Raw genomic sequence first — 430,507 nt, forward strand, 5'->3', positions numbered from 1 at the left:
CCTGTAGCAGGTATAGCACATATAGCAGGCTGTGGGGGAGACATTATATACAGAGGGATTTTCCAACAGATGACAGCATCGGGGCCTTTTGCAATTACAGGAAGAAGGCAGTATGATGTCTGTCATTTGCAGATTTTTCCACATAGTAAAGTGCAGTCTGTGGAAAGCTTGTATGTCATTGTTTGTTACATAACGCGTAAAAGAGGATACAAAAACTGACATACCTCTGGTGCAAAGCTCAGCAATGTTATTAGTGAGGGGGAGCCTTGGGCCCCCCTAGCTTATGGGCCCTGGTGCAATTGACTCAGCCTTTCATCCTTCCTGGGGGTAATAAAAAAAATTACCTGAAAGCGCTGCGAAATAAGTTGGCGCTATGCAAATAACAAGTTGTCCCCCCCCCCCCCCTTCCTATCTATCTTCCTATCCCTACAGCATGGTTGCTTTCTAAATAGGGTAAAGAAAATATTCTTCTTTTAAAAAGATGACAGAATCTGGAGATTATCCTCCACCACGATCTGTATTGTCATCTGATTGCCATGTGATTGACAGCTGCATCTCAGATCAACATCATGTCTGGTCAACAATATTTCCCAACTTCCAAAAATAATACCAAACTTTAAACTGTTCCCTAATAGAGATAAGCAAGCACGCTCGGATAAGCCAGTTACTCGAGCAAGCCTTGCTCTTAACTACATTCTTGTCCAAGCGGGGGTGGCGGGGGATAGTGGTGGGTAGCGGGGGAGAGAGTGAGAGAGATCTCTCCCCCCCCCCCCCCCCCGCTACCACCTGCCCCCCCCCCCCCCTCTCCATTCCCTAACACTCAGACTATGTACATTGGTGGTTTATTAGAATTAGACGTTATGGTTATCATCGAAGCACTGTTAAGTCACATGCAGTTTTTCACATACGAAGGCATCTAAATTTGCTCATTCTATCAATTGGTGTTGTCCCTCTTTTCCTATCGAAGTATTTGGAGGATTGTTTTGCGACCACGCATCATCCTTTCTCCACAATTGCAAGCCTCAGTGCATTTCGAGGGTGAATACAGTCATGCTTATGAGTTGAATACTTTATGTTTTTGGCATTTGTAAATAATGACAGTATAAAAACCACAACAATATGCTCCGCACATGAACATTTTTAAATAGATCCAAAAGACATCATTTGGCATGAAGACCACGGGGAAGTTGTCGGCTGTAGTTTTAGTGAGTAAACCCTTTAATCTTGTTACAAAATGTTGGATGTATTCTACAATTGCTGCTTTAAATTGTTATTACTCTGTGTTTATAATAAAAGAACATTGTGCAGAAGGGAAACTATGTTCTCCTCCATCTTATTTATCAAAGGGTCAAATAAGGTTTTGTTCTTTGCTTGTAGATTTATAAGCAGGAGGCACATGTATTACAAGCAAGCTCATTCTGCCAACAAAATAAATCATATTTAGCTACAGGCACTTCTGAAACTGTCAGATGACTTAGACAACATATCTGAGCATTATTAGAATTCATGAAAGCTAACACCTGTATGTATTAGATTTGTTTCTAACCTTCATTAACCATACTTCTATTATAACGCTTAGTAAACGAATTCCTTGAATACAACACCTTAAGCCTCCGTTCACATCTCTGTCATGACTTTTGGCATAATGGAAGCCACAATGCTTGGCCAGATCCATTGTATGATGGATCTCAAGTTCCCCATGGCACCCAACAATCTGTATAGACTTAAGGCCCATTGACACGCAAAGATAATCATTCAAAAGATAGGTTCTGATCGACTGTTTTGCATAAACTGCTAATGACACTAATGTCCATTAGCAGTTTATCACCTTCATTGGCATGTAAATGAGCCTCTGGGAACTGTATGCAGAGAACAGCAGGTGGTCTGTTCTCTGCATTCCGCTCCTTTGTTCTGCTGTGGGCTTTCTGCTGAATACAATGTAATTAGCGGTTCCATGGAGAATACAGCACCATGGACAGCTAATGTAGCATGCTGTCTGTGTTATCTTATCTCCTGCTGAACTATGGATTTTATGCTCACCTAAAAATCATCATTCAGCCGAAGAGTGAAAGATGGGAGCATTTACACACAATGATTATCACTCAAACGATGGCTTTTGAGCGAATTTTGAGCGATAATCTTTGCATGTAAATGGTCATTTACAATAAGGTTGGTGGGGGTCCATTGTGGCTTTCTTTGTTTTGATGGGAAGTATAGCACTGTATGTTAAGCTGCTGACAAAGACTCTAAACAAAGCCCCAAATGGCAGCCTAAGTTTAAAGTAATAAAACATTTCTCCATTGAAATGTTTATTATTACAGAGGTTGTCCCATTAAGACAAGACTTCATCATATGTCCTTCTTATGGCATTAGAATATCCTAGAGAGGGTATCACCACATACAATATTACTCCCCTCAATAAATCAGAGTGAAGAGATGCTTAGTAACTTGATCAGCCAAGTATGTAATATTTAGCAAAGCCTTTTCCTGTGCTGCACCAGTTTTACGGAATTCACTGCCCAAGACAATCCAATAACTTCCCAATATCCACCAACAGTTTTACATGTGCCTTAAGAATGCATCACTTTTTGGACAGGCCTACCACATTCTCTAATCTGACTCCTTTCACACCATCACTTCTACATTATACCTTAGAACCTGTCCCTTCTTTGCACAGTATCCCCCACACCCCTTGTACTTCATATCTGAACTTACACAGGTACTGACTAGATGACTAACTATAACAGTACTGCAAGGAGTTAACTTCACACTTCAATTAGTTGGTGGGTGTAGAATGTGAATCACCTGAATACTGCCAGGGCCAGTCATTGAGGATTTATTTGCTGTGCGCATAAGATTGTGTTGTTTGCCTGGATGCCATATCTGAAACCTGAGTGTCAAACCCAAAAACTTCTGTGTTGCAGGCAGTAGCTCTTCTCACTGAGCTACATCTGATGCTGGACTGGTTCTTAACTGAACCTATTATCTAGTTTCTTGCCTCTTGAGATTCCTTGCCTTATTTGCCTAATTAGCCTTGCTCTTGGACTTCCAATTTAAGCCAGGCCCTGGCATTTCCTCCTTTGCCAGGTTATTGTGCTTTCTGCTTTAACTCAGTTTATTGATTTTGTGCTGCCTAAACTACAACTGTTGCTTCTTGTCTATGTGCCAAACCTGTACTATTACTTACCTATGCTTACTTCAACAAACGCCATCCATCCTGATTGTTTCCGCCAGTGGACTCTCAGCCTGTTCTCCGCACTTAATTCACATACACTATTTGCTGCCTATATGCTGAAACCTGAACCTTCAGCCTGAAAGATTGTATTTTGTGAAGCCAGTAACATGGACCTCTATCTGGAGAAACCTGAAACTTGTACATTGTATGCAGATGCTATATGCTGTTTCTAGGGCCTGCACCTTGTTTCGCCTGCCCTTCCCCCATTAGCCTCAACCTCCGATAGACGTCGGAAACTGCTCTTGCCCTTCCCTATAATATTATCCAGCCTACCCCGTCACTGACCTACCAGAACCGGCATTTTCATTCAGAGAACAGCGGAGGACAGACTGGAGGCTGTGATCATAGGCTCAAACCTTCAGTAGCAGGAGCACCTCATCTGCCCTTTGTGCCTAATTATTTCTCAATTATTCATTGATCCATTTGTTTTGTACTGTAATTTTCCATGCTGCACATTCCTGCCCTTTATCCACATGTGGATTTAGCCCTGTCAATGGGCAAAATCCATATACAAATGTGCGTGAAGAAGTGACATCTCTCTTTTTGATCATAACCCTTGTGGAAACACAGCACAAGTCTTCATGTGGATTTTACCCATTGACAGGGCTAAGTCTGATTGCATATCCATGGCAAAATGACCAGTGACAATGCTCATCCAGCCATTCACTTTCAGCATGCTTTTACATGGGACGATTATCGTTCAAAACCCCGCGGGAGAATGATAATCATCTTGTGTAAAAGGGCCTTAAGGGTGCCTTCATACAGGCATACTTATACTGCCGTTGTTCTTTCAAACTGAATAACCCAAAGTTTTATAACTAGAGATGAGCGAACGTACTCGTCCGAGCTTGATATTCGTGCGAATATTAGGGTGTTCGGGATGCTCGTTACTCGTAACGAGTACCACGCGGTGTTCCGGTTACTTTCAGTTTCCTCTCTGAGACGTTAGCGCGCTTTTCTGGCCAATTGAAAGACAGGGAAGGCATTACAACTTCCCCCTGTGACGTTCAAGCCCTATACCACCCCCCTGCTGTGAGTGGCTGGGGAGATCTGATGTCACCCGAGTATAAAAATCGGTCCCTCCCGCGGCTCGGCTCAGATGCCTTGTGAGTTAGCTGAGGGAAAGTGCTATCGTACTGGAGCTGCTGTAGGGAGAGCGTTAGGAGTTAGTGTAGGCTTCAAGAACCCCAACGGTCCTTCTCAGGGCCACATCTATCCGTGTGCAGTACTGTGGAGGATGCTGTTAGCAGTGTTGCACAAATTTTTTTTTTTCAAAATCGGCAGTCTGCAGAGCATTGCGCCTTGCAGTAATACTACAGGGAGAGAAGTGGTGCTTAGGTAGGGAGAGTGTTAGGAGTGAGTGTAGGCTTCAAGAACCCCAACGGTCCTTCTTAGGGCCACATCTATCCGTGTGCAGTACTGTGCAGGCTGCTGTTAGCAGTGTTGCATATTTTTTTCTTTTCAAAATCGGCTGTCTGCAGAGCATTGCGCCTTGCAGTAATACTACAGGGAGAGAATTGTGTAGGCAGGGCCAGAAGACATATATTATTGATTGAATATAGTCAGTGGGCCCTCCGTTTCCAAAAAAGGGAAACATTCTATTTGTCCTGCAGGCTTGCGCCAATTTATTTGCTGCCTGTGAAAAGTAACCGCTGTGCTGCACTTCATATAACTGCATTTCTGTGCAACACATATCTTATCTGATTGAATATAGTCAGTGGGCCCTCCGTTTCCCAAAAAGGGAAACATTCTATTTGTCCTGCAGGCTTGCGCCAATTTATTTGCTGCCTGGGAAAAGTAACTGCTCTGCTGCACTTCATATAACTGCATTTCTGTGCAACACATATCTTATCTGATTGAATATAGTCAGTGGGCCCTCCGTTTCCCAAAAAGGGAAACATTCTATTTGTCCTGCAGGCTTGCGCCAATTTATTTGCTGCCTGTGAAAAGTAACCGCTGTGCTGCACTTCATATAACTGCATTTCTGTGCAACAGATTTCTTATCTGATTGAATATAGTCAGTGGGCCTTTTCTTTTTAAAAAAAGGGAAAAATTCTATGTGCCCTGCCTCTGTCAGTCCTCAGCGTTCTGTGTACGTGTGTGGTGGGTGGAGATAGTAAACAAATCATACGCAGCCAGCTACGTTTAACAGCAGGCTTGCACCAATTTATTTCCTGCCTGGGAAATCAAATCACTGGTAATACACCATGCTGAGGGGTAGGGGTAGGCCTATAGGACGTGGACGCGGGCGAGGACGCGGAGGCCCAAGTCAGGGTGTGGGCACAGGCCGAGCCAGTGCGGTGGCCAGGGGTAGAGGCAGGGCCAGACTGAATAATCCACCAACTGTTTCCCAAAGCGCCCCCTCGCGCCATGCCACCCTGCACAGGTCAAGGTGCTCTACGGTGTGGCAGTTTTTCACAGAGACGCCTGATGACCGACGAACAGTGGTGTGCAACCTTTGTCGCGCCAAGATCAGCTGGGGAGGCACCACCAACAGCATGCGCAGGCATATGATGGCCAAGCACCCCACAAGGTGGGACGATGCCCATTCACCGCCTCCGGTTTGCACCACTGCCTCTCCCCCTGTGCCCCAACCTGCCACTAAGATCCAACCCCCCTCTGAGGACACAGGCACTACCGTCTTCTGGCCAGCACCCACACCCTCACCTCCGCTGTCCTCGGCCCCATCCAGCAATGTCTCTCAGCGTAGCGTCCAGACGTCGCTAGCGCCACAGTTTGAGCGCAAGCGCAAGTACGACGCCACGCACCCGCACGCTCAAGCGTTAAACGTGCACATTGCAAAATTGATCAGCCTAGTGATGCTGCCGTATAAGCTTGTGGAAACGGAGGCTTTCAAAAGCATGATGGCGGCGGCGGCCCCGCGCTACTCGGTTCCCAGTCGCCACTACTTTTCCCGATGTGCCATCCCAGGCCTGCACGACCACGTCTCCCGCAACATTGTACGCGCCCTCACCAACGCGGTTACTGCCAAGGTCCACTTAACAACAGACACGTGGACAAGCACAGGCGGGCAGGGCCACTATATCTCCCTGACGGCACATTGGGTGAATTTAGTGGAGGCTGGGACAGAGTCAGAGCCTGGGACCGCTCACGTCCTACCCACCCCCAGAATTGCGGGCCCCAGCTCGGTGGTGGTACCTGCGGGGGTGTATACTTCCTCCACTAAACCACCCTCCTCCTCCTCCTACGCAACCTCTGTCTCGCAATCAAGATGTGTCAGCAGCAGCACGTCGCCAGCAGTCGGTGTCACGCGGCGTGGCAGCACAGCGGTGGGCAAGCGTCAGCAGGCCGTGCTGAAACTACTCAGCTTAGGAGAGAAGAGGCACACGGCCCACGAACTGCTGCAGGGTCTGACAGAGCAGACCGACCGCTGGCTTGCGCCGCTGAGCCTCCAACCGGGCATGGTCGTGTGTGACAACGGCCGTAAGCTGGTGGCGGCTCTGCAGCTCGGCAGCCTCACGCACGTGCCATGCCTGGCCCATGTGTTTAATTTGGTGGTTCAGCGCTTTCTGAAAAGCTACCCACGCTTGTCATACCTGCTCGGAAAGGTGCGCCGGATCTGCGCACATTTCCGCAAATCACACACGCACGCTGCCACCCTGCGGACCCTGCAACATCGGTTTAATCTGCCAGTGCACCGACTGCTGTGCGACGTGCCCACACAGTGGAACTCTACGCTCCACATGTTGGCCAGACTCTATGAGCAGCGTAGAGCTATAGTGAAATACCAACTCCAACTTGCGCGGCGCAGTGGGAGTCAGCCTCCTCAATTATTTACAGAAGAGTGGGCCTGGTTGCCAGCCATCTGCCAGGTCCTTGGAAAATTTGAGGAGTCTACCCAGGTGGTGAGCGGCGATGCTGCAATCATTAGCGTCACCATTCCTCTGCTATGCATCTTGAGAAGTTCCCTGCAAAGCATAAAGGCAGACGCTTTGCGCTCGGAAACAGAGCCGGGGGAAGACAGTATGTCGCTGGATAGTCAGAGCACCCTCCTGTCTATATCTCAGCGCGTTCAGGAGGAGGAGGAGGAGCATGAGGAGGATGAGGAGGAGGGGGAAGAGACAGCTTGGCCCACTGCTGACGGTACCCATGCTGCTTGCCTGTCATCCTTTGAGCGTGTATGGCCTGAGGAGGAGGAAGAGAAGGAGGAGGAGGATCCTGAAAGTGATCTTCCTAGTGAAGACAGCCATGTGTTGCGTACAGGTACCCTGGCACACATGGCTGACTTCATGTTAGGATGCCTTTCTCGTGACCCTCGCGTTACACGCATTCTGGCCACTACTGATTACTGGGTGTACACACTGCTCGATCCACGGTATAAGGAGAGCCTTTGCACTCTCATTCCCGAAGAGGAAAGGGGTTCGAGAATGAGGTTATACCACAGGGCGCTGGTGGACAAACTGATGGTAAACTTCCCATCCGACAGCGCTAGTGGCAGAAGGCGCAGTTCCGAGGGCCAGGTAGCAGGGGAGGCGCAGAGATCAGGCAGCATGTACAGCGCAGGCAGGGGAACATTCTCCAAGGCCTTTGCCAGCTTTATGGCTCCCCAGCAAGACTGTGTCACCGCTCCCCAGTCAAGGCTGAGTCGGCGGGAGCACTGTAAAAGGATGGTGAGGGAGTACGTAGCCGATCGCACGACCGTCCTCAGTGACGCCTCTGCCACCTACAACTACTGGGTGTCGAAGCTGGACACGTGGCCTGAACTCGCGCTGTATGCCCTGGAGGTGCTTGCTTGTCCTGCGGCTAGCGTCTTGTCAGGGAGTGTGTTTAGTGTGGCTGGGGGAATCATCACGGATAAGCGTACCCACCTGTCAACCGACAGTGCCGACAGGCTTACACTCATCAAGATGAACAAAGCCTGGATTTCCCCAGACTTCTCTTCTCCACCAGCGGACAGCAGCGATACGTAAGCAATACGTAGGCTGCACCCGCGGATGGAAGCATCGTTCTCTCTCACCATCCAAAACGGGGACATTTCTGCTTCATCAATCTGTGTATAATATTCCTCCTCCTCCTCCTCCTGCTCCTCCTCCTGAAACCTCACGTAATCACGCCGAACGGGCAATTTTTCTTAGGGCCACAAGGCTCACTCATATAATTTTTCTAAACAATTTTTATACGTTTCAATGCTCTTAAAAGCGTTGAAACTTTAACTTGAACCAATTTTTCGTTAAACTGGGCTGCCTCCAGGCCTAGTTACCGCTTAAGCCACATTAACCAAAGCGATTAATGGGTTTCACCTGCCCTCTTGGTTGGCCATGGCCAATTTTTTGGATGTACATTAGTACTGTTGATACAGCAATTTTTGTGGGCCCTCGCCTACAGTGTAATCAAATGAATTTTTAGCCCACCTGCATTACAGCTGACGTTACATCCGCTGTGTTGGGCAATGCAATGGGATATATTTATGTACCGCCGGTGGCTTCCTGGCACCCACCCATGCTGTGGGTCCACAGAGAATTATAAATGCATCTGTTTCCACATCTAAAGAACCCCAGTCAGACTGGGGCATGCAGTGTGGGCCGAAGCCCACCTGCATTAAGCACGACATTACTACCTCAGCTGTGTTGGGCAATGCAATGGGATATTTTTATGTACCGCCGGTGGGTTCCAGGGAGCCACCCATGCTGTCGGTCCACAGGGACTTCACAATAGGGAGTTGTACCTGCCTGTGTCTATGAATTAAAAACCGCGGTCTGACTGGGGCATGCAGACACCTTGACAGAATGAATAGTGTGTGGCACATAGGTTCCCCATTGCTATGCCCACGTGTGCAGCTCCTGATGGCGGTGGCACAGGATTATATTTCTCATTGCTTCTGTACAGCATTGTGGGCTATCGCCCCGCCCCTTTTAAAGAGGGTCGCTGCCTAGCCGTGCCAACCCTCTGCAGTGTGTGCCTGCGGTTCCTCGTCATGGCAGACGTACTTATAAATAGACATGAGGGTGGTGTGGCATGAGGGCAGCTGAAGGCTGCGCAGGGACAGTTTGGTGTGCGCTGTGGACACTGCGTCGTGCAGGGGGGAGGGGGGTTGGGCAGCATGTAATCCAGGAGAAGTGGCAGCGGAGTGTCATGCAGGCAGTGATTGTGCTTTGTTGGAGGTAGTGTGGTGCTTAGCTAAGGTATCCATTGCTAATGAGGGCTTTTCAGAAGTAAAAGTTGTTGGGGGGGGGAAGCCCACTCTTGCCGCTATTGTGGCTTAATAGTGGGACCTGTGAACTTGAGATGCAGCCCAACATGTAGCCCCTCGCCTGCCCTATCCGTTGCTGTGTTGTTCCCATCACTTTCTTGAATTGCCCAGATTTTCACACATGAAAACCTTAGCGAGCATCGGCGAAATACAAAAATGCTCGGGTCGGGTTACTTGGTTTACCCAGTTTTTAATTTTATCACAAAGGGGGTCGCCAAAAAGAAAGTTTGCATAGGGCATCATCTGACCTAAGGCCGAACACAGATTTTGTACTAACCCTTTAGGCTTAGCTGATTCTAAGGAAACTTGCCCATGGGATATAAACCTGATCCTGGAACCTGAGCTTGTCCATTTATTGTACGCTGCTCAGCTTCTGTTCTTGCTGAATTCTAATGAGAAGATTTACTACTGAAAATTCCCTTATTGAGGAAAGTGTATGGCTGACCTCATGTTCTCTCAGTGATAACTGCTGATTTCAGGTCGTTCCAAGAGTAGGAGCATTTTTAGAGGAGTTTTTTTGATGAGACAACCCCTTATTGATCAGTCTTAGGCTGGCTTCACACTGGTGATAGGCTATTTTGCGTTACAAGAGTGACTGAAAACGAATGAAAATGAAACCAATGATTTTCAATGGTTTCATTCTCATTTGCGATGCCTTCACTGCACACTTGCAGAGCTAAGAAAAAGCAGCACTATCGCCCATTGTGTCCAATGGGGCCGGCGACAGCAGCCCCATTGAAAACATAGGTAGTACATTGCGCTTCCCTGACACAGCTGGGGATGAAAGAATCCTCTGTCATAGCTGTCACAACCCCATTGAAAGCAATGGGTTGCAGGCAAGCACCGCAGCAATGATTTTCAGGGAAGGGCTTTAAATATAAACCCTTCCCTGAAAATCCTCTCTAGCTGTAAAGAAAAGTTAAACATTTTTTTTGAAAGGGCTTGAAATATAAGCCCTTCACTGAAAATCTTCTCTAGCTGTAAATAAAAGTTAACATTTTTTTTTAAACTCACCTAAAAGAGCCGTCCGACATTTCTCTCTGGCCCCGGCAGATGTCTTCTGTCGGCCGGGGATTGAAAAATAGATACAGTATCATTTTAGCATTTTTTATAAAGGGAAAGTTTGGGGCTCATAGGAGCTGTATCCAGGGATCTAATCATCATACTTACCATTCTTGCCATTCCGCCACTTGCGAAGCGGCGGCTGCATGTGTCCCGCGGACTATTTGTGCATGTGTACATAATGAGAGGAGACTTGTTGCAATTTTTTGAGTGAAGGCCAGAGGTGCATTCAAAAAAAAATATGGCAATACAAATAAAGTTCTTATATTCCTGCTTTTTGCTGATTCCACTTCTGACTTTGGTTTATAAAAAAAAGCATGTAAGTTACCGCAAAAATTGTACTTTTATTAAAAAAAAAAAAAAAAAGTTTCTATAAATCAGCATCAGTGCTGTTTAATTGAACCGACAAGTGTTTGTAGTTCTTCCTTCATTATTACGTGCTGCCAGGGAGCAATTACAGCCACAATTAATTGACTTGTATTTACGGATGCCTCATTCATACAATAGATTTTTCAAATGGCACCAAACATTTTCTACCAGTTCAGAGCTGTTTCCTGGCCAGGTCAACAATTAAATGCCCTTTGCAGTAAACCATTGCTTGTATATTTTAGCTGCGTGGCCTAGGGCTGAGTCCTGCTGAAAAGGAAATGGTGCATTTTGGGGAAACCGACTAACCGCATATTCACCCAGAGGTTAAAATGCTTCATAAAGGATTGCATGTACATCCAAAGATCTCTCCTTCCTCAGTTAACCCTTTCCAATCCACTGTCTGTTGTCTGAAGACATTCTGATTGAAAGCTGTACAGCTTCGATGTTAGAAGACAACCGGCAGGGTGTTCTCACTGTATATTACTGGCCGCTCTGTTGTCGGCGGGCCTCTCCAGCATGTCCCATACCACAGTACTGGCTCTAGCCAGCAGATGGCGCCATTGTATAATGTCAGAAAGAGAGAGCCCCCTAGGAAACCCTGAATCCAAAATTGGATTGGAAAGGGTTAATCCATAGAGAATACATAAGCAGGCATCAAACAAGGCCTTTTATAATTGCTCTTTTATATCAACAATTGTGGAGACATTATACGCAACTTAAAGGGCGACACCTGTGATTTTTTTCATTCAATAAACAGCTACTCCCTCCAGTATGTTTCCTAGTAGTGTTACCTTGGTTAGTTATTCCCATCTGAATCTCTTGGCCTCATTTTTCTCAGATGGTCATGTGATCTCAGTTTTGACCAGCTCAGATTTACCTGGGGTCATGTGTTCACTTTCTAGTCAAATTCACAGTTTGTGTAATAATGTTACATTAACCTACCACAAAAACTGCATGCAGGGGGATACAGATATATATTTAAAGCCACCAAAAACATGAAAATTTCATAACATTTATGTCATTTTTTTACAGGCTAGGAAAAAAGCATTAAAAACTAGTAATCAGTTTGATTTACTATAGAAAACAATTGCAATAAGTTTCAAAGATGGTGAAAAAAAAAATGTTTTAAAACGATACCGACAATGATTCTGCCCTCAGACATTTCAATGTGCAGTACTACTGTATGCTAAGAGTTATTCTACCTTTTATCTTTGTTTATTTTCTGTCTAGTGCCATGCCACATGATTTGATGCCATCTTACATGGTGAAAGTATAGTTGCTTTTGTATGTATTTTTTAAATACTGAATATTCTGCGTGTGAATTATCATAGCTGTAGGAATAATGGAGACTTGGTTTAGTGATTGTAGGGTTCACGTTAGCTAGTTATTATGCAAATTCTTAGAAGTAAATAGATGCTAGGTTACACGTTAAGACTTGCATGACACTCTTTTCTACCGGAAAATTGTAGACAGAAGGTAGACATTGATGTCTGCTTTGGGACGGAACTGTCTTGGCAATTCTTTTAAAGCCCCATCCCCTATATCTGCTGATGTTGAGTCTTATTTCCCTTTGCCTCCTACTATTTATCAACAGACTTTAAGCATTTTTTTTCTCCTAAATAGGAATTAAAATATGAAAAAGTGAGTAGAGATGATGGACCACTCTTACAGCCCTGAAGACACATAGTAAGACTTTCTATCCAGACATCTGATGTGTAGATAGAGCTAGGTATATAGGGGACTAAAATCATTAACACTCATTTATAATTTCATTCGCACTACAGCTTATACAAATTATTCATAAACACTGTTCAACTGGGATAAGTTAGAGGTACAGTATTTCTAAAGTATCCTTCAATCCGTAGTGCAAACACAAGTTATATGGTAGTGAAAGGTACTTGGCAACAATCGTACTGGAAGTGTAGAGGTGGAAGAACTGGATTCATATTAGTCACATCTTCCAGTTCCATTTCTAAATTGGAACACAAGGACGCTTTGACTGTAAAAGAACTCAGCTTTTGAAAAACTATTTCGACTTTGGCTTTTGGTCTATGGTTAGTTTGCATACAGCTGTAGTCTATATTAAAGCTCTTATTAAAAGACTTGGAACTCAATGCTTAGCATTTTAGAGTTAGTCCGTCCAAAAACGAAGAATTCCTTTCATACCCTTCCCTTGTTATAATGGTTTTACATTGTATTGCCTGTTGTCAAGGATTCTTCTTTTTCATGCACATTAAGTAAAAAATCAAACCGGAGATCCACAGTATGTCTTGAATGTTAATTGAGTGACAGTACTCTCCAGGCTTCAAGGTGCTCAGAGTAGAAAAATGGTCATACATACTCCAGTCACCCAGGCACCTGTATAAGTATATACCTCCTCTACACAGGGCAACCCACAGAATGCAATTCTTTTTTTTTCGTGTCCATGAAAGCACAACAAAGAACTGGTGTTAGAACGTGATGCAAGCTACATATTGTAGAAAAATTAGCTGCGTGTGAAGATTTATTATGCAAAACACTCCTAACTATAACATTCAAGAGTTAATTCTTTGTGCTCCGAACTTACATTGCTTAGTCAGCGTTTTACGCTGCAGTATTTCCTGTTTGCTGGGTCACAGTTTGCTGCCGAAACCTTCGTCCCACTCTGTCCTTACATAGCAATGTTTAATCTGCAATCAATTTTATTAGATAACAGTAAAAATAACAGCCAGTACAGGAGGCTTATAAAGTCAAACCAAGTAGGATACAAGTCTTGTAGGAAGGCTCTATGCTTGTATAATCTAGTTATAGAGCAAACACTGAACAGGATTAAACATTTAAAAGAAGCAATGGATCACTGATGACATGTCTGAGAGGAAGCAAATATTGGGCTGTATGCATGAGGCCTCCTAAAGAAATTGGGGTATGTGTGCAAACAGAGAATGCAAAAAGACTAAGGAAAGAAGAGCTCCAGAGATGGGCAAAGAGAAAACGAAGAGAAGAGAGATACAAATTGGACAAGAATGGACAAGAGGAGTAAAAAAAAAAGAATGGTGAGAATGTGAAGGTGAAGCAAAGAAATGAGAATATCCTCATGGTGAACATTCTAAACGTCATATAAGAGAACATTGAGAATGTTTAAAAAACAGTGATCAAGTAAATAGTGAGAATAATCAATCAATCAGAGGTCTTGCCTCTACTGTTATCCCACTTTGTCCTTTAGTTTCTAGTTAATGTTTTACATTAAGCTGTTTTTTTTGGTGACATGGCTGGTAAGTGAACAATTACAGAGGGCCCTGAATGGAAGAACTACAGGCTGCTGTGAGCAATATGCTGCTAATAAGATATATTACAAAGACAAACATACTACTGATGCTTCTGACAGAGAGTCCTTCAAATGATTTACTTAAAGGGTTTATCTGACTATATTCGTAAGTTAAAATAAACCAGTTTAATGCATATATACCTCTCCGAGATACTCCTCTTTTTCACTCTGGTGGTGTGTCACGTGACCTGTGATGTCACTACTGGCGCCTAGTCCGCTGAACTCATGTGTACATTTTTTATTTAAATTGGAAAACTCATTAAAATAAAAATCTGGCAAGGGAGAACAAAGTCCAACACAGAACATCCAAGCCACAGATCACGTTTTTCTTTTCCAGCAGAGTAAATTTACTAGAGCAAATGCATTAAAAGGGTATTCACTTGATTATTTGCAAATGGCTTACAATGGTATAAGTAAATACAGGGAATAACACTCACCTTATCATATGTCTTGTCTTAATATTTTACCACTACAGCCAATGTTCGGCTGTGGTGGTCTTCTCTTGAGTCAACACATCACTGCTGAAGCAATTGTTAAAGAGATAGTCTGGGCTCTTTTTAACTGATGACCTATTCTCTGGATAGGCCATCAGTAGTTGATGAATGTGGGTCTGCCACACAAGACAGCCATTCATTAGATGGTTACCTGGCTCACTGTCCAGTGCAACGAGACGGACATTGCCATTAACGGACAAGGGAAGACGTAAGAGTATTGGCTTCACTCCTACTGAAATCAATGGGAGCACTGCATTGCTTTTCTATTTCCTGCCCTTGGCAGGATGTTAGTAACAGGAGCAGAAAGTGAAATAGCAGCATGGCGCTCCCACTGATTTTAATGCGAGTGAAGCCATGCTCTAACTTTCTCCCCTGTTCACTAATGACAACGTCCCTGCACTGCACAGCGGGTCGGATGATCCGCTGATGGATGGGGTCTCGAGCGATGGACCTGAATCCATCAACCACTCATAGGTCATCATTTGAAAACAGGCTACGCCTTTAAAACAAGCTGAATACAGGTGGTGAGTATTCATGCGATTATAAATGTAACATATATTGTATTTCAGGTTTAAGCAATGTTGAGGTAGAGCTAAAATAATTGATGATACAGCTCTGCTCTGAGGATGGGGATTGTGCCAAATACCCATTATTGGCTTTATAGGACAGAAACAGAGTTTTCCACTTCGCTTATCATGTGTTCAGTCTAGTATTTGTCCTTTGGATGACATTCACAAAGGGTGGAAGGTCAAATGGATGTAATAGTAATTGCCTTCCAGGGTGAGGCAGGACATTATGCAAATATTTCACTTTGTAATATACTGTAAAACAAATGCTTATGTTTAAAATGACGATCAGCAATGAATGATCTATCTATCTATCTATCTATCTCATCTATCTATCATCTATTTAATATCTCTTCTATCTATCTATCTATCTATCTATCTATCTATCTGTCTATCTCATTATCTATCTATCTATCTATCTATCTATCTATCTATCTATCTATCTATCTATCCCATATCTATCTATCTATCTCTCTATCATCTATTTAATATCTCTCCTATCTATCTATCTATCTATCTATCTATCTATCTATCATCTATTTAATATCTCTCCTATCTATCTATCTATCTATCTATCTATCTATCTATCTATCTATCTATCTATCTATCATCTATTTAATATCTCTCCTATCTATCTGTCTATCTATCTCATATCTATCTATCTATCTATCTATCTATCTATCTCATATCTATCTATCTATCTATCTATCTATCTATCTATCTATCTATCATCTATTTAATATCTCTCCTATCTATCTATCTATCTATCTATCTATCTATCTATCTATCTATCTATCTATCTATCTATCTATCTATCCACAATTCATTGAACAGATCCCATTAATCCAGATTCCAAGGTAAAAATGTATGTGAAAATATACCTCATATTTCTATTAGCATTTCTATTAACCATCTGTTATTTAAAAGAGGGCTTGCCATGTCCTCTGATCCGCAGATCAGCTGCATAGTTATGCAGACATGGCCACAATGACTCTATTACACTTCTTCTTTTTATAAACCTGCCAATACCCCAACACCAATCTCCATTAGATACAGCTTTTGGTGCTTTGAATTTGTCAAGTGGGTGGTTTCCTCTGCTTACTGTCAATGGGTGACATCAGATTTCCTTCACTCACTGTCACCTATTGACAGTCAGCAGAGAAGACAAATTCAAAGTGCCTGGAGATTAAACAAATGGGGTGGGTACACAAACAAAAGAAGAGGTGGGATAAAGTCAACAAAGCTGTGGTTGCAGATTTTACACAGCAAACTCTACTGATGTAGCTTCCATGATCATGTCCCATATTCATTAGCCAGCATTATTCTAGATATCTTCACATCCAATTAAGGTTAATTTCCCATTGGCAAGCGCTACATAGGGCCGTAAAACTTGGCCCAATCCTGCGCTCGTGCATGTGTGATATACCAGCGGATGAGAGGCGTTTTTCTGTAAAAAAAAAACACGTCTCATCAATTCAGTGAGGTTGCAATCCTCTGGCACAGCTTTCAGTCACGTCGGAGGATTGGCAAGTGCTTCCCATTGTTTTCAATGGGAAACCCTGCATCGCACGTGAGATGCATTTTCCGGTCCCATTAAAAATGAGTGATCCTCTTGAGTGAATGCCCAAAGATCGGACATGTCGCGATTTTTTTTTCCCATACTGCAATGTGATGCAAGAAAAAGATCACTCATGTATATAATCTCATTCAAAAGATGGGGTTCATATTTGGCCGTGATTTTCATGGCTGAGTGAAAGTGGCCTAGAATCATGGAGTGGTAGAGTTGGAAGGGACCTCCAGGGTCATCTGGTCCAACCCCCTACTCAGTGCAGGATTTACTAAATCATCCGAGACAGATATTTGTTCAGCCTTTGTTTGAACTCTTCCATTGAAGGAGAACTCACCACCTCCCAAGGTAACCTGTTCCACTCATTGATCACCCTCTTTGTCAGAAAGTTTTTTATAATATCTAATCTGTGTCTCCTCCCTTTCAGTTTCATCCCATTGCTTCTAGTCTTTTCTTGTACAAATGAGAATAGGACTGATCCCTCTGCAGTGTGACAACCCTTCAGATATTTGTACTCTAGGCTATTAAGGCCTGAGAGTTTGTAATTCCTCTACATTTTACAAATGGTTTTCAACTAATTATAATGGCATTTTTTAATATGCCATACAAGAATATTGTATTCTATTACTATTACAAGGCCTGTGTGGTACTAATTAATATGGGGAAGATTTTTAACTCTATAATAACTGGAAGACATTTAAAACACAGCAGTACCCCAATTGGTACTAGCATGTTGCAGAATCCTAAGGTCAGATTGTTTCGACCTTCAGAGGTAACCAAATTCAAAAGACAGGATTGCACACACTTCTTTGCAGAAGTTTGTAAATGTCTGTATTATAGATGTATCAGATGTTCACAGTATATTAGAGTCTAGCATAGAGTAATAGAAGTACAATAACGGAGGGGCTGGTCATTGAGTCTACCAGACATTACTAGTGGAATGCGAAAGGGAACTACAGTGGTGATCTTATGTCATCTTTCACACTACACCAGAATTGTCTGGTAGACTTTACACCAACACCAACCCCTCCGGGGTATTTCTATTACACTATGCAGCTGAACTGATGTTTTCGCTCTTTGCTGATAAAAAACTATTCTACCCCAAATCTTGTTTGGATATACTGTGAACATCTGATAGTATACATTTGTAATAAAAGCATTCACAAACTTTTCCAAACTCAAGAAGTGTGTGCATTGTGCAATCCTGTCTTTTGAATTATAATGATGATGATTAACCATTCAGTTGTTGCCGAGTCTGAGTCACCATATGGATCGACTCTATGTACAGCCTCGTGTGGCGTAGAGTGTTAAGGCAGCAAAAATACAGTCATAAGCTCTCGCTCACGACCTGAAGGTTGCAAGTCCAATCCCCGCATTCGGGTAGCTGGCTCAAGGTTAACTCAGCCTTCCATCCTTCCGAGGTTGTTAAAATGAGTACCCAGCTTGGGGGGGGGGGTAATAAATAAATTACTTGAAAGCACTGTGGAATAAGTTGGTGTTAAAGTTGGTGTTATACAAATAAATAGGTGTATTTCGTATTTAACTCTCATTATTTTCATCTATCAAGTACAGCTTCTTTTAATTGGCAAATAGTCATGCCAGTGTCTGCCATGATTGTGTCTAACCAGCTAGTTCTTTGACGACCTCTTCTTTGTGAACTACTGCCAAATCCCAGCATTATATCCTTCTCCAGTCCATATCCTTGCATGATGTGTCCAAAAAAATATAGCTTTTGTGTTCTAAATCTTTGCATATAGGGATGTTTTTGACTTGACACAATCTAGTACTTCCTTCTCACTGTCCATGGGATCCGAAGCATTCTTCTCCAGCACCATAATTCAAAAGCATCTAACTTCCATACCTGGAAAATTTTGTAAACTCAATAAGACAGCTATTCCTAGAAAATCGGAAAGACATTTAATCACATAAATCTGGAGCTATTAATCCAGCAGTGTCTGTATTCAATATCTTCTGTTCAAGCACGGTATGACATTAAACAAGACATTTTCCAGGGATCATTATGAGACCTACTTCCCCTAGAAGCAAAGCTGAAGCCATAAACACAAAACACAATGGAACACAATGATCATGAAAGTATTTTTCGCTCCTATCTTAATATAAAGTGCCCAGCACTTTTGTTAATTCATAAATTATTCTTTCTTCCTTGAATGCTAAGGGCTTGAACAACCCTTTTAAACGTAGTATGGTTTGGCGCAAGGCCCTCAAATTACATGCTGACGAATTGCGCAGTAAACACATTTTATGAAAGATAGACACTCTAAGTGCTCACATCCTATTTTCCTACATCTCTTTTTTTGCCTTTGACCATGATAGGAAATACATAGTACTAATTGCAATTAGTAATTCAGTATTATTTTCCTAGCAGAACATTTGCCAATACCCTTTGGCTCGTTTTGTGGTCCTCGTCTGCAAGATAAATAATGCCCTTTTTACTTTAGTAAATACACGCTTCATGTCAGATTTTTTTTTACACATGTCTTGAAGGAAACTAATAAAATGTAAAAGGCACTTTGATAATTGGGTGCGATATTAGTTCAGTCATGGATCAGTTTATCGAATCCTCTTGTGGATCTAGATTACCCTCCCTTGTTGCTCCCATTTTACAAAATGAGGAAATTAATGATGATTACTGCTGTCTTCATGGCTCTGACAGAGATTACACATTTCTATATCTTCGCTTATTCCTCTTATTTAAGAATTGATTTGTGTTTCCTGGATGTTAAGGGCACGAGGGAAGTTATATGGACTGAGATTGGAACCACTACTTGTTCAGATCATGCCTTTGTGTCTTTGTCATTATATGAGAAGTTTCTTTATTTTCGCTCTATTCCTTCTTTCACACGCAGAATACGAATCTAATCTGAAAACCGAGCTAGAGATGTATTTTACCATTAACTCTTCATCTCCCTAATGTATGTTCAGTGTGGAATGCCCATAAAGTATATATGAGAAGCCGGTTTGTAAAATACTGTTCCAGGGCTAAAAGAAAAAGGGAGGCTCTCTTGACCTCTCAAATTAACACCACTGACTTCTTAGATAAAATTAACCATTTGCCACAAAGAGCTGAGGAGATATTCAAACTGCATGCCAAGCTCCAGACTCTTTTGGCTGTAAAACACAACATAACTTTTCGAAAAATGAGCATGCAATTTTATGTTGATGATAACTGTACTGGAGCACTGTTGACCAAATAGCTTAAAAGTCTTAGATCCAAAGAAAGAATTACATATCTTTTAGATTCTGGTGGGCATAGAATTACCCACCCCCAAGAATTTGCTAATGCTTTTGCCTCATATTATGATTCTCTTTATAATCTAAAAGATGATACAAATACATATCAACCTCAATCGCAAGAAATTTTGAGTTCTCTTCTGATTCTTACTTTCCCTCGCTTATCGTCAAACCAATTTTCCTTTCTTTCTGTCCAGATTTCTACGTCTAAAGTCCTAAAGGCTATTGAAACATTACAGCCTCTCAAATCCCAGGGTCTGGATGTTTTCCAAATGGCTATTATAAAAAATTACCTGCACTATTGGCCCCCTATCTGGTACCAGTGTTTAATGCTGTGATTAATGATGGTGCTTTTTTTCTCAGAAATGTTAGCTACTTTTATCATTGCCTTGCCCAAACCCGCTGAAGAAACCATGTTTCCAGCCAATTTCCATCCTATTTCCTTACTATATACTGATGTTTAATTTATGCGAAAATTCTTAGCAATAGATTTTTTTTTATCTTTCCATTGTCGATTGCTGCAGGTCAAGTGGCATTTTGTCCCACAGAGACAGGCCCCTGATGGGACCCGTGAATTCCTAAATCTTATTAGAGCAGCTAAGCTTGGTCGTGTACTATCTTTCTTTTTAGCTTTGGATGCAGAGAAGGCATTCAATTGGATTCATTGGAGATATTTAGAAGCTACTTTAGAAAAATTCAGTTTTTTCAGGCTCCATTAAATCTGCGATTTGGTAATTATCCTCAGCACTATATGTACAGGTGTTAACTTTTGGGTGTATTTCACCTTTATTCAAAATCTCCAATGGCACTCGGCAGAGATGCCCCTTCTCGATGTTTATCTTTGCTCTCCTTATGGAACCTCTTGCTGCACAGATTAGAATGAATCTGTAAAAGAATTAAACTTGGACATCAGACAAATAAAATAGGACTATATGCTGATGATCATCTTGGCAATAGCAGACACTATTTCCTATTTGAAACAGACCCAATTAGTGCTTCTTAACTTTGGAAAAATGTTGTACTATAAGGTAAATAACACCAAATCCCAATTGTTGCAGGTTGGCAGTGATAATAAAACTAGGCAACATATAATCAATTATTTTCCGTATGTATAACATAACCATTCTATACCCTATTTAAGTATCCATTTAACAAGCCCCAGTTCCGAAACATTCACAAAAATCTTCTTGCCCATGCTTAACTATATTCCACAACTCATAAATACCTTTTGTAAACCCTTTATTTCCAAGGCAGAAAGGATAGCAGTGGGTAAAATGATAGTTTGACCACCTATTTTCTACAGCTTTAGAACTGTAGCGAATCCAATTGCAAGTTCCTTCATCACTAAGCTTCAATGCATTTTCAACAAGTTCATTTGGGGTGGCTCTCATGTGAGAATTAAATTCTCTACTTTCGCTAAGCCCTATGAAATAAGTGGTATGAAGGTCACTGACATTACATGTTACGGCATATGCAGCAATCTTAGATTAAATTAAAAACTGGTGGATTTCTTCTCCGTATTAAGAATTGCTTTAGATTGAATCAACCATTTTGGAGGCTCCTTTGATCTCTCTATTAGTGGTTAAACCTCCAAACCGAGTCCACATATCTGTTTGGCAGCAATATGTTTCTTCTTCAGTACCTTTGGTTTCAATATCGGCCTTTACTCTCCTTTTTTTTCCCTTTTATTGATTTTGAATTTGGAACTTGGGAATCCTTGGATATAAGAAAGATTGTCGATTTTATATAAAAATAATTCTATATTAGTTTTTTCTACATTATGTAAGTCATTTCAGATAACTAGTAGTCTAGATTGCAGCATGCTCTTCGTTCTTTAGAGGTTTATAAGCCCGTTGTCCCCAGCTCTGCTTTCACTTTTTTTTCTCTGGCAACTCATGCATCCAAAAGCATCTCCATCTTTTATGCTGACTCCTTTATTCTAGCATCTCAAAGTAAGTCTTCACATATGCATCTATTGGAACAAGATTTTAGACAACAATTTCATTAGAAGACTGGAGGAGAGCTCTCTGTTGAACTAAAAAAGTCTTCCATGGAATTAGCCATTGGGAGTTGGTACCTAACTCTAACTAGGCTTGCTTAAATGAACAATGCTATCCCTGATACATGTTGGGGTGGTTGCAGCCTCAGGGGTACCTATTTCCATATATGGTGGTCTTGTCCTATTATTTCTTCTTTTTGAAATATGATTTTTGATTTTGTATGCACTGTGACACATCGCTTTGTGGTTCTGGACTTGGGGCTGGCTCTTTGTTTTATATTTGCAGATAAACACACATCCTTATCTCTCAGTTCCTTCTTGCATCTTACCTGGCAATTGCTAAAAAAATCTTCAAGTGCAACCTCCCTGAAAGAAGCTATTAATTACATGAATCATATGTATCAGTTGGAAGAATTATATTCCTATAGATAGGTTACAAAAATTGCCACATCTTCCTCTTGGGCACGTTGGACAGAATATCTCACCAAGAACCCTTCATAATTGCCCATACTTTTTATATTGGCCTATCAACAGGAATGTGATGCCTGTGCAGAGCAGTAGGCTGCATGTGATGATACGGTGTATTATTTTTATTTGTTCATCCCCTGCCTATGTTTAAACTTTCTTTTTCTCCTTTTTATTATATTAGTTATGGTGACACCTCAGGGGGGTCTCACACGAACAGATTCTAATTGCGGAATCTGCGATTGCCGTCCGTGTATACTTTCAGCAGCAAAACACAGGCATAGAAAAGCATGTTGTTTTGATTTTATCTTCATACTCACGGATACGAATTACGTATTCTGTGAGCGGAAGAAAAATCGCAGAGTGCTCTATTTTGCCACAGACTCCACTCGGATAGCCTTCATTGAAGTCAATGGAGGCATTCGATCCGCAACCCAAACACAATTAACATTGAGTATGGGGTGCAGGTTCCTACGTCATCACTTAACGATAGCATGGGAAGTACAAACAAAGAAAAACAAAAACTGTACTGCGCATAACTGCCTGCGAGGTCATTCTCAATACAGTCATAGGAGGTACTGGTCATCAGCCAGGCTCATGCAGAATCCGACCAGTTCGTGTGAGCCCGGCCTTACTCGTAATACTTATTCATTCCTTATTTATATACCTATATGTTCATTTTAAATATTTATATTCTTTTTAATGCTAATATGTTCAAATTCCATGATATGCTTATCGAGTTAATGCTTCGGACTTGGATTGTTACCTCTCAAGTTTGTAAAATTTGTAATTTTAATTATTCTTTTTCCTTAAAAGCAATTTAAATAAAGAGAAAAATATTCAAAAAAGGAAACCCATTACAAGTGCTTTGATAAATTCTGTATGTATGTAGAAATACCTAGTTCATCTGTCTGTTTCAGAATCCTAAACATGTAATACACGTGACAGTGATTTGTAATACTGACAGACTCACAAAGAATATGTCACGCATTTAAATGTTTTTCTTCTTTTAAAACCTGTTTTCACTTAGCTTTGGCTGTATTATAAATGTCCAGTATGATGTGTAATGGCCAGGTGCAGTGTGTCTCCATGCAAAATCACCAGATGATCATATTTACTATAATAAGCTCATATGATTTAAACTGTAAGGGATAATGATCCAGTCATTAGACAAATTAGACAATGTAAGAAAGAGATTTTTACTTTCTCAGGGTTTTACAAACACATTATTTATATCATTTCCAAAAATCTTTGTGTGTAGGTTATTTGTCTACACATGCTAATTTTGGCTCAGCCTTGTTGACTTAAAGGGGTTTTGTAAAAAAAAAAAAAAAAATACTATACTTAACTATTCTTCCCCCGTCAGTCTCCTTACCTTACCTTCCCTATCTTCTCCTGCCTCCTGCAGTCCAAGGGGGAAGGGTACTTCACCTTCAGCTGCCTAATTCTTCTCCTTCCTGTGACGTTATGTACATTGGTTGACAGTCTTCTACCTGCCAGCCAATGTACGTTACGTCACAGCTCACAGGCCAGCATGGGGAGTGACGATCTACTTCATTGCTCTTGTGAGCTGTCTCTGAAATAGATTAAAATGCCTTTCTAGGCAGCGAACGCTAGAGCACAGGGACCTGACCTTCACTGACCTGGACGGAAGGAATGTGAGGAATTTTGGCTTCATAACAAGATGGCCAACGTGCGGTGAGGTGACCTGGGACACTGGAGAAGCTCAGCCAGGAGAAGATGTGGTAAGGATTTTGACAGGAAAGAAATAGGTGAGTATAGATTTATGACAAAACCCTGTAACTAGCATATGTCCAATGAAAACATATATTGCATAGTACAGATTATATAATAAATTCACAGAGGTGTATTTATACAGAGTTTATTGGTGTATTTATTTATATAAAGTTTATTTATTATTTGGACATAGCACTTTAACCATCCATCCCAAATGTTCTCAGATTTGTGTAATCAATCCCTCTTAGTATATATCCCTTCACATATAGAAATAAGCCAATTAACCTTATTCATAAAATCCCTATGTGTAGGGGAAGACTCATCCACCAAGTGCTTTCAGTTCCATAATAAAAATAAATAATAGCTTGGCTGTCTACCTGGAATCTGGTTCTAAGGAAAGGGATGTTGCTCAGCTCCGTATTGGAGATCTGAGGAGAGATGAGTATTATCTTTTTTTTTATTTTAAAATGGGCCCAACTGCTGGAAAAGGCCAATCACTATGCAGCAACGGGGAACTAGTGTCAAAACTAAATGGAAGAACCCATAAAGCAAAACTTTTAATAAATTTAAAAAGACAAGTTGATGTGCCAACAACATAACAAAATAACAAACTAATATCTTATCACCCCAGTTCTGTGCTTATTCCCTGTAGACACTAGTTCCAGGGAAGCTGGGTACAAAAAAACGGAGGTTAGGAATAGTTATATGCGAAGAGTCTTACTATGGTAGAAAGGGAACCACGGTCTGATAGGACCCAAACGCATTGCATTTCCAAAGTAAACCCCATGAAATCACATGGAGATGTGCAAAGTATAATGGATGATCTGATTAACTGGGATCAAAAATATTGCCTCAATAGGTAAAATACATACTGTTAAAATGCTGGCGTTACCAGAGATTTTTTTACCAGTTAAAATAAGAGATCCATGGAATTTGCAGAGTGAAATATTTAGGTGTTATGAGGTCATAAATATTCTAGAGTTTCAAGAAAAATTATGTGTCTACATATTAGTAAGGGTGGATTTTCCATAACAAATTTTGCTCATTAGAATGAAGCTGCTCAATTACCTCAGTTGGCAAGAATTGGGGCAGATTATAATAGATCCTTCTGTCTTGATCTAAAGTTGCAAACAACTAGGGCTTCAGATAGGAATTCTCTTTAAAGGTCTTACGTAGGACTTACTTTTACAAAGAGTAATAAAATGCGTGCAAGACTTGGGGATAGATGTTTTAAATGTTGCAGTGAGTCTATGATACCTATGTATTGGGAGTATTCAGTGGATCCAACCTTTTGGAAAGATTTCTGATGTGACATTTAACATTTTTAAGAAAAGTATTGAGTTTTCACCCATTATTTTTCTTTTGGGTGCCAAACAAGAGGGGTGGTCTATTGGTAATTAATAGAGATGAGCGAGCACCAAAATGCTCGGGTGCTCGTTATTCGGGACGAACTTTTCGCGATGCTCGAGGGTTCGTTTCGAGTAACGAACCCCATTGAAGTCAATGGGCGACCCGAGCATTTTTGTATTTCGCCGATGCTCGCTAAGGTTTCCTTGTGTGAAAATCTGGGCAATTCAAGAAAGTGATGGGAACGACACAGAAACGGATAGGGCAGGCGAGGGGCTACATGTTGGGCTGCATCTCAAGTTCACAGGTCCCACTATTAAGCCAGAATAGCGGCAAGAGTGGGCCCCCCCTCCCAACAACTTTTACTTCTGAAAAGCCCTCATTAGCAATGCACACCTTAGCTAAGCACCACACTACCTCCAACAAAGCACAATCACTGCCTGCATGACACTCCGCTGCCACTTTTCCTGGGTTACATGCTGCCCAACCCCCCCCCCCCCCCCGCACGACCCAGTGTCCACAGCGCACACCAAACTGTCCCTGCCCAGCCTTCAGCTGCCCTCATGCCACACCACCCTCATGTCTATGTATAAGTGCGTCTGCCATAGGAAAAGCAGGCACACACTGCAGAGGGTTGGCATGGCTAGGCAGCGACCCCCCCATAAAAGGGGCGGGCTGATAGTCCACAATGCTGTACAGAAGCAATGAGAAATCCAATCCTGTGCCACCTCCATCTGGAGCTGCACACGTGGGCATAGCAACGGGGAACCTATGTGCCACACACTATTCATTCTGTCAAGGTGTCTGCACGCCCCAGTCAGACCGCGTTTTTTTATAAATAGTCACAGGCAGGTACAACTCCGCAATAGGAATTTCGTGTGCACCCACAGCATGGGTGGGTGCCAGGAAGCCACCGGCGGTACATAGAAATATCCCATTGCATTGCCCAACACAGCTGAGGTAGTAATGTCGTGCTTAATGCAGGTGGGCTTCGGCCCACACTGCATGCCCCAGTCTGACTGGGGTTCTTTTCAAGTGTACAGATGTAGTAAAAACTCCGTGTGCACCTACAGCATGGGTGGCTCCCTGGAACCCACCGGCGGTACATAGAAATATCCCATTGCATTGCCCAACACAGCTGAGGTAGTAATGTCGTGCCTAATGCAGGTGGGCTTCGGCCCACACTGCATGCCCCAGTCAGACTGGGGTTCTTTTCAAGTGTACAGATGTAGTAAAAACTCTGTGTGCACCTACAGCATGGGTGGGTGCCAGGAAGCCACCGGCGGTACATAGAAATATCCAATTGCATTGCCCAACACAGCTGAGGTAGTAATGTCGTGCTTAATGCAGGTGGGCTTCGGCCCACACTGCATGCCCCAGTCTGACTGGGGTTCTTTTCAAGTGTACAGATGTAGTAAAAACTCCGTGTGCACCTACAGCATGGGTGGCTCCCTGGAACCCACCGGCGGTACATAGAAATATCCCATTGCATTGCCCAACACAGCTGAGGTAGTAATGTCGTGCTTAATGCAGGTGGGCTTCGGCCCACACTGCATGCCCCAGTCAGACTGGGGTTCTTTTCAAGTGTACAGATGTAGTAAAAACTTTGTGTGCACCTACAGCATGGGTGGGTGCCAGGAAGCCACCGGCGGTACATAGAAATATCCCATTGCATTGCCCAACACAGCTGAGGTAGTAATGTCGTGCTTAATGCAGGTGGGCTTCGGCCCACACTGCATGCCTCAGTCTGACTGGGGTTCTTTTCAAGTGTACAGATGTAGTAAAAACTTTGTGTGCACCTACAGCATGGGTGGGTGCCAGGAAGCCACCGGCGGTACATAGAAATATCCCATTGCATTGCCCAACACAGCTGAGGTAATAATGTCGTGCTTAATGCAGGTGGGCTTCGGCCCACACTGCATGCCCCAGTCTGACTGGGGTTCTTTTCAAGTGTACAGATGTAGTAAAAACTCCGTGTGCACCTACAGCATGGGTGGCTCCCTGGAACCCACCGGCGGTACATAGAAATATCCCATTGCATTGCCCAACACAGCTGAGGTAGTAATGTCGTGCTTAATGCAGGTGGGCTAAAAGTTTATTTGATTACACTGTAGGCGAGGGCCCACAAAAATTGCTGTATCAACAGTACTAATGTACCTGAAAAAAATTGGCCATGGCCAACCCAGAGGGCAGGTGAAACCCATTAATCGCTTTGGTTAATGTGGCTTAAGTGGTAACTAGGCCTGGAGGCAGCCCAGTTTAACGAAAAATTGGTTCAAGTTAAAGTTCCAACGCTTTTCAGAGCATTGAAACATCTAAAAATTGTTTAGAAAAATTATGAGTGAGCCTTGTGGCCCTAAGAAAAATTGCCCGTTCAGCGTGATTACGTGAGGTTTCAGGAGGAGGAGCAGGAGAAGGAATATTAGACACAGATTGATGAAGCAGAAATGTCCCCGTTTTGGATGGTGAGAGAGAACGTAGCTTCCATCCGCGGGTGCAGCCTACGTATTGCTTACGTATCGCTGCTGTCCGCTGGTGGAGAAGAGAAGTCTGGGGAAATCCAGGCTTTTTTCATCTTGATGAGTGTTAGCCTCTCGGCACTGTCGGTTGACAGGCGGGTACGCTTATCTGTGATGATTCCCCCAGCCGCACTAAACACCCTCTCCGACAAGACGCTAGCCGCAGGACAAGCAAGCACCTCCAGGGCATACAGCGCTAGTTCAGGCCACGTGTCCAGCTTCGATACCCAGTAGTTGTAGGGGGCAGAGGCGTCACCGAGGATGGTCGTGCGATCGGCTACGTACTCCCTCACCATCCTTTTACAGTGCTCCCGCCGACTCAGCCTTGACTGGGGAGCGGTGACACAGTCTTGCTGGGGAGCCATAAAGCTGGCCAGGCCCTTAAAGACTGTTGCACTGTCTGGGCTGTACATGCTGCTCGATCTACGCACCTCCCCTGCTACATGGCCCTCGGAACTGCGCCTTCTGCCACTAGCGCTGTCGGATGGGAATTTTACCATCAGCTTGTCCGCCAGGGTCCTGTGGTATAGCAACACTCTCGAACACCTTTCCTCTTCGGGAATGAGACTGGGAAGGTTTTCCTTATAGCGTGGGTCGAGCAGTGTGTACACCCAGTAATCCGTAGTGGCCAGAATGCGTTGAATGCGAGGGTCACGAGAAAGGCATCCTAACATGAAGTCAGCCATGTGTGCCAGGGTACCTGTACGCAACACATGGCTGTCCGCACTAGGAAGATCACTTTCAGGATCCTCTTCCTCCTCCTCCTCAGGCCATACACGCTGAAATGATGACAGGCAAGCAGCATGGGTACCGTCAGCAGTGGGCCAAGCTGTCTCTTCCCCCTCCTCCTCATCCTCCTCATCCTCCTCCTCCTGAACGCGCTGAGATATAGACAGGAGGGTGCTCTGACTATCCAGCGACATACTGTCTTCCCCCGGCTCTGTTTCCGAGCGCAAAGCGGCTGCCTTTATGGTTTGCAGGGAACTTCTCAAGATGCATAGCAGAGGAATGGTGACGCTAATGATTGCAGCATCGCCGCTCACCACCTGGGTAGACTGATCAAAGTTTCGAAGGACCTGGCAGATGTCTGCCAACCAGGCCCACTCTTCTGAAAAGAATTGAGGAGGCTGACTCCCACTGCGCCGCCCATGTTGGAGTTGGTATTCCACTATAGCTCTACGCTGCTCATAGAGCCTAGCCAACATGTGGAGCGTAGAGTTCCACCGTGTGGGCACGTCGCACAGCAGTCGGTGCACTGGCAGCTTAAAGCGATGTTGCAGGGTGCGCAGGGTGGCAGCGTCCGTGTGGGACTTGCGGAAATGTGCGCAGAGCCGGCGCACCTTTACGAGCAGGTCTGACAAGCGTGGGTAGCTTTTCAGAAAGCGCTGAACCACCAAATTAAAGACGTGGGCCAGGCATGGCACGTGCGTGAGGCTGCCGAGCTGCAGAGCCGCCACCAGGTTACGGCCGTTGTCACACACAACCATGCCCGGTTGGAGGCTCAGCGGCGCAAGCCAACGGTCGGTCTGCTCTGTCAGACCCTGCAGCAGTTCGTGGGCCGTGTGCCTCCTATCTCCTAAGCTGAGTAGTTTCAGCACGGCCTGCTGACGCTTGCCCACCGCTGTGCTGCCACGCCGCGCGACACCGACTGCTGGCGACGTCCTGCTGCTGCTGACACATCTAGATTGCGAGACAGAGGTTGAGGAGGAGGAGGAGGAGGGTGCTTTAGTGGAAGAAGCATACACCGCCGCAGATACCGCAACCGAGCTGGGGCCCGCAATTCTGGGGGTGGGTAGGACGTGAGCGGTCCCAGGCTCTGACTCTGTCCCAGCCTCCACTAAATTCACCCAATGTGCCGTCAGGGAGATGTAGTGGCCCTGCCCGCCTGTGCTTGTCCACGTGTCCGTAGTTAAGTGGACCTTGCCACTAACCGCATTGGTGAGGGCGCGTACAATGTTGCGGGAGACGTGGTCGTGCAGGGCTGGGACGGCACATCGGGAAAAGTAGTGGCGACTGGGAACTGAGTAGCGCGGGGCCGCCGCCGCCATCATAGCTTTGAAGGACTCCGTTTCCACAACCCTATACGGCAGCATCTCAAGGCTGATAAATTTGGCTATGTGGACGGTTAACGATTGAGCGTGCGGGTGCGTGGTGGCGTACTTGCGCTTGCGCTCCAACACTTGCGCTAGCGACGGCTGGACTGTGCGGTGCGAGATATTGGTGGATGGGGCCGAGGACAGCGGAGGTGAGGGTGTGGGTGCAGGCCCTGAGACGGTTGTGCCTGTGTCCTGAGAGGGAGGTTGGATCTCAGTGGCAGGTTGGGGCACAGGGGGAGAGGCAGCGGTGCAAACCGGAGGAGGTGAACGGCCTTCGTCCCACCTTGTGAGGTGCTTGGCCATCATATGTCTGCGCATGCTGGTGGTGGTGAGGCTGTTGGTGGTGGCTCCCCGGCTGATCTTGGCGCGACAAAGGTTGCACACCACTGTTCGTCGGTCGTCAGGCGTCTCTGTGAAAAACTGCGAGACCTTAGAGCACCTCGGCCTCTGCAGGGTGGCATGGCGCGAGGGTGTGCTTTGGGAAACACTTGGTGGATTATTCGGTCTGGCCCTGCCTCTACCCCTGGCCACCGCACTGCCTCTTGCAACCTGCCCTGCTGATGCCCTTGCCTCCCCCTCTGAAGACCTGTCCTGAGTAGGCGTTGCACACCAGGTGGGGTCAGTCACCTCATCGTCCTGCTGCTCTTCCTCCGAATCCTCTGTGCGCTGCTCCCTTGGACTTACTGCCCTTACTACTACCTCACTGCAAGACAACTGTGTCTCATCGTCATCGTCCTCCTCACCCACAGAAAGTTCTTGAGACAGTTGGCGGAAGTCCCCAGCCTCTTCCCCCGGACCCCGGGAACTTTCGAATGGTTGGGCATCAGTGACGATAAACTCCTCTGGTGGGAGAGGAACCACTGCTGCCCAATCTAAGCAGGGGCCTGAGAACAGTTCCTGGGAGTGTTCCCGCACCTGAGCAGGTGTCATTGTAGTGGAGTGAGGAGGCTGGGAGGAAGGAGGAGCAGCAGACAGAGGATTCGGATTTGCAGCACTGGACGGCGCAGAACTGTGGGTGGATGATAGCTTGCTCGAAGCACTTTCTGCCATCCAGGACAGGACCTGCTCACACTGCTCATTTTCTAATAAAGGTCTCCCGCGTGGACCCATTAATTGGGCGATGAATGTGGGGACGCCAGAAACGTGCCTCTCTTCTAATCGCGCAGCAGTCGGCTGCGACACACCTGGATCAGGAGCTCGGCCTGTGCTCACACCCTCACTTGGCCCTCCGCGTCCTCGGCCACGTCCACGTCCACGTCCTTTAGGCTTACCCCTACCCCTCAGCATGCTGTATTACCAGTGATTTGATTTCCCAGGCAGGAAATAAATTGGCGCAAGCCTGCAGGCCAAATATAATGTTTTCGCTTTTTTGCAAAGGGAAGACCCCACTGCGTATATTCAATGAACAAGAAGTTTAATATCTGTGGTGTGGCCCTCAAAAAGTGTCACACAACTATAGTGTAGCAGAGTTATTAACTCTAGCAGAGCAGGTATTTGCCAGTCAGGAAAGACAATGGCGCTAGGCTGCAGTAAAGCGTAGCTGGTTGCGTCTGATTTTTGTACGTTGTACACGCAGCACACACGTACACGGAGACCTTAGGACTGACACAGGCAGGCAAAATATAATTTTTTTCCTTTTTAGCTTAGGGAAGACCCCACTGCGTATATTCAATGAACAAGAAGTTTAATATCTGTGGTGTGGCCCTCAAAAAGTGTCACACAACTATAGTGTAGCAGAGTTATTAACTCTAGCAGAGCAGGTATTTGCCAGTCAGGAAAGACAATGGCGCTAGGCTGCAGTAAAGCGTAGCTGGTTGCGTCTGATTTTTGTACGTTGTACACGCAGCACACACGTACACGGAGACCTTACGACTGACACAGGCAGGCAAAATATAATTTTTTTCCTTTTTAGCTTAGGGAAGACCCCACTGCGTATATTCAATGAACAAGAAGTTTAATATCTGTGGTGTGGCCCTCAAAAAGTGTCACACAACTATAGTGTAGCAGAGTTATTAACTCTAGCAGAGCAGGTATTTGCCAGTCAGGAAAGACAATGGCGCTAGGCTGCAGTAAAGCGTAGCTGGTTGCGTCTGATTTTTGTACGTTGTACACGCAGCACACACGTACACGGAGACCTTAGGACTGACACAGGTAGGCCAAATATAATTTTTTTCCTTTTTAGCTTAGGGAAGACCCCACTGCGTATATTCAATGAACAAGAAGTTTAATATCTGTGGTGTGGCCCTCAAAAAGTGTCACACAACTATAGTGTAGCAGAGTTATTAACTCTAGCAGAGCAGGTATTTGCCAGTCAGGAAAGACAATGACGCTAGGCTGCAGTAAAGCGTAGCTGGTTGCGTCTGATTTTTGTACGTTGTACACGCAGCACACACGTACACGGAGACCTTAGGACTGACACAGGCAGGCAAAATATAATTTTTTTCCTTTTTAGCAAAGGGAAGACCCCACTGCGTATATTCAATGAACAAGAAGTTTAATATCTGTGGTGTGGCCCTCAAAAAGTGTCACACAACTATAGTGTAGCAGAGTTATTAACTCTAGCAGAGCAGGTATTTGCCAGTCAGGAAAGACAATGGCGCTAGGCTGCAGTAAAGCGTAGCTGGTTGCGTCTGATTTTTGTACGTTGTACACGCAGCACACACGTACACGGAGACCTTAGGACTGACACAGGTAGGCCAAATATAATTTTTTTCCTTTTTAGCTTAGGGAAGACCCCACTGCGTATATTCAATGAACAAGAAGCTTAATATCTGTGGTGTGGCCCTCAAAAAGTGTCACACAAGTATAGTGTAGCAGAGTTATTAACTCTAGCAGAGCAGGTATTTGCCAGTCAGGAAAGAGAATGGCGCAAGCCTGCAGTAAACCGTAGCTGGTTGCGTCTGATTTTTGTACGTTGTACACGCAGCACACACGTACACGGAGACCTTAGGACTGACACAGGTAGGCCAAATATAATTTTTTTCCTTTTTAGCAAAGGGAAGACCCCACTGCGTGTATTCAATGAATAATAAATGTCTTCTGGCCCTGCCTACACAATTCTATCCCTGTAGTATTAATGCCGGGTGCAATGCTCTGCACAGCCGGTTTTGAGAAAAAAAAAAAAATATGCAACACTGCTAACAGCAGCCTGGACAGTACTGCACACGGATAGAAGTGGCCCTAGAAAGGACCGTTGGGGTTCTTGAAGCCTACACTAACTCCTAACACTCTCCCTGCCTAACCCCCACTTCTGTCCCTATTGCAGGGCGCAATGCTCTGCAGATCCAATTTTGGACAAAAAAAAATACTGTGCTAACACAGTACTGCACACTAGTAGATGTGGCCCTGAGAAGGGCCGTTGGGGTTCTTGAAGCCTACACTGACTCCAAACGCTCTCCCTACAGCAGCACCAGCAGCAGCACTTTCCCTCACTAACTCACAAGGCATCTGAGCCGAGCCGCGGGAGGGGCCGATTTTTATACTCGGGTGACATCTGATCGCCCCAGCCACTCACAGCAGGGGGGTGGTATAGGGCTTGAATGTCACAGGGGGAAGTTGTAATGCCTTCCCTGTCTTTCAATTGGCCAGAAAAGCGCGCTAACGTTTCAGAGAGGAAACTGAAAGTAACCGGAACACCGCGTGGTGCTCGTTACAAGTAATGAGCATACCGAACACCCTAATATTCGCACGAATATCAAGCTCGGACGAGTACGTTCGCTCATCTCTAGTAATTAACAATTTAACAGACCTAGTACTGAATCTTGGAGTATGCTACTTATAACCAGTGATCTACCAGAGTTGGAATCATTGACCATAAGTGTTTAGGTATGGGCCTTGAGACAGTTTTCAATAACAATTCTAAACTATACTTTTTCTGCTAGTAGACCTTATTTTACTCATCAGGTATCTAGAAAAGATAGTATCAAACATCTATATCCCCTTTTCCAAGTTTGTAATCACCTGTTCATAAACACAAACCAGGTTGTTTTGACAAGGTCTATTCATAGTAAAACCCTACTGGCTATCACTTATAGTATTATTTCTTGTCACACACTCCAGCATATATTTAAGGGTGGTCTCACATCTGCTCTGGGTATTCTGCTTTCCTGCTCCATGTGCAGAGCAAGAACGGGGAATCCTTGCGGCCAAACGGTTCTGTCTCTGGCGGGAACTGAACAGTGTTGGACGGACGCCATTGGCTATAATGGAGTCAATCTGCCTTCCGCAGAGAGAAACCTTCTTGTGATTGCATGTATGGATATGCCATCTTGGAGAAACAGGACTACCTGTGCAACATGATTAGGCTGTAGATACCAACTCATGCTACCAGTAGTGACAAGGACACTAGCAAAACAGAGGAATCAGTTCTGGGGTCACCACCCACAAAATTATTCCGTTTTGCGGGTTGTCTTGCTGTTGCCTCTCCAGTGCACCTGTTGTCACTTTTAATTATACCAAAGCAGGTGAAATTAAATCACAAGTGCTTATACTTCCTAACTGGACAGATTGATATCCCTGAAGTAACTTGGGGTTTTATGATAAAACTTAAGTGTTCCCTTAATTGTTTTGAGCAGTGTATAAGAGTCTGTTAGTAAAAGAGCAACTCGCCAGCAAATCTGGGAAAGTAATATTTGCCAAAGTTAAATAGAACAGAATTGTTTTTCTCACATCTCTAGACTTGACATCATATTGTGTATTAATAATGGGGTGTGTCTATGCTTGTGACATCTGTTTGCTTACAGCAACAGGGCATACTAAGAACAACTTTTTTCATTTACAGCTTTTTTAAATTGTAAGATAGACTACAAAATAGTTGGATGAATTTCACAGATTGAAGTTCTTTCTTTAGTTTTTTTCCTTCTTCTAATTCAGTTTTGTCTACATTTCAATATCACTTATCTTACAGCTTTAGAAAAAAGGTAAGAGCACATACGTAACTGATAATAAAACACATATAAATATATACAGAAGTAGTAAAAAGTTTCAAAACTAAGTATAAAAAGAAGACTATATTACAACTGGCACTTGGTACCAAAACAGGGATTTTGTTGGGTCTCTTAGTTATTACAGTGGGTGGAAATCCCTTTAAAAACAAGTGTTCATAATGGAAATTGGTGAAGTAAGACTTGTTTTCTGCAAAGTAATCCAATATATTTACATAGTTGTTTTACTACCATAGTGCACTAAGCTCATCCATCTGTCTTTATTTTACTTGGATATTGGTCGACGATTACTAATCATTGCTTTTCCTAAAGACGTCAGGGAAATATTTTCTATGTGTCTTATGTGCTATCCTCAATAGGAGGCATCTTCTTTTTTTGCAGTTTCTCATATCTTTTGTGCTTCACTAAAAGTAATATATTAAAATAGGCTTTGCTTTTCAGTATACTTAAACATTGCTATCCAGAGTATTATAATCAAAGGTTTACTCAAAGATCACTCTTCTGGTTTACATTACGCTCATAGAAACCTTCTGTATGTAAACATTGCTGTATAAGGCCTCTTTCATATGGGCATATGGTACCTATGTTTAGGCATACTCCAGATGTGACATCCAGACTCTCCGCAGATGTGTAGCATCATAGATCTCTACAGGGGTTCTAGGTGCTACATGAGGAATAGGTGCAATATGGGCATCTGAGGCCTATGTGCTTGTGTTTTCAGCTGTATGAATGCATATGGCTTCCATATACTACAAATGTAGTGTAAATATAACCTAAAAGTATCCTAAAACGTTCTCACTTTTTAAATTGCACCAAATCTTAACCCAGAACAGTATTGAGAAATCTGCTCCAAGGTGCAATAAGCATTTGAAGTAATGAAATAACATAATGGGGTATAAAGAGCATCAGTTTATTGATAGACAATGTAGAGTGTTAAGAGCAAGAAAATGTAACATTTTTGACACCCTAAGCTCTAATTTGCGAACTGTCTTACATATTAATAAATAGCATTTTAGCAAATAGCGTATATTGCCTTTTGTGAAAATACATAGTATTAGTTATATTATACGGATCCTAAATTAGAGTAAACAGATTTCAGCTTTTCGTCTGAAATCTCTTGTTCATTTCAAATGGCAACTGAAAAATTGTGAATATTGGATGGAAATCCTGATCTTTGTGAAAAAAAAAATTATTGTATTTTAACTTTTTTCATTTCTTTGTAATGAGATTAGACATAAGCATTACAAATGACATAAAAGAACTCAACTATTATGTAGAAAATATCCTTATATGTAAACAGCAAAAAGGCGGGCATACTAGTTCTTTCCAGAAAGAATGTAACTCTTGCCCATGGGCTGCTGCGTCAGCTACAGTATTGCACCTGAGCTAGAATACCATACAAAAGTTATGTACAAGGGTTGTATTGTTTCTAACTCCTTTAAGGCCTTATTCAGACAACAGTATTTGGTTAGTATTTTGCAGCAGCATTTGAAAGCCAAAACTAGGATTGGAAAAACTATAATGGAAAGATTAGCATCTCTCCCATGTTTTGGAGCCACTTTTGGCTTCCAAATACTGATGCACCACTAGTATTAGTATACTGAGGTCAGTAAGGATAGCTGGTGTCAGAGCTTTTCTTGCGCATACACAGTAGCTAAGTGTACCTTCCCACCTTGGGCATAGTAATCTAGTGTTAGTGCCCAGACCACCGGTGGAAGTGTGTTGCATGGATGGGTCAGTAGGAGGATTGCGAAGTGGAAGTTCAGACAGGAACTGTGACCAGAGCTACTGATATTGTATTTGGTACAGTAGGTACAGAGAGAAGACACTAACCTAGCACCAATTTGACTGAAAACCATTACATTGGGGAAATCAAGCTAAAATGGTCTCTTGTGCTTCATTCATGAATTATCCTAGAAGAGCCTCCTATTTCCATACTAGACCATGACTTTAGAAGTCTACACCATAATTAGACTTATGCAGAAATGTCTGACAAGTATGTGACTCATACATGCCATGTACCAACTTATTATAACATGATCTTGGCTCCCATCAAATCCCTCCTCTTCCTTGATAAGAAAACAGTTGAACTGTATGCAAGCCTGAAGACATGTCCTGATAATGATACAATGACGTAATTGTGCTATAAATCAATACTTAATTTTATAGTTCAGATGTAGCTATTGCATCAGGGCCCAGAGCCTTTGTACAATGCTGTGGAGGAAAAACTTGGAGTGTACTCCAAGTTCACTGGATGTGCATGCAAAACTGTATGTACATGCCAAGGCTTGGATGGAACAACTCCTTATACAATCGCACTAACAACTGGCTATATTGAAAATGGCTTTCATTCTTTTCACTCCACTTGTACAGATTGTTCTGGTCCTGTTCTTTATCTGTATGGAAAAAATATTAAAAGAGCTAGAAAATGCATTATTTAACTGTTGCGTAATATCTTTTTTGTTAAAATGGAGACAATACTGTAAATGACTTATGAATGGGTAACATGTCTACCAGTCTTGTAATAGCCATGCATAGACCATGCAGCTTCAAAGAAACACACATTTTTTTAAAGAAAATCTACAAGCTTCTCAGAATAACCTTGATTAAGAAAGTGATATTTTAATTGACCTGCTGAAGAAATTTTTTTGTTGTTACTTTTTAACCTTCTTAAATGTAAGAACAGTCCATAGGGAACATCCTTCTTGGCATAATCAGGATGTTAGCTATTGAAATATAAATATGCATTTTTCATCATTAGTTCCTATAGCATTCAGTACGTATATCACCATTCTTTATTGTTACAAAGCATCCAGAAATTCCATACTTTCTTTACCAATTTTTGATATAAATGTCATATTCATATTGTTGTTATTTTAATAGTCCACAAATCTTTCCAAATTGACTTCTAAACTGTCCCACAAAATGAAAATATTTTCCGCATAGCGTAGGAAAGTTTTTATATGGATGGCAAACCTATTTTCCAGAGACAATATATAATTTTAAAAAATGCAAGAAACAGATTTGCATACATACATAAGATTGCTGTCCTTATCTGTTTTTTGGGTGTACCATTTGTCACCACATTTGAATGAGTTATGTGGCAAAACAAATTATGATCATTCACAAATACACACTAAATAATCATCTCTTTTATCTGTTTTACCATAAAATAACATAGCTTGCACTTCAATTTTATACTGTATACATGAATACAAACTTTCAACTTCAATGGACGCAAGTTAAAAATCAGATTGTCATCGACTCTCTTCAAGAGATACTAGAAAATCATTTGTATCCTTCAAATACAATATTTTCCTTGGAAACCCCCTGAAGAAACAGACAGTATATATCAAAGAAGCTAAATTGAAAACAGCAAACAAGTGATGACTAGTATAGTCCAAACCAGAAAAGGATTAACTGTTTATTGACTGATGAGATGTAGCAGAGCCGCCTGGATCAAAGACCACATAGTAAACAGAGTTCATGATGTTACCTTCCCTCTTAGGGCTCCCCTCAATGCGTCCTCGCAGAGAGGGCTCATTTGACATGGGCAGCTAACATGGAACTGCAGGCATGTCTAGTGGCAGGCTTGGTACAGAAGCAGACATCTTTAGGAACTGCTGACTCCTCTGCTGGCTGCGGACTTGGCACAGGAACTGGCACCTCTAGATGTGGACTGGACACAGGAACTGGCACCGCGACTGGTTGCGAACTTGGCACAGGAGCAGACGCCAATGTTGACTGCAGACTTGAAACAAGAGCAGACGCCAATGTTGACTGCGAACTCGGCATAGAAACTAGGGCCGCTGCTGGCTGCAGATTTGGCACATGAACCGGGACCACTTCTGGTTGTGGACTTGGCACAGGAATAGGTGCCACTGCTGACTGCGGATTCGGCACAGGAACAGATGCTGATAATGGCTATGGATATGGCACAGCAACAGACGCCGCTACTGGCTGCAAACTGGGCACAGCAGCAAGAGACACAGGCAGTGGCAGCAGATTGTGCACAGCAGCAGAAAACACAACAGGCACCCTGGAACTTGGTGGTGGTGACATAGTGAAAGCTGCTGCTACTTTTGGAGAGTGACAAGGACACTCTTCCTTCTGAACATTCTTCCTATGACAAACTGTGAGCTAGCAGGGTACAGCAGAGTACCTGTACTCTCCCTAGCAAAGCAGCTATTAATGATGCACAGGTGATTAAGTAAGGGCAGGGTTACCCAATCAGTGTGTGTTAAATTGTATTTGTGGAACTTCAATTGTCCTCTCCAAACAGAGAAGGAGCAGGAGTATTACAGGAAAGAGCTATATAAAGCAAACCTAATGAGTGTGTGTGCTGTATTCAAAACTATATGGTGAGTAATGTTAGAAGTCTAACCAATAAGGTTGATGAACTGGAAGTAATAATGCCTGAGGAAAACTATGACATAGTGGGAATAACAGAGACCTAGTTGGATGAAAGCTGTGAACTTACAGGGTAACAGTCCCATTTACACAGGACGATTAACGTTCAGAATTGTTCAAATTCTTGTGCTCCCAAGGGAATTTCAATGGTAGTTGTCTCGTGTAAATGCATGTAGCTACAGGTTGACAGTTGTTCAGTTTCTGCATGCAGAAAACTGAATGATGAGACATTCAGTGTAAACAGGAGTCATTCACTTCTAAATGACTGTCTGCTTAAAGTGAATGGAGGCCAGCTCCGCCTCAATGCTGGAAGTGATTTCAGTGATACTCCTTCCTCTGTAACATTACAGGAGGAAGCAATATAGAATATACGACCACCAGCACCACCAATTCACAACCCTTCTCAGGGGAGGCTTATCCAGCTGCACAGCCGTGTAAGGAAAATGCACTCCAATTTCCTCTTAGAATAACAGTCCTCATACAAATACCACAGCAGCAGGCTTTTTTGGTGCAAAGGAATGTATCAAAACTTTATTTCTCCATAGCAGGATAAAAATGACCACACAACGTTTCAACCAGTAGTTGGTCTTTCTCAAGCATGAATCACAATAAAAGGAGGAAGCATCACTGGGACGCGCATTACAGGGGGAAGCACCCCTGGGACGCACTGTCAGGCATCATTTTCCCAACAGCACGTCCCATCTAAATGGGGCATAAGTGTGCAAAGATATAGTGCATCAAAAGGTCTCTAGGCATATGACGAGAACTTTATTTTTCCTCTTTACAAATCACTAGTCAGACCACACATGAAATATTGTGTACAGTTTTGGGCACTGGTACTGAAGAAGGATATATTAGAACTTGAGTGGGTTCAAAGGTGGGCAACTAAAGTAATAAATGGAATGGGTGGACTACAATACCCTGAGAGGTTAGCAAAATTGGGGTTATTCACTTTAGAAAAAAGACATCTGAGTGCCGATCTAATAACTATGTATGGATATATAATGGGAGAATACAGAGATCTCACCCATGAACCATTTATACCAAGGACTGTGACTGTAACAGGGAGGAATCCTGTAGCATTTCTGGTACTAGGGTTGCAGCCACGGGTGTAGTAGCCATAGGTTTAGAGAATGGTCAAGGAAAGCCTGAGGTCGGTATCAGGAGGTCTTGTACCATGGTACAAGAAGCAGGTAGCGTTGTCAGGAGGAAAGCCTGGGGTTGGTATTAGGAGGTGTTGTTGAAATAGCAAAGGAGTAGGTAGGAGTGAAGCTTGATCAAAGGTGTGCAGCACAATAACCACAGGTTGAGGGAGTGGCAGGGCCAGGCTTTTATAGTGAGCCTAATCAGAAACAGAGGCGGCATCAGGACAGGGGCTGGATTTGCAGGATCTGGGAACAAGGTAAATGAGTTATGCAGGGAAACTTTCTAAGGGCTGACTGGCTCAGCAGGGAGAGCTACTGACCGGAGCACAGGAGGTCCTGGATTCAATCCCTGACATATCCTCAATGTCTAGAGGAAAGAACGTTTCTACTCCGACACAAAAGGGGGTTCTTTACAGTTAGAGCAGTGAGACTATGCAGCTCTCTACCTGAGGATGAGGTGAAGGTCAACCCGATGAAAGATTTTAAGAGGAGCCTTGATGTCTTTCTTGAGCGTTACAATATTACATGTTACAGTCACTACTTCAGAAGGCTTGTTGATCCAGGGATTATTCCAATTGTCTGATGTGGAGTCAGGAAATATATTTTTTCCCCTTAATTGAGGCAAATTGCCTTCTACCTCATTGTTTTTTTTTTTAAATTTACTCTAGATAACTATTAATAGTAGGTAGTAGGCTGAACTAGATGGACATATGTCTTCTTTCATCCTAATATAGTATGTTACTTTGCTGCTTTGCCCATAGCAAAATGCATATGTATAATGCCTACAACATAAAGATAAGTGCATATAGCAGGTTAGGCATACAAAATATAGCACTTAGAGTGCCAGAGATTGCGAACACCGAAGGCAGATGTGGGTGCAGTGGGATTGCAGGGAAGCTGAGCCCATAAAGACAGCTAAGATGTCCCATTGTCCTAGTTACTAGACAAGCTGAATACGCAATTACAAGCAATGGATTGCAGGGAAGCTGCACTTCAAACTTGATTTACAGTAGTAAATGAAAAAATGTTAATGCAATACTTCATAGAATCATAGAATGGTAGAGTAGGAAGGGACCTCCAGGGTCATCAGATCCAACCCCCTGCTCAGTGCAGGATTCCCTAAATCATCCCAGACAGATATCTGTCCAGCCTTTGTTTGAACACTTTCATTGAAGGAGAACTCACCACCTCCCGTGGTGACCTGTTCCACTCATTGATCACCCTCACCGTCAGAAAGTTTTTTCTAATTTCTAATTTGTGTCTCCTCCCTTTCAGCTGATCCTTCTGCATTGTGACAGCCCTTCAGATATTTGTAGACTGCTATTAAGTCTCCTTTCAGCCTTCTTTTTGCAAGCTAAACATTCCCAGATCCTTTAACCGTTCCTCATAGGACATGATTTGCAGACCGCTCACTATCTTGGTAACTCTTCTCTGAACTTGCTCCAGTTTGTCTATGTCTTTTTTAAAGTGGGGTGCCCAGAACTGGACACAGTATTCCAGATGAGGTCTGACTAAGGAAGAGTAGAGGGAGATAATGACCTCACGTGATCTAGACTCTATCTTCTTTTAATACATCCCAGAATTGTACATCCACATACAGACTGTATTTATTGCCATCAGAAACCTCTATTTATATGAGTACTATTTGTTTGTCAGCTCATGGTAGGCATATGCACATGGGTCGTTGACTGAGCAAACGAAATGTTGCACAGGTGTACATACACACCTGCTTCCTGCCTCACAGTGTTCTTTACAGACTTATAACCTTTCAATATGTGGACTTGATTTCACTGCTGTAGAACTTGGCTGAAGAATATGTATTTATGGAATCCTTCATACTTGATGTTTGATGTGATTTATGTGTAAGGATGTAGTGGGATTCCAAGAACCCGAGGCGGTTTCTGCAGGAAATATAGCTTCTTGAACTTCATCAATGCAAGTTCAGAAGAGTGATCTCATATTCTGAACCCTGAACACAGGGGGCATACATTATTTATACAACTTCAGTCACACAAGCGTCTGCGTTTTCATATTGGTGGCGTCACGGCAAAATCACATTAATGAAAATAGACGCGATCCAGTCCCGAGCTAAATTAGCATTTTCTCATCCATTCACATGGGCATATCACGAAAAAGATGGACAGCAGTGCGGAAATTTTTTGGTTGGCAGAACTCCTCAGAATGCTTCTAATAGCTTCAGTAGCTTAAATAGCGGCAGCTGACTTTTTTTCCGAGCGCCAGACACATGTAAACTCCCTCCCCCTTCATTTTATTTCAGCTGTCATAGTCTATGGGAGCTTCCTGCATTTTTCTTGAAACAATCTTTTCACGCAGCGAGATAAATCAGTGACTGAAAACGGTCGCCATTTCTCATTTTGATAGCGCAATTTGTTTACACGACCAAAATTGCTCATTGAATCCAATGCTTCACATGGTTGCGATTTTTCAACGCAGCTCCAATAGCTACGTAAAAACGCTTGTGTGAATGAGGCCTGAGCCAAAAGAAAGTCCTTTCTTATCTATATTTATGCTGATTGGTCACATTTTGCTACATTACTACGCAGGCATGGTAAACTTACCTTATACAAGCTGCTGTCTCATTTCCTCACCCATAAATAGGCATACCTCCGTCTTCCATTTTTATGGCATCTGGCATTTTACTTGTATTAACCCTTTCTTATCCATATTCCGGCTACTGTAAGGAAACTAAAACATTTAAAGTCTATGTGTTTGTGGTATTTTCTATTTGGATTAAGTTTCGATATGATATCATATCTATGAATGAAGCTTCAGACCATTTTTAAACTTCACACTGGTGTGGGCGCACAATCTTCATACAACCAGAGGCCATGGTAGACTTAATCTGCTTCTAGTCGCCCTTTTCTCTACTCACTTCTTGCCACTCCATTACTCATGCACTTTTCTCGTTACCAGGTAGCAGAGCTTTTTTTGTATAGAAGTCACACTACATATGACCATAAGGGTCCTTTCACACAGGATAGAAAATTCCACAGCAGTATTGTGGAATATGCCCTCCTGCGGATTATTCAGCCCAAAACTCTGCACAGCTAACGTGTGTATGTTGGTGCAGAATTGAAAATAGCAAAATCCTGCCAGCAATTCCACATTAAAATCCACAGTTAGCAGTATGGATTTTGGTGTATAATTCAGGGATGGCATAATTCACAACGCTGTTGTGGAATATTCCATTCAATTTGAAAGTTCCCTAAAGCTACACCCTAGAGCTGTGGTGCACAACATTTTTTGGTATGGAAGACACATTTTTAACCCCTCAAGGCTACAGGACGTACATTTATGTCCTGGAAGCTAAGGATTTGTATGGAAGGGGATTGAAGTTCGATCCGGCTCCATACAATGAGTGTGCCAGCTGTTTCTTACAACTAATATCTGACCACAACAGCTCTGATAAGCAGCGCCGTTGATCGGAGCTGTTAACCCTTTAAATGCTGCAGTCAATTATGTCTCGTACTGACCCTCACAGTGAGATTGCAGGGTGCTGTGCAGTTGCCCTGGCAGTTGGGGGCCTTCTGAAAAGCCCTAGGGTTGTCATTGCAGATTGCCTATCAAGCCATGCCTGCAGCATGTTTTGATAGATTGCCTGACAGTGTTACCTACACTTCAGACACCAGGAGCCACATCTGCAGCCTTGTTCTCTCCATATAGTTTCTCTATTGGCCGTGCTGGCATGGCAACCTAAATACTTACCGTAGCCATCCAGCATGTCATGCCCTAGCAATTACAGAAGTAGAGGTTTTTCCTTGAAATGCTTTTGTTCTGAAGGTTTTACTCCTCATTAAATAAAAATGTAGTGGCCCAGTACATCTATTCCTGGCCTCCTACATAAATGTCATACATGTAATGTCTTGTGTTGATGCGCTGTGCAAAATTGTCTTATGATTCTGTTATATCTATTGCACAGCTGGAGCAAGTGAGGAGTTAAAGGGGTTGTCCCGCGGCGAAATGCAATTTTTTTTTCACCCTACCCCCTCATTCTGCCCTGTTAAAATCAATACCGTTTGTAATTTAAAAAAAAAAATCGCTTACCTCCTTCCCAGTTCGCGCAGCATCTTCTTTTCTTCTTTTAAAGATGGCCAGCGGTCCTTTCCCAATAATGCACTGCTGTTTTTTCCCATGGTGCACCGCGGGTCTTCTCCCATGGTGCACCACGGATTATCTTCTCCTTCCTTGCGTTCCACTGCCGATACAGCCACCTAATTGGCTGATCGGCACCATGTGACGGGGCGGAGCTACGATGACGACGCGCAGACCAGCTCTCCGGCGCGAGCACACAGCAGAAGACCGGACTACACAAGTGCGTCTAAAGAAGCAAGAAGACAACGAAATTAGACGGCTCCATGGAGACGGGGACGCCAGCAACGGAGTGGGTAAGTGAATAACTTCTGTATGGCTCATATTTAATGCACAATGTATATTACAAAGTGCATTAATATGGCCATACAGAAGTGTATAACCCCACTTGCTTTCGCGGGACAACCCCTTTAAGTGTTTGCATGAACCTGGGAGATGTTTACAATGTATCAATTTGCCTTGTCGCGTGGTGTGAGAATATAAATAGAAGTGTGTGAGAGCGGGAAGAGGTCTTCTGTTCTTCTGGGTTCCTGAGAGAGTGCCAGCCACTTGGGGGTACCTTCAACTCCCATGCAGTGAGTACACCCATTTGTTATACGATCCGGCCATCCTGAAGTCTGGGATCACCGGGTGGAGGTACTCTCAAGTCTGTTTCTTTACCTGCACTGCCAATTTTGTGTAAATTGTACCATCATCTTGAACTTGTGTTCAGTAAAGTTTTACCAGGCCCTGACGGTTCCCAGGGACACCATTTACCACTGAGGGTCATACAGGTGGGTAACGGAATGGTGGCATCACCTGTGGCACCTGCTATCCCTGTCATCCAGTTTATTGAGCATCCCTATCCTAGGGGTGTCTGGAAGCGGCCCAGCGCTACTCTAGCCGAGGCTATGTGTTTCCCTCTGGAAGGGAGCCTGGTAAGTGCCACCATGACAAGTGACCACTCTACTCTCCCAGCTCCTCAACATGTGCCTTGTGTCTAGGATGATCCTACGGGACGCTGCAGCAGCCTACTTCTTCTTGGCATCACAAACAGGATACCATCATCCTGCCTGCGATAACGCAGAGGTACTAGCCAGAAAAAATATCCACAAAGTTTCAAAAGAGTTCCATGAATTGAAAATGGCCGCACCACTTTTTCCCACCAAAATTACTCAAATTGGTGCTCAATCGCCATCGCTCTCCTCTTTTTGACTTTTTCATGCCAAAATGTTCCCATCGGATGTTTGAGGCTAAAAGGACCGCACCCTGGCTGAGCGCAAAGTAGGGGGAAGACTACCCTGCCAGCGGTGCTGAGAGTCAATTTATAGACAGCCCCCAAGGGGAGAAGTTACCTGCGGGTGCAGCCTCCCTGCTTCAGTCACTTCTGTCTGGAGATGTCCCCTCTTGTGACTCCTGTCAGCCAAACCATTGCAGTTGTGGCTACCGGCCATCTGCCACCGCAACCGTGGTTCTTCTGAGGCAATGAGGGAGACATGCATGAACAGGACACCCCCAATCCTATGTCCAAAGGTCCTACAGGGGAAATCCCTCTAAAGAAAGGGGTCCTGTATTGTGGGCCTCTTCAGTCTGCAAGATCCAGGAGGTCTACGCCCAGATCAGAGAGCGATGAAGGTCAGAGGATCACAATCAGTAGACTGTTGCTACTCTCTTACCACTTTTATTGCCCGAAGAATGGACTCTTTGCATAAGAGACTTGTTCCTGGTCCCCAGTTAAGCCCTTTGAGTAAAAGGACTCAAAAGTTTTGTCCCCTTTTTATAGCCTGCTTGTAATGTTTTTCACATTGAAAATGTTATATATTGTTTGTAACCTTCAAGTTATATGCAGAAGGAAGTTTGTTCCAGTGCGCCTATTATTGTTCTGCTCTAATGCTCTTAGTATATCAAAATTTGTTGCCCTTAAAAAGTAAAGTAACGTTCAATTTAAATATGTCCATGTTTGAGTGAAACTGTGTGCATGGTATGCATGGTTTATGTGTATGACAGGAGATTTCTTGTGTCCCCATGTGCTGTCTCAGTGTTTGCTCTCCGTCTAGTCTGTCCCAGTAGGCGGGGACAAAAAAAAAGTGTAAAAATCAGTTTGAAAAAAGTTTCATGAATTATTAAAAAAATAAAAGGCAATATAAGTCTAAAATAAAACCCGTTTGCCATATTTATAATAAAAGAATGTAAAAGTCAAAAACATATTTGGTATTGTTGCCTCCGTAACAGTCCGATCTATCAAAGTAATACACTATTTAAGCTGCATGATGAACGTCTTCAGAGAAAAAAATAAACAATGCCAGAATTGTGCTTTCTTTGGTCCAAACGTCCAAGAAAAAATGTAATAAAAAGTGATCAAAAAGTCGTATGTGCTCCAAAATAGTACCTATAAAACTACAGGATGTTCTGCAAAAAATGAGACCTGGCACAGCTATGTTGACGGAAAAATAAATAAAGTAATGGCTGTCAGAAGATGGCAGCAGGAAATAATGTAAAAAAATGTAATATGTTTGGAAAATAATAAACGTATTACTGCAACAAAAAAAAACTACATAAATTTGCTATTGTAGTAATCATACTGACCCACGGAATAAAGTTCTCGCGTCATTTTTGTTGCAGCTTGTGCGCTGTAGATACAAGATGCACCGAAAGATGGCGGAATTTCGAGTTTTTTTTCCATTTCACTCCTCTTAGAATTTTTTAAAGTTTTTCAGTATAGTACATTAAATAGTATCACTGAAAAATAAAACTTGTCCCATAAAAAAACAAGCCCCCAGACATTTACGTTGATGGATAAATAAAAGAGTTATGATTTTTTAAAAGGGATGAGGAAAAAACAAAAATGGAGAAAAAAGGTCTGCAAAAAGGGCTTATTTACACAAGTGTATATTGGTTGGGTTTTCATGCCCACCCGATATATGCTTCCATCTAAGCAGTTCCCCCCTTCCCTCCACCTCACCGACTCTCTGCCTCTCTCCTCCAATACAGTATTTGCAATGGGAGGGGTGGGACAGGGTGGAGCTAAGCTCCGCTCTGTCCCACCCACTCCCATTGCTGGCTATGGACAAGGGGTGGTGGGGAGGCTGGAGCTTAGCTCCGCCCCCATCACACCCACTCCCATAGCCCTTAAGGGGTTAAACTGGTCCACTTCCAAGAGTCACAAAAAATAGGACTCTTATCACCTATATATTTTTTTTAGTTAGGTAACTACAGATACTGACGTATTGTGTTTTCTTTCACAGTGCAACCACTGGTACTTGCACGTCCCTGTTCTTGCACCGTATGCTCTGCTTCTCCCTGATAAGGAAGCAGCCGCAGACACAGACAAGCAGTCTTGTAACCAGATGGTTGGGGTCACACAGAAAAAGAATTGTGAGCCATATGTGGACCTCAGGTCCACAGGCTGTGCGACCCTGTCTTAGAGCTATTAGTCAACTAGGATAGGGAGACAGGGAAGGGCAGGGTTTGACCAGTTATTAACAATATATTAATATATAAGCATTTACAAAAATCTGCAAAGTCAGGCATGGATTGTTATCTGAAAAAAGGCAACTGCTAATTTTTCTGACCTTAAGGGTGGGGTCACACGAGTGTGTTTTCACGCGTACATAGGTGCGCACCTACGTACGAGCAAAAACACGCATGTATGCAGCTGTGTGCTTGTTTGCAATGGAGCCGCGGCTGCTGCCGCGGCACCCCTGCATTCTTTTTCAGGGAAGGGCTTTACATATAAGCTCTTCCCTGAAAAAGAAACATTTTAGTGTAAAAAAAAGAAAAGAAAAAAACTTACCTCTCCGCCGCAGCCGTGACCCCCGCGGGCATGAAGAACACATCTGCCGCATGCGACAGATATTTCCTTCACCCCCGATATTTAAAAGAATTTCCTGCTGCTACATCTGCCACATCTGTGGCAGATGCAGCAGAGGAATTCTTCAATTATCAACCGCAGCTGTCACACATGACAGCTGCAGTAGAGGAATCTGCTGCTGGCATTCCTGTCAATGGCTTTTCAGGGAAGGGCTTCATAAGCCCCTCCCTGAAAAGCCATTTAAAATAGTGTACAAAAAAAAAAACTTCAATACTCACCTGCTGGGGCTCAGCCATAACTTCTGCCGCTGTCCCCGGCTCTGTAGTTCTGAGCTATCACTGATAGCTCAGCAGCGCTACAGAGCCTGGGACAGCGGCAGAAGTCGCAACTGAGCCCCGGATCCATCAATGGCTTTTCAGGGAAGGGCGTATGGCCCTGAAAAGCCATTTAAATAGTGTAAAAAAAAAAATCAATACTCACCTGCTAGGGCTCAAGTCAACTTCTGCACATGTCCCCGTTCACACGGGCATGGTTTTAGCGCATTAGAGGTGCGCAAAAAAAATCTTGTTTAATAGAACCAATGATTTCCTATAGAAACGTTCAGATGAAGGAATTTTAGACAGGCAAAAATCTAGCAACTAACAAAGATAGAACATGCGTGGCTACAATGGACGCATCTAAGGTCTGTGCTGCAAGAAAAGATAGGACCTGACTAGAGATGAGCGAGCACCAAAATGCTCGGGTGCTCGTTACTCGGGACGAAATTTTCGCGATGCTCGAGGGTTCGTTTCGAGTAAGAAACCCCATTGAAGTCAATGGGCGACCCAAGCATTTTTGTATATCGCCGATGCTCGCTAAGGTTTCCAGTTGTGAAAATCTGGGCAATTCAAGAAAGGGATGGGAACGACACAGAAACGGATAGGGCAGGCGAGGGGCTACATGTTGGGCTGCATCTCAAGTTCCCAGGTCCCACTATTAAGCCACAATAGCGGCAAGAGTGCCCCCCTCCCAACAACTTTTACTTCTGAAAAGCCCTCATTAGCAATGCATACCTTAGCTAAGCACCACACTACCTCCAACAAAGCACAATCACTGCCTGCATGACACTCCGCTGCCACTTCTCCTGGGTTACATGCTGCCCCCCCCCCCCCCCCCCGCATGACCCAGTGTCCACAGCGCACACCAAAGTGTCCCTGCGCAGCCTTCAGCTGCCCTCATGCCACACCACCCTCATGTCTATTTATAAGTGCGTCTGCCATGAGGAGGAACCGCAGGCACACACTGCAGAGGGTTGGCGCGGCTAGGCAGCAACCCTTTTTAAAAGGGGCGGGGCGATAGCCCACAATGCTGTACAGAAGCAATGAGAAATATAATCCTGTGCCACCGCCATCAGGAGCTGCACACGTGGGCATAGCAATGGGGAACCTATGTGCCACACACTATTCATTCTGTCAAGGTGTCTGCATGCCCCAGTCAGACCGCGGTTTTTTATAAATAGTCACAGGCAGGTACAACTCCGCAATGGGAATTCCGTGTGCACCCACAGCATGGGTGGCTCCCTGGAACCCACCGGCTGTACATTAATGTATCCCATTGCAGTGCCCTGGACGGCAGAGCTAACATCAGATTAAATGCAGGTGGGCTTCGGCCCACACTGCATGCCCCAACCTGACCGGGGTTTTTAATTCCTAGACACAGGCAGGTACAACTCCCTATTGTGAAGTCCCTGTGAACCGATAGCATAGGTGGGTGCCAGGAAGCCACCGGCGGTACATAAATATATCCCATTGCATTGCCCATCACAGCTGAGGTAATGTCATGTTTAATGCAGGTGGGCTTCGGCCCACACTGCATGCCCCAGTCAGACTGGGGTTCTTTAGAAGTGGACGCATGCAGTTACAACTCTGTGTGGACCGACAGCATGGGTGCGTGCCAGGAAGCCACCGGCGGTACATAAATATATCCCATTGCATTGCCCATCACAGTTGAGGTAATGTCATGTTTAATGCAGGTGGGCTTCGGCCCACACTGCATGCCCCAGTCAGACTGGGGTCCTTTAGAAGTGGACACATGCAGTTACAACTCCGTGTGGACCGACAGCATGGGTGGGTGCCAGGAAGCCACCGGCGGTACATAAATATATCCCATTGCAGTGCCCAGCACAGCTGATGTAACGTCAGCTTTAATGCAGGTGGGCAAAAAATTAATTGGATTACACTGTAGGCGAGGGCCCCCAAAAATTGGTGTACCAACAGTACTAATGTACGTTAGAAAAATTGCCCATGCCCAACCAAGAGGGCAGGTGAAACCCATTAATCGCTTTGGTTAATGTGGCTTAATTTGTAACTAGGCCTGGAGGCAGCCCAGTTAAAATAAAAATTGGTTCAGGTGCAAGTTTCAACGCTTTAATGAGCATTGAAACGTATAAAAATTGTTTACAAAAATTATATGACTGAGCCTTGTGGGCCTAAGAAAAATTGCCCGTTCGGCGTGATTACGTCAGGTTTCAGGAGGAGGAGCAGGAGGAGGAGGAGGAATATTATACACAGATTGATGAAGCTAAAAGGTCCACGTTTTTGATGGTGATAGAGAACAATGCTTCCATCCGCGGGTGGAATGCTTCCAGCCTACGTATTGTTTAGGTATCGCTGCTGTCCGCTGGTGGAGAAGAGAAGTCTGGGGAAATCCAGGCTTTGTTCATCTTGATGAGTGTAAGCCTGTCGGCACTGTCGGTTGACAGGCGGGTACGCTTATCTGTGATGATTCCCCCAGCCGCACTAAACACCCTCTCTGACAAGACACTAGCCGCAGGACAAGCAAGCACCTCCAGGGCATACAACATGAGTTCAGACCACGTGTCCATCTTCGACACCCAGTAGTTGTAGGGGGCAGAGGCGTCACGGAGGACAGTCGTGCGATCGGCTACGTACTCCCTCACCATCCTTTTACAGTGCTCCCGCCGACTCAGCCTTGACTGGGGAGCGGTGACACAGTCTTGCTGGGGAGCCAGAAAGCTGTCAAAGGCCTTAGAGAGTGTTCCCCTGCCTGTGCTGTACATGCTGCCTGATCTCCGCGCCTCCCCTGCTACCTGGCCCTCGGAACTGTGCCTTCGGCCACTAGCGCTGTCGGATGGGAATTTTACCATCAGTTTGTCCGCCAGGGTCCTGTGGTATAGCATCACTCTCGAACCCCTTTCCTCTTCGGGATTGAGAGTGGAAAGGTTCTCCTTATACCGTGGGTCGAGCAGTGTGTACACCCAGTAATCCGTAGTGGCCAGAATGCGTGTAACGCGAGGGTCACGAGAAAGGCATCCTAACATGAAGTCAGCCATGTGTGCCAGGGTACCTGTACGCAACACATGGCTGTCCTCACTAGGAAGATCACTTTCAGGATCTTCCTCCTCCTCCTCCTCCTCCTCAGGCCATACACGCTGAAAGGATGACAGGCAAGCAGCATGGGTACCCTCAGCAGTGGGCCAAGCTGTCTCTTCCCCCTCATCCTCATCCTCCTCATGCTCCTCGTCCTCCTCCTCAACACGCTGAGATATAGACAGGAGGGTGCTCTGACTATCCAGCGACATACTGTCTTCCCCCGCCTCTGTTTCCGAGCGCAAAACATCTGCCTTTATGCTTTGCAGGGAATATCTCAAGAGGCATAGCAGAGGAATGGTGACGCTAATGATTGCAGCATCGCCGCTCACCATCCGGGTAGACTCCTCAAAGTTTCCAAGGACCTGGCAGATGTCTGCCAACCAGGCCCACTCTTCTGTAAAGAATTGAGGAGGCTGACTCCCACTGCGCCGCCCATGTTGGAGTTGGTATTCCACTATAGCTCTACGTTGCTCATAGAGCCTGGCCAACATGTGGAGCATAGAGTTCCACCGTGTGGGCACGTCGCACAGCAGTCGGTGCACTGGCAGATTGAACTGATGTTGCAGGGTGCGCAGGGTGGCAGCGTCCGTGTGGGACTTGCGGAAATGTGCGCAGAGCTGCGCACCTTTCCGAGCAGGTCTGACAAGCGTGGGTAGCTTTTCAGAAAGCGCTGCACCACCAAATTAAAGACGTGGGCCAGGCATGGCATGTGCGTGAGGCTGCCGAGCTGCAGAGCCGCCACCAGGTTACGGCCATTGTCACACACAACCATGCCCGGTTGGAGGCTCAGCGGCGCAAGCCAGCAGTTGGTGTGCTCTGTCAGACCCTGCAACAGTTCGTGGGCCGTGTGCCTCTTCTCTCCTAAGCTGAGTAGTTGCAGCACGGCCTGCTGACACTTGCCCACCGCTGTGCTGCTGTGCCGCGCGACACCGACGTGCTGCTGCTGACACATCTTGATTGCGAGACAGAGGTTGCATAAGAGGAGGAGGAGGAGGGTGGTTTAGTGGAGGAAGCATACACCGCCGCAGATACCACCACCGAGCTGGGGCCCGCAATTCTGGGGGTGGGTAGGACGTGAGCGGTCCCAGGCTCTGACTCTGTCCCAGCCTCCACTAAATTCACCTAATGTGCCGTCAGGGAGATATAGTGGCCCTGCCCGCCTGTGCTTGTCCACGTGTCCGTTGTTAAGTGGACCTTGGCAGTAACCGCGTTGGTGAGGGCGCGTACAATGTTGCGGGAGACGTGGTCGTGCAGGGCTGGGACGGCACATCGGGAAAAGTAGTGGCGACTGGGAACTGAGTAGCGCGGGGCCGCCGCCGCCATCATACCTTTGAAAGCCTCCGTTTCCACAACCCTATACGGCAGCATCTCCAGGCTGATAAATTTGGCTAGGTGCACGTTTAACGCTTGAGCGTGCGGTTGCGTGGTGGCGTACTTGCGCTTGCGCTCCAACACTTGCGCTAGCGACGGCTGGACGGTGCGCTGAGAGACATTTGTGGATGGGGCTGAGGTCAGCGGAGTTGATGGTGTGGGTGCAGGCCAGGAGACGGTAGTGCCTGTGTCCTGAGAGGGGGGTTGGATCTCAGTGGCAGGTTGGGGCACAGGGGGAGAGGCAGCGGTGCAAACCGGAGGCGGTGAACGGCCTTCGTCCCACCTTGTGGGGTGCTTGGCCATCATATGTCTGCGCATGCTGGTGGTGGTGAGGCTGGTGGTGATGGCTCCCCGGCTGATCTTGGCGCGACAAAGGTTGCACACCACTGTTCGTCAGTCGTCTGCACTCTCAGTGAAAAACTGCCAGACCTTTGAGCACCTCGGCCTCTGCAGGGTGGCATGGCGCGAGGGGGCGCTTTGGGAAACAGTTGGTGGATTATTCGGTCTGGCCCTGCCTCTACCCCTGGCCACCGCACTGCCTCTTCCAACCTGCCCTGCTGCTGCACTTGCCTCCCCCTCTGAAGACCTGTCCTCAGTAGGTGAAGCAAACCAGGTGGGGTCAGTCACCTCATCGTCCTGCTGCTCTTCCTCCGAATCCTCTGTGTGCTCCTCCCTCGGACTTACTCCAATTACTACTACCTGAGTGATAGACAACTGTGTCTCATCGTCATCGTCCTCCTCACACACTGAAAGCTCTTGAGACAGTTGCCGGAAGTCCCCAGCCTCATCCCCCGGACCCTGGGAACTTTCCAAAGGTTGGGCATCGGTCACGACAGACTCCTCCAGTGGGAGAGGATTCGGAACCATTGCTGCCCATTCTGGGCAGGGGCCCGGGAACAGTTCCTGGGAGTCTGCCTGCTCCTCAGAATGTGTCATTGTAATGGAGTGAGGAGGCTGGGAGGAAGGAGGAGCAGCAGCCAGAGGATTTAGAGTTGCAGCAGTGGACGGCGCAGAATTCTGGGTGGTCAATAGATTGCTGGATGCACTTTCTGCCATCCACGACAGGAGCTGCTCATTTTCTAATAAAGGTCTACCGCGTGGACCCATTAATTGTGAGATGAATGTGGGGACGCCAGAAACGTGCCTTTCTCCTAATCCCGCAGCAGTCGGCTGCGATACACCTGGATCCGGAGCTCGGCCTGTGCCCACACCCTGACTTGGGCCTCCGCATACTCGCCCGCGTCCACGTCCTCTAGGCCTGCCCCTACCCCTCAGCATGCTGTATTACCAGTAGTGCAGAAACAGAACGCTGTAATTAAATGTGCCGCTTATTGGCCTGTGGTTGGAGGCTGACTTCGCTTACGGAACGCACAGCAGAGGCAGGAAAGAATTTTGCGCAAGCCTGCTGTAACACTTAGCTGGCTGCGTATGAATTTGGACAACTACCCCCAGCAGAGACGCAGTACAGTCAGGACGGTCACAGGCAGCCCAAATAGACTTTTTTTCCCAAATTTTTTTGGAAAAGCCCACTGCCTATATAGACTGGATATGTCTTTCACTGTCCCTGCCTCACCATCACTACTGGCCGTGGACTATGTAAAATTACTGCAGACTGTTTCACTCTGGACAGGATGACAGCGGTGATGTAAGAGGCAACGCAGAGCCAGGAAATAATTTTGCGCAAGCCTGCTGTAACACTTAGCTGGCTGCGTATGAATTAGGACAACTACCCCCAGCAGAGACGCAGTACAGTCAGGAGGGTCACAGGCAGCCCAAATAGATTTTTTTTCCCAAATTTTTTTGGAAAAGCCCACTGCCTATATAGACTGGATATGTCTTTCACTGTCCCTGCCTCATCACCACTACTGGCCGTGGACTATGTAAAATTACTGCAGGACGCAATGCTCTGGACGCAATGCTCTGCACGGCCGATATACAAAAAAAAAAAAAAAATGTGCAACACTGCAAAAAGCAGCCTCAACAGTACTGCACACGGTCAGATGTGGCCCTAAGAAGGACCGTTGGGGTTCTTGAAGCCTAAAATCAATCCTAACACTCTCCCTATAGCAGCTCCGGCATCAGGAGCACTTTCCCTGATCTCTGTCAGAATGCATCTGTGGCGAGCCGCGGGAGGGGCCGATTTATATACTCAGGTGACACCTGATCTCGCCAGCCACTCACTGCAGGGGGGTGGTATAGGGCTTGAACGTCGCAGGGGGAAGTTGTAATGCCTTCCCTGTCTTTCTATTGGCCAGAAAAGCGCGCTAACGTCTCAGAGATGAAAGTGAAAGTAACTCGAACATCGCATGGTGCTCGCCTCTAGTAACGAGCATCTCGAACACGCTAATACTCGAACGAGTATCAAGCTCGGACGAGTACGTTCACTCATCCCTAGACCTGACCTATCTTTGGTGCGTGATGTGCAGGCGTTTCCATAGACTCTTATTGGAGCTGGATACACAACATGCAGCTCCCAATAGTGTGAACAGGCAATTTCACCGCTAATTAAGTTTGAGACTTAATAGGTGGAAGTCGCCGGTTCATGCTATTTTTTGTGCAGTTAGCTGCAATTTTTTCACACACCTATACTGCGCTAAAACCACGCTCGTGTGACTGAGGCCTAAGAATTCAGCATTGTTATAATGTAAAGTTGGAATATCTTTTACTCTAAAACTGAGCAGATATTACAAATGCGGATACATCATGACTACATATACAGCAGTTGGCATCTGAATACATTATCATATGCTGAACTACATGGATTTCACATGTATTGATGTTATTTACAAATGTTACTTTTACGTTTGACATTTGCTTTCTATAACATCATGGAAATTATTTGCGTTCCATGCCTTTTCGGTTGTAGGCACAAAATTGTCTCTATGATTATTTTTATGATTAGCACTCTACTAAATGTCACTTCAGTTTCCATTTTTGCTGAAGTTAGAACAATGTTTTGAAACATCTGTCTGCTATTTTCCTTTTCTGATCATCAAATTATGATCTAAGCGCTAATTATGGGAGGGTAGATTCCAAGTTAAAAACATTAATAGTGCCAAGGCTGGCATTAGCACAGTGCAGGGCTTTCTGGGGAAGTGAGGAAATCTGCAGCCCCATATGATTGTGTTTATGGAGGGAGTGAGGGATAACAAATAAACCTACCTCAATGGTGTAAACCAAATAAACAGCAAAGCAATTTCCAATTTTGTACACTGATGGAAGTGAAGTGCTTCTCATATGTGAGAAGCAACAACATGCTGATACATTTTGGACAATTCCTCTTCAGTTTGGGGGTTTTACAGTGACAAGCACCAAGTAAAAATTCCCTCAATTGCAATCACTGGGCAATTGCTGCATAAATATTTGGCATTCATTGGTTTTCATGGACGCTGGCAGTCCCCCAGACCCAGAGACGCACAGACAGTAAGCTTCCTTCAAATAAAAGTTTTTTTCTGACTTTTTTGGGTGGAAAAAATGCCAGAGAAATGGCCCATGTTTTTTGGATGATGCCTGTGGTTTTTTAAAATGTTTTTTTTTGTGGTTTTTATAATCACCCACACACTTTTTCTTTGGCTTGTTTAGGGATAACGTCATTCTACCAAAATACCCCTTTAACCACTTAAGGACACGGGGCTCTTTTTTTTTATTTTCAGATTTTCCTTGCCACTTTTAAAAAACCCATAACTCTTTTATTTATCCATCAATGTAGATGTCTGAGGGCTTTTTTTTCGGAACGAGTTGTATTTTTTAATGGTACTATTTAAGGTATTTAATCACAGGGAGGGAAAAAGTCTATAGAACTAAAGCTAAGCCCTTTTCACAGTAACAGACTAAAATATAGATGCTTTATTAGGGATATATTAAAAGACATAAATGGGCTAACACACAAACAAAAAAATATAAACCAGTAAAGTCCGTAACCTTTTTGGTATACTACTGGCCTCCACTCAAAAACCGGATATGTGTGTGGGGCCAGATAACAGATCAGTGCTACAAGCAAGTAGTAGGAAGAGCTTAGTCACTTCCTAAACTGGTAAAGATCATACAGCATCAAGATTTGGAGGTATGATGCTCCTCTAACTTGGTATTGAAGTGCTGTAATGATCTACCAGAGTGATTGCTGTCTTAGACAGTATCCAACATAGGGACGTGTCAATATCTCAAACTCTTTAGCATCAATCACGGGCAATGAGAAAAAGTTTTCCTATAATAAGGATTTTTCACAATCGGACACTCATAATCGGAGTGTTTAAATGAACTGTGCTCGACGCGTTTCCCCACAAGAAAAATTGTGGTTCATCAGGAGCTCAGATGAATTCGACAGGCATTCGTATAGCACTGTTTGTAGTAATGAATTAACCAAAGATGTTTAAGATGAAGTCAGATAATACAAGTGGTGCAGTGACTTAGAGACAATCTGTGTGATTGCTCAGTATGTCAGATGCATAGAAGCAAAATTGCATGTTAGGCACCAACTAAAGAGATGCAGGTATACTCCCAGCATTAGTATGCAGAGTATGGTCTCTCTGCTCAATCTTAGCTAATGGGGGTTTGTAAGTAGGAAGTCTGAGAGATATTGGCTCAGTATATTATGGAAACTGCAGCCAGAGTATAGGCTCCCTGAGTAACAGAGAGCTATAAAGCTGTAAATCTGGATGCAGCATCAGCTTGGCAGTTTCAATAATAGCCCAGGCTCATCAAGGACTGTCTCATCTTGATGATATAACGAAAATCAGATGAGGATGTTAGGTATATAGTAAAACGGTCACCATATAAGTGTGGCCACCTCTATAACCAAACTAAACTTCAGACCTAAGCTGAAAATATAGACTTAGTTTCAAGTAGTGTAAAGAGCCTTCCTGCATGCTACCAGGTATAGAGTAGCAGCAGGTTTCTCTGATCTACTCCTTCCTACAGAGGATAGTTGTTATGCCCATGCATCAAACGGTCACAAAGCACCAAAGATAAATAAATAAATAAAGAGGTAAAGCCTGTGGCTCTGATGGTGAGCCACAGGGGTAATGCAAGAGTGTATGTGTCAGCCTCTCATATACTGATTACTGGACCGCCTTGATGGGAGGAGAGTAATAAGTGAGCCAATCAGCGGCTCTCAAAAATAAAGGGGACCCGACTATGCAAATATCCATACTGCAGCTCTAATTAAAGTGTTTTGGATGTGAATCCAAAGTTGTAACATGCTTATCAGCATGTTACCGGCAAGGGGGTTAAGTAAAGCAGTGCATAGCGGTGTCTGATCGCTCACCGCTATGCCAGATTATTCAAAAATTATGCTAGTAGCTCCTACCAGCATAGGAGGCTACTGCACATGCGTTTGACATCATCACATGGTCACGTGATCGCAAGAATGGTCACATGACCGCCAGGAAGGTCCTGGTGGTAAAAGAGATGGAATGCAAGCCCTATATGGATCAGAGGGCAACCACAGCGGCCAGAGCCAGGATTCAAAACATTTAAAGCTGCTAAATAAAGGTGTATTTGCAATGTTTGTACTTTCCTTTATGTATTATAATTTGTAAAGGACAAATATGGATGGCACCCATTATGAAGATGTTCTTTCAGGTAAGTATGCAAATCCAGTAATATATAATGGTACTCAAATGCAGAATAAGTATAATGCCACACAAATACATGTTTAGATGATCTGATATCGAATATGTACACCATAATAGGATATACAGGCTGAAAGAGAACATGGAACGGTCTATTCGGAGGAGAACATATTAATAAATCTTATCCAGAGAAAAGGCACAAATACTGACTGAATTAATCCAGGAAACAATTAAAGCATAAACTTTCATTGAGGCCGAGTGGATTCAGACTGTTCATACGAAATATCCATGCCGCTTCTTTTTGTAACAGCCGCTGGTCCACATTGCCCCTTCTCCCATGTGTGCGTAACAATTCTATGCCTTGGAATTTTAGCGTATTTGCATCACCACTATGCGTTGACCAAATGTGGTCCGCTAAAGGTGTAGATTCTGGTCTTTCTATGTTTCCTATGTGGCCAAGTATCCTGCGCCGGAACTGCTGTATCGTCTTCCCTATGTAGTTTTTTGGGCAGGGGCAGGTGGCCATGTAAATGATATTACGAGTTTTACAGTTAATAAAATCTTGGCACTGGAAAGTCCGGTTGGAAACAGCACACGTGAAAGAATTAGCTTTTAGAATGAAGGGGCAGGCGGCACAGGTATGGCACGGAAAAGTGCCTACTGGTCTGTTTTGACCTAACCAAGTCAGTCTGGATTCGTCAGGATGTAAATGGCTTTTGACGAGATGATCTTTTAAATTATGGCCTCGTCTGTAAGTAATGCATGGTTTCGTAGGTATGTAATCTCTAATATCCGGATCATTTTTGAGAATGTCCCAATAATGAGATAAAATCTCTCGTATCTGCACCGAAGCTGTATCAAAGGTGCCTATCACTCGTGGAGAATGTTCAATGGCCCGTACTCGTGGTGTTAGTAATGTAGTACGAGGCTGTTGAGATGCGTATTGATAGGCTTTCATGACTACTTCCTCAGGGTACCCCCTTGTTGTAAAACGTTTCATCAGTTTTTTACTTTCTTGGAAGAAGGAAGCTTCGTCCGAACAATTACGACGAAGACGAAGGAACTGGCCCTTAGGAATACCGCGTTTCAAGGGTGTAGGATGGTAACTCTGCCAGCCCAATAGACTGTTGGTAGCAGTCTGCTTCCGGTGCAAAGTTGACGAGATGGTACCATCCTCGTTCTTAGAGATCCGAAGATCTAGGAAGGGTAATGATGTCGGGTGGATGTCACTAGTAACACGTAGATTTAAGGTGTTCACATTTAGTGCATCAACGAAGGTCTCCAAAGATGAGGGAGTCCCCTTCCATGTGCAGTAGCCTCCTATGCTGGTAGGAGCTACTAGCATAATTTTTGAATAATCTGGCATAGCGGTGAGCGATCAGACACCGCTATGCACTGCTTTACTTAACCCCCTTGCCGGTAACATGCTGATAAGCATGTTACAACTTTGGATTCACATCCAAAACACTTTAATTAGAGCTGCAGTATGGATATTTGCATAGTCGGGTCCCCTTTATTTTTGAGAGCCGCTGATTGGCTCACTTATTACTCTCCTCCCATCAAGGCGGTCCAGTAATCAGTATATGAGAGGCTGACACATACACTCTTGCATTACCCCTGTGGCTCACCATCAGAGCCACAGGCTTTACCTCTTTATTTATTTATTTATCTTTGGTGCTTTGTGACCGTTTGATGCATGGGCATAACAACTATCCTCTGTAGGAAGGAGTAGATCAGAGAAACCTGCTGCTACTCTATACCTGGTAGCATGCAGGAAGGCTCTTTACACTACTTGAAACTAAGTCTATATTTTCAGCTTAGGTCTGAAGTTTAGTTTGGTTATAGAGGTGGCCACACTTATATGGTGACCGTTTTACTATATACCTAACATCCTCATCTGATTTTCGTTATATCATCAAGATGAGACAGTCCTTGATGAGACTGGGCTATTATTGAAACTGCCAAGCTGATGCTGCATCCAGATTTACAGCTTTATAGCTCTCTGTTACTCAGGGAGCCTATACTCTGGCTGCAGTTTCCATAATATACTGAGCCAATATCTCTCAGACTTCCTACTTACAAACCCCCATTAGCTAAGATTGAGCAGAGAGACCATACTCTGCATACTAATGCTGGGAGTATACCTGCATCTCTTTAGTTGGTGCCTAACATGCAATTTTGCTTCTATGCATCTGACATACTGAGCAATCACACAGATTGTCTCTAAGTCACTGCACCACTTATATTATCTGACTTCATCTTAAACATCTTTGGTTAATTCATTACTACAAACAGTGCTATACGAATGCCTGTCCAATTTATCTGAGCTCCTGATGAACCACAATTTTTCTTGTGGGGAAACGCGTCGAGCACAGTTCATTTAAACACTCCGATTATGAGTGTCCGATTGTGAAAAATCCTTATTATAGGAAAACTTTTTCTCATTGTCCGTGATTGATGCTAAAGAGTTTGAGATATTGACACGTCCCTATGTTGGATACTGTCTAAGACAGCAATCACTCTGGTAGATCATTACAGCACTTCAATACCAAGTTAGAGGAGCATCATACCTCCAAATCTTGATGCTGTATGATCTTTACCAGTTTAGGAAGTGACTAAGCTCTTCCTACTATTTGCTTGTAGCACTAATCTGTTATCTGGCCCCACACACATATCCGGTTTTTGAGTGGAGGCCAGTAGTATACCAAAAAGTTACGGACTTTACTGGTTTATATTTTTTTGTTTGTGTGTTACTCATTTATGTCTTTTAATATATCCCTAATAAAGCATCTATATTTTAGTCTACTATTTAAGGTACTATATAATGTACTGAAAAACTTAAAAAAAATTCTAAGTGGAGTAAAATGGAGAAAAACAAAATTCCTCCATCTTTGGAGGGGTCTCGTTTCTACGGTGTAAGCACAGCATTACTACCATACTTATATTTTCGCTATACTATAAAATATAAAATATCTTTTAAAAAAAACCATTATTTTCCACCATCTTCTGACAGCTGTAACTTTTTAAAAATTTTTCCTTTGACATAGTTGTGCTCCTTTTTTTTGTGGGAATTCCTGTAGTTTCTATTGGTACCATTTTGGAGTATGTATGGCTTTTTGATCACTTTTTATAAAAAATTTTATTACAGATTGGGTGACCAAAAAAGTACATATCTGGTATCATTTTTTTTCCTGATGATGTTCAACATGCAGGGTAAATATTGCGTTACTTTCATAGATCAAACTTTTATAGCGTTTTTTTATTTAGATTTTTTTCTTATAAATATGGCAATAAACCTTTTTTATTTAAAACTTTTATTGCCTTGTGATGGTTTGATTGCTCCTGCAGTATAATGTAATGCCATAGAATTACATAATACTACGATCTGACAAGCAATTTATCAAGCCACGCCACAGATATAGCTTGATAGGCAATCTGCAATGACAACCCTCAGGCCTTTCAGCGGCAGTGTTAATCGGAGCTGTTGTGGACAGGTGTTGTAGGCTTGACTTCGACCCTCTTCCAACCAAACCCAGAACACCCAGGATGTAACTTTACGCCCTCAAGCGTTACGCTGAACTGATTTTACATGCTATTGCAAGTTGCCTTTTTTGCCTACGGAACCAAAATACCTCGTCCCAGTCATACAAAGCTTTGATAAGTTATTGACAAATGTGGTTCATTTGTGATCACATTGGCCTTCTTTAACCCTTTAGTGACAAAGCCTGTTTGCGGCTTAGTGATGGAGCCAAATTTTGGATGTCTGACGTGTCACTTTAACACAGAATAACTCCGTAAAGGTTTTGCATATCCAAGTGATTCTGACAGTTTTTTCGCCACATAGTGTACTTCATTTAGGTAGTAAAAATATACCGATAGAATTTGTGAATATTTATTGAAAAAAGGCCCAAAATTGGGAAAATTTTCAACTGTAATATCTCAAATATGTGCAATCATACTGTACAAATTTTTACTAAGACATATATTTCCATTTGTTTACTTTATTCTGGCACACATTTGAAAAACAGTTTTTTTTAAAACCATTTAGGAGACGTACAAATTTAACATTAATTATCAACATTTTGAGGAACACTTTTTTTCCTACACCAAACCAAGATTGCAAAGGCTCATAGGTCTCAGCATGATAGATACCCCACAAATGACCGTATTTTAAAAACTACACCCCTTAATATATTCACTGAGGGGGGTCGTGAGTATTTTCACCCCACCGTTTTTTTCAGGAGTTAATGCAATTTAATAAAATTTGATATTTTTGCAAATATTTTTTGTACAACATACATATGAATGAAGACTTTCACCCCAAAATGGATACCTCTGTTTGTCCTGTGTTCAAAGACATACCCATTATGTTCAAAGACATACCCAATATTATGTTCGTATGCACAACAGGGCCCAAACCGAAAGAAGCAGCCGGTGGCTGTCAAAACAGATATTTTGCTTGAAGGTGTTTTAGGCCCCATAGCACAGTTGTAGGGCCCTTGAGCGGCCAAACAATAGAGAATCCGCCACAAATGAACATTTTGAAAACTAGGCCCCTTAATGAATTCATCTAGGGGTGTATTGAGTATATTGAGCCCACAGTTTTTGAATGACTCTAAGCACAGCAGAAGGAAAAAAATCCAATTTTCATCTTTTTGACAATTGTATCATTTTAAAAAGATTTTTTTTGTACAGCACACATGTGAATGAAGACTTTCACCCCAAAATGGATACCCCTGTTTGTCCCGTGTTCAGAAATATACTCATTGTGGCCCTAATTTTCTGTCTGGCTGGACAATGGGGCCCTAACTGAAAGGAGCATTGAAGTTCAACTGTTTTTAACTTTTATGTGATCACCATTATCTATTGGATAACAGCGATCACGTGACCTGAGACCATTCACTGTGGCGCTCAGTCACTGCTCCAGGCTCTCTGCTACCTTTAGTAGCCAGGAGCCAGAAGATTTTAAATTTCCCGGACCCTCCCCAGCTTCTATGCTTGTGTCCGCCATTTTGCCGATGTGTGCATGCACCAAAGTTGTGTAAAAGGGCAACGGATAAAGATCCAGTCAGGGGAAAACCCCACAGGCCTAAGGCCTCCTGCATACAGGCGGGTTAGACCCCACATACGGATTTCCCGCAGCAGAGTTTGACCCGGTGCCCCCAGAGTACCTGTCCGGGGTCTTCTGCACACACTGCAGATTTGCCGGCAGGCACTCTATCACGCATGGGCAGTAGCTGCCAGCACTGGGAGGGGAAGGGGAGACATGTATCCCTCAATACTTCCGCAGTGCTCACTGCAGAAGTGCTGTAGGACAGACAGCCTCCATTGAAGCCATCCATCCGTAACCCGCACAAAATCGCAGCATTCTGTGATTTATTTTCAGTGAGTGGAAAATCGCAATCGATTTCCGCTAGTGGAGATGAAATGGCGTTTTACCATTGAATACTATGGGCTGCATTTGCTGCGGAGTCCGGAGGCGGATGCCCGCCACGGACTCCGCAATGCAAACACACCCGTGTACAGGAGGCCTTAGGCAAGTAATTTACCTCCCCTCATGGATCAGATCCATGACGAGAGGTGAAATTTTAATTTCTTTTTACTTCTACGTGATCACCATTATCCATTGGATAGTGGTGATTATGTGACTGGGGACTATGTACCGTGGCACCCTGTGAAATCTACAGGCTCTTGGCAACATTGGATAGCCAGGAGCAGGGAGATTTTAAATTACCAGGGCAATCTGCGGCTTTTGTGCATGCGTCCGCTACTTTCATGACGGGCACGTGCACAGAAGCTGGGGTAAGGTCTGCGGATAAATCCGGGGGCCTTAGATACGTAATTTCATCCTCCCTCACAGATTTGATCCATGAAGGGAGATGCAACTTTAACTTTTTAAACTTTTTTTTTTACACTTTTTTCTTCACATAATCACTGTTAACCATTGGATAACAATAATCATGTGACCGGGAACCGCATACAGTGGTCCCCGGTGACATCTCTCTGCTCCCGGCTACACATGCTAGCCAGGAGCAAAGAGGTTTTAAATTTCCTGGGGTGCGAACCCTTCTGTGCATGCGCCCGAGGTTTCCGTTGGGTGCGCATTGCGCAGAAGGTGACGTGAAGTCCTGGAAGGACCAGATCACCGCGGGACATCATGGAGGACAGGGGTGAGTATTTTCACCTCCCGTCATGGATCAGATCCATGAGGGGAGGTGAAACTTTAACCTTAACTTTTTTCAACTTTTCCGTGACTGCTGTTAACCATTGGTTAACACCGATCACCGGCCCAGGGACCACTCACCGCGCATGCGCAGAAGACGGCTTAGGGCCTGTTCCGGAGCAGGACATCGCTGGGCATCGCGGAGGACCTGGGTGAGAAGTTTCAGCCCCTCTCATGGATGTGATCCGTGAGGGAAGCTGAAACTCTATCTTTTTTTCACATTTTATTTTCTTTAACACGATCTGCGCTATCCATCGGATGAAGCTGTCATGTCCCTCCAGAGCCTGCAGGGCTTTAATCATCATGGGATGCATGTTTTTATGTCCCTAAGGATTAAAGCCCACTTAGGCAGGGCGTAAAAAGGCTATGGGGTGGTCACTAAGTGGTTAATACATCTTTTATAATATACACCTCTGCATTAACTTTCATATTGGCTAAACTGAGTGCACAATTTTTTTACATTAGTGTCTGTGTGAGATTGTGATGTGAGTTTTTTCTCACTACACAAACTAACATGTAAGTTGCAAATGGCTCTAAGTTTGAGTGCAAGTGGTGAATTCATATATTGTATGAGGGATAAGACATTGATTTTGATTACATTCCCCCGCAAAAACCACAAATTCATTTAGGGTCACTGGGTACAATACTTTTCTTTAATGAAAGCAAAAGCATAAATCATATTATTATGCCTCCAATTATAATACATAATACAATTACATTTTTGTGACATTACAAATGTTCCAGTGATCATTCATATGGGATCAATTAACTAGATCGCTGAATTCAGTCAACTGCTGCAATATCATTCTCAGTACACAAGCAAGGTATACAGAAGAGCTGAACTCTGTAAATGAAAAGACAGTTAGGGTGGTTTCACACCTGCATCGGGGATTCCACTTTCATGCTCCATTTGGGGAGCAGGAAAGGGGAATCTTCATGGCCAACCAGCTACTTCTTAGGACAAAACCGAACAGTGCTGAATAGACCCCATTGACTTTCGCCCAGCTGCCTGGCTTTAAGACAGAAGAAAAAGCACTGTATGCAGTGCTTTTTCTTCTAGTATTTAGTGCCGGACCGGCGATGGAACCTCCGACCGGAGGTTCCAACGCAGACGTGAAACCAACCTTAGTGATCTGAACAGTCACAGTCGTGACATTTTATATCATAACTGTGAAAGATTTTGTAAGCTTCATTGGCAATAGCAAATTAAAACCATATGGGTCTGGACTGGAGTTATTTGTGCTGAAAGTTTTATGCTCACATTATGTAACTGATGATCTACACGAATTCTTTCACAAATTTATCTTCAAATTACATGAGTCTTGATTGCTCAACATTCTACATGATTTATTTAAGATCTGTATTCTTACTATAAAGTGATCAATCATTAGTTAGAGTCTCGGGCACTTACTATACACCTTATTTGAAAATTAAATCTACAGTAGTTCAAAAACACCTGTTAGTAAGTATTCCAAAGCTGTTCCCTCCACACTTAATAAACCCCACATGTCCACATGCAAAATAAATGTTCTGCTGACTTCTATGTAAATCATGACCTACTGTCTTAACAAAATTATATTTCCAGGAAGATTGGGTCAAACTGTCATCCACACAATGTACTTTTTCACAGAGAGTAACTTTGCAACAAACATAATCTGTGAAGTCATTTCATTTCTTTCAAACTGTGTGTGCTTATTAGGAGCATGCTGCAAGCAGATAATACTTTTTTTTTTCTTATGAAGGAAAGTGCACAGATTTGATGATTTATGAAGTAAAACAGTCTTGTATCATTAATGCTTACATAGCAACGCTTCTACTTGAGTAAACAAACAGGAAAGGTCAAGAAAAAGCTAAGTATTCTTCTAAATCCAACTTTCAAGAAAGATGCAAGTGAATAGTAAATTGAATACAGCATTACTACACATTCCGCATTGCATTCCAAGTGTAGGTAGGTCCAACAGAAGTATAGTTACTCAGGAAAACTTTTTTTATATAGATGCAATCTAATGACTCTTAAAATCCTATTATTATAACTAGTATTTATATAATATAAAAAAAGGATTTGGGGTTTGTCAAAAGCAAAAGAAACCCAAAGGTGGTATAGGATGTTTACAGGATGAAAATGGTGAATTTGTTAAAAATGATGTTGAGAGGGCTTTTAAATTCCTATTTTATATCAGTTTTCTCTCAGAAAGTAAATGCAACATCAATTGATCTTCCCTGTGCTATTGGGGGGAATACAAGAATGCAGGTTATCTATAAGCAGAGAGATGTGAGGGAACACTTAGCTAACTTACATGAATTCAAGTCTCTAGGTACAGATTAATTACATCCTAGGATACTGAAGGAAGCAGCAGAGGTAATTGCTGAACCACTCGCCATAATCTTTGAAAATTCCTGGAGAACAGGAGAAGTCCCAGAAGATTGGAGAAGGGCAAATGTCCCTATCTTCAAAAAAGGAAAGAACGTGGATCCAGGAAACTACAGGCCTGTGAGCCTGACTTCTATACCAGGAAAGATCTTTGAACAAATAATTAAACAGCATGTATGCTAGTGCTTAGATGAAAATGGAGTAATTAACTGGAGCCAGCATGAGTTTGTAACAAACAAGTCATGCCAGAAAAATTTAATTTCCTTTTATGACTGGATTGGTCAGAAAAATGCAGTTGATATACAATATCTTGACTTTAGTAAAGCATTTGACAAAGTATCTCACACCATATTTATTGAAAAAATGACCAAATATAGGATCGACAAGGCAACTGTTAGGTGGATTCTGGTGGATTAAACATAAACTGATTACATTTGCAGACAATACAAAGTAGAAGCGTTAGTTTACACTAAAGAAGAGAAACAGAGGATTCAAAAAGATCCAGACAAGCTTGAATGGTGGGTGTCGACAGAATGGTATTTTCAAGGAGAAATGCAAAGTCCTACATCTGGCCAAGAAAATAAAAAATAGCAAAATAGCAAATATAGAATGGGAGGAATTGGCTAAGCAGCACATGTGAAAAAAACTTGGGTATACTAATAGATCATAAACTGAACGTGAGTCAAAAATATGATGCAGCAGCCAAAAAGGCAAACACAATTCTGGGATGTATAAAGAGAAACAGAGTCTAGATCACGTGAAGTCATTATCCCCCTCTACTCTTCCTCCCTGAATCAAACCTCTTCTGAAATACTGTGTCCAGTTCTGGGCACCCCACTTTAAAAAAGACATAGACAAACTGGAGCAAGTTCAGAGAAGAGTTACCAAGATGGTGAGTGGTCTGCAAATCATGTCCTATGAGGAACGGCTAAAGGATCTGGGAATGTTTAGCTTGCAAAAAAGAAGGCTGAGAGGAGTCTACAAATATCTGAAGGGCTGACACGGTGCAGAGGGATCAGCCCTATTCTCATTGGCACAAGGACAGACCCGAAGCAATGGGATGAAACTGAAAGGGGGGGAGACACAATTTAGATATTAGAAAAAACTTTCTGACAGTGAGGGTGATCAATGAGTGGAACAGGTTACCACGGGAGGTGGGTAGAACAAATATCTGTCTAGGATGATTTAGTGAATCCTGCACTGAGCAGGTGGTTGGACCAGATGACCCTGGAGGTCCCTTCCAACTCTACCATTCTATGATCTATTTGTACCCAGATCTGATTGTAACAAGGGGGCATCCTCTGTGTCCAAAGGAAAGGTTTCTCCACTGACATAGAAGGGGGTTCTTTTTTTACCTTAAGAGCAGTGAGACTACAATACTCTCTGCCTGTAAAGGTGATAATGTCAATTTAGATTAAATAGCTCAAGAGGGGCCTGGATGCCTTTCTTGAGCGATACAATATTATACGTTATGTTGTTGTTAGCCGTTTAGATGTTCATTGCCCTCATTTTTTGGTTCTTTCAGTTAGTTGATGTCCATACCATATTCAGCTTTCACAGTATCAGCCATCGTGTTCTTTGGTGGACGGGTCTTCTTTTGCCACTGATCTGTCCAAGCATTATAGATTTTTCTAGCAACTCTGCTCGCATTACATGGCCAAAATCCGTGAGTCTGAGCCCGGTCATCTTGCCCTCTAGTGATGTATCGGGTCTTATATGAATCAGGACTTCTTTGTTTGTTACTCTTGCTGTCCAGGATATTTGCAGCTATTGGTTGTCCTTTTTTTCTAGTGATCTATAGTGTATCAATTATAGTGGAGAATATGGCACACAATAAATAGAATAGAATCCGGCACTGAAGAATACACTTGAAAGTGATTCTTATTGTTGGCAAACCTACAATTATAAGTAAATAATGTCTTGACTAAACACCAAATTGCTATTATATGCTGTAATTTCTTTCTATGTTCACTCTGGTTGCTATGATACGAGGACGCCATCCTGCCACTTTGGATACTTCTATGGGGCATCCCCATTGAAATCTCTGTGTGACGTCATCTAACAGGCCCGTCCATCCTACATTTCTTTCCCCGTATTGATTGGCTCAGACGCAGGAGGTACATACTCCCTGATGCTCACTCATGTGGCGATGCTATCTAGAATGCTAGCGTCACTTTCAATCTTACAATGCCTGAATTTCTGCCTCTATGCTAAGTGCCAGTGTGTCTATTGTTCCTCTAGCAAGCTGGTAAGTTGAATCACTGGTTCTACTCCTGCGTATTATCCCATTAGCCAAAGCACAGTATAGATATTCTTATATATTATGGTATGTTGCTTAAATCCATTGTAATTAGGGTATACAACTACAATCTTTATGTATATTATACCAATGTAGCAGGGCTAACACATGCTGTGTTAGAATGCTACTGAGCTAATGAGTCACGTTGAACCAAAATCCACAGCTACGCTAATTGCATAGCGTGTCCACTGTTAAAAGTAAATGGCAGCAACTGCACTATACTGTTAGCGTGGCATGGCTTACAGGCATTGGGCAGTTAGCATTGCAGATATTGCAGATATTGCTCTCCCTCATTCATACACCTGTATGTAGTTAGTGTTGAGTAAACTGGAACAGTTGACCCTGTTTCACGTCGAGCTTTACTTAAAGTTCATTTTGGTGCAAACCCGAAGCTCTTTGACAAGACAATTAAAATGATCTCCTCATTCTCCTCCTGTTATCCAGAGTTTTCATGCTCTTAGGCAGTGGGGTTCTGCCAAAATTGCCTTTTACCACCGAACCACAGGATAGGTGATAAAAGCCTGATCATTGGGGGTCTCATTGCTGAGACCCTAGCTGATCCTGAGAACTAGAATCTCTCATTGCAACCACAGCAGACAAGAGGAAATTGAAGAGAGCGGCAGGTGGTTGGGCATGCACGTTACCACTCCATTCATCTTCAATGGGACTGCTGGCAATAGCCAACTATTTGTACATATGTGTGACTGCTCCTCCATTCAATCTACACAACACTGCAGCGATCCGACAGTAATGAGAAGAGGGGGAGGTGATGACTTCTTCTCAGGATCACTGGGGTCTCCGCAGTGAGATCCCCATCAATCACACTTTTATTACCTATTCTGAATTCTTAGATGATGCTTTTTTATAACCAGCTTTAAGAGATAAAGTACTCAGTAGCAGATTAAATAGATCATAAGCCCTGGACGGGTCCCCAAACTTGTATAGCATGAGGCTATGTTAGTCTATAAGAGTGGCAGATCATCGGATAGAGACTTTTCCTCCTGCCTCAGCCTGCTTCCCTAACTGGCCATAAAGGGGCATAAGTGGGCAACATTGATTTTAGTGTATAGAGCGGCATAGTACTGAGGGTCCAGATACATGTTAAGTGTATCTGAAGTAAACATGTATGTATATTGGCTTGTTCATAGCAAGTATATGTATTTACTAAATACATGTGTGGGCTGCTATGATTTGACAGCCAGGTCTGTGTGTAATTCAAGCTCTGGTCCTGTTTTATGGTATGTATGCCCCGGTATTATCCCCAAGTATAGATTAAAGGGGTTCTGACACGAATAAGGTTTTTATGCTTTAGCAGCCATTGTTCCCTGGTCTGCCTAATGGACACAGGGAACCCACGATTAATGGCTGCTAAAACATAAAAACATAATACTTACCTTGTCTCCTGTTGTTGTTGACATCGAGGGGGTCATCTCCCAGCAGGCGCTGCTCTTCCTCTTCTTCCTCCACGAGCCGCGCTGCTCCGGGATCGCGCGCATGCGCAGTGGAGAGGTTCCCTCTGAGAGGAGTCAGGACGGGCCGTGTCTCCACTGTGCACGCGCAGAATCTCGGAGTTCAGCGAGGACGGACGGGCCGCCCACAGCAAGCACTGGTTGTGACGTGCTTGCTGTGGGCGGCCCGTCCGTTCACCTCGGAAGTGACTGACGGACGGAGCAGAGCCGGAAGCGGTCATTTTGACCGCACCAGCTCTGCTTCTACAAACCACAGAAGAAGATGCCGGCTGGAGGGGACATGCCTGGCGATCAGTCCTAGCCAGGCAAGGTGAGTAAAATTATTTTTTTTTTAATGTCAGAACCCCTTTAACTAATTAGCAATAAATACAAAGATATGAAAAATGTTTTGCTCATAGAATACCATAGATGCAGATTTCATATTTTTTCACTATTCCTTTAACTTAGACTTTTTTTTATTGATTATTTAAGCTTTGAAAATGTAGTTTTATATATGTTACACAGTTGATACAGATCACAATAGATTAGTGTGGCAATCTGACAATGTGAGGGAGTTAAGACAAAAAATGCTATCTAGAATTCCTATATAACAGTGCACAGAAGTCAAGCAGGGCATGTTGAAGAGGTCAAGTGCATCATGTCCTAATTATGTTTCATTGATATGCTTTGTATACATCTCATGTAGGAGATGCTATGCAGATTTCGTGGAAGAGGACTTTGCAGTCATTCATTGTTCCCAGTTATGTTATGTGACCAGTGCCTCCCTTTGAATTGCCCCCAACAGCTGTTTGTGACTAACAAGCAAAAAATGAGAACGTGATCAATGGCTAGTATTCATAATACATTGACTGGGTTGCAGTATTATTAGGCTTACAAAAATCTTGACCTTTGCAATGTGATTGTATTCTAAGTTCCAGGGTGGAAAAACTCGGTAACGGGAGACTGGACTGTTTTCTTCTCTTTTCTTTGGAATAACTGCCATTGATGGGGTTGCCTCTGTGCCCAAGAGGTGACCTTAACAGAAGTTTAAATATACAGAAAATATGTAACTTCTCAAGCTAAACTCCAGTCCTTACCACTACTTCATCTAAAATGAGATATTGGAAAACCGTAGTGTTAACAGTTTTCCAATGTCTCATTTAGATGGAGTAGTGGTGAGAACCGGAGTTTAGCTTGAGACGTTAATGGCGGTCTAATCTCAAATTAAAGTGAATGGTGCTACTTTCCAGTTCTCTCTACACCAGCTGGCCAGGACCGTCTATGCAGGAAAAACTTTGAAGGAGTTGAAGCACTTAACTAGCTAGCTCTGCAGCCCCTTCCTTCTGAGGATTAGCGAGTGTCGCAGTAGTCTTAATTAACAAATGATAGCATATTCAAGCAATATGTCATTGCTTAGAAATGTGTGAAAAAACCTTTTTAGTGGTTCCCCATGCTCAAAAGATTATTATGTATTATAATCTTTATTTGATAGGGGAGGTGCAGGGGCAGGAGTTGAGGCAAGGGGAAACACAAACAGTACGAAAAGTATATGTGGTATACAGTTATTGGGAAACAAATGGGGGGTGATAAGGAGGTACAGGGGCAGAAGGTGTATATGATAGGCAAAATAAATGGGGGTGGGGGATTGGATCAGGAGATTTGGTATGCTTCTTTGAAAATGTGTGTTTTTAGGGCACGTCTGAAGTTTTGTGCATTGGGCATAGTCCGGATATTTTGGGGTAGGGTGTTCGTGCTGTTCTAAAGAGGTCCTGAAGGCAAGCATGTGAGGTTCGTATTACAGAGGCATGTAATCTAAGTGTGTTAGTTAAACAGAGTGTGCGGGATGGGAGATGCATAGACAGGAGGGAGGCAATGTACGGTGGGACAGTGCCATGGAGAGCTTTGTGGGTGAGGGTGATGAGTTTGAATTAATTCTGTAATAGATGGGCAGCCAGTGTAGTGACTGGCATAGTGCAGAGGCATCCGAGAAGCGACTGGATAGAAATTTGAGTCTAGCTGCCGCATTTTGTATGGATTGGGAAGGGGAGAGTCTGTTGCGGGGAAGGCCGATAAGCAGTAAGTTGCAGTAGTCGAGTCTGGAACGGATGAGAGCGACAACAAGTGTCTTTAGCGTGTCCGTAATGAGGAAGGGACAGATTTTTGCAATATTTCTGAGGTGCAGGTGGCATGTTCGGGCCAGAGATTGGATGTGGGGGCTGAAGGAGAAGTCAGAATCCAGTGCGGCACAGAGGTCAGTTTTTGAGAGATTTGAGATTGAGAAAAAGGTAGAACATAGTGTTAGAGACAGCAGACAGACAGTCGGTGATATTTTGGAGGAATGGTGCTGAGATGCTGCGGAAGAAGTGTATAGCTGGGTGTCATCAGTGTAGAGATGATATTGGAGGCCAAATTTGCGGATTGTTTGTCCAATTGGGGCTGTATAGATGGAGAAGAGAAGGGGACCGAGGGCTGAGCCCCGACAGCGAGAGGAGGTGGAGAGGAGGTAGAGCCAGCAAAGGAGATGCTGAATGAGCGTTTAGAGAGATAGGAGGAGAACCAGAAAAGAGCAGTGTCTTTTAGGCAAAGCATAGCGAGGAGGAGGTCATGGTCAACAGTGTCAAAGGCAGCAGAGAGGTCAAGGAGGATTAGAAGGGAATAGTCACCCCTCAACTTCGCCGTCATCAGGTCATTTGATACCTTAGTGAGGGCTGTTTTGGTGGAGTGTAGGGGCGGAAGCTGGATTGTAGGGAGATGAGGAGAGAGTTATCAGAGAGAAAGTGTGTGAGGCAGGAGTAAACCAGGCATTGGAGATGAAGGGGAGGTTTGAGATGGGTCAGTAGTTGACAGTGTTGATCAGGTGAAGGGTCATTTTTTTTAGCAGAGGGGATATGATGAAGTGTTTGAATGAGGAGGGGAAAATGCTGAAGGTCAAGGAGAGGTTGAAGATGGTAGTGAGGTGGGTAATGATAGCTGGAGAAAGGAACCAGAGGAGGTGCAAGGGAAGAGGGTCACCAGTGCAGGTGGTGGGGCGTGCAGTGGAGAGCAATCTGCAGACTTCTTCCTTCGTTGCTGGTTCTAGTATAGCAAGTAAGTGAGTGATGGATGCGGTGCTGAAGAGACTGGGGTCGGGGCTAGCCATGCAGTTTTCGGAGATTTCTTTTTGGATGTTTTAGATTTTATTTTTAAATGGGCGGCTAGTTCTCCAGCACTGAGATCCATTATGAGGGCCTGTTCTTTGGGGCTTAGGAGGGAATAGAATGTGTTGAAAAGTCATTTGTGGTTGTGGGATAGTGAGGAGATGAGGGAGATGAAATAAACTTGTTTGGCATGGTGGAGGGTGAGGTTGTAGAATTTGAGTATGAATTTTGGCAAGCAGTTTTGATTTTCTCCAAGGCTGTTCAGCACACCTAGAGCACGTTTGGGGCAGGGTTGCCAAGGTCTGCGGTGAACGGCTTGGGTCACGGAAGTTGCCGCTTTATCCAAGATATGTCTGAGGGTGGTGGAGTAGTGTTCGGCAGCCAGGTTGGGGCAGGAGATAGAGGACATGGAGGACTGTAGGGTCTTGGTGAACTGTTGGGTGCGGAGAGTCTGGAGGTTCCTAGAGGTGCAATAGATGGGAGAGTCAGGGAGATGCTAAAGTGCCTGATGGAGAAAGAGAGGACGTTGTGATCCAAGAGTGGGTGGGGGGAATTTGCAAACTGGGAGGGAGAGCAGCGGTGGAGGAAAACTAGGTTGAAAGTGTTGTTGCCACCTCTGTGAGTGGGTGTGTCTGAGAGTTGTGAAAGGCTGAGGGAGGAAGTGAGCATTTAAAGCTGGGAGGCAAATGGGGAGATGGGATCATTAGTGGGGATGTTGAAGTCACTGAGGATAGAAGTTGGGATTACACAGGATAAGAAGTGGGGGAGGCAGGTGGCAAAGTGATCTAGGAACAAGTGGGTGGGACCCAGAGGCTAGTAGACCACTGCAACACACAGGGACAATGGATGGAAGAGTCATAGGGTGTAGACTACGAATGATGAGAAGGTGAGCAAGGGAACCGAGAAAATGACCTGGAAGGTGCAGTTTGGCAAGAGGAGAATGCCTACTCTGGGAGTGTGGGAGAACTGCAGGCCATCACAGAACAATGCAGTGGGGGAGGTGGAATTGGACTGCTGAATCCACATTTCGGTGAGGGTGAGTAGGTTGAGATGTTTGGTGGTGAATAGGTTGTTGATAGTTGGGAGTTCGTTGCATGGGCAGTTCCATAGGGCGCATTTGAAGGAGGCAGGGGGGGGGGGGGGCATGTGGGCTAAATGTTGAGCTACGGGGGTGGTTTGGTGTGATTGTGGGGAGGATTTGGTAGGGAGCAGTATGGGGTGGGCCAGAGTTTAGGCAGGTGTCTACCGCAGCTAGGAGTAGTATGGTAGTGAGGGTGAGCAAGTGATTGGGAAAGCCTATATGTGTTAAACTTGGAAAAGTGGGTATATAATATCAGGAATTTTTAACTGTCTATACTTTTGCATGTTAGAGGGTGAACTGCCAGTAACACACACCTCTTCCCTTACATAAGTACTGTATTTGCTATTTTGCAGTGTATAATGATTTATTGCAATGTCAATTGCTATGGCACCCCACAGAGTCTGAGCCCCACAAAGCTCATAGAATAATAATTAGTGAATCCCTGTCTCGGCAGTGTCCTGCAGGAGGGGGGGGGGGGTATTAGTCAGCGGAGCCATTGTATTGGTTCCCAGCACTGACTTGGCGGTGGTTATTGTGGCACAAGAAGTATTGTGATACAGTGTTCACAGGTGAGGCTCAGTTGTATCTATATCAGTGTGTGTTCGGTGCTTCAAGAGCATGCCAGAGGGCTCAGGTAGAGACAGAGGAGTGACTGAAGCCTGAGGAAGAGGGAGAACCATGTAGCAGCAATGTAAGTTGATGAGAGAACCAGAATCATGACCGGAAATCAGCAAGATCTCGGAATCTAAGGAGTCACTGAATACTGTGAGAGAGCCAGAGAGGCTAATAAATTTGACATACATTATTGTACCTGGGAGCCAGTGGCTGCATATTGTGACTGGATCATAATAATAGCATCAAAGCAAGATCATCATTGAATTGGTTGCTCCATGACCTGGTCAAAGGCCTATGTACAGTAGTACCCAGACTAAGAAAAAGAATACTGGGTGTGGTGTAAGGATATATGACCCCATGTCTGTGGAATCTCAGGCTGGTTCACACATTGCCTTACTATTGTCAGAGAGACTGCTGGGCTAGCTAATGAGCTGGGGCAAGTTCCTACTCCAATCAGATACCATTGTGCACACGCCTGGTCGCATGCTTGGCCAAAACCATGACCCTATTTCCACACATAATCACTTGCTGATCACATTTTGCATCAAATGGAATAAGCTTTAATTCTGAAACACTTCAGGTTTCAGACAGGTTTATCCCAAGCACCTTCCTTGATCTTTAGGGGATTCAGTTGGGCCAGGAAGAGACAGCATGCATTCCTTCAGATGGACCACTGCCAACAGAGGTCACTTTCAGCCTACTAACACCAATTTTTTCGCCAGCAGCACCTAATGGAATCCAACTTGCTCCCTTATGCATGTGTTATTAGAGAGCAACTACCACACCCCCTGGAACTCTGTAGCCCTTTTAACAACTTAAGTGTCACCTAACAACACTTTGTCCCTACTCTGCCAGTCCTGTTCTGCATCACCCGTCAATCAAGGCAGGAACCTGGGGGCACAAGAAAATTTAAAACTTCACCAATTATAAGATTTTAAAATTAGTCAATAATAGCACACTCTTACTACCATCTTACAGAAGCAAGGAACACATCTACAGGGGATTGTATCAATAACATACTGCAACTGTAGTGACCCGGAGGGTTCTACAGAGTAGTCAATAGGGTTAACAAGTCCTAGATACCTCGCTATGAGCCCTTAGGGAGACATAGGAGGCATCTTGCAGGAGAAAGACACTGTCTTTCCCTGAATATCGAGCCTAGGTTAATCTGCCAAGCAGCAACTCTCTTCTGATTGGCTGCTTGCTCCTAAATTTCCTGATTGGTGGAGTGGGAGGAGACAAGTCAAGCCCGGGAAAGTGAGCAGGGTGGAGGAGGAAAGGAGTCAGCAGAGGAAAAGAAAGCATGGGAAACGACAGGAAGTGAAGGAGAGTTAGTCGTTGGAGGTGGTAGAGAGAGGCAGCAGAGTGAGGAGCTGCAGCAACTTTAAAAAATTCACCGGAGGTCGCGAGGTGGAGGAAATTGTCGGGAGCAAGGCACAGGGAGCAGAAGTGAGCCAACAGCGCCTGGAGTGGGAACAGAACCTTTTTCAACCCTGTGGAAAAGAATCAGAGTCAGGGCAGGCCCTGTAGAAGCTGAACGGAAATGCAACTTCTCAACCATGAGTGTAACTTGCCTCTGCATAATTAGAAAACAGTGGGAGTACAATTAACCCTGCACTAGGCGCTCCATGCTTTCACAAATAGCCCACAGATAACTGAGACTGGCGGGCTCATCTTCCTTAAGAGAGAGACTGAAGGAGTCAGTACGTGATATCTTTGCTAACTAAAGTCTGTTGGAGTCAATGTTGATGAAAATGTGCAAAGTGTCAACTGTTTATTTAACATCTCAAAATGCTGAATAAACTGTGTATCTTCGGTTTACCCCAGACTACATGGATTGGTCTCAATTATTTCACCACTACGCCTACGAGTCCACCCTCAAAGGTACTGGTTAGTACATCCGCTCAGGCTAGCTTTGCCCTTCCTGCTCGCTGCATAACAAAAACCTGAAACTGTAGTGAAACCTCCTCCTGCAAACAGGAATGGTGCAAGTAGCACTAGATGGCTGGAAGGAGCACATTTTTGGTAAGTAAAATACAGTTCACATTTATATATTGGCTGTGCTGTTACTATAGGCTGAATTTAATGTGGCTAGTAAAAACTATGGACTCAAATTGTGTTGACTATGGTTGTCAAAGACCAATTGTGTTGTCAGGGACCACTCAGTGAAAGCCTTGGAGGGTGGTCAGGAAGAAACTTCTTGGAAAGATAGTGGCCTAGCGGTCACAAGGATCCTGAGAGGTGCTAGGGTAAGCTTAAACAAATGCCTGGTGCAACACAATGAAAGGCGAGTCTGGATGAGGCATCCCTTTGACTCAGAGTGGCACTATTAGTTTGGGCAATTTTGGGTGAGATCTGATCTTCTGGAAGATTTGTGGTGTGGCACACAGTTCTCAGGCCCCAGTTTGAGACAGCTGAAGTGTTCTGCAACTGTTCTACAGTTGAGATATTAGTTCCTTGCACACTTGGTAGGAAACCAAGTTAATGTACTACTGTGTCTGTAACTGCCTAGTTTAAAGAGCCTCTCTCTGAGAAGAAAATTGATATAATTGTTCCTCCATTAAAGTATCCATGATAGTGGGGCATACCCCCTTACATTCCTTGAAGTAGGTACGGTTATAGGCCTAAATTTATTAAGAAATGTGTTTCATAAACCTGTCTTGACATAAAGTGCACTGGAGTAAGAGGGGCAAAATTTACTAAGAGGCTATGAGCTGGTATAGATTTAAGCCATAATTTACACCAGTTTCCTAAAAAAATTATAATAATTCAATTGCGCTGCAGGAAACCATGCGTTAGGAAACCCCATCCACTTTTTGACAGTGGCAAGCGTGGCCTAAAATGAATAAAGGTTGCAAAATATTTGCCAAAAAAGGTGTGCACTAAGATTTGCTACTTTTTTTTACACCAGCAAACTATTGCATGTGCCTTAATAAATAACACCCATAGAATATAGTTGTGAACGATAATCTTTCTGTATCTAAAGCGTTCTCTCTAAACTACATACTCACCTCACACAGTCTGCTCATATTGTATATACTATGATCAACAGTATTTACCTAACTAAGGAGAGGTAGAAAAACAGAGCGAGAGAATAAAGTTACAGAGGCTTCTATGTATATAGAATAGGATCCACAAAGTGCACTAATTCCAATTGTATGGTATAAAGGAAGTGTAAAGTGTAGTAAAACAGTATACAAATCTTGATGATGAATTGACTAGATATTGGTGCAATTTTTTTTCCCATAAAGCAGTAGATAAGCCAGCTGGAGAGCTGGTCAGGTGATTCAGCCAATCAGGCAAAGGGGTATGCTGTTTTGCATACTGTACATCAGTTGCTTTCTGTGAGACCCCTAAACAGATGGTTACTGGGTCCTATTATGCTTATGTGATTAGCACAATCAGGCAGATTTCACTTATACTCCCCGCATTCCCCCATCAAATAGCTTTTTAGAACTCTAGAGTCCTTAATTATGCTAACATTTCAAAAACGTCTCATTAACTTGTAAATTTGGCACAATTTACGCTACACTAAAAATAGGAAAAATGCACCAGTTTTCACATAGCAGCCCCAATTTAAATTCGAAAATGTGTTATGCATCATTAATTAAATTCTGCTTTTAACACATAAAATGTGGATAAAAGCGAGAAATAACCAACCTATCTATGTAATTTATTTTTCTGTACAAAATGTGTCAATTTCCACATAACACTACTATGTGCACCAAAATTATGCCAGTTTGCATTCAGAAATATGTTTTGCTTCAAAAATTTATTCTGTGTCATCTACTAATATAAAAAAATTAGCCAACAGGCAATATATTGATAATAAAACAAAAATAGGGTCATAATCAAGAAAAGAAAAATATCCATCTAGTTGGATGTTTTGCCAAAAAATGCACCAGAAAGAGCGAGGCACAAAGATTTGGCGCAAGTGTTTCTTCATTTACACTAACTTTCGGCGAACTTGTTGGATTTTTTTTCTTCTTTTTGGCAAAACTATTTGCAAAACTCCATGCACTTTAATTCTGGCGCAGTTCTAGACACAAATCGGAAAGATATTCATAAATGATTTTTTAAAACAAATGAACACTGCAGCCAAATTGTGCAGCGTATTGCACAATTGCGCAGATATTGAGTGGTCATTTGCACAACTCCCATAAACTTGTATGGGGAACTTTGGTGCACACAAAAATAGTGCGCTTTTTGCGCTTGCGAAAAGTGTGTGAAACACTGTGCAATGAGGATGAGCCCATTGAAATCAATGTGTTCTATTCTTTGCGTATTGCGAATGCGCGCACAAATACATTAGTGTGAAGGCGCCCTTTCTACATTTTTTTCTTGAGTCCATAGCATTTTTTCCAAATTGCAGCAAGGTTTGGATATGGTGTTTGTTCAGACGTTTTCCATGGTAAAAAATAGTAATGCAAAAACTCATGTGTCACTAAAAATCGACACCCAAAATTTTTAGTAGTAAACACAGGCATCAGCTAAAATGTGTATGCAATTTTCTCGCTTTTTTTCACTCAAAAAATGGCAGAAAAAATATCTGAAAGCAACCTTGTTTGTTGCAAGAAAATATTTTTTCGTAAGACCACCTGTTACTTAATATTGAAGTGCTGAAAGAAAGTGACCTGACCTTTACAAGTACCTTTTCCCAGCGTGACATATAAAACTATATTTAAATTATAAAATTTTTTATACTGCCAAATCCCCATATAAACCCTGAATCTAATTTAGTCCCAGGGAATTAGAAGACAGCACTTTCTCTTTGCCCTGGGAATTCATGGCTGGATGGGCAGACAGACAGACAAATAGTGTGTTTTATGTATTACTTATACCATGGTTCCCCAATCCTTTGTACCTTGTGAATCACCTTTAACTCAAAAAAGTATGATTTTGGCCAAGGCACACATCGCATGGAAATTTACAAGTCACAATGCGACTTTAGGATGCGATGTAGCAGGGCGAAATTGGGTGAAAGAAAAAAAACTGTGAAATTTTAAACATTTGCTGATAAATATTTCAGTGTGAGATTTGACATCGTATTATGCCATGTCAATTACCAGTATGTATGGTCATAACTCAGGACTTCCATGGGGAACCAAACAACAAGGGGTCCTGAGTAGTGATGAGTGATTAGTGGAATAATCGGTGAGGATCAGACCAAGTTCACCAAAATCATTATGAATTGGGACGGCCAATTCCGACTGTCATTACAGCCAATGGGAGTAAAAATCAGGTTCACTAATTTGCAGTTCAGAAGTTTACCAATACAGCCAAAGCCCTACCCACCCTGCACCCCCCAGACTGCATGGGAATACAGCCAAATATCTGCATAACACTGTGCTCCACCCAAAAATTGGTAAAATTAGTGTACAGTGTTACAGGGGTCACTTGTGTCACAGGGGTGTCACTGGAAACAAAAGAAAGCCCAAATAGAGCCTCCTAAATCACAAATTACGGCAATGAAGACTGCAGGTATGGTGCTTGTTTTAAAACCAATATCATAAATGTTTCAAGGACAAATTCTGCCAGGTGAACAGAACACTCAAGCATGGACCTCCTCCCTTTAAAATCAATGGAATGCAAATCAGGTTTACTAATTTACCCTCCAGAAAGTCTCTAATGCAGCCAAAGCTCCCAAATTGCATGGTAATATAGCCACACATCCGGGGAACACTGTGCTTCTCCCTAAGATTTGTAAATAAAATACTGTACAGTGGTATGGCAGTCACTCGTAGCACAGGGGTGTCACTGAAAACAAAAGAAAGCCCAAACAGGGGCTCCTCGTAAATCACAAATTACATTAAGGAAGACAGCAGGGGTGCTGCTTGTTTTAAAAGCAATGTCATCAATTTTGCAAAGGACAAATTCCACCAGGTGAACACAACACCCAAGCACGGGCCTTCTCCAAGGAAAAACTATAGAGCTACAGCTTCATAAAACAAAAGCAAGAAATGGATTAATAAAGTGATGTTTTTACTTCTGAAGATGGTCTGCTGATGCCTTAAAGAAAACCCTGCATGCTGCTTACACATTTGTTTTACGGAGGTGACTTTTTTGGATATTTGGTCCATATCCGGGTAAGCTGGCATTTCATGAGTTACTCTCCCACCTTGTGTCAAGGATAATTGAGTGCGGCAACCATATATTGATTTACTTTATAGAGCTACAGCTGTTTTTTCTGCTTTAAAAACAATGTTTCTTTAAGGGTGCATTCACACGAGCGTGTGCTGGTGCGTATATAGGTGCGCACAAAACCGGCACATGCATATACATGCATAAACAAGCGTTAATGCAGGTCGGTGCAGCATTGCTTTCAATGGGGCCGCGGCTGCTGCCAGGGGCCGCATTGGAAGCAATGGTCTGCCGGCAACCCCTGCAGTGATTTTGAGGGAAGGGCTTTAAATATAAGCCCTTCCCTGAAAATCATTCCTAACTAGTGTCAAAAAAAAAAATACTCACCTCTCCGCTGCTGCCGGGCTCAGGTGCATCTATCTAGCCACTTGGTTCCCATCACTGTAATGAAGTTCTTTCAGCAGGCAGGGATTTAAAATTGAATGACAGCTGAGCGCTGCCTGTGATTGGTCACAGCGCTCAGCCAATCACAGGCAGTGCTTAGCCGTTCATTGAATTCATTGGAGGGCAACAGTATGAAACAGAGACTCTCATTCTACGGCCACATAATGCTAGCTAATTCATTAGAAACATTGATAATGCTTGGAGTGGTCAGCAGCAAAAGAAGACCTGGCCAACAAAGAGTGCACAGGCTTGATACTATCAAAGCCAACACCAACATGCAAATGATCAAACTGAAAGATGCAGTACAAAACAGAACCACATGGAGAGGGTTGATCCATAAAGCGTCTGAGAGTCGGCCTTGACTAAATGGATAAAGTAGATAGGTAAAATACAGGGTGTCCCAGTGAATGTTGTGACATGACAAATAGTGAGGTAGGGTGATGATGTAGTTCACAGGTAGCATAAACTTCAGCTTTCCCCGAAAATAAAAATCAAGTGGCGTGTAATCTGGTGAACAAGCGATCGACGTAGTTTATTCCACATGGTATGCAATTAAGTGGTCCACAAGTTCATCATTTAACCAGTTTCAAATGGTTTATGACTGTTGCTCTAGAGCACCGTCCTGCTGAAAGTATGTCCTCAAAACTGTGTGAGGGGTAATTCTTCAATAAAAGCATCAACGTGTTGCTGAATGAGCTGCAGATATCATTTTCCATTGAGGATTTCCTTGTAAATAGCGTTGCTCATTAGCTGAGCAATGAAACTGGACACATTTGTGCAAAATCGGATCAACTCAGCCTGTCTTGATTTTGGCAAAAGTTGCAGGAAAATCGCCTTTCCCATAATTCATGCTAAAGCAGTTAAAGCAGATCCGCATGCAGCCAATCAGCAGGTAGGGCACCTTGATAATGTCACCAATTGTGTCCTACATCTTGCATGCTGCCAGCATTTACGCGCTTGCATCACATAATCCAATCATACATAACATAGGCACTGTGTTACCAATGGCTATTTTACAGCTCAGCACAGAACAGAGAAGTTGCAAGATACTAGCAGGAACATTGAAACTGCAGCAAGTTTATATTCCTATAGAAAATGTGCTCTGTATTTTGGTGAGATGCTCTGCAAAGCATATATATCAGCTGGTTTTTAATACTATATACCAGCAGATAGATATACTGTGTTGCATTGCAGGGAACATTTGAAGCTGCATAAGTTTATATGTAAGGTGACCAGACGTCCCGATTTAGCTGGGACAGTCCCACTTTGGAACCCTGTGTCCTGCTTTCCACTGGGACCCACATGGGACAGCCATTTGTCCCGTTTTTGGGATGTCTGGTCACCAAGAAGGTGATTACCAGCTGAGGGGGGTCGCAGATCCCTGGCTGGTAATCACTCTGCCGTCCCACGGCCAGGTGTGCATCCGGAATCTTCCTCCCCTGACCTCTTCTTCTTAGTTCCGCAGGAGAAGAGGTCAGGGGAGGAGGCGCTGCTGTGTGCATACACACGTCCGTGGGCAGCAGTGCTGAGGGGAGCAGCGGCACTCTGAAGACCAGGAGAAGGTAAGTATGTGGGTTTCAGGGGGGTTCTATTAGTACTGGAGCTACTGTGGGGGTCACTGTTACTACTGGGGTTGATATAGGAGATACTATTAGTAATAGTGTTCCCCATATCATCCCCAGTAGTAATTGTATTACCCTTGAGCCCACTGTGGGGGTCACTATTACTACTGAGGCCATTGTGGGTGTCTCTATTATTACTGGCGCTACTGTGGGGGTCTATTACTACTAGGACCACTGTGGGGGTCACTATTACTACTGGGGCACTCTGGGGGTCACTACTAATGCTGGGGCCACTGTGGGGGTCACTATTACTACTTAAATCACTGTGGGGGTCACTATTACTACTGGGGCCACTGTGGGGGTCACAATCACTACTGGGGCCACTATGGGTGTCCCATTTACTACTGAGGCCACTGTGGGGGTTACTATTACTACTGAAGCACTTGTGGGAGTCACTATTACTACTCAGGTTGCTGTGGGGGTCACTATTACTACTGAAACCACTGTGGCAGAATACTTTAAGATGACTTATGGTATGTTTACACAAGACCGAAATGTTGCAGAATGTCCGCAGCTTTTCTGCATCCAGAAAACTATTAAAATCTGTACCACTGGTGTGGATTTTGACTTGTAATCAGCCATGTACGGCACTTCCCCTCACCTCCTCCGAAAGCTTCCCACTGTCGTTGTTCCCCGGCTTCTGGTTCCCAGGTACGGTGTTGCTGGTCAGGTGAGGACACTAGAGGCCATTGGGAACCGGAAACCAGGGAGCGCTGACACTGGGAAGTCTACGGAGGAGGAGAGGGGAAGTGCCGTATATTATTAAATCCGTCGCGGGTACGCGGCTGATTTCCATCCAAAACCCACACCAGTGGTACAGATTTTAACTGTTTTTTGCATGCAGAAATGCTGTGGGATTTGTTCCGTCTTTTTTTAAATAGCCCTGTACATTTCATAACAGGTAAAATCATATGTTGTGTTAAGCCCCGCCCCCTGTCCACAACCCTCTGTCCAGCTTTGACCCTTGGGAAATCTGGTCACCTTATCATATGCCTATATAGAAAATGTGCTCTGTACTTTGGGAAAGATACCCTGCAGAGCATACAGTATATTTCTGCTGTTGTCAAATACTATATATCAGCAGACAGACAAACTGCACTGTATTGCAAGGAACACTGACATTGCAGCAAATTTATATGCCTATAAAAAAATATGCACTCTAATTTTGGATACTCTGCAGAACATGCATATCTGCTGCTGTTATATACCAGCAGACAGACAAACTGCGCTGAAGGGTAGGAAATATTGCAGCTCTCTGTTTCACACATTTTTTTCAAGATTGTTGCATACGTTAGGTACCTGCCTGTGGGGTTTTGGAAACTGAAAATCTGAAAACAGGGAAAGTCCCCAAAAAATACTCTTTCTTTTATCAGAAATTTTTCTAGGTTGCGATTCTGGCCTATTAGATTCTAACGTACCTGCCTTTGGTTTTTGTGAACTGAATAAAAAATCCAAATTGGGTGAAAAGGCAAATAAATACTTCCTATTTCTGCTATCACAAAGTCACAAGTCAGGTCTATTAGATTGCTGCAGACATTAGGTACTTGCCTGTGGGCTTTTGTGTACTAAATCAAGAATCTAAAACAGGAAAAAAGCCAAAGACATAGTCTCTGTTTTTGCCATCACAAATTTTTCAAAGTTGTGAGTCTAGCCTATTAGGTTACTGCATATGTTAGATACCTGGCCATGGGGTTTGGGGAACTGAAAAGCCAAAAGCAGGGAATGTCCAAAAGATATAGTTTCTGCTTCTGTTATCACAAATCTTGCCAGGTTGTGATTTTGGCCTATTAGATTCTAACATACCTGCATGTGGTTTTTTGTAAACTAAAAACTAAACAAAAAAAAGAACTAAGAACTTAACTTAAAAAAAGTAAACTAAAGACTAAGCAAAGAAAACATGAAGAAAGCAACGGGCAGTGGACGTGTTGGTGGCGTCAAATTGGCGCCTCAAGCAGCTTACACTGAAGCAATGACTCCATATTCCTGGCTCTGTCTTTGTGTTACATCTGCAGCTCACAGAACAAGTTGTAGAGTGCATGATACAGTATACACTAATTACTTCCGTCCAGTCCCAGGCATAGAATAATCGGTCTGCACCAATCGCCCATGAGCATTAATTTGAGCATTAAATAAACTGTCCCCCCTAGCAGACATCAATGGTATGGCCTCAGCTAATAGATCATTGGATAGATGTGAAACTGAAAGTAACAAATCTCAACTTCAAGATGGGGAAAAATGTGTTTTCACCAGATTGGCCCTTTAAGTAAAACTAAAAAAAGAAAGAAAAAAAAGACATGAAGAAAGCAAGGGGAAGGGTATATGTCAGTAGTCAGAAGTCTGACATAGTGTGGCATACTGTATATTTTTCAGCCCAGTACAGCCTGCAACAACAGTACAGGGTAGAACCCACAGTCACAGGCAGCACTTGCAAATGAAGGTCCAAGAGTATATCAGCTCCTGCGTGAATATACTCACTCACGGTTTTGGCCCTTTTGATTTCTGGGTGTCTAAGCTAGATGAGTGGCCAGAGCTGGCACAACATGCTTTAGAGATGTTTGCATGCCGGTGCGCTTTCAGAAAGTGTTTTAAGCACAGCCGAGGGTTGGTAACTGATACTAGTCAACAAACAATATGGATGGCCTGACCTTACTAAAAATGAACCAGACATGGAGTTGTACCACTCATGCATCATTTTTGGTGTTCCTCTGGACTATACTTATTATAAGATAACATTCCTGCAAGTCTATGTGTGACCTTTTAACTGGTCTTGTAGGATGACTAGGAATATAAACCAAAGCTAGAGTAGAAAGAAAAGATAACCATGTACAGACAGCTGTTTTAGTGTTTTTGCCCCTCATCAGTGTACAGTAGGTTGCTGGCTGGCTTTGTGAGAGGCCCTCAGACCTACCAGTTGCTCTTTACAAGAAGAAATTATACCCCTCCTTACCAACATCATAGGCCCCTCAACCAGCAACCTGCTACACTGATGAGGGGCAAAAACTGTGAAACAGCCTGTCTTCTGGAAAAGACTCTAGTTTTGGCTTATATTACCTGTTATTGTTACAAGGCCCACTCAAAGGACAGACATTAACTTGCAGGAATGCTGCCGTCTAACGGGTGGCGCTGTAAAGGCATTGAACTATTTTCCATATGGATATTCACAGAGGAGAATGTATGACCTTAAATATCTCCTCACACCTTTTAGGTGCGTTCTGCAGGGAGAAACTATACCACGTCCGACCAACATGAACTGGAACACCCTGTATATATTTGCTATATTACGTTGTAGCCAGTAGCCAAGCCAGTTCCTTTAGCTAATGTTCCTTTAAGGGAAGTGAGCAGTAATACCCTTTGAGATGTTATGTTTCACATAATGAATGCTGTGTTCTTTTCCAGGATGGTGTTCAAAAGATGGAAGAATATACCATTGTAACATGTAGATAGTGGCTCTTTAAGAGAAGGGCATCATAAGAAACTGATTGTGAGTGCTACTCCATTAGCAATGTGTGTTTGTCCTGTTAGCACATGAGGTCTCTCCAGGCATGCCAGCTAGTACCTTTATGTTATCTGTATTGGATGTTTGCTGCCTGCAATAAGTTTTGCTTATTTTGGCTGAGAACAAAATATATGCTGCTTTTATTGCATATATGTTTACTGCAGTATCGTAACTGTTTTGCATGTAACACACGTGGTCTCCATTTTGCTAATGACCTTACATATAGTTACTATCCAATCTGAACTACACACTCCCATCTGTAAGGCTTTTCCTGAGCTGTACCAATTCTCTGGAATGCGCTACCACGCTAACAATCTGGTTAATTCCCAATGCCCACATTGTTAAATGTGTCCTAAAAAACACATTTTTTAGAGAGGCCTATAACATTCCCTAATCTACGTTTTTCCCCTCAGAACCTAACCCCTTCAATCCACAGTATCCCCCACCACCACTGCATACACTATAGTAGCTGTATGTATACTACTCAATTTATACAAGAGATGGCTGGACAAATGCACAGAACAAGCTCTTGTACAGCACCTCTTGTGTCACCCTTATTTCCTCATAGTCTGTAAGCTTTTGTGAGCAGGGTCCTCGCTTCCATTATTCACATTGCCTATTTCTTTTAATACTGTATGTAATGTCTGATGTTGTCTGTTCTTGTTTCCTCTAATGTGTAAAGTGTTGTAGAAAATCTTGGCACTATGTAAATGAAGATTATAGTTATTGCAGTTGATGCTCACATCACTTTGTTATATACTTCAGCAGTCACATGGTCAAGGGGAGTATTGGCTCGGTGCACCATAATACTGATGAGTTTTGTATATTAGCTATGTAGCTAAAGCCAGAGTCAAACCTCCCCCCCCCCCCCCCCCCCGTGACTACTCAAATAACATTGCGCCGCTGCCTATAAGAGGGCACAGACAGATTGTCTACTTTCCCAGTGAAAACAGCTCATTGTCAAGGGACCTGCAAACAGAGATATGTTTCCATACTTTCTTACCTATGGCACGGATTTCACTTCTACGGTAATGTTAAACAGTTGAGTATACCTAATAAAGTGACCATATGCTTCTGTGCAAAGCTGCCCATAGTAATGTATAGGGCAGCCTTTTGCCAATGGCTCTGCAACAGCTATGAAATGCCAACCCTCAATATACACTTATTGTCCTGACAACCATTTCAAACCTTTAGAGCGGTACATAGTGTACCAATAGTATACCGTATAGTGAGAGAGGAGGCTGAAGAGAAAGATATGAACTCCAGCTCTTAAGGTTTAGAAAATCACTCCCAATCACCCATACACAAGCCAGACATCTATATGATGACTTTATCTGACAATCATATCCTAATATTTTAGACCTTTATTCCCCAAGGAGGGGCGTAACTATAGAGGATGCAGGGTATGCGGTTGCACCCGGACCCAGGAGCCTTGGGGGGCCCATAATACCTCTTTTCTCCATATAGGGAGCCCAGTACTATGAATAAAGCATTATAGTTGGGGGCCCCGTTCCAGGTTTTGCATTGGGGCCCAGGAGCTTCAAGTTACGCCTCTGTCCCCAAGTACTAACTTACTACCATAGTGTAAACTTTACTACTCACGTAAACCCTATGTACGCTGTAGTAAAATCATGTAACGGACATAAAATGTAGAAGCTTTAAATATTAATTCCTTATTGCAGAGCAACACACAAGATGCAATTGTAAAATGTTCTGCTGCATTCAGAATAGCAATCCAGGTGAGGAATGTGGTACTGAAAGCTTCATCATGTTAAGTATGTGTCAGGTCATTGTAGTCAGGTGATTGATTATATTCCCCGAAGCAGCGGGAGATTAGAGAGGTCTGGGCTGACTTATCTCCAAGCATTGGCTTTCCAGTTCAGAGTGGACACCCATAGAGATACAGTGCTCTGAAGCTTTTTTTTGTAAATAATTTTAATAAAACTTCACTTTTGAGAAAAATACCTCACGTGTCATTCATTTAAAACTGTTCTTTTGAAGTGGTATAGTTAAAGTGAAGCTTTGATTTAAAGCCAATGTATGCGATATTCACACACTTCTATGACATCACAAGTGAACTTCAGTTAGGCTCTGACATTACAGCTGTTGTTTTGTCATGTAAGCTGCTATGACATCACAATTCTTTTTGTCAGGAAAAGTTTTTCTGACATCATAACTGCCTTTCAGTCAGGTAAAGCTTCTGTGACATCAAAAGTGTGTGAGGTAAACCATGGTGACATCACAAGAGGTGTAAGCTGCTGTGACATCACAATTAGGTTTCAGTCAGGTAAAGCTTCTGTGATATTAAAGGTATATAAAAGTAAAGTAAACCATGGTGACACTACATGAGTTTCAGACAGATAAAAGGCTGTGACATCACAAGGTAACATGCTGTGACGTTACAAATATCATTGAGGTAAGCTGCTGTAACCTCACAAGTGGAGTGTAGTCAGGTAAACTACTGTGAGCTTTGCGAGATCATAAATGTATATCAGGATATGTTCACGTGTAATGGAAAATCTGCACCAAATTCCGTGTCATTTCAGTGTCAAAAATGCCATTGGTGCAAATTTTGATGTGGATTTTGGTGCGGATTTGCAGCTGATTTCACGCTTTCAATAGAAGGGGTGAAGTCTGCTGATCCGCACCAGTGGTGCTGATTTTGACATGGAAGTTATGTGGATTTCTGTACGGAAAATCTGCACCATTTTTCACTACGTATGAACATACCGTCACTCAGATAAGCTGCAGTGACGTCATAATAGTAACTACACAATATGTAAGGGAATTGCTACGTTAGCAAGTCCATAATATATAATTAGTAGGGTCACCAAAAAAAAAATACTTTTACAAGTGCCTCATCATTCACTTCTCATCATCACACAGTACAACAAGTTTAGTCTACTTTTTCTATGCACATTATATAATATAGTATAACTAAAATATCATCACATAGAGGTTCTTACAGTATTGCATTATGCAAATGAGGCTGAGTTAGAAGATGCAGCCATGTCTCCTCCCAGCTAAACTTAGCTCAGTCCCAGTTACTGCTCTGCTAGTGGAAGTGGAGAAGTTTAAACTGCAGCCACCTTGCTGAGTGTTACACTCCAGCATCTGTCATTGTCTTGGAAGCTGCAAACATGATCTCCAGGCTCTCCCTCCTTCTTTTTTGTGGAACTATTCTAGCTCACCTTGGAGATGCACAGAAGTTACCCAAAGGCAAGTAAATTATATTTAAATGTTTTGTAGTGTTCTTGTGGAAATAATGGAGACTGTAAAGATAGAACTCATCATTCCATGTAAGGCACTGGCTGACCATTAGCATTCTATCTAGATATATAGGTATATATTTCATGTGCTACTTTTGTGCTTAAGAAAGTTTGCAAAACATTGACACTCCCACTCTCCCTATTTTCCCTGGGTGGATCATTGTCAGTAACTTGCTTTTGACATATTGCAATAGTGCAGCTGGAGTGTCATAATATAATTTATCTGAATGTAACACTTGTACATATTTCTCTTTATCAAGGACAGGTTTCCATATGGTGTAAGATCATGTCATTGGAAGTATGTGACACTAGTCCTTTTACAGTAGCCCTTGATATGATCTTACTGACAGCAGGAATAGTGAGGGTTTGGTGACACATGTTTTGTCATTCTTGATCCTATTCCAGGTTGGTGCAATCAGGGATACATGCCTGGAGCTGTACTGTATCCGTGTGAAAAGGCTTACAGCTGCAATGCTTTTTCAACTATCCATGCAATAGCTGTGAAGTTATAAATCTCTCAAATTATATACATAAGATATTGAACCTAACTGACACATTCATTATTTAAAGTGAAGCTTTACCTGTGTTGAACCAAAGATGAACCTGAGTATTGCAGGGACAGTAATGCCTTTAGCATATTCCTGTTATTCTTCATTTTATGAGTGTAATCCATGAAATAATGCAGCAAGAAAATACTGGGAAAAGTCAAATGTTACCTGACTTTGATGAGGTTCTTTAGCAAAGACAGGCTGTTTTACTACATATTGTTTCTGCTGTATCTTAGCCAGAATGCAGAGTGGCAAACTCCTAAAAAACTGCCCTAAACCATTACTGCATTTTAACATCGCAATTCTGAAAATAGGAGAATATTAGGGATTTGTTGTATATGCAGTTCACTAACATACTTTAAAGAGGATTTGTCACCAGGCAGACTTCTTCATATGAGCAGAGCTATGAGATATCCCCATAATACCAAGGTGATTGGCACAGCACCTGAACTCCTAATCGGGGGCATGTAGGAAACATGGCTCATCACTGATCAGCTGAAATGTAAGATCCCGCTGACTGCTTTACAAGAAAGGTATTTGTGAGCCAACAGGATGATTTGCCATTTTTCATAAAGTGCATGCGTCCAATCAGTCTGTCAGTAAGGAGTATGGGGGGCGGCATTCCTGTGTTCTACTACATCCATTTCCATAAGGCATGTTGGAGATCCCAAAGGATCTGCCTTTCTTTTTTCTATACAAATGAGAACAACATGTTATAAACCTGCAGTTAGTAATACTTGACATGAGATGTGGTCTATTAGCCAACTGAGCTACATACTATAGAATCAAGTGTACTGCATTGGTCAAAAATGATGACAAACTGGCATCAATTTGTATAAGCTTCCATCAATTTTCTTTTCAATTTGTCAATGGGACATCATTGATGTCCCATTGACATCAATGATAACAAAAAGCTATCAAATTGATCTTGGAACTAATGAAGACCAGTGTAAGCTGATCCCATTTTAAAGCAGTTTGTGTCCCATAGAAAACAAAAGGACATATTGAATGTTCTGATTTATTTTGTTTTTTAATGAATTTTACTATAATTCAATTGGACATTAGGGCTGGGCTTACATCTGCATTTCCATTTCTTCTTGTTCTATTCTGTCAGGTAATAGTTACCAACGGCACCCAACATACCCTATTGACTATAATTGGGTCTGTCAGGCTTCCATTATGATGTCCATCATTTTGGAAAATGCATGCTACATTATTTTATTAAGGAATCTGTGAACAAAGCAGATGTGAATGCAGCCTAAACAAGACCTCCTACTTTATAGCATTTGGAGAATTAGGGATCCAAAAGCTAGGGCCTCACAGGCAATATTGCTTGCTACAAGGGGCTCTATCCAACCAATTTGGTAACATCAGCAGATCCTGATCTGTCACTTATACAGATTGGTTTTGTGTAAGAGATTTGGCAGGCACTTCTACCCCTCTTACTGTAGCAGCTTGGCCGTTCTGACAGAGCGGCCATGCTATGCTCAGCATCTGTGCCAGACAGGCAGGAGGAGAGTGAGAGGAAGCCATATGCCAGATTCATGTGCATGGCAGAAGATTCAGGTGCATGAAAGTCCCAGAAAGTTCCATCACTTGCTGCCGCTTAAGAGTTAAGCCCCACTTCCCCCATAGAACAAGCCCAAATGTTATTGGTGCCACAAGTACCCTATGAAAGGAAAAGAGTGCTGCATCACAGGAGACAGTGGTGCAGCACAAGGCAGTCAATATGGGAAAGTAGAGTAGCAGCAGCAGTGGCAGTGGGTGCACAGAGGATCAAAGAGCTGAGCTGATGAAGTGACAGGACAGAAGGTCTGAGACTCCAGGAGACCTACGCCTGTGTCTAGAAAAGGATTGGAAGATCTGCTTGGAGCCAAGAGGGAGAGAACTGCCACATTATATCCCCAACCTGGTAAGGGCATCTGGACTTCAACAGAGGCTGAGGAGAGCAGTGGTAGAAGCTTGGGTCAGTAGTAGCTGCAACTCCCATGCAAAGAACTGTAAGTGAGGCCGCCCTCATATGAGACACTAGGTGTGCACATCAGAAAGGGACACACTTTGTTAAATAGCAGGCCTGCTATAGGAGCAAGGACTAATATTGCGGACACTGGACTTTGTGTAAATTTATTGTGTTCAAACCCGGTTCATGGACTGTGTTATTTAAAGAGATATTGCAAAAGTATACCATATTGGAGTGTTAACCTTTAAAGGAACTGCATATTATATTCTGTACTCTGTATTCCTTTAAAATGGTTATGATATTGATCGAGTGTGATTGATACTGTTCACAAGATATTCCTCTTACTACAGATTACTATTCTCAAGTAGCATAGCGGTAGATAGCACCAAGGAACTTGAAAGTACAAGTTTAATTGATTGACCGTTATTATAATTGTGTTTACCTGCATTTCTTTATCCTTAAATAAATATTGTAAACTTTGGTTACTCCATCGGCTGCATCATATCTTGAATTCTATGTTGCTATACAACCACCAGTGACACTTGTAAATCCTACTTTTAAAAGTTTGCAGGGTTCGACTGGAGATGTGTTCAGAAACACAGAAGGACCTGTTAACATCTGGAGGGAGGAGGAAGGAAGGCATAGTGTACCTATATGAATGTGCATATGCTTCATTGGACTCATGTCCAGTCTAGGCCTGCAAGGTATCAAAAGTAAGATCTGCAAAACCACTAAGCCAATTGATATAAGTGACAAACAGCTGAAATCAGCATGTCTGTTACCATATCCTGCTGCCAACAGCCTGTGCAGTTTAGGGGGCCTGAAAAGTTTCCTTTAAATTTGTAATATCTGCAGTCTTTAAAGAAGAGCAATCCCAGGGAAAGGAATTACGGCGCAGTCCACATTTTGGCAGCTTCTGAGTTATATTAGTGCTATAAGTGCTACAGCAACAGCCCAAACGCTTTCCAAATATATAGCATACAGTACAGTACGATCCCAGCTGATTCTGGAACATACAGCATCGAATATGCCCAAACTATGCAGATGTTTTTTATTTCATCTTCTTGTTACTTGGAATTTCTTGTAACCATGTTAACTGTAAAAACTTGGCAGTGGTGAGAGCCCTTTAACTGCTTTTGTAGCCCTGGTATGTTATTTGGTGCAGAGCTCTTTTGCTAATTTGTTAATTTGGGTAAGCACAGTGGAGGCCACAGCACAGCAACATTACACTGCAGGTGGTAGGAGCACCTTGTCAAAAGCTACAGCTCTCTCGTATATTATAGTGAGCTAACTCATAGGTATGCAGTCAAGCTTAACAGTTTGGGGGACAAATTCAGAATATTCAATTATTACATTAAATAAAAGTACAAGATACTTATACAGTTATCAACATTATGACAAAAGTACCAGCAACAGCCTGGAAAAGCGTCAGGAAGCTCATGCATCATTCACAAATGTCACATTTTGATATAACCACATCCCCACAAGAACCAGACCACACCTACAGAACCACACCAATTATTATGTATCCACTATCGGCAGCGAAATACAGTCCCAAATGAAACGTGTTATGTTTATATGATTTATCATTTTTTATCATTGATAGATTTTTCTCTGAACACCAACAATTGGATATTATTTGAACAAACAGTATTATAATGTACTCAGACAAACAGTGCATATGACTAGAAGTGTCATACATTTCTCTGACCAGCAGTGCCATACTTTGCCATAGCCTCACCATACAGTGTCCTTAGTAGTCAGATACAATATCTCAGTTGTGCAATAAAGTACTGTAGTGACCCAGAGTAGGGTCCCTCCATCATTTGTAAGTCTGTTTGTCTTTAAGTAAGTTCATTTGTCTCACTTTTCCATAAGTGTGTTGTTATTGGTGGTTTAGGAGAATGGGGAGGAGTTTGTGAGAGAGTAGGAGAAGAAGTATGGTGTGTGGTCGGAGAAGGAGGTGTGCATAGGAGATACTGGGGCTATGTTTTTTGCTGTTAGAAGGCTTGTCTCCTCCAGGGACGAATGCACAGGAGATACTGCTTATGGGTTGGTTTGGGAATGCAAGAGCCGCATACACCCCCGCTGCATCTGGAGGGGAAGCGCAGAAAACCGTTACAGCTAATAATTAAAGTGAGTGTAATTTTAAGAGACCATGTAACACAAGAAAGTGTCCTTTAGATAACAGTGACTGAGGATGTGTGTGTTTTGGGAGAAGAACCTTCTATTGTCAAATGTGTTCAGAAAGGTAGAGCTCAGAGAATTGTTCTGAAGTCTATATCTTCATGTTGAGAAGTACAAGTAATTTGCCTGTGTTGGAAAATCAAAGTTAGAACATGTGTAAAAGAAAAACCGCATGTCCCCGATTTCGAAAAAGCACTCTTTGTCAGTGAGTAACGCATAACTTATCTAGGGACACTGGCGTCACGACAATAATCTAGGACTAAACTGCAGCTATCAACATCTACTAAAATCTTATCTCCCTTGTTAGTGATCGAGCTAGGCTATAGTTCACTTTTTGGGCAAAGGAGACAGTAGAGCCAATGTGATCCGCTGCCATCTTGTACCCCGCTGTCTGCTCAGTTGAAGGCCTGGTTCTCGGTCACTGCAGTAGCACACCTCCCAAACATCCTGGATCTGACAAGACAGTCCTGATTTCGAACCGTTGTCTCTCTGTTCCTGGCAGTCTGCAGAATGTTCCAACCAACTCTTGAGTATCTCCAATGTGTGGCTAAAATCCTCCTCTATGGGCTACTCTGGGGGTCATTATTACTACTGGAGTCACTAACAGGGACACTATTATTACAGGGGCCATTAATGGGGACACTATTACTACAGGGGCCACTAATGGGGACACTATTACTACAGGGGCCACTAATGGGGAAACTATTGCTACAGGGGCCACTGTGGGGGGTCACTATTACTACTAGGGCATTAAGGGGACCACTAACACGCTCACTATTACTACTTGGAGCACTAATAGGGTCACTATTATTATTGGGGCCACTAAGGGGGACATTTACCATGGTTCAAATATGTTTTGGGTATGTTGTGTATTGGTGCTTTCAATACCAGTAAATTGTCTTTTTTGTATTTCACACTTTCACTTTGCTTCAGGTAGCATAAACACTTGGGGCACCCTTGTTAGTAAGTAATGCTCTGTCTCCCTGTCTTCATCCCTCATGCTGGGACTGAAGCCTCTCAGCACCGCTGTGTATACAGACTCCTTCCCCTGACATCCAGACACAGCATTCTCAGAGTAGGAGTCCATATACACAGCAGTGCTGAGAGGCTTCAGTCCCGCTGGGAAGGAATGAAGACATGGAGAGAGGATACGCCGTTAATATGCACTGAGACTATTTCTTCTCAGATGAAAGATTAGCAGCAATTCCAGGCATGTCCTTATACTGTATAAAGCTGAGGGTCCCATAGGTTTATGCCCCTTGGACAAAATTACTGATTAGTAGAAGTCAATTTTGATCACTGTTTCTGTGAGAGGGTCACTGAGGGACACAATTACTGTGTTGGGCACTATTATGGGATGGTTTTGCATAATAGGGCCATGACCTGTCATGAACATTTGCCGTGCAACGTTTGTCATTCTTTTCATTGCTCAAAGGTTTGGAGTACCCATATTAGTGTTATACAGTACCACAGTAGTGCCGTAGAGAAGCCATAATAGTGCATTGTGATGTCCATAGTAGTGCCATACAGATGCAAATGCCAAAGTTTTACTCTGCATTGGCCCCTGTGGCACCACACAGCTAAGAGCTCCTATGCACACACATGAAAAAGCTGAATTAAGACTGTTTCCGTGAAACTGGGTTGATTTATATTATAATGCCTATTCTCTGTACAATTTCTGAATTATTTTGTAGACAATTTCCTAGAATTTTATGAAAACTTTTTTCCAGTTAATATTGTATTACAATGTTAAAAGGGGTAAAATGACTTGGGGGTATTACCAATTATATTTGCTAATTTGTGTGGTGTTTTAAAACTATAATCAAGGGAGTTAACAAATTTGATGCACCACAAATCCCCTTTTCCTCTCTGAGTCATAATCCGTAGAGAAGGCGTTTACAAAGTAAACAGTAAAATTCATTTGGAAAGTGTTTCTTTGGGCAAGCCAACAAACACAACATGTTATTTTTCATGCAGTGAAAATAGCGACATTAAAGAGGAATAATTCTGTAAAGAGTGTAGGATCATATGAAGGAATTGGTGACATGTAATACAACATTACTGATATACTGCCATTAGTGCTAATGGGAATTTAAGAAGTTCTGTCATTAGATCTCACATTCCAAACTGCATAGTTTTTCTAAAGGAGAACTGCCACGCTAATTGTCCCACCATAAACCTATGCTAAACATACGTATGGTATAGGAAAAGAAGTGTAATAGCGTTTAGCCACCCTCACACATTCAAGATCTGCTATGGAATTTCCGCTAGCGAAATCGCTGCAGAAATTCCGCAGAGTTTACAGTTCAAGCCAAGTGGATGAGATTTTACAAATCTCCTTCACGCGTAGCAGAATCTTCCTGCTGCGGATACCCAAGAGATTTAAAAAACGCTGTGGAATGTGGATCCGCAGCATGTCTATTTCTGTTGCAGAAACTGTGCGCAAATACACAGTTGATGTGCCATAGACATCAATGGAGAACATAAAAACCGTAACAAAATCTACAAATACTCTTTTATTTTATATTTTGAAGTGATTTTGCTTAGAGCTCTGCGTTTGTTGATGTTTGAAAATAAAGTTTTCCAACGTGAACTATTACTAACATATCACAAAACGCAACACATTCCACAGTAGAAAATTCTCACATAAAAACGCAAGCACATATGCAAAATCCATAACGAAAACGCAGCAAATTCTGCACACTCTCACTACTTCTGTCGATCTGCAGAAAAGCAACAGAAATTCTGCAGTAGAATCTCTGCAGTTCAGATGTCGTGTGTGGAGGTAGCCATACGACCAACAGGAAAATGCCTGCTGCATTGTTATTATCTCACCTCTAGAGGTATGTTCAAGCCCAAATCAGGTGTGTATCATAAGAGGAGAGAAAATATAAATCTAAGATAATACGCCTCCTTTTTTTTTGTAAGATGCTCCTGGCTTGGCTTCAAAAACTGCATCAAAAGACCTGAACAAAACCTAAGGGCTTAGTCACACCGGTGCATCGGCGCCCGTGTTACTGCAGAAAGAAGACGGCCACACTTCAGGACCGACGTCTCTCTGCAGCGCCGGGAGAAAGAACATGTGACCGGCTTCATTGCCGGTCATGTGTACTTTCTTCAGCGCTGCGGGGAGTCGTCCGTCTTGAAGTACGGCTGTCTTCTTCCTGCAGTAAGGGCTGAGTCATACGGGCACATCGGCGCCCGTGTGACTAAGACCTAAATGGAAGTTGTGGTTGGTGCAGCTGTCAGGTAACTGTTTCCACAGCAGAACCATTGCACTAGACCAGTTGATGGATTTGTTCTGACTACCTCATAAGGGAGGAGTTACTATTTTCTAGCTGACCTTTAGAGGTGGTGTGGCTGCAGCATGCTGCATCGCTGGTAGCTGACTATAGTGTTCATCTATTTTCCTAGTGTCAAGCACCTAGTTTTCAGTCAATACTGTGTGTAGGATAAAGAACTAGCCCAGTGTATATATAGCTATCATGAAAGAGAATACATCCACAGTGATATATAGTACTGAACGATGATGTCTTATTACATTTTCCATGTACTGTTTGTCATAAACAATAAGTTGTTTGTTATTGTATGTGTTACATTGTTACAAGAGCAAAATATGCAAAAATAGCTTACAGGGGTTTTCCAGTGAAATATTATTGATGACCTATCATCAGGATAGGTTATCAATAGTTGATCAGCCGGGGTCTGCCGCTCGGGACTCCAACCGATCAGCTGAGCAGGCACATGTTGTTAGCACTGCAATAACACATAGGCCGGAGCGGAAGCCTCTGCGGCGGCCTCTGTGTAGTGACCGGCACTTGTGTAGTGACCCAGAGTTGGAGTGTCTGTGGGAGGTATGGTTGGTGACTGTGTGATGTTTTTGACTTTGTCAGTATAATTGTGTTTGTCCCTTTTGTACTGTTCAATGTTGTAAACTGTGTGGTGTTATGTGTATTGACCCAGACAGGTCACATAATGGTTAATGTCTACTATCTGGTATTGTATCTGTTTAGTCTTGTTATGTGTATTGGCTTTCCTAGCCTGCTGTGTCAGGTGCAAGGGGAAGGAGTTGGAGTTGAGAGTCATGGGGAGAAGGACGTGAAAGGTAGTGGTGTGTGGGAGAGAGGAGATTGGAGATGTGATGGAGGAAGAAAGACATGTGAGGAGGCAGGAACTCCGGAGCTTACCGCTGCTGTGTCCTGGGTGCACTCCGGTGACTATGGAGTAGCTTTCCTTTGGAGTGTGGGGAGCAGATCCTGTTTTCCTGGAGACGGAGATGGTGTGCATATGGTGTCTCGGTTCATTCACTCCAGTAACAAGTATACGTGAGAAAGAGACTGAGTAATTTAGAATCTGGGGAGCGTGGAGTTAGTGGAGAAAATGAGGAATGTTTTGTGAATTGTGCCTAGTTGTTATTGGAAGCACTACTACCAATAACTACCTTCATCCACAAAGCTCTCCACAGCACAGCGCCACTCTATATTGCCTCCCTTATCTCAATTCATCACCCAGCCCGGGTTCTCCGCTCTGCTAATGAAACTAGACTGCGCGCCCCTCTAATTCGAACTTCTCATTCCCGCCTCTAAGACTTCCTCAGAGCAGCGGTCCTCTGGAACACACTACTAAAGGATACCTGGGCAATCCAGGACTCACAGAACTTCAGGCGTGCTCTAAAAATGCACCTCTTCAGGGAGGCATACAGCATTCCCTAAACAAACCCCTCTGTATGCTGCCTGATAACATGCTCCCTAACCTACTGACTGCAATCCTTGCCAGCCAACATCAACTGCCCTTGCAGTCATACCGATTCTGTCGTCATACGGCTAAATATCTGACCATTGTCTATGTGTATAGCATCCCTCACTCTCCACCTCGCCATACCGTGCACATCTCCAGCCCTATAACTTCTGTATCACCCCATTACTTGTAGTCTGTAAGCTCGTTGGAGCAGGACTCTCAGCCCTATTGTTCCCATCAACTGATTACTATGTAACTGTGGTTTTTTTGTACTTTTGTCTTTCTGTATTCCCCCTGTCTATGTAAGCGCTGCGGAATATGTTGGCGCTATACAAATAAAGATTATTATTATAACTTAGACTGTGGATACGCAAAATGAGAGTGACTTCTGAATCTAAGCTTGCTGAGGGAAGAATCTTCAGAGAATGTTTTGCATATCTGAACTTTGAGACTCTTAATGCCATGAATTGGAGCCGCACTTTTGAATTTCTAAGTAAAGAGAAACCGTGTGCCTCCGGTTTTGGAGACGTTACTAATTTGACTGTGGACTATGTTATTTCTGCGGACTATTAATGGGGCACTGGCATCATGAAGACAAGCAGATATTAAGCAGTTCTTTACACCGGTGTTATTTACGGTACTTGTCGACAGCTGGGCTGGCTACGCCCTGGGCCTAGAAGGGGAGGATGGTAGAGCCTCCCATGACAAAAGTAAGTTCTCTACCCGCCATCTTCCTCAGCCCTGAGGCAGCACCCAGTCGCCACATTTGTAACTGTAGGTTGGGGTCCCATTGAAATCAACACAAGTTGTGCCTGCAGTTACAAGTGCCGGCCACTACACAGAGGTCAGCGTGGAGACTTCCGCTGATCCGCTCCACCCTCTGTGTTATTGTGGAGCTGACAAACAACAGCTGATTGGTTGACATTAGAGATGAGCGAACGTGTTCAGCCCCGCCCCTTTTCGCCCGAACACCGAACTTTGCGAGGACTTCCGTGCTCGGGCGAAAAAAGTTCGGGGGTCGCCGTGGCAGCGCGGGGGGGTGCGGCGGGGAGTGGGGGGGAGAGGGAGAGAGAGAGGGCTCCCCCTTGTTCCCCGCTGCTGCCGCCCGCGCCGCCGCGCCTCTCCCCGCCCCCCGGCGCCCCCCGAATCTTTACGCGCGAACACTGAAGTCCTCGGAAAAGCCGGTGTCCGGGTGCGTAAGTACTCGTTAAGAACACGTTCGCTCATCTCTAGTTGACATTTGTTAAATTAAAGGTGTTTTCCAGTGAAATACTATTGATGACCTATCATTTCCAGTATTTCACTGGAAAACACCTTTAATTCAACAAATGTCAATTATACAGGGTAGGCCACATAAAAGTAGGCTGGCACCACACTCTGGTGAAAGCTGTCTGAAAGGAAAATCTGTCTTTGTTTCCCATAGCAACCAATCACAGCGCAGCTGTCAGCTCTTGCACTGCTGAGGTAAAATGAAACTTGTGCTTTGATTGGCTGTAGAAGAAGCAATTGAGGCATTGTTGCGGAGGGATACATGCGAGTGTCACATGACTTAGTTCCTTATCCTGCACAAACTATAGTATTATGTCTATCTTGTTGGTGTGATTTTTGTCTTGGTGTTCCTGTCCCGCCTAGTCTGTGTTCCTGGTTGTATCATCCACCTGACTTCATTTCCAGTGTTTGTTGGGTCTGTCTGGTGCATCAGGTAATAGGCTGCCCGCACAGGAACAGGTCAGATTCCGCATGTGGGAGCCCGCAGTGGAATGCGACCCTGTGCCCAGCCAGTGAGCCTACGTACCTGTCATTTATCTTCTTTTTCTGTGCTGCGGCGAGCACTGTCAGACATGCACAGTGCAGATTTTTTTTCCAATATTTCTTTTTCTCGTGCCATCTCTAGACAATGGCGCAGGTACCTGCGACCTATCCGCTATGTCACTGCACAAAAATAGAGCAAGATGCGATTTTTCTCCGTTTGCGGAAATCACAATTTGTTTCCGTGAGTGTGCAGGAAGAAGCGCTTTTCCATAGCATGCTTTGAACGGTATTTCCTGCGGAACCGCAGTGTAGACGCCAATCACAGATTCCGCAATGCAAATCCAATTGTGTGCAGGCGGCCTTAAGGACAAAGTAACAATCAGGGACAGCTCTGCAGGGATGGCTGAAGGCTACATAGTGGTGTGAGAGATACTTCAGGGAGAGATCAGGGACTGGAATAACATAGGAATAGCATTTGTTTTTTGTTTTTAATCTGGTTCCATCACCTGCTCCAGTCTTCACTACTAATGTCATTATATTCATCATCAGTCTTCTTATTTGGCACCATCCTCCAGTCCTCCTGCTGTCTAAATGAGGGTTCCCAGTTCTTTTGTACATTATAGTATTGATAAGTGCTTTGCACATTTCCTTGGGGTATCAGGCCGTATCAGCATCATTATGTTATCAGTGATGCAGAGTGCTGCAGCCACACCACCTCTAATAGGAGGCTGGGAAAATAGCAAATTCTCTCTAACCAGGTAATCTGAACAAAGCCATCAGCCGATCCATCCAATGGTTCAGCTGCGGGAACACTTACTTGGCAGCTGCACCAGCAGCAACTTAGAAGTGAGAAGATAATGATGCAGCAGGCGTTTTCCTGTTGATCATAACAAATGGTGCTTTTCTTTTAACTCACACTGCTCCTTGAACTTTGAAATCGATGTTTTCATAATATGCAAATAAGTTGTAAACCATCCAGTGGGTGGTTCACATGCTGAGTGTGGTCTGGGCTTTCTCTCCATCATTTGGCATAAACTCCTTTGCTCCTGCATAGCAATTGACATCTTCAGTTTACATAGTAACATAACATGTAAGACTGTCACTCCAGTTCAGCCCATTATCCCAGGATGTTGATCCAGAGGAAGGCAACAAACCCCAATGAAGTAGAAGCAAATGTTCCCAATTTTAGGGAAAAATTCCTTCCCCACTCCAAGTCTGACAATCAGAATAATCCCTGGATCACCAATCCTCTGAAGTAATTGGTGATTATAACATGTAATATTGTAACGCTCAAGAAAGACGTCCAGGCCCCTCTTGAAATGTTTTATCAAATTCACCATCACTACATCCTCAGGCAAAGAGTTCCATAGCCTTACTGCTCTTACAGTAAAGAACCCCCTTCTATGTCGGTGTAGAAACCTTCCTTCCTCTAGACGTAGAGGATGCCCCCTTGTTACAGTCACAGTCCTGGGTATAAATAAATTGTGGGAGAGATCTCTGCATTGTCCATCTTTTTTCTAAGCTAAGTATTCTCAATTTGGATCACATCTCTAGGTATTGTAGCCCGCCCATTCGTTTTATTGAATTAGTTGCCCGTCTTTGAACCCGCTTAAGCTCTGATATGTCCTCCTTGATTGCCCAAAACTCTGCATAGTATTCCATTTGTGGCCTGACCCAGGGCTGTATTAATAGTGATGCCAGTCGAGCACTGGCTCCAGGCTCCACGTTCCCCTCCTATGTTAAAGGGGCCCTGCTGCCTACTCTCCAGCGAGCTGAGGGGGCCCCAAACACTGGTTTTACAGGTTCAGCAGATTCAGTGAGAAGCAGTTAGGCACAATCTTTCTGCTAGTTTAATAAAAAAAAAAAACAGCAGTATACTCATCTGTTGCACAGTGCCCTCCCAAGCCACTCCGGACTGGTCTTCCTTTCATCCAGGCTTTCCAGGGTCAATGAAGGTACGTGGTATGTGCCATGACATGTGACTGGCAGTGGCCAATCCCTGGCCTGGTCACATATCATAGCAGGTACCAAGTACCCACACTAACCCCAGAAGATCCGGAAAAGACGCAGAGCCGTCTGGTGATCCTTGGGAGGGCACTGTGCAACAGATGAGTATATGTCTGTTTGTTTTTTAACTAGCAGCAAAGGGAGCATAAGAAACAGCATTATTAATAAGGGGACATTATTAATTACAGGGGCCGAAAAGGTAGTATTAATAAGAGAGGCTAAAACGGTGGCATTATTAATGGTGACAGGAAAGACGGCATTATTAATTACAGGGGCAGGAGAGGCAGCATTATTAATAACGGGGTCAAAGAAGGTAGTATTATTACCTATGGGAGCAGCTTACCTGCAAGGGCAAAAGAAGTGGCATTTTTAGCTACACGGGCAGAAGTGGTTGCCTTATCTATAACTGTGGCAGAAGGAGTAGCATTATTTATTGCGAGACAAGAAAAGGAGCAGTGATAATTACGGGGGCAGAAAAGGCGGCATTATTACTGTGTGGAGGGCACTATAAACAGTTTTTACTTCATGGGGCCTAATTGCTATCTGGAGCACTACAGGTTGTGAAGAGAGAGAAATGGAAAAGCAAGGAGCCAAAAATGTCTGTGTGTCAAATTCTGTTGTGTTTCTGTTGCAGTATTCCTGGCCTGGTGACCCCCCAGCAGTAATTCAAGTACCACTAAACTCTCACTCCTTTATCAGTGTCTAGTTAAATATGTTTATGTTTCTGTTGCAGTATTCCTTGAAGTGCAAACCAATCACACCCATGTCTGTGCCTTGTCATAAGTATGTGTGTCATAAGTGTGTATAAATATGCATGCCTCTTCGGATCTATTTCATTTAAACCTGAAGAAGAAGTCTGCATTGTTTTGGAAGCTCGCACTAACATCATGTATTTTTGTTAGCCATTAAAAGGTATCATATCTACAAGATTATTTGGTTTGTCTTGCTGAGAACAATCACATCAAATTCTGCAGTGACCAGTTGTGGCCGGGAGGAGTCATTGTAGCAGTCTGCACAGAAACAAACATGCCCAAGAGGCAAAAAAATTCCTATATTAAAACGTAACTTCTATTAGTAATTTGCTTAAAAAGCAAAAACAAAATAATTCCTAAATTAAAAACACAGAGCTGTGTCACCATATTAAGGATGTGGAGATATGTAACTCTTAACAAGAGGCCAGATAGGGTATATCACTTTGTACAGGTGCAACAAATAAGAGCTCATTAACTGGGTTAGGGCTTGTTCACATCAGCATTATGGAGTTTTGTTTTCCTGCTCCTGGCCGAATGGTTCCATTGACTATAATAGGGTCTGTTAGACTTCCGTCCGGCAGTCTGGCATTTTCTGGAATTTACAGGACGAAATAGCACAGCTTGAGTTCTAGTGGCAATCAGTGATGGAGGTTCCTAACAGAATCTCCAACACTGATGTGAACGAACCCTTATATTAACAAATACTCATATGATTTGTAGGTTCAAATCATTCCAGCTCACTTCATTAAGCATCCCAATAGTGATTCCTTCTGTTCCTATATGTTATATAGTAAGACTCAAGACGTGCCAGAACTGCAGCTACGGATCTTGTCTAGTTAATACCTTGTCTCCATGCTGTGGATGAGGCTCTGGACTGACCAGTGATTTGTAAAGTGGAAGTACTATGTTCTCATCATATGCCCCTGTACGTCTCTTGATGCACCCCATGAACCTATTTGCCTCTGCAGCAGTTGCCTGACACTCTCCAGTTAAGTTTACAGTTAAAGGGGTATTCCAGGTGGCGCCCACCAGGTTACATTGGGCTTGAAGCAAAAGCCGCTGCTCTGACCCCAGTGTAGTGTCTGGCTCTAGTAATTGCAAGCATAGCTCTTAATAAAAATCAATGAGAACTGCCCCTGCAGTTATGGGTGCTGGCCACTACACAGGGGTTGTAGCAGCGCATTCTGCTCCAAGCCTGGTGTAACCTGGTGGGCACTGCCTGGAAAACTCCTTTAACTAAAATCCCCAAGTCCTCTCCATGTCAGTTATACCCAGTGGTTTCTCATTTAGTGGGTCATGATGACATGTAATTTTTCCGGCCCATGTAGCTTCCTTGATCTGGACATGCTGTGTGTCCCACAGATGAGTTAGAGATGTCAATCAATAGGCAGGAGGCGATGTTTAGGTCGAACAAGTGGGAGGGAGCCCAGACTAGCCTGAGCGTGCCAACCAACCATCAAAAGGCTCAGACCTTTGCATATTATGAAAACGCTGATTTTGGGACACGGAGAGCAGCAACTTGATCTGAGCTTCTTGCTACCTGCAGGGGATACAGATGCTGCAGCTGCTGCAGAGATCTGCTGAACGGTACCTTCCCAGGATTAAGCATACATGTCATAGTTTCCAATCACCAAATAGCCTACCCAGAGCTGCACGGTTGTTAAAGTCGTTGTCTCATGAAGATAACCTCTTTCCATATAAACTATTAGGACATACAGGCTTCATAGACAGAGGTCTCCTACCCAGACCACCTTGTACGACCAAGAGCGAGGGTTTTCATAAAGAGCAGCCCTCACTCTTGCCATTGTATATTTTTTTCTATAACTGCCAATGCAAGCGAAATCTACCGCCCGTTGGCTGCAGCCTCCCTTAGATGTGAATTTTGAAGTGTTTTTCCTTTTTCATAGGAGTACAGTATATCCTCGATCCTGAGATGCCATCAAAGTTTCTGCAGTGGCATAGGCAGAATTCTCAATGCAAACTACTACCTGCTGGGAGAAAATACAGTATAGCTAAAGCACTATGCACAGAATAAAATATAATAATCGTGTTTCTAATTTGTCATCTCTTACATACAAGCATATGGAAATTCAATGAACTATGTATTAGAATAGAAAGTGTTACATTAAGTGGATCTCACTATACTGTAGTTCTCTGTGATCTTTTGTGTTATGCTGAGATGACAAGAGTGATGTATCTGTTCCAATTATAGAAAGTGCAGATCCCTGAATCATTTCCAAAATGTCAGTGAGGTATAAATGCTGCCCTCCTTCCCTCTTTGTTTATAGTTGCACGTATAAACTTGCCAGCGACGCATATCTCTTACCAGAAGTAAACGTTCCTTTCTTTTATTAACTCCTTCATTAATAGGACAAAAAGGAGATTAACGTGTCATATCATGTTGAAAGCCTGCTCTGATATAAATAGAGCTTAAAGCTCATAGTATATCTTAGTATTAAACAGTGGTGGGTGAGCGGCACCTTCCAGATTGATTATATGCCACTTGCAGGGTTGCCAGCCCTCCAGAAATTCCTGAACAGTCCTTGAAAATATGACTTTATTTCTCTTGTCTGAAATTTTTCAATGCTGATGGTATTTGAGAAGTTTATGATTGCAAGTATCATCATTTTACATCTCACAGTAATGGCTCACTCACATGGCTATATGTGTCCCGCGTATATTTTTACCGCTCCTAAAATACGCAGTACACAAGGAATACACATGTACTGTGTATGTTAAATCCCCATAGCCAATATAAGTATTGGTGTGTATTACGTGCATTATGTGCGCCAGGCTGTGATTTTTCATGCCCAATAGAAATCAATAGGCTTTAGCACCATGTATTATGCGTGTAAGACGTGGGACACACGTGGCGCCTGTGTGAGTGAGCCCCAAATCCTTCTCATATGTTATTATCCTGAGCTATAGACATCTGTTAGTTATAATCGGGATTATTCGTTATGGTTTTCCAAATTGGCCATGAGAATTGCTGGCTGTTCGTGATTTTTGTCTAAGAAATAGAAAAATTCAGGTTGGCACCCGGAACCCTTGTCAAATCAGAGAAACATCCTAGGAGTGATGTCCCATGTAAGTTCATGTTTGTATGCCGAAGTCTTCATCAGATTGTGTGACCCACCAGTGTCTACATAGAGTCTGGCAGTAATTTGGACATACGAAAGTGCTGACAGCCATTTAGATGATTTTATTATTACCAGCACACAGAAAATGAACTTTTATTCCCTCACACAGCTGCTGCTGCAAGAGCCCAGAAGTAGTCCTTCCCTCTGAAGAGCTCTCTGCATTGAGTTGCTCCTCTTTGCTTTGATTGAAACGTATCTGTAGCATTCAACCAGAAAACCGCTACAGCTGCCAATCAGACTACAGAAGAGCAGTCGTGGGGCAGCTTTATGCAGTGAGCGCTTCAGAGTGAAGGACCACCTTTGGAGCACTTGCAGCGGCCCCTTTTTAGTGCTGCTAATTAAAAAAAACTCATGGACAGAAGTATTTTTACACCCCTGTGCCCTGCCCCTACATAGCGCTGCTGACAGATCCCCTTGAATTATATCCAGTTGTGAACCTTCCAAGAGCGCTCTATGAAGTAAACGTCCAGGCAATTGTTGTATTGTATACACTGGCATCTATTCTTGGGGGGTATTTTAGTATGGTTTACACGTATCACTTGTTAATGATGTTTGTTTATACTGGATTGTCCAATTTTAGGTAAATGGACCTTAATCATTGTAAAATAAAATGTTCAGTAACTTACTAGTAATCTTTGGGTTTCAATTCCTCATCTTTTTTTGTTTATCGCATGCAAATGAACATGCAAGTACTGTTAATTACCCTGATACACATGCAAAAAAAAGTATCGTTCATCCCACAAATACGTTGCGCAAAGGTGCAGGCAAATGCGAATATGCTTGTGTGAAGGAGCCCTAAGGGTGAGGTTACACACAAACCACGTTAACATTCAGTTTTACTGCAAATCAGCATGGTTCTCAAAGTGATTATTAATTACCACGTAGTTTTGGAGGTAAAACTGCTGTTAACTTGCAAAGGTGTGTGTATATATATATATATATATATATATATGTTAAAAGTTAGTTTGAAAACTGCTGTTTTGCAATTAAAGTGCACGTTGTTGCCTTTTTCAGCCATGCTGTGGCTGTTATATGCAGGGACTCCCCTACCATGAGGCAACCTGAGGCTGCTGCCTCAAGTGGCAGTCTACAGGACCTCAGAGTGGCAGCAGGTTACAACCCGAAAGGTAGATAATTACGAGCTTGGAGCCAGCCGGGCAGCAACCCAACATGCATTTCATTCACGTAGTCTGCAGCTCGCCTCCAGTCTGCATACGATCTTCAGGCACACTATTACTACTGGCACCACTTTTGGGACCACAAAAGGTGATGTGAGTTTTAAGAGTAGGTCCAGTAGTGGTAGATAATTTCCGCCTCAGAGTTTAGCTTTACTCTGCAATGGGCTGGACCAGATCTAGCGAAGGAGCAGCGAAGAAGCATCTTTTTGTCATGATGACACTGTTGCTCTCTTACACTAGAAAAGGTGCTATTCTGGTGCGTCCTTTCACAGGGAAAGGGTGTTTGTCAAGTTCGTGATGCCAGTCCGTACGCAGACCAAGGTCTGGGCTGGACAAAACAATAATAAAAATGGAAAAATTAAACATTTATTTACCCTGAAGTGTAGTGTGGTACCTCAGTACAGATGGCGATTGGTGGAAAGGGACTCCTGGAGGCGGAATTAACGGTGAGAACATAACTCAGTTTATTACTTTCAAAGTACAAGAATCTTCTGCTTTCATTTAGTGTAATTTCAAAGGACAAACTTTACTTTTTAAGTGCAGATTAGTGTTACTTTGCATTGCTAAGTACAATTCACAATCATGTTTCTTTCAGATTCATTTCTTAGGTTCCTTTACTTAGAGGTAGTAACAGTGCAGTTAGTGCATTTGCACTTATGAGGTGCAGACATATTATCTGGACAACAAACAGGCTCTTTTGTGAATAAGCATGGGATTTCTTCCTATCCTCTATGCCTTGCCCTCCTGCTTCTCTTTCTCTAGCTTCTTCTATTCTCTGGATTCCAGAATCTCCTTTTTGGTAGAGCATTACAGTTACTTTAGTATTTGTTTCTCTTCTATTCCTTTCCTGTCCTTTAAGGTATTGGAGAAAGTTTAGCTATTCCTTGTTTTTCCTCTTCTCTTTGCATAAATTACAGAACCTTTGGGTACTCACACTTTCTGTCCTTCCCACCACACTGGATCTCAGCTTAGGCTCCTTTCTCCTAGTATTCCATCTCCATCTCTCCTCTTCTCTTGAACTACGTCTTCTGGAACTCCCCTGATCTAAACTTCTCCTCTCTCTTTTATACCAAACCAACTCCAACCAATCCCGTGCATAGCATCCAACTACCTTTCACAGGCCGTTTCTCAACGAACCAGTTGAATCATGCACTTCAAACTAGGCCGTGTTTTGTGAGAATAAAGTGTGGTGGAACAACATTTAATTTACACATTTAAAGTGACATGAACACCATTACATCACATTTCCTCAGAGTCCACAGGTCTTTATGGAGTGTACAATCCTGCACACTACAAATCTAAACCAATACCGTATCAAAATCTGCATCTCCCACATGTGGATTTTTTTGCGGATTTGCCCATGGATTCACTGGTGATTTCACCTTACTGCATTGCAAAGGGTGAAATTCACAGTGAAGATCTGCAGCATGTCCATGCTAGAATAAGCATGCTGCAGATTTGAAAATCCACAGAATACTTCGATTTCTGTGTAGAAATTCTAGTATATCTGGATGGGGTTTTTAAAACCCCATCACTTGTACTGTACTGTAAACTGCAGCAATTTGCAGTGAGAAATTTGCAGCCGATCTCCCACATCTGGACCTACTCTTATTGGCCTTTAGTAGGTCTGTTCATTGACGGGACAGTGTTGATGTATACTGTACCAATGTAAAAAGAAAACCTCTATAACATGAAATAATACTAATAAAAGAACCATTGACATGCCGCTCCTTTATGATTAAAATTATTTTATTTCACTCTGTGTATTGTATAACCTGCATAGAAAATAAATATTAAGCATACCTTGTCTGCAGAAGAATATGTTTGCTTTACAGCCTTGAAAATGATTATCACCTTTCACTCTGCTCATTGTTACTTGAGACCGAAATGAGGAACTCATTGGATAAGGTTTTGCTGCATAATCCTAAAACGGAGCAAACTATGGTACAAAGACAGCTTTAAAATATACAAGCACCTACTCAAGGCCTCTCTAAGTTGCACATTGTGGCCTTTTAATGAAAACTTCACCTACTCAAAGCCTCTCCAAGTTGCACATTGTGGCCTTTTAATGAAAACTTAAGAAACTAAGCCAATGTTGTTTCACTTACTATACACACTCTCTAGCAGACTAAATAAGCTTTCCTGCATGCATGTTCTCCGCATACAGGCTGACCGCAAAGAAGCACTGACTGCCAAAATCCAAGGGTTTGAAATCTGCTCAATATAATGATTCCTAACAAACAGAACAACATAAACAGTTGGTATAATTTATAAAATCTGTGTGTTGTGAATTGGTAATTCACAAAGGAGGTTCTAAACATGAAAGGAATATTGTTTATTTACATAGAACTGGGTTAGAATTTTGAATCAACTTAGTAAAATAACCTAATTGTAACCAGTGCTGTAACTGTATTGAGCATTGTCACATGATCACCACGGACAGGTACATGTGCTGTTAGATGGGCGGATATGGACTATGTGCATTCCTGTACCATAACCATACCTTCAATGTTCATTATATTTAATATGTTTAAATATAGAATCATAGAAAGGAAGGGACGTCCAGAGTCATTGGGTCCAACCTGCTGCTCAATGCAGGATCACTCAATCATCTGAGACAGATATTCGTCCAGCCTTTGTTTGAAGACTTCCATTGAAGGGGAACTCACCACCTCCCGTGGTGACCTGTTCCACTCATTGATCACCCTCACTGTCAGAAAGTTTTTTCTAATATCTAATCTGTATCTCCTTCCTTTCAATTTCATTTCATTGCATCTAGTTTACTTGCCTGGGACTGGGATATAGTAATTAACATGTGCTGTGTCATCCACTCTACTTACAACGTATTTTTGCAGTGAACAAGGTTGATTTGCATGTGTATCAGTGCATAGCACTGTATGAATTGCGCATGCAGAGCCAGTTCACATGCACATGTGACACACCCCTTCCATGATTTAAATGGCTGCTTAGCCTAATGAGGTCTAGATGTGTTCTTCTAACTGCAAAGTTGGGCAGCGTATTGCACATTTGCATGCATATTGAGTACCTCCCATAAATTTCTATGGGGCCATTGGTGTGCAAATATACAGGAAAATAGAGTGCTTCCTATTTTTTGCACGAAAATGTGCGCAAAAAAAATTCATGAAAATGAACCCATTGTCATCATAAGGTTCTATTCTCTGCATATTGTGTGTGTATATTTTTCGCATACAAACACTCGCGCAAATATAATCATCTGAAGCCACCTTAGGCACATAACCAAAAATGTACACAAGTTCCAATTTAGTGTTCCTTTCTGGTATAATTAATGCCAATTTTTAACATAAATTCTAGATAAATGTATCAGTCTGGGACAGCCATGCCCCCTAGTGACAAGCCATGCCACCTTTTCTAATAAGTGGTGGATGGCAGCACAGAGAATGGAAAGTCACAAATTTTTGTGCAAATCACAACTTGCACAAAACTTTGTAACTTTGTTACTCCAGAAACTGGAATAAAAGGACTTATGAATGTCCTCCGTGATTTTCAGAAATTGGCTTCATTGATTCTTGGCAAGGATCACAATCACCTGATCTCCAAAGGAGCAGCTTATCTTGGCATAAAAAGCAGTACAGTACATGTAGCACTAGTAGATAGCAATACCGCACAAATTAGAGGTAGAAACATAGAAAATAGAAGACTGACAAAAGAAAAGAACCACACGGTCTATCTAGTCGGGCCATACATTTTTATTTCACTCTTAGTCATCATGCCCATGGCCGGGTCGGATTCGACCCGAGCCCCACCATTGACCTTCTGCTTACCTGTCTGGCATCTTCTCTCTCCGCTCTGCACTGTGCCTGCTGGTGCACAGTAGCACATTCGCAGAGCAGATCCAGTGTGTCATAGGACACACCGCAGTTTTATTACCGTGCAAGTTTTCACAAGGTGAAATCGCGGCTGTCAGCATATGATTGCATAAACTAATGCAATCCTATTGCAACGTGCAACGGAGGAAATTCCGCACGGAATCTCGCAGCGGAATTTCCGTCCGTGGGCATTGGGCCATCGCAGAGCGGAGAGAGAAGATGCCGGACAGGTAAGCAGGAGGTCAATGCCAAGGCATGCGTCGATGCGAGATTCAATCAGTGGGAATTCGCTGTGGGCATGAGGATTTAGGATAGATTATATGTTTAACCCAGGTAGTTTATATTCACTTACTGTGGATTTGCCAAGAACATCTGCTTGTTCCAAGCATATACTACTCTTTCAGTAAAGTAATATTTTCTGATCTACCCCCGAACTAATCTTAGATTTTGCCCTCTTGCTCTAGTGTTTAGCTTCTGAATAAAAACATTTCACTCCTGAACCTTTTTCATACCTTTAACATAGGTTTTTAGCAAGTGAGCCTTTCCTATTTTTTTTTTTTTGCAGTTTTTCTTCATTATTTGTGCCACTCCTGCCAATTTTTCAAAAAGTTGGTGGGGCTTTTTGGTAGGGTCAATATCACCCAGATTAGCAGATTTATTTATAATTTGTAAATTATGACAGAAGTGTACGCAAGTCGGACCGGGCGTACACTTCTGAGAAGGTGCTAGGGATGCATATAATACATGAAGATGTTTTTTATTGGTTATAAACTTTACTTGTATATGCAATCTACCCAAATGATAGCCTCAAAAAATAAGATTTTGCTGTGGATATTCTCAGTGAAATCGACAATGATAAGCAGTTTTCACATTATGCATTATTCATGATGAGGCTACTTTTCATGTTTTGTGTTATGTCTGTTGGCATCATCTTAGAATATGGGCTAAAGAACATCTCCATGAATTAGTTGAACATGAGCATAATAGCCTTAAAATTAATGTGTGGTGTGGTCTTGCCAGAGATTGCATGATTGGTTCAGTTTTCTTTGCGGAAGGCACTGTGACATCACACGATTACTTCAACATGTTGGAACTGTTTGTAGTATGCAAATCTGATGAGAATGTCATCTTTCAGCAAGATGGTGCTCCTCCGCACGATGCCAGCCAGAACTGTTCTGAAATTTATTGATGAGACATTTCCATGATGCTGGATTGGTAAGGGTGGATGGAAGCAATGGTCCCCTTACTCTCCAGACATTACAACTCTGGATTTTTATTCCTGGGGGCATGTGAAGCAAATCATCTGCAATGTTTGTATTCAAAATATTCAACACTTGAAATAACAAATCAGGGAAGTTGTTGAAGTTGTTCTTGATGTTCTTGGTCAAGTGTGGTCAAGTGGAATACCGCTTAGATGTTTGCAGAGTCACCAATGGAGCACACATAAAACTTTGATAAATATGTGGAAAAATGTATTTCAGTTGTTCTTTAAATAAATTATGTTTCATAATATGTACCATGTTCCTTATAATAATATGAAATCTTTTGAAGCTACACCATGACTAAAGGAACAAAAACTTGGAGACTTTCATTTGACATCTGTTTTATGTGTCTGTTGTTTCTCATTCCAACAACATAATCATCCAGATAAGGTCTCGCCAAAGCTCTGTACATCAGGATCATAATCTTGCTCTTTCTACTGGTTATTCCTCTAGCTATGCAGCTGAGTATCCTATTTGCTTTCCTTACTACATGGCCACACTGTTAACTCATTTTGAAATTGGCAGAAATCGGAACCTCTAAGTCCTCCTCTTCTAAGTCCTGGATAGCACACAACTGCCAAAGTGATACGCAGAGAAAGGATTCTTTCTCCCAAAGTGGCTTTTCTCTAATCATCAATGTTACCTGTTAGAAGGTACTGGTTAAACAAATAAGAATTGTGGCAATCACCTCTGAGGTGGGTACCTTCTGGGCCCATTGTTTTAGTTTCAATTTGACTTTAAACACGCAAGTTCACTTAAAACCAGCATCTAAAAACATTGGCATTTAACTCTTTCAAATGGGGGTAACATCATGCCGATACATATCATTTTGAAAGCCACCATCTAAAAAAATTGCAAAAAGCATATTTTTAAATAGATAGCAACAGCTTTCTGGATAGTGTGCTCATAAGTTGTTCCTGGGATTGTTTGAGCCATTCCGCGAGTGACTTAGGAGTCACAATTAAAAGTGGTCCTATCACCACCAGGACCATTTTGGCCTTCACTTTCCACATCCTCTCTAGTTCGTCTTTCAGGCCCTGGTACTTCTACAGCTTCTCATACTCCTTCTTCATTATGCTGCTGTCACTCAATACCTCTACATCTATCACTACTATTGTCTATCTGGATTTGGAAGGACTTAGTCTATGTGCTGTGCATATGTTCATGTACAATGCCCGCTACTTGGTTGTGCCTTTCATCATATGCTGTTCCTACTTGCATCTTGGCACTTTGTGTTGAACTGTCTCTGAGGCCTCTCTGTAAAGTCTACACCTTAGATCCTGTCTAGTGTGGTAGATCCCTTCTTCTATGAAATTGGTGCTTAGTGGCTGTTCTTGTGCTGCTATGATCAGAGCCTCAGTGCTGTCTTTGAATTCAGCTTTCTCCAGTCACTGGTAGGGTTTCTTAATGTCAGCTACTTCAGATATCTGCTGATAGTACATCCTATGCAGGGGCTTTGGACCTTTTTCCATTTGTTTTTTCTTCCATGTCTGCTGCTATAGCCTCAGGCATCCTCCCAGCAAATCATCTTTGGGTGCCATCTAATTGGTGTACTCCTGGATGTTCTGAGTTTCGTTTAGGTTGGTTTACAGTATCTGGGTGTTGGACAAAAGGTGAAAACCTCAATACATTGTGAGGAGCTTCTAGATCGTTCAAACTCATAGGCTGTCTAAGTTGGCATCCCAGATGGTCCCATACATGTTCTATTGGTGATAAATCTAGCAACCAGGCAGATCATGGAAGTGTGACAATGTTGTGGATACATTCCTATGACACGCCTGCTGTGTGTGGCTGAGCATTATCCTGCTGGAAAATGATTATAGGAAGCCCTGACTTGAGAGGCAACACATGTGGCTGCAGGATGTCTTGAACATATTGCTGAGCTGTCATTGTCCCTTGTACAACTACTAGGGTTGACTTACTGTTGTATGTGATGCACCCCTCCCCCAGACCCTCACAACAGCACTGGGGGCAGTGTGCCACTCCACAGCAAAGGCAGGATTAAGTTGCTCACCCCTAGGTCCCCAGCCATGAACATTGCCGTTGTCATTGCCAAAATGAAACCAGGATTTGCCACAGAAGACAACACAGTTCTACTCCATAGCAGTCCAGTTTTGTTGTTCACAACACTACTATAAATGGAGGCAACAATGCAAAGGTACACATAATGAGTGCCATAACACCAAATTTCCTTCAAACAAGCGCCTTGAAATTCTTTCGACAGACTCAGACAATCCTCTCTACTGGAGGTCTGTTGAGGGCATCCTGATCCCGATTGCCTTGTGTGCGTGTCCTCATACATCCACTGGTTCCAACACCTCCTAACAGTCTGGTCAGAACAGCCCAGGTGACGTGCAACTCCTCAATACGATCATCCAGCTTCTTGCATTCCAATAATGCGCCCTCTCAAACTCTGTTAACTGGGTGAAATCTCTTTGTTTGCATTGTAGAGGCATGTCTAGCTCTACACAAGGGGTAAAAATGTTCCACTACACAAAAATAGTCTCTGAAAGTCTTTTTATAAGCCAAAGGAGGAACCACTTTTAGGTGTAAGATGGCAAGACCATTCATTGAATCACACCACAACTCTAATCATGTGCCTATCAGCCTGAGATGTAGCTGCATGCCAAGTTTTGCAGCAAACCAACAACTCTTTCTTGATTTTCCTAGAAATGAGTGTATATGGCCAGTATAGGGTTCACCATAACAGTATTCAGGCAGATAAAGAATGCCTCTGCTGATTAATTAAGTTGCACCTGGATTAGTTTGGTAAAGGACTGGGCCTGACACAATTGCTGTTGAACCAGGGTTGAGGAGCTAGAAGCAGCTGGGTAGTACATAGTGTGTGGGAGAGAAGATCTCTGTACTGCCAGAAAGTGATGGCAAATGGACTGTGATTATGTGATGTTATGACATTAGACCGATTTAGTGAGGGATGCAGATTAAGTTTAGGTAACGGTCAGACAACCAGGATTTATTTTTGTGTGTATCGGTTAATGTACAAAGCAAAGTGCTGTTCTGTTCCTGTGATGCAATATGACTGGCAGGCTCCAGACTTTTAAAGAAATTCCAGTTGTCAAGTGAAATCATTGAATGATACCAACCATCTTGAGTGAAGGAAATGTCAATCATGTATAGTGACTAATCCCCTAGTGTCACTACATATATATATATATATATATATATATATATATATATATGTGTATATATATACTGCTATGATCAGTGCCTCAATGCTGTCTTTGAATTCAGCTTTCTCCAGTCACTGGTAGGGTTTCCTAATGTCAGCTACTTCAGATATCTGTTGACAGTACATCCCATCCAATAATTTTATATATATATATATATATATATATATATATATATATATATATATATATATACACACATATAAAAGTATATAATTTTTTTGTATGTCAAGTAATATTTTCTCTGAGAACAACATATAAGCTTTATGGTTTATTACATTTTGTTTCTCTGCCTGTACTAAATAGTTTGAAGTCATGGACTGCTGTCCTCTTGCCCAATCATATTCCTATGAACAACTTATCAACACTGTTAAAATATTTTGGTATCTCCCATGAAAAAGCAATGATATCACATGTACTTGTAGCCCAATTGAGAAAGTCAATTAATTGAGCAATCCATATGGCAAAGAGCCACCGCTTTAGTTCTAATGGAATGCCAAAAGTGTGTGCTCGGCAAGGAACCTGCCAAACTAACAATTTCAAAATGTTTTGAATTATAGACATGTAAGTAATGTATGACAAAGGTTTGTTGAGGACAGGGGAATGTGCCAAGGTATACAAATTCTCTGTCATTTCCCAGTTGGAGAATGTTATTGCCTGAAAAAGGATGGATGATTCTTCTGAGACTGGGTTATCTGTACAGACTGGTTGAACAAAGGTAAGACATTCAATTAAAATAATACATTTATGCAAAAATCCCAGAATTCAGCACTCCTTAGGACTAAACCGTGCATATTAATCCAATATTTGAAACAATTAGAAACAATAACAGATTCTACTCTCAAAGCCCTAATTTAATCTACCCATGTATTTCAGTCTTATATACCCTGCTTCCCCGAAAATAAGACGCGTCTTATATTAATTTTTGCTCCCAAATATGCGCTATGTCTTATTTTCAGGGGGTGTCTTATTTTTCAATGAAGAAGAATTCACATTTATTGTTTAACAAAAAAAATGAACATTTATTACCGTATATACTGCACAGTACCGTAGTTGTCACCACAAACCAATATAGCTAGACAAACTGTGAAAACAAAGCAAAAATTACTCAATGACAGTCATGTCATCATTTTCTGGCACATCATCATAAACATCTGAACCCGGAATCTCCTGCTGAATTTCTTGACACTCCATTTCTTGTAAAATCTTCGGGCCAAAGCAGGAAGGTTTTTGCCCCAAGAATCTTCCACGATTCCTTTCTTGTACTCAACGGAATAGCTCTTTCTTTTTGCGCTCATGTTTAGGGGTAAAAATATACGGTAGCAACACTGTTTATTTCTTGTACTATAGACTCTTCAGCAAAAAAGCAGACACCCTCTATTGAATCAAAATGACACACTGTTTACCTGGCTCCCACACACTGTCTGGAGAATGTAATGCTCACCCCCTAAGGCTGGAAATACACTCTGTGAGAACCCAGCCTTAAGAATCACACATATGGTTGCCTGATTCACACACAGAGCCATAAAAAAAAAGTAAGGGCTGTAATTTAGTAACGTACCTTACTGCAGACAGAAGCTCCTGTACCACTTGTAAGCAGGGATGGTATTGCAGCTTCCGGCCACCAGAGGGAGCTCATCACAGCAGACGTGTGCAGCAGCAACAGGATGACACGGTACTATGGAGTTTTCCAGCCAGCAAGGGGAGCTTACAACAACAGCACAATCGTACAGCACTGCAGGAGGTAGGAGACAACGGGGATGGCAGCAGGGGACAGGCCTCTTGACTTGCCTGCACACTTTAGTATGCCTTATTATCGGGATGTGTCTTATATTAGCGATTTCTGCAAATTTCTTAATGTGTCTTATTTTCGGGGGTGCCTTATTTTCGGGGAAACACGGTAGTTATTTTTGGGGAGGTTTGGTTCATCCTGAGTGATTTATTGCTTAACTGGTTGGATGATGTTCTTGGATGGATGTACTAGCAGAGCTCCTCCCCCCCCCCGCCCCTCTCCCGATTCCTGTTGGACTGCTTGTGAAAGGTCTCTGAGAGCCCTGACAGAGTGTTGCCATAACCACTACCTATTCATTTTTATGAACCCAAGAATGAGTTCACAAAACACATTCTGTATCCTTTGCCATTAAAATTGCTGTAAGAGTAGGATGTCGTTTTTGAATTTATAGAGTACTGTAACCAGTTGTATGTACAATAGAAGCTGGGAGTAATCTGGAAATCACGTTTTTAAAGTGAATCCCTTGTGTCAGAAAATTTCTGTCATGTACGAAAGAGGTTTACATCGGTGGGTTTCCTGAGCTTGACTAATAACTAGAATGGAGGCACCAGTGCTCTAAGGTTATGATCACATGGCAAAATCCACATTGAAGTATTCCATATAGATTTCACCTCAAAATCCCCAGCTGAGCCACGGCTATCTGCCATGGATTTATAATACCATTCCTTATTGCTGCGGATTGGTGCCAAATATGTGGCAAACGAGACTGCATTAATATATTCCTAGGAGGTCCTTTTCCCTTTGACTTTCAGCATAAAAAGTTGCAAGAAAAAATAAGTGAACTCTTAAGATTTCCCTGTATTTTTTCATAGATCACCAATAAAAGATGTTCTGGTTATTATCTAAGTCACAGTTATAGACAAACACAATGTAACTACAACAGTTCTCGTGTCTTATTGAGCACATTGAATAAAGTGTCAGAACAGCAAAGTGGTTCACTTACTTTTTCCTGTATTTGCATTTCCAAAAATCTACAAGCTAATTTTGATTAAATCCTCCCGTCTCCCATCAGCTTTGGTGGAATTTTAAGGCAAGAGCTCACACACCTGACAAGTGATAATATCTTACATGTAGTATGTAAGCTCGTTGGAGCAGGACCCGCACCCCTATTGTTTCCATCAATTGATTACTATGTAACCGTGGTTCTGTAATGTTTGTACTTTTGTATTTCTGTATTCCCCCTGTACATGTAAGCGCTGCGGAATATGTTGGCGCTATACAAATAAAGTTTATTATTATTATTATTATTACATGTTTCTTAGACATTTTAATGACAATAAGTACTCTTGTATTAAAAAAAGGACCGAAATATTTAGAAAATAATATTTGCAAGCTTTCAGAGAACTCAGACCCTTCATCAGCCAGATAACAAATGAAGCACTGAGGAGGATTATACTTAAAGTTAAATCAAGACATTGTATATGGCGTGAAATATTATAAACCAGAGGAATAAAGCTTAGGATTGTGTATGGATGGAAGGTTAAAAGGTGACAACTTAGGATATGAGGTCACTGATGGTGGTGTGAAGTGGCCATACAAAGGGTCATAAACAAAGGCATTAAATTTAGATCTTGGGTGAATGAACGGAAAGTTCTTATCATTTTGATTTCCAAGACTTTCCTCTCTCTGTTGTTCTGAAAGTGACCTTTCAGTATTAAGATCTTTAAACCTTCCACACTTGTACCTGGTCCAAAGAAATTGTTCCTCAAGCATCTTCATTATTTTATGTGTAGATTCATCTTGAACACTAGCCCTTGTTTAGTTTCCCCAATATATATATTCCATCAAAGAACCTTCATGTTATGTATATGTGTCAGTGATTTCACAGTCCTGACGTATATAAATGTGGATAGATTCTATAACTAAAATTAGTGCTGTACATAGCTAAGTAGGTATATTTATACTTTAGTATATCAGTGTTGGCTTTCCCCTTCCAAAATGGTTTTCTGCATGACAATTATAAGTGGAAAGATTTTTTTGATTAATTACTGTAGCTAATTTTTACTGTTGTCACAAGTCTACAGATAATGTTCATAGATACATTTTAACTTTATTGAAAAACAATTAATATAGTATTACATACAATTTAACAATATTAGAATATTTAAATATATTGTATGAAATGATAATTATACAGTATGCATACGGATTAATATCACTATGTGATCATTGTATGGGAAAGCATTGATGACTACCAATCAATCTAAGTATTACAACTGTATTGTAAGGTAATATTTGATATACAGCTAGAGGAATTGCTACATCTGCGATTGAACATAGAGCTAAAACATGGTTTGAACTAGACTAATATGTACATATTGTATGAGTCTTGTAAATGAAAAATTATACTGAAGCAACTATAGTACTTTTTGGTGCTGCTTACTGGACATGTATACATCTCATTGCATGTTGATTGCCTTTTAGCTCTTCTGTGCAGAGCTGTGATCTATGACTATATTTTAGCTACAGTGCTAAAGGGAGGCTGAGGTAGTCTGAGACACACTCCCTGTCTCATCATTAGTTCATGCTGTTGCTCCCTCCTCCCCCTGCCTCCTCTGATTGGCTGCTGTGTATAAAATACATCTCTCACAAGCTCACCAGGATGTGAGTGTATGGAGAGCTGATTTTCATACACAGATATATTCTGCCTGATATTTTATTACTCTGAAACCCGCAAAAGACTTAAATGACATCCTATTAAAAATGTTGTGTACAGGTGATACTTCACATTGAAAACTATGGCTTACCTATATGTATACCTTGTCAATTTTAATCATAAAAATATATTTTTGTCAATGTGTTTGTGTGTAAATGCTTTATATTGAAAAATAGTTTGTACATACAGAATTTAAATGGCAAACAGCTATGCCAAAAAAGTTATATTCTAAACTTATGTAAAGGGAAAAGAGCAAACAACTGATATGGAAAACATGCACATATTTAAATGAAAATGTCATCTTTATTAAAATAAAATAAAATCCAACATAAAATGCCAAGCATTTTGAGGCAATTATGCCTCTTCTTCTTTAGTCCCGCTGGTGACACACTCGGCGCTTATGCTTGATTTTATTTTATTTTAATAAAGCAATGACATTTTTATTCAAATATGTGCACATTCATCTAAAAAAAAGCTTGTGCACCATATCAGTTTTTTTGCTCTTTTCCCTTTCTGTATTATTTGGCTGGCTGACTGATATCGGTTGCACAGTTACTGCTTTGGCAGCACCTGGAATTTTGATGCATGCACCTCCTTCTATCTCACAAGACAGTACCACCTCTTGAAGGAACCAAAAAAAAGAAAAGAAAAAACACCCTGTTTGTGTTCCCCCTCACCGATCCTCACTGGAGTAGCCCAACCTCCTTTTTTATTCTACCACTTGCTTTTCCAATTCTAAACCTAATGGAAATAATGAAGTTTCCCAGAGCAGCCAAATACTTTTTGCTTACTTTACATAGTGTAATAATTACAAGATGTTGCAAATCAGTGTTTTTTTCAGATGTTTGCTTGATCAAATGCTGTGCTCTATGGCGTTTACAACAATGTTTTTTCAATAATTATTGGTAAGTAGAAAGCCCTCAAACTGAAAACCTCCAAAGTTTGCTGGGGTAACCTGCTGTATTAAATATTTTATAGTGAATTCACATCTATCTAGAAAGAGTTCCACCAACTGCTACATTGCCAGCTATACATGCTAACTAAATATAGACAGCGGGCACACTAGCATTACCCCTTCTCTGTCGCCTGTACAGTAACTGCTCTAGGAATAGAATATTGCTGTCATCAGTAATATTCTGGAATTAAAATTAATGAAAATTTCTTGGCACATCCATCTTTTATTCTTCTCTCTCATCCAAGCCATTTTTTCTTCAAAGTAAAGATGATGACAATAGATGGGAAAAATGTAGTAAGTCTGCGCCAGTATACATTTCAGCCATTCTAATGAATAAATAGCCCCATAGCTAGTTCTAGCTTGTTGAACTATTGCCCCAATAGTCACTGCCTGATTTTATTGACAAACAAATGTATGGGAAAACAAATACAAAATAACCTTTTATTATAAACATAGGTATGTCTGTAAGGCCTCATGCAGACAGCCGGGTCGGACCCAACTGCGTGAATTCTCGCAGCGGGATGCGAGCCGTGCCCCTGCAGTGACCCCCGAGGCTTATCTCCTCCGGCATCTTCTTTGCTCTGCTATGTGCCAGCTGCTGCACAGCCGGCACATGCGCAGAGCAGAGCTGGCGCATCAGCAGTGACATTTCTGTGCGAGCGTCGCAGAGGCTCGCACAGAAATAGGACATGCTGCGATTTGTTTACCGCATGAGTTTTCACATGGTCAAATGGCGGCCATCTGCATAGGATTGCATAAACTCATGCAATCCCATGGAAGCGTGCATGGGCAGAAATTCTGTGGAAAATCCTGCCGTGGAATTTCCGCCCGTATGCATTCATCCTAAGCAGTCCCATGGATTTTAGCAGATCTATTTACTTACTGATATTTTGTAATGATGGGAGTCTATTATCTTTTAAGAAATTGCAGTAATGAATGCAACACTTTCAAATGTATTACACTGGTTTTATATCCACGTGCAAATTAGATTTGTGGAATCCGCGTGGGGCAGCAGTCAATCCACAGTTCAAGCCGCCCAAAGGAATACATGCTTGTCCATAGCTGAATCGAAGCATGCAGATTTGTTTTGTGGACCTTTTGGTCCTAAAAACAAATTGCAGCATGCTCCATTTTAATGCGGTTCACGCATGTACGGATTCCGCAGGAAATACCACCAATAGCATGCTATGGCAAAACAGAATTTCATGTCCATGAGCGGAAATCGATTACGACTTTCCACTCATAGAAGAGAAATCAAAGCATGCTGCAATTTTGTGCAGGCTCCGCACAGACGGCTTCCATTCATCGCCTAATGATAGCATGGCCTATTCTGTACTTCGCATGTGCACCGGTGTGCGGGCACATCTGCAGAATGGAATAGAAGATGCGGCCAGGCACAGGGTTGGATTCAACTGTGGGATTCTGCATGTGGAATCCACCCCGCTTGTGTGCAGGGGGCCAAAGCCGTCTGATCCACTGCCTGTCCGCAATTGAATTGTGGACAGTCTGTGGTTTCCATGGGAAGGCAGGAGATTTAAAACAAATACTCTACTGCGCATGTGCGTTGGCGCGCTGACCGGCACTTCCACACACATCCGCACTGAAGACCCGGACGGGCAAGCACTGTCCTCGGCCGTGGGCAGGGTCGCATTCTGCCGCGAGTTCCCGGATGCAGAATCCGACCCGCCCATGGACATTAGGCCTAAAAGAAAGTTATATCGCAAGTTAAAGGTGTTGTCCCGCGGCAGCAAGTGGGTCTATACACTTCTGTATGGCCATAATAATGCACTTTGTAATATACATTGTGCATTAATTATGAGCCATACAGAAGTTATTAAAAGTTTTTTACTTACCTGCTCCGTTGCTGGCGTCCTCGTTCCCATGGTTGCCGACTAATTTTCGCCCTCCGATGGCCAAATTAGCCGCGCTTGCGCAGTCCGGGTCTTCTGCAGTCTTCTATGGAGCCGCTCGTGCCAGAGAGCGGCTCCGTGTAGCTCCGCCCCGTCACGTGCCGATTCCAGCTAATCAGGAGGCTGGAATCGGCAATGGACCGCACAGAAGAGCTGCGGTCCACGGAGACAGAGGATCCCGGCGGCCATCTTCAGCGGTAAGTATTGAAGTCACCGGAGCGCGGGGATTAAGGTAAGCGCTCCGGTAAACTTTCTTTACTTCCCTGCATCGGGGTTGTCTCGCGCCGAACGGGGGGGGGGTTGAAAAAAAAAAAAACCGTTTCGGCGCGGGACAACCCCTTTTAATTCTTCTGACATATCAGTTGCGCCCTCTATCCTTTTGGAATTCTGACTGGTTGCTGTGGCTGATATATATATATATATATATATATATATATATCCCAGTATGCATTAGTTATATATTGCATCTTCTATAGTAGATAATTTATGACCTACCAGAATGGCTGTTATATCGAATTTAAAGAAAGAATAGTGCAGCATGCTCAACTATGGGAGGACCCATTCTAGAAGTCAGTGCAGATAACAGCTTCAAAAGTGTACCTTTCTCTTTGGGGAACGTCAATGAACCAGCCACACAGAGCCCATTGACTTTAGCAGACACCATGTAATCTGCGGAGTGGTTCTCAGTAATAGGACCCCCTCCGGATCAGCTCAGCATTGGGAGAAGCAAATGTTTGACATGGCTATACATCCTCTTTAGTAGATGAATACTCTGTTTTCAGATCTCCAACAGATTACATAATATTCTTCTGGTCAGAAGCAACAGAACGCAGTGGAATACTTTGCAACACAATAGAACATGTACAGTAGTTCTTCCCACTGACACATTTGAAAAGAATGAAATACAAGAACACTGCGGTCACTGTCCCTTCATGTTACATATACACAATCATCTTTTTTATTGACACAACTACACAGTGATCCTTGGCATTTCCAAATGGCAATCAAAGTGTGCGAACAAATCAGCTGACATATTAAGCAAGCCCCCAACTGTTTTTGGAGTACACTTTGACTTGTTCATTCTTAAAATAACTTCTTAAGATCATTGTAGTTCTGTTCTGACACACGAATGAGGCAGATGAGCCCCTCCCAGCACCAAATAACATCTCTATTATGAAACAAAAATTTGGAACTGCTAATTAGATTTGAACACAACAGTAACAAGCTTGATGAAAATCAGGTGCTTCCCTGCAGGAGTTCGTCTGAGACCACTGTGAAAAGTCACCATCAGTAATGTGACAATAATTAAAACCATCATCTATGGAAATACATTGTTGAATAGCTTTTGTACACTGAAATACTTTTTAAAATGACATGAACAGCGGGTCCTCCAGTTGACAAGTCCGAGGGTAAAAAAATGACATTCTCTATTTTTCGTTCCCTGGCTTGTCCCTATGTAAGGAAAGGTAAAACATCTATATATGACTGGCACATTTCTTATTGTACTAAGATATATATATAGAGAGAGATATATATATATATATATAGATATATATATATATAGATATATATAGATATATATATTCTTTAACATTCAGGATATGATCAGTGACTTCTAAGGGGGAGTGTTGTGAGCATGCTCATTGACATGTAGAGAGACTATTGTGCTGGGAGAGAGAAGTGATCCATCCCTTTCAGCTCTTCTCAATGTTGTAGTATTGCCTTATCTGCGGCTTTATAACAGTAGCATTACCTTTCATTTTAATCCGGCCTGTGATGATAATAAGATGACTGCCCAAATTGTACAGGAAGTCTCAGCTTATTGTGAGTTCTTAGTGGACAGTGTGCAAGCTGTAAGTTTTCACAATAATTTTTTTAATATAGATAGTCACATGAAAAATAAAACACCACTCATTAAACTTGTTTAATATAAAACTGCTGAATTTCCCGGTTATATGTAAAGCTGGCATTGGTTATGAGGGTAGGGATACTTACTTTGCATTTAAGTGTCTCTGCTTAGCAGCTGGAGGTCACAAAAGAGGATTCATGTCAGGAGGATGTTACTATCAGCTCTTTGAATGTACTGTACCTTGCAGTAAATCTCCTAGTGAGTTATGTGAACATGATTCTAGCCATGTGTTAGACACAAAGCTGCAGTATTGTTTCATTCTGCTGAAATATTTCTCCTTTACTGCATCTAATGGGCTCAATATTCGTTGAGCCCTTTTGTTCATTTCTTGTTTTTTAAGCATGTCACAGAAAATTGTAAGGATTAGAAATGAGCAAATTTTTAAAAGTTCAGCTTGTCTGGTTCCCCTTATTTCGGCAAAATGCTCAGTTAAAGGGGTTGTCCCGCGGCAGCAAGTGGGTCTATACACTTCTGTATGGCCATAATAATGCACTTTGTAATGTACATTGTGCATTAATTATGAGCCATACAGAAGTTATAAAAAGTTTTTTACTTACCTGCTCCGTTGCTAGCGTCCTCGTTCCCATGGAGCCGACTAATTTTCGCCCTCCGATGGCCAAATTAGCCGCGCTTGCGCAGTCCGGGTCTTCTGCAGTCTTCTATGGAGCCGCTCGTGCCAGAGAGCGGCTCCGTGTAGCTCCGCCCCGTCACGTGCCGATTCCAGCCAATCAGGAGGCTGGAATCGGCAATGGACCGCACAGAAGAGCTGCGGTCCACGGAGACAGAGGATCCCGGCGGCCATCTTCAGCGGTAAGTATTGAAGTCACCGGAGCGCGGGGATTAAGGTAAGCGCTCCGGTAAACTTTCTTTACTTCCCTGCATCGGGGTTGTCTCGCGCCGAACGGGGGGGGGGGTTGAAAAAAAAAAAAACCCGTTTCGGCGCGGGACAACCCCTTTAAGTCTTAATGACTTTGAACGGAACCTTTACCAATACCACTAAACCTAGTGTAGAAAATGGTGCTCCAATGGGGTATAGTCATTAGCACTGTTGCCTTGAAGTGTTGTTGGTCCTAAATTCAAATGTGACCAAGGACAATATTGGCATGAATTTTGTATGTTTTCACTGTGTTTCTTTTCCTCAATAAATGTATGTGCTATATAATGGGATTATTATAAAGAAACAAACACAGGGAGAACATGCCAACTCCAAGCAGATGTTGTCTTTGGTCAGACTTGCATGTAGGACCCCAGCACTGTAAGACAACAAGCCACCACGCTTCTTCTCCCTCCTTACTCTTCCTCCAGAGGAGGAGAAGAAACAAAGGAAAGCATTCAAAATTAATGCAAGTAGTAACATAGTGTTTTAGACTGAAAAAGACTTGTGATCAATTAGTTCAGCCTATTACCCCTCAATATTGATCTAGAGAAAGGCAAAAAACTCCAATGAGGTAGTAGCTAATTTTCCTAATTTTAAAATTATTCTTCTCAACTCCAAGTCTGGCAATCAGATTAATCCCTGGATCAACAACCCTTCTGAAGTAATTAGTGACTATGGCATTGATTTTAGCATGAAATATTATTACACTCAAGAAAGGCGTCTAGGCCCGCCTTGAACTCTTTGAGTGAGTTCACCATCTGTCAAAGCTGATACTGGCATAGATATCAAACAACTGAAAAAAGTAGTGCAAAACGAAAAACATGGAGAGAGTTCGCCTTTAGGGTCGCGAACAACTAAACAGCTAACAACAACAGAAAACTCCTATGAAGATTTTATTACAGTTTTTTTCCTCCATGTATCTTTACCCATAGAGACTCTACGTGTTCATCTCCCTCACATATATTTTTCCGTTTTGTGCATGTTAAACATAATTTTTAATAAAGTCAAACCCCTTCCACTTTCCGGTTTCTATGATCCCTTCTGAACAGACTGTAACCCTGTAAGTTAACCGCTCACAGCTTTCATCCAACCAGGTCTCCTTTCATCCAACCAGGTCTTCGTTATTCCGACTACGTCAGTTTTCTTCATTATTGCTTCCAGTTTATCAACCTTATTGGTCAGACATCTAGCATTAGTCACCATACAGTTTAGAGATTTTTGGTTATTTTTATATATTAAGTGTGTCCATACTAACTGTTCAACCAGTTTTAACTGTACTAATCCCTCCCACCGCTCCACCACATTCTCATTACTTAGTCCCAGATCACTGTCTACACTATCTTCCCCTCTTTAAATCTGGTTTCCCTCCCACTCTACCCTAGTATACACACTCCTTCAACCTTCTTGCTGTCTTCTCATCCAGCACAGGCTGCACCCTCCCCACTGACATGCAGCCCATGCCTATGGTAGAACTTGTAGCCAGCAACAAAGTCAGCCCAGTTCTCCAGAAATCCAAATTCCTCTTTCCAACAACAACTCTTGCACCACTTGTTAACCTCCCTAATCTCCTACTACATTTCTGGTGTGGCACATGGTACAGGTAGTATTTCAGAAAGTACTACTTTGGAGGTCCTCGCTCTAAGCTTACGGCCTAGTTCCCTGAAATAATTTTTAAGGATTTTAAGGACCATCCACCTGCCTCTAACCTTGTCATTGCTACCAATGTACACCATGACCACTGGGTCCTCACTAGCCTCTCCCAGTAATCTGTCAACCTGATTCGCGATGTGTCAATACAGGAAGACAATACACCATTTGACAATCCCAGTCTCTGTGACAGTTTTTACTGTCTGTCTCACTAATAATTGAGTCCCCCTACTACCAGTACCTGTATAACGCTCCACGGTGGTTTGGGAAGGGATTACGTTTACAATATGATAGCTTAGTGGTTTGTAATGCTGCAAAAACCTATAGATATGATTCAACGTGTGCTCCTTGCACATGTTCAATGAATGTTACCTCCTCAATGATAATAAAATGTAACCAGCAAGACACGTTCAGGCAATGTGAGAGTCATATCACTGTAGTCGTAGTGTATTGGTTTGAATAAGAGATTGCGAGAATCCTTTCACCAGCTGAATTATATACCATTATATACCACATAGAGCGCCAGATCTTCCCTTGGTATTTTTTTCTTCTTAGAGAAATCTAAAACCCCATACTCCACTGAATATACAAACCAACTTTGGTTCTGCCCTAAAATTGTTTCACTAGAGACCTCTGAGGACCTCCCATTTAATTATGATCATCCTGTACATAAAGTGTTCCACCTCCTCTGAGTATACATGTAACTTAGTGTCAATCTCTGGTATGACCTACTGGGGCAGGTCAACCAAGAGGTCTTGTATATTGTATTAATAATATTGGCATATAGTTAGGAAAGGAGGCTAGCTGACATAAAGGACCAAGAATTATATACATCTTCCTACCTTCTAACAAAAATGGTCATAGAGAGGAACATCATACAGTCTTCTTGATGTAGCACATTGCTAGTAAATAAGCAATACATTCTTGAAGAACCTGAGATTTTACCAGAATACTAAATCGATTATGAATAATCTTATAGACAATTCCTCAAACCCAACTAATATGTATTTGTCATTTTCAAGGAACCCTAAAACATTCATTGCACTTACTTTTATTTAAACAGGTCCAAAATTCTATGTTGATTAATTTTATAATATATCTTTACAGAGATTGTTGCTCAAGATTACAATTTAAGGGCACGTTCAGATGAACGTAGTTGTCAGCGCTGCTAGCAGCGAGAAAAGCTCGCTGCTTACAGCGCTGCGATGAACGCGTGAACAGGCAGCTTCAAGCTCCCTGAAGCAGCTCATTCACATGCTCTGAGGTGCGGGCTTCTTGCTTTCAAGGCTCGTATAGGAGCCTATGAAAAGCACGCAGCAAAGATAGGACATATCCTATCTTCGCCCGCACCTTGGAGCTGACATGGGAGTTTGCACTCGCATATCCTATCTTTTGTTACGTGCGCGCCCAGCAACCTCGATGTGAACACTTCTATAGGAACTAGAGATGAGCGAACGTGTTCTTAACGAACACTTACGCACCCAGACACCGGCTTTACCGAGGACTTCAGTGTCCGCGCGTAAAGATTCGGCCGGCGCCGGGGGGCGGGGAGAGGCGCGGCGGCGCGGGCGGCAGCAGCGGGGAACAGGGGGGAGCCCTCTCTCTCTCCCTCTCCCCCCCACTCCCCGCCGCACCCCCCCGCGCTGCCACGGCGACCCCCGAACTTTTTTCGCCCGAGCACGGAATTGCTCGCAAAGTTCGGTGCTCGGGCGAAAAGGGGCGGAGCCGAACACGTTCGCTCATCTCTAATAGGAACCTATTGGTTCCTATCAGAAGCATTCTCCGTACTCGTCTGCATGAGTCCTAAAGTGTTGAATTGAAGATATTAGGAGCCAGAGGATGCTCTCTTCTCTCACTCTCTTCTGTCACTTAGAAATTAAAAAGTAAAAGTCTAAAACGTGGATTAATAACGTTTTCCAGTTATGTAATTTTTATTGAGGTTTTTAGGTATATGCGATTTAACAAAACTCCCCATCCTCCCACCTCATTGGTAATGGGTTATCCAGTGTGCTGAAGCAGTCTGCTAATAGTAAAGCACCTATTTCCAGAATGAACACAGGTGTACATAAAAAAGTAAAGGAAAGTATTAGTAGTACCATAATACAGCAAGCTGGTCATCTGCCTTTAGCTCCCATTACTTATGTATTGATTACTGGGATGTAAGTATACACTTTTTTCAGTGGAATGTAGTGTTAATTGTGAAGTTAGGGCTCGCTATTGTAACTATGTTTCTTTTATTGTTCACTGCGTGCCAACCATTGCCTCTGTGATATAGGCGTTCCCTTCATCCTTGAACAATGATTACGTACTCAGTTACATTACATAAATACAAATCATTTGATCTATTTTGCTTTTGCATGGAAAATAGATATGTAGATAGGAAATTGAACTCCACTTGTTGACTTGTGTTAACAGGAAAAGGAAGCTGCACCTAGAAATGATCATATCCATAATTGTACAAGAATAGTTCAGTTACTGTAGGTAATCAGAGGAAAGCAGTGTATGCATAATAACATATTTATAAAACACCAACATGCTCTGCTGCACTTCACAAGTCAGAGGGAACATAGACCGTATAGGACATACAGTATTAAACTGACAGTCTGAACAATAGGAGTGAGGGCCCTGCTCACAGGAGCTGACAGACTATGAGGATAGGGTTGGGAGGGGTGGAACAAGACTTAGCATCAGGTCTATGTGAACTATCCTAACCTTTATTACTGTTATGGACTGCAGAGGTCCTTGTGACCAAAACTAGGACTGCCAAGTTTAAGATTGTTAACCCCTTAAGGACTACATTTAAAAAATCGTAACTTTTTTACTTATCCATTAACGTAGATCTCTGAGAGCTTGTGTTTCTCTGGGGTGAGTTGTATTTCTCTTTGGCGGGGGCGAGGGGGGGTCTTGTTTGGTACACACTGCAGTAAAAATGACATGATAACTTTATTCTATGGGTCAGTACTAGAGATGAGCGAGTACTCAAATGCTCGAGTCCGCGTTAATCGAGTCGAGCTTTTCGTAAAATTCGAGAGCTCTACTCGAGTAACGAACCCCATTGACTGCAATGGGAGACTCGAGCATTTTTGTATGTGGGACACCTGGTGCCGAGCTTTTTTTTTCCCCTAGGTTTCTCTCTCTCCTCCCCCCCCCCCCCCCCCCCCGCCTGCCAGACAGAAAATTTGCCAATGACGCGCGCTGCGGCGGGAAGGGGCCAATACGCTAATATTCGCTAATACTCTAACAAGCATCAAGCTCGGCAGAGTATGTACGCTCAACTCTAGTCAGTACGATAACTACGCTACTGTTGTTTTTTATTTTTGCTGTAATTCTTTAATTTTTAAAGATATTTCATGTTTTAAACTTATTTTCTGCCACCACCTTCTGACCTCCATAACTTGTTTATTTTTCCATCGCCATAGTTGTGGTTTCCATTGGTACTATTTTATAGAATATATACGATTATTTGATAGTTTTTTATAATTTTTTTTCTTGGAGACAGGATGACCAAAAAAAACGAAATTCTGGCATTGTTTTTTTTTTCTGACAATGTTCACCATGTGGGGTAAATAAGGCATTACTTTGATGGATAAGACTTTTTACTGCCGCAGTGATACCAAATATGTTTTGGGGTTTTATTATTTACATTTTTTTATTGTAAATATGGCAAAAGGTTTTTTTTTATTTTATTACCTTTTATCTTTTTAATAATTAATAAAACTTTTTAAAAGTAATTTTGACATTTCTTTTTTAGTCCCCATAGGAGACAAGAACTTGCGATGGTTTGATCACTCCTGGAGTATGATGTAATGCCATAGCATTACATTATACTGTAATCTGACAAACAATCTATGTAGCAATCTGCCTGGGGTTTCAGAAGGCCCCCGGCTGCCATGACAACCACACGGCTCCCCGCGATCTTTTATTGGGGGCAGTGCGGGACCCCTGAACATTGATTGGTTTAACGGGTGTGTGTCGGCTATAAAAAACAGCCGGCAACCACATTGTATGGTACTGGATTGACCCCTGATCACCCTCCATACAAACTCTGACCATCCAGGACATAAATGTACGCCCTGAAGAGTTAAGGGGTTAAATAGATGTTGCACTGTTTGCTATGTCATTTGCTAACTAGTTTTATTTTCAGTTGCTGTAAAGTATAAACAGATAACTGCTAGTTACCATATGTTACATTTAGAGATGAGCAAGCATACTCGTTAAGGGCAGATACTCAAGCGAGTATCGTCCTTTTCGAGTACCTGCCTGCTCGTCAGAAAAGATTCGGGTGCCGGCGGGGGTGAGTGGTGGGTTGCAGGAGTGAGCAAGGGGGAGCTGGGGGAGAGAGAGAGATCTCCCCCCCATTCACCCCCCCCCCCCCCCCCGCCCGGCTCTCCCCCGGCACCCGTATCTTTTCTGACGGGCAGGCAGGTACTCGGGAAGGACGATGCTCGCTCGAGTATCTGCCCTTAATGAGTATGCTCGCTCATCTCTAGTTACATTGCCTGGGATTGGTCCTGGGTCACAGTTGTAGATGCAGAGCATAGTGCCATACATGCTCCAACAAAGACAGAGTCCAATATATATATAATAATTGTGATTGTGTCGTTTGTGATTGTTGTGACGTAGTGGCACAGCAGTGTCAATGAGCCTAGACTGACTGGAGTACAAGAGCTGTTGGCATTGTTCTATGTGTTTTGGGTTTAGCAAGCCTAAAGCTGAGCTGTGGACCCTGGAATCCTGTGGTGGTGACCCACTGCCCTGTGTGACTGTGGCCTTGAGTGGAGCAGCAACCTAAGGAGAGCTCCCTTCAGTAAGTGCTCCTGGATTAGTGGGGCAGTTTGAGACCACTACCTGGAAATGTGCACTATGAGCTGTGTGAGCCTGAAAGAGTCGTCAAATGGACTAAAGTTGTTGGGCATAGCCTGTTGCACTGTGTTCTGTTCAAGTGAGTTTCTATAAAGTAATAGTGACTATAATCATTAAACTAACGGTCTTGCAAAGAGACTGTAACCATTAAGTTGTGTGCCTGAAAAGAAACTGCTTATTTTTCCCAGTAATCACCAAGTAAAGTGGCCTCATTGAGAGACTGTATCCTCTAAGGTTTGTACCATTATTATAACTCACAAATTGAGTCAAGGGCCAAACGTAGAACCAACACTCTTACATATGGCACATTTTCTTTTGGCTAATACATATACCACATTATATTCTACAAAAAAAAAACCTTATGGATAATAAAGCTGTAACTAGAAGCTCCTGAACTTGGCCGTGCCATTGCCCTCCATTTTTTAATTATGAATCTGATGGGATTTAAGTACGAAGCTAAGTGATAGTCTTACTTTTGGATCATAATACAATAAGAAACTGCTTAATCTTTGTGGTATTTTACTGTAAAGTATCACATACATTATACAATATATAGAAATATATAAGAATCCAATGTATCTAAATACAAGCCTTTATTTCTTATAATATTTTTTCTATAAAGTTTACAAAAAGCTTTTCAGTATTATTGTAAATTGTACCACTGTGTAAAATCAGTCACATGAATGTACCTAATCCCTTAAGGCTGGGTTCACAAAGGCGGAAATCTCACGGAATGTCCGCAGCGGGACCCCTTGGAAATTCCGCGAGATTTCCGTAGCGGAGGTTTGGCGCGAAATTTGAGGTGGCTTTATTCAGCTGCAGAAATCCTTCTCCATAGAGAGAAGCGAGACGGCAGCGGAAGGGTGCTAAAATTGACATGCCGCAGATTTGAATCACATGTCAGTTTCCGCATGGCTTGTCTGCAGCTGACTGTCGGCAGCATGAGAATGAGATTTTTGCAAAATCTCGCCTACTTTGCTGTTTAGTCTAGGTTTTAAAAATGTAGCAGAATTTCCGTGCGGAAGGTTCGCATGGAAATTCTGCATCAAATCCGCTGTAATTCCGCCCTATATGAACAAAGCCTAATAGTCCAGTTAATTCACAGTTGGTTAAAGAATAGATATTAAAGTGTCATTGTAAATTGTGTGTATTCTGAATAAAGACTAGTTACCGCAAGGCTCTGTCCTAGGTTTTTGTTGTTTGTAAGTAGGTGATATATAGTAGAAGAAGGTTTGGTAGGTAAGGTTTGTCTATTTGGTGATGATACAAAAGTGTATGATAGGATTGACGTTTTAGGTGGTGTCTATACCATGGAAAATTATTAAGCTTTAGTGGATAAGTGGTCAAATCAATGGGAACAGCAATTTAAATGAGGACTTTTACATTTTTTTTACTCAGATCTCACCAGCCTGCACAGAACATCTGAAGGTGGCCAGTGTCACAATTATCAGCAGGAGGTGCTTTTAGGGGTGTGACTCAAATTTTTAACATGCTCCCTACCTGGGTGAAATTATTCATGTACCATACCTATGGCATAGCATGCCACATCAAATTATCCCTAAACTAATAATCCAATAAAACAATTACAATACTCCAAATATATATTATTGTAATGATTAATACTAGAGCAGTTCATTACATAAATACAGCCTCACAACAAAGCTCAGTACATAAACTAGTATGCTAGACCATGCCAACTTGAATTATCCGAGGGAGCCAGTGGCAGAATAAAAAAGTCATTGTTACTTGCATATGATGTTATCTCTAATAAGCATTGTCATTTTGTTCTTCATCCAATCCAGACTGACATGACAACTTGTCCTGGACACAGCTTGTATTTTCAGAGGTTGCCACACAAATGTCTTTGCTTTTTCATTTCTGTATCCCTATATTAAGATAAAAGATTTAAAAATTGTTATAGTGCCACACATAGATTCCCCTAAATACTGCAACTAACAGCACTGCAAGTAATAAATAACAAGCCACATCTCCCCCCCCCCAGTAATGAACAATGATCTGCACTGTCTCCCTGAAGTAAATAAGTAAATGATTAGCTGTACCCCCCCCCCCTAACCCGGATTAATAAATATCTGTTTTGTCCCCCTGGAACAGTAAATAGCCATGCTGTTTTCCTGTAGGAATGTATAACCATACTGTCCCCCTGTAGTAATAAATAATAAATACCCATACTGTTCCTCCATAGTAATAAATAACCATGCTGTTCCCCTGTAGTAATAAAAACCCATAACATCCCCTGTAATAATAACTAGCCAAACTGTTCTGCTCTAGTAATAAATAACCATAACGTCCCCTGTAAGTATAAATAGCTATATTGTCCTCCTGTAGTAATAATTAGCCATAATGTTCCTCTTTATTTAAACACAGCTGTACTGCCCATCTGTAGTATTAAATGCCCATAATGCCCACTGTTATAGCAACACTAATGTCCTCTGTAGTAATATATAGCCATATTGTCTCCTTGTACTAATAAGTAGCCAAACTGTTTCCCTGTAATAATAAATAGCCATGCTGCCCCTTGCAGTAATAAAAAGCCATAAGGTCTCCTGTAATAGCAGCCATACTGTCCCGTGTATCAGCCATAATGTCCCCTGTAGTAGTTCTAAAATATTCCTTGTAATAGTGGCTATAATGTCCCCTGTAGTAGAACACATAATGTCTCCAGTAGCAATAGCCACAATGCCTCCTGTAATAGAAGCCATATTGTCCCCCATAGCAAAATAACAAAGTCACTCTCCTCACCCATAGTCCCACAAGTGTCTTCCACCTGGCCTCTTCTGGTAGGCAACCTGTGGTATGACGCACCAGATTCAATGACATCATTGTGCTTCCTGTGTCACATGGAAGATGCCTGGTGGCAGGGCATGGAGCCCCGTGTGGCTTCCAGTACTGCCGCTGTTAATTGTATGCACGTCTTAGACACAGAATCAACTAACTTCAAATTCAGCCAGAAGATTAGCGAGCAGCCCACTGATCCCAAGCAGTAGAGTGGCCCACTGGGAATCTACCCAGTCGGGCAGATTGCCAGTACTGGCCTGCATACTGTCAGTGGAATTACTGCCTCCTGCATTTGGGAAGGGGGGCCGCCTGAGGCAGAGTGCTCAACTCACTTCATAGAGAGGGCGTCCCCGATTGTACATCGGTGGTTCTGAAAGCATAGTTGACCACGGGTCATAATAAATAGATTGCTTGACTTTGCCCATTTTCTTGAATTATTTTTGGCATTTCTGTTAAAACAAAGATAAAAAGCATACATCTTCCGTGTTATAGAGGCAGTGCTGAATTTCGAAGTATTATAGGCTGGGAAAGGGGAACATTTTGGTTGCTTTCATCTTTCCACATCATAAACTTTTTCTTTATACTGTCATGCATATAGTGAGAAACTCTAAGGAGGAAAATGTTGTATATTGAAATGCATGTGTGTCTCATCACATTCTTCAGTTGTTGAAAAACCAAAGCAAGGCGTCTTTTTTAACCTACCTCAAGGCTACTAGTGGCCCTGACCCTGTCTAAAGGGAAATATACTTAAATAGCATTTGTATCTCAAAAGAATTTCTCTTGCCTTTAAGCCGAAAGAACAAGATAAAAACATGTAATTTGTTTCTTATCTTGAGAAGTGAGGTATAAGTAGGTAGCCTTAAAAGCAGCTTCTACTATCTACATGGCATCTTCGTGTCAGATCTATCATTCCAACATGCCCTAGAGCTAATATGTTTGTTAGATGTCAACTTCCTTTAACGGATTAAAATGTGGCGTTCATGTTGTTTAACCAAATTCTCTTACATCAATAAACATCATTGTGTTTGGATCATGCTTTTGCTGTGAGATTCATTTGGGCTCCATCCAGCACGGCCACATAATTAACTTTGCATTATATGAATGCAAATTTGTAGCATGAAAAACATCCCAATTTCTCTTGTGCCTCAAGTTCATGTGTTTTTGTCTTCAGTTTATCTGGCAATTGTAGAGACTAATGATCCCTCTGAGATTTCTGCCACGAACAAACCTCCCTTGAGCAAGAATGTGTTGATACTTTTAATTTTTTAATATGTAGTTTGTGACGTTACTTAGTGATTGATGTTTTCTTTTTAATTAAGGCTTCCTATGTGGATGGTAATTTAAAGGATCCTCTCCATATCAGACGTAGTCAATACTCTTGTTGCATATGTAGTTCTACTGCTCTCCTTTGCCTGGTAGTCATATAGGGGTGCCACCCCATAAACAGAAGGTACATTGAGAGGATGGAAGAGAAAAGGGGTCTAGAGTGAGTAGGTTCTCAATAAATATACATGAAGTACTGTAAATTTGCAAGTGTCCATTTGGCCTCACTTAAAAAAAAAAGATAACCCCTTTAAGGAACTTTAGTGCTTATACTGTTGATCAGGGGAGTCCGAAGAACTCGAGAACCATAATTGCACATTTATGGTCTATCCTAAAGATTGGCCATTAATACCACCCTTTAAAGGAGTTGTCCCATTAAAACAATGCATGTCCATTACTCTATTAGCCTTGAGATGGCCATGGACTGAATGACCCTCGTGTAAATTTTACATTTTCCCTCAAGAAGAAAGCCACAGTGAAGATCCACGCCTGCAGCTGCAATCTCAAAGGAGTTGTCTTTGATAAGAAAACTCCTTTGAATCTCTTCTTGCCCTCAAGTCTTATGCTTACTATGAATTCTATTTGCCTTCGAAACACCGCCGTTATGAATTCTTCCACTTTAAGTACAATTTATGTGCACAAATTCATCATGTAGCTGCAAAGCTCATGGTCTGCTCCTAAGAACTTATCCTTAAAGGGATAATTTATCTGAAAGAGAATGTTCTGAAGATTCCTGCTTTCTTCTACTAGGCCGCTGCTGAAATCTGAGCTGGTGGTGAAAGCCAAGCAGTGCAATTATGAGCCTCTTGGAAGTTTATATTGTAAATACAGCAGAGAATGACAATACATTAACCTTATGTGTTTTTGCAGCAATCACTAAGGGGTCTTAGGTTAGGCTGCTATAAAAGCATGGGCGGAGTCCCATGCCAGGAAGAGCCTGGGTTTGGTTGTCTACTGACAGCTGCGCTACTGCTCTAAAGGCAAGGAGCAGAGAAAATCTATAGTCTTGGAAGTTTAACCACTTACATGCAATTATCAATAGAGATTGCAGTATGTAAGCAGTTGACACGGGATAGCGGGTTCCCTGTGTCACCTATCGGCACCTCACAATGCGATTGCAAGGTGCAAATGAGTTTGCAAGGCAGTCAGAGGCCTAATGAAACCCTTCCGGTCTGCCAATCATGCCAATTCTTTGGACCATGCCTTCGGCAGTGTCTAATGGTAGGGCTGACTACAGTATACCTAAGTAGTGCAGTTCATTATACCAGTGATTGAATGACTCCATCTTCAAGTCTGCTTGAAGGACAACAAATTGAGTAAAAAAGAAGGTTACTGAAAGTTTAATTTAAAAAAGTAAAGAAAAAAGAACACTACAAAGCGCCTTTTTTAATGAAAAAAAAAGCAGTAGAAAGTCAAAGAAAAAAACTGTGTACATTTGTTATCACCATAAGGGCTCCCACCCACTGGCGTTTTTTTCTCCACTGCGATGCGATTCAAAAGCTAAAGTCTCGCATCGCAGTGCAAGAAAAACGCAGGCAGATATCCCAAAATCGCTGGGATATCGCTGCGACATCGCCAGTCTTTTCAACGGGGCCAGCGGCAGCAACGCTAGCCCCATTGAAAAGATATGGAGAATGCCACGGACTTCTGCCACAGCTGTGACCGCTGTCACAGCTGTGGCAGAAATTTCCTTCATCTCCAGCTGGCTCCCCGGTACTGCTGTCCAGCACTTTCAGCAGACAGGGATTTAAAAATCCCCGCCTACTGAAAGGGCTGTGCAGATTGGCTGAGGGCTCAGCCAATAGCAGCTACTGCTTAGCTATTGGCTGAGCGCTCAGCCAATGACGGATAGCTCTTAGCTATTCATTCATGAATAGCTAAGATATTGGCTGAGCCCTCAGCCAATCTGCACAGCCCTTTCAGGAGGCGGGGATTTTTAAATCCCCGTCTGCTGAAAGAGCTCAGTAGCAGTGCCGGGGAGCCAGCCGGAGGACGCGGCTGACAGCAGGAAAGGTGAGTAACTTTTTTATTATTTTTTTAACCTCTTTTTTATGATTATCTGGGAAGGGCTTATATTTCTAGCCCTTCTTCGATAATCATTCTGCAGGGCTTGTCAGAAACCACTGCTTTCAATGGGATCGGCAGCAGTGTCGATCCCATTGAAAGCAATGGGATAGCATGCCACTGACTTCTGCTACAACTGTGACAGCTGTCACAGCTGTGGCAGAAGTCAGCGGCATTCTCCATATCTTTTCAATGGGGCTAGCGCTGCTGCTGCTGGCCCCATTGAAAAGACTGTCGCAGCTATATCGCAGCGATTTTCTCGCACTGCTCTGCGAGAGTTTTCACTTACTCTTGCAGCGCAGTGGAGAAAAAAACGCGAGTGGGTGGGAGCCCTAACTGTATTGACCCAAACAATAAAGTAAATGTTATTTATACTACACTAAATGAATGCCAGAATTGCTGTTATTCATTCATTTGCCACCCGTTAAATGCAATAAAAAGTGATCAAAAGTCACATATACCCCAGAATATAACCAATAGATATTACAATTCATCCTCCACATAGTGCCATTGGCAAAAAAATAAAAGTGTGATAGGTCATGGAATGTGGCGATGCAAATATGCTGACTCGTAGAATATGTTTAAGATGTTACTTATACTTAGAGATGAGCAAGCACACTCGTTTAAGGCTGCTGCTCGATCGAGTAGCAGTCTTATCAAGTAACTGTGTACTCGCCCGAGCAGGCGGGGGGCGGCGGGCGGTGCAGGAGGTAGCGGGGAGAGAGTGAAAGAGATCTCCCTTCCTCCCCCCCCCCCCCCCGCATGCTGCTCGGGCGAGTACAGAGTTACTCGATAAAACTGCTACTCGATCGAGCAGCAGCCTTAAACAAGGGTGCTCGCTCATCTCTACTTATACTGTATAATGAATGCTGTAAAAACAGGGGGAAAAAAAACTTATAAAGTAATGGCAAAATTTTCAGCTTTTTTCTCCATACCACCCCCACAATCCTGTGTGCAAGGTCCCTTGTGCTATTATCAATTCTGCATCAAAATCAGCACGGAGGCTGCAGAGTTTGGTGCCGAATTTTCTGAATGCAGAATAATTCTGCGCTGTCTGAAAGCAAAAGAAATGTTACAACAATCACAGAAAATGGGGAAGTTCTACTAGGAAAAATGTGCCATAATCCTGTTGCAAATCACGCTAAAAACATGAAGTACGTGCATTATTTTAAATTTGTGTGTTAGACTTTTTTGACAACTTTTTTGAAAACATTGAAAGTGTCTAAAGATAGGTATGTTGCTAGAATCACTTGTCAAATGCAACAAATGTATTAACCCCTTTGTGACCAAGCTTGTTTGCGCCTTAATGCCCAAGCCACATTTTGGGAATTTGACATGTGTCACTTTAACATAGAATAACTCTGTAAAGGTTTTGCATATCCAATTGATTCTGACATTGTTTTTTCGCCACATGCTGTACTTCATTTAGGTGGTAAAAATAGACCAATAGAATTTGGGTGTATTTATTAAAAGCCCGAAAATTGGCAAAATTTTGAAAAAATTGTAATTTTTTCACATTTTCAGCTGCAATATCTCAAATATGTGCAAACATACTGTACAAATTTTTGATTAGATATGTATTTCCATCTATTTACTTTATTCTGGACGCACATTGGAAAAGCTTCAGTTTTTCTTAACCATTTAGGAGACGTACAAATTTAACATTGATTATTAACATTTTGAGGAACACTTTGTTTTCCTACACCAAGCCAAGATTTCAAAGGTTCATAAATGTCAGAATGATAAATCCCCCTACAAATGACCCTATTTAAATAAACAACACCCCTTAATATATTCAGGAGGGTCGAGTATTTTGACCCCACAATTTCTTTGCAGGAATTAATGCAATTTAGAGGAGAAAAAATAAAATTTCATATTTTTGCAAAGTATGTCATTTAAAAGACAGTTTTTTTTTCGGTAGTGCACATGATAATGAGGATTTGCACCCAAAATGGATACCCCTGTTTGTCCTGTGTTCAGAAACACCCATTGTGGCCCTAATCTTGTTTCTCTATGCACAACGGGGCCCAAGCCGAAAGGAGCAGCCAGTGGCTTTTAGAACAGACATTTTGCTTAAGGTGTTTTAGGCCCCATTGCTCACTTGTAGAACCCTTGAGCAGCCAAAACGACAGAGAACCCCCATAAATGACCCCATTTTGAAAACTAGACTCCTTAACAAATTAATTTAGGGGTGAATGGTGTATTTTGACCTCACAGTTTTTGAATGAATCTAAGCAAAGCAGAAGGAAAAAATTATGATTTTCATTTTTCTGGCAATTATGTCATTTTCAAAACAGGTTGTTTTGTACAGCACATACTGTATATGAATAAAGACTTCCACCCCAAAATGGATACCCCTGTTTGTCCCACGCTCAGAAACATACCCATTGTGGCCCTAATCCTATGTCTGCATGCACAGTGGGGCCAAACCGAAAGGAGCAGCCGGGGGTTTTCAGAACAGACATTTTGCTTAAAGGTGTTTGAGGCCCCATTGCACACTTGTAGAGCCCTTGAGTGCCCAACGACAGAGAACCCCCACAAATGACCCCATTTTAAAAACTAGACCCCTTAAGGCATTACTCTAGGGCTATACTGCATATTTTTACCCCAAAGTTTTTGAATGAATCAGAGCAAAGCAATTGTGTCATCTTAAAAACACTTTTTTTTTACAGCACACACATGAGTGAAGACTTTCACCCCAAAATGGATCCCCTCGACTGTTCTGTGTTCAGAAACATACCCATTATAGCCCTAATATTATGTCTGTATGCACAACAGGGCTTAAACTGAAAGAAGTATTAAACTTCAGCTGTGTTTTAACTTTTACGTAATCACCGTTATCCAATGGATCACGGGACTAGGGACCGCTTACCGCACCCTCGCTCACTGCTCCAGGCTCTCGGCTAGCTTTAGTAGCTAGGAGTAAGGAGACTTTAAATTTCCTGGGCCCTCCCCAGCTTTTGCACTTGCGTCCGCCATTTTGCAGATGGGCGCATGCACCGAAGTTGGGGAAAGGTTCGCGGATAAAGATCCCATCAGGGTACAGCGCTGAAGGCATTAGGTAAGTAATTTCACCTCCCCTCATGGATAAGATCCGTGATGGGAGGTGAAACTTTAACTTTTTTTTTACTTTTACGTGATCGCCGTTTTCTATTGGAAATGGCGATCGCGTGATCAGGAACCTCCGTGAAATCTCCAGGCTCTTGGCTATGTTTAGCAGCCAGGAGCAGGGAGATTTTAAATTACCCTGGCAATCCGAGGCTTTTGCACATACGTCCGCCATTTTGGCAGCGGGTGCATGCGCAGAAGCCGTGGTGAGGTCTGCGGCAAAATCCGGGGGCCTTAGGTACGTAATTGCATCTCTCCTCATGGATATGATCTGTGAGGGGAGATGAAATTTAAATTTTTTTTCTTTTTTTTTACTTATTTAAAATTTTTTTTTTACTTTACATGATCGCTTTTATCCATTGGATAGCAGCGATCATGTGACCAGGAATCGCATACAGCAGCTCCCGGTGATATCTCTCTGCTCTCAGCTACACATGGGAGCCAGGAGCCAGAGAGATTTTAAATTTCCCGGGCTGCTCTCCCTTCAGTGCATGCGCTCAATGTATGACGTCTGGCGCGCGTGTGCAGAAGGCGCCATCAGGACCGGGAGGCCAGAACGCCGCGGGACATCGCGGATGACAGGGGTGAGTACTTTCAGCTGCCCTGATGGATCTGATTCAGGGCAGCTGAATTTTTAACTTTTATTTACTTTTTATTGAGTTTCATATGATCGCCAGCATTCATGGGATCATGTGTTATTAAGGGTGGAGAAAAGCAGGAATATGCAGAATTGGGTAAATGCATTGCAAAATGTTTCATTGTTGTAAGGTTACAAGTAGAGATGAGCGAACACCAAAATGTTCGGGTGTTCGTTATTCGTAACGAACTTCCCGTGATGCTCGAGGGTTCGTTTCGAACAACGAACCCCATTGAAGTCAATGGGCGACCAGAACATTTTTGTATTTCGCCGATGCTCGCTAAGGTTTTCATGTGTGAAAATCTGGGCAATTCAGGAAAGTGATGGGAATGACACAGTGACGGATAGGGCAGGCGAGGGGCTACATGTTGGGCTGCATCTCAAGTTCACAGGTCCCACTATTAAGCCACAATAGCGGCAAGAGTGGGCCCCCCCCCCCCCAACAACTTTTACTTCTGAAAAGCCCTCATTAGCATGGCATACCTTTGCTAAGCACCACACTACCTCCAACAAAGCACAATCACTGCCTGCATGACACTCCACTGCCACTTCTCCTGTGTTACATGCTGCCCAACCGCACCCCCTCCCCCCCACAGCGCACACCAAACTGTCCCTGCGCAGCCTTCAGCTGCCCTCATGCCACACCACCCTCATGTCTATTTAGAAGTGCGTCTGCCACGACGAGGGACCGCAGGCACACACTGCACAGGGTTGGCACGGCTAGGTAGCGACCCTCTTTAATAGGGGCGGGGCGATAGCCCACAATGCTGTACAGAAGCAATGAGAAATATAATCCTGTGCCACCGCCATCAGGAGCTGCACACGTGGGCATAGCAATGGGGAACCTATGTGCCACACACTATTCATTCTGTCAAGGTGTCTGCATGCCCCAGTCAGACTGGTTATATGCACCTTAACAGTAACCGCGTTGGTGGTAATGTGGTGGTGACTGCGGACCTAGTACCACGGTTGTATTTTGTTGGTTTTCGGAATGTGGCCAGGATTAAGTGGGCCGTGGCGGGGGGATGGTGGGGGGGCTCTCTTGTAGTGTCGGTAAAGGTGAAATTCTTGGACTGCCACCAGACGAACCAATGCAAAGGCATTTGCCAACAATGTTTTCCCTGTTGGAGGAGGAGGGGGATGTTTTTGAGGCACTACGTGTCCTCTCCACGTGTCCGTGGTTATATGCACCTTAACAGTAACCGCGTTGGTGGTAATGTGGTGGTGACTGCGGACCTAGTACCACGGTTGTATTTTGTTGGTTTTCGGAATGTGGCCAGGATTAAGTGGGCCGTGGCGGGGGGATGGTGGGGGGGCTCTCTTGTAGTGTCGGTAAAGGTGAAATTCTTGGACTGCCACCAGACGAACCAATGCAAAGGCATTTGCCAACAATGTTTTCCCTGTTGGAGGAGGAGGGGGATGTTTTTGAGGCACTACGTGTCCTCTCCACGTGTCCGTGGTTATATGCACCTTAACAGTAACCGCGTTGGTGGTAATGTGGTGGTGACTGCGGACCTAGTACCACGGTTGTATTTTGTTGGTTTTCGGAATGTGGCCAGGATTAAGTGGGCCGTGGCGGGGGGATGGTGGGGGGGCTCTCTTGTAGTGTCGGTAAAGGTGAAATTCTTGGACTGCCACCAGACGAACCAATGCAAAGGCATTTGCCAACAATGTTTTCCCTGTTGGAGGAGGAGGGGGATGTTTTTGAGGCACTACGTGTCCTCTCCACGTGTCCGTTCCATGTCAGCAATAGTAGCACTCAAGACAGGCCCCAGTAACAATTCTGAAGCAGCAGTATAGCGGGAGCGCAGTCTTCGTTCCATGTAAGCAATAGTAGCACTCAAGACAGGCCCCAGTAACAATTCTGAAGCAGCAGTATAGCGGGAGCGCAGTCTTCGTTCCATGTAAGCAATAGTAGCACTCAAGACAGGCCCCAGTAACAATTCTGAAGCAGCAGTATAGCGGGAGCGCAGTCTTCGTTCCATGTAAGCAATAGTAGCACTCAAGACAGGCCCCAGTAACAATTCTGAAGCAGCAGTATAGCGGGAGCGCAGTCTTCGTTCCATGTAAGCAATGGTTAATGTGGCTTAAGTGGTAACTAGGCCTGTAGGCAGCCCAGTGTAACGAAAAATTGGTTCAAGTTAAAGTTCCAACGCTTTTAAGCGCATTGAAACTTATAAAAATTGTTAAGAAAAATTATTTGAGTGAGCCTTGTGGCCCTAAAAAAAATTGCCCGTTCAGCGTGATTACGTGAGGTTTCAGGAGGAGGAGCAGGAGGAGGAGGAGGAATATTAGACACAGATTGATGAAGCAGAAATGTCCCCGTTTTGGATGGTGAGAGAGAACGTAGCTTCCATCCGCGGGTGCAGCCTACGTATTGCTTACGTATCGCTGCTGTCCGCTGGTGGAGAACAGAAGTCTGGGGAAATCCAGCCTTTGTTCATCTTGATGAGTGTTAGCCTGTCGGCACTGTCGGTTGACAAGCGGCTACGCTTATCTGTGATGATTCCCCCAGCCGCACTAAACACCCTTTCCGACAAGACGCTAGCCGCAGGACAAGCAAGCACCTCCAGGGCATACAGCGCGAGTTCAGGCCACGTGTCCAGCTTCGACACCCAGTAGTTGTAGGGGGCAGAGGCGTCACCAAGGATGGTCGTGCGATCCGCTACGTACTCCCTCACCATCCTTTTACAGTGCTCCCGCCGACTCAGCCGTGACTGGGCAGCGGTGACATAGTCTTGGTGGGGAGCCGTAAAGCTGGCCAGGCCCTTAAAGACTGTTGCACTGCCTGGGATGTACATGCTGCTAGATCTCCGCACCTCCCCTGCTACCTTGCCCTCGGTACTGCGCCTTCTGCCACTAGCGCTGTCGGCTGGGAATTTTACCATCAGCTTGTCCGCAAGGGTCCTGTGGTATAGCAACACTCTCGAACCCCTTTCCTCTTCGGGAATCAGAGTGGGCAGGTTCTCCTTATACCGTGGATCGAGCAGTGTGTACACCCAGTAATCCGTCGTGGCCAGAATGCGTGCAACGCGAGGGTCACGAGAAAGGCATCCTAACATGAAGTCAGCCATGTGTGCCAGGGTACCTGTACGCAACACATGGCTGTCTTCACTAGGAAGATCACTTTCAGGATCCTCCTCCTCCTCCTCCTCCTCCTCCTCAGGCCATACACGCTGAAAGGATGACAGGCAATCAGCCGGTGTACCGTCAGCAGCGGCCCAAGCTGTCTCTTCCCCCTCCTCCTCATCTTCCTCATGCTCCTCCTCCTCCTCCTGTACGCGCTGAGAAATAGACAGGAGGGTGCCCTGACTATCCAGCGGCATACTGTCTTCCCCCGCCCCCGTTTCCGAGCGCAAAGCAGCTGCCTTTATGGTTTGCAGGGAATTTCTCAAGATGCATAGCAGAGGAATGGTGACGCTAATGATTGTAGCATCGCCGCTCACCACCTGGGTAGACTCCTCAAAATTACCAAGGACATGGCAGATGTCTGCCAACCAGGCCCACTCTTCTGAAAGGAATTGAGGAGGCTGACTCCCACTGCGCCGGCCATGTTGGAGTTGGTATTCGACTATAGCTCTACGTTGTTCATAGAGCCTGGCCAACATGTGGAGCGTAGAGTTCCACCGTGTGGGCACGTCGCACAGCAGTCGGTGCACTGGCAGCTTAAAGTGATGTTGCAGGGTGCGCAGGGTGGCAGCGTCCGTGTGGGACTTGCGGAAATGTGCGCAGAGCCGGCGCGCCTTTACGAGCAGGTCTGACAAGCGTGGGTAGCTTTTCAGAAAGCGCTGAACCACCAAATTAAAGACGTGGGCCAGGCATGGCACGTGCGTGAGGCTGCCGAGCTGCAGAGCCGCCACCAGGTTACGGCCGTTGTCACACACGACCATGCCCGGTTGGAGGCTCAGCGGCGCAAGCCAGCGGTCGGTCTGCTGTGTCAGACCCTGCAGCAGTTCGTGGGCCGTGTGCCTCTTATCGCCTAAGCTGAGTAGTTTCAGCACGGCCTGCTGACGCTTGCCCACCGCTGTGCTGCCACACCGCGCGACACCGACTGCTGGCGACATGCTGCTGCTAACACATCTTGATTGTGAGACAGAGGAGGAGGAGGAGGAGGAGGGTGCTTTAGTGGAGGAAGCATACACCTCCGCAGATACCAGCACCGAGCTGGGGCCCGCAATTCTGGGGGTGGGTAGGACGTGAGCGGTCCCAGGCTCTGACTCTGTCCCAGCCTCCACTAAATTCACCCAATGTGCCGTCAGGGAGATGTAGTGGCCCTGCCCGCCTGTGCTTGTCCACGTGTCCGTAGTTAAGTGGACCGTGGCAGTAACCGCGTTGGTGAGGGCGCGCACAATGTTGCGGGAGACGTGGTCGTGCAGGGCTGGGACGGCACATCGGGAAAAGTAGTGGCGACTGGGAACTGAGTATCGCGGGGCCGCCGCCTCCATGATACTTTTGAAGGACTCCGTTTCCACAACCCTATACGGCAGCATCTCAAGGCTGATGAATTTTGCTATGCGGACGGTTAACGTTTGAGCGTGCGGGTGCGTGGCGGCGTACTTGCGCTTGCGCTCGAACACTTGCGCAAGCGACGGCTGAACGGTGCGCTGAACTACACTGCTGGATGGGGCCGAGGACAGCGGAGATGAGGGTGTGGGTGCAGGCCATGAGGCGGTAGTGCCTGTGTCCTGAGAGGGGGGTTGCATCTCAGTGGCAGGTTGGGGCACAGGGGGAGAGGCAGGGGTGCAAACCGGAGGCGGTGAACGGCCTTTGTCCCACCTTGCGGGGTGCTTGGCCATCATATGTCTGCGCATGGTGGTGGTGGTGAGGCTGTTGGTGTTGGCTCCCCGGCTGAGCTTTGCGCGACAAAGGTTGCACACCACTGTTCGTCGGTCGTCAGGCGTCTCTGTGAAAAACTGCCAGACCTTAGAGCACCTCGGCCTCCGCAGGGTGGCATGGCGCGAGGGGGCGCTTTGGGAAACAGTTGGTGGATTATTCGGTCTGGCCCTGCCTCTACCCCTGGCCACTGCACTGCCTCTTGCAACCTGCCCTGCTGATGCCCTTGACTCCCCCTCTGAAGACCTGTCCTCCTGAGTAAGCGTTGCACACCAGGTGGGGTCAGTCACCTCATCGTCCTGCTGCTCTTCCTCCGAATCCTCTGTGCGCTGCTCCCTGGGACTTACTGCCCTTACTACTACCTCACTGCAAGACAACTGTGTCTGATCGTCATCGTCCTCCTCACCCACAGAAAGTTGTTGAGACAGTTGGCGGAAGTCCCCAGCCTCTTCCCCCGGACCCCGGGAACTTTCGAATGGTTGGGCATCAGTGACGATAAACTCCTCTGGTGGGAGAGGAACCGCTGCTGCCCAATCTAAGCAGGGGCCCGAGAACAGTTCCTGGGAGTCTGCCCGCTCCTGAGCATGTGTCATTGTAGTGGAGTGAGGAGGCTGGGAGGAAGGAGGAGCAGCAGACAGAGGATTCGGATTGGCAGCAGTGGACGGCGCAGAACTGCGGGTAGACGATAGGTTGCTCGAAGCACTTTCTGCCATCCAGGACAGGACCTGCTCACACTGCTCATTTTCTAATAACCGTCTCCCGCGTGGACCCATTAATTGGGCGATGAATGTGGGGACGCCAGAAACGTGCCTCTCTCCTAATCGCGCAGCAGTCGGCTGCGACACACCGGGATCCGGAGCTCGGCCTGTGCCCACACCCTGACTTGGCCCTCCGCGTCCTCGGCCGCGTCCACGTCCTCTAGGCCTACCCCTACCCCTCAGCATGCTGTATTACCAGTGATTTGATTTCACAGGCAGGAAATAAATTGGCGCAAGACTGCAGGCCAAATATTATTTTTGCTCTTTTTGGAAAACGAACGGCCCCACTGCCTTTAGTGAATGAATAATCTAAGTTTAATAACTGTGCTGTGTCCCTGCTTATGTGTCACAGAACGTGAGGGTAGCAGAGTTATTATAACTCTGGCAGAGCAGGTATTTTTTTTCCCAATTAAGGAAAGCAAATGGCGAAGCCAGCAGTAAAGCGTAGCTGGGTGCGTATGATTTAGCACTGTTCTTCACGCAGCTCACACGTCTCCACCGCCCGTAAGGACGGACAGAGGCTGGACAAATTGATTTGTTTTCAGTTTTTTCCCAGCAAAAGGCAGCACTGCGTATATTCAATGAACATGAGAAGTTTAATAACTGTGCTGTGTCCCTGCTTATGTGTCACAGAACGTGAGGGTAGCAGAGTTATTATAACTCTGGCAGAGCAGGTATTTTTTTTCCCAATTAAGGAAAGCAAATGGCGAAGCCAGCAGTAAAGCGTAGCTGGGTGCGTATGATTTAGCAATGTTTTTCACGCAGCTCACACGTGTCCACAGGCGTTAGGACGGACAGAGGCTGGACAAATTGATTTGTTTTCAGTTTTTTCCCACCAAAAGGCAGCACTGCGTATATTCAATGAACATGAGAAGTTTAATAACTGTGCTGTGTCCCTGCTTATGTGTCACAGAACGTGAGGGTAGCAGAGTTATTATAACTCTGGCAGAGCAGGTATTTTTTTTCCCAATTAAGGAAAGCAAATGGCGAAGCCAGCAGTAAAGCGTAGCTGGGTGCGTATGATTTAGCAATGTTTTTCACGCAGCTCACACGTGTCCACAGGCGTTAGGACGGACAGAGGCTGGACAAATTGATTTGTTTTCAGTTTTTTCCCACCAAAAGGCAGCACTGCGTATATTCAATGAACATGAGAAGTTTAATAACTGTGCTGTGTCCCTGCTTATGTGTCACAGAACGTGAGGGTAGCAGAGTTATTATAACTCTGGCAGAGCAGGTATTTTTTTTCCCAATTAAGGAAAGCAAATGGCGAAGCCAGCAGTAAAGCGTAGCTGGGTGCGTATGATTTAGCAATGTTTTTCACGCAGCTCACACGTGTCCACAGGCGTTAGGACGGACAGAGGCTGGACAAATTGATTTGTTTTCAGTTTTTTCCCACCAAAAGGCAGCACTGCGTATATTCAATGAACATGAGAAGTTTAATAACTGTGCTGTGTCCCTGCTTATGTGTCACAGAACGTGAGGGTAGCAGAGTTATTATAACTCTGGCAGAGCAGGTATTTTTTTTCCCAATTAAGGAAAGCAAATGGCGAAGCCAGCAGTAAAGCGTAGCTGGGTGCGTATGATTTAGCAATGTTTTTCACGCAGCTCACACGTGTCCACAGGCGTTAGGACGGACAGAGGCTGGACAAATTGATTTGTTTTCAGTTTTTTCCCACCAAAAGGCAGCACTGCGTATATTCAATGAACATGAGAAGTTTAATAACTGTGCTGTGTCCCTGCTTATGTGTCACAGAACGTGAGGGTAGCAGAGTTATTATAACTCTGGCAGAGCAGGTATTTTTTTTCCCAATTAAGGAAAGCAAATGGCGAAGCCAGCAGTAAAGCGTAGCTGGGTGCGTATGATTTAGCAATGTTTTTCACGCAGCTCACACGTGTCCACAGGCGTTAGGACGGACAGAGGCTGGACAAATTGATTTGTTTTCAGTTTTTTCCCACCAAAAGGCAGCACTGCGTATATTCAATGAACATGAGAAGTTTAATAACTGTGCTGTGTCCCTGCTTATGTGTCACAGAACGTGAGGGTAGCAGAGTTATTATAACTCTGGCAGAGCAGGTATTTTTTTCCCCAATTAAGGAAAGCAAATGGCGAAGCCAGCAGTAAAGCGTAGCTGGGTGCGTATGATTTAGCAATGTTTTTCACGCAGCTCACACGTGTCCACAGGCGTTAGGACGGACAGAGGCTGGACAAATTGATTTGTTTTCAGTTTTTTCCCACCAAAAGGCAGCACTGCGTATATTCAATGAACATGAGAAGTTTAATAACTGTGCTGTGTCCCTGCTTATGTGTCACAGAACGTGAGGGTAGCAGAGTTATTATAACTCTGGCAGAGCAGGTATTTTTTTTCCCAATTAAGGAAAGCAAATGGCGAAGCCAGCAGTAAAGCGTAGCTGGGTGCGTATGATTTAGCAATGTTTTTCACGCAGCTCACACGTGTCCACAGGCGTTAGGACGGACAGAGGCTGGACAAATTGATTTGTTTTCAGTTTTTTCCCACCAAAAGGCAGCACTGCGTATATTCTATGAATAATAACTGTGTTGTGGCCCTGCCTATACAATTCTTTCCCTGCAGTATCAATGGAGGGTGGAATGCTCTGCAGAGGCGATTTTGAGAAGCCCAAAAAAAATGCAGCACAGCCAACAGCAGCCTGGACAGTACTGCACACGGATAAATATGGCCCTAGAAAGGACCGTTGAGGTTCTTGAAGGCTACACTCACTCCTAACACTCTCCCTGCCTATGCAGCACTTCTGTCCCTAATGCCAGGTGCAACGGTCTGCAGAGGCGATTTTGAGAAAAAAAAAAATGCCACTGCTAACAGCAGCCAACACACAGCTATCAGTGGCCCTAATAAGGACCTTTGGGGGGTCTTGAAGCCTACACTAACTACCAATTCTTTCCCTACAGCAGCTCCGGTATAAACAGCACTGTCCCTCATCTAACTCACACCGCATCTGAGGCGAGCCGCGGGAGGGGCCGACTTTTATATTAGGCGAACACCTGATCTCCCCAGCCACTCACAGCAGGGGGGTGGTATAGGGCTTAAACGTTGCAGGGGGAAGTTGTAATGCCTTCCCTGTCTTTCAATTGGCCAGAAAAGCGCGCAAACGTCTCAGGGAAGGAAGTGAAAGTAACCAGAACACCGCATGGTGTTCGTTACGAATAACGAACATCCCGAACACCCTAATATTCGCACGAATATCAAGCTCGGACGAACGCGTTCGCTCATCTCTAGTTACAAGTGTTTTGCAAGTACATTAGCTTCTAATATATCTCCATGAAGTAGGATAAACTATTTATCTATTAGTTCTTTTAGACTGTCTGGAACTGGAATGTATATTAATATTAAGTACTGGCATGTATTATTAATAGCTTTTGATCCCAGGGATGTTTATCATTTTATTGTACCACTCAGGAATATTTTATCATATGTATTTTTGTGTTTAAGTCACATTTGGATCTGTTACTAGCTGACTAATAAGAACCATGTGTTTTCCAGCACTTGCAGAATCATACTACATAATCAGGTTGGAGTGTATTTGTTTGTGTTCTATGCAGTACCAAGACAACTGATAATCCATAAAGCCATAATTTTCAACAGCCAGAGATATCATTAAATCTAGTTTTAAATCTAAACAACCAATTCCTAATAATTTGTAATCTGTAAGTGTCACAAAACACATATAATATGAATGGACTCTATGATTCTTTTAGTCCCCTGTCTAAAGCAATGTAATGATGTCATATGATGGTTCTAAATAGATATTGTAACGATCACCCATCTTCTGGGCTGCCATCTAACATCTCCCAACTTTGAACAAAGTTTTGCCTGTTCTGGCATGTGAGTTACAAAACAAACATTTGTCAGTTGGCTTCTAACAGAGGACATGTTTGGTCATTTAACCCAAATCTGTTAACATCTTTATGAAGGGTTGTAAAAGTCTCCTTAGGGACAAGAGATGAGCGAGTATACTCGCTAAGGGCAATTGCTCGATCGAGCATTGCCCTTAGCGAGTACCTGCCCGCTCGGGAGCAAAGATTCGGCTGCCGGCGGCGGGCGGGGAGGTGCGGGGGAGAGCAGGGAGGAACGGAAGGAAGATCTCTCTCTCCCTCTCTCCCCCCCCCCACTCCCCCCTGCTGACTGCCGCAACTCACCTGTCACCCCACCGGCAGCCGAACCTTTTCTCCCGATCGGGTAGATACTCGTTAAGGACAATGCTCGATTGAGCAATTGTCCTTAGCGAATATGGTCGCTCATCTCTATTAGGGACCTTTCACACAGGACAGAATATTCTGCCACAGTGTCACAGTCTATGCCCTCCTACAGAATATTCAGCACCAAAATCTATGCTGTTAACTGGCAAATGTTAATGCGGAATTGAAATAGCAGAATTCTATTGGCCATTCCACATCACAATCCACAGTTAGCCACATGGATTCCATCACATTCCGCAAGTTATGGTGCTTGTAGGACAGAGAACAGGGAGTCCAGGGATGTGTTTTTTTTATACTTACCCAGCTCCTCCTTCCAGCGCTGTCACCAGTGGAAGTCAGCGTTTGGTCAGTTGGTATTATTCTTTTTTTTCAGTGCACATCACTCCCATCTGCTAGCTGTGGGTCAATAGGGAAATCACCCATCTTCTGGGCTGCCATATAATACCCCAGACCTTGCACAAAATGCTCTACAAAGTGTGTTTTTTGCATTGCATTCTTTTACTTGTTTTTGTATCCAGCATCTTTGAATAATCTTCTGTACAGAACGTGAAAGACACTAGTAAAAAATATGTGAATATAAAATCATCACCCAAAAAAGGCTTGTATAAAAGGCATGTACTAGTAAAAAAAAGTTGCTTTTTTAATGTGATTTTTTTTCTTTTTGGAGGAGTGGTGGGGGGAGTTCACCAAAAAGAATGTGTGAAGGAAGCATTTAACAATCTTATGGCAAAATGTTGACTTTCATCATTGGCAAGCCAGTTTATTTGGTGTCCTCCTATAATACATTGTTCTTTTCCAGAAATATCACCATTCTAGTCCATCTGCGTTGTTTGATATTAGCAACTCATTACCATTTAAGCGAATGCAGCTGCGTTGAAATATCAGTCATAGCCAATGAACAATGATTGGCTGTATTTCTGGAAAAAAAGAAAGCTGATCCATTTTACTTATGCCAGCTAGCTCCTTCATGCCTTCTGAGGTCAACGGTTCGTCTCCCACACAATACAGTTTTGTCGCATTGCACTCTTATTCCTTTTATACAACTCAATTGAAGGCCTTGTTCGGAGTCTGAGATGCACATCTGGCATCAAATGCCAGATGAAATGTAGTGCAGCATACTGCACTATTTTGTCAGGAAAATTGCTGGGCGTATGCCGGAAGTCGGACAGACCCTATTAGAATAAGTGGGGTCTAGCTGTCACCATTCATGTTAGCATATGTACGATCCATCTTCCAGTAGTTTTGTTGTTCAGCTCCAATTAAAGAGTCAAACAATGGAAGTAAAAGTGCTGATGTGAAAGAGGCCCCACAGTTGTTAAGGACTGTTTCTAATATAGCACTAGGACTTGCCTGTAAATACTGTTATCCTTCTATGGGTATTTACCTTTTATATACTAGTTAATTTAGTATATTATAATCAAATTCCGCAGCTGTTTCATGATGGGAAGTGTATGGCAGTGTTCTTGTAGACAGCACAGTCCATAGTAGAGTTGGCTCCACCACTCGTCCAGTTGTATGCCTTTCTGGAAATGATCTTCAGATGTTGAAAAATGTTCCTTATTATATCCTCTCTAAGGAAAATCATATTCTGGTACTGTTTACTAAAAATTCACATGAGAATACAAAACATGCAAATTATATAGTTTCATAGTACCTGAGGTCCTTGGCAACAATGATGAGCATAATTACACCATGACACATGTGCACGTGGCATTTCTAAAGCTCAGTATAATAGTATTTGTGTGTTCTAAAAGCAAATTGGCATCAGTTTAACTGCATTTTCCATCATTATGTGCATACATAATCGAGCCAATGAGTCTTCTGGCTTTGGCTCAACAAAGTGCATGAAAAACTACAAAAAACGTCTTTTTTCCATAAAAACTTGTGTGTGAAAGCATTCTATAAATGTGAGAAGTATGGGATGCAAATGTGAAGCACTTGTCTGTATATTTTACATGAAAGAAGAACAGTAATCCGTCTATTCATTAATTAGTAAACACAAATAACGGGTGATTCATACAAAAACACACTTGAGAAAATAATCTGTAACAAATCAATGCTGTGTATTTCCAGGATTTGGCATAAAGTGTATTGTCGACGTCAACTTTTTTCTTTTTATTGAAGTACTAAAAAAATCTCAAGTCTGGGATTTCCAGATATTAAAGGGGTTGTCCCGCGGCAGCAAGTGGGTCTATACACTTCTGTATGGCCATATTAATGCACTTTGTAATGTACATTGTGCATTAATTATGAGCCATACAGAAGTTATAAGAAGTTTTTCACTTACCTGCTCCGTTGCTGGCGTCCTCGTTCCCATGGAGCCGACTAATTTTCGCCGTCTAATGGCCAAATTAGCCGCACTTGCACAGTCCGGGTCTTCTTCTGTTCTCAATGGGGCTCCGTGTAGCTCTGTGTAGCTCCGCTCCGTCACGTGCCGATTCCAGCCAATCAGGAGGCTGGAATCGGCAATGGACCGCACAGAAGCCCTGCGGTCCACGGAGGGAGAAGATGCCGGCGGCCATCTTCAGCAGGTAAGTAAGAAGTCACCGGAGCGCGGGGATTCAGGTAAGCACTCTCCGGTGTTCTTTTTTAACCCCTGCATCGGGGTTGTCTCGCGCCGAACGGGGGGGGGGGGGGGGGGGGTTGAAAAAAAAAAACCCGTTTTGGCGCGGGACAACCCCTTTAATCTTAAAAAGTACCTAGACTTTCAGGGCTCATTCAGACGAACGTAATTTTCATGCTGCTAGCAGTGCAAAAAGATCACTGCTAGCAGCACTGTAAAGATGGCTACTTTAAGTAGCCCGTTTACACGATCGCAGGTGCAGGCTTCACACTTTCCAGCTCACAATAGGAGCTAATGGAAAGTCCTGCGCAGCGACCTGCACTCACATGTTCTATTTTTGTTAGATGCGCGCCTAACATTCTCTCATATGAACACTTCTATAGGAACCTATTGGTTCGTCTGAACAAACCCTCACCTTCAGAGCACCTTCAGTAGAGAGTGGGTTTAAATCTTAGAAATGATTTGATATATATTTATTTTAAAAAACATTTTTTGGTTCATTGATGAGGTTAGTGAAAGTTTTGCAATACGTTATGCTTCCCTCAAAAATAGTGCCAATAAAAGTTACAGCTTGCCATGCAAAACACAAGCCCTGTCGACAGAAAAATAAAAAAGTTATGTCTTTTGAAAAGTGGAGATGAAAATCCCCCAAAAATCATTGCATGCCCCAAAATAGGCTATGTCACTAAGAGGTTAAAATCTCAGGATTTTCTATAGGCAATTCTATGGCAGAAAGTCTCCAGCATATATGTTACATGTTCTACAGCGACAGAACTGCTAGATGATTGGAAACATATAATTAAAGACATTTCCAATCCACAGGTTAGGGGATTCCACCACTGGAACCCCAGCGATCCTGAGATTGGGGCACCCAAATGCACCTTGTGAATGGAGCAGCGGTGCGCCTGCATGGCTGACATTTCAATAAACTTCTAAGGGACAGAGGGTGATTGCCGAGTGTGTCGATATGTCAGTGTGGAACCCTAACACAACATACAAGTGCTCTACACTAACTAACCTAATTAGAATAACACAGTAATTTAATGGAATATTCAAATTAGAAATATGATCAACAAATAAACATGAGCTTCACCTTTCACAGATTGTACTATACTCATGGAAAAAGATCCCCATAGTATAAACAATAGGCTTGTAATATTTGGCTCCAATGAGGGTAATTTCCACTTATCAGTTTGCTTTTTCTCAGCCGTGAAAACACCATATAAATGTTTGCAGGAGAATGCTGGCAAATGTTTAATACACTTATTTACCTAACACATCCTTCCAGGGTAATACCGAGTATGATTCACAATGGCACTAATGTTTTTGACAGTAAATTGAAGTACAGGCAGTCTGAAGGCTTTTCCTTTGGATTATAGGTTAGCCCTGTCCATCGAGCGGGGTGTTCTGATCACATGGATCATATTTTATTAGAGGAAATTTGTCCAATTTGTTTGAATACAGTAATCCCATAATCATGCAATCTGAACATAGAAGCCAAGGCATGCCAAAAAGTAGATTTTAGATAACTTTAGAATTTACAAGTACATTTTCTGCTCACCACTAGTAGTGGAAAAATCTGCCAGACTTTTTTTTTTACCATACAGTACACTGTACATTTCAGGACTTTACATACAAAGTAACCTGAAATACATACAGTAGAATCGCTGTCTAATTACATATGGCTAAAGTTAGGATGTAACGGTTACTACTTTTGATAATACATGTAGGAGAAATAACATTGAATTTGATGTGTGGCTATTAACTAGAGATGAGTGAGCGCGCTCAGATAATGCAGTTACTCGAGCGAGCATGGCTCTTCTCAAGTAACTGCATTCTTGTCCGTGCAGGCTCGGGGGGGGGGGGACGGGGGTGAGTGGCAAAGGGTAGCGGGGGGGGGGAGAGAGAGAGATCTCTCTCACTCTCTCCCCCCCCCCCCGCTCCCACACGCTTCCCCCCCCCCCCCGACAAGAATGCAGTTACTCGAATAGAGCGATACTCGCTCAAGTAACTGCATTATCCGAGCATGCTCGCTCATCTCTACTATTAACCTAACCATTGTGCAATGACTACTATATGATTTCATCATACATTCCCTAATCTAGCAGTTTTCCAATATGTCAGCTACCACATACTATCCATTAATATAGGTTATTTTATTTTAGCTTGAAGTGTATTAATCTACTGTATATGCTATATGGCACTACAATATGTGCTTAAATTATCACTTTGCTACATACTATGGTTTTTTGCCATGTTAGTTTTTATGTATCTTACATGAAAAACACCAAACCATGACTAGATCATATCCACATAAGCATAAGGGGTGTACCACCGCCAAATAGTGTGAAGATCATATCCGTATGAGCTTAAGAGGAGCACCAGCACCAAAAAAGTGTCAAGATCCACTGAAAGGGAACCTATCATGTCCCCACAGAACCATAAACTAAGTAATGTATCTGTAATGTATGAGTAATACTCCAGTGGTGTCCCCTCTGAAGTTGGCACATGCCATGAAAATCTGACTTTTTTCAGGTTCTCATGTGTGTTCTCTCCCATAGACCTCTATGAAAAGAGTCAGATTTCTGTGCAGTACGTAGACTTCAGTAGTTGAGAGCACTGAATCATGGGATTGGGTGAGTATAAAAATGCACCACCTGGCTCCCTGTCACGTCCCCTAACTGCACCATAACTTAGTCTAGTGTGGGGATGTGACGGGTTTCTTTTAAGATAAGTACCACCATTAAATACTGACAAGATCATTACCACAAATAAATCATATTTCCATTACCTGCCCCTCTTGGAGACCATCTTTTTATAGTGTAAAAAGTAAAACTGTTACAAGGATGATAGTTATACTTTCAGGGCCTTTTTTCACGGGCCAATGATTATTGAGATTCTTGCTGATGCAGCGTCTGAGGAGCAGGCCCTCAGCTGAGGAAACAGCGGGGTAGAGAAATATCTTGTCACAGGGCTCTACCATCTCCTCCCTAAGGGTGGCTTGGGACCCGACCTCATTATTAACAGGGGCAGATTACAAATGGTAACTGTGGTTACCTGCAGTCCTGCTTTTCACTCGTGATGCCAACGTTCCATCCTCTGTGGTGAATCTTTTAGGTGGAGTAAAGTAGTTCCCGCACACAGAGTGTCTTTTCTGAACAAGAATCGGGAGCGTTCCGTTCTGTCCATTTACTTAAACAATGATAACAATAATAAAGGAGTTCTTACAGTGGTGAAGCAGGGAGGATTTACAGTGTATTTGTACATCCACAGTCGTAGCTATCTGCAGGAACTCACTCTCCTGGTAATTTTCTCTCCTGTCAGTCACTCACTGGCTTTCTCGCTCTCTGGCGGTTTCTCTATTTCTGTGGACGCACGCGGTTCTTGCGCGGTTTTCCTGGGTCTGGGCTCATACACGCTTTGTAGCTAGTCATGATGGGGAGTGTCTTGGAAAGGATAGGCCCAAACAGGAACAGCAAACCACTTCCGGCCTCCTCCATGTCTCTCTTCCTTTAATAGCTCTCCTCTCTGGAACTCAATAGCTTCTTTTTTCTGAGGCTGCAACCCCTAGAACTCTCTGGAACTACTGGGCTCACACGTGACCACTCTTTTATACGACACAGAGGACAAAATAATACATTTTCCAGACATGACCAGACATTAACCCATTCATAACTGCAAACATCCAATAGACATAAAGCTGATTCATTCCACATACAAGACAGTGCACAAGACAAACATAAAACATGTCATTTTAGGTGCTGGAGGGGACCTCTAACTCTGGGCCACTATATTGGCTCACGGGAATTTAACCATCATTGAGTATAAATATACGCTGGGCAAACGATAAAGGAATTTGTTTGCTTCTACATTCGTTTGCTTCTTCATTCTGGGCTCGTCGTTTAGTTTCTGCAGCCATAAGGACTGAACAATGATCAGCCCATGTAAACAGGCTGCCATTCACCAATGAGCAAAGGCCATTTCCATTCACTGAGCAATCATCGCTCCTGTGTGAAAGCACATTGTATGATGACCACTATGCTATGACTTTATATTTTGTATCATGCAATGTGAATAATTCATTTTATGTGAAATACTAAATTCACTATTATTTATAATTCCCATGATATGACATATGCTATGGCTTTAGGCTTCCTGTTCACGCAGCGATATTTCAGTGCTTTAGGCCGCCTGCAGATGGGCGGCTCAGATCTGGCGGCAAGAATTCTCGCCACGGGACCCGACCTAAGCGCCTGCAGGGACCAGCGCGTACTCACCCGTGCCCGCGGCTCTGGCTGTTTGATGTGCAGGCTTGCCAGGCAGCCGGCTCATGCACAGACCGGAGCCGGCGGCAGGTGAGTGACGTTTCTGTGCGGGGCTCTGCGAGCTCTGCACAGAAATAGAGCATGCCGCAGTTTGTTTGCCGCGCGAGACCAAACTGCAGCTGTCTGCATAGGATTGCATTTGTTAACGCAATCCTATGTAGGCTTGCAGCGGCGGAAATCCCGCTCGTGTGCCGGCGCCCTTACCCGCAGCAATAATCCACACGCAGGTAAGGCAATGAATGCTTTCCATAGGAAATCTATGGAAAGCGCAGCCCGATGTACAAGAGCGGAAAATCCCGATAAGTTTCCGTTCGCATATAAAAATCGCGGCATGCTGTGATTTTCCGCAATAAAGCTATCATAATGATAGGTTCATTGCGGAAAATCACGTGGAAAATTGCAGTGACATTAGTGATCCCCTGCAGCGGCAATTCTCAGTGGTATATTGCAACGCCCCTGGGACAGCCGGCCTTATTGTGTCCGTGTACATCTCACCCAGACACTTGGCCTGGATGACGCAAGGATCTAGTCCATAGCTTCCTTGTGGGTCTCAGGGAGCTCAGCTGCAAGCACTGAGCTCATTACTGGGACATAAAAGACTGCAAGGCCATGCAGTCGTGATCAGAACCTAGAAGTGAGAGCTATTACTATCGGTTCCTGATCAAAGTTTTCTGCGAGCCAGCCTTGGTTGAGAGGAATGTAGGGCATAGCTGGCGCCTTGCTGAGTTACGGCGTATTTTGTCTTCTATTTTGTCCTAAAGCTCAAGAGCCGCCAGTGGCTGCTTATTCTTTGTGTTACATTGTTTTAGTGCTGGAAGCAAGAAAGATAAAAGCACCTTGAACTTTTATCTGAATTAAGTGAGCCTCTGTGAAGTCGCGGACCCCACCCCCTATGCACACATGGCTATAACAGATATACAATTGGCTAAAGTTAATTGATGAGAATGATAAAACCAGGAGTGTTATTCTCTATGGTCTCACAAATGTATGAATATCAAAAGGGCATTCCTAACTTTTAACTCAGGTTGATTAGCATAGGGTAAAGTGCAGCTCAATCAAATACATTTCTTAGAAATTGCTCAGCCAGCATGAAAGAAGCCCAAATCTTGCTCTAAGCCCTTGCTCTAACAGTAAATTCATCAGCATACCTTTCTGTCTAGAAATAGCCAAGCGACCATTTGGGATGGTATGCTTAATATTATCAGGTAAAATAAACAGACTGGAGTCAATGTCGACATGCTTAATAAATGTCTTACATATGGACACACAAACTAGTTATAGATCCTATCTTGGGAGCACAAGAAGACCAAGTGGGGTTAAAAATCAATGAAATATAAAGCAGGCATTTATCAATACCCTGTTAAATAAAAACAGCTGTGCCTGCACTACAGAGAACAGTGCAGGAACAGCTGGAGCGCCCTCTTCTGCTAGGCACTTAGGTGAAGACAGATTTCTCTGCCCCATCTTCACTTAGCTGCATAGCTGAAGAGGGATTTTGTGCAAAAAAATGTACAGAATTCGCTGATAAAACTTAATGCAAAAATGCTTAGAATCACCTGTTTTGTAATAAAAAAAAGTGTAGTTACTCTTTAGATAAAGCAAATAAAGTAAAAAACACTACATATGGTAAGCTTTTAATGGGAACTAAGAGTGAGTTCAAGGCATTGCTTTGTTTCCTACTGTCTTCACTCTGTAGTATATGTCTCCTCTTGACGCTTATGATAAAAGTGTCAGGGGTTCTCCAGATTTTATTTTTCAAATGGAAAATTAAAAAGTCAAAGCTCTTGGAAAGTGGAAATGAAAAAAATCCTAAAATTACTGCATTGCTAACTACCAAACTAAGTCAAATTCTTAAACATAAGAAGCCCAAGGAAAGGCATTCCTTTCTTAATATTGTAGCAGTCTGTTGTCTTTTGTCTTTGAAGGGAATATTTTGCGTGTCCAATTTTATACAGTGTGTTCATAATGCTTATGCCAATAGAAAAGGAAACACAGAGTCCAGGTAGAGGACTCTCACATAGGCCCTGCACTATTCTTACAGTTGTACCAGGCTGGTTATCCACCAACCCAGCTGGTAGTGGAGCAAATGACCATTTACTAGAAAAAACGCAGATTTTCCATGAGCATTTGCACATAGTAAATTTGCAATGGATTATGGTATCAGTCATGTGGATAAGATAATAAAAGTCACATTCTTTTTTGGAATTGGGTTGTACATTGGAGACTCTAATGACTAGTGAGCTGTGATGATTGGGGATTGTTTATAGTACTTGTGTATGCTGTGATGACTGATAGGGTGTGTATAATAAATTAGGGGTTTGATGATTGGTTGTGGGCATAGTACATGGGGGGGCTGTAATGACTGGGAGGGTACAGTGGATTGGGTTGCTGTTTTTCCTGGACAAAATAGCATAGCATGCTGCATATGCTGTTGGGGGCTTTGTGCTGGATCCGTGCTGCTCATGTCACCGGCCATAGTAAAACTTGCCATTCACTAAAAATCTGTAGAAATGTTTTATATATATATATATACACATCTTTGTATTACAGGTAAGAACAAACTGTTACAATTTGTATATGTTTGTATATGTTATATGAAATTAATATCTTTGCCATTGTGTGAGAGCTGTGTGCTATAATGATTCTTGTACAATGCATTCTCATATTTATTGTCCTTTTTTCCCTGCAGTAAAGAAACTAAATATGAAGGCCCATATTAACATCACGGGTGACACACTTATAATGAAATTTCACCGGCCAAATCAAAATATCAAGCTGGAAGGTTTTATCCTAGGATATGGCAGCAACTACTTCACAAACCAGTATATCCAATGGCCAGAAAATGGGAAGTCATATATAACAGATGTCGGTAAGTCTCAAATCTGTAAATTCATTAAAAAGAATTAGGCTGTATTTACATGAAACTCACACTTGTAAAATTGCGATTGTCTATCTGAGCGCAATGTGATTTGGGTGATTTTCTTTTCTTTTTTTTCACAAGTACCCTCAACAGGTTTGCTCACATGATGTGCTGATGCACAGAAAGCACCATGTGTGCATGTACTGAATGCCTGCATAGTTCATTTTCCTCAATCTACTGGTCTAGAAAACTGACACGCTTATCACTATCAACACTGTTGATTCTATGATTCGGACTCCATTCCTTAACTCCTTAATGCTCCAGAACGTACGTTTTCATCATGGAGGTACAGAGTTTGTATGGAGGAGTATCGGGGGGTCGATCCAGCTCCATACAATGCGGGTGCCAGCATTTCTTACAGCTAACACCTGCCCGTAGCAATGCCAATCAGTACTGCTGCTGTTAAAAAAAAAAGACATAAAGATGGATATGGTTTAGGTGAGGAAAATAGTTTTTCCATCATGTTACATAGTTTAATTTCCAGTTTTATGACCCTGCTCTATAAAGCATTATTATTAGAGTTGAGCGAAGTACTCTGCCGAGCTTGATGCTCGTTCGAGTATTAGCATACTCGATGGTGCTCGTTACTCGAACGAGCATCACGCCGTGTTCGACCCCGCCCCAGTTTTTGGCTCTTCCCCACTGTGACATGCCTGTTTTGGCCCCTCCCCCCTGCGATGCAGCGTGCGTATCAATGGCAAATTATTTGGCTGGCAGGGAGAGAGAAAGGGAGAGAGAGAGAGCATGAACCAAGAAGAAAAAAAAAGCTCGGGACCCGGCGTCCCTCATACAAAAAAGCTCGAGTCTCCCATTGTAATCAACGGTGTTCGTTACTTGAGTAGAGCTCTCAAATTTTCTGAAAAGCTCAACTGGAATAACGCGGACCCGAGCATTTGGGTGCTCGCTCATCTCTTTTTATTATGTCATGGGATTGTCACATCCGTCTTGGTAGTAGCAAATCATTTTTCCTGCTGTAAATATTGCTAGGGCTGGCACAGCCTCTACAGAACTGTGGCTTGGTCAGTTGTTTAGTTTCTAGAAGATCGTTAGAATTTTTTTTTATGAATTTGTCCTCCTGGAACGATGGAAGACTGCAGTAGCTATGAACATTCTTGCTCCCTTTGAATGTTATATATTTTGCACTATTAAGTACATTTGGACTAGAAAGTTTGCATTTAAAGTTATATATTATATTGTATAATGTCAGGTAAATAAGAATCTTATAAAACATGTTAGATTCCTTAATCACGGTCTTGTATGGAAAAGCTAGTGCATTAGAAGTATTGAAATCAAAGAGGGCTGATACAATCTAATTCTAGGTGCCATTTGATAAATTGAGGGGAGCGCCTCATGAGCCATATTTTGTTTTAATACTGGTCTTCGATTTCTGTATCAGGCATAATCTCGCTAAATACACATATACATTGAAATTTGTCTGAATGCGTTAAATATATATGTTGGTCTGGACTGGCCATGTAACTCATGCTAGAGTGCGAGAAGGGAGAACCTCCTAACGTGAAGATGACTTTAGTATTGACACCTTTTATAGAGTTGCCAAAACTTCATCTCTCAGAACACCATTAATTCTCCATTACATACTGCAGATTCAAGGTGCTTGAAACATTCTTGAAAGGCTGTCAGTGTTGAGAAGATGAAAGAAGGGTTTAGGACAGCACTCCAAGAATGTGTATACATGTATTATATGTAGATATTATATTTTCCCTTAATTCCTTTAGAACTTTGTACCAACCTGGAGCATTAGGTTCTTTTATAATTTATTTTCCTTGCATTTTACAACCAAGGTACCAGCGTACCCTGGGCTTTTCCTTGATGCGCTCCCTGTCTGTACTGAGTTATACGGGGATTAGGTGGTGAAGTGGATTAGTGCCAGAATACACTGAAGGCAAACTAGGACTAGTGGTGTGGCGGCCTGTTTTTTTTTATGGGAGGCTCACACCAGGTAAGTCCACATTATAATTTACATATAATATGTGTATACACATTCTTGAAACGCTGTCCTAAACTCTTCTTTTATATATCTCTACATGTACGGATCCTGTTTTGAGAACTCCGGTCCTGTTTTCTGAATCTAGCAAAGCGGAATGCAAAAGCTGAGAAATGAATAGCTCACTCTTCCCAGGAGGATTGTAAAATCCCTTCATAATGACCTTCGAAACAATTTGAATAATTTAATCATAACTCTACCTAACCGTTTTGAAAATTCTTGCAAATGGCAACATTCTGATACACATACTGTTTACATATCCACCCCATCCAAATATCAGGTGGAAGCCTGTATGGAGACATTATGGTGTCACACCCTGGATTGGTTATTTTTAACTGTATCTAAAGATAACAATTTAGCTCCAAGAGGCCCGTTGATCCCCATCCAGTCAGCATTTCCCAGTGACCCCTTCTTCTCAGGATTTAATGTTAAGTGCTTTCTTTCTCAAACTCAATACTTGACAAATTGATTAAAAATGGAAAATTAGCTTAGCAAAGAGATCCTAATGCTCATTCCATCAGCATATCCATAAAACCTCTTAATCCACCTACCTTCCCATACAATATCCCGCCAAGCAGTCAAGTCCCCATTCAGGATTAATAATACCACAATTACCTACCAGATCACCTATAATCACAACAAACAACCATCCCCCTGTATCTGCTATACCTACCATCCAGCTCATTTCATTTCTAGAACAAAGCACGGACCCCCCCTTCTCCTCAAATCAGTTCAAATCTCATCCAACAACATATCTATTTTCTGCACTTCCACTGAGACCCGTGTTTAAAATCAACTCAGCAACCAAAACACCAGTACTAGTACGAACCAAAATCACACAATTCTACAAACCTGTCATACCCATTTTGGAATGTATGACATGCTTTGGAATGTTAGATTTGCCTAGGGTCTTAGCACTGGTAAAGTCTTTTGGAACTTGTTGTGGCAATTGACGGCATAATGTCCCGAACCACCAGAGACATAAATTCTCCGTACGGCACCTTTCCTTCTCTTCTAGGGAAAGGGGTTTGCAGATAACGTCAATTTTCATTGGCTCAGGAACTGTTTTGGTTCCTTGCTGGGGGTTAAATGCTGGTTGGCTAAAAGAGTAGGCAGGATGGTTTACAAAAATGCACAGCTTCTCCTTTTTTCATTCTTAGTCTCTGATCAATACAAATGCATAATCGAATAAAGTCCTTCAAATTGTCAGGGATTCCCACTCTGGCAAGTTCATCTTTTACTTGCACTGATAATCCTCATCAGAATTGACTCTTCTGAGCAGCTAGGTTCCATGTGGTGTCAATCACCCAGCGACGAAATTCTGCTGTGTATTCGGCAACAGAGGTTATGTAATCTACCTTCTGCTACGGCACAGCAATTTGGGTCATCAAAAACTTGATTCATAGCAGTAATAAAGATATCAAGACTATGGAGGAGGTTACTGTTGGTTTCCATGTACGGCAAGACCGCTGCAAGTGCCTCATCTGTGAGAAGTTTGACGATAAACAATACCTTCTTTCTGCCACTAGTAAATGGAGTAGGATTTATCTGGTTAAGAAATCCTCGATATTGATGATGATCTCCACCAAATTTTGCTGGCAGTGGCATGTGGACATCTGAACTTGCATTGTGCACCTCCAAGAGTTGCCTCTGTAACCCATCTATTTCTCTTTGTAAATCCTCCACTTTTCTCTGGTAGGTGGCACAGAACTCCTGGAGCTCAGCTACCTCTTTACTCAGGGTGGTCACAATGGACTTGTTAGGCCTCTGGACTTACTGTGCTAACCAACCAGACCTGGCTTTTAGACAAGATCTAGTATGGCTGGCAGCTGACTCCAGTGGTCAGAGGTACTAAAGCAGGGAAAACTCAGATGGGTAACTTGCCCTTAGCTAAGCAGGAAGATGGGAAGGCCCCTCCCTGTAAGCAGGGTAGGCGTTTTGATAAGAACGGCCCTGCACTGGATCCTTGAGGCAGACTATCCCTGACAGGAAAGAGGGATTGTCTACACAAAGTACAGAACAGGACTGACTACCACAGATAACAGGAATGATGCACAGACTGGAGAGAAATGGACACATGCACACAGGCTAAAGCATAAGGCAAAGAACATACAAAATAAACAGATACAGATACCGGCTCAAAAGACAGAACAGTCTAAAGACGGGCGACCTAGATGTGCTGGGTGTTTGAAACAAACGCACATCAATTCTGAGGCAAAGAGAAAGGGTCCCCAGCTCACATAGAAGTATAGTTCCTATTTAAGCTGCAGCTGGGCTGTGAGCACTGAGAGGGGATAACTCCCTCATTGCTGGTAGAAAATAGAACAGAGTTGATTCAAACAGAGGAAGCAGAGCGATTCCCGTGTCTGCCTGGAATAGCACAATGCTACTATTTTTTACAGTAGACCTATTTTGGAGAGAGTCCACAGCTTGTCGTTGTGAGACTAGCTACTCGAGCTCCCAACGTCCACCTAAAGACAGAGAACCTCATCTGGAACCGAACTGTCCATGGCTCGGTTCTTGACGTCAGTTGTGGGCAGGGGCACAGGTGGAGCTATTCGGTTGCTTGGGAGGAGTGAGATTGTCCGATTGTTGCTTACTATTAGGTGAGCGAAGAGGAGACAAAACATTATCATGACTGACTGAGGATCTCTGCATCACCTTTGCAGGAAACTGTAGCAATGAAGACCTCTCTGGCCAGAGGTTATGAGGCACTGAGGAGAGACAAACAGATAGCATTGGAAGCAGGCACTTACATTGGGAGGATAACCTCCAATATAACACCCTCCCAAAGCTCCAAACCAACGTGAGATTATGGAGACGAAGCCAGGGCAGGCCTAGCAACAGGGGAGTAGTGGATCTCAGAAGAACTAGCAAGGAAATTTTCTCTGAGTGGACAGGACCTACTTTCAGAACCAGCTGCTTTGTGACAAACTAGATGGTCTCAGAAAGGGTGCCTTCACTCACAGTTGTCACCACCAGGGGTCTTTCCAGACATTGGATAGGAATCTGGTAGTGGTCCACCAAGGCCTGATGAACAAAATTCCCTGCCTAACCAGAATCCAGACAGGCTGACATGGGGAACTGCGCACTGGAGACGGACAATGTCACAGGTAAATACAAACCTGGAGGATTTTGCGGAGGTACTCCTTCCTTTCAGATAATATCTCCAGTCGTCCGCAGGTAGTCTTCTGAAGATACAAGACCCTTAGTACTTTACTGGCTCCCTTTCACCCTCACCAAAGAAAGACCCAATCCCGTACTGCAATACATCCCACCTGGGGTGCATAGATTCATGGCTCATTCAGATGTAGAATACGAAACTGCAAATGCTATCTGAATATTTGCCATAACAGAAAGCAGGTTTTTATTCAAAATGAGAACAGAAATGACATTATAAGAGACTTTCTAAACTGTGATTCAAATTACATTGTATATTTGCTTGAATGCCCTTGTGGTTTAAAATATGTGTACCACACTATTAAACGCCCTCAGAACAATGACAAACAAACGTCACTCAAACATTACAAATGGCTTTTTGAACCACAGTGTCTCTAGACACTTTTTAAATAATCACAATAAAGATCCCTTCTTCATGTGTTTGGCCCCATTAGAAAAAAATACCCTATGGCGAATTCTCTAGACTACGCACTAAAGAGATGATTTGTAATTTTTGTCCAGATACTTTGTCTCCTAAGGGCTTGAATGAAGTATTTGAGTACATATACATATTGGCTCTACATTTCTCCTGTATTCTTCCTTTCCCTTTTTATGGCCACTTGGAACACAGCTTCTCCCCTTTTTTATGTTTTTATATATATATTTCTAAGTAATTTAAAAATTCAGCTTTTACCTTTTTATTTCTTAGTTTCTTAGCTACCAAAATGAAGAATATGTAATTCCCTCTTCGACAACTTTTTCTGGTCCAAGGGCCACATTGGCAGATTGTACCACTCCTATATACTGCACTCTGTGCTCTCAGTTTGGTGCTACACATAATGCCATGACAAGAAGACATGTGGCTCCTGGACTACAGATTGTGAATCCCTGATCTAAAATATTTAGATGCATTCTGTCTTTGTGTATCACCACCTAACAACAGGTTACTCACTGCAAAAGCATTGAAAATTAAAATCAGTGTTGATGGTTATTTGTTTTTGTGAATTTCTTTTCATTATAAGTAGCGTTGCTCGTCATGATTGGTCGAGTAATAAAATTGAATTAGATCATCCTGACCCAATTTTAAGCAAAAAATGGTTAGAAGTAGGAGTGTGTGTATTTTCTATGAATATGGCTCAGTTGATAGCACTCTTGCCTTTCAGTGCTGGGGTCCAAAGTTCAAATTTCAGCAAGGATAACCTCTGCATGGACATTAGAAAACTCATCCATTTGATGCCCTTGGTCGGATTTGAACCTGTAACTCCACACTATAAAGCAGTCACTATAAAGCAGTAATGCTAACAACTGAGCCACCATGCTTGTCCATTCCACTGTAAATGGGAAGAACATTAACAAGAATAAACACAAAGAGAACATAAAAACTCTTGTTGCCCTCGGTCAAATTTGAACCCAGAACTCCAGCAAAGCAAAGTATACTTGTTTGTTTAGCTCCAGAGCAAGAGAAGAGAAAAGCAGCAAGAATAAACGCAAAGAGAACTTTAAAAAACATTCAGATGTTGCCCTTGGTCAGATCTGAACCTACAGTTCCAGCAGTGCAAAAAACTGAGTCACCACACTTCTTTTTTTCCAGAGCAGGTGAAGATGGAAAAAAATAAGAAAAATAAACACACAGAGAACATAGAAATTCAATGCAGATATTGCCCATAATCTGCTGTGAACATAGAGCCCTGGGGCTAAAAAGCAACAGTACTAGCCACTGAGTTAGCAAGCTTCTTCCTTTTTTCTCATCGTACTTCTTCTCTGGAGGAGGAGAAAACAAAGAAGAAGAAGCCTTCTTATTCTCCTTTATCTTCTTTTTTCTCCCATTTTCCTTCTCTTATTTCTTATACTTTCTTTTTCTCTTATTACTCCTCCGTATTCTTCACTTTCTTCTTTTTCTCTCTCTCACCAGAGGAGGAGAAGGGAGAAGAAAGGAAGAAGAAGGAAAAGCAAGCATGGTGGCTCAACAATTTGCACTGTTGCCTTGCTGGAGTTTTAGGTTCAACTCTGTCCAATGACAACATTTATATGGTGTTTTTATGCCCTCTTTGTGTTTAGTCTTCATGTTCTTCTCCTCCTCTGGAGTAAAAAGCATGGGTGTGGTGACTCAGTCGTTAGCACTGCTGCTTTGAGTTGTTGCCTTTGGTCAGATTTAAACCAACATCCGGATGGAGTTTTCACAGTCCATACTGATTTTATCCATGATAGAATCTGAATGCAGGACCTCAACAGTGAAAAACAAGAGTGTTAACAGCTGAGTCACATACATATAAAAGCCACGCACGAACACACGTTATTGAAGCTGATTATTTTACACCAATTGAAATCAGTGATAATTGTTTAGAAAATCGAGTTGGGTATTCCAAAACTAAATATTTCATTAATCGCACAACACTAATTATGGGCTGGTTTATGCTATGATGTTTTGATATTTAGACTTTGTGCATAGTGATAAAACTTTCTGGGACTATTTTCAGTTATTAACATACGTAAGGCTTGAACATAAAGTATAGCACAGTGTTTATCTGAATGCTTTTGCCTGCTTATTTTGGTGATTGCTGGGGGTCAGCACCCTGGCCCCCCTTATCAATACATCTGACATATCACTAACACTAACTATAAACAAGAGAAAAAAAATAGTGTTCCATGGTGCAGTACAATAGTGACGAATGAGGTTGGAGAAAAAGCAGGAATAATGTTACCTGATGCGGTTGTGCCATGGCACAACAAGCTAAATGACCTGACACAGAGAGCAACAGCCATCCCGATGGATAGGTAAGGAGCAGGAAGAAGGAGGATTTCAGTGGGCTTGATAAAGGGCCCAGATATGTCAGGATTGTTAGAGTGGCAACACATTTCAACACCAAACCAATGCCTTCACTTGGCCTTATTACACGGTGAGAGGCATAACAGAACCTTTTAAAAACTGTACATATGATGCTGAAGGACATTTACACATCAGAAGATTACAAAAGTAATTAAAGGTAAACGGGTAATAATATAAATAATATCAAAAACTCTAATTACCCGAAGAACAGTAGGTGGGGATCTAAGGACCCAGACCCCCACGATCAATACATCTGACCTATGATAGACACATGTCAGAAGTTTTTTTAAAGTTTGGTTACACTTTAAACAGTAATCAGGGGTAGATCATTAAGAATAGTTGTGCTGTTTACATGATGGTAGTATGTGTTTTTCCAACAGCCTGTTGTAGAAATTATGAACTTTTCTCCTTGTTTTCTTTTTGGAAAGGAGGACTGCTTAAAATAGAAACATAGAAAATTGACATCCGAAAAAGAGCACATGGTCCATCTAATCCGCCCTATTATTATTTCCTTATATTATTTCTCTCTTAGCATAGATGTATGTTTACCCAGGCAGGCTTGAATTCATTAATTGTTGATTTTCTAACCACATCTGCTGAAAGTTTGTTCTGACATTGCTTCTGATCTTCCCCCAACTAATCTAAGACTGTGCCTCCTTATTCTAGTGTTTAGCTACCTAATAAATACATTTCCCCCTGAACCTTATTTATCTCATTTACATATTGTATGTAAAGGTTTCAGTCATGTCTTTCTTTCCCTTTTTCCTCCAGGTTATGGAAATTAAGTTCTTTAAGTCTTCCCTGATAAATTTTGTACTTGAGACATTCCAACATTTTTTTAGCCCATCTTTGGACACATTCTATTTTATTAATGTCTATCTGTAGATGAAGTCTCTAGAACAGTATTCCAGATGTGATATTACCAGAGCTCTATACAGCGGGATCACAATCTCCCTCTTTCTACTGGTTTTATCTCCAGCTAGCTATGCAGCTGAGCATCCTGCTTGCTTTCCCTGCTGCCTGATCACACTGTTGACTTATTGTGTAGCTGTCAGAACTCCTGTCATTCTGAAAACTAGCTTCTGAGAATAAAGCTGCCTACACACGAATGGGTCGGATTTTGCATGCGTGAGCCCACAGTGTGCCCAGTGTGTCCGTCCCTGTGCCCAGCCAGCAGACGCTCATAACTGTCCTGAAGTCTGTTTATCTAAACTGCAAATGGTCCATATGGATCGCCGTTGGACATGCGCAATACATTTTTTTTTAATCCCTGCTTTTCCCGCGCTGTTGCTAGGCGATGATGCAGAATCCGCGACCTTTCCGCAATGTCAATTATGGAAGGGCCGCAGGTCGGACAGCTTCCATTGACTTCAATGAAAGCCATCCGCATATCTTTACCAAAAAGATAGAACATGTTCCGATTTTTCCTCCGCAGGCGGAAATAGTAATTGATTTCTGCTTGTGTGCAGGAAGAAGCGATTTCCCATAGCATGTTACGAACAGTATTTATTGCGGATGCCGACCGCGGATTCTGCAATGTAAATCCGTTCGTGTGCAGCCGACCTAGACTCCAGTTCAAGCCACAACCTCTGTTTGCCCATATTAACCTGTACACTATTTTTTAGGAAAAGGTGACAACTAGAGTTGAGCGAACATACTCTGCCGAGCTTGATGCTTGTTCGAGTATTAGCATAGTTGATAGTGCTCATTACTCGAACACAAGCATCAAGCCATGTTCGACCCCGACAAGTTTTTGGTTCCTCCCCGCTGTGACGTGCCTGTTTTGGACCCTCCCCGCCGCAGCCCACGTCATTGGCAAATTTTTTGGCAGGCAGGCGAGAGAGAGAGAGACCTAGAGAAAAAAAGCTCGGCACCCGGCGTCCCACATACAAAAATACTCAAGCCTCCCATTGTAGTCAATGGGGTTCGTTACTTGAGTAGAGCTCTCGAATTTTACGAAAAGCTCGACTCGAATAACGCGGACCTGAGCATTTGGGTGCTCCCTCATCTCTAAATGACAATCCTATGTACAAAACATTATGTAGTACACATACTGTATAAAGCAAAACACAATACCGCATTTACAATCTAAATACTGTATATCAGTGAGATATAGTTCTCTACACTAATAAATATTGCATATTCGAGATTATATTAAGGTTAATGTTTAAAATTAAAGAGTCACTCTGATTTTTTTTTCCATTAATTATGTAACTATTCCCCAGTATATATAAGTCAGCTGGTATTACCCTCATTAGTTATTCCCTTCTGTCTGAATTCCTGGAGTCTTTTCTTTAGGTGGGTCATGTGATCTCATTGTGATCACTTGAGGTTTACTTAGCTTTGTGTTCTCTCAAGAAGTCACTTTTTCAGTCACCACAGTTCCTATGCAATGAGATTACCTGGACTGCACCACACAGGCTCTTCACAAGGGAAACATAAAAACTCCCATCACAGTTGCTGCTGATTATTAGAGGCTCCTGTCACACATTTATAATGACATTTCATCTCCCCTGTATAGTTATGGTCTTTAGCATATTTAGTTAAATATAGAAGGTAATTATGATGATAATTAGTTTCTGCGGAGAGATGGTACAGGCTCTAGGTGCTCATAGAATGTTATGCTGATGAATAATGGGATTGCTAGCACAGCACAGAGGAAGAGAAAGCAGGGAGAAATCCAAGCATCAAAATGATGCCTGATAAGCATCAGACAGGAGGCTGCACTGCATATAAGTGACTGTCATATACAGTACATAGGAGACATCCAGATTGTGACATGCAAGGAAGTGAGGGGTGCAGGGATGGAAAATGTGTTTTTGCTGGGGTATCCCTTTTAATATGGCAATGTAATATGTGTTGTAATGATAAAGTACATACAGTATATCCATGCTGCAGCTGGACCAGTAAAGATGTCCTGTTATTGTATTTACATAGGTTCAATACAAGCAGTGACAGATACTAAAAATTCACTAACCAAGTAGACAGTGCAATGACAAACATAGTTGTCACACACATTTTTCTAAGCTTTACTTAGACCACAGATGTGGTACTATACTTGAGCTCTTTTTCTCTAATTCAGACTGACTCCAGCACATATTGTTTCAATACAACTCTTTCTGTTGTCTTTTCCAAGCAGTTCGACACTTAAAAATATTTGCAGATTGTAAATCAGCTCAGTTCTAGAAAATGTAAAAAAAAACAAAAACATGCACAGATGAAATTAATAAGGATTCAACAACTCCTGTTGTAATAAGAGCATTTCTCACTGCTTAAACTTACAGAGTCAAAACTTCAATTAACTAGTCAGCAGGCATATATCAATAGAAAATGTGAGGTGGCTAAACCCTCCCCTTAACCCTCTTTTTTAAGGTTTGTAGGCAGGGAACTAAGTTAAAAGAACTGCTTGGAGGATCCTTCAGTCAGTTATTCTCCTACAACAAAGTTGACCTCAGATAATGATCATATTTATTACAGTTTCTGAAAAGGCCTGTTGTATGTCTCTGTGGCATAGGCTGAGACAGCAAAATAGGGAATATTACATTATGTAAGCCTTATAATGTTTGGTTAAAGAAAACCTGTTAGGCTAAATATAGACTCTGATCTGCATGCATATTACAGAGCAGGAAATGATGAGCAGATGAATATATACCATATCTTTCAGACTGTAAGACACTTTTTAGCAAAAAAAATGTTGCTAAAAAGTGCCTGCATCTTATAGTCCGAAGTCAGGTGGCCCAGCAGTTCAGGACTCCCCTCTTCCCCAACTGCTTCCTTAATAGTCTGGTAGAGCACTGATAAAGCACTCCGCCAGATCCCTAAGAGAACTGTGTGGCAGCACCATTTTCTCTCTCTAATATGTGTGATCAGTGCTGGGCAGGAGAGGGAGATTCGCATTACGCTGCCAGAAATTCTGTAGCTGCTATAGAGAAAGACTGATCTCACAATGAGAAGGTCCTTCAGCCAAGTAGAACAGAGCAGGCAGCAATATAGGAGATGCAAGTCAGTGCTCCAGACTAAACATAAATACCTAATAGCCATTGTCTTCTAAACTGAAAAATTTAGTAGCCAAAAAACCTTTTAAATAAATAAATCTTGTTATTTGCATAGCACCAACATATTCCATAGCACTTTCAGGTATTTTTTATTTATTACCCCCCACCAAGCTGGGTACTCATTTTACCAACCTTGGAAGGAGAGAAGGCTGAGTCAACCTTGAGCTGGCTACCTCAACCAAGTGGGGATTGAACTCACAACCTTCAGGACTGCATTTCTGCTGCCTTAACACTCTGTATCACACAAGGCTTGTAGTTGTTAAATACATTTATAAATGTTAAATGGAACCTGTCATCCAAACCATAGTAAGTATTTTAAAGTGAACCTGTCACCAGGTTTATGTTGCTTGAACCATGGGCAGCATGAACCCGAGACAGATATGCCCATTTGGCCCATGTATGTTTTAAAATACTGTTGTGTTTCAGAAAAAACATACTTAGAAGTTTGATTCGGAGCTCTCAAGTCGAAGGGCCGGGCCATACTGGCCTCACGCTGGCTGCAGCATCAAGAGTGACAGCTTCTCTCCATACTTGTGTATAGGATAAGGGCTGTTAGTCTTGATGACCGGGTGGGGAGAACCAGGCACGGCCTACCTCTTTCAGAATAAAACATACATGGGCCAAATGGGCATATCTGTCCTGGGTTCATGCTGCCCATGGTTCAAGCAACATAAACCTGGTGACAGGTTCACTTTAAAATACTTACTATACTGTACTATGTATTACACATACATATCCAGAGTACTTTCCCCTAGTATAATATAAACAGATCATCCAAAGCTCTCCTCCCAGTAAAGACTCATTAACATGGCGCAATTTTGGCATAGATTTAATGTCATAGAGGGAGAAAAAAATACTTATAAAGGACACAGCAAAGCAAAGAGGATAAAGCAGAAAAATCAGACATGATACACAAACATTTACGTAGGAGGTATCTACGTGCAACATTGCCGTTTGTTTCAAAAGATGAAGACATGGTAACAGGAGCAGACTGTTGGCTAATAACGCTCACACCTTCCAAAAACAAAGGAACCATCATAGGCCACCAAAATGACTAACATTGACCCTTTTATTAGGGAAGACCATTAGGGAAGTTTTAATGTGTATTGACATATGTTTTTCCTATTTATTGGTGTCTAAACCTTGGGTGTGTCTTACAGTACAAAAAATATTAAGTTGTGTGAAGAACATTCATTCTAACTTAATTCATTGAATTCCTTATTCACACTAGGCTTAGTAGTTCAGTGGGTGATCTAACTAAATGACTGACAACTATCTGTGTAAGTACAGTCATATAGGAAAAGAGAGAGAGAGAATACCCACTGGACTCCTCAAGGTGGCCATACCGTATTAGATATTACCAAATGTTGGTCAAATCTGCAGGATCGACCAACAATCTAATGTGTATGGGGGTGTCCCAACTCCACAACGGAAGGATTTGACATGTTAGATCTCAACATACCCAGTCCGTTTTTCCTGCAAGAGATAAGTCTGAGAGCAGCTTATTCCCCATTCAAAAAAACATGCTCACTCAATCAGACAGAGTGTGCGTATTTATGGTGAAGATCAGAGGAATAGACATCAGTTAAAAGAACATTCAGCCAACAACCATCTTCTGTATGGTGTATGGCCACTTTAAGCCCAGAATGAGAAGAAAATTATATGCGTAAAGTACAACATTATACTCATTTTTTCCCCATAAAACAATAAAAGCGATCAATCTGCTCAAGTTCTCCTGCTGTATAACATGCCTGCAGATCGTACTTCATGTTCAACGTGACAGGTTCTCATTATTCAGTTTCCTATCAAAGATAAATGTACAAAAACTAAATTTCTGGCATATGAACTTTAAAACTGCTACAAAAGATTCCAAGCAAGTCCGCAGATACATACAAGCTCTGCTGGCAGATAACAGATATGTGAGAATGTCTTCTCTAAATGTAAAAGATTGGCAAATAGGACCCTCCTAAAAACAATTTTCATATTAATCTGAATAATTAAAGTTGCAAGGTTCGAATTTGCTTTGAAGTGAAGCACATCTAACACCTCCTCACCGCCAAGTGGTACCTCTTACAGCCAATAATAATATAATGTAGTATAGCCTTTGAAGTTAAGAGTTGAACTTTAAATACAAACCCCAAAAATTTGACAATACGAGCCTGAAAGTGAAATGCGTGGTATGCTAAGCTGGAATGTACATAAAATAGAAACATGTCGTTACTTCTAAATGTAATTACTAATTATTTATGCTTCAACAGAATACTTGCAGCTACAATAACTTAACACATACTTTGAAAAGCTCCATAATTACATTTTCCCTATTATTCGTAGACAATAAGCAGAGCTGAGATGTACAAACATATATTGGAGTTTTATATTTTGTTAGTATTTCAGAAGTGTTAACAGTGTTTAGAGTATGTGGGCGTTGATTGCGGTTATCACACATTAATTAGACAACTTTTCTTCGATAGTACATAGCAGATTTTTTCATGAGGTCTTTCCATAAATGGTCTATATGACACTGCACATGATAGTTTAGATATAAGTAGTGCGCGTTTGCATTGAAAAACAGATGTAGTTGGAAATATAAACAATGGATTGGAGTATTGTTCATTCAAGTGACTGATTTGTGTCGGTTACTTGAGATATGACATCAGGATGGAACAGCATAGCGGAATTGGTGTGTATTTACCACAGAAAATCTGCATCAGCTTTTGATGCCCATCGGCAGTAGACGTCACCCCTTTAATTGAAAGGATGAAATCTGCTATGGATCTATCTCAAAAATTGCATGATGCTGGAAAGCTCAGCTCCTCAAGTGCCCTGCTTATTCTGCTCTCTGTCCTTAGCTACCTAGAGTTTCTATAATGTATTTTGCAAGAGGCTTAGTGGGGAAATCTTTGCTGCACTGGAGTGGAAATTGTGCTGTCCTACTAATGCAGTCAATCCAGAGTTCCAAGCCCATTGGTAATTAATTTTGTACTGTCATAGTTAAAGAGGTTTTATAGACTGACTACCTCGAAGTCCCAGGACTATGTCACTTTATCTCTACTACCTAAATTTCAGCTCCAGCTAGTTACTATACTTATACCAGGGGGCAAATGTGGATCCTTGACAACCCCTTGTTCTATACCCTTTGTTACCCCCTCCCAATACTCCATACTATACATAATGCCCCCCCCCCCCAAAAAAAAAATAAGGCCTACCCCTAAAATAAGCCCTACCCACATTTTTGGAGGAGGGGAGCTTGAAATACAAGCCCCACCCCAAAAATAAGCCTTAGCTACACTACATTAAAAAAAAATACCTAGCAGGCGCTATCCGGGTCTTTCCCATTGGTTTCCACAGTTTTGTCAGGCTTCCTTGCAGTTCTCAGTGCTGACAGACGATTACTTGCTGGTAACAGGATTTTTAAACCCTCGCATTGAATGGCTGTGATTGGTTCATTGAGCACCATAGTGATTGGCTGAGCCGCAGTGCTTGAGAACCAATCAGAGCAATTGCTTGCTGAAGGCGGGGTTTACAAACCCTATTACCAGTAAGCGATCTTCTGTTGGTGCTGAGAACAGCAAGGAAGCCTGCATAGACCACCTGGAGGGACTCAGACGGCACCTGCTAGGTAAGTTTGATAAGACATCCGCTGAAAATAAGACCCTTTGCCTCTTTTGTGGCAAAAATTTATAAAAGACAGGGTCTTATTTTGGGGGAAACACGGTAGGAGTAAGATATTATATTAAAAACTAGTGTGTTTTTTAAGATGGCAATAATTAGCCCCTTGTGTGGGGACGTAAGAATGTTATGCACTTGTAGCACATTTGAAAATATCTTAATAAAACTTGTTGAAACTAAAGGGGTTTTCTAGTACTTTTAAACTGATGAATTATCCTTAAGATAGGTCATCAATATCAGATTGGTGGATGTCTGACTCTCCACATCCCCACCATTCAGCTGATTGAAAAGGACAAAGCATTCTATTGAGCCATGGAGTGTTTCATTGTTTATCACGCACAGTGCCATACTTTGTGTAGTAGCTTTGCCTTGTATTGAAGCTCAATTCCATTCACTCAATCCCCTCACCAATCTTATACCGATTACCTATCATAGTGATAAGTCATCAATATCAAAGTACTAGAAAACACCTTAAGGCCGCCTGCAGACGGCCGGGTCGGATCCGGCTGCGAGAATTCTCGCAGCGGGACCCGACCCGAGCCCCTGCAGAGAGCAGCGCGTACTCACCTGCTCCCGCGGCCCTGACCGTTTGATGTGCCTGCTGCCGGGCAGCCGGCGCATGCACAGACTGGAGTCGGCGGCCGGGGAGAGAGATAGAGCATGCCGCAATTTGTTTGCCGCGTGAGATTTTGCGCGGACAAATCGTGGCCGTCTGCCTAGGATTGCGTTTGTTAAAGCAATCCTATGGCAGCTTTCAAGGGGGGAAATTCCGCGGGAAATCCCTCTACGGAATTTTCGCCTGTCTGCAGGTGGCCTTAGGGTGGTTTCATGCACAGGGTTTTGTGTGTGGTGCTTTTTTAAAAACTTTTAATAGTGCTGAATTTAAAAAATGGCACCAAGCAAGAATAATAAATATGTGATAATAAATATTCACATAATATAATCAAAATACATTGACCACAATCATAATTATTTGGTACAAGAAGAAAAAAGAACAGGCTTACCGGTTCCTGTGTTGAATAGAATCAGTATTCATCCATGGCTGCTGCGGAAAACCATCAGCTGTAGGGAATGAGGGAAGAATAAGGGAAGTTCCCCCTAATACATATTATACCCTAATGTTGAAGAAATATGTGCAGTGATCGCCCTGAAGAGAGCAGCTTCATGATGTCCCTAATCTGGGGACCCTATTAAACACTTATCACAAGGTCCATATGTCAATGCCACAGACACATAAGGAGGCCAGTATGGCTTAAGTTTCAAAAATCTATACTAAATAAATCAAACGCCACTCATAGCCAAGCGGTGAGCCATAATACAAAAGAGCTCACTGTATGCAGTAACGTAGTTCTGTCATTGGTCTAGCATAGTCTATGACCACATGGCATAAACTGCAATTTGTGTAGCCTGGAAGAGAAAAGGGAAAGGGGATACATGATCAAAACCTTTAAATATGTTAAATAGGTAAGGTTCAGGAGGGAAGTGTATTTTATTAGGAAGCTAATTAGTAGATGATTGGAACAAATTTCCAGCAGATGTGGTTGAAAAATCAACAATAAATGAATTCAAAATGCCTGAGATAAGAAAGAAATAAAAATGAAATAATATAAGGCCAGACTGGATGGACCATGTGGTTCTTTTCTTCTATGTTTTTACTTCTATAATTTGTACTGTATTGCCATCTACTAGTGCTACATGTACCCCATGTACTACTTTCTACCTGTGCCAATGTAAGCTGCTCCTTTGGAGACCAGGTTAATCCCAAGAATGAATTAAATTAATTTCTGAAAATTATGGGGGACATTCATAAAACTTTTAGTGCCAGTTTCTGGAACAAAGAACTCACAATTTTTTGTGTAAATGGGGATTTGCTCAAATCTCACCCCATACCGAGCCCTCACTGCAGCACACATCCCTCACCTAGCAAGCACTACTAAGCGATGCCACCGCTGGTCAGGTGCTGCGCCCACTTCCACATCACCTAGCCAGCAGAGGTGCTTGGTGATGTTTGCCAGGCGAAGGATGTGTGCTGCAGCAAGGGCTCAGTATTGAGGTGAGAGCAGTTGTGCTCCAATGGTGCAGATTTTGATGCGGATGTGCTGCGGACTTTGCTGTGGTTCCGCAGCATTTCCGCTACATGTAAACGCACCTTAGGAGTTGTCTCATTAGAGATAGCTCCCTTCTGAATATGGCCATATGGCCAGGTAGGCACTTCCCCTGCCTGCATTTCCCACAGCTGCTGCAGTGAAAAATCTAGCATTACATGGTGGCTTATAGAGTGGTTCTCTATTCTTGCTCATAGAATGGAGGGTCCTAAGTGGAGACCAGCCTCCTCTAACATCCATATAGGGTGTGTGGAAAGGGACTGCCTTTATGGGACAACTCCATTAAGTTAGAATTGTATTTATTTTTAACAGCAGATAAAAGAACTGAAAAAGTCAGAAGGTAAACATTGTTTCATGAAAGTGAGAAATATTTTTATAACATCAGTCAGTTTCAGATTAAGTATTTTCGACTGTAGACTTTGGGATGCGAGCCCAGTGGGTTTAATGCTTGAGTAGCTTCACCGTTCCAAATCAAGCTCAAATGTTTTAATATAGTGAAGTGGTTAACCACTAATGACATGTTTTAGTGGATGTTCTCAGGCGACGGAGGTTATGATGGATTACCTGGGATGAGCAACTTGCAGCGTTCCTCCTGTAAGAATGTAATGGTTTTAAACAAAGCACTGGTGTGGTAATGTTTGCACACTGGTTCACTGTGACAACCCTCATAAATCATTTGTTGCAATGTTTTCTCAATAGCGATAGTGTGAGAAAATAATTATTCTATAAAATGACACAAGTTTCAGATTGCAGAAATATTTGGATGCGAGTTATTCTCTAACAAACTCTCTTCTGATTGAAGTGGACTCAGCTAATTCATTTAAAGGGCTTTGAGTGCCTTTGGTATGCTAATTAAGTGTGAAGCATCTGAAGGACAGTAATCATGCCAGGACTGATCTGGCTCTTTTTTCCTCTCATTCAACCGAAACACGTCCCCTTGACCAGAGATTGACGTGTCCGCCTTCTGAGACACCAGGTGTTCTAGTCGTTGCACATGCGCCTTTTCTAGGAAATTGGACGCACTTACAGTGTCTTGAATGCACAACATTTTCAGTTCTCTTGAGCCAAAAGTAAAGGTCAAGTCCAACACTCCAACGGGGTCAGATAAAATTTTGCAGTTTTGTTGTGTTATACAGCAGATAAAACCATCACATAAGTGGTTTACTACTGACTCTATATGCAGTATAAAGGTCCTTTTAGATGAGCCGATCTACAGTTTGAAAAAGTGAACGAGCGAGTGACATCATCACCAGCTCAATATATAGGGTTTTACAAGCTGCACAGGAAAAATCCCACAAGGGCTGGACACAGTCTCAATGCAGGAGCCACTGGGATTAAGACCCAACAGTTCTTTATTAACAGTTCAGATGAAAAACCTGAATCATCACTAGCTCACTCACTCATGCAGCCTGTTTAGACAGGCAGATACATTATTGGCTCGTTCAAATGAGAAATCATTCAAAATCATTTAGTCTTTCACATTCACTGTATAAGTGAGAAGGACTGAACAACCGTTGTTTAAACCAAAGGTTTAGTGAACGAGCCAACAATGATTTTTTGCCTGCGTAATATGAACGACGAACGAAAAGTGAACAAATATCTTTCGTTGTTGAGTTGTTGGCTCGCATTTCGACTGAACGATTACCGTTCACTTTCACTTGTTTAAACGATTTTTTTAATGGTAAGCGTCCCGGCTAAAAGCACTTTTAACCCAAGGCTGCAATGTTTTATCTGATCCTGTTGGAGAAGTGGAATTTTCCTATTACTCTGTGGCTATAATACCATACTCTTGCTGCCATGGGGATAATCCTGCAAGCATGGAGAGCTGACAGTCTTCTGTTGTTCTACATAAAGCCAGTTTCATGTGACTATAATACAGACACAATGCTAGGACCTCCCATGGTTAAACCTAACCAAACTTACATTCCCATAGAACTCCAAGGTGGTCTAAAGGCCCTTTACATGGCACAATTATTGTACAAAAAGCTCATTAGATAATTGTCAGGTGTAAAGGCATGCAGGGAAAGAACAATCAGCGATAAATCGCTAGATGATTGCTCATCAGCTATTTTATGCAGACCCGAAAATTACCTTTGTCTGCCGCTACATCATTCGGTCCAAACAGGCAGTCGTTCATCTATGAACAACTGCCTGTTTATTGTGAATCGAGGTTGGCAGCCAGAATGATCTCTGGCCTGCTCCACCTCTATTTACTGAGTGCTCATTACTCATCAGTAATGGTTGGGACAGCTGTCAGGCACATGTCGGAAGAGTCGTTAAAAGTGTCCAAAAGTATCTAAGAACACATGATATCTGTAATGCAAACTGTGTAAGACCATTTTCTAGCACAATTTGCACCAGAAAACGGGTGAATTTACAATAGTAAATTACAGTAAATTACTCCACCATATCCAGTTTTTTATTGTCTGGTCCAGTCATTGTTCTCTATATTTAAAAGATATTCGATTAGAGAATGTAGGGTTCTCACACTGCAGAGGGATCAGCCCTATTCTCATTTGCACAAGGAAAGACTAGAAGCAATGGGATGAAACTGAAAGGGAGCAGACACAGATTAGATATTAGAAAAAACTTTCTGTCAGTGAGGGTGATCAATGAGTGGAACAGGTTACCACGGGAGGTGGTGAGTTCTCCTTTAATGGAAGTGTTCAAACAAAGACTGGACATATATCTGTCTGGGATGATTTAGTGAATCCTGCACTGAGCAGTGGGTTGGACCCGATGACCCTGGAAGTTCCATTCTATGATTCTGTCATTCTATGACTGTTTCCCCGAAACTGTAGCAAATTTACATTGGATATATAAACACTTATATATGGTAAAAATACCTTTTAGGACTCCTACCCACTAGCGATAGGTTTTCTTGCGATGTGAGAGTGAGTGAAAATGCATGATTATAAAACCAATGATTTCACAGGGAGTACATTGCGCTCTTCTGACACAGCTGTGACAGCTATGGCAGGGAATTCCTTTAACCCCACGGTCCTCAGCTGTGGAAGAGGTCTGCAATGCTATTCCATTGCTTTCAATGGGGCCAGCGCTGCTGCCGCCCCATTGAAGGCAATGGGTTGCAGGCAACCCCCACAGCGATGATTTTCGGGAAAGGGCTTGAAATATGAGCCCTTCCCCAAAAATCATCCTTAGCTGTAAAAAAAAAAAAAATTACTCACCTAAAAAAGCTTTCCGGCTTTTCTTTCCGACCCCGGCAGTCGTCTTCTGTCTTCTGGAAGCCGGGGATTGAAAACACCTGTGGGGGTTAATAGTACATGTGGAAGTCTCAGCTACTAGGGGTCTGAAAGATAAGGATCTTCAACCATATGGAAATGAAAAGGCATGTGTCACTGTATCAGTTTGCATTGGAAAGAAATATGTTCTCTTCCCTTTAATCTTACTGCTCTCCACTAAAGAGAATTTTGAGATCATCGGCCACATTTACTGGTGCCCTAGATCACTGTTCAACATGTGTGTTCTTTTACCCATTACACATGCTTTTATAAGAGCAAACTACACTTAGGATGCATTTTCAAGTAAGTTACTTGCGCTTTAATTTATTGTTCATCCTCTATGAGAAATTGAACTTTGGTTTCAAAACAGCTTAATGAACCGCAGCTTCACTGCAAATAAACAAACTATATCCATTGCTATACACAGCGCCAGCCTTAGGTTAGATGGTGCCCTGTGCCAAACCCTAAGGGCATGTTCCCATGTGGTGGATTTACTGCAGTGGAAAAATTCCACTGCAAATCCCCACAGTGGCTTTTGAAATATTTTGAAGTGGATTTAATCTGCTGATAATCTGCTCCAAATTTAGTGTCAAAATCTACACCAAAAGGACTTTGTAGACTGTCTGCTCTATTTTAGTGCGTTTTAGTGCTTTTGAACGCACTTCATCACCCACTGTAATGATGGTTTAAAAACGCTATTTGAAAACATGTTACAGCTCTGCGTTTTAACAAACGATGTGTGTGAGAGTGACCTTAGGGTGGAAACACACAATGCAGCTAGCCACACTCCGCCAAACCATGGCCACACAAATTACTGGCAAAACTGTGTGGCCATTGTCCACAGCTGGTGAGTATGGTTTAGCCATGTGTAGCCAGCCTCAATATGTTCTTCCATCCTTTACCCGCTTATAAATATGGCACCAGGATAAACCTCAGTACATAAATACAGCACCAGAACCAAACTCATAATGAATGCAACACCAGAACCAAGCTCAGTATGTAAATAAAATACTAGAGCCAAGCTCAGTGCAGAAATACAGCACCAGAACCAATCTCATAACATAAATAAAGAACCTGAACCAAGTTGTGTACACAAATACATCCAAGCTCATAGCATAAATACAGTGTCAGAACCCTGAAAAATACATATATTCTATAAGACAACCTTTATAATACAGCAGATCTAGGTACAGTGGATCAATTACAGTACACCTCTAAATAATAGTTACTGTTTAATGTACTAAAATACTGGCTCTATCCAGTGATATTAATTACAGGGCAGGTACCTCAGCAAGTCAGAGCCGACACTAGATTAACCAATCACAGCCATTCAATGATGTCATTCAATGAATGGCTGTGATTCGTAAATCGAGCGCCAGCTCTGATTGGCTGATGCGGTGCAGGATGAACCAATCAGAGCAATCGCTTGCTGGAGGCGGGGGATTTAAGCCCCGCTAACAGGAAGAAATGCTCTGTCGGTGGTGAGGAGTTTACAGCAGCCTGCAGCAGCGCCAGAGACCAGTGCCTGGGACCTGAACGCCGCCTGCTAGGTGAGTATTAAGACACCGCCCAAAAATAAGACACTGTGCCTCTTTTGGGGCAACAATTATAATAAGACAGTGTCTTATTTTCAGGGACTCATGGTAGCACTAGGAATGTGTACTATCAGTCATTCCTACAATGCTTTTGTCATCATTGCTGATAAAGGCATACCTGAATAAAAGAGTTATTCGATTCTGCTGATGGGGCTGGTAACTATGCAGAACTGGGTGAAGAACAGCCAGCAGACATTTACATGTGGCGCGGGGCGTTTTCAAACCTCTTTTATTCAAGTATGCCTTTATCAGCATTGATGATACAAGCAGTGTGCGAATGATTGATACTGCACAATCGTAGTACTGCTATTAGTTTACTGAGCTAAAAACTGGTTACAGGTTCCTTTTAACCCCTATTCCCACCTCTCTTCCACTGGCAGCAGCACTTTAACCCTTTCCTCTCTACCCTTCTTCCTCTGGCAGCAGAACTTTAACCCCTAAACATCGCTCCTTTGCAGACACTGGCAATGTCCCCCTTACCTCTCCCTTCAGACTTGCAAGTGATATTATATTAGGCTCTTACTTTTGCAGACTACTGTTCATCTACACGATGAAGAACCTATGATGGTCATGTGACTGGGATGCCTTCACAGCTTCTTCATCTATTATAGGCTTGGAAACTGCACTGATAATACAGGACCAGTATTATCAGTGCAGTTTCATCTTTGGCAGGGACTGCAGACCCATTGACTAATCAGCCCATTAGAAAACTGCCCAGCCCGGCAGATTATCTGTCCACCCGCCAGAGCTTTGGCAACAGGGCACCATGGTGTCCCTTCATCTTATTGGAGTAATGCACCTCGTGTGTTGGCAGAGATCACACACCTCAAAGGATGGCCTTGGTTATAGAGTATATAAAGTGCTATAGGCAGAAGAGAAAATCATTGCTTTAAACTATGTTCTCACTAGTAGATGACAATATTAGAATTCTGTCTCAGACTGATGGGTATGTGTAAGTTGCAGGTTTGATTCAGGACCACTGGCGATTTCCATTGTTTTTGAATCAATTTAGCAAACTGCCATTGTTTCTCATACTCCAGGACACTAGGAAGGAAGACGTGACAACATATGCATAGGAACCTGCATCTGAAAAGTAGTAATCATTTTTTACCCCACTACTTTGGAAACAGGCAATTAAAGAGGTTGTACCAGAATTTCTCCTATCCTCATGATAGGGAATAACTTGCAGAACAGTGGGATCTCACTACTGAGAACAGGGGTCCCATCTCAAGAACAGGGGTCCCATGTTCCCTGTCCTCATTACTGCAGGGTTACTGCACCCTCTACAGTGAGGAGGAGACTGAATGAAGTGCAGGTCACGCATGCGCACTAGTGCTCTATTCACTTTCAATGGGACTGCCCAAAATACCTGAGCGGCACTTGCTTGGATATTTCCGTCAACCCCATTAAAATTAATAGAGTGCAGCCAGTGCTATATTCAGAGTGACGTCACTATTGGGGGAGATGTGACCACAGCAGTGACAGGAGAGCAGGCTGCAGGAGACCGCGGGGTCTCAGCAGTTATCCCTTATCCCATTGAAAGGGAGTAATTTGACATTCTGGTAAACCCCTTCAAGCATTATCAATTAAAATATTCTTAAAGCTAAAACAGAAAATTTAGAAATATAGCATTGGCAAAAACATCGTTTTTTATGTAATTAAAGCCGAAAACTAGCGCAGTGGCCTTAGTAAATCTCCCATCTAAATTTCCATTACACATACTTTTCAGCTTACACTCATGTGGAATATGCCGTCTAGGGAGTTGGAATACATGCAAAAGGAAAAGTTGGGCTAAGAGCTGGCCTTGTTTACAAAAGACCTTTCTCCTCTAACTGTACAGTCTTTTGATATGTTTCTTCATCTAGTTTACTAATCTTTGCCAAATGTATAAACACCAATTAATCTCTGCTGCTGAAGCGCCTCTACTATAGTCATATCCAGAGCTGTAAAGTATATTTAGGAAGCTGTATTAGTTGCTTCTATCGCTAAATGTTCATGTGGTAAATAATTTTTGCAGCTTTTATGTGGATGAGTTTCTGGCTTATCTCAAAGTTCATAATTGTAACTTTCTTTCTTTTCCCCAATACCCTACTGGCTCATTCTGACAGGTATATCCAAATGTTTCTACGGCAGCCTGATTACAGAGTGTGCAGAGGTTACAGCAGGTTAATATACAGTGCAGAGGCGTAACTATAGTGGGTGCAGGGGATGCGGTTGCACCTGGGATCAGGAGCCTTGGGGGGCCCAAAAGGCCTCTCTTCTCCATACTGGGATCCCAGTACTATAAAAAAGCATTATAGTTGGGGGCCCTGTTACAGATTTTGCACCGGGGCCCAGAAGCTTCAAGTTACGCCTCTGATACAGTGTATTACAAAAGTTCTTTAAAACTTTGCAGTTAAGCTAGTTTCACACGGATGATCGTGATTTTGCTGCGAGAAAATCGTGGCAAAATCGCATCTTTGCTCCTGCGATTTTTGAGCGTCAGTGATGCTTTTTTTTGGAGAATAATCTTGTATCGCTGCCTCCCGCAAAAAAAATCTCGCAATTTTTTATTGCAAAAGTCAAAAGGACTTTCTAATGATGAAATCGCAATGTGCGTTTGCTGATTTGCGATGCAATAAAAAGAAGATAGGGAGATAAATAATCTTACATCACAGAAAGATAGAGCATGCCGTAAGTTCTCTCAACATTGCATCAGTGAAAATATCGCTAATGGGAAGGAAACCATTGTGAATCATTGGTTTGGTAATCCGTTTTTTTTACTGACTATCACATAACAAAATCGCCCCAAAATTGCATGATTTTCTTGCCCATGTGAAACCACCTTAAGCGTGAATATAATAATGTAAAACCAAACATCTGTATGAGGGTGTAGTCAGACGAGCGTGGTTTACATGCTGCTAATCAACGTGTAAGCCACGGTGCTGTCATCCTGAAAAAGATCGCATGACCGGGCTGCTTCTAGCTCCGTGAAGCAGCCTGGTCACACATCCATTGTGTGGGCTGTGTGCTTCCAGGGCTCCCATAGGAGCCTATGGAAAGCACCCTGCACTGCTGCGCACCAGAGAGCTGACAGGCGAGTTGGCACTCGCTGTCCATTCTTTTTTAGAAGCGCAGATTCTGCACTTTTAAAAAGGGTCCATGTGAGTGCTTCCATAGCAACCTATTGGTTCCTATAGCAGCGTTTAAACCACGCTCGTCTGACTGAGCCCTGATACTGTGCTACCCTATCAATTGGTTGCAGATCAGGAACTCCTTATAGGAAGTCATCAGAGCAGTAATTTGGCTATGTCTATGGTATACGCTTCTTAATTGGAGCACCCTATTAAAATACTGAAAATTGCAAAATAATAATAATTTTAAAAAATTACTTTGGAAGAAGTAATAAGTTTAGTTAATAAAACCTGCTTAAAAATTAGCAGCTTCACATTTTAAACAGATTATCTCAATTTTATTTTCACTGAGATGTTCGGTTGGATTCCTCATATAATAAAGTTCTACCAATAGTCTAAAAATGTCAGATAGCTGATATCTGACAGCTTTCCCAGGATGGCTTCTTGTCTGACCACTTATTCTTGTATTCCTCATCTTGAACGCTTGCAGTGTTATGTAACTGAGTGGTATAACGTCGTACTTTTGGATGCTGCGTACCATTAATATTTGTGTGTTGCCTTAAAATTTAATGTTATAAAATAAAGCTCCAAATTGGAAGCACTTTAAACCTTACATCAGAATCACATTATCTGCAATTCTCTAATAGATATACATGGCCACAACCAATCCCTATACAAGTTGGAGGGATTTGGGGATTAGTGCACAAATTCCATCTGACTACCCCTTGATGCCATCAGCAGAATAGAACATATGTAATCCATTCCGCGGGACTTTCCAGGGTCAGCACATTGGCACAGACTAACATGTATGGTCTCTAATGTACTTTATTGACAAAATACAGTTGTAAACTGCCACTGTAAGTTCCTAGTGTCTGCCATGTACTCCTATAAAATTGCCCTCGCTGATATTGTAAACAATATGAGGGACACACTAACAATTCAGTTTGCTAATATGAGGATTACTCCATGGTAGAACTTCACTTTTGATTTTGCTGTTTTAAGTGGAACACAAGACTCAATGGCATAGGGCTCGCGCTTATGAGTGTGTTTACGCATGCAAAATCTGTGGTGTCTTGCGCAGAGAATAGAGCACATTGTTTTCAAAGGGTTCCAATCTCACCTTCGCTTTTGCGCACGCATTTCACATGCACAAAAAAGAAAAATCAACATGCTCTGTTTTGGCATCATAGGAGTCTGCGCAATGTATAATCACAATGGGGGCTAATAAAGGCTGTACAGCCTTCTAAAACATGTCATAGAAGCAGCCATTTGGTCCCCAGCAGCCATTTACGTTGGCTGTTGGGGACCATTTACCTTGTACTGCGCCAATGTAAATGGTCCCCAGCAGTGCAAAAAAATACACTAAAAAAGCGCAGATATAAACATGATAGCGTGACTTTCACTGCACAAAACATTGCGCTATCCCGAGTGTTTTTGCGCTGAAGGAGCCCTTAGAGTGAATTCACATGCAAGTGTCCCATTCATTTTAATGGGACATGTAGAATAGCATGTGTATGAAAGTAACCGCATTCAGGGATTTTCAGTTGTAAAAATATACCGTAATACTTTGAGCTAGTGATGGCATATTTTATGTTGTGCGGATTTGAACTCGCTGTGACAAAACATGCTTTCCAAACCCACTGGTGTCATTTGAGTGGTGATGAATGAAGGTTTTCTAAAATAAAATTTTACACATAATGATTGGAATGTTATTTCTATGTGAGAATAGACTAAAATAGACTTTGCAAGCTATGTTCTACATTTGAATTCTTCTGACATGTGATAACATTAAAAGGGTTTTCCAAGATGTATAATTTACATGAAATCCAACTCCCCTGCCATAAAATAACAAATATATCTCTCCTCGTTCTGCACTGTGTTCCGCGCCGCCACTCTGGGTCTCCCCTCTAGCATCACATTTAAAGGCTTCCCTAGCCTGTTAACAGGATGTCACAGCCACTGCAGCCAATAACATAGCTCAATGATCGAGTGATGAGCTCTGTTATTGGCTGCAGTGCCCGTAAACTAGGCAAGACTGCAGCCTGTACACTAACAGCAGGACCGAGCAGTGGCACGGGACACAGCATGAGCAGGGATAGCTGAGTATAAGCTTATTTGTTATTTTACAACAGGGAAGCTGGATTTCATGTAAATTATATATCTCAAAAAATCCATTTAAATCAACAGATGATGATGACTTCAATTAAAAGGGTCTGCCACTCTATAATTATTTGCTTCTGTTCAGAAAGCAAAATTGATTGCAATATATCTGATAGCTCATTCAATGTGGTCTCATCATGTAATAGGTCTGCATCATAGAAAAAAATCGATATATTACCTCCAAGCTCTAAGACTGTACAATTTTTGCTTATAGGCTATATGATAGCCTTCACTTGTATCTCTGTAATTGGGAATAACAGTGTTGGTCCGCTTAATATTAATCACCAATTTAAAAAATATTCATCAGAAATGGGAGTAGTTTATGCAGATTGTGAGGGATTAGCGTTTAGGATCGGTAGCAACCTGGGCATAAGCAGTCAGAGAGAGTGACACTTGCGATAAAGTCTTTAGTCCAGGCTTTGCCTGGGTTTATTTCCAAGCAAACAAAGCAAAATACAGGCCTTAACGTCAGGCAAACATAAAGGAAATCCTGCTTGTCTGAGCACTTACTATACATGGAGCGTCCCTGTCTACACACTGGTAATCAAAATGGCTCCTGCACACAGCCAGCCAGGACTCTCAGACCTGCAAAGGTCTCAGCTCTCCTCCTGGCCCTGTAGGCCCAGGCTTTATAAGGCCTGGTACCAGCCTCACCTGGTACGTGGGAGTGACCATCCCACCCTTCACTTTGGTCACTCCAGGAAAAGCCGGCCCGGATTATGTGGCTTGGAGCCACTTACACACTACAACGTGTTAGTGGCTTAATGCTACTAACACTATACTGCCGGCTTCCTCCACCGAGCCCAGGCTGCTCGGTGGCACGTATCTGCCCAAGTGCTCCCTAAAGCCGCATAGGAGAGCATCCTAGGATAAATATATCTGCCCTCCAGCACTTTGCTGGTCACCGTGTCACAAGATGTACGTGTGAGTGGTTTGTATAGTAAATAATAATGCCGTACAATTATTTACTGTGGGATGATATGTTGACTTCACAAGTGGTGATTGCATCTGACATCTTAAAAACCATTTATTCTCTTAAGCACTATTGAGTTGACAATAAATTTATCCCTACAATTTAGCATAAACTTCTGAACTTTAAGTATTTCCAACTTTGATTGATGTGATTGACTGTTTTGACCTACTAAAATATATTTCTTATCTTATTTCAGATGCTGAGACCAGATACTTGATAGCAGTGAAACCAAATGACAACCCTAAAAAATCTTGTCAAGGTAACATATTAACTATTTTAGTCTTAAATTCTGTGTTCATTTAAGAAACACTCTAGAGAAAGCCTTTTCTTTCTTTTTATAAGAATTTTCAATTTGTGTGACACCTTTGAGATATCAATAGCCCATGGGACAACTGTGTGATAGTTATTGCTGATTAGTAATGTTGAGTAAAGTGAACCAGTAGAACTCTGTTTCAAGGCAAACTCTACTAAACTGATCTTTTAGCAAATTTCAAGAGAGTTCTACTAGTTTAGTTTGCTCAAAACTAATCCCGAAAACTTCTGCATAACACAGTCTAAAAGGGATAAAAGCCCTATGGAACACTCTTAGAGCTTTTATGGCCAGAAGCATGCAAACGGGTCAAACTCTGCATGCGGGAGCTTGCAGCGAAATCCGGTTCTGACCACGGCCAGCGATCCTAAGTACCTGTTGAATTCTATATTGCGGATGACCTAGCAGCTCCCCGTCGGTCATGCATAGTACAGATTTTTTTGTCTTAATCTGTGTTTTTACTGTGCCGTCACTAGGCGATGACGCTGGTACCCGCAATCGGGAGGTGTCTGTGCAGAGCCTCCACAAAAATAGAACATGCTGCGATTTTTCCTCTACTCGCAGAAATCGCAATTTGTTTTTGAGAGTGTGTAGGAAAAAATTATTTTGCATAGCCTGTTCTGAACAGTATTTGCTACCCATCCTCAGTGAGGACTCTGACTGCGGATTCTGCAAAGAAAATCCGTTTGTGCGACACCATCCTTAAGGGGTTTTGGTGAACTTCTGGTTCAGTCTGAACTAATGCAGACCAAAAAAAACTTTTGCAAAAGTTCAGCCAACAAGCTAAATTGAACTTCCCTCATCACTACCAATTAGTTTTCAGTGTGATGTGGTGCTCACCTTGGTTGTATTTTTTATTGGTGAGAGAAAATATAGGTCCTGCCTATCTTTCTGCTTTTTTCTCGTTTTTTTGTCCATGCACACAATAGCGTGGAGTTTGAATTATAAGAAATAGGCTACATCAGCGAAGACTTAGAACTTGTAATATGCTCTGTCGCGACAAGCGAATTTGCGCATACGTTCATCTGCTTAAGCCTTTTGCTTTGTCCCATTTTGCGGGCATGATTGTATCCGCTCAAAATCCTCCGCAAGCATGTTTGTCTGTTTTAGCCCTCAATCTACAGAATCACAGCTGTAGGGAAACAAATCTTTGCAACAGGTTGTACTTGAGACCTCTCATTTAAAAGCTATCATAAAAGTCTTAGATCCAATATATCATAGTAGCATACTACCTCAGTAACATTTATTTAAAGTAATAAAAGCGTTAAAACAAAACCTATAATAGCCACAATATTTAATAAGAACAGTAATTACCGTGGGGTACTCACTGCAACTATATTACATATTTTGTATCAGCTTAATATGCAGTTTACATTTACTATGCCTGAACTAAAATCCACTCATATAGTAGAAAGACTGCTCTTGTGATTCTGTACTGTCATCCTCCAAAGATCGCACAGCATTGGAAAATATGACTCTTTTCAGAGTCCTGTGCGCTCGCTCTCCTACGCAAGTCTATGGATCTTTGGATTGCAAGAGCGGGTGAATATAAAAAAAACATCCCCCAGCTCCCGGTCACGTCTCCCTTTAATGAAAGCTAGTATGTAGTTATATATTATCCTGTTTCCCTCTACACTGGAGGTAATCTTTAGCGTTGAGGCCCAGTGAAATCATATTGTGCTTGAGTAAAAGTAATGAGTCTTAAGCTACTTACTCAAGCTTCTTCATATTTTCATATATGGTTTCTTTTTAGAGTCATTTGTTGATGATTGATGCATTAATAAGTACAACGCATTCATATTTAAAACTCAAATCAATTTTAATTACAATTATAAAGAGTTCTGTGGTGCAAAACACCAATATATGTGAAATCTGCCCAGTTCATACAATCTTCCCTATACAACTTTGCAATCACTAAATAAGGTTTTTGAGTTTCTAATGAGAAACCAAACTTTGTAATAAAGCAGATGTTATAAAAGAGATATTGGTAAACGGTGATAATCAAAGTGGGTGTCACAACAATATGCTATGTGATCTAATGATTTCGTTAGGATGTTACGTAGTGGATAAGATTCTGATTTATTATGACGTATGGCATGCCTTGGTAAGATGTTGGTTACAATGGGTGTATTAACAGTAACATTTGGTCTTTTTTACACAGAGAAAAATTCAGCTCAGAAACCTCTACAGCTTGTTATTGGTACTCTGAGTCCAACATCTGTCTTCCTCTCATGGGGCATTCTAATAAATCCACAAATTGACTGGTCTGCGCTCAACAAATGTCCGAATGACAGGTAAATCTGCTTGAAATTTGACATGTCTATGGGTGCTGGTAGAGATAAGCGAGCGAGTAGTGCCTTATGCGAGTACCTGCTCGCTCGTCTCAAAAGATTCGGGTGCCAGCGGGGGAGAGAGCGGTGAGTTGCGGGAGTGAGCAGGGAGGAGCGGGGGGGAGAGAGTGAGAGAGAGATCTCCCCCTCGTTCCTCCCTGCTCTCCCCCGCCGCTCCCCATGCCCTGCCGGCACCCAAATCTTTTGAGACGAGCGAGCAGGTACTCGCATAAGGCACTATTCGCTCGAGTAGTTTGCCTTAGCGAGTACGCTCGCTCATCTCTAGGTGCTGGCCATGTGTACTGCATTGCCATAAAAAGTAATGTCTACATACATAGATACAAACCAGCTTCAGGAAATGTTACTCTCTGGCACATGAACGTTTATTCACAATTTGCTTTTTGCAATGATCAGCACAAAACCATCTACAATGTTATAATGAAGCTAAAACATAATTTACGCAAATTACACGATTACATAATTTATACATCCCTTTTATATAAGCATTTAGTATACTACAACAGATGAATTTCATACCAATTTCCTTACTAGAATTTATGGATTATATGACCAAATGCACTCTTTGAGGAATATTTTCTGTTAGTTTTTAATATTACATTTTACATAGAAAGCTGACTAGACAAGTCCATTGAGATCAACCTTATGAGGTAGTTGCCAATTAGTTAGAGAAAATCATGCCTGATGCTAAATGTTGTAAATTAGAACAAACCCCTGCTGATTGTTCCAAGTACCATGTGGGTCAGAAAGTGTACCGTTTCTCCTTAAGGAGAGCACCAAGAAGGTGTGTGAGGAGACTTTTAAGGCCATCAGCACTCATCTAGGAAATATGCAAATGGTAAGATGGAACAATACCTCTGCAGGCAGGGGCGTAACTATAGAGGATGCAGGGGATGCGGTTGCACCCAGGCCCAGGAGACTTAGGGGCCCATAAGACCTCTCTTCTCCATATAGGGAGCCCAGTACTATGAGTAAAGCATTATAGTTGGGGGCCCTGTTACAGGTTTTGCATTGGGGCCCAGGAGCTTCAAGTTATGCCTCTGACTGCAGGTGCTCTCCTCGAGGAGAAATGAAACCCTTCCTGACCAATGTTTATAGGCCTCTTACTAGTCAAGCCAAAAACCTTATGCAAATAGATGAGAGGGTATCACCCTGAAACAGCAGTCTGTACATGATTATTCTGGTTTTGGCTTGCAATTCCCAAACATAATAGCACAGAACACATATCCAAAGGTGAAAAGGAGACATTTTTTATTTCATTTAAGAAAATTAACTCATTTAGAAATTGATGGCAGCAAAGCATCTCAAAAACATTGGGACAGGGATAACAAAAGGCTGGAAGAGTAAGGCCTCCCTCACACAGGGCGTTTTGTACAGCATTTAACGCTGCTAAACGCTGTACAACACTCCCATTCATTTCAATGGGGCTGCTCACACAGGGCTGAAAACGCAGCTCCTTCCAACGCTGCGCTTTGACAGCGATGCATGTTCTATTTTGGGGCGTTTTCAGCCCTGCGTCGCCCATTAAAATGAATGGGCAGCGGTTTCAGCACTGTTGAAAACGCGGCAACACTTGGTGCCGCGTTTTTGGCAGCGTTAATCGCTCGCCGATTTTCAGTGTGAGGGCTTGCAATAGAAGCCCTACCCCGAAAATCAGTCCCAGCTAGATAGAGAAAAGCAAGCTCTGATTGGCTGAGACAGTCAATGAAGGGCTGTGATTGGGCATCGAGCAAGCGCCGACAACCAATCACAGCACTCTATTACCGGAGGCGGGGTTCTCAAACCTGGCCTCCGGCAATAGACTTGGGAGTGCCGAGGAAGCCCGAATCAGCGGCAGCGACCCGGACTGCAGCGGCTAGGTGAGTATTGCTTTTTTTTTCTTTTCAGCATTCTTGGCTGCGTTTTCAGCCGAGCTGAAAACGCAGCTAAAACGCTGGCATAAAGTATGCGAGCACTGCTGAAACGGGGCAGAATCGGCAGTAACGCAGCGTTGAAAAACGCTGCGTTTCTGCAAACGCCCTGTGTGAGGGAGGCCTAAATGGTACTAATGAAAAACAACTGGAGGGTCAATTTTCTCTTAACTCACATGATTGTGCATAAATAAAGTATGTTAAAGAGGCAGAGTCTCTCAGAAGCCTTTCTTCTCTTTAAAAAACTGTTTTTAAAAAATTTTGGAACAATTTCAAATGTTCCTCAAATTAAAATTACAAAAACTTTGAATATCCCACAATCTTTAGTACATAATATCGTCAAAAGATTCATAGAACCTGGAAAATTCTAGTGCACTAGGGGCAAGGCCAATGATGAATATTGGATACTCAAGATCTATGGGCCTTAGGCGTCGCTGCCTTCAAGGCAGGCACAATTCTATAATTCATATCACTGCATCAGCTCAGGAATACTTCCAGAAATCATTGTGTGTGAACACAGATTGCCATGCAATCCACAATGTAAAGCTGCATCATGCAAAAAAGAAGCCATATGTCAACACAATCCAGAAATGCTGATGTCTTCTCTGTGCCAAAGTTCATTTAAAATGGACTGAGGCAAAATAGAAAGCTGTTCTATAGTCAGGTGAATCAAAATTTGAAATTATTTTTGGAAAGCATGGCCGCCATGTCCTGCAGACTCAAAAGTAGAGGGACCATGCAGCTTGTTATCACTGTACAGTTCAAAAGCCCTGCATCTCTGATGGTATAGGATTGCATTAGTGCCTATGGCATAAGCAGCTTACACATCTTGTAAGCCACTATTGATGCTGAACAGTATATAGAGGTTTAGAACAACATATACCCCATCCAGAGAATGTATCTTTCAGGGAAGGCCTTGCATATTTCAGTAAGACAATACTAATCCACATACTGCCTCCATCACAAGAGCATGGCTTCGCAGAAGAGTCTGGTGCTGACGGGCTGCCTGCAGTCCAGACCTTTCACCAACAGAAAACAATTGGCCAATTAAGAAACAAAAAATCTGGAAAAAAAGACTGCAGACCATTGAGCAGCTCGAATCCTACATAAGAAAACGATGAGACTAGATTCCTCTCCCCAAACTCCAGCAATTGGTTTCCTCAGTACCCAGATATTTACAGACTGTTGTTAAAAGAAGAGGGGATGCTACATAATTGTAGACATGGCCCTGGCCCAACTTTTGTCAGATGTGTTGCTGCCATCAATTTCTAAATGACAAAGCTAAGGGCAAAAGATGCACATGGGGCGCAGGGATTCCAGATTCTCAGTTACATGGTAGCACCTTATTATATGCCTGACATTGAGCTGGCTTGCGTCTATTGTAAGTTAATATGAGCATGACTTTCTTCTCTTATATGTGTGACCTGAGGTAGTGTATTTCCCTATTTATTGATGCTGCATTTCCTTCATGTTCTATTTTTTAAATACTTTTATTATATAAAAATTCTCAATAAATAATTGTTTATGATAATCTCTGCAGTCCTGTTTGGGGGTTTCAATTTCTAAATGAGTAAATTTTTTAAAATGAACTGGAAAAATTTCTCCCTTTCACCTTATGATATGAGTTCTATTGTAAATAAAATATGGTTATATGAAATTTACAAATCACTGGATTTTTTTTCTTTACATTTCTTTACATTTTACACAGTGCCCCAGCTTTTTTTGGAATTGGGGTGGTATGATATTGAAACGCTGCATACAGTATTTCATGTTTATTCATGAAATAGGCTTGTTTATGAAGTCGAATTAAAATTGTTGCAAATATCACTAGTGGATGTTAGTTTCAGGCATTTATTTAGAAATAATAATAATTAAAATAAAAACTAACCAATGCTAAATAGTACAGACGATAATTCCCAGAGCTGAACTGGTGACGGTTAAAACATAGGGTCCTGATTTACTGTTGTTTTGTTGCTATGGGAGCATATCTGCATTGTTTAGTCCATCTGGGTGATATATGGCAAACATGATGCATTCCTGAGTTATTATAGATCTGTTTTTCTGTTATCACAGACAAAGTACATCGTGCTGAGATACTAAGTAATGTGCAAATCTTCATGAATGCTCCAAACCAACCATAAAATTATTGTTTAAATTGTCAGAGCAAAAAGCAAGGATTATTGAAGTTTGTACATGTCATTGTGTTAAGACATGCAAATCAAAACCAAAATATCAGTTACCTTTAAGCCTTCTAAGAGTATGTATTATCAAGATTATCGTCTACATAGAGTCAACAAGGGTCCAATGACAGCTATTTCTTTTGAGACATTGTTTTGACCTTATAAAGTCATGTTATATTTAGATATTTCGCATGATAGTCAATGTACTATTGCATGTTTTATCTTCCTAACAAGTGGCTACAAGATGTATGCCATTGAATGCCACAAAGATAATTTCAGGAAAGACTACTACTGTATTAAGTAAAAAAAATAAAACCTGGCAGGGCTTAATATGGTTAAATGTATGGCAGGCTGTGTTGACCCGTGGCAGGATTTGATATGTGAACATCAATAATACAATATATTGTAGAAGCTATCAAACGATTGCAAGTTTAAGTCCCCTAAAGGAAATGATATAATAATGGCCATACCGGTAAAACAGTGTTTTACCAATGTTTGTTGTTTTTTTTTAAATACCAGGTCTGGCTGCGAGGGTACGTTGCATGCCCACATATCACATGCACGACGTCATGCAAAGTGTGACCCTTTTTTTAAATTCCCCGCTCTGTTTCATAGCAGAGTTGCATATGAAACCTGCGCCCATACACAATGCATACGCTGCCTGTACAAATGTATAGATCTCACGCTGCATTGTATGAAGAGAAATAGAGCATGCTGCAATGTAATCCTTGTGCGTAGCAGTGTCTGCATGCACATGTGCATTGACTTTTATTGACTCCATTCACTGCATATTACGCATCGCACACATAATACATGGTGAAAAAATGCCCATGGACATGAGCCCTAAGTCAAATGATAAATGTAAAAATAAGAAAAAAAAATTATATTATTAAAAATTTAAAAAAACCTTTTACCCATTCTTTGCACAAAAACAATCTAAACATCCAAAAACATAATTGGCATCACCACGTCAGAAAAAGCCCCAAATCTATCTATTGTGGTGAATACTGTAGAAAAAAAAGCATAATGCCAGAATTGTGCTTTTTTGGTCTTCACTATCACCCAATAACAATTGAATGCAAAATGATCAAAAAGTTGTATGTACCCAAGAATGGTAACAATGAAATCTACAGCTCGCCCACAAAAAAATGAGTCCTCACACATACCTAATGATGGAAAAATAAAAAATGTTATGAGGCTCTAAATGTGACAATAACTTTTTTTTTTAATGTTTTTAACTTTTTTTAAAATAGCAAAACACCATGTTGAGGTAAAAATGACAACCACAAGTACCTGGCAGGAGCTTCAATATAAGTACAAATATGTTGTTACTGTCCTACAGAAGATATAAGGGTTTTTGAAAGCTTTTGAACCTATGATATATACCATTATTCAAACAAATGGAGAACTGTTTAATCTGTTTACAAAGAGAACAGCCTGCAATGTATCACAGTCCTTTGTTGTAGGAGCCACATTACAACATAGTATATGCAAAACCTAGCCATCCGACACCCTGATCATCTCCTAGTTGCATAATACAACTGGACAGCCCTAATTACAGAACACAATGTTATACACTGCTGTGTATCTAATTCCATTCCGTTTTTCACACAGGTTTTACACAGTTCGCTACAGAGAAAAGAATAAAGATTGGCTCTTCCAGCTGTGCCCGACAACAGAAACAGTAATAGAGAACCTGAAACCCTATACCGTATATGAGTTTGGCGTGAAAGTCAATTCAGAGGATGAAATCTGGAGCAAGTCTCAAACTCATAAGACGAATTGTAAGTTGCTTCAGTATAACCTGGTTCATGCGTCTTGAAATGACATGTGCGAGGAAGGAGTTTACTTTTAGTAATTCTACCGTTTGTTTAGGTTGATTTTCCAAGTATGATGTTAATTACATAAGAGAAACTTATTTAGAAATAACTGGAGCTTACAATTTGTTTTCAATCGATGTGGATCTGATAGAACTCCATGATGGAAAGATGCTGAGCTTGGGCATAATATAGTTTTCTATGATAAGGCCTCATGTCCACGGGGAAAATCAAATCTGCTCCGGATTTGTAACGCGGATTTGGGCCGCGGATGCAGTGCGGATGAGCTTAAAATAGTATTTTATTGCATGCGGATGACACGCGGATGCGTTTTTTTTCACGCGTGTATGCACGCGGATGGCATTTTTGCATCTGCGCGTGAAAAAAAATGCAAGGCCACTGAAAAAGAAGCCAAACTTGTAATCCGCATGCAGATTTCACGCACCCAAATAAATGGCATTTAACACCCGCAGCGGATTTCCCGCACCCCATAGAGATCAATGGGGCCATCCGGAGCGTGATCCGCACCTAAATGGAGCATGTCCATTTTTTTTCATGCTCCATGATTTTTCTAATTCACATTTATTGACCATCCGCGGGTATTTAGCTACCCGCGGGTGGTCAATGCATTCCTATGGGGCGCGGATCCGCGCGCGGGTGATCCGCTGCGGATTTTAATTATTATTTTCCCCGTGGACATGAGGCCTTAGTCCATTTTTTAATGTAAAAAGCTATAGACTATGTGCACCTTTGCAATGATTTTTCTTATTGCCGGTTTGCTTCCCAAGTCCAAAATTAGGCAACTGTCTAAATAATCTTCATTAATAATTTCCTACCATATTTGGTTCTGTAGAGTCTATGTAACTCTGCTTTGGTTCTGACAAAGATCCCACAACACATTGCTCATGGCTGTTTGCTGTCTCTGATTTCCCTTCCCTTATCTTAGAGGATTAGTAGCAAAGGATTGTACACAGCAGATCAGAGCGTAGATTGTGAGACAACATCTAAATCTTCAGGGAGGGCAGATCACACAGGCTGTACAGTATGAGTGCAGATATGGATGCTGGCGTAACTGTAGGGGATGCAGGGGATGCGGTTTCACCTGGGCCCATAAGGCCTCTAATCTCCATATAGGAAGCCCTGTACTATGAATAAAGCATTATAGTTGGGGGCCATGTTACAGTTTTTTTTCATTGGGGTCCAGGAGCTTCAAGTTACACCTCTGGATATGGAGGAAGGCATCCCACACTACAGCCTCTATAGCAGGAGCAAGGGGGAAATTATACACTCATTAGAACCAGTGTTTGTCAGCATAAGGTAATGGAGATCCTTCACGGGCCATTTAAAAGCTGAATCCAGTGAATGAAGTTGAGAGGATATTTCAGAGATAAGTCAGCAGCTCCTGATTCAACAGACCTCATATTGAGCATGAGAAGAGCCTCAGGGGCAACAATGTTTTCTACAATTATACAATACAAAATTGCATATAGCTTTGTTAATAGAGAATTACAAAAGTATAATAGATAAAAAGGGAAACCCAGCAAAAGAAAACAGTGGAAAGATGCAAGATGAAAATGGTCTTAACATTGTACATGGAATGCTAAAATCCCTACTGCAAAGAACACAGCCTCAAGGGTAGCACCAGAAATGTATGTAATAAGACTCACCAATGTACAATAACTGGGAGCAATAGATAAGATACCCATAAACAAAGTGCTTGTCCATACTATTCTATTTATAGATGTATACACATGTATATAGCTCACCAGCAAATATAACCATGGGATACATTGCTTACAATAACCTATCCTTAGAAATGGTTGGGCTTGTAGCAGCAGAGAGGCAAACACCCTGACACACATCTCGCTTGTCAGCTTTGTCAGGAGATGTCAGCCATTAAAAACAAGGGTACAAATATCAGAAAATAATGAGCGCACCTGTCATATCGCCATATTTGGAGCCATATAGAAGCATACACATGTTGGCACAATACCTACGCTCCAGGTATATTTTGATGTTTCAAATTCTAAAAAGAATGAGGTGAAGTATTTCACAGGACTATGACACGTCACACTCAACTTGGTGTAATTAAGATAGTTTCCCCTTTATTATTGCTACGTCTCAATATATAGTGTTAAGTAAAACAAGCAAAGCTGGAATGCTCTAGTTATTGAAAATTACAAGTTTATGAGATGTCAGAGAGAAGCATATAAGATGGATACAAGATACAGAATGGATACATAGTTGCTGCCCCAAGATTTTCTCCCCTTTTTGTGAACACTTCAATACCCCGGACGTATGGTCTGTCCATACGTCTACAATAAGTGCTGCTTGTCACTTAGCCGCAGAGATGTCCCCTGATGGTAGGGAGGTCCATGCCGCCTTACCTTTTCTTAGTCTTCAGTCATGACCCTGTATATTTTGGAAGTCTTTGATATGAAGTGTATCACAATATAAACAGGTTGGAGAGGAATAGCTTGTGTAAGGTTAGCATATCCTCTATTGTTAGGAGCAACTGTACACATTTGTATACTCTCTTGTGACAGGTGGTTTGTGGTTTTTGCAAATAAGCAGAATACAGCAGATTAACCCCTTAAGGACCAGGTTGTTTTGTACCTTAAGGACCAGACACTTTTTAGGGATTTTACCCTTGTGGTGGTTTTACTGCTCTATTTTTTTTCCTTTAGCTACCAAAATTATTTTTGCTGTGTTTTTTTTTCCGTGACATATAGGACTATTTTTTTTTATCTTTTTCACTGACTTTTTTTCCTGTTTTTTTAGTTTTATTGGGGGTAAAAAGCTAAAAAAAATGATTTTTTTTTTAACATTTATAGTTTTTTAAATTATTTTTATATTTACACTAAAATAAAGTATGGGACTGGGTTTCTCTATTTGTGTCGGACATTTTGATATATAGTATGTATGGTTTTGGCTTACAGGGCGCATACGGCGACGTTTTTTGTTGGCGTCTGCTTTGTGTTATTCTCTTTCTTATGCTTATATTGTTGTTTTATTCTGTAATTTTATTTTACTTATTTATGTAATTGTGTTTTTACCATCTATGTCCTCCATGACGTCATATAAGACCTTTTGGAGACATTCACTTTTTTTTTTTTTTACTTTATTTGACACTTTCCCACTGTAGCTGGGGCATCCATAGGGATCCCCAGTTACAAGGGAAAGCAACCCCTCTAGTGACTAATTAGTCACTTTTAGAGCTGCCAGGGTCTCGTCTGACCCTCCAGCTCTGCAGTAGCAGGGAATCCAGGGAGGTCACATGACCACCCCAGGCTCCCATAGTGAAAGTGCATATTACTTTCACTTTCCCCACACAGTGCTCATTGAGCACTGTATATCGGGGAGGAAGAAGGCAGGAAGGGTTAAAAACCCTTCCTACCTTCTGCTCCGGGTTATCAGCTGTCACTAACCGGTTCCTGCCTCTAAATGATTGCAGAGCCAGGAGACTTAAAGCACTGCCGTAATTTTACTATCGGCGGTGCTCTAAGCCCAGGACCAGCCGCCATAAATTTACGGTGGCTGGTCCTAAACGGGTTAAAGACGGATTAAATGGCTAATAATATAAATTATTAGACATATATTATATGTGTAGATTATAAATGTATAGTTTTGTGATAGGTTGTGCAAAATTCTCACATGACAATCCATAACCTAAACATCAGGACATCCCCACCTTTCCATTACCATACGTCATTACTGAAATGCAGTTTCTGCTTTGCAAACAGGATGTGCACAAAAAGCAATCTGTTCATTAGGAGAATGAAAGCTTGATAAACTGCTTGTTGACTGAAATATTATAAGCTGACTTTCTTATGTTTACAGCTAAAGGTAAAGAAAATGGAAACTCACAAAGCACCTATAAAACTCCAAAAGGCACATTACAGGTATGTCTAAATATGTGAGAATCTACTGTGTTCCCCAAAAGTAAGACACCCCCTTAAAATAAGACCTAGTAGAGGTTTTGCTGAAGTGCTAAATTTAAGGCCTCCCCCAAAAGTAAGACCTAGCTTTGTCCCTGCTGTGTGAATCTGCTGTAATACCGTCCCTGCTGTACAAGTGGTCCATGAACTGCTGTGGGTGATCGTTACAATCTCCAGACAGTGTGTGGGAGCCAGGTACTTTACAGCCCTTATTTTTTGTGGTCCTGTGTGAGTCAGGCAACCAATGTGTCACTTTGATTCTTTAGGGGGTGATCGTTACAGTCTCCAGACAGTGCGTACATTGAAATAATGGTAGTAACAAGAAATCTTGATAGGATTCACAGTTTGTCTGGTTATGCTGATTTGTGATGACAACTTCTGCACAGTATATAATAAATGTTCATTTTTTTTTTGTTCAGCAATAAATGTGAATTCTTCTTCATGGAAAAATAAGACATCCCCTGAAAATAAGACCTAGCACATCTTTGGGAGCAAAAATTAATATAAGGCACTGTTTTATTTTCGGGGAAACTGGGCAGTTACAATTTTCTTTGTGAATATAGTATTATACGAGTATTTCATCTAATGTCTTGTAGAAAGATTGCCCCTTATATTAGCTTTTTATGTTCCTCAAAATTGTAAAGCAGATGACAACCTTTTTTTAAACCCTCTAAATGGTAATTTAACAGCAGTCATGACATAAAGCACTGTTAACTTGAAACAGCAGACAGTTGCCTTAAAATATATCATAGAATGGTGGAGTTTGAAGGGACCTCCAGGGTCATCTGGTCCAACCTCAGTGCAGGATTCACTAAATCATCCCAGACAGATATTTGTCCAGTCTCCGTTTGAACACTTCCATTGAAGAAGAACTCGCCACCTCCCGTGGTAACCTGTTCCACTCATTGATCACCCTCACTGTCAGAAAGTTTTTTCTAATTTCTAATTTGTGTCTCCTCCCTTTTAGTTTCATCCCATTGCTTCTAGTCTTTCCTTGTACAAATGAGAATAGGAATGATCTCTCTACAGTGTGACAACCCTTCAGATATTTGTAGACAGCTATTAACTCTCCTCTGAGCCTTCTTTTTTGTAAGCTAAACATTCGCAGATCCTTTAACCGTTCCTCATAGGACATGATTTGCAGACCGCTCACCATCTTAGTAACTCTTCTCTGAACTTGCTCCAGTTTGTCTGCCTTTTTTTAAATTGAGGTACCCAGAACTGGACACAGTATTCCAGATGAGGTTATTGAGGTTATGGGAATCAATGTTATGGGAATTCTGTATCCAGAAATGTCTGCTTATTTATGCATTTTTTATGTGTTGGACAGTGGACATTGTTTTTAATTACTTCATTTTAACAGTGCCAGATATTTCCACACTTTACATAGCAGCATGCTTGAGGAATACATATCATAGATCTGAGTATGTAAGTGAAGAGGACAATAATGTTTCAGCAGGACCGGGAATAAAAACAGTACCTTATTTATAATACTGTTTGCTATTAAATAGAATATATTTTCCTTGAATGAAAATTTTCTGAACTTTTTTATACCAAGGCATAAGGCATTTGTCAGGATCAAGAAATAAATTGAAGATTCAAGATTCCTTGGGCCAGTCTACATTGTTTATACAGTGAGAGAACTTACACACAGAACAGTTTAGTTTTTAAAGCAGTGTTTCCAATGCATGTGGCTTCCCAGAGGTTGGCATATTATTGCCAAGGATGTATTAGCAATATTGAATCTTGACTTGTGACGGTCACTTGATTCTTGGTTAAGATTTATATAAGAAGCTCTTAGCACTGGAGTCAGAATTTTAAACTGCACAATACCATTGCCACTTGGCAATCTTTATACTAAAATACTAGGGACTTATGGTGAAGGGGGTTGTCTTATGAAGACACCCCTTGTCAATATGATGCATTATGGCATATGGACATCATAAAGAGAGAGCCCTTTTATGTACCAGAACAGAAAGTCACTGTATACAAGCTGATCCCACTCTGACGAGAAACGGTGGGCTTGTTGAAAAGGGCCTTACAATTTAGTCCAAGCACCATTCAGGTGGAGGAAGGACCTTTCACAGGGGACTGAATTACGCTGCAGGATGCCAAATCCACAGCTGTACAATTCCACGCCTAAATCTAAATGTGGAACTTGATGTGGCATTGCCAGTAGAATTCTTCTATTTTCCATTCCGCATCAAAATCCACACATAAGCGGTGCAGATTTTGGTGCTAAATATTCGGCAGGAGGGCATGTTCCAGTACACTGTTGTGGAATATTCCGTCCTGTATGACAGGTCCTTTAAAGCTGTGTTCCCCAACTCCAGTCCTCAGGGACCGTCAACAGGTCATTATTTCAGGATCTCCTCAGAATTGCACAGGTGATGTAATTATTGTTGGTGCCTCAGACATTGCCATAGCTGTACTTATCATAGGATATCCTGAAAACATGACCTGTTGGTGGTCCCTGAGGACTGGAGTTGGGGATCCCTGCTTTAAAGCAAAGATAGAGGTTGACATGGGAACTACATGTACTAAATTTGCTCTAACTTGAGCCTGTGTAGGGGAGAGGTGTTGTCAAGCAGGAAGAGGAGAAGAATCTTCAAAAGGAAGTGGCTATGTGGACGTTTTACCATGTTCTCATCCTCACCTGTCATCAATCAGAGAGCATATTTGCTTTTTTCTATAAAAGGAGTGATTAGATCAGCACATCTAATCACTCCTGTGTGCCTAGGCTGTTTATTGACTCTATGGCTCATCTGCTGCAGTCAGCTCTGACCACAGCATCTAAGTGGTTTTGTGTGGGGGGGGGGGAAACTTTTTCTGTTACTCAACATTTTATTACTGAAAAAAAAGAATGCAAGAGTAAGAATAATAGTTATTTCTGCATTTATAACTCATACTATAAAATTAACAGTAAATGGTGAACTGTACAGAGATTAGCATCACTCACATCAGCCCGCCCAAGGGCGCTTACATTTAAAACTTTCTATCTTACACCAACAGACTAGAGCTAGTTTCATAAAAAGCCACTTAACCTCTCAGTATGTTTTTGGAATGTGGGAGGAAACTGCACTCATAGGAAACTCATACAGCACAGGAAGAACATGCAAACTCCTTTCAGATGTTATCCTTTGGTCAGATTTGAATTCCAAATTCCACTGCTGCAAGTTTAACAATACTAACCACTAAGTCGCTGAACTACCCTAATAATCTATTAATGATATTACCATAATACCTTGCATTATTTCCTTAAGTTGGACAAACATGAAAGACTCCAAAATTAGTAGAGATGCTGCTAAAATGACTTTGTTATGGTACGGTTAAATGAAGCCAAAGGGATTAAATGATTTAACCAACATAACATTGCCCTGATAGGCAGTCCTGGCTAGTGTAAATGCCTGTTTCTTGTGTTACTAAGTGCAGTGCTGGAAAGCACTGCGTCTCCTGCTTCGGCAGTCCTACATATCAAAGTTAATCTTTTCGATGATTGATGATAGGATTAAGTTTCTGCTTCTTATTTTGAGTGGCCTGTTATGTATACTAGCAGAATAGCTATCTTTACTATAAACTGTACTAACCCTTACATTATGTTTGCCAAAAGGCTAAAGTCAAAAGTTAGTATTGCGGGTAATGCAGATAATGAAAAATCTGAAGTATATGGGCTTCAAGACTGTCTACAGAGCTGGGATATGTGGTCTGATCAGGTTTTGTGGGGTTTTCTTGCTTTTGTTCTTTCTTGCTGTACTAAATATTGTAGTGTGGAGATCTGCAGTTAATTGGAAACGCTATTGTAATGGGCTTTTCATGCAGTGATTTGTACCTTTTTTTGCCTTAAAACTTCCATGCCAGGATTTACTCAGGGCATGTTCACACCGGACAGGTTTGCTGTGGAATTTCCACAGCAGACGTTCTGCAGCAGATCTGCAGCTGAAAGCCAGCATCAGGACCCGCCCCATTTGGAGTGGATTTTGACACGGCTTTGAGCACAGATTTTGGTATGGAATGCACCCCCTCATTTTAGAAGAGATGGATTCCGCAGTATAGTCAATGCTAAAGTTGACATTCTGCAGATTTAAATTCTGCACCACATATCAATTTCCGCACAGCTTTTGCAGCGTGTGGACAAGATTTTCAAAATCCACTGTAAATGTACGCACGAGTATGTGCGAAACACTGTGCATACCTGCGAGCACAAGCACTTTGTTAGGCTAATTAGCCTTTTAAATCAGGACCCATGAGAACGAACGGTACCTGAACAAATACACTCAGTATTTGCGCAGGCATGGGCACAAAAAAACCCACACCTTCACTGCATAAATGGCGCTTACGTTAGTGTGTGGCTGCCCTAAGAGCAGGATATAGGTCTGAGTTTCTCAGACCAATATCATACTCATCCATATGAATGTACCCTTATGGCTTAGGGCTCAGCCACACTGCAGCCTGCAGATGGACGTACCTGAAGATGGCCGTCTCTCTGCAGCGCCGTGAGGAAGAACATGTGACCGGCTCCATTGTCGGTCATGTGTTCTATGATCAGCGCTGGAGAGAGACGGCCGTCTTCAGGTACAGCCGTCTTCTGTCAGTCACAGGGGCGCATCGGCGCCGCTGTACGGGTGTCGATGCGCCCGTGTGACTGAGCCCTTAAGCAGATGAGTGTGATATGCCACTTTTATGCACTTGGGAAATTTCCGCTTACCCATTGACTTCAATGGGCTAATTTTCACAGCTTTTTTTTCTTAGGACTTGCTTAATCTTGTGTGTGTTTGTGTTCCTTACCAAAGTCCATGTTAAAAGCTGCATCGAAATCAAAATCAAATCTCCAAAATCCAAAAATTGCTCATGTGAAGAAAAAGATTCAAATACTTATACGAGTTCTGTCCATATTAAAATCATCTGAAACTCACGCATGTAACTTGCTTGTGTGTAATCATCCTATGAGGCCCTTCACACTGGACGGAATATTCCGTAAGTGTGTTGCAGAATATGCTGTACCCCCACAATTCACATGGATTGCGGATTTTGATTTGCTATTGTTAGCAGAATTCTCCTAGTTTCTTGGTCAGACGAGCATTTTTCCCGTGCATAAATATGCACGGGAAAAGAGCGCTTCTAAAATAAGCCGTGGGTTCCTATAGAAGCGTTCACAAGAATGATTTTTCTTTGAAAATATATTTATTGAAATTTTCCAATATAAATATACAACATACAGTAGAAAATTACACTGATAAACTATGTTGTTAGAATCATATCAGTTTTTATGAAGAAAAAGGGAAACACACATTTCCCCCAGGCTATGAGTCTCCCAACAGACTTACATAATAGTCCTCTCAAAACTCAAAAGAGCAAGAGAGAAGGAGAGAAAAAAAAGAAAAAAAAAACCTAGGAGAAACCTGACTGAATTAGATTCAAAGAAACTATAAACAGTGACATCTATGTAGAACTGTGGGTAAAACTCTGCGGGCCTTGATATTGCTGTTAGATAGGCCACCAACCGATCCGATCACACACCAACATCCCCATCAGCGCCCCCGCCCCAACCACCAATCAGGCCGCTGGAATTGTGGATCAGACAACCCAAACATCCAAACAGGCTGCTGGAATTGTGGATCAAAACCAATCAGGTAGCCCGAATTGCCAGACAGGGCAGAAGCGCAGATGAAAACGCTAGCACGCAACCCGATCTCATGAATAAGGCAAATCTAAACATAGACAACAGATCAAAACACATCGAGCAAGCCTTTGAAAGAAAAATAACCAAAAAATCCTCTAGACGGCGTACTAGACAGTTATAAGTCCTCTGAAACATGTAGAATTTCCTTGAAATACAGGTCTGTATACAAAACAGTCATGTTCAGAAACTGAGAAGATATTTTCTAACTATTTTAACTGTTTTAATTAAAACATAAAAGTTAAGAGAAAGGAAAAACAAAGGAATAAAAGGGAAAAGAAAAAAAAGGGAGATTGGACAGTGAACAGAAAGGGCCATACACAAGGGGGGTGTGGATGGGGGGGTGAAGGTCATGGCGGTATGAGATCATGGTGCCATAAGGCATCCAGGGATCCTGTTTTAGGCTTCAAATCAAGCCTTCCTGTAGCCACCTAAGAAAGGCCGCGGTATGAGATCATGGTGCCATAAGGCATCCAGGGATCCTGTTTTAGGCTTCAAATCAAGCCTTACTGTAACCACCTAAGAAAGGTTGGGGAGTCTCTGAAATCGTTCCATAGCGCCCATGTACAGTAGGAGCCCGAGTGTCCAGGCTCAGAGTCGGAACTCCTGAGCTCCTCCATATATTTGATATAATCCAGAGCCTCAACCCAGGCATCATTTGGAACTGCTCCGCCCACTTCCACTATTTGGGGATACTGAGGAGCATGGCCATTATAAAATGACTCAGTAGGCTCTTCTTGGCCCTCGAAACAGGACCCGGGAATATAGAGAGGAGGGCCATTTCTGGTGATAGATTTAGAGGAGTTCTGCTGACTGCCTCAAACAGGCGGGCCACATCATCTCACAAAGAGGCTATGAGAGGGCAGGTCCACCATATATGGTACATAGTGCCTACCTCAGAGCCGCATCTCCAGCAGTCACTCATCACCTCAGGGAAAATTCTGTGGAGTTTGTCTGGGGTCCTATACCACTTTGTCACTATCTTGTAATTCAGTTCCTGGGCTTTAGCAGATATTGATAGCTTATGAGACGAGGTGTAGGAAGGCCCCTCCCCAGTCTTTGGGTCGTGTCAGGGTCTTATAGCCTAGCCAAGGGACAAAGGCACTCCAAACAAACCTGACCATTGACCTCTGAAAGCGAGTGAAAAAATATTTGGGCAAATCCCAGGGTAGAGTCTGGAAGGTGTACAAAATTCTAGGTAGGATGTTCATTTTTAAAGAATTGATCCTACCAAACCAAGACAGATAGATTTTGGACCACTGCTACAACTCCGAATCCAGAGTTGACAAGAAAGGTCTATAATTGAGTTTATAAATCTGGGATGGGTCAGAGGGGATTTGGACTCCTAGGTATTTTAGGGTTTTCTCCCTCCATTGAAAGGAAAAGGTTTGCCTTAACTCCCTGATTTCCGAGGAGGGTAAAGTAACATTGAAGATTCACAAGAAAGATTTTTTAGATGTGCAAAATACTCGCACCTGCTAAAGATAGGACATGAGAGAGCAACTTGCATCTAAACTCCACCGTGCGCTCAAAGATAGGACTTGCCCTATCTGTGGAGCATGTTTTTCATAGACTCCTATGGGAGCTGGAAAACATCCACCTCCAATCGTATGAATGGGCTAGCTGGAATTCACCTGTTCACGCAATCTTTTCCACAAACGAGGGGTGAACTTTTTGCGCGCCTATTCATGCGCAGAAAAAACGCTTGTTTGACCGAGGTCTTACATTAAAATCAGCACGTTAGCAATGCAGATATTGATGCTGAATATTCCGCAGGAGGCCATATTCCCCAATGCTGTTGTGGAGTGTTCCGTCCTGTGTGAAAGGTCTCTATCAGTGCTCTTATTAGCTAAATGGCACAAACAATTTTGTGGAATTTTGGCTAATACCCTGTTTCCCTGAAAATAAGACATTCCCTGAAAATAAGACATAGCATGATTTCCCAGAATTTTCGAGGATGCAAAATGATTTTTCAAGCTTTTTGAGGATGCTTGAAATATAAGCCCTACTCCAAAATTAAGCCCTGCTAACAGTTAATTAAAAAAGTCTATTTAAATAGTGTCCAGGCAGCTATACATGTAAAAAAGTTAAGCCTCTTTGAACAAAAATTAATATAAGACACTGTCTTATTTTCAGGGAAACATGGTAGTAGAGAGGACTTGTCCCCAAACTATTCTGCCCTTACATAGGAAAGCTTAGTATGATGACAGATCTGCTTTGAATAACGCAAATAACTAGTGAATAATTTGATTTAGTAAATTATTCTTTTTGCATTTCATACTGATGCATTTCATTTGCTTTTATTTACAGTATGCTACAGAAGACACAAAGGCATTCATTCCAGTAACCAAAGTGAAGCAAGGTAATGTTTCAAGTGATAAGATTAAATACATCAATGATACGGCTATTCTACATCATAACACACACACACAAAGTATGTGGACCTAAACATTAAAGGGGTTGTCCCGCGAAAGCAAGTGGGGTTCAGCACTTCTGTATGGCCATATTAATGCACTTTGTAATATACATCGTGCATTAAATATGAGCCATACAGAAGTTATTCACTTACCTGTTCCGTTGCTAGCGTCCCCGTCTCCATGGAGCCGTCTAATTTCAGCGTCTAATCGCCCGATTAGACGCGCTTGCGCAGTCCAGTCTTCTCCCTTCTGAATGGGGCCGCTCGTGCCGGAGAGCTGCTCCTCGTAGCTCCGCCCCGTCACGTGTGCCGATTCCAGCCAATCAGGAGGCTGGAATCGGCAATGGAACGCACAGAGCCCACAGTGCACCATGGGAGAAGACCTGCGGTCCACCGTGGGTGAAGATCCCGGCGGCCATCTTCGCAAGGTAAGTAAGAAGTCACCGGAGCGCGGGGATTCGGGTAAGTACTATCCGGTTTTTTTTTTAAACCCCTGCATCGGGTTTGTCTCGCGCCGAACGGGGGGGCTATTGAAAAAAAAAAAAAACCCGTTTCGGCGCGGGACAACCCCTTTAAGATGACAAATACATGAATCCGCAATTATTTTATCACATGAATATAACACTGTTGCAAAACGTGTATTCCTGCAAACAAATGAAAGAAGATGGAAAGTCCATCTGGTAGTAAATAAATTATAATCATTAAGACATGTAAAATTTAAATTTCATTATATAGAGTAAAACAACTACAAAAGTGCTCTAAGGCCAACAAAAATTAAAATTAAAACAAAAAATTAGAACTTAATGTTTTACTTTAAGAGTTTTAATTACGATTTCAAAAATTGATATGAGAAACAATGTCATCATTTTGAAGGGCAAAATATCCTAATGCGAAGAAAACGATACTCATTTGGTAATATAACATAAGTACAAAATAAGTTGGAAAAAAACAAATGTTTTATTTTTTTTCTGATCATTATGGCTTTTAAAATAATAGTTATTTAAAAATAGTTATCGATGACCTCTAAAATCTTCTATAAGGGCTTTTACCCACTAGCGTTTTTTTAATGCTGCGTTATCGCTGCATTTTTTTTTTTTTTACTGCAAATGTCAATGGGACTTTCTAATGTTAAAATCGCATCGCACAAAAATTGCAAAAGCGCAAACTTCCGATTTTTGTGCAATGCGATTTTAACCTTAGAAAGTCCCATTGACATCTGCAGTAAAAAAAAAAAATGCAGCGATAACGCAGCATTAAAAAAACGCTAGTGGGTAAAAGCCCTAAAGGTGTATTCCTCTTCAGCAATTTTTTAAAATTTATCACTGATACTGATATGCAGCACAATAATAATTATGGTTCATTTATTTTCCCAGGATTTCAAAATGTCACTAAATTTACACCTGCGCCTCCACCAACTGGAAAAAGTCCAGGTATTTATTTGGTCCACTGTTTATGTTTGAATATCGTTGTTTTCAATATATGACTATGTAACTTTTACCAAAATAAAAAATAATAATTTGGCATCATAGTAAAAGAGAAAAGATTAAGCATAATAATAATTTAGGTCACTACTAGAGATGAGCGAGTATACTCGCTAAGGCACATTACTCGAGCGAGTAGTGCCTTAGCCGAGTATCTCCCCGCTCGTCTTCAAAGATTCGGGGGCCGGAGCGGGTGACAGGCGAGTTGCGGCGGGGAGCGGGGGAGAGGGAGAGAAAGCTCTCCCCTCCGTTCCTCCCCGCTCTCCCCCGACGCTCCCCGCCCTCCGCCAGCCCTTGAATCTTTAGAGACGAGCGGGGAGATACTCGGCTAAGGCACTACTCGCTTGAGTAATCTGCCTTAGCAAGTATATTCACTCATCTCTAGTCACTACATTACACAAGAATAACAATGGTTGTTTCCTTCAGACTTCTGTTGTACTTACAGTGTGGCACAAAAATTGACACAAATTTTGGTAATCACCAAAGAGCCCCGTCCAACAGCTGTGGAATATTCAGCCCCAATTTTTTTGTACAAAATTTAGAATAGCAGAATTCTGCTAGCTGTTTCGAATTTTTGTGCGGAATTCAGGGATGACATATATCAATTATAAGCGTTTCATATGTTTTTAAAGTCCTATTGACAAATACATTAGTTTAGGCAAAGTCTCAATATTTACATTGTTGACGCTTTTTTTTTAAGACTTCTGCAATTTTCTTTGGCATTCTGGAAATCAGATTCTTTGCCAAATCCTTAGTGATGGGAACCCATTTTTGCTTAATCAGTGCCTGGAGTCTATCACAATTTATGTTTTTGTTTGTCCACCTGATTTTGTAGGATTAACCACAGATTCTCAATGAGATTGAGATCTGGAGAGTTCACTGACCACGGACCCAAAATTTCAATGTTTTGTTCACCGAGCCACTTAGTTATCACTTTTGCCTTGTGACATGGCGCTCGATCATGCTGGAAAAAGCATGGAGCATAGTAGCGCATGAACCAGTCAAATTTCGTTTTTCTGTTCAGATTTCGTGCTATAGCGCTTTGGAAAATAAAAGCAGGCAAGGCCATTCTTTTCCCGCACGTAGTATTACTGTATGAGAATCCCGCTAGGCAAAACAAATGCATTGAAATCAATGGTTTTGTCTTGTCGTGTTCTGCGGCTGTGATTCTCACTGCCACAGAACATGACAAAAGGCCATTAATTACCAAATTGCTCCTGGATAGCTGGGATAAGTTGCTCTTAGAGGATGTTTACATATTCTTTATTCATGTCAGTGCGCTTAGGCAAAATTGTGAGTGAGCCATGACTATATATATATTTTCTTATTTCATTCCTTTCCATTTGTTCTACATATTTGCTGCTTACATGGGTGCACTGGGATACATAAAAGCAGAACTGTAATATAAGATACATAAATTGCATTAAAATAACATGAAGTTTGGTTCCCTTACACATCAGATGTTACCTTTGCAAATCTACAACAATTCCGCCACAAATCCACATCAAAAGCCAAATGTTAAACATGTGGATTTTGGTGCAGATGCCTTCCACTCTGAGTACTCAGGCTGCTGTAAAGGCACCCTAAAAGTTTTAGTTGACAGTCAAGAAATGCATAAGGAACGCAAATAAAAATAAAAGCACTAACAGACAGAATTCCATTGACATTTCTTTTCAAGTAAAAGTTACAGTACAACAGAGAAAGCAAATCCTATGAAAGTCTCTTTGATGAATGCCCACTTGAAGGCTTTTTTGCCTTTGCCTATGTTTTAGGAGTACCAGAGCACTTGCTCACTGCTTCAACGTGAGTACTGGAAGTGCTGAAGTCTCATACATGCTCTGTTCGGCTCCCTTAATTTGTGCCCTCTGGGCTGCTTGTACTGTACATGCTGGGTCTTGCGGGACTTTGTGGCTGCATTGCTCGGATGATTTGTCAGAGATGAACAGAACATTGCAGGATTTCTGCACTGCTAGAGCTGGCATCACAAGCCCAGTGAGATGTTGAGGGGGCCTGGTTAGAGCGGTGATTTTGTGAAATCCTCAGAAACATCTTGGTGACTCCAGCTAGGCGATTTGCATATTGCGCACACTACACTAAAAATAACAATAACAAAACTGCAATTTTAACAATAACATGTCTAAAGCAGTTCACAAAGTGCTATAACATCATCATGCCCAGTGTTTTATACCAAAGAAACTAATGAAAGGTTCCCTTTAACTTTAGCCTACTGCATTTATGCAAGATTTTCAAAGACTTTCAACCAGAAATATCCTATTTATTTATGATAAATACATTTGGGTAGTTATTTGCATTTTATAGAGATGTAGGTCTATAATTCCAAAATGACTCAGGAGAATGTTAGCTTCTAAAGATACCCACTGTATGAAATGCTAGAAAAAGGGGCCCCCTTACCATGAGGCAACCCGAGCCTTTTACCTCAGGTGGCAGTTTGCAGCCCCTCACGGCAGGCTGCCATTCAGACGGTAGTCAGTGGCTCAGCAGGTAATTAAGGTAATAGTTTTTTTTAATAGTTCTTTCTCAATATTGTAATGTTTGCATAAACATTTATTACATTTTTCATTATTTGATTGTTCTTATAATAATTGTAATGCTTAAAGTGGGGAATATTTAAATAAGTACTGTAAATGCCAAGTTTAACACATTAACAAAATGTTGTCACTCATTACTGGACTGTGTTAAAAGGATGTCTCACAAACAAGCCTTGTCTATATGTTATAGTATATTAGGGCATCCGTTGATGCAGAATTAGGGAAGGCAGGCCTTCAATAATCTGTTTTTTTTTAAAAAAGTGTTTGTCTATCCAAGATAACCACTTTAACTGTCCAACAAGGTCCTTGGCTGACCTTATTCAATAATTAGTAATTACAAAGTCCTAATGGAAAGGGAATTGAAAAAACATATATTACAACACTTACAAGCTGTTGATGATTTCATTCATGTCTGTGCTATTCTCCGATTGCATTCATTTGTATTGCCACTGCCCATCAGTTTCCTCTACAAACATTTACAAAGTGGAATGTGTAAAAGAAAAAAAAAGTTTATAGAGAGAATGCAGGAATTGACCCTTGCAAGTTCTAAGTCTTCTTGTATATAAACTGTCTTAGAAGTGTTTTCCAAATATATAAAGCTTTGTACTGTATGTGTACTGCATACTTATTACATTTTAACCTTGTTAACCAACAGTAAGACACGTCACAGACACTTGTTCATGTTAGCCCTATGAGAGATTACACTTCTACTGCCAAGAAAAGCAGCTGCCCAAATGAAATCAATATGTAGTCTCTTAGTGACATCATAGGACTGCAATACAAAATGAAAAAACAAAAACAAGCTGCATACGCAGTACCTAGAGTGAACCCAGCTAGTTATGCATAACCAACATGTAAAAAGCTCCTATACTGTACATATTAGACTCAATCTATTACACTAATATGTACAAACAATTACACAAATTATAAATAGAGCTATAGGATGTTTGTAGTATTAACCACATATGGTGCATTGACATGTTGCCAATTTACTGTGAATTTTGTAACAGATTTTGGTGTGGATCTGCAGCAGATTTAACCCTTTTAATTGAATTCAAATTGAAGGGGTGAAATCTGCACCAAAATCCATGACAAAATCAACTGCAAATCAGCAACATGTGAACACACTCTAACAGTTTTTGATTGAGCTATATTTGGGGTTGGAGAGAAAATCATGAGAGTTTTGTCAGAGTACAGTTCGGGCAAAGAGGGCACCCATGCTAAAAGCTTAATTGACAAAAGAACATATATGGGACCATTTGAGATGCCAACTTCATTAGGCATCTAGAGACTCAGGACAAATGTGGAGTGATGTACCATAGGATACTACATGAAATCTGTATGCCTCCATGCCCGCCCGTATCACATTTGTATCCAAACTAGAGGCGGTACAATAGGGTACTAGAGCCTCCCATCAAGTGTTCAGTTTTCTGTAATAAATTATCCTTTTATTCTGATGTTTTAATCACTTACTTATATCAATGTTACAATCACTTATACAAAGTTTCATTCAATTCCAATAACTTCTTCTAAGGCCGCCTGCAGACGGGCGGGTCAGATCCGGCTGCAAGGATTCTAGCCGCGGGACCCGACCAGAGCGCCTGCAGAGAGCGGCGCGTACTCACCTGCGCCCGCAGCTCTGGCTGTTTGATGTGCCGACTTGCCGGGCAGCCGGCGCATGCGCAGACCAGAGCCGGCGGCTGGGCAGTGACGTTTCTGTGCGGGGCTCTGTGAGCCCCCCACAGAAATAGAGCATACCGTGACTTGTTTGCCACGCGGCCAAACCGCGGCCGTCTGCATAGGATTGCATTTGTTAGCGCAATCCTATGCAGGCTTCCAGCGGCGGAATTTCCGCCCATCTGCCGGCAGCCTAGGTGCTATAAAATTTGTAACTGGGCCCTCAAATTACAAGACCTCATACAGTTTCATAGAATTATAGAGTTAAAAAGTATGACTTCTGGTCCTTAAAGGGACATTCCCATCTGAGTTTTTCATGGCTGAAATTGAGAATTTCGGAAGCAATGTTTTGACCATCTGTCGGAAAGAGATGAGCGTTTTCATGCAGAGCTGTTTCCATAGTTCTTGTTGACGTGAATGGCAGCTATAGAGATAGTGTTGCACAGAGCACTATGTTGTTTCTGTAACTTAGGGAGTTACTGAAACAGAGTAGCGTGCTGTGGTACGCCATTTTTATAGCTTCCATTCACTTCAATGAGAGCAACGGAAGCAGTATTGCACTAATGGCGTGCTTACACGTAACGATTGTTGCTCAAAATTCACTCAAACCGAAGGTGAGCAATTATCATTACATCTAAACATGAGCTAAAGACTGAATGACTAACGAGAATTGTGCACTTCTTATTACTCATTCAGTTTCATTCACTTCTCTGTATATTTAAACACTGAATGAGAAGTAAACGATTCACAACAATAATCTGCCTGCCTAAACAGGTTGCAAAAAGAATGATCAGCCTTATGAGGAGTTCAAAGCAGGATACAGCTAATACTATTGTTTCAGCGGTCCAGCTGTGTTCTTCATACTCTACACGGAGTGCACAGCTGTATAACAACTAAGCGCTCCATGAACACAGCTGGGGTATGAAAAACACAGTGCTCCAGCTGTGTTCTGCATACCCTGTTTAGAGCACTCAGCTGTATAACAGCCAGGCACTCCTAGCAGAGAACAGCTGGATGCAGAAGACAAGCGGCCCCACTTGTCTTCTGCATACCCCGCTAGGAGCACTCAGCTGTATAACAGCCAGGCGCTATGAGCAGAAAACAGCTGGATGCAGAAGACAAGCCGCCCCGCTTGTCTTCTGTATACCCCGCTCGAAGCACTCGGCTGTATACCAGCTGAGCTCTCTGAGAAGAGAACAGCTGGATGCAGAAGACAAGCCGCCCTGCTTGTCTTCTGCATTCCCCGCTCAGAGTGCAAAGTGATTGCTCAAAACTGTCAATCAAACTGACGTTTGAGCGATCACCTTGCCCTCTAAATGCACACAACGATTATCGTTCAGAAGTTCCTCAAAAGACATCTTTTGAGTGATAATCGTTGCGCCCAAACCACGCTTTATTGGTAAGGTCACTCACTTGTGGGCTTGTTCAAGTGAGAATCGGCTCGCTTAAAAGGGGCATGAGTACTAGGCTTTTCCCTATGCTCACGGTTAGCCATGGCAGAAGTTTACCATCTCACCTTGAAAAAACTGAGATGGGAAAATCCCTTTAAGACTAAAATTAGTTATATGAGTAAGAGGTTAAAATGTTTTTAGGGCAGCTGAGTTATGCTCCAACAATATTTACTAGAAGTTATTAAAAATCTACAACAAAGTAGTTACATTTTCTGGAGGGTTTTTCCAATTTTAATGTGACTGATGGGGGTTAAATCTTAATTTTTTTGTATTATTCGTTTCATCCATATTAAATTTTAGCCCTAAAACCATCGCTGGCTGTTGTAAATGTGTATTTTGTACAGTGATGTAAATATATAGGTATTACGATTTAAGTGACTTTTCCAAACTACTGACTGATACATCATGATAACTTGATCTACAGTATTGCAAAACATTGTAGCTATGTGTATCATAACACATTTAAATGTCCAGCTAATCTTTGCTACATCTTTATGTTGTGTTTTGTTATGGTATGTCAATATTTTATTGCTATGTAATAAGGATTTCTATGGATTCTCAATACTTACTGTTCATTTTAATGTTTTTTTGCTTAGACTACAAGGACAAGATAAAGAAACCATATGTAGAAACAACTACAGCAAGATTAGCAACACCTAAACCAAAGCCAGGTAAATTTCCTTCACTTATTGCTTTCCCATGGTAAACTTATAAACTTTGTAGATGTCTGTATAGTCTCTGAAGTCGATACAACTCACTTTTGAACTCAATTATTATAGTATTGCTTAGCCACCAATGAGTAGACAAGTAAGTTATACTGCAGAAGAGATAGAAGCATTAAAATACATTGTTATACCTGTGCCCATTTAATTTACATCATATTTACCATAGTTGATTATACACTGTATCCTTCTACTGAATGAGTATCTGGAAATCCAAACATTGCTCAATACATTTATTATTTGCATGGTTCCTTATACAAATTAACATGGATGAAGATTAGTGAGCAGATTTATGAAACATTCGCTGTTGCTTCTTAGCAACCAATCACAGTTCAGTTTTTATTTTTCAAGAGCACTATGAAGAATAAAAGCTGAGCTGTGATTGGTTGCTATGGGCAACACAGACAGATTTTGTTGTATACCGATTCATAAATCTCCCCTTATATCTGTGGAACCATCCCAACTCTCGATGAAGAGGACCAATGACATTGAGATACCACCACCAAACGTGTTTGACTCAGTGTGCCCCAAACATGTACTCAGTTTCACAGTGTGTGTTTATTGTTCGTGAACACTGGCAAATTGGTTCATCTAAATAATGTCAAAGGGCATTTTGGAATAAGTATGGTGAAGGAAGTGCACCAGCAAAATCCTGGATTCACAAATTGGTGAAAAAAATGTGAGGCAACTAGAAGTGTTGCTTTTAACAATATGGCACAATGTGCCACACATCTATTGCAAGCGTGACGAAAATTGAAAGTTATTTCGGTAACCAATTAATTTAGCAAAATCTATCTGCCAAGATAGCATCACTTCAGGGAGGATTGCAGAATGTTTCCCATTGTTTTAAATAGGGGAAACCTTGCATCATACTCACGTGCACCTCGTACACCGTGCAATTCTGTGCTGGCCAATTGAAAACAATAGGCGATGAGAGGTGTTCCAAGCGAACACCCAAAGATAAGACATGCCACAATATTTTCCCGTGCAATGATGCGGGGGGAAAAAATCACTCATGTGTATGATCCCATTTAAAAGAATGGGGTTCATATTCGTGCAAAATTTTGGTGCCTCGCGCGGTTTTCTCGGCCGTGTGAAAGCGGTCTAAGGGGCAACATACAAATTTTCTCATAGTCCAGGAAATTAGTCATGTTTAGAAAGCTTACGCCAAGGGTCTAGATCATGTATGTAAATTTGTTTTGCAGCTGTATGCAGCATGGTTTAGATATGGGTACAGTTGAGGGTGGGCGGGGGCAGCTGAACTTTTGCACCCAGGCCTCTGAGCCTTTAATTATGCCCCTGCTACTTTGTGTCTTGTTGCTGTGCTTTGTCTTGCCATGACCTTTTACAAACCTGTTACATGAAACTGTCTGCTACCACCTCACCTTGGAAGCAGAGTTTGTCTGTTCCTCACCCAGCATCCTACACAGCTGTTTCAGTTAATGTTTAAACTCAATTATGAAGATGATCATCATTATTATCTGTTTGATATAATTGGTTAATCCTACACCCGACTATAATCCTACAAAATCCCTGACTTGTACAAGTATACCTAGAAGAATTGATACTGTTTTGAAGACAAAGGGCGGTCACACCAAATACTGATCTGATTTAGATTCCTCTTTTGTTCATTCACTTTGCAATTTAATTGATTAAAATAAACTATTTATGAAAGCGTTCCTATTTTGCTGCATTGTTTCCACACCTGCCTATAGCTTTTGTACACTACTCTGTGTGCCTCTTAGAATTAGCTCTGAGCTCACTGTTTTCTGGCTACCTGAAGAGAGGAGTATTGGGATGACATCCCCTAGGTTGATAGTAGATGTTAATGGTAATGTACCTGTGATATTTGAAGTTTTGGTACCAGGCCTGTTAGTAAGGGTACGTTCACACGAGCGCATAAACGGAGCGTTTTTGCGACTAAACGTATATACGTGACCATCTGAGGCAATGGTTTCGAATGTATTCGTTCACATGGGCGATTTTACGGCGCGTAAAAACGGCAACCCGAAAAAAAAACGGAACATATGCGACCGAAATACGCGCCAACGCATATTCGATGGCCGAAAAGATAGTTTGCAAAGTAGGAACAAACGAAAATACGCTTTCTAGCTCTGGTCGTGATCGGCGAAAAACGTTCCCTCCGGCGATTATACGTTGCGCTCGTGCGAACGTAAATACGCCTACGCTCGTGTGAACGCACCCTAAGGGCAAGGTGAAGTGTTTATCTAGAGGCCAGACAGCCAGGGTTATGTTTCTGTGCCTCAGCATTGGGAAATGTTTTATACAGTGTGAACATTACTGTGTTGTGTAAAGCAATAAAAACTGGTGGCAACGAGTTTTAAAGAGAAATCTACTGACTTTGATACATGTATGCCAACCGTCTTACCCTGGAAATGGCGATCCACTGAGTGACTAACTTCCAAGGTATTAAACTGTGCATAAAGTAGGAGTGGTACTAGTTCTGATGTAATGAAAACAGTTTTGTACCGTGTTAGTCAGTAGAGCAAAATGTGATTGTTCTCAGTAAGAAAAAACAAGTAATCTTGTAGATATGATACCTTTTAATGGCTAACAAAAATACATGATGTAATAGCGAGCTTTTGAATCTCTCGGGGTCCTTCCCCAGGCATAATAAAATAGATGCGAAGAGGCAGGCATATATATACACACATACATATGACAAGGCACAGACATGGATGCGATTAATGTGGACTTAAAAGAATGCCACAACAGGATGAGTAGAGAAATAAATACTTAAATAGTCCACTAGTAAAGATGTGAAGGTTTTATGGTCCTTGAATTAGTGCTAGGGGGTCACCAGGCCAGAGTGTTATCTCTGCTATAGTTTTCTTATACTTTCCATTCACACATAAATTCTGTTGAAGAATTTAACCCTCTGTTGAAAGTGTCAAAAGTTGTTATAAATTTGTACTCCCAAATTCTTCTACGGCTTTGTGCTTTGAAATTGCCTTTAAGTGAGAAATCTGGCCTGGTAAGGAAGCCATCTCCAAAGAAATGAAATTCATGTTAGGATTAGGGGTGATCGAGGAACCGCATAGTGAGTGGTCAAGCCCAATAATGCTGGTCCCAGAACTGGATGGTACCATCAGGTTTTGTAATGACTTTAGGAAATTGAATGCGGTATCTAAGTTTGATATATCTCAAATGACATAGATTTGACAAAAAGTTACTGGCAGATCCCTATGACTTATACTGCAAAGGAGAAGATAGCCTCTTACATGCCAGATGGACTATTTCACTAGAAAAATATGCTTTTCGGACTGTAGTGGGTCACGGCGACATTCCAGCAATTAATGACCAGAATATTGAGATTGCACTGGTAATATTCTTCTGCTTATTTGGACAATATAGTCATCTTTAGCTTGGACTGGATAAGACATCTAACTCACGTACAAGCAGTTGTTGATGACCTGTACCCCTGCCAGTACTGACAGCGAAGGAAGCAGATTATGCTGTCAATATTGCAGTATCCTGGGTTGGTAATATCAGGCACAGCTGCCATTGATCTCAATGCAATACCAACCCTGCTGCTGCAATACAAACAATGTTATCTGTTTCCTGTGCTGTTTGTACAGACAGCACTGCCAAGAATCAGCTGATTGGCAGGGGTCGCTGCTTGAGGTCCCCGCCAATCATTTATTGATAACCTATCCTAAGGAGAGGTCATCAATGGAAAAAAATGTAGTCACAGACAACCTCTTGGTTGGTATATTCATGTGGCAGAATTTGGCGCAAAATTGTGCAGCGGCTTATGGTGTGGATCTGCATGAGGAATTTGCCCTCTCAATGGGGCAAAATCCGCATGCAGACTTCCAACATGGAAACAAAAAAGAATTGACAGATCCATTGTAGCCTGCTAGACTATATTGCAGAACAGAATGGTTTGGATATGATTGTAAAATGCCACATCTGCACTATTACTGTAATCGTTATTGTAGATAGGCAGAAGTGGAAGAGCAACTGGGAAGAGCTGTCCACGTGTATATTTTGTGCTGCTACAAATTCCTAAGGCATAATTTAAAAGCCTAGTAGTTGAGACCTGGCCTAAAAAGACAACCATAAACATGACAACTATACATTAAGGATTGGTTTTGCATAGTAAAAAGTCAGGAGTGAAGTACGAAGAAATTGGCTTTGACTGTCTTAGAACTTCTGTTAGGCCTTCATATGTCTACGTAAGGAGACAGGTCACGCAGCAGGTGTGGAAATCTTGTGAATGAATGATATTAAATTACCAGAATTATGACAAGGAAGATTGAAAGATACTAATTGTTTACTTAGCACTTGCTGTGAGAAGACAGTTGTGAGCTGGAGAAGCTCCAGGATGGCCACATTTCAGTGCTGATATTTATTATCCAGCCTCTCCAGCTGTGACAGTTCTGGCATACGTTTAGGTACTTTCTTCTGTTAACTGGCTCACTCTTCTCTTTAATAATAGCCTTGTTCTAAAATGAAAAATATCATACAACATGAGTGGCCTGCTGTTATAATCTTCTTCAGATGGACTGAAATCATTGTTCCTAAATTTCCAATTTTTTAATCTGAAAAGGAAAATGTGAGTTTTCTAAAGGAAAATCTTTGCACAATACGGTTCACAAAAGTTGATCTCGACATTATTCAGCAAACTATATGGCTCTATCTAAACAAGGATTTGTCCAATCTAGACACAGTGTATTTACACAACCCAAATAGGCATATTCCCTGCGCGTTGCATTTTTTATGCACATATTGACTTTAGTGCTTATTCAGATAACCGTAAGTGCAAATGCGCTGACTACAAGGCAACATATTAGCACATGAACAAAGATGGATGAGGTACTTTGAACATAGAACTGTACTTTTGGCGCACACCTGCACGCAACACACCCTTTCCATGGAGTAAAAGGCTAATTAGCCTAATGAGATCCAGATGTGCTCTTTTCTCCATGTTTGCTTGTGTATTTGCCCATCTACCATAGACTTCTATGCTTCAAAACGCGGAAAGGTAGATCAGGTCCTTCGTTACTCCAGGCACTCTAAGGCTGCATTCACACGAACGTATATCGGCTCGATTTTCACGCCGAGCCGATATACGTCGTCCTCATCTGCAGGGGGGGGGATGGAAGAGCCAGGAGCTGGAACTGAGCTCCCGCCCCCTCTCCGCCCCTCTGCACTATTTGCAATGAAAGGAGATGCGGGACGGGGCTAAGTCCCAAGAATTAGCCCCGCCCTGTCCCACCTCTCCCCATTGCAAATAGTGCAGAGGGACGGAGAGGAGGCAGAGAGGGGGTGGGAGCTCAGTTCCGGCTCCTGGCTCTTCCATCCTCCCCCCCCCCCTGCAGATGAGGACGACATATATCGGCTCGGTGTGAAAATTGAGCCGATATACGTTCGTGTGAATGCAGCCTAAATGTGTACGCAAAACACGCTCATGTGAATCAATCTATTGAAATCAATGAATTCTATTCTGTGTGTTTTGTGTATGTATATTTAAAGCACGCACACATACGGCTGTGTGAAAAAGCCCTTAAAATTGGCTATTGGGATGCATAGTATGCACAGTTTGAAAAAAAAAGCGAGAACATAGGTCCTGCCCTATCTTTCTCACACGTAGGGCAAGTCATATCTTTTCTCACCCGTACTATTAACAGGCAAGAATACCGCTCGTGGAAACGAAACAATTGAAATCAACGGGACTAAATCACACCCATCTGTTTAAGCCCTCATACTGTGTAATAGCAATAAGTAACTGTGTATATGGGGGAAATGGCCATTCCACCTTGACAAATGGATTCATTTAGGGCTTAAACAGATGGGGGTGATTTTGTCCCATTATAAGGCCATGAAAATCACAGCCGCATAACGGGACGAAACAAAACCATTGAAGCCCTAAGTAAAAGTTTAAGCACAGTTCTCTTTCCAAAATGTGAAATGCAGCTTAGCAGTCATGAAGTAGCACAGTGTCCATCAAATCTGGGGGCTGCTCGTTAACATATTTCCACTGCTTTAAAGGCCTTCACATTGCTATTCTTTTCTTATACAAAAGCTGCCTTTGTAGCTGAATTGATCTGTTATTCTTTTGTTTTACAAATACACAAGATGTCACCCTCATATGTGTATTTTATGCATTATACATATCTACATTACCCGGATCTTGAGCAAAAATCACAAAAGTCGATGTTGTTGACACTTAGGTCATTAATTCAGGAGTAGGTTGTTGCTTACTTTGGAATGTGATATACTATGAGCTAAACTAAAGGAAACTCTGTTCTGGAACATTGATGGTTTGTGGTTCTGGAAAAAACAACTTCTGCTATTATCTATGATTACTTGCAACTTTATAGTAACATTGTTTGTAAGACTGGAAAAAGACAGCTCAGTTTGTTACCCTGCAGTGTGGGTCCAGAGGAAGTCAAAAACACAGGCAAAGGCCAATTTTACTCATCTTAGGAAAAAAAAAAGCCTTCCCGACTGCAGATATGGCCATCAGAACAAATTCCTGAACTGACAATCTTTCTCCGGAAATCGTATTACCATAACCTGTAATATTATTACACACAAGAAAAGCATCCAAACCCCTTTTAGGGCATTCTCCATGACTGCTTCCTTAGGACTTATTCACACGAGTGTATATCAGCCAGCGATATACACTACCATGTGAGGCATGGGCTCGCCGTATATGCTGTAGAACGGAGGAAGATAGCGTAGCTCTGCTACGCTGTCTCCCCCTTCCCTCCCCCTTGCGGGCTCACCTCCTCTCTCCTCCCCTCCAGCTGTTTGCAATGGGAGGGGGCGGGGTGGAGCCAAGCTCCCGCCCCTTGTCCACAGCCAGCAATGGGAGGGGCAGGACGAGCTGAAGCTTAGCTCTGCCTCCGTCCCGCCCGCTCCCCTCCCATTGCAAACAGACGGAGGGGAGGAGAGAAGGGGGAGGAATTTTAGCTGTCACACTGCTAAACTCCCTCCTACCTCCCTTCTCTGGCCGCTGTCATTAGCTCCCATAGGAGTCTATGCAGCGACCAATGTATTCCGGATGGAAAGATAGTTCCAGGACTATCTTTGCTGCCCGCCATAAATGGAATGGAATCTAGTGCATCAGATCATAGCATATATCGGCCGGCCATGTGAATAAGCCCTTGGACCGCATTTATACGGGAGAGTGTGATATCTCTTACTTGTAAACCAGTGATTTTTCCTGCAATTGCAATGCATTTCGTGAGAAAAACACATCGCTGCACATGCAATTTTTACACCCATTTTTCACATGTGGGAAAATCACATGTTGTTTCAATAGTAAAAATAGAAAAAATTACATTGCATATCCATTAAACTCGTGTGATTCTTTTTTTTTTCCTCCCATGGGTATTAATAGGTGATTCCTGAATAGAATTACCCCCAAATAGGACATGCTGCAATTTATGCAAAAACGCTTTGCGTCATTTCTCTGAAATTCCGATCCTCCGGCCCTTGTTTCACACAAATTCTGAGGATCGGTTGATTTCAATGAGAGACATCACATTGTACTGGTGTGCACATTGCAGGGGATTTGATGTGTTTGATTGTCGCATTGCAAACAATGGGTGATGCATTCCGAGGGACGCAAAAAATTAGACATGCAGCGATTTTATTTACCTCGCAGCATCGCTGTCAGGGATAACATTGCTCATATGCTTCAAAATAATGGTGTTCATATTCGACTAAGATTCACGCTTGTGTGAATGTAGCCTAAGGCCTCTTTCACATGAGCGACTGACTGCGATATCGCCTCTACAAAATTGCTGTGATATTGCAGCTTTGTACACATGATTTCCTGTGAAAAATGTTGTATCGCGTTGCTGCTATCCGAGATTTTGTTGTGAAAAATCACGCATTGCATTGCTTCTGCACAAAAAGTTTAATAGAAGCTTCTAATGTTAAAAATGTATCGCATAGCACGAAAATCGCAAGTACGTGTTGTGCGATGCGATAAACAAGGAGGCTCCATAGGGAAACATGGGCTACAAAAAAATAGTACATCGCAGAAAGATAGGGCATGCCGCGATTTTATTTTCTAGAAACATAGCATTGGTGAAAACATCGCTGATGTGAGGGAAACCATTGGAATGCATGGGCTTTACACGTTTTGTAGTCATGTCGCAACGCCAGAAAATCGTGCAATTCTCTAGCCAATGTGAAAGCAGCCTTAGGGCGCCTTCACACTGGCAATAAAATCGAAGCAAGAGTGAGTGAAGATGCAGAAATATGAAACCAATGATTTTCAATGGTTTCCTTCACATTTGCGATGTTTTCACTCATGCGATGTTGCGATAAACAAGAATCACAGCATGCTATATACTGTCGCGATTTGCAATGTTTTGTAGCCTATATTTCCCTATGGAGCCTCCTTGTTTATCGCATTGCACGGGACGTACTTGCGATTTTCGTGCTATGCAATACATTTTCAACATTAGGAACTCCTACTAGACTTCTCGCGTAGCGGCAACGCAACGCAAGATGCCTTCACAAGAAAAGGCATCACTGACACTACAAAATAGTGTGTACAAAGCTGCGATATCGCCCGTGTAAAAGAGGCCTAGGTGAAGTATTTGCAAGGCTGCTTCACATTTGATCTAGATTTTAGGCCTCTTTTACACGGATGACAGCGATATCGCCGTGAGAAAATCGCAGTGATAGTGCAGCTGTGTTGTGTGCGATATCGCTGCGTTTTCTCACAGTGATATCATGATTTTGTAGCGCCACAAAGTCGCGTGACTTTATAGCGCTCCTTTGCTGGGATTTTCTGGGGGGGACTTGAAATATAAGCCCTCCCCTGAAAATAAGCCTTGGCTGCATGAAAAAAAAAAAATTATACATTACCTAACAGGTGCTGCTGACTGTTCTACCGCACTTCTCCTCCCGAAGCTCCGCACCACTTGTCTGCAGTCTTCAGCCAGATCTACCTGGTCAGGGGGTTCAAAAATACCACCACTAGCAATCGCTGGCTCTGATTGGTTTATCAAGTGCCCTGGCTCAGCCAATGACTGCAGCACTGGATGAACCAATCAGAGCCAGCGTTTCCTTGAGGCAAGCTTTTTGAATTCCCTGAGGTGCAGAGGAGAAGTGCGGCGGAGTGGACAACGCCTGTTAGGGGATGTATTGGGTTTTTTTTAATGCAGCCAGGGCTTATTTTAGGGTCAAACAGTAGACCTTCCTACTGTAAAAGTTGCATCGTATTGCACGAAAACCGTGATTTCATGTGATGCGATGCAACACAAAGGAAGACTCTACAGGGAAACATGGGCTTCAAATCATCAGAAATTGTAGCTATATCCAGCATGCCACAATTTTTTTCCCACAGTGTAGCAGGCTACAAAACATTGCTAATGTGAAGGAACCTATAGGAAAGCATGGGCTCCACATACATGCTATTTGTAGCACTGTTGCATCACAAGAAAACGCTTGATTTTGTCGCCCGTGTGAAAGCGGCCTTACCGATAGAATCACCTCTTTCTCTTCAGCAGACAGCCACCTAACAACAGCTGATGGGTACAGGTGACTGTCTTTTAAAATCTTTTTGAAAGGTGACTGAATGCATTAGGATGCTATTAGGGGGCCTTCACACTGGAGAGAAAATCGTGATGCGAGAGTGAAAATGCATGATTATGAAACCAATGATTTTTAATGGTTTCCTTCACATTTGCAATGTTTTCACTCATATAATGTTGCGTGAAAGAAAAATTGCAGATGTCCTATCTTTCTGTGTTTTGTGATTTAAAAATTTTTTTCTATTTATTTAATTTCTTTAAATCTCCCATGCTTCCCTATGGAGCCTCTTTTTTATCGCATCATAAAGCATAAATGTGCGTTTTTCCTGCAATGCCTTTTTAACATTAGAAAGTCCTTTGGACTTTCGCACAAAAAAAAAAAAAACACAGCTAATTTGCGCAAGAAAATTGCTAGTGGCAGCGATATTTTTGCAATAAAAAGTAGCTCTAACGCTCAAAAATCATGGGGAAAAAAGGCGTGATTTTGCAGTGATTTTCTCGCAGCAAAATCGTCATTTGTAGTGTGAAGCAGCCATTACATAGCACGATTTCTCCTCTGCAAAACACAGGTGGAGAAACTCATCCTATTGATTGACTATTCTAGCTGCTGGCCTCCATCAGCATAGCTCCACCTGCGTTTTGCAATAAAGGAATGCTCCATATACTATAAAGCATCTTAACACCGGCTCACACGACTGTGTGGTAATACACTGCGTAATAACTGCAGCGTTTCACCGGCATATGGAACTGCATATCCTGCGTATTGTTGTGTTTTTGTTTGCGTATGCCTGTACAGCGTATTTTGTGTGTGTTGTTCCACACTGGCTTCTTCCTTTTTTTTTACTTCCTTTGCATGTCTCCTAGCAACATGTGTAAAAAGCACTGCACATACAACAATGTAATTGCGTATGCACTGTTTCGTACATGCCCATAGATAACAATAGGGCTCTCACGTTCGTAGAGCAGAACATGCTGAGTTCTTCTTTACGCATGTAACAATCACAATAAACATACACAAGTCTGAGTGGAACAATGAAAAGCAATGTACTTTCATTTATGCCATTTACCGTGTATTATGCGTAGGCAATGCAAATACGCTGGTGTGAGCCCGGCCGACCTGTGCCCATGTGATCACGGCTTGAGGAACGGTCCTGACCGGGGCGGGGCTTCACCTCAGGTGACACTATCAGAAATGTATCACACACAGATGTTCCCAGGTAACAGCAGCGAATTCTAGGGTTTCCTACCACACCATTGTACCAGTGCTTTCCCAAGTTGGCACACGCGGTCAGGCAGTTAGTAGGCCCGTATATTACTTGTCATTTCCTTTACTATGGCCTGGGAATTGGTATTTTTAGCTAGCAGTCCTATATATTTCTGTGACTGAGGACTTCTCTTCTGACTGCCATATTTCATCCCCTGCAGTCTGTGAGAAAGACCTTATACAGGTTACACGTGTCATGCTGTGAAGACCAGAAAGAAAATGGCGCAAGCTCGTTGGAACATGAGATAGCTTTCTATAAGGCAATCAAAAAGCGCTGCGTGTTGTGAGCAGAGCGTCTGCTTCACCTCATGTGAGCTCCTCAGAGACTGCTTGTGGTTGAGGCGGATGAAGTAATTACCTCACAAATTACGTGAGCCCAACTCTGGTCAGTTCTCTGTGGTAACAGCGCAAAATGTACCATCTTAGGGCTCGTTCACGAAGGACCTAATCATGCAAAATTTGGTGCTCAAAAAAAACGCGTGAAAGGATGATTTTCCTTGGGCCTCATTAGCGTTAAAAGCACCAATTCACATGACTCGTTGCTGGAATAATGAGCTGCTTAGAGAGATATATTTATTTCGTCCGGCCAGCACAAAACCGTCACTACACCACATGCAGTACATGCGTGCAATGGCAATTTTAATTTAACGCAGCTACCTCCCTCCCCCTCCCTTTTTCTCCAGCTACCATAGGAGTCTATGGACACTCCTGCACATTGCGCACCAAAGATAGGTCAAGACTTACGTTTTCTATTTGCACGCTGCAGGGAATTTCAGTCGCTGATGTCCTATTTTTCAAGTGCAATTTTTTCTTTTATTTTGCACCTAAAATTCCTTTTTGAATGTTTACATAGGAAACCATTGGTTTTAATAGCCATGTTTTGTTTTTTTTTACACATGTAAGTTAGCTGCACAAACTCCCTCATGTCAATGAGCCCTCAGGCTATGTGTACACAGACATTTTAAAAGGTGCTCCTGAGACTCTCAGGTGCACCTTGCATCAGACAGCGCACAGCCACCCTGTCCGCGTGCTGTCCGATGTGTACATTTACATGTACTATACTCGTCCGAGAATAGAAAACGCTGCAATTTGTTTTCCTTCAGACTATCCTTCCAAGTAATAAAAGCCATGTGAAGACACCAATTCAAACTAATGGTTTCTATTTCCATCCAAATTTTTCGGACTGAAAAATTGGTCCTAAAATTGGGTGGCAAACTTGTTTATGTACATATAGACTTACGCTGTTAGGCCTTAGTCACACGGGCGTAAAAACGCACCTACAAAAGATAGAACATATTGGTGGCAATGGACATGGTCACGCGTTTTTTTTACGCGCGTATATACGCCCGTGTGACTAAGGCCTTAGGGTGCATTCACATAGACGTGAAAATCATGCCAGCCTTTTGCATTGTGAGGGAAGATTCACACTGCCATAGGCAAAATTATGCTGGGCAGCACAGAACATAGCTGCGCCTGAATGAGGGAGATTTCTTCTCCTTTGTCAGTAGTTCCAACTTTACACCAGAGCGCAGGACTTTGAAAAAAGAGGCGGGAAAGTAGCGGCTGCCCAATCTTCCCTGCACATAGTCTAACTTTATCTGGGAAAGATGGGGCAGGTCCTGTCTTTTCCCGGCTGTACAAATCACGTCCATCTGGGAAAAGAGGTGGTGAAAGCGAAACAACTAAAATGCCACAGAGATCAGTGATTTTGTTTGGTCCCCTTATATGGCTGTGATTATAACGGCCGTATAAGGGGAAAAGTACACTCGGCTGAATCTGCCCTGAGATGTAGAAAACTCGCACTAAAATACAACCATTTTTTGCAATGGGTGTATTTATATGGGCAATTTTTCATTCTCAGCAACGATGCAAGACGGAAAGATCACAGTACGAGAATAGAACGTGCAGGTGTGCCGTCTCCCATACATCACACAACACACGGACGGGGTGTCTCTGTGCTGTGCAATGCTAGTCACATCCAAGAATGTCAGGTGCAATTCGCTCTTGGCCATGTGAATGCACCCTAAGGGCATATTCACAGGATCAAATATTGGCTGACGTTTTTATGGCCGGCCGATATACACTACTATCTGAGGGGGAAGACAGCTCAAATGGTAGCATATATCAGCCAGCCATAAAAATGGTGGTCGATATACGCTCCTGTGAATAAGCCCTTATGTTACAGTCACACGGCACGTAAATCCCACGAAATAACCGCAGCGGGACCGCACGGAAATTGACATGCCGCTGCTTTGAATTCCGCACAGCATGTCATTTTTATCACGGCTTGGCAGCAACGGACTGTCCACACTGTGTGGATGAGATTTTTGCAAATCTCGCCCACTTTGCTGCTTAGGCTCAGGTTTAAGATTGCCGCAGAAATTCCCATGTGAACCCAGCCTGAGGAGATTTTCTGCCACACAGCTGCCAAACCTGTATGTAGTGAGCAATACAAAATAAATACATTTACAGAGGTCCAGAGTGGCTTTGTATGCACATTTACCTTCTGACACAGTTGTAAAGGCCTTTTTAGACGGGACGAATGTTGGGCAAACGATTCCCGACCCTCGTCACCGCACATACTCGCTCCCGGGCTTCTGCACGGAAGCTAATATCGTTAGCTCTCAGCAGGGAGGCTGCAGGAGATTTCTCTCCTCGCGCTCCCCCGGCCCTCTCCATTGCCTTAACATAGCAGCCATTCAGTACTGAACGGCCACTATTTACACTGAATGATGAGCTGAACGTCCATCGTTTATGCTGTATAAACGATGGACGATGAGCTGATCGCTGATTGTTCAGTGTAAATAGTGGCAGTACTGAATGGCCACTATGTTAAATTAGGTCAATGGAAAGGGGTGGGGGAACGCAAGGAGAGAAATCTCTTGCAGCCGCCCCGCCTTCCCTGCTGGCCACTCTGTGAGCGAGCCAGCACTACTAGCTCCCGTGGAGTAGCATGTGAGCAAGGACACACAGGGATGAGTGTTGGGCATCATTTGCCCGACATTTGTGCTGTGTAAATGGACCCTGAGGGGCAGTCCTCATCTCTGAGAGCCTTAATTAAAGACAAGTTAGCTGTTTATGCAAATTGCTCTTCAAGTGCAGTATACTACTGTATCAGACTGGCTTCATATGGGCGTTTTTGCGATACGCTGCGCAAGTCTGTGAAAAAAAGAAGACATGTAGAAGTCATTAGGTTAAATAGCCATTTCAATTGGGTCATGTTCATCTGCCGCACCCAAAAAATATGCCTTGCATATGCTAAAAGTACAGTAAAATACGATGGTATGCACGCAAAAAAGCCTCGTACATATCACAAATACGTTGCTTTGAGACAAGCGCAAGAACAAATACGCCTATGTGCAGGGGGCCTAATGGTACTTTAGATGGAACGCAGGAAGTTCCCATAGGCTTCAGTGGAAGCTGGAAAAAGGGAGGGGGTTACTCGGCATACAGCGCTGGGAAAAGAACACAGCTGGCCCGATTTATGCATTATTGGTCATTCTGAGCATTTTACAGTGATCAATGATTTTCATCACTTCTGTGCGGTTTTTTTTAAGCAGCAGTGGCCCGTGTCAATGGCTAAAAACACACGGCTAAAGTTCGAGACTAGATAGTGGTAATTCTTGATTCCTGCAATTATACAGTGTATATGGGCGAACTCAAAAACGCATATGGTCATGTGAATAAGGCCTGAAGGAGGGAACAAGCGAACTCTGACATCGTTCACTTGTTCAGACAATAAATCGGCTCGTCTAAAAGAGCCCTAACTGTAAGGGCGAGCACCCACTGGCGTTTTTTTACCTGCGTTTTGCGTTTTGCGTTTTTCCTGCACAGGCATAGAGATAACATGTGTTCCTGTCCACTGGCGTTTTTTTTGCGTTGCGTTTGCGTTTTTAACATAGGAACTGTCAGTTGCATATGTGTCCTTATTTTTCTCCATGGAAATTAATGGAAAAGCCGCGAAAACGCCGCGAAAAACGCGCGGAAAAATCGCGGGAAACGCGGCGAAAATGCTGCGTTTTTTTCCCGCGGAAAACGCAAACGCCAGTGGGTGCTCGCCCTTACTTTGTGTGGGTGAGTCTCAAGGCTTGAAAATGTCACCAGCAGTGAAACTGCTGTGTCCTTAAAGGAAACCTCTCAGTGGCTATGAAAACCATAATTGAGCACTGAAAATCGTTTTACAAATAAAAGAAGTAGGGGCATGTGTGTGTTTTGCCCATGGATGTGGCTCAGTTGTTAGAACTGTTGCCTTTTAGTGCTAGTGTCCCAGGTGCAAATCCCATCGAGGAAAAGACCTGTGTGAACTTTGAAAACCTCAATCTATATGTTGGCCTTGCTCATATTTGAGCCTACAACTCCAGCTCTGCAAAGCAGCAGTGCTAAGAACTGAGCCACCACATCTAACGTTTATGCTCCAGAGGAGGAGAAGAATAAGAATAATAAACACACAGAGAACATACAGCTTCCATGCAGATGTTGTCCAGAGTCCTGGAGTTGTAGACTCACATCTGACCATGGGTGACATCTGGATGAGTTTTTGTGTTTTCTTTTTGTTTATTCTTTTTGTTCTTTTCATTCTTTTCGTTCCATAGCAGAACAGACAAATGTGGTGGCTCAGTTGTTGGTGCTGCTGCTTTTCAGTGCTGGAGTTCTAAGTTCAAATCTCACCAAGGGCAACATCAGCATGGAGTTTTTCAAAGTCCATGCAGAAGTTATCCTTGATGGGATTTGAAACAAGGACCCCAGCAGTGGAAGACTCAAGTGTTAGCAACTGACACACACATAAAAATAAGTCTATTAAAATAAATGGGTGCTATTTCTGTCTCATTTGTATGGTGTTTAAAGGATTTCATTCGGCAGCATAAAATAGACATGCTGTGGATTTGGAAACCACAGTGTTTTTCAAAAACACTCCGGATTCATCATGGAGGATTTCCGCACTATGTGAATCTGCAATCTCCTGCACGGGGCTTGTAGTGCAAATGCTGTGGACTTACTGCCTGTATGGAGATGGCCTAGCACATGCTTCTTGCCATAATTATATCTGAAACTGATCCAAAAATGGAGTATGTGATCTGTGCCAAATTATCTCCTATTTTGAAAACCATCAATAAAGAAGACTCAGCTATGAGGAGCCTCATAATGCACTAAATATGTGCATAATTGCTGCAGATTACCAGTATACATGTACACCAGCCACGAGTTGGCGTAAAGAACAAATCTGTAATTAGCACGGATGCTTTGTCTATGTCTGCACCCTTTTACAAGAAGTGATCAACAAACAAAATCATTGGAACATTTTTGGCTACTGTTTTGTATAGTTTTCTGCCAAATGACAAGCTCCTATATGCTATGCTGATACAGACGATAAAGTTCGTTTCTTCTTTCTATATAGCCATAAGATTTAGCTCAGTCTCATATTGTTTAAAGGAGTTATCAACAAAGTGATTTGTTGTCCAGACGTTACAACAGTTTTTGTTTTTCCATGGATAAGTCTTCGTCTTCGAAAAGCGTCTGTGGAGCGGCCCTGCCTGGCAGCAGTTTACCTGAGATGAGGCCCCGTCCCCAATCAGAACCTCACTGGAAGGAGTTATTATAAGACAGTAATGCATTCATTCACTTTTCAGACTGAGTTTAGGAGGCTAGTCGCCTGTACTCATCGGCTGCTGCTGTCTTTTCCCTAGAGAAAGGAAATCATAGAATCTGTTTTTTCATAGCCATTACATTTTTCCATACTGTAGCCTGCCCTATGCTTATCTTCCATATGGTTTTTAGGACAGCAGCCTCTTATTCCAGGTTCTGCCATTCTTAACTGGGACCTCATGCACTTGCAGTAGTATATCTGGCTGCCATTATGTTCCATATCCCATATTTCCTGCATTGAGCTCTAATAGCGTATTTCAGTTTAATAAGTGGAAGCCTCAACCTGTGTTCCTAATATAATAGGAGCCAACTGATGGAGTATCAGCAGTCAGAAAGCGGGAATTTTGGCAGTTAGTGTACAGGAAGTAGATATTTATTAAAGATGATTATAATTGTTCTTGGCATAATCAAGGCGTCTTATAAACCTTTGATGGTATTTATAGAAACGTTTGCATGTTTGTCTCTTCGCTCGCATCCTATAGAAGGTTTTGCCTATATTTTAAAGAAAAAAAAATTGTAATGTAATAAAGCACTATAAGAAAGGGTGGATTTGCATCTTCTAGAGCACCAAGGGGTTAATAAAGACACATGTTGTTGTCATTACCTTACAGAAAGTTTTTTTCACTGCCACGGATGAGTTGCAAGTCCTTGTGTTGACATTTCCGCCCCAAGGGTTTAAACACAAATATGGAGAAATTGGCAGAATCCAGGATACATTGTTCTCATTGCACTTTTCTGCTTTTCATGACAGTTGTTTCTTTTCAGCTCTTATATGTAGAACTTGGCGTCGTTATTATTTATAAGTTCATCCTGCTCTTTTGTAGAAAAATACACACGTATCCAAGAATTGCATAGCCCAAGAAGACTGAGGAAAATGTATTTTTAATATGGATTTTATTTTTCATTTCTTTCAGTTTCCAAAATTACAGAGTCTCCTCCACTCTTCAAACCTTCAGATAAACCTGCTGTTGAAGATCCCAAACCAGGTAGAGTTTTCTAACAAAAAATCTAAAATATTCCTTCAGAAGGTTAAACTGAAAGAATATGTTAAAGGGTCATTCCTATCTCAACCAAACATAGCTGAGATGGGAATACAGGTCTTCTCTCCATGGTCACCGGTGACTTAGAACCTGGAAACAGCTTAACTGCCTGCTCTACGCTGTTTCTGTAATTCCCATAGAAGTTACATAAACAGAGTAGTACAGTGAGTACTGTTTACTGTTTGTGTAACTTATAAGATGTGGAAACAGTGTAGCTCACTGTGCTACGCCGTTTCCATAATTCACATTCGCCTTTATGGGAGTTATGGACACAGTGTAGAATGGCCAGCTCTGACCAACTCAAGAAGGAAGCGATGAGCCAAGACTATGTCAGGGAGGGGTAGTTCTGGAGTTAAAGTAGGTGCAAGTCCCAGAGGTGGGACACACATCTATCAGAGCTTTATGCGCTAAATGTTTAAGATAGAAATACCCATTTAATGCTTTTCTTTTTTAATTAACCACTTGAGTCCTGGAGGATTTACCACTTTATTATCAAGCCTAATTTGATTAATTTTTTTGTCATAATAGCCATATCGTTTTAATTGTTCTCACATAAAGATTAGGGCTTGTTTTTGGAGATTCTGATGATCGTTAACTTTTTGGTGTGGTAATGCAATGAAAATAGCAATTCACTGTTGTGTCTTGTGTTTTAAGTTTACTTCTTTCAGCACCCAGCATAAATAATGTGTTTGTTGTATAGGTCAATACAATTATGACTAAATTACAGTTTTCTTATGTCTTCCTACTTTTGAACAATAGTAACACATTTAATAGATCAATAATTGGTTTGATTTTTCTTTATTTCAACAACCCTAGCTTTTTGCTTTTTTCATCAGTGCAGCTGTTTATGGGCTTGTTTTTTGTGGGACAAGTGTCATAGCAGCACCATCAGTTATCAGTACATTGAAACTTCATTTGAAAATGGTTCTGAAAAACTAAGGACTGCTTCGAAGTATTAAGTCATTGAGCAGTTCTCAAGTGGTTAAAAAAAATATCAGTTAGAAGTTGCCACTTTAATATTGTTATGTGATAACTTGAATAATTGGACTCTTAAGAAACACTTTTATGTTGTTTATGTGTATTTTTATGCCTTTAATTGAATACGTTTTGTTTTTCTATATTTAAATAAATTCTTCATTACAGGAACACAAAAAGAATGCATATTACCAAAGAAATATACATTTTAATCTTCTTTAAATATTTTTGTGTGTCCATTTTAAAATTTCCTGTAACAGTTCCAAGTCAGCCTATTGTGGAATCTTTCACTCCAGATTCGTCAACTGGTACCCTAGAATGGGTCAGAGCAACAATGGGTAACATAACTTCCATGACTCTCGCCATTATCCTCATTACTTGAGTTCATATTTTCCAGTGAACAATTTACATACTTGCCTTTCTAGGAAACCATGGCTGAATTGTCATGCCACAGATATGAATTTTCTCCATTTTCTTATGACTTTTCTTCTTTGTTCATCTGGAAATGGCTTAACCGCCAGTGAGCACAGCTCGCACATTACTTGTACTGCATGTGGCAATTGCTCTTTTCCCCTTTATAGCATTTTAATCATTGCTTTGGGCTACAAACTAATCATGTGCATTGCAGCCAGCAAGATTACAAAGCAAATGATGTTTTATTGCTAAGTCTTTATTTCAAAATCCCAAGCTTTCCAGTTTATTTACTGTATCTAAAACAAATGTGAACCAAGAAAAAAAATACAAAATGAACCTTAGCACACTACACGTTGACTCAAGCCTAGATATGACCACAAGTTTTGTAAATTCACAGTAATATGTTGGTATGCACTCAAGGCGGATGAGCTGTGTATTTTTTTAACACAGATGGGCTTGTGGAATATACACAGCATATTACAATAGCAGCAAAGTGGATGAGATTTAGGCCCCCTGTCCATGGGCGTAGCTGAGATTCGCCGCCGCCCGGGAGCAAGAGCCAAAAGACAGTTCGCCGCAGGTCAGCCTATCTGACAGATAGGCTGACCGCGGAGAATCGGGGCAATTCGCAGCATGCGGAGAATTGCCAGCTGCAAGCGGAGAATCGCAATAATTCTCTGCTCCTGGACACGGGGCCAGCGCTTTCCATAGCAACGCTATGGAAAGCTTTAGCAGGCGTGATTCACCAGCGAAATCACTGACGTGGACAAGGGGCCTTACAGAAATCTCATCCACACATTGCTGAACAATCTGCAGAGCAAATAGCACTGTGGCGACGATTTTAAATCTACAACATGCTGCAAATTAACTGTGGAGTTGTTGCAACATTTCCCCATTAAGTTCAAAGAGGATGTCAAAAACCACAATTAGGGCTTAAACAGACAATGTTTTTTCTGCACGTAAAAACCATGCCCATAAAGCGTGATGAAGCGAACCCATTCATTTCAATGGGTCCGTACACACAAGGGTGTTTTTAATGCACAAGTCCTGTGCGCGAGAAAATATTGGACCTGCCCTGTCTTTCTGCATGTCATGCAGAAAGCTGCCATAGGAGCCTACTGCAGGTTAAAAAAGATCAAGGGGAAGCATGTGAACTGATGTACAACGCAGGGAAGGAGACATCTGGCCTGTATTAGGCTTTAAATAGTTATTCAATGCCACGGAAAGGGCGTATCATGCTCACGTGTGAACTGACATTATGAGCGCAAAAGTCAAATTACAAAGCGCTGGCACACCAGTAACACCCTAAATATTGCCATCTCTAAACCTTGTTCATTTGCAAATACGCACAGTTTCGGCAAGCTTATTTGCACACATGCTTGTTTGTGGAAGCCCTAAATCCAAATTGTCTCCAGTGATGACAGTCATCTAAACACGTGTCCACAGCAACCAATCATAGTCTGCAACAGTCACGTGCTGAGACATCATCGCTAGAGGCCATAAGAGACTGGCAGGGGAGCAGACAAGCCTGTTGAATAAAGTGGGGAGTTCATGTACACGGCAAGTAGAAATGGATTGTTTTTTTATGGGGATAATTTCATCCTGATACATAGTGGCAAATCTGCAATCAGTTCTACACCAAAATGGTGCGGAATTCTCAGCAAATTCTCCCCATGTGAACATATACTATGGCTCTGCTGCCTAAACTTCCAGACCATAAGGTGTGTCAATGCTCATTTACAAACCGTATATCTAAACATATCAGACAATGAAAAGTAGTGGGATAAAGCTCACCCTTAGGACTGTTGAGAATGTAATATGAATGTAAGATGACATCAAAAAGGATACAATAAACAATAAACAATTCAGCATTTAACACTATAAGTCAATTTGTATTTCATTTAACTACTTTGCTTTTTTCTATGGATAGCTGACATTCAGAATCAAGCTTTCCAAAACATTTAGCAGTCTAGCCAAATGTAGTCCTTTTTGTGTGTTTGGGTTCATTGGCAATAATAGTCATGATTGTGATTACAGGTGAAATACATTTCAGTGCTTGTTATGCTCCTTTTACACCTAACGAGAACCTCACAATGCTCGTTTGCCTGAACAAATGGGCTGGTGACGTCATCAACAGCTCATTCACGCTCGGGCAGCCAGTATAGACAAGCAAATCATCGTTTAGAACTGTGAATTTCTCATTCACTTATAACTAATTAGCTGCATATTTTACCACTTCCCGCAGGGCTTTCATTTTTTCATTGTCGCATTCAAATAGCCATAACTTCTTTATTTTTCCATTTATAGAAAAGTTTGAGTTTTTTTTCCCATGTTGTATTTTTTAATGACTCAATTTTACGGACCATACAACATATTGAAAATCTTTTAAAACAATTGTGGAGTGTAATGTAAAAGTAACGGCAATTATTTTTAGTTTTCATGACATTCATTGTCTGGTAAACATTATGTTACCCTTATGTTACATATAGATTTTTTGCTGTGCATGTTTAAAGTATTTTTTTTTGTATTACTTTCTGTCATACAATACATAGCTTTTATATTTTTTTGTTGACTGATCCTTTTGAGGGCTTGCCTTTTTTTTGCAGAGCAAATTGTGGTTTTTATTGGTACCATTTTGGAATACATAAAATCCCTTTTTATTTCTTTTTTGTGAGGTTACAAAATTGTGTAAACTCTGGTAGTATGTATTTTTTACGGTATTCACCATACTGGATAAACAACGTTATATTACAATAGTTTAAACTTTTATGGATACGGCAATGTAAATTATTTTTTATTTAGTTTTTATTGCTAATATGTTTTTGCATTAGATATGGAAAAAGGCTTTTTCAAACTTTGAACTTTTAACTAGGATCTTTACTATTGCTTGTTTGTTTGCATATTATACTTCAATACTTCAGTATTGCAGTGTATTGTGCTAACAGTGTTAATTTATTACAATGCATACCCTGATTTTAACAGAATGTAATAGTTGTACTAAAATTATTGTTTTGGTGACTATTGCTAGGCTTCCAGCTGCCATAGCAACCCATCAGTGCCCAGCGATTATGTCGCCTGTAAACTGATGTAGTGACAAAGGGAGACCCTTCTCTCTAATAGCTCAAAGGCTAAGGTCACTATTGATCATGGCAACATTATATTAAAATAGTTCCAATTTTTTTTGACACAGCAATGCCAATTATTTTTTATTTAGTTTCTATTGCTAATATGTTTTTTAGCATACGAAATGGGAAAAAGCATTTTCAAACTTTTAACTTTAACTAGGATTTTTTAGACCCACAAGGGACTTTACTTTAGCTTGATTTTATGTATAACACACTGCAATACTTTTGTATTACAGTGTACTGGGCTGTCAGCGTTAACCTATTATGCCCTGCATCTGGCAGAATGTAATAAGCGTAACAAAATTACTGTCTTAGTGTCTATTGCTACACTTCTATCTGCCATAGCAGCCCATCAGCATCCAGCGATCATGTTACCTGCAGACTGATGCGGTGACAAAGGGAGCCTCCTCCCTCTAACTGCTCAGATGCTAGGGTCACTATTGATCATGGCATCTATAGTTAAGTGGTCAGAAACATAGAAATATCTAACGCTAGGCATTGACATTGGCTGTCACCTATATAACACAGCCATCACTCACTGAGCATGGAGTGGGCTTTGCTCCTAAGCTTGCTTTATACACTCCCCTGCGATTTCTGATTACCATATACAACCTTTGTTAGGAAGGGGTTAAATATGCAATGGAATTATATATAATTGTCTTTTTTAGAATTGCTCAAAATTTTATTGGGTGTGAGAATGACCTTACATGTGAGTTAGCATTTGTGAAAATAAATGAGGTAGGTCTGTTTTTGCTCATAACAATATTAATTAAAGGATTGTATATGAGGGACCATTAAATGACATACTTCTAACCACATTGAATAAAATTAGCCAAACAATCTCTACACAAACTATTGTAGCACTCCAAGTCAGCCACAATCAAACCGAGCTGAACTAACTCATTGCATCAATAACTTTTGTTTCAGTTGGAGAAAATTCAAAAACAAAGAACCGCATTACTGTTAATGATATTTCTGTGATTCCATTTTATTCTTTTCCGATTGTCATTGGCACAGAAAATCCCAAACAAGCCTTGTTGTTTACTTTTATCCATCCAGATAGGTCCATCAAGTTCTTATTGCATTTTCAAAGCACAGGGTAGTCAATGTCCCGCTGCTTATATTTTTTCAGCCAAAACAGTTGTCTGCATTTTTAGACAAGAGATTATTAATACTATTATTATTAGGCTTGTGATTTTGTTATGCTTTTCAATGCATTATCTCTGCTCGTCTGATATATATATATATAGACACACACACACATACAAACACATTGGTGGCTCTTTCATATTAGCAATATTTAACAACTACTAACCCAGTGCTTCTGTGCTTTAGGCCTCATTGACATGGGTGACATAGTCGCGCAATTTTGTCGCATTGCGACAATGCGACAAATCAAATGTTTGTTTAGCCTATGCTTTCCAATGGGTTAATTCACACGTGCGATGTTTTGCGACATCCCGACACAAAAACCTTGCTGGTCCCGTGATATGCACGTGGCTTGTGAGGTTTTGTAGCCCTATGAAGCCTTCCTCTCTGTTGCATCGCATCACACAAAAACGCGATTTTCGTGTGATGAGATGCAAGTTTGATAGTATGAAATCCTACTGTCAAAGCCATAGCCTAAGCCCTGGCTGCAGAAATTTTTTTTTTAAAACTGTATATATCACCTTAGAAATGCTGTCTGGCGCCGCTGCATCTTTTCCCGGTCCCCGGCGCTATTCTTCTTCATCTCTTCTGGCCAGGGATTGAAAAATCCCCACCTCCTGAAAGTGCTGCCTTTGATCGGCTAAAGCTTAGCCAATCACAGTTAGTGCTCGATGAACCAAGCACAGCCATTCATCGAGCGCTGGCTCTTTTTTTGGTTAAGCGTCAGCACTTCTAGGAGGCGGGAATTTTTCAATCCCCAGCCAGCAGAGATGAAGAATAGTGTCGGGGACCGGGAAAAAGCTGCAGCGGAGACCTGGACAGCGCTTCTAAGGTGATGTATACTTTTTGAAAACATTTTCTGCAACTAGGGACTATTCTTAGGATAGGGCTTATATTTCAAGCCCCCTCCCCCCCCCCCGAATATCCTCGCATGTGGTACTACAAAGTTGCACGACTTTGTAGCACCACATGTGATTTTGTAGCGCTTTTCCACAGCAATATCATACGGACTAGTGATGCAATATCAATGCGATTTTCTCACGGCGATGCTGTGTCACTTTAGGCCTTGTTCATACACGCTACAAAACGCATGTATGTGAAGGCCATGGTTTTCAATGGGTTCTTTCACATGAGCGATGTTTTGGCTTTAGGCCACATTCACATGGCTGACTTGATATGGATACATGAAAATCACTGCAATATCCCATCAGTGGTCCGTGCGATACTGCTGCATTTTCTCATGGTGATAATGCGATTTTGTGTCGCTATGAAGTCACTCGTGGTGCTACAAAGTCGTGCCCTAGGTGCAGTAAAAAAGAAAAAAAAATAATACATCATCTAAGAGGTGCTGTCATCTCCTGCGTATCTTTTCCCCTGAATCTCTCCGGCACTCGTCTTCAGTCTTCTGCCAGCCCTTTCTGGATTGGAGGATCAAAATCCCCGCCTTCAGAAGGGTCTGGCTGTGATTTGTTCATGAGCACCGTAACTCAGCCAATCAGAGCTGGCGCTTGATGATCTAATCACAGCCATTCATTGATTCATTGAATGGCTGTGATTGGTTCCTCAAGTGCTGGCTCTGAGTGGCTGAGCATCATAATTGGAAACCAATCAGAGGCAAAGCTTTTTGGAGACGGTGATTTTCAAAGTCCTGACCAGGAAGCTCTACAGGAGAACTTCAAGCAACTGCTGGGGAGCTTCAGGGAGGATGTGCAGGAAGATGACAGTGATAGAGAGGTGATATATTCCTTTTTGTAATTTTAAGATACATCTAGGGCTTAGTTAAGGGCTTTTACAGTAGGATTTTCATGTGATGCAATGCAACACATAGGAAAGCTCTACAGGGAAACATGGACTACAAAAAAATAATTGCAATTCGCGGCTGTATAGAGCATGCTGCAATTTTGTAGTCTCGCAATTTTGCAAAGCATCGCTTGTGTGGAAGAACCAATAGGAAAGCATTAGCGCTCTACATTCATGCAATCTGTAGCATAGCGACAAAAACGCGCAGGAAAATCGTCTGTGTGGATGCGGCCTTAATGTTCTGCCTAGCTGGTGCACTACACTACACGCATGTATGCAAGTTGTCTGATATCTTTGCACTAGCTTTAGAATACATTATCAATTTCTTCCTTTATAGTCATTTGTTGCAGCCTATATCATCAAACGGTCCTTTGTTTGTACCCACAGTAACCCATCCTTATTTCCAAGTAACTAACATACCAGTTGAATCTCCTGCCACAGATGGACACACAGCTCCTTTGGGTAATACTATAACATTGTGAAATTCCCTTTCTTCAGTAGAAATATATGAGCATGACTCTTATCCAGATTTTGTTAGCTATAGCAGCATGCAGTTAGAAAATGGTTGTGGATATCATGCAACACATTCATGTAGTTCTATCCATTCCGCAAAATATCTTGCCACTCTTTTAGAATCTCTTTAGGGTTTTTAGCTCTTTTCTTAATCATTCAGTCAGTATATAGGATACATTTTCTTTAGGTCTCTTGAGTCATGCTCCATTTATTTGTCACGTGATATTCTTTTTTCATGTACTTTTGCGTGGTTAATATGGCATAAGTACATTTTTCTGCTAACTTCTAGTAGTGGTGTGTACTGATTACTTTAAAAGGAGGTAGACTGAAGATATTTTGCAAAATGTAGTCCTGAGCTACAAACTTTGAACACATTTTATGCTGCTACATAAAATTACGACTTTTCCATTTGCTTCAGTCCATTTGATTCTTCCATTGCAAGATTATAATGTTTTTCTCTAAATTTCTATTTATGTTGCTTTACAACATATCATTAGTTGTTGTAAAGGGATCAGATGGCAGACAAGATGAGTCTACAGGCATAGCAACATTGGAACCTGCCCTTCCTGTGGATCCCCCAAAGGATATATTGGGTAATATAGAAATCGATCTATTTCTTCAATGCTACTTCTATTCATTATAACATTATACATACAGTTACACAGGTGGTGTATTTTCCTCTTCAGATGAATTAGATGTATTTTTAGCATATCTTTATATAAAGCAATGAGTTAAATATTGTATTTGCTTTTGAATGTTTAATTGATCTACAGCATGTACAAGGAAATGTTGACCTGTATGGCTTTTCCCATGATTTTCAGTCAATCTGCTTTCCAAGTAGGAACTTGTGCACATGTTCATAGTGAAATAAAGACTAAAATATAGAGCTAACTTAGACATGAAATATGGTTTTATCTGTATCTAGTTTAGGATTTGTATCTGTTTGTGTTTTCACATTTTTGTAAACTTTGCATTGTTTTATTGTTTAGCCTTTTGACTTGTATATTGCACATACAAATCTTAAGTAAATATTTAGAATCCTTTTTTCAGGCCTGAGTGGCTTCTAAGAGGAGATTACAAGCAATATATGTAATGCACAGATATGTTTACGATATTTGGTTATTGTAAAGGTTCGCAACTTTTCCCCCTAACCTTAGAGTAGTGGTGGTCAACCCAACATTGTGGGGGATTCAGATGCAGCTTTGACTTCATCAAATAAATATTGCATATTTTAATTTTAGACAGGAGCAAGGAAAAGCACCAGTGCATGTTTTTTATACAGCTGTATTTGTGGCCATCAATTTGTCCATATATTTTAGCTTAACCACCTTTGGGCTCAGCAGAATAAAAACTAAGTGGGGGCCTGGTTAAAGTGGCTGTGTCTTCCAATACAGCAGTAGCGTTTGATAAGCTGTGTCTCTGTGATGTCAGTATTATCTCTAAACTGGAGATATAAGCTCAAAACGATTTTATTGCACCTTGTAAAGGGGCCATGTTTTACAGCACAGGCTAACTTTATGAAATAGAGCATGCACTATACATTAAATTATGTATTTGTTGTGCCAGACACAGAGCCCCACTTTCAAAGGGGCTTGTTACTTAACCTTGTTACTTATTTTTTATCTGGTAGCCACAATTAAATTGGTGAAATAAGTGTAATAATACACTTCTCTATATAATAATGTCTGTCCATGAAGAAACACGTGCAGTCCAGCATGAGAGGTTGAGAACAGTGAATTGAAAGCAGCTATTGACCCATTTGGGCAAGCATCTGGGCATGTGAGAAAGTGGGCTAAAGTAAATTGTTTTATGGGTTAAATTTAAGTTCATTCAGACTTTTACTGATCCTGTACAGTGGAAACTAATTATTAAAACAATTTCATTAGATTAGTAGACAAATGGCAACAAACCAGGGAGCTCTTTTTGTTTCGTTTTCTACATGTTTTATACTAGGAAATTGTCAGATAGAATCTAATTGGCAGTTATGAGCAATGCCTATTTTTTATTTATACTAGTCTTAATAATTAAAGGTGGCCATACGCAATGGATACAGATTAATAGTTGAACAGCTGTTGAACGAGCAGTCAACTGGTGAATAGTTGTTTTGCAGGTGTAATCATACACATTTTAGTCCATATTGCTCATTGTAGTTGTTCAGACTGGGACCCTTTGGAATTACCAGAATTTTTGCATTGATTACTAATAAAATGTTACTGGGGCCCCCCATCAATCTTCACATCTGCACACCCTAAGTTTCACATCCGTGACCATCACTCCATTCAGCCCAATTGGGCCAGTGAAAGAATGGCAAGTGCATTGAGCGCCCTCCATTCCATAGAAGTAAATGAAGTGGTGGTCACAGATGCAAACTACTCCTCCACTCACATGGAAAAGTCTGAGTGAGTAGATGTGGGGATCACCAGGGTCACAGCATTTGAATTCCTATTGATTAGGCACTTATCCCCTATCCTGTGTATGGAGGATAAATGTAATGAGTGGAAAACTCTTTCAATAACTGTTCTAAAAGTTAATGTGTCAATTCAGGAAATTTAATTTGGAAATTTGGAGATTTGGAAATGTGGGTTTCACATGTGCTTTGCCCATTAAATAAAGGCACACAAAACCTGGTGATTGATCCTTTCTTCTCAAGGAAGATTGATTAGTATGAACCATGCCTCAGTGCAATCTATTTTTAAAAGATTTCACAAGATGTGTTGTAGTGATGCATGAAGCTAGAAAAGGCTATAAAAGCATACAGATTATCTACAAAGGAAAAAATTTAGGACTGTTATGATCGATGTCCTGTTTTGATCACTCCAAAGAATAGTGTTTGTGAAAGGATACTACAAAGAAAGCCACTTCTGCTAAAATATTGTGGCCCATTTCAAGTTTGTCTGAAATCACCTGGATGTTTCACTGCAAAAACATTCCAGGACAAATGAGACAAAACGTTTTAGCATCAATGCACAGTGTTATGTTTGGAGACAAAAGAACATTGCACTCCAAAACCTCATCCCAACTGTAAAGCATGGTAGATAGAGCATCGTAATTTAATACTGATTTGCTGCCTCAGGGCCTGAACACCTTGCAATCATTGAGGGATCAATGAATTCTATGGTGTATCAAATTATTTAAAGGAGAATGTAAGGACAGCAGTTAGAATTAACCTCTAATTAAACACATAGGTTCCAGGAAAAAGTCTGGAATTGCAAAAGTACAGTATTTTCTATCCCTCTACCTTTCTGTTTGGATTTCACCACTACTAGAGCCCTGTATCTTCAGCTTGCTATTGTTGGAGTGTAGCAAATTTCCATTAGGTAAAAAGTAGCTTTTCATAATCAAGTTCAGTATGTCAGTATATACATGTGGAAAAAGTACAGTGAAATACACAGACAGGCCTGCAAAAAAGACTTATTCACTGCACAAAAATGTCGCGCTGAGGCAAGTGTGAGACTGGCCTTAGTATGGTGAATTGTTGTAAGGTGATGGGGAGGAGGTATCACAACTTGTTATGAAAAATGGCACATGCAGCTAGAGTATTTCCTTTTGTCAAATAAGCTTCTTTTACCTGCTTTAGTGCACACTAAAATATAATGCCACAATGCATATATCTTTAACCTGTGACATGTGGAAGGCTGTGCAGTATAGTATTAAGCTTTTGTTTTTTCAAAATGTATTTGAAAAAGTAATTATTATAGAATATTTATATAATTGTCATTTCTTAACCCCTTAGGCCTTAGTCAGACGGGCGTTTTTTGCCGCGATTTGCGCATGCGCATGCGTCCGGCGATTTTATAAAACCATTGCTTTGCAATGGTATCAGACACATGAGCGCTTTTTATGCGCTCGTCCGATAAATTATAGAACAGAAATCGCAGATCGCACCTATCTGCGATCTGCGATTCCTGTTCTCTTCTCTATATGCGCTCAATGGGGCCGGCGGCAGCAGCGCCGTCCCTATTGAGAACATATAGAAGACAAATCATTCTTCTCTGCCACAGCTGTAACAGCTGTGGCAGAGAAGAACGATGTTTGCCCATTGAATTCAATGGAGCCGGCAATACAGCCGCCTCCATTGAAAGCAATGGGCTGCCGGCGAGCGCAGGATGAATTGTCAGGAAGGGGTTAAATATATAAGCCCTTCCCTGCATTTCATCCTAAAATGTGTTAAAATAAAAAATATATACATACTCACCTGCTCCCGGCAGCCGGAGTTCCGTGTGGCCGTACTGCAGTGGGTGTGAAGGGGGTGTGAGTCAGACCTGTCCCCTGATTGGCTCAGCGCTGAGCCAATCAGGGGGCAGGTCTGACTCACACCCCCTTCAACCCCAATGCAGGCCGGCCGCGCGGAACTCCGGCTGCCGGGAGCAGGTAAGTATATATATATTCTTTATTTTAACACTTTTCTGGATGAATTGCAGGGAAGGGCTTATATATTTAAGCCCTTCCCGACAATTCATCCCACACTCGCCCGCAGCGCATTGCTTTCAATGGAGCGGGCTGTATTGCCGCTCCATTGAATGCAATGCGCTGGACAGCTCCGGTCCGTTTCTAATGAAACGCGGCTAGGAGCAGATTTTCGGGCGATTTGCGGATGCGCATCCGTCATGCGATCCGCAAATCGCGCGAAAAAACGCCCGTCTGACTAAGGCCTTAAGGTGTAGAGTATTTCAATCCTTACACATGCGGGGTTTTATCACGTCAACATTATTTTTGCTGCAGTTTTTTTTCATGCATACAGTGCTTTTTTAAATACTTTTTTCATTGAAATTTGTTTCCATTTTTTTCTTTAAGTTAGGCCGCCTGTAGACGAGCGGGTCGGATCCGGCAGCGAGAATTCTCGCCGCGGGACCTGACCCGAGAGCCGGCAGGGACGAGCGCGTACTCACCCGCGCCTGGCGGCCCCAGCTCTTTCATGTGCCGGCTGCGGCGCAGCCGGTGCATGCGTAGACCGGAGCCGGCGGCCGGGTGAGTGCGAGCCCCGCACAAAAATAGGACATGCCGCGGTTTGTTTGCCGCGCGACATTTCGCGCGGCCAAACCGCGGCCGTCTGCATAGGAGTGCGTATTGTAATGCACTCCTATGCAAACTTTCAGTGGCGGAAATCCCGCGGGAAAAACCGCCGCGGGATTTCCGCCCGTGTGCAGGCGGCCTAAGGGTAATGAGTACAAAAAATGTAAAAACATATATATATATATTTTATTTTTTATTTATTGTTGATTTTTACAATTAGTATATTTACACTAAAATAAAGTACACGGATAGGTTCCTCATTTTGTTTCAAATGTGTTTCATACATAATTCAGATTTCAGGGTGGATATGGCAGCGGTTTAGGTTGGTGTGGGCAGTGGGTTGTTTTCTTTCTTTTTTTATATAAATTGTATTTTACTCTGTACACTTTTAAACTTATTTTTGTAATTATTTTTTTTAAATCTGTCTCCCATGGTGACATATAAGAGATCTAGGGAACATTCATAATATCACTTTTTCCCTTATTTCACAGTTTTCTACTGTACCTGGGGCATCCAGGACTGCAAGAGCTTTAAACCTTTGCCATATACTTCTGATGGCACAGGATTAAAAGCCAGGACCAAGTGTCATATATTTATGTACTAAAATATCATATTTCATACTATTAAAATATCTCAAAATAAATAGCTTGTATCCCTCTGAAAATACTGGACCTCAATGACTTAAAACAGATGCGAAAGTCACAGGTCAAGTATGGTGGAAAGCTTGTTTGCATATTCCAGGCCTCGGCCTTGAAGGTTAAGACCACATAATTTCCATATTTTTTTTCTCAGTATACTTTAATCCATTAACTACCCCAATGTGCATGTGTTTCCCAGAGAAGAAAATACATCTCGTCTTGCCTGGAGATATTGTCTGATTTATTCAAAAATATCTATTGTGTGTATATAAAGTTTGAATTGGAAGAATTTGGTTTAATTTGTTGATATGAGCTGCCATGTTATTTAAACTGCTAGTCAGAGATTTCCCACAACTATATCTGTCCCTGTGCCAAAGTACATTCAACTATTATGATTTTATCTCTCTTCAAATGATTATTCTCCAAGAATATTCTCTCCTTGTAAGTGCAAAAGCACAGCATACCAATGTATATATACTGCACAGCCTTATACTATGTTTTTAAAGGGCTCATGCCCATGAGTGTTGCGGAATTCTGCCACAGATTTCCGCTGCGGGAGTATCGCGTTTATCTAAATGGGCCTTAAGAGTCGGGCTTGAAAATTCAGCAGAATCTTCACATGCAGGTCATGGCATAACCTACAAATTAGCATTTGAATCTATTGATAAAAAAAATATATCATGATACCCTACTTGACAAAAGGAAACTAAATTCAGAAAGTGTTGGTGGTATGTCATGTTGTAGCACTATAAACCATATTATGGTGTTGTTAGGGAATGTGATAGGCATAGGATGTGATTTTTTTTTTTACTTACCCTCTCCCGCGATCTAACGCTGTCACCCAGTGAAGCCAGCACATAGCAGGAGAATGTGACTCTTTTCAGAGTCCAACACGCACACTCTCTCATACAAATATATGACTCAGCGTGGGCATGGGACTATGAAAAGGGTCAGATTTTTGGCCGGTGTGCTGACTTCAGAGGGGGACAGCACTGGATCATGGCAGCGGTGAACATAGAAAAATACATAATTTGGCTGCCTGTCACCTCCCCTAACAGCACCATAACTTAGTTTATGGTGCTGTGGGGACATGACAGTTTCCCTTCAACCTGACTACTACTCAGAAACTGCAAAAGAAGTACCCCACCAAGCCACTAAACACCATTATTCAGCAGTTGTATAGCAGATGGCAGGGTAGTACTGGTATTTTTGTTATGTCCACATGGGGCAGATTTGCAGATGGATTTTCTGCAGCATTCATTGGAAATTCCATAGTGGGATATACACACCATTATGGTGCAGATATTATTGTGGATTTTACACTGAAAATTGAATAAGGCAAAAAAAAACTTTTACTCACCTTCACCATTTTCTACCCACTGTGTGAAGAGGCTTGCTTGCTTCCCTGCTCATTTCTACTGGCCTGGAACCAGGCTGGATAGACCATCAGGGTAGCAGACAAGCTTCTACAGACAAGCAGGGAGAAGGTGAGTAAATGATTTCTTTTTACTATTTCACAGCTTTTTTTACTTTACGAAGTGTCCCTAACCGCAAATTTTGCTGTGGATCTGCAACAATTTGGATTTATTTTACATTTTGACTTCCCCATACAAACGAATGTGGAAAATCCCTAACAAATGTGCGAACAATCCTCAGCATAAATTGATGTTTCTAATTTTAAATTCTGTCGTAGATCAATTTTCACTCCAGATGTTTTTCTTGAAATCTCATCCACTTCACTTGTACTGTAATATGCTGTGTATTTTACATATGCACATCCACTGTAGGATATCTGCCTCATGTAAACATAACCTATGGGTGTCTTTAGTTGTGCAGCATTTTGGTTTTTTACCAATCTGCCATTCTTCTAAATTAAGAATGTTGAAGAAAGTCACATAATATATGCACATAAATGGTATTGTGTGCACTTAGTTGGAATATCTCTGTTCATATAATCTATTGTTTTGGATACCTTTAGTAGATAAAGTTTATTAAAATATGCTGTTAGATTAACGGAGCTGATAATATTGTCAAACATCACCTTGAATTATGGTACACTTGCCTGTTATCAGTTCCAGTTTAGCTTGTGCTTACCGTACCCCATTCTTCTTCAGTGACTTAAAATTGACTTAGATTCCTGGACAAAAGGGGAAATGTATTTGGTTTGGAAGATGTGCCATATCTAAAATGAATATACTTCCTAGAATACTATGCTGCTTCTAAGCTTTACACATCCGTACCCATTGCATTCTTTAGATTCTGGTTACCCATAATGGCTATATTTATATGGGTGGGGAAGCCAGCCTAAATTGCCAGTTCTATTCTCTTTCGATCAAAACAACAATTTGTGCGAGATGGGAATTAGATTCCCACGCTTTTCCTCTCTTCAAGATGCTGTTTGAATATTTAGGCATAACACCCAGGATTACCATACCAGCACTGTCCAGTCTGCATAGTCTACATGGAAAGTAGGTCTACTCACATAGTCTCTGAGATCCATCTTATCTACCTAATTGGGAAATGGACTTAAGCATGATTTCTTAAATCCATGAATCAAGCATACTTTCCTATTCCTTAATGTTATAGGCCTGATATTCCATAGTATTTATATACTCATTAGCATTGTATCTAATAAAGTATAGTATCCGCTTGTTATTTCTTTTTTTGTAAGACATCTTACATTTTCTTCTAACAGTATCCCCTACAATCGCATCATTCCTATTTTCAAAAGGACTTCCCTTTCAGCAACCAGGAACTGTTCTTGGTAAATAAGGACTGCATAAGCAACTCACTGCAGTATTTAGCTGCTTCTACACTATGTCTTGCTGCTGTAATTACAAGAAAAAGCTTTTACTTTTTAGCGCTACTTAGTGCCTTTGAATCTTGAAATTCATACTATCTAAATCATATCTGTTCCCTAATGGCCTTTTGTCAATGCATGCTGACAGTGGCATCTCCATAGCATACTTTTTATATGTATATTTCTTATTTTACCATTTCTTTCCATCATTTATAATCACAAATGTAAAAGGCTAAAACTTGGATTATTTCTTTTAGCAAATGACAAACTGGCTACATAAGATGCCTCTGGACATAACTGTCTAACAGATTATATCTGGTACTTTTTTCACAAAAAAGTGAAGGCAAATAAATATTATAAAATATGTGATATTAAGGATTTACAGGGTTCTAGATTTAGAATCAGAGGTTAGGCTATTAAAACCTAAATTAAATGGATATGATATCTTCCCAAAGTTGAAATACATTTTCAACTAAAACAGACTTAAAGTTAACATTTGAAAAATTAAAGGGTTGCCCCTTCAAAAGTATTGTTTAGACTTAAATCGAGTTCATAATGATAAATATTTTTTGTATTTCCACTTATTAGGGCGCCTTCACACTTGTGATCGCGATAACGCTGCGTTTTTCTTTAACACGGATGTCAATAGGACTTTCTAATGTTAAAAACGCAATGCAAAAAAAATCACGTTTGTTATTTTACATTAAAAGTTTCTATCCCCAGATATTCCAAGACTAATGTTAGAATAGGGGCACCTGCTGTTGATATTCTGTGTCCACCTGACTAACTGTTCAAAGCTATCACATATGTTAATTCTTGCTTCTCTGCAGTAATGCTGTCTCCCTCTCTTATCAATTGCTCAACATCTGTTCTGACATCACAGAAGATACAGCAACAGAAGCAGCCACTCACCACAGCAGGGATCCTGCTGAGCATGTGTGACCACTTGGAACAATCACTGAGGTGGACACAGAATAGAAACAGCAGCTAGAGTTGTATCATTTTAATGAGCTGTCCTATCTGAATAACTATCAGGAAATTTTGTAATATACAGGGCTATTACATATGATCTTACCAATTTTAAATACTCATAACTCATGTTTAATGGCACTCAGATACATAAATTTGACATCAATGGAAACAGAAAAGCAAAAAGTTTTATTCCACAACATCAAGAATGTTTTTCACATCAGAAGTATTGAATATGCCCACTTTGTCACTCGACACACATTGAGCCTGTAGTCCTGCCATTCACATAGCAGCGCATCACAATTAACTGATGCAATGGCTTCTGTGATACATACTCGCAGGAGGCCAAGGAAAAAGTCACAAACTGCACAAACAATCCATCTATTTGGTAGTCGCCTATTGAATTCACTTTTGACTTCATTCTGAAAATGGGTAGGTGTCCCATCCTGTTGGAAGATGAAATCTAGGATTTCCTGTTCCAGCTGGGGCAGAAGCCAATATGTGTAGCACGTCCAGGTACAAAATTCGCAGGATTGCTTTCTCATGGAAAAAAAGGGACTATACATTTTTCTACAGGTTATGGTGCAAAACACATTCACCTTGGGAAAGTCACGCATACGATCCATGTAGACATATGGGTTTTTCCTCCCCCAGATTCCGAGATTATGTTTGTTAACTTTACCCAAAAGGTGGAAGGCGGCTTCATCACTAAACACTAAAGATTACATGAAGCGATTGCTTTCCATTACAGTTTGCATACTCTTGCAGAAAGAATGTCACCTCATTTTGTTGTCCTATGTCAGGGCCTGTAACAACTGCAGTCAATAGGGATAACATCGCAAACATTTAGGCAGAATATTCCACTTAGTTGGTTGCAGGATGTACAACTCTCTGATTGTGCAAGTTTCACATGAAGGCTTCAGAAATCCACCAACACATTTCACTGTTTTCACATTTATGAGTGAACGGACACATGATTTTCACTTACAGATGCAACCTTTATCCTTAATATTGGAGTACCACTCACACATTTTGTGCCTGCTGGGTGGCTCTTTACTAAGCTTTGTTTGAAAATTCTGTTGCACACTAATAACAGACTGGTAGGCCGCCTGCAGACGGGCGGGTCGGATCCGGCGGCGAGAATTCTCGCCGCGGGACCCGACCCCAGCGCCTACAGGGAGGAGCGCGTACTCACCCGCGCCTGGCGACCCCGGCTCTTTCATGTGCCGGCTGCCGGGCAGCCGGCGCATGCGCAGACCGGAGCCGGCGGCCGGGTGAGTGACGTTTCTGTGCGAGGCTCTGCGAGCCCCGCACAGGAATAGGACATGCCGCGGTTTGTTTGCCGCGTGACATTTCGCGCGGCCAAACCGCGGTCGTCTGCATAGGAGTGCGTATTGTAATGCACTCATATGCAGGCTTTTAGTGGCGGAAATCCCGCCACGGAATTTCCGCCCGTGTGCAGGCGGACGTAGACTTGAAAATCAAGTACACAAAATGCTCTTCTGTTTTTGTTGGTAGTAATTTTGCCTCATATTCCCCTAGTAATGACTACAGCCGAATCAAACTATTTGGGCTTCCTTTAGCAAAACTGTTTAACAGAAAGGCTGCCCTTGTTGCCCATTACAACCAATCACAGCACAGCTTTCATTTTACCTTAGCAGCTTGAGATATGAAAGTGGAGTTATATCGCTCTATCTCATTACTAAACACAGATCTCAAATGGTGGGCAAAGCTTATTGCACAGCGCATTTCCCCAGTAATCTCCAGACTAATTCATCCTGACCAAATGGGATTTGTCCCAGGTCGAGAAGGTAAATTTAATACAACTCGCATCATTAATGCCATCCACTTCGCTAAATCTAATGGAGTCCCACTCACCCTCCTCAGTACAGACGCCGAAAAGGCATTCGATAGAGTGAGTTGGACTTTTATGACTCACACACTGACCAAATTCGCCTTTCCGGAACAATTTATAATGGCTATATTATCGTTATACTCTAAACCCTCACCTGGAATCCGAGTAAATGGCTCACTATATAAGCCTCTTTATATTAGTTTTAGAAACATTACTACATTACTACAGAAGATTAGGCAAACTCCAGACATTAGAGGACTAAAAGGGGGGAATAACACCCACACCACAGCTGTATTCGCAGAGGATCTCATCTTAATGTCTAATCCTAAAGAAATATCTAACCTATTCGGAAAAATCTCGAATTTTAAAGTGAACTATAGTAAATCTGAAACACTAAATATTTCAGCCCCAAATAACATAATAAACATACTTAAAAAACAACACCCCATCATGTGGCCCTCCTCTGGTTTAAAGCACCTAGGTATCATCTTGACCCCAAATCCTTCCCTCCTATTCAAAGCTAACTATGTCCCTCTCCTTAAGAAAGTCTTTTCCCAGCTACATCAATAAAATGTTCCATACCTTTCTTAGATGGGTAGGAAAACCGTAATTTCTACCTACATCCTTCCCTACATTCTCACACCCTACAGACAGAGCCAATAAAAATACCGCTATGTTTCTTCACTAAACTTAACCAAACCTTCTGCAACTTTATTTGGAATAAGCGTAAACCCCGCTTAGCTTTCACATACCTAACTCAGAAAAGAGCACAAGGTAACTTCAACCTTCCTAACATGCTATTTTATTACAAGGCCATACACTTAGCCATATGGTTAGCATTCTCTAACTTGGACAAAAACCCACCTGACTCAAAGCTCAAAAAAGCCGCCCTACAGTCCAAAGCCCAATATCTCCTCTGGTCAGATGGTCCCCTTACAACCACATTTTCAGATCTCAGCCCAACCACGAGAGGTACTCTTAAGGTAGCCCGTTCCCTACGCCCCACTACAGAACCCCAGGCAAAAGTGGCTCCAATGATCCCAGCCTGACTAATCCTGGCAATATTAGCTAATAAACTGATGGAGATATCAGGAGTCTGGACATATCTTAGCTCCACGACTATTTCCGATATATTGAAAGGTTGCCGCCTCACCAACCCATCTCAAATCAAAAATTAATTCCAGATAAACTACTTAACTTTATTGAGACCCTAGATGTATTCAACTCTATCAAGAGATTTCAAACAATCTTCTGCAACAGAATAAGAGACCCCCTCTGGTTCGAGGCTTATTTATCCTTTACATCTCTTTCGAAGAGAAATATGACCCTCCTGTACAAAAGCTTACTACTTAATCAGGCTTCAGAAAAACCTTGGTTTATTAGGGAGTGGGAAAGCGTACTAAAAATCTCTCTAAATAAGAAAGAGATCCAGAGGGTTTTTAGTAACGCCCATGGTTTTTCCAGATGCATCCGGATTCAGGAAAACTCTTTCAAAATTCTTACCAGATGGTATAAAATACCTGAGTCCCTGTACAAAGCAAACCTCTCGCCAACCAATAGCTGCTGGAGATGTGACTCCAACAAAGGCTCTCTATTACACATCTGGTGGCAATGCCCAGCTATAAAACCCTTTTGGGAACAAATTACCAATCAAATAAATAAAATATGCAAATGTACATATGTTTTTACTCCAGAAGAGGTCCTTCTATGGGAACCTCCACAATTCTCACCATCTAAGGAACACCTTTGGACTCTACTTTTGTCAGCAGCTAAACTAATTATTCCCCTCTTACGGCGAGAAAAAATGACCTCCACTTTAGACCTTGGGAGGGACAAAGTTTCTTAAATCTTCAGGTTTGAGGAGTTAGCAGCTTGAGTGACAGCAAATGGAGAGAGTTTTCTGACAATCTGGAACCCCTGGATTCACTACTTTGCATCAGCCTAACTAGGTTCAAAGTTTCCCAATCCTAACTCTGATCACTGTTAAGTCTCAATGTGGTTTTCTCGCTATCTGTCTCAACACTATAAGCTGACATTTCGTAGCTGTTCTTTGTTTTTGTCTATGTTAATACTCTTTTACCCACTTTTCACTTGCAACCTGGATGTTATTTTGCTGTGCACAGTCAACATCACCCAATTCCATGGGCCCTACCGGTTCGGCTGGCAACAGATATCCAGCCTTGCATGTCAAGAGAATTATTATTTATAAAATTATCTCTCTCTGTGGTTACATGTTTCTACCATGACAGAAGCCCTGGTTCATTTCAATATCTTACTCTTGTACTATACTATAGTGCGGATTTCTTTTCACCATGAAATAAATTTAAAAAAATTGTTAAAAAAAATGAAAGTGGAATTATGAGAGCTTTAAATTGGAAAGATCATTTATAATAACCCTGTATCTTATCAGAGGAAAATGCTTCTTTCTTGACTTCTCCTCTGTTCACTGACTCTGAAAAACTGCTAAAAACTGACTTGGTAGACAAGAAACACTAATAGCTGACCATACGCCACGGAGCTGATGGCGTTTTGAGACCTTTGACCAGCTTTAGGCTCCTTCACTTCGGCTGATCACTAGGGGTCCTGGGTGGTGGAAGACCACCACTGATCTACTATTGATGATCTATCTTGAAGATATGTAGAAAACCCCTTTGATGGCCAAGCAAGCCTTGCCATTAGTGGTTAAATAATCTTATGCATGATTTTATTTTTGTAAAATATTCTTCTATGTGCATCCTTATAATAGCACAGTCCCAATGCTATTGACTGGGAGGGCTTGATTTCAAGAAGTGAACATATTGCCTAATATATTGTTTTGCTTAAGAAAAATTGTAGAACTTCCTAAATTTTCATAGCCTTGTCAATTTGATCATTCTCAGCTACTCAAGATGTAGCAATGAAGATGTCTCCTGGGTATCCAAGCTCAACATATGGTAAATATGAGGGAACTTTCTCCATTGCAAGTCTATGCCATAGTGTTTCCCACAACAGCCAGCTAACTGTTTTCATTTTTTTAGTTTGGCTTACAAAAAATAGTCGTATCTTTTTTTTTTTTGCACCAGATTTTCTTCTTTAGTACGGTATATTGTACAGCTAATTTTCCAATTCTCTTTTGGACAAAGAATGAATTTCCCTTGTAGTAACATAATTGCTATAATGGTCTATTACAAATACGGTAGAATAAGAAAATGGACTAGATATAATGGTGCTTACACTATAGGTACAGATATCCATATGTGCTTTATAATATTGTATTTTTGCTTGCAGTCTATGAAATACTACTCTAATATTTGCTATGCTAAACAGACCTGCTTCCAAGTGACCAGGTGACTGTTCAGCTGGATGCCTATTTTATTCTAATTTACCGTTTACCGTTTTTCAACAGAAGTGCATCCAGTAGCCACTGATGTACCACAAGTGAGCCCTCTCTTTCCTCTAAAAAAATACTTGAGCACTTTAGGTAAAAGCAACCACTGCATGAACGTTGTACATTTTTAGTTAAACTTTTCAATTATCATGATATAAGCGAATAGTTTACCAGTACAAAAATGTTTTTAGATAACGTAGCATTAGAGCTGATTGAAATATACATTCAGTGGCCCCTTTATGCGATAAACCTTTTTTGGTACTGAATAAGAATTTGTGCCTTCAATAGGGTGAATTCTTTATGGCATGGATTCTACAAATTGCTGTTATTGGAGGCGTGATAAGCATAGGCAGAGATTGGCTGAGGCCAGAGGTATTGTTTTTGGATTGAGATCTACTGTCAGGTCTGCCATGAAATGCACTGAACTCATTATCATGTTTGCGGAAAGCCAGTTTGAGTTGAAAATTTCTTTGTGACTGGATGAGCTATTGTGCTGGAAGCAAGCGTAAGAAGAGGATTAGACTGGTCATGTAGTGGTACACATTTTGAGCAATAAACCTGAGTGGGTTAATGGATGCCAAGGAAATATTCCCCACACCATTAGGTCACCAACACTAATGGACACAAAGAAGGATGCATAATTTTATGTGGTTTATACCATATTCCAATACTACTGTCTCCACGGTGCAGCAAAAATTTAGATTTTTGGGGGGATTAACTTACATTTCTCAATCTTGAACTGTCAGTCCCTCGATGTTTGTCATTTTGATCAGGATTCTCTGTAAATTCCAGAGATTCTTGGTCATGAATATTCCAGAAAGTCATCAGTTTCTGAAATACTAGTTGACCACAATAATCTTTGTACATCAAAATCACTCAGATTACATTTCCTCCCCATTCTGATAATTTGTTCGAACCACAACTTTTATTTTCAAAGATCTTTTTTATTGAATTTTGAAAAGATAAACCATTTACAAAAATTTACAGATTGTATAAGAAAGGGAGGTATACCTGAAGAAGAATGATGTAGACAGAGCTGTGAAGAGTCATAGACATGTCAAGTTAGGGCAGTGTCCATACAGATAAATAAAGTAGTATTGTTACTCCTATACTTCAGTTTAAAATTTACTTTAATCATTGAAGAATCACATATGGTTAGGAAGCTTCTAGTAGTGGCTCAAGACATGGATGCCTAGAGTTAATGTGTGAACCAGTAATTGTATTACTATAACTTTAAGGAGGTATACAGGGAGGGATATGTGGGGGGAGAGTGTGATTTGAACTACAGCATACTAATATGAAATAATAAACTCTAAACCAGAAATTAATCTCATGACATATCTGAATGATTGTATATATTGATTAGCTGTCACATGATTGCCTGATTAGATGTTTAGATACTTTGTTACTGCAATTTTGTAAAACTTGTGGAAAAACTGTGACATGAGCACAGGACGTGAATAATTCCTATAAGCTACTTGTAAAAAGGAATTAAAGGGGTATTCTCATCTCGTAAAGTGATGACATATCGGTAGGACCTCTAAGACACCCACCGATGCAATGAAGGGGCCACTGTGCTAAACTAGAGCTGCATTCCTTTCTAAGTTTTCCCTGCACCATGGCGCTCTCAGTCATCCAGCTGTGCAGTGAACCATAGCTGGCCATATTCACCTAAATGGGGTTGTGCTGCCTTTGCTTACACAGAAGATGGCTGGGGTGCTGCTGTATGAAAAAAAAATTGAAGAGGATGCAGCGCTAAATCAGCAATGTGGACCTTTTTTTTCTCAAGATCAGTAGAGATCCAGATTTTGACCCCCACTGTTCATAAAGTGATGGCCTATCCTAGAACCTTGGGGTTCTTTTACATGGGATATCTGTCTGGTGTTTCAATGTCCAACAATCGTCCCAGTAATAATCACTCCTGCGCTTTCACGCGAGGAAGCATTGATTAGTGAATGGAGACAGGGCACGCCAGAAACTTCTTCTACCTGCCCGCCTCTATTTAGTGCAAACAGGCAGTTGTTCGTAGATGAAGGACTGCCTGTTTATGCAGGCTGATCGTCGTTTGATTTTTATGCCTACATCCTTCTGTCACTGCCAGCATTTACACTGATTATTGTTCAGATTTCTGCAATCCAGCAAGAACCTGATTATCACTCACTATGAAAGAGCCCTTACAGATGTGAATACCCTGCCCCATCCCGCTGTAAATGTAATGTGTTAGCACTTACGCCCATCACCCTACATTGTTTGCTGCTAGCTCTACTCTGTGTTTTGTACCTAAGTGTCTTGCATACATAATACATTCTTCTACAAATATTTTTTTAGCTGCAGATGAGAAGCAGTCTATTAATGTTCCCACTAAAATGTCCATCTTTGAAAAGCCGCAGATTCATGATGGTAAACCATATTTTAATACTTTGTGGGGGGTGGTTACATTTTTTTAGTTCAATTCAATTATTTAAGAAAAAAAATACTTGACCATTAATACAATTAGTGACGAGTATTTTAATGTAGATCTATCAAAGATGAACTTATAGAAGAATATATAAACAATAGTATTATATTCTATTTACATCAAGCATATGTAATATTTCATTAACTATATGGTCAAGAGAGAGATCCATTGAAGCAGGCTTGTTCATAGAGCAGCTGACAATGATGATCATGCAGCTATTCAGTAACATCGGCGCCCGTGTTACTGCATGTAGCAGACGGCCGTACCGGAAGACGGACGTCTCTCTGCAGCGTCGGAGGATAGAACATGTGACCGGCTTCATTGCCGTTTATGTGTTCTTTCATCAGCGCTGCAGAGAGACGTCCGTCTTCAAGTACGGCCGTCTTCTAACTGTCAGTCACACGGGTGCATCGGCGCCGGTGTACGGGTGCTGATGCGCCCGTGTGACTGAGCCCTGACAGTTAGAAGACAGCCGTACCTGAAGACGGACGTCTATCTGCAGCGCTGATGAAAGAACACATGACCGGCAATGAAGCTGGTCACATGTTCTTTCCTCCGGCGCTGCAGAGAGACGTCCGTCTTCAGGTACGGCCGTCTGCTACCTGCAGTAACACGGGCGCCGATGCGCCCGTGTGACTGAGCCCTCAGTTGTACTAGAATACAGAAACTGTTGATTAAAATGAATGGCATATTAGGGCAAAATACTTGTAGTTTATATAATTCATAATATTTCTATAGAATATCTGTATACTGTGTATATGTACTAGGATTTTGTTCGTAAATGAAATAAAAATGTATTTGCATTCTACTATTGTTCAGCTAATTGTAATATTTTTCCAGCTACTACAAGACAAATTATCCCAGCCAGACAAAGTACCCCGCCTTCCCACACACGTAAAAAAACAACCACGGGTAAAGCTTGGTAGCTTGTAGTGCTTTCATTATTGCATAGTGGCACTAGAAATCATGCATTATTCAGCATCTCTCTTTGCTGTACACAATCCAATCTTTAATTGACACCACAAAGCTCTATCTGATCTGTAGCATCTACCATGTTGCCGTTCAATCAGGCTTGCTATACTGTATCTGTCAGAAATAGGTATTTTTTATTACCATTACAATTTCCTTTGTTTCTTCTTGAAAAATGGTGAAGTGGAAAATTGTACATTGGTATCCTCAAGAAGAATACCTATAAATGAGCTAAGCCAATTGCTTAATTTGCTTTGATCGTATTGTGCTTCTGGAGATTTTGAGGCAGAGATATCAATAAATGACCAATGAATCATTGAAGGTTCCTGGAATAAAGTGGTTTAGACTGTGTAAAACTGTGTAAAAAGTGCCACCACAGTCAGGGTACTGCCGTTGAGGTATTATATGTATGGTGCCATATGTGCTATTTTGACATTTGTGGAAAAAAAAAATATTTGTGAAAGTCTCTGGTATTTTGATAAATCTGTCTCATTGTATTCTAAATAAGCATTTTATATCTATTGCACGTGCAAGCATGTGATGCCTGTCATCATTTGAGTAAAAGTCTAGATGTTTATTTTTGGAATTTTTCTTTCAGCATTTACAGGAGATCAGCATATACATGCTACATTTGAAAGTGTTACTAGGACTGAAGTACCTCCTTCTGTATCTGGTATATTTCATCGTTTCACAATATTTACCACCTCTTATACACTATTTTACTAAAAGTAATTGGATCCATGAGCAAGAAGCATAAGTAGTATTTATTTACATATGTTAATACTTAGTGGGGCCTCCTTTAGCCCTAATGACATCAGATACTTTCCATAGCAGCCTTTCTACTAACATTTGATACACTTCAGCTGGTATTTCCCTCCATTCACTCTGCAAACGTCTGGTGAGTTCTCTCAAAGAAGATGAATTGGCCTATTTATAACAGTGCAAGGAGCATAGTAATTGGACAATACAGCAAAGAATGTTCTATGGAGGGATGAATCATGCTACTCTGAATCTTCAAATCAGATGGACATACCTGGATGTGGAAGATGCCAGGGAATGCCTTTTACCAGAGTGTGATGTGCCAACAGTTAAGTATGGCAGACGTTTAGTTATACTCTGGGGATGTTTTACATGGCAGGGTCTCTGTCTATAGGTTGTAGTGGTAAGAAACATGAACATGGAGATTTACCTTCACATTCTAGACAATAATGTGCTGCCAACAATGTGGTAATACTCTGGGAATGGTCAGGAATACTTCCAACAAGACAATGTGCCTTGTCACAAATCCATGCAAATAAGGAAGATGGAACAATACCTCTGCAGCGCCACCTATTGGATGGCAGCATTCATTCCTTCAAATCAATGTCAGACCCTTTATACAGGTCTTTACAGCAATGATTGGGAATAAGAAAACCATACACAGACAGCTGTTTCTTTGCTTTACTTTGAGGATATGAAGGTTCCACGATTGGACTGGCTTGCACAGAGTCTTGACCTGAACCATATTGAAATAGATTTTACAGATGGGGGAAAAAAATCTTTTAGGCACGTCACCATCACAGAGAAAGAGTCTAAAAAAATAATTTTTATTGGTTCTATTAAAATATAAACCAGGCCGTACTTAAACATTCACCCTACACCAGCCAAACTAGGTCTGACTAAAAACTGACCCTATTGTGTTCTAGAATCATGAGTAAGCTCAAGATGAGTAAAGAAGGGAAAAGACAAAAAGAGGAGAAACATATTGGCATCAATCAACATCTGGCTCATTTTTAGCAGAGACCTTCTAAGTCAGTTATTTCTACACTTTGTTTATCATTTATGACTGGCCCTTATAAAGGTGTCCTTGTTTGATGCTTTGGTAAACTGCAGATTGTCTTCATCCTCTTGCGATCGTATGCGCTAACTGAAGGAGCACGAGACTGCCCTCCTTGCTGTACTGTAAATAAAAGAAGTGTGTTGACCGTGTGTAGATTCCAGTTATCCTTCCCAAGGTCCAGCATTGGACAAGTGGAGACCCGGCTTTGTTTGTGAATTTTTAATGTTGTCTGTTGTGTGTTTGTCCATCGGCTTAGTTTATATTTTAATAGAACCAATAAAAGTTATTTTTTAGCCTCTTTCTCTGTGATAGTGAACCAGATTGAACATCTTTGTAATGAACTGGAATATTGGGTCAGGAAATATGAATAGCGTCTATCTTCTTTGAGACAATTCACCAGACGGTTGCAGGAAGAATAGAGGGAAATACTAGCTGAAGTGTATCAGACCTTAGCAGAAAAGATGTCATGCAGAGTGTCCATTGTCATTACGGCCCAAGGAGGCCCCACTGAGTATATCTAAATAAATTCGACTTTTGATTCTTGCTCAGGTGTCAATTACTCTTGATGGAATAGTGTATTTTAGGTATCCTTAGGATCATTCTCTCTTCACTGCAATACAAAAAAGAAAAACATGTGCATACAATTATTTTTATTTGCACGTTTTTGTTTTTTTTATTTAAAAATTATAAGAGTTTTGTTCCAAAGTGTTGTTAGTTATAAAATAGTGTTCAGCTACATCCATAAAGCTACACTATAAATTTCTACTGATGATTTCTATACTTATGACTGGTTGTCATTCCTTCACTTCTAAATTGTCTATGTGCATCAGATGAAAGTTAGCCACTCCAACTATCTAACATACAGTATATAGAGAAATACTGATTCTCTCCAACATCAGTTGCTGGATTTCAGCATAAACCATCCTTTGTTCATGTGGTAGGAGATGAGCAGCTTGCCGTGTTGCCTTACAGCAGCTTGTCCCTTCTTCCCAATGAAAAACCGATAGGGGAGTGGCATGAAATAACTGTCAGCAAACCGCTACCTGAAATACATGGGGAGCTTTAATTAGTGTTTTTGGAATCTATACATCTACCTTTGCATAAACCGATTTGTATAATCAGTTTTAATGATCAGGGACTGCAGGATAATTTCCATAGGTTTTAAAATTTATGTTTAGTATATAATATAATGATATTGTGTGTTTTTACTGGCCTTGTATTTGTATATTTTATAAAACTGCACTTGTGTTGTACTATTAATCAGCTGGGTTTGATTTTTCTCCAGCTACTGCATCTCAAACTCTCCCAGCCAAACAAAGAACACGGCCCCCTCGTATCCAAACAAAAACAACCACGGGTAAAACTTGGTAGTTTGTAGTGCTGGATTATAATTGCGCAGTAGCATTAGATAGCTTCCCTTATACAGTATATCTTTCTGCTTAAAGGCACAGGATCGAAGCCATATTATCATCCATCTAGCATACAAATCATCTCACAATCCATCCACTGCCACGCAACTCTTTTTCAGCAGCAATCACTGTATGGCCATCCAATCAGCTTGCCCCTTTCTGTTAGAACTAGGTATTCTTCTATGACTTGTGATTACAATCTTCTTAGTTCCTAGTAGACTGGACTATAAACTTATGTGTCTTTAAGAAGAATACCTATATATAAGGAAACATAGTTGCTTCCTTTGCCTCCTCATTGTGCTACTGGAAACTTTGAGGCAGACATATCAAACTAAATTTTTTTACAGCGATGCACTGAAAATTTTTTAAGTAAAATCATTAGTAGAATCTAAAAATCATTTCGACTAGATACCTAATACTCTAAATTGGAGCCACGCTCAAGCGATGAGATGTAATATTATTAGGGATGAGCGAGCGTACTCGGAAAAGCACTACTCGCTCGAGTAATTTGCTTTATCCGAGTATCGCTGTGCTCGTCCCTGAAGATTCGGGTGCCGGCACGGAGCGGGGAGCTGCAGGGGAGAGCGGGGAGGAACGGAGGGGAGATCTTTCTCTCCCTCTCTCCCACCCGCTCTCCCCTGCTCCCCGCTGCGACTCACCTGTCAGCCGCAGCGGCACCCGAATCTTCAGGGACGAGCACAGCGATACTCGGATAAAGCAAATTACTCGAGCGAGTAGTGCTTTTCCGAGTACGCTCGCTCATCTCTAAATATTATGCGATTCAAGTAGAGTTTTGCTTTTGACAGAAGAGGAAAATATGTGTGAAAGTCTCTATTGCTATGATACATCTGCCTCAATGGATCCAGAATGAGCATTTCTGTTCATCACCAATGCGAGCATGTGCCCCGCTCTGTCATTTCAGGAGATTTAATGTTTGTTGTTTTTTCAGCATTACCAAGAGATCAGTATGTTCATACTACGTTTGAAAGTATTACTAGGACTGAAGTACCTCGTTCTGTGTCTGGTATAGTTCTTTTTACCTTCTCAGAATATGAAATGTCATACTAGGTTATATAGTCAGCATTCTTAAGAACATGTTTGGCATCATCTGCTTACCTTATTTTGTCACGTACACGTCAGCCTCAACCATATGAAGTTGGATTTTTGTTACTTTTGTTGTGTTATAGATGAGTACACTTGAATAACAAGCACACAATGAATAATACTTAATAATGGGCTTGTCCTGGATTACAAAATCAAGGCAGTTTCCTTCAAGTAACAGCACCACACCTGATATCGCAACTGAGCCTCATTCTTTTCAGTGTGGCTGAGCTGCAATACCAGACCCAACCAGATGTAGTGCTGTTTCTGGTAGAAAGCAGACAGCTGCTCTATTGCTGGGTAACTACTGAGCAACTGTTGTACTTTAAATTTCTACTCTTAGCTACATTGCTTTTTGTTTCTACGTCCTGTAGATTTTGTAGTATAGATGTATAGACAACTAGTTTTATATGCTTTGAGGGACCAAAATACTATAAATGTAAGATGTGCATAAAGTTATTTTTACTTGCGATATTCGAAACTTCAAATATAATTTCTGATTAGTTTGAGAGTGTTGTTATTGATGACTTGCAGAAAATTGCATGTGTTCAGGTACAATAATTTAATGTTTATATGAGATTTGAACAGTTTCCAGGTTGTTGTATGCTTACTGTAAAACATTCTAGATAGATAGATATATGATTACTACTAGGTTGTCTTTTACAGTTTCTGCAGTACTCAGTAGGTTTCAGTGTATGACCTTTATTTTGTGGCCACAAGCTACTACGAGTGAGGTCTCCAGGATATTCCATTAGAGTTGCACCAACTGGGTTTTATATGTTATGTTTAGTATATAATATAATACTTTATGTACATTCACAGATCCTGTGTTAGTATATTGCCCAAAAATGCATTGCTATTATATTATTAATCTGATAGGTTTGCTGTTTTCCAGCTGCTACAACTCAAATTATGCCAGCCAAACAAAGAACTGTGCCCTCTCACCCGCGAACAAAAACCACCACGGGTAAAGCTTAATAGTTTGTAGTGCTCTATAATAGCCTTTCCTTTGCACGTAGAACTAGGTATTCTTCTAGGATTTGTGATTACAAGTGTTTTTAGCTCCTAGTGAACTACATTTCTAACATGGAGTATTTTAGAACCCTTCAAGAAGAGTACACAAGGGAACCTGGTTGCTTAGTTGCCTTTGAGACAGAAATAACAAACTAAGTGTTCCAATGATATCTTGTAGGTTCTTGAAATAAAGTCAGTGGGGAAATCTTAGGCATTTAAACTGGATGTATGAAACTTGTATGTAACTAACCACACTTGAGTTAGGTGTTGAGGTGTAATATTATGCAGTTGAGGTGTAATATTATGAGATTCAAATAGTATTTTGTTACTTGATAGGAGAACAGAAAAAAATACTAATGAAAATTCATGATTGATGCATCTGTCTTGTTCAAGGGTGAATTACTGCCTGCTTACACTGAGCGAGAAGTAAGCTGAAACAAAGTGACTAGTGACTACTGAGCAATGTGTTGCTTATTACCCTATCAAGTCCCGTGTTACATGGGACAGCTATCACTAAAACTTGCTTGTTTGTGCAATTTTCAGTGGGTATCATTGTGCTTATCTGGCTGTCACTTAGACATTCTGAATCAGGCTCATTTGGCTATCTGAAGGGATGAAATTTCCAATAGGCATAAGAGGAATGTGTCTATAGGGAACATCTACTCCTTAGCACTGAATTCTAGTTCAGGCGGGGAATGTTGTTCCGTAGTATCGATCCTAAACGGATGTGCGGCGATGCAATTTTTCTTTAAATTATTTTTTTTAATAACAAATAACATAAATTTATATAAGATTAATTTTGTAGCAAGGTAATTTGTACTTACAGGTGCCTAAGAAATAAATCTAACATTGTCTATATGCTTCTAAGTTCTCTGATGTGACTGGTATGGTTCAGCCTTATACTGTGGTTTAATCCAGATTTAATGGTCAAAGATTGCAATAGCTTTTCCTGGATATCTTTTACTGAAAGGCAGCGGTTGGATCATGTGTTGTGTATAATATAAAAAATATTTTTTGTGGCTTTTAGGTACTGGGCATGTGTGCTACTAATGAGCTGTTTTAATATTTCTCCAGCTACCGCAAGCCAAATTTTCTCAGCCACACAAATGACCCTGCCTACCCACAGTGGTACAAAAACAACCATGGGTAATGTTTGTCTTAGGACACTATCCATCTGTAACACTCTATTGTCATTGCATACTGGCATTAGATATCATACATGCCTTTAGCATATCTATCTGCTTTAACGTATGCTATGCATCTGTTGCTCTATCTAGAACGTTAGTAGTCCATCTCTTTATCAAACGCATAAGCCACTCCATTGCCTTTTCAGGCGAACAATCACAGTCCCTCACTCAGTGTATCACACAGTCCAGCACACAACACAGTTCAGGGTTTTATCCAGCATATAGCATAGTCCATCAAAACATCCAGCTCACACTACAACCCGTTGATCTATCCACTAAATTATCAAGTCCATCACATAGTCCATTAGAGCAGTGTTCCCCAACTCCAGTCCTCAGGGACCGCCAACAGCTCATCTTTTCAGGATTTCCTCAGTGTTGCACAGGTGATGTAATTATTGTCGGTGCCTCAGACATTGCCACAGGTGTTCTAACTATAGGATCTCCTGAAAACATGACCTGTTGGTGGTCCATGAGGGCTGGAGTTGGGGACCCCTGCATTAGAGTCCAGTCAATCTCCCTATGTAGCACATCATAGGCTATAATTGCTAGCATGCAACTCTTTTTAAGCAGCATCCACTGTATGGCTTTCACTATGTTAAGACCAAGGTATTCTTCTATGACAATTATGCATTGGCGTCCTGAAGAAGAATACTTATATGTAAGAAAAAATAGTTCTTCTTTTGCTTCCACATATTGTACTTTGAGGCAGAGATATTAAACTTTATTTTTAGGGCAGTAATGCTTTATGACATCTGGGAAAGACTATTAGTCTTCAAAGTGGTGTGAACACCTTGCAGTGCATCTGACATATCAAATGGACTTCACATGCAAAACTGGAATTTACAAAACTTGCTGTGTCAAGCTTTCTTTATATTATTGCATCTATGAAAGTAGTTTTGAAAGTTTCTATGTTGCTGCATCTGCCTCAAAGGCTTCTAAATTTGCATTTAATTTTTTCTAGAAGTGCAATCACATGCCCTGCGATCATTATTGGGCAGATTGAATTTTAATTGTCAGAATTCTTCTTTCAGCATTTACTGGAAGTATGCATGCTTCTACAACACAGGACAGTATTGTTAGGACTGAAACACCATATTCTATTCATGGTATAACTATGTTTAAATAACATTTCACAATATAATGTTCAATGCTATATATGTGTGTGTGCATATATGTAATCTTATTTGCTCAAAATATTCTTGAGGGTTCTGTTGTTTGATGCAGCAGTAACCTCCAGAGTTGGAGAATGTTTTTCTTCGTTTCTTACCTTATAGTCTCCAGTTTGCTGTAAGACAAATATGTCAATGAGAAGCTTTGGTTACCTATTAATAGAAAGCAGAAAATGCGCAATACAACCATAGCACAATGAGATCACTGCCATATAATGGGGAATATAAATATTAGTGAATACAACATTACGAATACAACGAATAATTACTGTATTTGTCATGTTATATTCACTAATATTTATATTTCCTATTATGTGGCAGTGATCTCATTGTATTTAATGAATTATAATTCATCTTGCAAAATGCAGTGTCATAGAATAGTGGTCATCCCACAATGTGAGATGAGGAATCACAGAGCTAAAAACGAAAATGTGAGATGAGAAACTGGAGAGGAAAAATTAGGGAACTTATGTGTCCTGAAGCTACGGAATGAGTAACACTCTCTGGATTGTTTTTGGTGGCTACATCAGCATCAGAGCAGTTTTTTTCCTATTTCTCCTATATACTATGTATACGTGCACTTACTTTATACTTGTGTAGTAATTTATTAGGCCTCTGATCTTATTTGATACTTTTTCATCATACTCTCAACTATATTTGTAGACAGGTTGAAACTTGTTAATAGACAGGTAGACTTACATGCAGTTGATTTTAAAGAGGGCTGTAAAATTCAATGTAACAAAGTTTTAGACAGCCAAGACTTATAAGGATTCACTGTACTTATTGAAAGGTCTGCCTCCATTCAGGCATTAAGACATCTTCATTCATATATGCTTGGTCAACATTCATCCCATCTAAATGGGCCTTAAGCAGTATTTTAGAGGTTTGGATACTTTTCAGACAACTGATGTCGTTTTGTTTATTTCCTTGTACAGTGAAAACACCTTTCAATCGATTTCCAAATGGTCATCTCAAAGAAGCTCTGTAGTATATGGTCTCATATTTTTTTTGATCATTTATATACATATAAAGATGACATTTTCATATTTTGTCAGTGCACATATCTAATGTACCTTTTTTGCGGATCAGGACTCTTCTTTTCTTCCAATGGATAATTTATCTCATCTTCCTGAGTAACCCTTTTCCCCTTTTTCTAGCTAATATATTAATTTCATCTTTAATTCTACTGTCTGAAGCTGAATTTGAGTTTTACATTTTCTTCTAGTTCCAAGCAAAACTACATCATTTCACCCAAAAACTTTCCCTAGCACTGAAGCATCAAACGCTGAAGCTGGTAAAATCATTACCTCTTTTAATGAGCAATATTTGTGTTTCTATGACAGAATTCTTCCCTCTCCTAACAGCCTTCGTTTCTTCTTTATTTTAATTTTACCTCAGACAGCACACAGCCAGATTCTGAAATAAACACAACCGAAGCACCACACACGTATGAACCAGAAACCTTTACTTTAGGTAATAATTTCAGAAAATTAGTCAGTCTAAAATCTTTTGATGTCTTTGGAAAGGCAATGCATGATAAATCTGCATGTCAGCACCTTCATATAGATAAAAGTATCTGATTTTCTGGAAGCGTTTACTTTTGCAATAAAACTTCTTATCTTTACATCTTAAGACTACAGGGTCACCTTTAGGGCTCAGTCACATGGGCGTTTTTTGCTACGCATGCTTTTTGCGTTTATGATTCACATCTATTAGAACCGATGCTTTTCAATGGCAGTGGTCACATGTTTAATTTTTACCTGTGCAAAAAATTCACACCGATGAAAAATAGGACAGCGAATTGCAAAACACAACTAACAGCGGCATCAGGATTCTTTGGATGTGAAATCCCTGGATTCTGTTTACCTTGTGGTCACTGGGGCCGACGGCAGCAGGGCTGACCCCATTGACAACATACAAAGAAGATCGCGATCCTCTGCCACAGCTGTGACAGCTGTGGCAGAGGATTTCTTCATCTCTTCGGGGAGTCCCTTTATCACTAAATACTGTGACAGCACTGTCATAGTGACAAGGGGACTCCCCGTGGGAATGAGGAATTCCCCTGCCACAGCTGTCACCAGCTGTGGCAGAGGATCGCAATGCTATCCCATTGAATGCCATAAAAATCCCCGCCAGAAGAAAACTCTGCCTCTGACTGGCTGAATGCTGTGACCAATCAGAGGCAGTGCTCAGCCATTCTTTGAATTCAATAAATGGCTGAATTCAATGAATGGCAGAGTGCTGCCTCTGATTAGCTGAATGCAAGGACCAATCACAGGCAGCGCTCAGCTGTCATTCAATGGCTGAGCACTACCTCTAATTGGTCTCAGCGTTCAGCCAATCAGAGGCAGAGTTTTCTTCTGGCAGGAATTTTTAAATCCCCTGCCAGAAGAAAATGCTTTAGTACAGTGCCAACGTCACAGAAAGAAGACGTGCCGGACCCCAGACAGCGCCGCTAGGTGATGTATTTTTTCTTTCTTTCACCTAGGGCTTATTTTCAGGGAACAGCTTGTATTTCAAGCCCTTCCCCCCAAAATCAGTGCTGGGGTTGCCAGCATCTCACTGCTAATTGGCAGCAGGGTGTGGCCTGAACAAAGAGGCAGGAACTAGATCAGGAGCCAAGACAATGCTAGGATCAGTAGAGGAGCTTGTCCGTCAAGCTGGATAGCTCACTGGTGATAGAAACTCTCTGGAGCACAGGAGGTCCAAAGTTCAATCCCTGTTAACCATTGTGAAGAGTACTGATCAAAGTAGTTCTCACACAGCCTACCAGGTGGCCCTTAATAACACTGCCCAGGATTAGTGATCTAGCTCAGGCATCAGCCTAGAAGAGGATGGAAGTAATCTCATGAATTGCACTTCTCTGGTGGATCAAACTTTGAGGAACTGCAGGTGCCATTTTTAGCGAACCATAGTTTGTCTTGCAAAGAGAATGCAGCCGATACTGGCACCATTTGTGGTTGTGGGATTGGCCACCTGTGACAAACATCACTGGTGCCCACCACATCACTGTCTCTGTTGACTGGAGGAGAGTTGCTGGCTATTGACTCACACCAATAAAAAGTGGAGTGATACAATCTGTACCGCAGCTATGGGCTGTATTTTATTTGTGAGATGGACTATAGTGAATATCAATAACTTTCTAATTCTCCAGTGACATTATTTTAGAATGTAGTTGTTACTTTTGGTTGTGCACTCGGCTGAACTAGATGGAGATATATCTTTTTTACCCTAACATACTATGTTACTATATTGCACTAGTGATTTTAATTGAAATGCAAGGTGGTCTTTATTGCAGCTTCCCATGATAAAACTCTTCTGAAGTTTTCATCCACTTCCAAGCCAAAGACCACAACTGGTAAAATTAATTTTTTAATCAAGTGCATGCGATCATTCAGTAGTGATATATATGAGGACACAGTACAACTGGCTATATGCTGAAAGGTGGACAAAGATGTTTTTGTCTTGGCTTCTGTCAAGTGACATTATCACGTTTTGACTTCATTAATGTGCATTAGATATTAGTAAATGACATGGGTTGTAAAGACTTGAACATAAGTATACTGCCTTATGTTACAATTTCTCCTGCTTTTTAGTCAATCTGCCAGTGGAAAAAGCCCAAAATATATTATTGCAGGGGACCGTAAGAGTAAGAAATCAGCATGGTGTTGCCTCAGCCATTAGTTGCAGAGCCCTGAGTAATGTAAAAAAATAGAGGCAGCAACTCTTGGGAAGTTATATTTGGTGAACAGGAGTGAAATAATTGATTTCTGAAGTGCAGTACTGCTGAGCTGATATAAAACGGGTCAGTCTTACTAATCCTAATAGTTAAGTTCTCCTGCATACGGGCAGATTTGCAAGATTCCGCTTCCAGATTCTGCAGCAAATCCAGCCCATAACATACTATGAAAAAATGCTATTTCGGGTCCACGAACGAAATCGATTGCAATTTTCTGCTCGCGGGGGAGAAATTGCAGCATGCTGCAATTTTTTTGTGGGCTACGCATGGCCAGCTTCTATTGAAGTCAATGGAAGCTGTCCGCGCCATGACCATTCTGCAATCATCATTGTAGAATGGCCGCAGGAGCCGTAATATCGCCATAGTGATGGCACAGCATCCTCTCAACTGTGTGTGGCGCGTCGCCGGCACATCAGCAGCAGAGAAGAAGACCCCGAACAGGTAAGCTGGGGTCTCCGGCCAGGCACCAAGTTAAACTTCGCTGCAGAAATCCGGCATGCAGGGTCTGACCTGCCCGTGTGCATGCAGCCTTAGACAGCATTAAAACATAGATGCTGGATAATAAATTGCTGCATTTTTAGACATTTTTTTCTAAATATAATCCATTGAACCAAACTGGTGTAGTAAAAGTATTAGTGAAAGAAATTAGTGCATGCCACATGTAGGAGCAGTAAGGAGGCACATGGAATATATTGTTTCATGCTATCAAAATGTATTTTTTTCTGCCTTTTGAAAATTAGCATTATTGACGTGGTTTACACAGTTGGCAATATTGACTACCTGCAATTATTTTGCAGCATCAAAGAAAACACGAGTGTCTCCTGTGCAGCATAAAACACCGTTGCCAGAAAAGACACACCCTACAGCCGGTACTGTAATAACTTTACTGTTCTGTTCAGATTTTACATGAAACTGCACGCTAATAGCATTTGATAGCCTAATCAAAAGTTAGAATGTTAGGAAGTGTGATCTTATTGGCTATAGGCCAATCTTGCAATTATCCACTGAGTTTACTGACAGGAGAGTAACTAAAACATAGACTGATTGTATATAGTTTTATATAGGTTACTTACCAGTAGTCATTTTCCAACCACAATCAACTTCTTAATATTGAGGTATTTTGGCCTCGATGACCAGAAACTTTTAGCAATATAAGACACATGCTGATAAAAAAAAACGTTCTTTTTTTGTGTGATGACTTAAAATGCTTATTTTTGTACTTTTTGGCAAGCTATTTAAATATCCATTGTTAAAGAAATTGACCAGCTTTACACCTTTGATGGCCTTTCCTTGTGATAGGCGATCATTAGTAGATTGGAGAGGATTCACCACAGCTGATCACTGGGGTCCTGAGCAGTGGACCCCCGCCAATCTTCTATTCATTGTCTATGCAGTGCTGCTGTATAGTCTTTATTGTTTCCTAGCCTGTAATGGTGATAGTTTAATTAGCTGCTGAAGTACAGCAGGAAGTGAATAAAGTATATATGGGGGGATTACTTGACAGTTTCTAAGTAAGGCCCAATGCCCATAGACAGATTATCGCTGGGGAATTCAGGGCCAGACGCCCACTGCAAATTCCGCAGCAATGTCCGTCCATAGCATGCCCTGTTAAAAGATTCTTCCACGCCCACTAGCGGAAATCAACCGCAGTTTTCCACTTGTAGGGAAGAATCGCAGCATGCTCTATTTTGTGCGGAGAATATCACGGACGGCTTCCATTGCAATCAATAATATAGAGCAGGATATTTACTAATAGAAGTCAGGAGATATTTATCCATCCGATAACAACCATCAGTTTAAATGGTTTAAGTAATAATTCAGTGATATTCCGTTTGAAAGGATATACCTCCCACTCAATTAACAACTACTACCATAGGTAACCAATCTTTTGCCATAGTATTTTTCTTCTTAAATTTGGATCATGTTGCATGTTCTTTTTTAGGATGGATATTCCTTGGTAAAAGACACTTGCATCTCTTCTTTTTTTTTGCAGATGTTGCATACTGTAAATCTTGCCTTTGCCAGGTTGTAAAGTCATGTAGCATAATTGTGAATCACTGCTGCCTAACACATTGGACGTATATACTACATACTGTATATTGCCTTAATGCAGACAAGCTCTTCCTTTTTATTTACAGTTGCAACTGAAACCCAAAAACTTATTCCCAAAAAGATCCACACTACAGAAAATTCATTTTTACCAGTTGGTAATAATTCATTTATCTTTTTAGAATTTTTGTATTAATGTTTTCTTTTGAGTAGGATGTTTCTTAGCAAACAACCCAGTAGCATCAGTCCAATGTAGGGGAGTTTTGTGTTACTAATATTGTAATACTGTTTTATTTCATGCAGATCCTAAAACATCTCAAATTCTTCCAACTGACAATTTTGGAGTTGACATTTTTCAGCATTCCAAGATAACTTTCGGTAAACATCAGATTGTTTTTGTATTTTATTTTTTTGCAGAAAGTCTCTTAATTGCTGAACGTTTTGTCGTTTTGTATTCCATTTCAATCCTTTTTCTATTTTTCTATCTGAAGACAACACTGCGTTGACAGCCCTGAATCTAAAATTAAATGTTTATTGCCTGACTTTAGTGTACCTCATGTGTGAGACTCAAGAAAAATTACCCATGTTGGTCGTAGCAGTGAAATTATTTTTTCAGTGCAGTTTAGAGAGGGCTTATAATCATATTAATATAATCATATTAATATGATTAGATTTTCTTCGAAACAATTTTGCTATGTACTACCCACTGCATTTTTTATTGATTAATTAGTATACCCCCACTTTGGTGGTGCCATTGGCCAATGTATTTTGACTGATGATGTAACTAATATTATACCTAAAACATGAATTAAATAATGCTAAAAATCTGCAGCATTTCACATATAACAAATACGCTAGTGGAAAGAAGAAAACCCCTTTAATTCTAAAACTGCAAGATATGATGAGTGGACTGCTCATTGACCCCAATGGATCTTGGAGCTGCAGTATTTAATTATCAAAGGAGTGGTTAGTGGAAATATGCATGAGAAAAAGAAAGTGATCTTGTTGCTAAAGTAAATATGAAATAACTCAAATTGTAACATAAATTGGTTTTACATCGGCATCTATTTCAGTTTCCAAACTATTATTCTCAAGGCTAATTTGGACAATGCAATCTAAAACATCACAACTGTGTTTGTATTCATTTACCAACACAGATATACATTTAGATAAAATGCTAGTGATTGTTCACTTCCAAATGTTCTTTTAGAAAACTGATGTTGAACTCTGGCTCTTAGGCCACTCTCACACAGCGGTACTTTCGTCAGTATTTTTTTATCAGTTGTCTGTAGCCCAAAACCAGAAGTGAGTCCCAAATGCAGCAGATATGCAAATGTTTTAATTATAGCTTTTCTCTGTGTAGGTTCCAGCCGTGGTTTTGGCATTCAAATATTAGTGCATACTACTGACTAAAATGCTACCAAAGTGTCATTTTAGTAGGTTTCTGATATACTTTTGACTTATCTGTAGAGGTCATATCATCTCTACTTTTACATATATATATATATATTTATTTTTTTTAATTTTTTTTTTATCTCGTCAATTGGCCCACTTTCTATTTTTGGGATCTCTTTTGGGGTTAGATAAAGTTGTCCATTCTATTTATAGCAATGTTTTCAACAGAAAGTAAAATATTTGGCTGATAGTCTAAGATAAAGCTAGTGAAGTTCTTGCTGTTGTTGTTAATGTTGATCATGGAGTGTCAAAGCACCTCTAGCTGTCATTTTGCTAGATGGTATAATGGGCCGAACTCTTTGGGCCTTGAAAAGGCAATTACGGTACTAACTGCAATATTTTGCTGAATTCGTGGCAGCTGTGAATTATTGTCAGGCTGATGAAGAATAATGTTTGATGTGCTTAGAGTTTAATGAACCATTTCTAAGTTTTTGCCCTGCGAAGATTATCATTAATACAATGTTCTAGGTTGTTGCCTTAATTTTTTGGTTGACAGTATCTGACTAGCCAAAATTGTACGTGCTGCTGCAAATGTACTTTTTACTATACTGAGCATTTGTTTTGTTTTTTACCACAGCTCCAAAATCACCACAGAAAGTACCTATAAATTTTATTCATATTGATATCCCTGGAGAACCAGATGTACCTTCGGGTAAAGAGCTTTTCATGTTTATCAACTGAACTTCTGTAATAATCACATCAAAAATGATTTTATTGCCATTTGTTATGAAGAGTATACATTCACATAATTGAACAGCAGCTGTTATGCTGTAAAAGCATTCAGAGGTTAACATGGCAAAACAAGTATATTAATCAGAGACCAGGAAGCTCTTTGTTCTATTCAATGGTCTGTCATTATACCCTTAAATTGACTGGTTTCGAAAGAAAAGTTAATATATTCCCAAGTAAAGTACAATTGTACCTATAATTATATATTTTAAAGGGAACTCATCAAGACAAATTATGCCCCTAGAGCTCCACCACAACCTCACACTGTCAGGGATAAGTTTTCTAAACATATGTAATAATTGCTGCATCTAAAAAAGAGCCATGTACATTATCATTAAATAGTCATGGAGGTGGTCCTTAAAGACACTAGTTCTCTCTTGATTGAGGTCCTACAGGCTGGGCTACATCATTACAAGGCAGTTCCTGTCGCAGCCCGCATGTGCACAGTGTGCTGAGGTAGTGCAGGTAGTGCGCCGCACTTCCCTGTGCATGCGTTGGAAGCTGCTGGAGCTGACTTCTAATGATATATTCCAGTCTTTGGGACATCAGTCAAACCAGGAGAAATTATGCCCTAGAACTCCACCACAACCTCATACTGTCCGGGCTTAGTTTTCTAAACATATGTATTAATTGCTGCACAGAAAAGAACCATATAAATTACCAGTAAAAAGTTATGGAGGTGGTCCCTAAAGACAGTTTTTCTCTCTTGATCGATGTCCTATTGTCCATTCAGTTTGGAATGCAATACTACAAGGCAGTTCCTGTGGCAGCCCGCATGTGCACAGTGTGCTAATACAGTCCAGGCTAGTGCGTCGCACTTCACTGTGCATGCGTTGGAAGCTGATGGTGCTGACCTCTGAAATACTCCAGCCTTTGGGACATCAGTCAAATCAGGAGTATATTTAAGGATCAGCCAGTGTGACTTTTCAGGTGAACAGTATCACCTGCTTGAATCTTTAATAGTAATTTAAAAACATAGAATTTTGTCCTCAAACTCATTCTCAGTAGTTTTGTGTGGTCCAATTTCCCATTTCATTATGGGAACAAGAAATCAGAATTCATTTTTTGGTCAGCATTTTGCATCGGTTGGTCTCTGCTGCCTGCTCATTCGGAGCTATCCCCACTGCTCTGCACACAGACTGTCCTGAGAGATGTAAATTCAATATTTACACTACTAGTTTAAACAGCTGTAACCTCAGTTAGATTGCAGTAATATTCTTGGCTTCAAATGAGACCAAGAGCTTGGCTGTAGTCGCAATCTAACCAGAGCTACCACCATTAGAATTAGAATGAGTTCTCTTTGTCCAAAGCTGTAATTTCCCTTTCCTTTTGAATGAACAGAGCTTGGGATAACCAGTAGGAGCGTTAATGTGATGCTCTCAAACTATAGGGCATTATTCAGGAGACACTGATTGTGAATCTTCGTACATTGTTATTTAGAGTACCTTAAACCCAACAAACTCTGGTCCACCTGTAAATGTGTTACTACAAGATGTAAAGGCTGGCTCCAAATGCTACAGATCTGCAAGACAGTACAGAAAATGCTTTTCTGCAGATAACAGTGGGAAAGTCTGCCTATGCCATTCTTTTATTACAAGCACAATTCATTTCTTTCTACTAGTGAATGATCACATAATGGGTTCTTATTTCTAGTATTGTTTTACAGAGAAAAGTTTGTAACATCTGTTCATTTATTTACATTCCAGAAAAAACTGAAACACAAACCATTTCACCTCCCATTCCTAAGCCAACTCAGGCAGATAAGATGTTGTACTCAAAACCGGGTAATTGCCAAATCATTTGATATCAAACATTATATAAATTCATATATTGTATATCATGCATGCATCACAACATATATCTACCTATCTATATTAGAGATGGGCAAGCACACCCAGTAAGGTCAGTTACTTGAGCGAGCATCGCTCATCTCGAGTAACTGCCTTCTCGTCCGAGCGTGCTCGGGGGGGCAACGGGGGAGAGTGGAGGGGAGTGGGGGGGAGAGTGAGGGAGATCTCTCTTTCTCCCCCCCCCTCTGCCGCTACCCCCCGCTCACACACCCCCCCGAGCCTGCTCAGACGACATTGAGTAACTGACCTTACTGAGCGTGCTCGCTCATCTCTAATATATATAATATATATACTTTTTTTTTCAAAGTGCCACTAGTATTTCTTTATACATCTACTACTTTAAAAGCCTTTCCTCCTCATTCAGATCCTTGCTATTAATATACTATGTTGATATCTGGATCAGAGATCGAACAGCATTTTCTGTAGAAGTCTCAGTATCATCTCTTCTTTAACATGTGTGTATATTTTATCTCGTAAATTGGCCCACTTGCTCTAAAAAAATTTTGAGATCACTTTTGGGGTTAGATAACGTTTGCCCATTCTATTCATAGCAATGTTTTCAATAGAAAGTAAAATATTTGGGTGATGATAGTCTAAGATGAAGGTAGTGAGGTTCTTGCTGTTGTTGTTAATGTTTATCATGGAGTGTCAAAGCACCTCTAGCTGTCATTTCCTAGCTGGGCCGAACTCTTTGGGTCTTGAAAAGGCAATTTCTAGCTGCACAATTTTACTGAATTCATGGCAGCTGTGAATTATTGTCAGGTTGAGGTAAAACAATGCTTGATGTGTTTGTGGAGAGTTTAATGAATCATTTGAAAGTTTTTGGTCTTTGAAGATTATCATTGATATTGCAATGTTCTAGGTTGTTGCCTTAATTTTTTTTGTTGAAAGTATCAAAATTTTACATGCTGCTGCCATATTCACTTTGTACTATAATAAGTATTTGTTTTGTTCTTCACCACAGCTCCAAAACCCCCACAGAAAGTACCTATAAATTTTATTCATATTCATATCCCTGGAGAACCAGATGTACCTTCGGGTAAAGAGCTTTTCATGTTTATCAACTGAACCTCTGTAATAATCACATCAAAAATGATTTTATTGCCATTTGTTATGAAGAGTATACATTCACATAATTGAACTGTAGCTGTTATGCTGCTCAACCGTCTGTCACTTATACCCTTAAATTGACTGGTTTTGAAAGAAAAGTTTATATATTTCAAAGTAAGATACAATTGTAACAATGATGATATATTTTAAAGGGAAGTTGTCAGGATAAAGAATGCCCCTATAGCTCCACCATAACCTCATACTGACAGGGGTTAGTTTTCTAAGAAGATGTATTATTAATTGCTCCATCTAAAAAATAAAACATGTAAATTACCAGTAAAAAGTTAGGTAGTCCTTAAAGACACTAGTTCTCTCTTGATTGATGTCCTACAGGCTGGGCTACATCATTACAAGGCAGTTCCTGTGGCAGCCCGCATGTGCACAGTGTGCTGATGTAGTCCAGGCTAGTGCACTGCACTTCACTGTGCATGCGTTGGAAGCTGGTGGAGCTGACCTCTGATATACTCCAGCCTTTGGGACATCAGTCAAACCAGGAGTGAATTTAAGAACCAGCCAGTGTGACGTTTCAGGTGAGCAGTATCACCTGCTTGAAACTTTACTAGTAATTTAAAAACAGAGAATTTTGTCCTCAAACTCATTCACATTTGTTTTGTGGGTTTCAATTTCCTATTTCGTTATGGGAGCAAGAAATCAAAATTCACTTTTTGGTCAGCATTTTGCAATGGTTGGTCTCTGCTGCATGCTCATCCCCAGCTATCCCCACTGCTCTGCAAACAGACTGTCCTGAGAGATGTAAATTCAACATTTACACTGTTAGTTTAAACAGCTGTAACCTCAGTTACATTACAGTAATGTTCTTGGCTTTAAATGAGACCAAGAGCTTGGCTGTAGCCGCAATCTAACCAGAGCTACCACTATTTGAATTAGAATGAGTTCTCTTTGTCCAAAGCTGTAATTTCTTTTTCCTTTTGAATGAACAGAGCTTGGGGTAACCAGTAAAAGTGTTAATGTGATGCTCTCAAACTATAAGGCATTATTCAGGAGACACTGATTGTGAATCCTCGTACATTGTTATTTACAGAGTACCTTAAACCCAACAAACTCTGGTCCACCTATAAATGTGTTACTACAAGATGTAAAGGCTGGCTCCAAATGCTACAGATCTGCAAGACAGTACAGAAAATGCTTTTGTACAAGTCTGCCTATTCCATTCTTTTATTACAAGCCCAATTCATTTATTTCTACTAGTGAATGATCACATAATGGGTTCTTATTTCTAGTATTGTTTTACAGAGAAGAGTTTGTAACATCTGTTCATTTATTTACATTCCAGAAAAAACTGAAACACAAACCATTTCACCTCCCATTCCTAAGCCAACTCAGGCAGATAAGATGTTGTACTCAAAACCGGGTAATTGCTAAATCATTTGATATCAAACATTATATAAAGTCATACATTGTATATCATACATGTATTGCCAAAAAAGAATAAAAATTATATATATATATATATATATATATATATATATATATATATATTTATATATATATATAATTTTTTTTTTCCCAAGCGCCACTACTATTACTTTATACATTTACTACTTTAATAGCCTCTCCTCCTCATTCAGATCCTGGGTCTTAATATACTATGCTGATATCTGGATCCACAATCGAACAAAAATTTTCTGTAGAAGTCTCAGTATCATCTCTTCTTTCACATGTGTATATATGTTATCTGGTCAATTGGCCCACTTGCCCAAAAAGATTTTTTTGAGATGTCTTTTGGGGTTGGATAACGTCTGACCATTCTATTCATAGCAATGTTTTCAATAGAAAGTAAAATATTTGACTGAAGGTCTATGATCAAACTAGTGAGGATCTTGCTGTTGTTTTTAATGTTGATCATGGAGTGTCAAAGCACCTCTAGCTGTCATTTCCAAGCTGGTGTAAAGGCCGCCCTTTTGGGGTTCTGAAAAGGCAATTTCTAGCTGCACAATTTTACTGAATTCATGGCAGCTGTAAATTATTGTCAGGTTGAGGTAGAACAATGTTTGATGTGCTTGTGGAGAGTTTAATGAATCATTTGTAAGTTTTTGGTCTTTGAAGATTATCATTGATATTGCAATGTTCTAGGTTGTTGCCTTAATGTTTTTGTTGAAAGTATCTGACTAGTCAAAATTTTACATTCTGCTGCCATATTGACTCTTTACTATAATGAGTATTTGTTTTGTTCTTCACCACAGCTCCAAAACCCCCAAAGAAAGTACCTATAAATTTTATTCATATTCATATCCCTGAAGAACCAGATGTACCTTCGGGTAAAGAGCTTTTTATGTTTATCACCTGAATTTATGATCATGTAATAATCACATCAAAAATGAACTTATGATCATGTAATAATCACATCAAAAATGATTTTATTGCCATTTGTTAGGAAGAGCATACATTCACATAATTGAACTGTAGCTGTTATGCTGTAAAAGCATTCAGAGGATAACATGGCAAAACAAGTATATTAATCAGAGACCAGGAAGTTCTTTGATCTATTCAATAGTCTGTCACTTATACCCTTAAATTGACTGGTTTTAAAAGAAAAGTTAATATATTCCCAAGTAAGATACAATTGTAAGAATGATGATATATTTTAAGGGGAAGTTGTCAGGATAAAGAATGCCCAGAGAGCTCCACTATAACCTCATACTGACAGGGGTTAGTTTTCTTAAAGATGTATTATTAATTGCTGCATCTAAAAAAAACATGTAAATTATCAGTAAAAAGGGAGGTAGTCCTTAAAGACACTAGTTCTCTCTTGATTGATGTCCTACAGGCTGAGATACATCATTACAAGGCAGTTCCTGTGGCAGCACGCATGTGCACAGTGTGCTGATGCAGTCCAGGCTAGTGCGCCGCACTTCACTGTGCATGCGTTTGAAGCTGGTGGAGCTGACCTCTGATATACTCCAGCCTTTGGGACATCAGTCAAACCAGGAGTGAATTTAAGAACCAGCCAGTGTGACGTTTCAGGTGAGCAGTATCACCTGCTTGAAACTTTACTAGTAATTTAAAAACAGAGAATTTTGTCCTCAAACTCATTCACATTTGTTTTGGGGGTTTCAATTTCCTATTTTGTTATGGGAGCAAGAAATCAAAATTCACTTTTTGGTCAACATTTTGCAATGGTTGGTCTCTGCTGCATGCTCATCCCCAGCTATCCCCACTGCTCTGCAAACAGACTGTCCTGAGAGATGTAAATTCAACATTTACACTGTTAGTTTAAACAGCTGTAACCTCAGTTACATTACAGTAATGTTCTTGGCTTTAAATGAGACCAAGAGCTTGGCTGTAGCCGCAATCTAACCAGAGCTACCACTATTTGAATTAGAATGAGTTCTCTTTGTCCAAAGCTGTAATTTCTTTTTCCTTTTGAATGAACAGAGCTTGGGGTAACCAGTAAAAGTGTTAATGTGATGCTCTCAAACTATAAGGCATTATTCAGGAGACACTGATTGTTATTTACAGAGTACCTTAAACCCAACAAACTCTGGTCCACCTATAAATGTGTTACTACAAGATGTAAAGGCTGGCTCCAAATGCTACAGATCTGCAAGACAGTACAGAAAATGCTTTTGTACAAGTCTGCCTATTCCATTCTTTTATTACAAGCCCAATTCATTTATTTCTACTAGTGAATGATCACATAATGGGTTCTTATTTCTAGTATTGTTTTACAGAGAAAAGTTTGTAACATCTGTTCATTTATTTACATTCCAGAAAAAACTGAAACACAAACCATTTCACCTCCCATTCCTAAGCCAACTCAGGCAGATAAGATGTTGTACTCAAAACCGGGTAATTGCTAAATCATTTGATATCAAACATTATATAAAGTCATACATTGTATATCATACATGTATTGCCAAAAAAGAATAAAAATTATATATATATAATTTTTTTTTTCCCAAGCGCCACTACTATTACTTTATACATTTACTACTTTAATAGCCTCTCCTCCTCATTCAGATCCTGGGTCTTAATATACTATGCTGATATCTGGATCCACAATCGAACAAAAATTTTCTGTAGAAGTCTCAGTATCATCTCTTCTTTCACATGTGTATATATGTTATCTGGTCAATTGGCCCACTTGCCCAAAAAGATTTTTTTGAGATGTCTTTTGGGGTTGGATAACGTCTGACCATTCTATTCATAGCAATGTTTTCAATAGAAAGTAAAATATTTGACTGAAGGTCTATGATCAAGCTAGTGAGGATCTTGCTGTTGTTTTTAATGTTGATCATGGAGTGTCAAAGCACCTCTAGCTGTCATTTCCAAGCTGGTGTAAAGGCCGCCCTTTTGGGGTTCTGAAAAGGCAATTTCTAGCTGCACAATTTTACTGAATTCATGGCAGCTGTGAATTATTGTCAGGTTGAGGTAGAACAATGTTTGATGTGCTTGTGGAGAGTTTAATGAATCATTTGTAAGTTTTTGGTCTTTGAAGATTATCATTGATATTGCAATGTTCTAGGTTGTTGCCTTAATGTTTTTGTTGAAAGTATCTGACTAGTCAAAATTTTACATTCTGCTGCCATATTAACTCTTTACTATAATGAGTATTTGTTTTGTTCTTCACCACAGCTCCAAAACCCCCACAGAAAGTACCTATAAATTTTATTCATATTCATATCCCTGAAGAACCAGATGTACCTTCGGGTAAAGAGCTTTTCATGTTTATCACCTGAACTTATGATCATGTAATAATCACATCAAAAATGAACTTATAATCATGTAATAATCACATCAAAAATGATTTTATTGCCATTTGTTAGGAAGAGCATACATTCACATAATTGAACTGTAGCTGTTATGCTGTAAAAGCATTCAGAGGTTAACATGGCAAAACAAGTATATTAATCAGAGACCAGGAAGCTCTTTGTTCTATTCAATGGTCTGTCACTTATACCCTTAAATTGACTGGTTTTAAAAGAAAAGTTAATATATTCCCAAGTAAGATACAATTGTAAGAATGATGATATATTTTAAGGGGAAGTTGTCAGGATAAAGAATGCCCAGAGAGCTCCACTATAACCTCATACTGACAGGGGTTAGTTTTCTTAAAGATGTATTATTAATTGCTGCATCTAAAAAAAAACATGTAAATTACCATTAAAAAGGGAGGTAGTCCTTAAAGACACTAGTTCTCTCTTGATTGAGGTCCTACAGGCTGGGCTACATCATTACAAGGCAGTTCCTGTGGCAGCCCGCATGTGCACAGTGTGCTGAGGTAGTGCAGGTAGTGCGCCGCACTTCACTGTGCATGCGTTGGAAGCTGGTGGAGCTGACCTCTAATGATATATTCCAGTCTTTGGGACATCAGTCAAACCAGGAGTGAATTTAAGAACCAGCCAGTGTGACTTTTTCAGGTGAGCAGTATCACCTGCTTGAATCTTTACTATTAATTTACATACATAGAATTCTGTCTTTAAATTCATTCACATTAGTGTTGTGGGTTCCAATTTCCTATTCTGTTATGAGAGCAGAAAATCAGAATCCCTCTTGGTCAGTATTTTGCATCAGTTGTTTGTAGCCCAGAACCAGAAGTGGGTCCAAACTACAGCAGATATGCAAACCCTTCTATGACATCTTTTCTCTGTGTACGTTCCAGCTGTGGCTTTGGCTTTCAACTATTAATGCATACTACTGACCAAAATACTACCAAAGTGGCATTATAGTAGGTCTCTGATACACTCTTGCCTTAGGCCCAATGCACATGGGCATGCTTGCATTGTGAAATCTGGAGCGGGTGTCCACCTCTGGATTCCACAGCAAATACTGCCCATTGACATGCTATGGAAAATCGCTTTTCCATGTCCTCAAGCTGAAATAAATTGTAATTTTCTGCTTGTGGAGAGAAGATTGCAGCATGTCCTTTTCCAGCACAGATTCCACGCGGATAGCTTCTATTGAAGTCAATGGAAGCCGTCCAATCCACGGCACTTCCACAATGAATGGTCGTGGTATCCACATCATTGCCTAGCGTTGGCGCAGCATTTTCTGTACTATGCATGTGCGCCGGCTGGCACATCTGCAATGCAGAAGAGACGACTGCGGACAGGTACGCAGGGGTTGCTGACTGGGCATAGGGTCATATAGCACTGTGGGAGCCCAAATCAGGAATCCAACCTAGCCGTTTGCTTTTGACCTTAATACAAGTAAATGATTAATTCACATGGATGTTTTTAACATCTTTCACATGCTGTTTTGAAAAGTGAAAGGCAAATGTAGAGTCTAAGCTTATCATAGGGCCCATGCACATGGTCATAATATGGATATTGTGTATATATCTATAATATGGTACCCATAGAATTTTATGGGCCCATAGTGTACATTCTGTATACCCCCAATATTATATGGGGACACTTGGAAGTTTACCTAGGAACAGAATCCATGAGTAATAAATATGACATGCTTCATTATGGGAATATATTACATTAGAGGTGTTGCAGACCTGTAGAGACTGCATGTACCACAATACAAAATTCATGTATGTAAGCCATAAAAATATCAGTTTAGTATAACTGACTAAATCTAACCAGAGCTACCACCATTTGAATTAGAATGAGTTCTCTTTGTCCAAAGCTGTAATTTCCCTTTTCCTTTTGAATGAACAGAGCTTGGGGTAACCAGTAGGAGCGTTAATGTGATGCTCTCAAACTACAAGGCATTATTCAGGAGACACTGATTGTGAATCCTCATACATTGTTACTTATAGAGTACCTTAAACCCAACAAACTCTGGTCCAAATGCTACAGATCTGCAAGCCAGTACAGAAAATGCTTTTGTACAAGTCTGCCTATTCCATTCTTTTATTACAAGCCCAATTCATTTCTTTCTACTAGTGAATGATCACATAATGGGTTCTTATTTCTAGTGTTGTTTTACAGAGAAAAGTTTGTAACATCTGTTCATTTATTTACATTCCAGAAAAAACTGAAACACAAACCATTTCACCTCCCATTCCTAAGCCAACTCAGGCAGATAAGATGTTGTACTCAAAACCGGGTAATTGCCAAATCATTTGATATCAAACATTATATAAAGTCATACATTGTATATATACATGCATCACAACAAATATCTATCTAAATATATATATATATTTGTTTTAAAAAAGAACCACTACTATGTATTTATACCTTTTACTACCTTAAAAGCTTCTCCTCCTCATCCCTTTGTGGTCTTAATACACTATGTTAATATTTGGATCCACAATCGAAGAATATTTTCTGTAGAGGTCTCCGTTTCTAGCTCTATTAAGATTCAATCATTCATTAATATTGCAATGTTCTAGGTTGTTGCCCCATTTTTTTTGTTAAAAGTATCTGACTAGTCAAAATTGTACATACTGCTGCCATATATTTTACAATAATGTGGATTTGTTTTATTCTTCATCACAGCTCCAAAATCAACACAGAAAGTACCTATAAATTTTATTCATATTCATATCCCTGGAGAACCAGATGTACCTTTGGGTAAAGAGCTTTTCATGTTTATCAACTGAATTTCAACTGAACATCAGATCAAAAATGGTTTTATTGCCATTTATTATTATGAAGAGTATACATTCACATAATTGAACTGCAGCTGTTATGCTGTAAAAGCATTCACAGTAGAGTTGAGTGAACATACTCTGCCGAGCTTGATGCTCGTTCGAGTATTAGCGTACTCGATGGTGCTCGTTTCTCGAACGAGCATCAAGCCGTGTTCGATTGCGCCCCAGTTTTTGGCTCCTACCCGCTGTGACTTGCCTGTTTTGGCGCCTCCCCGCCACAACGCAGCACGTATCATTGGCAAATTTTTTGTCTGGCAGGCAGGAGAGAGAGAGAGAGAGAGAGGGAGAGAGAGAGAGACGAACCTAGAAAAAAAAAAAAGCTCGGCACCATGCGTCCCACATACAAAAATGCTCGAGTCTCCCGTTGTAGTCAATGGGGTTCGTTACTCAAGTATAGCTCTCGAATTTTACGAAAAGCTCGACTCGAATAACGCGGACTCGAGCATTTGGGTGCTCGCTCATCTCTAATTCAGAGGTTAACATGGCAAAACAAGTATGTTAATCAAAGACCAGGAAGCTCTTTGTTCTCAGCATAGAAAGATTGAAGAAAAAGGATCCCTTTTTAAAGGGAAACTTTCAGATTCTCTCAGCTGTCCTGGCTACGGGCAGCACAGTACCTTTTTTTAAAGTTAATATATTCCCAAGTAAAATACAATTGTACCTATAATTATATACTTTAAAGGGAACTCATCAAGACAAATTATGCCCCTAGAGCTCCACCACAACCTCACACTGTCAGGGATTAGTTTTCTAAACATATGTAATAATTGCTGCATCTAAAAAAGAGCCATGTACATTATCATTAAATAGTCATGGAGGTGGTCCCTAAAGACACTAGTTCTCTCTTGATTGATGTCCTACAGGCTGGGCTACATCATTACAAGGCAGTTCCTGTGGCAGCCCGCATGTGCACAGTGTGCTGAGGTAGTGCAGGTAGTGCACCGCACTTCCCTGTGCATGAGTTGGAAGCTGCTGGAGCTGACCTCTAATGATATATTCCAGTCTTTGGGACATCAGTCAAACCAGGAGTGTGTCTAAGGACCAGCCAGTGTGACTTTGCAGGTGAGCAGTACCACCTCCTTGAATCTTTACTATTTATATACATAGAATTCTGTCTTCAAACTCATTCACATTAGTGTTGTGGGTTCCAATTTCCTATTCTGTTATGGGATCGGGAAATCGAAATGCACTCTTATGATGGAATTGAATAGCATTGACTATAATGGGATCTGTTTGGTTTTAGGCCGCTGTTTTCCCAGATTAAATAGTATGCAGGTCTATTTTGCCTGGAATTTAGGCTGATCCAGCCTGCCCATATATTACACAAGAAAGATAGATTCATCGCATTTAGTCTGTTATATGTGGACCCAAGAATCACACTGATATTGTCTTACCTGTAAATAAATTACCACATTGAGCAATTTTGGAATGCGGAGTTCCTTTTACTTCCACGTATTACATGGCTAGCCATTCATTTGAATGGCCATCTTTTAATACTAGCAGCTGCTGCAGAGGAAATGTATTTCCAGATGTGACTTTGACAGCTGATCTCTAGACATTACTCAAGGGGTTGGACTCAGAGTTGGGTCAGAGTCTTTTTACAATGGAGTGGATTTCATGAGACAACAGCCCTGTTAAGTATCTAGCTTCAATAGATTAGACAATATGTAGTATTATAAGACTTTTTTATATTTCTTACAGTCGAGGTCTAGGAAAGTAATTGGACTACAAAGATATATTCTTGCTACACCTAGTATACATTATAGTATCTAATAATCATTATATTACTTACACTGGATATCCCTATTGAACCTGTTATATCTTTTAGTTCCTAACACAACACAAAGACCTTATCAGCCCACAACAACACAAAAGCCTGAAAGTCCTCCTCATTCAAAGCCCGGTAAATATTTTTACTACAGCAGTTATGCTCATCAAATTTGTCTCTACTTGATCCAGTTGGCAAGCCAGAAAATAGGAATGTTTATAAGCAACCAATGATTGAAAATAATCACATTTTAGAGACATTAAGCCCTTTTCATTCTGGTGTCATTGTAGCATCCATTACGGATATGATCGATCCAGTTTGATCTGCTCAGTAAGACATTCCATCGACTTACAATGAATTCATTACGTTTCTGCTTTCTTTTCTAGCCAAATGGTACAGCGGACAGAGTTAAACTGATCTTCAGAGCCTGGGTGCAACTAAACCATGACACTATTGTGAACAAAGCCTTAATGTTATAATTAAAAGTAGTTAATAATCTGAAAAGTTTTGATCGTACTAAATACTATTTAAAAACTATAATAATGTTCTATTACATGGAGGGACTATTCTTTGTAACCATATATACTTTATACCCTGTAATCATGATTAATGTAACAAAATCATAGCACTGATTTTAGACACTCATTCTCTGATTTCCAATTCCAGTTGATAAACCTTATTTTCAATAGTAAAAAGGAGATCTAATTTGACCTTTTTTACAGTTCCAACGCAAAAACTTCCAAAGCAAATAACCAAAAAACCCAAACCAACTCCTCGGACTCGTGTTAAGCCTGGTAATACATATGTTTTACTTCATTTCTTCCTAGTATCAAAGGTCTACAGCTATTTATGAAACTGTGAAAAATTCCTGAGCTTGATTTGAAAAGTTAAAAAGAAAACACTATATATATAAAAACAGTTTGGGGAATATTCAAAAACAGGGCCTTTTTGATGGTGTACTTGTAAGTGAACATGTTTCAGTAGTAACACAATAAACAGAACTGTGCCCATCGATCTATGCTATTTTCACTACATTAAATATTGTAGTTCTATTCCAACACCAGAAAAATGTAAAACAATCCTTCTTGATTACTTAAAAACATGATGTGCACATCTCAAAAAAAATCTTACACATTTCAAATTCATAGCATCTTATTACATGGCATACTAATGATTAAATAAGAAAGTAGAGTGAAGTAATCTTTACAGTAATCTTTGGTGTTCCATGTAATAAGATGCTATGGCTAAAGAATCCACTGTGGATTTGAAATGCGTAAAAAAAAATTGAGATGTGCACATCATGTTTTTAAACATTTACTAATAGAGAATGGTCATTTTTAATTTTCCTCTGGTGGTAGACTAGAACTTGTATAGCTCGTGGTCTTGGATTGCTGTCAGCTGACAGAGTCTTCCTTCCATGCATCTAGCCGTACTTGGATTCACCTGTGTGCTCTATTGCAGTGAACTGATTCATACATCCCTTGAGGTTTCACTTATTGCGTTATCACTACATTAGAAAAATGCCCCAATTAAATACAGAAGGCCTTTATACTTGATGCATTTAGACATTTCCTGTGTGTGGTACCTGCCCTGTTAATTGAACAGTCTTTTAAAAATCATGCATGTACTTGGTCTTCTCTAAATTCTACAGGAACAACGCATTCATTCTAGTGAAACTATGCATGCCAACCATATGTTTACATATTGCAGATTTTTTGCAGTAATTTTTGTGACCGCACATATTCTAAAAATCTATCATCAAGCGTGTTGGGAATGGATTTTCCATCACAGAAATGTATGCAACAAATCTGCCTCATGTGAACTGACCCTAAGAGAACTGTGTATTTTTTCAGAGGCTTTACTTGTCTTACAGGTTTACCTTGGATTAATATGGATATATGTTTAGAAACTGAAATTATTTCTTAACAGCTTCTACAGGAGCACCCAAGGATACTACTAAACGTAAACCTCATCGTGTGACTCATGCAACTACATTGGGTAACGGCAGATACAACCTTTTGCGAATGGCTTACTTCTCTTTGTATTCAGTTGCCTCCATTATGCATAGTTGACATGTTGCATGGTCGTACTTGAAGTAAACAGTTGGACAACACAAGCTGAGGATTTTTAAAAATCTTCATAAGGTTTATGAAACAGCCCAGATGTTTGCACTTGGTACGCAGTTGCAACATTTCGGGCTAACCCCCCTTGTCAAGCTACATAACAAGATACATATATAGATATAAATCAGAATCCTACAAACATATACAATATATATGCAAAGAGACGGAAGCCAGGATACAGATATAAACTATATAGTACTTCACTACCATATGCAGAAACTTGGAACACTTAAGGTTATTGGTAGCAATTTAGCCTGGATATAGGTTACATCCAAATATAGGTCAGACTGTGTGCCAAAGTCCAGTAAGACTGTTTTTGTTGATAGGTTTGCGGTGTATTTCATAGTATACCTTATTATCCATTACCTGGAGTTCTATGTGCAGAAAAGTGGCTTTGATGTAACTAGAGGAGATTGTGAAAGAAATTGTAGGAAGAGCAGCGTTCAACGTGGAGAAGAAGGACTGTTAACTCAAGTCGTCACCCTGCCAGATGAAATACATCATCAATGTAATGCAAGAAAGGATGTAAACAGAGGGTTAGAATACACGTACAAATCTTCAAAGATCTATAAAAATGGCAGCATATGTGGGTGTTAAGTTACTCCCCATAGCCGTCCCAGAGACCTGTAGCTAGAATTGATGCTGGAATAGAAAATAGTTCCTTGTTAAAACCCATTGCAGCACGTTTAGAGTCCAGGCATTCTCTGTGAGTGAGTAAAGCCCAGAGGATTCCAGGTAGTGTTTGACTGCCAGGATTCCTTCCTTATGTGGAATGCCTGTAAATAGGCTCCAAATGTCCATTGTCACTAGGAGACAATTGTTAGGTCACTCTTCAAATACAGAAATCCTGGTGACAATGGACATTTCCCTCTTTCATATATGCAGGACTATAGGACTTTGACACACAGTATGACCTATATTCAGATGTTACCTGAATTACTACCAATAACCCTAAGTGTTCCAAGTTTACGCATATGGTAATCAAGTGCTTTATAGTTTATATATGTATTCTGGCTGCTGTCTCTATTCATATATATTGTTTTCTCACCATATGTTTGATTCTGATTTAAGATTACATATGTATCTTGTTATGCAGCTTGATGAAGGGTGTTAGCCTGAAATGTTGCAACTGTGTGCTAAGTGCGAACACTTGGGCTGTTTCAATAACCCTTATGGGCATTTTTAAAAAGTCCTCAGTGTGTACTGTCCAACTGCTTACGTCTGATACCGACAGAGTCTGGGATGGAGGGAGTCTAAGACACTGCACCACGTCTGATCTGCATGAGGGAGTGCTATCAAACGCAGTTCTATCGCGTGGTCATACTTGAAATCTGCAAGCTGTTTTTCATCCATTCTTTGGTTAAACATGTATTGCTTTATTCACCATTACCTTTGTTCCATCATCATCCTGCTTTATGCTGAGAGCGCAGCATGCCGCCAATTTCTACAACCATCCTGGAAAAAATAAATTTATCATTTTTTTTTCTTTTACCATTAAACCTTTTCCATTTCAGAAACAACATTCCTTCATCAGTATAATCTTGCTGCATGGCCATATAAAGGAATCATCACAACATCCCTAAATAAAGTCTATTGCTTTTTAATTGCAAATTTTCTTTCTATTTCCAGCACCATACCGTTTACCGAACAGCTCTCCAAGGCCCAAAACATCACTCAGGCCACGGACTAGACCCCCTGGTAATTCTTACTATGTTTCTATTGTGGGAGCGTAATGCATCTTATTCCGCTGTTTGACAATTTTATATTATGTAACAGTTTGTGTTTATTTGTATTGGAATTATTTGTCTTTCTTTCCTATTGAACCAACTCTTAGGCAGTATATAAGCCCGCCTGCACAGGGGCAGATTTGCATTTTACAGCAATAACGCCCATAGCATGCTATAGAAAAGTGATTTTTCCTGCATATGAACGTAAACCAATTGCGTTTTCCACTCGAGGGGGAAAAATCGTGACATACTCTATTTTTGTGCGGATTCTGCAGAGACGGCATCCATTGACGTCGCTGCTGCCAGGGCCGAATTCCGCTATGGCATTCTGCATGTGGAATCCGACCCATATGTGTGCAGGCGGCCTAATTATGAGAATGTTCCCCGTTAGGCCTCATGTCCATGGGCACACATGGATTCCAAATGCAGAAATCTGCAGCGGAATCCACCCGTGCCCGCAGACATGGAGATGAAAAGGCAGTTTCTTACCTCTCCAGATTCAGCGTGGGTCTCCTCCGTGGCGGCTGGATCTTTTTTTTTTTTCAGCACTGCAGATGCATTCGGGTGCACCTGCCATCGCGCCCTGCGCATGCACAGTACGTTTTTAAAGATAAATCACCTGCTTACTCGCGGATTCGCAGCACATCCGAAGTGTCAGCTGTGGGCCTGCCGCCGATAAGACTGCTTCCATTGACTTCAATGAAAGCCGTCACTGCGGGATCCACAGAAAATTGGAGCATCCTGTGTTTTTTTCCCCCGTGTGCGATCTGTACGCCGGGAAAAAAATGACATCCGCAGGTATTTAAATACCTGAGGATTCCCAATGATAGTCTATGGGCATATTGAATTACGGTCCATATGTAATACTATGGCTACGCCGGGAATAACCCTTCACAAAGGTTTTGTCTTTAGGCTAAAACTTGAGCAATTAAATAGAATGGTGTAACAGAAAGACTGTAAAAAATTTGCAATGCAATTGTTGTTGCTGTAAATGGCTTTACTTTGGCATAGAATTACTGCCCACCCTTTGCACTAAGGTGCTTTTCAGCGTAATGCTTATTTTCAAACAAACTAAAGTGAACGATTGTTCGGTCTAAACACAAGCCAACGACTGAACGATGAATGAGAATCATTCGCTTTTCATTCAGCATTCATTTTTTACAGATCTCATTTAAAAATGTTTATTGGCTCGTTCGCTTATCGTTTAGTTTAAACAGCACTCCTTTAGTCCCTATTCGGTTATACAGGGACTGAAGGTTCTCATTTGAACAAATCAATGATGCATTTGCCTGTGTAAACTGGCTGCACGAGTGCGGTGATGTCACTTGCTCGTTCGCTTTTTCCAACGAGAATCGGTTAGTCTAAAAGGCCCCCTATCTGTATACAGTGACCTGTTCTATAACACTCAGGGCATCTTTCCAATTGATTTGATTGTTGTTGAAGAGACTGTGGAACACAAAACAATAAACAGATAGGATTACTAGACTGATAAAGGCCGCCTGTAGATGGCCGGGTCGGATCCCGCTGAGAGAATTCTCACAGCGGGATGCGGACCCGTGCCCCTGTGCACAGCCCTACGGCTTACCCGCTCTCGGCGTCTTCTCTCTGCACTGTGTGTTGGCTGCACACAGTGCAGTTAGAGCCGGCCTGTCACTACTGACGTTAATGTAGGGGCCACTGCAAGACCCGCACAGAAATATACCATGGCGCGATTTGATTTCACGCGGACAAATCACGGCCATCTGCATAGGATTGCATTATCTAATGCAAGCCTATGCAGGCAGGCATGGGCGGAAATTCTGTGGGAAATCCCGCCGCGGAATTTCCGCCCATGTGCAGGGGGCCAAAGAGTACATTTATTTACCTGCTTATTTTTCTGCTATGAGGTGTAAAGCAAGGTAATAATAATAAAATAATAATACTCTTCCTGCAAAAGTCTGTCTTCTACATTGCCCTATATAACTAGCCAACATTCGGGTTGTTTACTTTCAAACATGTATATTTTGTTTAAGAGATGTATGTTCTCAGCGTGGACGAGTATAAGGCTCTGTTCATATATGAGTCATCATTCTGTTTATAACAGAAACCATGATGCAACAATGGATCAATTACAAGATGGATGCCACTGGTGCCTGATAGGCGCCATTGTTAGTCCTTCCAGCATGTAGTCATTTTTCCATCCAATGTGATGGAATCTGCAGCAGAGACTTCAAACCGAGATTCTGATGCACATGGGAACATAGCCGAGCTTCATGAGATATCTGTAGAATTATCTGGATATCTGCATTCAAGTAGGTTTTCAGGCAATTTAAACTTATGAGCTACTTAGCTCTCCCACCCCCAATTTCACCCTGACAGGACACATAAGGGGAGAGAGGGTTTTTTTTTACAGCAAAGGACCCAGTAAAATTAGTTGCTGCAACAATTGTTTTGGTGTATGTTTTAAGATTGGTTGCCATGGTGATCACAGGATTGGGACCTGAACTAATTAGGTTCCGATGATGTTGGCACAATCAGAGGTTGTTCGTAAGATCAGGATCTGGGTGTTGCTCTGGGGGACACAATCAACAGCAGAAGATTGGATGTAAACATCACTTCTGTAAAATGACACACGGATATTTACAATGGGTGGTCCTAAAGTGGTTAAGCAGACAAATTGAAATGATAAATGATATTTTCAGTCTACTTACTGCATGTGGTCTTCATATTTAAAGGGGTTGTCCTGTTGTAAACTATTGTTGGCCTATCCTTAGGCTAGGCCATGAATGGTAGATTGGTGGTGATCTGCTGTTTGGGACCCCTGCTGATCAGATGTTTGCTGGGCCCATGCGCTTATCCACTGAGCTGATTTTTGCAGGAAGCAGATAGCTCTTTTTTCTCTGCAGTGGCCAGGCTTGGTATTACATGTATTAATTTCAATGGGAACTTGGTCTGCAATACCAAGCCTGGCCACTGCAGAGAGAACTAAGCTGTCTACTTCATGCAGAAATCAGCTCAGTGCACAAGCACATTGGCCCAGAAAACAGCTTATTGGTAAGGGGTCCAGGGCAGTAGACCCTCATTGATCTACTATTGATGGTCTAGCCTAAGGATGGGCCAACAATATTTGCATCTGGGCAACCCCTTTAATTATATAATGTTTTAAGTAAATTGGCTTAAGGATGTAAAGCTAAATAAGAGATGATTATTGGAGGCCTAACTTTGGGCCCCTTCAGATGGAATGGCTAAGCTACAACTGCTACCTCTGTACCCCTACAGCTAGGCTTTTCACTATTGTTCTCGGAGAACATGTACGGATTGCCATATTTGTCATAATTAATCAATATACAAATATAGCTTTTTAAAAGGAGGTTCTAGAGGACAAAGATGGGCTACAACAAATCTATATAGAATAACTGGATGCTCAGGCAGAATGCAGCAACTCTAAACTATATAAAGAGTTTACAGTTACTGAGTAAAATGGTTTGGATTATTCAAGGGTATTTGCAAGTAATCAAATGATCTCATTTGTTTTCAATGGTTTTGACTTGGAACCTATCATGTTTTGAATGTTTTACATCTCAATGATAGACAATTTTGTTTGTAGTGAAACAAAAAGAGCTCAAATAGTGTCCCACATTCTTCATAAATTGAGCTATTTTCTAACGAAAAACCTGATATAGTGCATTTCTTTGAAAAAATGTTGTCAATTGTATTTTAAGTACATCAGAATGTAATCTAGCTGCCAAATATACAGTACCCCTGTACATTTACTGATGATACTAATATAAATTATATACACAATCTTATAATACACAAACAGTAGTACAACTCATCTCATGTATTTTGTGAAGCATGTTGAGTTAATATCCACAGCGCAGGGAGAGTTAAAGTAAGTTAACCCCTGTGTTAAAAGGATTGTGCCAGGACTAAAAATGATCCCCTACCCCTTACCACACGATAGGGGATAACTTTCAGACCATTTGGGGTTTGACTGCTTAGACCCCCCGAGATCTCAAGGGGGAATGACCTTCATGACCCCTGTTATCAGGATCAATAGGGGCCACAGCAGTTGGACCCTCACCAATCTAAAAGTTATCCCCTGTCCTGTGGGTAGGAGGTAACTTTTCATCCTAGAACAACACCTTTAATGTCTCCAGGAGCCAATTGGCAAAAGATGCTTTAATTAATGAGATGTTTGCGCCTTATTGATGGAGCCAAATTTTGGAGATCTGACGTGTCACTTTAAAATGGAACAACTCTGTAAAGGTTTTGCATATCCAAGTGATTCTGACAGTTTTTTCACCACATGTACTTCATTTCGGTGGTAAAAATAGGCCAATAGAATTTGTGTATATTTATTAAAAGTGGCACAATTGGGAAAATTTTGAAAAAAATATTATTTTCACATTTTCAACTGTAATATCTCAACTTATGTGCAAACATACTGTACACATTTTTGATAAAATATATATTTACACCTGTTTACTTTATTCTGGACGCACATTTGAAAAACTTTAGATTTTTTAACAATTTAGGAGACGTACAAATTTAACATACCTTATCAATATTTTGAGGAACATTTTGTTTTCCTACACGAAGCCAAGATTGCAAAGACTCATAGATTCCAGAATGATAGATACCCCCACAAATGACGCAATTTAAAAAAAAATACGGCCCTTAATATATTCACTGAGGACCAGGCTGCTTTGTACCTTAAGGACCGGTAACTTTTTAGGGATTTTACCCACGTGGTGGTTTTACTGCCCTATTTTGGTTCCTTTAGTTACCAAAATTATTTTTACTGCGTTTTTTTTCTGTGAAATATAGGGCGTTTATTAAAATATCTTTTTCACTGACTTTTCTTTCCGTTTTTAGTTTTATTGGGGGTAAAATGCTAAAAAAAATTATTTTTTTTAACATTTATAGTTATTTTTTTTATTTAGTATATTTATGCTAAAATAAAGTACGAGAACGGGTTCCTCTATTTGTTTCGGACGTTTTGATATATAATATGTATGGTTTGGGTTTACAGGGCACATACGGCAACGGTTTTTGTTGCCGTTGGCTTTGTGTTATTCCCTCTTAATATATGTATTGTTGTTTTATTCTGTAATTTTGTTTTACTGATGTATGTAATTATGTTTTTTTACTATCTATGTCCCACATAACATCATATAAGACCTCTGGGGGACATTCTCCCACTGTAGCCGGGCATCCATAGGAGCCCCAGTTACAGGGGAAAACAATCCCTGCAGTGACATTAATCACTGGCAGAGCTGGCTAGGGTCTAGTATGACCCTCCAGCTCTGCTGTACCAGGGAACCCCGGCGGTCACATGACCCCCCGGCTCCCGGAGTGGAAGACTCCCTTCCACTTCCACTTTCTAGTACATAGCTCTCATTGAGCTCTGTGTACTCTGCAAAGGAAAAGGCAGAAAGGGTTAAAAGCCCCTCCTGCTTTCTCCTCCGGGTTATCAGCTGTTACTTATAGTGGACAGCCCGTCCCGTCTCTAATTGATTGCAGAGGCAGGAGGCTTAAAGCGTCGCTGTAATTTTACTATTGGCGGTGCTTTAAGCCCAGGACCAGGTGCCATATATTTACTGTGCCTGGTCCTTAATGGGTTAAAGCCTAGCAAACCAGGATATAAAAAGGCAATGGGGCCATTACTGAGGCTCACAAAGGATGTTTATTGACAAAGACAGCCTGTCTGATGTGAACCATGGCTTGATGCAAACAACTTGCAGACCTGAGAAGATGTGTGAGACAGATGAAACTGGAAGAGACTACAAAAGCATTGCATAAGTTGAACATCGATCCAGCAATACAAAAAGTGATAGTTCTATACTGTAATTACTCTATCCAGGAATGGGCTGCCCTGTTAAGATGACTCCATGAGCACAGTCGGCAATCCTGGAAGAGGAGAGAAAGGGTGACAGCAAAAGACTTTGCAAACTGAAAAAGCCACTGTTCATGTGTTCACTATCAGAAGAACACTGAACAAGAACCTGGTATTCATGGAAGGACACTATGAAGGAAGCCTCTGCTGTCCAAAATAACCCAATGTGGCCCTACCAATTTTGCCCGAGACCACCTGGATGTTCCACAATGCTTCTGGGACAAATGTTTTATTAACAGATGAGATAAAAGTGGATCACTTTAGCACAAATGCATAACACTCTTTGGAGGAAAAAGACCATAGCACACCAATACCTCATCCCAACAATAAAGCATGGTATAGAGAACATCATAGCTTGAGGATGATTTGCTGCCTCAGGTTGGATAACTTGCGATTATGGGGAGATCTACAATGTATCAAAACATTTTACAGAAGAATGTAAGGGCAGCGGTCCATGACTTTAAGATTGTGAAATGTGCCCAGGTGATGCTATTATATTTCAGATTAAAGCTGGGCTTATACGACAGGATTTGAATTGCAGATTCCGAGATCGGCATCCGCTCTGACTTTCTGTGATAAAATGCGGGCATTAAAAGGCAACCCTTTTTGAATTTTTCTTCACACTTGCAGATATGAATTGCGTATCCACGAGCGGAAGAAAATTTGCAGAATGTTCCATTTTACTGTGGAATCCGCGTGGATGACCTCCATTGATTTCAATGGAGGCATCCGGCCCGCAGACCCTACACAATGAACATTGCGTATGGGCTGCAGGTATCCGTGTCATCGCTAAGCAATGGCACTGGAATTACAAACAAAACAAAAAAATGTACTGCGCAAGACTGCCTGCGAGCATCCATGGTTATCGGCAAAAAGATGGTGACAGAGTCTTTTTAAAGACTGTGTTATGTTATAGCACTATGTTCATTCATTATGTTGTATTAACATATTCATTATGCCATTGTTTAATATTGGCTATGTTGTTTATTGTTGAGGTTGGCAGTAGAGATGAGCGAACGTGATCGGCTCCGCCCCTTTTCGCCCGAACACCGAACTTTGCGAGCAATTCCGTGCTCGGGCGAAAAAAGTTCGGGGGTCGCCGTGGCAGCGCGGGGGGGTGTGGCGGGGAGTGGGGGGGAGAGGGAGAGAGAGAAGGCTCCCCCCTGTTCCCCGCTGCTGCCGCCCGCGCCGCCGCGCCTCTCCCCGCCCCCCGGCGCCCCCCGAAGCTTTACGCGCGGACACTGAAGTCCTCGGCAAAGCCGGTGTCCGGGAGCGTAAGTGTTCGTTAAGAACACGTTCGCTCATCTCTAGTTGGCAGCTTAAAGTGGTTAGCAACATGGTAGTGAGGAGTTACTGCCAGGTTCTTAGTATATGTACAAGGGCAAGTATGTGGTTGACAAAGGTAGGAGGTGCTGTACTGGTGCTAAGACATGATATAAAAAAGAGTGGATCTTACGCCTGCATGGTTGACTGAGTTGACGTAGTTTCAAAGAGCTGCTGCAAATAGCTGTAACACTGAACTGAGAGATTTGTTCAACCACTACCACTAGAAAGGCACTTTCTGGTTTTTACCAAAGCAAAAGTTCACACTGAAGCTGCAGAAAGGGCCACTGCCGCTGAGCAGTGATCCATGGCTGGGAGTCTGGTGTTTTGTGTAACTAGCAGAGAGCAAAGTCTGAGACTCTGCTGGAAATTATTAAGACAGCTTTGTAACTGCTAGTTTGTAAGATTGACTGAGCCTTGTTAGAGAAATCATCAGAGGGATTACATAGTCTTTCATTGTCTGGTCCAAATTATAAGAGAAGTTGTGTATACAGATCACTGACACATGACACAGGCAGTATCATCCAACAATGATGGTCTTCTGAGTTTATTACCAAGCAAACAATGTATATATAAGTTCTCTTATGTACAATCAGAAATACATGCCCGTCCTGTAATCCTAAAAACTCATGATTGGCTCTAGGTGCTAATGGTTTAACATATGTTAACACCTCAAGGCGTGTCACTCCAAACACGTAATTCCCAGGAATAAAAACTGGATCCTAGTATATACCATTCTGGTATTTTCTATATGTATGGAGAGTTAGACATCTCTAGTTATCTTTAGACATTCCTAAGCCATGACAGGATATGGAGGGAGGATGAGCCTGCATCTACATACCAATGTACCACACGGACTGAGTTAATCATTTAGATGCTGGTCATCCACTAAAGAGGAAGATAAATATATATATATATATATATATATATATATATATATATATATATAAGTAGATACTGGTATACGTGTTTGCCCAGGCTGATGTGAAAAACATATATTATTACTATAACAGCCTCTATGTGAGAACTACTAGGTACTGTTGGACTGTGTATTTCCACTGTAACTGTACTGTGTTGCCTTAAAAGCTGAAGAGATAGGTGATGCAACAAGATAATGGCCTAAAAGTATACAAAGTAATCAACTAAAGAATGATTGAAAATGATGGAGGCTGTGTACTTGTAGCGCTATACCGACATCATATGTTATAGAATGTACACATATTTGACAGCACTGTGCACAGGAGAATTGGGAGATTTATTTTAGCACAAATATAGTTTAAACAAAATACTTTAGAAAAGAACATGAAAACATGGTTCTTTTCTAGAGCAATAAGATTGGTTTTGTTCTTGGTTCTCAATGAGCTCTGTTTTATCATTTGTCCTTCAGCACTTAATAGGACAACTCAGGGACCAATAAGATCCAAACCTACTGAGGACTTCAACTTTCTGCCTGGCACAATAACAGGTAATTATCACCAAAATGCATTCTTTAATAAGGAATAAATAAAGTAAGAACTCTGCCATATGAAATTGTTATGAAAAAGTATTTGTACTAGTTTTAAGGGGGTCTTGAAGCCTTCCCTCGTTAGGGGTGACTGACAGGTAACAGAGTGGGTTAGGGTGCATTCTGCATAGTCATGCAGAGTTAGGCCGCCTGCAGACGAGCGGGTCGGATCCGGCGGCGAGAATTCTCGCCGCGGGACCCGACCCAAAAGCCTGCAGTGACGAGCGCGTACTCACCCGCGCCTGGCGGCCCCGGCTCTTTCATGTGCCGGCTGCCGCGCAGCCAGCGCATGCGCAGACCGGAGCCGGCGGCCGGGTGAGTGTGAGCCCCGCACAAAAATAGGACATGCCGCGGTTTGTTTGAAATCTCGCGCGGCCAAACCACGGCCGTCTGCATAGGAGTGCATATTGTAATGCACTCCTATGCAGACTTTCTGTGACGGAAATCCCGCGGGAAATACCGCCGCGGGATTTCCGCCCGTGTGCAGGCGGCCTTAGACAGAGACAACACAGGACATTAACACTTAAGTGACCAGTTAAGGCCAATACACATAAACAGACATTAAGACACAGACAACCATACATACACATAGACATTCCACATGAGCTTGCTATGACAGTGCTGTGGTACTCCAACTCTGAGGCACTACACAATGTTTTTATATGAATGTGCAGCATGTCCAGTGTAGAAAGTATAATGTAGTGTCCCATTGTGCTCCTAGGATTTGTGATTCTGTGGGTTTCCAGGAGCACAATGCTGCAGGTGTGGTTGATTTAGCTGAAAGTGTGGAGTTCTCCAGCCAGCCAATCACCGCTGGTCTGCTGCATATAAAACCAGCCTATCTTGTTGGGGGTGCTGATCGTTTATTCATTGGCCAAAGTACAGAAGCTCACAGGCCCACATCAAGGGTCCCCGTTCCTTGTGAGTCCCTATTCTAACATGATAAGTAATCCAAAGGGAGTCAAACCTGCAAGTGTGTAGATCACCCCAATAGGGATGCTGGAACCTAGAGGTCTGGCTCATCCTAGATGGTAAACATCAGAAACACAAGACAAGGGAAAAACAACATTAAAACTGAACACATTGCTGTTCACACCAACAAACAGATGAGGGAATCTTGCCGAGAACCTCATGCAAGCAAGCAACACCAAAGCAGAACATGCATGACTCCAAGCACCAGGGTTATGAGAGGGAATAAGATAAATGGCCAACAAATAATTGACCAAGGGTTTGGCATTTATATGCAGCAGACCAATGGTGATTGGCTGGCTGGAGAACTCCACACCATCATACAGCTAAATCAACCACACCTGCAGCAGTGTGCTCCTGGAAACCCACAGAACCACAGGTCCCAGGAGCACAACCTGACATGTAGTTTCAAAACCAGTAGAGTTTGCTTTGATTAGAAACAGAACTTTATTTTGTCAGCACTACACCATTGTACATAACTGACTCTGGATTTACAGAATTAAGTAATTCATGTTATATAAAATAATAAATTGTGGTGTTTGATATTCTGTGTAAAACATTTGTAATGGCCTGAAAGGATATATATCACATTTCCTGCCAAGAATTTACAAAAATAACTTTCTTCACTCTCATAAATGATTTCTAATATTGCTGTATAAATCTTTGCTGACCTAGAGATGTTATTATGTCACTTTAAGCCCACTATCTGTATGTTCTGTGCACCACAGATCACAGCTGGTTCATATTTCTCTGCCATATTTATACTTTCCCTGCTCTCTAATAATAGAGAAAATCCCAGTATAAAAAGATTATCTCAAATGCTATAATTAAATTATATGTAAACTGTGTGTAGATATACGGTATATACTAAAGGGATTGTCCAGGATATTCTAAAATCTCACAGAAAGGCAGAAAAATTGATTGCCAAAGAGAGCAAAAATAACCCTAAACTATTCTTCAATTATATAAACAGTAGAAGGATTTGCACTTTAAAAGTACTGGCCCTTTAACAAATAATGGAGAAACCATAGAAGACGATGGGGGGAAGGCAAATCTATTAAATAGTTTCTTTTCAAGTGTATTTACGAATGAAAAAGAAATGTCACACTAGATGCAGGGGAATAAAACAAACCTGCCGCTAAACATTGCATGCCTAACACAGGAGGAAGTGCAGAGCCGATTAAAGAGGATTAAAATTGATAAATCGCCAGGCCCAGATACAATACACCCAAGAATTCTAAGGGAACTAAGTGATATGATAGCTAGACCGCTATTTCTTATCATTTTGGACACTATAGAGACCTGGGTTGTACCACTAGATTGGCTCATTACCAATGTGGGTCCACTATACAAAAAAGGGTCAAGAAGAGAGCCTGGTAACTACAGGCCGGTAAGTCTCACTTCAATAATTAGAAAAATATTTGAGGGGTTTATGAGAGATGCCATCCTAGAATACCTCAAGGAAAACAACAATATAACCCCTTATTGCATGGGTTCATGAGGGGTTGATCATGTCAGACCAATTTAATCAGCTTCTACGATGAAGTAAGTTCAAGGCTAGACCGGGGAGAGTCTATTGATCTCGTATATCTGGATTTCTCTAAAGCATTTGACACCGTGCCGCATAATAGGTTGATATATTAAATGAGACAGCTCGGTCTGGGCGAAAACGTGTGTATCTGGGTAAAGAACTGGTTCAGAGATAGAAAACAGAGGGTGGTAATAAATGGTTCATACTCTGATTGGGCCACCATTGCTAGTGGGGTGCCACAGGGTTTAGTATTAGGCCCTATCCTGCTCAATATATTTATCAATGACCTGATAGAGGGACTGCGCAGTAAAATATCAATATTTGCAGATGATACAAAATTATACAAGGTAATTAATACAACGGAGGACAATGTGCGGCTACAAAAGATCATCGATAAGCTGGGGGCTTGGGTAGAAAAATGGCAAATGAAGTTCAGTGTTGATAAATGTAAGGTTATGCGCATGGGCAGGAAAAAAGGATGTTACCAATATACACTTAATGGGACACTGCTAGGGAAAAGTGATATGGAAAAAGACCTTAGGGTACTAGTGGACTATAGATTTAACTGGAGCAATCAATGCCAGTCAGCTGCTGCCAAAGCTAATAACGTCTTGTGGTGCATTAAAAGAGGTATTGGGGCGAGGGACAAGAACATTATTCTTCCACTATATAAGGCACTTGTCAGGCGTCACATGGAATACTGTGTACAGTTGTGGACACCGGTGCTCAGGAAAGATGTTGCAGTGCTTGAGGTGGTTCAAAGAAGGGCGACTAAGTTAATAAACGGAATGAGAAGACTGGAATACCCAGAGGGGCTATCAAAATTGGGATTATTTACCCTGGAAAAAAGACGGTTAAGGGCGATCAAATAACTATATACATTAGGGGACAATACAAGGATCTCTACCATGATCTGTTTATACCCAGGACTGCGATGATAATAAGAGGGCATCCCCTAAATCTAGAAGAAATAAGGTTTCATCACCAACACGGAAAGAGGTTCTTTACTGTTAGAGCAGTGAGACTGTGGAACTCTCTGCCTAAGGGCTCCCACACACTTGCGTTTGCGTTTTTTGTTAACACGATTGCCAATGGGACTTTCTAATGTTAAAAAGGCAATGCAATGCACCAAAAACGCAAGTGCATTGCATTGCGTTGCGTTTTTAACATTAGAAAGTCCCATTGACAATTGTGTTAACAAAAAACGCAAGCGCAAGTGTGTGGGAGCCCTGAGGACGTGGTGATGGCAAAATACATAGAGGAGTTTAATAGGGGACTAGATGTCTACCTAGAGTGTGACGATATTACAGGATATAGACATTAGGTGACCAGCGGGGGTTGTCATCTCAAATGTTGATCAGGGATTACTCTGGCTGCCGTTGTGGAGTCAGGAAGGTTGCCTTCCTTGGGACCAACAAGGAAGGGGTTGAAACAGGCTGAACTAGATGGACACTGTTTTTATTCAGCCTAACATACTATGTTACTATGTTACATGATAAAATAGCAAAATAAGTATTACTTACCTAGATAGATCCTTGCTACCCCAGCGCTGCCGCTCAGGTGCTCCAGCTGGTCTCTGTTGTTGTTCTGCCATGATGACACTTCGACTACCCACATGTGACCACTACAGCCAGTCAGAGATTTTAAATTTTCCGGTCAACTTCAGTAAAAATCTGTGTTAAGGTATTTTTACATGGGATGACTATTGGGTGCATAAGTTTCCAACAGCCATCCCACTAACTATCGTATCTCTGCTTTTTACACAGGATCGATAGTCTGTTAGAGAATGGACGCAGAGCGGCTGGACATCTCTTCCGGCCACCTGCCTCCATTCACTTCAAACAGCCAGTCGTTCATAGATGTATGACTCACATGGACTGGTAATAGCTGTAAGACCAAATAACTCCAACTGTTGCCCAAATTTGCTGTTTCCAGTAATAATTCGGGTGGTAATCACCTCATGTAAAAGTACCTTTAGGGCGAGCTCATGGACATCATAGAGACAAGTCCCCCACCCTCTGTGAGTTGTACGAAAGCTCTCTGGATGATAGGCCATCTATGTATTCCATGGATTTCTTTACTTCAGCTAGGTCCTTTGAACTTCCATATAGCTTTATCAATTGAGCAAAAGTTGTGTCTATCATATTTGTAGCTAGTTTCTCCCTAATCCCCTGTAAATCTGTCAGACACAATTGCTATGTCCTTAAATAGAGTTCCCTAGGAGAAATTATGACCTAGTTAAAATAATTAAGGATTAAGAAGATATTATTTATCTTTTCCATTACAATATGGCATGAAGTTTAAAATAAAAGAATATCTTCTTTCTAATGAAGGGAATGAAGAAAATTAGAAGAACATTTACAATGAAAATATGCCAGCTCTCCCAAGGCATGAAAATATGCAGAGATGCAGAAAGTATGTGTTCTGTACACAACACTCAAAGAGAGCTGTTAAGTCTTTTCATATGGTATACCACTTTTCTTACATTTACAGCATCCTGTGTAGAAAATCAGCTCTCTGCATAATTGGAGCTGAAATGTCTGACACCCAGGAGTTCTTCAAGAAAGCTTTTAGCATCAAGTTCTAAAATACAGTCTTGATACTAAACTTGAACAATAAATCTCCATCTTTAGTATTGCAAGAGATTCCACAATACACAATGGTTTTCTTCAGCACTTAACTTCACACCAAATGACCCAGTGTTATTTCCAAATGACCCCCAAAAAATGTAACAGTGTTTTTTTTATGAATACGAAATACATAGGAAATGTCAGGCTTTGTGTGGATTATGTAGTTACATTACAATGATGATATATCACATATCCCTATTTAGAATCATTTCTGAATCCAGTTGTGGGAAAAGGTAGTTGATTAAATACAATTCAGCACATTATATCTCAAAGGAGATGTGGAAACGCAGTTGGTAAATATTAGACCTGCCTGATCAAATGGGATGTATACATTCTCCATCCGGACTCACAGTTTGCATCCATATTAGTATTTTTAGGCTATCCAACATAAACTATTATTACGATTTCATCCATCCTGACTGCACACATGGAGATTGCCCTCTGGACCTCGCTGGGACAGGAAGAGAAGAGTTCAAAAGGCCACTCCCATCACCATTCTCCAGTGTTATTCCTGTCCCAACGCATACAGAAGAGAGCTCCTCGATGGAGTGTTGGAGGAAAAGATCGCTTACCTAGGTGATAAAGAGCAGAGTTCTGCTCCCGCTCTGTGAGCGGTAGTGGTTTGGGATCGCTGGCCCATCTTTATATGCTTCCGCATCTCTGTGTATGAGTCCAACATTCAGCCTGCAATGGCTGGGCTCTGTGGGATGTTCCTGTAATCGTAGCTCCTTGGGAGGCTGAAGCTGATGGTCACTTGAGGTGTCCACACATGGGGGAGGTGAATGATCACGGCACCCCAGCACAGGCGATTACGTCAGAATTTTAAAAAATGGAATCTCTATCACCTCAGAAGAGCCTCTCCTGCAAGATTACATCTCAGAATTCACCTCAGATATGCTATGAACAGCATGGAAGGTGGCAGGGGGAATCTACAATCCGTGAGTAGTCCACTTGGACAAAAAAGCTCATTGACAGGCTGTCTATGTTTGGTATTATGGCCATTGCAAGATGAAACTTCAAAGCCAAGGCCTCATAATAAAAAGGCTAATACAATCAGGGCGGTGCAAGAATCCTTAATGGACAATCTCCGCCAGATGGTCAGAGAAGAGGTTCAGGCATTAAAAGCAGAACTAGTCTCTCAACCCCAGCTGGGCCTCTCTAGGCCAGAAAAGAACCCGTACTCATGGTTACATGTCCTCTACATCTGAATTATCGGAGATTAAATTATCTGAGGGGAGCTTTCCAAATGAACAGCCCCCTGATTGTGAAAAAAAATGTAAAAATAAGAAATTCTTTCTTTCTCACCCATAGCATCGGGTATTTGCTAAGAGTGGTAGTAAACGTCAAACAACCACGCTTGATCCAGGATGAGATGTTTAGGGGGTTAGAGTTGCACTGTAAAAAAGTCTTCCCAGTGAATGAAACACCTTGTAAGGCGAATGTGAGAAAGCAGGAAAAAACGCTGCCTATCTCCTCAGAGTCTAAAGATAGGCTAAAGATCGCACCAGAAGATACAGAACTCTGAAGTGAAGAGCCCAAAGTTCATTTACAAGTGGCCAAAGTAATCAAGAAGCCATCCTTGCTGTTTGAGCATTCTTTCCAGCTGAAAGACCCCATGAAATCATGGGAGACTACATCCAGTCTTCTAGAAACAAATGTAGCTGCCACCTCTGTGGCACGCTTAGTGTACCTGTGGTTCTCACGGCTAGAAAACAGTCTGTAGCAGAAGTGCGTTTCATTGCTTAAAATGGCCACCAGATTTCTGGCAGAGGCCGTATGCTTTTCAGCCAAAAACGCAGGGAGTATTAATTTGGGCCAGAACTAGACAAGATTCTGTAGAAAGCGGGAGATAGGAAAAAGTTTCCCCACCGATTACCTACCCAAGAGGAATCCTTCCTTTCATAAAGAGGTGTACCAGCCTAGGGAAAAGATGGAAATTGCAAGAGCCCCCTCTTTAGCCCAACACAGCTGAATCCAGATAAAAATGGAAAGGCCATAGGGGTAGACTCTCTCAGGTCTCGGGGAGATGGAACCAGATAACTGCGAATTCTGGGGTACTCACTGACAGTTTAGACCCTCTGTCAGGCAGGACTTCTTGTCCCAGGACCCAGTGTTCTGTCACGAGATCTATAGGGATGAAATTAGCAGTTTGGCTGCTGCAAAGCAGAGATTGAGAGACCAAGGACCGTTGTTCAAGGCAATAACCACTCTCTTTAAGAGCTGAAAGGGCTCTAGCTCCACTATATACTCCAGGGTATGGGAGACATTCTGTAACTGGTGCGGATCAGATAGGCCAGATCTGGGCAGCCTGGACTTTACGAAAATTCTAGAATTTATGCAAGAGGACTTAGATAAGGGACTAAGCCCTAGAACCTTGAAGGCCTCAGCAAAGCAAATTGCAAGTCACAACATGGTCTAGTGTTCACGTTTTCTAAGCTTTATCGCTTGGATCTCCATTCTAGTATAGAACTGACCTTTGGGTGGAAGATCATCCAGTTCGTGGTCTCCCCCTAATGTTACTGTTATAATCTGTTATTGCCTCCATGTGTGCTGTCAGGATGCACGAAATGGTAAAACTAGGATTAATTTTACCGTTAATCCCTTTTCCATGAAGTCCATCATGACAGTACATACTTACCCACCCTGGTAGATTACTGTATACTATGCATGTAACATAACAATACGTTGTTTTTCCAGCAACAATAAAAAAAATTGGGCCACATGTCCGTTGTGATAATTTGAAGTCACTGGAGAATGGTGGTGGGAGGTAGTCTTTTGAACTCACCTCTTCCTGTTCCAGTAAGGTCAAGAGGGCAGCCTCCATGTGTGCAGTCATGGTGGACTTCATGGAAAAGGGATTAACGGTAAAATGAATCCTAGTTTTTTTCTGGTAATTTGTGGTCATTTCAGTAAGTAAATTAATATGCAGTTGTAACACTGCAAGTAGAGCAGCATTTGTACCATTAGAGCACGTGAACAAATATTTTACACCTCTTTACGCAGAATCATTACTGTCAAAAATACACATGTTTACTCTACCACATGATATATATATATATATATATATATATATATATATATATATATATATATATACACAGTAGTCCTGCATAAACAATACTACCATAAAAGCTCATTCATGTAAAGAATTTTGTTGGTGGGGTCAATAAAAGAGATTTGTTGTAAAATTTAGTTGTGTCATCATTTCATAAAATACAATGTTCGCTCAAGCATCCAGTGGTCTGGAACTTCTCCTGGTACAGTATGGTACTTAGAATCACATGACCATTTAAAATTTTCAAAATTGAAATACCCAGTAAGAGCTTGGCATTTGGAAGAATTCGGCATTAAAATCAACGAGAGCTATGCCTGCATATACAGCAGCTCGCGTTGATTTCAATGAGAGCCGTGATTGCAGTTACAAGTGTCGGCCACTACACAGAGGTCAGAGCAGACTACTAACTCTTTGACCCCTGTGTAATTGCGGGCGCACAATCAGTTGATCCGTCAAGGGCCCAAGCAACAGACCCCAGCTGAGGATAGGTCATCAATAGTATTTTTCCTGGGAAACCCCTATAAGAACTCCAGCAGGGTCTGATAGCTGGCCGTTCAAATGTACACTATATAGTGAGCAGTGATTAAAGCATCACATCTTCAAGTCACTTGTAAGAGAAAAAATTATGTTGAACAAAAGAGTTCAATAAAGTTAAATTTAAAAAGAAAAAGGGGAAAAGAAAAAAAAAATGTTCTCTACAAACAGCCTTTGTAGTAGAAAAAATAAACATATATCACTACATTTGTAATAACTCATACTATAAAAATATAATATCCATTGTCCCACACAGTAAAGGGCATAAAAAAATAATTTTAAAAAACAATGCAAAAATTGATATTTTTTTATTCATTCATCTTTCTGTGTTACAAAAAAAAAATAATAAGATCAAAAAGTCACACTTACCCCAAAATAGTTCAAAGGGAAACTACAACTCATCATGCAAAAATCAATACCTCACATAGCTCCATTGGCAGAAAATTAAAAATGCAGCGCTGCAGTGTTTTTATTGTGGAAAGATAGTAACTAGAGATGAGCGAACGTATTCGGTAAGGGCGATTTCGCAATCGAGCACCGCGATTTTCGAGTACTTCACTACTCGGGTGAAAAGTACTCGGGGTCGCCGGGGGGCAGGGGGAGGCACGGCGGAGCGGGGGGTAGCAGCGGGGAACAGGGGGGAGCCCTCTCTCTCTCCCTCTCCCCCCCACTCCCCGCTGCAACCCCCTGCTCACCCACAGCGCCCCCGAGTACTTTTCACCCGAGTAGTGAAGTACTCGAAAATCGCGGTGCTCAATTGCGAAATCGCCCTTACCGAGTACGTTCGCTCATCTCTAATAGTAGCACATTAAAAAAACTATATAAATTTGATACTGATGTAATTGTATTGACCCGCAGAATAAAAGTAACATTTTATTTATACCTTATGGTAAACCCTGTAAAAGAAAACCTAAAAACACAATGGTGTAATTTCAGTTTTTTTTCCAGCCTCTCCAATGTCGTCTCTATTTCCTCATAGATTGGAAGCAGGACTCTCATCTCTATTCAAATATTAGTTTTTTACTGTATGTAATGTCTTAATTTGAGTGTTCGTGTAGCCTCTGATCTGTAAGCTGCTGTGCAATTTGTTGGCACTATATAAATAAAAATTATTATCTTAATGGATGGAAATTACACAGGATGACCGTGCAGGATGCAGGTTGCTCATCCCTGGACTGCACTAAATAATAGGGGAAAAAAGTTAAAAGAGATATGTAGCAGTTAAATTATATCTAATGTTCTATTTTGTTTTTAAATAAGAAATTAAAAGCCAGAATAGGAGCCAAGTAGACAACAACATGTAACCACAGAAGCCTATATTTTATACAGCTGTATGTATACAGATCAGGGCTTAGTGACGTTGACAAGTAGCTGTAATCTTTATAAATATGTATTTGATTTGAAGAGAGCAATGGTTATAGTGGCCCAAAGTTAGGGGTCCCCTCCATCACCTCAGAATACATGTCTTATATTTGTCTTGTATTACAGTCATAAATGTGGAATGCATCAGATATGTGTATTGGAGTTTGCAGATATGAAAGGGTTAATGTCTGGTCATGTCTGGTGTTGTCTGGAAAATGTATTTATTTGTTGATTGGTCTGTGTCCACGTGATGTGTTGAGTTGATTGAGAGGTGTCTGTAGTTGGTAAGTTAGTTAGAGAAGATGAGAGTTAGTTGGTGGTGGCCTAGAGTTGAGAGAGGAGCAGAGATGGAGGAAACGGAGAGATGGTCTGCTGCTCATGCCAGAGGCTAGCCTTTCTAGGAACTCTCCATATAGCCGCTAACCTTAAAGCAAATGAAAGCCAGAACATGATGGAAACTCATGGGAGTAGAGCGCAAGTACTGCATGTATCCAGAGATATGGAAAAACCACTGCTCAGCGAGGAAAAAGTGAGTGTATGACAGGGGAGAGAGAGTTTTGCCAGGAGAGAGATCAGACAGATAACTTAGACTGTGGATATACAAATGCCTGAGAATCCTCATTGCATGAAACCCTACAACTTGTTTTTTTACAAAGGCTATTTTATTGATCCTACCTTAACCCTTTCCAATCCACTGTCTGACGTCTAAAGACATTCTGATTGAAGGCTGTACAGCTCTGATGTCAGAAGACATTCGGCAGGGTATTCTTACTGAATATTACTAGCCGCTCTGTTGTCGGGGGCCACTCCAGCATGTCCCATACTGCAGTACTGGCTCTAGCCAGCAGACGGCGCCGTTGTATAATGGCAGAAAGAGAAAGCTCCCTAGGAAATCCTAAATCCAAAATTGGATTGTAAAGGATTAATAGTTTAAGTAAACGGACAGCACTGAAAATTCACGGTTCTCATTCAGAAAATACTCTGTGTGAGGACTACTTTATTCAATCCGGGTGATCCGCTGCAGAGGATGGAACGTTGGCATCACGAGTGACAAACAGGGCTTCAGGTAACCCTAGTTACGAATTGCTGGTCTTCCCCTGCAGTAACAAGGTTGGGTTCCTAGCCACCTGTAGTGAGGAGATGGTAGAGCCCTGTGACAAGGTTGTCTCCTCAGCTGAGGGCCTGCTCCTTGGATGCTGTATGGTGTGGTGTACATCATCCTTGCCAGACATAGAAATATCACAATTTTATGATTTGTAACTTGTGATGAGCAAAGGTCACCTTGAGCCACAGGCATAAAGAAATGGGTCAGTGTCGCAGTATTATCTTTGTCATTTATATTTATGTCTTGCTCTAATCTACATTAACTGTCTACGTTATGATTTGTTTTTCAGGCGAAAATATATATGATAATACAAAGCTTCTTGGTGTTAGCAGAAATATATCAATGGAACCAAACACTACTAGAAGAAGAGCATTTTCAGGTAAGGGTTCATTCACACAAATGTGATGTCACTGCAGATTATGTATGCAATGCACGGCCAAGAAGTACTCGGTGAATGGAATCAATGAAAGTACATTGATTTTCACTGATCCATTCACATTAGCGTGTAAACATTGCGTGTAAAAGATCGCAGCATGCTCTATTTCAGTGCGCATCATGCAGCAACAGCCCTATTCTTCTCTATGGGTAGCATATGCACTGCTGTCCATACGCAATACATTGCATATGGGCAATGCCGCTATGAGACAGAGCGGGGAATTAAAAAAAGACACAATTCACACTGCGAATACGCTCTCATGCGCACTGCACTATTGCTGCCATACGCTGTAATAGCCGTCTCATCGACGGCTCCCACGACGGTAAAGTGTTGTGTGATCCATGCAGCGTTTTGTGCGTATGGCTGTGTGAATGAGGCCTGAGTATAATAATTCTTGAGTGTTTTTACAAATTGTTTGTCCATAGCTTTGAACATAAAGCTAATGGGATTACAGTTGATGGCCAGGAAAGCCTTGTCTCAGCATGTTTATTTCCAAGGACTTGATGTATCCACCTGAACTTTATAACATCCCTTTAAAAACCCTTTTAAACCCAAAATACCTCAAATGTCAGCGGTAAACAATCATTTGCACATATTTGGTGCAGACAAGAAAACAAGAAAAAAGCATTTAGCATCTTTATAGTCTTCATGGAGATCTAACACATAGATTCTGGAAGAAAACAGGTTATCCAATTAATATAAAGTAGTACAGTAATGTAAATAATGTGTAAATAAACTTCTTATAGCACATTTAAATGTCTTTAAATCCTTACTTCCCCCTCCAGTATCATCACCACCTCATCTACCTGTTAGACCAACCTCTATACGTAGAAGAATTCCACATACCAATGTCACAGGAAGACCAGGTGTTTCAGGTATGGTCTACAATTGTTACTGGGTGCAAACATTGATGAAATGTAAGCAGAGCTCAGCTAACCTAATTAAATTGCTTTTATTACTGCTTTTCTGCACAGTGAACAGTTCCTGAACAGTTTTTGTAGTGCTGCTAAAAGGGTCTGCAGCCATTAGGGAATACTGACATATGGGAGTGTACTTGGTCTGCAAAAATGCTTAGGTAGTTGGTACGTATTAAAGTAACATCCACGTGAATGCAAAAACGCCAATGTTTCCCAGCATAACGCTGCCCAGAGCATCACACTGCTTCTGGCTAGCTTCTTCCCATAGTGAACCCAGGTGCCATCTCTTCCTAGGTAAGCAATACACATGCAGCAGGTCATCCACATGTTGCATAAAACAACATGCTTCTTTAAACCAAGTCACCTTCTTCCATTGAGCCATGGTCCAGTTCTGAAGCTCACATTCCCATTGTAGACACTTTCAGTGGTGGACAGAGGTCAACATGAGCACTCTGAGTAGTCTGTAGCTAAGACGCCTCATACACAGCAATCTGTAATCCACTGTGTGCATTGTCACCTTTCTATCATAGCTGGCATGAACTTTTTCAGCAATTTGTGCTACAATAGCTCTTCTGTGAGATTGGACCAGATGGGTTCTCCTTCACTCCCCATGCATGGCAATAAGTTTTGGGGTTCCATGACCCTGCCACTAGTCCACTGTTTATCCTTCCTGTGACCACTTTTTGGAAATACTGAGCAACACAATAAGGTACCACTCAATAAGACCTGCTGTGTTGGAAATTCTCTGTCCCTTACCGGAGCTGGATTGGAGCCCAGGTGTAGTAGCTGAGAGTAGTCAAGGAAGCCGGGAGTCATTATCACGAATTTACAGAATGCAGTACAATGGGATGAGATGGAAGCATAGGCAAATGGAAGCCAGAGGTCAGCAGAAGTAGGTTTCGGTACAATTGCAGATGAGCGGGAGGAAGAGGAGCTTGATCAAGTTGGTGGAGCACAATAATCATGCACTGAAGGAGTAGCAGGGCTAGGCTTATATAGGAAGTAAAATCAGGAACAAGGCTAGGTTTCAGCAAAGAAACTGTCCAAGTCCTCGATAGCCCAGTGGAGAGAGCTGCCAACTGGAACACAAGAGGTTGTAGGTTTGAGCCCTGACAGTACCAATCATCTAGCCATCACAATTTGACTCTTGTCAAAGTCACTCAGATCCTTACACTTGCCTATTTTTCTTGCTTTCAACACATAAACTTCAAGAACTGAAGTGGCGTAATATATTCTACCTCTTGATAGGTGCCATTGTAACTAGATAAACAGTGTTATTCCCTTCATCCCTCAGTGGTTTTAATGCTATGTTAAGAGGTATAAACCAATATATTTTTTAATAACTATGTAAAAAGTGTTATTACTTATTTTAAAAATAAGGTTGTTGTTGATGTATTTGGTTATAGCCACTTTGTTTCCTTTATCCTTCTAGTATCCTCACCACCACTTCTTCCCGTCAGACCAACATCCATACATAGGAAGCCTCCAGCTACCAATGTGCCAGGCAGGCCAGCAAATAAAGGTATACGAATAACATTCTATTAAATGCTATTCATGAGACTTCTTTTACAGGATTCACAGGATGTTTGTAATATTTTCATATATAATATTTGTATGAAACTACATGTGAATATATTTTCAATATTTCAAAGTTCTTTACATTTCACCAATGTTTGTGAAGAATATCTCAGCAGTCCATAATAAAACTATGGATTTTATGAGAAATGTGACTGTGAAAATAATCTATAATGTATATGGATGGTTATGCTGAATGTTCAGTTTGTCAGGCTGCACAATAAGTTTAAAGGTAAGAGGGACCACCATCATCCTTTTTTTTTATTTGGAGTCAAGTCTTTTCCATGGGAGAAACTTGTGTTAGGCAAATACAGAGAAAGTGGTTTACCAGTTCAAATCTGCTACAGGTGGTAGCACATGGACAAGAGAAGGTCATGGAATAAGACAAAAACACTGGATACTGTGGACTATGGTAAGAAACCACTGGAAAGCTTGAACAATGACAGACAACCATTCTATATGAAAAACTATGGCACTAAAAGTATTGAAAGCTCTGCTTGTAACCTAGGAGAGAGATGAATGGGTTCACATATTTTTCTTTAACAGGGATCCACTACTGTCTGTATCCACTCCAATGTACATTTATATGTTAAACACAGGCATCACAATACGCTTAACCTTCCCGCTGTGTATAAAAATTGGATTCTAGCCAGTTGAGGGTATTGAGCTTGTTGGGATGCCACCTTTTCTTCAGCAAGATGGATGGTCGTACCTCAGTATCCAATGTCTATGCCAGAATTGGTGGTAAAACTCAGGAAGTCCATTTTTTTGGTAGCAGAATAGATAACAAGGGTAACAATCTTTGCACTGTTGCTTTGGTCACAGTACACACATTCATTACATAACAGAAATCCAAACCATCTGGCTACTAACTTCACATAGGCTTTCAGACCTATCACATTGGCCTAATGCCACAACATGACATAGCAATGTCCAAACACTGTACCCAACCAGGTTGTCAGTCTAGGGAGCATCGTTCCCTGTAAGACTCGCGGCATTCCCACAGCTTAGTCTGCATCGGACCTCAGGCTTGCAGTCCCCATAGCTCCTTCTGAGCTATCTCTATTCTCTTCCCTCCTGGCAGCAGTGTGACTGGAGGTTATAACTCCTCCAACCACACCCATACAGCTGTCCCAGCTAATTAGTCTCAGTTTGACTGTTTTCACAGGACTTGACCCCCCAGGGTCAAAACTCCATGCTCGGGGATCTTCTGTGTGTTCATCATTCCAAGTAGGAGCTTCCTCAATATGTTCCACACTCTTCCAGGGTGCATACCAAGGAGAGTGCTTTGGTTCTTTTTCACGAGCCTCTGCATCCGCATGGTCACATTCGTTGGCATATTTAGCAGAAGTTGTTTTCTCACCACCAAGCAACTGATCAAACTTCTTCTGTTTCTTGTCTAACTTGGACACAATCTGATGTTGGTGATTAAGCTCCACATTAATATCTTCTAATTCCTGCTGAAGACTAGTTTTAGTGTTTTCTAGTTTATCTTAAACAGCTGGTTTTTCTTCATACCATGGATTTATAGCTTCTAACCCTTTTTACATTTTTCTCTTTTGCTCTTCAACAGAATCCAAGGACACAGTATTCTCCATTTTATTTTTCATATCTGACACCTGAGACTGAAGTGCTGAAATCTGCTTTGATAAATTTTTATTGGTTTATTCATCTTCTAGTTGCTCAAGGAATGCATTCCTATCATCTTGCATTTGTTTCAGCCTGGAACTAAGGCCAAGCTTCTGACGAGTTTCTTGCAGCACAAGTTTCTGAGAATCATGAATCTGAGATTCCAATTCCACCTGCAGCTTGTTTGCCTCCTCAGACCGCTCTGCTTGTAAACTGTCACCTTCAGTGATTTTTACTTGTAGCTCTTGAAGTCGAGTTTCTACCCTTTTTCTCTTGTTTTCAGAGTCACTCTAGTTTTTCAGAAGTACCTTTACCACATTGGTCAACTCATTACGATCACTTTCCAGAGTCCATTTCATTTGCTCCAAGTGTTCATACAGTTCCTACATAGCTTGGGCATGTTTCGGTTTAAGCTGCTTTACTTGGGTTTAATTTACTTTAGCTTTCTTATCTAAGCTTTCCTTCAACTGGGTCATCTCTAACTTCTTGGCTCTCATTTGCATATTGCGATCTTGCATCTTTTCATGGGACTTTGAAAGATATCCCTCAAATTTCTTGTCACTTTTCAATTTTTCAAAGTCTTGCTTGCACTGAGCAGTTGGCTCTTCCAGTAATAATCTATGATCAGTTTCAGCTTTGGCTACACTTCTAAGGTGCTCATTCTCCTTTAAGATAATCGTAATCGCATCTTCTGTTTTCAATTGAGCGACTTCATTGACAGCAGTCAGCTTTTTATTCACGATCCTTCCTATTTCCTCTTCTGCCAGTAGCCTTTTTCTCTCAGTCTCTCCTGCAATTAGACACAAGTTGGAAATCTACTTTTTCAGCTGCCTCTCATATTTTTTATTTGCAGCATGACATGCTTCTTCTGCAATCATTTTGGCCTTTAAAAGAATATCCATGTAAGCTTTCATCTGTACAAGCTCCACTTAAACTCTAAGCAACTGTTCACCTTTTCTATTTTGGACCTCATGGTCTTTACTGACTACATCTTCTGCCTTACGAGATGCAGTCTTCTTTCTCTTTTTCTTCTTTTCATTTTTATTATTATTTGTTCTCCCAGTGGACGTTTGGTTGCTACTAACAACCACCTTAGTTTCACAGGAAACTGCACTGGCAACACCTCACTCTAGTTTGCTTTACTCTTAGGACTACATGCAATCTTTTTATTATTACACTTGATCTAATTCCCACATGGGATGTAGCTGAGCTTTCTGTACTAGCCAGTTCGAACTCTGCATTCTCCATTGAATAACCTCTAGGCATTTCATACACAGAACAAGAAAACATTCCATTAACCTTATCACATAACAATGCTGTGTCAGTATCATTAGATGAAATTTCACGCAACACATTTTTATCAATATACTCTTCGGATATGTTTTCCTTAAATGCTAATGTCTATAGTCTATACACATTGGTCTGCACCTTTGCACCTCCAGCAATAGTCCCTCTGCTTACTGCACCTACGGCCACCCTGAAAGTCTGTTGCAGCCCACTTTCCTTTATGGACTCAATCACACTCCAGTGGGGTATGACTGGCCACTTTGCCACTGGACATCTGCACATACAATAGATCATCTGTAGACAAGCCCAACATAGCTCCTTTTGGTTGTTTCCCATAGCAACCACACTTGATTCTGTTTGTCCTCCAAACCGAAATACTCTCTAGACCTCTGCTTGGACCCTTAGCAAAGACAGTCTCATTAATTTTGGGCAGCTGGCCTTTTACAAATCTGCAGTTTGCAGCAACAAACACATTTCTCCTTTTGCATTTTAATCTTCAGTCACACTGGCTCTTTACTGCAACATATCTTGCATCAGTGGACAAACAAACACTTCACTCACCAAACTTCAGGCTACTGAAAACAATATCTTATTTCCCTGAATTTTAGCTTTTTTTCTATATTGAACACAACTAATAAATACAACACCCTGTAAGAAATACTGCTGAGTAATGCAGAATCCAAATACGTTGCCATTATTGCATTCACCGCAGTAAATTATGTGATCCAGCTTCCCACAAAGTAATTAAAATGTTCTCCTGAGTTGGCAATGAAAACTCTGTGGCTCGGTTTACAATTGTAAATTATAGAATTGATGTGATTCCATCTATATAAATTGAAATATGATATGTATATTTTCTGTGTTCATCTTTTAAAAGTTCATTAGAATGTTTCCAAGCACTAGCAATTTAATGAACCTGTTAACATACATTTATACACTCTATTCCGTTTTTTAAGGAGGTGCTAACCCTATGGCAGAAAGGATATTAGATTTAAAGGCTATGGAAACCTTTGTGCATGAAAAATTAATCTACACATATTTTACCCTGCAGGAAAAAATGATGCACTCATCTATTTTTTTTATTGAGTTTTCCTACTCATGCATTTGGAAACCCTCATACTTGAATTGCATTATGTCCTACATTCAGGTTTCTGCCTGGGGGGCATTCCCATCACTGATCAGCTGGTCTCTATCATAAACAAGAACTAGATCAGCGCCCCCTCTCCTCTTTCAGAAACTGTGTAGCATAACTACGCGCTCTCAATACTATACAGTATGTCTCTGTCTGTTTGATTTACTAGTGGGGATAGATTGGTTGTGGTGGAACAGGTAAGCATGTATGAGGTTGATTACAATAAAATGCTATCTCTAGATCAAATTACAAGGTGGTGGGACATGAGCTCCACTAAAAACAAAGCCTTATTGTACTATGGGCAGGTGGGTGGGGGGCAGATTATCTAGATGGTGAACAGAGCACAACAAGTCAGTAGTACTACAAGGCACAGGATGATAGGACATGGGGGCTGATGTGATTATTAGCATCTTGCCACATCTCCCAATACAGCCATCTTCAATAGTATTTTTCTTGCTCCAGACATGTTGCAAGTTCTTTATCCTCTTTTACCACGTATGACTTGAAGTGAATGTATTAAGCAATGACAGGCTGCTTTCCATGGACTGCACTTCTCTGTGTGGAAGACTCACATAAACTTACAAATGACAATGTTCTACCTTCTTTCTGCTACTGCAGAAAATCCCTGAGTCTCAGAAATTCTTCTATGTGTCTAAAAACACACCTCTTTAGAGAGGCATACCATATCCCCTAAACCAAATCCACTTTACTCCGCCTGATAACATGATCTCTGTCCTACTGATTGCAATCCCTGCTAGCCGCAATTATCTGCTCCCTACAGTCATACCGATTCAGCCACTATGCGGCTTAAGGCCGCCTGCAGACGAGCGGAAATCCCGCCGCGGGATTTCCCGCGGGATTTCCGCCGCTGAAAGTCTGCATAGGAGTGCATTACAATACGCACTCCTATGCAGACGGCCGCGGTTTGGCCGCGCGAAATCTCGCGCGGCAAACAAACCGCGGCATGTTCTAATTTTGTGCGGAGCACGCACTCACCTGGCCGCCGGCTCCGGTCTGCGCATGCGCCGGCTGCGCGGCAGCCGGCACATCAAAGAGCCGGGGCCGCCAGGCGCGGGTGAGTACGCGCTTGCCCCTGCAGGCTCTGGGGTCGGATCGCGCGGCGAGATTTCTCGCTGCCGGATCCGACCCGCTCGTCTGCAGGCGGCCTAAGTCTGACCATTGTCTTGCTGTATAGCATCCCACACACTACACTTCGCCATACCTTGCACATATTCAGCCCCTTTACCTGCTGTATCACCTCATTATTTGTAGCATGTAAGCTTGTTGGAGCAGGACCCTCACCCCTATTGTCTCCATTACTTGATTACTACATGTAAATGTGGTTTTGTTTCCATTCCCCCTGTCTTGTAAATGCTGCAGAATATGTTGGCGCTATATAAATAAAGATTATTATTATTATATGCACCCCTCACAACATGGTCATTCATAACAAGGGAGCAGGCTATGGGTGGGTGAGAAACAACCCCTCAGTTTACACTCACTGACAGGTTATGCCAATATTTCAGTCCTTCAGTTTTCACTGTCTTGGAAAACAATGCAAGCATAGAAATCAAACAGTCACAATGTTTTAATAAAAACCAATTACAAAAAGGTTTCATTTGCAAAAACACATGATTTATTAAAAATGTTAAAAAAGGTACAAAGGTGTACATAGCCTTTAAAGATGCAAAATTCATATCTGACTCTAATTGCAAGCTGCCAGTTTAGTATAAAGATTTTCTTACTGTGTACAGTATACATAACATTGCCAGCAGTGATGGAAAACATAACTACACCCAGATTTCTCAATTCATGTAGCTGGAAATACTATTCTTCTTTCCTGGAGTAGTAAATACAGTGTAAAAAAAGTACATTGCCTTTTAAGATTTGGCACTAATGAAAAGCCAAGATTTTCTCTTTATGTTATTTATTCAAGCTAGTGACACCACGTAGATAAATTATGTTTTTCTCATTAAATAAACTACCCTATTTAGTATTTCTCATTTTTGGAAATCGTTGCAGTCTGGTCTTCAACATAACATTTGGACCATAGTAGTTTTGCCAATCACTTTTGTTTATAGCAATTTTTGGCACGTAGAGTTACTTATTTACTATAGAGAAATATATCTTTGATGTCTTAACAAGTGCCTGTTTCTTTAACAAGGGGATATTCTGATACCACGTGCTCCTTCAGCTGCCAAGCCTGAGTGCAAAATTGTATGTATAAAGTCAACAATGAAGCAGCCAACTTTACCTGCTCAAGAGGAAGATCTGGGTATGATGGAGAGCTCTTGTGTCACCATGGGCAGTTAAAGTGGACCTTTCATCTTCATATACTTTGACCTTGGCGATTTGTACGCTTGAATCTCAAAAGAGGCTACGCCTCAGTCTCATGCCCGATAAATATTCCAGAATACGTGTCCTACCTCATACTGCACTGGTTGGCTGATATATTATGTAGGAGGCAATCAGAATAGGACATGTATTAAATAGAACACTTTTTTGGTGACAGGTCCACTTTAATACACGCTTCATAAGTCTTAGCTTTTAGGGTTGCCACCTTTTGAAAAGTTGGAAGCCATATAATCGAACAATACCAGGACAGTGTGAAACTAAACACATTAGTATAACCTAGAATTATACTATACAGATTTCACAGCCACTGACACCCAAACAACGGACTGAAAACTGGATGTTGTACATCCCAAAATATCACTGCCTGGATTGAAACTGTAAAGGTGGCAACTCGGCAATGTCTATAATGTCCATGTAATAGTTTACAGTAGAGAACGGTGCAAGGTGCTGGTGTTGCTAGGCTTTATGAGTGTCTGTGGAGGGTTTTGTGTTTTGTTATTTTCAAAGGAGGTGACGGTATGGTGGTAGTGTTTCACTTACTTAAGCTTATTTAGGAACCAAAAAATATGGTATCTACGGTAATTTATAACATAGCACAAGACAATGTCAACAAATTAGGCACAGTGGCACTAATTTCTGGAACTATATACATGAATATCAAATACTCCTATGTTGACTCTTGTGCTCCATTGTGTTTAGCCACCACATTACAGTATTGTGGGGGCACATGACATGCATCAGGATGGGGTCTCATATGGTTCAAATATGGACATATTATGTGCAATTCATTTATCCATATTTGTGTCCATATTAGTTTTCGGATTGGGTTTTTAGTTATGTGTTGTCTTTTTTAGTTGTATTTTCATCCATGTTTTCAGCTATATTTTCTCCAGTATTACAGTGGACTAAATTTGGATGTCAACACTAAAAGACATAATGGTTATTTTGCACAAAAAATTTACCAATATGGACAAAATAAAAACATGCCGCTTATTTGAAATACAACTGTAAAATATTTGGCTCCAAAAATGGATGCATTGATTATGATTTATACAGAACTTCCCTAAAAGAGGCTTCAAACACATTCACCTGAATAAGGCTTTAATAACTCATTGAAAAGTCAACCTAGAATTGGTTATGACGAAAATGTTGGCTAATTATGTAAAATATAATAAATAGTGGTAAAATCTAGGAAATATTAAGGCTTCAAGCAAAGCTGTGGTCTAGTTTAACAGTCTTTGGGGCACAGTTATTAAGACTGGTGCTTCATTTAGCAGTATTAACCCTTCCCAATCCACTGTCTGGCGTCTGAAGACATTCTGATTGAAGCCTGTTCAGCTCTGATGTCGGACGACGTCCGGCAGGGTATTCTTACTGTATATTACTGGCTGCTCTGTTGTCGGTGGCCTCTCCAGCATGTCCCATACCGCAGTACTGGCTCTAGCCAGCAGATGGCCATTGTATAATGGTAGAAAGAGAAAGCCCCCTAGGAAACCATGAATCCAAAATTGGATTGCAAAGGGTTAATAAATAGAGCGCTAGAGTAAGATGCACCTAATGTATTAAGAGGTACACATTACTTAAAAAATGAAGCACATCTCTAACTGGCAATGCCCCTCAGAATGAAATCTACCCCAGCTATGAGCTAGCGTAGATGTCCTCTATAATTTATGCCATTTTCTGGCATGAATTAAGCCCCATCCATTTGTGTGGGACCAAAAATAAGGAATATAAAGTGGTGGAAATGATCCAATTTGGTGCATGCCATAAATGTGGAGTACAGTCTAAATGAACCATGTTAAAGTTTAAGGAATGCATATGCAGTTCACCAGCAAGTTCCCTACCTGTGCTGCAAAATCATAATGTTTTGTGTGCATTGTCTTACCACTCTTTAATGGCTGCTTGTCACAAGTATCTTTATTTTGTATATTTTAATAAGGTGAGTATATTATGTCATTGTCTTTATACAGATCAACCACTGTGAAAATTTGTTCTAAAGTAACTAACATTTTCTTTTTCTTCAGCCACCTAGAAGCATGTACAGTATTTTACCTTCATAATCTCATGGTTACAGTATCACTGCTCTGACATGGCACTTACTGCACACAGGGTTACTGTTCTAGACTGTATTTTTGGTATTGTGCTAATTACTGTAAATGTATCTGACAAGACAGAGAATGTTAACAAGATGCAGGCTTCACATTAAAATACCTTGTATCTTTCTGATACTCTCAGAATAATATACTATACAATGCCAAAGTAGTAGTACCACACAATTACGAATGGTGGTGATCACAAGTCCCAGGTGCAGTTATGTGTGGCATCCCCTTCTGCAAGGTGGCTGATGGCACTTCCATGGCCAGCTCTGTAAACTGTCAGTAAATTCCATCTGGAGGCTCTGAAGTCATTTATGTACGTAGCAGGTCTGGTACATCGTGTTGCCCTGAAGTTTTATGAAGCAGAATGGACTTCCATTTAGAATGATGTTTACTGTACTATTTTTAGTGTAGCAAACAAATCCCTTCAATTTTCAGTGACTCTAATTAATTAAACTATGTCCAAAACCACAGACATGATTCTGCATAGGAAGAAAGCAAATATTTTCAGACTTTTTTGACATAATAGGAAAGTGCCGTAGGAATTCCTTTGATTCTGCCAAACAGTTTTGAAGAAATAAAAAGATGCCTGTCTAAGGAATAAACTAATCTGGAAAAGTAAACAATGTATTCGGTGCTGTTTTCCAGTTCCACATTAGATCAGATAGTCTGAACAATTCTTGACGTTCCACTAAACATCTTGGTACAGAAATACAAACAATGATTGAAAGAAATAGTAACATTAAAGGGAAGGAAAACTTCTGAAAAGGACATTCTCCTTCTAGGCATGTGTTCATCCAGGAATAATAATGATCTCAGTCAGTTGGGTGTTTCTTTCAGTGTGCCATTGGCAAGCTCAATACAGAAATGTTCTCCATTGAAGCCAGACTCTAATCTGGGGGAACAAAAACAGTCTAATCATGAATACATGTATATATAAAAATGTAGTTTACAAATGTGTACTAAAATGTCTGTATTGTGAAAGTAGATGGGCAACATATAGCAATAGATGTGCATGCTGTTGGCTACATATAGTTAAAAGATGTCTTGAGTTTTGATGCATAAGGATAAAACAGAGCAATATTTCTTAGCCTTTTCATGCAATGTGTGTAATAACATACACCATAGGCTTATGGAAACCATACATATTGCATATGACAATCAGTTATGCCAAGCTCAGATCTACTATATCCGAATCATCTACAATCATATTTGAAGTTGAATTAAAAATCAAAAAAACATTCTGAAGTCATCAAAACAACACTTATCGATGTGTTTTGATTAGTGGTGAACGTTATGGTAGGGCATAACTATAGGGGATGCGGTTGCACCCGGACCCATGAGCCTTAGGGGGTTCCTAAGGTCTTTCTTCCCCATATAGAGAGCCCAATATTGTGAATAAAACTTTATATCTTGGAGCCCTGTTGCAAATTTAGCAATAGGGCCCAGAAACCTCAAGTTACTCCTCTGAATGGTATCTAATATGTGGATAACAAGATAAACCCCCAAGCAAAATGTCCTGTTTCATTATTGCCATTGACTGTATCGGTAGCTTCAGAAAATAACTAGACTACAAAGGATATGTGGAAGAAGGAGATGACATTACTGTAACCAGTGTTTGTTCAACCAAGTGTCCCTTAACCCACTAGTGCTCCTACCCCAGTTCCATTCCCTATATTGCAAACTCAGCCTTGAATTATGTGTTTTAAAAAGAAATATCCTAAATCTTATGTTCTTATTTTCAGTGGATTCCACAGTTTTCAGTCCTGCTCCAAAATCAGATATCGATGCTTTGGGCAAAACTAGATTCATAGGTAAGTAACTATTTGTATAATTAAAATATTGGAAATTATACTTTAAAAGACCGCCATGTACTGCAGTAAGAGACTGTCACCTTAAATGGAGTTATATACAGGACACTAAAGTCTGGAGCTCAGAAGGTATCTGCACAGTCTGGAATTAAGGGCTTATTCACACAAATGAGATTATCGAATGAGTTTTGTGCGATGTCCACATGTATTTACCCGATGCATATGTTTTTGTGCTTGTAAAATATTCGTGCGCAAAACACAGAGAATAGAACCCATTGATTTCCATTGGTTCGTTCTCATAAACGTCTTTTGTGCGCACATTTGCAGTGTGCGTAAAAAAGTAGGGCCTGCTCTAATTCCATGTATATTTGCACAACTAGGGCATAAAAGTCTATGAGAGATGCGCAAATATATTTGCAGTCAACACCTGGGAAATGCGCAATACGGTTCTCAAAACCCCTGGAAAAAAAACACATCTGGACCCTATTAGGCTAAATGGTCTTTTAAAATGAAACATGCCATGCAAGCGCAAAAAATACATTACTATGCGCCAATCCGTGTACAAAAATGATTCATTCATGTGCACTAAGGCGAGTGTATTTGCGCATATGGTCGTCTGAAGAAGCATGTTTAAAATGAGATGGGCTACACAACCCATGTAAAAACAATGGCAGACATGTTTCAGGCAAACGCCCTTGATTACAGAATGCATCATATGTGAATAAAGCTCTGAGATATACACACCTGTGGAGAGACTAAAGATCCATACCAGATTTTCCATACAAAAAGCCAACAAATGCAGGAAATTCTCAATAAAAATATAAAAGATCATATTTGGTGCTCAATCCTAAAGGGGAATGAGAACACATTTCCATTATCCAATAAGCTTCCCTCATTAAACATTTTCTATGCCAGTCGGAAGTTGCCATCCTACCCACATTATAAACAATTTGCCCATTGGCAAATTTATTAGAGCAAACAGAACCTGTTCTGTTGAACACTCTTACAATCAGGAATGTGTGAGGCTTCGGGCTAGATTGGAAGGACAGGGTTATTCCAGCAAGCTTCTTGCCCAGACTAAATCTATAGCAGACTCTAAATTTAGGTTTTGATATTTATTTTCTCCCTCTGGAAAGTCAAATGTGGAATCCATGATTGTTATTTTCTACTGTCTATTCTCCCCAATATACCCAGATTAATAATACTGTAAAACGCCATCTGTCCTTGTTACATCAAGATGATATTTTGCATAATATAATAAGTGATGGTGTTCACTGTTTTAAAAAAATGGTAGATTAGACTTCCTGGTAATCAGTTTTCAGGAAGTCGCTACGACAGCACACCTGAGATCGCCTCCTCCTGTTAGGACAGCAAAACATTGAGAGGTTTAAAGCTCCCCCATTTCTCACCCTCCTCAGTGGTTTATAACAGACAGACAAGGCTAGGAGTCTAACTGAAATAACTACCTATAGCTGTATGCTTAAAAAAGCGAAGTAAAGTGTTTGGGGAAGGGGGGGGGATGTACGGGTGCTTGTTCTGCCCATGAAGTGGACATTGCTCTAGTAGAGTGGGCTTTAAGCCCTTCCGGGTCTGCTTTATCTAGCACTACTTAGGCTTCGGTGATGGCCAAGCGGATCCATCTAGCAATTGAGCTTTTAGCCGCCTACCTCCCCTTATTGTGGTCAAAGAGCTGGACAAACAGATTTCTGTCCAGCCTCCACTGACTTGTGGAGCTGATGTACTGCAGTACATCTCTCTTGACGTCAAGGCAGTGAAACTTCTGCTCTTGGTTGTTTTTCAGGTTGTTTCAGAGAGAGGGAATTATTATATCCTGGGACCTGGATGATGCTACCTTAGGTACAATTGAAGGGCTAATTTAAAAATGATTTTATTTTTGGTGACCCTGCAGAATGGTTGATGGATTTATAAGGCCTGGAGCTCGCTTACCCTCTGTGCCAAAGTGATGGTTAATAAGAATGCCATCTTTAGGGTGTAGACTCTGATGGGAATAGAGTCTAAGGGTTCAAATGTTGATATACTGTATATAGGGCTCTGAGAACCCAGCTCAAATTCCATAAGGGGGATAAGTTAATAATTCTAGGTTTTAACCTATCTGCTTCTTTTAGGAATCTAGCGATTAGAGATGAGCGAACCTACTCGGCCACGCCCCTTTTTCGCCCGAGCACCGCGATTTTAAAGTACTTCCGTACTCGGGTGAAAAGATTCGGGGGGCGCCGTGGGTGAGTGGGGGGTTGCAGCGGGGAGTGGGGGGGAGAGGAAGAGAGAGAGGGCTCCCCTCTGTTCCCCGCTGCTACCCCCCGCTCCGCCACGCCTCCCCCGTCCCCCGGCGCCCCTCGAATCTTTTCACCCGAGTACGGAAGTACTCGAAAATCGCAGTGCTCGATCAAGTAATTACTCGAAACGAGTAGGTTCGCTCATCTCTACTAGCGATCCATCTAACATCCGTTAGTTTAGTGTCATAGAATGCACTAAGGAGCACTACCTGAACCTTTAGGCCTCATGTCCACGGGGAAAATCAGGCCCGCTATGGATTCTACATGTAGAATCTGCAGCGGGTCCCTCCTGCCCCGCGGACATGAGGGCTGAAAATAAGAATTTAAAAGAATTTACCTATCCGTAGCGGGCGGGGAAGGTCTGCTGTTCCTCACGGCCGGATCTTCTTTTTCGGCCGGCGGATGAATTCGTCACACCGGCGGCACGTCGCCGGCACGTCGTCGACGTGCCGCGCGCATGCGCCGGGCACATCCGCCGAGCCGAAGCAAGAAAGATGCGGCCGTGAGGAAGAGAAGACCTTCCCGGTCCGCTCCGGATGGGTAAATACTTTTAAATTCCTATTTTAGGTCTCCCGCGGATCCGGACGGCTTCCATAGGCTTCAATAGAAGCCCGCGGGAGACCCGCACGAAAATGGAGCATGGTCCAGATTTTTTCATGCTCCATTTTTTTTAAAATCCCTTTTATTGACCATCCGCGGGTATTTATCTACCCGCGGGTGGTCAATGCATCCCTATGGGATGCGGATCCGCATGCGGGAGATCCGCTGCGGATCTTAAATCATATTTTGCCCGTGGACATGAGGCCTTAGTCTACTAAGAGAGAGGCCCATGTCTAGGCCATCTTGAAGAAAATCGAGGATTAATGGTATGTCCGGGAATTTGAACGGGAAATCTTTCCCCTAACACCATGACACAAATTTCTTCTGTGTTTTAAGGTAGATTTTGTTGGTTATATTTTTTCTACTAGGTAGGTCAGGGAATCCTCAGTCAAAAGATTCGGACTAGATGGCAGTGTAGTGGCCCAGCAGGTCCTACAGAACACTCATGGTACACTTGTTCTGTCTAGATGCTGTCCCATCCAGAAAGTGCCATCTGTGGGAGAGACCCTGTGTCTCCCCTTCTGCTCTAAGCATAGAGCTCAACTCTGTTGTCAGCTGGTCTCTCATTGGCTGAGAGTCAGGTTTAATCTTACTGGTGCACAGCCCAAGGGTGAGGAAGCAAGTCTATTGGTCCCTATGCAGGAGGAGGAGTTCAGAAAGTGCGGGAAGGAAAGAAAAGTTATAAATAGGAGTGTCTGAGAACAGTTAGGCAGACTTAGCCTGGTGTAAGTAAGAAAAGGTTGCAGTTCTGTGGTCGTAGAGGAGGAGTAATTCAGCGAGTTATTCTTTACCCAAGGTAGAGTGAGGTGACCAACCCGCTCCCTTGGCATCCAGTGGCAGAGAAAAGAAGATCCTTTCTGAGGTCCATCTTCATCTAATCAATAAGTTCTATTTTCTGTATTTTGTGCTTGTATATTTTACATGCACAAAAACATGCGCAAATACAGTCGTGTGAAGAAGCCCTTACATGTATAATCTGGTATAGACCTTTAGTCACTCCATAGGTGTGTATAACTCAGACCTTTGTTCATCTTTTGACCCCCATAACTTTTTCAATTATGTGAGAGCTTTTTTCTGTGGGGTGACCTGTAATTTTTACCAGTACTATTTTGGGGTAAATACAACTGTTTGATGCACTTTTTTAGTATTTTCCTGGACATGGGGTGAAAAAAAAATGTTCAAGGCATTGCGTATTTTTTTCTGACAGCTTTCACCACGCACAATAAATAACATGATATTACAATAAATTGGACCTTTACGGATGTGTGGATACCAATTTTTTTGTGCAATGACTGGGAGAGGGGGCTTTTTTTAAACTTTTAACATATTCTTAATTCATTAATATTAATAAAACGTTTTAAATTTTTTTTTGTCTCAATAGCTGACCTGAACCAGAAGTCATCTGCTTGCATGCACAATGTACTGCAATTCTTCAACATTGCAATGGTTCACAGCTATAGGTCCCTTGCACACTAGCGTTTTTCACTCACATTTTTTAACACGATTTTGCTGCGTTTTTTTAATGCGAAAGTCAATAGGACTTTCTAATGTTAAAAATGCATCGCACAAAAATTGCAAGTTTGTGTTTGCGATATTTGTGCGATGCATTTCTAACATTAGAAAGTCCCATTGACATTCACATTTTAAAAAACGCAGCAATATCGTGTGAAAAATGCTAGTGTGCAGGGGCCCTTACAACCATCCTGTGGTAGGGCATAGTAAGAAGAAATCCTAAGGGTTGATGGCAGGGATCGAAGTTATTGCTGATTCCTGCCATTGTGGCCTGGTGTCAGCTGTTAAAGATAGGTATTTAAATACTCATGCTGGGTTTTTTTATATATGTTTTTACTAAAAGTTGAAACAAAAAAAATCCTTTTATGCTGCCCATATTGCTGGAAAACTTCATTTTTTCCCCTTCTATTTCTACAACAGTGTTTCGGAAACACGCAGAAAGTAGGTTGGGCTTTCAAGTGGCAATTTTCTTTTCAGTTATGCTTTTCTCCATAATTTCACCCACAAAGCTGTCCATGGCACTGCGCCACCTTACATCGCTTCCCTCCTGTCCGTACACCACCCAGCCCGCTCACTCCGATCCGCTAACACACTGAGACTAAACATCCCTGTAATACGAACCTCACATGCTCGCCTCCAGGACTTTACCAGAGCAGCACCAATCCACTGGAACTCTCTACCCAAGGCACCCGGACAATTCCCGATGCACGAAATTTCAGACGTGCCTTAAAAACTCACCTCTTCAGGGAGTTATATCAAATCTCCTGACCTAGTCCCCCTGCCCCTCCCTATGGCTTCCCACACCTTCCACCCTGCTTATCACATTCGACCTCTACCCCTTCACCTCCATACCGCCCCCACCCCATTTACTTTCTAATAGCTGATTACCACATGTAATTCCCATACTGTGTGTTTCCCCATACCTCATTACCCCCCCCCCCCTCTTGTACCTCCTGTACCACTCCTACCCCATTTGTTTCAAACTGATTGTATATCACATGTAATTGTTGTATTGTCTGTGTTTCTCCCATGCTTGAAAGAGCTGTGGAATAAGTTGGCGCTATACAAATAGAGATTATTATTATATTATTTCTAAGTGCAATACACCATTTAAGATACCACTTTTATTGATATTAATAATAATGAAGGAATTTGTCCGACTGCTGAACTGTTATAGCAAAAGGAAGTTACCTTCATGTACATAAACTCCAGTATTACAAGACAGACATCCATCTAAGTAAACTGTTATCTATTTCCTTTATGATCTTGCCAAACCATTTAGGGCGGCCTCACATGGGCTTTTTTCGCACACTGAACGAAGTGCTTTTGTGCACGTATCGGCACTTTTTCTGCCCGAAGGGCATATTCATTCGCGCGGCAAACAAACACACGGATTGAAATGGCTAAATAGTTCAAGATGTGTTCCTTTTCCAGCAGAATTACACAGTGTTACATGCATCTCCTTGAGTTTTGCACACACATTTGCGCACCTCCATAGGCCTCTATGGGGACCTTTGGTGCGCAAATTCATAGAAAGATAGAGCATGTTCTATCTTTTTTTGCGAAGCCGAAAATGTGCACGCAAAGTATGCACATGTGAACGAACCCATTGAAATCAATGGGTTCTATTCAATGCAAATTGCAAATGAGTCCATGTGAAGCTGCCCTTAGAGTGAGAACTGCTGTTTACAGTGGCTTTGTACTCTAATATGGGAGGACACCGAGTGGAGACATCCCCTTTAACCTGGGGGTAGTTCATCATCAATGTTTTCTTAATAAACTCTGTTAAAAGATTTGTGCAAATGTTTCTGATTAAAAGTCCTTTTGCATGGCTCGATATGAGCCCAGACAGAGAGCACCAATCTATGATATTGGCGCTGTTTAAATGGCCTTCGCACAGGCCAATAAAAACTCTATGAGGGCTAATGACCACCAAGACAGTCGCTCGTTCCTACTCAGTTTTATCTCAGTGAGAAGCACATCCCTAGTTCACATGAAGAGATGCGTTGCCAAAAACAATGATCTTTGAGGCAGCACAAAAGATTTGCTCAGCCAACAAACAAGTGAGCATTTGCTGTCCTGTTTGCATAGGGCACGGATCAGGTGAACAAACTTTTGTTCAGTAGAGCATTCTTGATATCGACTATATTGATCCGTGTAAAAGGGCCTTTAGAAGTGGATCTCGTTTAGGCGTGCATTGTGCTGGCCCACTTCTTTCCTGAATACTTAGTTACTCGGTAAATAAAAGTCTTATTTAACAAAACCACAGTGAAAAATGCACACATTTTATATTGCATATTGAATATATTTTAATTTCAGCAATACTTAAAGAATTATTGTTTCTACAGCTCCCCATGTAGTATACGTGAGCAAGAATGATTCCGTACCGTGCTCCATCACAGAAACCCTTCAGCACTTTCCGACACAAGAGGAGGATGTCAACCAGGAAATCACCGGTCCTCCTCAGAACCCACCGACTAATCTTACCGTGGTAACTGTAGAGGGATGTTCATCCTTTGTTGTTTTGAATTGGACGAAGCCTGACAATGACTCTGCTACTGGTTAGTAAAAGGAACATGTTTTACTTCAATAACCTGCAAGATATTATAAAATATCAAAGGGCTATTCCCTTCTCAGCCTCATATGGCTGAGATTGGATTAAACATCTGATTGGAACATGTGAACGACAGAAGAAGCATAGCTCGCTGTTTCCGTAATGCCCATTCTCCTCTATGGGAGTTATGGAAACGGTATAGCTAAGCCAGCTCGATTGTTTTGCATAATTTCAGCCACTTCTACTGTAGTAGCACCCACAGAACCAGGCAGGACAAGGGTTGGGGGAATCCGAGAGATAAGACTTGCATATCCTGTGCATATGCCAAAAATATCTGAGATGAGTATACCCCTTTAACACTTCTCAGAAAATTAACTTTCCACATGTTGACTCGTCCTTGCATCAATGTGTGTAGGGTGAATGCACACGGGTGGAAATTCTACGGCGAGATTACCCGCAGAATTTCCGCCTGGGCACCCTGCCATAGGATTGCATTGGTTTATACAATCCTGTGCAGACAGCCACGATTTGACCGTGTGAAAACCCGCACTGTAAATAAATCGGGGCATGACCTATTCCTGTGTGAGCCTCGCAGAGGCCCGTACAGAAACGTCACTACTGACACGCCGGCTCTGCTCTGCGCATGAGCGGCTGTACGACAGCCGGCACATTGCAGAGCAGAGAGAAGATGCCGGAGAAGGTGAGCTGCGGGCCACTGCAGGGACACGGGTTCCCATCCCGCTGCAAGAATTCTCGCAGGGGATCCGACCCGGTGGTCTGCATTCACCCTAAAGAACAGGTTCAAATCATACAGTGAAAACTGTTTACTAGTTGTAGCTTCATATTGTTAAGCTTATTAACTAATCTGCAAATAGTTGGTCAGAGCAAGAGTTTTTTCCTCCCCCCCCTTTTAAAAAATCGTAACTCCTTTATTTATCCATCGATGTAGCCGTATGAGGGCTTGTTTTTTGCGGAATGAGTTGTATTTTTCAATGGTACTATGTAATATACCATATAATGTACTGAAAAGTGGAAAAAAATGGAGAGAAAAAAACGACACTCCACCATCTTTCAGTGTGTCTTGTTTCTACGGCGCACAAGCTGCAACGAAAATGACATGATAACTTTATTCTATGGGTCAGTATGATTACTAGAATACTAAACTTGTATAGTTTTTTTTGCTGTACTACTTATATTTTTTTTAAAGATATATTTTTTTATTATTTTCTGTCGCCGTGTTCTGCACACAATAACTTTTTTATTTTTCCGTCGATATAGTTGTGTGAGGGCTCATTTTGTGTGGTACATCCTGTCATTTCTGTTGGTACCATTTTGGAATACATAGGACTTTTTGATCGCTTTTTATTAGATTTTTTCTTGGCAACAGCGCGACCAAAAAAAGCGCATTTCTGGCGTTTTGGTTTTTTTTCGGACGACGTTCACCGCGCGCAGTGAATAATGCATTACTTTGATATATCAGATTTTTACTGATGCAGCGATACCAAATATGTATTTTTGTTTTATTATTTAGATTTTTTTATTGACAAAAAAAATAATTAATAAAACTTTATTGTTTTTATTTTTACGTTTTCTTTTAGTCCTCCTGGGGGACCACAACTTGCGATACTTAGATCGCTTATGCATTATGATGTAATGTCATAGCATTACATCATACTGCATTCTGACAGGCAGCCTATCAAGCCACCCCACGAGGATGGCTTCATAGGCATTCTGCCATGACAGCCCTGGGGCCTTTCAGAAGGACCCTGACTGCCATGACACCCGCAGGGCTCTCCTGATCTCATTGCGGGGAGGCCGTTTGGGGGATTTAAATGCCGCTGTCAGATTTGTATGCACCACCGTACATCGCTTCCCTCCTGTGCATACATCATCCAGCCTGCACACTCCGATCCACTAACACATTCAGACTTAACGCCCCTCTAATATGAACCTCACATTCTCGCCTGCTGGACCTCCCCAGAGCAGCACCAGTCCTCTGGAACAGACTACCCCAAAACATCTGGACAATCCCCAATGCACCGAGCTTTAGACACGCCTTAAAAACGCACCTCTTTAGGCTTGGGCAGACGCTTCTAAAAGAACCATTGGGTTCCTATAGAAGCGTTCATGTGCACGGAATTTAAAGCTCAAAACAGCGCGCACCTTATAAATAGGAAATAGGTGCACGTTTTGCAGGAGTCTCCATTGACTCCTATGAAAGCAGGTGTTAATGCTGACTCCTGCGCACGAAACAGATTCCCCGCTGCTTACAGCAGGGCATTTAAAATGTGCTTCTCGCCAGTGTTCAGTGATGAGGAGAGCTTTGTGGAGCAGCTGTGCATGTATGAAACTTTGCCCGTTCACATGTTTTTCACTAATGCATGTAGCGCATTTTTTTTCACGGGCACGCAAAAAAACATGCTTGTCTGACCGAGCCCTTAAAGAATCATATCAAATCTCCGGATCTAATCCCACAACCCTCCACAACTTATCCCCTGCCCCTCCCTATTGCTTCTCACAGTTTCACTTTGCCTACTGTGTACATCTCCTGGCCCTGTATCATCCACCCCGTTTGTTTAAAAAAATTGAATAACACACGTAATTGTGGTATTGTTTGTGCTTCCCCTTTCTTTGAAAGCGCTGCAGAATAAGTTGGCCCTATACAAATAACTATTATTATTATCATTATTAACCCTTTCCAATCCAATTTGTATCCTGGTTTTCCTAGGGGGCTTACTCTTTTTCTGCCGTTATACAACAGCGCTATATGCTGGCTAAAGCCAGTACTGCATGAGGTGACCTGTTGGATAGGCTCCGACAGCAGAGAGGCTGGCAATATACAGTAAGAGAACCCAGACGGATGTCTTCCAACATCAGAGCTGTACAGCCTTAAATAATAATGTCTTCAGACGTCAGACAGTGGATTGGAAAAGGTTAAATGTTACAATGACAACCCCTTGAAGTAATTCATGTCGAAGGGATGTGCTTATCAAAACTAGATTGCGCCACAGAACAAAGAATTATAACCATGGGCGAGATGGTCCACTGTAAATTTAGATCTTTAACTTCTGGGCTTTTGGCAATACCTGAATTGGCTTGCAACTAACAGACGATATTACGTACAAGCAGTATTACGTGAAAAGCATTTCTACTTCACATCTTTCAGTAAATGCTATTCAAATGTTTACCCAGAAAATCATGTAACAAACATGTTCATTTTCAGAATATAATGTTATTTCTAAAGAAAATGGTGGACTTTCTGAAAAAGACCAGTCAATCATAACCACAAATCAGACGTACTCCACTGTGGAAAACCTCAAACCAGATACAAGGTAAGAGGACAACATTACATTGAGTATAGATGTGCTAGCCCATATCATTTGTCGCAGTACTATATAGCTTTATGTCATTTGTCAAGCCCCTCGTTTAATGATCATTTACAGTTACATTTTGTGTTTAATGACAAATAACATTAAAACATAGTAACTCAGACAGTTTAATAGATGTCCTTCCTTATTGGTTTCTTAAATGCTATATTTGTATGAGTATCATGCAGAATGTACAGTAAAGGTTAGTAGTTGTGTGGCCTGCTTTTTTGCACTAATGGAGCTCTTACATCATATTCTGCCCCCAATACACCATGCCATATTGGATGAGTGTGTTCATAGACCTAGAGAACTCTTTAATATTTGGAACAGTAAAGAACATGTTTAAGGGATTTAACAAAATAAAGCGATGTTTGCAAAGATGTACTGATGCTTCGGAAACAAATCCCTGGAGCCGTGGTTGTGTATGTAAGGCTGGTATGTAGAAGAAGTTATTGGCCGCGACTGCATCACTGTATCCGTCTGCTTCAAACTTAATTTTTTTTGGTAGCAGAAAAATAGTGTTTGAGATGACCACTTCCCCAGCAGTTACAATTCAAATGTTGCAGAATACTTTAGAGGTCTAAGACTGCTGACACAGTAACTCTCACATGGATGAAGATTGGGTGCTCTCTTAACCAACATAGCTGGAAACCGGAGATTCAGTGGCACTCTCTCTGACCAGGAGAATTTCTATTAATACTGCATAGGGTCTGAAAGGGAAAGCTTCTCTCTTGAGCAGCCACAGAAGTAGAGTATCTGTACACCCCAACTTCCTACCTAAGTGCCCAGCACCCTGAACCCCATTTTTATTGCCTCTCACAACTTACATGAGTGTGCGTCCTCAGTGTCGTACCACTTCTGTCTGCCGCTTGGCATACTTAAAGTGATAGCTCCTTTTTATTAACAGTAAAATAACACACAGTATATAGAGATTTCTGTAGTGGGAATTTGTTGAGCCCTGTTACAGTGGCATTAACCCTTTCCAATCCACTGTCTGACGTCTAAAGACATTATGACTTAAGGCTGTACAGCTCCGATATTGGAAGACATCCGTCGGGGTTCTCTTACTGTAAATTGCCAGCCTCTCTGCTGTCTGAGCCTATCCAACGTGTCACCTCATGTAGTACTGGCTTTAGCCAGCAGATAGCGCCATTTTATAATGGCAGAAAAGAGTAAGCCCCCCAGGAAAACCAGGATAAAAACTGGATTGGAAAGAGTTAAGGAATTTGTATTATTATTATATAAATTCTGTATATTATTACTGTGTGTATCCCTTTAATTCTAAGCTGCGTGTTTCCTGGATTTTTTTCACCTACCAATCAGGTTTTCCAGCACATCCATTCATGTGTCCCTTTAGCAGCCAGTAAGTGTGTTTGGCGCTGTATTTGAACCTGCTCAGCTCTTCCTCCTTGGCCAGTAAATGTGGAGTTTCCCCGGTGTGTTCCACACTCTGGTCTGACTCATTCTGATCCTGATCTAAATACCTGTATATCTGTACCTGAACCTGATTACCCTTCTGTTTTGTTATCCTGATCTGATTTCATTAAGTGTATTACCTATATTCCTGTGTACCTGGATTCTGACATTGGCTTGACTTGCCAGACTACCCGTTTACTTGCCACCTTGTTCCAGGTAGTCCTCATGGTATTTGACCCAGCTCTGATATTTAAAATAGTATGTCCGCGCTTCAAGGAGGAGATAAATATATATATAAAATAAAAATATATATGTGATATAAGTAGTAGATATATAGTATGTTGGTGAGATAAGAAACAGGAATGGACTCACTTGGTATGGAGACTGTCAGATTACAGGACTCCACACCTATGGTCCAAATTGGTGTCAAATATCTTCTTATGTTTATCCTGTTATCATGGAATGAGCCAGGAGAACAGCATAGGAATAGGATCTGTGGATATTAAGCCTCCGTAGTAAACAATATAATAATAGAGGTCACTTCAGTGAACATAAAAATTGATCCGTGCGCTACTTATGGTAAAAGAGGAAAAATTGAGGAACTTACTTCACTGGGAGGGTTTGGATAACATCCAACTCCCCCCCCCCTCCCCAATCCAAGTCAGACAGACAAAAATTAGGCAGGTGATGGAAGAAATTCTTTATCCAGGTCCTTATCGACAATGCAATAGTATATCACATGCAAGTCCAAACAGGCAACGCATTTCGGGGTGCTGTGGACCTCTTTATCAAGCCTAATACAGGTATATAAATAACTAACTCTAATATACTGTTGTTGTGTTATCCTTCCAGCGCATCATCATGATGCTACAGAGTTCTGTGGCGCCTGCTCTCATATTGGATTACTCTTTGCCTCTGACATCCTGGTTTTGACCTCTGGTTTGTTTGACTCTGTTGCCTGTTGACCACACTAATCATTGGCTACTCTGAGGATGCCACCTGGGAATTGTAGCAAAGACGGACATATCCCTCGAAAAGGAGTGAAAACCTGCAGTACCTAGGAGCTGCTAAACAAAGTAGGCAGTGCAAACCTGATTATGGCAGAACTGTTGCTGGACAGGGTATTCTTCCCTTGATGGAAACGTCATACAGGTCTTTAGCACTAATGCATAAAGCTTCCTGAAATATTGCCTAAAGTATGCATGAATAGCACACTTGTAGGCATTTACTATAGACCACCTGCACAAGTAGAAGTTACGGATGAACTCTTTTTACATCAGATGGCTAAGTTCTCAAAAAAGTACAACATAGTGATCATGGGAGATTTTAACTATTAATACATTTGTTGAGAATCTCTCTCAGGTAAAAGTAATGGATCCAACAAATTCTTACACACTCTTGCTGACAACTTTATCTTCCAAAGGGTAGAAGAAGAAGAGAAAACAAGGGGATCTGTGATCTTTGACCTAATTCTTAGCAACAGGGAGGAAATGGTTGAAGAAGTAAGGGTGGCTGGGACCTTAGAAGGCAGTGATCATACTATCATTGAATCTTCGATAACAAAGGGAGGAAGACCTGAGAAGACTCAAAAGTCAAGGTTGAATTTCAGAAAGGCAGATTTTAATAAACTCAGAAAGTGGGTAGGAAGGATCCAATGGCCTGGATGTTCTTAAGGACAGAAATGTCCCAGAAGGATGGAAATATTGCAAAATGAGATTCTAAAATCACAATCATTAACAATCCATAAAAGTAGGAAGAATTTAAAGAGACCAAGATGGATGAACACAGAACTTAAATACATGCAAAAAAAGGAAGAAAAATATGTGTCTCAAATGGAAAAAGGGGGGGCATATCTAAAGAAGAATATAATGCAATCTGCAGAAACTGTAGGGTAAGTGTCAGAAAAGCTAAAGATAATAATGAATTAAGGCTTGCAAGAGAGGCCAATAGCAATAAAGAGGATTTTGGGGGGTATGTCAAAATCAAAAGAAAAGTCAAAGATTCTTTAGGATGTTGACAGAATGAAAATGGTGAATTGGTTTAAAATGATGTTGAAAAGGCCAAACTTTTAAATTCCTATTTTGTATCTGTTTTCTCTCAGAAAGTTGATGGAATATCAACTGGTCTTCCATGTGCTATTGGTGGGAATAATAGAATGCAGGCTATCTATAAGCAAAAAGATGGTGAGGGAACACTTAGCTAACTTAACTGAATTCAAGTTTCCAGGTCCAGATGAATTACATCCTAGGATACTAAAGGAAGCAGCAGAGGTAATTGATTAGCCACTCACCATAATCTTTGAAATTTCCTGGAGAACAGCAGAAGTCCCAGAAGATTGGAAAAGGGCAAATGTTATTCCTATCTTTAAGAAAAGGAAGGTGGTGGACCAAGGAAACTGCAGCCCTGTGAGCTATAGCACGAAAGATCTTTGAACAAATTAAACAGCATATATGCAAGTACTTAGATGAGAATGGAGTAATTAACCAGAGCCAGCATGGGTTTGTAACAAACAAGTCATGCCAGACAAATCTAATTTCCTTCTATGACAGAATCACCAACTGGGTTGATCATGGAAATGTAGTAAATATAGTATATTTTGACTTTATTAAAGCATTTGACAAAGAATCTCATACCATCCTTATTGAAAAAATGATCAAATATGGGATTAACAAGGCAACTGTTAGGTTTATTCACTACTGGCTGAGTGATCGTACTCAAAGAGTGGTGATAAATGGCTGCACATCAAAGCGGAAGAATGTATCAAGTGGGGTACCACAAGGCTCTGTTCTAGGCCCAGTGTTCCACATTTTTATAAATGATCTGGAGGAGGGAATTGAGGGGAAACTGATCAAGTTTATCGACGACACAAAGCTAGAAGGGATGGCTAACATTGGAGAAGAGAGATAATTCAAAAAGATCTGGACAAACTTGAACAGTGGGCGGCGACTAACAGTATGGTATTTAACAAGAAGAAATGCAAAGTACTACATCTGAGCAAGAAAAATGAAAAAAGCACAAACAGAATGGGAGGAATTGAGCTAAGAAGCAGCACACGTGATAAAGACTTAGGTATACTAATAGATTATCGACTGAACATGAGTCAACAGTGTGATGCAGTAGCAAAAAAGGTAAACACAATTCTGGGATTTATTAAGAGAGGCATAGAGTCTAGATCACATGAATAATTATCCCGCCCTACTCTTCTTTGGTCAGACCTCATCTAGAATACTGTGTCCAGTTTTGGACACCCCACTTTAAAACAATACATAGACAAACTGGGGCAAGTTTAGAGAGGCGTTACCAGGATGGTGAGCGGTCTGCAAACTATGTCCTAGGAGGAACAATTAAAGGATCTGAGAATGTTAAGCTTGCAAAAAAAGAAGGCTGAGAGGAGACTTAATAGCTGTCTACAAATATATGAAGGGTTGTCACAGTGCAGAGGGATCAGCCCTATCCTCATTTGTACAAGGAAAGACTAGACCCCCTAACAAGTGTTTACCCTAGGCCAGACCCCTAAATTAAAATAGATCTCAGATTCCTTAAATATATACAAACAAGACAGAAAATGCTCACCTCTCCTCGTTCCTGCAGCTTGCAGTTTCTTTCAGTCCTGGGTGTTGCCATAGACAACATTTTCAGCACCCAAAAGTGAAGAGGACTTTGGCTACGAAGAGAGGTGAATATTTAGTGAGGATGCAGGGCACCCAGGAGACTTGTCTACTCTTCTAGGAGTCCAGGACATACTAGTGATGACTTTTTTTGGTCTATGGGAGAGATCTTAGATTCACAACTAAGGAACTAAGGCATATATATATATAAAAAATGATTGAATGAACTGATGGAATTGAATAGTCCTGACTCTACATCATGTAAAGCTTTGTAGCCAGTCTTGTAACCCAAAAAAAGTAGATGTCAAGCCTCTGCTCTTCATTACTAGAATAGTGAAACAACAAATCCCTTAGTTCAACAGTTTCTCAAATACTGATTTTAGATGTTTAGAATTCTAATTCCTTTAAGTTAAATTTGTCATCCTCAGATAAGATGGGGACATGCGGACAACTATTAAATGGACATAACATGTTTCTCTTTCATGAGTATTATACAGTTAACTGCACTGCTGTTCCATCAACAACTACCTATTTCTGCCAAGTAAGGTTTTGTTTTTTTTTGCTGCTTATGCAGCTGCTGGTTTTGGAAATATTATCCGGTCCCTTTTAGGACTTTTCCACTGGCGTCTAACAAATAGAATGTGGGATTTGAAGTATGGCTACTTGCCTGGCAATGTGTGATCCAGACACCCAATTTTTATAGAATAGTTGGTTGGAGTTTGAAATCAACTTATGAATGCCAGCTTTAAAGCTAACTTTTCTATTTCCATGTCATTCGTAAAGTACCTTCCGTCAAGATTAAATCAGATTCTCCCTCTGGAGTCACAGAATTATTCAACATCCCTTGTAATTCATTTTCAGTTAATACTAGAGGTATACATTTAATTGACTTAATCCCTAGTCTCTATCACAAAGTAACATGTTTTAGAAAGGTTTTTTGAGTTCCTAGAAATACAGAAAGATACCCATGTTTGTCTGAATGCTTACCAGATGATGCCACCATAGCTCAGAAATAGATATATTTTTAATTTTCATTATCTTGCACAGTTCTGTAAAGCAACTTTGTTTTGCCTCCAGGGCTTGCTATAGGTGGGATTACTAATGTGAAGGACTCTAGTTTCCATGAATCTCCTCCCCTTTTACTGATATTGTCTCTGTTTACAAATGCCTGCATGCCCCATAGTTGTCACGGTACACCAGCCGCAGCATAGGAACGGGAATTAGCAAGAAAAAGCAGCGCTGATGCTCAAAATTTGTACACTGGCGAGAATGATATTGGGCCATGATTCACGACTCCACATTGCCCTCACAATTCTTCTGAAAACCCCTGAATGCAAGGCGTTTTCACGTGGAAACAGCCTCACATTTCTGCGGGGGTTCCCATCATCCCCGCAGCAGCTGTCACAGCACAGCAGGAGGTCGCAATTTCCTCCCATTGTTTTCAATGGGATCGGCGCTATTGCCACCGGCCCCCATGAAAGCAATGGGCAATATCGCAAAAAGAAAAGAGATGCAAATGAGAATGAAACCATCGAAAATCATTAGTTTTATAATCATGCGTTTCCACCTACTCTCACATGGCGAAAAAATCGTGCGATTTTCTCGCCAGTGTGACAGAGCCCTAAGGGCTCGGTCAGATGAGCGTGTGTTCTGCACACGCATAATGCACTTTCTAAAAGAACCAAAGGGTTCCTTTAGAAGCATTCATATGCACGGAATTTGAAGCACAAAACAGCGCACACCTAAAAAAGATAGGACCCAGGTGCGTGTTTTGCAGGAGTTTCCATTGACTCCTATAGGAACTCCTGTACAGGGAATAGCTTCCCTGCTGCTTACAGCAGGGCATTTAAAAGGTGCTTCTGGCACTTTTAAATGTCCTGCTGTTAACCCCTTAGTTCCCGCGGGGATGAGGGGACTCCCCGATTGTTCTGTTAATCCCCACGGGGAGTCTCCTCATCACTGAACACTGTTACAGCTCTGTCACAGTGTTCAGTGATGAGGGGACTGCAGCGGGGATGAAAGAATCCTCTGCCACAGCTGTCACAGCTGTGGCAGAGGACCGCAATGCTATGCCATTGCTTTCAGTGGGATGCCCAATTGAAAGCAGTTGGATGTTGGTATCCCCCACAGGGATTTTCAGGGAAGGGCTTGAAATATTAGCCTATCCCCGAAAGTAAGCACTAGCTGCTGGGGAAAAAAATTATACATCCCCTAGCAGCGCTGTCAGGGCTCCGGCGTGTCTTCTCCTTGACTCCCCAGCGCTCTTCCGTAACATTTCTTCTGACTGGGGATTTAAGAATCCCCACCTCCTGGAAGCGCTGCCTCTGATTGGCTGAGCGCAGGGACCAATCACAGCCATTCAATGATTGGTCCCTGTGCTGGCCCCATTGAAAGCAACGGATAGCATTGCGGTCCTCTGCCACAGCTGTGACAGCTGTCGCAGGGGATTCTTTCATCCCCGCGTCCTATCATTACTGAACACAGTGACAGTGCTTTCACAGTGTTCAGTGATGAGGGGACCTTCATGGAGCAGCTACTCCAGTGAACAGGCAAAGTTTCATGTGCTGCACATATGAAACTTTGCCCTTTGACGCGTTTTTCGCTTATACGAGGAGCTCATTTTTTTTTTGCGCATATAGGTGTACAAAAAAATATGCTCGTCTGACCGTGGCCTAAATCTTGACTGTGGGTCGAAATGTTGCTGCTTGATTGTGACAGCTGTGGCACAGAAGCACGATGTTCTCCCAATGCTTTCAATGGGGCTGGCGCTTCGGCAGGCAATTGGCTGTCGGCAAGCCCTGCAGTGATTTTCGGGGAAGGGCTTTAAAGATAAGCCCTTCCCTGAAAATCATTCCTAGAATGTGTAAGAAATAAAAAAATATATATACTCACCTCTCCGCAGCTGCCGGGGCTCAGGCGCATCCAGTCTTCTCCTAAACTGCTGTGAAGTGCTTTCAGCAGGCGGGGATTTAAAGTCCCCGCTGCTGAAAGGGCTGCCTCTGATTGGTCACAGTGCTCAGCCAATCAGAGGCATGTCATTCAAAAGCTGAGTGCTCAGGAGCAACTCAGAGCAGTTTAGGAGAAGATACAGCTGGATGTTCCTGGGCCCTGGCAGCTGCGCAGAGCTGAGTATATATTTTTTCTATTTTTTACACATTCTCGGGATGATTTTCATGGAAGGGCTTATATTTAAAGCCCTTCCCCGAATATCACTGCAGGGACTGCCAACATCTGACTGCCTTCAATGGAGGCGGCTGTAGCGCTGGCTCCAATGAATTCAATGGGATACCATTGCTGTCCTCTTCCACAGCTGTGTCAGAGGATTTCTTAATCTCTGCGGGGAGTCCCCTTGTCACTGGACACAGTGACAATGCTGTCACAGTGTTCAGTGACAAGGGGACTCCCCGCGGAGATGAAGAAATCCTCTGCCACAGCTGTCGCAGCAGAGGATTGTGATCTTCTCTGTATGTCAATGGGACCTTCGCTGTTGCCGCCGGCCCCATTGACCAAAGGTGAAACCCCTGGATGTGGCAGCATCCAGGGGTTTCACATCCAAGGATAGCAGGCAGCATACTTTATGTGCGCATAAATGCAGCTTAGTGCGGTTTTTTTAGCATGATGCCCACTTCGGTCACGCAAATTTTTTTATGCATGCGTTTTGCGCACAAAAATTTGAACATAAAAATGCTCGTTTGACTGAGCCCTTACAGTATGCCTAGTGGTTGACAAACATTATCACATGTTGGTAGTGGATGTTTAACCTTTTATCTGTCAGGTCGGTCTCACATGAACGGATTTGAATTGTGGATTCTGCAATTGCCGTCCACACGTAGGATACGCGGTCCTACGTGGGCATTGAAATGCATTGACTTTCGCCTGTTTGCTCACACTTTCGGTTAGGAATTGTGGATTCTGTGAGCGGAGGAAAAATCGCAGCATGCTCTATTTTACCGTGGATCTATGGATGCGTTCAATCCACAGTGCATACGCGATTACATTACGTATGGACACAAGTTGATAGGAGAGCAGATAACAAATGGTATGAAGAAATACAGGAATTTGTGGGCAGACAATGCAGGACAGAGTCTGGGGAGCAACACCCCCATCCAGACTGCTGTCTGCAACCTCCGCTTGTTCTTCTGGGCTCATCCTCCACAAGAAGAAGGGCTTGTTTTTTTAAAGTAATGTATACTACTTCCAAAATACGTAGTATAAACCAGTCACGCCTAGAGAACAGTATCCCTTCTGAAGGCTCTCACTACGACAGCACAAGAGAATGTCGCCTGGGCGATAGAAGGGTATTTTCAGGGGGTTGGACTACTTTCTGATGTCATTCCCTATTTGCCTTCGTTCTTCCGTGATGATACACTGTCCTTAAATGTACATCTGCGTGGAAAACTACATGCATAAGCGACCATATGCGATCATATGCAGGTCTTCTGCTGTGGATATCTGAATGCGGAATCCGACCCGTTCGTGTAAGCTCGGCCTCAATATTCCAAAATTGGAACAGTGGATTCATACTGTTGCTACCTTGCTTCGGATTGTGATGTAGATCCTTATCAGGCAGGTAAAAGGTTACGTAAATAAAGTGTTATTCACTGCAAGTAAATGAATTCAGTGTCATAGAATAGACATAAAGCAGTTTCAAAATAGTGCCGATTCTTGTGGTTTGGGGGGAGCCATTTCCCTGGTGTGAGCGCTGAAAGCTGTGCTGATAATTTTATAGCTTATAGGGTTAGAAGTAGGTGACAGATTCTCTTAAAGTTCTAGAATATTAACTGACCTAAGCAGTATGTCCTCGTTCAGATTTTAAGATTTTTTTTCTGTCAGCAAATTGTTTACTGCTTTTTATGCCACTGATACTTCTTGTTCTTGATCTTCAGATCATTTAGGGCAAGCATAATTTTTAAAATATGTTTGAGCCTGTAAAAAAAAACATCAAAGTTTCCATGAATTAGAGAGCTAGAGGAATGCTGGCAGAGAAAATGGAATTGTGTTTGTGTGTGTGTGTGTTTTCAGCCCAATTTTACTTCATTTATTTGGTTGTTTGTTAATGAGAATTCCATGAACACAGTTAAACCTACAGGGTTCTAAGTTGATTTGGGGAGGTGATTTGTGGTCTCTGGAAAGAATAAATTCTGTACTTGCCACTGGTTCATTTTCCAGATTGTCCACATCCTAAAAGCATCAGTGTACTGATTTACAGTTTCACTTAAGTACTGTTGAACCAAGAGACTGTGTATTTTGATGCAAATGTGCCAATTTGGCTTGGAATAAGGAAATTTTACTTACGTGGGAGTTCGAGTTAATGCCAGGTCAGAAGTTGCACATTTCTTAAGGTAGTTTTAACATGTATTTCACTTTATGTTTTCCACACATCCTGCTTGGTCATGTTCTATCAATCCTCGTGTGAATGTGATATTTTGATATCTTCCTATTGTCCATTAGTAGTTTTTGAACTTAAAGGGGTTGCCCAGTTTTAGGCTATTGATGGCATATCCTCAGTGAATAATAGATTGGTGATGGTCTTTCATACAGGACCCCTGCCAATTAGCTGTTAACCAGGCCAATGCGCTCTGGCACTGAGTTGATTTCTGCTGGATGCAAATGACTTTGTTCCCACTACAGTGGCCTAGCTTGCAAACTTGGCTTACAATACCAAACTGGGCTACCACAGTGGCTACAGAGCTGTCTACTGCAGAAATCAGCTCAGTACACAAGAGCACCAGTCCAAAGAACAGAGAAAAGCTGATCAGCAGCAGCATTGCATAGTGACAGACCCCCACTGAACTACTACTGATGACTTATCCTAAGGATAGGCTATCAGTAGCTTGCAATTGGACAGTCAGATTAAGCTCTATGTATTTACCTTTTTTATTCAGTGCGTTAAAATTTTAATGTGTTTGTAAAAAGTTTTCTGGCATGCTAATTTTCCCTTCCCTAGTTTTAAATGCAACAAATTTATCAAATGGTGCATGATATTGGTAAATATGGTACATCTTCAAATATATCTAGGGATGTAGAGTTTAGTTTTTAGTTTAGCGATTTTTTTTTTTTAAATGGTGCAATTTTTAAGTCTGTCTAAACCTTACTTCAATAAGACTTGTGGCAAAAATCAATAGTTAATTTTCATAAATTGATTTGCACCAAAAAAGGGGCAACTTACTGCAGAATTCCGATGCAACACCAGTAATAAACGTGTCCCTGTGTATATTCACATGCAACAAATTTGTTGCAGAAATTTCTTTGACTGAAAATCATTTTCATACATCCATAGGATTCTTCTGGCAGTATACATTTCTGCAAGCCCCATTAAGAATAGGATAGTTGCAGACATTTCTGCAACAAATGGAAATAAGTGACTAAATGCACTTAAAGAATTATAATCCTTTAAATATGCAGCTACATTTGACCTTTAGGGCACAGTGCAATTTTACATTTTTGCCTAATTGTATAATAAGAGTGTTATTTTTCATTCATGTTGCTGTGTGAGGACTTGTTTTTTTGCATTCGAAGATGGGGGGTTTTTTCATACCAATTAATTTATAAAGTCATTTTTGCAGCAGATTACAAAAAAAATCAATTCCCAATGTGTTATGTAGGTCACCAAACACTATAAATTATTATCTTTTTTTTTTGTATAAGCAGTTATGATTTTGTGGATACTAAATATCTCAGCTAACTCTTTCATTAAATTTTGCAACTTTTTTAACATTTATGTCAGGAAATAATATTTTTTATATAGCGACAACATATTCTGCAGCACTTTACAAATCAGAGGGTAATGTTTGTTTTGTACAATGGTCCAGCCTTATTTAAAATGAGTAGGGTAGTGCACCTATATAAATCTGTATGAGCCAGTCACCAGCCATTATCTATATATGTACAAATAAGGGTACAAGTGTGGGGGGTAAACTGTGATCAGGTTCTGAGGAAAAATGCAGAAGCAGGATGAATTTGAAAGAGTTAGCTTAGGACATACTTAAAACTGTGGCATTTGGGATCAGCCTCATCACCAAGGGTAGCACATTCCAGAGAACTGGAGCAGCTTGGTGAGAAGAGTGGGAAGCTCAGATTATGGAGGAATTTATTCTGAGATCATTAGCAGAACAGAAAACACGTGTAGGGCAGTAGACATAGACGAGGGATATCCTATAGTGGATGGACAACAAGGCAATGACTTGCACAGGATGGAAGCATCGATGTAGCAGTTGGACAAAAAGATCAGACTAGCTGCTGCGTTCAGGATAAATTGGAAAGGAGAGAGTTTAGTGAGGGGAAGATTGATCAGTAGTAAGTTACAGTAGTCAAGAAGAGAATGGTTCAATGCAACAGTAAGAGCTTTTGTTGTTCCCACAGTAGGAAAAGGTTGGATTCTGGAGAAGTTTTTGAAGTACAGACATGAACGTGCTAATGATTGAATATAGGCAGTAAAAGAAAGCCGGCATGCTGTTTGATAGGGAAATTTGTGGACCGTGAAATCACAAGAAGTTCAGTCTTTGAAAGATTCACTTTCAGTAAGAGAGAGAACATATTAGAGAAAGACAATCACTGATGTTTTGCAATAGTGGATTGGCAATGTCTCAGGAAGACGTGTATAACTGGGTGTCATCAGCATAGAACTAGTACTAAAAGCCAGATCTGCTGATCATTTGCCCAGAAGGGGCTGCGTAGATGTCAAAAAGGAGAGGACCTAACACCGAGCCTTGCGGAACCCCAACAGTAAGGGGAGAGAAGTAGAGCTGGCAAATTTTGTCCTGAATGAGTGCTCAGAGAGCTAGGAGGAAAACCAAGAGAGATGCTTAAGGCTAATAGAGTTGAACATGCTGAAACGTTATTCCATTTTTTTTCTCCTACTAGGTGACTTTTATTTTAAAATTACATTTTTTTTATTAATTATATTGCCTGTGTATTCTGATACATCATAGTCTGTACATATAAAATGCATAGGAATACCTAAGGTATGATCTGACAGGCATTATCTCAGGACTGCACTGGGGGCCCAGGAGTGTCTCTGTAAAGCCTAAGGTCCCAGCTATTGCAATGCAGGTAGTGTTCATGGAGCTGACACAATAAATAGGGGTTAAACAGCTGGGATCATCATTTTTGTGGTGTGCTGTCCTCTTCCACCTGTTTTCCCCTGTCCACCTGCAGATGTTCATACAAGTACAATTGATGAGGTACGAACTAATAAGGATGATAAAAGGACAGGAATCCATTCATGAAATGAATAGTTAAAATTCAATGCAAAAAAAAGATGTTTTTATGGCATACATAAAACTGTAGATGTTAGGAATTAATCTGATTGTCAAGGGTAGCACATTCCAGAGAACTGGTGCAGCACAAAAAAAGTCTTGGAGATGGGAATTGGAAATTAGGATTATGGAGCAGGTTAATCCCTAATCTGTAGAAGAATGATGGGTAGGGTTGAAAGTAATTGGTTTTAATTGAATTGTGTAGTGGATGGGCAACCAGTGCTGTGATTGGCACTAGGTAGAGGCACCAGTGTAGCAGTTGTACAGAAAAATGAACCTGAGTGCTGCATTGAGGGCAGATTGGGGAGGGAAGAGTTTGGACACAAGAAGACCTATTAGAAATGGAAATATTAGGTTTATGTAGATTAGTAGATTATGTAAATACAAGTTCAGCTTTTGAAAAATTTAGTTTCAGATACAGAGAGGACATGATGATGGAGACAGTGAATAATCGCTGGTGTTTTGAAGTAGTGCAGGGGTGATGTCAAATGTACCTTTACAACAGGATGCAACATGACACAAAAATAAGTCAAACTTATTTCTTTTGTCTTGAAGAACAAGATCCAGATAAATCCTGTGTCATTACAATAAAAGTTCATGACAATGGAATGCATCTAATCATAAGCACAGTACATCTTAACAGCTTACAAAAGCTGATGTGAAAAGAAAAGTCTAATTTCTCATTAGAATTCCTATTACTTTACAGTTTTTGACAACAAAAACAGGAATAGATACCAGAAGATGAAACAAGGGAAAGCATTCCTGCACTTTTCATTTGGGAATACTTCCCTTACAACTTTTAAGAGGCCTTTATGTTGTTTGGTGGGGAATAATGAAAGAAGGACATAGCTGCCAATGCTAGCAAAAACTAATAATGTAAGCTGGTATATACCTATCTGAAGTGTACGGATTAAGAGAATACTGAAGAACAAGTTTCACACGGGGCAGGCATAAATGATATCCTGAGTGCTTAGTATCTTAATATCATAGAGTAAAATCTTAATATAGATTTACTTTAATTTGCCCAATCTCTACATTTCTAACTCAAGTTCATTTTAACCTTCAGTGTGTAAATATATTTCATCTGTGAAGTTTAGAAAGGAAGATATGTGTTCCAGTTGCCAAGGTCACATGTGCTAAATCAGTTACTTCACTGTGTTTCATAGGAAATAGCTTCAAGTAAAGTTCTTTAGCAGAATTTACTTCTAGTCATTGAATTTCGATTATCCTTAGTTACTTCACTTTCTTAGCAGTTATTTTACTCACAAGGTAAATGAATTTGTGTTCTCGTTGATGCTTTCTCATGTCTATAGAGATTTATTAGCACAATCAAAAAGGCTCTATAAAAGTTTGTGGACGTAAATTTTTTTGAAGTTGTCAAGATGATAGTCTAAAGCAGTGCTTCATAAACTGTGAGGCACCCTGAAGTTTTGCTGAGGCACAGCTGAGGAGGCTGTTTTCACTGAAGTGATTATAGAAACATAGAAGATTATTAGCAGAAAAAGACCACATGGTCCTCCTGGTCTGCCCTTAATTGTTTCCTTCTTTTTCTCTTAGGAAAGAAATGTTTTTTCCAGTCATGTTTACATTTGCGCACTGTTCATTTTCCAACCACATCTGCTGGAAGTTTGTTCCAAGCATCTTCTACTCTTTCAGTAAAATAATATTTTTGACATTGCTTCTGATCTTCCCCACAACTAATCCCCCTTGTTCTAGTGTTTAGCTTCCTGATAAAATCTCTCCCTCCTGATCCTTATTCAGTATGTTAGGCTGAAGGGAGACAATGTCCATCTAGTTCAGGGTTTCTATCATGTCCCGCTCTCCCTTCTCTCCTACAAGCTATACAAATTAAGTTCTTTAAGTCTTTCCTGATAAGTCTTGGTCTTGAGACATTCCACCATTTTTGTAGCTCGTCTTTAGATTCATTCTATTTTATCAATGTCTTTTCTAGGTGAGATCTTCAGAACTAAGCATTGTACAGTATATCCTCTCTAGTCCTCTCTATGACTGCAGCAATCTATGGTTTAGCAACATAATTCAGCCATTATGAAAGTTAAAAATGTTAAATGTTTTTACACCATTAAAAGCTTGGTCACTTCGAACCATACTTGATTAATCTGGTGCATCTTTGGACTGCCTGGTCTAAATTTACACTGTCTAAACATTAGGGAAGGTTAGTAAATTTGCTTCATTATGTCCAAGAAAAAGTCATGTATGTAATATTCTTTTATTGCTCTTCCCTGCGCAGACTCATGCTTGGTTATTCATGGATGAGCCAATAATATTACAGCATGAGTGAAATGCTTGTTACATGCAGATCCTGTACTCTGCTTTCCTTAAGAGCCATTTACACGGGACGGTTATCACGCAAGATTAGTTCAAACAAGTGTGTAAATGCTCCACGTGCTGAGTGAGGAGTCCATGAGAAAACAGCAAGAAGTCAGTGAGGATGTGCCCGTCTAAACACTCTACATGAGCATTAATACCTTAGCAGTGATGTCACCGCTCGTGCACTCATTTAGCCGTATGTCGCCCTGTCTAAATGAGACATAAGGGCTTAGTCACACGGGCGCATCGGCGCCTGTGTTACTGCAGGAAGGAGACGGACGAACTTCAGGACGGACGTCTCTCTGCAGCATCAGAAAAAAGAACATGTGACCAGCTTCATTGCACTGCGGGGAGTCATCCGTCATGAAGTACGGCTGTCTTCTTCCTGCAGTAAGGGCTCAGTTATCCTGAGTGGCAGATCCCTGCTGATCAACTAATGATGACCTATCCTGATGAAAGGCCGTCAATAGTAAAAGCCTAGAAATAAAAAATTAAATTAAAATGAAATTCTTCATAGTTGTATAGAGAGATAAAACTACCAGTAGGTATTAAAAGAAAAAAAATGTGATGAATCCCACATGTGAACTTTAAAGGAGCATTACTACCCTAAAGGGAACACGTTCTTTTGGCTAAAATTTGTGATGTAAAAATATTAGCTCACAATGCTAAAACACAATAAGTAGAACTGATTGAAAGTTGATAGTGAATGGTTTATAAGTAGTGATGAGCGAGCATACTCGCTAAGGGCAATTGCTCGAGCGAGCATTGTCCTTAGCGAGTACCTGCCCGCTCGAGAGAAAAGGCTCGGCTTGCGGCGGCGGGCAGGGAGCTGCGGGGGAGAGCGGGGAGGAACGGAGGGGAGATCTCTCTCTCCCTCCCCCCCCCCCCGCTCCCCCCTGCTGACTGCCGCAACTCACCGCTCCCCCGCGCCGGCACCCGAACCTTTTCTCTCGAGCGGGCAGGTACTCGCTAAGGACAATGCTCGCTCGAGCAATTGCCCTTAGCGAGTATGCTCGCTCATCTCTATTTATAAGGTACAGTTCAAAGCAAAATTATACTGGCAAAGTTCATGAAACATTAAGGTAAAAGGGAAAGTTCCTTGGTGCAAGCACGGACTTATGACTAACACCTAGGGTGACGTCACATTGTGACATTTTCTTGGCAGACTGTTTGTGCAGGGTGGTTTGCCATTGTCTTCCTCAGTCATCTTTTACCCCCAGCAAGCTGGGTACTCATTTTACCAACCTTGAAAGGATGGAAGGCTGAATTAACCTTGAGCCGGCTACCTGAACCATGCAGGAATTGAACCCGCAACATTCAGGTCATAAGCAAAAGCTTAGGATTGCATTTCTGCTGCCTTAACACTCTGCGCCATACAGGGCTTATTCATGAAACATTAATGTTGGGGATGGCAACCAGATATTAACTAATGATTTTAAAAAATTCAGAATTGATGGCCCATGAAGGCTAGGTAGTTTGAAATAAGATGAATCTGGTAGGAGAATTTAGAGGACAAGATAGTAAAACAATCACTGGATGTAAGGGGGTGATGTACTATAATCTGACATAAAATTAGAGGACGATGAGTCAAAAAATCGAAAGTGTGGATAAGATGAAAATGGGAGGAAGAATTATGGTAGGCAGAGAGGGGTCTAAGAAGGTAAGACAGAGGGGAACTTACCAGGGGATATAGGTGAGGTAAAAGTGGGTCCTGGATGTGTATTGGAGCCCACTACAGGAACGGCATTTTACCTCAGGGATGGGAACCTAAAGCATGGGAACATCTTGAGATCTTTCATCCTAGAGATAGTGGAGCTCTAGCTGTAGGCCTAAGGTTTGCGCCATATCTATGACGACTCAGGTAACTGTAAGACACTTTTTGCTGTCTGTGAACAAAGGACAATCAAGAGACACCCCTCTGCAGAAAGACTGTCTGTATCTGATGCAAAGCCACAGGAGTGCCTAATGAGGGAATGGAGGGGGTAAGTGAGAGTTTGCTGATACAAATAAAGAAGGCAGCAGGGATGCAGAAAAATCATAAATCAGGGGAACAGGGCTAAGTGTGGCTTATACTACCTGAAATGAGCATTTATTAACCTTAGATTGGTATTTTTACATGAATGTTTCATCACTGCAGTGTTTCACTCTGGTGTACATCATCTCCTCGTGACAACATAAAATGTCACCATGTCTACATTATTTCCATAGTGGGTGAAAGACTTCATAAAATTTACAAAGGCAAACCTTGTACTTGGTTGTGACTGAACATACATTCAGCACCACCCATTATGCAGGTAACATTCAATATTATACACTTAGAGAATTCAAAAAGAGAAAAGGCGGTTTTAAATATTTACTAACATGTCACCTGCAAGTCTTTAGCTAAACGAGTTGTTGTAGTGCCCACTGCCTGTTATGGGATCCTAACAATGCATCAAATATGTGGTCTGTATATTGGTGCTAATAACCAGTTATATTTCTGGCCCTGTTAAACAATACATAGTCAGTTACATTGAAGGTATTGCTGTTTATTTGCTGTTATTTAAGCTAGTTAGTGGATGGCTTATTTGTATTTTATTAATAAATTAGTATTTTATTATGTATCGGTATGCGTGTTATGAGCGGATGCTCAAGTATTACATTAGCTACTCCTGGGCCATAATGTACAATCTGTAGTAGCCTCCTACCTAGCCTGTGCTGTTTATGATACTGGTGTATTTTAGGTAGCCGAGTGGCATGAATTAGAACAATTCATATGGGAAAAGTACTGATTAACTTATTAACAGATGACATGCATCCTGGCTCATTTCACATTGCACTTGCTGAACTTCGAAAGAGAGCCATATACTTGGTATGATAAGCTGTACCTTTCCTACACACGTGCATTTATGAAAACATTGTTAGAATCAGGAATCTCTGGATGTCATCCTCAATCTTTTAATATCCTCTAGTAATAAACAGGAATTTCATAATGTTATTGTTACTCGGAATTCAATGGTTTGCATTATCCAGGCTGAATCACAATGCTATTTGTAGAACATGGCAGGAGCATGTTATATATTGCCTGATAAACATGTAATTCATGTTTAATGTTCCACCCATTGACTGCACTATCTGCAAAAAGGACAGCCAAACACTGACTATAAATTTAATGGCTTTGCTTATTTTTACAAACTACAAAATCCATTTTATAATTCCAAGTATTACAACATGCTGGGAGACATAGACTCATTGAAACCAGAGACCAGTTAGTACACGCGGGTCTGTCTACTGGCCATTGGTTTATTGTGTCTGGCTTGTCAGTCTTTAAAGTAACATTTAATTATTTACACCATATAATAGCCCGTTTCCCAAGCGTCCTACATATCCTGTATTGTGCATAATATCAGTTTTATACTAACTACCATGCTCACTATGGCGTTTAGGAAGAAGCAACTTTCTTATTTTTTAACACTAGGGTCATATATCCACATTTAAGAAATAGCAAATAAAACAAAGGTTTAATATGACACAGTTAGTTTCACGATGTTCCTAGCACAGAATGCAGCATTCCAAAAGATGAAATTTCACTCCAGTCCTGGAGGCGCATAACAGCCCTGGCATTCAAAGGGTTAATATTTGGTAATACTTTTTCATCAAGTTAACACGTTCTTGATACACTTACTATTGATTAACTTCATCAATAGTAATTTGACCATTAAAAACAATTCTAGTTACAATCTGGATGTAGATTTTTCAAGTAATCCGGCATTTTGTCTGCTTGCCTTACCTACAGTCAACAATGGGGTTCTTTTTAACCTATGTATAACATCGCAATTGCACTTGTACTTAGGAGAAGAGTCATGCCGATAACATTCCATTTGTCCTTAATTTACCTTTTCTTGTTATTTTATAATCCTAATTGGATCCACAAAGACACGATTTTACCATTTTAACAACATTAGCTTTGCTGACCTTTGTTCAATGGTATTAATATATCTCAGTAAAATGAATCATAGTGATGACTTTAGTGTCAAATATGCAGCAGATGCAAATGGAATTTTGGACTCTGAACTGTTTAATAATACAGCTTTAACAATGATGGATTGTCCCTTCAGAACAAGTGGTCCATTTTGTACAGCTGGCATTAGAAAAGGTTTTAACCTACTTGGTTTTATTAATGTTATTTTTGAATGCTTCTCTGTATAAAGTGAAGCTCGTTTTTCTCATTATGTACGATAACTTTTTTTTTTTCCTTCTGACCATTTAATTCACAAAACAAATTGTATTTATATTTTGTTTAACCCTTTCCAATCCAATGTCTGACCTCTAAAGACATTATGATTTAAGGCTGTATAGCTCCGATGTTAGAAGACATCCATTGGGGTTCTCTTACTGTATATTGCCAGCCTCTCTGCTGTCTGAGCCTAACCAATGTGTCACCTCATGCAGTACTGGCTTTAGCCAGCATATAGCGCTGTTGTATAACAGCAGAAAAAGAGTAAGCCCCCCTAGGAAAACCAGGATACAAATTAGATTGGAAAGGGTTAATAACTATATCAAGATCATATGTGGGCACTAAACCTTTCAAATGCCATCTTATGAATGCAAGGTAGTTGATAAGGTAGCTCACCTTTAGAGTAAATGCATACGGGAAGCATTCTTGTTAAGCTGTGCGGCAGTGCAGCATCTGAACGCTCAATGCTCAGTCGGGCTAAGAGCTGCACATGGCAGTGACAAACAGGTACAGGAGGAACGCCCCTCCTCGGTTCTGCGATACAGCAACACATGGTAGGCAAAGAAGGCTTACATGCAGAAGTAACAGAAAGCTGAGGATGGACACTTCTCTCATAGCTCCAAACCATCCTGCTGTTGCCGCTACATCCCTCTCTCATCCAATCATTCCTCCTAGTTTCTGAGCCATGTATCAAGGCCATGCAGCGCAGCCCACACATGTGACGCAGATAACTAGCGTGTATCCACATATACTTCCCTCTTTGTAGCGGAACAACTGGAGTCACTCTCCCTCCTCACATATCTCCCCAGTTTCCTGGCTCCTCCTTCAAAGAGCCATTCCTCTCTTTTTGGTACCAAGAGCCTAGAAAATCAAGGGGAGAAGTGGCCAGGGTTAGCAGAGACAGGGATAGGGATGTTAAGATGGTGCTGGTTACCCGGCAGATGACCTCGCTACAAGAGGGGTCTATCTCAGCAACTGTAGGACAGTTTGTGGCCACACTAATGCTGAAAACATGCTTACTTTCAGAGAAAACTACGTCATAAAAATCCAATGTGGAATATCATGTGAACATAGAGTACCTAGTATTGAATATGGAATGGTAGAAACTATGAAAGACTTTCAAAACTCCTTGCATGCATAATAATAATTAAATTTCATTATTATTTGTAGAGATGAGCGAGCGTACTCGGAAAAGCACTACTCGCTCGAGTAATTTGCTTTATCCGAGTATCGCTGGGCTCGTCCCTGAAGATTCGGGTGCCGCTGCGGCTGACAGGTGAGTCGCAGCGGGGAGCAGGGGAGAGCCGGCGGGAGAGAGGGAGAGAAAGATCTCCCCTCCGTTCCTCCCCGCTCTCCCCTGCAGCTCCCCGCTCCGTGCCGGCACCCGAATCTTTAGGGACGAGCACAGCGATACTCGGATAAAGCAAATTACTCGAGCGAGTAGTGCTTTTCCGAGTACGCTCGCTCATCTCTAATTATTTGTAGGAAGCAAAAATATTTACAAAGCAGAATAAATGTTTAATTTTGCCATGCTACCTTGAGAAGACTAAATATCCTGCTTTAGAGAAGCAAGTTGGCAGAAATGACCCTTTCAACATGCTGATTTGGTAAAATCATCCTTTCCAGCTACTCTGTTTCATTCTGCTGTGCGTCAGAATGTGGTTTCAGAGAAAGGAACGCCAAATTATGTCCATTTTGTCAGTTACAAAAATGATAAATTAAAGAGGTTGTCTGGTTTGGACAATTTCCTAATCAACATTTTCTAATCAGAGGCTCTCCCCTATTGCTTGGACCCTCAAGGATCAATCTGTGTGGGAATCCTGCTGATACGGTAGCATTCAAATTCCTTTGCAGAGTCACTACAGGGGTAATGAAGCATTGCACATTGCCTGTTGGAATCAATGTGCTGTCCAGGTAATGCATGGATATGCTGAGTCCTTGTATCCGCTCTCTGCTATGGCTAATTGGTGGAGGTCTCAAATAACGGACGCTCAAGGCTGCTGATACACCCAATTCAACTTCAGTGAGTAACGATTAGGGTCAGGAATACAGAACAGTGAGTTGAATGGTATCTAGAAAAGCCTAATGATTTATGTATATCATATGTTACTGAGCAGCTCATTGCATATTTCTTTAAATGATGGTAGGAAATATGCAGAAGATGCACCAAATTTATCACATACATGGTGCATGCCATGTAATGGACTTGACGCATCTTGCTAGAAATGTTAGACACTTTTTCTTACGCCACCTCTTGGTTGGCTTACTTTATACTAATATTTTGAGATAAAATAATAAATGCAATGCATTTTAACCCTTTCCAATCCACTGTCTGACGTCTAAAGACATTATGATTTAAGGCTGTACAGCTCCGATGTTGGAAGACGTCCGTCGGGGTTCTCTTACTGTATATTGCCAGCCTCTCTGCTGTCGGAGCCTATCCAATGTGTCACCTCATGAAGTACTGGCTTTAGCCAGCAGATAGCGCCGTTTTATAACGGCAGAAAAAGAGTAAGCCACTAGGAAAAGCAGGATACAAATTAAATTGGAAAGGGTTAAGACTCCTGTTAGCATTGGCCCCTTTTTTCTTACATCAAAACTGTCTAGTAAGGTGCAAAAATTGCTAAAACACATAATGAATGAGACACGAGCATGTACTCTAGTTGTTTGGCGCAAATTGAGACATTTTGTTTAGTAAATCTTCTCTTTTGTCTTCACCAAGGACCACAAAGAGTACATAGAACTGTCAGGAGATCGATTTGTTTAAATGGTTTGATTAAGCAATACACAGCTGGAGTGGACAGCAGTATTCTGCAGCTGGGAAAAAATGGAAATGTTTATTTTCTTGCTTTGGACATCAGATACTGAAGACGGACCTTTTGGCAGACAACACAACTGAATACTAAAGAGAATGGAATAGATCAGTTCCTACAGTTGTTTGAGAATGGTATTAGAGGGGTTATCCAGATTTTTAAATTTGATGGCCTATCTTTATGCTCCTTTTACACGGGCAATGCCACCTGTTACAAGTACTGTTTGTTGATTAAGCAAGCCGTTCAGCACTTGTTTAATTGCATTTATGTCTCGACTGTGGGACCTTTTTTAATTTGTACGATCATTTTTTCATCCCCCCCTCTCCCATGCAAGTTGCATTATTGTTGGCAGCACACATTATATATGGTTGCAAGCTGACGATGAATGATTAGGTTAGCGTAAAAATGCTATCAACGACAAACTTACAATTTAATGTTCGTGGTGAGATCACTTAATACCTTTGCACTGTACATTTATCCGGAACAATTGTATGTCCTGATTAAAAGGCCATGCATGATAGGCCATCAATATCAAGTTAATGGGTATCTGACTCCCACCACTCCCTACTGATCAATGCTTTAAATGACTCCACATCAGTTATGCCCAGCAGGGTGGCCAAGGGGCCGCATTTGGCACTCATATTCCAGCTGCGCATGCTAAGACTCAGGAAAAAGCCGTTACATGGGTTGCACTGCTTTTGTCAGGTGATGATGGGTTAGCAGTCCTCCATCCAGCATTTTTATGAGATGTCTGTGACATCTTTGTCATTTTCAAAGGTTGTGAATGTATATATGTGTGTGTGCGGAGTGTATGTATAGGCTTGTTTATATAAGTGTATTTGGCCTCTATGTTTCCTATATATGTATACTGATAAAAACAAGAACACATTTAGCAAAATAGGTTTTGCAGAGGTATATTTTCCACTGCTGAGTCCAAACCTGTATTTGGCCCAAGATATATGAAGAAAACACTGATGATGAGGACAGATATATGTGCAAGTTGTATGTGTGGCACTTTGGCGGACTCACATTTAAGTCCCCACCCCTGCCCTACATAACACCAGGTGTTTCGCAATACGGTAGTTATTATGTAGAAAGTTATGCTTATGAAAAAGCTTCCAGCACTCCAGTTTACTGTGATCTCACTTAATTTTTCCTACAAGGAAAGTGTAAGGATATTTACAGTAATTAAAACCATGACACAATTCTGAATACATTTCGTTAGCAGGTTAACCAAACTGCAGGCATAGTGCCGGCCCCACATATTAATGGCACAGAGCCCTATGCATGAGAGCATTTGTAGGAAAACCACTTAGTGAGGTTGTTATTTCTCTTTATTTCACAGTTATGAGTTCGTAGTGGTCCCAATAAATCCTCTTGGTACGGGACCAAGCAGTGAGAAAGCGGAATTTAATACAGAATCAGGTAACTAGCCTATATACTTTTGCTGCTCTTGGCAGGTGTTCATACCTAAAAGCATGTTCAGGACAGTATATACCCAGGTTAACTGTCTTTAACAGTGATTTGCTGTTCCATCTTAAGGCCCATTTACACCAGCCGATAATCGCTAAAAGATCGCTCAAACGACAGTTTGAGTGACAGCTTTGACCGATCATTTTGTATAAACTATTAAGTAGCTACTCAGCTACTTAAGTACTAATTAAGTGTACAAATGAAGCCTTCTCTGAATACAGTTAATAGCCCGAGGGCTATTATCTGCGCTCAGATCCTTAGTTCTCTGATGGGAAACAATGCTATCAGCACTCCCGGCGGAGAACTGCTGATAAGGCTGAAGGGCGATTTTTAGGTTGGACTGAATTTAACGATCAGCTAGCAGTGCATGAAAATAGCACGATGGGCGCACATTTAGACAAAACGATTATAGCTAAAACGATCACCGATTTTTTTTTAATTTTTTTTTTCCAGCAATCATCGGCTGGTGTAAATGGGCCTTTAGAGATAAAATGTAAATATTTCCATTAGTATAATTGATTTCAATAAATGGAAAAGATCACTAAATAGTAAAGTAATCAAAATAATTAATATCAACAAGACTTGTCAGTTTTATGTCATTGGGTTTATGTTACATTTGATGAACAATAGTATGGTTTTCTATGTTATCTAAGCAGTAGAACAAAATGAAAACCTGAAAGAACCAATTAAGGTCAGAGGGATCCTTTAAGCTTTCGTCCCATCATAGCTTTGTCTCAGGGAAGCATATCATTATAGCATGTCCAGTTACATACTTGCCAACTGTCCAAATTTTCACGGGGCTTTTTCACAAATCAGACCCCAAAAGAGGTGGAATTCATGCTGATCTGCATTGAAAAGGATGTTTCTGAGGTGGGCCCAAAGTCAGAATGGGGCAAGGATTTAAAATTGCACTATTCTTGCTGTCAAATATGACAGAACTGCTAACGAGGCTCCAACTGCAACACTGGCAACAGTGTGAACATTTATGCAGTGCTTCAGATAAGAAAAATGCAAACTCATGATAATCCTACATACGTTACCTACAGTCAGAACACATAATGCAGGCTTAGATAAAGCGCTGGACATATCTCACGCAAAAAAAGTGTCGCAAGACTCATTCATTTAAAAAGCACTTGATTTTAGGTTATCATGTTTCCAAAGACAGCTGAAAATCTGAAGTTCTAATTTAGAAATATTAGGCACCATGGGAATCCTGGAGAGATGTGTGTTGCAGAGCAACATCTCCAGCTGACTACACATCTGGTCATAATCACTTTGTGAAGAAATATGTTGGGATTCTATCCATACATGTATAGCCTTTCCCTTGTTTCATAGGTTTGTAAAGCTCATTGTAAAGAGCTAAGACTAGAGATGAGCAAGCACCCAAATGCTCGGGTCTGCGTTATTCGAGTCGGGATTTTCATAAAATTCGAGAGCTCTACTCGAGTAACGAACCCCATTGATTACAATGGGAGACTTGAGCATTTTTGTATGTGGGACGCCGGGTGCCAAGCTTTTTTTTTTCCCTAGGTTCGTTCTCTCTTTATGGAATATGGAATATTCTGTAAATATATACAGTAACTAACAAAGTATTTCCTCATTTCTGCAGCTGACCCAAGAGTAAGTGAACCAGTTACAGGTAAGAAAGGTCGTTAACTTGCTGTAAATGATCATAGTGACCATTTATTTGTCATTCCAAATATATAGCAACCCAATAGGGATTGTAGTAATAATAACTTGTTATAGGGTGAAAAACATATTGATAGGCTAATTGGCTTTCTATGAAATAGCCCCTAATGATTACGTGTGTTTAAAAATCTCTGTATAGCACTATACAGAACATGTTAGTGTTATCTATATACATGACTGCATTGTGAGCTCTGTGAGATATTTCACAACATTAAGGCCTCCTTCCCACGAACGGATTTCCGCCGCGTAAATTCGCGGCAAAAATCCGCTGCGTTGCCCCTTGCTATTAGGTTCTATTGAACCTAATAGCACAATGCTCATGATGCGTAATTCCACCGCGGAATTACGCACCGTGAAATCTCCCGTCCTCACCCGCAGCATGCTCTATTTGCCGCGGGTGTACGCGCTGACGGCTTCCATTGCAGTCAATGGAAGCCGTCTGTTCACGCTATCTCCCGCTGTAACGAGCGGAAGATAGCGTGAAAAAACGCTTCCCCGCCTACCGCCGCGCGTCATATGACGCGGCCGGCGCGTCACGTGACACGGCCGGCCGCGTCATGTGACGCGGTGGGCATGTCACATGACGCGACGGCGGTGGGCGGGGAAGCGTCTTCACGCTATCTTCCGCTGGTAAGTATGGGGTCTCTGGGGGGCGCCGTGACGGGCTTCACTGCGTAATATTATGCGGCGGAGCCCGTCACGCTCGTGCGAAGCCGGCCTAAGTCTTGTGGACTTTCTTCCACAGAACAGCATATGAGTCATGGTTTACTTTTTCAATCATATCATAAGTGAGTATACAACTAAACCCTGCAGAAATAGCACGCACTGAAAGTTTAGTTTGGTCATAAATAATTATAACTAGAGATGAGCGAGCATACTCGCTAAGGGCAATTACTCGATCGAGCATTGCCCTTAGCCAGTACCTGCCCGCTCGGAAGAAAAGGTTTGGCTGCCGGAGGCGGGAGGGGAGTTGTGGGGAAGAGTGGGGAGGACCGTAGGGGAGATCTCTCTCTCCCTCTCTCCGCCCCCCCCCCCCCCCGCTCCCCACTGCTCACTGCCGCAATTCACCTCTCACCCGCGCCGGCAGCCGAACCTTTTCCTCCGAGCGGGCAGGTACTCGCTAAGGACTATGCTCAATCAAGTAATTGTCCTTAGCGAGTATGCTCGCTCATCTCTAATCATAACTTTGATGTGTTGCACTGGCCTTTATACACATCACTTATTTATGTAGGGAACTAATACAAAAAAATGTTGTTATAACTTCTGAATGTTATTGGTACACATGAAAAGATATTTTTGTGACACTCCTTATTTGTAAATGGTCTCTCTCAAAACTAAATTAACTTAGTTAATAAAAGAGGATTGTGTGAATCCACTTTATGAGTAAACAAGTCTGGTGTATATTGGGAGAGAACACCTCTAATCTAGCCAATTGATTTAATTCTGCCTCTAACCAATATATCTATTGCCAGCTATCCAGTCCCTGTTTTATCTCTGTCCTGGTCCTGATTGGACCTGCTATAAAAACTTGGCCTTGGCCCTCCTTTCATTGTGTGATTATTGTGCTTCACAGCCTAAGGGTGCCTACCCACTTGCGTTGCCGATTTTCGCGCGTGAAAAACGCTGCATTTGTCGCGAGTTTTCCGCGCCATTTTTGCGGCGTTTTTTGCAGCCCTCCATTAACAATCATGGGTGCATTAAGAGAAAAATAAGGAGACATATGCAACTGACAGTTCCTATGTGAAAAAACCCCACGAAATGGAAAAAAAAACCCAGATGGACAAGAATACATTCTATACTAATTGCTCTTGAGAAAAAATGCAAAACATCGCAGGAAAAAAAATCACAAGTGGGTAGGCACCCTTAGTCAAGTTCCTCTCCTGCCTGCCTTTCTACAAACTAACTAAGCACTACCGATACCAACCTCTGGCTTTCCTCCTGAGCACAATACCCGCCTCCTCCTTTGTACAGCAATCTGAGACCACCTGATACCGACCTCTGGATTTTCTCCTCACCACGATATCCATCTCCTCCTTTGTACCGCAACCTGAGTCCACCTGAAACCAACCTGTCGCTTTCGTCTGACTACTCTCTGGACCTGCACGGTTGCTACACCCAAGGCTCCAAACCAAGCGCCAGGAATGCTACACCCATTCCTGCTGCACACAAGGGCCAAATCTTCTACAAGGACATTGTAGGCTGTGTCTATTTCTATCCTCTCTCTTTGAATTAGCCCTGTTTATTCACATGACAGGTGTACACAAGGCTCTTTTTATTAAAGAGAACCTGTCAAGTCCTATGAGCCCCATAACCTAAGGCTATGGGCTAATTGGTCATGAGCCACCGAGTCCAGGGATGTGATTGTCATACTCACCTTCCTCCTCTTTCCCTTTCTTTTTGTCCAGGAATTCGGCACTCAGTACATACATAGGACTCATCTCTTCATTCTGTGTACACATACATACTTATCCTCTCATGGAGAACTTCCCTACAAGTAATAGAAGTGCCCTGACATCACCTGTGTATGAGATTATAATTTAGTCACTTATATTTGACCTGCCTCCCCAGCGCTGCCATTATTTTCGCTCACAATATGCCCCTCGTGACTGACTTGCAGAGCTCCTAATATACTTCTCATAGTGATCAGATCACCTGATGGGCAGCACTTGCAAATGTACAGTAGAATTGCACATGAGCTATGATGACCTATGAGTAGAGATGAGCGAGTATACTCGCCAAGGCACATTACTCGAGCGAGTAGTGTCTTAGCCTAGTATCTCCCCGCTCGTCTCTAAAGATTCGGGGGCCGGAGAGCGGGGGAAGAGAGGGAGGGAGAGATCTCCCCTCCGTTCCTCCCCACTCTCCCCCGCTGCTCCCCGCCCTGGATCATTACAATTGAAGTGATATCGTAAAGGTATTTTTTATGGCTTACCATTTTTATTTAATAAAATAGATTTTTTTTCTAAATAAAAGTGTTTGTAATACTTAGCATGCCTTTATGTACCAGTGTATAAGTCATTAGCACCTCTTGATTGCATCACATAGGCCTCCAGTGGGCTGACAGGGACATTCAATAGGTTAAATGGCCCGAGATCATTAGATTCCTAATAGTATGTCATTCTAATTCATTGTAGGGAGAAATGTTAGTTGCGGGTTTACCAATATGATTAGTTATTATTTTGTTATAACTTCTTCATTATTTAATGTGTTTGCAGTTCAAAAATTAAAATAATTGCAGGTCTAGTTGTATTTATAATCCTTGGCTTCCACAGTGCCAACCATGGAGGTGTCTTCGGCCTAAACAGGAATGCAGCAATAGTGATCTAATTTGAACATGCTGCCATCTGTGGTATATGCCTATATAAATAACCCAATTACCTAATTCATATTATTGCAGCCAGGCACTAACTGATTATCGATCAGCATTTAAAGGGGTTTTCCAGGGAAATACTATTAATGACCTATCATCAGGCTGGATCATCAGTAGTTCATCAGCTGGGGTCCATTGCTCAGGACCCCAATCGATCAGCTGAGCGGGCGCATGCTGTCAGTGCCGCAATAACTCAGAGGTCGGAGCAGAAGCCTTCGCACCGACCTCTGTGTAGTGGCCGGTGCTTGTAACTGCAGGCACAGCTCTCATTGAAATCAATGGGAGCCGTGCCTGCAGTTACAAGCACCAGCCACTATAAGGAGGTCGGCGCAGAGGCTTCCACTCCGACCTCTGTGTATTTGGAGTGGAAGTCTCCACGCCAACCTCTGTGTACTGGCTAATGCTTGTAACTGCTGGCACAACTCCCATCGCTTTCAATGAGAGTCATTATGGCAGTTACAAGTGCCAGCCACTACACTTATGTCGGCGTGGAGGCTTCCGCCACGACCTCTGTGTTATTGCAGTGGTGACAGCATGCGCCCGCACAGCTGGTCGGGGTCCCGAGCGACCAACCCGGCCGATCAACTATCCTGACAATAGGTCATCAATACTAATTCCCTGGAAAACCCCTTTAACTATCCTATGGTATTAACACACACCGCAGACGATCCACAATCACTGCAGAGGATTACTGCTAATTGCTGAGTTGCACCTGCACTTCTCATTGTTTCAAGTGACAAGCCCAGGTACAGCCTGGCATTGAGTGGTTACCATGCATTGGTTGCACCGTGTATTGGCACTCTTAAAGAGGTTGTCCAGGATTAGGAGCAAAAAAGTTGGCTTTTTTTAAGAAAGAGCACCAGCATTGTCCATAAGTTGTATCTAGTATTGCATGCAGCTCAATATAATCATTTTGAAGGGATTTTCTAGGCAGCGCCTGCTGTCAGTGCTGGGATGGACCGGGGTTGGAACTAAAGCCGCTGCTCCGATCCTTGTATAATGGCTGGTACTCATAATTGCAGGTTCAGCTTTCATTAAAATCAATGGGAGCTTGTAATTGCAGGTACAGCTCCCACTGATTTCAATGAAAGCTTCCGCTGCGATCCTGGTGTATCTCGGCGCTAACAGCAGGCGCTGCCTTGAAAACCCCTTTAAAGTGAATAGGGCTGATCTGAAATATCAGATACAGTCCATAGGCAAAACGTGCGCTTTTTCTGGGCAAAATGAAAATCTTTTCTTTTCTGAACCTGAACAACCACATAAATATGGTGAGAAAGCAAACAAACAGTAAATATGTAAAATGATAAGAATGCTGAAAGAGCTATGCCCCTGATTAACCCATTAAGGACCAAGCACAGTACATTAACAGTGCTTGGTCCTATGCTTTAATCCCAGCCCATAGTAAAAATATGGTGGGGATTAAAGCCTCTGCTTCTGCAATCAATCAGAAGCAGGTCAGGTTGTCAGCTGTTAGTCACAGCTGAGAACCCAAAGGAGAAGGCAGGAGGGGTTTTTAACCCCTTCTGCCTTCTCCTTTCCCTGGTACACAGAGCTCAATCAGTCCTACATATTAAGACGTGAAAGTGGAAGTAAAACTTCCACTACGAAAGCCCGCAGTCACCCTGATCAGCTCTGTCAGTGACTATTGTCACTACAGGGAGATGTTTTCCCTTGTAACTGGGTCTTCTATGGATGCCCGAGCTACAATGTAAAAGTGTCAAATAAAAAAACAAAAAACACATGAATGTCTCCCAGAGGTCTTATGACATCATGGGGGACATAGATAGTAAAAAAAATAATTACATAAATACGTAAAACAAAATTACAGAATAAAATAAAAGTATATACAAAAAAAAGAAAATAATCCAAAACCAACACCAACCAAAACTGTCGCCATATGCGCCCTGTAATCCGAAACCATACATATTATATATCAAAATGTCTGAAACAAAATGAGGAATCCATGCCCATACTTTATTTGAGCGTAAATATACTAATTAAAAAAATACAAATGTTAAAAAAATCATTTTTTTAGTTTTTTACCCCCAATAAAAAAAAACTGGAAAACGAAGTTAGTGAAAAAGATATTTTAAAATTAGCCCTATATGTCACGGGGGGGGGGGGGGAAATGCTGCAAAAATTATTTTTGTGGCTGAAGGAAAGAAAATAAAGCCGTTAAACCACCACATGGGTAAAATTCCTAAAAAGTGTCTGGTCCTTAAGATACAAAACAGCCTGGTCCTTAAGTGGTTAATATTGTACATGATATATACCCTGGCTCTTCTGTACATTAATATATATTGATTTATATGTAATACATAATGAACTCATGTATTTTTAGTATGCTTCGACAAATACAGATATTTTGTTTATTACTTGTATTTCTTTACAGTCATTTACACTCATGGTTAAATGCTGAATTACATGCTGCTTTGTTACTGAGCCTCTGTTTTTGTACAGGAGGAAAGGATGCTATATGGACAGAAATTAAATTTAAAGCAGATTCCTACTCAGATTGCAAAGGAAAACAATATGTCAAGAGAACCTGGTATAAGAAGTTTGTTGGGATTCAGCTCTGTAACTCTCTCAGATATAAGATTTACCTCAGTGATACCCTCTCAGGTAATATAATGTGTCTATAATGTTTTCTACATGAATAAAGAAAGGTCACTGTTATATGAAAGACTGAGCAGATGCAACTTTATCGAAATATAATTTATTTATATGACTTTCATGTTGAGTTTTTTGGACTTCTTATATTTCATATACAGCCATCAGTGTTGTTTTAGTTTATGGTGCATAGGTGTTGTTTGTGAAAATAGGATTATGGAGAAGGTAGTGGAAGAAATAAGGTAAGCTTTTAGAAGAAAATGTTCAGGATCTGGTTAGAGCGTATCCCACAGAGGCTCAGTTTATATTTCCTAGATGACTGCAATGCTAAAAGCCCATTTACATGAGCAAATATTCCTCTTAATAATGATATAAGAACAGCGCCTGGACAAGACAGTATTAAAATGCCATGAAACAAAATAAGGGCACTCACCCAGTGCAAGTGGTCAAACCCAAGCAGAACTAAGATGACCGCTACACCCAGAAGGTGCCTCCAGGTCTTGATGTAAATTCCTATTAGTCCTCACGTTCCCAGGTAACTAGAGCTGCAGGATCCACCACAAGACACCAAACGGTTCCCAGGATGAACAGTACAAAAAACAATGATAAAGATTCCTGTGGGGATGGTAATGATAGTAAAGTGAAAAAAGTAATAATCACTTACTTATGAGGGGGCCCTCTACATGAGGACCCCCAAAATTGGAGAAGTATTGAACCCAATGATAATGTCCAAAGCAATCCAAGAGAATGGTGCTAAAAGGCTATTTATTGGCTGGACATTATAAATAAAACTTAAAACAAAAAATAAAACAAAATCCATACAAAAAAAAATTATAAAGGTAGCCACAAAATATGTAAGCTTACCTTGAAAAAGGCTATTTCGGGGGACTGCATTTTTGTATGCTTGAAAGGGGGGGCAAATGCTTGTGTGAGAGCGGCTTTAATATTTGCTTTATGATATGTTGAGTTCCAAACTGACAAATTTTGAATGGAAAAAATCAATTGAATTACGTTACAGCTCTGATGTTTGTGTTTTAGGCACATTTTATAACGTGGGCGATCAATCAGGATTTGGGGAAGATCACTGCCAGTTTGTGGACTCATTCCTTGAAGGGAGGACAGGAAAGCAGCTACAGTCCACTGAACTGGACACCAAAAGAGGTAAAGCAACACCTTCCATAAGATTTCTTGGCTGCTCTTTTTAATTCTTCAATATGCATATTAGTGTGGTAAATTCGTCCCCCTTGCACATCACATACGGCTGACTTGCTGATCCGTACATCCTTTTTATATGAAGAACAATCAGATCTCTTGTATGGTCGGAAATGTTTCCTCTCTCCCTCACACTAAGAAGGCAAAAAGTCAAACTTTATTTTTCTTTTCTTTTCTTTTTTGTTACATTCCTAGACTGGTTGATTAAAAAAAACTGCAAGAAATCCAGTGTGTGTGTAGCCTAACATTACACATTGCTGTGACCAGCAGATGCCCGTGTTCAGGTGATGGCATCAGATGTCACTGTAACAATGTGTTCACACGTACCCATAAAATAGGGCAGAAAGCATTAGTTTTACTATGTTTATAAAATCCTGCTGCCTATACTACATGGTAGGTGTAAGGGACGGTACATGCGAAAGGGATGCAATTATTATCCGCCTGTGGTTTGTATTTTCTAACATGTTGGTTTCATTTCCAGCAAAAAAAAAAGGTTGTATAACAAACAGTAATGAGGGTTACTTAAAAGTAAACTACACAAACCCATAGGAATATCTGATTATTAAGACATGTAAGTTATTAGTTGTCAACACATTTAAAAATGCATTATCATGGGTAATTGATTGCAGTGTGCAATGGATTAATCTCTCCTAATGCTATCATACACATAAGCATTATACTCAACCGTTCTGCAAATCCTGCGATGTCACCTGGTGAAGTTCGCATATTGTACAAAAATCTGACTCTCTTCAGATTGTCATGTGCTTGCTCTCCCATACAAGTGTAAATGCCCTTTTACACGGCCAAATCGTCTTTCAGATTCTCGTTGGATCGTGGGAATCTAAACGATAATTGATCAATGTAAATACCCATTCTGACTGAACGACAAAGAATAATCCATTCGTTCAAACAGTAATCCATTTTCTGCAGGCATAAGGAATAGAGATGAGCGAGCACCAAAATGCTCGGGTGCTCATTACTCGGGCCGAAATTTTCGCGATGCTCGAGGGTTCGTTTCGAGTAACGAACCCCATTGAAGTCAATGGGCGACCCGAGCATTTTTGTATTTCGCCGATGCTCGCTAAGGTTTCCATGTGTGAAAATCTGGGCAATTCAAGAAAGTGATGGGAACGACACAGCAACGGATAGGGCAGGCGAGAGGCTACATGTTGGGCTGCATCTCAAGTTCACAGGTCCCACTAATAAGCCACAATAGCGGCAAGAGTGGGGCCCCCCCCCCTCCCAACAACTTTTACTTCTGAAAAGCCCTCATTAGCAATGCATACCTTTGCTAAGCACCACACCACCTCCAACAAAGCACAATCACTGCCTGCATGACACTCCGCTGCCACTTCTGCTGGGTTACATGCTGCCCAACCGCCCCCCCCCCCCCCCCACAGCGCACACCAAAGTGTCCCTGCGCAGCCTTCAGCTGCCCCCCTCATGCCACACCACCCTCATGTCTATTTATAAGTGCGTCTGCCACAGGAAAAGCAGGCACACACTGCAGAGGGTTGGCACGGCTAGACAGCGACCCTCTTTAAAAGGGGCGGGGTGATAGCCCACAATGCTGTACAGAAGCAATGAGAAATCCAATCCTGTGCCACCTCCATCTGGAGCTGCACACGTGGGCATAGCAATGGGGAACCTATGTGCCATACACTATTCATTCTGTCAAGGTGTCTGCACGCCCCAGTCAGACCGCGGTTTTTTAATTCATAGACACAGGCAGGTACAACTCCCTATTGTGAAGTCCCTGTCGACCGACAGCATGGGTGGCTCCCTGGAACCCACCGGCGGTACACAAAAATATCCCATTGCATTGCCCAACACAGCTGAGGTAGTAATGTCGTGCTAAATGCAGGTGGGCTTCTGCCCACACTGCATGCCCCAGTCAGACTGGGGTTCTTTAGAAGTGGAAACAGATGCATTTATAATTCCCTGTGGACCCACAGCATGGGTGGGTGCCAGGAAGCCACCGGCGGTACATAAAAATATCCCATTGCATTGCCCAACACAGCTGAGGTAGTAATGTCGTGCTAAATGCAGGTGGGCTTCTGCCCACACTGCATGCCCCAGTCAGACTGGGGTTCTTTAGAAGTGGAAACAGATGCATTTATAATTCTCTGTGGACCCACAGCATGGGTGGCTCCCTGGAACCCACCGGCGGTACATAAAAATATCCCATTGCATTGCCCAACACAGCTGAGGTAGTAATGTCGTGCTAAATGCAGGTGGGCTTCGGCCCACACTGCATGCCCCAGTCAGACTGGGGTTCTTTACAAGTGGACACATGTAGGTTAAACTCCGTGTGCACCTACAGCATGGGTGGCTCCCTGGAACCCACCGGCGGTACATAAAAATATCCCATTGCAGTGCCCAACACAGCTGATGTAACGTCAGCTGTAATGCAGGTGGGCTAAAAATTTATTTGATTACACTGTAGGCGACGGCCCACAAAAATTGCTGTATCAACAGTACTAATGTACATCAGAAAAATTGCCCATGCCCAACCAAGAGGGCAGGTGAAACCCATTAATCGCTTTGGTTAATGTGGCTTAAGTGGTAACTAGGCCTGGAGGCAGCCCAGTTTAACGAAAAATTGGTTCAAGTTAAAGTTCCAACGCTTTTAAGAGCATTGAAACTTATAAAAATTTTGTAGAAAAATTATATGAGTGAGCCTTGTGGCCCTAAGAAAAATTGCCCGTTCTGCGTGATTACGTGAGGTTTCAGGAGGAGGAGCAGGAGGAGGAGGAGGAATATTATACACAGATTGATGAAGCAGAAATGTCCCCGTTTTGGATGGTGAGAGAGAACGATGCTTCCATCCGCAGGTGCAGCTTACGTATTGCTTAGGTATCGCTGCTGTCCGCTGGTGGAGAAGAGAAGTCTGGGGAAATCCAGGCTTTGTTCATCTTGATGAGTGTTAGCCTGTCGGCACTGTCGGTTGACAGGCGGGTACGCTTATCTGTGATGATTCCCCCAGCCGCACTAAACACCCTCTCCGACAAGACGCTAGCCGCAGGACAAGCAAGCACCTCCAGGGCATACAGCGATAGTTCAGGCCACATGTCCAGCTTCGACACCCAGTAGTTGTAGGTGGCAGAGGCGTCACGGAGGACGGTCGTGCGATCGGCTACGTACTCCCTCACCATCCTTTTACAGTGCTCCCGCCGACTCAGCCTTGACTGGGGAGCGGTGACACAGTCTTGCTGGGGAGCCATAAAGCTGTCCAGGCCCTTAAAGACTGTTGCACTGCCTGTGCTGTACATGCTGCTCGATCTCCGCACCTCCCCTGCTACCTGGCCCTCGGAACTGCGCCTTCTGCCACTAGCGCTGTCGGAGGGGAATTTTACCATCAGCTTGTCCGCCAGGGTCCTGTGGTATAGCAACACTCTCGAACCCCTTTCCTCTTCGGGAATGAGAGTGGAAAGGTTCTCCTTATACCGTGGGTCGAGCAGTGTGTACACCCAGTAATCCGTAGTGGACAGAATGCGTGTAACGCGAGGGTCACGAGAAAGGCATCCTAACATGAAGTCAGCCATGTGTGCCAGGGTACCTGTACGCAACACATGGCTGTCTTCACTAGGAAGATCACTTTCAGGATCCTCCTCCTCCTCCTCCTCCTCAGGCCATACACGCTGAAAGGATGACAGGCAAGCAGCAGGGGTACCGTCAGCAGTGGGCCAAGCTGTCTCTTCCCCCTCCTCCTCATCCTCCTCATGCTCCTCCTCCTCCTCCTGAACGCGCTGAGATATAGACAGGAGGGTGCTCTGACTATCCAGCGACATACTGTCTTCCCCCGCCTCTGTTTCTGAGCGCAAAGCATCTGCCTTTATGCTTTGCAGGGAACTTCTCAAGATGCATAGCAGAGGAATGGTGACGCTAATGATTGCAGCATCGCCGCTCACCACCTGGGTAGACTGCTCAAAGTTTCCAAGGACCTGGCAGATGTCTGCCAACCAGGCCCACTCTTCTGAAAATAATTGAGGAGGCAGACTCCCACTGCGCCGCCCATGTTGGAGTTGGTATTCCACTATAGCTCTACGCTGCTCATAGAGCCTGGCCAACATGTGGAGCGTAGAGTTCCACCGTGTGGGCACGTCGCACAGCAGTCGGTGTACTGGCAGATTAAAGCGATGTTGCAGGGTGCGCAGGGTGGCAGCGTCCGTGTGGGACTTGCGGAAATGTGCGCAGAGCCGGCGCACCTTTCCGAGCAGGTCTGACAAGCGTGGGCAGCTTTTCAGAAAGCCCTGAACCACCAAATTAAAGACGTGGGCCAGGCATGGCACGTGCGTGAGGCTGCCGAGCTGCAGAGCCGCCACCAGGTTACGGCCGTTGTCACACACGACCATGCCCGGTTGGAGGCTCAGCGGCGCAAGCCAGCGGTCAGTCTGCTCTGTCAGACCCTGCAGCAGTTCGTGGGCAGTGTGCCTCTTATCTCCTAAGCTGAGTAGTTTCAGCACGGCCTGCTGACGCTTGCCCACCGCTGTGCTGCCACGCCGCGCGACACCGACTGCTGGCGACGTGCTGCTGCTGCTGACACATCTTGATTGCGAGACAGAGGTTGCGTTGGAGGAGGAGGGTGGTTTAGTGGAGGAAGCATACACCGCCGCAGATACCACCACCGAACTGGGGCCCGCAATTTTGGGGGTGGGTAGGACGTGAGCGGTCCCAGGCTCTGACTCTGTCCCAGCCTCCACTAAATTCACCCAATGTGCCGTCAGGGAGATGTAGTGGCCCTGCCCGCCTGTGCTTGTCCACGTGTCCGTTGTTAAGTGGACCTTGGCAGTAACCGCGTTGGTGAGGGCGCGTACAATGTTGCGGGAGACGTGGTCGTGCAGGGCTGGGACGGCACATCGGGAAAAGTAGTGGCGACTGGGAACTGAGTAGCGCGGGGCCGCCGCCGCCATCATACTTTTGAAGGACTCCATTTCCACAACCCTATACGGCAGCATCTCAAGGCTGATAAATTTGGCTATGTGGACAGTTAACGCTTGAGCGTGCGGGTGCGTGGTGGGGTACTTGCGCTTGCGCTCAAACACTTGCGCTAGCGACGGCTGTACGGTGCGGTGCGAGACATTGGTGGATGGGGCCGAGGACAGCGGAGGTGAGGGTGTGGGTGCAGGCCAGGAGACGGTAGTGCCTATGTCCTCAGAGCGGTGTTGGATCTCAGTGGCAGGTTGGGGCACAGGGGGAGAGGCAGCGGTGCAAACCGGAGGCGGTGAACGGCCTTCGTCCCACCTTGTGGGGTGCTTGGCCATCATATGTCTGCGCATGCTGGTGGTGGTGAGGCTGTTGGTGGTGGCTCCCCGGCTGATCTTGGCGCGACAAAGGTTACACACCACTGTTCGTTGGTCGTCAGGCGTCTCTGTGAAAAACTGCCAGACCTTAGAGCACCTCGGCCTCTGCAGGGTGGCATGGCGCGAGGGTGTGCTTTGGGAAACACTTGGTGGATTATTCGGTCTGGCCCTGCCTCTACCCCTGGACACCGCACTGCCTCTTCCAACCTGCCCTGCTGCTGCCCGTGCCTCCCCCTCTGAAGACCTGTCCTGTGTAGGCGTTGCACACCAGGTGGGGTCAGTCACCTCATCGTCCTGCTGCTCTTCCTCCGAATCCTCTGTGCGCTCCTCCCTCGGACTTACTGCCCTTACTACTACCTCACTGCAAGACAACTGTGTCTCATCGTCATCGTCCTCCTCACCCACTGAAAGGTCTTGAGACAGTTGCCGGAAGTCCCCAGCCTCATCCCCCGGACCCCGGGAACTTTCGAATGGTTGGGCATCAGTGACGATAAACTCCTCTGCTTGGAGAGGAACCACTGCTGCCCAATCTGAGCAGGGGCCCGAGAACAGTTCCTGGGAGTCTGCCCGCTCCTGATCATGTGTCATTGTAGTGGAGTGAGGAGGCTGGGAGGAAGGAGGAGTAGCAGCCAGAGAATTTGGATTTGCAGCACTGGACGGCGCAGAACTGTGGGTGGATGATAGCTTGCTCGAAGCACTTTCTGCCATCCACGACAGGACCTGCTCACACTGCTCATTTTCTAATAAAGGTCTCCCGCGTGGACCCATTAATTGGGTGATGAATGTGGGGACGCCAGAAACGTGCCTCTCTCCTAATCGCGCAGCAGTCGGCTGCGATACACCTTGATCAGGAGCTCGCCCTGTGCCCACACCCTCATTTGGGCCTACGCGTCCTTGGCCACGTCCACGTCCTCTAGGCTTACCCCTACCCCTCAGCATGCTGTATTACCAGTGATTTCCCAGGCAGGAAATAAATTGGCGCAAGCCTGCAGGACAAATACAATTTTTCCCTTTTTGGGAAACGGAGGGCCCACTGACTATATTCAATCAGATAAGATATGTGTTGCACAGAAATGCAGTTATATGAAGTGCAGCAGAGCAGATACTTTTCCCAGGCAGGAAATAAATTGGCGCAAGACTGCAGGACAAATACAATTTTTCCCTTTTTGGGAAACGGAGGGCCCACTGACTATATTCAATCAGATAAGATATGTGTTGCACAGAAATGCAGTTATATGAAGTGCAGCAGAGCAGTTACTTTTCACCGGCAGCAAATAAATTGGCGCAAGACTGCAGGACAAATACAATTTTTCCCTTTTTTGGAAACAGAGGGCCCACTGACTATATTCAATCAGATAAGATATGTGTTGCACAGAAATGCAGTTATATGAAGTGCAGCAGAGCAGTTACTTTTCCCAGGCAGGAAATAAATTGGCGCAAGACTGCAGGACAAATACAATTTTTCCCTTTTTGGGAAATGGAGGGCCCACTGACTATATTCAATCAGATAAGATATGTGTTGCACAGAAATGCAGTTATATGAAGTGCAGCAGAGCAGTTACTTTTCACAGGCAGCAAATAAATTGGCGCAAGACTGCAGGACAAATACAATTTTTCCCTTTTTGGGAAATGGAGGGCCCACTGACTATATTCAATCAGATAAGATATGTGTTGCACAGAAATGCAGTTATATGAAGTGCAGCAGAGCAGAGACTTTTCACAGGCAGCAAATAAATTGGCGCAAGCCTGCAGGACAAATACAATTTTTCCCTTTTTGGGAAACGGAGGGCCCACTGACTATATTCAATCAGATAAGATATGTGTTGCACAGAAATGCAGTTATATGAAGTGCAGCAGAGCAGTTACTTTTCCCAGGCAGGAAATAAATTGGCGCAAGACTGCAGGACAAATACAATTTTTCCCTTTTTTTGGAAACGGAGGGCCCACTGACTATATTCAATCAGATAAGATATGTGTTGCACAGAAATGCAGTTATATGAAGTGCAGCAGAGCGGAGACTTTTCACAGGCAGCAAATAAATTGGCGCAAGCCTGGACAAATACAATTTTTCCCTTTTGGGGAAACGGAGGGCCCACTGACTATATTCAATCAGATAAGATATGTGTTGCACAGAAATGCAGTTATATGAAGTGCAGCAGAGCGGAGACTTTTCACAGGCAGCAAATAAATTGGCGCAAGCCTGCAGGACAAATACAATTTTTCCCTTTTTGGGAAACGGAGGGCCCACTGACTATATTCAATCAGATAAGATATGTGTTGCACAGAAATGCAGTTATATGAAGTGCAGCACAGCGGTTACTTTTCCCAGGCAGGAAATAAATTGGCGCAAGACTGCAGGACAAATACAATTTTTCCCTTTTTTGGAAACGGAGGGCCCACTGACTATATTCAATCAATAAAATATGTCTTCTGGCCCTGCCTACACAATTCTCTCCCTGTAGTATTACTGCAAGGCGCAATGCTCTGCAGACAGCCGATTTTGAAAAGAAAAAAATATGGAACACTGCTAACAGCAGCCTGCACAGTACTGCACACGGATAGATGTGGCCCTAAGAAGGACCGTTGGGGTTCTTGAAGCCTACACTCACTCCTAACACTCTCCCTACCTAACCACCACTTCTGTCCCTGTAGTATTACTGCAAGGCGCAATGCTCTGCAGACTGCCGATTTTGAAAAAAAAAAATTTGTGCAACACTGCTAACAGCACCCTCCACAGTACTGCACATGGATAGATGTGGCCCTGAGAAGGACCGTTGGGGTTCTTGAAGCCTACACTCACTCCTAACACTCTCCCTACAGCAGCACCAGCAGCAGCACTTTCCCTCAACTAACTCACAAGGCATCTGAGGCAAGCCGCGGGAGGGGCCGACTTTTATACTCGGGTGACATCTGATTTCCCCAGCCACTCACAGCAGGGGGGTGGTATAGGGCTTGAACGTCACAGGGGGAAGTTGTAATGCCTTCCCTGTCTTTCAATTGGCCAGAAAAGCGCGCTAACGTCTCAGAGAGGAAACTGAAAGTAACCCAAACACCGCGTGGTGCTCGTTAAGAGTAACGAGCATCCCAAACACCCTAATATTCGTCCGAGTATCAAGCTCGGACGAGTACGTTCGCTCATCTCTAATAAGGAACAAACGCTGAATGGCCTATGTAAACAGGCCATTGCTCATCTTTAAACGATGGCCTGTATACTGTGACTAGAGGCAGGTGGCTGGATACTATCTCTGGCCCGCTGCATATCTCTTCACTGGGGAAGCCTTACCCCTACATGAAAGCACAGGAGTGATTATCAATGTACATGTAAAAGGACTCTACGTCTGGATAACCCCTTTAGCATGCACTTAATAACCATACTAATTTGGCATGGTTTTCACATTTATTGCAGCTACACCTTGGCAGAAAATGCTTTGTTGTGTCTTTACACGCAAGCTCTGTTGCTTCTCCATGGGCTGGCCATATGTGAAATCGGTAAAATACCGTCCATACATGCAAAAAGAAAAACTTCTGGAAACATTTGCCTGCATTCCCCTAGCATAATCCAATAGACATCAGGAGATATGACATAGCATGACAATGAGATACTTAGAATCCAGGTGAACATTATTACATCTACATGTGTTCTAGATTTATACACCACGGCATTATGTTCATTGATGGCACAGCAATTTTATGGTTAAAGCATTACACAGGGGCAAATAGTCTTCAGAAATGTAATTATATTTGTATTTCCTTTTGACACTGACATAATGTTAAAATATCATATTTGCACAGGATTTTACAGATCTGTCCGCCAACAGCCAGTTGAATTTGGGGAGATTGGAGGTTACACACACATCAACTATGTCCATTGGTATGAATGTGGAATATCAATACCTGGGAAGTGGTAAGAAGAATGGTCATAACACAGTGAATTCCTGGACTCGTTCGCGTCATCAACCACCATCTGTTCTATCGGCAATGCAATGCTAGCTTCATTCTACTCTCATTACCTGGCTAATGTAAGATATGTATTAAAATGATTCGACTTGTTACAGCTTTAACGGACTGCTTCCATATTTATCAATATACAAATAAGGATATTGTCTTCATAGGAGAAAACCTCGGGAAGCTGGCTCCCTGTTTCTGGTGTTTTAGGAAAAGCAGTGTCTATGTTATTTATCACAATGTTGTAAGAAATATTTTGAAGCAGATTTTTATCCAACAACATTCTTTAAAGAGCAAGGTTTAAATGTTTCTCTCCATGACGATCTTCATCTAATGTCATCAACACTAATGTTTTAATTTATTTCATCACACGTCTTTCAGTTCAGTCTATACAACCTATTTATGTTTCCTGTTTATTATCAGTTAGTACACGGAACTGACGAATACAATCACCTATAGAAGTAACATTGTAGCATGCATCTTCAGTGGCCTTACACAAATGCCTATCTCCTATTACCGCCTACTCTGAGTTCTATTTGCCACTAGGCATCTCCTTCCAGTTTCTGTCACAGGGTTGTGACATTAGATGGATATATGGAAGAAACAAACAAGGCAGGTACTTAAATATATTCAGTCTTTGGTGCAAGAGTACATTTTACTTTCATGCTGCAGATATTTTAAAATTAACATAAGCATGTGATTTATAAATAGATTTGTAATTAACTTTTTACAGAATGTACAGTATATCCAATATAGCTTTATTTCCAAATGCAACCTGGTTTTGTATCTGAAGAGAGCAATGTATGAACTCTACAATAAAGATATTGATCTTTTTTTTAAACGTTGCATTTTGTGTTACTCCCAAATGGGATACTTTGTGCACAACTGCTGAACCTCAGATCTGCATCAAATGTTACTTCAAAGCACTGAAGAAAGTTTGTTTAACCCTTTCCAATCCAATTTGTATCCTGGTTTTCCAAGAGGGCTTACCCTTTTTCTGCTGTTATACAACAGCGCTATATGCTGGCTAAAGCCAGTACTGCATAAGGTGATACGTTGGAAAGGCTCCGACAGCAGAGAGGCTGGCAATATACAGTAAGAGAACCCCAAAGGACGTCTTGCAAAATCGGAGCTGTACAGCCTTAAATCGTAATGTCTTCAGACGTCAGACAGTGGATTGGAAAGGGTTAAATATGATAATTGTATGAGAGCACATATGCAAAACACCTTACTAGGACTGGCAGAGGTAGCGACTTCCCAGCTGGGAGGTTCTGAGGAGATTTAGTTTTAACACAAATGTCACAAGAACTCATATAACTATACACATCATGCCTAATGGTGGGCAACCTAGCAATCAGTCTCCGGATATTAATTCCCAGATGTCCTGCCAGGACAGAATTATGCATTTCGGATAACAGTTGGAGTCTCAGATACAGGGGAACAAAGAGTTTTCGGAATGAAAGCCCAGGAGGGGAGCTCCTGGGTCCTATGAACCTGCTGCTCCAGGTCCAATGGCACAGCAAACACAACTACCACCTCAGAGAGAATGGGTGCAGGGGGTTTATCTGACACAATAGGTGCAAAGCTCCTAGAAAGGGCATCAAGCTTGACATTTTTGTCACCAGTACGATATGTGACAACAAGGTGAAATCGGGAAAAGAAAAAAGAATAGTGACCACTGAGCCTGCCTAGGATTGAGTCTCTTAGTGGAATCCAGATACATCAAGTTTTTACGATCTGTGAAAACTGTTTTCTAACGTTGGGTGCTCTCTAAGAGATGATGCCCTTCTTTAAACACCCACTAAATTGCCAAAAGTTTTCTGTCCCCCATGTCATAATTGTTACATTCATGTGGGCTGGTGAGCACTGGGCCCACATGAACATTACCCTGGATAGGGAATACCAAGTGAAACAAACACTGATTAACACCTCTCCCTGTCTTCTACAAAGGAAAATGACCAAGAACCTACCTGAGCGGAGACATCGCTCCAATAGGAGGTGGCTCAGTGGTCTTCAGATCTGAGCCTTTACTGCCCCTAAAAACCCACACACCCAAGCTAGGATGCATACACATGCCACCACAGACAGGGACAACTAGACAGAGTAAGAAAACACACAGAGCCATAATCGCAATATGCAAACATTGATGTTAATGCTATAAATGCCAGGTATTAGTTGTCATTTTGGCCAAAATATGGAAGCTAGCAGACCACGTCACGGCTCCTGGCTATACCGCTAGTCCCTACACTAACCAGGAGTCCAGTGACACAAGCAAACAAAATCCAATACACAAACTACAAACCTTTCTTGCAGCCACCACACACAGAGAGAATGAGAACAGAGAAAGCTGACCACACCCACACCTGGGAAGACAGCTTTATGTGTTCTGACCTAGAGTAAATGGCTGACTGGAGACACACGCCCAGCCAGCACAATCCGCACACCTGAGCAGGAGAACTGCAGAACACCTGTAGAGCCACAGGTCCCAGGAGACAGACGTGACAATAATTCTGTTTGGGAGGAGAGAATTTCCTTGTGAAAAATGCAAAAGGGCAAAGGTACATTAACTTGTTAGTAACCTATGATAGGACTGCCCCACATATTGAGGTCAGAAGAAGCTAATAGGAAGTGGAAGATAATTGTTTATGTTGAAAAGAAGAGTTTCTTTCATTAATACAGTGCCTATTGAAAAAGTAACTCCATTTATAAAAAACTTTTGACATGTTGGAGGGATATGTGTAAAGTTTTGATCAGTTTAATCAGAGTGCTGAAACCCCTGCTAATCGCTAAAATGAAGGGGCCGCAGCGCTTACCCGAGTGCTGTGCTTGTTCAGCTGTCATCGTTGCCTGTCAGCTCCTCTTGGTAGCTGTAGACTGACACACACATCTAGCCATCATCAGCTGCCAAGCATAGCTAATAGGCAATGATGACAGCAGAAGGGGCACAGCCATTTCATTTCAACAATCAGTGGGGTTCTAAGCACGCACGGCCCCACAGAGCAAAACTTTTGACATGTCACTCTAACGTATCAAAAAAAAAATTTTAAACTGACGTTACTCTTTAATGGGCCTACTGTATTTGCCCCCAATGTGTTGCACTGATTCACAGATGCTTTACCAATGAAATGTCTATCAGTTGGATCTTTAAACAATTGCTTGTCCTACAGCAAGTTAGATGTTGAGTTGTGAAGACCAAGGAAAGATGATGTGGTGATGTGACTACCATTACGCCGCCACGTCATCTTCTGTGATATCTGTGCCTTATGCGTTCCACCTGACGTTCCGAGGCGCAAGGTCACTACATAACCGATCACATGATCGGGACTCTATTGAAGTACATGGTGGAGTGCATTCGCGTCCTGCCATGATGCTTCGGCACCAGGGTCTGACATCATGTCAAGAGCGCCACAGACCAAACATGGCATCCTGCCACATCACTATATAAGTAAGTGTACTTCTTTCAGTATATTAGGCTTGAGAAAGGGGTTTTTGTACCCCTGTTGCCCTGTGTGTACCTGCTTTATGTTGTAGCACCACTGTGAATAAAAAAGAAAAAGGATATACCAGCATCCATATTGTTTGAAGCTGACTTGGAATGGGGGGAAATGGTTGGACCCAGATCCCCCCAGTGCAGTAAGTTTTTTTTCCTTGCTTTTGATTCTTTTGAACTCTATTAAGGTGTACTGTAGCGCAAGAGAACCTGTACATTTTCTTTTTGTTTTTCATCATTTATTAGGCTGCATACCACAGGTTTATGGTTCCTGCTGCTCTCCCAATTGGGATTATCACCTGTATGATATTTTAAGGCTGAAGTGGACCTACATGGTGTGGAGTTCTGCCTGCTGACAGACTCCGTACCAAACTAGTAAGTCCTTTTCTCCAAGATCACATTGGTACTATAATATCACACTTCCTCTATATTTGGAGCAGAGACTCTTTAAATATATATATTTCAATTAGAGAGGAGGTATATCTACGTGCAGTTGTTCTTCCTTGTTGTTCCTCCAATCTGCTGATTCCAGATCCTGCTTTCAGTCATCTAAAATGGCCAACAGTCTTCAAACTACCTAATCCTAGTCCTGGGGAAATTTTTTTTCCCTAAAGCCGGAGAGTTGCTTAAAAGGGTTAACCCTTTCCAATCCAATTTGTATCTTGGTTTTCCTAGGGGGCTTACTCTTTTTCTGCCATCATACAAATGCGCTATATGCTGGCTAAAGTCAGTACTGCATGAGGTGACACATTGGATAGGCTCCGAAAGCAGAGAGGCTGGCAATATACAGTAAAAGAACCCCGGCGGACGCCTTCCAACATTGGAGCTGTACAGCCTTAAATCTTAATGTCTTAAGACGTCAGATAGTGGATTGGAAAGAGTTAATATTGTCACTCGAGGGAGTATTGTATAGTGATACTACTTAGCACTCTCTTTGATTTCTACAAAGAGAACTTATGGTACTATCTGCATAGGGCAAGGCCATCGTAACTAAGGTAACATTTTCAGTTTTTAAGATACTTTTTGTTCCTAACCTCGTGCAAAGGTGTTTTTTGAAATGAAGATCATGCTACTATATCGTACTAATGCTAAATAAACATTATGTCGAACATGTACTTCCACTTGCCTGCTTTTATGGATTTGGGGGAAAAATGTTGGTAATGGATGCAACTATAAAAGAAGAAGAATCTTGTTACATTCTAAGTAAATGTTATTTCCTGTGAAATGAAGTATCACACTTGAGATTAGATTATGCCAAAAAAGTTCACAGACATAACTTGCTTGAAACTTGATCTTTGTTGAAATCAGTATTGTCTCTATGTATGCTAAGATTACAGAAGATTATAAATTACGCCAGTTACAAACCACTACTTTGAAATTGATTAAAAATCAGTAATATGTCCCAGTCTTAAGGCCCTTTTACACGCAATGATGATCACTCAAAATTCATTAAAACAATGGCTTTTGAGCGATAATTGTTGCGTGTAAATGTTACCACAGTGCACTTTTCGTTTGAATGATGATTTTTAGTTGAGTTTAAAAACATTCTGGGAGCAGGAGACAACAATGTTTTCTCTCAGCAGTCCATGCTAGAACAATGGAGCTAATTGCAGAGCTCAGACCTTCTGGTAAATTGTTAGCCTCTAGATTAAAGGAATAGAATTTACTAAAAATATGTACAACTTCCCACTTTCGTGATCATCATGCAAAATTAGCATCATATGACAAGCTGTCAAATGACATTTGTATCTGTAACTGAGGTGAATGGCCTTATGCTGGAGCTAAATTGCGACTATGTACTTGAGCAGTAGAGATTATTTATAGACTCTGGCAAAGCTATCCTGAAAACTGTATTGCTGCACAATGGCAACAAAAGGTCTTCTGTTCCCATTGCTCATGCTGGGAATGATAGAGACATACGAGTCAATGGAAGTTCTTTTGAAGCTGATCAACTATTCACATCCTAACTGAACATTTGCGGTGACCTGAAGGTTGTAGCACTCCTGTTGGGTCTATAGTTGGAGTACACAAAACACATGTGCCATCTGTGCATATGGAACAGTTGTGAATACAGCAATCATTAGAAAAGTGACACAGTGGCCATCCAAGATTGAGCACACTGTTGGCAGATACAATGTGCTACATGCATCACTGGTTGATTCAATGAAAGTGTACCTTCCACCACTTCACATTAGGCTGAGCCTAATGAAAAACTTTCTTGTGCTTCTGGATCATAATGGAAATGGGTTCCAGTATCTGAAAGGCAAGTTTAGAAAAAACAAAACTATAGCCAAATTAAAAGCAGGAATTTTTGTTGGTCCTGAAATCCGTCAATTAATGTGTGATGATTAGGGATGAGCGAACGTGTCCGTTACGGACACATCCGCACCCGGACACCGGCTTTGCCGAACACTGCAGTGTTCGCGCGTAAGTGTCCGGGTGCCGCCGGGGGGCGGGGAGATGCGCGGCGGCGCGGGCGGCAGTAGCGGGGAACAGGGGGGAGCCCTCTCTCTCTCCCTCTCCCCCCCACTCCCCGCCGCACCCCCCCGCGCTGCCACGGCGGCCCCCGAACTTTTTCGCCCGAACACTGAAGTGTTCGCAAAGTTCGGTGTTCGGGCGAAAAAGGGGCGGAGCCGAACGTGTTCGCTCATCTCTAGTGATGATACATTCAGATGCAAACTGAGCACGCTTGAACTCGCCACTTGGGATGCATTTATGCTAGTTGTGCAAAATTTTGGCAACCATTGGGCTGACAAGAATGCTGAACTTGTAAGCAACATGTTAGCAGAGTATCAGCAACTCGGCTGCCGAATGTCGCTCAAAACTCATTTCTTACATTCTCATTTGGATTTTTGTATGATGTGAGTGATGGACATGGGGAAAGATTCCACCAGGATATTGCTGCCATGGAAAAAAGATATCAAGACCACTTCAACCCCAACATGAGTGACTACTGCTGGTTTCTGGAGCAGTCAACAACAAACACTCACAAGCACAAAAGCAAGTGCTTTTTGAACAGACTCTATGCATTGTGTAAAGACTCAAGTGGATTTTTTATTTACACGTTTGTTAATGTGAATACACTTTTAGAATCTCTTACAGTTTTGAAGCACAATTTAGTTATGTACAGTGGCTGCATAACCAACATAACATCAGTTTCTTGCATCCCTATAAATAGCCAATGACACCGTGGATAACTTCAGAACCCAAAGTCCTATCCAAAATCCGACTATTGGACTGTTTAGTGTAACACACATGAAATACCCCAAATAGCAGGCAAAAATGTTTTTTCTGTGATGCAAGGTCAGTCCACCTAAACGCAGTATAAGACTTGGCAGAATTCTACAGGAATGTCATCAACAAACAGACTAATGGCACTTGTATTCAGTACCACATGTTTAGCAAAGTGAAACTTGTGTGTGTTGGGTATTGCAAATAGCAGAGCTTCTCTTCATCTGTCTTCCAAAGACTGGCAGTCAGCAGACATTTGTGATGATGGCAAGTACAGGATGACTATGTTGGGACATGACTGAACAGCAGTATCAGAGAACTCCTTGGCATTATTTATTACAACATGCAATCTATGCTACACATTTCATTGTCCTTCCAATGCCATCAATGATTACTTCCAAATTAATGGCCATCATAAAAAAAATAGTATAAGACTATTGATAACAAAATGTTTCATTGTAAGATCAATGTAATTTGCAGAAATTTCAAAAGACACCGTTGTAAAAAAACACATTAGTTCCAGTATTTACTTCTGATTAGTAGACGTGGATACGTTATGATCTGTTAAATATGTCCGTGTCTCATAATGTGATTGTTCTCAGTAAGAGAAACCACGTAATCTTGTAGATATGATACCTTCTAATGGCTAACAAAAATACATAATGTTACAGCAAGCTTTCAGACCTCCCAGGGTCCTTCGTTGAGCTTATAATGGAACAGATCTACAGACATATTTAATAAATACACATAATCATATGGGAGGGCAGGAACACAGTGAACTTAATTTGCACTTTATAAATACCAGAGACAGAGGGTAAGAAGGCACATGTTGGGATTAATAGTATTTAGGTAAATACCAGGGAGGGATGACCATAACAGTAAATAGTCCAGTGACAAGGAATGTGAAATCTCTCCTTCAGACCTGCAAATAAGGAAGATGGAACAATACATTTGTAGCGTCACATTTCCCTCTCTAATTGCATGGTGATGAGATCTCACACTGGCTCTCAGTTTTTGACCTGTTTCTCCAGTATAAAGCCCCAATGAGAGCCAGCATGAGATCTCATTGCCACACATTTAGAGAGGGAAAGACGGAATTACTTGTGGCAAAGCATTTTTGTGGTCATGGACACAACATAGAGCAGATGAGAGTTATCATACTGAAGGGCATCTTCAAGTCACAGCATCACTGAAGAATTTGGGAGTTTATATTTATGGCCATTTTTGATACACTCAAGAATGGAATGAACCTCGTAGCAGAGTTCTTGCATCAGTGGAGAATATGAAAGGTCTAAAGGAGATCAGAAGAGGTGTCCTTGGGGGGAGCGTCTAGGAGTGGGTCGGGGGATGGCCAGCGTCTCTCCCTGAGGTGGTGCTATTCCCAATCATTGTTTTAGAGACTTACAAACTCATACATTGATTGGAAGGAATGCTGCCATCCAATAGGTGGCGCTGCAGAGGTATTGTTCCATCTTCCTTGTTTGCAGGTCTGAAGGAAAGATTTCACATTCCTTGTCAGCGGACTAAATATTTACTGTTATGGTCATCTCCCCCCTGGTATTTATCTAAATACTATTAATCCTAATATGTCTGTGTCCTTTTACCCTCTGTCTCTTATATGGTGCAAATTAAGTTCACCATGTTCGTGTTCTCCCATGTGTTATAGTAAATGCATCTTTAGATGTGTTCCACCTGAGGAAGGACCCTGAGAGGTTTGAAGCTCACTATATCATGATGTATTTTATTAGCCATTAAAAGGTATCATATCTGCAAGATTAGTTTTTTCTTGCTGCGAACAATCACATTTTGCTCTGCCGGCTAACACCTTACAAACATTTTTATATTTTGTGTCTCATAAGATATTTCCAAAGTAAACTACATCAGTATATACAGCGGTAAATCAATAAAAATGTGTGGGAAAATATGCCATCCCTGAATTTAACACCAAAATCCACCCTAACTTCAGATTTTGATATAGAATTCTATTTTCAACACTGCACTAAAATCCATATGTTAGTGCGGATTTTGGTGCTGAATATGCCACAAGGCAGACCATCTAATGTGTATTGGGGCTTCCTGATGGCACATGTTGGAGGAGCAGATTGACTAGTTGAATTTCAAGATGCCCACTTATTTTGTTCTCTCAGAAAAAACCCACAGCCAGGGCATTTTGCCAGTATCCTGCTTCCCTTTCTCCAATTCAGAGCACACTCAGCCGAGTACAGCCGCAGGCGTATTTCAGTCAAGAGAGATTGCTGTCCACTATCTAAAATGCATAGATTTGTTACAGAAATGTATGGGACTTGCAGAAATTTGTAAGCACTCTGCACAAAGCAATCCTAGTGAAATATATGGAATGCAGTTTTACTTACAGAAATTTCTACAACAAATCTGCACCCTGAGGATTGTTGAACTCTAGCTGCAGCATTACAAGGAACTGGAGATGAGTAAGCGTCCTCGTTAAGGACAGATACTCAAGAGAGTATCGTCCTTTTCGAGTACGTGCCTGCTCGCCCGCAAAGATTCGGGTGCCGGCAGGGGTGAGCGCTGTGTTGCGGGAGGGAGAAAGAGAGATCTCCTACCCGTTACCCTATGGCGGCGCACGAATCTTTGCAGGCGAGCAGGCAGGTACTCAAAAAGGACGATACTCGCTCGAGGATCTGTCCTTAAGGAGTACGCTGACTCATCTCTACAGGGAACAGTATCTTTGAAGTCAGAGGGCAGAATGAAAACCAGTTTTTGTCCTGATTAGGTTTGTGCAGGAGACCTACAAGTAAGAGCAGGAGAAACTTCAAACTGTCCTGGCCATCTTCCCCCTTCCCCCACCAATTCCTAGAGTTGGGACCCACACCTATCAGACTGTTACTGTAAAACTTGTGGATAGGCCATACATGTCCAAGTTGGGGGGGGGGGGGGGGGGACCTTAAGTTATTGTGAAGATGTGTGCATGTAGACAGCAATAGGTTGTACGCATGAACTCTGCACATCATGAAATTTTACTTTTAGATTTACCATATTTCAGCCTCTGCATTTAAAATTCTGATCCCAGCAAACAACATTTGCTGCTTGTGGCCAACACATTGCAGCTTCATATAAAACTGCATAAAGGTGTTAATCACTGTAAAGTTATGGGTGGTCCCCTCACAAAGTGCTCCTGGACAGTTGCAGGAGTAGATGGTGGTGTTGAATGCACCAACACAGAATGTCCCAGAGGTTCTCAATTGGTTTCAGATGTGGGGATTGTGAAGCTGGCATCTAGGAACCACCTATACTCTGGCCACATGACGCTGAGCCTTGTCCTGCACCAGGAGGAATCCAGCACCAACATAAACATCTGACAATGGCTCTGGGGAGTTCACCCCAGTATCCAACAGCAGTTAGGGTGCTGTTGGCCATCACAGAGGTTTGTACAACCCTTCAAGTATACGCCTCCTCAGACCAGCACTGACCCACCACCAAAGCAGTCATGCTGGATGATGCCGTAGGCATAACATTTACCTCGGTAGCTCCAGTGTCCTTCACATGTGCTCAATGTAAACCTCCCTCATCTGTCAGGAGAATGGGATGCAAATGAAAGACCTGACAATTCTTTTCTCTTGTGAACGCCGCTCCTGCGGGGTTGTGAGCCCCACTACAGGATGTCAGGCTCTCAGAGTTTGACAGTTTGGTCAGAGACTTGTATACCAGACCTAATGCTGAGTTTAGGTCATTTTACGGCCTTGTCCAGCTCTCCAAGGGTAATGGCCTGTGTCCTGGTATCTGCTCTTGAAAAGGAGCATGTAAGGATGTGGGAGCCTGGAGATGCAGGAATACCTTGTGGAACCTGACTGGGCAGCAGGTGCCGCCTCATGCTACCAGTAGTAACAAAAGCCCTAGCACAACTAGAAAACAATCAATCATGAAGGCTAAGGTGAGCATAAGTAGTCTGTGGCCACCACCTACAACCCATTCCATTTTGGGGGGGGGGGGGGGGTGTCTTGCTGTGGTCTCTTCAGTATACCTGTTGTCGCTTTCATTTCACTGCTTTGGTGCAAATGAATTTATAAAATCACTTCTTCCTACCTGGACAGATGGATATCCTTGAGGGGTTAGTGATTTTGAGTTATCCTTGGCTCAAAAAAATGGAAGGAATTGAGCATCAGTGTATATGGTTATAGGGGTATGGACTTACTCAAATATACAAATTTTATTTCTACATGTCAAAAGTGTAAAATAAAAGTGTAAATCCTCTAGAATAGGGGTGCATAGCTCCAGTCCTCAAGGGAGCCCAACAGGTCATGTTCTCAGGATTTCCTTAGTATTGCACACACAGGTGATGTAATTCTTGTCACTCCCTCAGACATTGCCACAAGTGTTCTTGCTATCCTGTTGGGGCCCTCAAGGACTGGCGTTGTGCACTCTTCTCTAAATACAAATTTTAGCTATTCCTAGCCAACTGTAGTTGCTGTTGAGTTTGTGTGACCTCCTCCATACATTTCCACAGGCTTTTCCATTTATGATCAAATTACAAAGCAGAGGCTTCATCCAGATTAAATGTTTGGGCACACCCATCACTTAGGCTGGGATCGCTTTTCTTGCACTTTGAAATGCTAGGCAAAAACCACTTGCGTTTTTGCAATGAAAGGGTCAGCCTTTGACTTCTGCCACAAAAAATACACGTCTGACTTTCATCAGTCATGTGAACATAGCCTAGCAAAGAATTTCCAGAAAGCCTTAAAAAAATAAATAAATAAAAAAATGTACTTACGTGTTCACAACACAATTAGACATTACAAGTTACTACAGAATAAATGGCAACTGCAGTTCCTTCTGCCACCTCCAATATCTCTAGCTGTGCTTACGATTGATAGCATTAGCAGATGTGGAATGACCCTCACACCGATATTACCTGCAAGTAATGAAACTTCACTTTTGGAAGGGTTTACATATGGAAATTGGTGCATTTTGACTTGAGACGTACAGATTTTGTAGTCCTCGTTTTAATAAACCCGACACAAGCTCCAATAACAGGAACACAACTTCCAGCAATGACACCATTTATTCAGACAACCAAAGATTAAACGAGTTGAACATTTTATTAGATTTCAGTGTTAGAATGTGTAGAATAGCTAGTTTATAACTCAGAAGGGCTCTACTTGAACACATCAGATCATTAAAAATAGGCCAAAAGTGGGGGTTTGATTAGCGTATTTTCACATTTGACAAGGCTGACTAGTTTGTCAAACGCTTTTTAGATTTAATTTTCAACTAGAGAGCAGATACAATCAAAAGCAAGAAATCATCGTTTGGTCTCCTCCAGTAAAGATACACAACACTGAAAAGCACAAAATGCTTTCCTTCTGCTGTCTGAAGCATGATTACAGTTGTAAGCTTAACATCGAAGTCTGTTGGGATGGAAACCGATCTAGCAGCCTTTGCCTTGGTAGTGATAGTGCATTTTATCGGTATCCAGGTCCAGGTTGGGTGTACCCCTGACCAAATGGGGCACGGTTCCGAGCATATGGGTTAGGCCCACTAGGGGGAGGGGTTACCGTACTACCAGGTGGAGGTGTGTATCCTGGCCTAGGCTGATAGCTCCCTGGTTGGCTTGGTGCCATTCCAGGCTGAGAAGCAGGAGGGACATTATAGTTGGCAGGCTGGGATGCTTGTGTAGTGTAGGTCTGTGGTGGGTAGGAGCCAGCTGGGTACTGTTGAGGGGCCTGGGCTGATATTTGCTGTGGTTGGCCTTGAAAACCAGGAGCAGGAGCCTGAGCAGCTTGCTGACTGTAAGCCGGGAACTGCTGAGCAGTTTGTTGGTTGTAACCTGGAACAGAAACACATTTAATATTTTACTGTAGAAAACATTAATTTACAATGCACAGCATAAAAGATAACCTGTCAGCACTGAACAGCAACAAACTAAAGGCCCATTTACACACAACGAATGAACAAATCTGAGAGATAAATGGCTTTTGAGCAATGGTTTTGCACAAAGTACTAATAGGCACTAATGCCCATTAGTACTTTATCAGCTTCATTTGCGTGAAAGGAGCCTCCAGCAGCCGCTTGCAAATCCCAAAATGTGGTCTGGACTTTGCACTCAGCTGCATTATCTTTGCACAGGGCTCCCGCGGGCTGTCGGATGAATACAATGTAATCAGCTGCTCCTGCCGAGAGCACAGCATGCGGTCTCTGCTATCTCTCTCCAGCTGAATGATGAATTTTATGCTCAACTAAAAATTATTGTTCAGCTGAAGAGTGAAAGATGGAAGTGTTTACACGCAACGACTATCGCTCAAAAGCCAGCGTTTAAACAAATTGTGAGCAGGAATTGTTGTGTGTAAATGGGCCTTAACTTATGGTGCTGCTCAGTGAGGTAAAAGGGTGGAGGATTTTTTTTTTTTTTTTTAATAGTCATTTGCACCCTCGGGGTCCCCTGGTGAACTCCGCACAAGGTCTGAAAATTCAACTCTCTTCAGACTGTGCGCAGACTTCCCCAGTGGACACCCAAGGAACAGAGAAACAGGTGACAAAAGAAAAAAAATGCATCCCACGACTCCGTCACCTCACTGAACATCATCATAGTTTATGTTGGCGTTTGGTGGCGACCGGCTCCCTTTAATGAAGTTTGTGCCTTTTGGGAGCAATAAAAACGGGTGCTGAGGATCAAGTTTTGTGTTGTCAGAGTGCCGGAGTCTCCTTACCAGGATACTGCATGCCGTACTGCTGCTGGGGCTGAGCTTGAGGCTGAGGCTGACCTTGAGCTGTTGGATACCCGGGCTGTTGTGGATACTGTTGATAGATTTGTCCTACAAAAGGGAATGTATTTTAGTTTGACTAGTGAAATGCAGTGCGGCTTTACAATTGAAGTTAGATTCACAGCTACAAGCTAAAAGAAATGCAATTAGTTAGGGAAGAAGAATTAGTTTCCAGCACAACTAGATAAATCTTAAAATTAACCATCCTGAATAATGTGAAAATTCAAAATGTATTCTTTTATCTTTCTGGCAAAGAGCGGTATATCAATAAAAGTAGATGAAAACAGCAGGTATTTTGAGGGGGCATTTAGAACGAAATCCTCCGGGATCATCTTGCAATGGGAAATAACCGAATGTATAAGATAAGTGCCCAGTCTTTTGTGATTAGAGAAGTCCTCATATTTAGGCCACTCACACACAGTCTGTAAAAATGCTGCATTTCAAATGTGTTATCACAATTTTGAGTGGCATTTTGGAATGCCTTGTACAGCATTCAATGCACCCTCGTGATTGTAATGGGAGATAGGTTCGTTAATTAGGTGCTTAAAATGCACCAAAATAGAGCAAACAGCACTCGAATGCTAGGCTGCAAAAACCCATTGAAATCAAATGGAGGCGTTGTAGAGTGTTTACCGTGGTATTTCAAACACCGCAGTAAACAGCATTGTGAAGGTGACCTTACAGAATATGCCATGCTACCCACAAAAATAGTCTGATGAAAGGAGCGACATTTAGCGCTCCTGAGAAAAACAGCATTGTTAACCAGAGGCAAGGTGTTATGGCTACCTAAAAGGGAGTCTGTCAGCTGGAACATGCTGTAGAGAGTTATGGGGAAGATGCAGTGTAACTTGTATTTTATTCACTAACATCTCTGCTCATTCTGAGCTGAACAGTCCAATGGGCGGAGCCATCAGTGATCAGCGACTAGCTGTGTAGAAGTGTGCACCCACAGTTAGCTGTCAATCACTGATAGCTCCACCCATTGGACTGTTCAGCTCAGAATGAGCAGAGATGTAACTTGTATTTTATTCACTTAACACTGAATCTTCCCCCATAAACTCTTTACAATCTGCTTAGCTCCTCCGGCTCTATAACATCATGCCTGCAGTTGGGACAGCGTGTTCTAGGAGATAGAATCCCTTTAACTGAATGTTAGAGTATTATTTGTATAGTAACTACACAAACCTTTTAATTCTAAAAGAGGGAAGACAGACAAGCTCTTACATTTTAAAGGAAAACTCCTGCTTGCTCTGCTGGGTCCCCCGATTACACGGGTGTGACAGTTGTCTGTAATCGTTCTTTCAATCAATTATTTGGGTAACTGTCAACCGGTTGAAAGTCATCTCAGCCATTAAAAAGGTAACAACAACTCAGGAATCTGACTTTTCATTTCACCCAATAACTGACAAACGTGGCACAACTATACCTTTTCCTCAGGATTTAACTGTCAGTGTGAAAACTGCAAAATTTTAGGACTTTCTAAAATAAAGTTGTGACAACCAACGAAAAAGTAAGATAAAAAAATACAAAAAGTGTAATAGGTCCTTTTCTGATGACATACTCACTTTAAAGAGAATAGTTGCAAATTAAGAACTCCACCTGACACTATCTTAGGCTGAAAGAAGACCGTATGTATGTATGTATGTATGTATGTATGTATGTATGTATGTATGTATGTGGCGAGAGGACACGAAAACCTGAATCTTTCTAATAAACCCGCTGACGACGTATCACTGAGCTACAGACTGCTGGGACCATGCATTAGTTTACGTAAATCCATTCAGCAAGACGCCATAGGCTTCAATGTAAGGATGAGCGCGATCTCAAGATCTTGAGAACCGCAGCAGCACACAGATTAGACAGCTGCAGCATCAGAGCGCTGGCCTTTAGCCCTGGTATTTTAATGTGATAAACCAGCACTAAACACTCAGTCTTTTTTTCTTAATCGGAAGACAGTTTCTCCTGAGACTGCAGATAGAGAGTTCCCATTACCAAGCACAAAAATAATGCACTGTGCATAAGACATATTTGCTGTTCTCCACAGAGCCCGCTCCGTTATCTGTCCCATTCTGGCTTTGATAGCACTGGCTTAAAATGAATGCCAACAATATTCATGCCGATAGACTCTGCACACAATTAGGTATTTGCACTTCGAAATATAGTGAAGTGCCGCCATATAATGTACATAACTTCTCAGGTCTGTTAGTGCAGCATAATCGGCTGCGAGGACCTCCACCCTACAGCCATAGGAGGTTGTCACATGCTGATCACTACTTGTTGCTGATGGCCGCCGTCAACAAGCAGTATAGGTATAGCTGGTGGGTGCCCACTTCAATGCAACAGGATGAGAGAGGGCTGGTAGAAAATTTTAACCCTTTCCAATCCAATTTTGGATTCAGGGTTTCCTAAAAGGCTTTCTCTTTTTGCTGTTCTACAACGGTGCCATCTGCTGGCTAAAGCCAGTGTGTGTGCGCCAGAGAGGCTCCAACAGCGGAGCGGCTGGCAACAGACGGTAAGAATACCCTGTCGGACATCTTATGATATTGGAGCTGTACAAGCTTCAATCAGAATGTAGTAAGTCGTCAGACAGTGGATTGGAAAGGGTTAAGGAAGGGGGCATGTGGGGGGTGGTTTTGTTTTTTTAACCATTATGCCCATTGTAAAACACCTTTTATGCTCTGTAGTTTTGAAAAAGCTTTCTCAAAAAAACCTTTACAACAAATTCCAAAGACATAAAACAGTGCACTGCAGGGAGGAGAAAGGTCCGTGTTAAACAATCGAGCTGACCTTCAATCTGACCTGGCTGCGGAGCTCCTGGATATGTCTGCTGCTGGACACCCGGTGGATGAGCGGAGGAGGAAGAGGCAATACTATCTGGCGTACTGGAACGTTCCTCTACGGGAGCACTGGGTGGGCCTGGGCGACAAGAGACAAGACAAGGGGAAAATTACATGGAACTGAAACCTTGCAAATTAAAAAATTAACCCAAAAACGCAGATTTCTTTAATCCACAACATGTCAGTTTTAGTTGCGGACTGAATAAAAATGTTGCAAATTTTCATACATTGACTTCAAGAGCGAAATTTAAAATCAGGAGCAAAATCTATTGTTGTGGACTTTGCCGTAGACGCCATGAATTGTCTGCGTAATTTAAAAAGGTATTATAATCACCAATTCACCAAGAGAGCCATGTTTCAAAAGCAACAGGATGAGCCAATTCCCATAAAGAACTCGCATCAGCTAATAGATTTAGCGAAATAGGCAATTACATCCTAATGTGCGTATTAATAATGAAATCATCATGACACGGCCTGTTGGGGCTCCTGGAGGAAACCACAAGATATGCCAAAAATGTCTGATGGGACCCCCAACCCAAGTTTCTTCTGGTGTGCGAGGTGGCCAGGATTATGAAACCAGAGTGCTACCGGTGTCAGGGATTACAGAGATCAGTCATGTTTGGCTGAGATGAAAATACCCCTTTAAACCCAAATCCTAAACAAGGCAACCAGTCAGTTTAAAAATGCAGTTTAATCTGCTAGCCACATGTTATAGAGCAAGAGGAGCCGAGCAGATTGATATGGACTTTTGGGGAAAACCAATATACATTAGGCCAAAAGCACAAGGCTGTACACCCATCTGTGTGCGGTCAAATATACAGACACTGCACATTGCTATTCACGTACCCAAAGACTGATGAGAATAGGAAATACTCTGCATGCAAAAATAGAAAAAAAAACGGTCCCATATGATGTCCATGAAATACAGACAGCACACGGCCTTAAAAATGCTGCGGTGCATCTTAGGGCTAACTTGTACTTTATCTAGATCCCTGTTGTATGAGGAGTCCAGTGGGCAGTCCCATCAGTGACTGACAGCTATCTCTGTATGAACAAACAGGAATTGCTGTACTCACAGAATAGGACTGCCCACTGGACTCCTAATCATAGAAGGGACAGGGATTTAAAGGGAACAGGTTGTCAGAAAATGAGCAATTACATAAATCAAGTTTTTATGTTAAAGTTTAAGAATTTTCGATTTTTAGTTTGATGTCACAATGTATATTAAAAAAAATTCTAATTGCAAAACAGATTAGGAACATGGATTATGTATCACTATCTGGCCTTGAGTAGTAAAAACGTATATCAAATTCCCTTTAAATTAAGACAAGTTATACTGAATTTCTCACAAACATATTAACCTGCTCCGCTCCTCCTGCTATATATAAGCTGCGGCCCAGAGATTTTTCAATGTGACGGTTCCCTTTAATGTGATGACATTGACTACACACCATATGTTACAGCCTACAACCCACCAGTAACTTGGTCCTCCGTTAATCCAAAGGCGGACATGACATTTTTGTTGATTTCCTCTGGATTCTTCAGTGGATCAAAAGCAGACATGCTGGCAGCCATAACCTGGGTGGAAGGCTTGACTGAAGAGTCCGGGGCAGCAGGCTTCTCTTCTCGGCCATCTACAGTTTCTGTTTCATTAGGACAGACAAAGTGTGAGCATCAAGCTGAATGATGGCGCCATCTAACAGACAACAATGACCTGTCATACCCGCGTCGTGCAAGCTGCTTGGGATCCCAGGGTCGGCGGGCGGCTCTAAACAGTCCAACAGACGATTCACTTTGTTGCGTAGTTCTATCAACTCCCGCCGAAGATACTTCACCTGACTGGACTCGAGAGGACGGGGCTGTCCATTAACTGTGGGCAAGAGAGCATGTATTGTAGTAATACAGTAGAACACACACACAGCTTTATACTGCGGAGTAGTGTGGATTAGGCAACCGTGTCAAGTAAAGCATGTAACAGAATCTATATAAAAGGAGGACCTCTTAATACAAATATAGCTGCACCTACAATTCTGCAGACTTCATAACTGGAATCTCCCAGAATTTACCGTTGGTCCAATGGCTGCAGAGAGCCCGGTACAGAAACCTGCACTTGTGTATTCTTTAGTCATGGCCGTGTACAGTAATCTAGGAGAATTGTCCCAATGCATTACAGAGACTTCAGCAGGCTGGTTAGGGATCTGACAACTTGCTTGTTGACAGTTTCCAATAACCACCAGCAGATTTGTCAACTAAAACTTTGAGCTTTCACACACCCCAATCACATGAGATGCCCCAATAAGTGCATCAATGACTTGTGTGACATCCTACAGATAATATATGATGCTCAATGTGTCCTCTTTCTTATAACACATTCCTCCCCCCCCCCCTCCCCCCCTCAAGGAGACTTGACGATGGGGATGATTGGAAATCTGGTATAGTACACTGCAATACTTATGTAGCGCATTGTAGTGCACGTTTGACAGGTTAGACCTGAGGCAAGATATTATAGGTTGGCATGCTTGGTAGATCCTTCATAAGGCCTCTGGCTGCCATGAGAATGCACAGCAACTACTGTGTACACTGTGGGGTGCTGATGGATGACAGGGGAAACCCCTCCCACTGTCACCTGCTTACATGGCGAGACCACTACTGATCATGGCATGTAAGGGTTAAACAGTCAGGAGTGAAGATCTGTACTCCCATTCATTAGAGCAGGAGGCTGGCTGTCACTAGACAACATAGAACTCCCCCAACATATAAGTGGTCATTACCAGGTAAAAAAATAAATAAATTCAGAGGCTCAGAAACTTAAAAGGAAAAAAACACAATCAACTGCTTCAGTGGCTCCTAATCCAGCACTGGGGGCCCGATGCCCAGAAGAAGCCAGCGGGTTGTATATTGTGCACGGCTGTTCCGCCAGTCACAGGATTCAGCAGCCATGGAAGACTCATCCTGCAGCCAGTGAGGAAGAAAGCGGTCAGCTGACCAGTTATGTAATGTACATGGGAATCTGCAGTTTGGGACTGTAGCAATGTACGTTCTCCCATGGTGCCCTTTAAGAAGTAAGAAAGTCATCTCATAAGCATCATTGTTCAGCATGAAGCCGAAAAGATTAAAAAAAAGAAAAAAAGAGAAAACCGAGTTCTCAGCATGTATGGGTCTTTCAGAAAGGCATCTGGATGATATAATTGAAAAACTCGATGCCAAGACAGAACAACTGTGATATGGAGCAGAAAGTATTGAGGCAATCAGAGAAAAATGTGCAAGAAAATCCACAACATACAAGCAACACGAGATGCCGCTCAGAGACATTACTGACAAACACCACGCACTCAGTACATCACAGAAGGGGGCCTCGGCATCCCCCCAAATAGTCCATAGCTACCAGGAATGATTTGTGCTCTGACACACGCAGCATACATATGTATCTGGACAGCCGGCATGTGACGGTACATTTCTGTACAGCCAGACGTGTCTGATCCACAGCAGTCAGACACACGGACAGGCTGTCCCGCTATATATCCAACTGCCAGGTCCCCCACCATAGGTCATATTATAAAGATGGAAATACCCCTTAGGGAGTAACACTTGTCCTTTACTTCACCCCTTTCTAAGTGTATTGAAAAGCATTGTCACTTGTGTTTCCTTAAATGTTAGATTATTTAGATTTTTAAAGAATAGAAGTCGAAAGTGCCAAAATATACCCCAGAACCCAAGACTGAGGAACTGAATAGATGTATACCTTTATAAGGGTTAACGAAAACCCACATATGTCCTGTATATTACTTCACTGAGAAGCAAGAGATCACAGATTCCACATACTGGGCTCCCATATCCTGCGCACAACCACCAGCTGATGGGAATCTCCTGCCACCTGCTGGCCGATCTCTGTATGGCCCGGGCAATTATTCCTCATGCAGAAAGCAAATGTGTTTACTGGGAATGCCTGGCCAATCTGCTCCCCCCAGCAGGATATGGACAGGGGAGTCTTCAGAATGTACATATTTAGGCATTCAGGTGGCCAGATGTGAGCTGTGCCCGAGGTTCTCAGGAGCAACTTGTATACAGATCCGTGTGCTGTTTGAGCGGCAGTGGATATAACATCCTACTCCCCTCCATGAATCGAGTCAGAATAGGACATGATGCAATAATTATTTATACATATTACACATATACTATAGAAAAAGTAAATAAATAATAGTCAAGCAGCTAGGATGAGTTGGCGGTTTGGGGAAAAACTCAGCATGCAGTTACATCTCAGGCAGATGGGCAAATGATTAGAGCTGTGGTGTGATTAGATGGACGGTCTTGCCATCTGAGGCCCTAAAAGTGGTTCCACTCTTGGCCTATAAAAGGCTCTCAGAGGCTCCTTGTGTGCAGTGACCTTTCTTTGCGCTTGTGTAGATCTTGTTGACCACTAGATGATTCTACGATGCAATCAAAGAGATTTAGCCCAGTTAACAGAGTTTGAGAGTGGGTGTAAAAATTGAAATGCAAGAAGTCGAATGGTCGTATCAACAAATTGATCACCATGTGGGCAGTTCTTACCAGAATGTTAGGAGGTGTTGGGCGAGTAGCTGTGAGGGCACACACAAGGTGACGGGGCTCAGGACACCCTCAACAGACCATACGGAGAGAGGATCATCCGGCAAACACAAGGAGCGCAAACGGTTTTGCCGGCGGCCATCCAGATACAGTTGGCAGCATCATAACAGGCTCCTTCATATAATTAACTCATTTTGAAATGGATGGCAGCAACACATCTCAGAAAAGTTGGGACAGAGATAACAAAAGGCTGAAGAAGTCGCACTAATGAGAAGTCCAATGTCAATTTTCCACCAAGTCACATGTCTGCCTCTCCAACATGCTCTTTTTATACACGGCGGCTCTCAGAAGCAAAGATGGAGAGAGGCTCACAGATCTGTAGAAATTGTGAAATCATTTCAGAAGAAATGTTCCTCAATGTAAAATTGCAAAGACTGATTATCCCTCCATCTACAGTACATCATATCAAAATTCAGAGAATCTGGAGAAATTCACATGTACAAGGGACAAGGCCAATGGTTAATATTGGTTGCTTGAGATCTACGGGCCTTCAGGTGTCGCTGCATTAAAAGCAGGCACGATTCTGTAATGCAAATCACTGCATGGGCCAAGAAAAACTTCCAGAAATCATTGTCTGTGAACACAGTTTGCTGTGCAATCCACAAATGCAAGATAAAGCTGTATCATGCAAAGGAGAAGCCAAAATATATCAACAATGCAGAAATGCCAGCGTCTTCCCTGGGCCAAAGCTCATTTAAAATAGAGTGAGGCAAAATAGAAAACTGTTCTGTGATCAGATGAATCAATGTGTGACATTTTTTAGAAACTATTGTCGCCATGTCCTGCGGACTCAAGAGGAGAGGGACCATCTAGCTTATCAGTGTGCAGGTCAAACGCCTGCACCTCTGATGGTATGGGGTTCCATTAGTGCCTATGGCATGGGCAGCTTACACATCCTGAACGGCACTATTGATGCTGAACAGTATATAGAGGTTTAGAACGACATATCATCCATCACAACAGCATGGCTTCACAGAAGAAGAGTCCGGTGCTGATAGGCTGCCTGCAGTCCAGACCTTTCACCAATAGGAAACACTTGGTGTGTTATGTAATGAAAAATGCAGTAAAGACGACCCAAGACTGCTGAGAAGCTAGAATCCTACATCAGACAAGAATCCTCTCCCAAATTCCAGCAAATGGTCTCCTCACTTTCGAGACACTTACAGACAGATTTAAAAAGAAGAGCGGATGGTACACAACAGTAGGCATGGCTCCGGGCAAACTCGGAGATGTGTTGCTGCCATCAATATCTGAAGAAGTTATTTTTTTAATGAAGTGTGAAAAATGTCTCCCTTCACCCTCTGATCTGTGTTCTATGGTGAATAAAATATGGGTATATGAGTCTCCATGTCATAAAAAAATCCCCACCCCCACCCCCCAACCCCCTTTACATTTTATTACTGTCTCTCTCTGAAAGGAGGCTAAATATAGGTGATGTAAAAGCCCATAATAAGGCAAGAATAGCTAACTAAATACAGTAGTAAGCGGCAGTCCATACAGTGCTATCATGGAGGTTCAGGGTTTGTATGGAGAGGAATGAAGGGTTGATCCCGCTCCATACAATGTGGGTGATGGCTGCTTCTTACAACCGCCCCCAACAGCTACGCCGCCCATTGCAGCTGTTAACTCTTTAAAATGCCCCAATCATACTGCAGGAGTGATCAAACCATAGCAAGTTCTAGTTTCCTGTAAGGACAAAAAGTATTAATCAGTTCAATAAATAAAAGTTTATCCCCCTTGTTTTACCATATCTAAAAAAAAGACCCAAAACCCATTTGGTATCGCTGTGTCCATAAACGTCAGAAAGATTTTAGATTTTAAAAGTAGTACAACAAAACGGAAAACAACAAGAAAACAAAACCCAATATATAACTCTGGTATTGTAGTAAAATCATACTGACCTACAGAATAAAGTCATGGCATTTTTTGCTGCAGTGTATAATATATGCTGTCGTAACAAGCCCCCCCCCCCTACCACCCACCTTGGGGGAAAAAAAAATAAAAAAATTCCGCCATCTTCGCCATTTCACTCAGAATTTTTTTTACAATTTTTTAGTACATTTATATTGTATTAAAAAAATACAACTCGCAGATAAATGCCTATGGTCCAAAATGGGAATTTTTATTTTTTTTTTATTTTTTTTAGTGACCTAAATTTTACCACACTTGTTTTAAAAACTTCAGACACTTTGCAGCCCAATACAAGCAAAGTGGATGAGATATAGAGAGATATCTCATCCAGACCCTGGTGAAAAGATAAGCAGCATAAATAAGCTTGCAGTGCAGATTCTAAATCCGCAGCGTGTCAATTTATGCTGGAAATTATCACCCCTTCATATTAAAGTGGGGTGAAATCTGCAACAAATCCACATGCGACAACACATTCTAAACTTGGTGCAGATTCCACATGGACTTCCAAGGTGGAGAATGAACCCATGAAGTGGTTGCCCAGCGATCAGCTGATTGATCTAGGTTGGGCAGCTGAAATTAGTAGGATCTATACAGAGTATGACTAAAGGGGGTTGTCCAACAAGCTTAAAACACACACAAAAAAGAAATAAATAAAAATATAAACACACAACCCACTTGAGGTCCCAGACATCCCCACTGCAGACCGCTCCGGGCCTCGTCTGTGATGTCATCCTGTAAACAGATCCGCGCTGAGATGTGGGGAACTAGAAGAGGACGTGCTTGTTTATTTTCCATCATAGAGAACTAAATGTAAAAGTATGTTGGACACCCCTCTAACTACCTATATAGATCCATAAACTAGAATTTCTCCAGAAAGCTACCCTAAAATAAATATGAAGGCCAATGCCAATGTATATGACAATGCTAAAATGACAATGTTGTTAGGATATAGCATCACTTCATCAGTGGGGTTCTGATCTCCGGGAACTAAACCCCATCCTGGGAATAAGAGGGACAGCACTTGTTTAATGCTGCATCCCCTTCATTGTCAGGATTTTATTTTGCTGTACCACAGTTTTTTTCCAAAGACTTTAAAATTATTTTCTGCCGCCATCTTCTGCGCACAATAGTTTTATTTTTCTGTTGACATAGTTGTGTGAGGGCTCATTTTCTTGCAGTAAGTCCTGTAGTTTGTGTTGGTACCATTTTGGAATACGTACAAATTTTTATTCAATTTATTTATTTATTTTTTTTTTAAAGAGACCGGGTGACCCAAAAAAAAAAGCGCATTTCTGGTGGTTTATTTTTTTTTCTAACGACGTTCATCGTGTGGGGTAAATAATGATTACTTTAATGTATCACCGTGTCCGTAAAAGTTTAATCTCAAATATGTATTTTTTGTTTTGAAATTTAGATTCTTATATTGCAAACACGGCAAAAGGGGTGGTTTGAACTTTTTTTTTTTTCTTCTTTTCTCCCCAAGTCTCCAGAGGGGACAACAACCGCCGATGCTTTGATCACTCCTGCAGTATGATGTACTGCCATAGCATTACAGGAATTAGTTTGATTATTACAGAAGCAGAGAAGACTGGGATGTAATACAAGTAATAGAGCCTGATGACAAATAATAAATATTTCTAATAGATGTAAATCACAGACGCCACCACCTACCAAATAGCGTCAGCTTCAATATCCTACTGCATTGTATGGCAAATGATAAATCCGAGCTGTCAAAAATGGTTATGAGGTCTCCATCTGCGGACAGACAAAAAAAATGCATATATTAATACAGGAAGATGGGCTGTTATATAACAAGTCAGCTGGCGGCTCATCAAGTTTTTTTTGCTACACATCCCTTTGAACAATGCTACTACATGGTTATTTCCAGACCAGAAAAAGAACATGCCTCTTATAGGCATTACATGGATATGCATTATATCATCTGCTTCACATTTCAGTTGATATTTCTCAGATTGTAGCATTTCATAATGAGAGCCGTGCCCCATTTACCACATTCCATGACCAGCAATGTGCCGTGTAATTCGGAAGTATTGTCTCACAGGTCAGAAAAGCTCAAACCCCCCAAACCCCCTTTACAACATACAGAATAGAAGATTTAGAGATGACTGTCCATTTCTAGACTGCACATCCCTCCAGCGCCACCTTGTGGAAATATGTTAGTTTACATTTCCACGCTGTATGATGATGTGGCATGATGAAATGTTGGCCCACAAAGGCCAGTTCTTTACTAGATTTAAATGTACTGAGAAAAACCATACGACACACCTTCTAGGCATGAAGCCAGCAGGTAACGCTCCAGCGACAAAATCCGAAAAGCAAATACATTGATATCTAAATACTGTACAAGAGGAATGGAATTTCTCCGCTAGGTGCGTGCCAGGCCGGGACTTTTTTTTTTATCTTTAGACCTGGCAATAAACCCCAATTGTTCAACTCTAGAGAATAATTAGGCTCCAGTAAGAAGTCTTAAGGCAAGTATTAATGAAAGTTCTCATTTTCGGCTTTATTAAATATAAGGTTGACTCATACGGCCATAAATCACGGAATGCCACCAGCGAGAGGCACGTGTGACACTGCATACATGCTGCCCATCGCCATGTACTATCTTGGCATGTATGAGCATGTGATATGCGACAAGATAAAACATGCTGTAATTTTTCTTGCGCACATTCTTTGTGCAATTCTGTTCTATATACACTGAGCAGAGGCTGGGCACACTTAGCTGGGTAGACGCTGGAGGGAAGCCAGCATCGGACTATTTTATACTGCTTTCTCACATTACAACAGCTCACTGACACTACCGCTATTACACTGTAACGAGAACCCATCAATACAATAAAGATGTGTGGAGAAGCTCACAGTAGAGAAGGGCAGATTCTGCAGAGGTGGTGACTGGAGTGTGCCAGTGATTGGCTATAAGGGGGTATAAGAGATTGGAGTTAAACATAACGCCACAGGCGTGCTGCCTAGGAGCTATGGTATCACAATACATAGGATGGGCACTGGCAAAATAAAGCAATTGTTCCCTCACAATCACCAGGTTCAATGATAAAGCCCTACTTGGCAAATAATACAGTCCACAGGATGAGAAACCCAAATTACACGCCAAACCGTCCATCTGGTGACCCCTAACAAGGCTACATAAAACATAATCCTACAGCCACAAAACAATGTTACATGTTAGACCACGTAGGATAAGGGAGGCTGAGAGACCCTGTATGTATGACTACTACATGGGTAGCTTCACTAGTGTTCTGTAATAGTAGCATGGCGATGGTAGAAGCAGATCATCTATCAAGCATAGAGATGGTACTAAGAGCCACACATGCTGATAGATTGCCTAGTAGGGGCTGTGGAGGTGGAAGAGGGGAAGTAGACAGGGAGGTCGGAAGAAACCCAAGAGAACAGTATCCTTGAGGATGGAGTCAGTGTTTCAGTGTGCGCCCAGTCTTGCCACCCCTAGGGTTACGGTTGGATTCCCAAAAACGGATTTAGACAGAACCTCAGATAAAACCATAAACCTTCGCTAGTCCAACGGAGACCAACAAGGTCTCTGTACGACACGCTTTCCATTCCTTCCTGATATTTACACCAGAGAGTAGTGTAGTCAGCTGGGCCATTCTGTCCAGTGCAAATGCTGGGAAGAAACAAAAACCTACCAACTTAGAGAGGTGTTATTGGTCTGCGTTTGGCTAGTGAAATCCTATGGTCCCGCTGTTCTCAGTAAATCAGACAGAACCCAAGCATGGAAGGTTGTGGCGCACACTGAACTCAGCTTAATGCCAATAACAAGGAGCATACGGAGGAGTTTGTGAGCTCCAGTACAGTGCCCAATGCTACACAGACCCACAGATTTAGTTGGAGTTCATCACCAGCAGATCTGGCAGTTATTGTAGAGACTGTAAGGGGTGCAGAACAGAGTTACTGGAGGGAGCAGACGAGCCATTCAGAGTGCCGACCAGAGTTACTGGAGGGAGCAGACGAGCCATTCAGAGTGCAGAACAGAGTTACTGGAGGGAGTAGACAAGGCGTTCCAGGAGATCAGATATGAAGGGGGAGTCGGGGACAAGATGACGTGTCCTCAGTAATGGTGATATGACAGCAGGGATGGCTACCAGAACAAGGAGGTTAAATCCTGTAATGAGGTGACAAGTGATATCTGTGGAAACACTGGAGGAGCTGTGGGAATGGGGGCACTAATGCAAGTTGATCGGGAAAGGAGAGGAGCCTGGAGACAACTTCCGTTATTGGCTCAAATGCTGAAATTATACAAGAGGAGGTATATGAGGGAAGGGGATTGCTGTTACCTGGGGACTGGGAGATTATTTCACGTCACAAGACTTCAACCAGCCAAGCCAGGATCCGACTGTACACTGATGAGGGGCAAAACCCCCTGAAACAGCTGTCTGTGTATGGATTCTGGCTTGGTTTTCAATTCCCAACCATTGTCCTACAGACCTGTATATAGGGTCAAGCATTGATTTGAAGGAATGCTGCCATCCAGTAGGTGGCGCTGCAGAGGTATTGTTCCATCTCCCTTATGTGCATATTAGCCAGAGGAGCATGGATGGCCTTCTAAGTCTCCTCACTCACCTTCTTGGTGCTCTCCCTAAGGCGATGTTACCCCTCCCGATACACTTCCTCACACACTAAGCAGTTTAGTTGCCATACCAACCATATCCATACCAAATACATAGACTGGGTAAGAGAACTAAAAGGCGCCTTTACACAGAATGATTGTTTTTCATATTCCTGCGATCCAGCAAGAATCTGAATTGTTCGGTGTAGGCGCATGCACCATATGAATGATGAACAAGAAGTTGATGACTTCTCATTCGTCGTTCAGTTTCTGCATGCAGAACACTAAAGGTCGTAACATTCCGTGTAAACAGGCAGTCATTCTCTTTTTAACTGCCGGCTTGCTGTGAACTGAGGCAGGTAGTTGGAACGATCTCCAACCCTTTCTGCCTTCACTGAAGTCAGTGATGCTCATTCCTTTGTAAAAGCACAGGAACAATTATCGCTGGGATGATCTGAGAGACATCCGCTTCCCAACAGATCGTCCCGTGTAAAAGCACCCGAAGTGTAAGTCTGAATTAAGTGGCCAGGTCTTCAGCAGGAGTTCTGTGAGGGAGAGAAAAGTAGGAGTCACTTTGGACTATAGACCAGTGTGGAGATAAGGGAGATGAAACCGGCTTGTTTAGTATGTTTAGGGGCCCGGTGTGGCGCAGATTGTTAAGGCAGCAGAAATGCAGTCCTAAGCGCTCACTCACGACCTGGAGGTTGCAAGTTCAATCCCCAAGTTGGTTCAGGTAGCTGGCTCAAGGTTGACTCAGCCTTCCATCCTTCTGATGTTGGTAAAATGAGTAGCCAACTAAAAGATGACTGAGGAAGGCAATGGCAAACCACCCCGCAAAACAGTCTGCCAAGAAAAGGTCTGACTCGGTGCTAGTCCAGGAATTAGGCTCACATTGGGCCATCCATACAATAGTTATGAGCTGCAGGAGATTTCTGACATCATTTACACCACTTCCCAGAGCAAATTATACATAAATGAATGGGCGAGGCTCCCTAACAAAACAAGCTACACCCTTTTCCTAAAAGTGCTATTAAGCAGAAAGTGAATATCAGAAAGTCACAATTTTTCGTTCTGAACAAGCACGGCTTGTGCCAAAACCTGCGACTTTTGTGCACCAAAAGGCCTGACAAACACTGGGAACCATCGAGGGAGAAGTAACCCATGACTAGTGTTTTTACAGTCAACACAGAACACTGGCGGAGGGGCAGGAGTTGTACTCACTTCACCCTACCAGCCATGTAATCAAGGTTAACAATCCTCCTCTATGCTGGTAGTGAAAGTGGTTGGACCAGTCTAAATGTTGCTTGTGTAGCACTTAAGGAACATCTTCATTTCCTTTCAGGCTCCATTCTATATTATCAGTAAGTCTCACCCCCAATTGCTGCCTATGGAGGGGCACATGGGCGAGATTTGTTGGGCATTTGATAGAATCTAATCCACTTGCTTTGCACAATTTTTTGTTGTGGACTTTTAAAGCACGCAAAAAATCTGCAGCATTTCCATGTGGTGTGAGTTTAGACTAAGGGTGGATTCAGACGACCATATATCGGCTCGGTTTTCACGCCGAGCCGATATACGGTGTCCTCATCTGCAGAGGGGGAGGATGGAAGAGCCAGGAACCGGAACTGAGCTCCCGCCCCCTCTCTGCCTCCTCTCCGCCCCTCTGCACTATTTGCAATGAAAGGACTAGGGACGGGGGTGGGGCTAAGTGCCACGAATTAGCCCCACCCCTGCCCTGCCTCTCCCCATTGCAAATAGTGCAGAGGGGCGGAGATGAGGCAGAGAGGGGGCGGGAGCTCAGTTCCTGCTCCTGGCTCTTCCACCCCCCCCCCCCCCCCCTGCACACGAGGACACCGTATATCGGCTCGGCGTGAAAACCGAGCCGATATACGTTCGTCTGAACGCACCCCTAGTCTAAATTCACACCACATGGAAATGCTGCAGATTTTTCGAGTGCTTGAAAAGTCCACAACAAAAAATTGTGCAAAGCAAGTGGATTAGATTCTATCAAATGCCCAACAAATCTCGAAGTAAGGAGTAACCAGGCAGCAGCTGATGATTTTGAGAAGATTAGAGTATCTTTTTATTCCTCGATACAAAGAAAGACCGGCAACATTTCGGCTTCCACCAAAGCCGGAACGTTGTCGGTCTTTCTTTGTATCGAGGAATAAAAAGATACTCTAATCTTCTCAAAATCCTCAGCTGCTGCCTGGTTACTCCTTACTTCCAATTTGCCTTGGTCTTCGATCCGGACCATACCTGGCTCCTGCAAATTTTCTCCTCACTATATATTACAGTTATTTCCCTCGGGGGAACCAGAGTGTCTTCTTGGAAACCCCGATGCGAGTGCTGCGGTTGTACCTTCTTTCTCTTGTTGCCCAACAAATCTCGCCCATCATGTGCCCCTTCCAGCCTAAGAGCCACTTCTACATCCCAGGTTTACATTCAGTGGGGCAGTCTGCATCAATGCTGCTGAATATGCGGACATATATGCAACTGTATTTCTATAACCGCTGTATATGCTATGCAGCTGCATTATGCCATTTTTAAAAAATATACATATATTGAAAATTTTGTTTAAAGTTGACTATACTTTTCAATAACATTGCACAATCCCAACATATGCTGATGAAACATGCCAAAAGCACTCCCCTTTAGTATAGGTCTGCCTAATAAAGCCTATGGGCACACTGGCCTAAACGCTGTGAAAATGTAGCCTTCTGTCCACAGTAAGTTTGCTCAAGCAAATGAATCGATGGTTGTAAAAATCCCCTTACTATGTCACAATTTGCTCGTATGTTCAGGCAGTTCATTTAAAACTATTTTTTTTTTTTTTAAACAGGATTGTTCAGTTCGCTGTATCAGCGAATGAGATAACCTTTGGTGTTTAAAGCAAAACGAGCCAACATTGTTCGCTAGCATGAAAACCTCATTATTGTTAATCGTTCAATCGATGCTCGCGTTTACACTAAATGATTATCGTTCAAATGCGAACGATGATTTTTTTATTTATTTATTTTTTTTTAATAATCGTTCCACGTAAAAGGCCCTTAAGGGTGAATGAGTGGATTTCAATTGCTGTATCCGGAGTGGGCAACTGCCTCTGGTTTCCGCAAAAAATACAATTGACATTACGGGAAGATCGCGGATTCCACATCTCCGCTAGGCGTTGACACAGGAAAAGCAGGAGTTAAAAAAAAAAAAATCTGTACATCCGCAGTACAAGCAAGCTCCGATTGGCTGAGGCAGTCAATTAAGGGCTGCGATTGCGCACCAAGAACCAATCACAGCAATCTACTGCTGGAGGCGGGGTTCTTAAACCTGGCCTACGGCAATAGATTCATTTCTGCAGAGGAAGCCCAGAGCAGCAGCAGAGATCAGTGGCCGCAACCCGGACGGCAGCAGCTAGGTGAGTATTGATTTCTTTTTTTTCTTTCAGCATCCTTGGCTGCGTTTTCAGCGGAGCTGAAAACGCAGCCAAAATGCTGGCATAAAGAACACCAGCGCTGCTGAAACCGGGCTGGATCTGCAGTAAACGCAGCGTTGCAAAACGCTGCGTTTCTGCAAACGTCTGTGTGGGGGAGGCCTTAAAGGGGTTGTCCCGTGAAAGAAAGTGGGGTTCAGCACTTCTGTATGGCCATATTAATGCACTTTGTAATGTACATCGTGCATTAATTATGAGCCATACAGAAGTTATTCACTTACCTGTTCCGTTGCTAGTGTCCCCGTTGCCATGGTGCCGTCTAATTTCAGCGTCTAATCGCCCGATTAGACGCGCTTGCGCAGTCCGGTCTTCTCCCTGGTGAATGGGGCCGCTCGTGCCGGAGAGCTGGTCCTCGTAGCTCCGCCCCGTCACGTGTGCCGATTCCAGCCAATCAGGAGGCTGGAATCGGCAATGGACCGCACAGAGCCCACGGTGCACCATGGGAGAAGACCCGCGGTGCATCGTGGGTGAAGATCCCAGCGGCCATCTTGGTAAGGTAAGTAAGAAGTCGCCGCAGCGCGGGGATTCGGGTAAGTACTAAACCTTTTTTTTTTTTAACCCATCCCTTGGGTTTGTCTCACGCTGAACGGGGGGGCTATTGAATAAAAAAAAAAAACCCGTTTCGGCGCTAGTGAAAGAAAGGGGTGCCATTGTAATTTTCGCCTCAGGCCACAAGTAGTCCAGATTCCTCCTTATCAAGGTAGATGTGATTTCAGTTGCTGCGAGTCAGTGAATACCATTAGCTGCAGCATTTGCTTCACTCTCCCCCCCAGCAGTTCCCTCATTCTCCTCCCCACCCCTCTCTATAGGCTTCTATGGTCAGCATGAAACAGCAGCAAGCAAACCCCACCACCCCAATTTCATCTGTCTTGGCATCCATGTGGTTAGAAGGAAGCGAGACCACTAGTGACAAGGGCATCAGAACTATTTTCTGCACAAAAATGTAATTTTGAACAAAGGGATTTACACTTTGCTAGTTCTCGTATTTACTATTACAGCGGTGCTTATTAAACAAACATGTGCATAAGACAGCAAAATTATGTCTGGTCCTGAAGACTCAAAATACCCCAGACTTGATCCCGTTAAAGCGTGGAGAAACATACCTTCATCTTTATATTTGATGGTAACTTCATCGTTCGTTGAGAGCTTCCCTCGGAAAACCCTCTGCATCATCAGGACCAGCTCATCATAAGTGATGTCCTCATTGTGGATGGGAATCCGACGGATGTCTTCCCCAAGCTGGGCTTTTATGATGAGCTTGCCGCTCAGGTCCAGCTGTCCATTCATAGTGGACTCCGTGATGACTGAGGCAGCTTTATGGAAGGGAGGAAAAAAACAGCAAACTTTAGATTTCCAAATATGAACTGTTAATTGGTTGCAAATGAGATAGTAAGAATAGGTGTCCTACATGAAGATGCCCTTTAAGTGAGTTCACATAATATACAAGGCTACCGTGCCTCTATAGGGATCCTTCATAGATCTTGCCATACTCATTAACGAACAGTGCATAGGGGACCTGAAAAAATTATATATCACATGTATAGTGAAACCCGCAGAAAGAAAGGTCAAGATATAACATTAACTCTCCACTGCCAAGGGCGTACTAAGTCAGCTAGAATCTAAAGGTCTTTTTACACGGGATGAATGTTGGGCAAACTATGCCCGACACTCACCCCTTTGTTTCCTCGCTCCCATGCTCCAGCACGGGAGCTAGCAGAAATGTCTCTCTCACAGAGCAGCCAGCAGGGGGCGGGGAAGTGCAGGAGATTTCTCTCCTCTTGCTCCCCCCACCCCTCTCCATTGAGATAACACAGTGGCCGTCCGCTACTGAACGGCCGCTGTTTGAGCTTCAAATTTGGTATCGCTGCGTCCGTAAAAGTCCGATCTATCAAAGTAATGCATTATTTACCCCGCACAGTGAACATCATTAGAAAAAAAATCTAAACAAACAATGCCAGAACCGCACCTTTTTGGTCACAGTCTCCATGAAAAAAAAAATGCAATAAAAAGCGATCAAAAAATAGAAACTACAGTACATCCCACAAAAAGCGAGCCCTCACACACAACTGTCTACAAAAAAAAATTATAGCTGTCAGGAGAGGTTGACAGAAAATATTGAAAAAATTAAATATCTTTGGGAAAAAAAAAAATAGTACAGCAAATGAAAAAAAAAAAAACACTATAAATTTGGCATTGTAGTAATCGTGCTGACAAATACGTCATATTTGTTGCAGTGTGTACGCCTGAAACAAGACGTACTAAAAGATGGCGGAATTTCATTTTTTCCCCCCATTTCACTCCACTTAAACTTTTTTCAGTACATTATATAGTAGTATTAAAAAATACAACTCGTCCGGAAGAAAACAAGCCCTCAGACATCCACGTTGATGGTTAATTAAAAAGGAAAAAAAAAAGTTTGAATTTTTCTTTTTTTAAAAGAGGAGGGGGGAGGGGGGGGAAGCCTAGCCGTGTCCCTAAGGGGTTAAAAGGGCCTCTGTCAGTACCATAAACTATGTTACAGCCCTCAAAGCTGAGGGGGGGGGGGGGGGGGCATGCGTTAAACTCACCCAGACACCGTTCCAGCGCTGTATCTGGCGCACAGCTCTGTGCACGTGCTGTCCCATTCATCTCTACGAGTTTCTGTATTCTCTCTTCTTTCTGTATGCCTCCTAAAGGCCCATTTACATGCAACCGTGTGGGAGTGGGGTGGTCTGGATCACTCCTGGGGCAACCGTGTGGGGGTGGGGTGGTCTGGATCACTCCTGGGGCAACCGTGTGGAGTGGTCTGGATCACTCCTGGGGCAACCGTGTGGGGGTGGGGTGGTCTGGATCACTCCTGGGGCAACCGTGTGGGGGTGGGGTGGTCTGGATCACTCCTGGGGCAACCGTGTGGGGGTGGGGTGGTCTGGATCACTCCTGGGGCAACCGTGTGGGGGTGGGGTGGTCTGGATCACTCCTGGGGCAACCGTGTGGGGGTGGGGTGGTCTGGATCACTCCTGGGGCAACCGTGTGGGGGTGGGGTGGTCTGGATCACTCCTGGTGCAACCGTGTGGGGGTGGGGTGGTCTGGATCACTCCTGGTGCAACCGTGTGGGGGTGGGGTGGTCTGGATCACTCCTGGTGCAACCGTGTGGGGGTGGGGTGGTCTGGATCACTCCTGGGGCAACCGTGTGGGGGTGGGGTGGTCTGGATCACTCCTGGGGCAACCGTGTGGGGGTGGGGTGGTCTGGATCACTCCTGGGGCAACCGTGTGGGGGTGGGGTGGTCTGGATCACTCCTGGGGCAACCGTGTGGGGGTGGGGTGGTCTGGATCACTCCTGGGGCAACCGTGTGTGTGGGGGTGGGGTGGTCTGGATCACTCCTGGGGCAACCGTGTGTGGGTCGGTTGGTCTGGATCACTCCTGGGGCACCTATGTGGGGAGGGGTGTGTATTACTACTGGGGCAACTGTGTGTGTGTGGGGGGGGGGGGGGGGGGCTATTACTACTGGGGCAACTATTGGGCGGCTAGGGTATCTGTATTACCACTGTGGCCACTATGCTGAGACGCTGTATCTAAGCCGATCCTCTTTGATACATCTGCTGAGCAGACGTATCTAATCCGATCATGTAATACGTCTGCTGAGACGCTGTATTGCACAGGATCTGCTAAGACTCAGCGTCACAGCAGACGTTCAATGCTTAGTTTACGAGCGGCCATAATGGGCACAACCATTTTCCAGCAATTTAATAGATACTGTAAAGAGCTCCGATTGGCCAGCACTAATTATGTGAGCAGCACTGCCTAATCCCAGAACAGCTACAGTGACCTGGTGGCCTTAACACTACCAATGTAATATAGATGCCCTGGTAATCTAGAGATGGCAGTGACAATCCTGACCCCCGAAAAATAGAATTTTTGGAAGGAAAGGCCAGAAAAGAAAGTCCAGTCAAACCTGTAGTTTCATTGGTAATCCGTCCGAAAGCAAGCAACTAAACTTGAGGCAATTCTTTCTAGGAGTTTTTTTTTTTTTTTAATAACACACCAAAACCCCATTTTTGTACAACGTTTGGCACTGCTTTCTCAGCGCAGCACTAAACGCTGTACAAGGCTCCCATTCATACAAGCGTTTTTGGCCCTGCGTCGCCCATTGAAATGAATGGGCAGTGGTTTCAGCACTGCTGAAAACGTGGCACAACTTGGTGCCGCATTTTTGGCAGTGTTAACCGCACACTAATTTTCAGGGGGAGGGCTTGAAATATTAGCCGAACCCCGAAAATCAGCCCTAGCTACACTAGATGGACAAAAAAGCAATACTCACCCTGGTGCCGTCAGGGTCCCGGCCGCTGGTCTCTGACACTGCTTCAGGCTTCCCCTGCACTGACAGATCATCTATTGCTGTAAGTGAGGTTTGAGAACCCCACCTCCAGCAATAGATTGCTGTGATTGGTTTTTGGCGGCTGGCTCAATGGCTGAGCCAGTCAATGAATGGCTGTGATTGGACAGCGAGGCCACATGGGTCGGCGACGAAAGTAGAGGTGGAATTCTGCGTTGAAGAATCGGCGAAACTGGAAACCGGCGAAAAAAAGAAGACAACGAAAGTAGAGGTATGACTGTGCTGGAAAGATACCCCTCTATCCTCCAATCTAGGGGCAGAAACTTGTCCCTGAGCCAAAGGGTTACTTAGGTTGGATTCACTCAGGGCAGATTTGCCTGCGGCCGCTAATCCCGGCATTTGCCAGCCATGTGGGCGGGATTTGTCAAAGATCTCTTCCGCATGGGACGGCCAAACCGCCGCGGCAAAGCCGGCGCCGATTTCCTGGCCACAGCATTTCTATATTTTTTTTTTCTTTCCTCTCTATGGGAGCGCCGGCCGCAACGGAAAAGCATGCAGCCAAGCCGCTCCAAAACCCACAGCTACGTGCCGCGGGTTTTGAAGCTTCGCTTTCCTGACGGAAATCTCACGGTTTTGCTGCAGCGAAAAAACATGATATTTCCTGTGTGAACCCAGCCTTAACATTATGGCACTCACCACGCAGGGTCACCCTATATAGTTGTGTTACTACAGACGCACACTACCAGGTTGGCTTATTGTTGATGAGGGTTGGCAACAATAAAAGACTTGGTTTTTTTTCCCTTTACTTTGAAAAACACAAAAAGTAAAATATTTAGATGGCATTTAAGTAATTTCTGCTTTCCAACTGCAGCGGAACAACATCAAGGAGTCTATTAAGAGAAAAAAACCCTCAGCTCTCATAAAGGTCAAAGCGCATTTTAGGTCCCCTGCACACTGCAGACGGATTCCGGCTCTGGCGGCAGCGATGCCCGCGTGTACCTGCTTTGTCGGCTTCTTTTCTGTACTTGCGGCTCGCCGTCGCACATGTGCAGTACTGAGTTTTTTTTTCTTCCCGCTCCGTCGCTAGGGGATGATGCAGAATCCACAGCCGGCCTGCAATATTCATTGCGGATGGGCCGCGGATCGGATAGCTTCCATTGACTTCAATGGAAACTGTCCACACGGAAAAAAACTGAGCATGCCGAGATTCTTTCCTCCACTTGTGTAAACCGCAATTGGTTTCCGCAGGTGTAGAGGAAGAATCGATGTCCCATAGCACACTATGGGTGCCATTTGCTGCAGATCTACGGTGCGGACACCTGCCATGGATTCCATAGCAAATATCTGTGGGCAGCAGCTCTGAGTCTGACTACGGAGCGTATTCAAGGACCAAAAAGTGCAGATTCCCTGCGGATTTTGGCACTTCTGCTGGTTTTTGTTGTTTTTTTGGCACATGTAAAGATGCAGTGTATTTAAATGCACAAAAAAAGGAAGAAACAGAACGGTCCATTGTCTCCATGCAGAAATATGCAGTATTCCCTGCTTATTTGTGCTGGTCCATTCCAGTGCGCAGTACACACCAGAGTAGGACATACTGGGGTTTTTTTCTATTTTAAACGTGATGAAAAGTGGAGTTTAAAAAACTCATGTGTGAATGAAGCCATTGAAATCAGTGGGTTCTCTTCACCGTGTAATACGCAGTGTACTACACCCGTATGAATGAACCCTCACAATTATCTCGGCTCTCCAACTCCCCAGTCACTGTTCTGGTCAGACACTATTTCTGATTGACGACGTGTCCATAGGGATGTAATATGGCTGGCAAGTCACAACCCATGGAAACTACCCATCACTGCACTAGACTGTGACCGGCCAGCTCAGTTTACGCTGATAGATGATAGTTTGAGTGACAGTTTTGAGCTATCTTTGCAAACTTTATAGTAGCTAATATAGAATATGCAGCCGGAGCGGGACATGGCCACTAATAGAACAATACAGCTGCTTGGCATATGTAAACAACTGTATTCTTCTCCACTCTGACTGCCAGTGTCCTCGCTATGAATTCAAAGCAGGACACAGGCACAGAGAATCTTATCAGCGCAGCTGGCTGATAACAGCCTGCTCTGCTGATAACAGCTCATCACTCAGTTCTAGCACGCTAGAATTCAGTGATCAGCGACTCGTGCACGAAAACTGCAGTTAGACAGAACGAGAATCGCTCAAAAGATAGCGTTGAATGATTTTTCAGCGATTCTCGTTGTGTCTAAAAGGGCAGATATGTAAATAGAGTCCATGGGATTCAACATGTGGCAGCGAGGGAATCACAGGCATTCTAAGTGTTAAGTACATGAAGCACTTGTATGCTTAAGCATTTTGGGAACATTTAAAAAAATTTTTTTTTTTTTAATTTTAACCCCAGTAATCCCTCTGGTCTCATGTCCACGGACGGGTTTGAATTGCGGAACCGGTACGGGACACCTGCAAATCAAGGCGACCCATAGGGAATCATGGGCGCCCACAAAATAATTTAAACACGTGGATTTGTTTTGCAGACCTTTTGGTCCGGATGCTCCATTTTTCTGTGGATTCCAAAGTCAATGGAAGCCATCCGAGTGCCACAGATCACGCGGGAAAGCACGAGTTTAAAAAAGAAAACCGCCCACTGCGCATGTGCGCTGGCACACATCCACCGTGCAGAAGAAAGAAGATCTGGCCGGGATGCAGAAGACCTGCACAGACCTGGAACAGGTGAAATAATATCCCCGGCCGCAGGCAGGGTGGGATTCCGCTGCGAGCTCCTGCTCACTGATTCTGACCCGCCCATAGACATGAGGTCTTAGGCAAGTATGGAGTAGGTCTAGGAGTCGAGCCCCTTTATACCTGACAGCTATTTCATACAGCTGACTGCAACAGCCGAGACCACAGCTAGCTCCGATTATGGCCATTTAACCGTTTAGATGCCTCAGTCAATGTTTTCTGTGGTAACCAAGTAGCTACACAGAAGCTGGTGGGGCCTCAATGGCAATCGCAATGTACTGATGGGTTACCATGATGGCCCTGGACCTTGTAAAGACCCCTAGGCCTGCCACTGATCCCAGCCCAAGACAATTCAATGAAAAGGGGGTCATGGGATATATGATTTAAAGCATAGAATTCCACCAAAAATTGATAGATGCCGTCATGTTTTCAATCTCTGAAACGATTTGAGTTATGGCTGATGCCATGCTGAGCATTAATAAAGTTGTTACGTTGAACTATATGGTATGGAAAACACTAATCACGTCTTTTCAGGTACCAGAAGATGCTGGTAACAATCTAGGAGAGAACTCAGATCATCCTGCTGGTCAGGAACAAAGTTCATGTGAGGTGGCCGAGGCTTCCAGTCAACAAACACCCAGGAAGACGGCCAGCGAGTGCAGAACTGTAAGGAAACCGATTCAAGGGGTTATAGACCAATGGCGGTTCACCCTCTGAGGGCCTGCTCTGCCCCTGCAGTGGGGGACAAGCGACCATCAGAGCCTTCTGTAAACCTCCTTGGATCCTCCCGCAGTAGACAGCTATTTATTAAGTGGTTTCTGACACAGTTTGATTTTTTTAACCTCATGTGTTTATCTTTAAAGGGAACATCTCAGCACCTATAAACCCCATAAACTACATTATGTGCTCAAGGGGAACCAATAGAGAGTCTAGGGGCTGCCTTTTACCTGAGCGTCGACACGTGCACAAGGCGGGACCCTTCAGATGGATATGCGCAGGCGCTCCGCCATAAAGACGAATGAGACAGCGCGTACACGGCCTTCTGAGGAGAGTCACGCCGCATGCTGATCTCTTGGGCGCACAGCGTAGTGACAGTAGTCTCGGCGGGCTGACTGAACCCCTCACTCACTCTTGTATGAACCTTTAAGGGACTCTGTCCCAAGGTTCATGCTGTCCCCGTCACAGGCAGCACGCCCCCAGGACAGGGGCAGCGGTAACCCCCGCAGGGTTCTCATTCTGAAGTGCTGCAGTGTTTCAGAATGAATACACTTTGAAGTTTGACTTGGAGCTGAACTCTGAGTCATGAGGGCGAGCCGTGCCAGCTTGTGCCTACACAGGGAGGGAGAGAGCTGGTACCTGCTAGGCCTCTTTTGCTAATGTACTGCGGACGGTGCACACGGCTCGCCGGACACTACAGATTTTTTTTTCTAAACGACTGATTTCCCACATTATCACACAGTGATTCCGCGGGATCCGCAGCCTTTCCACGATGTGATCCCGCGGATCAGACGGCTTCCACACAAAAAAAAAAAAATGGAGCATGCTGCGATTTTCCCTCCACTTGTGGAAACCGCCATTGGTCTCCGCTAGTGTGCAGGAAGAATCGCTTCCCACGGCATGCCACGGGCGCTGTTTGCTGCGGGTCCGCAGTGCCGACGCCCACCACGTACTCCGCAGTAAATATCCGCCGTGGCCAGGAGCCCATACTTGATTCTTTTGGGAGGCTTACAGATTGTCGTCAGCACCTGTATACATTCCTGCAGTGTAAAGCATGGGGGAGAAAGCTTTAGAAAGACTCTTGCCTGACTAGATATGAAACAGATGAGCCACTTAGTAGTATAACAACCCCCGAGCACAGGAAGCCATAGTGTGTGGCACCAGGCACAGGGGCTGCAGATGGTGCGGGCGGTTATGTCAGGGCCATGTCTGCCACCTCCTAGATAAGGACTTCAGAGGAAGGACCCGGCTCCGGCCTCCTGTGAGCCACAACACCGTCTACAGGTCGGCATTGCGGGGACTGCAGCGAGAGCAGTGCGGGGCCACTGACAGGAGGACATGACACCGGCCACACCCCTGCCCGGGTCACCCGCGCTGCGCCCCACACACTCACCTAGCGCAGCTGCTCGCGCTCCTCAGGCAAAGAAACAACGCCCGCAGCGACGAGACCCCGACCGGCGAGGAAGAGGACAATGACTGAACACTCGGGGAGCTCCTGCCCTCCCTCCGTCCGCTGTCTGTCTGGTGGCGTCACCACTCCTGAGTTACAACCAATCAAAACCCCGGATCAGCCCACAGGTGACAGGCGCAGCACGCATTCTGTACGTGGCATGGACGCCGGCACGCTGCGCAGGCGCTCTGGAGCAGACTAGCATTTTTTTCTCACCTAACTTTATTTATGCTGAATTATTTCACAAAAAGGCATTAGCTGGCCTTTTCATATGTTCATTTTCTGCCTTTTGCAGTTGCATTATCGTCACTGAAGGCTGAGTCCTCTATCAGTACACAAGGGGTGATCACCGGGCTGGACATTCATAGAACTGAGTGTAAACTCAATAAACTATGGCAGTGCATCTCCTTGTGTGGATTACTATTTTTCTTGGCAGCTGTAACCAGGATGCTCAGCTGTGACCAGGATGTATGCCAGCTTAAGTTGTATATTGGATGTGACACTCATAAATCGCAGATTGTAGTCATGTTAATGTCTATCCAGCCTTAAGCCGGTCTCACACGGACGGGTTGGATTCTGCATGCAGGAGCCCACAGCAGAATCCGTCATTGACTGCAGCCAGCGACTCCGCGTCTGTTGTTTATTTACTGTGAATGACCGTAGGTGCTCGCCATCAGTTGCGGATGGGTCGGGGGGGGGGTATTATTGTATGTTGATGCCACCAGGAATTGCTGGTGGAGTCAAGATTGACAGGGAGTTGATGTACACGTACACCCCCCTGTACGTGATTGGCTGCGCAGCTTTTTGGGGACCAGGTCCTGGAAAGGCTCTAAAGATAGTTAGAAAAGGCATACAGCGACCGGCGGTGGTGCAGCCACAGCTCAAAGTAGCTTCCCCAGCAGCGCCCCAGAAGCCGGAACTCCCATAAGTGCACAAGCGGTGCGCCACCTGGGCAGCAGGGAGGCGAAAGTGAACTTACAGTGTTTGTCCGGCCGAATGTCATTTGATTGCCAGCTGTCAGCGGGGGTGGGGGCCGGCGTCCAGAAGGGAGCGCACAGCCCGTGTAAGGGACAGACCGCACAGCCGCCGGCGTCAGGGACGGAGAGCACGGCCCCCGCCGGCCGGCACGGAGCTCACATATGGTGGCAGGGACGGAGCTCACAGCCAATAACAGGGACGGAGGTGTCAGGCGGCGGGGTGGGATGCATGGCACAAATGCCGGCCTGGACAGAGGTGAGACGCTGCACTGTGGATCCATTTCTGCCGGCTCTGCTGGCTTAGGATGACGGTTTGTTGTCTTCTTAGGCTTACATTATTAGATGTTAATTACCGCTGTAACATGGCAGCATTTACAGGTAATAATGTAAGCCTAAGAAGACAACAAACCGTCATCCTAAGCTGACAGAAATGGATCCACAGTGGGCTGCTAGGACCTTCCTGCCTTCACCCTATCGGGCGCTGGGGGGCGTGAGAGGGGCGTTCCTCCTGTCAAACCCCTAGCTTCCGGTGGCGTCAAGGTACACTAATACCGGATGGGGGTCAGATGGTTTCCATTGACTAAAATGGAAGCCATCCCTGCAGAGTCTGCGCAAAAATAGGACATGCTGCAATTTTATTACCGCTCGTGGAAATCACTATCTGCTAATCTGAGCGGATATGCGAATGTTCTATTTTCTTAAATGTGTGTGGGATACCGCTGATCATTCGCATAGCTCACAATCGCGTATTCCACAATTCAAATCCGGTCGTGGGAAACCGGCTTAAAGGGGTTCTCCAAGGCTTTTGATAAGGTAACCATATTTTCCTAGGGTCAAAGTGGGACAGAGAGGTGTGGATACGGGTGGGGCGTTATAAAAAGGACAGGCCCTTCAAAAAAGACAGGGAAGAACGCCCTATGATTTTTTTCCTAATTGATTTCATACTATGCGACGCTCCCCCTCACCTCCTCTGCAAACTTCCCGCTGTCAGCACTTCCTGGCTTCCAGTTCCCAGGTGCCTGTAGTAGCATCACCTGACCAGTGGCGCCGCATCTGACCAGGCCGATGGGAACCGGAAGTCGGGAGTGCAGACAGCGGGAAGCCTTCGGAGGAAATGAGGGGGAGCGCCGCATAGTATAAAATCAACTGTGGATACGCGCCTGATTTCCAGTCAAAATCGGCATCAATGGTACGGATTCTGACTATTTTGTGGATGGGGAAAAGGCTGTGGATTTTTCCGCTGCAAACATTCTGTAGCATTTCCACCATGTGTAAACATACCCTAAGGCCCAAAGATCTGCAAATCAAGCCACCCATAGGGATACATGGGTATCCGCAAGTGAAATAAAGCATGAGCATTTCATTTGCGGATCTTTTGGTCTGGAAAAAATCGCAGCATGCTCCATTTACTGCAGATCCCACACGGAGGGCTTCCATTGAAGTCAATGGAAGCCGTCCGATTCGTGGCCCAATTGAATTCGGATGGGCCACGGATTCCTCTGGAAAGCAAGAGTTTTAAAAAAAACTCCACTGCGCATGTGCGGCGGCCAGCGCTTCCGCACATATCCGCAGTAAAGAAAAGAGAAGACCCAGATGGGTAGGTAGAAGTCCTGTAGTGTCCTTGGCTGTGGGCAGGGTCGGATTCCGCTGCGGGCTCCTGCATGTGGAATCCGATCTGTCCATGGACATGAGGCCTAAGTCAGCTTGAGGTATGCTTCCACGTGCAGAGTGGCCTCAGTAGTAATAGTGACCCCCACAGTGGCCACAGAAGTAATAGATTCCCCTATATTAGCTCCAGTAGTAATAGTGACCCCCACAGTGGCCTCAATAGTAATAGTTTCCCCTATATCGGATCCAGTAGTAATAGTGTCCCCTATATCGGCCCCAGTAGTAACAGTTTCCCCTATATCAGCCCCAGTAGCAATAGTGACCCACACAGTGGCCTCAGTAGTAATAGTGACCCACACAGTGGCATCAGTAGTAATAGTGACCCCCACAGTGGCCTCACTAGTAATAGTGACCCCCACAGTGGCCTCAGTAGTAAGTGACCCCCACAGTGGCCTCAGTAGTAATAGTTTCCCCTATATCGGCCCCAGTAGTAACAGTGACCTCCACAGTGGCCTCAGTAGTAAAAGTGTCCCCATGGGCTTTACATTGTAGCAAGATTTTGTAGCCCGTGTGGATGCAGCCTGAAGCTCATGGCTTCCAATGGGTTCTTTCACATGAGAGATGTTTTGGTGCCTGAAAGAACCCATTGGAAACCATGAGCTTCAGACTGTATCCACATGGGCTACAGCCTCACATGCATGCATTTTATAGCGATGATTTTGGAGCCCGTGTGAAAGAGGCCTAAAACTATGGGACAAATGTGCCCCTTGATCCTCAGAGGGTTAAGAACAAGGAAATGGTGCAGAATCTAATATATTTTCTATATTTAGGACAGTCCAAGATGTGGCAAATTTGTTAAAATAGGTCATTAATAGTTGATCAGCAGGAGATATATGAAACTGTATGATCCAGCTGAATCAGTTAGGGCAATACGGTTGCAATATAAATTTGGAGATTTTCCTGGCTATTCTGAAGTTCAATAGAAAAGTCTATGTGGGAAAAAATGCCACCGAAGCCAAAAAGCTACAAATTCTCAAAGAAAAAAACATAACAATTTTAAGGAGTTTCCAGTAGTGTAGCAACAACGTGAACAGAGACTGATGTCAGTATAGCTAGAGCGTACATGTTTTCTATCAAGCACATGACTTTACAGAACTGGTGACCTTGAGAAATAATCCTAAAGATCAGGTCAGTAAGGATCACAATGGTTGTAGAAGTATTTGTATGTAATGATATTCCACGTGTAACCAACATCTGTGATAAATTCTGGACTAATGCACCCTGACTCATTAGTTGTACAGTTAAAGCATAAACTATTGCTAATATAAACTTTATGATACCTTGTTGAACAAAGACCTGTAGAAATCTGTTTGGAAAGGGACCATCTTGCCGTGTAACACACAAAGAAGTCATACTCCCTGGATCCCCACTGCTCCCTTTCCACTGGTGCCCATACTTCCAGTAGTATCCTGATGTAGATGGACCGTTCCAAGACCATAAGGACACTCTTTTGACCTACTGATTGCTGTGGACACATTCAGAGTGTACATCAGGAACTTTCCCGATCTACATGCTAAACACAACATATCAATCCAGCCATGTAGATTCTTCTTAGATAGACTAATAAAAACAATGGGTGTAAAACTCATTCTCATTGCGGGCCACATCAGTGTTATGGTTGCCTCCAATGGGACATTTATAAGGGCTCATGCATACAGGGGTATTTGCATTCTGTATTACGTGTGTATTTTTTACGCTTGTAGTATGGACAGCATAATCCCCATTGATTTGCATTGGGGTATTCAGTCAGTGGTGAGAAGTCAGTGGAAAGAGAAGATCAGGATGACAAAGAACAAGATGGCTAGATACAATCAAAGCCACCATGAACATGTCAACTGCAGAATTGAAAATAGCGGTAAAAATCAGGAATGTGTGGAGAACATTTATCCATGGAGTGACCAATGAATAATCATCAGTCGGTGACCAGAGCAGTGTGGAAGTGCGCCGGAGCTCAGAATCCAAGATGGCACACATTACCTACGCTGTCCAAGCATGCCCCCTCTGCATCCAGACCTCGTCCAGGGCCACATAAAGTCACATGATGGGCCGGATTCAGCTAGCGGGCCTTGAGTTTGACACATGTAGATGGCTCCCTCATTTGGCATTTTGGCTGCTTGCATGCTGAGTTGGTGCACATGTCTGCCCTCCTGTATCAGTAAGTATATGGCCGTTTCTGTGATTGTTTGTCTGTTTTTATATTTCCCTTTCAGTGATACATTTATTTTAGTGTAGGGACTCACAAAAAGCAAGGAGCCTTGACAATTAGCTTGTGAGCTCACGTATTTTGGCCAAAATCCAACTAATACCTCTCATTTATTATGTATTATTCACATGCAGTGCAGTGTTATACACCAGGGGAGCCCAGGGTGACAGTACCTTTTGGGGTGCAGGTCAGCCCACCAAACTACTATGGCATCACTAATAGGTTGCTAGCCTGCATGGTACACTACATGTATCAGAAGGTCTGGCACCCTGTATTTACTACTCTGTGTAGGAGTATACACCAAGCAGCCACCCTTCTATATTAGGAGGTTGTGTGAGTGGTTGTCTCATTGGTGTCCTCCCCAGGTGTAACTGGCTCCCTTATTTAGCATTTTGGCTGCCTGCATGTTGAGGTGGTGGACATATCTGCCCCCCTGTATCAGTAAGTATATGGATGTTTTCAGTGTTTGTCTGTTTTTATATTTCCCTTTCAGTGATCCTTCTATATACACAGCTACAATACAGCTCATTAATGTTAAAACATCACAAATAAAGGCCCTTTTACACACACTGATTATCGCTCAAAATTTGTTCAAATGGCCGAAAGTGAGTGATAATCGTTACATGTAAATGCGGGCAGTCGTGCACTCTTCGTTCAATTGTCATTCAGGGCTGGTTTTTAGCATAAAATCCATCCTTTAGGCACTGAGAATTTGTTACATTTGAAAGCAGTTCGTTTAATCTTTTCAGTGGCTTAATGATGGATTTGTTTGCTTTGCATACACAATGAGTGCAGTGTTTACTCATGTCAGGAGAGAACAATGTACTCATTGTGTATGCAAGGGAGAAGACAATGAAATCTGCTGGACAGATAATCTCTCGCACAAACACACGCCCAGTTGTTACTGAGTTTACATAAACCAATGAGGGAAAATACAGATTACTAGGTGCGAGTAATTTTATTCAAAAATGTGGTCAATTCCCTCAATCATATGGTTGTTAAAGCAACAATCGAACTGTGTAAAACAACCCATTAGTCAAATATACCTGCAGTAACCTGTTATTACTGCTAGCTCCTTCGCTCTCATGCAGTCTGTTTATACAGGCAGATAAGTGGCTTCTTCAAACAAGAGTTGTTCAGTCTTTCACATTCGCTGTATAAGGCCGCCTGCACACAGGCAGGTCGGACCCCGCATGTGAGATTCCCGCAGCAGAGTTTAACCCAGTGACTGGTCGGTGACCCCAGCTTACCTCTCCGCCATCTTCTCCCCTGCTGCGGATATGCCGGCCGACACATGTGCAGTACAGAGGACGCCGTGCCATCGCTATGGCAATGATGCGGCTCTGGCGACCATTCTGCAATGATGATTACAGAATGATCGCGGGATGGACGGCTTCCATTGACTTCAATGGAAGCTGGCCGTGCATAGCCCACACAGAATCACAGCATGCTGCGATTTCTTCCCCGCGAGCGTGAAATCGCAACAGATTTTCACTCGTGGGCAGGAAGTCATATATTGTCATAGCAGGCTATGGGATGGATTTGCTGCAGAATCTGGAGGTGGAATCCCACTCCGGATTTCGCAAGGCATATCCGCCCGTGTGCAGAGGGCCTAAGGCTGCCTTCACACAGGCGAGTGTGATATCGGGCTGTGAAACTCATCTTCATATTGCACTTACCAATGTTAAACGTTAAAACCGCCTTGCATCACTTTGGGGAAGTAGCGATCTTAAAGCCTGCATAAAATGAAGGACGAGTGATAAGTGAACGATTTACACATTTATATGTTCATTTTCACTCATTTGAATGAATTCTTCGGTGTAAAACGGTCTAGTAGTGATCACAGGATTTGTCTAAATAAATCCATATTCATCAAAAACCAGCTTTTCTTTATTTTTGAAAATCAACAATTTGGGTAGCGTATTGGCATGAAGGACTTGTAGGGCGCCCACCGCATACATCGCACGGCTCTGCGCCACGTACAAAGATCTAGTCTTGTACTGTATACATTACATACAGCCCCGCACTGTACAGCTGTCACTGTATAGAGGTGTGTGTGTATGGCTGCTCTCACATCTGTGCCGGAACCATGTGGTCGGAGGGTCTGTACGGCTAACTTGACACGGGCCGTGAATCCCGCCCCATACGGCGCTCCCATCCATGTGAATTTCCTGAGGATGAGAGGCATTTTCATGGCAAAAGTTCACTTAGGGGAAGAAGCAGTCCTGCTGCAGAGGCTGTCAGTGGGAGACCCCGCATCATAAACAACGGGTGCAGCAATGCAGGAGCACGCAGGAAGATAGAACATGCTGCAATTTGTTTCCTGCATCGCAGTGACATGCAGGAAAACATCACTCATGTGTGACCCCATTCAAAATTATGGGGGTCTCAAAATGCACAAATCTTTAGCATCTGTGTGACGGCAACTTAAGGCATATAGCAGACCACAAAGGACTAGCAAGCACAGGTATCGTGGAACACAGTGCAGGAAGACCTTACTAATGGATGAGTGATTCCTTCATCAGACCGAAGCAAACGCTCATTGGTTGTTTCATTGATCAGAGCTTCTATCCCCGATTGGTCGGTGGAACCTGGCCGAGAGGCTGTAGTTACAGCTGAAAGTCCGGGCCAGGCATCGCTCTCCACAGCCTCCCCTCCTCCTGCACTGACGCAGCAGCTCCATAGCATTATATTATACTGCCATCTGACAGGCATTCTGTCAAGCCACAGGCAATCTGCAATGACAGCGCTGGGGCCTTTCAGAAGCCCCCTGCTGCCGTGGTAACTGCATAGCCACCCGTGATCTTATCGAAGGGGTCTGTACGGGATCCCCGAACGTCAGTCATGGCAGTTAAATGCCGCTGTCAGAATTGACAATGGCATTTAAAAGGTTAACAGCTCTGATAAGCAGCGCCGCTTATCAGAGCTGTTGCAGCTGGGTGTCGACTGTAAGAAACAGCGATGTATGGAGGCAATCTCCCTTCATACACACCCTGAAGCTGCAGGACCTAACTGTACATCCTGTAGTATTAAAGGGGTTGTCCTGCGAAAGCAAGTGGGGGTATACACTTCTGTATGGCCATATTAATGCACTTTGTAATGTACATTGTGCATTAATTATGAGCCAAACAGAAGTTATTCACTTACCTGCTCCGTTGCTAGCGTCCTTGTCTCCATGGTGCCGTCTAATTTTCAGCGTCTAATCGCCGGATTAGACGCGCTTGCGCAGTCCTGGTCTTCTTCTTTTCTGAATGGGGCCGCTCGTGCCGGAGAGCGGCTCCTCGTAGCTCCGCCCCGTCACGTGCCGATTCCAGCCAATCAGGAGGCTGGAATCGGCAATGGACCGCACAGAAGCCCTGCGGTCCAC

General features: G+C 42.1%; 2 protein-coding genes across 19 annotated transcripts; one reads left to right on the plus strand and one right to left on the minus strand.

The window, feature by feature from the left end:
* Nucleotides 1–90,797: 90,797 nt before the first annotated feature.
* On the plus strand, nt 90,798–383,001 carry ABI3BP (ABI family member 3 binding protein). 17 transcript variants are annotated; one of them, XM_066578216.1, is made up of 57 exons: nt 90,798–90,969; nt 163,518–163,697; nt 192,848–192,910; nt 195,123–195,255; nt 201,014–201,183; nt 205,057–205,118; nt 213,142–213,193; nt 214,621–214,677; nt 221,002–221,076; nt 238,473–238,544; nt 239,834–239,911; nt 246,449–246,523; nt 247,072–247,167; nt 254,921–254,989; nt 260,729–260,782; nt 261,235–261,309; nt 263,545–263,616; nt 264,515–264,586; nt 265,242–265,316; nt 267,748–267,819; nt 268,821–268,895; nt 269,868–269,939; nt 271,061–271,132; nt 272,205–272,279; nt 273,568–273,636; nt 273,741–273,815; nt 275,641–275,700; nt 276,879–276,950; nt 278,220–278,288; nt 278,434–278,508; nt 280,163–280,237; nt 282,021–282,098; nt 283,129–283,203; nt 284,569–284,646; nt 285,479–285,553; nt 287,007–287,084; nt 287,871–287,945; nt 290,217–290,294; nt 290,690–290,764; nt 292,673–292,747; nt 293,335–293,406; nt 294,542–294,610; nt 296,365–296,433; nt 305,051–305,128; nt 316,643–316,732; nt 317,575–317,664; nt 319,139–319,228; nt 325,494–325,604; nt 329,526–329,594; nt 334,418–334,438; nt 336,346–336,558; nt 339,775–339,883; nt 363,904–363,983; nt 365,641–365,670; nt 371,551–371,712; nt 372,739–372,861; nt 382,008–383,001. In XM_066578216.1, the coding sequence occupies exons 1-57, from the start codon at nt 90,891–90,893 to the stop codon at nt 382,121–382,123; spliced, it is 4,749 nt and encodes a 1,582-aa protein (XP_066434313.1). In that variant the 5' UTR covers nt 90,798–90,890; the 3' UTR covers nt 382,124–383,001. The 17 variants fall into 17 exon arrangements, with proteins under 17 accessions (XP_066434313.1, XP_066434322.1, XP_066434331.1 ...); XM_066578225.1 differs by having other exon boundaries at nt 264,515–264,568; XM_066578234.1 differs by lacking the exon at nt 334,418–334,438.
* A 10,899-nt stretch (nt 383,002–393,900) lies between these two features.
* Nucleotides 393,901–422,394, minus strand: TFG (trafficking from ER to golgi regulator). Of its 2 annotated transcripts, none has more exons than XM_066578378.1 (8): nt 422,236–422,394; nt 414,159–414,368; nt 406,643–406,726; nt 400,179–400,325; nt 399,931–400,098; nt 398,418–398,534; nt 395,565–395,669; nt 393,901–394,684 (listed from the first exon to the last, which is right to left on the minus strand). In XM_066578378.1, exons 2-8 carry the CDS (start codon nt 414,340–414,342, stop codon nt 394,320–394,322), a joined length of 1,170 nt encoding a protein of 389 aa, XP_066434475.1. In that variant the 5' UTR covers nt 414,343–414,368; nt 422,236–422,394; the 3' UTR covers nt 393,901–394,319. The 2 variants fall into 2 exon arrangements, with proteins under 2 accessions (XP_066434475.1, XP_066434467.1); XM_066578370.1 differs by having other exon boundaries at nt 398,406–398,534.
* Between the last annotated feature and the right edge of the window lie 8,113 nt (nt 422,395–430,507).

The sequence above is a fragment of the Eleutherodactylus coqui genome, chromosome 1 (genome assembly GCF_035609145.1).
Source record: "Eleutherodactylus coqui strain aEleCoq1 chromosome 1, aEleCoq1.hap1, whole genome shotgun sequence".
Taxonomy (NCBI): Eukaryota; Metazoa; Chordata; class Amphibia; order Anura; family Eleutherodactylidae; genus Eleutherodactylus; species Eleutherodactylus coqui.

Excerpts from the sequence above, each read along its gene's own strand:
- TFG (XM_066578370.1), bottom strand. The coding sequence starts at position 414,342 with ATGAATGGACAGCTGGACCTGAGCGGCAAGCTCATCATAAAAGCCCAG. Across the intron at positions 406,727-414,158 it reads CATCAAATATAAAGATGAAG|ATGGAGACCTCATAACCATT; the intron begins GTATGTTTCTCC and ends GTCTGTCCGCAG. Across the intron at positions 400,099-400,178 it reads AAGCAGCTTGCACGACGCGG|AAACTGTAGATGGCCGAGAA; the intron begins GTATGACAGGTC and ends CTAATGAAACAG.
- ABI3BP (XM_066578216.1), top strand. The coding sequence starts at position 90,891 with ATGATCTCCAGGCTCTCCCTCCTTCTTTTTTGTGGAACTATTCTAGCT. Across the intron at positions 317,665-319,138 it reads AGGAAGACCAGGTGTTTCAG|TATCCTCACCACCACTTCTT; the intron begins GTATGGTCTACA and ends TTATCCTTCTAG. Across the intron at positions 339,884-363,903 it reads AACCTCAAACCAGATACAAG|TTATGAGTTCGTAGTGGTCC; the intron begins GTAAGAGGACAA and ends TTTATTTCACAG.